Source organism: Trachurus japonicus, chromosome 7 (assembly GCF_045865225.1).
Source record: "Trachurus japonicus isolate A0001 chromosome 7, Traja_1.0".
NCBI classification, from domain to species: domain Eukaryota; kingdom Metazoa; phylum Chordata; class Actinopteri; order Carangiformes; family Carangidae; genus Trachurus; species Trachurus japonicus.
Window position 1 is genome coordinate 31,464,194 of NC_140913.1, and position 489,779 is coordinate 31,953,972.

The 489,779-nt window shown below is 43.3% G+C and overlaps 10 protein-coding genes and 1 pseudogene across 20 annotated transcripts in view; 6 read left to right on the forward strand and 5 right to left on the reverse strand.

The window, feature by feature from the left end:
• Positions 1-13,812, forward strand: part of LOC146985119 (putative segment polarity protein dishevelled homolog DVL1P1) — a 37,901-nt gene extending 24,089 nt beyond the window's left edge. Inside the window, exons 5-15 of the mRNA XM_085782877.1 lie at positions 660-798; positions 1,521-1,614; positions 1,809-1,878; positions 3,035-3,174; positions 3,689-3,765; positions 5,361-5,428; positions 5,555-5,632; positions 5,782-5,916; positions 7,207-7,374; positions 7,494-7,709; positions 12,617-13,812. Coding sequence (XP_085639003.1) covers positions 660-798; positions 1,521-1,614; positions 1,809-1,878; positions 3,035-3,174; positions 3,689-3,765; positions 5,361-5,428; positions 5,555-5,632; positions 5,782-5,916; positions 7,207-7,374; positions 7,494-7,709; positions 12,617-13,203 — 1,772 coding nt within the window. The 3' untranslated portion in view covers positions 13,204-13,812. The remainder of the gene's footprint in view (positions 1-659; positions 799-1,520; positions 1,615-1,808; positions 1,879-3,034; positions 3,175-3,688; positions 3,766-5,360; positions 5,429-5,554; positions 5,633-5,781; positions 5,917-7,206; positions 7,375-7,493; positions 7,710-12,616) is intronic.
• Positions 13,813-18,942: 5,130 nt separating this feature from the next.
• On the forward strand, positions 18,943-21,917 carry LOC146985120 (tumor necrosis factor receptor superfamily member 9-like). Its single transcript, XM_085783162.1, has 7 exons — positions 18,943-19,307; positions 20,292-20,411; positions 20,515-20,652; positions 21,117-21,189; positions 21,271-21,385; positions 21,496-21,664; positions 21,760-21,917. Exons 1-7 carry the CDS (start codon positions 19,175-19,177, stop codon positions 21,873-21,875), a joined length of 864 nt encoding a protein of 287 aa, XP_085639288.1. The 5' UTR covers positions 18,943-19,174; the 3' UTR covers positions 21,876-21,917.
• Positions 21,918-23,739: 1,822 nt separating this feature from the next.
• Positions 23,740-49,902, reverse strand: ccdc187 (coiled-coil domain containing 187). 4 transcript variants are annotated; one of them, XM_085782872.1, is made up of 13 exons: positions 49,574-49,884; positions 48,327-48,418; positions 41,351-41,413; positions 40,673-40,811; positions 39,660-39,750; positions 34,043-34,121; positions 31,076-32,542; positions 30,444-30,571; positions 29,221-29,292; positions 28,983-29,117; positions 28,802-28,896; positions 26,150-26,244; positions 24,097-26,056 (listed from the first exon to the last, which is right to left on the reverse strand). In XM_085782872.1, the coding sequence occupies exons 2-13, from the start codon at positions 48,373-48,375 to the stop codon at positions 25,896-25,898; spliced, it is 2,574 nt and encodes an 857-aa protein (XP_085638998.1). In that variant the 5' UTR covers positions 48,376-48,418; positions 49,574-49,884; the 3' UTR covers positions 24,097-25,895. The 4 variants fall into 4 exon arrangements, with proteins under 4 accessions (XP_085639001.1, XP_085639002.1, XP_085638998.1 ...); XM_085782875.1 differs by lacking the exon at positions 41,351-41,413 and having other exon boundaries at positions 23,740-26,056; positions 49,574-49,902; XM_085782873.1 differs by lacking the exon at positions 49,574-49,884 and having other exon boundaries at positions 24,105-26,056; positions 31,076-32,532; positions 34,036-34,121; positions 48,327-48,446.
• Positions 49,903-58,769: 8,867 nt separating this feature from the next.
• Positions 58,770-60,970, forward strand: LOC146985122 (urotensin-2-like). The gene is made up of 4 exons (XM_085783163.1): positions 58,770-59,003; positions 59,275-59,400; positions 60,646-60,689; positions 60,796-60,970. The coding sequence occupies exons 1-4, from the start codon at positions 58,898-58,900 to the stop codon at positions 60,907-60,909; spliced, it is 390 nt and encodes a 129-aa protein (XP_085639289.1). The 5' UTR covers positions 58,770-58,897; the 3' UTR covers positions 60,910-60,970.
• A 4,141-nt stretch (positions 60,971-65,111) lies between these two features.
• camta1a (calmodulin binding transcription activator 1a) lies at positions 65,112-437,811 on the reverse strand. Of its 5 annotated transcripts, XM_085782882.1 has the most exons (25): positions 437,607-437,735; positions 433,187-433,288; positions 420,262-420,365; positions 279,967-280,034; positions 231,950-232,085; positions 147,355-147,426; positions 109,984-110,137; positions 103,809-103,949; positions 102,426-102,599; positions 100,120-102,395; positions 96,087-96,213; positions 94,895-95,029; positions 78,566-78,789; positions 78,204-78,400; positions 78,012-78,090; positions 76,694-77,042; positions 75,445-75,920; positions 73,821-73,999; positions 72,541-72,784; positions 71,526-71,597; positions 70,601-70,621; positions 70,273-70,472; positions 69,463-69,537; positions 69,046-69,076; positions 65,112-67,002 (listed from the first exon to the last, which is right to left on the reverse strand). In XM_085782882.1, the coding sequence occupies exons 1-25, from the start codon at positions 437,629-437,631 to the stop codon at positions 66,970-66,972; spliced, it is 5,694 nt and encodes a 1,897-aa protein (XP_085639008.1). In that variant the 5' UTR covers positions 437,632-437,735; the 3' UTR covers positions 65,112-66,969. The 5 variants fall into 5 exon arrangements, with proteins under 5 accessions (XP_085639008.1, XP_085639006.1, XP_085639005.1 ...); XM_085782880.1 differs by lacking the exon at positions 69,046-69,076 and having other exon boundaries at positions 437,607-437,811; XM_085782879.1 differs by lacking the exon at positions 70,601-70,621 and having other exon boundaries at positions 437,607-437,724.
• A 3,033-nt stretch (positions 437,812-440,844) lies between these two features.
• Positions 440,845-452,904, forward strand: dnajc11a (DnaJ (Hsp40) homolog, subfamily C, member 11a). The gene is made up of 16 exons (XM_085782883.1): positions 440,845-440,936; positions 442,198-442,327; positions 442,419-442,492; positions 443,351-443,452; positions 443,577-443,705; positions 443,799-443,921; positions 444,688-444,761; positions 444,882-445,071; positions 445,744-445,829; positions 446,015-446,131; positions 448,308-448,463; positions 448,605-448,674; positions 448,893-448,950; positions 450,471-450,613; positions 451,275-451,404; positions 452,862-452,904. Exons 1-16 carry the CDS (start codon positions 440,865-440,867, stop codon positions 452,885-452,887), a joined length of 1,680 nt encoding a protein of 559 aa, XP_085639009.1. The 5' UTR covers positions 440,845-440,864; the 3' UTR covers positions 452,888-452,904.
• Positions 452,905-456,131: 3,227 nt separating this feature from the next.
• LOC146985125 (F-box only protein 6-like) lies at positions 456,132-460,707 on the forward strand. The gene is made up of 6 exons (XM_085783164.1): positions 456,132-456,432; positions 457,780-458,029; positions 458,147-458,261; positions 458,733-458,828; positions 459,451-459,586; positions 460,393-460,707. The coding sequence occupies exons 1-6, from the start codon at positions 456,325-456,327 to the stop codon at positions 460,537-460,539; spliced, it is 852 nt and encodes a 283-aa protein (XP_085639290.1). The 5' UTR covers positions 456,132-456,324; the 3' UTR covers positions 460,540-460,707.
• Positions 460,708-461,172: 465 nt separating this feature from the next.
• Positions 461,173-467,888, reverse strand: LOC146985126 (cell division control protein 42 homolog). 2 transcript variants are annotated; one of them, XM_085782886.1, is made up of 6 exons: positions 467,792-467,888; positions 466,540-466,658; positions 466,337-466,409; positions 466,106-466,215; positions 463,719-463,916; positions 461,173-462,821 (listed from the first exon to the last, which is right to left on the reverse strand). In XM_085782886.1, the coding sequence occupies exons 2-6, from the start codon at positions 466,642-466,644 to the stop codon at positions 462,732-462,734; spliced, it is 576 nt and encodes a 191-aa protein (XP_085639012.1). In that variant the 5' UTR covers positions 466,645-466,658; positions 467,792-467,888; the 3' UTR covers positions 461,173-462,731. The 2 variants fall into 2 exon arrangements, with proteins under 2 accessions (XP_085639012.1, XP_085639011.1); XM_085782885.1 differs by lacking the exon at positions 461,173-462,821 and adding an exon at positions 462,924-463,531.
• A 1,118-nt stretch (positions 467,889-469,006) lies between these two features.
• LOC146985127 (CMRF35-like molecule 1) lies at positions 469,007-472,583 on the reverse strand. The gene is made up of 4 exons (XM_085783165.1): positions 472,532-472,583; positions 472,071-472,433; positions 471,445-471,502; positions 469,007-470,094 (listed from the first exon to the last, which is right to left on the reverse strand). Exons 1-4 carry the CDS (start codon positions 472,566-472,568, stop codon positions 469,953-469,955), a joined length of 600 nt encoding a protein of 199 aa, XP_085639291.1. The 5' UTR covers positions 472,569-472,583; the 3' UTR covers positions 469,007-469,952.
• A 2,983-nt stretch (positions 472,584-475,566) lies between these two features.
• On the forward strand, positions 475,567-480,320 carry LOC146985128 (acidic mammalian chitinase-like; annotated as a pseudogene). The gene is made up of 14 exons (XR_015036221.1): positions 475,567-475,591; positions 475,722-475,751; positions 475,870-476,071; positions 476,555-476,615; positions 476,675-476,831; positions 477,091-477,198; positions 477,283-477,393; positions 477,812-477,835; positions 477,881-478,024; positions 478,457-478,510; positions 478,677-478,796; positions 479,077-479,217; positions 479,319-479,470; positions 480,154-480,320. The product of XR_015036221.1 is annotated as an acidic mammalian chitinase-like (transcript).
• Positions 480,321-481,294: 974 nt separating this feature from the next.
• Positions 481,295-486,595, reverse strand: slc60a1b (solute carrier family 60 member 1b). 2 transcript variants are annotated; one of them, XM_085782888.1, is made up of 11 exons: positions 486,221-486,595; positions 485,895-486,093; positions 485,424-485,663; positions 485,174-485,333; positions 484,897-485,012; positions 484,030-484,203; positions 482,622-482,769; positions 482,462-482,532; positions 481,736-481,856; positions 481,587-481,630; positions 481,295-481,550 (listed from the first exon to the last, which is right to left on the reverse strand). In XM_085782888.1, the coding sequence occupies exons 1-11, from the start codon at positions 486,448-486,450 to the stop codon at positions 481,500-481,502; spliced, it is 1,554 nt and encodes a 517-aa protein (XP_085639014.1). In that variant the 5' UTR covers positions 486,451-486,595; the 3' UTR covers positions 481,295-481,499. The 2 variants fall into 2 exon arrangements, with proteins under 2 accessions (XP_085639014.1, XP_085639013.1); XM_085782887.1 differs by having other exon boundaries at positions 481,295-481,630.
• Positions 486,596-489,779: the final 3,184 nt, after the last annotated feature.

Consider the following 489,779-nt stretch of genomic DNA (forward strand, 5'->3'; position numbering starts at 1 on the left):
GTCCTGTCCCTCTGCTGATTGGAGCAGACGGTAGCTCAGCGTCTGGTGAGGTTGAGGCGGAGGCGGAGCTACGGAACAGAAGATGGGAACGACCACATTGCTGGAATGTTTCACTCGCCGCTCTCGGCGTATGTGCTGGCTGCCACGCCCTCTCCGCCTCTCGAGGCCTTTCCAGCCAATCCGCTGCTACCCTGAGACAGCGCCGCCACGCTGGAGATGTACGTATGGAGATGGAGATGTACCGAGGAGGAAAACGCTGCAGCTTTTGTTTTATCTTTTCTGCCAGGGAAGTGATGAGTTCATCCACGCTCAGCCTGGGGATTAAAAATACATCCCAGGGAATTGAATGGATTTTTTTTTCTATAAATATTTCTACAGTTTTACATTTAAGTACTGAAACCAGAGTAATCGTTTCATTTATGTCACTCTGCCCACTCTTTATCTGCTCCAAGGCCTGATTGAAATCCCACTTCTGCCTTTCAGTTCGCGTTTCCATTGATGACTAAATCTCCTCCTCTCCTCGTCGCTCTCTCTCTCTCTCTCGCTCCGATCTGATCTGATCTGACCTTCCGCAATAACCAACGTGACCTCCCGCCTGACTCACCGCTGCTCTGCTCTGCTCTCCATCTCTCTCTCTCTCTCTCTCTCTCTCTCTCCAGTCCCTCGCATCAACGGTCACTCCAAATCAGAGCGCACCGCCAGAGACTCAGCCATGGGCTACGACAGCGCCTCGGTGATGAGCAGCGAGCTGGAGTCCAGCTCATTTGTGGACAGTGAAGAAGACGAGGACGCCAGCAGGTAACGTTACTAACGGCTACAACATCCACAGCCGCACTCTTAACCCTCCTGTTGTCTCCTCCTGGGTCAAGGAAGGAAGGAAGGAAGGAAGGAAGGAAAGAAAGAAAGATGAAGATGGAGGAAGGGAACAGATTGGATCAGGGAAGGAAGAAGAATGAAGGGAAAGAAGGGAGGGAGGAAGTGAAAAGGATGGTGGGAAGAAGGAAGGGAAAAGGGAACAGATTGGGTCAAGGAAGGAAGAAGAAGGAAGGATGGAGGGAAAGAAGGGAGGGAGTAAAGAAAGAAAGAAAGAAAGAAAGAGAACAGATTGGGTCAAGGAAGGAAGGGGGAAATGATGGCGGGAAAAAGGGAGAAAGGAGGGAAAGAAGGATGAAGGAAAGGAGGGACAAAGAAAGGAAAGGAGGGAGGAAGGAGGGATGGAGAGACAGAAGGAAGGGAGGAAAGAAGGACCAATCGAACAGATTGGGTCAGTTTGACCCAGGAGGGAAACAGAAGGGTTAAATCTGCAGCGTTTGATTATTTCTGCAGTAAAAATAATGTTGTGTTTGTAATGGGAGTAACACTTAATATAAATGCAAACTTCAGGTATTAAAATCACTGAATTATTAAATACTGCAATTTCTTTCTATGCACTGCAAAAAAAAAAAAAGTGCTTCATAAATCTTGACATTTTATGGCCAATTACTGATTCTAAATTAACTTTTCGTCTCCGTCTGTTCCAGGCTCAGCAGCTCCACCGAACAGAGCTCCTCATCGCAGCTGATGCGCCGACACAAGCGCCGCCGGCGGAGGCACAAAGTGGCCAAGATAGACCGGGTGAGCATCAGCAGCATCAGCAGCAGCAGCAGCAGCTTTACCTCCAGACACCAGACACATCACCGAGCCCACGCTCAAATTGAAATTGACGTTGAGCGTGAGAAACAGACGAGCGAGCTGATTGTTATAGACGTTCTGCCGCTGTGACTTCACTGTGCTCCACTTACCCGTCACCTCCCTCTGCTCTTCCTCAGTCTTCGTCCTTCAGCAGCATCACAGACTCCACGATGAGCCTCAACATCATCACCGTCACACTCAACATGGGTATGGAAAGATTTTATACAGTTCCAGGTCTGGAAAAGTATGGCAAATGAAAACGACTGTACTATGGAAATGTATTTATCTTAATACTTATCTGGGTTTGGTCTCATCTGACATTATTTGGGTTTAGGGATGTCACGATTACTTGTTTTCACAATTAACCACGGTATTAAATGCCACAATTAATTAATGAATCGTCATGATACCTAAATACTGTCACTTTGCAAAAAGGATTATGTCGGAACCATATAGGTAGGCAGATAAGCGCCAAAATAAAGGTAAATGCACAGATACTGGGTTAAATTACGTTAATGTGAATTTACCATTGAGTTGGTAAAGGAATTTAAATGTTAGCCTGTCATTTGTAAGAAAAAAAATCGATTAAAATAAACTTAAACCTTTGCTATATATGACAATTAATGACTGGGGGATTAATAATTAGTCCTATATTAAAAGATACTAAATTATTTTGTGTAAATAGTAATGTATTTATAGTTACCGTAATATGTTGACTATATTTGATTTTACACCTTCAGAGTGTTGTGAAATTAATGAGTGCATAATAATCACGATAATCGTAATACCGTGATTATTTCCCTGACAAGAAAATCTAAAATCGTTACATCCCTATTTGGGTTAATTATTTTGCTATAGTTACAATCTCAAAACAAATTACATTATTTGGTGACATAATGGCATACAAATTCAGAATAATGAAAACAAATGATTAATTGCATTATTTATTTACATGATACACAAAATTATTAGAATTGTTTTTACTGCTGCATTCACCTGCAGTCAGGCAGACGGCCGTCGGTAACAAACCAGATGTCATTTTAGTCACAGAAGTCGAGAGAAAGCCGGTAAAACATGGGTCAGGTAAACAATATGACATCGCCATGACAACATATTGTCACGTGTATTGTTTTGCCTCGTGCTGTCGGACCACTTGTTTACATAGAGGCTTTTTTATGCTGTTACGTGCAGCGGCTGTCGTCCGTCTGCCGTCTGCCAAATTTCACGTGAATGCAGCATGAAAAATACGATTGAGTTGCTTGCGATATACAACCACAACGCTATATGGGAGCAATTCCTACACAATGTACTGTACCTGTAAATACACACTGTGCTCTGACTCGTTCTCTGCTCTCTCTTACAGAGAAGTACAACTTCTTGGGTATCAGTATTGTCGGTCAGAGTAACGACCGGGGAGACGGCGGCATCTACATCGGCTCCATCATGAAGGGCGGAGCCGTGGCTGCTGACGGCAGGATAGAGCCTGGAGACATGCTCCTCCAGGTACACACACAGGCAGATGTTTCTACTTTTACAACCTGTCATCACGGCGTGTTTACAGTAAATATCCGTGTTTGATCCAACGACAACAACACCTCTGCTTTACAGTGGGGAAGCTCTACATCACACTTATACACTATAGAGAAGTGGCTGTGTTTCTATTTGAGGTTTTGTGTCCTATTAAAAAAACCTGTTCCGTCACCATGCTCTCTTTTGTGAAAGTTGTGAACCTGCCTCTCCTTTTCCTTCCTGTTATTGCCTCTCTCTTTTTGATCCCTGTGCAGCAGCGCTCGGTGCGGCTCCACCCAGAATGCAACACACCACGGCTGATTACAATTAGCTGACCGCTCCAACGTCACACAATATATTTGGCTTTGTTGTGTTTATCCTCAGAAAGAAAGTAGCTTAGGATGTGCAGACAGAGATTTTAAGGGGTTTTAAAACACCTGAGTCCTCTGCAGAGCTTCAAAGTCAATGTTTAAATACATAACGTGATTTCTTTCGGTCTGTCAACCAGGTGAATGACGTAAACTTTGAGAACATGAGCAACGACGACGCCGTGAGGATTCTCAGAGAGATTGTTTCGAAAACTGGGTAAGAGAGTCTAACGTACAGTTCCTGACACCTCTTATTAACTGCAGATCAGATCCACAGCTAAACCTTGTGTGTGTGTGTGTGTGTGTGTATATACGTATATAGCGGCAATATTTCAGTCGGCAATAAGCTTGACACAAAATTAATCATTTGAAGCAGTAACTCTGTTCAAAAAACTTCACTTGAAAAGCAAAAAAACAAAGTTAGGAGATTCACCTTTGGCTCCTTAACCTTGTCTGTAAGCTACGTGGCTGTGATGTCACTAGCAGCATGTTTAAAGGATCATTTCAACATTTTTTTTAAAGCAAAACTACTAAACAATATCAATATGTCTCTTACAGTATGTAGGGTGCGATCTAATAGAACTTCAGACCTTAAAAATAATGTATAAAGCAAAGAACAGATCATTACCAGAACATTTACAGAACTTGTTCAAACTGGAGGAAGAGGAAAACAGATTAAAGCTTGATTTTTGACACACATTTGCAAGGCTAAGCTTAAAACAAATGTGTATTCCTGTTGCAGGTGTAAAACTATGGCATTCAAGTATATCTCAGTTAAAGCAAATGTTTAAAAAAAGAAAACATAAGCGCCTACAAAAAAGAAGGAGAAAGAGAAAAAGAAGGGAAAAAAAGAAAAGATAGATAGACGAGTGGTGTCCACTGCTATTTTGCTTGTTTGTTTTCTTGTTGTTATTATATGCTTCATCATCTTTAATTTTTTTAAATAGAGTATAATGTGTTGATAGTAAGCCAATGCAATTATAACAATAGAGAGGGGCAGGTACTATAAGTTTTTCTTCATCCTGCTCCTTTTCATTTATGGTGACTATGTGTGTATATGTATGTGTACCATGAATGGAATAAATCAAAATGAAATTAAATCATACACTGAATCAGACAGGGTGCCTATTATTCAGTTAAGTTAAGTTTACTTTATTATCACATATAATTACAAGTAATTACAGTGAAATTCTTACGTGCCTTTGGTCATTTGCATAACATAAATAGAGATACAAGAATATAAAAGAAGAAAAAGAGAAGAATATTTAAAAACGAAAGAAGGTGGTATTAGATTTTAATAGTGCAATGGCAACCAATATAAAAAAAGAAGAATGAAGAATGTAACAGTGCGTATCTGTACGTACAGTATACGGGGTTTTTTTTAATTATTAAAATCATATCATATAAGGAATTAAAGAAAAAAGTCACGACTAAGTTTGTCCCTTCAATTGATCTGTAGTTGTCTGATGACTTTGCATTCAGCCTTGCTGTGGTTACGCCAGTTTAATACAGTGCGCACAGTGCTGAACACACAAACCCTCTGTAGTATGAGTATGAGTATGCAGATTATCTGCTGATGTCAGCCAGCGTTGACCTTTTGCAGAGTGGTTTTCCACTGACGGATTTCCATTCATGCATGAAAAACAAGAACTGAAACACGTCACTCAGCTATTCAACACGTGACGTGTTTGCGGTCGAGAGTGATGTGGTTAGACACAGTGGATATTAATGTGCACTATGTGATGTGTTCACTACTGTCTGTTGCATTAAATGACCTGAATTAAAACCGTTTTTCCTTATGTTCTTCTCCAGTCCTATTAGTCTTACTGTTGCCAAATGTTGGGACCCGTCTCCTCGAAGCTATTTCACCATCCCGCGTGGTAAGACCAACACAAGAGCTACTTTGTGATCACATGGATCCATATCGACCAGATCTGACATGTTTTCATTCAGTCGTTAACTTAGCACTGGGACTGCAGAATGGTTAAACTGTGTCTTTTTTGCAGCTGAACCTGTGAGACCCATCGACCCAGCAGCCTGGATCTCACACACCACCGCTCTGACGGGACCTTACCCACACTACGGTAAAAAACTAACCAACCACTGCCTCTGTCACACACACACACACACACACACACACACATCCTTCAGACATCCTGTGTGTGGCTTTTATGAGAACCTTAACAACATGCTCATCTGTGTTTTCTCGAAAAAATCTTCTCCCGTCTAGCAGAATTCGATGACTTGCCTCTGTCTGCAAGTAAAACAGACATGGCCACCATCGTCAAGGTGATGCAGCTGCCCGACTCGGGCCTCGAGATCCGAGACAGGATGTGGTTGAAGATCACCATCGCCAATGCAGTCATTGGTGAGAAAAGCTGAGCTGTGTGGGCATGCACTTAACTCTGTTTCTTGTAGACAAAGACTTGGAGTGTTTTTTTTTTTTACTTGTTTACTGTAAATAGTGTAGGTTGTTTGCAAAGTGCACTGATCCTGGTGCAGAAACTCTTTAACATTAACACACACAAATAAAGGAATAAAGGAATTTATCATCAATCAATTTGCAATTCCTGACAAGCACAGAGCTAAAATACAAATGTCAAAGCATCATTAAAGGAACAGTTCAAAAAATGAAATTCAGTCATTAGTGACTCACCCTCATGCTGATGAATACTCCAGAGTAGTTTTTTATTCCTCAAAGTGCATCTGGAGACCCGGGAGGCCGGTTCCTAGTCCAATGAAAACTTTATATGAGAGTCAATAGCGCCCGACACAAAAACGTCCATAAAACTACACAAAAACCCTCTCATATTACCCCTTACTGCTCATCCACTGCAATCCAAGTGTCCTGAAGGGATATAGTCCAGAGTTTATTCGAAACAACGTAATTTAGGACATTTTTACAGCCTAAACAGTCCTGTATTGAATTTGCCTGGTGCGCGCTCTCACGTTCATGCGATGTACGTGTGCATCCTGCCCTGTTTTGGCTGTAAAAATGTCCTAAATTACATCGTTTCGAGTAAACTCTGGACTATATCCCTTCAGGACACTTGGATTGCAGCGGATGAGCAGTGTGGAGGAATATTAAATGGTTTTTGTGTAGTTTTATGGACGTTTTTGTGTCGGGCGCTATTGACTCTCATATAAAGTTTTGGTTGGCCTACGACCCGGCCTCCCGGATCTCCAGATGCACTTTGAGGAATAAAAAACTACTCCGGAGTACAGAGTATTAATCAGCATGAGGGTGAGTCACTAATGACTGAATTTCATTTTTTGGTGAACTATTCCTTTAAATCTGTGATTACATACTTGCTCTTTATTACAATAACATGTATCCTCCTGGTCTCTGTTTTTCTTTCCGATCATTTTCATCAACTCCTTTAACCAAGTTTCAGCTGTTTTTTTTTTTGTTTTTTTTTTAAACCTCATAATAATCTAAGACTTCAGGCTGCAACGTGTCCTGCATAGTTTGGACCTAAACTTTGACTGGAAGTTCTCTGCTAAACTGTGCTGCTTGTGTAGCCGCTCGCTGTGGTCACTGTGGTTGTTGTTGTGCATATCACGAGTATTTTTAGCATCTGTTCAACACATTAAAGCAGCAGGAGCCTACAGTACATGTCTCTCTCTCTCTCTCTCTGTGTGCCTGTTGCTGTGTCAGGTGCTGACGTGGTGGACTGGCTTTACTCCAGAGTGGAAGGATTCAAGGACCGGCGGGATGCGAGGAAGTACGCGAGCAGTCTGCTGAAACACGGCTACCTGAGACACACGGTCAACAAGATCACCTTCTCCGAACAGTGCTACTACACCTTCGGGGACCTCTGCCAAAGTACGGCCTCTCTATCCCTCTCTCCCTCGCAGCGTGTCAGTAATGCATCCTTATGTGGCCTGTGAATAGAGGGATTGTGCTGAACCTCCTCTCTCTGCTTCTGTTTCCTCTCCAATAAGACATGGCATCGCTCAATTTGAACGAGGGATCCAGCGGCGGCGGCTCGGAGCAGGACACCCTGGCACCGCTGCCTCCCACCAACAACCCCTGGCCCCTGGGCGGGCAGCCATTCCCCTACCCGCCCTTCCCCTCGGCGCCCCCCAGCTTCCCGCCAGGATACTCAGACCCGTGCCACAGTTTCCACAGCGGGAGCGCAGGCAGCCAGCACAGCGAGGGTGAGCGATGAGAAGGAGGAGGAGGAGGAGGAGGGGCCTTTTTGAGTTTTTTGTTTTTTTTCCATCAGCCTTTTCATTAATTAATTAATGTGATAATTTGACTCAACATGCAACATGACATTATCCCTAATCTCAGTACTCCTGACATATGACGTCAGTTATTAAAGGGACATTGTGTGACTTCTCCTGTTATCTATTCACGAAAATCGATTATTTATGTTCAAAAGTCTGTTTTTCATTAATCAGTAATCCCCCCCATCAACAAACTGAAGTGTTCCTTTCAGCTCTGAATTTGCCGTTCATATCATTCATATCTACATGGAGCGGGTAAGCTCGGTGCTGGCTGCCATGTGGTGTCGCCATGTTTTTACGTTCAGTGGCAGCGTGACGGTAGGAAACCACGGAAACTCAGCGGAGACACCGGAGCTGTCGGCTCAGGTCGAGGTGGCGTCTGTCAAAAGTCACCGCGGTAACGCAGTGAGGAGGAATGGAGCGTTACACTGATGCTGCATTCACCTGCAGTCGGGCAGACGGCCGTCGCTAACAAACCAGATGTCATTTTAGTCACAGAAGTCGAGAGATCGCCGGTAAAACGTGGGTCAGGTAAACAATACCACATCGCCATGACAACATATTGTCACGTGTATTGTTTTGCCTCGTGCTGACGGACCACTTGTTTACATAGAGGCTTGTTTATGCCGTTACGTGCAGCGGCTGTCATCCGTCTGCCGTCTGCCCAATTTCACGTGAATGCAGCACGAAAAATATGATTCAGTTGCTTGCGATATACAACCGCAACACTAGATGGGAGTAATTCCTGCACAATGTCCCTTTAATTAATGTGATTAATGTGAATTTGACTCACCATGCAACATGATATTATCCCTGATCTCAGTTCTCCTGACATATGACGTCAGTTATTAACGAATGTCTGACTCACGCTAATGTTAGCTCTTCTGGCTCTCTGGGCAGGAAGTTGACATTGGATTGTTTGTTATGATGATTATTTTATTATTACCTAAATGTGTGTATTCTAAAACACGTCCTGTATTGTCAAGGTCAATCATGAGCATCTTGAATCACGCAGCGGACAGCTCTGCAGTACTGGGTGTGTACTCCAAACCAAAAAAACAACAACAAACAAACAAACAAAACAAAACTTCAATCAACCATGTGATTTTACCAAAATCGCCAGCTTGAAATGATCAACGCCGAGTCCATCCCTCTCCATCAGTTTCTTCTTGAATGATCTTTTGTTTCCATTTTTGTCAATCAAAAAACATGTTAGTGCTTTTTGTGTGGCTGCTGCATGGGTTTGATATCTGCATAGAGGGAGAGTGGAGAACAAGTGTGTGGAGGGGGGGTGGGGGTCTCTACAACAGTGGGTGGCTTGTTGATAGCGTGGCACTATGGTCTGCATTTGTAAAAAAAAAAAAAAAAAAAAAGTTAACACTTTACAATAAGGGTCCCTTAATTAACATTAGTTAGTACATTATTAAGCATTAATTAACTGTTTACAGATATTAACAATCATTATTATGTATTACTTAGGATTAGGAAACACATTAATTAATGTAGCCTATTAGTAAGCAGTTAATTAATGTTTACTACTCAAAGTTAGATTAAGTAATAATGATAGTTGAATAACGTAATTAGTTATCATTATGTATGCATTACTCAGCATTAATTAACACATTTGTTTACATGTTAATGCTTAATAATGTACTAACTAACGTTAATTAAGGGACCCTTATTGTAAAGTGTAAACAGGCAGCCTGAGACAGATAATGGTAAGTTTCACGTTACCATTTATCAGTCTGATCGTCATTGTTTTGAGTGGTTTCATCCCGACATCGTCATCATTTCTCACTTTCAAGCCGGTTGCCATTCCTTCACTTGTGTTTTATTTTATTTTATTTGCAACCTTTGGAAGGACAGAGATGACAAAGAACAGTATTTTTAAAGTCGTACAGTAGCTTTGTTTTCTTTGGGCACTTCTTCCAAGACGACGGCGGCTAAGTGTTTTGTTGGTGATGCCGTAGCTGCCTGCTTGTTTGAATGTGTGCATGTGTGCATTTTTTAAGGGGCATTAGATTCTCCATTATTTTTTTTATTTTTTTTAAGTTGGATGACGAGAGCAGTGACCGATGAGCCGTGGAGCTTAGGGACGGACTAGATGTACAGTTAGCAGCCGGGTGCATTAGTGTGGGAGGGGCTGGGCCGGGAGGTGTGTGTGTAATTCTGTTGTTCCCTCTGTTTCTGCTGGGCAACGGTAGACTGAAGGAGGAGGTAGTCCCAGGACACTGGGGGAACCGGTAAGCCTGCTAACCCCCCCTCCCCGACCCCCTGACTCCCCACCCCACCCCTCCTCTCCTCTCCTCTCCTCTCCTCCTCTGCTGCTCTCTTCCTGTCTCAACTAGGGATGTCACGATTACTTGTTTACACAATTAATCGTGGTATTAAACGCCACAATTAATTAATCGTAAAGATTCATAAATACCGTCACTTTCCCCAAAAGATTATGTTGGAACCTTGAATTGAATTGAATTGAATACCTTTATTGTCATTCATACCAAGGTATAAACGAAATTCAAATTGCAAACCTCCATGTGGTTAAAAACAGCGAAGATAAAAAATAGAAAGACACACAAGCAGCAACATTAAAACAATAATAAAATTCAATATTGCACAGTCCTCTAAAGTGCAGCAGTCTATCAATTTTAAAGTGCAGTCAGTCAAGACTTATCTTATCGGCAGATGTGCACAAAAATAAAGGTAAATGGAATTTAAATGTTAGTGTGTCATTTTTAATTAAACAAACCCAAACCAAAACAAAAAACGTAAACAATTGGTATAGATAACGATTGATGACCTGAATATTTCAAATTTTTTTTGAATATTTTCATATATTTTCACTATATAAGTCAATTTTTACACGTTCATAGTGTTGTGAAATTAATTAATGCATAAAAATCGTGATAATTGTAACACTGTGATTATTTCTCTGACAATAATCGTACCAAGAAAATGTATTATCATGACATCCCTAGTCTCAACATTGATCCTCTTTATTCTATCCCTCTCCCTCTCTCTTTCTTTCTTTCTTTCTTTCTTTCTTTCTTTCTTTCTTTCTTTCTTTCTTTCTCTCTTTCTCCCATGCTCAACATTCTCCATCTATCATACTGTAGCTTTAAGGTTTTTTATTGGTTTTTTTCGTTTTTCCTCATGCGTCTCCGTCCATTCGTTCGTCCGTTCCACTTGTATCCTGTGTGTGACTCTCCTGACGGTCCGTTCTCCCTCTCCAGCACCTCTGGGGCATGTGTTTGTAACTGTGCTGGGAGGTGCATGATGCAGGATGATCACTTGTGCTACTGTATCATTCCCACTGACAGGGGGCGATCATGCACCACTTTTTAACCCAGTACTGTCGGGCTCATCATTGCGGAGGGGAAAAAGAAAAGAGCGGGGAGGAGGAGGAGGCGTGGGAAGTGTGTGGTTTTTTTTGCAACAGTGTGGTACACCTCTATCAGTGTGACGCTGCAGCTGTGCTTCATCAGCGCTGTGTCCGTCACGGTGACCTTCTTTTTAAAAAACCAAAGTGATGACGCTGTCATTTTATCTTTCTGTGTCATCCAGCGGTGTCTCTCTGATGCAGGTGTATCGTGTTTGTTTTTTTTATATATCTCTAATCTGTGAATGTCTCAGTGTTTGTATGAACTTCTGATGAGGTGAAGCCTCTGGGATCAGTTGCTGCAGGTTCGACGTTGGGGATGGGGGGGGGGTCCTTTGAGATAATCATGTTTGCCCTTGACTGTTGACTCTTGCAAGACTTGCATAAGAAAACAACCGGTCACACCTTAAACAAAGTGCTGCAGTGTCAGATGACCAATCAATTTTTACCATTCCCATGACCCCTGGACAAAAATGCCAGTTGTTTTTGCTGCAAAAACACACGATTTCTCATACTATGTTTTTATTTTATTATTTTTATTTTATTATTTTTTATTCCTGTCTATATTCTGAAGGTTTTTTACAGAGGGGATTGTTGATATATCATTCTTCATACAATATTTTATTCCAAAAATCAAAAACAAAGAAAGCAAAATTAGATTTTTTTTAGGGGTGGTGACAATATTTTCTCATTTACAGAGTAATAAAAAGAAATATTCAAAATTCCCCTCTGTGAAAAATTCTGACTCTAATATGTCAACAAAATAAAACAGAAATTTTGAAAGGGGCTGTATCCATTGTTCAGATTTCAGTTCTGGAAATTTTGTGCATATTTCATTAGATATTGCCCCATTTACACATTTAAACATAAAATTTGACAAAACTTGTAATACAAAAAATATTTGTCTTAATGTGAGCGATAAACTGTTAGTTAAAATTTTTACCTTAAAATACATTAAAAAACCCATAGGCAGAGTTGGACATTTTTGCCCAGCGTGGGTGTTGTAAAAATGTATTACGGGTCCAAAAAATGGACTTTCATTCTGAAACTCGGGACATCCAGAGTTTACCCAAACATACACCTCCTTGCCAAAAATCAGGCCCCAGTGACCTTTAATTTGACCGTGGGGAGTTGGGAAAGTGTGAGAGGTGGAGAAAAATGTCCAGGGGTCATCTGAGGAATAACATGAATAAATTGTTGAAAAACATTCAAGTAGAGGCGAACTATCTGATGGATGAAGCACGTAGCGTTAAGCTGTTCCAGTGTATTTTGTTTAATGTGTGACGTCCGGCCTCCATGTGAATCAGTAGCAAAAAATCTGTAGCTGATGAGTTGGAGCTGCTGACTGTGTTTTTTTTTTTTATATATATATTTTTTTATTTAATTGCTTATTATGCAAGAGGCAGCTTAGCTAAACTGTCTGTTGTTCTGTTTCTCCTCTCCCTCCTCTCGACAGGAAGCCGAAGCAGTGGATCCAACCCCAGCGCGGGCAAAGGTAGACGCTCCTCCCCGCAGGAGAAGGGTCAAAGGTCAACATGCAGCGAATCAGAGCCGGGCGTCCGCGGCGTCGGAGGAGGGAGGCGCGGCGGCGGCGGCGATCGGTCCGCCAGCCAAATGAGCCATCACAGCCACGCCGTGTCCAACAGTCACAGCCACGCCCGCTCGGGTCTCAGTCACAGTCAGTCGCACAGGAGCCACTCGCACTCGCATTCACATTCGCACTCGCATTCGCACTCGCAGAACAGCCACCCGTCCTTCACCTACAGCCACGCCGTCCCCTTCACGACGCAGCCGGCGCCGGGCTCCTCCTGCGCCCACAGCGAGCGGAGCCACGCCTCCTCCTACGGCCCGCCGGGCTTGCCTCCTCCTTACTGTCTGGCCCGTCTGGCCCCCAACAAGACGACCTCGGTCAGCAGCAGCACGCCGCCCGGAGCGCCTCCCGGGAGAGAGCTGGCGGCCGTTCCTCCCGAGCTCACCGCCAGCCGCCAGTCCTTCCAGCACGCCATGGGCAATCCCTGTGAGTTCTTTGTTGACATCATGTGACAGGACAGGACAGTGCCTTTTTTTTGAAAAACAAACTCATCATCGAGCACAAAACAAGTCTCTTTCCCTTTTCCCCTCTCTCGATCTTTTGCCTCCAAGTTCAGAATGTAGACACCGACTGACCCCGCCTCTCTCTCTCTCTCTCTCTCCGTCCAACCTCCACGCTATCTGTCGATTCCCTCCGACGACGTCCACGCAAAAAAAGAAAGGACTACAGCAGGCAGCAAGAGCACACAACGAGACAGAGTCCTCTCACACGTCTGTGGCTGAAAACCCCCTCTTTTGTATTGACGTGACGTGTACAGTTTGTGAAACGTGAGTGGTTTAAGTCAGTGTGGTGACAAGAGAGTGCGTAACTCTCTTAACGTAGGATCTTCTTCTCCTCTGCCAAGACCTTTAAAAACTTTCTGGGTCTGGATCTCAATCCCCCAGACCCAGACCCAGACCGACACACCTACAGGCCCGCACTTAGGATACACGTTTATTCTGGGCCTTGGATGGAACTTGGACTGGATCTCCTGACTTGTATCTGTGCATACTGAAAAAAAAGACTTAGCTCATCACACCAAACCTCTGCCTTCCTACCCCGCCCCCTGTTATTTTCTTTTCTTTCAGCTTATTTAAAGGGATACGCCAACATTTTTTTTGTGTGTGTCTTGCCTCACTCTCAAGTCCATGACAAGTGGATAGACACCATCCTTTCGACTGTGCGTGCAGTAACAAGGGAGATACAGGCAGAGCTGGCACACCACTAATTAGCTTAGCTCAAACACTGGAAGTGTATAGGTAGGGTTAGCCTGCCTGTTAGCTGATTTCATTTTAGCTCTAAACTCTGTAAATATATCACTATCGACATTTCAAACATTTTTTAACGAGAAAGTAGCCATTTAGATCAGCATTGTATTGTTAATTTGTCTAAATACCAGCTGGTTACAATTTTGTTCGGACGAATTCGGCGCTACTCAAGCTAGCCGTTGTGACCAACGCACTTCTGGTTACTTTCACTAAATAAAACACCCATTGCCCTTTACATACAGAAGTGCTTTTACTTTGAAATAGGAAGCTAACCTACCCTGGATGTAGCTAGCTTGAACCAAAATAAACCGTCTTTGCTTGAACCCTCCGTTTTGACCGATCTCGTCCCGTTACCGGCATTTGACCTCTCAAGATGCCTTACCGGAGAGTTTTGTCAGCTCTGAGACGAAGATCGGCCCGCCGGTTTCCGTTTAGAGTTGCTGAAGAGTGTCTCTGATGACTTTAGGTGGAGGCAAGCTAACACTAGCTATGCACTTCCAGTGTTTGAGCTAAGCTAATTAGCAGTGCGCCAGCTCTGCCCGTATCTCCCTTGTTACTGCACACACAGTCGAAAGGATGGTGTCTATCTGCTGGTCATGGACTCGGGAGTGAGGCGAGACACGAAAAAAAAAATGTTGGCGTATCCCTTTAAGCTCTCACCTGCCAACTACTAAACATTGATCTCAGATCAGTTCACAAACTTCTTCAGCTTCATAAGGGAGACCCTGTAGCCGGCTTGGGAGTTGAACCAGGCTGCAAATTTGCATGACTGTCTCAACTGCTTTAAAGAAAAGAGTTTTATTAATAACGTTTTGTTGAAAGTATTACCATTACCAGGGGGGAGGAGAGGACCCCCCGCCTCTTGCCAATGGTCTAAAGGAAGAATCCGTACACTGGATGATTTTTTTTGTGATGTTATTTATGTGATCATGTTGCGTTGACGGTGTCATACTTTGTCTACCACGGCTGACTGACAGACAATCAGACATCTCCCCCCACCCCCCTGACCCCCCCCCCCCTTTACCCCCTTTGTGAATCAGTGGCCAGTTCCCACTGTCCTCCTTGCTGTGCTTTTGTCGAATGTATCATTATTAGACCCCGACACTCATCACACTTCGGTTTTTGAAAAGTGAAGCAGATCATCAAATTAAAGGACAATTCCAAATTCAACTCGGGGGCTGTATTTTCCTAACATTTTAGGTCTAAAAGAAGGAATCTGAAGATTTTCAGTTTAATTGCTCCTGTTTTGCGGTAGTTGTGTCTGTCCCCGCATCGCCACGGCAGCGATGAATGGGAGCGGATGCAAGTTCCGCTGCTTAGGCTGTTTACATCCCTCAAAGCCGCAATTTTTTTCCACAGGCAGCGTCAGATGGCTACTCAAACATGCACCGAGAAGTTTATTTACTTCAAGCAAGCCGACATGTTTGTAAAACTAGATCTAATTCAAAGTCTTGCGCAAGACCCAAGTTGACGCACTCGGTGTGTTTACGTGCAGTCGGAAGCTCCCGTTTGCGTCATAAACACATGAATGTCAACACTTGACTTGCTTGAAGTAAATACATTTTTCGGTGCATGTTTGACGCTGTCTGTGGAAAAAAATTGCGGCTTTGGGGGATGTAAACAGCCTAAGCAGCGGAACTTGCATCTGCTCCCATTCATTGCTGCCATGGCGATGTGGGACAGACACAACTACCGCAAAACAGGAGCAATTAAACTGAAAATAATTCAGATTCCTTCTTTTAGACCTAAAATGTTAGGAAAATACAGTCCAGAGTTGAATTTGCCCGGAATTGTCCTTTAACAAAAAAAAAAAAAAACAGGATTGCAAACAGTGGACGCAAAAAAAAAACTTCACACAGGGTTAAACATGAGATAAACCACTGACTTTGCGTCACTGCGTCGTCGTTGTCGTTGTCGTGGTCATCGCTTCGATAAAAAGTCAGTGCGATAAAAGCCAAAGCCTCACGTTGTTGTGTGGTGGACGATGAGGAGCAAAGTCTGAGATGCAAATCTCTTGGTGATTAGCATCAGACACTTCTCGTTTTACAAATTCAAAGTGACTTCAAGGGGAATCCTGGCCTTCACATTATGATGTTGTAACAAAACAATGGCAAACCCCTGTTGTATCGACTTAGAATATAGTTACAGGAGGGAAATAACACACGCACACACTAGATTTATGAGCACTTTTCCATTTTGTCTCTCCCTCCCTTTAGTATGAAACACTGTTTGCAATCAAAGCTTTCTCTTTAATTTTGTTTCTTTTCAAAAGAAGAATAAATTGTACATAGAAATTTATTATATATATGAATAAAAAATATATATGTTCAAAAATCCTGTTGAATTTTGACGTAATGTTTTTTTTGTTTTTGTTCTTCTTTCCACTAGATGGAGACTCTTAACTCTTATTTACATCATTTTAAATTCAGGAGGTTCCTCAGTATTATGTGAGATGTTTTTTTTTTTTTTAATACGTTTTGAAAACTTCCACGATGACTAATTTTCTAATTTAATGAAGCCTCAGCATTTGAAATATCCCAAACGCTCAAGTAGGTGGTCATTTCTCAAGACCGATGAGTAGGTTCTCATGCTCTTCAGGTCTACAGTTCAACGCTAAAGGTTTAATATCACCACAACACCGAACCAAACATGACAGCTATACGCCGGCGCCTCATTGGCTTTGACACTTGACAGTTAACACCCCTGAGTGGAACTTCCGAGCACAAAGCGTCGCAGCGTGTACTTTCCCTGTGGGCTGATGTTAACTCTCGGCTGGCTCAACTTTCAAAATAACCCCCCCTCACCAAAAGAAAAACCTCCCTCCCTCCCTCCCCCTCCCATACAGACCCCCACTGTGAGTCGGACCCACCAACCACATAGCTAGCTCGCTGCCAGTGTTGTTTATGACACATGAGAGGTTCTCTCAGGAAGGAAGTAATGTCATAGCCTACCAACGACGCCCCCATCATCACGGGGGAGTAAGATTAAAAAGAAGAAAAATAAAAAAAAAGTACCCTTGAAAGAGAAACAGCCCCCAGAAGTGATCACCTGCATCAGAGCAATGAGGCAAAGTGAAAACACGTTACATATCGACTTCAAACACGACTTGTCTCGGTCGCAGTCTGAGTCTGAACTGTCTGAGGCTTATGTCAGACTCAGCCTACATGCAAATACTATGTCACTGACTGCACTGCTTACCGAACGGCTTGGGAGTAACTTCCCAAGTCAGTATGTTAATTGAACTGTTGGGGTTTACATGGCTTCACTGCTGCGTTGTGAGGGGGCGGTTGTTAGGGTAAGTGTGGGAGGTGTTTTCTTGGCCGGGGCTGCTGCGTGGGCAGATGAGGTGTAACATGCGTCTTAGCTCTTGCTCTTTTTTTTACAGTAAGCGATCCGTGGTGTAGGCTCACACATGCCTCATAAGGTCAAAGGCGAAAATCTTGCCAAATGTCATCGGATAGGATATCATGTTGCCATGTCAGTGTCACCCGATCATGATGCAGAAGAACTATGACTGTGCCACCGACACATTTTTTTTTTAATGTGTGACATTACGTTCCTCTTTTCTTTTTTGTTTTCATGTTTGGACGATGAGTCAGAGGGATGACCTTCAGCAGACTCACCTTAAATCATCATTACTAAGCTAAATTCCCCCATCTTTTCTTCAGGCAAATCATTTACTGTAAGGAAACAGCAGTTCCTTTTTCAGAGGAATTGGTTGTTAGCCATAAATCATCTTTTGGGAATTGTCATCCAAATGAGTCCAGGCAATTCATAAATCTTTTGTTATGATTTACTATCAGTTCAACGGCTTTAAAAGAGCAGCTCATTCCCTTGAGCTGTAGCCTACTTTTGGTTTCAGTTTCCCTTGTTGTCTCCCTGGAGATCCAGCTCAAATCACAAGAAGGACAAACAGTGTTTACACCAGACAGCAGCAGGTGATCTAAGTAAAGTGGGATTTTTTTGTTTGTTTTTCATGCTGACTAAATGAGCTTGTGATATATTGCATGAATGCCTCATGTTCTACTCCCTGGCATGACTGGTATGACTCAGCATCAGCACCAGCCCTCAGGGTAAGAGAGAAGAATAGTATGTTTGTTCCTGTGGTTTTTACATGGCATCTTAATAATAAACACTGATATAATGAAGGTAGAATTTTTACACGGACAGGAAAATCCCTCCTCACAGTCATCAGATTAAACAGCTGTGGATTTTACGCAGCTTGATTTGCATTGGCTTGTTATCAAAATTAACAGAAAGTACGGTAGATTTGTTTCAATTTCCTAATATTCCACTTCCAAAAATGTAAATCAGGAAAATGTTCACCTGTCGAATCTGCACATAACAACGTACAGTACCAAGACAGACACGTTTTTCCCAGGCACCTGTAGGAGGGGTCAATGGATGAGACGGTTGGTGGGTGACAGACACGTTTGGGTTTGTATTTCTTAGAAAAACCAACTATGTGTGGAGCACATTAGATTTGTTATCATTCTGAGAAAGCATTTAAGTGTAACCGATTTCATAACTCAGCTGCCAAAAGCAGTAAAAAAAAAAAAAAGTGGAGTTCTGTACGAGCAGGAAGAGGGAAGAACAAAGGACAGTTTATTGCGACCCCGATCTACTAAACTAGATTTAAAGGAAAGTGTCAAGTCATGTTAATGATCTTCCTAATCTCTGGGGAATGATTCCCACTAAAGGAACTAAGCTCCTTCTATACAAAATGAATAAAAAAATAACAAAAATGTAACAAAAAGTTAACAGTTTTCAATTTGTAGACATTAAACTACAGTATTAAACTATTTAAAAAAATAAAATAAAAAAAAGCTATTTGTATACTGTTACAACATTCTTTCAATTTTGCTAAGCCACGCCCCCCATCTGGTGAAGTAAAAACCAGTGAGTGTGAGACACAAGCCTCACTCAGCTGTGGGTTGGCTCATGTGTGAGTGCACTGACACATCCAGCCCAGAATATCACAGAGAGACAGACTTCAGGTTTTAAAAGGGCAGTTCAGGGCTCTTATTGCATTTTAGACTCAATCTATTTATTTAGAGAAACAAGTGCCTTTGGAAGAAGAAAAGAAGAAGTAGGAGCTACCTGGGATATTTTTTTTTATTGAACTGGATTACCTCACTTCCCCCTTTAAACTACAAAGCTGGAAGCCGACAGCAGGATGGCTGTGATGTTCTGGGGGATTGGACTCTGCCTGCTGCTGCTGCAGGGCTGCCTGGGCAGTGTTGAAGAGACCGGCTGCATGAGGTGGAACATAAACGGAGGTCTGGCTTGCTGTGAAGCCTGTTATCCAGGTGAGTGAGAGAGGAGAGAGTGAGAATTTCTCAGTTTCTAAATGGAGTTATATCATAAAACAAAACTGGATAATTACATCTACCCCTAAAGGAAAAGAAAAAAGGGTAACACTTTACAATAAGGGTCCCTTAATTAACGTTAGTTAGTACATTATTAGGCATTAATTAACTGTTTACAGATATATTAACAATCATTATTACTGTATGTAGCCTATTACTTAGGATTAGGAAACACATTCATTAATGTAGCCTATTAGTGTATCTATTGCACGTCTGCCCGTCCTGGGTGAGGGATCCCTCCTCTGTTGCTCACCCTGAGGTTTCTCCAATTTTTCCCTGTTAAAAGGGTTTTCCATGGAGTTTTTCCTCAGTGGATGTGAGGGTCTAAGGGCAGAGGATGTTGTTATGATGCCATGTAAAGCCCTTTAAGACAAACTGTTTGTAAAAATGGGCTATACAAATGAAATTGCCTTGCCTTGCCTTGCCTTAGTAAGCAGTTAATGTTGAGTTGAATAATGTGTGTAGTTATCATTATGTATGCATTACTCAGCATTAATTAACACATTAGTTTATATATTAATGTTTAATAATGTACTAACTAACATTAATTAAGGTACTCTTATTGTAAAGTGTTACCCCTAAGGGGTTAAAATGATTCCATGTATCATCTGATAAAAGCAAAACGCCAACAGGCTGTGTCTCTTTTTGTGTGTGGATATAAAAGGAAACCATATCCCATAGTTCCATTGTAGTAGTTACTGCAACCCAATATAGTTTCGGTGGTTTGTCAGCTAATACCACAACAGAGAGAAAAGGATGAGGATGATGCAGCTGATAATTCAGACCGTCTGGAGCAGTGATGTCATTTATAGCTCACCACGTTTTAATAACTAAGCTCTGCCTGTGCTGCCTGTGTATGGAGATCAGCTGTGTGGCTCTCACTGATAACATGCCTGCTAATGTGACGTCATCATGTGTTTGCAGGGAATCGCCTGATAAAACAGTGCGGAGCGAATCCGAAGGACCTTTGCAAGCCTTGTGAACCTGACACGTTCACACTGGAGCCTAAAGCCTTTTCGTGCAAAAGTTGCACACAGTGTGTAGGTGCGTCAGTGATCACAATCACAATGAGACTTCATTATCAATGAAATCTGCAAAGCTCGGAAGGATTTTAAACCTCTCCTTTCTTCTCTTCGCTTACTTTCAGGTGCTCAGGTTCTGGTGACACAGTGCACTGCCAAAACAGACACAGAGTGCGGCTGTAGAGAAGGACTCACCTGTGGAAACAAGCAGTGCACCTTCTGCGTTAAGAAGTGTGGCAAAGGCGAAGAACCCACAAAGAACCGTGAGTTTAAACAACATACAGAAGCAGCAGACAACACTGCACTGCAAAAATGAAAAATATACAAAGAATATTTGTCTTATTTCCTGTCAAAATGTCATTTCTAGTCAAAACAAATCTCATTATACTTAAAATAAGAAACATCACATTAAAAAGTAGCTTGTTTCTAGACACTTTTTACTTCTTTCAAGCATATTTTCACTTGGCATAAGTAGAAGTTTTTCTTCCTTATTACAAGCACAAAAAACTTTTCACTGGCAGATTATTCTACTTATTTGAAGTGAATATTTCTTTGAAACAAGTGAAAATGATCTAAAAACGAGTAAATCTTTAGGTGATGAGTCTTATTTTAAGTGGAAAGAGATGAGTTTTGACTAGAAATTAGACATTTTAACAAGAAAAAGGACAAATATTCTTGGAAAGATTTTTTGCAGTGTGTGTGATTGGCTTTTGTCTTTTCTGTGCAGGTTCTTGCAGACCGTGTCCAGAGGGAACCTTCAACGACCAGAATCACCGGGAGTGTAAACCCAGGAAAACCAGGTGAGTTACAGTAGACACTGTAGCTGTTCTGGAAATGAAAACCCAAAGAACTCCTCTGACATTTTTATTATCTGCCATTAGGTGTCCCAGATCGAATCAGTATATCATCAGCAAGGGAGATGCAGTCAGTGATATTGTGTGCGGCAATGTGACAGTTCTTTCAACCAGGAACCCCAGCCAACCTGGTAAGACACCAGTTCTGAAGATGTGCTGTTGTTGTTTTCATCTTTATCCTCCTAATAAAAAAAGAAGAAGCTAAGTTTGACGATCTCTTGTTGTTGTTTCCCAGAAACTGCTGCCAAAGAGCCGGCATGGCCGCTGATCATTGCCGTGGTCACCAGTGTAGCTCTGACCAGCGTTTGCATCTTCGTCATCGCCACCGCAGCTGTGAAAATACTCAGGAAGAAAAAAGGGGAGAAGACAAAGGTAGAGGAAGTGACAATCACAAAAGAGCTGATAATCAGACGCCCCACAGGTAAATGTTGTTGTTATTCTGATCACTTGATACCTGAATGAAACTGACTGTTTCTCAGACCAATCTGACTTTAACCTCTTGGGTCTTCTCCCTAGATGAACCCATGACTTTAAGAGCCATCGAGTGCAGTTTCCATGAGGCTCAGCAAGAGCAAGGCAGCAGCTCAGAGTCACTGAACTCCAAAGACTCTGCAGAGCCGCTCATTGTGTGAGCAGACCAGAGACCAGAGACCAAAGACCAGAGACCAAAGACCAGGAAAGATGATGAATTGAAGTTGGTGTTTAGGAAAGAAAAGGATCTTTATCTGTCCTGCTGAGCCACAAATTTGAAGGTTCCCTTTGCCCTGGAGACACAAAGACAACACTGTTGCACACCACCACACCCAGCTGTTTTTCCATTATTTCCATTACCTACAGTAGATGTAGATAACCTGTGCTGCTGTGAATGAGTTCCAAGTTCAGGTCAGAAGTAATACATTCCTCCAGGATATAGTTTTCAGCAGGCACAGTGCAGCACAGTTCACACAGGAGGAAGGGGAATTCTGTCGACTGTCTAAACATCAGCATGTAAATTATAGACAGAGACAGAGAAGCTGTTTTTTCCTCTTTCAGTTGAATTTAAAGCTTAAAATAACCACAGACAGTCTTAAAGGATTACATTTGCGGAAAAAAACAGCAAAAGAAAAAACAAGACATATCACATTAAACATAAAAAACAGAGGAAGTTTAACTACTGCTTTCAAACAAAGTAGTTGGACTTGAGCCAAGTGGACTAAGAGGGTTTGAATAATTGAGTTGTTGCTACTGTGAAGTCTCATTGACGCATTGACGCTGAAGTGTGAATACACTGTATGAAAGTGGGTGTTTGACTACAGACATGTTTTTAGTGACGACTTTAATGCTGAGCCCACACGTATACCAAAAATAGATATGTTGTTCTGTTCAGGTTCCAACCTACTTATACCTGCTGAATTTGTACACATACAACCCTGATATATTGTAGCAGACAATACAAGAAGTTTTTTATCCCTATTTGGTAACACTTTACAATAAGGGTCCCTTAATTAACGTTAGTTAGTACATTATTAAGCATTAATTAACTGTTTACACATATATTAACAATCATTATTATGTATTACTTAGGATTAGGAAACACATTAATTAACGTAGCCTATTAGTAGGCAGTTCATTTACTTAAAGCAGAAGTAAGTGGTCCGGTCGTTTTCGCTAATGCTGCGTTCCAGGCAGGCTTTTGAAATCGTAAATTACAGCTTCAAGTCACAACTTACGACTTTGTAGCGTTCCAGGCAACCCACTCGTGTTTTTCCGACCTGTTTTACCGGTGAAAGTCACTATAACGGCCACTCGTAACTTCCGACCGGTGAACTCGTACCAGATCGAACTGGTACCACTTCACGGTCGGAAAAATACGAGTTTCCTTGAACGCACCATAACAGTCCTCGTCCCTACGTCGCCACATTCACGGCGTCCCTTGGCTGCACACACAGCCCTGCATGCCGTTCTCTCTCCTCATTGGATAAAAACTGTAGGATACGATAAATGTTTTCTCCTCGGCTCAGAGCAGAGCAGAGTGACTGACAGACCCGTGTTTCAGTCCAAACACTCTATGTAAGTGATTGCTGTCGGAAGATAGAACTATTTAAGACTTATATTAACACAAATATATCACTTACTTCTGCTTTAAGTTTACTACTCAAAGTCAGTTAATAAATTATTAAGTAATAATAAAAGTTGAATAATGTAATTAGTTATAATTATGTATGCATACTCAGCATTAATTAACACATTAGTTTATATATTAATGCTTAATAATGTACTAACGTTAATTAAGGATTACCAAATACCAAATAGCAAATACCAAAAATGTTATTATATATTTTTTTACATGTTGAAATGTGATTTGTTTGTACTGTGTTTTTGTCTTTGGTTTATTACTGTTATTTAATTTTGTCTATGGCAACTACTGTGTGTAATTTGTATGAAGGATAACCATAGTTCAGTTGTGTGTATTATTGTAAACAAGGCTGTTACATAGAAATACAGTGTGGTATATCATGTCTCCCACTCCACAGTTGAGGGAACTATATGGACTTTCCTGCTATTGCTTCATGTAGTCTCGAAAAGTCCAGCGAAGGGGAGTTCCCTGTTTGTTAATAGATAATCCTACAATCTATTCAGATTAGGAACCAGTCTACAGAACTACAGTACATGGGGCTGTTGGGTTTCTTTTTTCCCCCAGTGAGATTAAGACTGAAGTTCAGCAGCAGCATTTACTTAACTTAACAAGCTGGGACATGCGTCATTGTCAACAAGTCCCAGGTGCCATATATTATGTTTATCTCAGTAGATTGTAAAATACAGATGTGGTTTGTCATCGCTGCACCTTGAGTTTGACATTCCTCAATGTGAGTCACGTGGGAAATCCTTAGGACATGTTTGACATACTTGGCAAATGTTGAGGAGACAAAACATGTATCTCAAGGGTCATGTGGAAACTCCCCTACCTCCCCTCCTTCTTAGTCATTTCTCTACTGCCCTTTAGTTTTACTTATAGCACGGTGGAGTGGGCAGTGAGACGAGTCCAAGATGAAGGTTGTTTCTTCTTTCTTTTTTTATTTCTTAACGTAAGACGAAGTCGTTTCTAAACTGCAGCAGGCGTGTGTGTTTCTTATGAACTGGAAAATTTTAGAAATACAACTGTGGGCTTATAGTGACATTGTGAGCCCACACCTATAGTAATAATGTATCAGTGACGACGCACAGTATGAGTCACCGCTCCAACAAAGACCACAGAGTTTGCAGGTGCTGCCTTGAGAAGAGTTACTACACAAGTCCAACATAAGTTAGTTATACAGTCAAATGTTTAGAAATGTAGCACTTTACTCGCCTTTAACTGTTTCCTGACTCATGTTTTTGTTTTTATATTTGTAATTTTATATGTTTTTTTAAAAATTCCTGTGATAATATGTCTTTTTAAAGAACCCAGAATGAACTGTACTACAAACATGGTTTTGTATTTTATGACATTTTTAAGCAGCCAATAAAAATATTTTTTTTATTTGTTGCAGCTTCATACGTAGTGGCATAGGTCTTTAGTAAAAAAAGAAAAGAAAAACAAGCAGGTTTTAAATGTGGGAATAACATGCTTATACAAAACAAAACAGACATAAAAGAGAGAGTTCAGAACGGTTACATGAATGTAAAAATCAAATTCTTGTTCTTAGAGCAGTGTGATAATTAAACAATTGGCCCTGGAGTGAAAATATACAAAAACACAAGATGGCTGTTGTACCAAATAATCAAAGATTTAAGGCCCACTTGAATTGTTTTTTGGACTTTAAAATAGATAAAGAAAGGTTCAACATAAGCCATGCTCATGAATTGGACATATCTGCATTCGGATATGAACCAGCACTTAGTTATAAAATGATGAACAGGTGTTGTGTATTTTTCAGCAAATGTCTGTTTAAATAAGGAGTGATTCAGTTCCTTTGATTGTCATGGTGCTTGTGTAAACTCTTGATAAACCAACTCTGATGCCAAAAACCAGCTCACTCAGGTTTCAGGCGTTACTGCACTAACTTCTTCTTTTCTCTTCTTGATGAAATCGACTGTTGGTTTTTATCTGAGCTGTGGCTCCTAAATAGTGCACAACGCAGGGAGTCAACCGAAACCCGCACAAATTTAGAAAGGCTATAGTGATACTAAGGAAGTTATGAATTATTTGACCTTGGTCAGTTCCTCTTACTGTATTTGCTGTGGAAATAAATCCTCAACATAATAATAAAAAAAACAAAAAACAAACACAAAACTCTACAGAAGTTCCTGCAGGTCAAATACACACACAACATTGTGGATACTGACGTCGTAGTGATGAGCTAAAAAAAAAAAAAGAAGACAAATAAAAGTTACGAATACAATAATAATAATGGATACTGTTTAAATTAAACACTCAACACTGAAGAATCCAAACGATAACTCAATAAATCCTATATTTCCCTTTGAAAGTGATAAAAAGCATGAGTTCAAAGTGTTCAAATCAAGAAATATTCTAAACACGTCACTTCTCTCGGCTCTTTCTCTTTGTTCCACTGGTCTAAAGTGCTATTGGGGGGCGGCTGGTAGAACTCTGTCAATGACCTGATATTTTAGTGTTATAAGATATAAAACTGCACTCCTGCAAACTGGACACTGTGCTGCTGGACACATGGTTATTGCTGCTTGCAGTTCTCCTTCTTCTCTTTTGGTTTAGGGCGTCCTGACTTCTCTGCTTGCCGCTTCGTTGGCGGGATGAAAGTCGGACTGGACTCTTCCAGGAAGTCGTGCAGGCCGAGTGTCGAGTGCGGCGCGGGAGGCGACTGACAGGCTGGACCTGTAGTGGAAGGAAAAGGATGTGAAGTGAACATCCAGCCATTGTTTCCAAAAGTTTCATTCTGAGTGTCTCTACTGTTTGTGCTGACTTTACCTGTTTGTCCGACTCGGAGGCTGTTTGTGTCTTGCCTCCGGGCCTGGAACGTCGGATCCAGCTCCTCGGCGATGTTCCTGATCTGCTGCGCTTGTCTGCAAGTGACACAATTGTATACCTCTTTATTTGTTCACAGGTTCTCCCACTGGATGACTTTTATACATAAATCTAGTCTTGGTCTTCTCCCCCCATATTTGTGCCTATACCATAGACTGTGAAAAAAATATGGACGTAGCATCTGTGACGTCACCCATTGGTTTTGGGGAGTCGTTTTTGTGACTCAAACATGGCGGCCTGAACAGCGCCATGTTGGATTGGCCGGCCGAGAACCCGCCCACTGGCCTCGAAGCAGCTGTCCACGGACCTGCTCGGACCTGTCACTCAACGTTTCCGCGCCCTAATTGGCCAGAGTTTTAACCTAATAACAGTAAAATGGTAGAGTTTATAAATTAAGTAATAAAAATTCACCCCCCTCAGAGTGTGTGCGGGGGTAGAAACTATCGATTGAGACCAAAAAACGTTCTGACACCAGGCTTTGATCATGTTTATTGAGGATGTAAAGTCGCCGATTTTAACATGGGGGTCTATGGAGAATGCTGCTTTCTGACACCAGCCCCCAGAGGAAGCCGAGGGGATTGCAGTTTTTTGAACGCGGAAGTGAGCTTCACTTTTCAGACCAACAACTGCCCCCTTGGCCTATACATGCGTAAAACCTGCAGCCATTACAGTCTGCGATCCCAGAACATCATACAGATGCAGGTCCCAATAGTCAGGACTGAGTTGGGGAAAAAGGCATTTAAATTTTCTGCCCCCTCAAGCTGGAACGATCTGCAGAGGGATCTAGGACTGACTGAACTCATTGGCCGAACTCAGGGGAATTCAGATCAGTCCTAAAGGATCGAGAACGAAGATCCATTGACTCTTGTGCTTGCCCTCTGTAATTTGTAATTTGTAAATGTGTATAACCTTTGTATAGATGCTTATCTGTCACGTGACGTTCTTGTTGTGAGCGCCATCTTGGGTACCAACTGGGGACTGAGGCACAGCTATGATCATTAGACTGTATGGGTTTTGATGAAGGATGTCTTAGTCTTTATTTATCCATAACCACAGACTAACTCTACAGTATCCTGCTTATTACACGGCTTAAGAGTGAAATTATTAATTTCAGATGTAATGTTGATCAAAATACGACTTTTATCGATTTATAAATTGCATCATTTAGCAAATCTGCAAGTCCAGTCACTTCTCTGCTGGTTTCCTCACTCGCCTTGGTCGTGTGCATTTGTTTTCAATGAAGCCTTTAATAATCAATCAGCGGATTGATTGTAACATGTTACAATGTATGTATTTGTGTAGTTGTATCTGTCATAAACAAGAGATTACTGTCAGAGACGTAAGGACTTTGTTACGGTCGCGGACTCGCGGTGCCACAGACGCTCTGACAGAGATAAGAGGAGAGCTGTGTTTCCAGCCTCCACTCTCTCTGTAACAAGTTACTAGTCATTTATCTAACATCGCTATTAGTCCCAAGCTGTTTAATGATAGTAAAAATGAAACAGAAAGTAAATATCCTGCATAGTTTCTCTTATCTGTGCTGCGCTAATCAGAGCGGCGTCCCTAGCAACGGTGTATTTTACTTAGCAACGATCTGTTAAACAGGAATAACAGACTGTAAAATGCAAAATCAGGATGTAAATAAATATCAGAAATATCAATAAATTATCGGAATACGACATTCAATAGAGCCATGTAATAAAAAAAGGTTTATCCACTCTTTTTGTGAGATTTGATGTCACAGCCCATAGACTGCCTTTGGAAGTCGGTACCCAAGATGGCGCTGTGACCGGCTGCGGCTGCTGTGTGGCGTCACGTGATATCTATCTATAATTCTGTGGTGTTGTTTTGCACACTGCTTTCTTAGCCAGGTCGCTCTTGTAAAAGAAGTTTTTAAATCTCAATGAGTTTTATCTGGTTAAATAAAGGATAAATAAAAAATAAAAATAATCAGAGTAGAGTTTAATGCATATAATCAGGATTAGGGTTGCAAAGGGGTGGAAAATTTCCAGTAACTTTCCATGGGAAGTGTAACTTCTCCTGTTATCTATTCACGAAAATCGATTATTTGGTTCAAAAGTATATTTTTCATTAATCAGTAATCCCCCCCCTATCAACAAACTGAAGTGTTCCGGTAAGCTCTGAATTTTTTGTTTTAATTCTTGTATGAACAATCAATTCTTTTACTGAACAACAACATGGTAAGTAAAATATTACTCACCCCCCTCCCCCACCCAATGAAAAAGTCAAATGACAAAGTGTGGCCTCCAGGGTTCAAGAAATCATCTGTGCGTGTGATGGAGGAATGCATGGTGCATGTAGCAGTGTGCTGCGTGCATGTGATCGAGGAATAGCATAGATATTCAAGTGAACTTGCATTAAATCTGGTTGTTTTAGCCAAGATTATGCTACAATATATTTTCCCCAACTATATTTAAGTTCCCTGTTAAGGGCCAACCTTGAATTGTGTATATTTCAGATTTATTCACATATATTCCCATTAATTCCCATGGAAAGTTTCCAACTTTGAAAATTCCCGGAATTTTGCAACCCTAATCAGGATAATTTATGGGAATTCAGGTAGAGGCTATTTACGGTAAAGTGTAGGTTGGACTGGGTGGCTGGTTCTCCGGGGAACAGTCCTCGGTGGGGGAGGGAAGACCCTCCGAGTCCAGTCTCTCTCTCTGGACCTGACAACACAACGGAGTCATTTATTTCATCAACTGCAAACAAAAGATTACAACAAGACGAATGTCAATCTTTTACATTCATGTACCTGTCTCTCTCTCGCGGCCCGTCTGTCATGGTGACTGATCATCGCTCTGTGCTCGCGCCACGACGCCGGCCCCTCCAGCTCACGGGATCTCCGCTTCGACTTAATTTCCTGCTTCTGCATAAAACGCGCAATTTCCTTTTGCACGGGAAAGCACAGTGTCGTTTCAGAGGTGCATGTTCACACGGGAAGATACGGGCGTTACTGACAACGACATGGCGACAGCTCGTCATCATCCTACCTCATCCTGCGCCACCTGCGCCGCTCTGAAGTCTCCCTCCGGGTACGAGCTGCACGGAGACGGCTGGGAGTTCTGTGAGAACAAGAACAAGAAGTGAGTGTCTTCTCCTGTATCCTTCCTCTCATAAATCACAGATGTATTAGTTTTAGTTTATTAGTTTATTGAGGGACATTGTGCAATGACATGAATCATTTGCAGAAAATGAAGAGATGGTTGCACCAGATTCAGCTCACAGCTAATTTCCATCTGCAGTCCCAACATGTAATAACAAATACACAGGAAACACAGACCACAAACTACTATACAAGAGTAGACAGAAAATACAGAAACAGAGTTTCCACATCTAAAAAGACAAGTGCAACACACCTGAGAAAGGTGTACCCTATCCTATATAATCAATGGAAAGAAAATACGATAAAACATTTAAAAATTCCACAATTCCTTTTTCATAAGATTTTAAGATAATTCCATAAATTGAGTGTGTTAAGAGGTACTAAAATACATTTTTTAAGAGACTAACTGAGTAACAAGTGCCCTGCTTTTAAACGTGCTGGCAAATGATGCGAAGCCTGTGGAGCTAGTTCAGGCAGACAACTCAAGCTGCACCCATCTTGATCAGCTGATCAGTCACATGCCCTCCTCCTCCAAATAGGGCGGGCTATTTAAACCCCCCAGTTTACCTGCTCATCCCTGGCTATGCTGCTGCTGCTGCCGCTGCTATTTCCTGCTCTGCTGCTGCTGCTGCTGCCCATGAGGTTTTGCAAACCCACCTCCTCCCCAGCATCCACCTGTGGGCTCTGTCTCTATGATCCCCTGGTACGGGGGGGTCTGCTTCATTCCCTGTAATGTCTGGCAAACCAGATCATTCAGGGAACGAATAACTGAGACAGAGCCTGATGCCAAACCTGCTGCAGCCATGCTCTAGGATACCTATGCTGTGCTTCAGCTGCAATGCTTCCAATCAATCCTGCTGCAACCACGCTCAAGAATATGCTAACTATGCTGTGCTTCAGCTTGCATGCTTATACTCAATAAATTATTTGTTCTCATTTCAGAGTTGTCTGACTGAACTTTGGTTATCCAGTAGCCATTGTTTTAAATTATGAGAGAAATGTAAATAGTTTGTTTGTTCTGCTTTTCAGGGTTTCAGGTAGCTTGTTCCGTTCTTCTATGGCTGTCCATGAGTGTCGCATCACGATCACCTCTCAGATCACTTCACTTACCCTCCTCAACAGCTTCTCCTCTTCCTCCTGCAGCTTGCGGGCGAGTTCTTCATCTTTCAGGACTTGATTCAGCTCCCCGAGGTCCAGGCCCGCCTCAGCTGGTTCCGGCTGCAGCTGCAGCGGCATTCCTGAGGGATGACGAGTTTCATTTCATGGTGTCAGAAATCACACGACAGATACTGAAGCGATTATGACGAAGACGAAAGAGCGTGGAGCGCATTATCAGAGGAAATCAGTGATGAATCATTTAATCACAGCGAAAGAGACGCACACTAAGAATGAAAACTCATAATCGGATGCAGGCAGCGTGTACAGGCCTGTTCCTCCACTCCATGCTATTTGAGTTTGTCACAACATCAACACTCAAGAAGAGATTTGGCGATGGAAGACGAAAATGAAAGCACACACGGGAGAAGATCATTTCAGGACTAGTACTGAAACTAAAAAAAGTTATGGAAAAAGGAAACCCAGGACCCCGAATCACAATGCACCACCACAAAGAACCACTTTTTGTCCAGATTAGATGACGATTGAAGGAGAAAATGACTGAGAGGAGCAGCAGATGAAGACACACAGGAAGCGTTTCCCTTCTGCAGGTTGGAGATTGGCTGCAGTTCTGGTGGGTTTGTTACCTGCTGCCATGAGCCTCGACCTATCCCTGGTTGGAGCCGTGCTGCTGCTGCTGCTGCTGAGGAGGCTTTGGCTCCGCTGTGGCGCTCTCCGTGGCGGCCACTCCACCCTCCTCTCCGCCTGCTGCTCCTCTGAGCTTAACCTTTGTTCTACTACGGCGTTGCGGCCTTGTCTGCGTTCGCTCGTTGTCCTCTCAACCCTGCGATCTCGTGCGTTCCTCTCCCTCTCCTCATCGTATCGCTGCTCTCTCCGTCTTCCGCTTTCTCCCCTGTCTCCGTTACCGAGATACGAGTCTCTCCTGCTACTAATCTCATAAACCTCTCTGGCGTGCTCCACATTGTCTCCGTCTTCTCTGTGATCTCTCCCGCTGTTCTCTCGGCGTGACGGTCTCCTCCTCTCCCTGATGTCTCCATGGAAACTGTGCCTGCTGGTCGCGGCTCTCCGGAAGGCCCTCTGATGTGGATGTGGTTGGGAGTCGTCGCCGTGGGAGACCTCGCTCCCATCGTGAAGCACCTGGCTGTCTCTGCTTTGAGGCCTGATTTGCAGAGGCGCCCCGTTGCCGTTGCCGCCGCCGAGCCTCACCGGCACGCCGCGCTCTCTGAGGACCTGGCCCAGCATCGCCCACACCTGGCTGCTGCTGCTGTCGTCCCGCCGCCGGTTCGATCCCCTGCCGTCGTCCTGAAAGTGGACGCGTCTGTCGGGGTTCTCTTTGCAGCTCCAGGTTCTCGTCAGGTCTCTGTGGCGGTGTTGGCTCCGGTCGTGCTGCAGCCGGACGGACTCGCTGCGGCGACACCGTCGTTCTCGAACCTCAGCGTCTCTGTCCTGATCTCTCTCGCCGAAGCGCTCGCCATCATACTCTCTCTTCTCTCTGAGGTTCCTTCCTTCATCCCGACTCCTCGGCCTCCTCTCCTCTCTGCCGCCGTTATCATAATAGTCGTCTCCTCTCTCCTCCTCCTCCTCCTCCTCCCCCTCTTCCTCCCATCTTCTCAGCTCGTCTGTGAAGCTCCGGCTGCGTGAGCCGAGACTTCTGTAGCTTCTCTCCTGCGGGCGATGATAAGAAGAGGCCCGCCGCTGAGGAGGAGGAGGAGGCGCTGTGGCTGTGTTGCGTCTTTCAGCATACATTCTCTGGGACAAGACGGAGAGTATTTCAGAGAGCTCCGTGTCTGAGTCCTCTGAATCCTCACTCAAAGGAACTCTCAACTCGCTCCTAATTTGCCTAATAGAATCTGCGTGTCCTTGGTTTGACCATGAAGTTGTGTTTTCCTGAGCTGCCGCCGGTCCCCTGGGGGAGTCAGCCCGAGGCCCGGCGGCGGCAGAGTGTGAGTGGTTGTTGTGAGAGGAGGAACATCGCCACCTGGTGGTGTCGGGAGGCGACTGCAGCCGCTCCTCCTCCTCCTCCTCTCCTTGTTGGAGTGTGTGCTGCTGCTGCTGCTGTGTGGATGCGAGTGCTGCTGTATCACTGGCGCTGCCTTTCAGTGATGACAAACATGCAAACACAGAAGCAAGGGAGGGAGGGTGAGGCTGTTAGCGAGTGCTGTTAATGACGAGGTAACACTGGCATTCAAAACAGCTGCATGTCACTGAAGCAGAAATCTGTGTTTCATAATTCATATAAATGTGTTTGGACGCCTCTGAGGCGTTCCAATAAATGCATACATATTAATACAGATACACTGTCTGGCATGCATAATAGACAATAGAAAAGACAACATGTTATATGCATGCAAATGATACGGAGCACAATATTTAAAAGAGAATGGGCTCTATGCACAACTACACTACTTCCTGAACTTAAACCATCTCCTTTATTTCCTGTCTAACATTACAAACTGATTAATCCAGGTGTGTCTGAGTAGTCACAATGGTCAGACACACCTGGATCAATCAGTTTGTCCAATGATTTAAGACGGGAAATGAAGGAGCAGCATTAAGTTCAGGAAGTAGTGGAGCTGTGCATAGAGCCCATTCTGTAATTTTTGAACCCTAAATCGTTTCCTGATGGTCACTCAGTGTTGTGGAGCAAAAAACGCGACTAAAATTGATTCAGGCAAACCGGAGTTACACCATGGCTACCCGGCGCTAGGGATAGCGACAACGCTAACCTATGGGGGCAATTCTTTCAACCACAACAAACACTCAAAAAACAATCAAATATCTATGGTACATGACTCGAATCCTTAGAGACACCACTGAAGTCATATAGTGTACAGTATAAACAGTAACTTTGTGTTTTTGCATGTAGTCCCTCACCTCAGATAGCTGAACTCTGAAACATCCTGGAAAGACATTACTATCCGATCGCAGAGCGCCTGCTCTCCCCGCCACAGAAACAAACACTTTTTCCTTGTTGTGATGATTTCTTTATAAACGGTCGAGCATTGCAGTGGTGATGTCCAAAATATCTCCGACCTGTTTTTGATCGTTTTCTGAGTGTTTGTTGTGGTTGAAAGAATTGCCCCCATGGGTTAGCGTTGTTGTCGCTCCGGTGTAACTCCGGTTTGCCTGCATCAATTTTAGCTGGGTTTTTTGCTCCCCCCAACACTGGGTGACCATCAGGAAAACAATTTAGGGGTCAAAAATGACCGGAATTCTCCTTTAATAGAGAGATGAATATAGTGTAAAAGCTACTGTATGTGGATCATGCTTTGCTCATGCTGTTTTGTCTGTGGAGAGTGACACATACAACAATAGTGAGCAGTAGCAGTGGAGCAAGGCGTGGTTAGACAGAAGCTAAGCTGGGTCTGGGTCCTGTCCTACTGTAAGTGCAGCAAATAACTGCAAATATCTACACATCAAATTATATATATATATACAGAGAGAAATCTAAACAAAACACAACTCCGCCCACACCAGTACATCTTCCCCTGAGAAATCAGCTTGTTTCTTTTCAATGATTCTGTATTATGTCGGGATTTCTTACTAATGCTGCCACCTAAGTATAGAGGGAATAAAACACAGCAACTCTGTACCTTCACCACGGCCCCCCTGCCCTCTGCTCCTCCTCCTGATGTTCTGCTCCTCCTCTTCCTGCATTCGTTTCGCTATTTCCTGTAGAGACAAGACGGCACTGATTACTCGTTTGACTTGGAAACCATAATGAGTAACTAGACAGGAATTTATGGCATTTTGAGATTACAGAGAGATTAAATAAGCAAACAAAAACAAAGACAAGTCGGGCTCTTTTTTTGCGCTTTGAGCAAAAAATTCACAACTTATATTTTTCTAACTGTGTAATTAAGCCGTTTAAAGTAACACAGATGCTGCTCAGGCTGGAACGACTGTGCAAACAAAGGTTGAACTAACTTATTATTAGACACGTTGAGTGCTGTGCTGCTTCCAACCAGCAGGTGGCAGCATTACATATTGTGGAAAAATAACCAAGGAGACAACTGAGCATGAGTCTGTGACTAAAATTAAACAAGAAATGTAGTTTTTTGTTGCTGTTGTTGTTGTTAAATTTGATTCATTGCTGAAATTCATTCTCATTCCATGAGGATAGTTTTCATTTTTTGGTTAGTGTCATTACACCACATAGACAACACAACTATTTGGATGAATAGTTTTTCTTCTGTAGATGTTTCATCCGCTTCTTTGGCCTTAAACCTACTTGTGCATCTTTGATTTCATCTGTACATCACTAGAGTTCAAGTAAAAACACAAATGTAACATGAACCAAACTCAGACTCAGACCAGTTTGAACACATCTCATGTAATGGCAGTGTGAGCTACATCTGGCTCGTCTACAAGTATAAGTATAGCAAGTATACTATGGCCCATGTACTTGTGGCATACTAGAAAGTATACTAATTTAATACTTCTTCGGACTAAATCGAAACATTATAAGTTTATAAAATTTTAATCATTTTAAGTTTACAAAAGTACACTTTCAAGTATACAACAAGTACACTCATCTATATACTCCTAGTGTACTAAGTATATACTTCTAGTTCATATTTTAGTTTATTAAAGTATACTTTATAGGTCATTTTAAGTTTTCAAAAGTACACTTTCAAGTATACTGCCGCAGTTTTAGTATAAAATGAGTATACTTGTAGTACACTTTAATAAACTACTTTTTGCTAAGGGTTGAGATGATCTGAGATCTTATTAGTGGCTCTCCGACACAAAGCTCCGGCCTGTGTGTGACCAAACCAAACCAGAGTATTTCAGACAGCGACAGTGGCAGACTGGATGGAAACTACAAGACCACATGAGACAAGCAAACTCTTCATCTCCTCAGCGCTGACGACCTCTGGGGCTGAAAATGCCAACGGAAGCAGGTCAACAGGACTGCGTCACTTTATAAGTAACACCTTGTCACTGGGGAATGCCTTGCTCTCACCAGCGCTGCTATACTTGTCTGCGATCTGAAGCCGAGCCCCCACCCCAACACACACCCCACACCACACCACACCCACGTCTCTGTGCCGCTTTTCTAAGAAAGGCCAGGTCTAATAATGTTCCCCACAAATCAGCAAATTCTCACACTGAATTCTATGAAATACCTCTCTCTGTAGGCTGCGTTCGCAACATAAATCATAACTTCGAGCTAACGCAGCTCCTTTCAGCTCCTTGCAATCAGGGCGTTTGTGTCAGCCAGCCGCTTTGCCAGCATCAGCAGATAATTAGCAGCTTGCCATGGCAGGTTAGGCGAGGAGTGCCACAGGGATCTGGCATTTAAAACTGCACAAGCTGGCGCCTTCTGTTCCTTAATTAAAGAGACAATCTACAGGGAGGCAAATATTGAATCAACACCTCTGATCAGCCAGTCATTAAGGAAGTTAGGCTAATGGGAGTGTTAATAGTTCATCACCTGATCCAAACATCGACACTCGTAAAAAAAAAAAATCGTTTTTTTTACTCCCACACAGGAGCAGATGTAGTCAACGCTGCATTACCTGGTGTGACTTTTAACCCCGCAGGTAAATGAGGCTTTACTGTTTAACTGAGTGCACTGTTTGAACTCAACCCCTTTAATAATAATGAATAAACCCCACAGCCTCTCTGACCTCACACCCTCCAAACAAGGAGCTTTTATGAGCCCGTTCAAGGCGGCCTCCCTCCTCTAAAAAGGAAACTGCAGGGTAAAGGAAAATATTATGCTGGAGCAGCCTTGTGACGTTCAGCACCAGTTGGTGGTGGAGTTACACAGCTCAACCCTTCTACTGGTGGACACAGGCAGATGATCTTTATTTTGTCCAAAAACTAGTGTGAGGAAAGGTGTAAAATGCAGAGTGATAAAACAAACACTGAATGAACGAACGTCTGAAAATAGGAACGAGGGAGACGTGACTGATGGGAAGCACATGGCTGCCTTGCAAGATGAATAGTTGTTGTTTTGTGATTAAAACATTACATGTTGGAGGGATTCAAAATAGAGGTTATATTATAATGTACTGTTATGCCTGTATTCAGGAGTAAAAATACGAGTCTACAACCTAAGTGGGAGTCATGTCATGTAGCAGCAGAGCTACAGACGAGTGGCATATTAAAGGAAAAACCTGTATAGTCCATTAGTAGGGTGAAGGGCCTCAAACAGCTCTGTTCAGATCAGCTTCTTCACCTTTATTCTACAAACTCTACTGGACTCTTCTAGACTAAACTCTACCATTTTTCCAAAAGATATTCCCTAATGTAGTACTTTGATGATGAGGATGGAGGGCACAGTCTCACACATTCTCAAAAGTAGGTTGAGATCTGGTGACTATGTAGTACAAAATACCGCAATGGTTGATGGAATGTAATTTGTTTTAAAGGGATAGTTCAACATTTTGGCAAATTGGCCCATTGCCATAATCCCTATAGTTTTAGCAGTAGATTCGTTACCTTTAATTGTCGGTGCAAGCTATTTTTAGAACGGCGGAGCAGAGCCGTGAGCTTCTCAGAGCTACGCTACGGAGGCTCATGGGATTTCTTGGTTTCCCTCATCAAACTCATCAAATACACAATCCAACAACTCCAAAACGCTCTGGTGGACAAGTTGTGACCTGCACATTCACCACGCTATGAGATAACAACAGAACGTTACCAGACAGAGTTGTTTTAGAGGTAAATACAGAGGCTGTTTGCTGAAAAACTGCCTCCTACGGGAACGTGCATCAGCGGTTTTGCATGAATTTACCTCTAAAACAACGTTCTGTTATTATCTCATAGCGTGGTGAATGTGCAGGTCACAACTTGTCCACCAGAGCGTTTTGGAGTTGCTGGATTGTGTATTTGATGAGTTTGATGAGGGAAACTAAGAAATCCTATCAGCCTCTGTAGCGTAGCTCTGAGCAGCTGCTCCACCGTTCTAAAAATAGCTTTCACCGACAATTAAAGGTAACAAATCTACTGCTATGACTATAGGGATTATGGCAATGGGCCAATTTGCCAAAATGTTGAACTATCCCTTTAACCACAGTACATTTTCACATGGTGGTGGAGAGCGGTGGTATCATGTTTCATGGCAATCAATCAAAAATGAATCAATACATTTCACTCAAAACCGCAAATGTCACTGTGAGGACGGTGCAAGAGGGTAAATCGGAGTTAAAAGTCCTCAGGGGACCATGAATGTCTGTACTAAATTGCATGACCATCCATCACTCCAGATGCTGAGATACAGTATTTCATTCTGGATAAAGTGGTGGGCCATCCCTACAGCTGCACTGCTAACATGGAAAAAAAATATCTAAGATATCACTGTGAAAGAGTGTCACTAATTATCCTCAAAGCAAACTTGCAGTGTCATTAGGATTTATCAACCCTCTTAATTAAGCACTAACTCTTATATAATGTTCTAGTTAACATGTCTCTTCCTGAAACTGCACACATGTCGACTGTGCAAATTCAGTGAGACATAATCGTGCACACACACGAGTGCACTTTGTATGAGTAAGGTTGATGGTCCATGTCTGCAAATCAACCGCCATGGAAATAGCTTGAGCCATCATCCAGATGGGCAGCTGACAGGCTGTGTGTCTCTTGTTGAACAGCTGACTCTGCTCATACAGCGCTCATACGGCACAGCGGGCACATCAGAGGCTCCGAGCAGCACTTTGCCGGCGCTATTCATTACGGACTCAGTCATGTCCTGAGAGAAAGCAAAGTGAACCATATGATACTCCCTCACCTGCTGGTTAACAGGCTCATAATGAAATGATATACAAGCGTGTCCCGAGTGCCACATGAGCCGGTGTGATTAATGTGCTTTTCACTTTGTTTAAGTGTAATTCTGCTGCCAGGCTTTCATGTTGCACACACGGCGCTGTAGTTAAAGATACAAAAAAAAATCATTACTCTACCGTCACTAGCAGACATTTTCTGCTTTGTACACCATATGACACACTTAATGCAGGCTTCTGCATTAAATCCATTACATATTTCTGTTATATGAATTAATACAGCTACTTTGTCTGCTAGGGAAACAACTGTCTTTCCACAGTCAGCTATAATGCCCGCAGTGAGGATTTGATACTTTAAAGATACACCTGGTATGGTGTATTACTCAACAGTGGTGGTTTTCTCCAGGTTTCTGTTTTATTACAGCCTCCTTCTAACGTTGAACTTGTTCACACAGCGCCTCGCTTTGCTCCGGTTACTGACAGCAACTCGACACCCACGGGAAAGGATTTGTTCCTCTTTCAGGAGCAAATCCCTTAAAAAATATTGCACTTTACAAACTTCGCTGTCACGTCTGAGTCTTCTTATTAGACAGAATTCAGTTTCGAAGCCAAGTTTAAACATATTAAAGAGTTTTAAATTTAGACATGACACCACAAGGCAGGAGGAATATTGATTTTCAAGCTGGTTTCTCTGTATCAGTCATCCGTGGTGACGCATGTTTTTGGTCTCTATATTACTACAGCTACCATGATAAAACCACAAAGAGATATGAAACCGGATTTATTGTCTTCTGGGCACTGAGTAATGTTTTAAGTGTTAAATGTTGTTACTCTGTGTCACTAGTAGAGAGTAAGCAAGCACATGGGGGATGTTAGCTGAGTCACAAGCTCCTTGTCATCCACACAAAAGCAGCAACTGTTTATTTGTTGTGCACTGTAAAAGAGGACACAATGCATATTGAGTTTGAAGTATCTGTGCACCGACTGTTTTGTAGACTGTGTAGTGACATATGTCTTGTGGGCAATAAAAAAATGAATCATTTTATGCAAATATCTTTGTGCATTGAAGGCTCGCTTTTGTCTGGCATGATATAGTGTGCTTACTTTCAGTGTGGTAAGTAGAAACCGTGTGACTGAGAGATAATGGTTTCACGCAGACACTGATGTGTGTAGATTTCCAGTTTAAAAAGATTTCTCACACCGAGGTGGGCGGCAGGTGGATAATAGATGAGTAGGTGCAGATTCATGTGACATCAAGGTGAGAACAGGCAGTAAAATGACTGGTGTGTTTGTTCACTGTGGGAGGGCTGTGGAGAGTTTCTCTTAGAAAACAGTATAAAATAAACTGTTTAAATGAGCCACGTGACTGTAATTCACAGTTGAACTCCCCCTTTAGAGACATTTTTCTTTCATAGCACTGATCAGAGGAACGCAAACTAAGTGTAAATTGAATAAACTCCATGAGCATCGGTGTCCTCACCTCATCATCCTGCTCCCTCCTCTGGGCCTCCTCCGCACGCCGCTGGATCTCCTCCTGAATGACGCGGGCGTACTCAAAGTCTTCCTCCTCTCTAAGGAAGAGGAAGGAAATTTAGGGTTAAAGGTACATTGTGTAGAAATTACTCCCATCTAGCGTTGCGGTTGTATATCGCAAGCAACTCAATCGTATTTTTCATGCTGCATTCACGTGAAATTGGGCAGACGGACGACAGCCGCTGCACGTAACGGCATAAACAAGCCTCTATGTAAACAAGTGACAATATGTTGTCATGGTGATGTCGTATTGTTTACCTGACCCACGTTTTACCGGCTTTCCCTCGACTTCTGTGACTAAAATGACATCTGGTTTGTTACCGACGGCCGTCTGCCCGACTGCAGGTGAATGCAGCATCAGTGTAACGCTCCATTCCTCCTCACTGCGTTACCGCGGTGACTTTTCACAGATGCCACCTCGACCTGAGCCGACAGCTCCGGTGTCTCCGCTGAGTTTCCGTGGTTTCCTACCGTCACGCTGCCACTGAACGTAAAAACATGGCGACACCACATGGCAGCCAGCACCGAGCTTACCCGCTCCATGTAGATATGAATGATATGAACGGCAAATTCAGAGCTGAAAGTAACACTTCACTTTGTTGATGGGGGGGATTACTGATTAATGAAAAACAGACTTTTGAACCAAATAATCGATTTTCGTGAATAGATAACAGGAAAAGTTACACAATGTCCCTTTAAATTTTAAATTACTGATTTACAGCGTCTCACATCAGACTCATGCCAATAAACAACATCAGTACCATGAATAAACACTATGAATCTAAATGACATACACACAATTTACACAGTTCTGTGTAGATTTCAGTGGCGACTAAAACCCAGTAAATATGCATCATCAGTGGGTGTTTATTGGAATCAATGAGCTCATGCAGTGACGTTTAGTCTTGCAGCATTATGGGCTGTGTCACAGTAAGTGTGAGGGCAGCGGGGGTCACCTACAGTTGTCTGGAAGTCTGCCTCAAGATGGCGCTCTGCATGGCCTGCTGCTCCTCCTCCTCGTCCTGCAGCCTCTTGGCTACACGGATGTCGTTCTGCACCAGCTGGTTCTTCTGGATGTTGGTGGTGTAGTACTGCTCGACTGCGAGGGAAAAGGCAGAAGGGAGAGAGAGTGTGCCAGGATCAGATGCGTGGCAGTGACGGACCATGTGTGCACCAGATTAATGTGATTAATAATTACTCTATTAACTTCCAGTCTAAAATCTGTTTTCTTCTGAGTGTTCATCTCTGCTGTGTTTATTCTAAATGCGCTCTGTGACAAGTCTGTCCACTCCTAAAAACAGCCAGCAAATTATATGTCACTTTGTTTGTTAAGACATACCACAGCTATGACTGTTACAGCCAACAGCTAAATAAAAACATGTTCAGTGTCACTACCACAGGTTTCCCAGGGTGCCTTTGGTGAGCCATGAAACAAAACACAGCATTTTACTAAAGTATGCTTTAATGTAAATCTGTAATTTGTAGTATAATGCTTAGCTGGGTTCTCAAACAAAACACCTCACGATGAAGCCCCATGACACATAAGGTGGTGATTGAATGGGACTGTGAGGCAGACCACATAACACAAAGTACTACATGTTTGTAGTGTGTTAAATGGTGGGTTGACACTGTACTTACTCTCCTGCTCCTGCAGGTTGTGTGCCAACGCTCCATCCTCCAGCACAGCAAAACACTGGCACACTGCAACACGAGGATACGAGCACTTCAGTATCACAACCAAAGGTTTCCGAGTGTTCAAAAATGAATGGGGAGGAGAGGGGGTGGAAATATTTAATAAGGCGAGCACTAGCAGAAACTGAAAAAAAAATGACACATCCTCAATTTCACTTTCTTTCTCGGGGCGGCTTGAGAAGAGACAATATTGTAAAAGCTGTTGTGTCTGGAGGGAAACAACACAATATAAGTGTGGTGTGTTTATACGACACAGACAAATACAGAGGAGCAGTGCCCTTTAAAACTTTATAAAAACACAACAACAACCACCATCCACCACTCTGGCATGAATTAACTGTTCGTTTAGAAAAAAAAGTTCCCAAAGAAAAAGACTCATAAAATCCTGATCATAACAGGCTTCTAGGGCTGCACAACAACACACAAGTGGCCACAATTATTGCTGCCCTCCCAGAGCTGCTGAGTTCAGTAGCTGCAGCAGATCCACCACATCCTAACAAAGGCAATAACCAGTGTGCATGTTCCCGAATTTAACCATTAGAATGAAAGTGACTTGAAAGGATGAAGTAGATGCACTTGTTTTCCTCACTTCACTCAACTCACTATGACTACCAAATGAAGATGCAAACTTCTCCTGCAACCATTTGTGTTGGAAAAGCCGGCGCAGATGGCACAAATGTATGTGGAGTGAAATCAACAAGGCCGCTGTAAATCCACGGGCTTTAACAAAGAGCTCTCCATACAGCAGCTCTGTCTGGTCGCCCATATCCAGTCATTCTGTTTTCCCTATCCCATGATCCCACAGTCTGGCCACCTGCTGCCAGACACAGTCATAAAACATATCGGTTTCATGTCATTAACGCTCTCCGAGCCTTGTTCTTTTTTTTTTGTCAGGAAGTTGACAGAGGCAGAAACAAAAGGCTAAAATCAGCAAGATAGTTGACTGGTCTGTTACAACTTGAAAGCTGTTTAAAACCACTAACATATGATGGTGAATATGCATAGATTTGCATTACTCTATGTGCAATTGTTTAAATAGCTCCTGCATTTGTGGACGGCTGCTCTCATCTATAAACATGCCTTGCATGTTTTCAGGAGGCTTTAATGAGCTACTACAGTCTGTATGTGCCGTGGCCTACGTGTGTTTAAAGTCTGTCAAACAAACTCAAAAGTTAGTGGAGAGAAAACAAACACAGACGGACAGCAGCAGCACCGTGGGCCCAGCTGTTTTCTCCTACTTCCTTGATCTCTGCAGAAAACACACAGCTCACCGTGTGAACTGACACGACCACTTCGTGCTATCTCGCCGATTCTCTTCAGGGGAATCCAGAAGGGCTGGATTTTCTACAGCGCTGCCAGGAGAAGAAGGAAAGAAAGAACGACGGCGCTGAAGAGCAGCAGCTTTGAGCCAGAGGTTAGGGCCAATTAAAAACACCTGTCCCTCTGATAATCCCTCCGCTGAGCCTATCAGAGCGGCCTGGGTTGCGTCTGCACACACAGCCGCCACGTTTACAGCCAGTGGCTTAATGCTCACGATACCCGAGTATCCAGTTTATGGGCTGACATAAATAAATGCCATATGTTATTCATAATTGCCCGTTTGAGCTCTTAACCCAGATCCACTTCATGCTGCAACAACATAAGCTCTTTTAATGAGTCAAACATTAACGTTGGGCCGGGAGCATATTTCTATATTATTATTAGTGGTGTTATATTGACATGCTGTTGTACAATTAGTGGCCACTTTATGAGGTATATACAATCTAATGCAATCTAACACAATTGTTCAGGCCGCCTGTGACACTGTCATGCAGGTGTTAATTCAGTTGTAGCATTAAGGTCATAGTTAATGATGTGTTTGTGAGGCGACATTATATTCAGAGGCATTTCTGGCATTCTGCTCTTCTCTAATGTGTGTGAAGAAGGAGGACAAATAAAACCACTCTCAGTGTAAATGCACAGCAGTCTCCGGCTGTATTAAACCACCTTTAACTAATAACAATAACACTGACATATAATTCAGTTTGCACATTTCAAACAATGCAAACAAAATTGAAAAAGCTGTAAAAGCTTTAAAGAATTTTTGGCAGAGCAGGAGTTACCTTATAAAGTGGCCAATTTATTTAAAAGCAACTGTATAAAAAACAGTGGATCCCAAATAAGAGGAGCATCTAGTGTGCTGTGAATGTAAACATGGCTCTGCTGTTAGACAGCAGTACACCATGTAAACATGGCTCTGCTGTCTGCTAGAAGATGTGAAAGCTGAGACGTGTGTTTGTTTGAGAGAGGAGCAAAGATCCTGCTGGAAGTTTACTTACTGACTAGCTGGAGATGAGCTGGACGGTTTGTCGTGGACGGTAAGAAGAAGAAGCTTTATTCTAAGAGTGATGTGTTGAGCTTAAAGTCTAGTGTCGTGACCATCTGTGTGGCCGAGTGAGAACAGCATTCAACCCACTTTTTCTATTGTCATGTGACTCACGGAAAGTCACAGAAGAAGACACATACTGGCTTGACATTCCTTGATTCCTATCTTGTCGCTGTTTTCACATTCCCGCTTTAAAAACGGCAGAATCCTCTGCTCTTTCATGAATCACAAGAGCCTGCTTAATGCAATGTTAAATTTCCAATAGGGATGTCACGATTACTTGCTTTCACAATTAATTGCATTATTAAACGCCACAATTAATTTATCGCAAAGATTCCAAAATACGTCACTTTCCAGTTACCTAATGTAACATTGAATATATGTTGAAATATATATTGAAAAGTTTGCATGTCATTTGTAATAAAAAACAACAACAACAACAAAAAAAGATTAAAATAAACTTAAACACTTGGTAAAGATGACAATTAATTCCCCTGGGGAATATAATTGGTCCTTTATTAATAGATACTATATTTTGTGTAAACAATTAGCTTCGTTATTATTTAGACTATATTTGATCGTACCAAGAAAATCTATCGTGACATCCTTAATTTTCACATTTGCAGAACTGGGTCTGAGTTGATGTAACCAGACAAACTGAGGATGTCCCATCTTTGTCCCAGTCTGAAAACAAGGAAGTGAAAAAAAGAAAAGAAAAAAGAAAAAACATGACATGATGATTGTGGTCAACTTAAAACTCCTTCTCTAAAAACTCATTTCTCCAAATCCTCCACAGAGATTAAGCCTCAGTCTACTGGGCTCAACAGTCAAAGTTCATGGAAATCAGCCTGACGGCGGCGGTGGGCTATCGGAGGGGTCCGTTTACACCGCGCCGAGAGTTTTAACCCCATCCATCCCCAAGACAGACACACATGCATTACCACTTACACCTGTCGTGGAGCTTAACTACTATCCGCTAAATGGATCTGCGACTTGCCCTTATGCTTCCAGTCTGTCAGTGAGGAGAGATTAAGTCAAACGCTCGGTTTTAATCCGACAGGACAAATTGATGGCTCAAAACATGAGTTCACTCTTAAATCCATTTCAGAGACAAGAACTAATGAAGGGAAAAGGGAAACAGCTTTCATTCTGCATGGGGTGTGTCTCTGCATTGTGGGATAACTTGTTTTTCCAAACTCCTTTAAACTACGGTCACGTTACATTTCTCAGGGAGGGACGAGGAGCGTGTGTTATTTTGACTGCTGAACAGGTTTTGAGAGACAGGGAGGGAGGAGGCATTCAGGGCCAACACTAAAAACATATGTTCAGTGTGTGTGTGTGTGTGTGTGTGTGTGTGTATGGTATAGTAAGCCCCTTAATAAGGAAAAGAGCCCGTGTCTGCCTCCTAAGAGGATAGTGAATCAAAGATCCCGCAGACAACAGAAATTGTCTGTGGCATTTGAACACCACGGGCTGAGCTCCACTCAGGGGTGAGATTGTCTAGGAAAAGAGCGCACAGCTACACAAATGAGTGGGTAACATTTTTCTAAATAGCACGGTATGTTTTCCAGCAGCGTGTGTGTGCAGGCAGGGCAGGCTGCTGGATCTGCAGTGGGACTGGGAGAAAGGGGGAAATTACAAAGCAGGAAACCACGACCTGCATGACCTGAGAGTCCAAACAGCCAAAACAAAGTGAATTATTTCCTATTTTAAAGGGAAACTATGCAAGTCTGGTGGCTTTTCCGCTGTTTTGCTATAACGCTCCTCTCGTCCATGTGCATTGTTTACAAAGAAGTGTATTTGTGTAGTTTTGACCGTCATAAACAAAAGATTACAGGTTACAGAGCGCTGTTTGTGTGACGGTGTGCAGAAACGAGAGCTGGGACACCGGGGTGGCGACCGAGTAACTACACTGATGTTGAAAGGTTGGTTTTCAGCCGTGAGACGCCAGGTGGAAGGCAGAGAGCCGCCGTTCTCACTCGTAACAAGTCACAAGTCATGTAGGTAACCATCACAATTACTCCTGAGCTTTTTAATTAAGGCAAAAATGTAGCATAGCTACGGGAGAAATCCTGCTTAGTCCCTCTTTAAAGGGGAACTATGCAAGTCCGCTCGCTTTTCCGCTCCTCTCGTCTATGTGCATTTGTTTACAAAGAAGCCGGCGAAAATCAATACATGGAGCGGTGGAAAACGTTACATAACATATACGATGTTACGGCGTGTGTGTTTGTGTAGTTTTAACCATCATAGACAAAAGATTAGGGGTTACAGAGCGCTGTTTGTGTGACGGTGTGCAGAGACGAGAGCTGGGACACCGGGGCGGCGACCGAGTAACTTTACTGATGTTGAAAGGTTGGTTTTCAGCCGTGAGACACCAGGTGGAAGACAGAGAGCACTCGTACCTCGTACATAACAAGTCGCTAGTCATGTAGTTAACTATAAAAATTAGTCCAGAACTTTTTAATTAAGGCAAAAATGTAGCATAGCCACGGAGAAATCCTGCTTAGTTCCTCTTTAAAGCTCTTCCCTCCCTTTGCAAATCTCATCCTCATAAAAAAACAAAAGAATTCACATGTGACTACACTTTTCCTCTCTACCGCTGATGCAACAAAAAAAAAGCTGAAAAACTCCCACCAACATTAGAGACCTGACAGCAAATCATCCAAAACAAAATTATGCAGCGTGAGGGATCAAACACTGACATTGAGATATTTCGCTTTCATCTTTCACCGACACTTGGATTGCAGCAGCAGCAGCAGCGGCAGCAGCAAGTGCTTTCTCCCAAACAAAGAAACTGGCAAAAGGAGAAAATGACAAGGGTGCTATTTTCAGCCAAAATCCCCCACCAACCGCCCACGAGCTCTCTCTTCCTCTCTCTCTCTTTCTCTTTCCTCCTCCCTGCTTTGCTGCTTTTTTCTGCACAAAATTCCTCCATGCAGTGCGTGTCCATCCTACAGCTCTGTCTCTGTGTGTTAGAATAGAAAACAGCCAGCTCATGAACTGGACTAGATTGTCATGGAGAACAAAAAAAAAAGAGGTGAGGGTGGGGGTAATGTGGAGTGGGACTCTGGGTCAGTTGGTGAGAGTGAGATTAGGAATGGTGGTGGGTGAGTGGGTGAGTGGGTGAGTGAGTGGAAGGGGGAGGCGGGGGAATTCCTCTGGGAGCTGCATTCCCCCTGCACATTGAGCTATATCAGGAGCAACCAGAGGAGGGACAAAACAGGAACTGATAAGGGGGGGCAGTGAAAACAAAGAGCGCTGACTTGGCTGAGACTCTTGGATGAGGAGGAAAGTGAAGGAGAAGTGAAACACGGGGGAAACTACAGCTACTTAGGGAAACAGGAGCATAAACACTCACAATGGGACAATGAGTAAACATGCCAACGTGCCACAGCGCCGTGGTGGTTTGACAAATCTGACTGTGGAAAACAAGAGGGTGAGGATGAGTAGGGAGGGAAAGGATGACATTGACCAGACAGACATCTGATTTACATACGGCGATTGTCTCAGTGAGCAGTTTATAGCTGTTGTCAACTGTCTTTGTTTGTGAGCTGAGCCACTGCTCGATAAAGCATGAAAATGCAAAGCTGCACAGTGTGCCCTTTGTGTGTGGAAACAAGAGTGGAGTGCTGAATTATCTCCCCTGATAAAAGACATGCAGACCTATTTCTATCCTCGTCATTAGTATGGACACGCTCAGCCTAGACATTCCCTACCTGCAAAAGTTTTACATGCATGCATTTTCAGATTAAAAAATGCTATAATATTGCTGCTATTTATGTGATTTTTTTTCTTTCCATGGAAAAAACACTTGGATTTTGCTCAGCAGCGGGATTTTCCACAGTGGCTCTCCTCTCTAAAGCTCACTCTTTCTCAGTATTTGAATGTCTGCATTATGCCGGACAGCTGATTTATAATAGTCGTCTATAGTGAAGAGACCTTTCAACACTGATTATAAATGAGCAATTTAAATTGAATATAACAAGCAGTTCTTTGTGTTGCTAGAAAAAAAAATCAAACTTCACTCTTAAGTTGCTGTCCAAGTCTTCATGTGAAAGTGAAAGCCCTTTCTTCTCCCACAACTCCCAGATAACAAGGAGCGATCTCATTCCTCGTGTCTTATCTGCACCTAGTGCACCAGACCCTGTCTATGATGAGAAACATCTCTGCATGACGGTATCTGTGTCTGCTGCTCTATAGTCAAAACATACTCAACAATACCAAGCCCCTTCTAGGTCTGAAGAAGAAAAGCTGCCGTTTGGTGCCAAAGTTTAACGCAAAAAAAAAAAAAAAAAGGTGGAAAGTTGTTGTCATACATCTCATCATCTCTTGAGTCCAACATTAAATCCCCTCAGGCTCCACATGTCTGCAGTCCAGTCGCTGACCCTGACCTCTGACCATCCCTGTGGTGGGACCGAACAAAAACAACTTCTCCTCCAGACCAGAGCATGAAGCGTGGCACATATGTCTAACACACAAGTCTTTCTTTCTTTCTCTGTGTGTGCGTGTGTGTGGAAGATCTGGCTCCAGTTTTTTTGGGGAGTGAGCTCCTCTTACCTTCTTGGACACGTGGAAGGTTGGACTGGTCAATCTCCAGCTCGGCCATCACTGTCCCTGAGCCGTCACTGCCTCATGGTGATACACAGGACCTTGACACCAGAGAGAGGAAGAGGAGAGGGAGAGGGGTGGGGTGGGGGGAGGGGGGTTATGGAGGTTGTTATCTATCTATCTAAAATAAGTGGAGCCTGGAGCTAATGTGGAACAACACACGCACACACACAACCCCCACCCCACATGTACATAAAGAGACGGCTTGTTAGCTGTGTTCTTGACATTATTGCACTACTGATCTGCCACCTTTGCACAAGCCACTTTTTCCATTACTTCACTTGGTTGTATTTACAAAGTTTTTCTCTTTTGCATAGTTTATCCTTGTATATTTCTACTGTGCATCAAACATGTTTATATGTTTTTTTCTCTATTTAAACAATATCTTGTACATAACAGTACATGTTTTTGTACAGTGAAGTCCTTATATTTTTATTGCATACTTTCTCTATGTGTCCTGCACTTCTGTGCTACTGCTGCAAGTGGATTTCCCACACGTGGGATTAATAAAAAGTCTCATGTCTTATTATTTAGTAGCCTATTACTGCATAGGCATTCAATGCAATCTTGTGAAGTAGGAATTGGGGAATTTTAAAAAGTTTTATCGTATTTTGTATCATGTATGACTTAGCTTCTTTTTTTCCCCCATTGATCACATAGGATAGGGTACACCTTTCTCAAATGTATTGCACTTGATCTGGTCTTTTTAGATGTGGAAACTGTGTTTCTGTATTGTCTATACATTGTCTGCTGTCTATTTGTGTCATCCTATGTGTATCAGCCTTGTGTAGTAGTTTGTGGTCTGTGTTTTCTGTGTATTTTTGTACGTTATACGTTGGGACTGCAGATGGAAATTAGCTGTGAGCTAACGTTAAATCTGGTGCAACCATCTCTTCATTTTCTACAAATGATTAATGTCTTTGCACACTGTCCCTTAATAAACTAATAAACTAAAACTAGTTTAACCTCAGTGACATTCATTCATTCACTAAAGTGAACAAACTCATTTGCTGAAACTCCTTCATTGTTGACAGTAATAACACAGCTACAGGCTATACTACAGTTTAATGTAAATTACGCTATGTACTGTACATTAACAAGAGGCTACTTCTGTTTGTTTGTCGAAGCAAAGTACAGATAAATAAATCCAACAGAGAGACAATCAACCAAAAGAGTTTTTAAGTTGAACAACCTACCTGTTCCCAGCAGGCTTCTGTGTCGTGTTATGTCCACGACTCCACACAACAACAGCCTATTCAACAAGTAGCCGAGATGACAGCACAGTGTCAACTTCAGTCGTCCCCCTCTATCTGTCTCTCTGTCTCTCTGTCTTCCTTTCCTTCTTTCTCTTCCTCTCTTCTTTTTCGTCGTACCCACAAAACAAACAAACAACGTCACGACCGCAGCTTGTGCTTGACCGTTTTTAACGTCCGTTCCGCGTGAGTTTTATTGTTGTTGTTCATCAATGAAACAAAAGCCCCGGACGGACGGACGGACGGAGGCTCCTGATGGGAAGCGAGGGTGGACAAACTTCAGCCCACAGTCCGCGTCGCTCCGGCGGCTTCTCTTCCACACACAGAGCAGCTCCGCTTCGCAACGGCTGCAGTGGGGGCGGTTAACGGCGGTTGCTGCCTTCAGGTGCCCACTTTAAAGCTCAGAACAAACACTACCCAAAGTTTAACCCACGAGTCACGATGTAGGCTACGCGAATTAAAACTACAATTCCCGTTTTGTTTTTACTGGCTGGTTTAGCTAGCGTATTCTACATATGAAGAAACAGGGGTCTACTTTTTTTTAGGCGTGTGTTTCATTCAAACCCGAGTTAGGCGGGTACATATATGAAAAAAAAACACCTAACCCTAAAAAAATTCTAACAAAAGGTTTCTCAGCTGTTTTTTATAGTATTAGATGTCCTTAATAACATACTAAAAGTTTACCAAAATTTGACCACTAGAAAGGTGTTATTTTCAAGATGGCGTCCAAGATGGATAGGAAGCCTGAGGAGACACCACAGGTGAATAGGGTAAAATTTTTAACTAACAGATATCACCATGAAACTTCCCAAGTTTATCACTTACATTAAGACAAATATTTTTTGTATTACAAGTTTTGTCAAATTGTATGTTTAAATATGTAAATTAGGCAATATCTCATTAAATATGCGCTAATTTGCATAACCGAAATCTGAACAATGGATAAAAGCCACTTTCAAAATTCTTGTTTTATTTTGTTGACATACTAGAGTCAGAAGTTTTTACAGAGGGGATATTGGATATCTCTCTTTATCACTCTGTAAATGAGAAAATACTATAGCCCTAAAAATTCAAATATCGTCGTGTTTTTAGGAGTAAAATGTTGTATAAGAGCCCGAAATCTCCACTTCAGCAGCACTTACAGACACCAAACCTTCCAGTTTGATCCCTTTCTATATTCTGAAGGTTTTTACAGAGGGGATTGTTGATATATCATTCATAGCCTGATTTATACAACATTTTACTCCTAAAAACACGACCAACTTGAATTTTTAGGGCTGGTGACAGTATTTTCTCATTTACAGAGTGATAAAGAGAGATATCCAATATCCCCTCTGTAAAAACTTCTGACTCTAGTATGTCAACAAAATAAAACAAGAATTTTGAAAGTGGCTTTTATCCATTGTTCAGATTTCGGATATGCAAATTAGCGCATATTTAATGAGATATTGCCTAATTTACATATTTAAACATACAATTTGACAAAACTTGTAATACAAAAAATATTTGTCTTAATGTAAGTGATAAACTTGGGAAGTTTCATGGTGATATCTGTTAGTTAAAAATTTTACCCTATTCACCTGTGGTGTCTCCTCAGGCTTCCTATCCATCTTGGACGCCATCTTGAAAATAACACCTCTCTAGTGGCCAAATTTTGGTAAACTTTTAGTATGTTATTAAGGACATCTAATACTATAAAAAACAACTGAGAAACCTTTTGTTAGAATTTGTTTAGGGTCAAGTCATATTTGTACCTGACTAAGTACAGGATCAGCTGGTGAGGACGGTGGGTAATCGCGGTAAAAGATCAACCGACCCAGCGCAAAAGGTCAGAGACTGCGGCTAAGCAGCTTAAAGACACGATGAGACGCGTGTTAGCAGATAACAACAAAACAGTAAACGTATAGCCTCTCACCTTCAGCTGATAACGACCACCATTATCTACCCAGGTATGAATGATATCACACAGGCCTACAGGCAGCTGCAGTATGTCCGGCGGTCAGTGAAGGCAGCACCGAACCAGTACAAAACTTCCAGTCCATTAAAAATAACTGTGTAGGATTATTATCTCTGTCTGCACATGTGGTTTGTCTATACTGACAATATGAGTGCAGTGGACTCCACAACACTGTTATAGACTGCATTTATGACACTGTCAATAAATATACTAAAGAGGGAAAACTTCCTGGTGCTGTAAAGCCCTCCTGGTTCTGGTTCTGGTTCTGGTTCTGGTTCTGGTCCTGGTTCTGGTTCTGGTTCTGGTTCTGGCCCAGGTTCTGGTTCTGGTCCTGGTCCTGGTCCTGGTTCTGGTTCTTCTGATGGTCCTCTCTACTGTTCAGTTAGTGAACATCCATCCATCCATTTCCTTCCTCTTATCCGGGTCCGGGTCACGGGGGCAACAGTCTGAGCAGAGACACCCCGACTTCCCTCTCCCCAGACTCTTCCTCCAGCTCTTCCAGGAGGATCCCAAGGCATTCGCGGGCCAACCGAGTGACATAGTCCCTAGGGGTCCATGCCTGTTCCCACAGTCTTATGTTCCCACAGCCCTATGTTCCCACAGTTCTAAGATTTTCCTCAAAATTAGGCCCTATGTTCCCACTGGACTCTCTCTACCTATCTGGACTCTATCTATCTGGCCTGTCTAGCCTCTACTTGGTCTTTTTACTAAACTTAACTAACTCTTTTCTTCATTGCCTAAACACAACCAATGGTGGGACCAAAGGGCTGTGGGAACATAGGGCCTAATTTTCAGTGACAACAAAAGTTAGAAATGTGGGAACATAAGGCTGTGGAAACATAGGGCTGTGGGAACATAGGAATGACCCCCCCCCCCTCTAGCGTGTCCTGGGTCTTCCTCAGGGTCTCCTCATGCCCGGAACCGTTTATCTGTACTGCTGTTCGACCCGTAGACCCAAACAACAGTGAGAGACCTGTCCCCGACCCGAAGGCGCAGGGAAGTGTCTTTCTCGTTCAGCGGGGAGAACTCCAACACATGGCGGCTGAGCTGGGGGGCTATGAGCAAGCCCACTCCAGCTCGCCGCCTCTCACCGCGGGCAACTCCAGAGTGGAAGAGAGTCCAGCCTCTCTCAAGGAGTTGGGTTCCAGAGCCCAGACTGTGCGTAGAGGTGAGCCCGACTATCTCTAGCTGTAAGTAACTCTTAAAATGACGTTTCTGTTAATAAGGTATTCACTTCCGGTGCTACTTAGCAAGCTCCCGTGTCTGTAAGGATGGTTTTCTTCACGTTTCACTTCTTCTTCTTTCGTGTATCGTCATCATATGTCCAGATCGGTATCATGCAGCCACGCCCTCGTCTCTGGTCCTACTCCGAAGAGGCCTTCCTCTGATGGTGGTCTGTGCAGGGGACAGGTGGCGATTATGTGGTCGGCAGTCTGCTCAGGCTCACCACCGCACTCACATGCTGCGCTGTCCACTAGGCCCCACTTCTTCATAGAGGATTTAAAACAGCCGACCCCTGTATGTAGTCGGTTCAAGAAGCTCCATTGCCTGCGGGGTAGATCTTCTCCTTTAAAGCAGAAGTGAGCAGAATGTTTGTGTTAATATAAGTCTTAAATAGTTATATCTTCCGAAGTTCCGACAGCAATCACTTACATAGAGTGTTTGGTCCGAACACGGGTCTGTCAGTCACTCTGCTCTGCTGTAAGCCGAGGAGAAAGCTTCTTGTATACTTCCTTGTATCCTACAACCTTTATCTAATGAGGAGAGAGAACGGCATGAAGGGCTGTGTGTGCAGCCAAGGGATGCGCGTGAATGTGGTGACGTAGGGACGAGGACCAATAGATCCATGACGAGGGACTGCTAACTCCATCGACTGACAAGAAGTTAGCCAAAATGACCGGATCGCTTACTTCTGCTTTAATGCCATCTCTAGGGTCCTGGATATACTAGTGTGAGCGTGTGTGTGTCCTGTCGACTCCCACTCCCGCTTCCAGGCCGCTGCCAGCCATGCTTTTGTAGACAGTTCCTCTGGGATAGAACTGAGCATCGCTTGTGCCGTCCTGTTGTAAGAGTGGCAGGACTTGAGCCTGCATGGGGGCGCTGTCCTAGTCGTGGTGTTGTGCAGGATGTGCCAGTGGTGTTCCTGGGCTTTCCTTGCCAGGGCGAGGGTGGCAGCCTCTCGCTGTAAACCGGCTGGGGCTATTCCCGCTAGGACTGGCAGGTAGAACACGGGGGTGGGTTTCAGGCGGCCTGTTGTAATACGAAGGGCGTTGTTGGTGACCACATCAACCTTCTTGGACTGTGGGCTTCTGCTCCAGGCTGGGGCGCAGTACTCGGCTACAGAGAAGACGAGGGCTTGGGTAGAGATACGCAGTACCTTGGCAGAGGCACCCCAGGCAGCCGAAGGACCTCTCTATTCTGACAGGTTGCCACCGGTTGTCGCCGAACCGCGTCATAGCTAATTACCCTAAAGTTAACCAGGGCTCAACTTCTCGTCTGGTGACGCTTTGGAAGTGCGGCGACGCCTGTTGACGCTTTGGACGCTCATTGTCGCCGGGCTCTCATTGAAAATGAATTGACTTCCGGCGTTTTGACGCTTTGGAAGCTTTTGGTGTGAACGCACAGTAAGTCTGCTGCGCTGCATTGCTGGTCTGTAGGATGAAGCTGTGGTTTGACAGCATCTTCATGATGAAGTTCACCATTTGTCAGTCTGGGATGGTCCTCAGCAGCTTGAGGTGAAGTCCACGGTGCCAGACGGTGTCATACTGTAGGCGGCTGTCAGGTCCAGTAAGACTACCCCAGCTTTTCCTTCGGCCTGGAAGCTGGAAGCTGTCCTCAAGGTGTTGACCTGCCCCGCCGGAAGCCAGCCTGCTCCCTTGGGAGCTGTGGTTCCACAGCTGGTTCAATGCGACTATGGATCATCCTTTCCAAGATCTTAAAAGGGAAACAGAGCAGCGAGATTGGTCTATAGGAGATAGGTCTGTGAAAAGTGAAAAGTTAATAACGGTGTGTCCCTGCAGACGGGTTGGACAGATCACCTCGGTTCTGGTCCTGGTCCTGGTTCTGTTTCTGGTTCTGGTCCTGGTCCTGGTCCTGGTCCTGGTCCTGGTTCTGGTTCTTGTCCTGGTCCTGGTCCTGGTCCTGGTTCTGGTTCTGGTTCTGGTTCAAGTTCTGATTCTGGTTCTGGTTCTGGTCCTGGTCCTGGTCCTGGTTCTGGTCCTGGTTCTGGTTCTGGTTCTGGTTCTGGTTCAAGTTCTGATTCTGGTTCTGGTTCTGGTTCTGATTCTGGTTCTGGTCCTGGTTCTGGTTCTGGTTCTGGTCCTGGTTCTGGTTCTGGTCCTGGCCATCCGGGAACTTCTCGCATAGGCCTACTCAAACCGACTCAAACTCACATACTAGTACGCATTTGCATACTCAAAATGACATCAGAGTTAGTATGAGTACGGTAGTAGGAAAGTATGCGGTCACGTTACCGGGCAGGCAGGCCAGGGTTGCCAGATAGTGCGAAAAATATCCCCCACAATCTTACTTTTTTCCTTCACTGATTAGCGGGAGAAATTACCGACCCCCACCCTCCCGTCCGGGAGAGCGTCCACGCCCCCCCGGTTGAGAACCACTGGATTAGATAGTGAGATAAAAAATAAAAAAAATCATTTGACTGATGGGTCAAGACAAGGATCTAAACAGTTTGATGTGTGAAACATAAAATAACATAAAAAGTGGAAGTGGGATTAACTCATTAATTCAGATAGGAAGGAAAAACTTTCTTGCTCATATATGTCAAAATAATATCAAATATCTCTCATTTCCGAGCAGGATGATACGCTGCTTTTAACTCTCGTCTTGGAAATGTCAGCGTTGATGAGAATAGGCTGCCTTTCGGTTTTGAAGGCTGCAGGTTTTATGGCAGATGCAATTTGCACTCTGTCAATCTGAGATCCTTTGAAGACTGATAAGATGAGGGGGGATTTTTTTTTCTCTCCCTTTCCTCTGAGCCACGCTGGAGAAATTTACATGGGGAGCTAATTTTGCAGACAGACTGCACTGCAACATTGCCCTCTGCTGGCTGCATGTATGTCAGAGACGTGTGTGTCAATGCAATGAGTCACACACACACCTGCCAGGTCACATAGCTGTAAATGACGATGAGGGTTGTTTGTTGGGTGTGATGTGTGGTTTTGGGATGAATGGCTGTCACAAGGTGTAAACTATTTACTATTTTTAAACTCAAGCGAGTCAGCGTTAATGCGAAGTCAAGGTCAATATGAAACTGTACCGTGTGAATAATGGGGCTGCTCCACTGGTGAAGGGTGTTTCTATTGTAGCTATACACTCTCTGTATAAGCCAAGATTAAAACAATACTCATGTGGTTGTGTGTATATTGAAGCAGTTTTGCCACGCTAATGTGTTTCTAATGCAAGCAACGAGGGACAAACTTCACAGCCTTAGTGTTATTAAAATGACCTCTATAGCTCAGCTGGGGCTATAACACAAGGCTTTAGCATTTGTAGTTACTTGAATCAAATGGGTCGTTTCAGTGCAGAGTTCCCTTTTTTGTATTTCCCTGAGCAACACAGAGGATTTAATTTTTTCACTAGATGGTTTTAACGTTAACTCTTCAAACAGCTGGAGTCTTATGTTCCAGGTTAACTTTAATGTGCATTTTACACAGAATAAAAATAGTGTGTGCCATCGTCTCTCTTTGCACAGGTAGGACTCTCTTCTCTGTCACAGCTGACACTGTCATATGAGCCCATGTGTCCTTATCTGTAAGACATCATTCATTCTTGCACTTACTCAGGTTCATTTAAAAGGGAAAATACTTTTCTTTTCACCTCAGTACATTTGTCTAATAACTACAGTTTTGACATTTTCCATTTTTTTTACACCACCCACCAGGTCAGATCCCACCAGGTAACAATTTGGCCACACACACATGTTCAAGCAACAGTACTCAACACAGTGGTACTCAAAGTGATGTCCAGGGACCCCCAGGGGTCCTTGAGAGGGTTGAAGGGGGTCCCCAGTTTTTTCTAGAAATTTTAAAGTGTTTTTCTTGGATTTTTTTAATCTTACCAGTTTCTTCTAGAATTTTTAAAAACATTTTTGTGTGTGTGTGTGTGTGTGTGTGTGTGTGTGTGTGTGTGTGTGTGTGTGTGTGTGTGTGTGTGTGTGTGTGTGTGTGTGAAAAATGACTCTTTTTTGAGAAACACTTTTCTAGAAATGTTCAAAGTTTTTGGAGAAATTGTACCAGTTTAGGTCCACTGGCCAGTTTAACGTACATTGACTAAAAAAGTAACATTCTTCAGTCTCAGAACAAATATTTGTGTATTTCTGGTGTTTGCCTTAAAATTTTGTCCAATGGGGGTCCATGGTCTAGTTTGTGTCAATTTAGGGGTCCTTGATGTAAAAAAGTTTGAGAACCACTGCTCTACACTGCAAAAGGGACTGTTTGTCATGATTTTTTTTGCTATTTAGTGCAATATATGTGTTTCCATCTGTATTTAGCAACTAAAACCAGCTGTCATCCATTAAACTTCAGGTAAAGTAAACAAATACATAGTTTTTTTCTAATGCACAATATAGACCAATGCGTAGTTTATTACTTCAAGAAATTGAATTTTGTTTCCAGCAGCTAAATTGTGTTAATGGTTGAATAATTATTATGCCTGTTATTACCACTCTACATATTACACCATGATAGATGCTGCATTTAAAGTTTTCAGCTGTTTTCAATCAGCCACACACACTGTCTCACATTATGCGTTATGAATCTGAAGAAACTGCAGCGTGTGTGTTCACGTTTGTTGCCTTGGAAGAAACTCTGGATTCCTCATGAATTGTAAAGCAGAGCCCCCTTATACAGGCAGGATAAACCTCAGGTACGGAAGAAGAGACAACATTTATTTTAGAGTCTGGAATAAGCTGGGATTGGCAGCAGGGGCCTTGGCTAATACAGAGTATAAATCTTAATAGCTTTTCATGATATACAGCATCACTTAATGGAGTGTCTGGCCTTCTCACTATAAAATTAAATGTCACTGTCGCCTGGCTGACACTCATTATCATACAAGAGACCCAACACTGACGTCACGCTCCTAATAAATATACAAATTGCATACAGAGACGCACAATGTGACTTTGTAAATAGCCTGACTCCACCTGTTCCTCGGTCCTCCCGACCAATAAGGAGAGGCCGTGTGACTCTGTCCACCGATGCCGGACACACTCATAAAGTGAGAGTTTTATTGCATGACTACGAAGAAGTGAACGCACAAATGTTAACATCTTTACCAGAACAGGGCGTCTAAATAATGTGCATGAATCAACCTGACTCAGTGACCCATCGAAAATTCTCTGCTGCCTCCAAATGTCAGGCGGCATTAAAGACGACCAGGCCGTGAACATTTTCGGTGTTTCCGCTGAACCTTTGTGTGAGCAATTAGGGATTCTTACTGCTTTTTTTTATACTTTATTGCAGGATTGCACAAGTCGTTGGTTCATGTTCCAATACACATCCTTTTTAGCCATTGGAGCATTCCTACAAAATGTATGCAATTTGTAGTGAAATATATATAGGCTATTTTATTCCATCTTTTCAGACATTCTGGTTCTTGATTTCTGATTCTATATGTAATTTTTTCCATTTCCAAAATATTATTTACAGTTCATTTACAGTTATTAAAAGAAGGTGGATGGATGGATTTTTGCCAATTTCTTGTTATTTGCTTCAGAGCTGCTATTCTGAGTATTCTGTATAAGTATTTATCTTTTTCTGTTGTGAGATTCTTACTGCTTTACATACAGTATATGCAGCTCCAAACTGTGCAGGTTTTGGGGCTCAAGAGTTAAATGAAGTGGTGGCATAAAAACATCAGTCATCTGGCTGCACAGTCCATCCACCTGCTCCCCCATGGGCCGCTGCTGCTGGAAACACCTGCGTTGATCCCATTTACAAAGTCAGTAAAAACAGTCAATCAAGCCGAAGATGGTAAAACATGACTGTGCCCTTGAAGCAGGGGCCACGGCACTTGTCTTTTTATTGAGCCTATAATTCACCTGTGAGTTCCTGTTGATTTAAGACAGTTAGATGGGATGATGCTGTGTGGACGCTGCTGCTAAAAGTGTTTGTGTGTGTGCGTGTGACAGCTATGTGGCATACTGGGGGGGTGGGTGGGGGTAGGCTGCAGCTGGAAGTATATAACCCAGTTTGGACCAGCAGAGCAAGTACAAGTCTCTCCACCTGAGAACCTCCATAAGAACCAGAGCCGCCTCCAGCAGCAGCAGCAGCAGCACTCGACCTGCAGAGATGAAGTGTAACCACCTCCTGTCCTGGGCCTTCCTGCTCGTGGCGTCCGGCCCAGTGCTGGCCCACCCCATCACAGACTCTGCAGAGATGCCCTACCCAGGACCTGGTAAGTGGGAAAGAAACCTCTCCATTATAACTGTTATTTCCTGAAGCAGCACTTTGATCCGCATTTTTAATATCAAAACTTGATTAATTTTTGATGCTCAATGCCCTTTTAGCCTTTTAAGTTATTAAAGTGTCAGTGTTGATACTTATGATGACCCGTCGTGACTCTGTTTACTATTCAGCATAAATAACCTAATAATGCAGATTTAAAAAAAAACAACAACAGTTTTGTTACCAGTTGTGTGTGCGTTGTGTTGGGTTGTCCTCCTCAGTGTCAGTGGAGGATCGAGGAGTCAACGTTCTGGATGATCTGCCTCTGTCAGAGCAAACCTTCGTTCCTCAGGACGGTGCTGGTCTCAGATACTCCACTCTCATGTCTGGGGAGATCAACAGAGATGGTGAGAAACATGTGCACTTCGCACTTGCATGCAGGGCCGTTGTATAGGGGAGAAAGGTGATGATAATTCCAGGGGCCCAGCGCCCAGTAGGGCCCACAAAATACCCCAGTAGTCTAATGACTGGATTATTCTGCATAAAACCCTGACTAATACTCAGTAATGCTGCATTAGCATCAAAACAAAGTTAAAGGGATACGCCAACATTTTTTTTTCCGTGTCTTGCCTCACTCCCGAGTCCATGACCAGCAGATAGACACCATCCTTTTGACTGTGCGTGCAGTAACAAGGGAGATATGGGCAGAGCTGGCGCACCGCTAATTAGCTTAGCTCAAATGCTGGTAGTGTAAAGGTAGTGTTAGCCTGCCTCCTACCCGAGCCGAATCAGCAGTCAGAAGCTGATTTCATTTTAGCTCTAAACTCTTTAAATATATCACTTTATCAACATTTCAAACATTTTTAGGTGAGAAAGTAGCCGTTTAGATCAGTAGTGTGTCGTTAATTTGTCTAAATACCAGCTGTTTACAATTTTGTTCGGACGAATTTGGCGCTACTCAAGCTAGCCGTTGTGACCAATGCACTTCCGGTTACTTTCACAAAATAAAACACCCGTTGCCCTTTACATAGGGAAAACCATGACGATAGAATTTGTGCTTTTACTTTGAAATAGGAAGCTAACCTACCCTCGATGTAGCTAGCTTGAACCAAAATAAACCGTCTTTGCTTGAACCCTCCGTTTTGACCGATCTTGTCCCGTTACCGGCATTTGACCGCTCAAGATGCCTTACCGGAGGGTTTTGTGAGCTCTGAGGCGAAGATCGGCCCGCCGGTTTCCGTTTAGAGTTGCTGAAGAGTTTCTCTGATGACTTTAGGTGGAGGCAGGCTAACGCTACCTATGCACTTCCAGTGTTTGAGCTAAGCTAATTAGCGGTGCGCCAGCTCTGCCCGTATCTCCTTTGTTACTGCACGCACAGTCGAAAGGATGGTGTCTATCTGCTTGTCATGGACTCGGGAGTGAGGCAAAACACAAAGAAATTTTTTTTGGCGTATCCCTTTAATAAAACATGATAATACATGCGTAGTCTAAGAAAAAAAAAGTGGAAAAGTCAGGGGGCAGGGGCCCACTTTAGTATTCTTTCAGGGGGCACAGAATTCCTAGCAACGGCCCTGCTTGCATGAAGCCTTTTTTTGTATATATTGAACTATTCACATCCAGCCTTTAAACCTTAATTCTGTATTTCCTCCCAGGCGTCAGAACAACAGGCCTGCTTCCCAGGGGGCTGAGCAGAGAGGTGGGTTTCCTACAAATGTTACAACTAACACAGCAAAGACAAGTTAAGCTGCAGAGTGCATGTAAACATGTTTGTCTCTCCCACTTCACTTCATCTTCTCTTTCAGCTCCTACTGGAGAAACAAAGTCTCCTAAATCCATTCGGCCATGTGTTCGGCATCAGGAAGCAGTTCAGGAAGAGAGCGGGGAATTCTGAGTGCTTCTGGAAGTACTGTGTATAAAACTGACAACAGGCGTTAATGCTCCACACAAGAGACAGGGCTTGCACTAAAACAAACAAAAAACAAAACAAACATAAAATCCCTTATCTTGCACTCACATAAGTCCATGCAGATAAAATCCACACCATGCTATGTGAGCATATGCATGCCTAGTGCATGTACTCACAGGTGTGATTGAAACATGTTGCTTGGGGACTTTTTAAGATGATTTATTAAGATTTCCTTTATGTTTATTGGTGTACAAACATTTTTTAAAAGTCCTCATCTGACTGAAGTATGACCAAATGTCTTCTAAATGTAAAAGTCAAAGGTTATATGGCACTGTATGCTGAAGAGAAATAAAAGCTATATTATAAAAACTGCATCTGCTGATGTCTTTTCTTGATGAGGAACAAACCACAGGTTCACCTTTTTCTTCAAAGTAAAAGAGGAAACAAAAAGACGTTGCAAACTTGGTTCTCGAGTTTTCTTCATTTTTTCCTTTTTTTATTATTTTACAGCAGAAAGAATATAAAGCATTCAGAAAACATCTTCCATATTTTAAGGGCAATTCAAAACGTTTTGCATGGCTTCAGCAGCTGAAATCTCTTTTTTTGTTCTCTTTTTTAAATTTTTTTTTTTTTTTTACATATCCATCGAGTCAGTGACGCTTGTACATGCACAATTACAAAAATAAAACTTACAAACAAGAGAGGGGGGAGGGGGGGGAGAAGAAAAAGGAGGAGGAGGAAAGCAAAAACACATTAGGAGAACCAAGAGGAGATGAAACTTTGAAGGGCAGGGGGGTGGGGAGGGTGGGAAGGGTCGGGAGTGGAGAAAAGTTGGGTCACATAACAGGGAAAGACAGAGAGAAAGACAGCTATAGAGGAGAGGAAAATAGATCTAACACTAGTTCACATGCAAAGTGTCGAGGACCCGTGACTTTCTATCAAAGCAGGGCCGGTTTTTTTTCTTCTTCTCGGTTTGGAATTGATGAAAACGTGCAGTTCAGTAAAGGGTGCCATATAATTGCTGTCCATAAACTACTGAATGCTTTGTCTTGCAATACTGGCATTTGCATAAGAGTAAAGTCGACTACATGTGTCCAATCATTTTTAAACTTCACTAGGTCTATAGGTCTCCACAAAATAGTTCTTTATTGCTCTGTGTCCACAAGTGGAATATGTTGTAAAACTGTTTCTGTTCTGTTGTCCTGATGTGCCTACCTTTCTCCGGTTTTTGGGTGGGTGCTTGGAGGGGGGGAAAAAGAAGAGGAGGAAAGGCAGATTCCCAGGTCAGTTCACAGAACATCTTGATAATACTGTATACTAATGCAGAGAGCCTATCAGCTAACCTGTCATCCCATTCATAAATGGCAGTAAAACAAGATTTGCAGGTGAACTTCTCATATAATTACACTCTTAATCTTAAATACCCTCTACACTTTGTCACTTAGATAAATTAAAGGCCTAAAGAACCGGCCAGAATTATACTATGATTTGACAGGCTTCTGTGAGAGAACGTCAAATCATTTATCTTAATGAGCTATATATATATTTATATATATATATAGGCTATATATATAACAGGACTTTCTTCCAGGGCTCCACTGGTGACGGTGATGCTCAGCGATACTGAGAGGAAATGGATTATATTTCATATTCACTCATTTTTAAAAAGAGCTTCAGTATCGCAAGTGGTGAACCTGTCTGGCCTAGATTCTTTTTACCAGAAAAAAAACATTACTGAAAGATTTTTGTCTTTTTAAAATTTCAGTGTCTTCTTCTGCTGTGAATCACGTGTCCTGCTCTGTTTCCTCCTCCCCATTTTTTTTTTTTTTTTTTTGGCACCCTGAGTAAAAAAATTACAGAAGGGAGGTTAAACCACGTCCCTCGAAAAAAAGCCCGGAGAAGAGCAACGCTGCCTTCACCGCTTCAGTGTTACAAGTGAAACTGACACCTTGACATATCTGCATGTGTGCTGTGCGGTGTCTTGTGCATGTGTCTGTGTTGTGTATATCGTGTGTCACTTAGCTAATACTTGCTTTCTCTATATATATATATATATTATATATACTGTCACAATGGCCTCCAACCTTGTCCGTTTATTCCTATTTGAAGTTGGGAGCACACTGATCAAATCTAAAAAATGAATCGAAAACTAAAAGAGAGGAAAAAAAAAAAGGTCTAAAAAGTTAGAGCTTGCTCTTTAAAAAAGAATCCTGTCCTCATGCTTCGCCATGAAAACGTCAGCAGCAGCTACTGAGTATTGATCGTCGGCTCAATTTTTGTCTTCCGGTCACATGCCCTCTGTCTTTCTGAGTTCTGTGACTCGTCAAAAACCAACGTTCATCGTTTTTACAGAACAGTACTTTTTTAACAAGTCTATCTGACTATCGATTCTAGGAAAAATAAGCATGCTTTAGGTGCAGTTGTGTCACCCTGTTAACTATTTTTACCCATGCAAGCATAATAAATCCTTCTCCTTTTTTGCCGCCACAAACATTGCATTGGCTATGCATTCGAAACCACAAGACTTGAGGATGAATGCAAGGCAACAAACCCCAGTAGTGGCATTTCTAAAAAAAAAAAAAGTGAAGATTTTAACAAGCTGTCTCAGTACAAAACAGAAAAAGTAAAAGTAAAATAAAAACAAAGCATGTCGACAAGCTGGAGTGCTGCTCTGATACTGTGCTGTGAACAGGGAATATCATATAGTGGCTTTGGTGAGTGTAAGGTGACGGTGATGATAGTTTGTCGTTATGTGTGTCCAGTATGTGCGAGTGCTTGTGTGTTCATGTAGAAGATACAGCACTGGATGTGTGTTAGTGTTTGTCTGTGTGTGTGTGACCATGTCCTCTCCAACTTTCTCCTCAGCCTCAGGTACATTGTTTGTTTGCATTCTGACATTAGCTTGGCGTTTACCAGGTATATGAATAGGCACTTTCTACATAAACACTCAGTAAATAAAAAAATACATATCAGATGAGTGGAAAAAAACAAAAACAACCAGTCATTCAAGGAAAAAACAACCTAATGAGCCTAATGATCATTTAACAAACATGACGACACTTCAATAAAACACAACTCAAGTTTTTCATCAGTGGCACTTGGCTGAATAATCACATGTCATTTACCTGGATACAGAAAACACTTCCTGCGAGTTCTGGTATAGGAATATAATCTAAGTATTGGACAGTAATCGGGCAGGCACCTCTACATAGACCAGCAGCTCCAGCGTGTTCCCTCGTTCCCTCCCTCCCTCCCTCCCTCCCTCCCCCTCTCTCTCTCTGTCAGATTGTTCCTACAGCCCAATCATTACTTCTATATACACAAGACACATCCCTCTGCCTCGCAATTATAAATGGCACCAGTGCATTACAGTCATTTTGGCTCACTGACCCTGCATGCGTCCAGGTTGAGCGACAACTCTCAGCCGCCGTACAGAATCGTTTTAGCACCTTTGACTGTTTTTGTAAAAGTGTTTTCAGCTGCTTGACCAAGAAATCCAAGAAAGTCGTGCACAGTGTATGCTACAGTACACATGTTTCCAGACATATTATTTTGTTCTTTTCCAGTTTTTAGACCCCCTGGCAGCCTTGATCAAGGAGTTTTGTTTTGTTCATTCAGGAGAAATCTGGGCAGGGTTGATAAATCAGTGCTTGGTGCAAACATTGAGAGAGGTGAATCCAATCTGTTTCCAATGACAGAGCCCATAACATAACATAAGATAACATAACATAACGTTACGATTGCTTTTATCGGGGACACCGTGGGCAAGGCTGCCGTTTACAATCTTTAAAGATCAGACAAAGATACCTCGGTACAGCACATCATCACATTCCGTTTGCAATGACAACAAAAAAACATAAAATAAAAGTCAAACTTCGGTGTATATGGTGTATTCAGCGATGGTAGAAATGCAGCAGTAACCTGTGGGAATGGTGGAGACATGAGAGACTCTTAAATGCTTTCTGCTTCAATATATATGACTCCCTCTGCTAACTTTGTGTACCTTATTGATCTAGTAGCGATCCTCTGCCAGTTGTGATCTTATGGTCTTTAGTGCTAGTGTGTATTTCACTGTATGATTATCTGTTCTGCAAAAAATTAACTTAATTCTCTTCTTAAGCTATATAGCATTCACATACCTTGGCACCATTGGCAAAAGATTCTTGGTAGCCCAAAAGAAATAAAATAAAATAAATAAAAAACAAACCAAAAAAAAGTAAACATAACCGTACTTGTTTTAAGATAACTTTGCAGACTTCTCCTAACTCTAAATACAGTAATTTTTTTTCAACTTTTTCATATTGCAATAATATCATGCTTTAGCAAAATGTTCTTCTCAAGAACGATCAAAATAAAATAAAATACTCTAATAGTGAAATAGTTTTAATTTTACAGAGCATAGCCACTACTGCTTTTGTTGTTTTTTTCCCTTTTTGACTCTGTTCATACTTTTCATGCACATAGCTCATTTTTATCCCAGGTATTTACACTATATACAAACAATACAACCATTCTTCTTAGGCATTCAAACAAAACTATACAAATATTCTGTTTTTGTCTCGTACCTGTTTTTGACCCATTTTTAATGAATAAAATAATATATTTCTAAAATACAATCCCCTTTGGGTAAATGTTTTTTCCTACGTACTTTCAGCCTTCTTTATATACAGAAATCGCTCAATTGTCAAAAATATGGATTTGTCAAACCCCTATTTTGGGACAAGCTTAGGGACCCCTCAAAGAATCTCTAAGACGTCAAGGCAATGTATGTGATCTTCCCCTCAAAAGCCTTCACAGGCTCTGAAGTTCGTTTAAAAAAAACAGTAATAACCTGCATGACCAGAACCATTACAACACAAAATAGGCAAGTTCTTTTTCCCTTGTTTTTAGGATTCAGAGGAGCAATCAAGGCAAACTGAAACAAAAAGCAAAAAAAAACATCAACCAAACAAAACAAAACAGGACAATACAGGGGTAGCTTCATTACTGAGATGGTAGAACCTATGGAGGAGAGGATGGGGATGTGCACCACGGAGGTGGAAACAAAAAGAAAAATCATAGGGAAAGGCTGAAAGATTAGACCATAAGCACACAAGCAAAGACTTTTCTTGCCAAGAAGTCATGCATTTTTTCTTGGCAGGATTCAACAACATAGAGTCTGAAGATACAGATCATCAATACATTAGACTTGATGGAACAAATACATTGGACAGTATGGAACAAATTCAAGTAATAAAGTGGCAATATATTATACGATAAAGCATTGGGTTTTCTTTTTTTTCTCTTTAAGAAATGGCAACCAAAAAAAGAAAAGAAATATTTCATCCCCCAACTGCATCTGCATGTTTAAAACCCCGGACTACATTCATTTGTAGCTCCACCCGTGTGGGCAGACTGGTGGGGTAGAGCACAGTGGGACAGGACGAGCTCTGAAGCTAAACTGAATATCCTATATCATCTACAGCAGTGGATTAGAAGTGGGCGTGTGGTTATAGCAATATATTTGGTTAAAAAACAAAAAAAAATCCTTCTTCAAATGAATTGATTGGTCACTTAAAAAATTATGAAATACAATTAGAGCCCCAGAGTTTTTTCTTTTCTGCACCGTCTCCCCCTTTTTCTTCTGCAGCAGCCTTAATGTACGTCTCTTCAGGTCCTCACGCGGGACAGACCTCCTCGCACGTGTCCTGCGTTCGCTTCCTTGATCGTCCGAAAAAACCTTTTTCATATCCAAAAAAGACAAAGCAATCCATGAAAAAGTGCAAAAAATGCCATGAAGCAAATGTTCTGCACCCACCCCAACCCCCTTTTTAAGAGTTTATAATCCCGTAGAAGTTGCCACTCTCCGAACAAAATCAAGTCAGTGGAAAGAATAGATATGTGAAAAAATGCTGTTGTACATGTAATAGTAGTTGAACCAGTAACACTGCAGAAGTAGTAATAATTGCAGTGCTTGCATTGATGTTTTTTTTTTCCCATTTCTCTTGTAAAATGTCTCGGATACAAACAAAAAAGAAAAGAGGAGTCAGGAGAGTGATGTCACATCGCGAGGGGGCTCTTCTGAGGGGTCTCATGTTCCCTGGCCCTTTTCAATTCTTTCACCCTGGAAACACAGACAGAGACAAGGTGTCCGTGAATGCAGCAGCCATGACTCGGTGAAGAAGACACACACACAAGAGGCCGAACAGCGTCACACACTGCCGAGCCAGAACTATTATCAGAACAATATCAAACACGTCGGCCCGGATCGTCAGGAGCGACGGCCGCTCTGTGAAAGGAAGCGTTGGTCAGGAGGATCGAGCTGAACTCTCACTTGAATGAAAAGGGGGATAATTACAGCACAAATACAGGGTCATTACTATATTAATTTATTACATTTCTGCACTTCTATGACAAAAAAGTAGAAGAAACCTCATCATGTAATACATTTAAATTGAAATGTTCAAAACAATATGGTAATGAAGTTATAATTATTATAATTACTCTTTTTTCTAAACTTATATAAGCCATTTCAAAATGATACTCGGCCCTGAAAGAAGCAGCCGCCACGTGACGCTAAAGTGACGACCTCCAATTATGACAAGATGAAAAAGCATTGCAGAACCGTCCTTGTGCATTTTTAGATCTAGTTAGTGATAATAAAAAAGACTGAATCATTAAATGTTTATGGTCAAGGTAGAGGTCGCTTCCTCGTATTAACTAAGAGGTCAGACAAGACGTGGGAGTAAAAAAGCAAATGGTTTTCATGACTTTCAAAGTCAAGTCACTGAATACTTGAATAGCCACCAGAAGCTGGTGCGGGTTCACAGAGGAGCCAAGTGTCTCCAGTGTGTGAACAGAAAGCGGTCAAGCCGGTTAGACAACACTCTTTACCCTAAGACTGAACTTGAACATATCAACTATACTGCCATGTTGTGGATTTAGCCCCACTCAGGGTAAATACTGCAACATTTATGTAGTGAAGAGAGGCAGACGAGGCATGGAACCTATTGTTTGTGTTATTTTGCTGTGACCTATATGCTATCACAGCTTCCTAACTTATTATCACAGTGTGGCCATTAAACAGCGACAACCTCACCTGCTCTAAAAACAAAACAAAAACAAACATGGTTCCCCTGGTTAATTAAGGACAGTGCACAACAGATAAGGGACATCGTAAAAAAAAACACTTAACATGAATGTCAACAGCAAGGAGGTTCAATTTCATCAAACATGCTATATATATGTATACGGTGTTCATAGCTTTCCCCCATTCAGCTGTTTCTTTTTTGTGCTTTTAGTTAGTTAATTTGTTTTTGTTTTTGATGAACCAATGGGCAGATTCCATTCAAACACTTTTCGGACACAGTTTTTTTTTTTTAAGTCGGTATAGGATTTAAGGACGGAATAGGTTCCCCTCTCAGTCTGTTGAGTGGCTAGAAACAGGACACACAGCCAGTCAGACAGACAGACAACTACTTGAGAAACAGCAGGCCCATAGCATGCCTGAAGGTAGAAGAGCAAGGCCCATAGTTGTCACCACTTGACATGCAGAATAGCAGAATAAAAACATGATCGAGAAAGAAGCCTCCCGTTCTCTCAAACTGGCTATCTGCATAACCACACAAAACCAAAATGAACTTTAAAAAAAACCAAAAAACAAAACTATCATAAAACAAAATTTCCAAGGAGAGAAAGACAGAGATAAAGAGAGTCAGAGAAGTGCCTGTTAAGTGTTGCAGTGATATTGTCATTCATAAGCATTTTGTTAGTTTGAGATAGAGGTTTCTGCTCTAAATCTGAGCTTCTCAGTCCACCTGTGGCTCCAGTTGGCAGCCTTCATGCAAGCAGGCATCAAGCAACAGTGATGGAGAAGGAGGCAGGGTGGGTGGAGGGGTGGGAGAGAAGAGAGAAACAGAGAGAAAGAGAGAGAGAGAGTGTGTGAAAGAGAAAATCAGAGAAGAAAGGGAAGGAAAGAAGGAAGAAGAGAATGCGAAGGCCGAGACCTCAGGAGGAGATAATTGTATTATTAAAGAGTTAGAGTGAAAGACAGATCAGGAGATAAGAGGAAGAGAGAGAGAGACATACAGAATAAACAGAAGAGGGAGAGAGAGAGTAAGAGTGAGAAAGAGAGAGGCACGAACTGAGTTGCTGAGGCTGCACTCACCCGCTTGAACAGTCTATGGTCCATCAAGGGGCTTGGCATAAACAGCAAAACAATACCAGACAGCTATTAGCACACAGTAGGCACTGTGAGGGAGGGGGCGAGGACAGGTGGGGGGGCCAAATACAGTGAGGGGGGAGGAGGAGGAGGAGGAGGGAGGAAGGTGGAGCTTAGGTGTTGGAGACATTTCTAACCACCCAATTTTTTTTATTTCCCCATCAACATCAAACACATCATCACACCGAATAAAGAGAGAAAGGACAAAATCATGACATCAGTGGAAGTTACCGATTAGCTCAATGGGATGTTTTTGTTTTAGACCGTGAACCAGAAATTGAGGTGTTGTTTATGTAAAATTTCATGTCTATGTGTGTGTGTGTGTGTGTGTGTGTTAGTCAGTGTGTGTGTTAGAGGGTCTACCTGTGGCGACAGCGACGTAGGAACCTCATGATCTTCCTGGCAGCCTGGTCCTGCCTCTTTGTGAGCAAACTACCTCTGTAAAACACCAGGCAGGCAGACAGACAGCGTCACGCTCTGCTCATCTCATCAGTAATAGTAGCATATCCAAGTATTTGACCTTAAAGGGATAGTTCAATATTTTGGAAAATTGGCCCGTTACCATAATCCCTGTAGTCATAGCAGTAGGTTCGTTACCTTTAATTGTCGGTGCAAGATATTTTTAGAACGGCGGAGCAGAGCCATGAGCTGCTCAGAGCTACGCTACGGAGGCTCATGGGATTTCTTGGTTTCCCTCATCAAACTCATCAAATACACAATCCAACAACTCCAAAACGCTCTGGTGGACAAGTTGTGACCTGCACATTCACCACGCTATGAGATAATAACAGAACGTTACCAGACAGAGTTGTTTTAGAGGTAAATTCTTGCAAAACAGCTGGTGTTCCCGTCGGGTGCGGTTTCTTTAGCAAGAAAACAACTCTGATTATCTCATAGCGTGGTGATTGTGCAGGTCACAACTTGTCCACCAGATCATTTTGGAGTTGTTGGATTGTGTATTTGATGCGTTTGATGAGGGAAACCAAGAAATCCCATTAGCCTCCATAGCGTAGCTCTGAGCAGCTCGCGGCTCTGCTCCGTCGTTCTAAAAATAGCTTGCGCCAACAATTAAAGGTAACGAACCTACTGCTAAAACTATAGGGATTATGGCAATGGGCCAATTTGCCAAAATGTTGGAACTTTCCCTTTAAACACGTAGCTGTGTATCCTAACCTCAGTTTGTGCTGCACCAGGGCTGCAGCTGCCCCGCGGTGGTGGGGCTTCAGCCTGCCAAACTCCTTGTAGCTGCGGTAGTATTGCTGAATGAGCACGGCCGCCCTTCTGCTCTGCTGGAACTTCTTCTGTTCGTGATAGCTGCGAAATTTACTCTGGATAAGGATGGCGGCCTGCGTCATCTTCTTATAAAGTGCATACTGTTGATACCAGAACAAAAGGAACGATACGTCACGCTTGTGTGATATCTGATAGAATAGTTTCTGTGGCTTTCACGCTGTAGAGATGGACTGCAAATCTGAAGCTTGGCAATGAATTCAGTTTTTACCTTCAAGGCTATCCATGTTAGCTTGCAAACAGAAAAAAAGGGGAAAGATTGTGAATGAAGCGCTAAAGCTGTGTTGGGTTTAAAAATACTGATGGAGACTATAGAACGAATCGCCTTGTTGTTTACAACTACTTCCGGGTAGAAAACCAGCATGAGAACAATAATGACGGACGAGAGTTTCGCTATATATAGGCTCATTTTTCATGTCACTATATCGCCATTTAGACTAATATGATGTTTGTAAAGTTTATAAAAAACAATGCTTGGACTACTATGGATACTACTACTTGGATTACTATTTCTGTGTGCATTTTTGTAATCAGTCATTGTTATCATAGATTAGCAGGGCTAACCGTTAGCTGTTTAACTTTAATAACTCAGTAACTCAATTAACAGCCCATGAAAAAATATTATTTTTTCCAGCGGATATCTTAGTTACAACATGACTGAGCTAACTGGAGTAGTTTCATGTCGTTTCCGACAACGGGAGGGTTTTAACAGCTGACCCCGTCCTGATGTTAGCTTTGCTACCGCCGTTAGCTTAGCTACTGTTAGCTGTCCCTGAGCCACCGATGCTTTCTAGACACTGTGATTCGCCCAAAACTGAATAAATACAACACATTGCAACACAAAACACACACAGAGAAATATTAGTGTTCCTTCAATCATTTCAGATTTATCTAAACGGTGACAGGGCGTGAAAAACATGATATATACAGTATAGCTAAACTCTCGTTCGGTACTGTTCTCATTCAAATTACGTGGTGGTTTTCTACCCGGAAGTAGTTGTAAACAACAAGGCAATTCGGTCTATTGAGGTTAATTAACCCTCCTCCTGAAAAAAACTGTAGGCTAACACACACTAATTAGTTCATTAACTGCACATCAGGAATGCGTCAACGCTTTTCATTTTAGCAGTGCCTACCTGTTTGTATTTCTTGTAACATCGTTGAATAACAGCAGCAGCTACTTCCTGTTGTTCTCGGAGCGGCCGTCCCTGTTGGAGAGTAGAGTGGGGAGAGGTCAGAGGTCACGGTAGAACCTGCATTTCGCCACAAAGGAAATTTAGTTGATCAGTCAGTCAAGTCTCGCTGAGGATCTCCTTTGGTTTGGGGGCGCGCACATATGAACGCCACCCTGGAATGAATCCACACGCTGGTGGACCGGTGAGGAAGAGGAGGAGGAAGAGGAGGAGGAGGAGGTGAACTGTGGAGCAGACAGAGAGCCACAGGTCCACCTCAGTATCAGCTGGCACAACAGATGACTGTAAACAACAGCGAGAAGTTGGTCATATGAACACTCGTGTAGCTGGAGGAGGGGAAGGTAGGGAAGCAAGTAGAGGAATGGGATCGGGCAGGGGCGGGGTGGGGGGAGAGGGGGGAGAGGGCTGGTGTGTGGAGAGCTAGTTAGAAACAGGCAGTAGCAGGCTCCATACACCTAACTGAGAGAGAGAAAGAGAAAGAGAAAGAGAGAGAGGAGCGCATAGACTTAATCGTGTCTAATTGGAGCGGGGGGATAAGGGGACAATGCATCGTTCCTCTAAGCAAGGCCATGCTCTGCTCAAGCCACCATCCCATGCTGAAACCACAGGGACATCTCTGAATGAATATCTCTGTTTATGTTGCCGTGTGTTTTTATGAGCAGAGAAACAAGAGAGTGAGACAGAAAACAAGAGAGACAGAAAATCGTGAATAATATCAATCGTGATTTAGAAAACCCATACATCTCCAGAGAGAGGAAACATGTTCATGAGACCGTGTCAAAAACATGAAACTTAACTGCAAAACAATTCAATTAAAACAACCATAACTTGGAAACAGATGAAAAATGAATCCCACAGAAAATCCCCCCAAAACAAGACCATTACATTTCTCCAGTCTCGACACTGCAGGCTGCTTTACACACAGCAAATGGCACCCGAGCGCCGGGCGAGCCTGTACCTTGTACTTGCGGAAGGCAGTTTGGACGAGGCGGGCGGCCTCATACAGCTCTCGCTGCTCTGGGTCTGACAGAGTCAGCTGGGCCAGGTCTCGCTCCACTTTGCTGTTGGAGGCGTTGATGAACTCGCTCCAGTCGGCCGGTGACGGGAGCGTAGACCTCTCCAGGGGCGCCTCTCTCAGCGGAGACCCGCCGGGACTGAGGCTGGGGTTGGATGATGGGGTGAGGGGTTCGTTATAAAGAGATCTGAGGGGGGGGAGAGGATGACAGACGCGGACGTGTTCACTTCTTTGTCAGACTTCTTTTATTTTCATTGTAGAAAAAGCTGCTGGTGGTGATTACATAAGCTCACACTACATCTACTTACTTCACCCTAAGACTTGTCCTTGAATTGGAAATGAATGCACCACACATACAGATGTGCTTTTCACCATTTTAACAAACCTTTTTGGACAACACAACAATGTAAAGCCAAGAATATATTATAAACTTCTACAAGATAAGATACTGCCTTTCTTTAAAGGTATAATATGTAGGAATTCCCCCCATCTAGCGGTGCGGTTGCACATTGGAACGTGTTCTTGATGTTGCATTCACGTAAAATCGGGCAGACATCAGACAGACAACAGACGCTGTATGTAACAGGATAAACAAGCGTCTATGTAAACAAGTGGTCCGCCAGCACGAGGAAAAACAATACAGGCATGACAATATGTTGTCATGGTGATGTGGTATTGTTTATCTGACCCACGTTTTACCGTCTTTCTCTCGTGGAGTAAAATGACATCCGGTTGGTTTGCCGACGGCCGTCTGCCTGACTGCACCTGAATGCAACACCAGTGCCTCCGTCCTTCCTCACACTACACAGTGGTGACAGTTTTAACAGGCGCTACGTGGAAAACTTTCTCCCCGAGCCGACAGCTCCGCTGAGTTTCCGTGGTTACCTACGGTCACGCTGCCACTGAACGTAAAAAATGGCAATGCAACATGGCCGCCTCGGTTCGGTGCATCGCCCACTTAAGCATTTGTAACGACTTGTAACAACTCATTCTAAGGTACGAGAAAGCTTTCATTTGTATGAGGGTGTGATTCCACTTCAGTGAAATACATATTTATGAAAGCAATATTTGATTTTTGCTAATAAAAAGACAAATAAGTTACACACTGGGGCTTTAAATGTGACAAATATGCAAAAAACTAAGAAATCAGGAAGGAGGCAAATGCTTTTTCATGGCGCTGTATTGCCACATCTGCTGTTCGCCTGTCTGTTGGCGCTCCTTACCGTAGGTGTATGATGCTCGGCAGCTGTTCCACGTCTCCCAAGTAGTTGGCCAGCCAGTTCATGGTGTTACTGACCCCTGATGTGTCCAAGGGCACAGAGTCTGTGGCGGTGAAGTTCTCCCTCTTTATCCTCTCTGGCGTCGCTTCAATGATGTGCTCTGCCAAAGTCATCATGTTTACCTGTTTTAATGAGACAGACAACGAAATTCAGAATGGCGCGCACACAGTCTGGAGGTGCAGGTTTAATTGCTTCGGTTTATGACAGAAAACGTCAGATGTAATGTGAATGGACGGGGTGTATAATGATGAGAGTGATATTGTTGTGGGCTAAAAGTTCTAATCCAGCACTTTATTGGTTGGAGGAGCCGTTAGACTGAGATGGATGGCTGGAACAATCCCTTGGCTATGGAAGTAGATCAATAGAGAGAGTTTATTATGCAATGATGGTCATTAAGAGAGTGCCAAATTAGCCTGGTGTGTATCGCCCACCCGATGCAAAGGGCGGACATAAAAGAGGTGGCGTGGTACTGTTATGTCCAATTTAAATGTCATCTCAGCATGCTGCCTTCACTGGCGCTCCGGCTCTCAGGCCACTGAAGTGGTGCCACTGAAACAGGCATATGACATCCTCCTTCTAACAGTACACATACTGTGAATGTTAAGTGTATTTTATGTTGTTTTAGTTTTTTATTTTTTCACCAACTTTCATATAAAACAGTGATTTAAAATGGATACAACCGATTTCGTCTTAAAGGAATAGTTCACCAAAAAATGAAATTCAGTCATTATTGACTCATGCTGATGAATACTCCGGAGTAGTTTTTTATTCCTCAAAGTGTATCCGGGACCCGGGAGGGGGGTTTGTAGTCCAACGAAATCCTTATATGAGAGTCAATAGGGCCTGACACAAAAAGGTCCATAAAACTACACAAAAACCTTGTAATATTCCTCCACACTGCTCGTCCGCTGCAATCCAAGTGTCCTGAAGGGATATAGTCCAGAGTTTATTCGAAACAACATCATTTAGGACATTTTTACAGCCTAAACAGTACTGTATTGAATTAGCCTGGGGTGCGCTCTCACATTCACGCGATTCATGTGTGCACCGGCTTGCACTACCGAAGCTGCAGCAGACAAAATTCACGAAAACTCGCAATTGGGACAAATCGGTATTTACATCCTGCTGAGTGGCCGAGCGACACACAAAAGTTTAGGCTGTAAAAATGTCCTAAATGAAGTCGTTTCCAATAAACTCTGGACTATATCCCTTCAGGACACTTGGATTGCAGTGGACGAGCAGTGTGGAGGAATATTACAAGGTTTTTGTGTAGTTTTATGGACGTTTTTGTGTCGGGCCCTATTACTCTCATATAAAGTTTTCGTTGGACTACGAACCAGCCATCTGGGTCTCCAGATGCACTTTGAGGAATAAAAAACTACTCCGGAGTATTCATCAGCATGAAGGTGAGTCAATAATGACTGGATTTCATTTATTTTTTGGTGAACTATTCCTTTAAGCTCTCTGTAGCTAAATTTTCTGGGATAAATGAGTTCTTTTGGCAGCGCTGGTGCCAGGTCCGACGCGTTAAGCTGACTGAGTGGACAGCTGTTTTGTTTTAGATCACCTGCAGGTCGTCCATCTGCGTGAGACAGTCCTGGTTCTCCAGATCGTCCCGATAGGTCAGCAGCTCGGCGTCGGCCATCTCTCTGTCCGCCATCACGAGCATGCCGAGCTGTTCCCGCTGACGCAACCGGTTGACCAGTTTCTCCTTCCCCAGGCTGCTGCCTCCGCTGACCCCCAGCGTCTTCCTTCCCAAACCGCTGCCGGAGAAACTCTCTCTCGAGGTCCATCTGGCGGTCCCCGTGCTGCCTCCCGTAGACAGGCCCTTCTCTGAGCTGAGGCCTTCTGAGGACAGGCTCTTGGGGCTAGAGGACAGCTTGTGGAGCTGTTGCTGCTCCAGGCTCAGAGGAACAGACATGGCCTTGTCGGGCCGAGTCTGAAAGAGTTCGGGGTTGGGTTTATGTTTTTTAGCGAGTGGGAGGTCTCTCTGGCCCTCGCTGCTGTAGTAGTTGGAGGGCTCTGATCTGGGCCTTCTCAAGTCTGCAATGAAACAGAAAATATAACATTTAGATGCATAATACTCTTACTTTTCTTCCAAATTTAAAGGAGAATTCCGGTCATTTTTGACCCCTGTAAATCGTTGTCCTGATGGTCACCCAGTGTTGGGGGGAGCAAAAAACGCTACTAAAATTGATGCAGGCAAAGCAGAGTTACACCATGGCTACCCGGCGCTAGGGATAGCGACAACGCTAACCTATGGGGGCAATTCTTTCAACCACAACAAACACTCAGAAAACAATCAAATGGTACATGACTGGAATCCTTAGAGACACCACTGAACTCATTATAAACAGTATAAACTTTGTGTTTTTGCATGTAGTCATCACCTCAGATAGCCGAACTCTGAAACATCCTGGAAAGACATTACTATCCGATCGCAGAGCACCTGCTCTTCCCGCCACAGAAACAAACACTTTTTCCTTGTTGTGATGATTTCTTTATAAAAATAAAAGATCAGAGATATTTTGGACATTACCACTGCAGTGCTCTACCATTTATTCGAGTCATGTACCATAGATATTTAATTGTTTTCTGAGTGTTTGTTGTGCTTGAAAGAATTGCCCCCATAGGTTAGCGTTGTGGCTATCCCTAGAGCCGGGTAGCCAAGGTGTAACTCCGTTTTGCCTGCATCAATTTTAGTCGCGTTTTTTTGCTCCCCCCAACACTGGGTGAAACATCAGGAAAACGATTTAGGGGTCAAAAATGACCGGAATTCTCCTTTAAGTGACATACACAAACAGAACTGCACTGACCTGGGTTGAGGCTGGTGGTGGTGGATGTGGTTGTCGTGGTGGCCGGACCTCCTTTCTTGCCGCTCGGTGCGACTACGGTGTCGTTGGCCCAGCTGACCATCCAGCTGTCTGTGGTGGGGGCGTCGGGGCCGGGGGAGAAGGACATGCGGGTCGTGGGCGGCAGAGTGACCGGCGGCTGCTGCTCCTCCCTCTGCAGCTGCTCCAGACATTCGGCGAGTTTGGTGTGGCCACGGGAGCGGGCGATGGACAGGGGCAAGCGGCCCAGGGAATCTGGGATGGCCAGGGCGCGCCGGTCCCATTTGTACAGGACCACCGCCGCCTCCAGGTGACCCAGCGCACACGCCCACATCTGGATGGAGAACAGATGGGCAGAGACATTAAAGGAATAGTTCACCCCCCCAAAAAAATGCTCCGGAGTAGTTTTCTATTCCTCAAAGTGCATCTGTAGAACTGGGAGGGGGGTTCGTAGTCCAACGAAATCCTTATATGAGAGTCAATAACGCCCGACACAAACTTGAAATTACGTCATTTAGGGCATTTTTACAGCCTCAACAGTCCGGTATTGCACTCTCATGTTCACGCGTGTGAGCGTGAGAGCGCGCCCCAGGAAAATTCAATACAGGACTGTTCAGGCTGTAAAAATGTCCTAAATTATGTAATTTCAAGTAAACTCTGGACTATATCCCTTCAGGACACTTGGATTGCAGTGGACGAGCAGTGTGGAGGAATATTACAAGGTTTTTGTGTAGCTTTATGGACCTTTTTGTGTCCCTGTGGCCCTATTACTCTCATATAAAGTTTTCGTTGGACTACGAACCGGCCTCCCGGGTCTCCTGCACTTTGAGGAATAAAAAACTACTCCGGAGTCAGTATGACTTAATTTCATTTTTTGGTGAACTATTCCTTTAAAGGTAAGGTTGGAGATCCTGGAAAAACGGTTCTAGCAGGCCACATTTTGAAAATACACAAGTCAAAAGACCAAGCCCATTTCCTAGAGCTGCTCTCTGGGGCCACGCCTTCAGAGCACAGGAACACGCAATTGACACATCACGATCCAATTGACTTGAACATCTTGTTCATGATTGGATGGTGTTTTTACAGGATTGTCCATCCCGCAGGTGACTGACTTTTTTCATTTTTGCGAGGAAGCATTTAATTAATTAGTTGCAATCGGAGTCTGAAAAGGATTTCAAACTATTTAGTAAAAAAAAAATGCTCCAGAATAGGATCTCCAACCCTACCTTTAAACTCACTCGCAACACATCACACAAACCAGGATTTTCCTCATTACGGCTGTGAGGATGGACTTGACTCTTACCAGAGGTGTGCAGGAGAAGTGATCCACATTCAGTGGGTCCACTTCTAACTCCAAATCGATACTATCGGCGTGTTTGGTGCTGAATGGAGGAGAGAAAACAATCAGCAACTCGCAGCCACTTAGTGTTTGTGTGTGCACCAATTACAAACCCGGAGCACCACTCTAACAGTATCTTGAGTATTTTGTTCTCACCGCCACTTGATGAGTGTTTGGATGAGGGTGGCGTAGCCCTGGCCCGCTGCCAGGTGGAGGAGTGTCATGCCTCTGAAGGTCTTGGAGTGGATTAAATGTTTGGACTTGGCCCAGCAGGCTCTGCTCATCATCTTCTCGCAGACCACCACCACTCGGCTCTCGAAGGAGCTGCTCGCTTGCATCTGGCCAGATACACACTCACATAAACAAAAGAGCCAGGCGTTATTGGTTGTTGTATTATTTTTTCTTTCTCTCTAACAACAACAACAATGAGAATGAGTAATTTCTCAGTCCATCAATGCTTGCTGCGTGATGTCACATGTATGTATTGTAGCGTGATGTGGCGTTTCCTTTTCTTTTACCTGTGACTGGCTGTTGTTGTTGCCTCCCCCTCCACCTCCTCCTCCTCCACCTCCGCCGCCTCCTCCTCCTCCTCCCCCTCCACCTCCACCTCCCCCTGTCCCCCCTGTTCCTCCCCCAGCTCCGCCACTCCCTGCACTGCTCGACTGCTGGTGGCTGGCCATCTCTGCCATCCTCCTCTCCATCTGCTCCAAGCGCTCCAGGATAGACATTCTGAACTGGTTATCTGGACAAAACAGTGGGACACAAGGAGAAGAAGAAGAAGAGGAAGAAGAACAGGTCAGCATCCAGTGTGCAAAAAAAGAAGAAAGATGTTTGTCTTTGCTGTTACCAGCACAAACAACCTTGCATCCTGACAAGACAAATTATCACACAATATGCACCACAAGCTGTACTAAATATGTTGCTCAGAGCAACGCTGAGTCTGTCGCAGTGACTTGGGGGCTTAACATCATGAGGCATGCAATCAACAACTTGTATTAAACTCTTTTTTTTTACTGGGGATATACTGCAAAACTGATGGCAAGTTAATTTCCTACTTTCAGCTACAATACACAAAACCCTGATAATCATTATTAATCTCCCCAGAATGAGAGTGAAATAGCATCAATCATTAAAGGTACATTGTGTAGGAATTACTCCCATCTAGCGTTGCGGTTGTATATCGCAAGCAACTCAATCGTATTTTTCATGCTGCATTCACCTGAAATTGGGCAGACAGCAGACGGACGACAGCCATAAACAAGCCTCTATGTAAACAAGTGGTCCGTCAGCACGAGGCAAAACAATACACGTGACAATATGTTGTCATGGCGATGTCGTATTGTTTACCTGACCCACGTTTTACCGGCTTTCTCTGGACTTCTATGACTAAAATGACATCTTGTTACCAACGGCCGTCTGCCCGACTGCAGGTGAATGCAGCATCAGTGTAACGCTCCATTCCTCCTCACTGCGTTACCGCACACCGAGCTTACCCGCTCCATGTAGATATGAATGATATGAACGGCAAATCAGAGCTTACCGGAACACTTTGTTTGTTGTTTTGTTGATGGGGGGGTTACTGATTAATGAAAAACATACTTTTGAACCAAATAATTGATTTTCGTGAATAGGTAACAGGAGTTAAAAGTTACACAATGTCCCTTTAAACAAATTTTTTTCTGGGGATACTACAAAGCTGATGGCAAGTTAATTTCCTACTTTCAGCTACAATACACAAAACCCTGATAATCATTATTAATCTCCCCAGAATGAGAACGAAATAGCATCAATCATTAACTTCATCAAAACAATTGGCTTTACTAAAATAACCTTTAAGGCCCATCAATCATCCTCTAATGGCTCCTGCCGCCATCTCTCCTCCACCACTCAAACGCAGCCGCAGCAGGATATAATACAGGTTTGAATGATTGGCCAATGAGTGGGGGCATGTTAAATGTGTCCACCCTTTTCTTACAGGGCTTCAGACACGCTCTTGCAGCTGAAGGCGCTCTCCACCTGATTAACTACAGCCTATTATGACCTAAGATGTCCCTGCCCACCCCTTTGCTCCATCATGAGCCTGTATGGTAGGAAGACCACGACCGAATCAATCACAACTTAAACCTATCCACACAGTCCTTGAAAACCCCCGGCCTCTCCATACATCAGGATGGATGGATGGATGGATGGATGGAGGTGCTATGAGGCTCGGGGAGTGTTTACATGCAGCTACTGCTCAGTACATGTATGTCAAAGTAGTTTTATGGGTCGTTGTTGTCGTCGTATCCGCTCAAAGTTTCATCCTTGCTACAAGGAAATCTATTTTCTATGTCAGGATATAGAACGCGCTGCATAATGCAAGACCTGGGCGAGCAAAGGGCAGAGCAAATGACTTCTAAATACCAAACATACAGTATCTGCATCGGAAACAAGCACACACAAAAAATGTGTTTAACTGGAAAATTGGTAAATGTGGGTTTTGCTCTTTGCACAAAATGTGTTTGGGTAATTATATATATAAAAAAAAGAAAAGTCCAAACACTTATAAACACTGTGGTTTAAACTTGCTCTAATAGGTTCATGTGAGATTATAAGACACAAGGATTTAGGAAAATCCCCCCCATCCCATCCCATCGCCAAACACAAACACTCACACACCCAGACACTCACCTAGACACTAAAAAACAACAAACACTTGTGAGTCTGTGTGCGCACACACACACACACACACACACACACACACACACACACACATATACAAGGTATGCTGTGTACAGACAGAGGGATGGGATGGGCACAGAGAGCCCACTGCAGCAGGGAGTATAGAAGACTGCATTAGCATTCCCCATTTAGCCACTATGAGGCCGTTTCTGTGGCAACCTGCTGCCGAGCGGTAACTAGGCGACAGGAACATGGCTGTGTGTGTGTATGGTCTGCCTGCGTGCTATTGGCTTATTGATGAAGGGGAGGAGAAGGACTCAGTACAGCAGCAGCAAAAAAAAAAAAAAAAAAGAAAAAATGGTGAGAGAAAGGCAAACAATGAAAAAATAGAGTCCATAAATCTTCTTGTGCTGTGCTTTTGTGTACTTTGCCGACTCTCAGTGTTGACGCCTTAAGGTGGAGACCTAATGACTCTAAGTGGGGGAGCCTTCACAGCACGACCCGGTGACATTTTGCGCTTTTACGGTGTCGTCTTGGCAGTCACGGCTCAGGGACTCAGCGGAGAGCTAATGTCACAGCCCAACCTCCTATAAGCCACTGTAAAAGAGGTCAAGTCACCGCTATCGCAGGAACACACAGCAAAACATTATGTGTCTCTCTCTCTCTATGGTCTGTTTTTCTGCTTTCAGCGACGACACGACACGACACGACACGCTGCGCTGGGAATAATGGAGACCCATCAATCAATGGAAGGGGGGGGGATCTGCCTTCGATTCCCCGCGTGCTGTCAGATCAGCAGATCGCTCTCATATCAAGGAGGTTGAATGTTTCGCAGAGGGTTTTCTCCGATGTGTGAGGGGGGGGAAAACCATCTTGAGGTGAAGAGTTGAGAGGCTGTTCCAGACTGAGAGGGGAGTCAGAGGGCTGAGATAGGTCACAGCACTACAACCTGCCCCGCTACAAGGCTTTGCTCTCCCTCTCTCCCTCTTACGGCTTACAGGTGGGGAAAGACGTAGACAAGAGAGAGATGAAGAAAGAGAAAGAGAAAGAGAGGGAGAGAGAGCAAGAGAGACGGTGGGGGGATAGTTAGCGGTAGGCTGACATGTCTTTGTTCAGACCCAGTGCTGCAGTGTGCTGCAGTGCAGATGATGTCATCTCCACCTGCTGCCTGCTGCTCCAAATGCGATGCACGTCCACTGCAGAGGGAGGATGGGGGACGGGGAGAGACGAGTGGGAGGAGAGAGAGGGGGAGGAGACAGGGGGAGGTGGGCAGCCAAACAGAACTGTAACAACACGGTGACGCGGCGGACGGACGGACGCCCACTCCCCTCCCCGGTTTACTCCCTTGTGACGGTGTGTGGCAGCAGACGACGTGGTCACTCTCACACATTTGAGGGTAGACTGTGACGACGAGCTAATTTTAAAACAAGCAGCAAGGTGTAAAAAAAAAAGAAAGAAAAGAAAAGAAAAGAGCATCACTCATTATGATTTTTAAAACACTTGAACGAAAAGGTGATTAGTCATCCGAGGTGTAAAAATTACAGCTGTCAAGACGCGAGTCCGTCTTCCAAAGTTTTCCGTGGATCAGCCCCACTTTCCCTCTCTTGTGGAGATTTATTAGATATCTTTCCCCTCTTGTGCTTTTGTTGCCGTATTCCCCCTGCAGGACTTGGACCCTCGCTAACTCTCCCCGTCCAAATTGAATATAAAAAATACAAAAGAGAGAGAGAGAGAGAGAACTCTCTGGTATTAAAAAAAACATACACTGACTTTCAAGCTCCATAAAATCTCATCTGTGGTGTGGGTTATCCTGTGGAGCACAGAGTGGACTCTACCGGGGGTTGTTTTAATGAGAGCAGCTAACAGGTAAGAGTGAATGATGATGTCTTTTTTTTTTTTTTTTCTTTCTGTACAGTCTGTTACATAACAATTGGAGTGTGCTTTTTGAAATTACACCGACGACTATGTTGCTAAATGATCTGTCTCCTCCCGTAGAAGTGCGAGCACCACCTCTCTCACCTGTGGGACGAACGCCTGGAGAAGACGGGATAACACCACGCTTTAAAGGGGCATTGTGTAACTTCTCCTGTTATCTATTCATGAAAACCGTTTATTTGTTTCAAAAGTCTGTTTTTCATTCATCAGTAATCCCCCCCATCAACAAACTTAAGTCTTCCTTTCAGCTCTGAATTAGCCGTTCATATCATTCATATCTACATGGAGCGGGTAAGCTCGGTGCTGGCTGCCATGTGGTGTCGCCATGTTTTTACGTTCAGTGGCAGCGTGACGGTAGGAAACCACGGAAACTCAGCGGAGACACCAGAGCTGTCGGCTCAGGTCGAGGTGGCGTCTGTGAAAAGTCACCGCGGTAACGCAGTGAGGAGGAACGGAGCGTTACACTGATGCTGCATTCACCTGCAGTCGGGCAGACGGCCGTCGGTAACAAACCAGATGTCATTTTAGTCACAGAAGTCGAGAGAAAGCCGGTAAAACGTGGGTCAGGTAAACAATACCACATCGCCATGGCAACATATTGTCACGTTTATTGTTTTGCCTCGTGCTGACGGACCACTTGTTTACATAGAGGCTTGTTTATGCCGTTACGTGCAGCGGCTGTCGTCCGACTGACGTCTGCCCAGTTTCACGTGAATGCAGCATGAAAAATACGATTGAGTTGCTTGCGATATACAACCGCAACGCTAGATGTGAGTAATTCCTACACAATGTAGCTTTAATAGAGTAAGTGTTGCCTTAGCAATAAAATAAATAAAGTGACACCATGTATCAAGAATGTGAAGAAAAAACACATGTAAGACTCTGAGCCAAAGGTCTTGAACTTTTACGACTCATAACCCAAATTAGTAATTTTGCCGCTCGCCTTGGGACCGACTCTCATTACAGTAAATTTCTTGCGTGTCCTCTGTGGGACCCACCAGACGCTGGCCTGTGACCTGCTCCTGTAATATAGATAAAGAAGCCGGGCTCCTTAGAGGAAACACATTTAGAGCACTTTTGCACATGAGCCACAGCAGCAGTACTGTGATATATTTACTGTGCCCGATCTCTGCAGAGTCAGAGAAGTGTCTCTTTAGTTGCGATGACTCCTCTGTGTCACTGTTGTTTCGTATTAACGTCCGTCAGAGGACATGGGAGGGAATCAGAGAGGACCCCGGATCTGGCTAGATGTGCAATAGCAATAGGGCTTTTTTTTTTTTTTGGACCCACATGGCTTCACAGCTCTGGTCCCGTGTGATCTAGCTCATCTGCGGGACATGTCAGCAGCAGCTCCTCATGAGACAGGTTGACATAGCGTACAGACGGACAAGGGACGGGGAAGGACAGGGGCTGTTCATTGACACGCAGTGGAGCACGGTGGGAGTGAGAACAGGCTGAAGGGAGGAAGAAGACAGCAGGAGAGATTACAGGTAAGGACAGGGCAAGGATGAAGCGAGATGAGATGAGACGAGAGGACAGGACAGGACGAAGGTGATGGAGAGAGGACAGAAGTTGTTGCGGAGACGGGTCGGAGGTTTTCAGCAGGGTTAGTGGACGGCGAAAAGCAGCTTGTCTGTCCCCGCTCGGAAATGTCAAGGATGAGGGCAAGAGAGGAGAACTATTATTGGCGCCCCGTTATCTTGGAAACGTGTGGGTGCTTGTGCACACAAACACCTTTTTTTATTTTTTTATTTCCATCCTTGGACCAGTAAAATACCGAGTTCAAGTACAAGAAGACTGCTGAACAGTCTGCGTTATCAACACACAGCCGCAGTCAGGGTCGTAGACAAATAATATAGACTGAAAAGAATCACTGAGTGTCTGTTTTTTTTTTTCTGGTTTTAGCTCAAGAAACAGTTTCTCTGCGTCCTCAGCCATCGCAGACTGTATTCTTTATTGAAAAAGGCAAACTCATCTTTTATCCTGGAGTGGCTTTAACACACGTATTCATAGAGTGAACTCCGGAAAAGAGAGTGTGGGAGGACATCTTTAATCCTCACTTCTCAACCTCTGCTTGTGTTCATGCCAATCAATTTACTGCTGGACCTCATTATCTCTCCACAGCCAATCAACTTTTCACATGCAGCTCAGTGGAAGGACCGGAGGCCAGCCGGGTCTCTGTGTGTGAGCTGACTGACAGGGCCTGGTATTTGTGACAATACAGAGGAAGGGGGCCAGGCCATCTGGCAGCAGCCCTCACAGCTGGAACACATGGGTGTGTGGTGATCAGGCCGACTTCACTTGACAGAAGTGTAATGACTGGTTGTGGGTTTGCTCCTCTATTATCGTTTTTTCCTTTCCTTTTGAATTCTCTAAGATAAAAACTGAGCGTCCTGAGTGTTCAAACATTAATATTGTACGAGACAAAGACGTCTTCGTTATTATGGCATCAAATCTATTTGAACCATTCAATCCATCCATCTGCTGTTCTACTGCTTTTTCCTGTTCAGAGTTGCGGGGGGGGGGGGGGGGTGCAACCTGGACAGTTCGTCAGTTCACCACATGGCTAACACACACACACACACACACAAACACACACACAAATCGACAAATGCATTCACATTCACAGGCTCACGTTGGGGTAAATTAGAGTTTCCAGTGTGCTTGACCCGTGAGTGTTTGGACTGTCGGAGGAAATTGGATTACCTGGAGGGAAACCCCTCAGACACGGAGAGAACCTGCACTCACACACACCCCTCACTAAAAAAAAACACAAGAATGGCAAATAGACCGGCTACTGCAGGTTCATACTTTACTTAAAGGTACATTGTGTAGGAATTACTCCCATCTAGCGTTGCGGTTGTATATCGCAAGCAACTCAATCGTATTTTTCATGCTGCATTCACTTGAAATTGGGCAGACGGCAGATGCATGTAACGGCATAAACAAGCCTCTATGTAAACAAGTGGTCTGTCAGCACGAGGCAAAACAATACCGTGACAATATGTTGTCATGGCGATGTCGTATTGTTTACCTGACCCACGTTTTACTGGCTTTCTCTCGACTTCTGTGACTAAAATTACATCTGGTTTGTTACCGACGGCCGTCTGCCCGACTGCAGGTGAATGCAGCATCAGTGTAACGCTCCATTCCTCCTCACTGCGTTACCGCGGTGACTTTTCACAGACGCCACCTCGACCTGAGCCGACAGCTCCGGTGTCTCCGCTGAGTTTCCGTGGTTTCCTACCGTCACGCTGCCACTGAACGTAAAAACATGGCGACACCACATGGCAGCCAGCACCGAGCTTACCCGCTCCATGTAGATATGAATGATATGAACGGCAAATTCAGACCTGAAAGGAACACTTCAGTTTGTTGATGGGGGGGATTACTGATTAATGAAAAACAGACTTTTGAACCAAATAATCGATTTTCGTGAATAGATAACAGGAGAAGTTACACAATGTCCCTTTAAACTTCACCTGTTAACACTTTTGCATTTAGATTCCTCACAATTTTTGTGACCTGGTCCTAAATCCGTAATCATTTCATCAGTCATTTTGACAATAATTTGCACATCAACAGAAATCCTTCATGAACACACCGATAAGTTCAACCCTAACCTGCATCTCTGCTATGTTTTTCTTGCATTCTTAAAACAGATTACAACTGCAACAACTGTGATATTTAGATCAGGAAACATTATGCACCATATATCAAATCTGAATCCAACTACTGTAGTTTCCGCAAAGCAAACATTTACTCTCCACCATGTACTGAAGTTTAATAACTGCAAACAAAGGTCACAGCGCTTGAATGATACTCTTCTGTTCTGCCACAAAGGTGAAGCAGCTCTTAACCTACTGGCATTTGCCCAGCTATATAGGTCAATGTGAGTACATTGTGAACGCTGAATAGATACACATCGTCACATTGTAGGTAAAATGCCAAGAGTGCACGCCATGGGGATTTACTGTCATCTGCTATCACGCTAATAGACTGATGCGGTATTGGCTTTTTGTCTGGGAAAGTGGGTTAGTTTGATTTTTTTTTATTTTTTTAAATAGGTGTTCAATTGATACAGAAATGCGTACATATCATTAGCTTCCTATTTGCATAAGGGATTATATACTGCTTGACACATGAGCTGCAGCTGGGAGTGCAAATGAGAGATGAGTGGAGAAATAATTTCAAAGATGAATCAATCTGATATAAAACACCACGGCCCAAGGGACAGGACGTCTCCAAAGCTTTCCATTAATAGTAAGACAACACAGATAGAGCGAATGCATTCACAGGATTCTCAAGCTGTTCTCCTTTTTTTTCTTTCTCTCAGTCGTTTTTTTATTTATATATTTATTTTTTTAATACTTTATACTTAGACACATATTCCAGTCTTTGGTTATATACTGGGATACAATCTACAGAATACTGTAGCAACAATTATACTCTACAACTGATGACACAAAAGAAGCAAGTGACTACTGTGACCTGAAACTTTCAGCCTTTTGATCTTCAATGTGATACAAGTTGCTTTGTGTGAGACTATATATATTACTCCACTTGATTTTCTATATTTTCTTTTCTATATATATATTTTTTTATCTTATGTCAACTCAGATGGATGCAGCAGAACACAGGATGTAGCTGACTCTGACCCACAAATGCAAAGCTAACATCATATCATACTTTTCCTTGATTGTAGTTATTTATATATATGGCACAATTAGCTGAGAATAGTGGAAAACACATTATATTCTTATTCTTTATGGGGTCTTATTAGGGCAGAGGTGCACACGCACAATTCAAATCACAGCATTGACATATTCTGATTGATGCACTGCATAATGTAACCAAATCCATACCACAGACTGTAGCTTCGAAACTGCCCAAGGCTCAACAAAAAAACACACATAGTCCCACCTACAAACTACACATAATAAGCTTCAAAAAGGTCAAATCCACTGCACAACTATTAAATATGATAACATTAGATCATCTGCCTGCCCACTATTAAATGAAGTGGTGAATTGATCAGGTGGGATAAATAAACTGCCACCATGTGACTCACCAAGAGTTGAGGGTCTTGATTGAGGCCATTTCATATAATTCTGGGAAACTAGAGGAAACTAAAAATAATGTGCTCCCTCCAAATGACTGCTTCTCTTTAAAACGTTGCTGTCTCTTTAAACCGTCTTGTCTGGGCTGATCCATCACCTCCAGGTGTAAGCATTCCCACATCACGGCTGCTGGTGCTAGAACTACTACTATTGACAGCGCTCCTGTTATCAATACCATGGGTACAGCACCAGCTGATAACAGGACAAGACATTATACTGCTGTTATTTTTTAATATTATCAGTGCACTAGCTACAACTATTATACAATAATATAACTTTTCAGAGATAGTGAGATAGACAGATAGAGATAACCAGTCTTTATTGTTCCTGGGGGGGAAATGTGTTTTCTAAGCCCCATGTATCCCCAAATGCACTCACATTCAGTATGTACTCACACCTATAGTGTTCAGTGGGGTGTTTTATTTGGGGCTGTATATGGCAAAACTGGTACCAAAGTTAAATGATCAGTATTAGCGCTGCTGCCCATGCTGCTGCTTCTGCAGCAAACACACAACTACTACTACAACTGCAGCTACACTGCTGACACCAGCAGCAGCAGCAGCAGCAGCAGCAGCAGCAGCAGCAGCACTACAGCAACAACTAATAACGTGATTAAGTGAAGTTCAGCCAAAACACAAACTGCTCCTGCCAATTATACTGTAATAAACCACTTTGCATGAAAGCAACCACAAGACAAGAGGTGCTTGGTGAATACTGCTATGAATGCACGTGCTTTACACCTGTAACATCAAACAAGCATGATTCATCCAACACTTGCATAACATTATCTAAAAGACTGTGCAACTTTGTATACTGGAGGTTATTATTATTATACAGGCAATGGAGCTTCTTCTCTATAAGAAAACTGAACTTCACAGACGAGCAACAGGTAGATAAATGTATATCTGCAGCTGTCTCGCTTTAAATATTCTGGAAACCTCCGACTGGACACTAAAACGAGGCTGAAGTGAAGACGGATCCGTGCAGCTGGAAGTTGTAGTCGGCAGCAGCAGCAGCAGCACTCTGTGGTTCTGCTGCTGGTACAGTAGCGACGCCTGAATATTTGTGTTAATTGCGCCTTAATTACTTAATGAGTCCACGCTGTTGTTATGGTCAGGACCCCGAGGTGGGCAAACCGACCGAGCAAACGACAGAAAGACGCACAAGTGTGATGCTTTCAGCAGCAGCAGCAGCAGCAGAGACACGGTGGCCCCGTTAACCTGAGCAACACTCAGGGCTGCGACAAGACTCCAATGCGCTATAGACACAGGAGCAACTACCAGTACTTTGAACAACACCACGTGAAACAGCACTCGCAGCTCAGCTCAGCTCGCAGCGTAAAGACACGAGACACGAGTGGACACAGTGCTGCTTCAACCGAGAAACCAGCCACTTGCCGACCTGTCATCTTTAGACAAAAGTCCCCAAGACTTTTAGGAAGAAACAAGCTGTGAGTGAACTTCCTCCTCCATGAAATATTTGGTCAGTGAACGCATCTTGATGAGTGTGCCTCTTGATTTTTTTTCTTCTTTTTTTTTTCCTGAGCACTTGTCGTGAGTCAGGAGTTTGCTTTAGCCTACTATGAACATCAAACTCTCCGCTTGTTCTGCAATGAGGCAGAATCACATGGAGAGAGAGAGAAGCATGTGGCCAAAAAAAAAAAAACACAAGACTTATTTTGTTTCCAACTCCGCTACAGCAACAGAGACACAGAGAGAAGCAGCTCAGCTCAGCTCAGCATGCGGGGCGAGGGAAAAAAATATATAAATCCAAAAAGAAAAACGTGGAACTTTAACTTCTTGTGACACAGACTGACTCAGACCAGAAAGGCAACAACACACAATAGATATAAAAGAATGAAACAGTCCCAAACACAACACAAACACAAACACAGCACAGCACTACAGCCATATAGGTTGAACTTAACACTTCTAACCTTCTATTTTATTTTCCATTGGTAGAGTCCAGAAAAAATAAAAATAAAAAGACTGCCTCTTTTTGTCTTTTAGGAAATGCAGGTGTCATTCAGTGGCATCCTGACCCAGAGGAGTCCAACAACCAAAGCTGCATTTCACTCAACGTGCAGTTTAGCCCCCTTCTCTCAGTCTGACGGTCAGACTCACTGCATGCTCTTATACGGAGGAAGAAAAAACACAATGGAGAAAAAAAATATATATCCTTGGTGTGTAGACTGAATCTCAGTCTCAACAGAGCACTCGTCAACAATAGAACAAAGTGAGGGAAAGAGAGCGACGTGAGGAGAGAGAGAGAGGGAGAGAAAGAGAGAGAGAGAGAGGGAGGAAGACCGCTCACTACTCTTCTTCCTCTAATAGCCCCCTCCTCCTCCTTCTCCTCCTCCTCTTCACTTGTTTCACCTCACACACATACACACTTTCCCAGTGTTTCTAGTAGTCGCTGTTAGAGCAGCCTGCAGTAAAATGACAAATACCGCTGCTAGGAGACGTTGTGCGCACGTGCCGCCGGTAAACAGACGCCCTAATTCCCGTTCGCTGCTTCCTTCCTTCCTCCGCGCGAGCCGTAGTCCCGCTCCTCCTTAAACTGTTATTGTTGGTAAATTTAAATTTGCCCCCTTTTGATAATGACGGTAATAATATTAGTAGAAATAATAATAATAATTGATGTTGTTTTTTTGTCTACTCGACGCGTGTACCGGAGGAAGTCCTGCTGCTACGACCATTCATTCAAAAACACTACGACCGGATTCGGCTCCTCCAGCCCCGGACCAGACCACCAGACCAGACCAGACCAGACCAGACCCCGCTCTGTTTTGCGGTAGTTTAGCATGTTTGTTTACCCCCAAACACGCCCACTCCTCCCGCTCCTGCATTGTGTGTACACGGTCTGCCGTTTGTCACGCCGGTGTGGTTGGGGCTCAGCCACTACTGTCAACACGCGCCTCTCCTCTCCTCTCCTCTCCTCTCCCCCTCACAGCCCCCCTCCCTCCCCTCCTTTCACTAACAGTCTCTATTGCCGCTATGCGGGGCTGTAGAATTTGGCAGATCCCGGCGAACCTCTCCCGGCTCGCTCGGGGTTCGTGGGGTTTTGAGCTGAGGGACTTATTGGGGCGGACGGACGGTCGGTCGGTCGGTGGGTGAGCAGCTCTGCAGCTCCGACAGCGTTTCTTCTTGTCCTGCCCATGGCTCCGTTACCTGCAGTGCTGCAGAGAAAAGCGCCCCTTCCCCCACTCTGCATTATGACAAATCAAGGCAGGCAGGCAGCTGTGCCATTAGCACATCATAGCACAGTGAGTCTTCCATTGGAGAAGAAACTCACAAAGCTGTACGTGGGGCTACAACACACACATAGACACACACACCGCTGCGGACTCTTGACATTACAGCCTAACGCACGTAGTCCATGTCACGTATGGTGTCAGGCAGCCTGGAGTCGATCCGGTGACCGGCCGGAGGGGTTCAGGGCTGGGAGTTTTCTACAGTCTGGACTTATTTATAGGGATGTCACAATTACTTGCTTTCACAATTAATCGTGGTATTAAACGCCACAATTAATTAATCGTAAGATTCCTAAATACCGTCACTTCCCCAAAAAGATTATGTCGGAACCGTATCGGTAGATGTGCGCCAAAATAAAGGTAAATGTTCAGATACTGGTCCATTTAACTAATGTAACATGGAATTGGTAGGAATTTAAATGTTAGTGTCATTTGTATTTAAAAACAAAGCAAAACAAAAAACAATAGGCTACATAAACGATGACAATTTATGACCTTTAAAACACTTCCCCAATTGGTCAAATATTAGGCTAATAGATACTTGAAATATTTTGTGTTAACAATGAATAGGCTAACGCAATTATAGTATTTTGACTACATTTGATTTTACACATTCATAGTGTTGTGAAATTAATTAATGCATAATAATCGTGATAATCGTGACACCGTGACCAAGAAAATGTATAATTATTTGTGACATCCCTATAGTCCGGACTCAAACAGGAATCTTCACACACAGTTACTGGAATAGATGTGCAGCGCTTCTGTTGTGCTGTGGACGTTGTCGATGAGTGCACAGTGATTATATCCCGCCCTACTTCTCAAACAAGTCCCGTGGTCCATAGTTACCGCAGAGGACAGTTTAACGTGTCTGTAATTACAAAAGGTAAACAAAGCTCCAAACTGAGCTACTTAACCCAGGAAAAAAAAAAACTACTTTATGAACCTCCCTGGATTTCACAGTGCGCCTTTGCGCCAGAGTCGCTGTCCACAGTGCGGTGGTCCTGAAACGCATAGTAGGCTACACACACAGGCTTCAGCCACAGGGAGAGTTTTTTATCCAATTCCTGCAGGGACACTATTGTTTTGTAGTAACGTGTATGTGATTGGCACTTTCAAATATTTCAAAGGAAACAATAACCCCCCTCCTCCCTCTCTCTTTCTCTTTCTGTCTCTCACACAGACAGACACAAAGGAACTCACCTGGGGCAACATAAGCTTGATATAACGTTACATCATTTGTATATACATGTATGAAACAAACAGACATATTTATGTGTCATGTCCCTTTAAAGCATCAGAGCATCTCAGGAGTAGAAGTGAATTTCTACTTATTTAGCTATTTTCAGCTTCTACAAATAATATTTTTGTCCCCCATTTTTTACCCCCATCTAGCGGTGCGGTTGCATATCGGAACGTATTCTTGATGTTGCATTCACGTGAAATCGGGCAGACGTCAGACAGACAACAGACGCTGCATGTAACAGGATAAACAAGCGTCTATGTAAACAAGTGGTCCGCCAGCAGTACGAGGCAAAACAATACAGGTGTGACAATATGTTGTTATGGTGATGTCTTATTGTTTACCTGGCCCACGTTTTACCATCTTTCCGACGGCCGTCTGCCTGACTGCACCTGAATGCAACATCAGCGCTTCCGTCCTTCCTCACACTACACAGTGGTGACAGTTTTAACAGGCGCTACCTGGAAAACTTTCTCCCCGAGCCGACAGCTCCGCTGAGTTTCCGTGGTTACCTATGGTCACGCTGCCACTCAACGTAAAAAATGGCGATGCAACATGGCCGCCTCGGTTCGGTGCGTCGGCCACTGTAACGACTTGTAACAACTCATTGTAAGGTACGAGAAAGCTTTCATTTGTATGCAGATGTGATTCGACTTAAGTGAAATACATATTTATGAAAGTAATATTTGATTTTTGCTAATAAAAAGCCGAATAATTTACACAGCGGGGCTTTAAAAAGTGAAAATTACAGCGCAGCCAGTGATTTCTGTGTGGATCCCTCAAACACAAAGACTGCAGATTACAATGAAACCAAGTGCGAGGTAGCAGGCAAGGGGTTAATATAAGTAAGGTAATAGGGTGGGCTGTGTTTCTCTCCCTGAGACAGTCAGCTCCTCCTTAACTGGTTCTGTGAATGGGCCAGTGAGGCAGTAGGGTATGAATGGCGGAGGGATCCACTGGTAATGCCGTGTTTGGGAGCCGCCAGCTCTCGATTACTCACTCCCACTCCCTCAAGGGCCGTCTGCAATGCAGCTGTCCTGTGAGCCTGTGCTTTCCCGTGCCCTACTTTATCCTGTCAATGCTCGAGCACTGCAGCATTGCTTCCCCAGCAGCACAAACACGCACACGCACGCACGCACAGACATACAATGGCTTATACACTCTCATTACATTCTGCTGAACATGTCTACAGTACTGTAGGTCTCTCCACTCGCAGACCTAAGTTGAATTTAAACAGAATGGAAATTTTTCCAGCCCTGCAGCATCTCTGATTATCAGTAGGAGACCTCTAAAATGCTGATCCACAAAGACGCTCTGTTACTCTAACAGGGTCACTCATGGAAAAATTTCACATTATTCGCAAATAATGATGAACAACAACACCAATGCCCCAAAACCCGTCAGTGTAGTGCTTCTGCACTGCTGTGTACACAAAAGTAGAGCTCTTCTTATTGTCTGATTGTTACACAGCTGATGAGACTAGAGGCTTTTATTTAACTGACCTGCTCTAAAAAATAAAACCAATGATGATGGAAGTGAAAATGTGTCATGAAACACATCTGAACACAACAGTTATGAGATGTATATCATGATAACATTAATGGGCTGGAGAAAAGGGGGGGAAAAAATCAACAATTGCTATAGTCTTGATTCAAATAAGATGGTTTTTAAGTGCAGTTTAGGGCTAAACATTTTGAATCCAAGATCATATACACAACTGAAGGCACATAGCGTTATATAGGGTTAGGGATCGATAACACCGATCCAAGCCAAAATTCAGCCCAAACTGTGTAAAACTGTGTAAATGTGTATAACTGTGCAAAATGGAAGATCACTTTGGTACAGTACCTTTCTATACATTTAATAATGTCCTAATGCATATGAATGTGTACTCTTAAGTTTTGGGAAGTTAATTTAAAACCAGGCAGGTGGTAAAGTTTGTAACGTGTGATGCTTCAGCAGATCATTAATCAAAATATAGGCAAGGTACAACAATTGATTACTAGCTTGATATTTCTTTGTGTTAATAAGTTAGTTTTTTAAGAAGTTTCTTTTCTGAAATGTAATGTTTACATATGCAAATGATGCACAATCAAATTACATATGTCAAATGTTTTTATGGAGGAGAATTTTGAATGTTTTTTTCTTTTTCTTTCTATAAATTAGAAAATATTGTAAACAGACACTAAAATAATATTTCACCACGTTTTTATTAATAAAGTTAAGTTAAGAATCAGGCTATGGCTGATATATGAACAACACCTCTTTGAAAAAGAAGAATAAAGTATAAAAATAAAATAAAACAAAGGAATAAAGCTTTAAAATGAAACCTGAGATGACCTGATGCAGATGGTGTTCATGATGCTGCATGTTGTGTTAAATGTCTGCAGGTGCAAATACAGTTTCCATGTTTTCTTTCCACTGGTCTGAGAGACGACATCTTATCTTATGGAAGCAAAATAGGCCAAACATTTCAAAACTGAGGAGTCCAAGTGTCAAGTGTAACAATATTTTAGCCTGTCATGTCTCACTCTTACAAAATGAAGAGGACAGCAGGAGATTTGAAGAGAGAGAGAAGGTCGGTTATCAGACAGCCAGAGTTATTAAGCTGATATAAGAGTGAGGAGAGACGTACCATCCAGCGAGAGCCAGTCGTGCTGCGATGATGGCAGTGAAGGAAGAGCGCGGGCCTTGTACTCAAACACCACGGAGTTGGAGATGATCTGGTTGCTGACGGCCACCTGCAGCGTCACCAGGCCGGTGTCATGAGCTGCAGAGACGGAGGGTAACGAGACCTCAGTACAGTTCACACCACCTCAGTGCTACATGCTCAGATCTGTCTATGAGTAGTGATCGCTGGCTTGATTTCCTGTGCACAATTAGTGTCAGTGTGAACATGAATATAATTTGAATTTTCTCATTTATCATATAATAATCAGCACTGCTCAACACAACATAACCTGAACAATCTGACTATTGGACAACTATACTCAATGTACAGTGTATATATTCTCTATATATAATAGTCTCCACTCATTAATGGACCGTACGTACTGTTTACAAATATTGCTTTTTATCGCTTTACATCTATAATTTGTGCTCTTTACTTCTTTCATTGGTGTCTGCTGCTGCAAAACTATTCCCCAATATATTCCCCATTATGTGACAAATAAAGGAATATCTCATCTCATCTTAATTTAAGTCACATTATATGAATGAATGAATTTTATTTTCGTGCCATGCCACCACTGTGATTCATCCCTCATGGGATTGCAAGACACATTTAATGACAAATACAAGAAAAAAGACTAGACAGTCCTTCCTGTTGGTGTTACCTGCCACACAGGTGTGACACATAAACAATTTTGATTGATTGATTGATTGATTAGTCTTTATTTCGAACATATTAAAAAAAGAGAGAGAGAAAAAAGTCATATAAAATAAGTAACACGTTATAGTGTACTAAAAAATAATTCCCAAACAAGTATTTATATTCAACTGAAAAAGATGTTTTAGCTTCTCAGCATCCACTTAACTTTTAAACTTCTAAATCCGCATGCAATCAGCCTACAAACTATGAACTTACACAACGTTATAGCCAAAAGCTAATGCTGTATTTGGTAGATACACATGAAGAAACCTACAACTCAGCAGCACACCAGGCCAAAAGAAAAAAACATATTAAATGCATCTAAAAAAATTGTAAAATCTTTACAAATTTTTTACAACAGTTTACCAAACAGACAAAACAAAACTAAAAAACTAAAAAAAAAAAGCTGAGCTGAACCCTGTTATTTGTCCCATGTGTGAGCTTTGTGCTGTGTTACCTGGGCAGTAGCAGCGCAGCACGCCGGGCTGGATGAGCGAGGCTGGGACTGAGATCTGGTCGAACAGGCAGCTGTAGTTGGAGCTGGCCTCCTGCCACGGCCCAGTGATCAGCACCTTGACTCCACCCTGAGAAACAGGACAAGTGGATAAAACAAACTCATAACACACCTGCCGAGTCAAGGTTTAAGAGCCTGATTACGATCAACTGTTGTTACGACTCCATCTAGAGTGCAGAGATAAGAACGACACAGAGGAGAAGAAACCAGCTGCTCTGTTCTGATCTCTGCTGCCATCATGTGGACAAACACTGTTACTTCACTAAAAACACTCAACCATCCCTGACATTAAATTGTTCTGCTTCCCTCCAGAGGCTGAAGGAGGGTATTACCACGACAACATTATCATAACGCTGTGAACAATTACATAAGAGAGAAGTGAGCAGGGGGATCTGCTGATCAGTATATCAAGATGTCTGTTAGTGTTATAGTTTTTGTGAAACATTCCAGTGTTAAAGGAGAATTCCGGTCATTTTTGACCCCTAAATCGTTGTCCTGATGGTCACCCAGTGTTGGGGGGAGCAAAAAACGCGACTAAAATTGATGCAGGCAAACCGGAGTTACACCATGGCTACCCGGCCACAACAAACACTCAAAAAACAATCAAACATCTATGGTACATGACTCGAATCCTTATGACACACCACTGAACTCATAAACTGTACGGTTATACTGAGTATAAACAGTATAAACTTTGTGTTTTTGCATGTAGTCCCTCACCTCAGATAGCCGAACTCTGAAACATCCTGGAAAGACATTACTATCCCATCACAGAGCGCCTTCTGCCTGCCACAGAAACAAATACTTTTTCCTTGTTGTGATGATTTCTTTACAAAAATAAATGGTGGAGCAGTGCAGTGGTAATGTCCAAAATATCTCCAACCGTTTATTTATGTAAAGAAATCATCACAACAAGGAAAAAGTGTTTGTTTCTGTGGCGGGGAGAGCAGGCGCTCTGCGATCGGATAGTAATGTCTTTCCAGGATGATTCAGAGTTCGGCTATCTGAGGTGAGGGACATGCAAAAACACAAAGTTTATACTGTTCAGTGGTGTGTCATAAGGATTTGAGTCATGTACCATAGATATTTGATTGTTTTTTGAGTGTTTGTTGTGGTTGAAAGAATTGCCCCCATAGGTTAGCGTTGTCGCTATCCCTCGCGCCGGGTAGCCATGGTGTAACTCTGGTTTGCCTGCATCAATTTTAGTCGCGTTTTTTGCTCCTCCCAACAATAGGTGACCATCAGGACAACGATTTAGGGGACAAAAATGACCGGAATTCTCCTTTAAAGGGATAGTTCACCCAAAATTCAAATTTCATTTCATTTTCTACTCACCCTCATGTCCACTAAGGGCTGGGAGAAGTTTCAGAGTCCTCCGTGCCTTCTCTGAGTTACAGCGGGGCTCCGTGCAGCACTGCATGCCCATATGATGGTAGCGAACAGGGCTCACTTTTCTTCGTCCAAAAAGACACACCAAAAAACATCCAAATACCTCCATACTGCTCGTCTTGTCTTGTGTCAGTGACACCAGCAGAGCAGTGAACTGAGACACTGGGAGCTTCCGCTACAAACAAGCTTAAAACATAGACTTATTTAATTTTTTTTTGGAACAATTTCTCATGTTGGGGCTATACAAGAGGGACATTACAGGCGAACAGTATGGAGGTATTTGGATGTTTTTTGGTGTGTCTGTTTGGACGAAGAAAAGTGAGCTCCGTTCGCTTCCGTCATATGACAGTGCCCCGCTGTAACTCGAAAAAGGCACGGAGGACTCTGAAACTTCTCCCAACCCTTAGTCGACATGAGGGTGAGTAGATAATGAGTGAAATTTGCATTTTGGGTGAACTATCCCTTTTTTTTATGTTACATTCATATTTTAAACATTTAGCTGATGCTATAGATGCTGTAGAATCCAGACTGATTCACAAGCAGCAGTATGCTATCATGTAGACGTCTACTAATACCTCCATGTGACTGGTGGTATATTGTTCATGTTCACTCTGGCTCTGCAGTGATGAGAAGAGCCTCTCATCTCATCAAGGTCATGACTGCAAAAGCGTAACCTGTGAATTAATCTCTATCGGGTACATTTTTCAATTCCACCGACTTCCCAGTTCCTTAATTCTTATTTAATTTCTAACTGATTCAATATTTAAGAATCCTTTTGCACAGTTTTCACTCATTCATTGTGCTCATTATTCACTTCACTTTTAATTATGGTATTTAAAAGTAGCTGCCAAACTCTACCTTTAGAGTAGAGCATCAAACACTCCACTTAGGCTTGAAATGTGGATGTAAATCATATCAATGAGGCTTCTTTTTTTTTTTTTTGGCCATGTGAAAAGCTGCCATTGAATTACAAACACAAGAGTGCAGGTGGAGGGACACAATAAACAAAAACTCAGCAACACACAATGTGTTTAACATTGCCTGAATGCATGTTTATATAATGGCAAATTAAATCTAATGATGAAATTGGCTGTCAAGCTTTTTATAATTAAGGTCATCTAACAAAAAAAAAAGTTATGCAAATCACTGTGCTATTAATGCACCAACCTCTAAATCACGTTTAGTTTCATTGATGGAGGACTTACACTTTATGCTAATGTTCGATTTGCATCTTTACTAAAAAAAAAAAAGAGCAGTGCTGTTTACTGTCATGTCTGATTAATATTCAATGACTAGAAATAAAAGCAAGTGATGAAATTATTTTTACAACAGAAACAATATGAAGAGGAGGCCACGGTGTGTGTGGCCACTGCTGCAGTTGTTCATAAATAAAAATAAGGAGAAAGAAAAATATTGATTACATTTTTCTCAGGCCCTTTTTTTTCTGCAACAATGAAGCATAGGAAGTTTTCTGATTTGTGGTTATATTTGAGCTACAACTTAAGTTCTCCATCTGCCTCATTACTTTTCTCTTTGTCTGTGAATGAATACACTAATAAACAGAATTGTTGTATATAAAGTACAACCTCCTGACTAAAGAGACTTGGACAAACACCTTTAAATACGGCTCAATATTTTCAGTTCATTGAGTTTTAGTAAAACATCTACAGAACAAGAAATAACAGGTTGAAGGATAATCAAACATCCCAAAGGTTTTACAGTATGTTTTCTTGTTCCAACACCACACTGACTGATCATATAAAAGGCAAATGTGAAAAACCTGTTAAAGGGATAGTTCAACATTTTGGCAAATTGGCCCATTGCCATAATCCCTATAGTTTTAGCAGTAGGTTCGTTACCTTTTAGAATGGCGGAGCTGCTCAGAGCTATGCTACAGAGGCTAATGGGATTTCTTGGTTTCCCTCATCAAACTCATCAAATACACAATTCAACAACTCCAAAACGCTCTGGTGGACAAGTTGTGACCTGCACATTCACCACGCTAAAATAATAACAGAACGTTACAGACAGAGTTGTTTTAGAGGTAAATACAGAGACTGTTTGATGAAAAACTGTCCCTGAAGGCAATGAGCATCAGCGGTTTTGCATGAATTTCCCTCTAAAACAACTCTGTCTGGTAACGTTGTGTTATTATCTCGTAGCGTGGTGAATGTGCAGGCCACAACTTGTCCACGAGAGCGTTTTGGAGTTGTTGGATTATGTATTTGATGAGTTTGATGAGGGAAACCAAGAAATCCCATGAGCCTCCGTAGCGTAGCTCTGAGCAGCTCACGGCTCTGCTCCGCCGTTCAAAAAACATCTTGCACCGACAATTAAAGGTAACGAACCTACTGCTATGACTATAGGGATTATGGCAATGGGCCCGTTTGCCAAAATGTTGAACTGCATATGAGTGAAAATGGGGATGACACCTGAAAATCTTGAGACTATAATGGGTATTTACATTATTTAAAACCTAATGGACTGAGTGAAGTCCCTTTGACCCAGCATCTTAGTAAAAAGGCCGGTACATGAAAGCGCCTAAAAAGAAGTGATTGTAAAAAAAGAAAAGTGCCCAGTCCCTCACCTCAGGGTAGGACCACTCAGGAGAGTAGTCGGTGACCATGAAGAGCCGGCCGGTGGCCTGCAGCATCCCCAGAGCGCCCTGGGCCACCGCCGCAGAAACCACCTCGGCTACATTCATGTACGCCAGCGAGCCGGCCTCTCCCGCGTTGCCCCCCGCCCCGGCGCCTCCGCTCAGAGACTGGGGGCTGCAGCAGGGCTGGAGGCAGAGCTCTGAGCTGTTGTAGCCCCCCGAACCCCTGGCCCCGCCTCCTCCGTCCTCCTGGCCCTGCTGCTGCTGCTGCGACGCCACCGCGCCGCCGCCGCCGGCCGCGTTCTGGCCGTCGGAGCCGTGCGACGCGACCAGCTGGTGGGCGTACAGCGCTCCGCCGGCCGACATGGCGGTCCCGTTGCCGTCCACCGAGATGAAGTCGTTGATGAGGTCGGAGAACTGGTTCCCGAAGGAGATGTCGAAGTGATCCAGGCTGATCTCCATCCCCGTGCCGCCGCCGGCGCCGCCGTTGCCTTGGTGCGCTCCGACGGCGTTGTAGAGTCCTTGGACCATGCTGGTGCCTTGGAGGAGCGGCTGCAGCTGCTGTTGCTGCTGCTGGGAGCGGTTGCCGCCATCGCCGTTGTTGTTGTTGCCGCCGTTATGAATCGACACGCCTTCAGCTCCGCCTGCATTCCCTCCGCCGCCGCCGTCCGAGCCCTGCTGCAGGTAGTGCTGCTCCGCGGCCCCTCCCTCTCCCTGAATGTGGTCCGCCGGCTTCAGCAGATTCTCCGCGCCGTTTTCCGACGCTCCGGCCTGAGCGGAGTTCACGTTTCCCGGTTGCTCCAGGCCGACCACCACCTCCACCTCGTGCTCGGCGACGTTCCCGAGCCCCGGGAACGCCCCCTGGTACTGGAGCAGCTGGAGGGGGCCGGCTTGTTGGCCGCCGGGACCCTCGGTGGGCGAGCCGCCGTTGCAGTTGTTGGCCCTGTGCTGCTGCTGCTGCTGCTGCTGCTGGTGGTGGTGGTGGTGGTGGTGGTGGTGCAGGTGGCCGTTGCTGCCGCCGGGGTTCGAGTCCGTCTTCACCACCTGCAGCCCCATGTACGCTCCGGAGTCGTGGGAGTTGTTGTGCTCCATCAGATGTGTTTTCCGGCCCTGTTGCCCCTGGCCGGGCTGCGTGGCGTCCTGCAGGAAGAAGCTGGGCGAGCGGCTCTGGTGTTGCATGTGCGGGCTGGACATGGCTTGACTGTAGCTCACCGCGGCGGCGTTGGCGGCGTAATCCTGCTTGGCGTCGATGGCGCTGAAGTCCATCTGCTCCAGGGTGGTGCTGGGGCTCAGACCGCCGCCCGAGGGAAGCAGCGAGCCCGCCGCGGTCAGAGTGAGGCTGCCGGGGCCCGAACCACCGGCGCCGGCGGACGACGCGGACACGGCATTCCCGCCGCAGTTGACCACCGGCCCGACCACCTGGTAGCCGCTCTCCTTGGCCAGCTGCTGCTCGAAGGACGTGTCCTCCGTCTTGATGTTCTTCACCAGAGCCGAGCTGAAGGCGTAGCCGTTGTCGGACATGGTGGGGGAACGCTGCATGCTGCCGTTGGTGTTGCCGCCATCCCTGCCGCCGCCATCCCTGCCAGAAGAGGACGAAGATGAAGAAGAGTTGCCCTCGGTCTTCATGGCGCTGCCGCCGTAGGTCTGGCCCTGCTTGGGGTTGTTCAGGAAGCAGTCGGGATCAAAGTTCATGTTGGTCTCCGGGATCTTGATGCTTCCCGCGTCCAGGCTGCTGGACAGCACCAGCTCCTCGGACACGCCGGCCGAGGACAGCATGGACAGACTGTCTCCCACCGCCGCCGTCGTCCCCGGTTCCCCCACCACCACCACTCCTCCTCCTCCTCCTCCTCCTCCTCCTCCTCCGCCACCGCCGCCGCCGCCGCCGCCGGGGAAGGCGAACTTGTGGCGATCGGCGGTGACGGACAGCACCAGGCCCTGCGAGGCGGCCTCGGCCCCCATCAGGTGGGCGTTGGGACCGCCGGTGGGAGACATGCTGTAGACGGGATCGCCGGCGACCTCGGACATGAAGACGCTCTGGGACAGGCCGGACATGACGGAGGCCACGTGGCTCATCCCGGTCACCGCGGGGCTGTCGGCCATGTCCGGGTCGCTGTTCAGGCCGCTGCTGATGGAGACGGGGGAGTTCTGCGTGGTGTCGGGGACCTCCACCTGGTTGGTGGACGACACCTCTGTGCTGTTCTGGTGCAGCAGCACCGGCTTATGGACTTTGCCGTTGCGTTTCTCCCTGGCGCTGCCCCCTCCTCCTCCTCCTCCTCCTCCTCCTCCTCCGCCTCCACCGCCGGAGCTTTTGCCCCCGCCGTGGCCGGTGTGCTCGGTCTTCCCCTCCGACACATCGTTGTTCTGTACCTCGGAGTGGGCGCTGCTGTAGCCCCCGGAGCGAGGGTCCACTTTAGGGGAGATGATGCGGTGTTTGGCGCTGTTGCATTTGTGGTGCACGCTGCTCCCTGCGCCTACACGAGGACAAACAGAGTAAAAGACGTTGGAGACAAATACTGTTTAAGGAACAAGAGACAAATAGCAGCGATCAGTTGGTGACAGAAAACCTACATAAAACTAGCCTTTGTTTTTACCCTTAGCAAAAAGTAGTTTAAAGTGTACTACAAGTATACTAATTTTATACTAAAACTGAGGCAGTATACTTGGAAGTGTACTTATAAACAATATTTTATATACTTAAATTTTATATACTATAAAAGTATACTGAAGTATACTTGGCTTATACTGAAAAGTATAAAGAATAGTCTATGACTAAGTACATTAATACTTAGACTTACACGTATACTTTAATACTAAAGCTTATACTTGTACTTTAGTATACTTTTTACTTCTTTCTGCCACAAAGTACTAATACTTAGTATATCTTGATCCAAGTACAGAATAAGGTCAAGTCATTGACTTGTGCCAGAGAGGTTCGGCGGATATTTTCACAGACCCCTTGCAATTACACCACGGGCCACTCGGGGTCTGCGGACCCCAGGTTGAGAACCACTGGACTAGAAGTATATACTTAGTACACTAGTAGTATATAGATGAGTGTACTTGTGGTATACTTGAAAGTGTACTTTTGTTAATATTACCTATAAAGTATACTTCTATGAACTTAAAATGTTCCAATTTAGTACATGGTCCATAGTATACTTGCTATACTTATACTTATACTTATACTCAAGCATACTTAATAAAATGAACTTCAAGTATACTACTTTTTTGCTAAGGGTAGTTTACAATGAGGGAGGAATATGGGGAGTTTTGCATGGCTTGTTACTTTAAAAAACAAAAAAGTAAACAAGGCTTATCCAGGGTAATTTGTTTTATAGATTAGTAAAACCATTGCTCTACATTGTTTTTCTGAGTTACAGCCTGGTGAAATTACACAGATTAAAATATTTGATTGACTAGCATGACATTCAAGAACAGCTGGGCTATTTCAGATATGGCCCTGACATGGTTATCAGCAAACAAGACATAACAGAAAAGGCAATAACCCCCTGAAACTCAATTTCAGCGTGAAGCACCTACCAATAAAAAAGCCCTCGACCACCTTGTCTGATCTGCCGTATAACAAACAGTATCTTTATTGAGCCCTTTTTTTTTTTTTTTTGCTTATCTTACAGAATTTTTGAGCCTCCAATCCATCCCTCCCCGCTACTAGCCCTTACCCAGCGTGCCCGTGCAGAGGCAGTTGTGAGTCCGGGGAGGTGGCTTAGTTTGGTGGCTGTCCAGAATCTGTTGCACTAGCTGCTCCACTGAGAAGCCAGAGCTGCTGTTCCCATTGCTGCAAGTCCACTTGATGCCATGAACTGCCGGGAGAGAGGAGGAGACAGAGATGTCAGCCAGCCCAACAGACCACCAGCCACGCCAACCCCCCGCCCCACCCACTGTCCTCTCTGCCTGCCTGCCAGTATAGTGCTGCTGCTGCTGCTCGCTGGAGGACAACTCTCTAGAAGGAGCCCGATGTAAAAAAAACTGTAGAACAATGAAAAAAAAAACGTATATATTTCTTGGTTTGACCTGCTCATGAGAGTGGCAGCATTACCTTTATTTACACCTTCTTAAAGGTACTGTACATTGTGTAGGAATTCCTCCCATCTAGCGTTGCGGTTGTATATCGCAAGCAACTCGTATTTTTAATCGTATTTTTCATGCTGCATTCACGTGAAATTGGGCAGACGGCAGACGGACGACAGCCGCTGCACGTAACGGCATAAACAAGCCTCTATGTAAACAAGTGGTCCGTCAGCACGAGGCAAAACAATACACGTGACAATATGTTGTCATGGCGATGTCGTATTGTTTACCTGACCCACGTTTTACCGGCTTTCTCTGGACTTCTGTGACTAAAATGACATCTGGTTTGTTAGCGACGGCCGTCTGCCCGACTGCAGGTGAATGCAGCATCAGTGTAACTGTGCATTCACACCAAAAGCTTCCAAAGCGTCAAAAACGCTTGAGGGTGCGCTTCAGACAAGACAGCTCCCAAAACGGCAGATATTTTCAGCCGCTTTGGTCGCTCATCACGTGACAGATGTCAAAGTTCGATTGCGCTGGTCATTGGGGAGCCGAAATACAAAAAAAAGGGGAAAAAAAGGCATCCGAAGGACATCTCTATTCTGACAGGTTGCCGCCGAACTGCGTCATAGCTAATTACCCTGAAGTTAACCAAGGCTCAACTTCTCATTTAGTGACGTTTTGGACTCAGTGTCGCCGGCTCTCATTTAAAATGAATTGACTTCCGGCGTTTTGACGCTTTGGAAGCTTTTGATGTGAACGCACAGTAACGCTCCATTCCTCCTCACTGCGTTACCACGGTGACTTTTCACAGACGCCACCTCGACCTGAGCCGACAGCTCCGGTGTCTCCGCTGAGTGTCCGTGGTTTCCTACCGTCACGCTGCCACTGAACGTAAAAACATGGCGACACCACATGGCAGCCAGCACCGAGCTTACCCGCTCCATGTAGATATGAATGATATGAACGGCTAATTCAGAGCTGAAAGGAACACTTCAGTTTGTTGATGGGGGGGGGTTACTCGTTAATGAAAAACAGACTTTTGAACGAAAATAATCGATTTTCGTGAATAGATAACAGGAGAAGTTACACAATGTCCCTTTAACTAACACTCTCTCCACCTACTCCAGTGTGTTTTATTTTCTGTTCTCCGAGTCCAGAGGTGAACAGCCGTCTCACCTCTCTGTGATGTCAAACCTTCCGCCGATTCCCTATTGTGCCTCTTTTACCTCCCATGTGTCAGTGTCTGTTGCTACTCCGTGGCCTCCCCTCTGCGCGCGCTGATGAAGGTGACAGCGAGCTCAATCCCCTCCACCCTCCACCTCACCCCCACCCCCGCCGACCTATGACTGTGTTCTGACAGGGAGAGAGCCTCTGGGGAGGAACGTCACCTCGCTGCTGCCGGATCTGCCGCTGCACCAAAGGGGGAAAAAGGGAGAGGCTCTCTCCTGTAAAGCTCTCACTCCCGCCTCAGTCACACCTCGCTAGCACCTCCTAATACTTTTCTTCGCTCCACTTGCCAACCCGCCACCACTTCTGATGAGACAGATAGTGGTTTTAGTGGCTGTAAGGTGGTGGGAGACACCACTGAGTGCTGCAGTGCTCAGGCTCTCAACCGGGGAAAAAAAAGGTAATATTTCAGAAGTGAAGCATATTTAGACTATCAAACAAAATCAAGCCAGCTTTAATTCAAGTTCCCTACACTTCAGTACCTCCTTTAGTTAAATATTCAAGAGCGAGAGAGAGAGAGAGAGACACGCAAAGAGTGAGCTTTTATAGCATGTATGAAAAATACAGTGAGAATTTTCTTTCCTGCGTGTCTGTTTGCATATGAGATAAAAGGAAATGGAAACAGCGTAAGAGGGCGAGGGTAATGCAGATTAAAGACAGAGCTAGTTAAAGCCAAGTGAAAAAAAAGCTGGGGAACATGATTGCACGACTGTGATAAGGATCTAACTTGAAAGCTTTAAGATACTTTGGCAGATTACAGGCCGGTCACCAGCAGATGTCAGCAGAGCTGCTGTGATCAAGCCAAGATCATATGCTCCAAAGACAACTCACTGTGGGAGGTTATAGAAACACAAACAGAATTCATTTTTGATCTATTATCAAGTTAGATTTATTCATCCGTTAATCTACAGTGGGGGAGAAAAAAAAAGATTAAAAAAAAACAACGATCGGACACCGAATGTGACAGGAAAGTTTCATCTAATGTCGTTATAATTACCGCAGAAATGATTCCGTCTGTCTGGAGACCTCATCAGACGGCTCGGCCTGAGTCACTATTCACCTCCTGACAGTGTGTAATGCAAACAGTACAAATGAGATGATGCTAGTATTACTAACACGAAGATGATGAGGCCATTGGAGCACTAAAAACGCTGTCATGAATCTTCCGTGACCAAACCGGTGGCGAAGCTGCAGGACAGCAGAGCATCCGCTCCACTGATCTGACTCAGGAGGGAAGGGTGGGGGAGGGGTGATGGAGCACACGCGAGGCCTGATATTTAATATTTAACATGAATAAATCTTATTCTTACTGATTTCATATAGATTGGACAGATATGCAAAGAAATAAATCTATTCATTTATGCAAAAACTGTGGAATCCAAGTGATCATCGCAACTTATAATTCTTAAAGGAGAATTCTGGTCATTTTTGACCCCTAAATCATTGTCCTGATGGTAATGTCTTTCCAGGATGTTTCAGAGTTCGGCTGTCTGAGGTGAGTGACTACATGCAAAAACACAAAGTTTATACTGTTTGTACTGTACACTATATGAGTTCAGTGGTGTCTCTAAGGATTCCAGTCATGTACCATAGATATTTGATTGTTTTTTGAGTGTTTGTTGTGGTTGAAAGAATTGCCCCCATAGGTTAGCGTTGTGGCTATCCCTAGCGCCGGGTAGCCATGGTGTAACTCTGGTTTGCCTGCATCAATTTTAGTCGCGTTTTTTGCGACTAGGGGTCAAAAATGACCAGAATTCTCCTTTAAATATAGGGCTATGCATTTGTTGGAGTGCCACAGTGAGAGAGCCCTAATATGACAGCTTACATCCACCATGTAATGCCGTCCCTATTTGTCCAAACAATCTCGTCTCCCCTTCACCCTGATCCCTCATGCCAGCGTTGCCACAGCCCTCCTCATCCAGATGGACATCGCCCCCCGGAGACTCTGGGTTGTTGACGTACAGTTACCACCGTGTCTGCCTGTCGACTTTTCTCATTGAGGGTTATGTTCCAAAGCGGACATGACAGGAGCAGCGCCACTAGGCTTAATCCCAATGGCAGCGGCAGCAGAGGCACCAAACAGTAAACCCGGTCGCATCATCATCCTGATGACTGCATCCTGTCATGAGCAGCATCACATCGCCCCTTAATGACAAATGCAGTTGATCTGTGGGACACACGCGACATCCCATCTGGTCGCCTGCTAGTCTGCACCGCCGGGCACTATATGGGACAGTGGGATACAACAGTTTACAATGATGGCCAGCCCCTGTCTGTCTCTGTCTCGCCTTGGTCTTTTCTTCTGTGGCTCTGACTGTCTGGCCCGGAGACAGGCCTTCTGTCTGTCTGAGTGTTTGTTAAAGCCGCTCATGCACTATCTGTCAGCGGGCTGGGGGCATGGCCGGGGAGAGAGGACTAGCGTGTTTATAGCATTAGACCAAAAGAGTGAATCAAGCCGCGCTGCCTTGTCTATGGAACTGTAGCGTGACTGAGTAGTGATGCCACTCTCTTACCCTCCTTCTCACCCCCTTTGCTTCTTCCCTTCCTCATCAAACACTGCAGGGTGTTAAGGAGGACAAGGTCAGACAAGGCCGTGTTTCACCAGAGCTGCTGCGTGTGAGCATCCGTGCATGTGAAAGTTTCTGTGACGGCGTGCATGCGTGCGGTTTTTTTTTTTTTGGTGGGGGGGGGGGGGAAGAGACAGAATAAGCTCAACCGAGCCATGAAATCCACATTTTTTTTTCCTTTTGTTGTGTTTTGTTGTATCATTAGAGGTGTCAAATGGCTTGTGCGCTGAAATATCGTGACGAGAATAACAAAAAGGGAGATGGAAGAGGGCAATTACGCCGCGAGAAGTTGACATTGTTCTAGAAAAATAACTATTTGACATGAATCCGAAAGAATCAGCTTGTGAAAATGAAACCATCATCGTTACGTAACACACAGCCACACACATATAATATATGAGTCTGTGTCAAACTATGAAGAAAATCTGTTTTCCTTTGAAGAAGCATGGAAGTTCTGCTACAGAAAATGATCCACAGCGCTGCTCATATATAATATTCCTGTGCAGTGCAAACCACATCTACTAATAGATGCAAGTCGTATGGAAAGAGCTTATGTATAATTTAACATAAAATAATGCATGGATAATATAGTATGACTTCATCACAAGTCTTTGGGACAGAGTTATTATCTCACACCGCCACTAGGTGGCAATGTTGCTCCATCGCCGAGCTTGTGTTGACATGCTGGCTGTTCCAAGAAAAAGAGACAGGGATAGAGAGGAGAAGAAAGATAGAAAGCAAAGACGGAAAGAAGCACGAGAGGGATTTTTTTCCCCTCTTTTTTTTTTTTTGGTCTTTATGTAGCCCCCTCATGTAGCCTGGCAGCTAGAAGGCATCTCACACTCTCCCTCTTTGTCCCAACAACTCCCAAAGTTAATGACTTTACGCATTACTGCAAATTGTGCTTGGTTTTTACATTAAGCCACAGACGTAATGAATACAGTAGGCCGTTGTTGCTCAGTTACTGTCCTGAGGTGAGACTTTATGTTAAAATATGTCCTCAAACTGATACTGTAGCAAGCGCAGCAGCAGCTGAAGAGGAGGAGGAGGAGGAGGAAGAGGGTAACAAAATGGCCAAGATCTCAGAGATGATGGTCTGGTCTGCCTTGTCAGTATGCAGCCGGCATGCGTGTGCGCTTGTAAAAGCTGCTGACACGTTCCTCTTTACCTGGCCACATCACCAATAATTGGCCATTGGAATATCAGTCACAGCCCTGCCGGCCGCGGCCAGACACACCCCGAATCACAGTCTGGCTGTTAAAGGTACCTTAACGGCTCTCTGAGAGATTTTCAATGCCCCACAAGCCCCGTTTGGCTATTATCATCATCAGACAAAGCCTGACTTTTTCCAAAACATTGCCTCATCTCTTTGGGCCGGTCTGGAGACTCGTAAAAAAACACATAGTGCATCTCACAGAGCATTAGTAAAGCTGATAACGACAGGGATCAATCCACTGAGGGGGAAGACAGAGAGAGAGAGAGAGAGGGTGGATGGGGGATTTCTGGTGAGTCAAACATTCTTGCTCCCACGCACTAACATGAATCAATAACCCAGCCCGCCGCTTGCCCGCCCTCTCCCTCTCCCTCTGCCTCGACTTCCCCTCACGGGCCGGAGAGAAGGTGCACTCTCAGACCGACCAGACCGGTGCCAGAGGTCTGGTGGTGGAAGAGCTGAACTCTGACCCCGTAACTCACAAGACGGCTCCAGGGAAGAGCTCAGACTCATCTAACACAGTGCGGTGGAAAACACTGGGCCAAGATGCTCCGTGACTGAGGAGCTGAGGGCACTAAGTGTACCAGCTATCAGCTAATAGGACCGGACATTAAGATCCTCAGACCAAAACAACAGCCACTATGTTTCATCTTTGTTTGTTTTTTAATGCATCAGACATGTAAAACTATTAAAACCACTAGAGAAAGGAGACAGCAACTGTTTATATTAAAGGCTATGAATAAACAATTGAACCCGGATGATGTGAGTGCTGCACGCCACGGTTCTGAATGGGATTATGCTCAGATAGATACTCACACATGGGCTTGAGCTGGCCGATCAGCTCCTCCTTGGTCCACTTGGCCCACTCCTTCTTGTCCGTGTTGATGGAGCACAGGATCGGACCGCATGGTTTCCCACAATCCTCAATGGCTGGAACATTCAAATAGTGGACGAGCACAATGTCAGGGTTCTGAGGGAGGAGAGGAGAGGGGAGGAAGAGACGAGAGGGAAGGGAGAGGGAGTTAGACAAGATGTTACACCACTACACAGTCTCGGATAGATAGCGAGCAGAGTTTCTTGAATATACGATTTCTGGGTGTGATTGTTGATCATAAAATCAGCTGGAAACCACGTATTAATCATGTCAAAGATTTTTGGGGAAATCAAGACACTTTCGGGACTATAAATCACTAAATTCTCTGTATAATGCACTCATACTTCCATATCTGAGCTACAGTGTGGAGATACGGGGTAATACCTACAAACCTACAGCCGTTATGCACATTACAAAAAAGAGCAATAAGAATCAATGTCAATAACACTGGATATCTTGAGCACACAATCGCATTATTCATAAAAGCACACATTCTGAAATTCACCGATCTGGTTAAACACAAGACTGCACAAATCATGGACAAAGCAAGATATAACCTTCTTCAGGGTGAGGTACAAAATATGTTCATGGAAAGGCAGGGTGGGTATAATCTGAGATGGGAACTGAATTTTAAGAGAGTTAATGTCAGAACAACTCTGACAAGTATGTGCATATCAGTCTGTGGGGTGCAATCGTGGAATGGTCTGGAGAATGAGCTCAAAAATAGCACAAACATAAAACTGTTTAAAAAATTATATAAAAACATGTTTCTAAAAATATATGAGAATGAGGAAAAGTAGGTTGGAATATCATCTTGACTATAGGTGATGATGAAACTGAGTGAGTCTGTGACTGCATCTTCTTGTATTCTGTTTATCTGGTCTTATTGATTATGGAATGATGATAAAGTAGTGATAAAGGGGTGGGAACTGAAAAGCTCGGCTTCCTCCTGCTCCTTTTCGAGCATTCTTTGTTTATTGACTTAAATACTTGTTTGGGACTTGTTCTTTAGGACACTATAATGTGTTACTTATTTTATATGACACTTTTTTTCCCTCTTTCTTTATCTTTTTTAATATGTTCGAACAATAGCTGAGTGGCGGTGACACTTGGATACTGTGGCTCAGCTGTGAGGGCTTTTATGTGGAACATGCCAGCTGGTTGGAGAGAAGTAAAAATGTTGCTGGAGTGTAAGTGCCCCCCCCACAAACACACAAACACACACACATTTACTGAACCCAGGAATAGAGGAGGAAACGCTCGACCAGGGAGCAGAACAAATCTAGGATCAGAAATCTGCAATAATCTGACTCATTACGTGACTATCTGTATCTCCACAACGTGTGTGCGCTCGGATGGGGTGTGTGTTTGTATGTGTATACGTGTGATAATTACAATGTGTGCTCATGTAACACACTTATGGCATTTTGTCAAGTCCTCCCACATGGTGAGCTGATGCCCTCAATTAACTCTGCCTGTATTTACCAAGTCAAATCTCAACAATTTGCTGCCTGCAAATTGTTACTGGGTTACCTCTGCAAATTCCCTAAATTGACAGCTTATGGATAATAGGTGGCGTTTAAAAGGAATGTCGGTTTTGCCGGCGTGAACGACACATCAATTCGCTTCTGTAATCATGAAAAGCTTTGATTACGAAGCATGGCGCAAAAAAAATAAACTCACACAAGGAATGTTCCCGTTTTTCAGTCCTTATCGCTCCCAATTTATCATAAACATCCAAACCAGACACACAATATACACACAATATACAGCACAACATCCCCACAGTGACACATAGGATACAAGTTAAAGCTGCACTGATGATTACAACAGACCTGGAGGCAGGTATGGGTGTAAGAGCACGGTGTATATGGAAGAAGAGAGATTGTAAACAGATGTATGAATATAAAGCACAAACACAAACCCACACACGCACGCACGAGCACACACACATGCACGGACTCGCAGCTAAACAAGACGCAGGAATCGACAAACCAACAAAGACTTTGATAGAGAAAAATGCCGTGACAACATGTGTGTGTGACTGCAGTTTGAAGCTTCATCAGTACTAAGTGGCAGATAAATCAAGGCGCTGCTACTGTAGGTCTGCGCTCCCTCTCAGTGTGTACCATTAATCTGGGGGGAACACAACCCCCCCACTCCCCTCCTCTCCTCCTCTCTCCTTCTCCTTCTTTCTTTTCATCAGACAGGGGTGTGGTTGGCCGGCTGAGGAGAGGGGGGGGTCAAAACACATCCACATAAACAATTACTTCTATGAAATAAAACGTCCCGACTGCGACCAGCAGCATGTGTGATGTGTCTCGGTGCAGCATCAGCGGTGGCGGTGGAGCAGGAAGCAGGAAGGAGGCGTGATGATGTAGAGCAGAGTCTCAGTCAGAGCCGTTGTATTGTAGGGGAGAAAGGTGATGATGATAATTCTTGGGGCCCAGCAGCGCCCAGTAGGGCCCACACAAAAACCCAGTAGTCTAATCTTTGTATGACTGAATATGTATAACTGCATATGACCCTGACTAATACTCATGTAACGCTGCATTAGCATCAAAACAAAGTAAATAAGTAAGGGATAATGTATAGTTCGGAGGAGAAATAAACCCCAACAGGTTGTTTCATACAACCTTAAGGGGTTTATTTCTCCATAACAACCGACCAACTATACATTATCCCGCTTATTACACGGTTTACGAGTGAAATAATTCATTTGAAACATAATGTTTTTTTGTTTTTTTTAAGTATACTTTTAGGCTTTTCATGCCTTTATTTGATAGGACAGTTGAGAGAGACAGGAAATGGGGAGGCAGAGAGAGGGGGAATGACACGCAGAATAGGGCCGCTCGACGTGGGATTCGGTTTTCAAGGAGCCTTCGCTCTCCCTGTAACAAGTTACAAGTCGTTTATCGAACAAATTAGTCCAAAGCTGTTTAATGACGGTAAAAATGAAACATAAGGTAAATATCCTGCATGGTTTCTCTTTTCTGTGCTGCGCTGATCAGAGCGGCGTCCCTAGCAACGGTCTGTTATACTTGACGACGGTCATTATACAGAAATAATGGACCGTAGGCCGCAGCAATGGACCAATCAGAGAGCAACATTCAATAGAGCCGTGTAATAAAAAATTATAATACATGCGTAGTCTAAGAAAGAAAGGGGAAAAGTCAGGGGCCCACTTTAGTATTCTTTCAGTGGGCCCAGAGTTCCTAGCAGCGGCCCTGGTCTCAGGAGGAAACTTCCACCAGGAGCTGGAGCTGCTGGACATTGCACCGTGTTATCTCACTGCTCTCCTTGTCCCCTGTCATTGGTATGGACACTGGGTGACGACTGCTGCACTGTGTGGATGGAGATGGCACAGGGAGAGGTGTGTGTGTGTGTGTGTGTGTGTGTGTGTGTGTGTGTGTGTGTGTGTGTGTGTGATGCACCCAGATGGCTCCACCAGCTGTGTCAATAGCTAAGAGATGCCCTCAATCTTTACTAGGAAGGAGAGCGGCGAACGTTTCAGACGGCTCCATTCAATTATGAGCGTACATGGATGTATAGTGTTGTGATGTGTAGTGTACGCACACACATATACACACACACACACACGCACATGCACAAACAGACTGAGCATGGATGGACACACTCATTAGCATACCGCAACAGACACCTAACTGTACATACGCCACCGCAAGACACACAAAGGTTAGCTGAACACAATCACACATGTGGTTACAAACAGTCCAACACCCACACACGCCCAGCTGTTTCCTCCCTCCCTCCTCACACCGACTGAAGCTACACAAACACGCACAACGCACACAAAGACGCTGGGAGCATGTGGCGGCCTCGCAGCTCATCCAAAACACAAGTAAATCTGTGTCTCTGTGTCTTTCCTATGAGGAATCTGCTATCTGTTGTAAAAAACAGAGGAAGGCAGAGGCATAGTATATATATGGCGTCTGGAATAGGGAAGTCACAATTATAGATTTTCTTGGTACGATTATTGTCAGAGAAATAATCACGGTATTACGATTATCACGATTATTATGCATTAATTGATTTCCCAACACTATGTATGTGTAAAATCATCATCATCAATATAGTCTAAATAATTATGGAGCTAATTATTTACACAAAATATTTTAAGTATCTATTAATAAAGGACCAATTACTGTATATTCCCCAGGGGAATTAATTGCCATCTTTACCAAGTGTTTAAAGGTACATTGTGTAGGAATTACTCCCATCTAGTGTTGCGGTTGTATATCGCAAGCAACTCAATCGTATTTTTCATGCTGCATTCACTTGAAATTGGGCAGACGGCAGATGCATGTAACGGCATAAACAAGCCCCTATGTAAACAAGTGGTCCGTCAGCACGAGGCAAAACATTACACATGACAATATGTTGTCATGGCGATGTGGTATTGTTTACCTGACCCACGTTTTACTGGCTTTCTCTCGACCTCTGTGACTAAAATGACACCTGTTTGTTACCGACGGCTGTCTGCCCGACTGCAGGTGAATGCAGCATCAGTGTAATGCTCCATTCCTCCTCACTGCGTTACCGCGGTGACTTTTCACAGACGCCACCTCGACCTGAGCCGACAGCTCCGGTGTCTCCGCTGAGTTTCCGTGGTTTCCTACCGTCACGCTGCCACTGAACGTAAAAACATGGCGACACCACATGGCAGCCAGCACCGAGCTTACCCGCTCCATGTAGATATGAATGATATGAACGGCTAATTCAGAGCTTCGTGAATAGATAACAGGAGAAGTTACACAATGTCCCTTTGAGTTTATTTTAATCTTTTTTGTTGTTGTTTTTTTTAATTACAAATGACATGCAAACTTTGAAATTCCTACAGATTCAATGTTACATTAGGTAACTGGACCAGTATCTGTGCATTTACCTTTACTTTGGCGCACATGATGGTTCCGACATAATCTTTTTTGGAAAGTGAGGTATTTAGGAATCTTTGCGATAAATTCATTGTGGCGTTTAATACCGCGATTAATTGTGAAAGCAAGTAATCGTGACATCCCTATAGTCTGGAATTTTCTCTGCTCCTTCCTCTTCCTCTCTCGTCGTCTCACTTTACAGCGTGTTTAACAGTTTTCTCCCCAACTCCGGCCCTGTACCTCCACTTTGAGAAGGAAACAACACAATGAAAATGTAAAGCGTCACATAAATCTATCAGGATGGTAATTTAATTTAATTTCCTGCTGGCTGCTTTCTTTTTTCCACGGTGTAATATCAGGAGTTGGTTCTCTAGGAGCAGGTGAAAAAAAGGAAAAAAAAGAGAAAAAAAAAAGGCTGAGGGGGAACTTTTTGCCTGGATACTATTTTCCGGAGAAAATGAGGTCTCATTAACTTATTGATTAATTGTGTAATGTAGTCTTTTGGTTGTTTTTTCGCTCGTTCCCCGTGCGGGTCTCAGGGCAGCTCTCCAAGCTCACTTCCGCAGTGGAGGAGAAGAAGAAGGGGGGGTGGGATACAGTTGCAGCCGGAGCCTGTGGTGATGAGGTGTGTGGATGAGGATGGGAAGCCGTTTTGTTTCTCTATGAATATGCGTTTGTATGATAATATATGTGTGCATCATGCGAACTGCAGACTATAAATACATACATGTCAGCATGTTGTTGTTGTTGTTGTTGTTGTTGTTGTTGTTGTTGTGAGCTCGCGCGGCCTTTTAAGAGCACGATGATGATGATCACGTAAAATGCGTAAAAATGTAGCACGTCGTCTATACTCTCCAGCCAGCGTTTTGATGTTGCTGTGTTGTTGTGTTAATGTTTACTGCGCCTCCTCCCTAGAACAGATGGATAGATGTTGAGCTAATTACTAGCGGAGTCTTGGGGAGTCAGCCATGGGGGCGGAAGGCCTGCTGAGTGGGTGGTGGAGCGCCTTCCTGCCCCTCCCTCACAGACGCACACACACACACACAAACACATCAGCGCACAAAGCTTGTAAAAAAAAAACAAAAAAAAACTGAACTAATACACAGTGCAGGAGACACGCATGAGAAAGTTGGCGTGCCAAAACTCAACACACACACACACACACACACACACACACACACGCATGCATGCATACGTGATATCCAAGACATCGCCATCGCAACCGGAGGATAAAGGTGCTGTTGTAGCCAGGCAACAGGTTTCTCTGGCACCCACGCACTTAGAGGCAGCCAGTGCTCCTACGATCTCTCAGTGACTGCCTACCTCGTCCTGGAGTCATACACCCTGTTCTACTCCACAAGACAAGAGGGAGGGAGAGAGAGAGAGAGAGAGAGAGAGAGAGAGAGAGAGAGAGTCGCTAATGGAGCTGAAGACACACAAGGAGTTGGATGTCGGCGGAGACAGATACAATGACCTTCTATTCTGTAGCTGAATGTGAAGCGGCCGCCGATGTGTATGTTCAAGCTCTACAGCCGAAGATGTAACTAACTGACTGAGGCTTGAGCACACACACATACACACACACACACACACACACACACACATAGAGACACACACACACACACAGACACAGACACACACATATTGGTGGAATCTGCGGTATGAGTGGTCCAGTAATGTGTCCGCTGTCTTGTTAAGTCTCCGTGACCTCTGCCTTTCTCTCTCTCCCCAACACCTCCATGTAGCTGCTTCGGTGACAAAACCTCCTTTAAAAAAAAAAAAAAAAAAAATACAGCCGGTCCAAAAGCAGGAGCGGCTGTCTCACCGTCCTGTTTAAAACCTGGAGTGGTGGTGGTGGTGGTGGTGGTGTGGGGGGGGGGTCAACTGACAGTCGTTACGGTGGCACAGATGCCCACGTTGACGACTTAAACGTCACGTTTTCTGGCCTCCTGGACGCCGACGTGCTGTATAACAATCACACATCAAGGTGTCAAACTTTTACAGGAGCAAAACTTAACAAGGGGGGTCTCCGTAATGACAAACACAGTGGGATCCCTGTTTAAAACCCTCCTGTTGTCCTTCTGGGTCAAGGAAAAATGGCGAACGGAAAGAAGGAAGGAAGGAAGGACAAAGGGAAAGATGGGAGGAAAGAAGGAAGGGAAAGAGGAGGGGAAGGTAGAAGGAGAGAGGGAACAGATTGGGTCAATCGGGTCAAAAAGGAAGGAAGAAGTAAGAACGAAGGGACAGAGGGAAGGGAAGAAGGAAGGAAGGAAGGGAAAAAAGAAGAAAAGAAAGATGGAGGGAGGGAACAGATTCGTTTAAGGAAGGAAGAAGGGAAGGAAGGAAGGAAAGTAAGAATTAAGTGGAAAATGATTATGGAAAGAAGGAAGGAAAGAAAGATAGAGGGAGGAAACAGATTAGGTCAATTGGATCAAAGGAGGAAGGAAGAGAAGGATGCAAGGAAGGAAGGAAGGAAAGAAGGAAGGGGGAAATGATTGTGGAAAGAAGGAAGGGAAAAAGGAAGGAAAGAAAGATAGAGGGAGGATACAGATCAGGTCAATTGGATCGAAGGAGGAAGGAAGAAAGGAAAGAAGGAAGGGAAAAATGTGGGGAAGGTGGAAGGAGAGAGAGAACAGATTGGGTCAATCGGGTCAAAAAGGAAGGAAAAAGTAAGAACGAAGGGACAGAAGGAAGAAGGGAGAAAAGAAGAAAAGAAAGATGGAGGGAACAGATTCAAGGAAGGAAGAAGGGAAGGAAGGTGGGAAGGAAGGAAAGAAAGATGGAGCGAGGAAACAGATCAGGTCAATACAATCAAAGGAGGAAGGAAGGAAGGAAGGAAGGAAGGAAGGAAGGAAGGAAGGAAGGAAGGAAGGAAGGAAGGAAGGGAACAGATTGGGTCAATTTGACCCAGAAGGACAACAGGAGGGTATTTAAAGAAGCTGGAGAGAGAACAACAGACAGAGAGAAAGAGTTTCAGATGGAGATACTATGTGGAGAGACAGAGAGGAGGCAGAGACAGTTAGAAGAATGAGAGGAGCAGCTCTCGTGTTGTCAGGCAGCCGCTCTGCTCTGCTCGGCTCTGCTCTGCTCCGTGGTTGTACTCCAACATAGTAGGGCCTCGCTTTCACAACCCGTGCACAAGTGCGATAAGAACACCATTAACATGAAAGGATCTTAATTGAGAGGGGATGCTTCATGGAACGTGGATGAGCCGAGGAGTGCGGTGGGGAAACCTTGTTTCTCTCTGATAAAATAACCCCCACCGAGGAATAGGGACGGGAAAGGGAAGGGGGGGGGGGCTTCAAAGTCTGTCACAGGTAGATGGGAAAAGCCCCTCCATCTCCATCTCCCTCCTCCTCCTCCTCTTCCTCATCTTCCACTTTTACTCCGAGGAAGGAATTGGGAGGAAAATAAGCAGAGGAGGAAAGGAAGGAGACAGCTCTTCATGGGAGAATTGCACGAGCTCGCTACAGGGATATCCATTTCAATACAAAACATCATGAAAGCAGGAGCAGTCAATTGTTTTGTCACAAACATTCAGCATCAAGGCGTAAATACAGAGGGGAGGCGCGTGTGTTGGTATGTTTGTGTTTGTGGATCTATCTGTGCCTTTGTATATTTGCGTCTGCCTACATTAAATTATAAATAGCGTGTGAATGAGCGTCTAGAGGCAGATTCCTGTACGTCGCTTGGCGTCCGTACCATCAGTGTGCATGCAGAATGAGCCCAATGAGCTGTGAGTGTGAGACTGAGTGCATCTGCTATTGTTAACTGCATATTCATGCTATGTGTGTGCGTGCAACGCATATTAGACTTTGTGGTGTGCATCTTTCCTCAGACTGTCTGTGCATCTGGAACATCTGTATGTGTGCGTGTGAATGTGTGTGTTTTGTTCCCTCCTTCCATCTTTCTTTCCTTCCTTTTTACCTTCCTTCTTTCCACAATGCAATCATTTCCCCTTTCCTTCTTTCCCTTCGTCCTTCTCTTCCTTCCTCCTTTGATCCAATTGACCAGATCTGTTTCCTCCCTCTATCTTTCTTTCCTTCCTCTTCCTTCCTTCCTTCTGTCCCTTCTTTCTTACTTCTTCCTTCCTTTTTGACCCGATTGACCCAATCTGTTCCCTCTCTCCTTCTACCTTCCCCTCCTTTTCCCTTCCTTCTTTCCTTCCTTCCTTTCGTCCTTCGTCTTCCTTCCTCCTTTGATCCAATTGACCTGATCTGTTCCCTCCCTCCATCTTTCTTTCCTTCCTTTTTCCCTTCCTTCTTTCCACAATTATTTCCCCCTTCCTTCCTTCCCTTCGTCCTTCTCTTCCTTCCTCCTTTGATCCAATTGACCTGATCTGTTTCCTCCCTCTATCTTTCTTTCCTTCCTTTTCCCCTTCCTTCTTTCCACAATCATTTTCCACTTATGTCCTTCCTTCCTTCCCTTCTTCCTTCCTTGAACAAATCTATTCCCTCCCTCCATCTTTCTTTTCATCTTTTTTCCCTTCCTTCTTTCCTTCCTTCCTTCATCCTTCTCTTCCTTCCTCTTTCGATCCAATTGACCTGATCTGTTTCCTCCCTCCATCTTTCTTTCCTTCCTTCTTTGCACAATCATTAATTCCTTCCTTCCTTCCTTCCTTCCTTGAACAAATCTGTTCCCTCCCTCCATCTTTCTTTTCTTCTTTTTTCCCTTCTTTCCTTCCTTCTTTCCGTCTGTGCATCTGAAACATCTGTATGTATGTGTGTGTGTGTGTGTGTGTGTGTGTGTGTGAATGGCTACGAGGCGCTGCATGCTCCTGCTCCTGCTCCTGCTCCTGCTCCCTGGGCTGCGGGGGCAGTTGCCCTGGCAGTGGCATGGTGATGGATGGCATGGGGTGCCAGTCATTAGGCAGCCTCCTGGCCTCTGGCACTGAGGTTGCACTCTTAAACACCGCCGCCCCCCCACCCAACTCGCCCCTCCCCCTCCTCCCCCTCTCACCCCCCCACCGCCGCCGCCGCCTGTCCCCAAACACCACTGCTCATTTCAAGGTCAGCTGCCTCTGTGGTGCTGTAAGTTCACCTCCACAAGGCACAAGACTTCTTCTTCCCTCTTTTGTTTTGGAGCCTTTATCGCTCGCTGCCAACGGGTGTGTTTTTTTTTTTTGAATGTGGGGGTGGCTGGCTGCTGCTTTGCCTCGTGCAGACACACAGAGGTGCGCACACACACACACACACACACACACACACACACATACACACACACCGAAGTAAACAAAACTCTACGTCAAACCTGCCCAAAAAACGCAGCAAACAGCCTGAAGCTCTCGTCTAGGTAGCAGAGTAATCCCCTATCTGAACCTGCACCCCCACTCTCCCTCTCTCTCTCCAGGTTCCTCTATGACAAACTCTTTGTTTAAATGTTCCCAGTTTAGAATACAGACATCCTAATTGGGGGTGTCTGGAGTCAACGCTCAACTTAACTGCTACACTTCACCCTCTGCTGCACCCGGCTCTCCACCACCAAACTACCGACGGCTCGGCTGCCGAGTGCCAAGCTAAAACGATTCCTGGGGTGGGATGGTGGTGGTGGTGGTGGTACCGATCCAGGAGTCGGAGGGTGGGAGTCGGTTTCTTAACATGAATTGTCTAAACTGCCTCTGTCCAAGGTCTGTCTGAGCAGAGGCTTAGCGGGAGATACAGATTCAGGGGAAGACTCCTACTGCATCTCTTTACCTCCGCTACCTACCGTTAGTGTACCGGCTGGGAGATATGAAAGGCAGAACTTGGAACTTTTGAGGAACAGGAAGAGGCCAGCATGTTTGAGCGTGTTTCAGAGGAAGCCAGGGGCTGAGGCCTGTGATGTTTAATTCAGTAGCACATAATCACTCCGATGGAGTTGAGAGCGGGGCTTTAAATAACTCAGCTTAGAGGGGCAGAACTGCTTCACTCTGGGTGGGGGAATGCAAGTGTGTGTGTGTGTGTGTGTGTGTGTGTGTGTGTGTGTGTGCACGCACGCACATGTCTGTGCACTTGTGTGTGTAATTGTGCAGATATGTGAGCGCATCCCACATTGCTACATGTTTGTGAGTGAGCGAGTGAGTATGCAAGAGAGTGCTCCTCTATTTTTGTGTGTGGCTCCTCCCTGCTTTGAAATATTTTATTTGTGCAGTGCACCACAGTAAAAAAAAAAAAGGTGGAGTGTGTTTGTTGCTGTGCCAAGCGTCTGCATGCATTACAATAAAAGTGCAAAAGGCCAGTATTCAGAGCCTGAATATGGAGGAGTATTCTGGATGCCAAGCAGGCAGGCAGGCAGTAAGTCAGGCGGTAAGCCGGGCAGTGAGGCATTGAAACCCCTTTAGCTGCCACAACTCAACTCACAGTTTACAGCCCACTTATTCTTCCTAAAGCCCTTACAGAGCACACACTACCCTCTCCATTAGTTGTGGTGGTCCCAAGTGAGAGGCCACGCTGCCCAGGGGCAAGCAGGAGAAAGGGCCATCAGGAGCCCATCCGGCCGCCATAATGGCCTTGGCTCAGCCCATGGCACTGATCCTAATATTCAGTGGCCATCCAGGTGACACTGAGTCACACTGGAATAAAAGGGAAAGAGGGGAAAAGGAAGTTACTGAGCCTTTCTCTCTCCGATGCGGGGAGGATTTAACCGTGTGCTCTCTTTCTCTTTCTCTCTTCATGGTTCTTTTCTTTCTGTTTCCGCCTCACAATACCTCTCAACCTCTGGCTTGTACGAGTCTTTTCCCCTCGCTTGCTCTGTCTCATTTTCATCTCTTTCTCTTAGGACATAGTGCAATTCATTTGGAGGCGGAAAACACTGCTAATGCCATCTCTCTCTCTCTCTCTGTCTGTCTCTCTCTGTGCTCTCGCTTCCCTTTCATACCAGTGTTGAGTCTGATTTGTTTGTGTGCGTCGTCTTTTCTCCCCGTGCCAGTCGACAAGGCGGGCTATTTATGTGCCTCTGCCCATGTCTGTGAGCGAATCAGGACTTCATAGGAGCAGCAGCCAAGGGAAAGAGAGAGAGAGAGAGAGAGAGAGAGATGTGCTGGTGCATTTCTAAACAGGGAGTCACATGGAGGACTGATGTGTGTCCAGCAGCAAGACAGACAGTCCAACCTGGACACTATATATCTGCCTCTGCAACGGCCCGCTGAACAATAATAGATAACACCGGTTGTCAGCATCAACAACAACAACAACAACTCCTCCTTTGTTTCAGAAACTTCATATTCTAAACATTTATAATCTAAATCAAGGTCTTAAAGCAGAAGTAAGTGGAATATTTGCGTTAATATAAGTCTTAAATAGTTATATCTTCCGACAGCAATCACTTATATAGAGTGTTTGGTCTGAAACACGGGTCTGTCAGTCACTCTGCTCTGCTGTAAGCCGAGGAGAAAACTTTCCTTGTATCCTACAAGCTTTATCCCATGAGGAGAGAGAACGGCATAAAGGGGCGGTCCTCTCTGTGTGTGCAGCCAAGGGATGCGCGTGAATGTGGTGACGTAGGGACGAGGGCGGGGACTGCTAACTCCATCTGCTGACAGGAAGTTAGCCAAAACCACCGGGTCGCTTACTTCTGCTTTAAAGGAGGAAAGCATTCCTGCTCACCTCAAAGACTATTTCACTACAAACTCTCAGGTCCATACTCATGCAACCTGTCGAGCGTTAGAGCTGCATCCTCCAAAATGTGTTACAACCAGGGGCCAATATACATAAAATACGGTACAGTGAAGTCAAACTATGGAATACATATTCCCACTTAGCAAAAAAATGCTCATCTGTACAAGGTTATAAAGGATTGTTGTTTTGTAAATGGAACTGCTCTGGCATAAATAATAATGGATGTACTGACATGACACATATTTTATCCTCTTGTGTAATCCCCTTGAAATTATTTCTTGTTTGTTTTATTTGGTTTGTTCTTTAGTCGTTGTTTTTTGTTTTGTTTCTTTCTTAATTTTTAAATTGTACTCGAGTGTTATTCATATATTTCTATCATCTATATACTGTATTTCTGATTGCTCATTTGTATATTTTGTTTTCTTTAGTGTGATATTATAATTTCTTGTTAGCTATAGGTGGAGGCACCTGATAAGCTCCTTGAGTTTTCGCCTCTTGATGCACTTTAAATTGTTAAATTGTTACTTTTACTTGTGTAATTTTTAATTGTGCAAATAAATAAAATCTAAAAATCTAAACAACAACAACAACTGTTGACACTGCAGAGAACAGACCCCGGTCAAGCGCAATCTGACACAAAACGCACACATATGTAGATCTGCAACCCACAGCAGACACACACACATCAAGAGATCGACTTCCACACAACACAGTGACGACAGCAGTGGACAACACAGGAGCGCTGAGGCTGTGTGCTCTGTCAAACATGGTGAGGGGCTCATTATTATTACTATGGGCTGGATACTGGAGCAGCCCCAGAGCTCAGCTTGGCAAGACCTCTCTCTGGAGACGCACACACACACACACACACACACACACACACACACAGCTACACACATGCATGCATACACACCATACAAATGGGTAATCAAACGTCTGCCCCTGGGAAGAAAAAAAGAAAAAAAAACGCTCAAATGGTTTCCTAGCAACCAGTGGTGTGTATTGGGTCCACATGAAAAATGAAAAATCAAGACAGTGTGTGAGCGTGCCGCCACGTGTGCGTGTATGTGTACGTGTGTGTGTGTGTGTGAGAGAGAGAGGTTCAGATAAACAGAGCATATTAGAGAGAGATGGAGGGGTGAAGTGCGGAGCGGCCAGAGATAAGAAGTTGTGAATGGGATGTGAAAAAAGGTAATGAATAGAGGAGGAAGAGAAGAGAAGAGAAGAGGCGGGATCAGAAGTCTGCCAATCTGATCGACGAAAAAAAAAAAAAAAAAAGCATTTCCCCAGCCGCTCTGCAGGGGCAGTGTTGGCTGCGAGTTGAGCAGGTCTGCAGACAGCTGAGGTCATGGGAACGTGTTGTCAAATCACAGCTCAGAGAGGAAGAGAGACAGAGAGAGAGAGGGAGAGGGAGAGGGAGAGCATCATGGGAATAAATCAGTATCTTACACACTGTTACAAATACGCGGCAGCGCTGCAGGGCGAGGGGATTATGCAAGACGCAAAAAAGCATAGGCTTTGGAAAATGGCCTGAAACGCAGCGGTGCATATCATACCGGGTTCAAATGCAAATCAAAGTAAAGGGGTTGCTCTGTCTGTAGCAAAGTCACACAATCAGGTGAAAGTAGTGGCTTGTAAAAAAAAAAAAAAAAAAAATGGCTGCGGAGCCCTGTACAAAGAGGCGTAGCTGAGTCTCTGGGGCTCTGAAGAGTTTTTTGATCATTTCTGAATATTATAACCAAAACACAGCGAGTCCCCTTTAAAAAAAAGAGAGAAATAAAAAAAAACATTTGACAAAAAGTTACATTTTATTTGTTTATCTGTGTGCAAGCGTGTGAAATGTGAGGAGCAAACGGGCGTGTAATAGTGTGAATGTGTGCTTCCATAAGATACGTGTGTGTGTGTTTGCTACTTGTGTCTGTAAAATTGTGTGCGTGAGGTTAGTGAGGAAGCATAGCCTACTATCTCCATCCAGCAGCTGCCACAAAGAGGCTTCCCAAAAAAACAAGCACGCGGGGCCGTGACAGAGACAGAGCGACCACAGCCTTCTGGTGGTGTAATAGGAAATTAATTGAGACCATCAATATGGTATTAATCATTAAAGCACAGGTGCTGAGGTGGCACTTTGCTGACTGCTCCACTGTTGGCAGCACTCGCACTCGCACTCACTCTCACACACACACACACACACACACAAAGTAAAAGTTTGACCTGCTGTTTTGCAAAAAAAAAAAAAAGGAAAGGAGACAAAGGAGAAATGAGGAAAAGGAAAGCGTGCATCCTCCATTTAGACACACACATAGGCTACACAGTGAGTGGAGACGCAGTCACCCAAGGTCATTCCACCTTTGCCGTGAGAAGTGTGTCGAGTGCTCACCCCCCCCTCTGATAATGACTAGATAGTGAGACAGAAATTGAATAGAATGAATCGCCTTGTTGTTTACAACTACTTCCGGGTAGAAAACCAGCATGAGAACGAGAGTTTCGCTATATCTATCATTTTTCATGTCACTATACCACCGTTTAGACTAATCTGATGTTTGTAAAGTTTATAAAACCAATTGGACAAACATTACTATTTATGTGTGCACGTTTTTGTAATCAGTCATTGTTATCATAGATTAGCCGGGTTAACGGTTAGCTACCTGTTTAACTTTAATAACTCAGTGACTCAATAAACGGTCCATGAAAAAATATTTTCTCCAGCGGATATCTGAGTTACAACATGACTGAGCTAACTGGAGTAGTTTCATGTCGTGTCCGACAACGGGAGGGTTTTAACAGCTGACGTCCTGATGTTAGCTTAGCTACCGCCATTAGCTTAGCTACCACCGTTAGCTTACCGCCGTTAGCTGTCCCTGTCAGCTGAGCCACTAGACACTTTCTAGACACTGTGATTCCCCCAAACTGAATAAATAAATACCACACATAGCAACACAAAGTACACAGAAATAGTAATGTTCCTTCAATCATTTCAGATTTGTCTAAACGGTGATAGGGCGTGAAAAATATAATATATAAACTCTCGTTCGTTACTACTGTTCTCATTCAAATTACGTGCTGGTTTTCTACCCGGAAGTAGTTGTAAACAACAAGGCGATTCGGTCTATACATGGAAAGTTTCCACCTTTGAAAATTCCCGGAATTTTGCAACCCTAGTGGAGACGAAGTCACCCAAGGTCATTCTACCTTTGCCATGAGAAGTGTGTGTCGAGTGCTTACCCCCCCTCTGTTTGTGACTAAATAGTGAGACAGAAATTGAATAAGACCTGGTGTTTTTTTTTGAAAGATGTTCGAATCAGAACATGTCAGGTAAATTTGGGGAAAATATTCATCAACTCCCCCTTGGAAGCAATGTTTCTTATAACACCTAATCCTTGGCGAGGCAATGCGCGGCGAGGACAGGAGGAGTGTCGGTGTTAATCAGCCAGAGGTGAGCCAAATTGCAGCAACTACATTAAGCCGTTAAGCACACCGCGTCTCCAAATTGTTGAAGGTGTCTCACTGAGATGAATGCTCCTTCTTATGAATAATACATCACACGCCGGCGTACACGCAGACAAAAACCAGACGCATCCTTCAAATATGTGCACACGAACACAGACACACACATAAATGCATACCGCTGTGAGTGTTTATGTGTGTGTCTCTGTGTGTGTCTCTTGCAGAGATAGTGCGACAGCTGTGCATGATGGGGTTTGTAGTCAGTGTGTGCGGTGGAGTTCGACAGGGCGATATTCTCCACGCCGTCTTTTCTTCGGACCCTGTGAAGTTCAGCATCAAGTAGCCTCCACGGGCACTTTACACCAAACCCCCCCCCCAACTACCCCCACTACCCCCACCATCAACCCCCCAGTGTCTGTCAGTGTCAAGGCTGAAGCCTATGAAATGTTTATGATTCAGGAGCTGTAGATAAGATGGAGATTGATCTGGATCGAAAGGCAAATAAGACTGCCAAAGCCCAGAGTCAGCTGAAAAGGAGGCAGAGGGAGCAGAGGAGGAGGTGGGGGGGTGGGGTGAGGGGTGGTGGTGGGGGGGAGTAAGGGGGGGCAGTAAGAGGAGAAAATGCATTAACACAGGTCTGGGCCTGAGAGAACGCGAAGTAATGAGCACTTCCTCTACACACACTGAATACTGGAGAGAGAGAGAGAGAGAGCATGGACACACCATCATGACCAGCAGAATGAGGCTGAGTGTGTGTGTGTGTGTGTGTGTGTGTGTGTGTGTGTGTGTGTGTGTAAGTGAGAGTGTGTGTGTGTGCGTGTGTGTGTGTGTGTGTGTGTGTGGTTGCTGCCATGGCTTGAAACTTGCAGCTCTTGACTACTGACACTATCCAGCATGTTCAGCGATGTGTCTGAGAGGCCGGTCACACAGTGATGCTATCAGAAAGAAAGAAAGAAAGAAAGAAAGAAAGAAAGGCAGCTACATTCAGGCTGTTTGCTCTGAAAAAATTTAAAATGTATAGTTTTGACTCTGAGCATAAGCCGGTGGGGTCAGTGTCAGGAGACAAGGGACGGGCTCTTCATACAGAAAGGAGATCCGTTCACTCTGGAATCTGGAATCTGGAATTCACCAAATTCCCCAAAGTAAAAGTATTCACCAAAATAAAACTTATAAACTAGACAATAACTTGTAATACAGTTAAATACAATAAAATAAAATTCTATTCTTTAAAGGGATAGTTCAACATTTTGGCAAATTGGCCCATTGCCATAATCCCTATAGTCATAGCAGTAGGTTCGTTACCTTTAATTGTCGGTGCAAGCTATTTTTAGAACGGCGGAGCAGAGCCGTGAGCTGCTCAGAGCTACGCTACGGAGGCAAGGCAAGGCAAGGTAATTTTATTTGTATAGCCCGTTTTTACAAACAGTTTGTCTCAAAGGGCTTTACATGGCATCGTAACAACATCCGCTGTCCTTAGACCCTCACATCGACTGAGGAAAAACTCCATGGAAAACCCTTTTAACAGGGAAAAATCGGAGAAACCTCAGGGTGAGCAACAGAGCAGGGATCCCTCACCCAGGATGGACAGACGTGCAATAGATGTTGTTACAGACAGGCTAATGGGATTTCTTGGTTTCCCTCATCAAACTCATCAAATACACAATCCAACAACTCCAAAACACTCTGGTGGACAAGTTGTGACATGCACATTCACCACGCTATGAGATAATAACAGAACGTTAATGTCTGCAAACTGTCCCTGAAGGCAACGCGCATCAGCGGTTTTGCATGAATTTACCTCTATAACAACTCTGTCTGGTAACGTTCTGTTATTATCTCATAGCATGGTGAACGTGCAGGTCACAACATGAGGGAAACCAAGAAATCCCATTAGCCTCCGTAGCGTAGCTCTGAGCAGCTCGCGGCTCTGCTCCGCTGTTCTAAAAATAACTTGCGCCGACAATTAAAGGTAACAAACCTACTGCTATGACTATAAGGATTATGGCAATGGGCCCATTTGCTAAAATGTTGAACTATCCCTTTAAATCAAAAAGTTTCAAAGCTTTTTTATTAGCTTGGTGCTTTTATTTTGACTGAAAGGCCTGTCTCTCTGGCCCTGGTTAACGGCCCCAGACTACATCACATCTGAAGTTCGCAGGTGACACATGGACATGGACGGACGCTGTGTGTCCAAGTGTCTGCCTCCTCTCCTCCAACGCATGTGCGATACCATATCAGCTTTGATTTACAATACAAAGTCTCGCGGAGGAACAAAAGGGAAAATGATGTAATCAAATGGAGCATTTTTTCAAAGGCCGGAGGAGTGCGCTGCACGCGTGTGTATGCATTAATGTGTGTATTTGCGTGTGTGCATAGGGGATGGATGGAAGGATGAGGCCCTCTTTGATGTATCTCCTGACAGCCACACAGCCAACTTTGGCGGGGAGGAGAACAGAGCAGAGGAGGCCACCGGAGATTTGGGGCCCGAGCCCTGGGGCCCCGTTCCCTCCCTCCCCCTCTCAGCCTGCCTTCCCCTCCCTCTTCTGATCAATACTGGGTGCTAATCACTGAGGACAGTGTGATAGCCCTCTACTTTCTCTCATCTCCTCTCTCACTTTTTCTCTTTGCACCTCTCCTTTCCGCCGCGCTATCGCTAGCTAGCATAAATCACACACATTAGCTTGTTACGCTTTCGTTTGTGTTTGCGTGTGTCCATACCTTTGCAAAAATGTGCGTGTCTGTCGGGCCACACACATTCTGCCGCTGCCTCTGTGCATATTTGTGAACGGGAGTCGGTTTGAGTCTCTGTAAATATGTGAACAGGCTTATACGAGGCTGTTAAAATGTGTGCATGTGTCTGTGTACAACAAGATAAGAGAATATCCTTGAAAAAGCAACAGCAACATAAACCCCAGTGAATTATGGGCAGCATGCATAAACTTGAATAATAACACATCCCCTCATTTCGGTGGCTTTATCCCAGTTATCTAATTGCCCATGTCTTTTTTTTCTTCCTTTCTTTAATAAACTAATGAATGTGGCTGTGGCTGAGGCCTAGAATCATATAGGCAGCAATAAGTAGCACTGCTTTAAACCCCCAAACTGCATCAGAACAGCTGAATAATTTGTAGGAGAAATAATTACGGGGCAGAAGAGCAGACATCAATCCTGGAACACCGACAGTGCCCTCGCTGGAAACTACCTCACCCATAAGCCAAGGCTCCATTAGGTATTGTCTGGGGCCTACAGGCTAATTTGTTTGCATCAATAATACATTCAAAGGATTTATCTAACTTGCAAATGAGTGTTCATTTACTGGTCCAGGAGGCAGGGAGGAGAGCAGGCAGCAGGAGAGAAGGTGTGAAAGGCTGAAACAGCTGGTTGGGGGCTATCTGGGACACGGTTAACCCTTTGCTGGTGCACAAGTCCACATCTACCCATTTAGGTAATAGTATTCAGAAATGGTTGGTTCTGACATGCCTGGATAACAGCCAGTGTTTATGTAGGGCAGAGAAAGGCCAAGGTGCCGGTGACCAACACCTTGGATCGGCATCAAAAAATGCAACAGAGACCAATCCCTTGCAGCCACAACACATTACCTGCTGCACTGAATATTCTCTGATCGTATGCCAGGTGACAAAATGACAAAGAGGAGAGCGTGCGTGTGTGTGTTTCTGTTAGAAGACGTGACGGCAGTGTGGGCTGCCCTTACTGTAGTGTGCGTTCACACCAAAAGCTTCCAAAGCATCAAAAACGCTCCTCGAGGGTGCGCTTCAGACAAGACAGCTTCCAAAATGGCAAATATTTTCAGCCGCATTGGTCGCTCGTCACGTGACTGACGTCAAAGTTCGATCACGCTGGTAATTGGGGAGCTGAAGGACAAAAAAAGAAAGTAAAAAAAGGCAGCTAAAGGACGTCTCTATTCTGACAGGTTGCCGCCGAACCCGCGTCATAGCTAATTACCCTAAAGTTAACCAAGGCTCAACTTCTCGTCTGGTGAAGCTTTGGACGCTTTGGAAGCTTTGGACGCTTTGGAAGTGTCGCCAGGCTCTCATTGAAAATGAATTGACTTCCTGTGCTTTGACGCTTTGGAAGCTTTTGGTGTGAACGCACAGTTAGGGTGGGGGTACATCAGGATCTCCAACGCTCCCCCCTTTGATCAGCACTGCTCCCACAGGTGACACAAAGACACTGAAAAAACCCCCAGAGAGAAGTGGAAAATAAAATGTGGGGGAAAGAAAAGAAAGAAAGGATGAGGGTTATCAGGAGTGAGAAGAGGGGGGTGAGGGGGGGAGAAAGATGGGAGAGGAGGAAGGAAGCTGGCCATGAACATATGCTGCCTCTCCGTGCCAAGCCCCACTGGCTCAGGCAGCCCACGCATAAGCTGCACGGCTGCTGCTGTTGCCACTCCAGCACCTCTCCAACACCAACACCATGGCACTACTTAGTCAAACAAAGCTGGAGAGATGGAAAGAGATGGGGTCTCCCCCAGTCTCAGCTCTGCCAGGGTAGGACTGCTTGGCTTGGATAACACCGCCTGATTATAAACACACACACACATATACACACAAACACACACACTACACACACACACTTACACATAGTGGCTTTCAGCTGTTTGGCTAGCCAACCTCATAAATTGTGATATGAGATAGATTTTATAATCTCTTCATGGGCTAGACTACGATTCACTTTAATTAATTATTGGTGGAAGCTGCAAAATATTAATTTGTTAATGCCGGGCTTTAAAACTATAAGCAACACAGAGTCGGGTATGAAAAAGACACTTTTAGTATTTTCTTAATAAATCTGAAACAGTGTGAAATACAGTCTAACAGTCTCTGTTACGGGGTCAGGCATCCCACATGTCCACGCTGGTATCCATCAGTTGTTGACAGACGTTGGGTGTTTAGAGTCGGTATCAACTCACCTGCAGGACATTTATGTATTTTCTCACTCTGCTCTCGTCTTGGTCACTGCAGATCATGGAAGTTTAAGGGGGCGTTTGGCAAAGAAAGTGAAAACTTTGCACAGAGTTTAATGGTTAGTTACACTGTGTGTGTGTGTGTGTGTGTGTGTGTCAAACACTGATGTGCTGTGCACCTAAAGGTATCATTAACACTGACAGTCAAGTGGGTTTTATTCAGTTTTCATTGCTTAAACGTTTTATAAGCGCCCGGCTTCACATTCACTGAAAGGTCACACTAATATTTTTATACAACACTTGATAAGATTTTTAAGTTATATCATTTACGTATGAAATATTTTTTGCTTAAAGGTATAATATGTAGGAATTCCCCCCATCTAGCGGTGCGGTTGCATATCTGAACGTATTCTTGATGTTCCATTCACGTGAAATCAGGCAGACGTCAGACAGACAACAGACGCTGCATGTAACAGGATAAACAAGCGTCTATGTAAACAAGTGGTCCGCCAGCACGAGGCAAAACAATACAGGCGTGACAATATGTTGTCATGGTGATGTCGTATTGTCGAGTAAAATGACATCCGGTTGGTTTGCCGACGGCCGTCTGCCTGCCTGCACCTGAATGCAACACCAGTGCCTCCGTCCTTCCTCACACTACACAGTGGTGACAGTTTTAACAGGCGCTACCTGGAAAACTTTCTCCCCGAGCCGACAGCTCCGCTGAGTTTCCGTGGTTACCTACGATCACGCTGCCACTCGACGTAAAAAATGGCGATGCAACATGGCCGCCTCGGTTCGGTGCGTCGCCCACTTATGTATTTGTAACGACTTGTAACAACTCATTCTAAGGTACGAGAAAGCTTTCATTTGTATGCGGGTGTGATTCCACTTCAGTGAAATACGTATTTATGAAAGACATGTTTGATTTTTGCTAATAAAAAGCCAAATAAATTACACACTGGGGCTGGGATGGGTGTGTGTGTGCGTGTGTGGTGGGGGTCCATAGGAACGCTGCACATATAATGACTGACCGTGTATTTGATTTGACCATGTTGTTGTTAGAGGGAAGGAGAGTCAGTGTGAGGGAGAGCTGGATCTGAACAGCTTTGGAACTGTACTGAACATGGCTCCCCACTGGGATTCAAACCAAGGGCAAAAAGAAAAAAAAAACCCCGAAAAAAACAAAAAACATCAGCTACACAGATTCAAATTGAAACCACACACACACACACACAACCTTGCACACTCATAAATCCACACAATCCTGCACAAGTATGATGCCCATATACACAAACACGCTTTTAGACGCCCAGATAGATAAAAACAAATTCTTGTATATAACACAGAAATCAAATTCAGGGTTCATCTTGCAATCTGAGCCTCGCAAACTCAATTCCCCCTCCCCTACCCCCTCCTCTGCTGTCTAGCCTCCTCCACGCTCTACGCCTTTTCCATGTGAACGAATGGGGTCAGTATCGTCACATAAACATTATCCTCTGCTCAACCCCAACCCGCTCCTTCCCACCCCCCACCCCCCCACCTCTTTTTTTTCTTTTTCAGTGAATGGATGCTGAGCGCTGGTGCATATCTACGCAGGGATGGCAAGGGCACCAAGGAGAGAAAATCAATACTATATCTCACCTCTAAGCACAATCCCCAACCAAAAGCAGCTGGAGTTTGCAGGTTGCTCCATAAACTGGACGGCTTCATCTGGCCGGCCGCTGTGTCGGTGGATTGCTACAGTAATGCACTACAGCACAATGGCCTAAGCCAGAGCCTGCCTGCCTGCCAGACACAGAGGTACACACACATATATACACATACAGAAACACACACATACACTGAGACAAACTGCACACTGACTCCCAGGGGCTGGGGGAATAGCAACAGCAATGAGAAAAACTCTCATGAGGCAGGAACAGGGTTGACAAACACACTCCCCCCCCCCTCCTCTCCTTCAAAGGCGAGGAAAAGCACCACTGGACCATTTAGTCCACCTTTTGCACAAGCACTCATGCACGCTCACACACAAACATATACATATGCACACACACACATACACACACAGAGAGAGAGGAGGGCCCTAAAAATACCCGCTCTAAAAATAGCAGGCGGGAAGCGGGAAACGGGACTGAGGCTATTATTATTGCGCACACGTCCTGCCTGGTCCCACCAAGGAAAGGGAAGAGACTAATGATTTTCCTGGTGCAAGCAATTAAAAAACTATTTGTCACCTGCCAGGCTGCATATGACGTTAGGGGGCCTTGGCAGAGGACCACAGAGTAAATCCACATTTTTCCCCACTGTACACTACACACACACACAAGGTGGACTGCAGCATAGAAAAGCACATAAAGGTGCATAGAGAAACAGGTGAAGCTGAGGAGGAGGAGGAGGGGGAGGAGGGGGAGGGGAGGAGGGTCAGAGAGGGGAAAAAAAAGAGAGAAACAGAGGGAAAATGAGGTAAGAAGGGAGGAAATGGTGCTTTGGATAGAGGAGCAGAGTTGAGTAAACGGCTGATTTATCTGGACAGGTTAATACCAGGCCAGACAGCACCTCAGACAGCACACTGCCATCAGGAAGTCATGTAATATTTAGAATCCCGCCAATGAAAGTCATTCTCCTGCTGCTGGGCTCCTGGCTAAAATAGAAATGTATATTCCCCCCCTCCCTCCCATACGCCCCGAGAGCACAAGAAGTGAATGAGTCCAACTTTCTACCATCCATATCCCCGACTGTCTGTCTGTCTGCCTGTCTGAGACATTCAGGTTTATACGCAGGTTCATTTCGGTGGAACTGCTGCAATCCCTCCTACCCCTATATGTCGCCATTTGTATCAAATTTGGCCCACATTGCAGGTTCCCTCTGTTAACACCGAACTTGGAGAGACCAGTTTCTCTCACTGTTGCACCTACAACCTGGAACACTCTGCAAAATCATCTGAAATTTACCTCACTTTTATCAATAGGACCATTTTAAAACTGTAATCTTATTTTACCTCTAACTGCTCCTGCTTTTAACTACACTTACTGTATGTTTCTATTTATCCTTGTCACCTTTAACTTCCGGTATTCTGTTCTGCTTTTGTATGTTTCAAATGCCTTGTCTTTATATGTTTTGTGTTTCATCTCGGCGGCTATATTGTAAATGAGGTTACTCCTCAATATATCTCCGAGTTTAAATAAAGGTTATGAAATGAAATGAAATGAAACATAAAAATAGGTTTTTGAGACCTCTACATCCTCACCTAATGTATACAATCAGAAACATGCAATGATCAGATAATCCACCAGGGTGCAGTTAGTTATTTATGCACCAGCAGGCCTTCACTTCATGGGACATCCAATATGGCCGCTGTCAGTCAGTGACCCAAATGTGTTTTCTCATGGATAATTTTTGCCAATTTTGAAAAAGTTAAGGTAAGAAATTCTTGTGGAGTTGTAGTAAAAAAAGGCAACTGGACTTCTTATCTTGTTTGAAGACGTTTCGGCCCTCATCCAAGAGGCTTCTTCAGGTCTGGATCAGAACCATGTGTGCTTTTTACTACAACTCCACAAGAATAAGATGACCTAGGATGACTGAGAACCTTCACGGACTTAAGGTAAGAAAAACTTAAAAACTTCAAAAGGAATAGTTACTGCATTGATGTAAAGTAAAACTACTTAATATTTCATAACTTATTTTATAGTAGAACCGTGTTGAAAATGTGTGTATCAAAATAAACATAGCAGGTATGTAAGGTACTTTTCTATGCAAATCTGATATGCAATTTTTTTTTTTTTTTTTTTTACATTTTTTGTCAGAAGGTCCAATAAAGGGTCCAATTTCAAAATAATTTAATTTTCTGACTATTATTTCATGGTTCAGGCTTTACAGGGTTAAGGAATTTTAGGCCACAAAAAAAAACATTTCATTGAAAAATCAACATTTTAATTTAATATAATGACTCACTATACCTGCAGTTTCTGTATCAGGAGGTAAACACTACAGGGAGGCGAGGAGCCGCCTGTCAAAAGTGGAGTTACTGTATCTGAGTGGGTCACTGGGAGGTTAGTTTTTTTTTTTTTTTGGTAGCTGAGCTCTCCTCTGTTTGGGTAAAAGAGAGAGAGAGAGAAGAGAGGGGAGAAAGAGGAGGAGGAGGGGGGGAGGGGGGTCTATCATTTGCAGACTGTACGAGTATTAGGATCCCACACAGGAGAATTAATAAATAAAATCCTCCCAACTATTTATAAGGAAGCGTCCTCGGATGCTGCCACAGGAGGCCAATTTCAGGGCTCTGGGGCAAAGGGAGACAAACTATATATACTGGGACGGGGCAGTAAATAACATCAAGACAAGCGTTATGCCTCCCTTGCACTACGCAGCCCCACATCCACATCCAGCTTCAAGCATACTCTCTGCTGGCTGCAGTAATTTACGAGGCAGCTCGTTAATGTCGGGTGATTTGCGCTGCTCGTTTGCTCCCGCTCATCTCCACCAAATGATATCATCTTCTACCTCTAATCTTCTCTAACTCTAACCCCCCCACCCCAACCCCCCACCACCACCACGGTGTTACCTCCACTCCTCTTCCCATAGATACCTCCCATCCACAATTTTTTTTGCTTTCCCCCCTCTCTCCTCCGCCTCTGGCCTCCTCCACTCAATCTCCGTGTCTTGTCAGGTTTGCGTGGGTGAGTTTTGAGATGGGGGGGGTTGGGGTTTGGTGGCAGACAGAGATAGGAGATGTGCTACAGAGGGTTGTGTGTGTGTGTGTGTGTGTGCGTGCGTTCATGTGACATCTATCCAAATCAAAAAAAAAAGAGACTAAAAGAAGTCTGGTTTGACTCTGAAGGGTTTATGTGCCCTTGTAGTTACTTTTCCACTGCCCCCTACTGAGAGAGAATGAGAGCAAGCCAAAATAAAAAAAAAGAGAGAGAGAAAGATTTTCTCTCAAAACTTACAGAGGGGAGAAAGCTCAGCAATCCTGGGGAGACACATTGGCAGAGAAAAATAAAGACAGAACAGTGGGATGAGGGTTATAGTGGGTCCAGAACAGTAGGCAGGAGTGAAAGGGAAAGAAAAAGAGGACATAGGGGAAGACACGGATGAAAACAATGTAGAGAGGGTTATTGACAATTAAGAAAACAAATGGCATTGTTTTTATCCATAATGAAATACCTCTGTGGCTCCCACAACTTCTCTATTCACATCAGCTACTAAACTGTTTCGACCACACTGGCCCAATACTTTATCTTATATCTTTTTCTTTTTTTTTTTTCCCACAGGCGGTCTTTAGTCTCTTCATCCCTAACCCGCAGAGAAATCAGCCCCCGTCTCAGACCAGATGCAGCTAACACCCTCAGATAGACAGATTTTCACAATGAAAATTGCCAATTATAGAAATTGCAATCAGAGCTGTTGTGTTGTATGTTGATGAGTGGGAGCTGGTAAAAGGGGAATTGAGATCGATATCTGAATGAAGGCAGAGCGAATGACTCTGGCCTTACATTACTGAGGCTTTTATATCCCACTCCCCCCTTTGCTTTTTTTTCTTCTTTTTTTTTTTTAAAAATAAACTTTATTTAGATAAAATTGCATATTATAGAACGAATCTCCTTGTTGTTTACAACTACTTCCGGGTAGAAAACCAGCATCAGAACAATAGCGACAGACGAGAGTTTCGCTATATACAGTAGTATATCTCATTTTTCGCGTCACTATATCACACTTTAATAACTTTAATGACTCAATAAAATATTTTTTCCAGTGGATATCTTAGTTACAACATGACTGAGCTACAGTAACTGGAGTAGTTTCATGTCGTGTCCGACAACAGGAGGGTTTTAACAGCTGACGTCCTGATGTTAGCTTAGCTACCGCCATTAGCTTAGCTACCGCCGTTAGCTGTCCCTGTCAGCTGAGCCACTGATGCTTGACACCGCAAAACTGAATAAACACACAGAAATAGTCATGTTTCAAGTCATTTCAGATTTGTCTAAACGGTGATAGGGCGTGAAAAACAAGATATATATAGTCTAGCTAAACTCTCGTTACTACTGTTCTCAAATTACGAGCTGGTTTTCTACCCGGAAGTAGTTGTAAACAACAACAAGGCGATTCGGTCTATACAAAGAAAAGGAGAATACATTACTTTATACATTAGCTATACTCTTCTCCACATGTGGAGAACACACACACTCTCCCCCCTTTTACCTCTACCCTTCCCTTCCCTTCCCTGTCTCATCTTTCCCTCTATGACACGTCCAAGTGATCGTGTCGGGATGTCAGCCCTCATCCACGGCTAATTGGGGCTCAGAGGAGTAATCAGGGCAGGACAAATCGGACAGTTCTGGTCATTAGCTGTGACCAGTGTTCTCTGGGAAGCTGGGAGATGCGTGCACTCTTCTGCCATCACGCCTGAGCAATGCATAGTGACACAGGCAGAGAGCAGCGCCGCGACATGAGAAGAGGAGGCACAGAGATTGGCACGGCACGGCAGAGACATAAGTCTGGAGCCATTGATATCCTCTGCTTTCTAAGACACACACAGACAAGTAAACACAAGTAAGTCTGGCTATGCACAGGGACTCTCTGATTATCTAATATGGGAGCCGCAGCAGAAAACTGCAGAAGAATAAAAGCTCATCAAGTGCAAGACAGAGGGTAAAATCAAATCAGGATCATGGTTTGTTGCAATACTCCTCAACAAGCTTACACATTTAGAGCTGTTTAAAGTCAGCGATTTGTTTCCTGCGCTGGTTAGTGAGCCGCTCCTCCGTGCTCTTTTAAGTTGACCAGAGGAAAAGACAGCAGGAATAGCAGAATAAAGTGTAAATATCGGAGTCAATAACAATCTTGGAAGTCTCAAAAATGTAAACACGTCGATGGCTGCTCCTTCTGAAAGTGGGGTGCAACGACTCTTGGAGCAAGATGAATGTCAATTCGTCGTAGCGGCAGAGCCTTAACCTTTCAGGATAACTGAATTATTTAAGCAGCACATACCTGTTGTGGGCCTCTGTTTCTCCATTTGGGCTCAGACCGGTTATAGGAGGCTGCATGAGTCTATGGCCACGCACGGCTCTTTGGCCGCAGAGCGAAAATGGCAAGACAAATGCGGCGGGGGATTTGTGATAATTGGCCGTGCTGGTGGGCCAGGCGACGGGCCTAGAGAAAAGGTCGCAGGCACTGAGGAACAGATCAGTCTGCCAGAAGGAGAGGAGAGGCTCTGTGCGTCTCAGGGGTTTTAGCTTGACTTCTCTCTCTTTCATTGTATGGGGGAGAGAGCGCTCCAGCAGGGGCCATTAATTAAGCACCAGAGTAACTTTCAATTTGTTTAGAGGTCAGAAGCCCCGGTGTCACTGTTTTGGGCAGAAACCAACTCTGAAGTAACTCCACATTTTCATTCTCAGAGAGGAAATGAAAAGGCTGGTGTATAAGACCTTACTGGGAAGAGATCCACAAACATATACAAAATGTATTTAATGTGGTACTTTGTATTTGGGTAATATATTGTTTGAAACATGGAACATCAAAGACAAAAAACTGCTGGCTATACTACAGTATAGGCAGCCAGTAAGAAATCTATCACGAGGAAATGGTTAAAAGCAGAACCACCCACCACTGATGAATTGATTGACATTGTCTATGAGAGCTACAGTATGTTAGGGAGAGGATATCTTTTTCCCTCAAAGTTGAAAAAGAAAAATTTTATCGATAGGATCTGGACCAAATGGACTGAGTATGTAAAACCAATTAAATCTTGTGCTTTGTGTGAACCTGTCCTCCCTTTTGTGTGTGTGTGTTATTTGGATTGTCTCAAGTGGTGCGCTCCCCACTTCTGTCCTGTTTTGATATTGTTCTTAACTAAAACGGAAAAGTAAGAGTCCAAAAAAGAAAATTCCAGAAGGGCAATATGGACAAAATCACATGGACCTCCTGTAACCATCTTTATCTATGTCTTTGAATGACTACTGTAAGATTGTAATTAATGTATGTGATGGAAATTTGCCTTTCTAAATAAAAACATAATTAAAAAAAATAAAATAAAAATAAAAGGTTTGTGTAGAAGGAAAAGTGGTGGCAGGAAGGGAGACATGGTGGGGCAGATAAGCTCATATACAGTATGGAAGGTATTGTGCATTTTATGACTTAAGCATGAAACTTTCAGCATTTCATCTACATACCCCAAGGTTTGATTTCAGACGTGGAACCATTTTGGTGGCTGACCTTTGGTGACCTTTAGGGGTCTTTGACCTCAGAATTGCATTTTTTCACATTATTCTCCATTGGAAACATATGAAAATCTGGGGAAAAAATCATTTCCAAAAAAAAATTCTTCACCATTGTCTTTAGGAAGGTCTGTAATATCATGTAATAAAATGTTGAAATTCAACTCTAGTGGGAAACCCCTAAAAAACTACTCAAAGTTTGGGGTACCCGTAAGCAGATTTTTTGAAAATTCTGAAATGTTAAATTTGGCCTTAAGTAACTTGTGAGGGGTCAAACTAGGGGTTTTTCATGATTCTGAGTTGATCGCAAACATTAGTTTTACACCCAAAACACTCCTTGGTGGAAAAAAACAGCCACACCCACTTTTCCTGCTCATCGGAACCCCCACCACCCCCAATAGAAGGTATTACAGAGAAGCCATTCCTTAGCATGGCAGAGGTTGTGTCACATATTACTACTAAATACTCAATATAATATAACTTATATATTCTACCCTTTTTTCTTGTAGGATAATTGTAATATTTGAATGTTTAGGAGAAAAGAGGATGGAGAGGGTTAATGTCAGAGGAGGAGGAGTGAAGGAGATGAGGGAGCCACAGGGACATGGCTCACACCCCGACATGCTCGTGAAGCAGCTGTTCTCCTCATGGCGGAGAGAGTGGGGGCCTGCCAGCAGCAGCATGCTGCCGAGAGCACCGTGGTCTCCCACCGTAGCACAGAAACACAGCGGCACAGCACAGACACACACACACACACATACACACACAACACACATACACAAAGACAACCATACACACGCTGCCATCCATTCTCCTGCCAGTCCGGTGTTGAGGTTTTCAGGTTGAACAGTAATGTCAGGTGTCGGGAGTCAAATTCATATGCTACAAATCTGATCTCCGACTCCGTAGAGGTGCATTTCCATTTGATACAAACAACAGCCTGCATAGCTAAAGGCAATTATATTTCTACTGCCTCCGTTTGCCCTCAGGTTGTAGACAGCCAGTCAAAAACCTCGCCAGGTTTTCCTGCCTTCTCTCTCCCCTCTCACTGAAATCAACAGAACGGTGCCCAGACTCATCCATGATTTATCTCGGGTGAAATATTCATTATGTAGCCTTACATAGTCTGGAACGTATCTGATGTGAATCTGGACCTGACAGCTCTGCTCCGTCATCACACATCACCTGAGCCACTCACGAACCCGGCACCTGTCTCCCAGCGCGCAACACAGAGGCAACTAAACCGATCCGAACGAATAGAAGGACTCTGGTAAGATATAAAGATTCCAGCTGTCTAGCTTTAGCCTGCAGGCATGTCCGCTCTGGGTCTGTAGCTACTGTATCCTGCTAGCACACAGACGGATGACGGATCACCACAGCACAAAAAAAAAAAAAAGAGCTACTCAACTTTTCCCATTCAATTAGCCAGAGAGAGAGAGAAAGAGAGAGAGATAGGGACTCCTGCATATGAGCTGCTGACAGCATTGGTCAGGTGTATTGATCTTTGGAGATTGGTGAGCTTGTTATGAGAGGTGAACAGCATGGGAGTTCAAAGGTGCTGAGTGGTGTTTGATAAATCAACAGATAAAAAAAAAGAAAAGGCCCTGTGGTGACGTGGTGAATGGATAGAAAGGTGAGAAAGAGAGAGAGAGAGAGGGAGAGGAGTCAGTTCCCGCAGCAGGAACGGCGCTCTCTTTAATCACAGAGTTATCACTCTGCCCGTCCAATTAAGTAACATTTGAATTATTCCATAAATTCCATTATATTCCATAAAAATTTGCTGAAATACAGTCTAATAGTGCGGGAACGATCACAGGGACAACAGTTACAACTCATTTTCCTATATAACACTAATTCAAGTGGTTCCAAAGTCATTATACTCTGAAGGACTAATGTTATAAGAAAAATGTAACTGCAGTGAATAGGGATATTAATAATGTATTCATGTGAGACAGAGACTGGAGAGCAGAGTGGCCCGAGCCGAGGAAGGTAAGAGGGAGAAAGTGATAGCTGTGAAGAAACAAGGTCGTCAGCATTCCCTCCTGCCTTAGCCGTCATTTCATTATCTCATCCCTCTCTCCTCCTCTTTTAAAGTAGGAAAAAGCGGGAGAAGCTATTGACCCCTCTCTGTGTTCGTGGCAGGCGGGCAGGACAAATGAAGTTTCCCCTCAGACCCCCCTCCGTATTAATATCATAATTATCCCCCACCTCCGTGCCCCCGTCGGCCGGCGCGCAAACTCCACTGTCTGATTTGATGGAGAGGCGCAAAGCGGGGAATTACATTCGATTAGCACTAAACAAGAGAAGGGGACATGAAGCGATAGAATCAATCAGTGCCACCGCGGACAGGGCCGAGATCCTTTTGTGTCAGTGAGTCTGTCTGTCTGTCTGTCTGTCTGTCTGACTGTGTGACAGCTCGAGGCTAGAGGTAGTGCATTGAGCTTAAAGAGGAACTATGCAGGATTTATACCTTAACTACGCTAAATTTTTACCTTAATTAAAGGGATAGTTCAACATTTTGGCAAATTGGCCCATTGCCATAATCGCTATAGTCATCATAGCAGTAGGTTTGTTACCTTTATTTGTCGGTGTAAGCTGTTTTTAGAACGGCAGAGCAGAGCCGTGAGCTGCTCAGAGCTACGCTACGGAGGCTCATGGGATTTCTTGGTTTCCCTCATCAAACTCATCAAATACACAATCCAACAACTGAGATAATAACAGAACGTTACCAGACAGAGTTGTTTTAGAGGGAAATTCATGCAAAACCGCCGATGCGCGTTGCCTTCAGGGGCAGTTTTTCATCAAGCAGTCTCTGTATTTCCCTCTAAAACAACTCTGTCTGGTAACGTTCTGTTATTATCTCATAGCGTGGTGAATGTGCAGGTCACAACTTGTCCACCAGAGCGTTTTGGAGTTGTTGGATTGTGTATTTGATGAGTTTGATGAGGGAAACCAAGAAATCCCATTAGCCTCCGTAGCGTAGCTCTGAGCAGCTCACGGCTCTGCTCCGCCGTTCTAAAAATAGCTTGCACCGATAAGTAACGTTATCCACCGCTCCATGGATTGATTTCTCGCCAGCTTCTTCTAAAAACAAATGCACATGGCCGGAAGGAGGGTTAGCAAAACAGAGGAAAAGCAACTGGACTGTCATAGTTTAACTCGTCTAGGTATGACTTTTTTAAAGCATCTGGTTGTGCAAACTCCAGCTGCAATTCAGGGTGTTTAAAGAGAGAACACATAACGTTCAGGTGTTTATGATGACTAAAGGAGTTTTTGTCAACAGCACTGAGAATATACCACAGTTTTTTTTATTTTATTTTTATTTTTTTTACCAGATGCACTGAAATGGGACTTTTTTTTTTGAGTGACAAACCACACACAGTCTGCTCTGGGCAGCTCTCTGTCTCAGCAGCAATTTGGATTCATTGTTTGCAACCCCAGATAACTGCGGTGGTACTTTTCTTCAGTCTCAGCCATTTGCAGGGATGGGCCAGACATTTTAAAGTGGTCTAATGCCATAGAGAGGTGGAGGTAGTGTGGCGGAGGATGAGCAGATTGAGAGTGAGAGGTGAAAAGAACAAAGGAAAATGAATGGAGAGAGAGAGAGGAGACCCCCCTCGCAGGTCTTCATCCCTGTCCCCTGTCTCATTACCCAGGCTTTGACTCAATAAAGAGTGGATAAAGAGTGGATAAAGAGGCAGGCTAACTCCCACTCCGCCCTCTCCCTAAAACACCTTTCACCAACCCCACTCTCTCTCTCTCCCTCTCTCTGTCTGTCGTTCTCACTTCTTGCTTTCTCGCTTTTTCCTGCAGTGTCACACACATATCCAAAAATACACACAGATACACACTGTCCCCTTTCTCCCTATTCTGCTGTGTTTTTTTCTTCTTTTTTTTTTTGCTTCAAATCTTTAAATCTATCTTTCTTTCCAGCCTCTCCCTTCAGAGTGTTTTTTTTTTTAGCCTAACTTTTTAAAAGTTGTGTCCATCTCGTACACTCTTCTCTCTCTCTCTCTCATTCACAGTCTGTCTCTACCTCTCTACCCTCTCCGTCCTCTATGTTCCCTCCCTGTCGGTGCTGCTGTGTAATAGGAGTTATTTTCATCCCTGTCTCTCCGTGACTGCGGCCGCTGGATGGCTGAATATTTACATTTTTCACTCACTGGTGACCTTTCCCTTGTTGCTGCTCTGGGAGCTTCAGTCTCCTTGCTGCTCTGCTGTTGACAGACTACTGCCTGCAAATCTCATATGGACACAGCAAATGGTACACAGGGAGTCGGGGACAGAGAGAGAGGTTCAGAGACTGGAGAAAGGTGGGAAAAGAGGGAGAGAGGGAGAGAGGGAGAATGGGAGAGAGCTCGGCTGCCTCTAATAGCAGGGCTGAGTGTCAGCTGACACGGTGGGTGAAACCAATTGAAATGGTTTCGGGAAAAAAACCGGGACAGAAGTAGTGACGGTCCATCTGCATTTGGAGAGAGACACACGGACAGGAGCGGTGTAATCTTTTACTTCTGGTGTCACGGTGATCGTGGCTTCCTGTCAGCACAGATGGTCTGCAATAAACTGCCTGAAAAGAGATGTAAATCTGGGGTCTCAGGAATGCTCTCTGCCAAAGAAAATACTTGTTGGTTGTAAATAAATGTTTTTTTTTTTGTTTTTTTGGGGTGAGCAGCAGAAGGTACTTTTTTTTTTTTTTTTTTGAATGAGTGGATGTATTAGCTGCACACCAGGGCCTATGAGTCATGGAAGAGTATGTGCCGAGCGGAGTGAGAGGAGGAGGAGGAGGAGGAGGAGAGGTGAGGGCCAAGGATTCACTAACTGGTTGTTCTTAGCTGATGGTCTGCAGTAACGGGGAAAGTAAAGTTGAGTCAGTGAACTCCTCAAAGTTTGATGAGTGTTTATGTGCATGAATCCTAAAACTGACAGAGACACAGAGAGAGAGAGAGAGCTGCTGCTGCACTGTAGTTATTTGAAAAAGGCAGCGACCCAGTGTGACCCCCAGATCTCTTTGCTATTCACTGTCGCTGTGCAGGGTGTACACATGTTTCTGAATGTCTGCATGTGTCTCTATATTACTGTGTGTGTGTGTGTGTGTGTGGTGGTCCGACTCTCCCCCGAGAACCGTGGCTCCGTTTCATCCACCAGTCGCGCTCCTTTTGGCCTGAATTCGACTTCAAGGATAAGTTCACATTTCTTAAGTCTGTCTTAAAACAATACCCACAGGCCCACATGTATATTGAAATAGTTGTCTGTGACTGAAAAATGTCTTGGCCTCGGGGAGACCCCACCCTCCCCCCACCCCGATCCCTTTCTTATTCTTATTGCAATTCCATGCAAGTGATTGGAAACAAAATCCACCGCCCTTGTTCTGAGCTAAAATGCGTGTTGAGAGGATCCAGCTACATCTGAATTAGTCATAACTACACTGCAACTCAGCAGGAAAACAGTGGAGAACACAAAGAGGAAATTTCTCAGCAAAAAAAGACAAACTTTAATTGACATCCACTTGAATTCTCACTAGAAACTGAAGCTGCGTCCAAACCAACATGTTTTAGTTTTTAAGAAGCGTCTCTTTGCTACATTTGCACCTGGATCTTATCACTGGGTCTAATCAGCATTGATAACAGCGGTGAAAGCAGCATAAATAATGAATCACAAGCATCACTGACCTTGTTGGATTTTTCTTTTTTTTTTTTTTGCTAGCAGCTGTTGGAGGGAGTTGAATCTCGTATTTTAACGCTACAACTGCCCTTTGCTGCATTTTGTGGAACTGATCAACTGCAGGCCAGACAGTCTGCTTCCTGTTTATGCCGGCTCAAGCATACCAAGTGTAACTGTGTGCTCTGAATTTATATATACAGTATATATATATATATATATATATGTGCATGTTCAGATGTGTCAGTATGGTCAGAGCTAAAACAATCTACTGTAGTGGTTCTTAACCTTTTCGGGGAACTGGACCCCTCATGCTATGCTATGTGTGCTGATATTTGTATATTTTAAATATTCATTTATAACCAGGGTAGGCAAAATAAGCTAAGCTTCAGCCTACACCTTTTCAGTCTACATGTCCGTTTTGTTTCTTGTTCTTTTGTTGTTGTTGTGTGTTGTGTGATCTAATTTCTAATGTAAAATGAGGTGACATGTTAAGACTGAAATAAACTAAACTAAACTAAACAAATGTGTAATAAACATTGAATGTATGTTCTCTCTTGAAGGTGAATAGCGAATTTCAACCAATCTAAGTGGAAATGTTTCAGAAACACAGGAAGTGCTGAGTTTGTAGCAGCGGCGTAATGCAGTAAATTTAAAAAGACAAACGAGAGTGAATCGAAACCATTAAAAATGTGGCTTCTTATTAAAATATGACCAATTTCACATTAAAACATATGGGACTAGGAAAAATGCCAATTAGTTCAGCTTCTGCAGTTTAGGCAATAATGATGGCTCCAGTCACTGTTTTAGTAAAATGATAAATGTCTGTAAAGGTCACTCAATTAAAATGGTATTTTATCGTTTTACAGTAAGTCTCCCTTGCAATTACACCAAGTACCACTAGGGGTCCAAGTGCCCCTGGTTGAGAAACACTGGTCCACTGGGATCTAGAGAGGATCTTTCCCTAGCAAACATGGAGAGAAGTAATGATTATCGTGGCTTTAAATGTGCAAATGTGAATGTAGGATGTATTACACAATGTTTCATATTTGTACAATCTGGTATCATGACACCAAAAAAGTGGCAACGACTGCACGACTTACTCTGATCACACCTGTGCTACTTCAATTAGCTCGAGATGCTTAATAACACCGATACCCCCGGGGCACGCTGATGTTGCATTGTGGGAACATTGCGGCGCTAATGGAGCCACACAACGACTCCAGAAAACACAAGATATCCCCGGCAGTTCGCTAAGAGGGAGCAGATTAGGGATAATATGCACCTTTAACAAACAGAACAAACACATGGTGTCTTCTCGTGTTATTTTCCACAATAACGCTGATGTATTCCATATACCATTATTTCATTGTTTTTTCTCGCCTCCATTAAGTCAGGAATGTTAATGATACACTGACTGTACCTCTAATCATATGAAAAAACATATTTATAAGTGAAAATAACCTGAGTGGCTGGGCTGATTGAACTCAGCAGAGACGGGAGGAGACATGCTTTTTGTCTGCTGGTGTTGTTATTACCGCCTGTGACACACACAGAGCCAACAGAGAGCGAGAGAGAAATAAACAGTTGTTGTTTGAAAGCTTTTGTTTGCTGTGGGAACACTCTAATTATTTTGATTAGTATTTAAGCTTTGTGGAGGCAAGTTTTTTTTTTTTTCTCTCTCTCTCTCTTTTGTCTTCTCCCCACCGGTCTGCTCTGCTCTTGTGCTCACAGACACTGCAAAGTGGGGTTGGTTAGACTACAAATGGATTTGTCTTGTGGGTCTGCTTCAGTACAGTAGATATTTTGTGAATCGACAAATCTTCTCTTCAGAAAATACAACATAGAGAAATTGAAGTATAGCGAAGAGTGTGTTTTTCTTTTTTGCAAAATGGCTTTTCTTCCTACATTTTATCATGGAATATACTGATGGATAGATAGATAGATACAGTAGATGATAGACAGACAAAACCAACAGCAGCTCCACACACTCCTGCTCTCTGTGTGCTTTATGCTCTCTTAATATTGTGTGCGTGAATGGGTGTACGTATCAGGCACCTTCCAACAATAATGGCTGCCATGCTAAACGAGAATGATGAGATGTATTGGAGAGGTGATCAAAGGACTACTATTTACAACCACTCTCAGCCTGCGGACTTGATGACCCACTGTAAGCTGCACTATACTGTACAGGGAACCTCTTCCATCATGCTTTTACTGCCCATCACTGCAGCTGTTAGACAGGGGAGATGGCAAAGCTTTTAGCAGACTGAGATACCGTCCCTCTTTGCTGGACGGCGTGTATGGGCAATGCCATCAGAAAAGTGAATGACTGGGAAAGATAAGGGGAAATGGAGGCTGGGGGAGAGAAAAGGACGGAAAAGAAAGAGAGGTGGCGAGGGAGGGAGGGTTGGAGGTTGATGTCTGCCTGCCGGCTGTCAAAGGAAAATGCTTCGGTTAAATGGAAACTGATATCATGCAACTCATTCAGGTTTCTTCGGGGGCTGAGGGGGGGGGGTTGGGGGTTGGAGAGCGAAACTAAAGTGTGGTGGACTGTAGAGGGAGGAAAAAGAGGAGTTCTTACCTGAAGCAGCCAGTAGCACCTACGGTGGAAGGTGGGGATGATGGAGGAGTGGACGTAGCAGCCATACAGACACTGGAAGGAAGGAAGGAAGGAAGGGAGACAGTACAGGAAGAGAGAGAAGGAAAGGGAAAGGAAGGGGGGGCGTTACTACTACTACAGTAAAAAGTGATATGAAGTGTGTCTTTTACATGCCAAAAGATCCATTGCAATGTTTTGGAAGAAGATCAGCAGACCAAGTGTTACGTATTGGGTGAAACAGATGCTGACAACCTTTCCTTTGGAGAGAGTGACATACATACGAAAAGGAAGGCAAGGCATATTCGAAGAGATATGGAAACCGTTCAGTGTGTTTGTTAAAGGTATAATGTGTAGGAATTCCACCCATCTAGCGGTGCTTGATGTTGCATTCACGTGAAATCGGGCAGATGTCAGACAGACAACAGACGCTGCATGTAACAAGATAAACAAGCGTCTATGTAAACAAGTGGTCCGCCAGCACGAGGCAAAACAATACAGGCGTGACAATATGTTGTCATGGTGATGTCGTATTGTTTACCTGACCCACGTTTTACCGTCTTTCTCTCTGTGGAGTAAAATGACATCCGGTTGGTTTGCCGTCGGCCGTCTGCCTGACTGCGCCTGAATGCAACACCAGTGCCTCCGTCCTTCCTCACACTACACAGTGGTGACAGTTTTAACAGGCGCTACCTGGAAAACTCTCCCCCCGAGCCGACAGCTCCGCTGAGTTTCCGTGGTTACCTACAGTCACGCTGCCACTGAATGTAAAAAATGGCGATGCAACATGGCCGCCTCGGTTCGGTGCGTCGCCCAGTTATGTATTTGTAACGACTTGTAACAACTCATTCTAAGATACGAGAAAGCTTTCATTTGTATGCGGGTGTGATTCGACTTCAGTGAAATACGTATTTATGAAAGCAACATTTGATTTTTGCTAATAAAAAGCCAAATAAGTTACACACTGGGGCTTTAAATTATGCACAAAATGTTATGGCTGAGAAGTGGATGTTTGTGATGTGTACATATAATGTTTGTTTGTTCGGTTTTGTTCTGTTTACAACACTTGTACCATAACAGGTGCCTTCGTTAATGGAGCACAGATCTACATATTTGATATAACTACTGTACAAATATGTAAATACAAGTGTATGTGTATGTAAGAAAATGTTAATAAATATACTGTTTAAAAAAAAGTGAAAGTGATATGAAGACTATTAGGCTGACCTCACTTACCGACCTTGGCAGCTGTGACCTTTGACCCCCCTGCCTGACCTCTTCCCCTCCTCTTCCCCTCCCCTTCTCATAACTCTGCCACAGGAAGCTGCTGGCAGATGGTCAAGCTATTGTTTCCCGGAACAAAGACAGTGACCTGGTGGGATGAGGTTAACCAGAGAACACCTCAGCAACTGTCCCAGCATCCACTCCCCTTTCCTCCCTCCATCCCTCCTCTCCATCCCTCTTTTCCTTTCCTCTCTTTCTTTCTTTCATCCTGTCCCGTCTGGGGAGAGGAGAAACCCCGGACACAGAACGATTCAGGTGCTTCTCACGCCCTCCCCCCTCCCCTCCCCTGAACATAACTAGAGCACAATGTTATTAATATCCTTATCGTAAACAGATAATGCCGCGCCTGGGGGCTTGTTACCGTGGAGAGAGCTAGGCAGCGCTGATAACGCCTCCTGGTATCTGGCAGAGGAGGAGGCCGGGAGACATTTTTCACCTGTCGGCAGCAGAAAAAAAAAGAAAAAAGAGGGGGGGCAGCGAGGACCGTGAGTAAGGCAGCACTTAGCCCCCTCCTCCTCCTCCTCCTCGATCCATCTCTGGAAGACCCACGGTCCTGGCTCCCAGGTGACCCGGAGGGGAACGGCTATAGCTGCTTCTGCTTGTTTACAGCAGCAACAAGAAAACTACAGCACTCTGCTCCCCCCATCCCACCACCACCACCTTTACCAGCTTGGAAATATTGTGGGGGGGGGGGAAGAAAAAAAAAATTGCTCTTAAGTCAGGAAGCTTGGCTTTTACAGGAATAAATCAAAGCAGCAGGTCAGGAGGAGGTTGAGCTTCTACTCTGCTTCTCCACTTCCACTTTTGCTGTAACTGTTTGTTTAGGAACGTGGAGGAAACACAGCTGCTGCACCGTCGCCACGCCGACGCACGTGCAAAGACTCACACACACACGTATACGACACCCTGGCTGACGCAGCATCAGTATTCAGGAGCCACCGTGTGTTCGCAGAGTTAGACCGCGATGGGTTCCTTAGGTTGCTGTAGACGTGAATGGGTGGACGCTTCTTTCCTTCCTTTCTCCCTTCCTTCTTTCCTCAATCCTTTTTCCCTTCCTTTCTTCCTTCCTTTCGTCCTTACTTCTTCTTACTTCCTCTTTTGATCCAATTGACCTGATTTGTTCCCTATCCCTCCATCTTTATTTCCTTTTCCCTTCCTTTTTTCCCTTCTTCCTTCCTTGAACGAACCTGTTTCCTCCCTCCATCTTTCTTTCCTTCCTTTTCCCATTCCTTCTTTCCACAATCCCTTTTCCCTTCCTTCTTTCTTTCCTTTCTTCCTTCCTCTTTTGATTCATTTGACCGTTGACCCCCAATTGATCTGTTCCCTATCCCTCCATCTTTCTTTCCTTTTCTCTTCTTCCTTCCTTGAATGAATCTGTTCCCTCCCTCCATCTTTATTCCCTTCCATCTTTTCACAATCCTTTTTCCCTCCCTTTCTTCCTTCCTTCTTTTTTGACCCAATCTGTTCCCTCCCTCCTTCCTTCTTTCCTCCCATCTTTCCCTTCGTCCTTCCTTCCTTCCTTTCTTCCTTGAGGACAACAGGAGGGTTAAGTGTGCTACTGTAACGTGCTCATGTAGCTTCAGTAAAAAGCTAGCTGGAGCCTGGAAAAGCAAACACAACAAACCGCCTGATTAATTACAGCAGAGTGCCACATGACTGGGCGCATGGTGAGAGACACATTACAGAGCTAAACACAAACAAACAAACAAACACACACACAGATGCACAAACACCAGAATACAGCTGTGTGTATGTGTGTGTGTGTCCAACAACACAGGTAGACGACATCCTATGACCAATTCACCGGCAACAAAACTCACACCGGCCTCGACCGGCTTCTCTCCAGGTGTTCCATTGTTCCCATCTCATCTATTGTGGACCGATTTCAATACTAACTCGACTCTGCGCGGCGCGAGACTCGGAAGATAGTGACGGCGCGCAGACTTCCTCCTCTTATTTTCTGCTGTACTCTCATCCATTACAGCTGTCTGAAATAGGATGTATGCCTCCTCCCACTCCCATAGCTCTGTTATCCATTACTCCACGCTGGCAACGGACAGACACTTCCTCCCACTCCCACAGTGCATTGAACATCACATTACTACAGCTACTGTACCACTACAGCTGCTACCAGGCTTGCACATTTCTCCAGCGCACTTTTGTCAAGCGTTTGTGTCACAAACGTTATTTTTTGTGTGTGTGTGTGTGTGTGCTCTCTTCAGGGATTAGGCAGCCTTGATGCAATGCGTTACCTTTGTCTTTAAAGGCATTAAGGCGAGACATGCAGGCAAAAACAGTTTTTTCATGCACTGATCAATTTTGAGATTTTGGGCTATTTTTCTTCCTTAACATGTATTCTTTCATAAAAGTCCAAACAAGTGGTAGAAAATCCACATTAAGGTGGTTATTTGACTTCATTTTGTCTCTTTCAGCAGTAAGATTTCTCCTAAATTCACCAAAAGTTAACATGCTACTGTGACATACTGTGCTGTGCCTGTTGTCTGACCCATGTCATGTCAGGTATCATTGTAAATCCCTTGTAAAAACTTCTGACTCTAATATGTCAACACAATAAAACAAGAATTTTGAAAGTGGCTTTATCCATTGTTCAGATTTTGGTTCTGGAAATGTATGCAAATTCACGCATATTTTATTAGATATTGCCTCATTTACATATTTAAACATAAAATTTGACAAATCATGTAATACAAAAAATATTTGTCTTAATGTCAGTGATAAACTTGGAAAGTTTCATGGTGATATCTGTTAGTTGTTTTTTTTTCGTAATCACCTGTAGTGTCTCCTCTTAAACCGTTGCATTTCATTAAATGCATTTCATTACAGCCACGTGTTGCAATACGAGTGCAGAAAACGCTCTGTCTGTTCAATATTTGACTTTAAATGTCAACACCGACGCTGAAAAAGACGGTAACTCTCTGCATTTGTTCTCACAGGGCACACACAGTAAATCGCAGACTTTTAAAAGCTGCTTGGGCGCTGAAAGAAAGAAAAAAAAAATCTTGCCATCTTGTTAATTCTGATTAGGGAGAGTTTATTGATATATCATGTTTAATACTGCTCTAGCCTAAAGCAGTCGGCCTACTGAGAGTGGGGCTGTGTGGCGTGGCTGCGTGTGCACTTGGATGAGGCTGTGGCACGCCGCTTCTCAGGATTGACAGGTGGGGGCCGGTGCAACAGGCCGCTGTGACTACGGCGACTGGGGAGTGAATAAATTAGCCCCCAGGCTGCTTTCCTCTCCCTCTGTTTACTCCATTTCTCAACCACACAAAGCAGCGTGCCAGACAAACAAGCAGCTTAAAGCATAACACAACTGTTGCACCTGTCAGTGCCGGTATACAGTGGGCATCAAACACATCACACAACCCACACACACACACATGAAGAAACTACACATTGTCATACATGCACCGACACATGCTGCTGCACACTTACGCAGCCGGCCGCGACAGAAAGGCAGGGCGAGATACTTTTGAGAGAGCGAGCGCGCCCACATACACAGAGCTCATCATACTTGAGCGCTTATCAGTAATTCAAGACGCATATCAGTTACTGGTGTTTCTGCTGCTCTCTGCATGCTGAGCGTCTGGGTGACAAAGTGATGGCAGCAGAACCATTATTTGCTGTCTTTGGGCTGTGACAGATGACAGCGCATCACAGGGAAAGCAATTAAACCATAATTATACACACATACACGCATATCCTCTCATAAAAAAAAAGAACAGTTTCCCAGTGTGTAATTTTGAAGAGCTCTCGCACGCCGACACAAACACTGCCAGACAAACACACAGGTGCGTGTTTGTGTGTGCGTGCGTTAACACATGTTAATGTACGGCTGGTGCAGGCGTCGTGTTGGGGGGCTGCAATTGAGACACAATAGAGGAACGATGTGCAACAGTTAATAGAAGTATTCACAAGCAGGGTGTCCATAATGTATTCATGTGCTGTCACTGCGGACAGCAGGAATAAAGAGTTACAGCGACGTGTGTCCTCCAAAGTCAGACACTGATGCAGCAAATTCATTTGGTGTTGTCACTCAAGCAAGTGGCCAAGGCGACGAAACGTTGGCTCGGTCCAATGAGAGGGTGTTATTGCCTGACCCCCCCCTCCCCCCGTCCCCCCCTCCCTCCCCCGGGGCATCAAAGTGGTCCTGAGTAGAGCAGGATCGCGGGTTCACGCGGGCCAGACATCCCAGTGATAAACAGTCGGGGCCTAAATAAAGCCTTCAGATGTAACGGCGGGGCCACCAACGGGTTGCCTGTCCTGCCTCTGGAGGCCACCGCTGCCCACGGCCCGCCTGTTGCCCTGGCGACACCTCACTTCCATTCATCCATCATGGCTGACAGGTGTCAGGCACCAGCACAGGGATGGGTTAGTAAAAATGCAAAGTCTGTGAACACAGCAGACACACACACAGTGATAGTGAGACTGAGAGAGAGAGAGAGGGAAACTCTCTCATTACACCATAATGATGTGTGAAGACAGTCCTAATCTGAGCGTGGCACCTTATTTATGTTGGCAATTTGCTGTTTTCCTGCAGTGATGCAAACGTCTTACTGTCAGAGGCTGCCACACATTTATCTGTCTGTCGGATTGTCAGTCCGACTGGGAGGAGGACGCACAAACACACACACACACACACACACACCACACACTTGCTCAAGCATAGAAATATGCACACGCATGAGCAACATGCTTGGCATTTTGTTAAAAACTCTAACTTACGGTGGCCCTGAGGTGCAAATCACAACAGCAAATCAGGAAACACAACAGCAAAAGAGAAAACACAACACAAAAAGAGAAAACACAACAACAAAAAGAGAAAACACAACGACAAATTACTAAACACAACAACAAAAAAGAAAAAAAAGTTTAGTAATTTGTCGTTGTTTTCTCTTTTGCCGCTGTGTTTTCTCTTTTGTTGTTGTGTTTTCTCTTTTTGTGTTGTGTTTTCTCTTTTTGCTGTTGTGTTTTCTGATTTGCACCTCGGGGCCACCGTACCGTACTTACTTCCTGGTTTTTTAAATTACATTCCTTCTGCCCAGCACCCATCAATCAATCAGGTGGAGTGAAGTCTTTCAAGGATAGTTTTCCCACTGACTCATGTGTCCTCTAATGCTTCTTTAGCTAACATTTCTTCACACACACACTCACACAAACACACAAACACACACCGTCACTCTGGATGTGAATAATCGGCAGCTGGATCTCCTGCTATAAAAAAATTTAAAAAATGCTTCAGCTCTCAGTGTATTGAGTGACTTGCTTCACACTATTATACAGTTGTTGACACGGACATCCACCTAGTAAAGTCACTTCTGGCTTCACTGCTTCATTAGGGGGGAATGTATCAGTTTGTGTGTGTGTGTGTGTCTGTTTGTGCGCATCTTTAGTATATGTCTATTCACACGGATGCCTGGGGCAGGTGATTCAGCCTGGGGCGCAGCAGCATAAATAGAGCTCACGCAAGCAGCCAATCAGGCGGTTACTATCAAACCCCCATCCGCGGAAGGGAGCGCGAAAAAATCCATACTCAATAGAGATTCATGGACCATGCAAGATTCAAGCTACCCCGGCCATTGACAGCATCCATGATGACTATTGATCAGCCAACGATTTCTGGCTCTATATAGACGTGATTAGATGACTTACGGCTGAAAAGTGCCACTTCCAGTTTGGAGGATGAGCTCATTTTCAACTCATACCGTAATGCTCGGCATTTTCACCTCTGTCTTTTACAGTCAGCTGCTCGGCTCGGCTCAGCTCGGCTCGGCTCTATCCCAATCGTTCAGCAGGAATCAAATTATCTGTAGTGTCTGGTGGGGTGGCACCATGCCCAGAATGCCCATAATATACAGTATCTCTTTTGCATTTCGGGGGGTTCAGAGGGGAAACGCACATCTCTTGCATGTTACTGGCACAATGGCTGTGGCTTTTTTATCCCAGCTCCTGCTTTTTTCTATTAAGATTCTTCTCCTTCTTTATACGCCTTTAAATAAGCCACTACTTGTAAAGTTGTAGCAGTATAATTCTTCAGTGCATCTGAAGACTTTAAGCAACGGTTGATGAGACATTATACATAATAAATCAAAAGAGGCTTAGATTTATCTCCCCGGTCCTCTCTCCGTTGGACCAGCTGCAGCCTCTAAATCAGTCAAAACTGAAGCGGGCTACAAAATGAATTGGCAGGCTGCACCCAAGTTGAAGGGAAAAAAAGAAAGAGGAAAAACAAACCTAAATTCCTCAACAAAGCAAAACAAATGATGCTCTGGAAAAAAAAATTAAAAAAATGCATGTGTTATGGAAATGATCAACGCTAAAAATAGCATGCTCATTGTAAAACACACACAAAGAGTTGATAAACAGGCCCCGAAGAGGAGAATTAATTAGCCACGCTGGACGCGTAAACACAGCTATACATCAAGTTCAAGAGGAAAACAATAACAGGGCTGAGGCGGTTGCAGAGAACTCCCCACCCCCCGAGCACTCGCCACACTGAAAGCCCCCCGACTCTCACTGGCCCTTAAAGGGACATTGTGTAACTTCTCCTGTTATCTATACATGAAAATCGATTATTGAGTTCAAAAGTATGTTATGCAGTGAGGAGGAATGGAGCGTTACACTGATGCTGCATTCATGTGCGGACGGGCAGACGGCCGTCGGTAACAAACCAGATGTCATTTTAGAGTCGAGAGAAAGCTGGTAACAAACAATACGACATCGCCATGACAACATATTGTCATGTGTATTGTTTTGCCTCGTGCTGACGGACCACTTGTTTACATAGAGGCTTGTTTATGCCGTTACGTGCAGCGGCTGTCGTCCGTCTGCCGTCTGCCCAATTTCACGTGAATGCAGCATGAAAAATACGATTGCAGTTGCTTGCGATATACAACCGCAACACTAGATGGGAGTAATTCCTACACAATGTATCTTTAAGGAAGGCGTAAGGAGTGGAAAGACAATTTAGAGGGGAAAATATAGGAGGTATACGTCGCACAGGGGGATGAATGATAGACAGAGGGCAGAGAGGCAGGAGAGAGAGAGAGAGAGAGAGACAGAAAGACAGACGGGGGGGACGTGGGGTTTACAGCCGGCACTTTTGTATCTGCCAGAGGAAAGCTCATGCACATGCCCATGCACGTCTGTCTCCCTGACTGAAGACACGGTGTCTGTTGATGCTAATGCTAGCCAGCTGGGCTCACGGCCAAAGGCATTAAGTGGAATCGAATTCCACCAAACTAGCTTTAATCAGCAGGTTTTTAAGGTTAGAATTACTCTCCCTCTCCTCCAGCCCCCCCTGGCCAAGGTTAAAGCAGACACAGGCAGGGGCTGGGCTCAGCTAATGGGATGGAAGGGTGGCACGGGGCCTACGGCATGCCACCATACACCAACACACACACACACACACACACACACACTGACACGCACACTGAGACACAAAGCAAACACAGCTCGGCACAAACACAGCGACGTACTTTTAGCGTATGCCAAGTCACACCCGACACAAATAGAAATACGGCTTTACCTATACAGTATATGTGTGTTTGCACGAATAGCACAAACACATAACACACACAGACACACACAGACACACACACACACACACACACACAACTGTAAGTACATTGACATATGGGGACACAAGCTGCATATAAATCCTCAGCCGGATGAGGTTACAGCCAGACCACATGTAAAATTAATCACCATCATCCAAGGAACATCATTATGATACGACTTGGCTTGATTCCCTCATATCAAATCAATCGAGATGCTCATCAGATATTCATGCAATCTGATCATATTTAATTTAACGTGGTCCTGTAGCAAATGAGGAAACACATACATAGAGATAAACACATTAAATAAACAAACCTTGATCAGTTCTGTAACTGTAGCTACATAGCTCTGAATGTAGCGGCAGCACATAAAGGTCTATTCACTTAAAGTAAAGCCTAACAAGAATATTGAAAACACCGTAATACAAAAAGAGGTGAGATTGTTGGGCCAGTGAATATATCAGTGTTTTTTTTATACATATACTTCACAAAGAGCCAGAGGAAGCCTCGCCTTGACCTCAGCCTACAACAGCAGTCAACACATTGATGCCTGTCAACAAAGGAGGAGCTCGGTAAACCTTGCAGCGCTTCTGTCAGCTTCTCAAGTACCCACACTGTGAGTAGAGGCCCCGAACGCAGTAAAGCAGTAGAAAACCGCTTTTCTTTTTCCGCTCCGGCTTTCATTTAATTTCTTCATCTTTATCTCCTCTCCTCGACTCACTTTGCTCTCCGCGCATGAGAAAAGTGGCCTTACTTTGGAGATGCACTACAGATTAAATTAGCTCAAGTCAAAGTCTTTGTTTTTGAAATGCTAATAGGCCGACTTGCAAATTCCCGTTTGAACCCGCCGCATCTCGACGGAGCAAAATAGCTGTGGTTAAACGTCAATGCGAGGAGATCAGCGAATTATACTAATGTGACGGATGACAGGTTACAAATGGATGTTAAGTGTGAGTGTGTGTGTGTGCAAGAGGTAAAATGGCAAATGGAAAAGCAGTCATTATCTCAAGACACCACTTCCTTATCATCTAACCTTTGAGCTGACCTCCAGATTGCCTGTCTCTAACAGACATGTAAAATATGTCCTGCAGCTAAAAAGAGTAATGAGCATCTGTTTGCGTTATACGGAGCCTGCAGCTATCAACTATGACAGGCACTTCGTTCCATTAAAAAAACGGGAGTAATGGATACAGCAATCAGATTGGGCCACAGTTTAAAGGCTCCGAGTCGAAGGTCAGGCTTTAGTCGTCACTTTGAGTGCGGAGGAAACAGCTGAGTCTGAGGAGACTTTCCGGTAGCCGGGCCTCTTCATCACGCTTAGTCAAACCTGAATGTATGTGCTGGAGAGTGGCCAAGGGTGATATCAACACACGGGACATGGACGTCGTGTGTTCATTTGTACCTCACAATGACACGGAGAGGAGAAAGAGAGAGAGAGAGAGAGGAGACACATGTAGTTACGCATGTAGGGGGAAAAAGAAACCACACAAAAACAAAACAAAACAAAAAAAAATTGATCTGCCTTTGGATCTTTTTCTCCTGACATTGTCCTCAAAAGCTGCGTGCCTATGCAGCCCTGCAGGCATGGCTCCGCGTTTGAAATGGAATAATTAATTAATTAAAGTATCACATGGTGAGACGGCTGCTGCTTAATAAACATAGATGGCATTGTTTGAGTCCGTGTGACCGCCCATTAACCTTCCCCTTGTGTTAGCTGAGGTAAGGATAAAAGTGCCACTGTGTGGAGAAGGGGAGCATGTCCTCTGCATTAATGAGAGCAAACCATCCAACTCTCTGTTTTCCCCCCTAAAACATACACACACACACACACAGATACACACATACGCCCAGCGGAGACCTGCTGAAAATGACATCACAGGCTCAGCCTCCCTGCCATGGGTTATGCCAGGCAGACATGCTGCCTAATTGTAAGAGAGAGCTCAGATTTGTAATGCTGCACAGTTCTGTTAAGGCTGATTAGCGGAGGCTCACGCCTTCTTCTCCCCCCGCCGTGATCTATAGGCACTCCAAATTTTCCAATATCTCCGGTGTGAGCAAGGAAGAGCTGAGAGAGACTGTAAATCATGACAAGTCCCCTCTGAGCAGGAGGAGAGGAGGAAAAAGGGATAGATGGATGGAGGGAGAGCGAGTGAGCGACAGAGGGAGATATTCAGCTTGTATGGAAACATGAAGGAGGAGAGGAACGGAGAAAATTATTGAGGGAACGAGGTGATGGGAGAGGGAGGAGTGCACGTATAGAGCGGAGAGGAGCACACATCAGGGAGACATGTGAGAGTTAGGGAGGAAAGAAGAGAGGAGAGGAGATATGATTACCAAGGAAACAGCAAGAAAAAAAAAATCCTGCCGGGGAGGAAGAGACAGAGAGTGTGGAGCAGACAAAGAGGAGAAAGAGCATGGGGGGAAGAAAGGGAGTGGGAGGACAGAGAGACACAGAGAGAGAGGGAGACAGAGGGAGGAGAGGATAGAATGAATGCTAACAGGGAGCCCAAACCCAGTACTGAGGCTTTATCCTTCACAGGCGGAGGAGCAACAATCGCAAACACATTTTCTCTCGCCCTGGCCCTAAGAGAGATAAAAAAGCAATTTGTATTCTATTCCTATTCAGCGTCGCTTGGCCTGTTTCTCTGCCTGCATATTTGTAAACACAGCTTTGTCAGAGCAGCTTAATCTTCCCAACACAAACACAGACTACAGGAAGGAGGGGCGAGAAAGGGTGTGGAGGGTTGAGGAGGCGAGAACAGTGATGAGGGGGGAGAGAGAGGGAGAGGCGGGTGAAAAGGATGAGGGAGGAAGAAAGAGGGAAAAAGGAGGGAGGAGGGCGAGAAGGTGAGGACGGGAAGGAGAGGAGGAGGAGGTTTGTGGAGCGACAAAAGGGAGAAGCTGGGGCAGGGGCATCGAGGAGCTGGACTCTTTTTTTCCTTCCTCCGTCTCCGCTGCCACGGGATGCCCCTAATGTCAAACTGTAAAGTGTGACATACAAACACAAAAACACACACACACACACTCAGACAGACACACATAAGCCCCCCCCCCCCCACTTCTACCCCTTTGCCATCCTGTTGTCATCTCTACCCACTAGCAAAAAAAAAAAGTCCAACAGGCCGGATTACAGACAGAAGCAAAAAAGGAACAAGCATCAAATCCTCATCACACGGCCTGGATGAGACAGATGGAGGAGGTGGGCTATGTGCTTCCTTAACTGTCACCCAGCCTCTGTTTACTGCTTATTGTGCACATTTGGCCCTGTCATGGAGCTTATACGGTACGGACAACATGCCCTTCCAGGTTTCAGCAAAGTGCACGTTCGCTCTGTCTGTCTGTGTGTATGTGTGTATAATATGTGTGTGTTCTTGTACTTACTACGTTTTGTGAGGACCGGAAAGAGATTTTAACCAACAGAGTGGGAACATTTTTGGGAAGTGAGGACATTTTGGCCGGTCCTCACTTTTTTCTAAGGGCTGTTTGAGGGTTAAGACTATAGGTTATAATTAGGTTCATATTAGGTTTAGAGTGATGGTTAAGGTTAGGCATTCGTTTTGAATGGTTAAGGTTAGGGTAAGGGACAAGGGAATACATTATGTCAATGAGTGTCCTCACAAAGATAGCATTACAAGGATGTGTGTGTCTGTATGTGTGTGTATGTTCTTGTACTTACTACGTTGTGAGGACCGGAAAGAGTTTTTAACCAACAGAGTGGGAACATTTTTGGGAAGTGAGGAGTATTTGTTTTGAATGGTTAAGGTTAGAGTAAGGGACAAGGGAATACATTATGCAATGAGTGTCCTCACAAAGATAACATTACAAGGATATGTGTGTGTTTGTGTGTGTTTGTGTTCTTGTACTTACTACGTTGTGAGGACCAGAAAGAGTTTTTAACCAACAAAGTGGGGACATTATTGGGAAGTGAGGACATTTTGGCCGGTCCTCACTTTTTCCAAGGGCTGTTTGAGGGTTAGGTTAACACTTTAGGTTATAATTAGGTTTATATTAGGTTAAGAGTAATGGTTAAGGGTAGGCAAGGTTAGGGTAAGGGACAAGGGAATACATTATGTAATGAGTGTCCTCACAAAGATAGTATTACTAGGATGTGTGTGTGTGTTTGTGTTCTTGTACTTACTACGTTGTGAGGACCGGAAAGAGTTTTTAACCAACAGAGTGGGGACATTTTTGGGAGGTGAGGACATTTTGGCCCTCGGTCCTCACTTTTTCTAAGTGCTGTTTGAGGGTTAAGACTTTAGGATATAATACAGTGCCGAAGCGGAAGCAGGAAGTAACAGTCGCCATGGGACCTCAATTCGGGAAAAAAAATCTCCATGAAAGTGAACGGGAGTCAAAAATGTTAATTTGTGATCCGATTGAATTGTGTCATGAGAAAAAAATATGACCTTAACCTACTTAAAACATTGCGTTTCATTTTGAGAAATCAGCAGTTTGTTGTAAAAATCAGAAAAATTTGTAACCAGAAAGACTCGGGTGACGTCACACCCCACATGCCGCCTTTTCCCGTGTCAGTTGGTGACGTATTTTTTGTGGGACACCAGATCTGTATTCCGTAGAGCGGTCTTCACACAAAATATTTTTCCGTTGCCATTTTACGATAAACTGCTGATTTTTTGGCATGAAACGCAATGTTTTAAGTAGGTTAAGGTCATATATTTTTCTCATGACACAATTCAATCAGATCACGAAATACATTTTTGACTCCCGTTCACTTACATGGAGATTTTTTCCGAATTGAGGTCCCATGGCGACCGTTACCTTCCTGCTTCCGCTTCGGCTCTCTATTAGGTTTATATTAGGTTTAGAGTAAAAGGTTAGGCATTTGTTTTGGATGGTTAAGGTAAGGGGCTAGGGAATACATAATGTCAATGAGTGTCTTCACAAAGATAGCATTACAAGGATGTGTGTGTGTGTGTGTAGGCCAAAATCACAGGAGGAACCAAACACATCACTGCGGCTGTCTATATGTTTAAAAGGCAGAGAGGCAGGGGGCGAGGTAAAGAGAGAAAGAGAGAGAAGGAGAGGAGACTTGGAAGTGGCGATCGTCTGGGTGCACATTCGCTCACAGAGGCGTGAAATTAGGCAGAGCGACACCTGCCAATACGCATTGCATTAAAAGCCGCACTAGGTTCACCTCGCTCTCCGGCCTTCCATATAGCTCTGTGTATCTCTCTCTCTCTCTCTCATTCTGTTTCTCCATAGTCTGAGATCTCTTCATTATGGCCCACAGTGCCCAATTAAAGACTGATAGCTGCCCTATTCACTCCCCAATGCTGCTGCGGCGGAAGATGGGCCTCCACAACCTCCATCAGCTTCTGTGTACTTTCTTCTTCTCCACCCTCCTCCCCCTCCTCCTCCTTAGCCCCCAGTACACCCAATTTGGACGGACCGGACTGCGGCGGCGGTGGGATTAGTAGGATCGAGAACGACGACAGTAATGACGCTGATCATGGAGGTATACGACGGGAGCTGCAGCAGCAAATACAACCCAGACTGTATATGATGATCTGATCTCACATCTTAGCAGAGCTGTGACTTCAAAAACAAATGAACCAGTTGAATTTAAAACAGTCATAATAATAATACTCCTGGCTGTGGTGGAGCTGTTAACGCACGCACACGCATACACGCACACACACCCTAGAGGTTGAGCCTATCTGGCCTATCAGTATAACGCTGAAAACAGGAGTGTGCTCTGGAGCTGTCAGCTGGATACATAACCAGACAGACTTGGTGAAGCAGCACGCTGTTGACAAAACGTTGCCAAGCTACTTTATTCCTCATCTGCTGCTGCCACGGCTCCAACTGGGGTTGACCCCAGACAGTATTTCCTTTTTTTTTTTTTTTTTTTTTGGAATATTAATAATGTCTGTGCTTGTGCTGTAAATGAGCACATGAGCCAAAAAAACAACAACTTTAACTTCGCTAATGCTCATACTTCTGACTGTCTGTGTGTGGGGAGACAGAGAGCCCTGCAGACAGACACGCAGCCAGCCAAACACACACACACACACACACACACACACACACACACACACACACACACACACACACACACACACACACACAAAAGACAGATTTGGAGAGACGGGGATTGCCACAAACAGACAGAGAGACAAGCAAAGAAAGACAGGGAGAGCCGCAGACACACAGCAGGCAGATGGAAGGAGCCTGAGAGCCCCCGGGCAGCCCTGTGATGAAGACAGTGGGGAAGGCAACTGAAGGAGTCCATGTTATGTTCAGATTGTGATGAAGGGAGGGAGGGAAGGAAGGAAGGGAAGGGTAGGGATGCTGGGGAGTGGTTGGTTATGGAGGGGTGGGGTATAGGCAGACAAGAGAGAGGGAGTACGAAAGAGAAAGAGAAAGAGAGAGGGAAAAATCAGCCAGTGAGCCAAAAAGAGGGAAAGGAAAGCAAATGAAAAGTGACACTTTAATTCAGAGGGCTTCTTCTGCCTGAGTTATTATGAGATGTTTGTAAGCTGGCTTGTTCATGCATCTCCCCTGGCCGGGTGCCTGGCTCTCCCTCTCTCACTGAGGAGACCTGTGGCGCTAACCTGTCTTTATCTGAGCTGCACAGCAGGGGACAGCACTCTGCCACCATGCTCCGCTTTGATCCTCCCACTTCTACCATAGCTGATGCCTCACTGCCTTCTTCCTCCCCTCGGTCCCTCCTCCACCATCGCTCGCATGCAAAAAAAAAAAAAAAAAAAAGTCTCTCTGTGTCCTGTTGCTCCTTTGATATGGCCAAAATCCACCGTACTCACTCCACTCTTAATTAATTGCAACTTCTCTAATCTGGCGAGGGCGAAGCTGCAGCTTTGGCTTCACACAGAAACACTTCTGGACACAGCGGTTGCGCTGGTAGTGCTACAAATGAAGATAACCACTGAGAGGAGAGAGAAAGGGAGACAGAGAAAAAATGCATTAAAAGAGAGCAGGGGCATGTGTGCAGGGGGCGAAAGAGATGCACACAGAAATAAGAAATAGCAAGAGAAAGACAGGGTGAGAAGGAGAGGCCTATGGAAACAAACACAAGGAGAAAGAGAGAAAGAGAGAGAGAGAGAGAAAAATGGGACTGAGGCTGAGATGATTTGACATGCGGCCGGGCAAAGCTTGGTGTTTGAAGATGGGGAGCCTGACCAGGGTATGAGATTTCAACTGTAGGAGGAAAGGAAGGGGCCACGAGGGCTGTTTTTTCGTGGGCCGGGGCAGCAGACAGATAAAGGAGACGGACAGATAAAGAAGGCAGACAAATAGAGGAAGGGAATTATAGGCGCACACAGATACATGGGCTAAAACGTACCTGAGGTAGCAGACAGGTACAACCTGACAGCCCAAACAGACAAGGAGGGGGGCAGTGGGAGGGGGGTGGGTAGGGTGGGAGGAGGAGGAGGAGCTGAATGCAACAAATTCAATCAGGCAGAGAGATGCACACACACATATATACAAATACAAGTACAGCCAGACAGACAGGAACACGGGTAGAGGCGCTGTATGAATGCACGAAGGGAGGGTGTGATGAGAAATGTAACAGTGGAGCAGAAAAGGGTAAAAAGACCCAGAGCAAAGTCAAAGTGAGAATAAGAGAGACTGTGGGGGGGGGGGGGGGGGGGGCGGGCGATCGTGAGAGACACAGAGACAGACACAGACAGAGACGGTGGTCGGTCGGGGGGGGGGGGTCTCCAGAGGTTGTAATATATAGCATTGTTTCAATCTCTCTCCAGCAACTACTACAGCGCTCCCTTTTTCATATATCCTTCCACAGACTGAGTGAGGACAGAGGGAGAGACGCTTCTGTCCTTCGGAGCCCAAATCGGCATTCAAGATGATATAATGTGCTCATTTTTTGACATTACACCCCCCCCCACCCCCTCCCCAACAATTCTGGACGGTTGGTTATTTGTGGCTGGGATGCGCGGCTGCTATACAGTACGTTCCCATTCTCTCCTGAATCTCGAGGTTACTAATGGTAACGGATGGATACAAAATGCCAGCGTCAAACACGTTTCTATGTTTGTCTTGTAATGTCCCCCCCCCCCACACCTCCTTCTCCTTCTCCCTGCAGAAGTTCGAGACCAGTGGTTGATTTATCTGCTGCACGCACCATTAATCCTGCGACCATGCATGCCTCAGCCGAATAATTGATCTCCGTGCTACTGTAACTAAATCCGTCAAAACAATGACAACCCCCCCACACCACACCTCCTTTTCTCTATCCTTCCACTTCCTCTCTCCTCACCATCGCCATCCCATACCTCCTTTTTACACTCAGGTTGTTCTTAACTCTCCTGTTGCCTTTCTGGGTCAAATTGACCCAATCCGTTCCCTTCCTCAATCCTTCCTTCCTTCCTTCCCTTCGTCCTTCCTTCTCTTCCTTCTTTTGATCCAATTGACCTGATCTGTTTCCTCCCTCCATCTTTCTTTCCTTCCCTTTTCCCTTCCTTCTTTCCACAATCATTTTCCACTTAATTCCTTCCTTCCTTCCTCCCTTCCTTGAACAAATCTGTTCCCTCCCTCCATCTTTCTTTTCTTCTTTTTTCCCTTCCTTCCTTCCTTCTGTCCCTTCGTTCTTACTTCTTCCTTCCTTTTTGACCCAATTGACCCAATCTGTTCCCTCTCTCCTTCTACCTTCCCCTCCTTTTTCCCTTCCTTCTTTCCTCCCATCTTTCCCTTAGTCCTTCCTGCCTTCCTTCCTTCCTTGACCCAGGACAAAAGGAGGGTTAAAATAAAAAAAAAATAAAAAATCTGTGCTGTGTTTTCACAGTTTTCTGTAAAGGAAAGGCGACACAGGGAGGGGAGGGGTTAGGGTTAGTTGGAGTGGTGTTTTATTACCACAGTTAGCCATGTGACACCGGCGTTCAACCACCAGAGGGAGTTTCCCCCCTGAATCTGTGTGTGTGTGTATATATATATATATATATATATATAAATATATAAATATATATATATGAGGATCCAGAGAGGGAGAGAGCCAGGCCTCTTGCCCAAATACACAAAACAAAATCTAAAGATGAAGTTGACAGGGAAGTCTGACGACGCCAACACTTCCAATCTCGGCTCCTGGCAGCCGAGGGAGCAGCAGTGACCTCCTGAGGTGATCAGCTCTCAGCTCTCTGTCTAGACCTCAACAAACAGCTGCTCGGTCTGGAGCAGAAGGAGAACAATGACCCTTAATTTATGTCCACACCCCCCCCCCAACTTCCTCCTCCTCTCCTCTCCTCTCCCCTCCTCCTCCCTCCTTCTGCCTGTCTCTTTGACTTGTTTTTGCATACTGCATTTAAAGTAATAAGTACAGTATCTCCTTGAATGCCACAGTGCTATAAATCAGAGGAAAATAGACCTGTCATCTTAGTAAACAATGCATGGAACCAGTTATCATTAAAAACAAAAGACTTCTGGAGGAGGAGGAGGGCCTTGGCCGTGCATACGGATGAGGAATTGGACCAATCTACCAATCTCCTTGGCTCGCCCTGCATGAGCTCCTGGCCTGCATCAGACAAAACCAGGAAACAAGGGCATACAAAAACAGCTTCATTTTCTTATTACAAGATGTCCAATGATATGTTTGCAGCTCACATATACGTAAATATATATTGCACATTACAGAGACCGTTATGGATGAAAGTGTCTGCACTAAAATGAATGGGGAGGTGTGCTTATAGATGTCCATACGTCAAAAAGAGAGAGAAAGAAATCATTAAAAGAAATTGCAAACGAGCTGCTGTAACATACAATCTGCACCACAGAAGACGTTTACTTGTGAAAGGCAAAGAGTGAATTGTGTCATTGACTTTTTCACGTTACAATACAATGTGTGCAGTTTACTGTACGCAGCCGAAACTGGATCCCGAAGACACAGAGGGATGTTGATTTCCTCAGACCTCGACGCGACGGATAACGGCGCCACAAATAACAGTTTGATTATGATATTTACGCCGCAAATAATGACTCCTTATGACGAATGGCGCACAATCACGCAGTCATTCAATCATAACATGTTGGTCAAACTGACATTACTAAGATTTAGGTCAGCGCTCGGAAAATGAGCTCCGGATTCGATTGCGGGGACGACATTGTTCAATGTCACAACGGCGCCGTGAAAATTTTTGCATCATTTGTTATGTAGTGCCATCAATGTTTATGACATCCAATCCATCGTCAAAGTAAGCTGTATGTCAACCTTTATGTCAGCTTTATGACACATGGATCGCCATGAAATGTCATGGAATGTCATCTCTATGTTTCCCGGGCGCGCCAGAGCACATGTGATGGATACAGCCGAGCCGGGCGCTCCGAAAAAAGAAAATCACCAGTCTTTAACACGTGTTTGCAGAGCGAGATTCGATACCCTTCATGTTAATCAGGCGCCAGTGTTCCCGTGCCCCTGTGTAAAGTGGCAGGCGGATGACTCCCGGCAGCGATTTGCATGCAAAGCTGCATATCCCTCCTTCCATAGCAAGGGGCCCCTCAGGTGTAACCGAGTGGAGGTTCCTGGTGGCACTCTGCCCTCTCTCTGCCTAAATGAGATTGGGCTGAGGCTGGAGCCCCCCATCCCCTCCTCATCTCTGTGCACACCACCCCCTTTGCTTTTCCAAAGGGAGCACAGACACAGACAGTGGAGCGAGATATAGAGGTCAGCAACACAGAGACTGAGGGGAAAAAAAAGATAGAAAAAGAAAAGAGAGACAGAGACAGAGACAGAGAGTCTGGTCTTTAGTCAAGAGACTTGGACTAACATTTACCCAGCTGCTGATTTCATGGGGCCCGAGATGAACACACTGCGGCCGGAGTTCCAGATGATTCCTCCTCTGAGCTGATGATGATGATGACAATAATGGAGAGACAGTCTCCTCCTTTAGAGCGAGGACTTGCTCTAAAGATGTCACAGTGCGAGAGCAATCGCCACAGCCCATTAGCTGCTTGAAAACAAGGTGTATCCCTAAGTGATACTTGATGAGAATGAAGATGGCCATACATCTGTCTATACTGTGCTGTACCTACAAACAAGGCCTCCGGCGCTACCAGTTGTGCCGTACAGTAATAGGCTTTCTTGTGAGAGCTGCGAAAAGTGCTGCGTCGGCATTTTTTGAGTGGGTAGAATTGCAGCAGTACAGAGTTTGTAAAAAAAAAAAAAAAGAAAAAGGGGGGACTCTTTGAGGAGAAGAAAATCAGTGCAAAGTAGTCTCTGTCTCAAGTCTTTTTTAAGTCGAACACAGGTTGTTATCTGTCGGGGGGGGGGGGGGCTGAGAGATGCTCTCTTATCAACACACGCACGCACACGCAGACGCACACACGTTATAGGCGCACACAGACTTAATTAAAGTTCCGTTTCCATCTGATGAACATGGCTGCGCTGTGTTGTCTGTGTCTGCCTTCTGATAAATTCATTCTGCCTGCCAGATACGAGCCAGTTGAGGCTGTGCGTGTGCACGACGTCGGCCCCCGGTTCTGCAGCTGCCATCCTTCAGATACACACGGTGGTGGTGACAGAGGGAGGGGGGTGAGGGGGTGGGGGGTTGGGGGGTCCGGCACGTCCCTCTGTGGGCTACATGACGACTGACATGTCGCGAAGCCTCCTCCCATCACCGCCGCCGCCACCACCGTCTTCCTCAAGAAGCCCCGGTGCTCCTGCCCTGTCTCATTATGTGGGCGAGATGTTTTGGGAGGGGGAGGGGGAGGGGGGTCTCTCTGTGTGCCATCCTGTTCTCAGTGGGCGCCTAGCTACTGCAGCACACAGTTTGTCTGTCTGTTTGTTTGTATCTTTCTTTTTGTGTGTTTGTCTGTGGCGTGTGTGTGTGTGTGTTGATGGTCTCCTTATCCACAGAATTCCTTTCTCAGGATTCCTCTCACGCTGGATTATCATCATCTTTCTTTTACAAGGCTCAAAAATAAGCAAAAGGCAGAGGAGGAGGAGGTACACGCTCCACACCATGTCCACGCTTTAAAGGTATAATATGTAGGAATTCCCCCCATCTAGCGGTGCGGTTGCATATCGGAACGTATTCTTGATGTTGCATTCACGTGAAATCGGGCAGACGTCAGACAGACAACAGACGCTGCATGTAACAGGATAAACAAGCGTCTATGTAAACAAGTGGTCCGCCAGCACGAGGCAAAACAATACAGGCGTGACAATATGTTGTCATGGTGATGTGGTATTGTTTACCTGACCCACGTTTTACCGTCTTTCTCTCGTCGAGTAAAATGACATCCGGTTGGTTTGCCGACGGCCGTCTGCCTGACTGCACCTGAATGCAACACCAGTGCCTCCGTCCTTCCTCACACTACACAGTGGTGACAGTTTTAACAGGCGCTACCTGGAAAACTTTCTCCCCGACTTGTAACAACTCATTCTAAGGTACGAGAAAGCTTTCATTTGTATGCGGGTGTGATTCCACTTCAGTGAAATACGTATTTATGAAAGCAATATTTGATTTTTGCTAATAAAAAGCCAAATAAGTTACATACTGGGGCTTTAATGCAAAAAACTCAAATGTCACTCAATTTTCAAACTGACCGGTGTAAATGCAATACCTCTACATTTGTATATGTGTCTTTTCAATTTGTTGCCCATTCTTGAGGGTAAAATTTAATTTAGCAGGGATGTTTGCACAGATGACAGCGGGGGCCGGTGGGGAGCACTATAGTGAGAGTTGCCATCCAGCGCGAAGATTAATAAAAAAAAAAAAGCCTGTGTGTGCAAAGATCTGCAGGATGACAAACAGCAACAACCAGACGGCACGAAACAAAAGCAAAAACAATCAACTTCCTGAAAAGGGCTTAAATGACATTTAATATATTTACTGGCAAACATAAACATAAATTGACACCGGGAGGCTGAGGGGAGTGAATACAATATCTCTGATTGCTATTACTGGCATAAGCAATGACAGCGTGCACTAGATTGGAGTGGTATATTGAATTTCATGTACTTTGAAATGGAGTCTGAAATGTGAGATTTGTCTTTTGCCTCTGAATAGCGCTCGCCATACACCCCCCTCATTCTGTCTCATTTGGAGACTGGCACATTCAGTTAACTAATGTGCAGTATATGGCAACGCTATACTATTACCCTGTTCTCTCAACTGCCTGTCGAAAAGGATGGAGCATCAGATGTGATTTGGAGACGCTTTCTTCTTGTTTCCGTTTCACATCAGAAACATACCTGCTGGGAAGATTTTCTCTCTATAAATTTCCTCCTATCTGCTCCTGAAATGCTATTCATCTCATTATGGTTGATTGGGATCCTCATTACATTAGAGTGTGCGCACGCAGGCGTGTGCGTGCACGTGTGTTTTCATGCATGTAAATAAAGACAAGAGATAATGAGCATAGAGAAAGGGAGCAAGAGCGAGGGAGAGGGAAAGAGAATGAGGGAGGGAGGAGTGTGTTAATGAGTGTGAGATGTGCTGAGGTCGCTGTGTTTGTTCTGTAATAGTGTGTTGCCGCAGAGCACTGCCACCTCAGGTGGGTGATTAGCAGTAATTATATAATTACACAAAATGCGATAATAAACAGCACAGAGGGAATCAGTTCCATCATCTACTTTGCTACACCTCATATATACACATATACTTATTTTCCAATGTACAAACAAGTGAATATAAAAAATACAGCTTTCAATTTTTTTTCTTTCTTTTAACAAATACGCACAACATCTATTCACACATACCAACGGCTGCACCGCCACAGAGAGAGAGACAAACCCATTCGTACCCAGATAATTCTAACCTGATACAAAAAGTAATGGAACACTCACACTTGTCCTCCACTCACACCTGTGAGTAAAAACCGATTTGCTCCCTGACACACAGTAACAGCCAATAAAACAAGCGCTGACTCGCTCCCAAAGGCAGCCGAGGGGAGCGGGGGGACAAATGAACACAAACTGGGAGTAAAAAGCTGCTCCCAGGAGGATTTCTCCTTTTCTGTAGTCCTCATGCTCCTTCCTGCTTGAGTGAGAAACACTATCTGAAAGAGTCCACAATTGTCCATCTCATCTCTGGGCCCCGCTGCAAAAAAGAAAGGAGCGTTTAAAGGGACATTGTGTAACTTCTCCTGTTATCTATCCACGAAAATGTATCATTTCGTTCAAAAGTCTGTTTTTCATTAATCAGTAATCCCCCCCATCAACAAACTGAAGTGTTCCATTCAGCTCTGAATTAGCCGTTCATATCATTCATATCTACATGGAGCTCGGTGCTGCTGCCATGTGGTGTCGCCATGTTTTTACGTTCAGTGGCAGCGTGACGGTAGGAAACCACGGAAACTCAGCGGAGACACCGGAGCTGTCGGCTCAGGTCGAGGTGGCGTCTGTGAAGAGTCACCACGATAACGCAGTGAGGAAGAATGGAGCCTTACACTGATGCTGCATTCACCTGCAGTCGGGCAGACGGCCGTCGGTAACAAACCAGATGTCATTTTAGTCACAGAAGTCGAGAGAAAGCCGGTAAAAATGTGGGTCAGGTAAACAATACCACATCGCCATGACAACATGTTGTCATGTGTATTGTTTTGCCTCGTGCTGACGGACCACTTGTTTACATAGAGGCTTGTTTATGCCGTTACGTGCAGCAGCTGTCGTCCGTCTGCCGTCTGCCCAATTTCACGTGAATGCAGCATGAAAGATACGATTGAGTTGCTTGCGATATACAACCACAACGCTAGATGGGAGTAATTTCTACACGATGTACCTTTAAAAAAAAAAAACACACAGATGGGAGATTGTCTGATGCATTCCTCAGCTCCACTGGAAAGCAACTGAAGTGGCCTTTTTATCCTTAGGTCCACTAAGAGTAAAAGCAAAGTGTGCGTACTGTATAATGTGTGTGTGTGTGTGCATGAGTGACCTTCAACAGGAATTTGTGGGTTTGCACATGCGGGCAATAGTCAAAAAAGAGAGACAGGACAGGAGCACAGCGAGAATAAAAAAGCTATGAATGAACTGACAAGACAGTTTTTCCGGGAAGTGGGATGACACTAAGAGTGATGATGTGAGCGAGTGAGCGGAGGAGAGAAGTCAAACTTCAAAAAAAGAAAAAAAAAAAGGGGTGAAGTGGATGAAAGAAGGAGAGGGCAATGTCAGGATCTGCAGGAAAAATAAAGGATGGGGAGTGAGGGAACAGCATGGGGTGGAAGCAGGGGATAATTACTGCTAATAAAGCCTAATGGAATTCAGGCCTCACGTCAGGTGCAAGATGATCTGATTACTGCTGGGCGGCTGGGGGAAATTGGGAACTGATCCGTTAATCCTGCCATCCCCCTTTTCGTCTCTCATTCGATGTCGGGATGTGTGCATCTGTATATATATATATATATGTGTGTGTGTATGTGTGTGTGTGTGTGTGTGCACAATATTGGAAAGTATGCAAAGTTAAACTGATGCACACAGCGATTCAAATATTTCACATTCATAGTTTTGGTGTATATATTTCAATGCAGAACCAGAACTCGGCTGCATAACTGCAAATCACATTAGATTTCCTATTCGATTTTAGTCTTATTATTAATGTCTGTGCTGTTCGCTTATTGAGAGTGAGTCACACTGCGTGCTCTTTGACAGTCGCTCGCTGTGACCCGCGCTGTCCCTGATTCAGAGTGCAGCCCATTACGCTTCTCCTCCGCCGAAGTGTGCGAGCGTGAACTATTGCATCTGTGTGTGTGTGTGTGTGTGTGTGTGTGTTTACACGCATGCTGTTTGAACTTTTCAACCGCCTCTTCCTCCTCGGGCCTCCTGCTGATGACTGCTGACCTTGGCTGAATATCACAGCCCCGGCGACACGGAGGTCAATGGAAAATGCTGCCTTTCCTACATTACGCCGCGCTGCAGTGTGTACGTCGTGTGTCCATTAGCGCGGCCAGCGAGTGAGGGGAGAGAATGAGAACGATAAAAACAGCATTTCTTTCAGTGTGAGTGATACTGTACGTAGTGTGATATAATTGTACCATATATATATATATATATATATATATATATGTATATATATATCGCACCCCTGCAGAGGTAAGATGTGTGTGACAAGACGGGAGCCTGTGTTGGCATCCCTGAAAGTTGATGACTTGGGATATATGAGTGTTTTTAGAAGGTGCACGTATACACACATACATATACGCACCTCACGGATCAGTGTGTGTATATGTGGATGTGAGGGTGAGCATCTTATTATGTGAGTGCACACACTCGAAACAATCTCTTCCTCATCTGCAGGAGACCATCATCTCCAGTCTGCCTTCGACTTCTGTGATGTTTCCCCTCCCGCTCTCATCTGGCTTCAGCCCGGCTGCTGCTGCCGATGCTGCTGCAGAGAAACAGTTTCAGCATAGTGAGCTGAGAAAGGAGCAGGCGTCATTAGCCTGGGTGGAGATGCCTTTCTCAGCCTTTCCTCTATCTCTCCATAGCACCTGCTCCGTCTCCAGATGAGATCAGGAAAGGTGGGGCAGTGGAGGGCAAAGGAAGGGTGCAGCACAGGCATGCTCCAAGCGGGAAGAGAGGCAGATGAGGGTGTAGTGAGAGAGATGGGAAGGAGGAGGGCTGTGCACCGAAGATATCAGCACCATGCCTTCAACCAGGCTTGAGGCACTTGTAATCATGGTTTGATTTCTTGCTATGGCTGCTCCACATACTCGGCTCATTGTAATGGCTGTTGGGCGTGAACATGGACGTGGCAGCTGCAAGTCAAAGAGATTAGCCATTTAAGGAAGGGGAAGATGTTTATTTTCAAGTGCTGCGGCTTTTAGCTTATTTATCAGGAATGAACATCCAAGGTAACGGGGGGGAAATAATATCAATCTAATCCCTGAGGGGAAAATCCACTGCCTAAGTCCCACTGTGTAGTCAAGTTGAATGAAACGTCTACATGATGCATGTAAAGTCGCGCTTCCATCCAATGTGAACCGCCACGATCAGTAAATCAGTACATTTTGACAGCAGGAGGCAGGCGGCAAGGCCTCGTCTTCCTTCACCAGATAGCGTTGCCTCTCAGCGCTTCAACAAGCGGGAGCATTTCTCACCATCACCAATAAGATCAGAGAGAGGCCTGTAAGAATCATTATGTTAAATGTAATGGCGTATTGACCCTATGTTGTGGCAGAGAAAATACAATTCATACCAGACAACACATGAGGATGGCCTTTTCATTACTTCTGCCCCTCATATTATCAGCTTTGTATTTATATTATTATATATATTTCAATTTTTATTATTCACTACCTGGAAGGCATCAACGATTAGACCAGTACCCAAAACTACAGGGTCTAAGGAACTAAACAACTCCCGCCCCATAGCTTTAACCTCTGTACTGGCCAAGTGCATGGAGAGGGTCTTACCTCATCCATAGGACAACAACTGGACCCATTACAGTTCGCTTATAACGCCTGCAGAGGGACTGAGGATGCCACACTTTCCATGGTTAACATGGTTACCAATCACCTTCAAAAGGCAAATACTTATGCATGGATTTTGTTTGATTTGTTGATTTTACTGCAGCTTTTAATACAATGCAAATAAGTGTACTTTTGCAACGGCTCCTGGACCTACAGTAGGGGTGAATGGGGGTCTTGTGCACTGGATCAAAGATTTGTTAACTGACCGTGCATAAAAAGTACAGTATGTGTTAAAGAGGTGCTCTCTGATGAGATTGTCCTTAACACCGGAGCCCCGCAGGGTAGGGCTGCGTTTTGTCCCCATTACTCTTCTCTGTGTACATTAATGAAATGACACTAGGCCTGCATACAGTAACAGCAAGTCTAGGCTATTTAAATATGCTGATGATATGGCTCTAGTGGGACTTTTCAACAAAAATGACTACGTCTTATTTTGCACAGGTTTCCACGTTCCAACAGTGGTGTGCGTCCAGCTCATGGCTAATTAACACAGGCAAAACAAAGGAGCTGATTTTAAACCATGCAGACACGCTCCCTCTGATACTATGTAACCAGACTGTGGCAATTGTTAACTGTTTTAACTAAGTATCTGGAAACACTCATAGATGACAAACTGAGTTTCACTGATAATACTGACTTCATCCATAAATAGGGCTCCTTTATCCCCAATGCCATTTCTATAATCAATAAGACACAGTAAAGGTGATCTTGAAGTGCAGTTGTTACCTGTATGTATGTTTTTTTTTTTTATTCATGATTTGATGATTGATTGATTTGTTTTGTGTCGTGTAAGTCTTGCTGCCAAGTGTCTGTGTTTTTCATATGTAAGTGAGACCAAAGATGAATTTCCTGCCTTGGCGGGACAATAAAGTTTTCTAAATCTAAAATCTAAATCTAAATATTACCTCGTAGTAATACTTACAGTACTTAAATCTGTTTTGAACACACTCTCTAAGCTTCCTGGGAGGTGTTTGCTTTTATTTTTTTTCCACAGCTCTCTCTATCTTACCAGTAACACCTGGGGTCCCTGTACAACTGTGTGTTTGTGTTTGTGTGTGTGTGTGTGTGGTTGCCGGTGCCATGTGAGGGCTTTACAGGTTCACATAGTGTGTAAAAATGTTTTTATTGTAGGCCAATCTGAGGGCTTGTTGTGTTTTTACAGAGTATCATCTCTGTTTGTTGTGTGAGGGTGGGATAACATATTGGATGTTTATTAGAGCTGGAGTCAATGCCCAGACCAGAGTAGTGCTATAAAACTAGCCTCTATAGCTGGCCAGTGGAGGCAGTCAACTGGGCTGCAGGCCTGCTCCGGCCAGATGCCACTGGGCTGCTAGGAGCACTTCAATCCCCTAATCCCCATCACCACCAGGTCGTCCTGCAAAAAGGTCTAAGAGTCATGCACGTAGAGGGGGATGTCTGCTTTGTTTACCACAATATGTGACCTCTACTAGCGGCTCAGAGGATGCTCCTACTGTTGCACAAACTATATAGACATCTGTGCATGTATTAGCTAGCAGACAAAAGCACACTGGCTGTTTGCCACGGTCAGATTTAGCAGCACCTCACAGCCAAACAGCGGCCCCGTTGTTGCCTGGCAGAGTGGGCGGTGCAGGATCCTCCTGCCCATTTATTTTAGGCTTCTTCAATTTTTAAAAGGGAAACCAAAGCACTCGCCAGAAGAAGATCCTCAACCCTGCAGCGACATGAGCAATGAATCGGGCTGAAACACTCACGTCACGTTACGTCAGGACCCGGACAGTGAGGTGAAATGCCGGGGTTTGCTTACACTGCAAAAACTGCAAAATCTTTCCAAGAATATTTGTCTAATTTCTGGTCAAAACGAATCTCTTTCCACTTAAAATAAGACTCATCACCTAAAAATCGACTCATTTTCACTTGTTTTTAGATCATTTTCACTTGTTTCAAACTAATTTTCACTTGAAATAAGTAGAAAAATCTGCCAGTGAAAGCAGGGTTTTTGTGCTTGTAATAAGAAAGAAAAACATGCTCCACTATCAGATTTTTCTACTTATTTCAAGTGAAAATATCCTTGAAAGAAGTAAAAAAGTGTCTAAAAACAAGCTACTTTTTATGTGACGAGTCTTATTTTAAGTATAATGAGATTTGTTTTGAGTAGAAATATGACAAATATTCTTGGTATATATTGGTAGATATGTGAGTTTTTGCAGTGTATGGGATGTGATGTCCCTCTCTCACTGAATCTCTTCCTCTCAGACCATTTAGCACCTCTGCTACTCTGAGGGGTGGTGGTGGTGGTGGTGGTGGTGGGGAGGCCGGGGCCGGGGCCACAGCTGCGTCTGTGTGGCCCTACGGAGCCAGCTTTAGCCCTGGCACGCCTGTTAGCAGCAGCAGCATCATGAAAGACAGAATATCAGTCTGCTTTTGGGCAGCGTCTGAGGCACTTTCAGGGAACTGTGGCGGGTGTTATGGCGCCGAAGGGAACCGGCACCATCTTTATTGCTCTTTAATCAAAGCGGTGCAGGCTGGGTAAAGATCAATGATCTCTGAGTGTTAGCATTGACTGGGGCCTACAGCTCCCAATCAAGGGCCCCCTCTCCCACCTAATGTTACATTTAATGAGCCAATTAGTCCACAATGGCGTGGCCGGCATCTTAAACTGTTGTTTACTCTGCATTCATTATTAATATCTCATAGTTAGGTATGAATAAAATTAAAAGGAGCGGCGAGACCATTAGCTCCCCATGGTGGATGCTTATTAAGATAGGATGCTTTGTTATCTAAGCAAGGGGTGGGGTGGTAATTGTTCGTGGTGGGCAGGATATGCTGGTTCAGTAGCAAGAGTGGTGTGATTTATACAACCTTGGAGATGTTGTTGCACGCGTGTATGAGAGATGGAGTGGTGTGGTTTGCTCTAATGCCTCTGAGAGAAGAACAACAGCCTGCATCCAGTGGCGTCAGATGCTGCTTTAGCTCCCTCATAAACACTCTTTCTGTTCTTGCCCTCCACTCCCTCACCCTCTCCTCCCCTCCCTCCCACTTTTAACAGGCACCTCTCCGAGGGTTGTGTATGCAAATTGGATTTTATCTCCCCTTTCTGTCATTCCATCTCTTCTGTTTATTGTTTTGTTTGTTTGTGTGTGGGTTTTTTTATTCCGTGCTCATTCTTTCCCCACTTCATGCCGAATGGGCGATGAAAAAAAGCTACTAAGTGGTCGGGGGTGGGTGTGCTACAGAAAGAAACCTGTTGTAAACATGAAGGAGGAGAGGAGGGGAGGGGAGGGGGGGAAATAAAACTCATTGATCATTCAGTAAAACTGCAGGTGAGTCAAAATCAAACACCTCCAGCGATCATCATTAATACTCGTCGTGTCCTGCTCCCGTGTTTTGGCGAAGCTGGGATGTGGACGCCCAGGGACCGGCGGGGACCAAAGCCGGTTGGATTTTTTCTTTTTTTCTTTTCTTTCTTTATTTTTTTTGTCTGTTTGTCTGTTCCTAATGACGAAGATAGAGTGAGAGTGTGTATATGGAGGCTGGGGGAAAGAAAAAAAATAAATCAAAAAATCAATAAAACATTAAAATCGCTTCAGTCAACAGAGCAAGACACCAGCTGCATCTTTCGCCCAGAAAAAAATTCTCTGCTGCTGCTGCTTCTGTTGATGGGAGTGACTCCACATATTCAGCAGGCGAGGCTCGGCAGCTACACACCTCAGAGGATTTCATTTAGCGGCAAAAAGAAGGAGACGATATTCAAGACGAAACAGCGAGAAACATATTACAGACATTTCTTTTAGATATGATGTAGGAGTTGCTGGCCCTGGGGGCGCGGTGCTTATGACCAATCAGTACGATTCTTTGTAGGAATTCATGAAATTAAATGTTCAGTGGACCAATTTTGAAGTCCTCTGACTGTCCCCAAGGCGAGCGCGCCGGGTTGACAGATACTGGCTGAAAGGAACGGTCATTAAATTATAACAGGATCTGCTGAGAGGCTAGATTACAAAGGACTAACAAATGGCAACATTTGCGTTAAAAGTCGTCTTTAACCACAGTCCATTCTTCTATTCATCTACTGTATGGGCTGCAGTCAGAAAAAAGCAACAGGGTAAAAAAGCCTTTCTGGTTCCACTGCTCCTCGCCACTGAAGCAGTGCATAATAACTCATAGCCAACATCGTGCTGGAACGTGGCAGCAATTGCTTTCAAGCTCCCACTTAAAATAGTCCCTGTGACAAGCCTGCTGCTTTAAATAAGCGCCTCAGCCTGTCTGGAGAGGCTCCTTAATCCCAGTGGTGAGAGACACTCCAACAGGAAGACACTGGGGTGGAAAAAAAAAAAAAAACAGCGCTCCTGCACCGGAGATACTGGAACAATTTACATCAGGTGACTGTGGGAAGCGGGATTCACCGGCAGGGCGAGATAGAGGGAGCGGCAGAGAGCACGTGGTGGAGGAGGGGGGGAGAAGTGGAGAAGTGGAGAAGTGGAAAAGGGAATATACATGGAATGGAAATGAGACAGCTTACCTACAAATACCTCGGTTGCCCTCACCCTCCCCTAAAATACTTCCTCGAGGGCACTCCGGCACAAATTTACATTTGGAAAATGGGAGCTGCTCAGCACCGAGACGTGGGCTGAAAATACCTGGCAAGACTCGGAATAAAAATATATACAAGTGCAGCAGGAGGAGGAGGAGGAGGAGGGAGGAAGGCAGCATGAAGGCCACAAAATATCTACAGGCAGTACAAGTGTTGGGGAGTTGGACTCTGTCTGTCTGTCTGTCTGTCTGAGTCCCGGCTCGGTGATGATGTAATCCCGGGCCGGAGAGGGAGACGAGGGGGCTGTGATGTCACCGAGCACCTCACAGCACCTTGCTCTCCTCTGAGAACAGTGTGTCCAGCACACAGAGGGAACGTTACGGCTTGTCCTCCTCCCTCACTCACTCACTAGTTTTTTTTACTCTCTCGTTGCCTCCATGTCCCAGCCTCTCATTCTGTTCCCTTTCTCCCCCACTTTTCTCCCTCCCTCTCTCCCTCTCTCTCTCGCTGCCACCCTATCACTTCCGTCCTCCTTCCCCTCCCCTCCTCTCCTCTCCTCCCCTCCTCTCCTCTCGCTGCTGCTACCCCTCACTCCCTCTATACCTGAGGCTCTTGTTCTTTTATAGCAAATTGAACCTTTCACTCTGAAAGAAATAATTACTCTCTGGAGAGAAAGGGGGGACTGCCGTGGAATGCTGATATGACACACAATGTCACCTTGCCACTCAGGAGCCGAGCCGCCTGCACACCCAGCTCAGAAAGAGAGAGGGAGAGAGGGAGAGAGGGAAGGAGAGAGGGTGGGAGGGGTCAGGGAGTAGGAAGGGTGAGGAGGGCTATAGAATAAAAGTAACAGAAAAGTAACAGAGAGAGAAAAAGGAAAAGGAAAAGGAAAAAGCACGGGTGAGGGAAGTGAGTGAGTGAGAGGAAACTGTGCCTGACTCGGTAAAAGAAAACAGGAGATAGAAGGAGTGAAAGCACAGAGGAGGAGAGGACAGAGGAGGGTAAAGCAGGTAATAAGTCTCAGGCAATGAGGGAGGGAGTGACCAAAAAATATAATGGGCATGAAAATGAGAGGGAGGAGGAGGAGAGAGAGTGAGTGAGTGAAAGAGTGAGTGAGAGAGAGGACCGACGGTGTGGAAGTGTAACTTTAAAAAAAAAAAAAAAGTGAAAGAATACGTGATAAGAATAAGATAAGTGTGAGGTTACGGGGCAAAAGTGGGAGAAAGAGCGAGGTGGGGGGGGTTTAGCAGTGGTGGACAGTAACGGAGTAAATTTACTTGAGTACTGTACTTACAGTAAGTACATATCCAGAGGATTTGTACTTTACTTGAGTATTATATTTCTGTGGTACTTATTACTCTTACTTGAATACATTTCCAAGACAAAATATTTTTACTTCTACTCGAGTTAATTTCTAGGAAGGCTGAAAAGTACTCGTTACTTTCAGGTCTTTTTCTAAAATCCTATTGGACACAAGCTGTGTTTGTCAAAGAAGGAAACCCTAACCCCTAAAAGCAGCACATCAGTGCAGCTGGTTTCAAAGAGTTAATTCTCAGAAACAAGAGTTAAAAGGTCCTTAAATTCATTTAGAAAAAAATATAGTAATTCATTGATGTGAAAAATAAGACATTTACTCTTTACTCTTACTTTTACTTAAAGTAAATTTAAAAGCATGTACTTCTGGATACTTAAGTACCTTTAAAAGCAAGTACTTTTTTACTCTTACTCGAGTAACATGTCGACTGAGCTACTTTTACCTGTAACGGAGTAAATTTTGACCAGTAGTATTTGTACTCTTACTCAAGTACTGGGGTCGAGTACTCTGTCCATCTAGGTGAGAATAAGAGAGGGAGGAGTGAGAGATAAAGAGAGGGATGGACTGGGGGTCAGGATCAATCTTCATCCACTGGCATTTGTGATCTGGGGGGAGCACGAGCAGCGAGAGCTCCTGAGCCGGATCACTGCCATTTCCATTCATTACCCATCATGCCTTTCAGCAGAGTGGCCATGCGGTTATGCAGCGGCTCCGGCTCCTGGGAGGCTAAACGGCCCCTCAGTGGGCTGAAGGGCAGAGGGGGGGATGGAGTGGGACGATGGAAGAAGAGGAAGCACATGCACGAGAGGGGGGTTTGGATCCTGTTGTATACAGTTACAGAATCCCTGAAGACCAAAAACCTGGGGGGGGTCGGACCCGAACCCGGACCGGATCGACTGCTGCAAAAACTTCACTTCTGCCGGTGTTCACAGGGTTCCTACACATTTGAAATTCCATACTTTTCCAGACCCTAAGTTCTTCTGACTTCTTGGTAAAAAAAAATCAAATAATTTGTGATATTTAAGTTAATAGACATGCATAATATAAAAAAAGCATGCAATTTATAATTTCTTTTCATTATTCTGAATGTGTATGCCATTATGCAACCAAATAACTTCCATGAGATTGTAGCTATAGGTACAATAGCGCATACAAAAGTTAATCCAAATAACTTCAGATAAGACCAAACCAAGATAAGATAAATGAAATAAATATATTTCCATATAATAGTTTCCATTTTCCATACTTTTCAAGACCTGGAAATGTATAAAATCAAATTCCATAGTTCTCCATACTTTCTATACTTGCATAGGAACCCTGTGTTCACTTTGTCAGCGCAGGAATGCAGCTTTTAATAGGGCTGCAATTAAATCGCAGCACATTTTTGTCAATAAATGAAAACTAAACACGGCTTTGAACAACGGATAAATGGACGGTCAGTTGTATAAACAGGTAAACAGAGCCTGCAGCGGCTCTCTGAGTAATCCATAATAACCACAGTGAGACCACACAACAAAGAGAGGGGGGAGGGACCGAACTGGAGTCACCTGAGAAATTGTATTAGCACATTATGTAATGCAGTGACATAAATCTGCCCATCACACGGTAATAAACACACTAGGCCTGCACAATATGAGAAAAATATGCAATGTTCAATATCGTGATGAAGATATGATATATAAGCAAGTATTAATGCCCCAGTATGTAACTTATCTGGCTTTTTATTAGCAAAAATCAAATATTGCTTTCATAAATACGTATTTCACTGAAGTTGAATCACACCCGCATACAAATGAAAGCTTTCTCGTACCTTAGAATGAGTTGTTGTTACAAGTCGTTAAGTGAAAAAATGAGTGATAAAGTGAGACAGAGTTGCTTTCAAGGCAAATGCATAGCCAGACCTACTTCAAAAACACAAGTAGTTCAGAGTATTTGCTTCATGTGTTGTAATGTTACATAATTATATGTTATTATTTCATAGTGTAGTGAATGTGCAGATTCACCACAACTTCTCCACAAGAGCATTTTAGAGTTGTTGGAGTGTGTATTTAGGGAAAACCGAAAGACAACATGCACCGACAAATAAAGGTAATGGACCTCGTCCTATGACTATAGGGATTATGGCAAATTTGCAAAAATGTTGAACTATCCCTTTAAAGGCCAACGCAACAAGTAAAACAACTGCTGTAGTCAGCATTTTCACACACTAATGTTACATATGGCAAACTAACTGTTGCACATTTACACATCCAGCAGCTACTGAGCAACATTGATATTCATTTAGAGAAATGTTTTTATGCACCTGTCAGTTCAGTATCAACTCTGTTTATGGTCGAATATCTGGATATTCACCAGCTGGTCACTAATTGTGTCTCTGCTGTAAAGTTTAGTTTGAGTTGAGCCGAGCTGCAGAGTTGTGTGATATTCCTCTGTCGGTTCATCACCGGGAGCAAACACCTCTAACACAGTCGAGCTGTCATTTGATACGTCGCCATTATAAAATATCAATTATACCCTCTTAAATGATAGATGTGTTTCAGTGGGTTTGACATTGCATGTACCCTCATATGAATGATTCAGTGCTCCAGGATATCACTGTATTATTAAATCTGCCTTTTTTTTTTTTTGGCTGCGGTGGAAAATTTCATCACAAAACTAAAAAAAACATTCAGGTGTTTTTGGAATTAAATGGTTGTTGTAGAGATTCTAGATATTAGTGTAGCACGATAATAAATTGTTGGCACTCACAGATGAAAAGGAGAAAACGAGTGTTAGGTGAACAACTTCAGAAATCATCTGTACAGTTTGTGTGTGTGTGTGTGTGTGTGTGTGTGTGTGTGTGTGTGTGTGTCGTCAGAGTCTCTGGAGGGAGTTTTATAAAGTCGGAGAAAAAGACCCTGATGGTGTCATCAGCTTATCTCGGCTTAGGCTTTACACTTGAAAGTTTTTACTCTAACTTTTTGGAAGTGCAAAAGTCAAGCAGTGAAATAACCTTTTACTGTAATTTATTAAATTTTCACTGACTGTTATACATCATTCAGTTCTACTAAAAAAAACTTGACTTGCTCTTCATCAACTAAGAGTTTCAAAATAACAAACTGGCACTGAAATGTTCTTGAATAAAGACTAATGCTGTGTCTCAATCATATACTGTATACGTATATATGTGTAGACTGTGTATACTCACTGGCATTGTGTCTGAGTTAGGACTGGGTTAGTGTGGTCCCAATATCAAACACCGTCACTGTTCACCCACCAGAAATAACGACCGACCATGACTGTCGCCTGTCAACCAGTGTTTTTCCTTAAAGGTATAATATGTAGGAATTCCCCCATCTAGCGGTGCGGTTGCATATCTGAACGTATTCTTGATGTTGCATTCACGTGAAATCGAGCAGACGTCAGACAGACAACCGACGCTGCATGTAACAGGATAAACAAGCGTCTATGTAAACAAGTGGTCCACCAGCACGAGGCAAAACAATACAGGCGTGACAATATGTTGTCATGGTGATGTCGTATTGTTTACCTGACCCACGTTTTACCGTCTTTCTCTCTGTGGAGTAAAATGACATCCGGTTGGTTTGCCGACGGCCGTCTGCCTGACTGCACCTGAATGCAACACCAGTGCCTCCGTCCTTCCTCACACTACACAGTGGTGACAGTTTTAACAGGCGCTGCCTGGAAAACTTTCTCCCCGAGCCGACAGCTCCGCTGAGTTTCCATGGTTACCTACGGTCACGCTGCCACTGAATGTAAAAAATGGCGATGCAACATGGCCGCCTCGGTTCGGTGCGTCGCCCACTTATGTATTTGTAACGACTTGTAACAACTCATTCTAAGGTACGAGAAAGCTTTCATTTGTATGCGGGTGTGATTCGACTTCAGTGAAATACGTATTTATAAAAGCAATATTTGATTTTTGCTAATAAAAAGCCAAATAAGTTGGCTTTAACTGACTTAAATTGAATGTTGAACTTCCTGTGTGTGTCCCCCACTGCCTGTCATGTGACATGGAAATCACTGCACCATCAGCACGACACCTTCCTCCAAAGTTGCCATTTTCACACGTTTGAAAACACATTGGCTGCTAATTAATTACTGCGATTCAGAGTAAGAGGTATACATCACTTTATCACTCATTTTTTCTGTTTTGAGTCCATCTGGGTGTTTATAGTGCTAATATGGTAGCACATGTTGTTATATACAGGATTTAGTAATTGATAAAAAAAATTACTGATAGAAATATTTTTTTTAACTAATTAATATTCTTTTTAAAATACAAATTTTAAAGAATTGTATCCTATACTTTCACTTTCTTGCAGTGCTTTAAGTGGGAAAAAATAAGTGCCGGTACTCCCCTTTTCAGTTGTTGGCTGGTAAATTAGGCGGTCGATACCAGCACATCATTAAGTGACAGGCTACTGTACATTCAAATATGATGCTGAGAAGTAATACTAAGAAGTATTTTCTTGTTAAAATCCATCTGTGAATAATGTATGAAGACAAATGAATCAGTGTTTGTTATTTGAAGTTTACCCACTTCATAAAGTGTTTCTTTTGCGTCAACAAATTATTGCCAATATGAGTTTATTCACTACTGTAACTGTTTCTACAGTAGCAACGTTTACAACAGTAAAGTCAAAATAAACTCAATATCTGGAAACAAATTTGTGATGTCAAAATGGGGTCATGAGCCAAAAAAAGGTTGGGAACCACTGATTTACACAGAGATACATCCTTCATCATATCAGACTGTGACATTGAATATGGTTGTATCGGTATATGTACAGTTATGTTAACATGGTAAGTGGTGAGTGGGGAAAGACGTGTGATGAGTATGTTTCAGGATATATGAGCTCTTGACTGATACAACAGCACCATAGCAGGTTTTATGTAAATAATACAAAAGTATATTATAGTGCTGTTGTTGTCGGTGTATGATGTGCAGTGAACCAGGTTAAACGAGGAGACAATAAATCCCCAGTGTCTTTATCTGGACTCGTTGGTCATCAAAAATTTACAAAACGCAGCCTATTTCTAAGAAAGAAGAAGGAGGAGGGGGGAAAAAACAAAACATATACATTCATATGCATACTGTATACACCTACACGCACCTCTGATAACAGCCAACCTCCTGCGCCTCTAAAATGAGGGCTATTTTTAATATCTGCTCGGGTGCCTTCTGAATAATGGGCAAATATTACTCAAGGTCACAACTCATTTGTCAGGCTGTGAGTTGAAGGTATGGCCCAGTGCACTAAGGCTAACATTCAGCTTTTATTCCGCTGATAAAACCCACAGCAGCTTTACGAGTACAAGCAGTTAAAAATGGAAGAATAACAGGCATTGGTAAGACAGAGGTATGTGGCAAAGAGAGAGTAGTGGTGGCGGTGGTGGACAAGCACAGCATGGAAGAGAATAATTTGCGGAGGAAGGAAGGAAGAGAAGGAAGGAGGAAGGGAGGAAGAGGAATAGGGGCTTAGGCTTGGACCAAATTGGAGAAAATCCATCAGCTTATTGCCTAGTGATGTTATAACAGAATGCCAAAGGTGGCAGGAAGGAGTGGCTCTGAGGATAAATCACGCCGCCTCTGCCTCCATGACAGCTTTAGTCACAGTGACGTCCACAAAGGGGCCGCGGTGATCAAACAGGAGCTGTGATGACTTCATCCAAATGTCACACGGAGAGTACTACAAACACGCCCGTTGCCTCTGTGGGCAGCCATTATTTGATCCTGGGAGACAGGCGCATGACAGGCCATAACATGACAACTAGTTTCATATCTGAGACAGTGAATGACAAGGCAGGTCTATGTATAATACATAGAATAGTAAAACAGATACATAACATGGGACACCACTGTAGCAACCAAAAACGTAATAACAGCCAATAACGTAATAACTGCAAATAACATAATAATTTTGGCCATTTTAAATGTAATAAAGCCAGTAATGTAATAACATGCCAATAATGTAATAAAACATTTGAGCCAATAACGTAATAACTTTTTGCCAACAATGTAATAAGTTATTACATTATGTAATAAGTTATTACATTAGGTAATAAGTTATTACATTATGTAATTTTGCAATTTTTGTGCAGTTTGCTAATCAATAGTGGATGACATAGTCGTCATATTTATTCATCCAAGATACGTACTATCTTTCATCTCTCTCTCGTTTAACCGTGTGGTCTTTCTCCTCTTTAGCCAAATAGATATGACATTATTGGCTCAAAAGTTTTATTACATTATTGGCATGTTATTACATTATTGGCTTTATTACATTTAAAATGACCAAAATTATTACGTTATTTGCAGTTATTACGTTATTGGCCGTTATTACGTTTTTGGTGGCTACACACCACTACCATGTTATGCCTCACAGCTATATTATTAATCATAGGGGGTTTGCGGTTTACTGTCATACAACTGTAAACTATTACAGCGCTCGGTGCTACTGTGTGCTTGCAGCCCCACAACCCCCTGGTCTTAGGTTATTAAATCCTACAGCCCCCAGCATGCATCTCCACCTAAGATGCTTCCAACCCTGGCCAAAGACTTTTATCTTCCTCCCCAGCAGAGCCGTGGCACCTCCGTGATGCTTTCAATTTTCTGCTCTGTGCTTCTGTGTTTTATGGGGCCTGCATGTGCAAAAGGTTCCAGACGGCCTGGCTGGCGGGGGCCGACCCGGACTCCCCGCCTGTTAGTGCGTGCGCCGTGGCCGGGGTGACATCAAGGCCGCCGCTGGCCAACCAGGTACAGGGGCATCGTCAGCCAACCAGAGAACGCCGTGGAGTGGACACCCCCAGCCCCACCACCACCCAGCGTCCACAGGAAGACATCATGTTCCACAGATGCTGGCAACACATGCAGCACTCTCACATACAAAGAGTAATCACAACCCACAGCAGCGCCAGGCTCGGGGGTGACGGTCGCTTTAGTCCAGAATATTATGGCTCTTTATAAGGTCCATCCTTTTTTTTTTTTTTTGCTCTGAACAAAAAGCAGATTTTCATTGGCTCAGTCAAAGAGTCTGAGCCAGTCTTTGTTTTTGTTCCAGTTCCTGTGAAAATGGGTTATGCAAATTTGAAATGGAAATGAAATTCCTTTTCTAAACCAAGCTCAAAAACCTAATTACCTGTACAGACAGATGGATGGAATAAGTAAACTGCAGTGTGCTGTGCACGCCGTACGAGTCGGAGCATGGAGGCGCAGGGAGGAGCCGGGGTCTGGGTCGGCTTTTTTTATTGAGCAACTAATCATGAAGACCGGGTTAAAGCCACATCTTTATATCGGAGTGTCCTCTGCGCCTCCTCTCCTCTATTAATTGGACTCCGTCTTAGCATTAGCTCTGAATGGCTATTTGATTGCATCAGTAACTTATCACTGGTAGGTGCCAGTACAATATGGCGGTGGGGTAAAAAAAAAAAAAAAAAACTCTGGACAGGAGCTGTAGTCTGAACAGCATTAGCCAGATAAGATTTATTGCATCCTCTGAGCACATGAAGCAACTATATTAATAAATGCTGGATGGACTGGAGATATGGAATTGGGATGAAATGACCAAATAAATAACAGGTGTTCCCTCCTGTGAGCATCCATCATCCGGTGAGCACACATTTCCCATGACCCCCCCTTCCCTTCATCTCCCCTGGCTGCAGTCTCAGTTGTTTTTGCTGCTCTCTTGGCAACTCTGCGCATCCAAATCAAATCATTACTTGGACTGAAACTCTCCGAACGTGGCTTTTTTCAGGTGTAAATACAAGGTTGATGAGGAGGTAACTCAATAAGGAGGATTTAAAGCAACTGTTAGATGATGATGGCCTCATGGTGGCCCGTAGTCCTCCGTACTGAAGGGAGCAGATGTCTGAGATGACTCCCTCCCTTCTTCCCCTGGTGTGTGATTTGGTTCAGCTCCTCTTCATGCATTTGTATCTGGTTGGAGCAGGCTTTGGGGAGGGGGGATTGGGGTGGGGTGGCAGGGTTCAGGACCTTGTCAAATCCCTCCTCAAACCCTGGGCTTCTCACACTATTAAATCTAAATCCCATGTGGAGTATGAGGCAAGAAGGATGGAAGAACCTGGCTCTCCTGTAAAAAAAAAAAAAAAAAAAACCTTGAATAGTGAGCAGAGGTTTTTTCCTGTGCAGGGGAATATGGTGTGATGCATTACATCTCTCTACCCGGCACCCATAGCCCACCGCTTAGCTGATCTTTGAAAGATATTGCTTATAAAAGAGATGACTCCAGGCGACGGCCAAGTTCTGTAGTTTTATTACACCTTGGGGCTACAGCGGCCTGTCTTTGGAGAGATAAGGTTGTACCCTTTTCATTTTGTATCCTCCGGCCGATATTTTAAGCTGGCTTGTTAAGGGCAGGCGAGCTGAGCGCTGGAACAGAGTTTGATGCATGGCTTTACAACAGGAGCTGGGCCCATAACGCTCAAAGGCCGATCATTACTGACCTTAATAGCCCAGTCTGCATCTGGGCTTGATTGATCGTGCCTAGCAGGTTGTGAAATGCGCCATCTGGAAGGAAAGAAGGTGAGATGGGCAAGCGGAGACGAGGGAGCGGGCGGGCGGGCGGGCAAGGCAACACCAGCCGAGCACGGAAAGAAAGAAAGAAGGAAGGGAGGAAGAGAGCGGAGAGTGGAGAAAAAACACAAACCTAGACGATCTTGTACTGAAATTGATGGCCATAGTGGGATGCTGTGGAAACTTAACTGTGCTAAGAGGCCCACCAAGCACCATAAACACTGTCCCTGACATAAACAACAACACTTAGCCAGACTAGGTGTATACAATATTCATCGGAGGCGCTGCTGCTGCTGCTGCTTGGTAACTCTTGTTTACTTGCTCTGTGCTCTTGGATAAAATCAGCACTGCTTAGGTGAGAAAGCCGGATGGTGTGTGTAGGAAATGTGGACTAAGTGTGATTTTCAGTGTGTGTGTGTGTGTTTGTGTCCGTGAGGGATGTGTGAGGAACAGAAGGTGGTCAGGTCCACAGAGTGTCCTATACTACAGCGCTTTATATCATATAGCCTGCATAATGTATGATCCTCAACCGCTTTATTGGTGCTGCAAATTATCATACGGCAATTAATATTCTCCTGCACACCTGAAACTCCCAAACATTGCTAGGTCACAACTTTACATAAACACAAACTATGAAACAAAGAAGCTGCTTTTGAATAACGCAAGATTCAGAGTAATAAGATGTCTCTCTCTCTCTCTCTCTCTCTGCAAAGTGCCTTTGATCCTAGTTTTAGATCTCCGAAATCCGGTCGTCTAGGAAGTTGCCACGTGACGTCTGCTGCGCTCCATGCAAAGTTCATGCACAGTAACTGTATCACTCAAACCGTTCATGCGCAAAGAAATTTCACTGCTATAAATATTTAAGTTGGCAGAACACCGTTAAGCAGCCCTGTCGTGTCAGCTGAAGCTCCCGAGAGCCCATCAAGCTCATGTTCTCCATTACTGTACTCTCTCCTCAGTCAGTCAGCAGTGGTAGCTACAGTAGGGTGAACTAATATGTGTCTGGTACAGTAAAAGGACTCCTGACAGACTCCTTCTTGCACTTCATTAGACCAATTATTTGGCTTCCTGAGTCATTTGACCCGGCCCAATCGAGTGAGATACAAGGGGGGGGGGCTACTATATATCGCGCTGTGACTCTTGATACCGATAAGTGTTTGTGCAGAGCAAGAGATACCTGCACATCGCAGAGTAACTTGGGCGGAGGAAAAAGTGTTTAACAGCAAATTTATGTGCGCTGTAATCAGCACCACCAAGTGTCTCTGGGGCCGACTTTTTCACCAGGGATGGTGAAACATCTGGTATTAGGAAAGGTTAGGAAGAAGAAGGAGAGGGTTAGTTAGTTAGTATGCACATACACCGTTAACATGAAGTTTATGTGTGTGTCGTGCCTGTACACCTTCGTCTTCATTGGCCATTGGCCTTCATTTAACAAACGTGCGTACACCAAAAAAAATGGGTGTACAGTATGCCAAATCCACCGCAAGGATCGGCATTCTCTTGTTGTTTTTATTAGTAAGATAAATAAATAAATTAGATACAACCACATATTCATCAAGTCCGTGTTGAAAACTTTAAAAGGTATAATGTGTAGGAATTCCCCCCATCTAGCGGTGCGGTTGCATATCTGAACATATTCTTGATGTTGCATTCACGTGAAATCGGGCAGACGTCAGACAGACAACAGACGCTACACAAGTGTCGATGTAAACAAGTGGTCCACCAGCACAAGGCAAAACAATACAGGCGTGACAATATGTTGTCATGGTGATGTTGTATCGTTTACCTGACCCACGTTTTAGCGTCTTTCTCTCGTCCAGTAAAATGACATCCGGTTGGTTTGCCGGTGGCCGTCTGCCTGACTGCACCTGAATGCAACATCGCCCAACAGCCACCAACTTATGTATTTGTAACAACTTGTAACAACTCATTCTAAGGTACGAGAAAGCTTTCATTTGTATGTGGGTGTGATTCGACTTCAGTGAAATACGTATTTATGAAAGCAATATTTGACTTTTTGCTAATAAAAAGCCAAATAAGTTACACACTGGGGCTTTAAATTCCGATCGTTTTCAGCCGTCAGATTTATCAACACCACGCCGGTTCTACGGCAAAATCGTCAGCGCACAGACAGCGTATACACCAGAAAAACGAGGGCCAATGTGTGTTGCCTGTGTGAGAAAGAGAGCTATAGACTCACTCAGCCATATAGGCTTGTGTGCATGTGTGCAAAAGATTTTCAGACAGAGTTTGTGCAAGTTCGCTTGCATGCTCGAGTGTGTTTGAATGCACTTATGTGTGTGTGTATGTGTGTGTGTGTGTGTGTGTGCGAAAGGGGAAAGGGATGACAGAGGGCCAGGTGGAACGGAGACTTCTGTCGCTGACTCAACACCTTTCTCATTTTATTACCAAATCATCCATGACAAACAGCTCTGGCGTTTGGCAAAGGTGAGGCAGGCAGGATAAGAGCTGGGACGGGAACAGGGGGAGGTCACCTCCGCGCTGCAAACGTTGCATCGGTAATGTAACATGCTTGTGTCACTTCAGATGTCACCTTTACATGATGCAGTCATCCATGTGTCATCCTCAGATACGGCGCGGCGACAGTGACGGCCCCTAACTTCCTATAGACTCGCGACCGGCCGCGACACAAAAGGTATGACAGCGGGCGGAGGAATCTTAACACCTGAATGACTACCAAAAGAAAATGCTTGGTGACAACACAATCAATAGAGCCTGTAAAATATAAAGCAATCACTCTTTGTGAACATTCGGAGCCAAGTCGAGCGTAATAATGGAAAAAAAAACATTTTAAACTACGCTAAAATGGAAATGCAGCGTATAAGATTTAGTCTATTGAACAATAAAACCAATATATCAGTTACTGTTTATAAATAAGCCACCAGCATGAAGAAGAATAAAAAAAAGTAATTACATAAATCATATGAACCCTTTTTATACCTCCTCAGCTCACTCAGCTGTACCTGCTTGTGAATTGTTGCTCTTGAAACAAACAGCAGGATTGTTTCTGACCCTTATTTTGGGGGCCGGTGTTAGATTGAGCAGATGTTGTTTGGACAGCTCGGTGCTAGGAGGCGTATGGTTAGAAGGCAGGCCTGCCATTCTTTGATGTCGACGGGAAAAGCCGAAGCCTTTTTGCGGGCGGCTATATACGTGAGAGAGAGAGAGGGAGCAGATTAGCCTGATTGACGGATATAAGATGCTAAGGATGGAGCTTGAAGCGCAGCAAGCCAGGGCGTTGGAGTGGAATGGAGTTCATTCATGAGTTACGAGTCTGTTTCAGTGATGTAGTAAAAGACGAATAAATCCTCCCCAACAGCCTGTGAAAAAAAAAAAATACAACCTCGGGCTTGTGATGGAGACTCATACAAGACAACAGGCAGGAGACTGAGACACTGGCAGCTGACACACATACAGTATGCCAGGAAATCTAACCACAAATCAACACCAGATATAGCAAACAGCCCAAAATACACATCAAACTGCCATCGCAGCCCAAACGACTTTTTCTTTTTTCTTCGCCACAGAGTTTTTTTTTTGTTTGTTTCTTTTTAAGATTTTACCCGGCACTGAAAACAGGCAAAGTGCAGCAGCAGCAGCCCTGACGACTGTCACAATCCTCCTTTGTCAAGTTTATTTTTCAAGGAGATAGTCCCTACTTAACAGGCCGAGGGAGCGCGTGTAAAGTCCTGGACAGACAAGGAGCAACGCTGATATAAATACCAACACAGCTAAGAGCTCTTCTCTGCCACACAAGGACTCAGACCTGCAAGGACAAATGACCGTCCCTGATGCTGTCCCCGAGTCCCCGTGCTAAAAGAGGCCAGGTTAAGGTTAAGAGGACCTCCGCCCAACCACCGCCACGACCAAGCTGCATTTACAAAGTCAAACTTTTCCTCTCATGAGAAGCCTAAGCAGGGATGCATTTTTTACCTTGAGATAACCTATTTTACACACACTATTATCATGCAGCTAATGTAATATTAAGGGTTTTGACTGAGGCAGAAAATATGACAAGAAATTAAATGTCTCAGAGAGGGTTAGGGGGGGGGTTGTGGGTGCACTTTATGATGGAGTAGCTAAAAATCTAATTAGTTTTCAGGTGTCAGTAAAGGATGTTCCTTGACTTCCTGTTTATTATCAGACTGAGTGGTGTAGAAGCTCCCAGTGGAGACCAAGTGTTAGGGATTAACATGTCATCACAGAAGGGGGAACACAGACATTTTGACAGCTACACTCGTGAGCCGAGGCTTCATCTAACACCTGCCTCACACCTCCTGTCCAGAAGCGCACCTGTTTCCGACACAGTGTGAGGCTCCGAGCCATTCCTGGAGCAGTGTTTACACCTGTCCCGGGCCCTCGCAGCAACACACCGCCACGGGAGCGTCCGAGGATCAGGAAAATCAAGAGGAAAGAGGAAGAGGAAGACGCCAAAAAATGAAAAAATAAAGAAATAAAACAAGAAATTGATGGAAATTTCCTGTGGAGAAGCCGGGGCGCAGTAATGGCAACGCCTGAGCACGCTCAGCAGCGCCGTGGTGTCGAGGTAACATTGATGCATGGTGTGACCTTACTTGTAATGCCAGCCTTAATCTACGCAAGTGGAATAAATGAAGTGGGGCCGCTACGGACGTGTCACCCAGACTTATAAAGACAAATCCACCGCCGCTCTGAGCTGTGTACATGTATTCATAAAAGTCAGAGAGACGTCTTGACAGAGTGGAGTGCCCGGCGTTGCCGCCTGGCTGGCGACAAACACATCCTGCCTCGCGGTTGTCATGGCTGCGCGGAGCTGTCCATCATTACGTGTAACATGCAGAGAAGGTAGGGGAGAACGTGAAGGTGAAAAATAGACGGTAAGAAAAAAAAATGTGGAAGATGAAAGGGCAACATGGAGGAAAACTGTCTTTATATGGGAGCTTATACATTTCAGAACATAGAGAAGCAAAGATGCTAGATTTTGACTTTAAGTGCAAATAGTTAAAGGGATAGTTCAACATTTTTGGCAAATTGGCCCATTGCCATAATCCCTATAGTCATAGCAGTAGGTCTGTTACCTTTGATTGTCGGTGCAAGTTATTTTTAGAACGGCAGAGCAGAGCCGTGAGCTACTCAGAGCTACGCTACGGAGGCTCATGGGATTTCTTGGGATTCTTGTTTTAGAGATAAATTCATGCAAAACCGCTGATGCATGTTGCCTTCAGGGACAGTTTTTCAGCAACAGTCTCTGCATTTCCCTCTTAAACAACTCTGTGTGGTAACGTCCTGTTATTATCTCATAGCGTGGTGAATGTGCAGGTCACAACTTGTCCACCAGAGCGTTTTGGAGTTGTTGGATTGTGTATTTGATGAGTTTGATGAGGGAAATCAAGAAATCCTGTTAGCCTCTGTAGCGTAGCTCTGAGCAGCTCATGGCTCTGCTCCGCTGTTCTAAAAACAGCTTGCACCGACAATTAAAGGTCACAAACCTACTGCTATGACTATAGGCATTATGGCAATGGGCCAATTTGCCAAAAATGTTGAACTATCCCTTTAAATGTTTAAAAATAGTCTTTTAACACACTGAGGGAGCAGTGAGCTGTCATCTTTTCTCACTAAAAACTTACTTACTAAAAGCTCAGGCCCTTATACTTATGTGATCTGTTTTTTGTGAGGCGCTCCAGGATTTTCACAACACATAAATCTGTTTATGGCCTTTACATAAAAATGACCGGTCCGGTACAGAGGTACAGTATCTTTAGTGTTGTGTCCTCCACACTCAGCTTATATATATATGTGACTTTTCCGATGTGATTTGCGAGGACAGACGGTGCTCGATTTGAGACAAACGCTGACACAACATGTCACGACTCGCTCATTACAGTTTAACGACGGATATTCTGACAAACAATGTTGAGATCGCTGACTGGCTGTCAACTTAGCTGCAGTCAATTCATACTTGGCTGCTTTTTATTGGCATCTAGTTGAAAGTAAAGAGCCATCAATGATCACAGTATACGTTTAGTCAGTCAGTTTGTTTCCGAGCAGTGGGATTGAGCCCAGGATTGGGGGGGACACAAAAGTGTTTTTTTATTTTTTTTTTGCCCGTATGCACCTCATAACATGGCACCATAAATCACAACTTGGTAGAGGCTCGCCATACAGTATCATTCAAAAGTACTGCACAGGGAATCATTTATTGTGCTTACCTTTCTTGTTTATTTATCCTAAACAGCCAACAGCGCGAATCACTGCTGTTATATTAGTAAATTATAATTTTAAGGGTCTCGGACATGTAATATCTTCTCACCTTCTTATCTTTCGCCTCCCAGATCCCCAATTCTTCTCACCATCTTCCTTTTCTCCCAGTGTATGGGACTAAACTTTATGCATGATTAATTGATATGGATGAATCAAAATATGAATGAATGAAATATGATGATGTCTGTGTAAGAAACTACTCGTTCATTTGCATCATAGTGGAGGAGACCAGAGATGGGATGTGGAGTCAGAAATACATTTGTCAAACATTATGTTCCACCAATCATTTCTTTTTAGATGTGAATCTAAAATGTGAAGAATGTGAAGTCTGAAAATACATTTATTCAATTTAGAATAATTTGGGGTATTTTTATTGGGGGGGGACAATTCATGTTTTTCAGAAATTGCATGATTGAGCCGCCTCCTCCCTCCTCCCCTTGATAGATGCCGGGCTGACAGTGGACATATGGATGCTGAGCACTGCCGCGTGTGATGGTTGCTGAGGATACGTGTGTCTAACATGCCAGCGATCCCACTGTCCATTATGAGGCCTGTTTGCCCTCCCACTCCCCCGCTGCCCCCCCCCCCCCCATCCAGTCCAGTCCAGTCCTCCCTCTCTCTGACATGGCTGTGATTAATGCCCCCGGCCAAGATGATGATAATAATGATCATAATTAATCAAGGGTTCTTCCTGCACCTCTAGGAGCCCACAGTGACCTGGAAAAGACACCCGGACCTCTTTCTTTCTCTTTCTCTTCCCCTCCTCCTTCCTCCTTCCTTTTCTCCTCCCTCCTTCCTCTCTCTCTCCTCCTCCCTTCTTCCTCGTCTTCACTGACAGGCCTGAACCTCGGCCCGGCAGAAAGAGCCATGCATTATCCTGCCATCACCACTTCTATTTATATCACACCGTCCATCACTATCACTTACTCTCTCCTCTCCTCTCCTCTCCTCTCCTCTCCTCTCCTCTCCTCTCCTCTCCTCTCCTCTCCTCCACCCGCCGCCGCCTTTCCCTCCACCTCCGCCTCTCCTCTCCTCTCCTCTCCCAAAGTGGAGTTTTCTTAAAGCTGCCCCATATTTCCTGGTGGAATATAAACGCTGCCTATGCAAATGGCTCCGAGTCAAAGAAGCAAGCCGAGGTGACAGTGAGAAACTAACATCATCATTTTTTCGACACCGGGAAACAACGTCCAAAACAAAAGCCAGCACCTCTTGCTGCCTTCAGGCCTGGTGGGAGTCTCTCTCTCTCTTCTGTAGTGTATTCCTGAAGGCTTGACATACTGTGTGTGTGTGTGTCTGTGTGTGTGTGTGAGAGAGAGAGAGAGCGCATTTCTGTGTGTCTCACAGAGATCCAGAATATATGCAATGGCAGAATAATATTTTAAATTCCTTAGCGGCTGCCAGGTAACAGTAGCCCGGAGCAATGGAAAAGTTTTTTTGTCTCACCTTCTCTTTATTTCCCCTGGTGAGGAGGATACAAAACTCCTTTGCTCGGCTGAGTCGTACGTGCCAGGCATGTGTTCAAAACATCTCCCTCCTCCCCGAGCTACTCAAATGCACGTAGCGTACAGCCTGTCTTATTCCTGTTTCTTTTTTTTTTTATCTTACTGTCTCTTAATACACTTTGTCCAACGGCACTAACGACCTGAACACAGGTGCTGACAGCGGTTACACATCACACACTCACCGTGACCCCGCTGATTCACAAGCATGAGGCAGCAACGCGTGGCCACGTGCAGCTCTTTACTCCACAACTGTAAACACCACAACGGTGTTTCTACTCAGTAACGTGACGATGGAGAAGGTTTTGCTGGTCAGAGCCACATCGTTCTTCCAACGTCTTTCCTGTGTCTTGATTTAAAAATAAGAGACACTACAGGCAAAAACACTGTTTTTTCATGCACTGATCAATTTTTCTTCCAGAAAAGTCGAAAAAAAAGGTAGAAAATCCACATTAAGGTGGTTATTTTACTTCATTTTGTCTCTTTCGTCTGTAGATTTCTCCTAAATTCACCAAAAGTTAACATGCTACTGTGACATACTGTGCTGTGCCTGTTGTCTGACCCATGTCATGTCAGGTGTCATTGTAAAGCTCTCTCTCTCCTGAACAGGGATGTAGGCTGAATGATTTCCTTTGTATCGGCAACAAATCGTAAAAGTACGATTTACATTAACAATCTATGGAATTTTACAACACAAGTCTTTAAAGGCCGTTTTCTCAAAATGAGTTTTTCAGACTCAGACTCTGAGCCTGAAATCTCCACTTCAGCAGCACTTACAGACACCAAACCTTCCAGTTTTATTCCTGTCTATATTCTGAAGGTTTTTACAGAGGGGATTGTTGATATATCATTCAAAGCCTGATTCATACAACATTTTATTCCTAAAAACAGGGCGAAATTAGATTTTTTAGGGCTGGTGACAGTATTTTCTCATTTACAAAGTGATAAAAAGAGATATCCAAAATCCTTCTCTGTAAAAACTTCTGACTCTAACATGTCAACAAAATAAAACAAAAATTTTGAAAGTAGCTTTATCCATTGTTCAGATTTCGGTTCTGGAAATGTATGCAAATTAGCGCATATTTCATTAGATATTGCCTAATTTACATATTTAAACATACAATTGGACAAAACTTGTAATACAAAAAATATTTGTCTTAATGTAAGTGATAAACTTGGGAAGTTTCATGGTGATATCTGTTAGTTAAAATGTTTACCCTATTCACCTGTAGTGTCTCCCCTTAAAGAATCATTTTGCAGTCTCACACATCACTCCTCTCAGTCTGTATTTAAGGTTTTTTTTGATTGGAACTCTGCAAAATCACGGCGCTTCACCGAATCCCCTTGTACCTCTGTGCCAGGGCCCAGCCGCCCACGGTGGATCCCGCTATAGAAACAACTGCACATGACATCATCAGAGCTCGACCCACACACGGCAGGAACAAAGGAAGACCTACATTTATCCCTATATACCAACCAGGTGGCCTACATTTCCGAACTGCATAAGCTATAGGCTACAGGATCTTTTTTTATGTTCCTCTGACTGCGGCGTTTGTCATGCATCTCGAGGCGCCTCTGCCACATCGAGTTCTTCAAACAAACAGATGAATACATGGTACATTGCCTGTTGTTATCATTACCGTCGACCCGACCGCTAAACACATATGTGCTAAAAATTCACAATACATACGATACGACTCCATACGTCCGGGGCCGGGGGTGCACTCTGCCGCTTTACAGCAAGCGCCATAATGCTTTATGATGTGATTCCAATGCTATGTTGACACCATGAAATTAAACTGTTATATCTCACCGGTGGTAAAACACAAGCCGTGTTTGACCCACCGATAGCGTCAGTGCCCCGACTGTGTCAGCATTCAAAGCAAAAAATAATTAATTTATGACTGTTGAAAAGCAAAGAGATCCTATTGACGATGCTGATCAAAAAACGTGACAGAGACAGACAAATAAAGTAAGTATCTCTTTCATGCTGAAGGTGACACAAAGTCCTCGAAGCTGACTTCTCAAGGCCGCAGAAAAAATGTCCACAAAGACCTGTTTTTCTGTCCCTGGATAATGTGCTCGGTCCGGCCAGCGATGCCTTTGAATCCCTCGTGGGTTCGAGGTGCGGGAGGTCAGTTCTCCGACAAAGACCTTCTTCAACCTAGCCAGCAGAGACCTCGAGCACACTGCAAATAAATGATGAAGGGACTGATGTATGGACAGAGGAAACGAGGGTATTAGAGGATGGTTGGAGGGAGAAAAGGCAGAGAGAGAGAGAGACGGGGGGAAATGGAGGAAGTCTGCGGAGTCAAGGGAACAGGTAAAGCAGCTGTTGCTGGCAGCGGAGCAGTCATCTTCAGTCATTCAGGGGCCAAAGTGAAGAGCCTAGAGGCACTGACTGAGCAACTGTTCTGCCAAGTCTAAGAAAGTCTCAAATAAGAGCTTCTTCTTCTTCTTATCACAAAAAAAATACAGAGCGAGCGTCTCCGATGAACAGGAAGATGCCGCCGATAACCTCACACTCGTGCCGAACATCATCTCTCCCCAGGAAGCTGAAGGCAGGCGGGCGGGAAATATTGACAGAGATGTTTTCAGATTATATTCTCATGACTAAATCAATACGCAGACGGGCCCGTCTCTTCAGAGCCGAGTTAGGACGGAGTCACGGTGAAGGTCAAGCAGTTAGCACCATTAAAGAGGTAGCTGCATGGGCGCACGGTTTGGCAGCAACATCTCCACCCTCCTCCTCCTCCTCCTCCTCCTCCTCCTCCTCCTGCATGGCACAGAGGTAGCAACCTTGAGGAGTTGATTAGTGGTAGAGACGGCTCCCACGACACAGGAGACCCCTGCCTCATAAAATCCCGGGCTCGGTAACAGAACAAGGGAGCCTGGGAGAGGGGAACTGGAGGGAATTCAAGGCAGAAGAACTGCCTGCCTGCCTGCCTCATCTTTTACAGGACAAATTAAAACCACAGCGGAACAAGTCATAAAACAGGAAATAATGAATTCAATTATACTTTTTAGTGTTTAGGGGGGCTGCTGGTGAGATGTGCTGAGTGGGCAATGCAAGGCGCGCACACAGCAGCGACTATGTTGGTGGCGCTGAGCTTTGCTGAGGGCTGTGTGTGTGCTGACTGCATGTCTGCATGCCCCTAGGAGCAGTTTAGACCTCGACAGGGCCTTCATTAGCAAATGAATGACTCTTAATTGGCCTGGCAAATACACAGGATGCTTGTTGATTATAGGGAGTTTTTTTTTTCTTTCCTTTTTTCTTTTTCTTTTTCTTTTTTTTTCCCAGCGAGTGCTTGCTTGTACTTCCCACAGACGCACAAATACACACACACACACACAAGGTCTATACATAGCAGGATACAAGTGAGCTAGCACAGAGGCAACACGGACAATAACTGTCATGTCATCAAAATGACAGAAGAGAAGGTGAAGGTGAAAAATAGATGGAGGTAAACTGTCTTTATATGGGAGCTTATACATTTCAGAACATAGAAAAGCAAAGATGCTAGATTTTGATTTTAAGTGCAAATAGTTAAAGGGATAGTTCAACATTTTGGCAAATTGGCCCATTGTCATAATCTCTATAGTCATAGCAGTAGGTTTGTTACCTTTAATTGTCGGTGCAAGCTATTTTTAGAACGGCGGAGCAGAGCCGTGAGCTGCTCAGAGCTACGCTACGGAGGCTAATGGGATTTCTTGGTTTCCCTCATCAAACTCATCAAATACACAATCCAACAACTCCACAAAGCTCTGGTGGACAAGTTGTGACCTGCACATTCACCACGCTATGAGATAATAACAAAACGTTACCAGACAGAGTTGTTTTAGAGGGAAATTCATGCAAAACCACTGATGTGCGTTCCCGTCGGGGCAGCGAGCGCTTGCTTGTACCTCCCACAGACGCACAAAATACACACACACACTCACACACACACACACACACACACACACACACACACACACACACACACACACACACACACACACACACACACACACACACACACCACACACACACACACACACACACACACACACACACACACACACAAGGTCTATACATAGCAGGATACAAGTGAGCTAGCAGCATAGAGGCATGCTTTAGCAGAGGCAACACTGACAATAACTGTCATGTCATCAGAATGACAGACAATTCAAGGCTTTGCCGTGCCAGGTTCAAAAGCAGGGCTCCAGCTGTCAACAAAAGATTCTGACAAAGGATTCTGGGACATATTCTCTTTCTTCAGCCGATCCATACGTCTCTCTATCTCCCTCTGCCTCCCACCACCTATTTTTCACTCTTTTTCAATCCACTCTAGCTTGTCCCCTGGCATTACTAACACCTCAGCGGGAGGGAGAATCACAGACAAGAGTCCCGGTGTCCTAGATTCTGCAACACTGGCAGGAGCACGGCACATACTGGCCTGTCCTACTAGCTGCCACGCAGGACTCAGAAAGAAAAAAAAGAAAAAAAAAAGCATACGCACATAGCGGCAGCAGCCCAGTTTAAACATAATGCAAAAGAGCCCACAGGACCTCCAGTCACTGTTCACATAGATAGACACCCACGTATAGCTGAGGATAAAGGGAATGCAGTGTGTCATGGTTGGGATTATTCTATGTTTGTTATTTGGGTAATGCCATCAGCACACTCTTTTTTATCTAGGTGTGACAGTGTGTTTGAGGGCCTCTGTGAGTTAGCAGATAATACAAACATTTAAGATGAAAACACAGAGTAGAAAGATAAATATATTGATTTCTGACTTAATATTTGCTGAACTGTGAGTAAATATGACCTAGAACAATTGGGGGAGAAAGAAAGAAAGAAAGACAGACGTGGAAAAAGAAACTATAGGAAGGACAGATTTTTTTTTTTTTTTTAAAGAGAGAGGAAGGTGCAAGGGGAAAAAGACAAAAGAGAAAAGCACTAATGGTGTCTTGGGAAAGTCAGTGTCCCCTCTATGCCCCAGCCTCTGGTGCCACTCACCCACTGCCAGGCTGCCAATTAAAGCCCTGATTAAAACCGACAAAGTGTCTCCAAATGAAGAAAGAGCTGTTGGAGGTCTTAACTGCTGAAGCCTGTCAATTACATCGCCAGAGGAAGAGTGGGGAGGGGAAGAGCAAGAGGGTACGGCAATGACACGCAAAGCAGGGGGCACAGTTGAATATAAGATCTCTCATTCAGCGCTCTATGACTCCCCACGCGCGCTCCCCCCAGAAACACGCCTAATGTGCGAGGAGGAATTATTAATTTGGTTGAGCTTGAGCTGGAGAGCTTCTTCCTTCACCTTTAGCTTGTTTTTGTTTTCCTTATGAGATGCGATTTAAAGGGGCATTGTGTAACTTCTCCTGTTATCTATTCACAAAAATTGATTATTTTGTTCAAAAGTCTGTTTTTCATTAATCAGTATCCCCCCATCAACAAACTGAAGTGTTCCTTTCAGCTCTGAATTTGCCGTTCATATCATTCATATCTCCATGGAGCGGGTAAGCTCGGTGCTGGCTGCCATGTGGTGTCGCCATGTTTTTACGTTCAGTGGCAGCGTGACGGTAGGAAACCACGGAAACTCAGCGGAGACACCGGAGCTGTCGGCTCAGGTCGAGGTGGCGTCTGTGAAAAGTCACCGCGGTAACGCAGTGAGGAGGAATGGAGCGTTACACTGATGCTGCATTCACCTGCAGTCGGGCAGACGGCCGTCGCTAACAAACCAGATGTCATTTTAGTCACAGAAGTCGAGAGAAAGCCGGTAAAACATGGGTCAGGTAAACAATACGACATCGTCATGACAACATATTGTCACGTGTATTGTTTTGCCTCGTGCTGACGGACCACTTGTTTACATAATTACATACACATTGTTTATGCCGTTACGTGCAGCGGCTGTCGTCCGTCTGCCGTCTTCCCAACTTCACGTGAATGCAGCATGAAAAATACGATTGAGTTGCTTGTGATATACAACCACAACGCTAGATGGGAGTAATTCCTACACAATGTACCTTTAAAACATCAGGAAATTCCCACATAAAGGCTCATGTATGTGTGACATGAAAAACCGGTGTCCTTTCCGCCACCTCTTGTTGCATGTTGTCACTGTAAGTCACAGTAGAAGCCCCCACAGTGATGGGGCTCAACAGCAAAAGCCCTCAATCCCACAGATAAACCACCCACAGTGAACATCAGCTGCTAAAATATGATGGTATTCGTGAGGTCATAAATCTTGTTTTAGCGGGAAAGGGAAGAGAAGAAGAAGAGGAAGAAGCCCTGGTCTCCCCTGCATCGTTACAGCTGCATCCCCGCGGCCCATTCCACCTCCATTTAAGCTAAATGTCAACTTTTCAGCTCTTTTTTTCTGTTCTTTTTCCTCCTGTAGTTGCCATTTGTTTTAATACAGGAGGAGGGGGGAGGAGGAAAGTAAGGAAATAAGTCAACAGGAAGAAAACCAGAAAGAGTTTGTTGTCAGCGACTTTCAGGGCTGAGTGGATGGCTGAATGTTCTATAGTTTACAAAGAGGAAAGAATCGAACAGAGAGTAAACTTGAGAGATAAAATGGATTCCCGATCTGTCCGAATCTCTAACCCAGGAGCCAATGATATGAGTAATGAGGGTCGCTATTTGTTATAACAATGTCCTGCACCTAACCTGAAAGAATAATTTCACATCCAACTGGAACTCTAATACCCTAATACTTCATAAATGTTATTATTATTTAGACATTCATCATCATTAAGAGCTCTAATGATATTCTTTCAGTTTAATTAAATTGCAATGGGCTTTTCTTTTCTTTTTTTCTCTCTCTCTCTCTTTACTCTGTATAGTGCCAAGTGAATGTACTGTAAGATGCTCTGGAAAGGCGCTCAATCATCTAGAGCCAGATGTCTGTGAATTAAGAAATAACTGCTGTGCAATTTCACGTGGGTTGGATAAAAAACGGAGGAAGGAAGGAAGCTCCTCGGCTGTTGCTGTTCTGCCGTCACTGTTACACTTCCCAAATGTTGTGTAGCAGCCGCATCGTAGGGAAGGACTGGCGTACCTCAGCACTTCCTGCATCACTTTTGACGGCGGCCGTATGGTGAGAAACAAACAAAGTGACAAACTATAAAAACTCCCAGAAACCACGATTAAATTAAAAATAAAAAAAAATAGGGGGAAATATCTAAAGCATCTGTTTAATTTATGGATGCATTCTGCTGTTTTTGTTACAGTCACCTTTTAAAGGTTGGTCTGCTGCTGCTGTTCTTGCTGTGGGAGGGAAAAGGCCCGGGAACGAACAGATGAGAAAGCGCCTGCATGCCTCATAAAACAGAGATCGCCATAGAACAACCATTTCCTCTCAGCACATGGCAAAAAAAAAAAAAAAAAACACAGCTAGAGGACAGACAACAGGCTGAGGCAGAGAAGCCGACGCACCGGCCATCTGATAACATTAAGCCCACTGAATCCAACCACTCACCATCTCACTCTCTTTCTCCTACGCTCTCTCTCTCTCTCTCTCTTGCTTGCTTGTCTTTCCCTCTCCTTGTAGAAGATAATGGAAGAAAAGAGAAATACATTAGGGCCCCAAAATAAAAGAAAGACAAAAGACAGACAGGGAAGAAGGAATGAAAGTCAAAGAACTGAGACTGAAGCAAAGAGCAAGAGAAAAGACCCTGTTTTCCAGACCAAGCTGGGGCCCTAAGGGGCATACATTAAACACTGTGTCAGTCAGACCTCACCCTTTACTACTCTATTGGCTTATTCAGAGGGGAGGCAGTCACTGTTAATATTTCATGGGCCAACCAACAGTAAAAAGAGGTGTAAGCTCACGGGAGCCTCCTATGCCGCCCTGTCTTCTGGCTGTCAGCTTTCAAAAGTGTCCTGTCGCATAAATAGTGTGTGCCGCTCATTGCAACATGTGCTGTACATGCATTGGCTTCTCTCTCTCTCTTTGTGTGTGTGTGTGTGTGTGTGTGTGTGTGTGTGTGTGTGTGTGTGTGTGTGTGTCCTTCAACCCTTTTCCCTGACAATGTAGGGTAAATGCATTGAGGAGCCAGCCAGGCTGACTTGTCACCTATTCAGTGAATGAGTGATTGTAGGAGGAGGTGTTGTGGTGGTGCAGCACAGAGGGTTTATATATTTATATTTGTGCAATGTGATCTACCGAGTCCAACACTAAACTACTGTACTTAATATCATACAGCTGCTTGAGCATCCATCCCATCCTCCGCAGAAAACACTTCACAGTTCACACTACACCATTATCAAGTTAGACAACAAATAGCCAGACATTACTACAACCTGGAGATCATTAGGTCTTAAAAGCCTCGATATCAACAACCGCCCTGACTTGGTCATTCCGCTTTAAGAGTCCTTTATCCGTTGCACCAAAATGAGACGACTGACTTTTTCTTTTTTTTTTCTTTTTCTCGTATAGCAATCGTGAGCCTGTGCCTGTGCAATTGTAAGATGCTGTGTCAGACATCCACGAATGGGCACCATCCTTCGTTGGCACCTATGAAGTGTCTGCATGAGTTGAACCAAATTTCAAAAAGGGAAAAAAAAGAAAGAAAGAAGATGAAGAAGAAGAAGAAAGAAAAAAGCGGGGCAAAGCTTCTAAGAGCACAAAAGACACACAATGAATCCAATGCTCTGGTCTTGGCTGTATAAGAGGCACTTTGCTGACTGTGTCCCCTGTGTGCCAGAGCAGGAGGACAGTCCTTTGTGTTGCAGAAGTCTTGGGCCACTGAATTCCCTGTTTCAGCGATTCTTTCCTGGGGACAGATCCCGAGAGGAGCTGCCTCTCTCCCTACTGCCCCCCCTCCCCTCTCCCTCTTCCCCCCCGCTGTGACTGACGTGCACCTTCTGTTCTCATGTGGAGGGGCAAAAATGGGCCACTATCTGACCCATTTCAATGACTCACTCCACTATACTTGAACCCAAGTGTCCTTAAAAGCCTGAAGTGATGATAGGAGAGGTCACCTGTAACCACTCACGGAGCATGGGCGCAGCGGTATGAAAACAACACAGTCCGAGAGAGAGAAAGAGAGAGAGTGGGAGAACAGAGGTGGTTTGTGGAGGCAAAATAACACCACTAAGCTCCGTTTTTTTTTTTTTTTTGAAAGCACCATTTTCATGAAGTTCACACTGCATTTTCTTGTCCTCTTCACATCTCTTGTGTGAAAGGGCCAGTCTCCTTATCAGCCACTCTGTGCACCGCGGTTCATCATACTGTTCTTCAACTGGGAGCACAGGAAGAACAAAAAAAAAAAAAAAGAAGAAAATATCAGGACAAGAATGGAGTTAAGTGAAGTCTGTTTTTTTTTTTACGGTCGACGGTCCCTGTGTCACTGTTACAGCCTTGTCTGGATGGAAATGTTTTCATAAGCTTATCAAATTCATCAAGGGACTGTTTTATGGGGTCATAAAACAAAGTGTGATAAATACAACGCCTCAGGTCAAAGAGCCGTTAAGTACTGGTGCCCGTGCTGCGGTCAGGAGGGGAATGCGGCTACGCCAACTTACAGCAGAGCAATTATTCCTCTCCAGAGTGATGTCAGGACCCGTGTGGCAGGGGTTAGAGTATCACGCTCAAAATACAGGTGGGGATTAAAGGCAAGATTGTAATCTTGCACATGGCCACAGAGGACAACATCGACACACCGTTGAGACTGACAGTTGCACAACTGGAAGGAGAAACGACCGGTTGAGATGGTGTCAAATGATTAAAGGGACAACGAGGAGTTTCTCCATCGACAGAATGAAAAATTCCGCGACAATAAAAAAGTCTCATATTAATGTGGATGAGTCTACGTTACCCACACTTGTTAATGGGCCCATTTTTGATAAATATATCGGTTTGTCTCTATCGTTATTTTGTTATTATTAGTGGTGGCGGAAATGTTGGTCGAGCCGCCCAGCGTTTCCTTACTTTCAGTTTTGCGGCGAGTCATGAGAATAATGCCGCCGAATCGCCGTTTATGGACGGAACTACGGCGGTATGTGATCGTCTTCCAACCTCCGACTTTCATTCTTGATGAATGAAAACATGAGTCTGTTTTGCACCGGTCAAAGAATTTCACGGCGCGCGCGGAGGCTCAAAAATGTAGTGTGAAAACGCTTCGCTTTTCCAAAACTCCTCGTTGTCCCTTTAAAAAAACAAAAAAAAACATTTATTTTGAATAAAACAAAGGAAAAACTGTGCTCAGACACCGAGGTTCAGACAGGGGCTCTGAAGTCTCTTCTGAGTTTGGAGTTAAGTGGTCACATCTTGACTAAAGTGTCACTCACAATGCCCTTCTTAGATGTCCATCTGATGGATGAGGCAGACAGGGAAAGGCTTAGATGACGGTGCAGTCGCAGGGGTCAGATGGAGAGTTGGAAGAAGGGAGGGATGAAGGGATGAAGGGAGGGAAAGAGAGTGAGAGTGAGTGAGAGAGAGAGAGACACACCAAGCAGCAAATGAATGCAGAAGCCATACAACACCTTGACAGGCAGATATCTTGCTATGCACGAGATCCACCTCAGGGGACGTCTGGCTAATTTCCTGTGAAAACAGCAGACTACCGAGGCAGGAGGCAGCGGGTGGAGGTACAACAGAGAACAGGGGGTGGGGAGGGGCGAGTGGGGGGGAGGGGGGGTAGGTAAACTATTTCCAGTTCCAGGAGCGGTCTCGTCAGAGTTTGTTCTGCTGGCAGTTCTGACACAGGACAGGTGGACAGGGAGAGACGTGGAGGGACGGCGGGGTTGAGTCTGGGCTCAAACAGCTGTGATGGAGGCCCCTCCCTGTCTGAGGAGCAGCGTTGATGGGACGTGATTATTCAGCATGGCTCCTCATCTGCATCTTGTTTGGGACACTCTTTGCCCCATCACGCCCTGTCTAAAAATATGAATTCATGAACCTGATTTTTAACCTAAACCATAATAACACCAGGCCTCTCTGCATTAAGACAGTTAAAGTCTCAACTATGCAAGTCGAGTCGCTTTTTCGCTGTTCTGCAAATTGAGAAGGCAATTCAATTGAGTGGTGGATAACTTTATACATCATATACGTTTTACAATGTGTGTATTTGTGTAGTACTACCTGTCATAAACAAGACATTATGGATCATGGGGCGTGTTTGTGTGGCGGTGCCGGGTCGGAGGCTCTGATCTTACAAGGTTGGTTTTCAGCTACTGTAGGTGGAAGGCAGAGAGCCTCCATTCTCCCTGTAAGTCATTTAACAATCACAATTACTCTGAAGCTGTTTAATAAAATAATAATTTTAATTCAATAAAAGTAAAAGTCTTGCATAGTTCCTTTATTAAAGGTAGAGTCTGTAGGATTTTCCTAAAAAACAAAATATAGACTAATCCTGCTTAATCATCACCTACAGTATGGGCTTCTACTCATGTGTGGTGTCTGAATTTCCTTTTTCATTGCTGGTAAGTGTGTATCCGCCATTTCTCCTGGCTTGACAACGTCCGGTCTCTATCTTGGTGGTGGGGGCGGGGCCGTGCGCAATTGAGCCCGAGAGGAGGGGCCCAAATTGAATGTTGTGTTTACAAACTGCAACGAACAAACCTACAGTACAGCAGGGCCGTTGCTAGGAATTCTGGGCCCACTGAAAGATTACTAAAATGGGCCCCTTTCCCCCCTTCTTTCTTAGACTATGTAGGTATTATCATTTTTTATTTACTTTGTCTTGATGCTAATGCAGCGTTACATATGGGTATTAGTCAGGGTCTTATGCAGAATAATTCAGTTATACAAAGATTAGACTACTGGGTTTTTGGGTGGGCCCTACTGGGCGCTGGGCCCCAAGTATTATCATCACCTTTCTCCTCTATACAACGGCCCTGCAGTACAGACTCGACCTTTAAACTTCTGGGGTACAGGTACAACATTTTGGTCCCCACAAAGTAGTCGGTCCCCACAAGTGCAGCAGTTTTTCAGCCTTCATGAATATAGAAATACAAGGCGATACACACACACTGCCTAAGTTTCCATACCAAATGGCACCAGGGAGGAGTGGGCTCTGAATGGCAAATGACAAATTCTGCTCCATATTCTGTGTAAGGGAAATATGGCTCCCCACTCTCATGACACATTTGATATACAGCCGTTGCAAATTAGCCATGAGGCTGCAAGTGTGGATTGAATTGATATTCCAATCATCTGCATGATATAACTGCGCACACAGAACAACGGCAAAGTCATCTGCGTCGCCTTGATTAGTGAAGAACACAGGCAAGAGAATACAATTGTCTGTCTACACTCGCAGCGCACTTGTTTCCTAGTAAAGGCCCTGTGTCTAATAGAGGCAGCCTCCAATAAATTTGTACAAATATTCCAACAGAAACGGGAAGGCTGCTTCATCAGTGGGATGTGTTGATAAACAATGGCGGTCTCTATTAGCAGACGCTGCTGTCAAGGACGTGCATGTCAGCGCCGACAAACACAGAGAGAGAGAGAGAGAGAGGAGAGAGGAGAGAGAAAAGCAGGGAGTGAATGAGAGACGGGAAGGAAGAAAAAAAAGACACAAAGACAAGAGGGAAGGAAACAAATAAAAGGGGGGGAAAAAAAGGGAAAAGAGGAAAGAGAGAACAAAAAAAAGAGGTGAAAGAGTGAAAACTGGGGTTGTTCTCAAAAAGGTCAGGCTGATTGTCTCTGCCCAAATATGCTGGCCTTTTCAAAATTAACTTGGCAAAGGCGATATTTTCCACAAAGCCGGCATCATGAATCAAAGAAGCATCTATAGTTCATCCCTGAAAGCGAAAGCAACTTCCCTCCCCGTGCGCTCGCTCCGCTCTCTCTCTCTCCGCTGACACTCCACCCTCCCGCACAGAGCTGACATCTTCAGTAATTATGTAATTAACACCATGGCAGGCCTAATTTCAGAGATAGTGCGTTATAATTGCATTCAGTCGTTCATTAGTTAGGCCAAACATTCGATACTCTGCGCAGGTGCGGCGGGAGGCCAAAGGCTACTTGTTTTTTTTAGGGGTGGATTTTTTTTGGACGCAATTGCAGTGTCAATGACTTGACTGGTTTCTGCTTGATATCGCTGACAGTACAGGTTTTTTTTTTTTTTTTTTTTACCAATAATTACCCTCGCTCTCTGATACAATAAAACAGTCACTGGTCTCTGCTTAGATAAACCAATCAGGGTGCGTTCCTTCTGCTCCCTGCCTTCTGCTCGGCTTGTCTGCTGTGAATAATGTCCAGTGGGCTGTGGTGGACTGAATTAAATATTACACACTACGGGAAGACGAAGAAGAAAAACAACGACAACAACAAATGTCAGAAAAGAACGGGGACATTTTGTCTTCCTGACGCAGGTGTAATAGTGTATTGAATGATACTAAAACAGTAATTACCTGAGCGATAAAGCCATGTTAGGAGAAAACAAACAGTCCTGTACACGTGCTGTTCGACATGATGCATTGCATTAGTCAAAGCAGCAGTATGTCTGTATGTGAGCTGCTTTTAATGGAGTTTATAATCTAAAGTACATGTACGCATCATAAATAGCAGCTTCTGACTGTAACAAACACACAAAAAAGAAAAAAAAAAGGAAAAAATCGATGGCATTGGCATTAAACTTACGACTGGATTGAAACAATTCACACTGGGTGCAGCCAGCAGCGTACAGTAATTAAAAGAAATCTGGTCCCGGTATGTTCTCCTGAAATGAAACACTTTTTCTTCTGATTAGTGGACGGATAGTATCACACTATTATGATGTTACAGTCTGGTTAGGCAGACAGACAATTTGGTCCCAGTAACACCAGATCTGTCCCGGTCCCTGTGATGATTTCTTCAATTAAGCTTTCCTGGCAGCGGAGGCCAAATGCTTAACTAGGCAGAATTGGAGCTGCCACTAGGCTAGAGGTAGCAATGGGCTCCACTTCAACAGCTCATTCATCAGGCCCGGGCGCTACCACTGGGCCACCTGTTCTGACACCACGCAGCGATGAAGTCATTTGCATTCTGCTCCGACCGTCCTCTTTCCCTGTCCTCACCCCCCTCCCATCCTCTCCTCTCCTCTCCTCTCCTCTCCCCACCTCACCTCACCCCTTCTCTTTCTCTGCCTATACAACTTTAAAGTTCCTCAGTGGCAGCTCTGGCAGATAATTGAATACCAGGGTTTGATTTAGTTTGAAATCAATTTGGGAAGGGGCTTTTCATTCATTATACTCCTTGGCTTTGGTACTATGTCTAAAAATCCCTCAAACTTTGGCAAGGGGCTCGAATATCGTCAATTCAAAGTGAAATTAAGCGGCCCTGAGTTGGATTGACAGGCAAGGAGAACATGATGGGACAGGAAGGGGTCTGTTGTCTAGGGACTGGAGTGGACTCTCCTCTCCTCTCCTCCTGTCCTCTTCTCTTTGCTGCTCTCCTCTCTTCTCCTCTCCTCCTGTCCTCTCCTCTCCTCTCCTCTCCTTTCCTTCCCTGTCCTCTCCTCTCCTTTCCTCTTCTCTCCTCTCCTTTCCTTCCCTGTCCTCTCCTCTCCTTTCCTCTCTTCCTGTCCTCTCTTATTCTCTCCTTCTCCTTTCCTTTCCTCTCCTATCCTCTCCTCTTGTCCTCTCCTCTCCTCTCCTCTCCTATCCTCTCCTCTTGTCCTCTCCTCTCCTTTCCTCTCCTATCCTCTCCTCTCCTCTCCTCTTTTTTCCTCTCCTCTCCTCCTGTCCTTCCTCCCCTCTCCTGTTCTTTCCTTTCCTCTCATTTCCTCCTCTCCTCTTCTCATCTCCTTTCCTTTCCTCTCCTCTCTTCCTGTCCTCTCTTATCCTCTGCCTCTCCTTTCCTTTCCTCTCCTCCTGTCCTTTCCTTTCCTCTCCTATCCTCTCCTCTCCTTTCCTCTCCTCCTGTCCTCTCTCCTCCTCTCCTGTCCTCTTCTTTCCTCCTCTCCTCCCCTCTTCTTTCCTCCTCTCCCTCTCCTCTCCTCTCCTCTCCTCTCCTCTCCTCTCCTCTCCTCTCCTCTCCTCTCCTCTCCTCTCCTCTCCTCTCCTCCCCTCCTCTCCTCTCCTCTTCTTTCCTCCTCTCCCTCTCCTCTCCTCTCCTCTCCTCCTCCCGGGGAGTCTCTCTCTCCTCTGTGCTCTTTGTCACCACCAGGTGCTGCTGTGAAATAAGGAGAGAGGCGTCGACAGGAGGCAGCCATGCACATAGCTTGACATTTTAGCCAGCTCCCTGCAGACACATATGGCAAGTGTGTGGGTGGATGTGTGTGGATGCCCTTATGTGTTACCATTTGCTTCCGTGAGCATGCATGCATGTGTGTGTGCGTGCGTGTGCCTGTGCATGTGTGAGTGCTTGTATTTTTTTGGGGGGCCCGGATATACGAGTCCATGTTTGTGCATATATTTATGTTAATGTAAATGTTCTACAACCGCTACAACTTTTGTGTCCTCTATCTACATCTCGGTGACAACACCCACCTGACAACTACAGGGCTGACAACGCTGACCACAGGCAGCTACGAATCAATGCAATACATTATACAATATGTTTTTTTTTTTCCCCTGCATAATGGGCCACATTAAAAAACCACAGCTGTATTTGAAAACAACTCGGCGCTATTGAGGAAGAAATATGGAAGCGGTTTCGGCAGAGCAACATTCAACCAAGCGCTTTTTTTTCTCTTTAGCACAGACTGCAGAGTTGAATACCAGCTTTCAATAAAGAAAAGGGATAACATTGTCGAGTGAACAACTGCAAGAGCGCCTAACTGAGAGGGATGCACAAATGGACACTTGGCATCACAGCCACTGTTGGGGGACATCAGCGGCAGAGATCACTGCAGGTTTTCTCCACTTTAAAAGCAATTTCTTCCTTTGGAGCCAAACCCCCCCTCCCCACACCACCACCACCACCACCCCTCAACCTCAACCCTCCAACTCCCTTATCTTCTTGTGTGCTCGACTCAATTGTCATCCGACTGACTTGAGGCTGTGTTAGATTGTTAAAGCCCCCGGATATGGTAATCTGTGGGCTGCTCTGACCTTGGGAGAGTGTGTTTGCAGGGTGTCAGACCCCCTAATTCATCAGAGACAGGCCATTAGCTAGCTATCCAGCCACACAAACACACAATGGGACAGAGGAGGAAAATTCTCAGGGAAACAGCAGCAGCCCTCGTTCCTGAGATATCATTAGTTACTGCCTTTCAAAACTGCTGAATTGGGACACTTTACCTGACTTGCCCCATTTTTTGCACCACAAGAGCCAAGATGTTGATGAATGGTTGTATGAAACTGTCACCACCAGGATATGGAGAGAATAGGGTTAAGGACATATCCCGGCCGAACTCCTCAACATCAGCGAACGAACAAGGATGATGGTAAAACTTAAAGGTACATTGTGTAGGAATTCCCCCCATCTAGCGGTGCCGTTGCATATCGGATCGTATTCTTGATGTTGCATTCACGTGAAATCGGGCAGACGTCAGACAGACAACAGACGCTGCATGTAACAGGATAAACAAGCGTCTATGTAAACAAGTGGTCCGCCAGCACGAGGCAAAACAATACAGGCGTGACAATATGTTGTCATGGTGATGTCGTATTGTTTACCTGACCCACGTTTTACCGTCTTTCTCTCGTCGAGTAAAATGACATCCGGTTGGTTTTGTAACGACTTGTAACAACTCATTCTAAGGTACGAGAAAGCTTTCATTTGTATGCGGGTGTGATTTGACTTCAGTGAAATACGTATTTATGAAAGACATATTTGATTTTTGCTAATAAAAAGCCAAATAAGTTACATACTGGGGCTTGAAGTTTCATTAGTATCCTTCACGTTCACTTTAGCGTATGAGTGGCAGAGCGAAAGCAAAGCAAACCGACCACACATCCGCCGTGCGTGTCTATCAACTAAGCACAGTTACACTCTGTGGTCTCTCTCTTCGGAGGATTAAGCGAATGAAGGACAGGATATGTAAATTGAGCATTTTCAAACAATTTCAAAGATGGCGAAGGGGTTGCCACGTGAGGTCAGCGGTCGTTGCACAGCCTCATATATCTAGATGCCAAGCGAGATGGAATAGTAATTACTCCTGTGCTTCCCTGTGCAGAGACACAGCCTCTATCTTGTAAGCGGCCATGATTGACAGCCTCAATAAGAGACTCGCGCCGCCTTTCCGCCTACACGCCCCCGCGACGACTGGTCAAACCCATCGTCTGGTTGCCCCCTCAGGCGGGGCATGGGTGACACCCCTCCCCCCTCCTCCTCTGATAATCCTGCCCATCACATCCATCATGCCACCCTGCTCACCCCACGAGAGGGCACAACCGAGGGAATCTAATCAGGCGGTCTAATTGAGGAGCGGGGCTAGCCAATACCCGAGCTGGGAGGCTGGCTCTGCCTGGGCAGGCTCGGGGGACGTCAATAACACTCAGCGGGTGTCGATTCATCAGACCTCCTTAATGTCATTAGCCCTGAGAGGCTCGCTTCACCACTCTCTCCTTTCCCGCTTCCCCCCTCCCCTCCCCTCCCCTCATCTATCCATCTCAAACTTTCTCTCGCTCACTTTCTGTTGCTTTTTTCCCCTCTGTGTCTCTAAATCTATCCATCTCCCGTTCTCATTACCCCCCTCTCTCCCACTAATCTTTCCATAGGCAATAATATGTTCACCTTGCATAACAAGTTCAGGACTCGCCTGGAGAGTGTTATATCTGTGCGTCTGTGTTTAGGAAATTAGCATGTGTACATTCTCTCGCCTCCGCCTTCGCCGCCGCCTCCTCCCTTTCAGACTGCACCACCACCTGACTCTTCTCAGTCCTCCTCCTCCTACCTTCTCTTTCCCAGTCTCCATCCCTCCCTCTCTGCCCCCCCCCCCCTTAAATATGTTCCTCCTCTTGCTCTCCAACAACATGTGGCGTATATTCCAGCTGTTTATTAAACAATGCCAGAGCTTCCTAGGAGCAGGTGATGCAGTCAATTACTCCACAATTACCTGGGTAATTATGCAAAGGAGGAGAGAGAAGAGCAGTAAGCAGAGGGATGAGGAGGACCTTGGCAGAGGTTGGATGGGGCTGCGTTGGCAGTGGTCGGGGCCCAGAATGGCAAGCGATTGAGACCTTGAAGTGACAGTGCCAGAGAGAGCGCAGCTAGAAAGGACGATGTGCCCCCCTCACCTGCCAAAAACATACACTTACACACACATAAACAAGCACAAACACAACTTCTGCACCCCCCCTGCAATGACATCCGGATGCCTGTGTGCCTGCTGTTTTGGGTTTGGACAATAACTACTAGAGTAGGGATGTCACCATTACAAATTTTCTTGGTACGATTATGTAAATGTACTTTATTTATTAGGATTATTATGCATTAATTAATTTCACAACACTATATGAATGTGTTTAATCAAATATAGTCAAAATATAATTACATTACTCATTGTTTACACAAAATATTTCAAGTATCAAGTGTTTACGTTTACTTTAGTCGTTTTTCGACTGGTTGAATGACACGCTAACATTTAAATTCCTACCAATTCAATGTTACATTAGTTAACTCATTGAGTGCCGCGCTCCTTTCCAAAGTTTTAGTCAAGTGTACCGGCAAATTAGACCATATTTGACTTTTTATTTTAGAGCCATAGTGTATTCTATATTATTGCCACCAACACATACTGTAGCTCAATTGAAAGGTTTAACTTTATGCTTCAAATGACCACAAACCGTTTGTTTCTACGTGCCTCCGTTCCTGAGAAAAGTCAAGCTAAACATGGCTGGGTTTCACCAAAATCCCTCCTTTTTTTCTAGAAAAGGAGATAGAGCGTCTTTTATGAAAGGTGCGCTGTTTGTGTCTGTCGCTCTTCTGACACTCGCATTTCTGGATCAAAGGGCTTGTATAAGATAAATATACACAACAATTGTTGTTCTATTCACAAAACCACCATCGGGGGCGGGGGGGGGCGCCACTAAACAGCAATAACACAGACGCACCGTGCCGTGTCACAGCCTCTCGCCGCGGAACGTGAGGCTCTGTCGGCCACAGCGGCTCGCGAACACCGGTCCCGCCGGTGGTCGGGGTCCGTCTGTGGTACGGGTCGGTGGTGCCGGTCTGCTTTGGCCCAGAGACCATCAGATTTTACCGCGGGAGGACTTTGGGGAGGACACGGTGTTGCTCCAGATGAAGACCGGGCGGGACAGTGGGCTGAGAGCTTCCTGGTTCAGCTCCCAGCTGCTGCAGCCTCGCAGGTGAGAGCGGAGCAGCAGCGGAGCAGCAGCGGAGCAGCTGCGCTGCATCTGCATGCAGAACTCCGTTTGCAGAAGCTGAGTTATGATAAAAACTTCCAGATCATGAGCTGTCATGTGACTTTGATCGTCATCTATTTCAGTTCTCCTCGTCGTAGAGTCCCCAAATTTACATATAATGTGTATTAAAGTGTCTATTTTCATAATTTAAAAAAAAAGCAAAAAACGAAAAATTTCGTTTTTGGCACTCAACGCATGGGAACGAAAAACGAGAAATTACGTGGTTGGCACTCAATGAGTTAAGTGGACCAGTATCTGAGCATTCACCTTTATTTTGGCCCACATCTGCCGATACGGTTCCGACATAATCTTTTTTGGGAAGTGAGGGTATTTAGGAATCTTTACAATTAATTAATTGTGGCGTTTAATACCACGATTAATTGTGAAAACAAGTAATCTTGACATCCCTACTATAGAGTGTTTCCGTGTTTTTTTGTTGTTTTTTTACAGCGCAGTTCGCCGCTACTCCCATGACAATTAGGTGTCTTATACCTGAGAGGGAATGGGGGGAAAAAAAAGGTAGGGAAGGAGATGCAAGATGTGAGCATCGGGTGGTGGTGGATAGAGGGGAAGAAAACAGGAGGAAAAGGTGAAATAGAGTGAACATGGAAGTCTGTGGGGAGTTGCAGCGAGTCCCTTGAGTCTTCATACTAACACTGATTAAATAAGTGGAGCTGCTTGTTTCCTTGTTTTCGCTTTCAAGACCCTACTTTATGTGTATTAAAAAAAAACACAAGGTTTATTTAGCAACATGCACATTTTCCTTTTCTCTCTCACGCTGCACTCAACAACCACTAAAAACCCAGTGCTGCTCTGCAATCATCCATGTAGACTGTTTTACACATTGACAAGGAAGCTCATGTCAAACGGGCCTGACAAGCATGTCTGGGGGTAAATTGAACCACACAGTAGCTATACTGAAACAAAAAGTGTCAGATAGAAGAAGAGGGCCTTGGCATATTACCTGCCATGGGAGCTTTGTGCACTTGGATTGAAAATATTTTCACTGGCAGGGTGAATAGTAAATTGCTTAGTGTCAGCTCATCACTTAAGGAGGATTGTTGGTGGGTATAATACTTCCAAGCACATAGCTTCTGCAAATGGTCTCAAGCCGGTCAACCAACCCCCCCCCTCTTAACTCTCTCCAAGCATCCTGACGCGATGCCGTGGCTAGAGTCCTGTCTAAGCTTTCAGTTACGACTCCCCAAACTCATCACTTTGGCTCGTATTGGTCTCTGTGTTGCAGATTAATTCATAAATCCCCCTCTCTCCCCTCCCATCAAGAGGGAGGTTGACTGACCGGGCCAAAGTTAAGATGACCACATTTTTACTGAGGCGCAGCTGAAGAGGAGTGTGCGGTAGAGAAATGGCTGGTTTTACAGCAGATGAGATGGTGAGTGTTCCTATAATCCCGAGATAAAGCGCAGCCCTGCTCCTGATCAGCTGTTTAAAAAAAAAAAAAAAGAGTATTTTTCTTGTCCTTGGCAAATATGTTCTTGTCGTGTCCACCTGTCTGTCCGTGGTGTGCAGAATTAGGCGGTCACATCACATGACTATTCTGTGTTAGTGAAGATGGGCATGAGGGAATTACCTCACAGCTCCGTATCTCAAATCTGTGGGATTAAGCTCCATTAAACATGGAGCGCCGGCGAGCTTTATCTCGGGATTTCACTCTGAGACAGTGCAGAGCACACACGGGGAGGAGGGCGTCAGGAGGGAGAAATAGCGATGAAACGTCCTTCACCTTCATCGACCAAATTATATAGAAAAAAAAGAGGGATGAGAAAAATTGCTTGCCTGTTCCACAGTACAATAGTGGAGGGGAGAGCTTGGCCATCTTACACTAGTGTGTGTAGCATGCTTAAACATCCAGACAGCCACACAGGCCTTTCCCTAAGGCACAACGGTCACCTAATGAGAAATGACCACTACACTACAGCCTTTACACTTGTGGTGCACTCAGACAAAACACACACGCACAATCGGACACAGTCTGTGGTTTCCGAGTTGAATTAGTCGTTCAGTACTTTCCTTTCATCTGATAAAGCAACGCGCTCTTATGTTGAAATGATTTAATCTCATCACATGAAGTCGCAGGTTAAAGGTAGGCTACATTGTGTAGGAATTACTCCCATCTAGTGTTGCGGTTGTATATCGCAAGCAACTCAATCGTATTTTTCATGCTGCATTCACGTGAAATTGGGCAGACGGCAGACGGACGACAGCCGCTGCACGTAACGGCATAAACAAGCCTCTATGTAAACAAGTGGTCCGTCAGCACGAGGCAAAACAATACACGTGACAATGTGTTGTCATGGCGATGTCGTATTGTTTACCTGACCCACGTTTTACCGTCTTTCTCTGGACTTCTGTGACTAAAATTACATCTGGTTTGTTACCGACGGCCGCCTGCCTGACTGCAGGTGAATGCAGCATCAGTGTAATGCTCCTTTCCTCCTCACTGCGTTACCACGGTGACTTTTCACAGACGCCACCTCCACCTGAGCCGACAGCTCCGATGTCTCCGCTGAGTTTCCGTGGTTTCCTACCGTCACGCTGCCACTGAACGTAAAAACATGGCGACACCACATGGCAGCAGCACCGAGCTTACCCGCTCCATGTAGATATGAATGATATGAACGGCTAATTCAGAGCTGAAAGGAACACTTCGGTTTGTTGATGGGGGCGACTACTGATTAATGAAAAACGAAATAATCAATTTCCATGAATAGATAACAGGAGAAGTTACACAATGTCACTGTATGTAACACTTCTGCTGTTGCAGCGTTGGCAGCACAAGGATTTCTCCCTTACAGCTGCTACTGTAGTGATGACCATGAAGAGCCTGTGCATGGTTTTTTTTCCATTTGAATAATCAATAAGTCATACTTACACATTAGCACATTGTCTGTCTCTACCTACGTCTCCACTGAGAAAATTAACCAGCTCTTTCCCCTCAATACATTAACTGTACAGCCTGAGAAGAATAAGGAGAAGAAAAAAAAGGAGAAAAAAAAGAGAAAGAAGAGTCTGCTGGGAGTCAGGGTGGTCCAGTGATGAACACCTCCTGTGTCCTCCCTTCATCCTCTTTCTCTCTCTCCCTCCTCTGGGCTGTTATTGATCTGATCTCCTCCTCTCTCAACTGGAGCCATGATTCATGTTGTTCCGACTGGCCCTCACTCACCACACACAGACACAGCTCAGTCATGCCCTCCCCTATCTATCTGTCCATCTGTCTCTGCCTGCTCTCCCTCCTCTCTGCCCTCGGGCGCGTCAACCTGCTGTCCACACAGGGACAGCCACCACAGCTTCCTCTCTGTCATTATCTGCATTATCATTACTATTATTATTATTATTATTCATCATTATTATCTTTGCGTGGAAATCTTGTTTTGTGTTTTTTTTTTTCCATTAGGCGTCTTTCTGTAAATCTTCTTAAGGGATTTGATCATTAAAAGTTGACTGTCTTGTTCTGTGATGTTCTGACTTTCTATTAGCTTTACATATCATGCAAACTCACTGCAGAGCTATATATAGGGACGTGTTCAGTTGAATGTATAATAGGAGTTTTAAATCGTATTTCAAAGGAGGTCTACACGGTTGCCTTTGATAATACTGATTAGGTTAAAATGCATTTCTTTCCCCTCCGAGAGAATCAAACTGTTTTTTTTTCCTCACCGATTGTTTGTGTGTCTGTGCTATTTTTACAATATGTAATATTTCCCTGTTTATTCAGGTTTCATCTCTCAAAGTGTTCCAGTCCATTCCAATGCAGGAGGTTCATTTTCTGGAGAGAGAGAGAGAGAGAGAGAGGAAAAAAAAGAAAGAAAGCTAGAGATGGAGAGAGAGAGAGACAGAGATGTGTATAGGCCTTGCAGCAGCAGGAGCACATAAAAGCTCAGCTTCAGCCAAGGCCCCTGCTCCAATGTGTAGAAATTAATTGAGTGAAAAAAATCTGCTGTTTAAGGTTGAAGTGGGTTATGGGAGGCAGTGTAACAATTGTTTTCTGTTTGCCAGCGGCTATATATCGTTCATTCCGGCTTTCTCTCTCCTCTCTGCTCAACACTCGCCTCTCCCTCCCTCCCTCCCTCCTTTCTCCCTCACCATCCATCCACCTTCTAAGCCTCTCTTGCTCCCTCCTCTCCTTTTCATCAGTCTTTTATTTTCCACAGTCTACAGTCTTTCTGATTAATTTTTATCTCTTCCATTTTCATCTATCACATAGGAGGATTTCTATTTTTTTTTCTTTTTTTGGAGGGGGGGGCATCTTTAAACATAATTTTCCAGCAATCAGAGGCTCAATTTATGAAATGAAATGGCTTTTTACTACATCTGGTTATATGTACATTTATTTAGTGTGTGAAAAGAATGTACAGAATGATTTCAGTGAAACCATTAACACATAATTTGTACATGTGTGTGTATGTGTCAGTGTGCGTCTGTCGACACGCGTGCATCATTATTTGGTGACAATGACATTAACAGGGGACCAGTGTCGACACACAGTGCAGAACAAGCTAGGCGCTCCCTTGGGCTTCAACAAATTACTCATTCTCTCTCTCTCTCTCTCTCTCTCTCTCTCTACATTTAAATGTGTACTAGAAATCCACAGAAGTCTGTTGCTGCCTTTCATTCCCAGAACTGGAAACAAAAAAAACAAAACAACAACAACAACATCATATCAAAACAACTGAGGGAAGAAAAAAAATAAGGACTCAACCAGAAACAACACAGAAAATCAACAGAAATTGAAGAAAAAAGGAAGAACAGATGCATGAAGTGCACAGGACACAGAAGAGAACGTCTCTTCAGATTGCTGTGAAAAGAACAAGGGGAACACTGATGTATCAGCCAGGAATGAAAGGGGAGAGATGTAGAGGGGAAAACAACCATAAGAGGAAGATGATAGTACTGTAGGAAGAGAAATAGAAGACAGGAAGACACAAGAGTCGAGACTGACAAAACAAGACAAGAGCATTAATGAAGAGACTCTTATCTGGATCAGGATTTCCTCTGTTGCCCAAAGCAGATGGGTTAAACCTCTTTCCTGTGTTAAACTCCTCTTTAGCAACCTTTCATGTAAAATATCAAACCTTTCAATATCACTCTGAGGAAAGCACAGTTGCACATGCTGTATAATCCTATACAAACACTTAACCATTCTCTTTGAACTTTTGCTGCTACACTCATTATACCTCCTTTGAAGAGTGAATGTTGGAGCATTGGTACGTTTTGATTTTGCAGTTATTAAATGTAACGCAGCAGCAAATTGCATCTAAACCTCTGTGTTTCTGGTTAATAATACATACGGTAGGCCATGTGCAGTAGCCGGCAGAATAAATAGCAAAGCAAAATAAAGATAAAGGTATAGCCGACGAGTGAGACGCTCCAGTATAACAAATTCATCTCACTGCAAACGTCAATACACAAATATTTTTGCAGATGAGGCAGAAAAAGCGGAGCGGTGGAATTGTGGGCCCAGCTGTACGGGCTTTTTGAATAAAGAGGAGATAATGTCGCCGGATGATTCCCTCTCAAAACCCCCAACTCTCACCCCCCCTCAACCCCTCACCCCTCTGTGTATGGTGGTATCCTAAACACCGGTGCTGCACTCCCCCCATCTGAAGGATATTAAAAGAACCAAGTGTTCCAGAGCCAGCAGGGGGAGAGAGGAGACGACTCTGCCAAGGCCTTACAGCATCCTGAGAAAACTGATGCTCTTGACATAGAGGTCTGCCTCTGCCTCTGCTGCTGCCTCTGCTGCTGCTGCAGGAGTGGCCTCATAATAATGGCGACCATCGGGGGAAAAACAGCTTTTTCAAAAGGGAAGAAGAAGCAGATGGAGGAAAGACACAGGGAGAAAGGAAAGAGAGGAAGAGGGAACAAGATTAAAGCGGAAGTAAGCGGAATGATTGTGTTAATATAAGTCTTAAATAGTTATATCTTCCAACAGCAATCACTTATATAGAGTGTTTGGTCTGAAACACGGGTCTGTCAGTCACTCTGCTCTGCTGTAAGCCGAGGAGAAATGTTTATCCAATTTATCCAATGAGGAGAGAGAATGGCATAAAGGGGCGGTCCTCTCTGTGTGTGCAGCCAAGGGATGCGCGTGAATGTGGTGACGTAGGGACGAGGGCGGGGACTGCTAACTCCATCGGCTGACAGAAAGTTAGCCAAAACCACCGGATCGCTTACTGCTTTAAGAACGATGAGGAGGAATAAAAAAAGAAGAGATTTCCAAGGCATTTCAGTCAGTCTATATTGGTATGCATTTTACAGGCGACTTCAGGAATAGAAACTCAGTCTTTGATTCTGCTCAATACTCAGACCTCGGCCGACCCCTTTGGTCCTGGCCTGTGGACAGAAATGCCCCAGAAATGTGTGAACCGAGCCAAAACCGCTTGTACATTATTAAACAGCGATTTTGCAAAGGACTTGCCCCCTGACATAAGAGAGGTGAAGAGGAGTAAGAGTGATGCTGAAACTTCTTGCTTTTCCTTTGAACTCCTACCTTCAAATTCAAGTGAATCAGCTGAAACCAGCGATGGTTTGAGGTCAGGACCGGAGTGAGCCTCTCGCTACATATGACTTGGTTAGTTGTGCTGTTATTTTGTTTTTTTTTCTTCCAGAGCAGCAGTGTGAGTCTCTGAAGAGTCTTCTGGCCTGGATGTGAGAGATGGTGGAAGGCAGAAGAAGCCTTGGCAAAAAGAGTTGCTCATTAACATAAAACCCAGGCCTCGCGTTGCCCAGGGAGCTGTGTTTTCGCTCACGAGACCAAACAAAAGGAGAATTCACACACTATAAGAGCAAAACCACAGAGTCATGAAAAGTCTGCTCGCTGCCTGCAGCTCTCTGTTTTCCTCACCCCTCTTGCAAACCCTTTGCCCCTGTTTTGCATATCTGCATATCTGCTGCTCCCAGGGGGGTTTACATATATCAAAAAACTGGCAAACTGAGTTGATGTGGTGCATCAGCAGCATTAATAAGGATAATAAGGAACCAGTCTATCTCTGCTTCTGTCTCACAAAAGTGTCCCTAAAGCAACAGTCCTATGGATTCTGCCTCATTTTTTACTGTGTGCCATTATTCTTTTGAATTTTTTTTTCTTTTACCACAAGAGGAATGAAGAAGGTGTGAACAGCTGCTGGACAATTCTTACAGCGGGCCTGGGAGGGAGGGAAGTCGGGCCTGCTGCATTGGGCAGCAACTGATAAAGCTCCGGTCTGTAAATGGAAATCAAAACGCAACAAATTAAAATGTTTCTGAGTCTGTTTCCTCGGGGACAATTTTCCACCTTCCTCTTCGCAATAAAGACGGGGCGGCCCCTGTGGAGACTCCTCAGCGTGACAACGCCGCGGCAACAAGTGGTAAATTAAATTACAGAGGCTGTCGATAATGCACAGCTTTCTCCGACAGCCAGCTAGGGCCCCTCGTATACATTTTTGCTCCCCGATCCAACCTTTCCAAAATTAGCCCCTCAAATCCAGCTGCAGGATTGAGAACGGTGATAGCGGGGTCAGCATGAAAGGCAGACGGAGCGCTTAACGGCTGCTGAGCGATTTGGCAATTGTAAGACGTAAAAAGAGGAAAACTAATTACTGTGGGCTTAAAGGAAAACCATGGGTAAAGTGGATGCTCCCAATGCTGGGGAGGTGGGGGGGGTAAGGCGTTCATGTGGGAAGGCTTTGGTTTGGTCGCTAATAACAAGATAACAACCCCCATTAAGCCATTATGGTGGGGAGAGGATCACTGCTTTAATCTACTGTGCTGGATTTAAAAAAAGAAAGAAGAACAAGAAAAAAAACACTCACAATAATTAAAATGGATATCCAGTTCTAGCACCTAGCAACCGTGCATGGCATCGTCTAAAGATAAATGCTGCTATTTATATTAAAGGCCTGAGTTGTAACTTCATTTGTACCTGGTAATTATTTTTGTAACATAATCAGGTTTTTACGTTTATTTTTATTCCATCTTACCTTATCTGATATCGTCATTATGTTACGAGTCTTGCTGTAACTAAACCACATCCATTATTTCCCATGTTTCTGCAAACTGCTCATTGACTATTGACAGCAGAAGGTCAGGAGTTATAACCATGGTAACCATTCTTTAAAATATCACACACACAGATTGGACCTCACTCCTCCACAATCAGGTAATTCAGAAGGGAAAAGCTCGTTGTGCGTGCATGCGAGCTCCAAGGCAAAGAAGAGAAGAAAAAAAAAACTGAATAACAAAGCAGGCTGCAGGAGAAGAGAGAAGACGATGGAAACAGTAATCGATTTACTGTCTTTACAGAGCAAGCAACTGACTGTTGTCTAACAGACAGCCTATAAGTTGGAATAAAAATGGAAAATACAAACTTTTTTTTTGCTTTTTTGCTTTGGGCATCGCCTGTATCAGTAGTCTGATCTTAATTTCACAGTTGACTTGGAGCAGGGACAGGAGGGAAAGCATGCATGGTGTCACCTCCTCTCAGAAACAGGGGTTTGTTTAGTGCCCCCTCACATCTGGCCTCGCAATCTGGTGGTATCAGCCACTGCATCTATAAATCAGTTATACCACTGCTACTGAAAACACATACGGCCACAAAGAAACTCTATTTCACAGCTTTGCAGCTAGTTTGATTATAACTTGCCACTTACCAACACCACCCACCCAGGTGGCCATGAAATTATGAAATGTTTTTTTTTTTTTTTCTCTCTCTCCCAACCGATTTTAACTAGCAGACAAAAAAGCTGCAAGTATAAAAGGTTTGCCTCGAGAGGGTTATGTGAAATCAAATATAAATTTCCCTGAATGGACAAAGCATTTAAATGTTTGATTCGATGCTGCTGCAAAAAAAAATAAAGATTGGGCTACTTGTAAAAAAAGAGGAGTTAAATGTTGAAGGTCATGTGATATTGAAAGCCAATGCAGTGTAGCATCCAGCGCGCATCCACTAGCATCCACTCCATTACAACATTAGCAACTAATGTTTTGACATTTGTCTTCATTATTATCAATGAACAGAGGCGATTGAGCCACCAGCATGCTCCATTACCTTCCTTCATTGCACAGTTGCACAGTTGAAATCACACATTAGGGTGGATCCAACATGAAATGACAAGTTACGGGGGCTAAGGACGCAGCAGCTGATTATTTAGGAGGTGGAGGGTGAGAAGGTTGGGGTGATGGGATGGCGGGGTGGAGCTGCTGAGGCAGGGATGGGATGGGATGGGATGGGATGGGAGCTGCATGGGGGAATTGGTGGAGAACTGTATTGGCATTAAAGTCCGGGGAGCAGCGTGGGGGCGCAGAGCAGCACAGCGCACCTTAAGAAGAGGAGCTCATTTCAATCGGTATAATTAGCCTGTGGTAATGAAATAAGTCAGAAGCACTGCCACCTTCACTTAAGAGAAAATCGATCTGCGTTTGAGGGAGTTTATTAAAGCTTAGGAATAATGGGGAGATAGGATAGAAGGGGTGGATGAGTGGAGGAGATAGGGAGGGAGGGGGCTGAGGTGAGTCCGCATCAGCAGCTAATCACATAAGGAGAGGCGGTGGCGGCGTTGACAAGAAGCAGAACGGAGATCAGTTGGAGTTTGTGCAAGGAGACGTGTCCTGTCTGAGGCCTCTGCTGTTTCACAGCGAGAAGCCAGGGGACGCTAGAGCTGTATGCGCCCTATCAGACCTGCAGCACAAAATACTGTACAGTTTTTCTCGATTGTTAAGACACATTTCTTAAAAGCTGCTCTCTCTTTTCTCTAAACTGTGTGAACACAAACCCCAATTTTCAAGCTACATTCACAAAACCTCAGACTCTTCTTGCAAAACCAAAACTTTCATCTCAAAACTGAACTATGTTGCCAAATTGTGCCCCGAGTCAATCAAACGTATTAACAGTACTGAGCAGTCACTAAACACTACATAGATAAATAGAAAACACAATGCTCAGGACATGAAGCTGTAGAAATAAATGTTAATTGTTCACTGTAGGCTAAATGCATGTTGCAAAACCAAAAACCTGTGCATTTAGCACTTGTATACAGTAAGCCTACGTGAAAATAAAGTACAAAAATATACAAATGAGAAGTGCATTGGTTTATACAGTATATGTTCCCTCACATCATTTATTAGTCACAAGTGTGATCAATTTTGAGTTGTTGTGTTCAACCGGTGAAACCTGAGCTTTACAGTTTTTCTCAGTTGCTAAAACACTAAACCCTGTTGTCTGAACTAAATGCTCGGTTGCTTGAACCCACTGATTGAATCAGTCACTCTTTTGGCAAAACCATCAGCACTTTTCACCTGTTTAGACACAACCTGCCATCACATTTTCATTGCGATGCACCTCTGTTGCATAATGGTGAGCACAGGTGGCAAAAGTCAAACACAACTAAAGCACAGGTTTCACCGGTTGAACACAACAACTCAAAATTGATCACACTTGTGTCCAAGGATGTGAGGGAACATATATAAACTAGTTCAGGATGAAGTCCTGCAGTCTGATCCAGTAGAAGAAATGATGCTGTGAGTAATGCACTTCTCATTTGTATATTTTTGTACTTTATTTTTTACGTATGCTTACTGTATACAAGTGCTAAAGGTTTTCACTTGGTGAAAATGCATGCATTTAGCCTACAGTGAACAATAAACATTTATTTCTACAGCTTCATGTCCTGAGCGTTGTGTTTTCTATTTTTCTATGTAGTGTTTTAGTGACTGCTCAGTAGTGTTGATTGACTCGGGGCACGATTTGACAACATAGTTCAGTTTGGAGCACAGATTGAAGGTGAAAGTATTGGTTTTGCAAGAAGAGTCTGAGGCTTTGTGAATGTAGCTTGAACATTGGGGTTTGTGTTCACACAGTTTAGAGAAAAGGAGAGCAGCTTTCAAGAAATGTGTCTTAACAATCGAGAAAAACTGTAAGATGACATCACCGTGTAGGAGAACAGAGCCAATCAAAACCCACCGATGTAACCGAGGAGCCTGATTAATGGACAAGCCACCGGACATCCTCATTAGAGCGGTTACACGGATCCCGGCGGGAAGTTTGGGCCGCGTTTAGGAGCTGCTGGTGAACAACTTGAGCTTGGTAAGAGCAGGGTGTGGTGAGATAATCACTGATGGACATCTCTCCTCAAGTGCCCCAAATGCATGCCGGTTGCTGGGGGGTGCTGCTTGCTCATTTATCCAGCCGTCTGGCCAACTCACCTGGAGTGATGGGGGAGACGTCAGGAAGGCAGGCTGCTATTTCACGGCCTGTTAAGCGCTAATGCCGCAACATGCCCTGCGCTCCAATTTTAGGGAACAGGGAGCATTACCGCCCAACTCAAGGTTCTGTCCGTCTGGACTGTGTGGACTTGGAGGGAAAGGAGGAGGGAGGAGAGGGTGTGGAGAATGAAAGGGCAGAAAGGATAAAGAGAGGTGGGAGTAGAAAAGGACAATGAGAAATCTAGAGAAATTATTAAAAGAGAAGAGAAATGACAAGAGGAGAGGGAGGGGAGGAAGAGAGAATGACACACGGAGAGTAAAAAAAAAAAAGGTAAAGACAGAGAAAGGGAGGGAGGAAGAGAGAGTAGAGCTTTGGTTTACACGGGTTGCTGAGTCGGCACTGCGGAGCCAGACAGGACAGCAGCAGCACACGCTGACATCTACTCCTGCCACGCTAGGCTGCCTCGCGCTGCGCGGCGCGGTCGGCCCCAGAAGGCCTCTCGCTCCCGGACTCGCAGCCTCTCTCTCTCCCTCGCCGCCGAGCCGAGGCCGCCGAGCATCACCAGCCTGAACCACCCACAACACTTGCACTAAACGTGGCCCATGTAATAACCAGAGAACCTCTATTAAGCACTGGATTGGCTGGGGAATCAGAGCAGCTAGAGCACACAGCTGGAGAGTAGGGCTGCAAAATTCCGGGCATTTTCAAAGTTGGAAACTTTCCATGGGAATTAACGGGAATATATGGGAATTAATGGGAATATATGGGAATAAACGTGAATAAATGGGAATAAATCCGAAATTTACAAAATTGAAGAGGTTGGCTCTTAACAGAGAACTTAAATATAGTTATTTATATTATATTATTTACTATATTGTAGCATAATCTTGGCAAACACAACCAGATTTAAAGCAAGTACACTTGAATATCTATGCTATTCCTCAATCACATGCACGTAGTGGAGGGGGGGTAATATTTTACTCAACATTCATGTTTTTGTTGTTCAGTAAAAGAACTGACTGTTCATACAAGAATTAAAACTTGATAAAGTTCTACTCACAAATAAATCTGCTGAAATGTCATGTTTTCTAATTGTATTATTTTGCATGGATGTCTGCTTATGACAAAACTAAGCATTTACATTTATGTTTGGATATGATACAGTTTGTTTAAATTACCCCCAATTTCCAGTTAATTCCCATAAATTCCCAATAATTCCCATAATTCCCATGGAAGGTTCCCAATTTGGAATATTTCCAAAATTCCCCAACTTAACTCCCCATGGAAAGTTTCTGGAAATGTACCGGAAATTTACTGGAAATTTTCCACCCCTTTGCAACCCTACTTGAGAGTGATGTTCAGAATATCCTGTAAAACAAGCAAGTTTGTGCTCAAGTTATGACAGAACTCTGCTGCTCTGCTTTACCAAAGTCCGACATGAATTATGCATCAAATGGACGGATCCTCTTCCTAAACAGAGCAGTAAGCAGAAACCATCAGTCTTTCCCTCTCCGGTGGCCTCGCGCATTCAAAAGGTCAAGTCAAAGGTCGAGCCATTTGTATGTGCTTACAGCAGGCATGACTGTGCATGATGGGAAGCCATCACTGTCTGGTTACCGCGGTGATGGATCACTTCTGTGTGTCAGTGTTGAGGAGCGAGGTGTTTAAAGGACACGGCTCGGGTCTTCCAAGGCTGCAGGAATGTGAATGTGTATTTGTGTGTCACAGAAGGTGGCTGCACAGTCGTTTTATGTTCTTAAGACCTGACACTGGCTCCCAGTCAGCTACAGAATAGATTTTAAAGTTCTGCTACTGGTCGACAAATCACTGAATGGTTTAGGTCCAGAACACGTGAATGACATGTTAGTAGAGTATAAACCCAGTAGAGCTCTGAGATCTACAGACTCAGGTCAGATAGTGGAGCTCAGAGTTCAAACCAGACACGGTGAAGCAGCATTTAGCTGCTATGCTGCACACAAGTGGAACAAACTACCAGCAGAACTGAGATCAGCCCCAACTGTAAGCACTTTTAAATCCAGGTTAAAGGGATAGTTCACCCAAAATTCTAATTACTCATTATCTACTCCCTCATGTCGACTAAGGGCTGGGAGAAGTTTCAGAGTCGGGGCTCCGTGCAGCACTGCATGTCCATATGACGGTAGCGAACGGGGCTCAATTTTCTTCGTCCAAAAAGACACACCAAAAAACATCCAAATACCTCTATAGTCCATAGTTTTTAGCGGAAGCTCCCAGTGTTGCTCTTCCTGGTCCCAGGAAGAGCAATACTGGGAGCTTCCGCTACAAACAAGCTTAAAATATAGACTTCTTTAATTTTTGTCAATACAAGAGGGACATTACAGACGAGCAGTATGGAGGTATTTGGATGTTTTTTGGTGTGTCTTTTTTATTGTTTTTTTGCTCCTTCTTTTAATTGTTTTTTGTTTTTATGCTGTTTTATGCTGTTCTTTAAAAAAAAAAAGTTTTGTCTTTATGTAAAGCACATTGTGTTGCCTTGGTATGAAATGTGCTATATAAATAAAGACCTTGCCTTGCCTTATGTACAGTATGTGAAACAGCAGTTATGGTCACTGTAGTCTAAGTGCATGAGTTTCCCATGAGGCTTTGCAATCCTACATCAGTTGCTGCATGTGTTCTTTCTCTCTCCTAACTCACCTTCACACCTGGCGCTGGTTCACACAGCAGCTAACTGTGGTAAATTAGACCCGTTACAACGTATAGGAGATCACAGACACACAAAAAAAAGAGAAAAAATCTCAGTATGGAGAGCTCCACTTCATCACTTCCAAGTTAGTGCTGGCAGCTCAGTGAACAACCATCAGTGTTTATGTGTGTGTGTGTGGGACTCATAATGATTTCGCTTTAGTACACTCCTTTATGTTATGTTGTTGCGTACTGTTCACTGCACACCACAGGTTTAATGATTCGACAGCTGTGCCGTATCTGGCCCTCTGACTGCGCGCCGCTATTGATGGACATGAAATACTGGAATAATTACTCAATGTTCGTGTCAAGTGTCAACTGGAATGTAAAGAAAATCTCATTCTTCAAACAGTCGGGGGGCCGTATATGAAAGAAGTCTGCAGCCGCTCTCCTTCTGCCTTTGTTTTAGTCTAAAAAAACTCAGACCGGTGCAGAAGTGCATCGATGACCCTGGCACACGTCAGAGCCGCCACGAGGTCACAGCATAATACAGAACTCCTGCCTTGCATTCAACTGCCTTTTTTTGTGTTTTATTTCACATGATGGGTCCCGATCTTTCAGCCGCGGCTCGTCCAGGAAATGCCTTTTTGTTTAATATAATTTTTATAAAGCTGGGACTTGTTTGTCGCAGAGGTCTGGATATTTTTAGGGGTATGTCGTTTTCTCCTCGTCCACTGCGTGACAGCTAACATGACCACAGAAGTACGTTGTGAGCCATCACCGTCGGTCAGCGGAGGAGTACTCAAAAGATATAGTGGCTGGCTGTGATGCGCCACAATTGAGGGAGTTTAATGTTCTTTAAAGAGAAATGACTCGCTTTTCTGCAGCATTGACCAGCACTGACGCCTGGAAAATAGGACAGTGGTATAGAGTAAAGTATTCTGCTGGGAGGGCAGGCGATGTCTCTGCATGTGCTGATGTCCTCCTCTATGATAAAGCAGATGGCAGAGACAAACTTTACAGTAAACGTTCTGCTTAGGGCACATTTTTAGTTATATTTCTGTTTTATGCATCTTTCAGGACTCTGGGGGAACAGCTTTTGTTATGACTGTACAGGCCGTGGCTACTGTACAAGAGCCAGCTACTGTACTGTAATACTACTGCCATGTCTTACTCCGCTGTCCAAGGCCTTTTTCTTGGATGGACATGTGCCATCGGAGAGGAGCCCGGGTCGAGACGAAGCTGGTCAGACACATGGAAAACAACACGGCGTTGGTGCGACGGCCAAAAAGACCCATCAGTTAAGGTAAACTCACCCCAAAACACAAGGTCATAGTTGCCAAGAGGAATTGGCATCTATGACCCTTTCCTGTTGTTAAAACAAACGCAAAAAGACACTTGGGCAGTTGCCACTTGGCTCTAATGGCCTCAATGTGGATGCCAGTGACAAAAGATTTGAGCAAGAAGCGCCCGGCCTGCCTTCTCTGTAAGAAACCCAAAGAGGGCAGAGTCACTTCTGAAGGTTTTCACAGAGGGGATTGTTGATATATCATTCACAGCCTGATTAATATAACATTTTATCCCTAAAAACATGGAGAAATTGGATTTTTTAGGGCTGGTGACAGTATTTTCTCATTTACAGAGTGATAAAAAGAGATATCCAAAATCCTTCTCTGTAAAAACTTCTGACTCTAACATGTCAACAAAATAAAACTAGAATTTTGAAAGTAGCTTTATCCATTTTTCAGATTTCGGTTCTGGAAATGTATGCAAAATAGCGCATATTTCATCAGCTATTGCGTCATTTACATATTTAAACATAAAATCTGACAAAACTTGTAATACGAAAAATATTTGTCTTAATGTGAGTAATAAACTTGGGAAGTTTCATGGTGATATCTGTTATTTAAAATGTTTTACCCTATTCACCTGTAGTGTTTTCCCCTTAAGCGTATTCTGTGAGGATTGACAAAAAAGTCAGAGCCTGCAGACTAAACACTGTTCCTGCTTAAGTAAGTTGGCTGACTAAATCCTCCGTAAAACGCCAGAAACTGTCAGAAACTGGGAAAATATGTAACAGTCCAACAAAAAAAAAAAAAAAAGGCGGTGGATGTGCGTAGTCCCAACAGGTTATCAGACCACTGCAGGGCCAGAGATGACACTGAGCTGGCTCGGCGAAGGAAGAGGCCATTTTCTTGGAGTGACAAATATCTGGAGGAGTACAAACAGAGAGCAGAGCCCCTGTTGGGAGAACGCCTGAGCTTTGTCTTTGTCACACTATGTGACACAGACTCACAGCACCACCGCTCCCTGAGGTGTATGTGTGCTTATGTGTACATGTGCGTGAACGGAGCGAGCGAAATGTCTGCACACAACACACAACTGGAAGACCACAATCTCCCGCCCTCACGTCTCTGTGCTCTGCCTCTTCTCTATCTCAGCTCTCCTGGCGTCACAGCGCTCGTGGGGGGTTGAAAACATGTGAAAGAGACCAGAACCCCAAACTTTTTTTTTTTTGAACACAATTGAAAACATAGGAAGTGAAGGATTTGCAGCGCGCCTGGTGGTTTCATATATGGGACTTTGCTGATAAATCAGTCAGGGTGCCAAGCAACAGCAGGTCGAACAAGATTGAGCCTGGGTGAGCCAAGGACAGATACAACTGGGCCCTTTTTTTTTTCTTTTTTTTTATGGCAGCGGCTGGTATAGGGGAGAGCGACTCGGAGCGAGGTGAGGTGAGGGAACGCTGGCTCCACAGTACTGCTTTGAGCCGGCGAAGATTAATGTAGGCTCTCTGGAGCAAAGGCAACATCCAGAGCCTTAATAAGGTACAAACAATCGGTTCCACTCCACTGGCTTCCCAGGGAAAACTATTGTTGTGCCACATTGTTTCTTGGTGAAGCTCCTCGGAGACACACGGAGGGGCCGACCGACTGCAAGCATGTGACTGTCTCCATTACAGCCGAGGAGGGAGAACTCACTGTAGACCTGTGTTTGTCTGTGTCAGGGTGAAGGTTGTGCTCACACCTGACACCACTTTCCCTCCCCTTCACCCCCTTCTCCTCCATTTAAATCCAAACTCTTTGTCAGCCCATGCACTCACCTCAACTCCCTGCACTTTCAACTTCATGTGATCCTCCCGTGTGGTCTTCCCGTCTTTCCTCTTCTTCCAGCAGTAGCCATCCTTCCTGTACTTCACCTTCTTCCTATTGTACAGTATCATCGACCCATTCTGCGGCCTGGATCCGTGGAGACAGGACACAGAGAGACGGGGAGAGAGAGACAGAGGGGAGGGAGGGAGAGAGGGGAGGGAGAGAAGCAAAAGACAGAAAAGATGAGATGAGATGAGAAGAATTTTTTCAGGCAAAGCTGCAGCACAGCTCGGGGACTCATTTTAGAGATGTACAAAGAGGCCCGACACGAGTCTGCGCCAGGCAGAAAATGCACCAGTGACTTAGATGACAAGACTTCTTTATGGTGTTTTTTCAGCATTGGTATGCACAGTTTGACAATGAACAAAGCACCCTTCAACATACATTTCTCCCAATGAGAAGTGTGTGTGTGTGTATATGTGTGTGTGTGTGTGTGTGTGCGTGTGTGTGTGTGTGTGTGTAAAGTGACACTTCTTCTACTCACAGAGTAAATTACATAAAGGCCAGTGTGAAAGACAAGCAGTGTGGAGGTGTGTGGAGAGAGAGAGAGAGAGAGAGAGAGAATGGTGGGCTCTTCCTTCCTTGTCTCTCATTCATCCAACTTAAATGAGTAGTGGTGTTGGAAGTCCCTTGGGGGGGGGGGGGGGGTAAGAGAAGATCCTCCCTCACACTCCATTCATAATTCATCCTCCCTCCACCACCAGACCACAGCCTGTAGGCTCATAATGATATAATGTAACTATTTGATGATAATCTGCCTTTCCACTTCGATTTGTAACAGAAGCATTTTACTTTGCTCAGAGTTAAACATGAACGGAAAGTGCAGAATGAAACATTTACGAGTTACTCAACAATTAGTTGGCGCCGGTTAAACCTAGTTTTGTACTGTATGTGTGTTAGGGATGTCACAATGACTTGTTTTCACAATTAATCGTGGTTTTAAACGCCACAATTAATTGATTGTAAAGATTCCTACAGTAAATACCGCCGCTTTCCGAAAAAGATCATCGGAAGCATATTGGCCAAAGTAAAGGAAGATGCACAGATACTGGTCCATTTCTCTAACGTAACACTGAATTGGTGGGAATTTAAATGTTAGCGTGTCATTTGTAATTTTAAAAAATGATTTAAATAAACTTAAACAATTGGTACAGATGGCAATTAATGACTTATATGTTATATTTCAAACACTTCCCCCGGGGGATTAATAACTGGTCCCATATTTAGAGATTAGTAATGTAATTATATTTTTGACTATATTTGATTTTACACATTCTTAATGTTGTGAAATGTATTAATGCATAATAATCTTGATGATCGTAACACCATGATTATTTCTCTGACAACAATCGCACTAAGAAAATCTATAATCGTGACATCCCTAATGTGTGTATTTGTATTTGTGTGTCTGTGTCTGTGTCTGTGTCTGTGTTGTGTAGGGGCGACAGTATGTATCATCATACACATGCCACACTGCACCTCGGTTTCTGTTTGCAAGACACACACACACGCGCGCGCGCTGCACACATCTGCTATGATTTGGAGCTCTCCCAAATGAGAACAGGTTTGCCTCAGTGTTCGCTGCCTCACAGTGAATGAGTGGGAAAGCCACCTGCCCAAGCTGTTGAGGAGGCAGTGTAACCGTTGAGGGCGGCTTAACCATCCAGTCAGCTGGTGAACCTCGTTAGCCCTGTGTTCACTGCTCACACACACACACACACACACATACACACATGGGCGCATAGCAAACACAATGACACAAACATATACAACTAGAAACTGAAGGAAGGAAAGAAAAAAAAAACTCTCATCAAAGCAAAAAGAACAAAAAAGTAAGTCGTGTCGATTCCCGACAATATCCGAAATAAGAAAAAACCCGTCGGTTGTTTTGCATTGTTTTGTTGTTTATTGTTAATTCTCTTTTTTTTTTCTCTTTCTTTTTTCACAAGGTTTATTTATAACGCTGCATGCATCATTTTGCAGGGGCTGCCTTTGGGGGCCCAGGGCGCGTGTTTATCTTGGTATCACTCATCAATCATTTTCCCCGGCCCCGGATCTCAGGGGCCAGCGGGGGGAGGGAGGGGGTGAGGGAGGGGGAGGGGTCCCAGCAGTCCCCCCTCTGTGGCCCCTGACAGCACCTTCTAATGAGAGACGCCATTCACACGCTGACGTGCTCAAATCCTCGCTGAGATCCCTTCTTCCCTCCTCTCCTCTCCCTCCCTGGCGCTGCAGCCGCCTCTTCTCGCCGTCAGTCAACTCCAAGCTGTGCACCGGGGAACGTCTTTGTCTCCTCCTCCTCTCCTTCTCTCTCTCTCTCTCCCTCTTTCTCTCTCTCTTGTTTCATCTGTCTCAGGATCCCTCTCCACTCTCCCACAACTCCCTCTCTCTCTTTCTCTCTCCTCTCTCTCGCTGCCCTCTCTTGTTTCACACTCAGCATACTTTGCAGAAAACAACTAGGATGAGAGGAGAGGAGAGGAGAGGACAGAAGGAGAGGAGAGGAGAGGAGAGGAGAGGAGAGGAGAGGAGAGGAGAGGAGAGGAGAGGAAAGGAAAGGAAAGGAAAGGAAAGGAAAGGAAAGGAAAGGAAAGGAAAGGAGAGGAGAGGAGAGGAGAGGAGAAGAGAGGAGGAAAGGAAAGGAGAGGAGAGGACAGGAGAAAAGGAGAGGAGAGGAGAGGAGGAAAGGAAAGGAAAGGAAAGGAAAGGAAAGGAAAGGAAAGGAAAGGAAAGGAAAGGAAAGGAAAGGAAAGGAGAGGAGCGGAGAGGAAAGGAAAGGAAAAGAAAGGAAAGAAAAGGAGAGGAAAGGAGAGGAGGAAAAGAAAGGAGAGGAGAAGAGAGGAGAGGAGAGGAGAAAATGAAAGGAAAGGAGAGGACAGGAGGAGATAGAAGAGGAGTAGATAGGAGAGGAGAAGAAAACACGAAGAGAAGAAAACACAAAGAGAGGAGAGGAGAGGAAAGGAAAGCAAAGGAAAGGAGAGGAGAGGAGAGGAGAGGAGAGGAGAGGAGAGGAGAGGAGAGGAGAGGAGAGGAGAGGAGAGGAGAGGAGAGGAGAGGAGAGGAGAGGAGAGGAGAGGAGAGGAGAGGAGAGGAGAGGAGAGGAGAGGAGAGGAGGAGAGAGGAGGAGAGGAGAGGAGAGCGTCTCTCGCTGCCCTCTCTTGTTTCGCACTCAGCATACTTTGCAGAAAACAACTATTAAACAGACATTTTTATTGGTCAGTTTGAGGAGTGGGGAACTGCTCAACTGCGGCTGCACGCGATATACACAAAGTATAAATTGTGCTCTCGTTTACAGCGTCTGTAATGTCAGCCGTCGTCATGGAGGCGTGATCATAAACGGGCGCTCGTGGACCACCGAGAAACTTTTTGCAGATTGCTGCAATCTCCAACGTGTACTGTACTACTTCTGCAGATTTGCATCCCGCCGAATGTCATTTGAAGGACACTCATTTGACATGCCTACATCAGCACTCGGTATCAATCAAAACAGTGGAATGGGCCCTCGCTCCTCCGACAGTGTGATCCTATTATTTGTTTCAATATCATCCTGGGTTTTGTCCTTCAGAAGAAGAAGAGGAGGAGTGTGTGCTTCTTAAAATGTAGCCCCCCTTGCGTGAGACAAAAAAGATGGGCGCGGATGAGATAAGGCAGAAAATCAAATGACACAGGGCTATCTGATCTCCTCCAGAGCACTGGAAATTGGGGTGAGCCTTCGGTGTCAGAGGCTCCACGCCGTATTTATCAGCTTGGCGCAAAAACGTATTCACTCAGCTATTTTTGAGAGACTGTTAGGTAGATGCTATTTTCAATTCAAGGCACTTTGGACCCAGAGGAGAGAGCCGAGGCACCCACTCTGGAGTAGGTCTGAGGCAGAGACCAATCTAAAATGCATGCTTAGGTAACATAATGTGTCTCCTCTCTTCTCCCTCCTGCTGCTGTCTCTCTCTTGCTCTTTTTCTCCCTCTTCCTCCCACTCATCTCCTACCACTGTATACTTAGGCGTTTCAATTAATTTTATCAGAATTATACATATTTATATACGAGGGGAAAAGCTAACTGCTCTGTTATCAAAGAAGCGTGACAGGAGGCCCTCTGTCTCAGATGCCTAAATGTGGCAGATTAATATGGAAATACAGGCTTCTGACAAAGTGCACACACATGCTCCGGAGCCGCCGCCGCCGCCGCCTTTCTCCTCTTTGGAGTTTGCAGCGATAATAAGCTTTACCCTCAGGGTGGTGTTAGTGCCTTGTCCAGTCCTTTAGGAATCATTCATTTACCGAGGTAATGGCATTCGCTCAATCAGATTTGTTCATTTGAAAAAAGTGCAGGGGAGGGTGGAGGGGTTTATGAGGCTGGTGTGACGTGTTCGGCATGGGTAACAGCAGCTCTGGCTCTGGCCCATAGACAAGACAGGAGAACCGTCTACAGCACCTATAGGCGCCAGCAGCAGAGAGAAGGAGGGAAAGAGCTAAAAACGGGCAGACAGACAGAGAGAGACAAATCTGAGCGAGCGTTAGAGAATCTCCTTTTCTATTTTTTTTCCAGCAGGGATCAGTGGGGAGAATCCACAGCTCTGATGAATCATCTTAAAAAAAAAACCTAAAAATGTTCTGAGCAAAACACAGTTGATGGAAACTGAAACGCTCCTCTGACCTGACGAAACTAAAATTATATATATGAGCACGAACACCGGCAGGCTTATTATTGTCTGAGTCTTTGGGAAACCATTTGTAACATTAAAAAAAAGGAGGAGAAATCAAACATGTGCTCGATATATCGCTAAGAACACATGAAATAAGCCACTACTGTATTACACACACTCGAAACTACTCAACTGCATCAAGTGTACTCAAGTGGAAGACAAGCATACAACAGTTTAATTGGCTTTCCAGCTCATAATGGTGTAAATTCTGTGTTGCTGTATGTATTCTTATCAAAAGGAGTTACAGATAATGAAATATTTCAGTGTCGGTGAACCAATGTGGCAGTAATAGCCCCCCTCCTCTATTCCCCACGATGCCCTGGGTGTGATTAATACCATACACAGTGTTTTTCTACCTAGCAAAGGAGAGAAAGGAGGGGAGAGGAGAGGAGGGGACAGGAGGGGAGAGGAAAGCAGTGAAGAGAAGAGGAGGAGAGGAGAGGAGAGGAGCGAATAGAAGAGGACAGGAGAAGAGGAAAGGAAAGGAGAGGACATGAGGAGGGCAGAGGAGAGCAGCGAAGAGAAGAGGACAGGAGAGGAGAGGAGGAAAGGAGAGGAGAGGAGAGGACAGGAGGAGGGGAGAGGAGACGAGTAAAGAGAAGAGGAGAGGAGAGGAGAGAAGGACATGAGGAGAGGAGGGGAGAGCAGCGAAGATAAGAGAAGAAAAGAGGAGGAGAGGAGAGGAGAAGAGAGGAAGGGAAAGGAAAGGAGAGGACAAGAGGAGAGCAGCGAAGAGGAGAGGAGAGGAGAGGACACAAGGAGAGGAGAGGAGAGGAGAGGAGAGGAGAGGAGGGGAGAGCAGCGAAGAGAAGAAAAGAGGACAAGAGGAGAGGAGAGGACATGAGGAGGAGAGAGGAGAGGAGAGGAGAGGAGAGGAGAGGAGAGGAGAGGAGAGGAGAGGAGAGGAGAGGACAGGAGAAGACAGGAGAGGACAGGAGAGGAGAAGAGCAGAGGAGAGGAGAGGAGAGGAGAGGAGAGGAGAGGAGAGGAGAGGAGAGGAGAGGAGAGGAGAGGAGAGGAGAGGAGAGGAGAGGAGAGGAGGCTTTGAAGATCGGAGGGTGAGCTGGTCGGGGCCTGAAGTGGCGCAGGAGGGAGGCAACACCTGCTGTTCTCAATTACCCATCAGAGCCTTCAGCCATCACAGCCTTTACCCCACTGTGTCAACAGCCACACTCACACCTACTACTCATCCAAACTACGTCCGCACACAAACACACATACACACACACAGAGAGACACACTAAATTTTATGTCACACACACACACACTGACCCTATTAAGTATAAATATGAGGCACAAATATGCCCCTGGGCAACACACACATGTACACACACACAAACATACACACATAAGTTTCTAGTAACCCTGTTGCTCCATCGAGGGATAACATTAATAGCAGGAAGAGTGACAGAACATCAATAACACACTGATGCTGGTCATTACCGCTTCTGTCAATCACAGGTAAAACATAGGTCACATGTGTTAAAACACCAACACACATACAGTAGTACAGTACAACGGCACACACACACACACGCACACATCTGGAGCTGTTGACGCCGAGCAGAGGTGTTTCTTATGTGTAATGTAATTATACTTCAAGCGACGACGGCGGCGGCTTTATTAGATGGCCGCCGTCTCTCTCTGAGCTGAGCTGAGCTGAGGATGTGTGAGCAGAAAAGGTGCTGGCTCCGCGTTGGGAGACTCCGTATCTTGAACGCATCACGTGCAATTGATGACTCGCAGATAAGCCGCTCCCTTCAACCCCTGCCAAAGAATGCATCAGGAAGTGGGGCGTTCGCTAAAACTACTTTAAATGTAAATCTGCCACGGCCTCAGTATTGAGATTCATCGTCTGCGCCGTTCTCCGAAACCCCCCACCCCCCCAACCAGCCCTCGCCAACTCCCTTCACCTCCGGCATCCCAGTGTTCGTATGTCGAGACGCCGCGGGTCGCGCTCCTCCTTGACTGCCAATGAGGCCTCGGCGCTCGGTCACTGTTGGCGCTGCACAGTTCTTCCTGAGTGGCCGCGGCCTTCAACCAGGAATGCTTAATTATGTATGGTAATTATGGGAGTGAGGGGGCGGTGTTGTTGTTGTTGTTGTTGTTGTGGGTCAGTCAGTCAGCTGGAGCAAGTTACGTCACGTCTTGTGAATGACTTTGCAGCATCTCTCTCATCTTTTGGCAACCCTTTAAAGCCCCAGTGTGTAACTTATTTGGCTTTTTATGAGCAAAAATCAAATATTGCTTTCATAAATACGTATTTCACTGAAGTGGAATCACACCCGCATACAAATGAAAGCTTTCTCGTACCTTAGAATGAGTTGTTACAAGTCGTTACAAATACATAAGTGGGCGACGCACCGAACCGAGGCGGCCATGTTGCATCGCCATTTTTTACGTTCAGTGGCAGCGTGACCGTAGGTAACCACGGAAACTCAGCGGAGCTGTCGGCTCGGGGAGAAAGTTTTCCAGGTAGCGCCTGTTAAAACTGTCACCACTGTGTAGTGTGAGGAAGGACGGAGGCACTGGTGTTGCATTCAGGTGCAGTCAGGCAGATGGCCGGATGTCATTTTACTCCACGAGAGAAAGACGGTAAAACGTGGGTCAGGTAAACAATACGACATCACTATGACAACATATTGTCACGCCTGTATTGTTTTGTCTCGTGCTGGCGGACCACTTGTTTACATAGACGCTTGTTTATCCTGTTACATGCAGTGTCTGTTGTCTGTCTGACGTCTGCCCGATTTCACGTGAATGCAACATCAAGAATACGTTCCGATATGCAATCGCACCGCTAGATGGGGGGTAATTCCTACATATTATACCTTTAATTATATTTGGTAATTATGGGAGTGAGGGGCGGTGTTGTTACGTCACGTCTTGTGAATGACTTTGCAGCATCTCCCTCCGTCTCCATAACAAGTGAACACGGGATACGAACCGTCTTCTATAAAAGCGGAAACGAGACAAGTGTTAAAGACGACTAAAGAGAGGAAACAGTCTGACTGAAGTGAATCATGAAGTTTGCCAAACACACTATCATGTGCTGATCTCCTAGGCTGTACAGATGGAGCGCAATGTTTGTTTACCCAATGCGTTCCACTAAATACAACAGTAATGATGAGAGGCTACTAGCCGCGGCCCCTGGAGTTGTAATTCAGGAAAGGGAGACAGATCGTGTGTGCTACCCCTCCCACCACCACCCCCCAACCCCTCTTTCCCTCTATCTGCACTGCTGGTGATTGCCACAGAAACCCAGGCCCAGGCTGTGGCCTTCCAGCACAAAACAGATGTTCCCCCCCGCACTTATCTCAATGAAAAAATCACAGACAATTTACAAAGAATATAAATTACGGGTTGTAGCTACACAACATCAGTGTCTCTGTCCCTATAAGACCTTGTAAAGAGGATAAGGGTGAATTGGTGTGGGAGGACGGGTGGATTGTTGGGGTTGTGTGTGTGTGTGTGTGTGTGTGTGTGTGTGTGTGTGGGGTGGGAGGGGGGGACAACATAAGGCGGATGGAAGCAGTAGGGGAGGAGGAGGGTGGTGTTGCTCTTATCTGGTCCACAGCAGCCCGGCAGAATGAGAGGGAGGCTGGTGACTGGCGGTGATGCTGCACTGATAGCACTAAGCCGGTTTCATGCACATTTCAGGGAGGCTGCCATCACTACTCAGACTTAAAACTCTCTCAGCCGCCACAGCCGCCAGTGGATGAGGTTGGGACATTATTTACAAATAGCCATGTCATACACTGGTTATACTGCTCCATTCCCTGTGTCGACACACACACAAACACACACACATACACATAACTGTAGCAGTGGGGGCTAATGTGCAGCTTTGATGTACAGCTTAGGTGACACGGAGTTTGAATTTCAGTGCTTGTAAGGTTTTGGCTGTCAAGACATTTCTTATTCATTTGAAACACACTCTGTTGCTGTTTGTGTTGGAGCCCATATATAATATGTTTAACCGTTGATCACTTTCAACTGTTTGCTCAAAAGGCTTCCGACGTCATGTTCGCGGTGAATGCTATTTTCAGCCTTTTAGTCCGTGCGCATATGTTTACTTGGAAACAGCGACTACAGAGACGATGATTCACACCTCACATCCTCGCCGCTAATCTCCTCCAATCATCCACGGTCGCGTCTCAGCGCGTTGTAAATAAAAAAAGGCCGCTATCAGAAGAACAGAGCTTCTCTATGGCCGCGGTCCTGCTGACAACTACATGCTGCGTGCATGTGTAAGACTTAAGTCCTGCAGCACTGCCTTATTATGACACTTTGTAAAGAGGATGCTTTTTGTACTTTCAATAATGCATGGGCAGCAGGGAATTGCATACAGCCTTATTTTATGTCATGGGGTAGAATTGCTGTTTTAGCAGCTTACATCCTCCCCTGGTAAGAAAAAATACTAATGCAATTAAATCTAAGTCGAAGTAGACTGCAGCAGGAAAAGGTCAGGTTTTCATTATTAGTAACTACAAGCTTGCTTTCTACAAAAACAAGAAGCAGGAGAATTAAGCCACCAAGTTAATGATGTGGTCACATATTTTCAAGAGTCCAATTCAGATGGAGGATGGAAGATATTTTTTCTCTTTATTGGTGTCCTATTATGCAAAACATTCAACAATAACATGAACGTACGTTGCTGGTGGGTTTTTTATTCTTTTTCTTTTTCTTTATATATCTTTTTATTCCACTTTGAGTCACAAAGATTTATTTTGCAAGTCAATGGTATATAAGTGTTTTTTCTTCCCCCCATCCCCAACCCCACCCAATAATACCCTTACAGACAAGTAAGTTACCGACAAATTCATATCAGCAGAGAAAAGAAAAGAAAAAATTTAATAAATATGTATATACATGGTAAACCAAAACAGGAAAGAGATAATAATAATAATAATAATAATAATAATAATAATAATAATAATAATAATAATAATAATAATAATAAAAGAAAAAGAGAAAAAAAAAAGAAAAAGAAAAAAAAACATAAATCTGGTGGTTTTTTATGATGAGGGTGTAAAACGCAGCCAGGAAATAAAAAGAAAAGGACAGTTAAGAGGAGAAAGTGTAAAAGAAAACACATTGTCATGAATGTGTGCTTTATTATTATTGTTAACGTTTGTTATTATTCACCACTATCCATGCATTGTGTGTACAGATACCACACTTCAACTTTATAAAAGTGGAGTGGATGAAAAGCGGATCTCAAGAGGACCTTGAAGTCCAGCAGCTACAGTGAGGACAGAAGTCTGTCTCCCTCCTCCAGAGACCGGGACAGACCGGATGGGACAAGGACAGACCGTCCTCCCCCCCATCATGCCTCATGCCAGACTGAGCTTATGGATCACCTGGACATGGTCCTCCTTGTCTCCCCCTCCAGAGCAGTTCAGTGCCACCACAGTGCCACTGACCTTCCCCTATTGATCCTTCTCCCCTCCTCCCCCCCTCGGTGACGGAGCACAGCTAAGGCCAGCTATTGAACCACTTATGATTAATTCACAAATCCTGCCTTGTCCACAAAAAAGGTAAAAGAACAAAGCACAAGCAGTAGAAACAACTGGAAAAGAGAGAAGGATAAGGAGCCAGAGAGGTCAAAAAAACCCTCCACTTTTTAAAGTGAGACAGAAGTACAGAGTTAGAAGTGCTGCTTTACAAGCTGACCAAGCTATAAAGCCCCACTCAGAGTCCCTTCTGTCACAAAAAAAACGACAGCACAGTGATAGAAGCGGGGCGTGGAGGGGCTGAAAAGAGGGAGTGATGAAGAAAGGAGTGAGAAAAGGGAGAGAGACAGATAGGAAAACGGAGAGAAATAAAAGAAGAAGCTATTCTTCCTCTCCCTGCTCCTATTCCTTGGTCCTATTTTAGTCATGAGGATAGACCAGTGAGGGCGAGAGGTTGAAATTGAGCTGCAACTCTATCTGTGTGCTGGAGCGAATCAGAAAGTCTATCCCACCTTTCACCTGGGAATCACAGCTCTCTCTCTCCGTGTGCCCCTGTCTGGTCACCATACCAACCACAGCCAGGCATCATGGGATTAATTGGAGCCCAGGGCTCAGCCGCAGCTCAGGCAGCAGATAGAGAGCGAGAAGGACGGGGCGAGAAGGACGGACATCAGCCGTGGTCAAGTGATGGTGGCCATGCAGATCAAATCGAATTTCAGGCATTGCTTGCATTACAGAGCTTATACGGTCTCCAAGGTAACGCTAAACATAGTCTGGACCGAGAGCCGCCTCCACAGCAATGCCCCGATTGGATTCTAGGATGAAGTTCACGGTATATAGTGTCGCTACGGCTTTCTTCTCTGATCCCCGAGTGTGTTGTGAGGATTTCAGACAAACACTGACGCGCTGGGATTCGCCTCCATAAACACAACCCATGCCAGAGAGTTGTTGAGTACACACACAGAGCATCCACAGTCGCTCACAGTCCTGATATGAATTAAAATGAAAACGACAGGTGCAGATGAGTCAATACAGAGTCACGCTCCCCCCCCGGTAGCTTCGAGTGGTCAAACAAAAATGTTTTAATTGAATTTCTTTGCAGGACTTCTGCTGATTCATTGTGAAACACTGTCAATAAAAAAAACAAAACCGCTGGAAGATATTAAAAATCTATTTACTTGGGAAAAATAAAGGTGTCAGTGGTTACAAACCGCAGTGATGTGTCGTTGATGGAAACTCTTCTCAGCGACGGAACAAATCAAATAATAACACACGCTGTTTACGCGCGGCAATTAAAAGTTAATACTCGCTGGAAGTATTCTTCATAAATGCAGTCAATTCTCTCTGTAATCAGTTAATTTATTGATCATCAAACTCGGCTTTGACCGGGCCCCTGCACCACTGCAGAGCAGCGTGTGGGACAAATCAGCGCGATCCAACTTTTCTACAAAAACAGATTAAAGCCGGCTCAGCTGGCCAAAAGATCAGACTGTGGTGGTTATTGGGAACCTTCCAGCTGTGAATGTGTGCAACTGTGTCAGTGTGGAGCGAGGCTCAGCGAGCGTACTGTACCCCGGTTAAACAAAGTAGAGAGCAAAAAACAGACAAAAGACGAAAAACATACTGGCCTGTTCTTCTTTTGCTGATAATTAAAACAAGATTTGCTTTTACTCTGAAGTGAAGATGCTGACCACTGACCACTGACCAGAAAACTCTGTATCGTAAGCACATCTGTTACAGTTATTATGGCAATGGATGTAGGGACACAAGATAATCCTTATGGAACTGCATGAATGTGGCGGATTCAACTGAGCGGAGCTGGAAAAAAAATGAAAAAAAATGAAAAAATGAATCTCAGCGGTCGGGTTTGTGAACATGACAATATTTGTCTCCGACAATGCAGATATGAAAGCAGAGAGTCTGGCTTAGATGGTTTTCTAATGTGTGTTTGTAAGGCAAAGCTAAAGTAAATATTACACAAAAATAAAAGACTGTAAGGTTTGTGCAATATGAATCTGAAGTGTTTTTATTTCCTTTCTGAAGATTCTCTTCCTGTCTTCTGCTGATGTAATAGCAAACATCATTTTCTATCAATAAAGCTGTATCGCTTTGCTTTGCATTCATGCAAAGTACGGCTTAATGTTAACTCTAGCAACTTAAATGCCTGTAAGATAGCTAGCTTGCAAATTATGTAACGTTGAGCTAATGTTATCAACGTTAAATATTTTGACAAGTGTGGCAGGTCTGCATTACTCTTCTTCCTCCTCTCTTGCTCAGCAGACTAAAATGCTGCCGCGCTCCTGCTCTTAGCACTGAAGGGGCACAATTAAACTCACAAGCGTCGACACTTTTTTGCATAGTTTACAGCGACAAATCATACCGGCGCGGCGCGATGTCAAAACGCACAACGCTCGCAGGTTGGCAGGTTCTGCGAGTGAGAATAATCTGCACGAGAACAGAGGGAAAACAGGAGATGAAAGGATAGGATGAGGATGAGAGGGTGTAGGTAGGATGTAGGATATAGGATGTAGGATGTAGGATAGGATGCAGGATGTGTTGATCAAGTCGTCTCACGGGGTCCAACGCTCTCTCACACTCTATTTCTCTGGGTGTGTTTGTATGTGGCGACCTCGTGGCCTCGGCCCCTGGCTCGTGTCTGGATCACTCCCCTCTGTTTCTGATGCATCAGCTAAGGCCAGGACCTCACACACACACACACACACACACACACACACACACACACACACACACACACACACACACACACACTGGAACAGATGCAGCGTGACTGAGCAGTGTTGCATGAATCCTACTTTTCAATTTAGAACTTATAGGTGCCGTCCTCCGATGAGGGAATCATTTCGATAAGTGAATATTGATTAATATGATCAGTCTAATATCGGAAGCCGTGACTTCTTCACAATCCAGTCTCAAGAGAGATTTTTAAAGAGACACGGAGGAGTTTGTATTTGGTTATAAAAGAGTCTCACATTAATGTGGATGAATCTACGTTACCACTTGTTAATGGGTCCATTTTCTATAAATATATCATTTTGTCTTTATAGTTATTTTGATATTATTCGACTCTCCATATCCCACATCCTTACTTTTTTTTATGATTTCAATCTATGAATTTTTTGTACCTCATTTCGATTGTCTGTATTTGATACTGATCACTTTGTTCTCTATCTCCTCATTTTTGCTCATTTTGCTCATATAGCATTGATTATGTTTGCACTTTATCTCTTTTTTTTTCTTTTCTCTATGTTTATTTGTTAGCCTGAGAAATTAGTTTTGTTGTAATTAGTGACAGGGGCGGAACTTATGTACAAGCCAATCCGCTTCGTTCCCTCCTTGCACCATCGAATATAAATGTGTGCTAAATAAATAAACCTAACCTAAACCTACTGTAGTAGTCGGCTCGCCCAGCATTTCCTACTTTTTCGGTTTCCTGGACGCTGCCCGGCAGGTCATGGGAATAACGCCAACGGATCGCCATTTATGGTCGGAACTACGACGGTATCTGAACCTCCGACTTTAGTTATTGACTAATGAAAACATTCTTGGCAAATGCTTTCGCTTTCGTCCAAGAATTTCACCGTGCGCGCCGAGGCCCATGGGAAATGTAGTGTGAAAACACTTCCGCTTTCCGAAACGCCTCGTCGTCCCTTTAAATAAAGAACTGAGTGATGAATTGAGCAGTGATGGGAGAGAATATATTGTGGTTTTACTAAAGATACTAAATAACAAAATAGAGATTTGGGTTCTTCTTCCTCTGATTCACCTGGTTTGTTGTGTTGATCCTCTGGAGTCGACCAGCACTTGACCTACAGTAGCTAGAGGCTGTGCATTTGTAAAAGCTGAACTGGCCCCTTTGTCTGTGTTTCTGATCAATCTGAATATCTGGCTCCATAACTCTGCATGTCCTCACTGTGAACTTCTCTAATGGCTTGTGACCCATGACAGAAGGAACAGGCTCGTCAGACACAGCAAAGCAGAGATAAGTCAGCTCAAGTCTCCCGATCACGTACACCAACACTGATCGGCTTCACCCAGACAATGACAGACTGTGTGTGTGTGTGCGTGCTGTGTTTATCTACCGCCGCCGTCCATCGACAGACTTCCAAGCGCCATCTACATGCACATGTACACACACCTCTGAATACACTCATAAAGTAGTCAGCAAGGCACACCTCTAATCATGGCCACCTCTGCCTTCTCATTTTCCGAGTTCAGTGGCCCATGGAGCACCCACACACTAAATCACATCAACGCTCCCCTCCATAAATGATCCACACGCAGGCGTTCTCTCTGTCTTTTCTTCCTTCCCTCCTTTTATTTCTTTAAAAAACATGCCCCAGACAAACACACTCAACACACGCACGGACGCACATGCACACATATATTACTATACGGGGCCGAGCCAGTAGTAGGCATAGCTGTAATAAATCCCAACACAGCTCGGGGTGGGCTAAACACAGATGCATCGAGCGTCGAGCTACAGTATACCTTCCAAGAAACGGAAGAGGTGTAACCCTCCTGTTCCAAAAAGCATAAAATGTTTATCCTCAGTCTGGCACTCAGCGTTACTTTTACACACTTCCTGCAGCTGCATTTCCAAAAAAAAAAAAAAAACTCTGTCTGTCACGCGCTCCTATAGCTGATTGACTATTTCCCCCATATTTGACACACCAGTAAGTCTGCTCATCAGTCACCTCAGCAAGTAGAGGAGGGGTGAGGGTTGGGGAGGGGGAGGTGGAGGGGGAGGGGGGGTCAAGGCAACAGCCACAGCATGGCAAAGAGTTTGCTTCTGGCTCCGTGCCGCATATAGGGCCTGGCAAAGAGAGAGAGAGAGAGAGATGCGCTGGAGAATAAAAATTCATGTTTTATTCATCAATGTGGTACGTAGAGTTAGAAGTATAAACAACTTTACAACTCATCAGTCGCTCGTATTTCTTTCAAATGTCATATTCAGCGGGGATTTCTTCGAACAAATGATACGTGGGGGGAGGGGAGGGGCAGGGGGGGGCAGGGGGAGATCCACTATTGTCGCCCTGAGACCACAATGGATGTGTGTTATACAAAACTATGACATGGCACACATCCCTACTTCTGATCCAAGTCTCTGGGTCTGGCTTTTAGTTATAGATATATATATATACACACTCCCTCGTTCTCAAGTATGACAGGTTTGAGTATAAGCTCATCACAGATGCATGTTTTAGTTTTACTCTTCATTGTTTCATCTTTTCAACTTTGATTCAACAATTTCTTCACTTAATTCACCATTGTTTCAACAATTTTTTCAGCTCATTCATCTTCCAGCTTTCAGCATTCACCGGTATTTCCTTCAGGAAATGCATTCTCTAGTTTATTATATACTAATAGTAATAATAGTGTATTACATACACACTCCCTGGTTCTCAAGTATGACAGGTTTGAGTATAAGCTCATCACAGATGCATGTTTTAGTTTTACTCTTCAGATATTGTTTCATCTTTTCAACATTGATTCAACAATTTCTTCACTTAATTCAGCATTGTTTCAACCATTTATTCAGCTCATTCAGCTTCCAGCTTTCAGAATTAATTTTAATTCATTCAGAATTAATTATTTTTGGCTACATTTGTTAATTATTGGATACTTGTTTCTTTCTATGACTCTGAAATCATGAAGAGCTCTAATGGATATAATGGAAAATTGAATTAAAGGGTAGGCATCTATAAGCTGGATAGCTTCAGCCTACACCTTTTCGATCTATTTATGAACTAGTTGAACGAGTGATGGTATTATGGAAGGTTGACTGACTGTGATTGATGCTCAACTGTAAATAATTTTGTGTAAAGGATCGAATAAACTACTACTACTACTACTACACAGTATGTATACACACACTCCCTGGTTCTCAAGTGTGACAGGTTTGAGTATAAGCTCATCACAGATAGAAGCCATGATTTACATCACCGGCGCTGTAGAGAAATATATATGTAACGTTGCTGCATGTTTGTCAGCGCGTGAGTCTGCACTATGTATTTCTCAGAAAACTGGGTCATCCATGATAAAACACAGGGTTGAGAGAGAGACAGTCGGTCATTGCCACCGCCACGCCCCCACAAACACACACACCTACACACCTACACACAAACACACAAACACAGCAGTCAGTGGCTCCACCGTCCTGCTCTTGGAGGACAGCGAGACACGGATCTGGCCGGCGTTGCCACTGTGATAAACTACTTCTGGAAGCAATCATGCGAATTTACATCATCCCTTGACATTTAGCCTCAACTCTCCACACGCTATCAGTGTCGGGTGTCTTGTCTTTTGTGTGTGTTGGGTTGCATGCATGTACTGTATGTATGTGCGCACATGGGATTAAATATCTTTCCCTGACATTTAGCCTCGTTGTCCACATGGGGGGAAAAAAAGCAACATGGGAATGCCAATCTTGAATCCTGCAACATATTATTTTTGTGTGTGTCTCTCTCTGTGAGTGTGTTTATATATATATATATCTGTGTGTATCCATTTTTGTGCAACCGTGTCAGAATTGGAATACACAGTTATTAAGGGGGGGGGGGGCTGCCACTCATGTGTCTCTGGAGGGTGAGGAGAGACCAGACACCATATACTGTAGGAGGGAAGGAGAAAGGAGGGAAAAAGGCAGGAGTGAAGGGAGAAACGGAGAGAAGCACAACTAATGAAGGAGAGGAAGGGAGTGGTGAAAGTGTCAAGGCGCCCATTGTATTGCTGGGCAGCAGCAGTAAAGACAAGCTAGTGGCCTCTGCAACTTTAAGATTGCCATTAAACTCTCGCCTTACTTGTGTTTATGGTCGGCTTTGTGTGTCAGAGGAGAAGGGGATCGTAAAGCGCGGCTTTGTCTGTCTGCCATTGATTTATTTCCTTCGTTAGGGTGATGACACTGCCTGCTTATGATGTCCTAGCACAGACTGTAATTACAGAGCACTTCTGTCTTTATTGATGTCACTTTGTTAGTTTAATTACGCTATATTGGGTTTTAGAGTCGCAGCAAGAGCAAAGCTATGATGTAGGGCAAAAATCATCAATGGAACATCCTCTTTTGAAGATGTCGGGGGGGGGCAGAGAGTTGGGAGATAATTATTTCATAGACAGATATCTAACATAGACCCTACGCATCTCAACATCTACAAAGGCAAAGAAAAGGTAATCTGAAATTTAATGACTATTCCGTCTGTGTTATGACCAAAGTCAGAGGGAGGAGGCAGCGAGTGTGATGAGGGCCGTAATGGAAATGAAACACCTGGGTTCAACCTTGAGAGCGACTGTTTACGCGCCCAGTCCCCAGGTGCCGGGGTTGACTGAGAGTAGTGCAGTATGAGAACCAACAGTGTGTGTGTGTCTCTATGTGTGTGTCTGTGTGTGTGTATGTACAGTGTATATATATGATGGGATGGGACCCAGGGGGGAAGCGGTGCCATGTGAAGGTGACCCTCGAGTGGAAGAAGAGGAGGAGGGAGAGGCCACCTGCTTGCTAGCGGTGTGGCGAAACGAGGGTGACAGCCATCCACCTGTCTGAGAACACTCTCATCCCAGACCCCATCTGCCCACCCCCACCGCTACTGCCCCCCCACCCCCCCTGGGATATCTCCTCCCCAGGGGACCCAGTGACCCTCGCTGTCGTCCACTTGACCAGGCCTCCTGTCCACCGTCCCCAACGGCCAGCTGAAACTGCCACCGCTCACCTCCGACCACCAGGCCACTCCGGGGAACTGGAGTATAGTACAGTACAGCAGGGCCGCTGCTAGGAATTCTGGGGCCCACTGAAAGAATACTAAAGTGGGCCCCCACATGCCCCCCCCCCCCTGACTTTTCCCTATTCTTTCTTAGTCTATGTATGTATAGCTCTGGAAAAAAATAAAGAAACCACTCCAAAATGTTCTTAATAAATCAGCTTCTCTACATGTGGCAGCCATCGATTCCAGTGTCTATTGAACTCCAACACAAGCACACCTCACTCTACTTAGCTGATCCCCTGAACCAAATCATATTTAATGAGGAAGAAAGATTATAAATAAATAAATGAAAAACACTGCTGCGATTAAAAATTGGGATTATTCCACCAATGTTGATTTCGAAAATCTTCCTAAGTTTAAAAAGTAATGTTGTTTTAAAATGAATATGAACTTGTTTTCTTTGCATTATACAAGGTCTAAAAACACCAGAATTTTTTTTGTAATTTTGACCTGTTGCCATTTTCTGCAAATAAATGACAATATTTTCATTTCCAATTTGGGAAAAATTGTATCAGTAGGTTATAGAATGAAACAAAAGTGTCCATTTTACTCAAACACATAGCTATGAATAGTAAAACCAGAGGAACTGATCATTTTGAAGTGATCTCTTAATTTTTTCCAGAGCTGTATGTATAATCATTTTTTATTTACTTTGTTTTGATGCTAATGCAGCGTTACATATGAGTATCAGTCAGGGTCATATGCAGAATAATTCAGTCATACGAAGACTACTGGGGTTTTGTGTGGCCCTACTGGGCGCTGCTGGGCCCCAAGAATTATCATCACCTTTCTCCCCTATAGTATACAACGGCCTTGAGTACAGCACAATACAGAGGGGAGGTGGGTGGTGTGGTGAGGGGGGGGCACGCTGCAGTTTTACTCTTGTTTCTCCTTTTCTTGTTTCAAAGTGATAAAAGCCCCCAGGCCTTAAGTGTCAGCCTGCGCTATAAGTCTCCTGGCCCGGCTCAGTCATCACAGGTAGCCAAAAGGGGGGAAGACCTTTATTTGCTTTCCCTTTCTTCCTGCTCGCCGATGTTCTCCAAACTGAAAACTCATCATGGTGTTCTGTAGCACAGATAATCGCTGGCCAACAACAGAGCAATTTGGCAACTCAAACAATGGTCACATATAGTACACTGTCTATTTGTCACTTCTCCCCCCTCTCTCCCTCTCTCTCTCTCTGTGTGCATGCAGCTGCCTGTGTTTCTTGCCATTGTGGAGAGGAACACACACAGAATTACATCCTCTCTCCAACCAATCCCCTACCCCTGTGGATAGATCTCTTTATTTTAGCCTGTCTGCTCTGACTGAAGTGAGGGCCATCCCATGCAGACCTGTGGCCTGGACCTAGGGGCGTGTTGAAGCTCTTCCTCTGTGGGCGTCAACCACATAACCGAATGGAGGTTTTGTGTGTAGAAAAGACCCACCAGACTCTCTTGACACATCTTCTGATCTCCCACAGTCCTCCAGGGCTGGCAGGCCTTCTGCACTGCACTCTCTACCTCACTCTGCACAGCAAATTCTACTCCGCTGCTGCTGAGGAGTGGCAAAATAAACTGACACTGAGAGGCAGAGACAGAGAGGACAGCTGGGAAGAGTATAAAAGAAGAGGATTTGAAGGCAAAGCAGAAAGACAAATGACGCTAAAAGACGAAGATAAACACCGGGTCTTTCAAAACAGTCCAAAAAAATACTAATATGCGAGAAGAAAAATGTTCTAATTTAGGAAAAGCTTGCAAAGGTTTGTAATTAAAGCAAGTGGTAGCTTGGAGTAGCATCTAGGAGCAGGATTTCTCTCCTCTCAGGCCATCGCAGCTCTCTGCATGTTCTGCACGATTGCCTGTTGATTCACAGCATATTGGTGTTACCCCTGCCGCCTCCCTGGGAAAAGACACAATGATATCTCTCATGGCCGACATCAAGAGGAGAAGGTGATTAACTGCTCTGCTGCTCCTCAAGGTGCGTGAGGCGTCCTCGTCTGCAAAAACTTTTCTGAACTGTAAAAGGTTGAGAAGATATATACGTATATATATATTTTAAAAAAACGAGGCTTCAGAAGGTATTCAGACCCCTTCACGATTTCCACACTTTGTTGATTTAATTTCAAAATTGACAAAATTACCACTTTTACCCATCTGTCTACACTCAATAACCCGTGATGACAAAGTGAAAACATGTTTTCAGGCTTTTTTTTGCAAACTGATTAAAAATCTCTCATCTACCATAGTTTTCAGACCTGTAATTCAGCACTTTGTCGAAGCCCCTTTGGGCAGCAATTACAGCTTCAGCTCTTCTCGATCTCTACAAGCTCAGCGCATCTGGATCTGAACAGTTTATCCGGTTCTTTCAGGCAGATCTTCTCAAACTCCATCTGACATGTCTCTGCCCATCTTACGGCCGATCCAGAGATGTTCTGTAGCGTTAAGCCCGGGCTTGGCTGGACCTCTCAAGGACAGGAGACTTTGTCCCGAACCCACTCCAGCGTTGTCACAGCTCAGTGCTTCAGGTCGTCGTTATGCTGTCCCTCCTGTGTCCGACTCATGCACTCTGGAGCCGGTCTCTCTATTTGACTTTTATCATCCATTTCTCAATTTTTGCCCATGCAGTCTCTCTGACCTTGGGAAGCCCCTCCTCCAACCCCACCCCCCCCTCCCCCGCAACTACTGTACATGATGCTGCCACATGCTTCGCCACAGGGATGGTGTTAGTCAGGCGATAAGTAGTACCTGGTGTTTACCAGACATACTGCATGAAGCTTTGCTCAGCAAACCTGAGCGTCTTTTCCCTTAATGCTCTCAGAGACCTTCAGATGCTCAAAGCAGGCTGTCATATGTCTTTTACTCAAAGTGGCCTTCCTTCTGGCCTCTCTACCATCAAAGCATAATTGATGCAGCGCTGCAGAGATTGTTGTCTTTTCAGCAAATTCTCCCCCAACTCTGCAGAGGACCGAAGCTCTGTTAGTGTGAGCGTTGGCTTCTTGGTCACCACCAGGACTCTGGTCTTTGAGTATCAAACACTAGGAAGAGTCACGGACTGGTTAAGACCACTGTACTTGTGGGGACACTTAAAGCTTTAGAAATAGCCTTCTACCTGTGATGTTTGCCTCTCTTACCTCATAGATTTTATCACCAAGGTCTACAGACAGTGCCTTGGACTCACGGCTCAGGTTTTATCCTGACATGCAGTGCGAATTGAGGAACCTTATATACACACAGGTTTGTGTATGTGGTGCCTATCAAGTCAATTTGATAAAGATGAACAAGTTCCCACTACATACAAAGCGTAAATAAGGTAAAAAACACCTGCCAACCTGACTAGAAGAGACTGAATACCCGTGTGAATGAGAAATCAAAGTTTTTGATTTCTAAATGAATTCTAAAAACAACATGTTTTGACTTTGTCATTAGGAAATTATTGATTGTACATTTATGAGCAATTTTCTTTCCAATTGGGCAATTTTATCCAGTTGAAATGAAAGTGTGCAAAAAGGAAAAGAGGTCTGAATAATTTCTGAATCCACTGCAGCCAAGATGAGCCGGAGAAACCGACGTGCCAGACTGGCAAGACTTTACAAAGGGACATCAAATAATTGGAAAACAAGAACAAATGAATAAGTTAAAAACAGGAGAAACAGGAGACAAGACGAGAGAAACGCCAAAAGAGGATCGATGTATAAATTAGAGTCGAAGAAAACATCAAGTTTTGCAGAATAAATAAAAGTTTTGCTGTAAAAATCTCGTTTGGTGCGTTCATCCCATGACCTATTGTTGGACCCAGTGGGTAAAAGTAGCGGGTGGTGGTGAATAAGGAGCTTGTGATTAGTGTAGCACGCAATAGAGAAGAGGAAAAACAGACAAGCACACAGCCCATCGCCCTTCTACACTCTGCTTTAAAGCCTAAAGAGTAAATGCATGAGTGGTGCTGCTGCTGCTGCTGGCCATTAGCATGCTTCTGGCCATTAAACATGCCATGGGCAGACCTCATTATTGATAGATAGATACACACACTTATATTCTGGCACATGTGGAAGCATGTACTCATGCACACTGACCAAATTACGAATACACACAACTCAGAGAACGCCTACAAGAGAAGTTCTGCATTGTTGCAGCAACTCTATTGAAGAAAGGCAACTCAGAATCCAATGCATATTTCTACTAGTGGAGTCCTACAACTACCTCTGTTATCTGACCTCCACTATTCTGTGAGACACCGCTGTGGAAAATGAAATATTCTTTACCGTCCTGGGTGTTATTACATGGCTAAAATACTCCATTATATCACAGATGATTGTTGCTTGGTACAAGAACGAGCGCTCGGACCAAACCTCAGCTCCATTAACAAAAGCCCAAGCAGCAGCAGCAGCAGCAGCAGCAGCACTTGGGACTCTGCAACAGATGCCAGCATTGTGTTGAGTTTTTTTGTTGCAGCTCAATCCATCTATTACCATACATCTGCAGATCTGCACTTGAGATTATGATTAGTAGATAAACAAACTACTCATAAATCTTTGCTTATCACGGAGAGCTAAAGTGTCTCCCACAACAATAGCATTAGAGCGCGCTTTGGCCAAAGGCAACAGACAGTAACAGATAGTAACAGATAGTAGGGTTTTCTACAGCAGTGGTTCTCAACCAGAGGTCCGCGGACCATTGAAAGTAAAATATCTTTTAAAAAGGATTCTGTGACATTGATAGAAATGGCATTCTTTTATTCAAATGTGACTGAGACCTTTATCAACCTAAACTACAGAGGGTAACATGAACAAATATCCTGTTTTGTTACATATTTCTGGAAACTGCATAACTATGCTGTTGTGTTACATTATGCCATAAGTATGTTTTTTTGTTCTGTAGTTACAACTGAAATTTTTTTTCAGTTGATTTTTTTGTTGTTGATGTTGGTGTTGCTGCTTAATGTTGCTTCTGTTTTGTCTAGCTGTTCGAGTTGAGGTTATGTTAGTCTGTGTGTGTATGTATGGACTTTTGCTGTTTCTGCTGTTTCTATCAAACTGCACCCCAACTCCCCAGATCGGGTGGGCCGGTCCTCAGGTTGAAAAGGTTGAAAACCAACTGTTCTACAGGACGAGGACAGCCAGGGAGAGACAGAGAATGTGTTAAACAAAGAGCAGTGGGAGACAGAGGAAAAAACGGTTAAAGGAGAAAAACTGAGTGTGAACAAGGGAAAAGAAAAGTAAGGGGTGGTGAGAGGGTGAGGAGGAGGAGGAGGAGGAGGAGGAGGAGAGAGAAGGTTGGTCTCATTACTATTAGACCTTCTCTCTCCCTCCAGGCTCAGGTGACCCGAGCTCCGTAGCCCTCTGCCTTGCACACCACTAATCATTTGGTTTTAATCACCGGGATATTCTCCCCCTTTGCTCCTCCCCCACCTCTCTTCCCCTCTCTCCGTGCCCTACTGTGCGCCCTAGCCCTTGCCAAGGTCCAGCTAATTTTATTCTAATTGGCCGTAGCCTGGGCTGGGACCGATCTGCCTCATTGTCCTCATCCATCCGTCCGTCCATCCATCCATCCTGTCTCTGCTCCACACCCCGTCCTTTCTCTCCTCTGTCTCCGTGGCTATACCTTCAAAACTTCATGCCCGTGCTTGTTTCTTCATCTCCTCGCCTTGCCTCCTTTCTCCGCCTACTCTCTCCGCCTCATCTCTCTTTCACCTCTAATTTTTTTTTTTCCTCTTTTCTTTTCCCCTCCATATGCAGCAGCAGCAGCAGCCATGGCCGCTCCCTCCCTTCCTCCCTCCCTCCCTCTGTCTGCCTTTCATGCCGCTCATTGACATCGCAGTTGCGCGAGCGTTTTCCAATTTCTGTTCTCCCTCTCTCCTGTTGACCTTACATTCCACCAGACAAAACAAATAGCCTTGATGTTGTCTGCCAACAAAGAGTTTCGTGTGACTGCCTTGATCCACGCACAATAGCACGAAAGAGAAATGTGAAGCTGTTCAATTAGGTAAACCCGATGGCTCAAGGCTGATGTTTTCCTTCTTTTAATTTAGGAGAAAGACACCGTCTGTGCATAAAGAACAGCTGAGGAAGACACAGTGCTATATGAAAACAATGGGTAGATTTTTAGGCCGCATTCAGACCTGTATACAGGTACGATACAACTGTTGCATTTTCACAAGGTAACAGTCCCTAACGGTCCAAAGTTGTAAACAAATGCCATTGTGTGTGAACCAACTGTTCTGTCATTGGTCAGGTCGAGGTGGCGTCTGTGAAAAGTCGCCGCGGTAACGCAGTGAGGAGGAATGGAGCGTTACACTGATGCTGCATTCACCTGCAGTCGGGCAGACGGCCGTCGGTAACAAACCAGATGTCATTTTAGTCACAGAAGTCGAGAGAAAGCCGGTAAAACGTGGCTCAGGTAAACAATACCACATCGCCATGACAACATATCGTCACGTGTATTGTTTTGCCTCGTGCTGACGGACCACATGTTTACATAGAGGCTTGTTTATGCCGTTACGTGCAGCGGCTGTCATCCGTCTGCCGTCTGCCCAATTTCACGTGAATGCAGCATGAAAAATACGATTGAGTTGCTTGCGATATACAACTGCAACGCTAGATGGGAGTAATTCCTACACAATGTGCCTTTAAGTTGAATAATGAACAGTCATGAATTCAAAATATCCCCCAAAAAAGGGACATCTTCTAATTAAGTATCAACACCTGAAACATTTCTAGCTGTGAGCGAACTGGCCTGTTGACAGAGCTTGGAACGATGAAGCCAAATCTCACTACATTGGTCATTATGGCAACTTTACCTGTCGCTGCGAGCCAAAAAAAAAAAAAAAAAAAAGAAGGGAGGCAGATGGAAATCCTGCATTACAATCACACACTACAAATCCTCTACTTTTCTTTTCTCCTCCGGATCAACAGCTCCAATAAATTTTCATTACACCTGTGTGAAGCGCTTCAAATAGAGCCACAGAAGCAGAAACTAATTACTTTCTAATTTATTGACTAATGGCCACAGCCCTGGGAGACAGCTGCAATTGTTCTAACAGTCCTGCTGCTCTGACTGCACTCAGGTCCACTTTAGATTCATAACCAAAATAATTTATCATTACAAGCACATTAAATTGAACCGTATAGACCATAACAGTGGTAATTTATATCATTTTGTTGTTAGGGATGCTTTTCCCTCCCCTGTCTTGAAAGCATGCAATCTCTGCGATGGGATTCGTCTCCAGCCAGTCGTTGTATGTGGCAGGTTCACTTTGTTCTTCAAAGGACTCTTTGTTTTGTGCCTCATTCACCATTTGTTGGAGCTTAAAGTAGAAAGGAGCCTGAAAACAATGTGTGGCCTATTTTGAATTTAGAAAAGCCCAAGCGGCGTTTTCTGTGTCACGCACACACACACACACACAACAAACATGACGGCGAAGTCGGGCTACTGTCAGCGGTGCCTGCATGTTAGAAGTAAAAACATCAATACGAGTGGCTGATGATGAGCCGCATCTGTACTGACTTGGGGTAAACTTTCCGTCATGACTCCGGCTCCAGGATCCCTCTATGTGTGTGTGTGTGTGTGTGTGTGTGTGTGTGTGTGTGTCAAGCGAACTCTCTATCCTGATAATGTATTCATCTTCAGCAATTGCCTTTATCCCATAATGCATCTCTTTCTTGATGGGAACAGTGCCTTCCAGGATGTCAATGTCCCCATCAACAAGACGCAAATGGCCGTCCAGTGGTTTGAACAGTGTGATAACAACATTAGCCATGTGTCAAGGCTTTCTTAATCACTACAGAGGATGCCATTTGTGCATTGATGGTGATATTGTGAGGCAAAGTATGAGATGGCATTTTCCACCGGCGTCATTAAGATGGAAAGCCCATATGATCATGCAAATTCATTATGTAAGCAGTGATTAGCGTTAACCTTGCCCTCTGTGAGGTGAGTGGTCTGAAACAATGCCAACAAAAGCACTCTATATCCACAGAGCCAGTAGGTAGCCAGTCTATAGAACAGAACAGAAGAGAATTGGGGCATTGTGCAATCAGATTACATTTAATCTTGCACTCGTCACTTTAGCAAATAGCACTTTAGAACATAGCACTTTAATTAGCACTGTATAACTGTTCTGTAATCTCTTCGTCCCCTTAATACTTTTTCGGCCAATTAATATATGTATGTTGTTCATGTCATATATATTTGTGTAAGATGTCAAGGTGTTATCATGATGCATTGTTCTATAGTCGTAGTCCTGCCTCTTGTGCTTATATCTTCATTGTTTTTATGTTTAACGTCAACCTGCCAATGGGACTGGGGATGGAAATGAGCCACTTGGCTACAATCCCACATATTTATACAACAGTGTTCATTAATATGTACTGTTTCCATTTTTAAAAAAATAAATAAATCTGAAAATCTGAAATCTGAGAATAGAATAGAATGGATAGAATAGGATACTGGCAAATGCTGCTTTCTCCAGAGACATTTCCTTTTGAGTCTTTCCGGGTCTTTACAATGCACCCAGACGACACAATGGATTTCCAGTTTCTGTATTTTTGTTCAACCTTTTATGTAAAAGGGAAAAAAAAAAAAAAAAACATCCTCAAGGTTTAGGAGTTTAGCCAGATTTCTGAAAAAAAAAAAGGCCATCGAATCTTTGGGAGGAAATCCAAACCTCCCACAGGAACAACAACAACAACAACCAATCCAACCATGTTGATAGTACCAACATTGTGCTGTGTGTTGTGCTACTAGAGTCTAAGCTGACGGTGCTTTGGCCCTGAGGGAGGGTCTGAACAGTGGCAGTCTGTCTCTGTGGGAGGTAACGTCCCTGAGCACGGACAACGCCAACTGCTCAAAAAAAAAAAAAAATCTACTTCTACCAGTTTTTCCCAACCTTTAAAAAGCCGCGCTCGCAAAATGATGAAATTCAACCGTAGTTTGCCATCTGTAACGGTGACGACGAAGGTGACCTTTCGCCTGGCTGCTACCGTTTTATTTTTTATTTTTTTCACCTGCAGTTTCTTTTCTTGTGCTTTCTTTTTTTCTTCTCCCTGTGCCGAGTTGCTTTTTTTTTTTTTTTTGTTACAACCTGATAGTTGACTGGGGAAAGTTTTACGAAACAGGTCTGTAAATCTTCATTCACGGCTTCTATAAAAAGAGCAACAAACAAACAAACAAGAGGCAACTCGCACACCGGCGGCTCAAGTGTGTCCATAGCAACAATATTAGTGAGTCACCAATGAGACTAATAAATGCAAGATCTAAAGTTCGTGCCTCGGAGGGACGTGGAGCCAGATACTTATTTCAGTTTTTATTTGATCACCAATCACACCCACAAACACACAAATTGAAAAACACATATGGGAACACAAATACCACTCTCCCTTCTCTCCCTCCTCTTTCTCTCTCTCTCTGTGTCCTCCTCTTCAGACATTCAAGCTTTCACAGGCTGATCAATAGGATCCAGCAGGCCACAAATACAGAGAAGAGGGTGTGTGGGGAGGGAGGGGGGGGTCCCCTGAGAGAGACAATAAGGACATTGAGAATAAAACAGAGACCAGAGAGAGACACACAAACAAGAGACACACACTCACAAATACATACACACAATCCCGTCCTATATTCCCTAGCCAAGCAGTGACGTCAGCCTCCTGTTTAAGACACAGCTCACCTAATGGAGCATAGCCAAGGCACGATATGTGTGTGTGTGTGTGTGTAAGTTTGAGTATGTGTGTGGAAAAAAAAAAAAAATGTTGGATTGAGAGAGTTTACCCGCTACAGCGAGGGAGGCAAGGGAAGGACACAACACTACAGTGGAACACACACAAAGTCAAGCACAATAGCCATTAAATCAAAAGCAATCTCTCCGCTCGTGGCAATTCATACACAGAGGGCTCTATAGCTATATACCTGTACATACACGTACACAAAACTGACAAATACCACTATCCAACACGCTGCAATACTATTAGGTTACTTTAAAAGTGTGGATAGGGGGGGAAAAAATAAAAAATGTGGGAGGAAATGAATGACATTCCAACAGTACATCCTCTCCAAACCTGAACAAAATGTGTCAGCAGTGGGAGTATAAAATCACTGAATGAGAGTTTTTTGGCATAGGAGATATGGAGAGAAATCAATTTCAGGGCCAAGTATGGTGCCAAGGACGTCCAGAAGGGCAAAGCTCTGTTGATCTGTTCATATCAATTTGCTCCCTCCCCCCTTTTGCAGACGGAGAACGCCACAGTGTAGCGGCGCTGCATCTTTAAGGAATATCGCCCCGATAACGGTGCCATAAAACACATCATTTTACAGTCAAACCATCTTCTGTCTCAAATGCACTCGGAGCGGAATCCATTTTCAAGCAACATAAAGTTTAACATGGCGCTACATCTGCCGAACCGCTAGCTTCCACGCTACACGGGACTGGGCGATTTAATTAGGGGGGGATGGCGTCGCCCCCACCCTCTCGATTCTGGACCCGATCCGCTCTGAACCGTGTGTGCGGTCGTCTCTGGAAGAGTGGAGCGCAGGCTGAATTACAGACAAAAGCTGAAAAGTTTGTAACAACTGTATCATTTAAGTCACACCACTGTGACACAAAGTGATTATACAGATGAGCAGCTGGTTTCTATCAGCCTTCTATTTATAAAAACATCCACATTCAAACCATTTTACCCCCCATGAGTTTGTGCCATAGATGCACAAATAGGCCATAATGATGCTGTTGTTACAATAGAATATATCTGCTGGTGGGCAAAATACATTAATACTGGGGTATTTGCGACCGTCCAACTATCCTGTCTGGGTGAAATAGACATTTTCTACATGAATACGTATCGAAAATGAACCCATTCAAAGGCCAGAGCAATTTTACAGAAAGAGCATCGGCGGTGGGCCCCAAACAGCTCGACAAAAAAAAATAAAGTGGAGATTCAGATGAGCTGCTTTGATAGTCATTAGTCAAGTGAGAAGACTTTGCCCCAGCTGAGATAACTTTCTGAACAATCGTCTCCCTTGAAAAGTCATAAAGAAAATCTCTTTTAAAGTTTCCCCCTGGTTTCTAATGGAGCATCCCACCACTGAGCATCTGAACCACCTGAGTGAGAAGCAACCAGATCGCTAATGCACTCTAATTCAGGAAGTATAGATTACAGATTGTCAAGAACAAAAGCGATTTTTTTTTTTTTTTTTTTGCTTCGACCATCACAAAGTGGCTCCCAATACAAATTTAATGGATCAATGGTGATGGAGGGACTTTAGCGCTTTTTTATTGTGATTTAACACTGAAGCACAGCCTGAAGGGAAAGTGTTGTAGCTGTTTAGTCTTGTGTGTGTCATCTGAAAACCATGATTCAGAGTCACTTACAGGGAGACACTACAGGGGAATAGGGGGGGGGAATTAACTAACAGATGAAACTTCCCAAGTTTATCACTTACATTAAGACAAATATTTTTTGTATTACAAGTTTTGTCAAATTGTATGTTTAAATACGTAAATGAGGCAATGTCTAATGAAATTTGCGCTATTTTGCATACATGTCCACTTCCAGAACCGAAATCTGAACAATGGATAAAGCCACTTTCAAAATTCTTGTTTTATTTTGTTGACATAGTATTAGAGTCAGAAGTTTTCACAGAGGGGATTTTGGATATCTCTTTTTATCACTCTGTAAATGAGAAAATACTGTCACCAGCCCTAAAAAAAAAAATCAAATTTCGCCCTGTTTTTAGGAATAAAATGTTGTATAAATCAAGCTTTGAATGATGTATCAACAATCGCTTTGAATGATGTATCAACAATCCCCTCTGTAAAAACCTTCAAAATATAGACAGGGTTAAAACTGGAAGGTTTGGTGTCTCTAAGTGCTGCTGAAGTGGAGATTTCTAGCTCAGAGTCTGAGGAGAAACTCATTTTGAGAAAACGGCCTTTAAAGACTTGTACTGTAAAATTCCATAGATTGTTAATGTAAATTATACTTTTACGATTGGTTGCGGATACGGAGGAGATGACAATTTTTGGAGCCTACATCATCGTTCAGGAGAGAGAGAGCTTTACAATGATACCTGACATGAGATGGGTCAGACAACAGGCACAGCACAGTATGTCACAGAAGCTGTTAACTTTTGATGAATTTAGGAGAAATCTACTGACGAAAGGGACAAAATGAAGTAAAAAACCACCTTAATGTGGATTTTCTACCATTTCTTTTGACTTTTCTGAAAGAATACATGTCCAAAATCTCAAAATTGATCAGTGCATGAAAAAACGATTTGCCTGTAGTGTCTCACCTTAGTGCAGCAATGTCAGTGTCAATCTCCGCTTTTTGTTTACTTTAGAAACTAGGTGCATTAGTGTGTGTGTGTGTGTGTGTGTGTGTGTGTGGGGGGGGGGGGGCCATGATGTCAGTTTTATCGCCTCTTCTTATCTGGCAATCTAGATAAAGACGGCGGGTGCACGTTAAGTTGTGGGTGAGAGTGGATAGGATTAGGCCAGATGGAGACCACAAAGGCAAAAGTTCAATTTAAAAATGTTGAGGGGAATCAATTTGTTTGCCTTAATTACTTTGTTAATTTGTTTAAGCGTTTACTTCGGAAAAAAAAAAAAAAAAAAAAATCCTCTGTCACATTTTCTGCTGTGATAATGGAGCTCCGGAGAGGGAGGGGTCGGTTCGTTGGGTTGAGTGCCTTTTAAATGGCTCACCCTCTGCTTCTAAACACATCGCTCAGTATGCCTGCTCTGCTCGCCCCGTCCCTGAGTCTCTTTTTTTTTTTTGCGGGGTGTGTCGGTAATGAGGCCCTCCTGTAGCGCCGCGCTCCGCTCCTCTGTTGGTGCAGAAAAGCGCACCCCCGCCACGTCCTGACATCCTGACAGATAGGAGCCGCGGAAAGCATATGGGCAACGTGGCGATGCCTTCCGACGCCCTCCAAACTGTCGTAGGGTTCTGGCATAATGAGCGCTAGAGAGATGAGCCCAAGTCCTACACATAGGAGACATTAGTCATCACATTTTTCCCCCCCTCCTCCTCCTCTGCCACAGATCTGCTAGAAAGCAACAAAAAAAAAGAAAAAGAAACTCTTACCTCATATAAAAGTCAAGAGATCGCATGAATTTGTGACTTTACAGAAGAAAGCCATGTAGCTTAGCATGGCAGACAGGAAGTCTCTGAGCGAGTGCATATTTAGGAAGAATGCCATGCAGACGTTGGCTTTATGCAACAATCTGAGTTCTTGCAGAGAACACGTGACAATTAAAATTTAGCTGGTTGACTGGTTTAGATGTTTGGCTGCTACTGTGGTATATTGATGTGTTGATGATAAAAAAAAAAGGAGTTTAATACAGGGAAAAGGACAGTGTCAAAAAATGCCGAATCCCGGAGCATCTCTGGTGCCAATATGAGATCTCTCTCTCTTGGCCCAAAACCCTAACCTTATATACGTTTTCTAATTCTAAAACTCCACCTTCTCCACCAACAGAGGGATATACTGTAGTCTTGACCAAGATGGTCAGACAAAGACAGGATCTAAAAACAGTATCCAACCTATACCTTCTGACATTTAACCTCTTGACCAGGCTAACTTAAACATAGATAAGGTATCAAGTATCCCCAAAAACCATGACCCACAAATAAAGGGTGAATGACAAGGAACCATCTATTAGACTACTAGATGCCTATTCCAAACATCTTTATATATGCTGTAAATGTATGTGTGCCTTTCACTCTTGTAACAGCTGCATTTATTCATATTTATCCTATTTGAATATAAACTGTCACTCATCACAAATAAAGTTCCTATCCAAATGGTGAATGACCTCTGTCCTATCTCTTAACCTTTAGGCTAAGAAAACACCATGCAAGCTAAAAAAAAGTTCAGGTGGATAATATACTACACTACTTTTTTTCTTTCTTTTTTTTGTCTTTGTGTCACAACTATGGACGGACAAGACAGACGGACAGACAGACAGACAGTCAGTCAGGACAGAAACAGAGAGGGATGTCACAGACTGAGGGAGGATTGAGTGAGTGCTGTGTTGGGCCAGGAAGTGGCCGGCCGCTCTCCCTGTCAACTGTCAATGCCGTTAGTGTCCAGAAGCTCAGAGTCCACAGCAGCGACTGGACGTGATTTTAGATAAGGCGCCCATCCGGCCGTGCCCTCGACACGGCCTCCCTCTGGCCCAGACTCCTCTGCCAGTCTCCTTCCTTCTCTCTCTCTCTCTCTCTCTCTCTCTGTCTCTCTGTCTGGCCTGCTATATCCCAGTCTGGCCTGCTATATCCCAGACCGTCTAGACGCCTCCCAGCACGCGATCCCTCACCCCAGCCAACCCGGGCTGTTCTCAGCTCTTCTGCTTTCTCTCCGCTCAACGCTGCGTCACAACACTGCCTGGCTTGAGGAGGTTGTGAAGGGCTACTGAAAGGGACAGAGCAGCGCCAGGCAGCTCTCTCTCTCCTTTCTCTCATTCAAGTCATTCACTGGAGGGCTTAAGGAGAAAAAAAAACTAAACGCGGCTCAAAATTGCATTTCTGTCCTAAAACAATCGCAATCCAAGACGTCGTAGCTGAAACTTACCAGACGGTCTCATGGGTCGACCGCTAAGTGTGAACAATCGTAAATGAAGCAGCCTGCACCAATCACTCTATGATGTAAACACACCTCTGAAAACAACAACAACACAAAAAAAAATAACAATTGCAAGTACTTCAGCCACTTTTTGTATGCGGAGCGGGACAAATGGATGAGAACAATGAGCGAGCCAAGAGGCAATTACAGAGCGGATGGCTTCGGCTACAGACTAATCTGCTGGTGGCAGTGAAACCACCTGAGTGTCTGTATTCTGTACTGCAGCTCAGGCTGTCGCTTAAAACACACGACTTGTGCATGTGAGAGAGAAGCCACAGGGTGTAAATCTAAATTCTCCAACTCAGCCTCTGTTCCCGTATCGCCCAACAGGTGGAGTATGGACACCATACATACATACATTCATATCAGCCCCTATAGCACTTTAACCCTGACCTGCTGCAGGCAGCGGGGTTACGGGGTTGCAGTGCGTCAACAACAGCACTTCCCCCTATGCACAAAGCCAGCGCCTCACAGCCATGACTGATCTCTATTAAATTACATGGATTAAATCAGAGATCCTTAATTAGGCCCCAATAAAAGCGTCATGTGGCTTTTGAAACCTCTGAGCATGCCATGATTGGATAAAAATGTGAAAACATACTAAATGAAATTGGTTTACCGCTGAGTGTGCGCCCCATGACTCTTGAGTGGAGCAGCAAAGCAGGGGGAAATAAAGTGAGGAGGAATAAGTCAGAGAGAGAGAGAGAGAGAGAGAGGCGCAGAGAAAGAGTGAGAGTGAGAGGGGAGTCTCGGGGCGAGTCACACCTCTTTGCCTCAGAAAAGCTCTTAAATTCCATGTGTGACCTGAGGGAGAGAGCTCTAAAGAGTCAGCCTAAGATGCCATGATACAGAATTTGACTGTTGCGGAGCAGCGAGCTAATACAGTCTGCCACAAGCCACAGCGAAGAGGAGGAGGAGGAGGAGGAGGAGGAGAGCTACAGGCATGACGCACGGCTCCTGGAGACGGGCCAACCCCTGGCTGGATGCATACTGTATAGTAAAGACTGCTGGACCCTGCTGTACATATAAACACACCCACGGGGATAAACGTAGGAATCCATATATCCATACAGCAGCTGTCTGTCGTCTGTGTGTGTGTATATCTACAGTGCTGTTCATAAATGGCTGAAAAAATGATGTCAATAACTTGATTAAATTAATCAAGTGGGTCTTTTTATACATTAAACTAAATTTTAAACTAATGTAGCTTATGACTGCAGGCTGTCACATGCCTGGTGTCTCCTCTGACTTATACTGGAGGCTATGTGTGAGGGTTTTTTTTAGGCTGCCACAGTGTGTAAAACAACCATCCCCGTGTGATACCTTCACTGCTGTGGCTCAGTGAGTTTGGGACTTTTTTACAGTGCGTAATTATTGTCGTCATCCCCCCGCGCACTCTCTTACAGCAGCAGCAGATACGTTACGCTATACTACAGTATACAGTACGTGCATGGACTGTAATGTTTTCACCCCTGACCATTCAGACTCATGCATGGAACAGACGAGTGTTATTTCATATTTAAAGGTACATTGTGTAGGAATTATTTCCATCTAGCGTTGCGGTTGTATATCACAAGCAACTCATAAATCATATTTTTCATGCTGCATTCACCTGAAATTGGGCAGACGGCAGACGGACGAATGTAAACAAGTGGTCTGTCAGCACGAGGCAAAACAATACACGTGACAATATGTTGTCATGGCGATGTCGTATTGTTTATCTGACCCACGTTTTACCGGCTTCCTCTGGACTTCTGTGACTAAAATGACATCTGGTTTGTTACCGACGGCCGTCTGCCTGACTGCAGGTGAATGCAGCATCAGTGTAACGCTCCATTCCTCCTCACTGCGTTACCGCGGTGACTTTTCACAGATGCCACCTCCACCTGAGCCGACAGCTCCGGTGTCTCCGCTGAGTTTCCGTGGTTTCCTACGGTCACGCTGCCACTGAACGAAAAAACATGGCAACACGACATGGCAGCCAGCACCGAGCTTACCCGCTCCATGTAGATATGAACGATATGAACGGCTAATTCAGAGCTGAAAGGAACACTTCAGTTTGTTGATGGGGGGGATTACTGATTAATGAAAAACAGACTTTTGAACCAAATAATTGATTTTTGTGAATAGACAACAGGAGAAGTTACACAATGTCCCTTTAACTAATCAGTATATAGTATAACGAAGCTGTCCGTTTCTTTCCTTTATTATCATTTAATAAAGTTACAAATGTGAATTATAGATTTAAAAAAAAAACTGTTATGATAGCAACATTGTGACCCAGACAGATGTGATTACTGAAAGCAGTTTCTTGTTATATATGTGTATACAGAACACCCCCCGCCCCCAACCTGCACACACGCACATGCACACTTATAAACACTCAAGCACACACATCTGGGACTTTGCTTCCCTCTAAAAACTGGAGCGTGATGCCTCCCTCCCTCTCCTCTGGACCCTTGCATCTCCTATAGTGTCAGGACGGCCAAAAGCTTTTAAGTGCTTTAAACTCATAATAACCCTAATGCTTAGTCTCCCCCACCCCCCACCCCCCTGTGAGCTCTGTGTTTGCCAGTAAGAAAATGAAATGCAATTGAAATAGATGCAAAGATGACGGATGCTCAGACATTTTTTTGGAGTTGCTGGGGATTTGGCGTCTGTAAAGGCATTATTATGAAAGGAAGAGAGAGTAAAAAGGCTCCCAGGACGTGTTACATGGTGACAGGGAAAGTTGTGTGGAGACACTGCAAACACACACGCACACACACAGGAACACATCGGACTCCTTATTCTCCTTATTTTGCCCTCTTCTCTTTCTTGCACATTAGCTTGTTATGTTGTTTGTGATGTTTCTATTTTTGCGAAACATGGGGATTGGAAAAAGGAAAAAAAAGCAAAAAAAAAAGCGCCACAGATCCACTGCCACAATACATAGCAGGGAATAGTAAGCACACAAACAAAAAACAGCCCCCAACCACCTTCCCACTCGCCACTAATCCTCTCATGCCCTAATTGTGGGTGCAGTCACCCCAGTTTCACTTCTACGGGGAGAAAGAGAGAAGGAGAAAGAGAAAGAGAGAAGGAGAGAGAGAGCTCAGGCTCCGGCTGAGAACAGACCACCCTGTCTTCTCCTCAAAACGATTCTCTCTGCCAGAAGACACCAGAACGGTAGGTGGTACTCTCTCTCCATTACACTTCACTTTTATCTCACTTCACTTCCCCTTTTGCCTCTCCATCTTCCTGTCATTTCTAGCTCTCTCTCTCTCTCTTTCTCTCTCTCTCTCGTTCCCTCTTTCTACTGTAAACCGCCGTAGGTGATTATGGATTGTGATGGTGGGTGGGGAAAGGCGAATCCCTTCCTTTTGTTTCCTTAAAATAGGTTTAATATACTATTACCCAACACAGTGTGATTGTTAACATGGTTTGGGAGTACACACAAAACAAAAACATGAATCACAGATAAAACTCAGGTCAATACGGCTGGGGGGGGGGGGATAAAAAGTGAGCAGGTGGCCTGGTGTGTGCTGGTGGGCTCGAGTCCTTGGTGGTTTCAGAGCTTGTAAAGTTTGTGCCAGGTCTACATACCAGCAGGATACACTGGAAATCAAACACGCTCACTGGAGACACATTAAAAACAGGCTATTAAACTCTTTGGCATTTGATTTCTTCTAATCAAAGAGGGGCATCAGTCAAATGAGCAGAATCCCACACCACAGGCCTCAGAAAAAAAAAAAAAGACTGGTGGCTGGCTGTGTTTTGTCTCAACAGTGTTGCTACTGTTAGTGAGGCTGCACTGGAGCGGAGCCATGCCAACCTTTACAGCAGCCTCCTCTCTCTCTGTCTCTCTGTCTCTCTCTTTCTCTTTTCCTGTCTGGGGTTTCTGTCTCTCCCTCATTCTCTCTCTTTCTCTGTCTCTCTCAGTGTGTCTATATGTCTGTCTCTCACACACACTCACACACACACACTCTCTCTCTCTTTCTCTCTCTTTCAGGCACAAAACCAAGGCGCACATTAGGTGCTGGTGCTGCACATTTTGATGCTTGGCTGTCACTGTATCATTGTCTGGTGACATAAAGCGCAGTAAAGCACTGAGCAGTGATGAAGTGGAGAGGTTTTAAACCTGCGCTCACTGGCACATTTCTTGCCTTTCAACCAATGTCATTTGGAGAGTGTCATCACCCAACCCCTCCCCTCCCCTCCTCCCCCCATTCTCCACCCAAAACACTTGAAGAGAGAAAGAAAAGACAGAAAGACAGGGGGAGACAGAGAGAGAGAGACTCCTCCTTGGCAGCACTTGCTCCATTATTCTGCTGGAGGCTTGATTAGACAGAGGGAGTAATTTACGAGCCACTTCATTGCCAATTCAACGGCCACATCACCTGTAAATAATTGAAACCCTTCATGTCCGTTCCGACATAATCATATCGCTATCATGTTAATGTATCCAGCAGTGCTGCTGTCCTTTGGGTCAGGAGCGGGACTACTTTAAATCTTGGCTGACCTGTCTCCATAACTCTCACCCCCCCGAGCACCACCCTCCAGGGGAGAAAAAATATAATAATAATAAAGATGAAGGACTGCACTGACAAATGATGAAAAATTTAAAATACAGTAAACAAATACAAGACTTCTGGTGGGCTGTTTTTGCAGTTGCTTGTTAATTATCTTTGCTTATGAAGTGGATGAGGAAGATTCATCATCTTCTCATGTATTTATCTCCCTCAAAGTTCGATCAGTCAAGCAGTGTTATATAAAAAAAATAAAAAAAAGGGAGGGAGAGCGGGGGGGAGGGGTGGGAGATTTGGATTGTAATAACTATTACCACGAGTTGAAGGAGACAGGGAGGACAGGAGAAATCAAACCCTTTAAATTTCATTGTAGGGAATTGTACCATCATGGGAAATGTCTTAATTATACCAGTGTTAAAAAAAAAAAAAAATCTTGATGTTGAATTGATGGCTATTTTTCTTACTTCATTTTAAAAAAGTAATGAATATTAATTACCCAATCTGAAATGGTTCTCACCTTTCCTTCTGCGTACTCCTCTCAAATGCGCACGACAAAAAAAAAAAGAAAAAAGATTTGAATAATTTATCAATTGACTTATATTTGAATTGATTAATTCGCTGATGCAAAATTAATACATGGCTATCCTCCACATTCCTCCCACTCTATCCTCTCCCATCTTTAATGAAGCAGTTAAAGTTGTAAGGTTTTTTTTTTTTTTTTTTGCCTGTGGGCAGGGGTGGGGTGGGTGTGTGGAGGGGCTGTGGTATCTGTCTAATAGAAATCTACTGTAATGAAGACGTCTCATCAGAATCAACAGGCTAATGATGTCTCAGACTGAGACAGGTGAGAAATACCCAAAGTGTTTCATGCGGAGTGAGTCAGAGCTCTTCAGGGAGCAGTTCTCTGAGTGGCACAAAAACAAAACTAACAGGCGAGATGGAGATGAAAGAGAAAGGAGAGGTTGATGGAAACCTATAGGCCCAATTCCAATTCTAATTTTCATCCCTAGCCCTTAACCCTTGCCCCTTGAAACGGAGCTACAAGGGGTGGGGGTTGAAAGTCAACCCCTTCAACAATCACATACGTCATCAGTCGTCTCTGCTGGCTTTCACATAAGCAGACGTGACAAGCTTTTGCCACAAATCCTGTATTCAAAACCATGTTAACTTAATAAAGTAAAATAAAATGTAATGCAGACTGATGTGTTCATTGTAAAACATTTATTTATTGATGTAAATGTGGTGATTTTTGTACGTATAGGCTACAGAGCACAGCGCTGCTCCTCTGTCCAATACACACATGAAGCTTCACTTTTAATTCAAACAAACTAATGCGACTGCCACAATTGTTACATTTCATCAATGAGACCAGCATTTATCTCCTAAAAAGAATGTAAAACTACCCGGCGGTAAACCTTTAAAAACCTGCGGGTAAGTTAATTACCGATCGTCTTTTCTCCCGGGATGACGACGGAGGTTGGCCGGCTGACGAGCTCTCCAGACGGGCTGCTGTCTCCGAAAAACATCGGAGCAGACGTCTAAACAGCCGTCATTTGGATAAACCGACCTCACATTGGGGATCTAAACAGCTACTTTCTCACATGAAAAAATATTAAAACTTAACAAAGTGACGTAAAAACAGCGCTACAGCGAGAAATAAAACCGGTTGCCGCGAGATGCATTCTGGGAAACTTGTCATACCCCTCGGTTTGAAGTGTGCCTCTGAAAAATCTCCATTTGAAGGGCAAGATAGCCCGACCACTTCCCCCTAACCCTCGTCTGAACCAGAACCGGGACACACTTCACGTGAACGCGGTTTGGAGGGTCGAGGGGGCAAAGGTCAAGTAAATAACATGGGCTATGATTTTGTGAATGCTCTCTATGAGTGAGCGAGGAGCCGGCTGCTGCTGCTGCTGCTGCTCCGTCTTGATCACTAAGTGATTAAATGATAAAGAGGTACAAGAGGTCAGTGCTGCCATTTGCTGTTTTTACACATTGAACGCTGCCACGTGGCAACTTATCATCCACTGTACTTCCTGTACTGTGAAGCTCAGCTGGGGCGAAGAAATGGGACAGAATGTGTGCCAGTGTGTGTGTGTGTGTGTGTGTGTGTGTGTGCACGTCCATGTCGTGCCTGTTCTTTGCCTGTGAATCACCCAGCTCTCTGGCAGCCGTCCAGGACCTATTTTCTCCTTCTCTTTACATAACAGCAAACGGTATCACTAAAGCCGTGTGTCCTGTCCTTCCTCCTCCTCCTCCTCCTCCTCCTCCTCCTCCTCTTGTTCCGCTGCCACTTCCTGTCTTCCTTCCTGTATGTGTGGGATCTTTTCAGACCTGTTTGGCGCCCCGGTGCTGATGTATCAACCCTTGGGGGAATCGTCAAAGCGACCGGTCAGGAACATACGCTCTCTCGGGACCACACCCAAAAGCACCGAGTGGCGGAGCAGATTCTAGGGTGTATGTACGACACATGGGGAGGTTGCGTGGGACGGGAAGCAGGTTTCTGACTGAGATGCCCCCCTACAAAGCTTTTTTCTAAAGGGCCCGGGATCCGGGATCCGCTGTACGCCATATGCCTACAGGACAGCACCCAACTGGGCAAGCGGGGCGTGACGGGCTGAAAATAGGGACACGCAGTCATGCAGTCGCAATCCTCGCCGTGCCTGGCCAACATACGGCCACTCGGCACCAACAGAGCAGAGTGACGAGGTGGAAGAGGAAGGTACAAGAGGGGGTGGAGAGCAGAGGGGGGTTGAAAATAGAAAATCAAGGAGGCGAAGGGAGAGAGGAGAGGGATGAGGGTGAGGAAGGAACGAGGCCGGTGTGTCTGTGTGTGTGTGTGTGTGTGTGTGTGTGTGTGTGTGTGTGTGTGTGTGTGTGTGTGTGTGTGTGTGTGTGTGTGGAGGAGAGATGTGTAGGCAGGGTTTAGTGTCTGGACTGCTCAGTGACTCAGGTGTGAATAATACGTTAGGTCCACTCTGTGTGTTGACCCGATCTGTTCCCTTCCTCCATCCTTCCTTTCTCCCTTCCTTCTTTCCACAATCCTTATTCCCTTCATTCTTTCCTTCAATTTGTCCTTACTTTCTTCCTCTTTTGATCTAATTGACCTGATCTGTTCCCTCCCTCCATCTTTCTTTCCTTCCTTTTTCCCTTCCTTCTTTCTACAATCCTTATTCCCTTCCTTCATTCCTTCCTTCCTTCCTTCGCTTCATCCTTACTTCCTTCCTCTTTTGATCCAATTGACTTGATCTGTTCCCTCCCTTCTTTTCTTTCCTTCCTTTTTCCCTTCCTTCTTTCCACAACCCTTTTTCCCTCCCTCCCTTCCTTCCTTCCTTCGTCCTTACTTCTTCCTTCCTTTTTGACCCAATTAACCCAATCTGTTCCCTCCCATCTTTCCCTTTGTCCTTCCTTCCTTCCTTCCTTCCATCCTTCCTTCCTTCCATCCTTGACCCAGGAGGCCAACAGGAGTGTTAAGGGAGCGAGCCCGGTGAGGAGCCGGGTCGGTGTTGGTCCTGCTCGTCGTCTCCGTGTCTCTGCTGTGTCTGTGGCCGCTCCGTGACAGCCAGCCTGCACGCTGCTCACTGGTGCAGAAGCGCTAATTGAATTAAGTCTTTATTATCAGGCTGCAGCGGCAGCACTTCTCCCCATCTCGGCCCGCTTGGCTGACACTTTCTCCTTGAACACCTGCTTGACATCAACTTCCTCCTCTATTTATTTATCCCCTTCTCTCCTGTGGCCAGCCACTGGCTGCACTCCGCTCTCCCCTCCACCCCCTCCTCCATATTGGCATACCGAGAGAGGCTCGGCCTGCTTGTTTATCACGCTGCTTCGTCTGTGCTGTGCTGTGCAGCGCTCCTTAGCTTGGATAACCTCAGCATCACACAAGTGAAGTATCTTTTACTTCAGGGCTTTAAAAAAAAACTTACACAGGCATGCAGCTACAAAACATGCCCTGCGCGTCGCTGACTATTACCATACAAAAAGGGGACACATAGTAAAAAAGGATTAATTCCTAGGACGGCTCCTGCCATTCTTGGCCTTCAGCAGTAGTCCTGGTGAGTGCAGAGGGAATAAAGGCGATAAAGCGAGATGATGTTCTATGTTCTATTGAATAGTCTCCGGTGGGCAAGCTGGCCCGGGTAATATACAGCAGCTGGGATGAGAACTAACATACATTTAGTCCTCTGTCCATTTCCACTAGCCTCAGGCTCAGGCTGCTTCCCTGGGCTCTGCTTGGGCATTACTTTAGAGGACAGACAAACAAGAGACACTATTAAGTTGGCCAGGAGTCTGAGGCCCAGGCACTCGGCCCAGCACTCGCTGTAATCTATTGACCGTTTGCATTCTCCCTCCCATGCCCCCAAAACCACAGGACTTTTCTCTATCTGTCAGTTGAATCCATTGCTCACCTCCTTCCATCTCTATCTGCTGTTTACCCACTCTATTTTTCTATTTTTTCTCTCCCTCGCTATGTCAGCTCAATCCCCCTCTATTCCATCTTTCTGCAGCTCCTTCGTCTGTTTGTGTAAATCCTCTCTCACCCCCCCTCCCTCCCTCCTCCCTTGCTTCTTCTCCTCCTCACCCCATCCATCACTATTCCTCCCATCTCCATCTCGTTCGTTCGCTTCTCTTATCGACATGTTTCCATTTTCTAAACTGCTCTAGCTCCATCATATTCACTCTTCCTTCGATGGTCATTTTTCATTTTCTCTCTTTCATTCACTCTCACCGGGTTCACCTCGCTCCTGTCCTCTCTGCTTCACCCCCTCTCCTCCCTCCTCCCTTCCTCCCTTCCTCCTCCCTGGTGGGCTTTATTTCACCCAGCCCCGCGAGGCCCCAGGTGGACAAAGCTGTCCTTGTCATGAGGCTCCTGACTGTGGGTTGGAGGCAGCGTGGCACCGTGTCCTCCAGGGGCCCGGGGCAGAATGAAGCAGCCGGGGGAGGAGGGAAGGAGGGAACTGTCACCGTGCAACAAACTAAAAACTTTTACCCGTGATGAGTTGGGATAACAACAGCAACAACAACAACAACAGAGGCAGAGAACGACAAGCAGAGAAGGAAAAAAAAAAAAAAGATGAAGGCAATCACCTCACAAAACATCTCTTCAGATTCACTTGACAACTCTGGTTTGATCCACTGCCACATGTCCTATTGTCTTTGTCTCAATGTGATCTTATCTAATCCCTTTTTTTATATTTCATGCCTCTATTCCTTTATGTGGCCTTCTTTCTTTATTTTCTTTCTTTCTTTGTGCCTTTTTACACCCTCGCTCTCCTTCCTCTACGTCTCTTTCCCTCTCCTGCTGCTCCTGTCCTTTCCCACTCTCCTCTGAACCTCTGCCAGCCAACGAGTGCCACAAAGCATTAGGACGAAACACTATCAGACGCCCTTCTCAGGCACATCCTACACATCAGCCCCCACCCACACTTACACACACACACATACACACACACAGAAAGCCCAGCACTTCCTCACACTATGTGCCAGACTAGGTGACAGAAACAGAGTTTACACATAGGCCTAGGGAGGTCTTATTCACAGTGGCAGACTCACCCAGATACAACCCCTCCTATAAAAAACACACACACACACACGCACACACACACACACACATACGCAGGCACTCTGTGTTGAATTCACAACACATCCACACTGTTCCAGTGCTAATCACGCACATACATGCTGTCTGAATGCATGCATAAATGCCTGCGTATGTTCATCCACAATGCAGTTTTTTAAATGCGCAGTCATGCTCGCAGGCGTCGTGTGCATATGCAAGAGTATACGTATACATATACGCATGCATAATAAACACAATGCCTTTCTATTCTATCGCGCTCAGCTCCTGTCATCACACACCCACACACACACCACACACAGATCTGCACAAATTCGCAGGCTTCCCCGTATACAATAGCAAACACCATACACAATAGCAAACAAACAGTCATTAGTAGATTTCAGGCTGCCTCTCAGTTCTAGCTCCACTCTGTGTTGCTGGTGTGCCCGCGCCTCTGGGGTGGTGCCGCCGCTGCTGTAGGTTTTAATAAAAGCATTGTCTTTGGAAGCTGTCTAAAGGGACTCGGTTTCATTTTGGAGAGCTGCTGCTGCTGCTGGAGAGCCGTTTCTGTGGATGTGGATGTGGGAGTGGGAGGAGAGAGGGCTATTGCGCTGGGACGTGGGAGCAGCGAGGTTCAGTGTCATTGCGGGGCCTCTCCAAGGACTGGTGCTTATTGTTTGATAGTTTCAGTATATACAATGTGCGTGTGTGTATGTGCGTGTGCTATGTGATCATGTAAGAAGCACATGTGCAGGGGCGGGTCTAACATGGTGGCACAAGGGGGCACCTGCCCCCCCCCCCCAATGGTCATTGACTTGTGGCAATGTCAATCATTGTGTAAAGCTCTTTCCCACTGCTATGTTCACTGTAAAGAGCTATAAGCACTAACTTCTTACTAAGGCTCAACATCCTATAGTGTTCTGTGCTTGTTGTGGTTATTCTGCATAACTGACTGACACTGAGATGTTTGTACAGAGCTGAGCGCTAACTACTGGGTAAGAGTGTAAGATATAAGATGTTCACTTATTGTGTTGCTTATTCTGATAAGACTTCTTATTTACAAGGTAGAGTTGATTATTGACTAGTTATAATTTTAATATTTACAAGTGGAAAATGGAAAGGTCATAGGCATCTTCCTTACAAGGTGAAAGATTCAATGTGGCCAATAAAAGCAAGATGAAGACATACAGTACTGTAAACAGTGTGTAACTGTACAATATAAATATTCACGAGAGCGGTCAATGGCAGCCTTCATTTTTGTTACTTTTGGGCGCCCCCCCAGATTCACTGTTGTTACCCCTTGTGCCCCCCACCAGAAAATATTCTGGACCCGCCCCTGCACATGTGCGAAATCTGTGCGCTTCAATCTCTGGTAGAAGCCAACAGCGAATGGCTGACACAGCCCACCAACAGCTGTAACAAGTCGACTGTATGTTTGTATTTTATGCAAGACGGGAGATAACAAAGATAAACACACACACACACACACACACACATAGAGAGAGAGATGTGGATGACAGGCGGAGAAGCACTCTCTCTGTTGTGTTGTGAGACGGGCTGCTGTTAACCAGTCCTATAAAACAAACAGTGGAGGAAAGAAAACACTAATGCGCAACTTCTCCACTCATGAAAAGCGTGTGTGCCATTTAAGTGCGTGCTCAGGATAATGAGCTATCTCTCTATACGACACACAGGTGTCCATTACTGTAGCTCTTTGGGCTGACCAGTCTGTGACACCCTCCAGTCAATAGTTTCTCCATCTGTCAGCATACAAAAGCCTCTGAAAGAGCCCCTCAAGGAGACATTTGTGTCATTTATGATGGACAACAAACGCACCGGCCTCTCAACAGGAGCGCGATGTAACGCCCGTGATGAGGTCGAATCAAACGTTATTGTCTGGAGTTCTGCGCCGTCCTTCTGTTTTCCCGCTCGCTCTTCCCACAGGCGCATTCACATCCCATCAGCTGAAGCAACATGGACAAAAAAAAAACAAGGAAAGAAAGAGTGTGGCTATCTCGGAAAAGGAAATCTTAATTGTCCCTTGAAGAGTGTTCCCTCCCGCGGAGTGAAGGTGCGGGGTAACGGCCATCTTAAATCACAGGCTGGCCACGGCCTTCATTAAAACCATAATGCCAGGCTCTCCCTTTAATGGAAATGGAAGCCAGTGAGGCTGTGGGTGTAAATTAAAGTGTAAAGCCAGAGTAGGGGGGGAAAGATTTCCCCGGCTCTGACAGGTGCGGCCTGAATTAGCTGTAGTGCTGTTCAAGCAGTCAGTGGGAGAACACTGGTATTGATTTTAAGCACTGTTGCACTTCCTATCTGAAAGGGAATGTGTATTACTAGAGCCAGGCACATCAATCACTCAGCATTCCTCCACTCTCCCCTGGCACGCTTCAGATTTTTAAAATGATAAACAAAACCAGAAACAGACCCAAACAAAAAAAAGACAGCACACCGGCCGATACTGTAACTGTGGGCCTGATCGACTAAGATCCCAGATAAGGGGCATCTACTCCTCCGAAACGCCCGTATTTGCATATTCATCAAGGCAAATGCACTAAATGCATCGTGTATGCTTTTTTTGTGTCCGTTTGAGAGATGCAATCCTCAGTGCACTCGTAGTAGATCAGCTTGCATGCACATTTTTTTGTGGGTGTTTGCATCAAGTTTGCACACGTTTTTATACAAGCAAACCTTTAGTAGATCCGGCCCTGTGTGTACTACTAACGTGAATCAGCTCTGGGAAAATACATCTGTGCATGTGTATAATTGGTCCACTTCATCTCATCTTCCATGTGTTGACAGGGTGCCATCTCTATTCAGGGCATGTCCTGTGCGTGTGTGCATGCGTGTCACCTTGGTCAAACAGCTGCCGTCAGCTCCTTGAGCTCCGGCTCTCCTCGCTCCCCGTGTTTTTTTTTTTACGACCTGCATGTGTCAGAGTTGTTACACGCATGCGGTGCAAAGCCGTGCAGCGCAACGGCGCAACGACGCCTCTCCGCGTTACTGTACGACCCCGCTGCTTATCTCTGCCTCCCCCATCGTGCCCTGCTGACCCTGTCTACAGGCACTGGCAGGGGGAGGAATTAGCCTACTTACCCTATTCCCCCACAGGGGTCAACCCACCCACAATCACAATCACACGCACACATGCACACACTCAGTCGTCAAGACGTGTGCTGACAAATGATAACGCTGCGTTTAACTACAGGTGTCCCGGCTTTGACCTTTCACCCGTGACCTTGAGCAGAAAGCTTTTCATATAGAGGCCATGCAGCCATCAATCAGCCCCCATCAATCACACATATATGCTGCACACTTTCACTCACCTCTCCCCCCCTCCTGCCTTACCTTGCCCAGACATCCATCACTACACTCTACCCTTTCACTGACATCTGGTAAAACACAAACACTTCACCACCTCTCTCTCTCTGCCTCTCCATACCGCAAAAAAAAAAAGAAAAAAAAAAGATGATGGCCGCTCTCCTCTAAAACAGTGAAAGTGCTGTTGTGTTGTCAGGTCATCTGCAGGTGCACACTTGGGGGTGAGGGTGGGTGGGTGGGGGGGTTTGCTCCCTGGTGACACGTTTGCTGAGATATCAGCACCTGCACTGAGACAATCCCTGAGCGGCGCGGTGTGGCAGGCAGCTGAGACCGCGGCTGGCCGTGTAACAGACAGACAGACAGCCAGCGGTGACAGACTGTGGCCATGAGCATCGCGACGACGACCATTTGTTTAGAAAGCGCTCGGATCAAAAGTCGCTCACACAAAGTGTCATTTTTAGGCTGTCTGGAGGATGCCGGGCCAAATTTGTAATGCTTTATCACCCGTCACCCTCTCTCCTTCCCCTCTCTCTCTCTATTTTTAACCCTTTGTTGCTTCGGTGATTTATAATTCTACAACAGAATAACAGCAGGATGATAAAGGTGAGAGGCTGTGTTTGGAATAAACCTGACACTGGTTTCATTTTTGGCGAGTATAGTGGCTCAAAGAGGAGGAAGAGAAGGAGGAGGAGACATTCTTGATAAAAAAACAGGTGAGCTCAGTCGGTGCTCTTTTGGCCTATGCTCCATAATTACACCAGAGAACGAATTCTAATTGGCAGTGTCTTTATGCAGAACTATTATCAATGTCCCTCCGAGGCAGTGGAAGAGAGAGGAGGGGTGGGGTGGGTTGGGGTGGGGGGTGGGGGGTGGGGGGGGACGTTGTGAGGAATGGGTTCTATGTCAGTGAGCCCAAGGTCCATTTACACATGCATGAGGACGGCTATTAATGCCAGCATAGCAAGTCCAGCTCACAGAAATAGAGGAGGGGGGGAAAAGAGGTTTAACATATTGAGCTGATTTGATGAAGAGAGCATGTAAATTTTTAGTAAAGGACAGAGGAAATATTGTGTTCGCTGACAGTGAACGTCAAGCAGGGCCGGAGACACAAAAAAAACCAGTAGTCTAATCTTTGTATGACTGAATTATTCTGCTTAGACCCTGACTAATACTCATAGTAATGCTGAATTAGCATCAAAACAAAGTAGGCTAAATAAAAAATGATAATTAATAAGTAGTCTAAGAAAAAAAGTGGAAAAGTCAGGGGCCCACTTTAGTTTTCTTTCAGGGGCCCCAGAATTCCTAGCAACGGCCCTGACGACAAGACAACATGGCCACTCAAACAAAGAGAAGTCCAACAACGCTGCTACAACAACGAAGCCACATGCATTTTTTAATTACTAGCCTTCACAGATTATATACTGTATAGTTACATCAACCCACAAAACACATTTGTTTTCTGACATTGAATGTGTGTGTTTAAAAGACGGCTGGAACTCCAAACAGTGTTCTTCACTTGCAAATTGGCCCTATATACTGTATGTGTCTGCATACATTAACAAAAATAAATTAACTGCAACGCTGGCGTCCCCCTTTTTTCTATTTCAAATATCACAGTAGCTCTTGGCATTTTGCTCCACGTGGGCGTAACGTCTGACCCACACAAACACTCCCAGCCTCGGCAGCGTTATTAGCCGAGTGGCGAATGTGCAGACAGATAGGAACATATTAACATACCATTCAAAGCAGATGCTGCACCACTGCATGCTATGTTAATTGGCTTGCTAAAAGGCAATTATTAGTTAATATTAATATTCTATCGTTTATCTGCAAATGGTAAACTTTTTTCTGAACAGCCATCAGCAGCCTGTAATATTAAACATCCTACACTGAACTTGGAGGAGGTTGCAGGCTGTGCATGAGGGAAATAGTCTTGTGGAGAGGAAGAAAAAACGTGTTAAACTAAAAATGGAAATTTTTTGGGCTCCCTGAATGTCATCCTTTAAGGGCTATGAATTTTAACTTATGTTTTAAAAGAGGGCAGGAGTGTAATTGTCTTACCTTGTTTTAGGGGATGTCGTTAGCCATTCTTCATGCTTTTCAAATGTTATCAAGTAAGCTGCGATCTCCTGTGAAAAAGAGAAGAGAGGAGAGAGGAAGGGAGTGAGGCTTAGATATGTCATCTTTAATCACTGTTCTCTGGTGTTTGTAATACAGCGGTGAGACCGCTTCATTGATATTCAGACAGTCTAACCAGCAGCACAAACACACAGGAAAGACGGAAACCGGGGCAGTGCCGAGCGGCTCAGGTAAATGAAGACTGGTAAAAGTAAAGTGAAAGACAGGAGTGAAATGCAGCTGAGGTCAGATCATCTTCCGAGACCATCTTTGTTACGAGCGCTTTGATCAGGTTCTCCTCTGAGGACATCAAGGTGCTCTCCGCGAGACTGACGTCTCTCTGTGTTTGAGAGTGAGCAGCAGCTTTTAACATTTTTGGTCCGATACTCCCCCAAATCCCTTTGATCTGCCCTTGACACTCCTCTATGGATCAATCCACTCTTTAACCTTTGAATAATAATTACACGCCAGTCTCACAATATTGACATGCGTCTGTGCTGCTACTTCAGAAAAAAGCTGTAGATCCTTTTGAGTCAGTTGTGTACAAAGAGATGCTACAGACACTGAAGTAAAAAAAAAAAAAAAAAAAAGCCAAAACTGCCACTGGCATAAATAGAGATACTTCAAACACTTTCATGTTTCCCATGCTCGCCCTGCCTACTGCATCAGTCTGAGTGTAAAGGGGGGAACACGCTAGACCATACCCGGCCATTTTCTCACCAAACTAATGGGCAGAAATAAAAGCACTTTGAATGCTGGTAGACAACCTAATGATTACCAGCGACAGCCGGCAATTCACTCTTCAGCACGAACATTTGTCAGCTTCTCAGACTGTTAGAGGGGAGGCAGACACAAGGACAGACCTGCTGCCATCTTCCACAAAGATCTGGCTCTTTTCACTTACTAAAAAAGGAGGGACGTGCGTGCGTCTCTCTCTCCTCTCGTGCGCTGAGTGTCGCAAAAAACCTTTAAGTATGAATATGTTGTTCAAATATTGTCTGTTTTTCGCTCTGTGAGGCTGGAGTTTGAAAAAAAATAAATAAATAAAAAAAAAAATAAAAAGTCACCTCTGGGGCTTCATGTTGTAACTTTAAGTCCACATAGAGCAATGATGCCTCCAAAAACACTGGCCGTCTCTCTACAGCAGGAATTGGGGGGGAAAATATGAGACATATGTGGCGGCACAGAGAGATCACAAAAAACTGAGCCGTTTATTTATTTATTTATCTACGTATTTTATCTCCTTGCATCCTCCTCTATACACCATATAAAGTATGCACCGCTGCATAGAAGGCCCCCCATTGGCTCATCACGGCTGTGTCACAAGTGTGACCTGGCACAGAGACACAGCGCACTGGCGATAGCCCACAGGGAAGCTGCAGGGCGGAGCGGAGCGAGGGGTTCCCAGGCTGGCAGGGGTCCCACCAGAGAGAGAGAGACGAGGAGGGGGTGGGGGGGTTGGTGGTGGTAGCATGACTGGCACTCTTGCCTCCAGGTGCAGGCTGGGAGATAATGCTGCGTTGATTAACTTCCTGTTCTCCTGCCATAACGACCGGAGGCAGTGAAGCCATGACAAGATGGAGTCTTGAATTAAGAAAAAAAAAAAAAAAAGATAGGAAGGGGATGCGGCTGTCGGGACTGGAGGAGCTCACAGACTTGCTCCGCTCATTTATTACTTCTGCTAAACGGCCGGAAAACAAAATAAAAGCAGAGGAAAGTACGAGAGTAGACACGTCTGTGATGGAATATACTGAAAACATAGGGAAAAAGTGTTATGTTAGTTGTGCAATTATAATGCCCACAGGCCTAGAAATAATAATGCTACTGCCGGGGTCACAGTGAAGTTACTTTTTCTGCATACATTTGTAAGTAAATTAGACGAACACAGCAGTGATTAGATTAATCCCTGCTATCCTGTGCTCATTTTGGGAGGGATAAACGGCGACGGAAGCTCCTTCAGTGACCTCTGTGCCTGTTAGCGCTCGGCCTCCTCCATCACTCCTGCCTTTAAAAAAACCGAGCCACAGCCCCAGCTGTAAAATAGAGGGCCGCATGGTCTCGTATTTAAAAAAAAACAAACAAAAAAAAAAGTAGAAGAAGAAGAAGGAGGGAAAAAAACAAAACCTCTGGCTCTCTGCGCACCCCTCCCACTCCGAACAGATGCCAGGGATTATTCCAACCCCCCGACCAACCATAAAGGTGCAATAATCTTATGGTGAGGAAACAAACAAAAACAGACGTGCAGCCATTAAACAGCTGCAAAGAGACAAAGTCTGCATGGGCGGCATAATGAGGGGCTAGCGTGCGTTCAGGTTGAGCAAACACGCTTGCGGGTTAGTGCAGGAGAGGTGGTGGTGGAGGAGGAGGAGGAGGAGAAGAAGGGGGAGGGGGTGGTGGGGGGTGGGAGCGGACAACCGGCGCGCTGAACACTGATGGTGTATCAAAGTCAAACCAGCAGCTGTCAATGGGCTTTGGACTCTATCTGCTGACCTCGCTGCCTCTGGCCTGCTCTCCGTCACCGGGGAAATATTCAGAGGAGGCTTCTCTGTACACACAGCTCGTACCTCACTCTCTCTTTTAGGTCAGAATCCTCGCTCATGCAGGCTTGTTTATATTTCCCCCCTCATCCCCATCCCCACCCCCCTCCTTTATGCCGTGGCCTCCCCCAACTGACATGATCCTTTCTGGAAAGCAGGGCCGTTGTATAGACCGAATCGCCTTGTTGTTTACAACTACTTCCGGGTAGAAAACTAACACGTAATTTGAATGAGAACAGTAGTAACGAACGAGAGTTTAGCTAAGCTAGCCTATATATCATATTTTTCACGCCCTATCACCGTTTAGACAAATATGAAATGATTGAAGAAACATTAATATTTCTGTGTGTGTGTTTTGTGTTGCTATGTGTGGTATTTATTCAGTTTGGGGGAATCACAGTGTCTAGAAAGCATCAGGACGTCAGCTGTTAAACCCCCCCCGTTGTCGGACACAACATGGAACTACTCCAGTTAGCTCAGTCATGTTGTAACTAAGATATCCGCTGGAGAAAATATTTTTTCGTGGACCGTTTATTGAGTCACTATGATAACCATGACTAATTACAAAAACGTGCACACATAAATAGTAATGTTTTGTCCAATCATTGGTTTTATAAACTTTACAAACATCAGAATAGTCTAAACGGTGATGAAAAATGAGATATATCGAAACTCTTGTCCGTCACTATTGTTCTCATGCTGGTTTTCTACCCGGAAGTAGTTGTAAACAACAAGGCGATTCGTTCTATAGGGGAGAAAGATGACAATAATTCTAGGGGCCCAGCGACCAGTAGGGCCCAAAAAAATCCAGTCGTCTCATCTTTGTATGACTGAATTATTCTGCATAAGACCCTGACTAATACTCATAGTAATGCTGCATTAGCATCAAAACAAAGTAGGCTGAATAAAAAATGATAATACCTACGTAGTCAAAGAAAAAAAGTGGAAAAGTCAGGGGTTAGGGGGTAAGGGGCCCACTTTAGTATTCATTCAAGGGGCCCAGAATTCCTAGCAGCGGCCCTGTCTCCAGGTGCTGTGAAGATAAACTGTATCAGTTCAGGCTCTTTTCTGCACTCACTCAATGTCGAGGCGAACTCTGTTCTGAGCCCCCCGATCTAAATAAATAACAATCAGCACAAGCTACTGTAGCAATGAACCGGAGAGTGAGTACGAGCACAACCTCCTCTAATTGACACGGTGGTTGCAAAAGAAAAAAAAAAAAAACAGAGGGGGGGGGGCCTTTTCATTTTCCAGGGGAAAGAACAACCCGGAGCTGTTTGTTGTAACCCAGCCATCTCATTTGTTTCTTTTGTCTCTGTAAAAGCTGCAACACACAGTTAGCAGAGGGGGCCGCCCCAGAACATGACAGAGCAGACTAGCAGTTTCAGGGGCTGATGGAGATGGAGAGCCCAGTGTGTGTGTGTGTGTGTGTGTGTAGGTGTGTGTGTGTTCCTTCCTGTCTACTATTACAATCAGAGGACCTGATTACCGGTTACCTGTCTGGGCCTGGCACGTTATTAACATGCTCTTCAGGATGTGTCTTCTCTTCACTCATCTAGTCCTGCTCAGTCTCCACACCACTTTCTCACTCTCATTCACTCTCTTTTCTCTCTCTCTCTCTCTCTCTCCCCCTTTTCCCATAACTGCTGAGGTGAAAAGGAAAAGCCACCATGAGAAAATTTTCATTTTGAGATGACTGGCTTTTACTGTCTCGCCTTTCAAATGATATTTTCACTCCAGAGGTACAACATTTTCTCCAGAGAGAATCAGCTTTTGAAATGTCTACCTATTTGAAATTGGAGATGACACTAACATATTCATCCCATTCCACTTCTTTGCACCAGAGGGGGGTGGGGTGGGATGTGGGAGCATCAGCAGTAAACTATAAGAAAATAAACACCGTTTGACTCGTTTTTTGATTGTCTCAAAATTAGTTGTAATGACAGTTTCAGGAGCAACTGTTTGCAGGCCATGTCCAATGGATTTCATTACAGCCTCAGCTTGTGGATTCGGAGTATTCAGCATTCATCCTTCATTTCTTTCACATTTTATGTTGCAGCTTTTTTTTTTTTGGCTAAAATCATAAATTCATTTTCCCCCTCATCCATCGCCACTCAAAGCCCAATAATGACAAAGCAAAAAAAAAAAGAAGAGAGAGAAAAGAAACAGAACTTCCGTGCTAATTTATCAAAAATGGGAAAAACTGAAATATCACACAGACATAAGTATTCGGATGCTTTGCTCGGTGTTTAGGCGAAGCACCGTTACAGCCTCGGGTCTTCTTGGGTGTGACACGACGAGCTTTGCACACCTGGATTTGGGGATTTTCTGTCATTCTTATCTGCAAGATCCTCTCAAGCTTCGCCGTGTTGGATGGGATCCGTGGGTGGACAGCCATGTTCAGGTCTCTGCAGAGATGTTGGATCGGGGTTTATGCCAGGCTGCTCTGCTCTGGCTGGTGCAGAGTCGTCACTCTCAGCACCTCAGAGTCATATAGGTGAACCTCTGCACCTTATCTATTTTCCTTATGGTTATCTTTACTTTGCTATGTTGTGCTTTCCCTCAGCTGTCCCACTAGCCTGGCTCCACCCGCCTACGTACTGTACATTGCTCAATTTTAATTTCCCTTCAGTGCTCCGCCTGGGATTGAAATGCTTTCTCTGCTTTTCTCCTGCAGACAATCTACCGGGCGGCCGATGACGTCGAGCTTACAGTATGCGCTAAGTCGGAAGCTGTAGTTCATACATAATGGCGGCAGAGATGGATGTTTACGAAGCCAGTTGTTCCATTGTGGCAACGCTGCTGTCGTTGACGGACATCTACTGTAGCACACCCTTGCTTTGCTCATTGAAATGGGGGATGGTCATTGTTTGACATGTGTCACGACCAAACGTTAGCGATTGGGTAAAGCCAGAGCCAATCATTTTAAACTTCAAGAACCAGGAAGTAAATGTTTCTCAGTGGAGTGTGGCCAGTCTCTTTGCACAAATGAAATGAAGTGCAAGAGATGGTTAGGACCTGGCTACTGTCCCAAACACACCACACCACGGTGACGCTGCCACTACCATGCTTCACCCTTGGTATGGTAGTATAATAGGGCAGTAGTTCTCAAACTTTTTTACTGACAAAAGTAAAAACTGACTCAAACTAGACCACGGACCCCCCATTGGACAACATTTTGAAACAAACGCCAGAAATACGCAAATATTTGTTCTGAGACTGAATACAGTTTTTAGTCAATGTAGGTTCAAATTACAGCCAGTGGCATGAATTTTTGGAAAAACTTCAAGAAATTTCTGGAAAAAATGTAATATTTCTTGGGGAGAAAATGTTGGGGACCCCCTTTAACCCTCTCAAGGACCCCTGTGAGTCCCCAGACCTCACTTTGAGAACCACTGGTTTACTGTAGGGCACCATACCTGGTTTCATCTCTGGTTTTTGAATAAAAATTCCTACTCAACTCAAACATTTCATTGGGTTGTTGATCATCTCTCCTACAAAGGTCTATCTCCCTCCCCCTGAAGCTACTTTAAGAAAAGTCCTGGTTGTCCAAAACTTCTTCCATTTAAGAAATATGGAGGCCACCGTGCTCCTTCTGGGAACCTTCAGTACAGCAGATATAAATATATATATATATATATATATATATATATATATTTTTTTTTTTTTCCCCCAGTCCTTCCTAGATCTGTGCCTCGACACGATCCTGTCTCTGAGCTCAGCAGGCAGTTCCTTCAACCTTGTGGCTTGGTTTTTGTTCTGATATGCATTGTCAAGGTGTAGAAGCAACTCAAAGATGATCAAAAGGAATGGGAGGCACCTGAGCTAAATTTCAAGAGTCACAGCAAAGGGTACGAATACGTATGTCAGAGTGATACTTCTGTTTTTTCTTTTTAATGAATTTGCAAAACTAAAAAAAAAAAAAAAAGGTGCTAACACTTTCAGTTTCAGCTTTTTTCATTACAGGATATCAGATGTGGATTCACGAGGGAAAAAATATTTAGACGACTTTAGCATGAGGTTGACAAACAACAAAAATCTAAATCATTTTTTAATTGCGCTGTAAAAGTCACGAGACCGGTGTGCGATAGAGATACTCCATGGCAGAGTGTCTGTCCTGGGATGACCTGAGGCGAGATTGTTTTGCTGTTCCCACTGCTTCTCTCTCTCTCTCTCTCTCTTTTTTGCTACCTACTTTGATTTATGGGACAAAAGAGAGGTGTTGAGAGCACCAACGATGCAACATTTGGATGACAGACCTGATCACTTGAAACAACTGTTGCTGTTCCATTAGAAGGAGAGATAGGAGTCTTTTGGCATTATCTCAGGACGCACCAGACACCTGTCTCTAAACACCATCCATAATGTCTCTCCTCTCCTCTCCTCTCCTCTTCTCTCTCCTCCTCCTCCTCCTCATGCATCCACATTGCATCTGAAGTGACAGCAAACGAGGCGCGGGAACGATGCAGAATTCCCAAACATGTTTTCTTAGTTACATCATTGTCTGGGAATCTAATTTAGTTCGGTTTTTTTTATATAAAAACCCACAATTTACTGGACACATTATGTAAAAACAGAGAAATGACTCATTCTTCGTGAGCTCAGCCATTTAAAACCGGTCTTCGTCACCAAAAAAAAAAAAAAAAAATCCCACAATTACAGCATATGTTTGTCCATTACTGTATTATTCCAGTTATACTGGTGCTCTAGTGACACTAATGAAAAGGCACTTAATGAATCGCTGTATTAGAAAAACTAACTTTAGCAACAGTATTGATTGCAGTAAGAGCCCGAGCTAATGAAATGAATATGAGAGAGCAGGAAGATGTGAAAAAAAAAAAAGATGGAGCAAAGACTAGTTAGAGAGCAGAGCAGAGCAGAGCGGAGCACAGCGCCTCTAGCCTGCCTCGTGGTGAAGTCTGGGGAGCGCAGCCTTAAAGCTTTGACCTTGCCCTGCACTTGAAAGCAGGAAGTGGATGAGAGGAGGCCGGGGGAAGGATGGATGCTGAGAGAGAGAGAGAGAGAGAGAGAGAGAGGAGACCTCCCCGGTGACCTGGGTTTTTTCACTGTGGAGAGCCAGGTCATCTGATATTTCCTCCAGGGCAGCCCAGGAAACCAAGCTGCCCCGGGCCCGGCACAAATGGACTGACGCGGGTTTGTGTGGGGGGGTTGGGGTTGGCTGGGTGGGGTGGTTTGCTGATGCTCCGGGTTATCACAAGCACACACACTAAAAAAAGACAAAATTCAAATGCAACTATAGCCACAGTAGAAATAGAGACGGGCACTGAAGAGAGAGACAGACGAGGAGGAGGAGGAGGAGGGTGGGAGAGTTACTGAAAGGGGAGAGGATAATCAAAAAGGAGAGAGGAGGAACAAAGTTTAGTTTTTTTCCCCTCCCCATGACAATGATAAATGCATTTAAAACAGGAGAAGCGTGAAGGTATGGTGATTAAAAAAGTGCGCTTCGGTTCGATTCTGCAAGCAAAAGCACCTTCGCTGAATCATTTTGGGTTTTTTGTTTATACTTCATGAATTCTTAATGCACTCGCAATAATGTATCACACACAGTATCTATGTAATCTCATATGGCCGTATTACTCTTTTAAGCTGGAGGAGGTGGTTGGGGGGGGGGTAGGGTGGGGGGAGAAAGTAGTGAGGTAGGTAGAGTGAATCTATTTTAGCGAGCTGCAACCTCCAGCTAGCCTTTAAGACAGTTTGAGCACGGCTCATAATAGGATGCAGTGGATATGCTATCAAGATGAATGGTCAGAGAGAGACACAAACAGAGACACGGGGGGGGAGAGAGAGAGGAGTTGAGAAAGTAAAAAAGTATGGAGCTGCTGAACTGACAGCTGCACTCGGCATCTGCTGAAGAGGAGGAAGATGCTCTATGAGTTCCTGTTGTGGGTTAGTGCTCATTAGGACCTGAATGGGGCTTCCCAGGGATGCCCGACGCTAAAAAACGAAGGTGTGGAAGCCACACTGTGTCCACTCTGTTATACTCTGAAGCAACAGAGCTGTTTCTATTTATTGTAAGCTTACTCACAACCACAAACCCCAACTGTGTTTTGGCAACTGATGTACAGATCGATTTAAAAAAAAAAAAAAAGTGCATCATCATGGTGGAACAAAAATTCAGTGAGGGAGCTGTGAACTGGCTCAAAAAAAACAAACATCACAGAGTAGTTGCTCAGCACGCATGCATGTACAGCTTTTTTTCCCCCCATAAAGGCCTCATCCATGTGTTTAAAACACACCTTAGGCGATTTGGCTGTGTATGTATCTCCTCTCTGCTCCTGCTACGGTCCGGCCCTCTCCTCTCCTCTCCATCCCATACAGGAAGTGGGAAGAAGCGAGACAAGCCGTCCGCTGCCCTACATTATACATAGTTCTGGGATCAATTTGGCATTGATCGTGGATAGCTTAGATGTTTTCCAGTAGTTGGTCAATGCTTCTCTTCACATTTCTGCTTGGCATGCTGGTCATAAGATTGTTCTGAAAAAAAAAAAAAAAGGTTGGGGAGGGGGGAGAGGCATTCTCCTGGGAAGCCTCCTCTCGCTCCTCAACGCTGCACGCCTCCCTGCTCCCACAATCAATGTTAGCACAGCAGCTGCTCAGCCAGCACTCCCCTTTTTGTTTACTATATCACTTCTATACGCTACATACTTTCATATAAGCAGAAGGCTTAGCAATAAATAAGAACAGTGGCAGAGGAGGAGGAGGAGGAGGAAGAGGAAGAGGAGCGGGGTGGTTTTTTAAAGTGGCCACTACATTAGCCTGACTGGGATTTATTATTACAGAGATATGAAAAATTATTGATGTACACGAAGCAGACATAGACACACACACCTGGGCTTCCACAGGAAACCGACAAATCAAAGGTAAAAACCTGAAGAAATGATCAATGAGAAACACAACAGATGTTTCCACACACACATACTCTCTCTCTTTCTCTCTTTCACCACAGCTACTGAAACACCAAATTGGACAAGAAGATCTTTTCAGAGGAGCAGCATTTCCTCCCTCCACTAGAGTCACAGAGACTTGTCGAATACTGCGCCAAGGCCCAGTGAAGCTGCTCTGGTGGCTCAACGACACGGTGGCACAAGACACTTCCTGTGTTGGCTTTCTCTTCGTTTCATTTGTCAGCCATCTCCATGTTCGACATGAAGACGGGACAAGTGTTCAGCGACCAGTCAAGCAGCAGCGAGCTTGTCAAGTGCGTCTGTTCTAACCACAAACGTTTGTCAGCTTTAAGAAATAGTCAATTGCAAAAGAAAAAAAACAATAAACGCAGGAGGAGACAGGCACAATACTACAAGCTCCAATTAGATAAAGAGTGCAGCATTACAGTAGAAGAAGGAGAAGAAAAGGGAAACTTAATTAGGATTAGCTATAGTAAAAGTTAACCACTGGCTAAGTGTGGAAGCCCGTTTCTCAAGGAGAGAGAGGGACAGAGAGGAAATATGTTTTAATTAATATTCCTAAATTGCAACATAATTTCACAAAAGATATGTAACTAATATCATCATCATAATCACTCAATAGATATTAGATTTCCTCTTCCTCTCCAGTTTTGATTCCCCCTGCTTTGCTAGGACAGCTCCAGCTGTACAGCAACAGGGCTGAAGTGAGGAGTTCATTATTATTATATTATCTTAAATTGTACATTTCTAGTGGATTTTTTTTTTTTAATCTGTGATAAAAGCTTTCATAGCTCATGGGAAATGTAGTGTGAAAACACTTCCGCTTTTCTAAACTCCTCGTTGGCCCTTTAAACCACAATATTGGTGTGTGCAATATCATATATACTGTAATTTCCCTCTATGTAGCCTTTGAGTCGGTACTGTATGTGTGAGAGGGGTTGAATGCTGTGTCTCCTCTGTTTCAGAATAAGAAACTGCAGCCATATGCTGATGGGAAAGGAGAGAGAGAGAGAGGGACCAGGACCAAGAGGGAGCTGGCATGAGGCGGGATTGTTTTGGCTTTGTTGCCGTGGCTGCTGTCTCGGACGTTCGTTGAGAGGATGTAATTATTTGGCCTTGAAGGACTACAATGGTCGCAGCCACAGCTTCCCACAATGCAACAGCTAAGGAGGAGGAGGCCTCCACACAGGAGAAACACACCTGGGGCATAAACGCCACCCTGTGTTTCTTTATGCATTAATGTGTGCATATACTGTATATATACAGTACATACTATATTAGGCCTATTATACTTGTGCCTGTGTTAAAGGTACATTGTGTAGGAATTCCTCCCATCTAGCGTTGTGGTTGTATATCGCAAGCAACTCAATCGTATTTTTTATGCTGCATTCACGTGAAATCGGGCAGACGTCAGACGGACGACAGCCGCTGCAGGTAACGGCATAAACAAGCCTTTATGTAAACAAGTGGTCCGTCAGCACGAGGCAAAACAATACACGTGACAATATGTTGCCATGGCGATGTCGTATTGTTTACCTGACCCACATTTTACCGGCTTTCTCTCGACTTCTGTGACTAAAATGACATCTGGTTTGTTACCGACGGCCGTCTGCCCGACTGCAGGTGAATGCAGCATCAGTGTAACGCTCCATTCCTCCTCACTGCGTTACCGCGGTGACTTTTCACAGACGCCACCTCGACCTGAGCGGACAGCTCCGGTGTCTCCGCTGAGTTTCCGTGGTTTCCTACCGTCACGCTGCCACTGAACGTAAAAACATGGCGACACCACATGGCAGCCAGCACCGAGCTTACCCGCTCCATGTAGATATGAATGATATGAACGGCTAATTCAGAGCTGAAAGGAACACTTCAGTTTGTTGATGGGGGGGATTACTGATTAATGAAAAACAGACTTTTGAACGAAATAATCGATTTTCGTGAATAGATAACAGGAGAAGTTACACAATGTCCCTTTAAAGCAGGACAGGAGGGATGACGGAAGCTGCAGCAAAGACAGTTAAAGATGAGAGAGGGAGGAAAAACAGAGAGATTAGAGTGTAATTGGGCACAAGATAAACCTGGAGGACTCTCACAGAAGGCTTTATGTGCGAATGAAACCACAGCTTGTTGTGTATTGTGTATCGTGTGTGTGTTGGGGACGGTGTATGAGAGATTTGACGTAAAGTTGACTACGATGAAATGCATTTATCTTTGTCAGCCGTAATTACGCCGCATTGTGACCCTGTAAGTTGTTGCTACGGATGTTTGTGCGCCTGCCTCATGTGAGACCTCCTACTGCTGTACCCTTGAGAGATGTGTCTTGTGTAATGATTCTATTACACCTCTCTTTTCTTTTATCTCTACAGTACCTCCCTCCCACCCCTCTCCTTTCCCTCGGGCTCTAACTTCTGGCAAGACTTTATAAGATGTGTTGCAGGCTTGGCAGAAATATACTGTATAGCGATACATTAGCTGCTCCTGAAAGTCCCGAAAATGACCACCAAACTCAAAGGGGACCGCGCTTTTTCAGTTGTGGCACCAAAGTTATGGAACAACCTGCCTCTTGACATCAGACAAGCTCCATCGCTGCATGTTTTTAAAAAGCGCCTCAAAACCCACCTGTTCTCCATAGCCTTTGACCCTGTTTTAAATTGATGTCTTTTAATCTGCTGTTAGTTATTTATTGTTTGACTAATTTACCTATGCGCTATGTTTTAATTGTTTTATTGGTTTTATATAGTGTTATTTTAAATGCACTTTATTTTATTCTGTTATGTTTTATGTACATTTTGTGTCTTATACCTATTGTATATTTTATGTGTGATTTTGTACAGCACTTTGGTCCACTGGGTTTTTAAAGTGCTTTATAAATAAAGTTGGTATGGAATGGTATTAGTAAACGGTGGGAAAAAAAAGTGAGAGCATGTGTGTGCATGTGAAGGCGTCGTGGTGTGCTACGGGGCGCGGCGGCGGGAAGTGGCCATGCAGGTTCACTTCCTGGCGCCCCGTGGCTGTCTGACCTCTGGCGTCTGCGCGCTGCACGCCCTCTTCATCATCTGTGCAGCGGGACGTCTGTTCCCCCACCCCCCCCCCACCCCTCTCTGCCCCCCCGCTGACGGCCCAACCAAGGAGAACGGAGAGTGGCAGAGCCTCCATGATGCCGACCTTACCCCAGCCCCACTGCAGAGACTCCAGGCTGTTTCCCCCCCCTACACTCCGCCCTCAAACCCAACTTCTGTCCACCAATAGATGGGAGTGGAGGAGTGGAGGATGGGGAGGATGGGGAGGATGGGGAGGAGGGGGGGAAATGCCCTCCAGGAGCAGTCAGAGTTACTGGATCTCACAGAGCCTCGTCTCTTTCTCTTTCTCTCTCTCTCTCATTCTTCACTGTACGTCTTACATTTGACAGATGTTCTTGTTTTGCCAGACAGCAGATATTGAAAGTACCGTGTCGGATTGAACATCCAACAGCTAGCCGCCCAGTCTGTTTGAGTCCTATAATGTAATTTCAATTTGATATAGAGACAGAGCCGACGTAAATGTTACGTTTGTTGCTTTTCTTGTGCTTTTTTGTGTGAGAAAGACATTGCGGCGAATAAAAAATCCACAGAGAGGACATTAAATGTCATCTAAATATAATTGAGGTGTGATTTCTCTCCGTGGGGACATCTTAAGAATATAAGCACTATATCCTCAAATATCAACCCAAATTTTCCCAAAAGTCAAGGAGCGATGGTATCATGCATAAATGAAGTGACAGTGGAATCCAGAAGGTCACCGTTCACTTCATATCAATCAACTGATGTCAGCTTTCATTTTAAGGCTCCTGCAGGACCTATCCATGGCGGATGGGGCGGGAGGAGGAGGGGTGAGGAGGGAGAGACTCCCCTGTCTTCCTTGAAAGGCACAAATGAGCAGAGTTCTGTCTCATGTGAGCCTGAAAGCCTATTTATTTCAGGCTCCAGAATCAATTAATGCCTGCATTATCCTCTGAATTCCACTATTCAGTGCAGCCAAATGACTGGGGCACCCTTGCATGAAACCAATTTCTAACTCTCAATCCGAGACTCCGAGACACGAGACACACCCCAGAACCCCAGAACCCCAGAACCGAACCACCTGCAGCCCCCCCCACCCCCCCCCCACCCCATAAAATAACTGCAGCTGTCTCTTGCCCATGGAGTCATGTGCATGTGCCAGCAAGCATGCAGAGAGCATATGTGTGCGTGTATTAGGGTTGCAAAGGGGCGGAAAACTTCCGGTAAATTTCCAGAAACTTTCTATGGGAAGTTAAGCTGGGAAATTTTGGAAATATTCCATATTGGAAACTTTCCATGGGAATTATGGGAATATATGGGAATTATTGGGAATTTATGGGAATTAACTGTAAATTGGGGGTAATTCTTTTTGGTAACACTTTACTTGAATACGTGTTCATAAGATTAACATAATACTGTCATAACCATGACATGACGCCTATATATTCATGACGCCTCTATATTCCCATTAATTCCAATATATTCCCGTTAATTCCCATGGAAAGTTTCCAACTTTGAATTTTGCAACCCTAGTGTGTCTATGCATCGGTGGTGATGAGAACACTGCATGTGAGGTTATGTAAAGTTTATGGTGTTTGGTTCAGCCTGTTCCTGAGCCGCGACTGTAGTGAAAAGCTCTTAGATGCAAAAATGCAGAATGTTCTGACAGGAGAACAAATTGTGACACACAAACTAAAGCCTCCTCGCCATATTAAAGACGGGAGGAGAAGTGGTAAAGGAGGAGGAGGAGGAGGAGGAGGAGGAGGAGGAGGAGGAGGAAGGGGAGCAGAGTGGGGAGAGAGATAGAGGCAAAGAAACAGACTGAAGAGGAGGCAGATTATGTGTTAAAGGGCAAAATGTTATGTCTTTAATCGACTACAGTATATGTCATGAAGAGAAACAGGATGAAATATTGAGTCGGCACTGTCTTCTTGTTCATCCACAGAGAGCGACGCGGCTTCGGCTCTGGAGGAAGAGAGAAAAGACACGAAGACAAGACTGAAATTTCACCAAAGGGATGGCCAGATCTCCCGCTCAGGCCAATTAGCCGGCAGAAACTCTTTTTCCCCCCCCCAACTACTCGTCAGCATGAAAGGATCACCCTTTGTCTGTCAGAATCACGCCTTTATCCTCTGTTCCTACTTTCTGTACACAGTCTGTGAGGCTCACGCACACACACAGACACACACTAATGGACACACGCATGCACGCACGCACGCACACACCCTTTTAATTCTTAAATGAACAAGTTACATTGCTGCAACTGTTCCTGTCATCTCTCTGTACGCCTGTCAGCACACACATGTCCAGGCAGGACACACACACACACACACACACGCACACACACACACATGCAAGCAACGTACAGTATCAGTCAAATCCTCACGTGAACTGCTCTCATTTTTATCTCCTCTCAGCTGCTGCCATCTCGCTGACTGATGTGATTGTTAGTTCTGGAGGAGGGCTCTCTTTAATTGAAGTGGGTGTGAGTGCATGTATGTGTGTATATGTGTGTGTATGTGTGTGTGTGTGTGTGTGTGTGTGTAGCTATCTGTCCAGAGCATCACCTGGCCATGGCTGGTATTGTTTGGCCTATCAGACAAGCTGTCAAGTGTTCTCTCTCCCTCTCTCCCTCCCTCCCTCCCTCCCTCCCTCTCTTGGCTCGCTGCCGCTTTGTGTTCATGTTACAATAACGGGAATGTGGGACTGTGAAGGTCACAGACGCCTGAAGTCAAACCGGCTTGCCGGCATGCATGTTTTTGTCTCCCAACAGGCAGACCCCAACACCAGACATCTATGTAACACTAACCATCCGCATGAGCTACAGTCGATGACCATTTAACACCGGCAATCACCGCCTTCAAGGTCATTTTCACCAAACTCGAGCTTCCCAAATAACCCGAGTGCATCTGTGCAGCTAGGTTTCACTTGCACTTTTTTTTTGTGTATTTTCCCACTGAGCTAACTTTTCCCCCCGAACTTTTCTGCCTCTATCTGCATACTCCCATCTGCCTTGTGTGCATTATCAGTCTCACATCTCTCCCCTCTAAAAGTTTGGCCCGTCGAGAGAGGAGAGGCGCAGGCTGCTCTTTGTGAAGGCTGCTCTCTGCAGACGGTAGGGAATCGATCAACCAGACGCTCCAATGGCCTGCTCCTTTGTGAGCCCGGTCTGGCTCTGTGCAGCTTTCCTCTGTTTATCTCCCCACACGTCGCTCGCTGGCTACATGCTCTTAATTAAACATGCCGCACGGCTATTAATTGTCAACCAGATTCAATTTGTTCCCCGGGCACGCTGTGAATGGGCCTCTCCTCCCAGAACAAAGGTGTCCGAACAGCCATGTCAGAGTTGAACAAAAGGCCCAAGGCATCACTTCTATCTCCCACAGGCTGACGCTGCTATACAGCTCACAGGCGGCCATTGAATGAGGCGTTATCCCGGCAGGTTTCCAGGCAGGTGTTCAGGAGATGTTCAGAGAAAAGCGTCTTGTACGTTGCCACACAATCTTTTTCTCTTTTTTTTTCTACCCAATGACATTTGGGCAGAAACAAAGCACTCCATCAGAATTTAGCTGCTACACCTTTTGCAAGCTGTCATAATGCTTTTACCTGCACAAATACCCATTCGGTAAAATACTCTAAATCGACCTCATTTTTTAATCTTGTTAGGTTGTTGTTGTTTTTTTTTTCTTTTCTTTTACATGGGAACTCTTTTGACAAATTGTGGAAACAAATAAATAAATAACCCAATGACTGCTGAGATGAATCTGGGAGTAAGCAGCTGCCAAGGCATAATATAATTCATGGCCATGCATCAGTGTTATACTGGAGAGAGACTGCTCCGGCACCCAGCCCCGAACCCACAGAGCCAGGTGCCAACACATCCATCCCCTTTGCAATTCCCTCATTCATCCCACCTCTCAGTCACTCCCAGCCGTCACCCCAATCAATGCTCCCCTCACCAAAATCCGAAAGCTGCGGGCCCGAGCCGGTGCCAGGAAGGCCCTGGCTGATGCTATTGTGTCACTGCCTAAACCCCTCTACAATACAACGATAAAACCTGCCCCCTCTGCGCCTCCTAAGTCACACTCAGAGTAGATGCCAGGCCGAGAGCCGAGAGCTGTCCGTGTACGTTCGCATGCAGGTCTCTTAACCGCACGGCCTCCAAAGAACTGACTCAACAATGTGATGTGGATCCAGGTTTAAAGATTTAATGTGTAGGAATTCCCCCCATCTAGCGGTGCGGTTGCATATCTGAACGTAATCTTGATGTTGCATTCACGTGAAATCGGGCAGACGTCAGACAGACAACAGACGCTGCATGTAACAGGATAAACAAGTGTGACAATATGTTGTCATGGTGATGTCGTATTGTTTTTTTACCGTCTTTCTCTCGTGGAGTAAAATGACATCCGGTTGGTTTGCCGACGGCCGTCTGCCTGACTGCACCTGAATGCAACATCAGTGCCTCTGTCTTTCCTCACACTACACAGTGGTGACAGTTTTAACAGGCGCTACCTGGAAAACTTTCTCCCCGAGTTTCCGTGGTTACGGTCACGCTGCCACTGAACGTAAAAAATGGCGATGCAACATGGCCGCCTCGGTTCGGTGTGTCACCCACTTATGTATTTGTAACGACTTGTAACAACTCATTCTAAGGTACGAGAAAGCTTTCATTTGTATACGGGTGTGATTCGACTTAAGTGAAATACGAATTTATGAAAGCAATATTTGATTTTTGCTAATAAAAAGCCAAATAAGTTACATACTGGGGCTTTAAAGCTGTAGAACTTACCTAGCTATGCAACCGAGAGGAGGGGAGGAAAATAGAAATATATAAAACAAAATTTACAACTTTATCATGTCTACAAATAAAGCAGTGTTGTGGTAGTATTGTAGAATATACTATTATGCGAGGGGCCTTGTTCACACTCTGTGTTGTGGAATTCTTAATGAGCGTTAGGCGAAGGTGCTGTAGCATATATAGAGAGAGAGGAGATGTTTTCCCCTGTGTGCCTATGTGCCTGCCTTTTCAGCAATCCCAATATTTTGCTGCTGGTGAACACACTGAGCAGTTGAGGAATTACTTATTTAAAAGATAAGGTTTCCTCTGTTGTCAGCAAAAACCGCCTCTTGTCCATAATGGGAGAAAACCAATGCAGTGTGAAATCAAAGGTCACCCGGAGACAAATAGCACTAACAGGCGAGAGCAAGGGTGACAAACGCTCCCTCTCTGCGCTCGCCAAATTAATTAAGAGTGGAGATTCAACATGGCATCTCCAACACAAAGGAGGACAAGCAAACTCGTTGTTGTTTCAGCAAAGACTTTTTAAGAGAACAAACACACTCCCCCCGCTTGTTTTTCCCCCTCCATTGTAATCAAAGCATGTTTATCCGCATCTCTCAAATGACTCTTTCATTGAATGTTTTATATGGCAGCTTTGAGAAGTCATTGATCTCAATCTAGGCCCTGAGATGCCTCTGTTGAGCTTGCCTCAGCCTCACAACTCAGCCTGCCTTCAGTCCCGGGTCCTTGGGGCACTGCATTAAATGCCTTACCCCAGGCAGCCTGCTAATCCACAGCATTCGCAGGTGTCTCTGTCTGGCCGTGACCACAAGATAAGCCCGAGCCTGGAGGAGACAGCAGCAGTGAGCAACAGACAAAAAAAAAAAAAATCCACGTTCGAGTGTATGTGTGTGTGTGAGTGTGTGTCTTTGCCTCCAATCCACAGTCAGTCACCCAGTTGAGGAGATGGGTTGAAAACAGCAGGTCTGAGACCAAGCCTGGATAATGACACCTCATCTGGGAACCGCTAGTGAGAAACATCTGCATCCCCTTATCTCTGCAATGGCTGCACTGTCGAAACGACACGCCGATCATTTACTGGATTACCCTACAGTAAGCTGCTGCCTGATGCTCTTTCACTGATCAGTGTAGTGGAAATGTTTATACGGAGCGAGCTGGGACGACAAAGTTGTCTCAATGTCTTAGATAAGCATGAGGAAGCCAGCGCGCAGATCGCAGCGCGGCTCACCTAGAGCCAATCGCGACCTCACAACGTCCAACAATTGCGGAGCGAGAGATTTTAATAAGCTGGAGTTTAATTAGTGTATTGATAATGAGGAGTTTTAAAGGTGCATTGTGTAGGAATTACTCCCATCTAGCGTTGCGGTTGTATATCACAAGCAACTCAATCGTATTTTTCATGCTGCATTCACGTGAAATTAGGCAGACGGCAGATGGACGACAGCCGCTGCACGTAACGGCATAAACAAGCCTCTATGTAAACAAGTGGTCCGTCAGCACGAGGTAAAACAATACACGTGACAATATGTTGTCATGGCGATATCGTTACCGGAACACTTCAGTTTGTTGATGGGGATGATTACTGATTAATGAAAAACAGACTTTTGAACGAAATAATCGATTTTCGTGAATAGATAACAGGAGAAGTTACACAATGTCCCTTTAATCTTGAATGGGATCGTTGTGCTCGATCCAGTAAACCAGTAGTGCAAGAGTCTAGAAACTCTGAACGTAGCCGAAGGCCTTGAGCCGGGAGGATGAATTTAATTTATAGTAATTTAAATCATAATAACGCTCTCAATTAATTCCAGAGAAGCAAAGTAGTTGATTTCAGATGGAAAGCTTGAGAGATGTACAGTAAATGTTTGGATAATTGGATTTACAAGGAGGAAGTTGGTAATCAGGGCGTAATATCCTACAAATATATTGCATTTAAAAAACGTTTCATTTTTATTGCATTAACAGTGAGGGGTCTGTGCCTTTGATGTCGATGAAATATAGGACGGGGCGCTGGAGGCACTAAATCAGAACGTAGCAGTCACATGTAAGGTCATGTACAGCCGCAGCTTTTGGCCTTTTAATGGTCATTTATTGTTCATCAAGTGTGTGCATGTGTGTGTGTGTTCTTGCAAGTTCCTGTGTGTGTGTGTGTGTATGTGTGTGTTTTATGTGTTCTCTCCCCCCAGTGGGGGGCAGCACCACACTGGCCCTGCTGCCTCCACCCACTCATCCATCCCACGTCTTGTCTAATTAAACATCGTTAACATTCATCCCAAGGTCTTATGCAGATGAGCACAGAGGGAATGTGGTGCACTGCGCATTAAGAAAACAACTTGGGGGGTGGCAGGGAGGTGAGCGCAGGGGGAGGGGGAGGGGGGGCAGGGGGGGATGAGATGGGGTTGTATCCGAATTGAGACGTGCCTGGATATCTCCGATTTGACCTCATTCATCAATTAATTACCACCATTAGCAGGAGGTGATGTGGAACCAAAGCTGAAATCACTGCACCGTGGCGCTCCACCACCAGTTTGTTGACGGCGTGCGTTGCGGGGGCACGTGTGTGTGTGTATGACAGACAGGCGCCCGTTAAGCGAGCGCCGAGGCAGGTACGTTTCAGTGTGTGTGTGTGTGTGTTTGTGTGTGTGCCTACAGTATGACCAGACAGACAGACAGACAAACTGACAGGCATCCAGCCAAGCGCTGCCGTCGGTGTCTCCTCAACAGAGCTGTGATCACAGCTCCGTCCTGTCATGTGGATGTCACTCTATCACTCACCGTCACACACACACACACACCATCCCACCATAACACGCTGCAGCCGTGCCAACACCTGAGACTGTACAGTCCCCATCTTAAAGGGATAGTTCAACATTTTGGCAAATTGGCCCATTGCCATAATCCCTATAGTCATAGCAGTAGGTTCGTTACCATTAATTGTCGGTGCAAGCTATTTTTACAACGGTGGAGCAGAGCCGTGGGCTGCTCAGAGCTACGCTACGGAGGCTCATGCGATTTCTTGGTTTCCCTCATCAAACTCATCAAATACACAATCCAACAACTCCAAAACGCTCTGGTGGACAAGTTGTGACCTGCACATTCACCACACTATGAGATAATAACACAACGTTACCAGACAGAGTTGTTTTAGAGGGAAAATAATGCAAAACCACTGATGCGTGTTCCCGTCGGGGGCAGTTTTTCAGCTCTCTGTATTTGCCTCGAAAACAACTCTGGTAACTCCGTAGCGTAGCTCTGAGCAGCTCACGGCTCTGCTCCACCGTTCTAAAAATAGCTTGCACCGACAAATTAAGGTAACAAACCTACTGCTATGACTATAGGGATTATGGCAATGGGCCAATTTGCCAAAATGTTGAACTATCCCTTTAAAACACACAACACACTGTTTGCTCCTTTTCTAGCTTGTGGGCCCCTCTAAGGTGTCATTTTAAAAGCAAACTGTTCCCGTTTAGCGCGGACCCAATGCCCCCAAATTAGCACCAGGGGCAACATCTGTCAGGTTAACCTGATGTGGAACCATGGAAACAATCGGGGGAAACCATTTTCAAACGGAGCACCTACAGTATGCGAGATATCATGGCGGTACCTAGGAGCAATAGAGGTTATGAGTGTGTCACTAACCCTGTGTTCCTGCTGCATGTCAGTTCATTTTCTGTGATAGCCATTTTTCAAAAAATTGTGAAGGTACCCATTTCGGCTATTCAAATGCAACATAAAAGCCATAAAGCTGGCATTAGCTCTGCATGTATTATACAAAGATGTCAACAGGGGTATACTATGTGTGAGCAGGTGCATTTGTCAGAGACAGAGACAGCGTTTGTGTGCGAGCTCGGGCATCAATGGCATCTCACAGTATTTAATCCAGGAGACTAAAATCGGTTTAAGAGGCTGCGGTGGCTGTTATAGTCTGGCCGAGAGCAGGGAGTGCATGTGTGTGTTTGAGGAGGAGGGGGTGGGGGGGTGGGAGGGGGGTACTGCCAGGTCTGTGAGTTATGCACGTCGCACATGGACTCATATTTTTGAGGCCAAGCTGATGGTCGGCCATGCACGGCGGCACAGCGCAGCACTTCCTAAGATCCTGGATGTAACTGTCTGTGGAACAAAAAGCCCGAGGGAGGAGTCCGCTTAAACTCACTCACCTTCACCGCCAGCCTACACACACACACACACACACACACACACACACTTATATACACACATACACTCTCTTATGCACACATGCGCTAAGGCAAAAAACATACTCACACATACTTGTGTCAGACAAGCTGTGCGCAAACGTAGCACAGGGTCAGCACGCCACATGTGGGCTTTTGCAAAAACAAATAGTTCCCAAACAGTGTCAAAATAGGCATGCATGAAAAAGCACATTAAAAAACAAAAAAGCGGCACTTTGCTCCACATACATATCTGATGCACTGGAGCCAAGGTCGGTGCAAAGCCGCCTCTCCCTATCGACGGGCCACTTGAATCACCTTCAAGGTTCAACAACTTTGGTATCGTGCTTTGTGTGTCTCTTCCGTAAACACGCTACCTTATACCTGCTCTGCTGGAGTTTTCCACTCAGTCCCTCTCTGACTGAGTGATAAGCTCATTCATTGTGTGGTGGGTGACTGTTCCACGGTGCTGTAGCAAAAAGCAGGAGCAGGGGGGCGCTGTGTAGACAGTGAAGTTGCTGGCAGAGAGCGTAAGCATGCAGGCTCAGGAAACGATGATGAAGTGCAGCATTAGTGTGGTGATTAACTCCTTCTCCCGCTCTTCCTCCTCTCGTTCAGTCCCATTTCCTCCCACTGCGGGACGGGAGGGGAGCCTCTGATCAGTGTATGTGAGGTTCCTTTGACACACCGTCCATATGTGGTATGTGTGTGTGTCTGTGTGTGTGTGTGTGTGTGTGTGTGTGTGTGTGAGCTTGGCAAAGCCAGCAGGTCTTCTTCACCAACATGCTGTCTAGATCCCTATTCCCTCCTCAGAGTCTCTCCATTACCGACCTCTCCACAGCTCTGAAACTTTGATGTGACGGTGTGTCCCGTTTGGCTTGACATGATGTTAACATGATAAAAAAGAAAAAGAAAAAAAAAACACACACAACCACTTGGATCTATGTACCACACAAATGAGTGGATTAATTTTACATGGGGCTTAAGACAATCCTGCCATCTCTGAATTATATCTCACACACTCTTTATCCTCTGAGGTTTACAACGTACAGCCGGTGTCATGTACCGCACGTAGTGATGCATTATGAAGCCTTATGTAGTATTTATACAGGATAGTGCATGCGTAACTGATTAAAGCCCCAGTATGTAACTTATTTGGCTTTTTATTAGCAAAAATCAAATTCTGTTACATGTAGCGTCTGTTGTCCGTCTGACGTCTGCCAGATTTCACGTGAATGCAACATCAAGAATACGTTCCGATATGCAACCGCACCGTTAGATGGGGGTAATTCCTACACATTATACCTTTAAGTCACCTATACTTGAAAAATAAAAAAATATGCATCACAATAATATAAAAACATGTCTTTCTCAACACTGGAACCTGTTAGGAATCTGTATATTTCACTTGTTAGAGAACATAAATAACAGTTTCCATCTAAATATCAAAGCGAGGAGCTTGTTAAGATGGACTTCTTTGCAGAGCCACACACAGAATAACAGAGGGGCAGAGACTACAGCCCTTTCCCAGCAGCGATCACAGGGCCAGGTGGCTGTGGCAAATGACCTGCACTCAATGGTGCAGTAATAGTTTCACCTCTTCACCAGAGAGGCTGTTCTGTGATCACATAGCCCCCACTCATATCAGATTGCATCACCAGCCACCAAGCAGGGAAGTCCTATCTTTCTCAAAGGTGCAAGAAAGAAAAAAAGAAAAAGGAAAAGGAAAAAAAAAAGCAGAGTGGAAACCCGGCGAGCTAAAAAACACAGAATGACTCAGACTCCTGTTATTAGCGAGTCTGCAGAAGCTGACTCCTCCAGATGACAATAACCAGAGCTTATAATATTCAGCTGTGTGAACCAATTTCCCCTTCATTACCCATAATGCTATAGTTCATTGTCAGTAAACTAGTTATTCCTTTGTGCAGACCCAGATGAATCAATTTTTGTATTCATTAGAAAACAATGTTTGCATTACTAACGGTTAATACATTTTGTGTCGGATCCAGCTCCGCTCGCCAACCTCCTCGAACATCCCATCCTAACGCCTCTGCCCCGTCTCTCCACAGGTGACATCACTATCTGTGCACGCATGACAAGAGGTCGCGGCTTCACTGAGGCATTGTTTTCTGGAGGCGGAGGTGGCGATGTGGTATTGAACGTGTCTCACAGACGGAGGCTCCTCAAACATACCTCTCATATGCAGATTAAGAATAATGCCCCCACACAATGTGCACCTCTTGTTGAGCATTCAATAACATTTTAATGCAATTCCCCGCCAAAATAAACTCCCTCTCTCGCTCTCTCTCACTCTCACTCACTCCAGCACAATTCAAAACTTCTTCTTATCGTTTCAAGAATGCTGCTGCTGTTTTCTGAAATAAAAAAAAAAGAAAAGGGATAACACTGACAGTGGAGAGGCACTCATTCACACACAGGCTGGCAGTCGGCCTTAATAACAACAGCATTTACTATGTTTTGAAGATTTTGTGGACTTTGGCCTGTTATAACCACTGGCATTAAGTGTCTTTCAGTAAAGGTGATTCTCACAGTTTGATGTTTATCTCCTCTCGTCTCTATGTCTCTCCTGTGCCCTTATAAATTCTCAACAATTACATGCCAAGACTTCTTCTTTTTCTTTTTTTCCCCCCTTCTCCAAGAGTAGAAATTACAGCTGTCTCCTCTCCTCTCTCTCATCCTGGCATCGCTCATCTATTATTCAGTTTTTAATTTGGCTATTTGAGGTTTGTTCCCTCGTTTGGCGACAAGTAAGCCTCTTCTAAACAGGCACCTTTTCCATTACACTAAATCTAGCACGCAGCAGACAGCATTCAGGAATTGACCGTTAGAGGGGTTATTGATATAACCACCATTCCCTCTCGTCATTATCCCTCTAATTTATCCGTAATTGTATAGCATCTTTTGGGAGTTGTTCTCACCTTGGACCCAAAGAGAAAGCATCTCACTTTTTGAAACATATCCATGTTTGGGTAGTTTACACAAAAACCTATCCATCAAATTATGGAGGGGGCAGTTTTTCAGTCTAGGCAAAAGCCAAGTCTCCATTGTGGCCATTTTGTTCAAGAGCTTTTGTGTTTATGACAAAAGTTCCCAAATTGCATTCGGCTTTTTACCCAGGGTACCATCGCACTTCTGGTCATCGTTACAGAGAGATGGGCTTCTCGCGCTGATCTTCAGACTCCTATAATCATATGCAATTGTGGTAAAGTGAAAAGAAAGACATGGCTCTTTACTGGGATCTATGGCTCATTGTATCTTATGTGTCACACGAGCCAAGGATCAATAGCACTCAATAGTCTATTAATAGGCAAGTCTTGGCTCTGTTCAGACTATAGCACCAGCCTGTCCACTGGACCAGGCCGTGAAAAGAAGAGGGTGCAATAGAAACCAATCCTCGCTTTTCTGTTAACAGTGAAAGCCTCTTAATCATCTCAGTTTCCCATTGACTTACCCCTCCATGCCCCCCTCCCCCCTCCCCTCACTGTGGGCCCATCTTACAGGGGATAGTTAACCGACCCCCACCCCTCCCGCTTTCCTTGCCACAGAGAAGATGACTCTGTCTATTGAGGAGTTTTGGAAGTGAGGTCAAAGGGTTTTTTTTTTTTCTCCAGTTGCACTGCGATATAAATCCAAGCTGGACTCAAATATGTTTGGATAATAAGTTAAAGCCCCAGTATGTAACTTATTTGGCTTTCATAAATGCGTATTTCACTGAAGTCGAATCACACCCGCATACAAATGAAAGCTTTCTCGTACCTTAGAATGAGTTGTTACAAGTCGTTACAAATGCATAAGTGGGCGACGCACCGAACCGAGGCGGCCATGTTGCATCGCCATTTTTTACGTTGAGTGGCAGCGTGACCGTAGGTAACCACGGAAACTCACCGGAGCTGTTTTTCAGGTACGGTAGCGCCTGTTAAAACTGTCACCACTGTGTAGTGTGAGGAAGGATGGAGGCACTGATGTTGCATTCAGGTGCAGTCAGGCAGACGGCCGTCGGCAAACCAACTGGATGTCATTTTACTCGACGAGAGAAAGACGGTAAAACGTGGGTCAGGTAAACAATACCACATCACCATGACAACATATTGTCACGCCTGTATTGTTTTGCCTCGTGCTGCCGGACCACTTGTTCACATAGATGCTTGTTTATCCTGTTACATGCAGCGTCTGTTGTCTGTCTGACGTCTGCCCGATTTCACGTGAATGCAACATCAAGAATACGTTCTGATATGCAACCGCACCGCTAGATGGGGGGAATTCCTACACATTATACCTTTAAAGTGTTGCATCTTAATCATCATTAATATTAAAAAGGTGGTGATTTCTTTGTAAAACAAAGGCTCTTCTCCCCATTGAGCTCTGATGATAATAAGCCGCCCTGTAACAGGAGTTATTTCTGATAGGCACTTAGAGAAGTACAAGAGCATCTTCATCTTAAGTGTAAGTGATCCGCCTAATAGACCATAGTATGTAGTTATCTGATAGAGACAGTCACAAAAATCAGGCTCCAGTCGCTCACTCATGCAGACAATCAAAGGACACCTGAGTAATATAAAACAAATATTGCTATTGATCCGTAGTCTTTAATTTCCTCCCACCTCTAATAATGTTGAAAACCAAATAGAGCTCCAGGCCGCGCCACTATTTACAATCTCGGCCCAGATTACTGCATCAATTCTGGTTGAGGAAGATCTATTGATGAATTCCTTTGTGTTTGTTTAAGCCTGTTATTTTGTCAAGTGCCTATATTAAATACTGGACTCAGTTTAAGGAAGTGTTTGTCCTTCCCCGCTCATTTACTTCGCAGAAAATAAATCCACTGTATAGTTTGTCCACCCCTCTGTTGATTACACGCTTGTACTGTTGTCATATTATGTACTGGATGAGGCAGTCGCTCTATACGATGATCTGATATTTCCCCCTCCGGTTCCTCAACCACCGTGGGCCCAGCCAGTAGGAGCTGTAACTAGGAAGGGGAGGTGGTCAGCATCACATGATCTCCCCTCAGTAGTTGAGCACCGCCCCCCTTTTGCGGGACGGGGGCTGTCACATTCGTCTTTGTCACGGCGAGGCGTGCCACCCATTCATCAGGCCTGCCAGCGATGGCATCCCTTTCCTCTGTGTGCCCGGAGACTGGGCACGTCTGGGCCTGACTGCATCCCAGATACACACAGAGAGCAACACACAGACACTCTGATGGATTCATTTATTAGGCCTTTCATTACCCAGGGGGCCAATGGTGAATCGCAATGCAACTGAATGCCACAGCAATGCACGGCTATGCTGTTGCCCTCTAAGCCTACTGCTATCATGGACAGGCTTTCAGAGGACTGACTAATCTTCTGGACAGTGTCTCATTAGGCACGGAGACCATTTAACTAAATGACTAATCCAACATGTACAGAGTAAAACACGCGCACAACTGATCATCTGTTCATGTTTCTCTGCATCTGGACCTTGGAGGACGTGACTCCACATATCCTCTCCTCCTCACCCAGACCGTGTAGCGAGAGTCCACTCACATTTTAAACCAGGAGCTGAGCAGGTGAGCGGTGAAAACTCCTTATGTTTTTACTATGTGGCTCAGTCCATAGTACAATTCCCATGGTTTCATGAACCTTGTTTTAAAAAACCAACTCAGAATCAGTTCTTTTGTGCGTGACAGCCTGCAGATTCCAAAGCAATCGGGAGAGAAACCAACCACCGGGTAGATGTGTGAGGATAGAGTTCAATACTGCCTGCAAAACTTAGTATTATTGATTGCCCAGGATGGTAAATTCAATATAGTCTAAAGAAGTTAGAATTGTGGATCTACAAGCCAAGCAATTCAATAGTGTTCATCCCATGCAATGCTGAGGATCTGGGCCCCTGTCTGATTCAATCCTAGAAGCCGTGGAGAAGGCTAGCAGGGATGGAGGAGCCAACAAATGCAATACGCTGCAGCTTCAGAGAGGATCTTTGGAGTCAACAAATTTAATAAAGCCACATTATCCCCTCATATGTTCGTGCAACTAGATTTAGAGTGTGGAGGTTCCCGCTGTGAAGCTCCTAGGAGCTGGGGAGTTTATCCTAAATAAACTGTTGTCTTTATTGCATCTTTCTCCAAGTCCAAGCCAAGCCCCGGTTTAATTATGACAAATCCACCGCATGTGTTCGCCATGTTTGCCAGTAATGAAGGATGCTTAAAAGAAAATGGCTCAAAGCGACTTCTGTCAACGAAAAATGGCAGAGAGGGGAGACATCTCTGACTCCCTGTAAAAAAATATTTAAGTTTTTCTCTCTAAAACTCCTCGTCTCTGGCTGAGAACAGGCAGATGGGTACGAGGGGTATATAGAGAGATGCTCATTTGAGAGCACACAGTTGAAATTCAAAATCGTCTAATCCTGCGAGACCGTGTACGACTCAGGCTCAGGCACAATAGCGACAAGCCTCTCATCTCACCCCGGACATTTACAATCAAGGCCAAATTAAGTGTGGCATAAATTAGCCACAGATAACATAAACTAGCGCACAGGGGATGGAGGAGGGATGTGATGTACACCACTCAAGAGGATACGATACATTTCTTTTCAATTAAGAGTTTGAACGACGTCAAAGCCTGGCTTTAATATTGCCCATAATAAAAGAACTCATTTGAATATCTGCTCCATTTTCTCCAGATATTTGGATGAGGAATCACTTGAAATGAGGAGAAGAAAGAGAACAAGATAAGCATTTCTAATTGCTGCCATGTTTGTTTCTTAATATGTGACCCGCGACACTAAAATTATGTAGTTTGGAAACAAAGAGAGGGGGGAAAAAACTGGAAAGGCATTAAAGTGTGTGCTAGGAGGAGGCAGAGGCGTGCTAGGAATGCTCAAATACAAATTTAGCTGTGAGGAACCCTGAATAACACAGGCACTGGTTGTAATCCCACCACTATGCTGCACTGTCAAGCAGCTAATAAAAATAGGCTGGTGGCAGATCAAGTCTGTGATTCAAATACATTCAAAGCCTTTCTTAACTGAACTGCAAAAATCCCATTCTGGCTCATTTTCAGACTTTTTTCTTTTTTTCCCCCTCCTCTCCCTTTCTGCCTCCCTCATTGTTCTCTAGGTCTCTCTCTCCCCCTCTCTCACTCCTGCTCCCCTATCTCCCCTCTCACAGTATCATTGCTAAATCTATTTGGAGCCGCCGCTGGGAGCAATTGAGCAGAAATGGGTTTGTGCACATCTTGAAAACTGTGTCTGTCATAAAAACACAAAGGTTCAGCACAAAGAACTGGTTAAATATCCATGTGTTTGGCCACTAGTAGCCTGCAGGTGTCCTCAGCTAGGGCAACTGTTGACTTGGAACAACATCAGAGCAGCACACCCACAGCACTGTAGCTTTTTTTTTTTTTTAGCTTTTAGAGAGATGCGTGTGTAGCACAAAAATCAATTCTCTGTGTATTCAGAGGGGTGCTACACGACTTGACCGTATAGTGAAAGGGAGCCGCGATGACCGGCGTATAGTGTACAAATGTTCTGTTATCAAAATAACAATAGCTCAGAAGCAACAGCGGTGCAGGTGTCTCCAGACTAGAGAGACGTCACACTCTCTTCCTTTTAGACAAATCAAGTCGTGGGGATGGCACCATGTGACAGCGCTGCTTCCATTTGTCGGAGTGAGATAATATGACTTCAGCTAAAGCCCTCTGAACCTCAAAGAGCACGTTCATCTCCATGACTTTGAATTCATTACCCATCAAAGATAAGTCTCCCTTTTCACACGCGGAGCTCTATTTGTCAGTGTCACCACACAAAGGAGAGGGGCAACTTATTCATGCCAAACATGCCTCCAGTTTCAACTTTTGGTCGCCCCTTTGAGCACTGTTTTTTAATTAAAAGAGATTCCCTTTCTTCTCTTTTTTTTTTTTTTTTAAGCAGGAATGTCTCTTTGATACAACTTTCCTCAGCTTGAAATAGTCATGATAACATATCTTTCAATTACAGTTTTATTGTGACGACCATCCGGTTGCCATTCAGCCCCCCCTTCTCTTCTCTCCTCCTCAAGCCAACACGACGCGTACCTACAAAGACGAAAGAAGAAGACGAAAGAAAAAAAAAAGAAAAGAGAGTGACACGCAGGGTCTGCATTGAAACTCTTGCACACATGCACACACACACTGGCAGAAGGACGGGTGCCCAATGGCTTTTATCTGCAAGCTGAAGGAACATGCGCCGCCTGGAGAGAAGCTGTGGGGCGGTAGCGGCGGCGGCGGCTGGTGGTGGCGGTGGCGGGGGCAGTGGGGAGGGGGTTTGATGAGTGGAACGGGCCGCGATGCGAAGGGGATGGAGCCGACCCAACTCCCTTCATCCCCATACCTCGGGCCGCCGCTTCCCTCTTCACATTGACAGGCGGGTAGATTGAGGGCTAAGATTAGCAGCCACTTTCTCACAGAAGGCCAGGGAGATACAGTATTGAGAATGAATGGCCACGTCATGTTGTCAATGTTGTAACCTTGGCAACAGACAGAGTACTATTTTAGTCCCCCCCCACACACACACACACCACCACCACCACCACCACCACCACCACCACTGGCCACCGGGATGGTTGGCGAGACGTACTGAATCTTCTTTGCTTATGGCCAACGTTACTCACACACACACACACATATACTGTATATACACGTATACTGAATACACAACGAGGTATGTCACATATCTTGAGTTATATTATATATCAACATATCTCTATTGATTTGTTGAATTGATATTAATCATTAAATACTGTTATTTCAGTCTCAGTGTTGGCCATTTTTTCCAGTTCTTAAGACCTTACATTGGCTCCCAGTCAGCTACAGGATAGATTTTAAAGTTCTGCTCCTGGTCTATAAATCACTGAATGGTTTAGGTCCAGAACACATGAATGACATGTTTGTAGAGTATAAATCCATTAGAGCTCTGAGATCTACTGACTCAGGTCAGATAGTGGAGCTCAGAGTTCAAACTAGACATGGTGAAGCAGCATTTAGCTGCTATGCTGCTCACAAGTGGAACAAACTACCAGCAGAACTGAAATCAATTCTCTTTTCATATGCTTATAGCTGAGCTCTTCTTAAAGGTACATTGTGTAGGAATTACTCCCATATAGTGTTGTAGCGGTTGTATATCGCAAGCAACTCAATTGTATTTTTCATGCTGCATTCACGTGAAATTGGGCAGACGGCAGACGGACGACAGCCGCTGCACGTAACGGCATAAACAAGCTTCTATGTAAACAAGTGGTCCGTCAGGCAAAACAATACACGTGACAATATGTTGTCATGGCGATGTGGTATTGTTTACCTGACCCACGTTTTACCGGTTTTCTCTGGACTTCTGTGACTAAAATGACGACGACCGTCTGCCCGACTGCAGGTGAATGCAGCATCAGTGTAACGCTCCATTCCTCCTCACTGCGTTACCGCGGTGACTTTTCACAGACGCCACCTTGATCTCAAGGGGTTTTTATCCAAATGAAGACATTTCTACAAGTTATCAAGCACATTTACATCCCAGCCATGTCAGCAGATCTGGGTGAACCGAGGTAAAACGGGAATAAAAAGTCCTAGAAGTGGGCACAAAGTCAAATCCGTTGATGATGAGCATCTCATTCACACGATCAGAGCCCGGCTTCCTGTCGAGTGTCGACACACGTGTGCTCGTCAACAATCAAACCACGAGACAAGAGACAGACCAAAGCCAGTAAACACTGAGCTGAGAGTAAACCAGAAAGAAAAGAAAGAAAAAGGGAAGCCTACATCTCAGGCAATGGCTGTCAATCTGCTCTCCACATTAAAAAATGTTTCCACGGCTTTGAACGCAGGGTGTTGTTGGGGATGTAATGCATCACAATAGTTGCGTGTTCCTGTTTACTCGCAGAAAGAATCCACGAAAAACAGTGTTGGGTAAATCTGGACAACACGCTGGGACAGACGAGCCTTTGATGTCATACATGCTGACAATTTTTGGCAATCAGCTCAAGGCCACATTTGCTGTGAGGAAAATATTCAGACAAACAGACACTGTCATGGCTCCAATATATTATAACCCAGCTCCAAAGTCGCTTTTAAATTATTTCTGAATTATTGACTTACCTGCCACTGCTAAAAAGCGAGGCCTGAACAGCCTAAACATGGCAGGTTGTGTTGCAGACTCCCCTCGTCAAGGGCACACTGGCATAATCAGTTTGTGTTGTATGAAATAATTCCTAATTTGCTTCTTTTTTTTTCTCCTTTTCCCTGTGATTATTTTGCAAGCAGAGTGAAGTCAAAGCGCTGTATTAAAATCTAATCTTCAAACACCAACCTGGCTTCTACTGATCAGCCACGGGCTATTCATCACTGCCATTACCTCACCACACATTTTTATCCTCCTCCTCCTCTTCCTCCTCCTCCTCCACCGCTGCTGGCCAGCTCTCCTCCCTCTCTCTTTCTCCATCTGACTGACCTCACCTCTCTCTCCTTCCATTCTGACTCCCTCCCTTTGATTTACAGCCTCCCGTTCAGCCCATTCCTCACTCTTTTTCCTCGCACCTTTTCCTCAACTTCATTCATTATTTCCTTCCTTCCTTCCTTCCGCCTCCGTCTCCGTCCGAGAATGCATTCTTCCTGCTTTTGTCATCTTTTTACCCATTAAGTCTTTCCCCCGTGTTATTCTGCTTCATGCATACATGCCTGACAGTTCTTCTGTGTTGTTAAGGTTTCACCTCCTTTGGTGATACAGCAGCATGTTTTGGGGGTAAAATGATGATATAAAATTGATTTTAACTGGATTTATGATTTATAGAGAGTTATATCTACAGCAAATACAGTCCAATAATACAACAGCCCTGCCAGGGATACTTCCTCTTGAGGTCGATTGAAGTGTATGGTCATTTTGGAGGCTGCAGTTTCTTTTTAACTAGGGTTGAGGTGTTATTGTTGATTTTTATTTTTATTTTTTTTTAAAGTTAAGGTTCCTTCTCCAAACCTGACCATGAGGTTGAATCTAGAGCAGTTTCAACCCCAAACTGAACTACTATATAACTTTTATGGAGACTGTTGTCTGTGTTGCAGGGCTCTTGTGTTATAGGCTGCATTAGTTTTAGCTGAGTGTACTGAATAAACTGGCAAATGAGTGGAGTGTATACTGTATGTATATAGCACTTGCGGTCTATTCAAACCAGGCTAGTGAGTCCACTGAGAGTAGCCAGTGAGGATAACACCGCTATAACAGAAACTACAGAACAGAAAATCTGCAGCTGTTTAAATTCATAAATATTAAAATGTATGAATTTTATGTAACGTTTATGGTACAGTATTTGTAATAATAATAATTCAAAGGGAGATGATGGATGACAAAACATGCCTCTCTTTGCGTTTGCATTGAGCATTACTCTATAAAGGTGTTAATAGCCACAGGGGCTGAAGGTAAGTCCAACAATTAACATCTATATTGTAGCAGAACTCGAGAGTAAAGGAATGCTTAAAGGGAATTCAGCAGGTTTTATAACTGAGCATTATCTTTATTTACAGATTTTGTGTTTTACCAAGCAGAAACATCGACATTGGAGAAAATACTGGACCTTGAACTGAACCTTGAGGCGCAGGTAAACTGTTCTCTTCAGTGGAAACCTAAACCTAAATCAACAAATCCATCAATCTGAACCGAGCTGGCGGCGTAGTTTGGGTTATCGAGCGAAAAAAATGTGGCATATGATTTTCTTAAATAGTAGAGATTTTTGCAGAGTTGCTTTACTTTCCCAGATTCTTAATGCATTTCTATACAACAGTACATGCAGACCCAACTTTGGCTGCACTGGAACAAACATCGTTTAGATAAAACTTATTGCTGCCTAGTGTACGACAACAACAACAGAGGTGGTTTTGTTGTCTCCTGTATGGATGACTCCTCGACAACATCTCTCTCCTCTTGTACTCTCCTGTGCTTTGTTCTCCTAATTTCGCCCTGTCCTTATGCACATCCCCCCAGCATGGGGTCCCACTTTTTGCCTTTCTGAAAAAGTAAAAATAGCACCACTTCAGGGCAGTTTAGCCCCAAGTGTTTTTCCCTTTTCCTTTTTGTCGGCAACTGGAAATGCTCAGAGACAGGCTGACTGCTGAATCTGGAGGATTAGAGAGACGGCTCTTTGATCAGCAATGGGTGAGCTCTGAGATCTCTTTTACTCTCTCTCTTTCTCTCTCTTCTTCCCCCCATATTCCTCCCTGTTCCACTCTCTCCTCCCCTCTTTACCTCCTTTCTCTCGCTCTTCTCTTTCTTCTTTCAGTCCTACTCCTCCCTCTTTCATTTTCCATCCTCCCACATCCCCCTTCTAAGCCGCCTGCACTCTGGTCACCGCTGCCGGCACCCCGGGGCTCCCAGACAGGAGGTGGCAGTGTTACACAGTCGAGACAAATGGGTGCGCTGAGGATGGCATCACAGGAGAGTAAGCACTGGTGAGAGGGAAGTGTGTGTGTGTGTGTGTGTGTGTGTGTGTGTGTGTGTGTGTGTGTGTGTGTGTGTGTGTGTGTGTGTGCGCGCATGAACTACATGCTTCTGTACAGATGACACGGGGAATAAGTAATCCCTGGCCCCTTCTGGTCTGACTCAGCAGTCGTTCCTCTGTCTCCCCCGCTGGAGATAAGTCTAATGGAATTGCAGCATTAGACGAGCTGCATCGCTGTGGTCGGGTAAAAAGAAAAAAACTCACAATACGCCTCCTTCTGTTATGACACTGATTTGTTTGCTTGTGTTGTTTCTTTACGTCCACGTTGGCGTTGTGTGGGAGGGGCTAGCGGGTACAGCAGCAGAGGTGTGCAGCCGGGACGAGGAGGTGCAGGCAGCGATTCCTCTGCCAGACCTGTGTTTCTGTGTGTGTTTTTTTAATTTGTCTATAGCGGATGAGGTGTGGGGGATTACTATCCACGGCTACATAATGGCAGAAAGCTGAGGAGCCATGAGCGGTTACACAGACAGCAGCACATCTGTGTGCCGATGAAATATTCAGCAGTAAGACGGCTCTCCGGAGCTACGACTCCTCCACACCTCCTCCACCAACGTTAATGATTTATCAATAACTCTGCTCTTCCCTCCTGCAGACTGCCTGGGACGCCGGGCGCAGCTCATTAAAAGCACCTGGCTGCCCCACGCGGGGAGGAACCAACGCGCCATCAAAAATACATCTATCCAAAACATGGGAGGAGGCGGGTGTGGGCCGGTCTCACCCAAGCTGCAGCTTTACTGCCGGAGATGGAAAGGTTTAGCAGCCCCCCCCCACCCCAACCCCAACAGCACCCAACCACCTAACCGCCCACTAGAGTTGCAATATTCCGGGAATTTTCACAGTTGGAAACTTTCCATGGGAATTAACGGGAATAAATTTGAAATTTACAAAATTGAAGGTTGGCCCTTAAAGCTGTACAGAAAAGAAAATTGAATTTGGGCCCAATTAAATAAAAAAGTCTCATATTAATGTGGATGAATCTACGTTACCCACACTATATAATATATAATATATAGTTTTGTCTCTATCGTTATTTTGTTATTTTAATTAGTGGCGGAAATGCTGGACGAGTCGACCAGCATTTCCTTACTTTCGGTTTCGCGGACGCTGCCTGGCGAGTCATGAGAATAACGCGGCAGAATCGCCGTTTATGGTCGGAGCTACGACGGTATCTGAACCTGACTTTAATTCTTGATGAATGAACACATGAGTCTGTCTTGCGCCGGTCAAAGAAATTCACGGTGCACGTGGAGGCCCATAAATGTAGTGTGAAAACGCTTTGCTTTTCCAAAACTCCTCGTTGTCCCTTTAACATTGGTGTAATAACTCATCTATCAGACGATGTAGGCCAAACTTTGTGCAAAATTCTATTTTTGAGTAAATCCGGGATGACAGTGTGGTATTTTTTTTTCCGCATTGGATAATGCAGGCGCACGGATTATACGTCACGTTGCTCACGATTCATCAGCCAGATAGATATTGGATCCGTCATCCGTCAATCAAACGTCTGAGACACACACACACACACACACACACACACACACCGAGCTCGGTCCCGCCCCAAACATTGAATATCCCGCCCGCTCGATAACGACCAATCAAATTAGTTTTCCTTACTCGGGTAAACTCGTGCGACAACTCGTGAAAACTCGGCGTGACAAACAGGACAAACGGCCATTTCTGTACACCTTTAACAGGGAACTTAAATATAGTTGGGGAAAATATATTGTAGCATTAGGGGGGGGTTGAGTAATATTTTTAGAGGAGGAAGGCTCTTCTCCCGTTCAGCCCCTCAACATTCATGTTTTTGTTGTTCAGTAAAAGAATTGATTGTTCATACAAGAATTAAAACTTGATAAAGTTCTACTCACAAATAAATCTGTTGAAATGTCATGTTTTCTAATTGTATTATTTTCACACAGATGTCTGCTTATGATAAAACTAAATATTTACATTTATGTTTGGATATGATACAGTTTGTTTAAATTACATTCCAATTTGGAATATTTACAAAATTCCCCACCTTATAACCCAAGCTGCAGCTTTACTGCCGGAGATGGAAAGGTTTAGCAGCACCCAACCACCTCGCCGCCCACTAGCCCGTTCCAACCACAAACAGCTTAAAGTGATGTAGGAGTCGCTGCCACGGAGCAGCTCAGTGAAATGCCACCTGTGCAGAGCGCTCCGTGCACTTTCTTTGAGGCTGCTCTCAGTGTGCTGACTCAGAAACGGCCAGAGAGAGATGATGATGATGGTGGTGGTGGTGGTGGTGGTGGTGTTGGTGCGGGCGCCTCGGTGCAGCTACAGAAGAGGAGGAAGGCTCTTCTCCCGTTCGTTCCCACGACAAATAAACTCCACCACCGCCACCGCACCTCCTATCCAGCAAAGTTGTGTTTTTTTGTTGTTTTTTTTACCATGCAGAGGTGTTGTGTAAATAAACCGTGTTGGCAGCTGACTACAGAAACATTTAGTTTGGAGGTTTCATTCCCAGAGAATGTGTAATTACTTGCTCAACTGGACCATGGCACGGTGATTACACCAATATCTCAGGTAACGGTCCAAAAATCCTCCTCCTCTCCCCAATTTCCATTGCAAAAACTAAGCTGCAAACGCACGGTAAAAGTATAACTCCTTCACAATTGACACCTCTCTCTCTCTCTCTCTCGCTCTCTCTCTCCATACATGTATAGGGGCTGGTTTTAGCGGAGAAAGGGCGTTCTCAGAGGGAGGCAGGTGGTTTACAGTGAGTGTGAATGTTGAAACTATAAAAGCAGCGGGTCGATTCGCGGGGAGAACAAAGGGAGGGGCGTGCGCAGGAAAAAGTTCATAACCATAGAGGAAGCCTATTAACCTTGGTCGGTACTTTAAATGTCATTATTTTTAGCTGACACAACAAAAAGGCCTGCGAGAGCTGTTCTCTTAGCGATGCGCCATGTAAATCACTTTCGCAAAAAGGAAATTACTTCCCGGGGCCGCAGTGTTATTAATCTAAATTCTCTGGTTAGTCGAATTGTTGCACATAATAAATATGGAGCAGCTCGTGATGCTTATCTGCTGTGACATCCCATTCTCGCCAAAACATTTTTTTCCTCGTTTTCTCTTTATTCATGTCTCGATGGCTTTCTTGAAAGAGACAGCTCTACTAAACAGCACTAACACTGGAAGAGTCAGAGACGGTTGTGGTGGGAAGAAACTCTCGCCTTCACTCGTAGCCCATCTTTCAATCTCTGGCTTCTATGATGGCTGTCTTAGCCGGCTCCTCTCTCTCTCTTCTTGCATGTCTTCATCTATTCTCTGTCTCGGACTGTCTAGCTTGATGACACACACACATATATACACACACGCGCGCACACACACAAACATTTGAGCTCCTCTACCCTCTAGCTGGCAGCTGCAGATCTGGTTGCCAATATAGAGCGGACCAGATAACTCACTACGCTGTCATATTAGAATAAGCAGTCTTGACAGAGAGATCATTTGCATGCACCACATCGCCAAATACCAAGTCGTCTCCTGTTTTGCACAGGGGGCCATATACCGTCAGACTGGAGACAGCGAGACACAGAGACACAGAGGGAGGCAGAGGAAAGGGGGGGAAAGGTGAGAGAAAGAGAGAAAGAGGGAGGAAGAGGAGGAGGAGGAGGAGGGGGGGGTAAGACAGAGAGAGAATCACATACACAAACAGAAGAGGAAAAATCCCTTACACAAATATAACACTGCTGTGATTATCATGCTGGAAAATAACTGAATTACTGCCTCGTGGCTGTATGCCTCCACCAAACAATCAAGCTGCAGTTTAAATCCAGACTCACACAATGTATGTAGCCAAGTGAAAACTTTGAGGGAATGTGAATGAAAGGCATTTGGTGTCTTTTGTCAAAACTAAAGCATTCAATTTGTGAGTTATGGCCCCAAAATGTGTTGTTTTTTTGTTTTTTTTTGTGTGTTTTTTCTTAAAGGTCACAGTGACCTTGACCTTTAACCTTTAGCTCAGCTAAAATCTGATGACATCGTCTTTGAGTTCAAGTGAGCATTTAATTAGCCACATTCGAAGAAGCTCCCTCAAGGTGTTCGAGACATGTCCTGTTACAAGATTGTGACAGACGGATGGACGGATACATGGATAGACAGATGGAGGGAGGGAGGGAGGGAGGGATGGAGAGACAGACGGACGGACGGATAGACGAGACAACCTGAAAACATTAAGCTTCCTCCCCGGCCTCGGCTGTCTCGGCTCAGAGGAAGCCCCTCGTGATGATAACGCACACACGCCGCGCGGTAACAGTGTTGTTGCTGCTCGGCGGTGATTCACCGGCTCGCTCGTCGTCGTGGGGACCGGAGGGAATATGTGGCTTGCGACTCCGGCTGGGGGTCGCTCGCTCGCTCTGTCTCTCCATGATGATGTGTGTGCATGTGTGTGTGTGTGTGTGTGTGTGCATGTTCGTTCTGATTATGCAGGTATAATTGTGGTGGAGGTGTAGAAAGCAGAGCCTCAAGGTCAGGGTGATATGGCTCATCAGCTATAGCCTCTATCACTTTAATTAACTCCTCCGAGGGGCTTAGGAAAAGGCCCTTGTTAAAAATTCACCACAATGGAGCCGACAACCATTGTACAAGAGGGAAGGGCAACATGCAGGTTGCTAAAAATAACTCCTCTAAGCACAGCACATGACTACTAAGACGGGCCATTATGTAATTTCACTGGCTGGAAACTAGACCAAGTTCAGTTCATGATAACTTTTGTTATTTCTGCCCACATTTATTGGGGAAAGAAAAAAATGACATATATATATATAAATATATAAATATATAAATATATACCGCTGCTCCCTTCACTCTCAATTGTTCTTGATTCCTGTAAGTCTGTATAAAACAAGTCAAGGGCAGAGCTGTACTACATTCATGAGATTCCTCTGACATGCACGAGTAGACACAGGCTACAGCGCTGTAAACCCACCAACGTGTGGAGGACTTTCAGATTCTGGCGGTGTGACGTGAAGCGTAATGCTACCTCAGCACAGCTGCCTCGGAGCGGCCTCGCCCTGCGGAGGGGCAGACGGGGTGCGGTGGCCGTCTGGCCGCCACATACACAGGTATAGGAGGAGGAAGAGGAGGAGGACTGCGTGACACGGAAAGCTCCGCCGACTAGAAACATGTTTTGGATGCCGGCGGTGACGTGGGCTGTGGGATTAGAGCGTCTGGACTGTTTGATATCTGATTACCTGCAGAGTTCTGCAGAGCAACACTGGTTATTACACAAAAAGATGTGTTTGTATTTTATGTGCGCTCTTCTAGCCGCGTCTGAAACAGAGCTGTGTTGGGAAAAAAACACCAAAACCAATGCCACATATTGTTTGGTGCCAGTTACATTTTGACAAGTATCTGAAATGATGATGATTTGCTTATGTTGCCGCTGTCAGTCAAATTCAGATCTAACCAAACCTCCACAATCCTGTAAAAGCAGATTGGATTTAGTTCGGTTTTTGGGTTAAATTTTGCAACTAAAACTTCACTGTAGCTTTTTGAGGCTTTGATTGTTAAAGGAGACATATTCTGCCCCTTTTCCACGAATTAAAATAGTTCCCTTTAGTCAAAATACCCCAAGGATCAAACATCACAGCTCTTTTCATCCTCTCAAAACAGCCCTATTCAGAACGGCTGGTTTCAGTGCCTGTCCCTTTAAATGCAAATGAACCACTGCTTGCCCCGCCCCCTTCTACTGGTCCCAGGTAGGGGTGGGATTATGCAAATTCGAATCCTAGTTACATTGATGGAAGACAAATGAGGGAACAGCTCATAAAACCACATGGATTTTAACCTAGGGAGTCAAGCACATTACAGATTTTTTTGTCAATTTTCACATTTTGGGGGCCGGAAGGCGAGACAAACACCTGAATATATGTTAAAGAGCCTTCAAAAAGTGATATTTCCATAACATGTCCCCTTTAATTATGTATTTATTCATCCAGGGTGCTCTAGTGGAGGCCCTTTTTAGTTTCCTGTAGATGATATTGTACTTCTCTATTTGTTTCTGATGAGAACTAAGTGAGACACGTGTAAACTGTCCTTGATACCAGAGCTTCAGCTTCTCAGTGTCTCCGCGGCAGCATTAAACCAGTCCTGTCAGTCCAAACGAACACAATCGACAGTCAACATCACAGGTACACATGCTGCAGCACAACACAGGTACACAACCGCTGGCCTGTGTCATGCAATTAACCACTGAAGTGACCAGCACCATGATCAAAAATAAGGCAATCTAATGGTAGATGTCAGGAAACAACCACAACTGTTGTTTTATGAGGCCATTATGGGGCGGTGTCCACAACGAGACGTGTTGCTGAGGGTGGTAAAGGACAGATCTGTATCACGTTATTTGTGGATCAATTTGAGAACTTTAATTAGCCGGGGGGGTCAGGTCCGTGGGTGCAGCAGCAGGCCCAGGTAAAGCTCATCAGCGAGGAGCTTACAGGTGCCTTCGGCCCTAATCTCTTCGCCCATCTCGCTGAAATTAAAGCGGCAAATGGGAAATTGATTTCTAGCCCCCCTGTCCATGGCAATATCTCCTTTTGTCTTAAGGACATTAGGTAGGCTTGCACTTGCCTAAGCTGTTCTTTAAAACGCTCATTATTGATACGGAGGGCTCGGCTGGCAGACGGCCAGGGCAACCATGAAGAGGATGAAGAGGAGCAGAGCTGTCTGAGCTGCTGGTGGGTTTGTGTGTGTGTGTGTGTGTGTGTGTGTGTGGCAACAGGTCATCCATGCAACGATCCTCCAACCAAGCCGAGGGGAGAGAACAACTTTGACCTCTCTACTCCACCACCAACCTGAGCTGCTGTTGCTGCTGACATGGCATCTCCTGCAAGACTTGGGGAAGATTAGACCACTCCGCCGGAGCCGGGCTCAACTCTTCAAATAGAACCTCTCAATATCATCCAGCCGATCAGTTAAATCAAATATGTTAGTTCTGAGCTAAAGGAAAAACCCCATGGGCTCGCCGACTTGAAGGAACACTAAGCTCTCCAGCTCCAACCCATGGAGAGAGCAGAACGACTCGGGGAAAAAAAAAAAAAATACCAGGAGTGAGTCAGCAAAATCTTTGAACCGACAAGATGGTGAAGCCGCGGCTACTGATATCACATAGAATCAAATAGAGTCTAATTCATTTCCCTCACTGCATGTCACTTCCCTCAGATCGCAGTTTCTGTTGTGCCGTTGTGATGTTTTCCACTTTATGGCAGGATGCTATTTGTCATTCTAATGAACTTCTCTGTGGGAAAAAAAGATCCCAGGGAACATTTCTCAAGATGTCAGGGAGCAGAGAATGTAAAGTGTGCAACACAGTTAATTCAAGTGGGCCTGCCCTGCAGGCAAGAGGCCTGCCTGTGCATCAGCTCTTAACAGGGACAATTCATGCCAAATTAAGGCAGGGAATAGAGAACAAGTCCAGAATACTGTCTTGGAGAGCCGGCTCACTTCATCTGGGGAAAACCTGACAGACGCAATGACGGCGCATAGGCTTCCATCATTAACCAGACTGCATTGGGTTTATTTTGGGAAGGCACCACAGAAGTTATGGCGAGGTATACAGTGTGTACCTTTATATATTATGTAGCCTGGAACAGCAATCGTGGTTCTGCTGGCCCATTATTCAAAAGCCCAAAGACACCCAAAGTGCCCATGGCTAATGTTGCTTGCGAGAGCGGTACAGAGTGTGTTCTGCACCGAAAAGAAGGGGAAGAAGAAGAAGGAGCTAGCCGGTCTGTTGTGTGCACGTGATAAATCTGCTGGTATGCCAGGGCTCTTTTCTCATTTGTTAGGCAGCCATGTGTGAAAATGTTAATGAAGGCCCATATAATCTAGGAAATTCTCACCATTAGAATTTCCTTCACGTAGCCAGGCTTTCTGCTTACACACCGACTATTGTGTGCATCAATCCTTCCACTGTCGTACTAATAATAGACCTAATTGCCTCAGTCAGCCCACTAGCTTTCTCTGCCCCTCTATGCATCTCAAAAAGGAGTAGAGGACTGTCTTATGACAAGCCCATGGCACAGAACAAGGAGTAAATCAGGCTATATATAACAAGCGGACACAAATACCGGTGGCACTCTGCATGGTGTCCATCATCTACCTAGCCTCCATCATCTTATCTCATGAAATATTGAGCATCCAGATGCCAAAATATTTGCCAGGGCTCAGCCAGGCTGTACAACGCTTTCCCCCCCTCGATCTCATTCATTATAAATGGGATGGAATAAAAACGGGGCCTCGTGACACGATGTCTCCCTCTGACCTCAAAGACCTCGCCTGTTTGCAGCGGTTGTCCCAAGTCTTTGTGATAGATCTTGCTTAACAATATCTGGATATTATTTTTACTTCACCCTGTCCTTGTACCCATAATGTGAAAATATGTAGATCCCTTTTGAATTTCCTGCTTGAATTAGCATTCAATGAATCTGAGTGCCTCCCCCCCCCCACTCTCTCTCTCTCTCTCTTCGCTCAGAGAGGCAGAATTGCGTAATTACTCTAAAAGGAGAGGGAGAGGTGAAGGTTTGGCAGTCTTAATCTCTGAGAGTAGAGCCTCTTTCAGGGAGTGGTGACTGCAGGGCCAAAACATCCATAAACTCTGCAGGGAACAGCTAACACATCAGCCTGCTGGTCCGGTGCCGCTCCAGCAATGGAAGCCAACATAGGCACAAAAAAAACAAAACAATAAATGCATCCAGTATTTCCAAAACGCCAGGGTCAGAGTAGGAAAAGCAAGACTCTGTAATTACTTTTGAACCCATCTGCATGAGAGCAACATTTAAAAAGATGTCCTGCACTCTAAAAGTCTGGAGGGACAGGTGTATAAAAAGCCACTCTCAAGACTGTGTAAAAAGCTAAGATGAGAAAATCTCCTGACAGCTACATAAAAAACATACTCATCCTTACATACACGAGCCTCACTTAATTAATAAGCAGTAATAGTTGATACAGCAATTGAAGTGTCGGGAATAAACACTCGTGCATACTGGGGCATAATAAAAGATAGATCTGTTCAAATAGTCTCCAGTGTTTTTTCCCTGTGTGTGCTGTGAGAGGGGAATCTTTGAATAAAAACATCAACCAAGGATCAGATGATAAGATATGCCAATGTTTATTAAAAATTGATTTAATCATGTTAGTTTGATGAAAAATAGGAAAATGCCACTGGATTTTTTCCCCCTTATCTTTCATTAGTACGTCCGGCTGTCTTTAATTCAGAGATAGCTCCAAAGAATCTTCTATTGATTGCTTAGGATAACCTTCTTGAAATCATTTTTTTTCCCTATTTGCCTTCTCTTAAACTCTTTTTTGTACAGTGGGAGATTCTTCTCAGTCTGTACAATTGGCTCTGAGGTAAACCCATTTCAAGAGGCACAGAGAGGCTGATGACTAACGCAAGTTATTTCACAGTATCTGTGTCTTTTTGAAAGAGACATCATACTGTCATTGAGCCCACCCACATAGTCGAGAGCTTAAGCTTCCCTTTGCTATATTTCTGTGTGACTTTCAAGTTGCTGCCAAAGTATATTTTGAATCCATATATATGTATATATATAATATACACATACATGGTGTCATATGTATAAGAACTGCGCTGTGCTCTGGCACCTGAGGGGCCGTACGTCTTTTCAGTTGTTCCAAAAAACTGGAGAAAAAAACTTTTTGTGCGGCAGCTTTTAGTTTTTATGTTCAGTGTGTGGATGCGAAAGCAGTGGTTTTACCATCATTATACTGTATCTTATTCATTCATTTATTTGACTGTATTCACGTGTTTTTTTTACTACCTTTATTTGTTGTTGTCATTTATCTATTTTACTGTGGCATGATCTATTTTTATCTCTTTTATTGGCTTTGTTGCTACGAGCCGTAATGTGATGCCTCTAAACTACCATTATCTGCATTTGTGCAGATGCTAGAAATATCAACGGTTATTATGTAATTATTCACCGTGAAGTTTTACTTAATAGGTTGGACATATAGTTTTATTACAGTTCATAAATTCAGATTCGGGTGGAAGTTTTTTTTTTTTTTTAGAAGCAACAACAAGGGAACCATGCAGGCAAATTAGTCATATTTTTCAAAGACTAATACATTTTGTCTAACTTAATGGGTTTTTTTTTTCTTTTGGAGATTTTTTATTATTCTACAAACACAGACAATGTGATTTTCAGTCATTTAAATGAGGCTGATGTGTTGCTGCTTAATAATCCAGTGACCTCTGTTGTTTACAGTGAAGCTAACCTCTCTGCTCCGACCAGAGACCCGAGGCAAACGCTTTTCTTTTCATTTAGAAAAACGTTCAAGTTGTGCAGTTCAAACAGCGTGTGGGACCTCTCTTCCTGCCTTTGATCCGGAGCCAAACACAACCATCAACACACTAAAATACTTTTATAGCGTTGTTTGGAATAGGCGAGTGTTCACAGACACATACACACACATACACACACTCACAGCAGCCTTCAATTTCAATTTCTCAATTTTGCTTCTCCTCTCTCACACTCTCTCTCACACACACACACACACACACACACACACACACACACACACACACACACACACTTTCATACCCTCTAAGCTCATTTTGGATTTTTGGAAAGGAGACTCTCGCTGCAGCCACAGATAGAGGAGCAGGTGTGCTAACCCCGGGGTCCGGAAGCCTTCCAATTAAGACACATAGAACCAAAAACATTCCTCCATACTGACCTCGCCGGCAAACATGAATTACACTCACTTGGATGGAAACAAGCCGACTGCCTGTTTCTCTGAGCCGTCCCTCCTGCTGCTCTACCCAGCCTAGTTTTAAATCTATTTACATGAGCTGTAATAGCCCGGCTTCATCTGGGTCCAGCTGTTTAGTGACAAAGATGTAGAGATTCGTTAGCAAATTACACCGTGCAGTCTGTAGTCTGTATGCTGCGTACTGTATCTATGTATACCTCTATGTCCACTGTGTGTCCTGGTTTGTGTACATGCACTTCAAATGTTTTTCTAATCCTTATATTAATCCGTGTTTATTGTTTCAGTTGCAGGCTCTCTGCAGTCTCTAAAAATGGAGGTGAAAGTTGAATACCTGCTGAGCTAAGACCCCATTTGCTGCTTTAGTGGTGCCGAGCCGAGGCCACGCTTCGCTGAACACATCCCATCCAACCGTAATTATTAGCTATCATCTACATCATTCTGTTATTTTGCACTGCAAACATGCAGTCATAACTATTCAACAAAATAAGACTTCAAACCGGGCGAGTAAATGGAGGAAATCGGGGGAAGGAAGGAAGGAAGGAGGAGCTAGGGAGACTGACACCGATTCGCCGTGAAGTCGGGATGTGACAGGAAAGGGAACTGAACTTTATACCCGTTTTTGCAGGTTGACCATTAACACCAACCTTATCAAAGTCATTTGTCTCAGGACTTGTTGAACATCTCCAAAATGCTCTTTTGTCTGTGCTTGAGTGACACTGTTTTCTGAAAGGTTAATTGCTTCTCGTACTAATAAAAGGCCAGATTCGAGGCTGTGATTGACATAAATAGGAGGTGCTCTCCCTCCACACGCCGAGGTTTTCCACTAGGTCCATCCTCGCTGCCAGGTCAGTTTCAGACAATTGTGATTTATTATTAATGACATCCAGTGCACTTCCTGTGACATTCCTTTTATTGGGTCTTGTGCCTTTATGTGGCCCATCTAAGAGAGACGCTTGTCCGCCCATGGCCAGCTTTATGGCCTGAGAGGGAATAAATTTTCTCATGTCAAAGCCACAGCCAACGACGACTTATTTGATGCTAAAGATCAAATGATTCATTCTATGATTGTGCATGAGAATTTACTTTTAAAGCAACAACAATACAAACAGCAGCTTCATAAATCTTCAGCCTCTCCGTGCTGGTGATTACTCTCTGTCTGCATAGTATTGGACTTTAAATACAGGCAGAGGTACGAAAGTTGACATAGCCATTTGCTAACATAGTCTGCTGTGGAGAGAGAGAGAGGGAGAGAGCAGCGAATAGATTGGGCCCATGAAAGTTAAAAAAAAAAAAAAAAGAGGAACAAGAAAGCAGAACGAGAATTGCTAAGGAAAACTTCACCAGCGGTTGAGGCCAAATGGCGATGCCTGATTTGTATTCACTCCTCAGTCCACAAATTCTCCCCAAGCAGCTTTGGGGTTGGGAGATTTTGAAAGTTTAGGAGAAGCCTGCCCATTAGACAGTGCGGCAGAGGTGTGTACAGGAGGAGCTTGAACCTCCAGTGGCTCAGCAGGTTTTTTTTTTTGTGGGTTTTTTTTTTGTAGACACCCTTGGAAGCGTGTGCCAGGGCCTGAAGGTCAGCCTGCCTCCTCATCAGCCCTTTTGTGCGGGGCCTCGCAGCGCACAAAGCAGCTGGAGGCTGGAGGCCCGGGGTGCGTGGCGGCCCGTCATTGACCACCACCACTCGCTGCCTAATTACCTCCCTGCCCCGGCCCTGTGTTCATCCAGCCCTCTCCGGTACGGTAAGTAAGGCTGGAGCTGGGGCTGGGGCTGCAGAGATGGCTGAGAGCCTAGCCTCATTAGATCTTACAGAGTCACTCTGACTGAAGCAACATGCAGACACTACTAGACACACACTTAAAAAAAATGTTGGGTTATCCCTGTAACCCAATTTCTGAGTTATTGGTATTGTTGAGTTCAATTTTTGGGTTATTTTTCCAGAGTGCAACCCATTTTCAGGGTTATAGGGCTATGAATTGAATCCAATTCCTGGGTTGTTCAAGTAATTGGGTATTTTTCAGTGAGTAACCCATTCGTTGGGTTAAGGGTTGGGTAATTCTGTGACCTAAAGCAGAAGTAAGTGGAATGTTTGTGTTAATATAAGTCTTAAATAGTTATATCTTCCGACAGCAATCACTTATATAGAGTGTTTGGTCTGAAACACGGGTCTGTCAGTCACTCTGCTCTGCTGTAAGCCGAGGAGAAAACTTTCCTTGTATCCTACAACCTTTATCCAATGAGGAGAGAGAAGGGCATAAAGGGGCGGTCCTCTCTGTGTGTGCAGCCAAGGGATGCGCGTGAATGTGGTGACGTAGGGACGAGGGCGGGGACTGCTAACTCCATCGCCTGACAAGAAGTTAGCCAAAACAACCGGATCGCTTACTTCTGCTTTAACCGGCCAGTTCATTTGAAAAATGCTGTCCGCGCCCGTCACGCCACCACAGCTACCTGTGAATACCCGTTATACTCTTTCTTTATGTGACGGCGCTATCACTAACATTGGGTTATTTTTAACCCAACTATTGGGTCGAGCAAGCGCTTTATACACGACCCAATAGTTGGGTTAAAAAATAACCCAACGGTGTAGTTAGCATAACCCAACTCAACCCAAAACCCAAAAGTTGGGTCAAAAAAGAATAACTCAACCTGTTGGGTTAAAATAACCCAAAAAAGGGGTTTCTCCTTATTTGAACCAGCAGTTGGGTTAAAATTGGGTTATTTTTTAACCCAACTGTTTTTAGGGTGCACCGTCGTACAGTACATTAATGGGCCTTGGAGGGGGACGGCAGAGACAGACAATAAAACACATACAGGAATACATCACAGGAGAAACACATCTAAGCATCTCCCAGGATTTCTGAAGCCCTACTTGTGGTGGGTGCACGATATGGAAATGAACACTTTATCAGGTGTCATGGTGGTGATTCATCCGCACTGCATCTAGGTGGTTAGCCCTCTAATGGGTCCACTAAGCACACACACTTATACACACACACACACCACCGCCACACTCCTCCTCCCCCTCCCTCCCATAACTACCTTTGATTCCCACCCATGTCAGCAGAGTTTCCACTGTCAGCGTCTTCCTGCGCCGCAGCCGAGATGGAAAAAGCTACTTTACTTAGGGGTCTTATTTGTTTGCCTGTTTGTTTCTCTCGGTTTCACTTTCATCTTTATCTTTTATGACTGCCCCCTTCTCCCCCTTCCAAACTCCCCAGAGAGACAGGCATTGGGGTGGAGGTGTAGGTGGTGGTGGCGATGTGTGTGTGTGTGTGTGGGGGGGGCTGTTGGCTCTTTTGAAGGAGAACGGGGAGAATTGAAAATGGCCGGTGTTGTGAAGGAGGCGAGATGAAGAAAGCCAATCTGCTTGTGAGGGCAGAGGAGTGGGAGAACAAAGACAAGGTGGTGGAATAGAAAGAGAAGGAGAAGGAGGAAGAGAGAGAGAGAGTGTGGGTGGGGAGGGCAGGTGTTGGAGCCTCTTCGTCTATGATGAAGGGAAATTAAGAGTAAGAGTGTAAAGTAGCAGGTGAAGTATGGATTTGATAGAATTATCCCAGGCAGGGTCATTTTCCAGCACGCCAACACATCCTCCATCCCATTCATGCTTTGGAGAAGTCTTTTCGACAGTTGTACTGTAGCTTATTTTGTACATTTAACCAGTTTGTTTCTATGTTTATTCCTCTCTCTCATTCTCTCTCCCAAAAGTCCGATTTAAAAGGACAACAAGGAGTTTTGGAAAGCGAAGTGTTTTCATACTACATTTACCATGAGCCTCCGCGCGCACGGTGAAATTCTTGGAATGTTTTCATTCATCAAGAATGACAGTCAGAGGTTCGAAGACGATTCGATACCGTCGTAGTTGAAAATTGGCCGGTGTTGTGAAGGAGGCGAGATGAAGAAAGCCAATCTGCTTGTGAGGGCAGAGGAGTGGGAGAACAAAGACAAGGTGGTGGAATAGAAAGAGAAGGAGAAGGAGGAAGAGAGAGAGAGAGTGTGGGTGGGGAGGGCAGGTGTTGGAGCCTCTTCGTCTATGATGAAGGGAAATTAAGAGTAAGAGTGTAAAGTAGCAGGTGAAGTATGGATTTGATAGAATTATCCCAGGCAGGGTCATTTTCCAGCACGCCAACACATCCTCCATCCCATTCATGCTTTGGAGAAGTCTTTTCGACAGTTGTACTGTAGCTTATTTTGTACATTTAACCAGTTTGTTTCTATGTTTATTCCTCTCTCTCATTCTCTCTCCCAAAAGTCCGATTTAAAAGGACAACAAGGAGTTTTGGAAAGCGAAGTGTTTTCATACTACATTTACCATGAGCCTCCGCGCGCACGGTGAAATTCTTGGACCGGTGCAAGACAGACGTCTTGCCAAGAATGTTTTCATCCATCAAGAATGAAAGTCAGAGGTTCGAAGACGATTCGATACCGTCGTAGTTGCGACCATCAACGGCGATTCGGTGGCGTTATTCCCATGACTCGCCGGGCAGCGTCCGCGAAACCAAAAGTAAGGAAACGCTGGTCGGCTCGCCCAGCATTTCCACCACTAATAATAATAACAACAAAATAACGACAGAGACAAAACGATATATTTATTGAAAATGGACCCATTAACAAGTGTGGGTAACGTAGATTCATCCACATTAAGGTCAGACTTTTTTATAACCAAATACAAACTCCTTGTTGTCCCTTTAAAGATGTGCAGTCTATGGCTCCAACTTCTATCTATGACATAATATCTTACATGCTTAGAAATTAAGACAATTTTATCATAGAACAACGCAAAAACATGTGGTTTTAGTTTTTAAACCACACCTACAGTACAACAGTTCTCTGTCACTAATCTATCTGTCCTTCATCAGAGAAGACAACTGGTCCAATACGGGAAACACTCATCAACTCAATGTCGATAGTTTTCTCGCTAGGATTGGGAAAGAAATCCTTAGCAGGGTCTGAAAAAGTCAAACTGAGCTCTGCCAGCTTGTGTCATGATGTGATAAATAATTTTCCAGGACATTTGACTATTTTTCTCAATTTCCATGTATTTTCCATGACTGGAAAATTGGTCAACCATTTTCCAGGACGCGTGGGAACTCTGAAGTAGGTCCTATAAAAAAAAAACTTTCTGCTCATGTAACAAGAGCGGCGGACCGCGGCGGTGGAAGTTTCAAACAGGCCTTCTTTTTTTTGTGATATCCCTACCTAAGGCTCTTACCATCTACCTATCTCCGTGCAAGATTTGTAATTAAGATTCCCTTTCTCTCATCAAGCTCCATTGTTTTTCCATTCACAGTTTTTTTTTTCCCCGTCGGTCTCTTGTTTGCCAATCCTCCAGACTGCGATTGTCATAATTGCATTGCCCGAATGGAATCAAAGGAGTGAGACAAGTGAGAAAGAAAGAGAGAGACAGAGAGAAGGGGGAAGCTAGTGCTACTCTGCACAAATCGTTTCATGTACACCAAAAGGAGAAACTCTCTTCTCTTCACATTTGCACCTTCATGTTTTATTTTGTTTTGTTTTTTCTCCACCCCCCTCCCTCCTCCTTCCCCTCGTCAGGCGCTGATGAGTGTCATTTATTTATTTGCTGTTTAATTTATTTAGCTGCTATACTCTGGGGCTTCTCCACATGTAATAATAAAGAATGAGGTGATTTGTTTGCTCTCTCTCTCTCTCTCTCTCTTTTAATGGCGCATTGCACATGCTCTCCCTGTTGGTTTGGTCCATACAGGGACTGTAGGATGAGATTAATCAAGGCGTTGACACAGTAAAGCACCCTGTACCTGCCAGATCCCACAGGTCTGTATCATCATGACCCATCTCCACATCCGCTCTGTTCCTATAGGAGAGTGCAAGAGTGCATGGAGCTTCCTGTCTATATGATCCATGCACGACAAACTCAACGCTGCTCACTGGGGGGAAAACTCCTCCAGTCTCTGTTACATAAACTAAAGTTCCCAAATCGTGTCCTTGACTTTGACCTTCAACCAGCTACTGCTTCCTTCACTGCATCCGCCACCGGCTTTTCTTTCTTTTTTTCTTTTTTTTTTTACTTGTGAGGCCTGGCCTATAAAATGAGCTGCCCCTCAACCTGCTGTACCCTATGGGCTGTTCTGACCCCCCGCTGAACCCAGATCAGCCCCTAAACGTACAGTAAGCTCTGTGTCTCTGGTTTTAAAGGACAATTCCGGGCAAATTCAACTCAGGGCTGTATTTGCCTATAATATTTTAGGTCTAAAAGAAGGAATCTGAAGATTGTCAGTTTAAAGCAGAAGTAAGCGGAATGTTTGTGTTAATCTAAGTCTTAAATAGTTATATCTTCCGACAGCAATCACTTATATAGAGTGTTTGGTCTGAAACACGGGTCTGTCAGTTACTCTGCTCTGCTGTAAGCCGAGGAGAAAACTTTCCTTGTATCCTACAACCTTTATCCAATGAGGAGAGAGAACGGCATAAAGGGGCGGTCCTCTCTGTGTGTGTAGCCAAGGGATGTGCGTGAATGTGGTGACGTAGGGACGAGGGCGGGGACTGCTAACTCCATCGGCTGACAGGAAGTTAGCCAAAACCACCGGATCGCTTACTTCTGCTTTAATTGCTCCTGTTTTGTGGTAGTTGTGTCTGTCCCCGCATCGCCACGGCAGCGATGAATGGGAGCGGATTGAAGTTCCGCTGCTTAGGCTGTTTACATCCCTCAAAGCTGCATTTTTTTTCCCCCACACACAGCGTCAGATGGCTACTCAAACATGCACCGAGAAGTTTGTTTACTTCAAGCAAGCCAACATGTTTGTAAAACTAGATCTAATTCAACGTTGACGTGCTCGGTGTGTTCACGTGCAGTCGGAAGCTCCCATTTGTGTCATAAACACAGGAAAATCAACTCTTGACTAGCTTGAAGTAAATAAACTTCTCGGTGCATGTTTGAGTCGCCATCTGACGCTGCCTGGGGGGGGAAAAATCGAGGGATTGAGGGATGTAAACAGCCTAAGCAGCGGAACTTCAATCCGCTCCCATTCATCGCTGCCGTGGCGATGCGGGGACAGACACAACTACTGCAAAACAGGAGCAATTAAACTGAAAATCTTCAGATTCCTTCTTTTAGACCTAAAATGTTAAAATAATGAAACACCTTCTCGTGACTCTGCTGTATATCTTAAAAGCTCTTTCTGCTAAACTGAACAAAAGCAACACGAACTGTTCTGCCTTACTTAGTCTCAAAACATCTTTGCTCCTGCTCTCTTCTTTCTCTCTGTAGTTCACTGGATCCCTCTGCTCCTTTATTACACCTTCCTCATATCTTTTCTTTTTTTTTTTTGTCTCTGACCTGTTTCACTGTTTGCTGTGTGGTATTTTTTTGTTTCCTCTTTCTCTCTCTCTCTCTCAACCACTTTTTCATTCAAGGCCTTCTGAGAGGGCCGTCCTCCTCCCACCCCCTTGACGTTTACAAATGAAATGAATGAAAACCACTGGTACGTGACTCCTCTACAGGGAGACGCTCCATTATATCTTGGTTTACTCAAACAGAAGCCCTCCCTGTGATTGGCTATAAGCAGAGAGATACCAGACTGAGAAGGGTTACCCCTAGATAGCGAAGGAAGGGACGCAAGCAAGTGGAATAATGGCAGGCTTAGAGAGAGAGCCTTGCCCAATGTTTTTTAGCTGTTTGAAAATTGATGTATTCTTACCGATCCAACAAACCCCATGTATTCTCAACCAATGGATGAAGGATGAAAGGTATCATTTGTCAGAAACCCACTGGTCCACTCATGAGAGCAGAAATTGTTTGTGAACACGGATATATAAGAAATAATAAAAAAAAAAAAAGATCCTGTACGTACACGTCGCTGTTATGTGTCTCTCAAGTTGCCGTTTTGTGCCTCCATCCACGCTGCAGCCACTCCGCTGAGAAATGGGGTAAACTTTCTCGGGGGGCAAGGGGACATGGTCTCACTTGTTTGTCCCCCTTGATATTCTTCAAATTGGATTTCAGACTCTCCTCTCAAATGGACTGCGAGATTTACCAGTGAAATGCTGTGACAGCATGGCATAATAGAGTGCCGTTACAAAAGAACGTGTTCAACCTTTTCAATGTTGTGAAAAAGGATGAACATCTTTATTTTTTCTTTCATCCTGTATCCCAGAATGGCTGTTATGTTTTCCTCTCCCCTGAGGTGGAGTTAACAACCTTGAAGCTTTGTAAACATCAACAGTATGTGGAATAAAAAGTAGATTATCAAAGGGATATTTCCTATGAAAGCAAACATCTGCTATGATAAGTTATCGTCATCTTTTATCTCTTGATCAATTCATACAGCAGTTTTCCTCTTTGTGACTACACCCATCTTCCTTTTCTTATTGCGCTGTTATCTTGATAAACCGTGATTTTTATCACATTCTCGCAATTGTTTTGATGTTATTCATGATTTTTCGGCTCTTTAAATGACATGACGAGGAGGAGGGGAGAGCTAACAATCTCGTATTGTTAATATTAGCGGAGCGACCAGGGAGGGAGGCTAAATTAGTGGGGAAATAAAACAAGATGCCTTTGTGTTAGCGGAGCCACAGCAGATGCCAATCAAGCGATCTGAAAGACAGCTCTGAGTCCTGGGAGGAACGTAATGGAGTTCAATGTGAAGGCAAGGACGCACTGCTCGGTCGACGACAAAACAGTAATACACAGAGCAGCGTGCTAAAATAAAAACGCAAGTCGATTCAAACAACAACACCACTGTGCTGGGACCCCCCATTCAGAGGCTTCCAGAAGAAGCCTGCACTGAAAGCAGCATCCCACCCCCCCCTCCCTTCCCGACTGTCTCCCCCCGTTCACATCCAGCCTCACTTCCTCCCATCATAAATCTGGATAAATCCACAAATCACTGTCTGGCATGCTCCATCTGTCTCCCTCACTCATGTACTGCTAGAGAAAACCTCTCTGCATCCGCGGCTGCCAGCAGGCTGTCCTCCAGGCTCACTTAAAAAAGAATGAAACAGAGGTAAAGAGAGAAAAAAAAAAGAAAACAGCACCCTGATGATTCATAGGAAAAGACAGGATGAAGACCCACCTCTAAATTATCTCACAACTGTTACTCATCTCAGCAAAAAACTTTAAAATACGATTATCAAAACCTTAATTTAGATTCACTCACCCATGATACAATGTGATAGAAATTGGGAAACCACCGAGAGTACATTAATTAAAAACTCTTATTTCTGCTGTAGAGAGTTTATAGTTATATACTTATAATATAAACTCACAGGTCATTTATTTAAGGTGAGTTTTCTTTTTACACAAATGAAAATAGAAGAGGAAAAATGGCAGCAATTTAAACAGTGGTAATTTAGTTGGGTTTTTTTTCCTGTATTGCTTTGTTATCTGAGTTCAAAAATAGGACGGGGTGATTTGTTTGAATTCGACAAAAGGTAAAACAAAACATGTTATGATATTTTCTGAGTGAGGCTGTGGCAGTGAAATCAAGCCTTAAATTTTATGGACAGTGTCAGAGTGCGAAGCAGCAGGAAGCTCCAGACGGGTGGAGTCACACTACAATAGGCCTTTGATATCCACCTACAGGGAGCATAGAGGGGGGGCAATCCACCATGTATGCCACCATGCATCTGTGGTGGCATACAAAAACACACACACACACACAGACACACATACACACAAAGGCTGCTCTGCTCTGACAGATCATGGCCCAGCAGTCCAGCCTGGGCTCATTACATCCCACCCACCACCTTCCACCACCAGGGTCCTGACCACACAGTGGGTCGACGCCCAGCCACGGGGGGCGGAGTGGGGGGGGGGGGATCCATGTGTTAGCATTAAGCAGAGTGAGAAACAACAACAACAGCAGCAACAGCAGCGGCTCATATCATCATCCACCTCACACAGCTGACACGTCTCCTCACGGTGCTGCTGTTTCGCCTGAGCGCTGCTCTCTTGCCCTTTTCTCTCTCCACTACGGCGCTCAGGAAAAGGGCTGCACAGCCAGAGGGGGGAGTTGAGGGGGGGGTGAGGGTGAGGGTGGTGGTGTGGGGGGTTTGTTTAGACAGCAGGGGACCCCCACTCGCACTCAGGCACTCAGTGGCAAACATCAAATATGATTGGTCAAGGGAGGCAACGGGGGGAGTTTGACAGGAAAATAATCTGACCATTCTTGGCCGCTCCTGTGATTTTATCATCTGTGTAGAACACGAGATACAAGACAAGAGTTATGTGTGTTTGTGTGTGTGTTTGTGTGTGTTTTTACCTGTTGATGACAGCGACGGCACAGGAGGAGGATCGGAAGACATGAAAAAAAAAATAGAGAGAGAGAAAAAAAAAAGGACAAGCATTAGTTTGTTAGCTTTGTTAGCTCGTTACATGCAGCGGTTGTCGTCCGTCTGCCGTCTGCCCAATTTCAGTGAATGCAGCATGAAAAATACGATTGAGTTGCTTGGGATATACAACCGCAACGCTAGATGGGAGTAATTCCTACACAATGTAGCTTTAAAATTAAGTTTGTTAGCTTTGTTAGCTCGTTACATGCAGCGCCTGTCGTCCGTCTGCCGTCTGCCCAGTTTCAGTGAATGCAGCAAGAAAAATACGATTGAGTTGCTTGGGATATACAACTGCAATGCTAGATGGGAGTAATTCCTACACAATGTACCTTTAAAATGAAACTGCTCCTCGTGACTCTGCTGTACATCTAAAAAAGGTCTTTCTGCTAAAATGAACAAAAGCAACACGAGCTGTTCTGCCTTACTTAGTCTCAAAGAATCTTTGCTCCTGCTCTCTTCCCACTGTTTCTTTCACTCTGTACTAGTTCATTGGATCCCTAGGAAAATAATCTGACCATTCTTGGCCGCTCCTGTGTATTTTATCATCTGTGTAGAACACAAGATACAAGACGAGTGTGTGTGTGTTTGTGTGTTTACCTGTTGATGACAGCGACGGCACAGGAGGAGGATCAGAAGAAGACATGGAAAAAAAGAGAGAGAGAGAGAAAAAAGAAGGACAAGCATTAGTTTGTTAGCTTTGTGTATCTTTGATGAGCCATGCGTGCATATGATTACACACAGTCATGAATACACTCACATTTACTTTTTCCAAAGGGATTAAAAAACAAACAGTTTGACTGGAGAAGACTTAAGAAAGCTCCGTTCTTTGAGGCACATCTGTTGGTTTTTCTTCTTAGCTGTTGCATGTGTGGATGAGCGAGTGTGTGAGTGTGTGTGAGCGAGAAAACACTTCCCTAATAAACTGCGGTGACATGTCACTTTTGTCAAAATTGGACCTGGAGGGAGCGAGAGGTGATGGGTGTCTGAACCTCCTCCAAGGCTATAATTCAGCCTTCCTGCTGTTTATGTAAAAAAAATATTCTCATAATAAAGTAACTCCCACGTTGACCTTGGTTTTACCTGGCCAAGGACACTGTCAGCGCCACACAAAGCCAAGGGGCTATATCAAGCCACGCAATTTACTGTATGAGAGCTGCTGACAACATATTGATATATGCATGCACTTCCCACGACCACACTCTTTGTCAAATGCGGAGTTATAAATCAGAGGGAGCGGCCGCCGTGGCGCGTTTCCCCGGCTACGAAGTGAGAACTCGCTGCAAATTAAAAATAAATTTAACAGAATGAAATAAAAATAACTTTGCCCACAGTCGCCACGACTTTCATTTACAGTAATGACAGATTATTTATGGGTCTGCTAAACGTGCTGCAACTGTATGATAGAATATGCATGCTGTGCTCTCATATAGGGACGGGAAGATCTAGACTAGAGAGTCTAATGGCCTTTGGGTGCTGGTTGGAGGAGGAAGGTTGTGGTTTTCTGGTTTGCACCACTCATTCAGGTCTATACTTATTATAATAATCACCAGGAAAGCCCCTGATGAGCTGGGTGTCCCTGACGACTTTGCTCATGGACATTCAGGGAAAAAAAAAAAAAAACTGCTACTGCTCCTCTCTATATGGTGTGGCACCTTTTGATTTATTCATATCATACCTCCCACCAGTATACCGCTGATCCCTACATGAGACCCTCTATAGTTGGTTGCAATCTACGGTTACATTCACATTACAGCAGCAGCGGAGAGATTCGTACATTCTGTGTGAAATGGGCCTGCAGACGGAACGCCACCTGTCATCAACACAAACAGCCTGCTATCAACAAAAACAAACTAAAAACTGTGTCACGCCATTAATGTGGGCTACTGATGCAAAACCACTTGTCTCACCGTGATCATGTTTGCGCTCCGCTGTAATATTGCTTTCTTTGGTTCCTCCTTTTTTTTTTCCTTATTTGTGTGAGATGGAAACAATTTATTTCTTCTTTACAAATAATACAAAGAGTGATGATGAAACTAGCAAGGGCATTTGGTGCGCTGTCTCTTAGAAGACAGGAGACCCATTGAATTTCATGAATAAATGAATGAATTAAAATTCATCTAATCATACTTCAGGAATGCCCCACCCCCTCGCACACACACACACACACACACACACACACACACACACACACACACAGGTATACTGGTGAGGAATCTCTGTCAGTGAGTTCTGCTTGCAAACAAACACATATAATCTCGAAATACACAAAGGAGGGAGGGGGGGGTGTCACTACGGCAACGGCACGTATCACCTTTAGCAATATGTCTCTTTGTGCATGCTTCTTCATTAAGATTCATGGATCATCAATGAAAACAATTCTTTGTATCTCATTTGGCATCGTGTGAATGATTGTTTGCACACCAATACGAGCGAGATGAAAATATAGACCTTCCATATTTAGACCAAATAGATTTTTTTTTTTTTTTTGTGCTCTGCCTCTGGTACCAAGGCTGCAATATATCTGACCACTGAACGACTGCGAAGCACAGTGCAAACATAGCTCCATGTTCACTGCATTGTAGTCCTGAATTAAACATGCATTCCCTGGCACTAAAAGAACAAGACTTAACTGTGTTATAGACCCATGAACAATGTGCCTCGCAAATTAGCATAAACACACACTCACACACACACACACACACACAGGTTTGCGCTGCTATCCTTGTTAGGACATTACATTGACTTCCATTGGTTGTGGGCAGCCAAACCCTCACCCTAATCTTAACCAGGAATAAATCAGAAATGACGTGTTGCCTCATTAGGACCGAGCTCCGGTCCCCATGAGGATGGCTGGTCCCGACAAGGTCGGTGTTTATAAGGTCCCAAAAAGGTAACAAAAATATATATACACACACATACACACACAAACACATTAACTGCTTCCAAAGGGGTCATAATTGAAGTCATAAATTGACTAATTGATTATCTCTATCATTTCCTACTTTACTATTGGTTTGATTAATTGATGAAATAATAGGTTATACATACACTGTTGTATACTGTACAGCACATAAACTTTATGATAAGTGAAGTCCAAGCCAAGTGAGTCATTACTGCTATAACTCTAGACGCTGGAAGAGAGATTTGCTCAAAACACATTTTAAAAAATAACATTTAAGCGAGGAGGGCCAAGCTTTACATTTGTATACTTATTCTTTGACAGCGCTACAGGAGCAAGCTGTTTCAAAATGAGTCTGGAGACCACAACATGCTCTAATTGATATGACCTTTAATTGCTCATTCAGTGCAGAGGAAGGAAGAGGAAGACATCAAGCCAGTCCACTGTGGCTCGGGCTAAAGAGGCGCTGTGTAGATTGGCCTACACTCCCAGGCCCCGTGGACATAATTAAACCTGAATAACAAACACTTACACAAGTGCTCTACTCTCCTGAACAGGATTCTGAAAACATCCAGGACACCAGCTCGCTGCTCTTCTAGTTGGTCCCTCAATCAGAATGGATTTGCTCCTGTGTTGAGAATATAATTGGGAGCCTGGACAATTATGGCGAACATAAATGAGGTCCTGTTATCCACGGATGAAATTTGGTTAGTCATAAGGAAGCGCTGGGTCTGCAGTTCATCTCAACTATTTAGGATAGTTTGCTTAGTTTTAGCACCATGCTTTGGAAAAGTAAAAAAACAAAAACTCAGGAAAACAAATTGTCACATAAAACAAAAATAAAAGTGATTAATCGCGATAATAACTTCACATACTCTTTCAATGCCTCATAACAGCTATCATTAATACACTGAAAAAGCCTGAGTCTCTCACTAAATATTCCCTCCTCCAGATGGAGGCGGAGAAAAAGCCAGAGAACCCACTCTAGGTATAGACACATCCCCGAATCCTCCACAGGCACAACAGATGCACAAACTCTACACAGTACATCTGCATTGTGCTCTTTAACATTATTAAAAAGCCCAACAGCAGTCCACACGGAGCGAGTTCTCCATATATACACTCGGTATGGAGGCTGAAAGCTGAACAACTAGACCTTTACGTGGAATTTGACATCATTAATTAACCCTCCTGTTGTCCTCCTGGGTCAAGGAAGGAAGGACAAAAGGAAGGAAGGAAGGAAGTTAGGAAGGACGAAGGGATAGATGAAAGAAAGGAAGAAAGGACAAAGGGAAAGAAGGAAGGAAGGAAGGAAGGATAAAGGGATAGAAGGAAGGAAGGAAGGAAGGCAGGAAGTACAAAGAAAGAAAGGAAAGAAAGAAGGAAGGACAAAGGGAACGATGGGAGGAAAGAAGGAAGGGAAAAAGGAAGGAAAGATAGATGGAGGGAGGGAACAGATTCGTTCAAGGAAGGAAGAAGGGAAAGAAGGAAGGGAAAAGGAAGGAAAGATATACGGAGGGAGGGAACAGATTGGGTCAAAAAAGAAGGAAGAAATGAGGACGAAGGGAAGGAAGGGAGGAAAGAAGGAAGGGAAAAGGGATTGTGGAAAGAAGTAAGGAGAAAAAGAAGGAAAGAAAGATGGGGGGAGAGAACAGATTCGTTCAAGGAAGGAAGAAGGGAAAGAAAGATGGGAAAGGGAAGGAAAGAAAGATGGAGGGAGGGAACAGATTGGGTCAACTGGATCAAAAGAGGAAGTCAGAAGAAGTAAGGACGAAGGGAGGGAGGGAAGGAAGAAAGGGAAAGGGGAAGGAAAGAAGGAAGGATGGAGGAAGGGAAGGGAACAGAACAGAACCCAGAAGGAATTCACACTGACGTCCACAAGCCTCCTCCATCCTCTGAGTGATCGCTCAGCTTCAGGTTAGCGGTGGGTTCAAGCTGTCCGCCGGGGGGGGGGCAGTGTGGTGTAACTACTCTGTATTCAGACCGGCACGTTGCTGCTGCTGCTGCTGCTGCTGCTGCTGCTGGTCACCAGATGATCCCCCTGGTGGTGGGGGGCTCACCGCCGGCCTTTTGCAGACCCCCATCATCTCCACCTGCAGCCCCCCCCCCACCCCCCCACCCCCCCACCCCCAGAGAGCTCCCAGCAGAGCAGCGGCCATGAATGCAGGTGCTGGACGTCTAGACGAGCGGCTCATTAGCTTTCCGGCGGCTCACCGGCTAGTGACTGCAGAGAGCCTAAGCTGCCTCTGCCTGTAGGGAGGAGACAGGTCCTGATTGAGAGCGTGCTTTATTACAGGGGCTTAGGCGGGGGGCTTCAGGATTAACACATAAGTCTTCCACCTTCATGGGTGCGAAGAGGACTTGTAGTGCTCCGTGCAGCTGGAGGGGGGAGTGCAGCCCGGGGAGTGAAACAGCTTTTCTCACTTTGCATTGATAGACTGACCAGAGGCTTAACACACACGCGGCCTGCAGGTCTGGATGGATTTGTGTTACTTACAGCAGTCAACCTAAATCTCTAAAGGGCACGAGAAGTTTTTTAAATGTTAATTCAAGTTAATTAGTTTTAATAACTTTGGCTTCGTGGCGTTGAGCCCATGTGTGTTTATATGTGTGTGTCTAACATTTTCAGACATCGCTATGTGAGAGACCTCACAGTGGCCTGTAATTGTTTTGGCTCTGTTCACCGCAGGGAAGAGCCGGTCAAAGGAGCGGCGGGGCCCGTTGCCCTTTCCTCTCACAGGTCTTGTCGAAGTGGGCAGACCTTAGGCCGAGCTGCCCTTCAAAACCGATGCCTGAGCCTGAGCTACAGGTGAGTGACAGTACCAATTCACAAACTGAATAACTATCAGATCAGTTTGTTTATTCACAGGTTTATTTACAGAAACCAAGATCTCCCTGTCACTTTTCAAATTTTCTTATACCTTCACTTATAATGTACATTCTCACCAACACAGTAATAATCTCACTATTTATTTACCTTAATATGTCCTAGGTCCTATGTTTTGGAATGGACTACCTCCTTCACTAAGATCCATATCTTCCTATTCAACTCTTTAAAAAGCAGCTAAAAACACAATTATTGAATTTCCCGCTCTCTCCATATCCCACATCCTTACTCTGTCTTTTTTTTATGATTTCAATCTATGAATTTTGTGTACCCTATTTCCATTGTCTCACTTTGTTCTCTACTGTATCTCCTCATTTTTGCTCATTTTGCTCATATAACGTTGATTATGTACTGTATGCACTTTATCTCCTTTTTTTGTCTATGTTTATTTGTTAGCTATTTGTTTTGCACCATCGAATATAAATGTGTGCTAAATAAATAAACCTAAACCTACTCCATGTTAAGGATTTCAAGTCAGGGAATGCACCCGAATCCGACACTTGCTTGGAGTATTACTTATGTTTACATGTGCCAAGCTAATTTTCATCAGAAGTTATGAGCTGTTTCAAAAAAATTCTAGGATCACACATTTCAAAATAGAGGCTTTATTTAGTGAAAAAAGAAAAAAAGATTTGAATTGCAAAATCTGAGTAATTTGCATGCCTCCAAATTCAGCACATACATAGATGAACTTCTAATCTAACTTTCAGATTGCTTTCAAGCCTAATGTTTATAGTCAACAGACGCTCGCACCTCTCTATATATTACCACAACCACTTTCCTCAGATGATTAAGCGATAAGAAAGAAAGCCAAAACAATAGTGGAACAAACAACTTTTCTCTGCTGAGCCTTTTGCATAATTATGATGCCTGAGGGCCAACTGATTCAGTGAAATCTGTTCTCTGTAGGGGGAGGGAAACCTAAAATAGAAGCCTCTGATTGTCACACAATTGGCTTAGACTGCAATGTGCAGCTGTGCTCTGAGCCTGTCTGTCTGTCATTTAACTGATTGCCGCGCGGCTGCCAACCTATCAGGTGCATCATCACTGATATGTGCTGCCGCTAAGCACACACCACGAAAATTATCTACAGCTCCTTCCAGAAACATACGGTCAAAACGCCGGCCGGCGCGGCGCGTTATACGGAGCGCAGTGTGCCGATGCTTTAAACAGTTCTTCAAAATGTATTCCATTTCTGATTACCATAACGCCACAGTGGCAGAGTTCAAAGCTTAGATGGTACAGCTGCAGATATGGAGGGAGACAACCCACACCCCGCCCGTCCATATTAGAAGAGAGGCATGATGGGAGAAAGGGAGAGTTACTGTAGGAGAACAGACAGTGAATTTGTGGGCAGTCCTATGGACTCGACTCCACTCTACTCGCTTTCTTTGCTTTTCCACTGGGGATTGAACCTGCTACCTGGTACTTTGAGGTTCCAAGCGAGCCGAGCTGACACTAAAACGTGAGAGTGCCGTGAAGAAGAGTCACAAGTGCAATGTCCAACACAAGAATCAAACCCGCCATTTTTAAAAACACACGGGGAACAGCGACCACTAGTCTGTACTGCGACTGTTGTTATTCTTTCATGCAAGCACTGACTAAGCCATGCTATGACGACCCTGCCCACGTTGAGAAGGAACTATGAAGTACTCAGTCGTAATGGAAAATGACCTAAACCGAGTAGAGCTTTAAAGGTATAATATGTAGGAATTCCCCCCATCTAGCGGTGCGGTTGCATATCTGAACGTATTCTTGATGTTGCATTCACGTGAAATCGGGCAGACGTCAGACAGACAACAGACGCTGCATGTAACAGGATAAACAAGCATCTATGTAAACAAATGGTCCGCCAGCACGAGGCAAAACAATACAGGCGTGACAATATGTTGTCATGGTGATTTTTTACCGTCTTTCTCTCGTGGAGTAAAATGACATCCGGTTGGTTTGCCGACGGCCGTCTGCCTGACTGCACCTGAATGCAACACCAGTGCCTCCGTCCTTCCTCACACTACACAGTGGTGACAGTTTTAACAGGCGCTACCTGGAAAACTTTCTCCCCGAGGCAACAGCTCCGCTGAGTTTCCGTGATTACCTACGGTCATGCTGCCACTGAACGTAAAAAATGGCGATGCAACATGGCCGCCTCGGTTCGGTGCGTCGCCCACTTATGTATTTGTAACGATTTGTAACAACTCATTCTAAGGTACGAGAAAGCTTTCATTTGTATGCGGTTGTGATTCCACTTCAGTGAAATACATATTTATGAAAGCAATATTTGATTTTTGCTAATAAAAAGCCAAATAAGTTACATACTGGGGCTTTAACTGTGTAGCGGAAAAGGGCCACTGGTTAATTACTGGAGTACAACTGTTATGAAATACCCATCCACCTCTGAGGGCTACTATTTCCTGCCAGTACCTTCATGATTGTCTTCAGAGCCCACAAGAATAAGCAGGAAAATAACAAAAAAAACCTCCTGGTTGCAGCAACAGGATGTAAAGTGCAGTCACCTCCGTTCCCATTCACACGCTTTGTCATCATCGCTTATGAGAATCAAGCATACATAATGAATGAAACCGAAAATTAATTAGCTGAAACAATATTTTCCATTATTTTATCACCTTTTGAATTGTGGCAATTTTTCAAAGCTGAAAAGCTGTATTGATTATCACATTGAAAATAATTACCCCATCGCCAATTCCAGGTAAGAAGGAAATGACTTGCAAAAACACCACGTACGGTATAGAGGCAAAAGTAATAAGAAAGAGAAACAGCGGCACCGAGCAGACAGACATCTGAAACGTGCGCACTTAGTGTCAACTTCATGTCATCTTTTTTTCTTCTCCTATGCCAGTGTGTGTGACTACATGGCAGTATCTCCCCAATATTAATTAGCCTTGTCTGTGTATCTGATTACTGACATGCCTGAAGTGAGGGTGATAAAAAAAAAAAAAAAAAAAAATGGCGTGCGGTTTATCTGCCTCCCCTCTCCATTGAAAAGAAAGGTACAGATAAAACTGGTATCATGAGGTTCATGCATGGTGAATCATGTCCACGGTATTTTCTCTCTCTTCCGAAGTCAATAGGCCTGTAACGTGAGCACAGCGCAGGGCCGTCCCTATAGGCAGGCCGACTGAGCCCGCTAATGAAAACAGAGGGAAGAAGGGGAGAGAGAGAGAGGACGAAACAATAGAGTTCTGTGTGTCTGAACAAACACGTGAAAGAAGAAATACCTTCAAGGTCACCGCTGGAGGAAAAAAAGAGGAGGGGAGAGTGATTGAAACAGAGAGAGAGATGCTGAGAAGAAGGATGAAGTGATGACAAGACCAGGATTTGGGGCTCAAAGAGAAAATAAATACAGAAAACTTTTCTTCTCTGCTCTTTGTTTTCTGGGCCAGTGCCGCACACTAAAAAAAAGGCTGTGGCCAACAGCATGGAATTACAATATAATAGTTCCTAAATAATTCTTTGTTTTCACAGTTCACTTATCTTTTTAAGTGCAGAGGATTACATGGGCTTTACAACAATAAAGCAAACGCAGCAAGGGAATAAAAAAAAAAAAATAAAAAAAAAGAAGGAGAAGAAGGCGGCAGGAACTGTATTCTGCTGGGCAAACATACAAATGGGCTCTGTTTCATTTTTATGGCCATTTTAACATTACTTTATCAATAACAAATCAGACTTTTTTTTGATAGCTCAGCACTCAAAGTAATAGGCAGCAGAGCAATCCGTGGAGCATGCTAAAAGTGTTGTCGTAAAAATGGGCTGTGGCTGCACAGCTGTGGAAAAAAGAGAAAGAGAAAATGGGGAAGAGGAAGAGGAGGCGGCCTGTCATAAGGAACGTCAGAAGAGCCGGACTGTTCCAGAAATGCCCAAGTGTGGACACACACTCAGGCGTGACGTTACAGCAAACCTATTATCTCCTATTCTGTCACTTTGGTTTTTCCACTACAAACTTGGGACCAGATTCAATTTCAGCACCAGAGATGTCTGCTCCTCTGACCATCACATGAGCACTCTCTCTCTCTCTCCCTCTCACCCTTGCTGAGTGGGTGTGTCCCCCTGAGGAAAAAAGATGGTGCTTTTTACAGCACTTCACCGAACTTTAAAAAAAAACACTTAGCACCAGATCCTGAGTTGATGTTTCTTCTTTTTTTTTTTTATCCTTCGCCGCTATTAAACTCTTCAGCGCTGCTACTAATCACAAACCGAGCTGCTGCAAAAAAACAGAAATACAATGTTTGCTTGCAGAGTGTCAAGAGGAGATACTGTATGTAGCTGTCCACATGGAAACTTTTCAGGAGGCGGATGCAGTGATTCAGCTCCCGGGAAACCCAACCTGTGAGAGGAAGTGTGTGATATGGCGGGGGTGGGTGTGTGTGTTTGTGGTACAGTGATAGTGCGTTCGAGATAACAATTCAGACTTAGTGGGCTTATCATTAATATTCCATCAGCGATATGGCACCGGGAAGGAGGCAGTAGAAAATGCCTGAGATCTAAGAACAGGAGGCCTTACATCACAGACGAGGCCGATGCTAGCTCAAGCCCCCCCCTCGCTTTTGATCTCTTCGTTTACCTGGATGAGACCTGCATGGGAAAAAAAAACTCACGGAAATCGGACGTGTCAGCTGCAGAAAGCAAACTTTCATGTGACGGCTGGCTGTCTGGCTGTCTGTGTCTGTGTCTACCCGGCAGCCATCTCTAAACAGGGCCACTATGTGTCACTCAGCAAATCAAAGAAAGGCTGTTGTGATAAGAAATCTCGCACTTTCTCGGAGAGTGATACATCAATGAAACACCTATGGCAGCACAATGGCATATTTAATACAGCACGCCTCACCAAACCCCCCACCCCCCCCAAAACCATAAGCAGCAGCAGCTACACTACGGAACGGCGCCAACATTAAACAAACGTGGGGTCGGTCACGGCTCGTGTGGTATTATCTCCCATCTTCGATCCCTGACAGTTGAGAGACGCCACTTCTCCGTCTCTCACTTTCGGTCTCCAGGTGCTGCTGTCTCTCTCTCTCTCTCTCTCTCACCCCTTTTGTTTCAATAAGTTCAACGCTCCACTCGATCAGGCCTCTGTCAAGAGAGACCCGTGTGTTCGGCATTAAACTCACAGAGGAGAATTAAAGAAAAGATGTTAGACAGATCAAACCGGAGGACTCCTGGGTCTCTTGCTCTCTTCAATCAATAAAGTGGGATAACAGCAGCCAGCATCAAGAGGCAAATGAGGACGTACAAATAAACATAGACGTTACAACTGTGGCAGCACCTGCACTAGGGTTGCAAATTTCCAGGGATTGGAGTTGGAAACTTTCCATGGGAATTAACGGGAATATATGGGAATAAATTAGCCTGACAAGCCAGACTATATCATTAAAATGTATAGTCGGGCAACAACCGGTAGACCTCAATCCAGGGGGCGGGATGAAGGCTGTCTTTCAAACTGCCTCTGCACCAATAGGGTAGCGCTACGACCAATCAGAGCAAAGAGCAGGATGGCGTTAGCCTGACAAGCCAATTAAAATGTATGTCGTCATCGCGTTAAACCCGCCCAACGACTCTCTAAACAGATAGAGCGCTGTGATTGGTGAACACAAACTAGACCCACCTACGGAGCAAATATATTTGTTTTGTTTTGTTTGTTAAAATTTACAAAATTGAAGGTTGGCCCTTAACAGGGAGCTTTAAATATAGTTGGGGAAAATATTGTATATTGTAGCATAATCTTGGCTAAAACAACCAGATTTAATGCTTGACACTTGAATATCTATATGCTATTCCTCAATCACATGCACACAGCACATGAATGGGACTTTTTTTGGGGGGGGCGGGGGGGGTCATCATTTTACTTTTTGATTGGTTGGGGTGGGTGGGTGAGTAATATTTTACTCAACATTCATGTTTTTGTTGTTCAGTAAAAGAATTGATTGTTCATACAAGAATTAAAACTTGATAAAGTTTTGCATGGATGTCTGCTTATGACAAAACAAAATATTTACATTTATGTTTGGATATGATACAGTTTGTTTAAATTACCCCCAATTTCCAGTTCATTCCCATAAATTCCCATAATTCCCATGGAAAGTTTCCAATTTGGAATATTTCCCCAATTCCCCAGTTTAACTTCCCATGGAAAGTTTCTGGAAATTTTCCGCCCCTTTGCAACCCTAACCTGCACACACTAACACACTAAACACTCAACAGCTGAGGTTGACTGTGAACATATACGGTTGGCTGGTTGGGAATATATCCCATAATTATGCAGTGCTGCGTACTGTACTGTATGTGTATGTATGCATGAACAGATCAATGCTTACTACTGAACGCGTCCATGCCGAACTCACACAGTGGAGCTGCAGTTCGCACTCAACTCGTATCTGTATCAATACATGGGTGCCTTTAGCTTCAAAAGGAAGGCGCTTTGGGTAATGCAAGCGTCCCTCCAGACTGTGCAGAGACAAACCCCGACTCAATGAAAAGTCTGTTTCTGGGCTTCTCAGCTGGTGTGGCCAATTAGTGTGAAATTTGGTGACAGAACTGTGGAGGAGCGAGGACAGTCCTTGTGTAATTATTGATCTAAGTTTACTTGCCTGCTTGGCTACATGTGGGGAGGAGAGGACACAGTACAGGGTTTGCTCTCATACAGCAGCGCCTAATTAATAGTGACATAATCTGATACTATAGCTTAAAGTTGTTGAGGATTTCTGATCCCCCCACTGGTGTGTGGACTTAGAGTAGCTGCTCGTTGCACCGTAATTGCAAAGCTTTGGCTTGGTGTCACAATTAGAGTGGAAACCAGCCTTATTATATCCACTGTTATAATCTCTGCCAGACCCTATTTACCCCTGCTCTAGTTTGGTTTCTTTTCTTTTGACACTGTGCCAATCTGTATAGAATACAGACACTAATCCCTGTGACTACAGGTTTTTAATAGGGGCTCATGCAGAGCCATGCATTTGGCGTGCAGTCTGGGTTTCTTTTGCCGGACAGGTGCAATAATTATACTGACAGGACAATAAATATGGAGAGGGACATCCAATAAAAGAAGATTTGTGTCAATGTCAGGCTTCATATTGCAGGGAGCGTGTAGCACTTTAACGGGACTAATAAACAGGGTCCGAGTTTATTGAAACACACAGTATGTGCAAATTGTTGTTGGCGATTTTTACAGTAGGCTCTAAAGGAAGATGATTTCTTTTTCACAGACACGCCGCGCGGTCCGCCTCCGTCTGGTTCACACACACTCTCACTGTTGGTCGGGAATGACAACACACTTTTTTTTTGATTTGATTACTTTTGCGGGCCAGAGGAGGACACAGGTGGAACTGCGGAGCAAAGTCATTTGTAGAGCAGCTTGAAAGAGCCTCCTCTAGCGTCTTATTAGCCGCCGTGGGTCAGACGGAGAAGCGCTGTGGGGAAAAGCACACAGTGCATGCCGAAATAGCATCTGACTTTGGTTCACGATTCAGCGCCACATCTCTGAAGAAATGCTAACCAGCATCTTTTTTCCTTTTTCGACCTCTCTCTGGGATTACTTCTAACCAGTCGCTCTCTGAAGGCTCCCTCTAACAGCAGCTTCAGCCCAGAAAGACGCATAATATTTATCAGAAGAACAGAGGAGCTGCAAAGGAGAGAGAGGGAGGGAAAAAAAAAATGCAAGAGACAATTTAAGTGGTGTCTTTGATAAAGCGGTGTTTTTGAAGCGCAGCCCGTTTAGCTTCAACAGGACAAGAGGAAATAAGGATGGGAAAGTGTGTCTCGCGACGGTGCTCCACATCAATACACACACACACACACACACACACCGCAGATACCTGGATGCCTCCCAAACAGAGGAGAGAGTCTAAAACCGCCCCTCCCTCCCTTTTAAACTTACGCTCTTTGATCTTCTCCCTCTTGAATGTAAAGACTGTTACTGCCTGCACCATAGAGAGTTCAAGCACCCCACAACCTCACCCACCTTAAAAAAAAAAAAAAAATCCACACTGTGTGCTTCAACACTCTCAAACTTTAAAAAGAGGGCAGAGAGGAACTTTTTTTTCCCCCACTCCTCCTCCTCCTCCTCCTTCTCCTTCGCGCCCGAGATAGTCATCTGTTACTTATGCTGCAAGATGCAAGATGCAACTGTGGCTGGGGCGGTCGTGAGCTCGCAAATTAGTAGGTCAGCGCTTTGATAGCACCGTTTACCCGCCAAATGATCACTTCTCTGTCTGTTTATCTACTTCCATTGCTCTGTATTGATCTCAAGTTTCTTTTTCTTTTTTTTTTTTTTGTCTGTGTCTCGGGCCTATCAAAAGGCAAGAGCCAACACGGTTTGTTTTTTAACGTGATTTCCTCGGCCTCGGCCAATTAACAGGGCTGCAGCAACATCAGTCGAGGGCTAAACGAGACCCACGGCACCGGGGCCGATCCAGCCGGCGAGAGCCTCCACTGACAGATTCAATCCCCCCTGCGCCCACCCCCAACACCCCCTCTCCCTTCCCTTCCACTGTTGTTATATCTATTTTAAATTCCTCCTCCCCGACTTTTCTTTTATTTTGCTGCACTTAATACACAAGAACTTGGAAGTGGAGAATGGTTTATGCCTTTTATCATTGAGATTTAGCCGAAGCTAGGCGCTTGAGAGAAAGAAAAAAAAAATCTTCTTTTTCTTTTAATATCTACATTTGGAGCATTTGTCATGACTGCGACTTCAAGCATGTTTGATGCACTATTTTATGCATACTGATATTCTACTTCAACTAAATCTCCATGGTGTTACTTTGGTGTAAACAAAATAGAAGAACAAATGCTGACGTGATGCATAACTATCTGATAAGCTGGCGAACGTATAACTTCTTTGCAAATTTATGTGGAGCTGTTGAAACATCGTAGCTTATAGACCCCGATGCGGTTCTGGTATGACTTGAATCATTAAGACAATAAAAGTCTCTGGGTTTTTCAGTCGCATTAAAGTGGATGATACTGCCGCTTTCACAAATTTAAAAAAAAACGCTTCGCAGCGGCGGGAGTATGTGATGTATTTCATCTCCTCTGTTTGTTCACGTTTAATTTTCTGCACATTCTGCAGCCTCAGACTTCCTTGCTTGGCCTGTGAGGTTGAATTTTTTATTTTTTATTTTTTTTACAAGAAGCGTGGGAGTCATTTGAATAAAAAAGAGAAAGAAAACAGAAACAACAAACTAACAAAAAGTGTTTAGATGGGAATGCATGGCAGTGCATTGCTTATACAGTACAAGGCTGTCGTTCTTTCAATATGGTGGCATGTGTTTTTATTATATGGCCAGTTTCATTCTGTCTCCTGTCGCCATGTTAAACATCCAGTGACAGCTCTGTGCAGCTATGTTGACTCTGTATGTTGATTGTTTCAGTACCCTCCAGCTGTTAGTCGCGTATGACAAATTGCTAACCTTGGACATTGTGATGGATTTTTCTCCTTTACACAGATTTGTAAGGACTTTGACGAAGGCTTTTGGCTTGTCTTTCATGCATAGTTTGGTTCTATTAAATGTTCAGCAGCAGAAAAGACAATCCTTGGCAGCGCCGTGTCGTCTAACCACCAATATAAAGTAGACACAGTGGAGTGGTTTTACCGCTCACAGCCAACTGGAGGTGGGCGACAGTTAGGGCTCTCCCGTCCCGTGAGAACAGAAACTGTTAACACAGCAATGGCTCCGGCATTGCTGAGTGGCACTAACAGGGGGAGGGGCTGTGTAGTGGAGAGGACTCACCTCTCTCTACCCTCCAGTTTCCCTCATCGAGCAAAAAAGCTTTCTCTTGTCTCTTGGTTTGGTGTAATGTGCGTCAGGATCTCTGGAATTCAATTACTGTTCCCTTTTAGCCGCGGCTGTAATCTTCCTGTTCCAGTCATATGCTCTGGGTGCCAGCCAGTGTCACACACTTTTTTTTTTTCCCCCAAAATGATTTCTTTTATGACCAGCCAGCGAGAGCACACAACCTGGTGTGCAGTTACGGAGCAAGATCTGGATCCATTCAGCCATCCGCCATTTTGCCTAAACCCTAATTATGTTACATTTGAGGGAATGTCACTATAAACTGTTGGGGTATTACAGTGTACTCTCTAATGAGTGTTCAATTAAACAGAGAACACCCACAAGGCAAAACAGGGCCCAATAAAGCCAACTGAACCCTTTCCAATTGACAGTCTCTTCTCCCAAAGTCTTGAATCAAGAACCCCATGTTCCTAACAAAGACTAACTATTGAGCAAATAATGTCTCCATGCTTCCCTGTGGGATGTGAGAAAAACCAAAGCTTTTTTTTAAAATCCAAAACACTCAGAAAGAAAGTTTGACAAATTTTGGAAAGACACTTATTTGGGCTTTTTTTTTTGTGCCAATAAGATTAATGCCACTCTCGTGTCTACCACCAGCAGCTGATTAGCTAAGCTCAGCACAAAGAAATTAAACAGCTAGCCTGACTGTGTGCATGCAAAAAGGAAACAAAATCCGCCTACCATCACCTCTCTAAAGCTCTACTAATTAACATGTTGTATCTGGTTTGTTTAATCCATAGAAAAGCCAGTGTAAAAAAACAAAACAAAAAAAATGACAAGATAGTGGGTAGTTTATGTGCCTGACTATTTCTTAGCCAGGTGCTGGAACTCTAAAAAGAAATGCTAAAAAAATAAAATAAAACCCTCACCAGATCTGGAGGCATGTGAAAATGTCATATCAGAAAAAGCTTCACAGAGCTGTTTTTGAAAGGGCAGTGACATATTCTATCATTAAAGGTATAATGTGTAGGAATTCCCCCCATCTAGCGGTGCGGATGCATATCGGATCGTATTCTTGATGTTGCATTCATGTGAAATCGGGCAGACGTCAGACAGACAACAGACGCTGCATGTAACAGGATAAACAAGCGTCTATGTAAATAAGCGGTCCGCCAGGACGAAGCAGAACAATACAGGCGTGACAATATGTTGTTGTCATGGTGATGTTGTATTGTTTACCTGACCCACGTTTTACCGTCTTTCTCTCGTCGAGTAAAATGACATCCGGTTGGTTTGCCGACGGCCGTCTGCCTGACTGCACCTGAATGCAACACCAGTGCCTCCGTCCTTCCTCACACTACACAGTGGTGACAGTTTTAACAGGCCGAGCCGACAGCTCCGCTGAGTTTCCGTGGTTACCTACGGTCACGCTGCCACTCAGCGTAAAAAATGGCGATGCAACATGGCCGCCTCGGTTCGGTGCGTCGCCCACTTATGTATTTGTAACGACTTGTAACAACTCATTCTAAGGTACGAGAAAGCTTTCATTTGTATGCGGGTGTGATTCGACTTCAGTGAAATACGTATTTTTGAAAGCAATATTTTTGATTCTTGCTAATAAAAAGCCAAATAAGTTACATACTGGGGCTTTAAGTTTGGAGGAACTCCTGCAGGATGAATTGTTGTTTCATACGAAAGTTGGAGGAATCGAGTGAGCGAGCGGAGGAGCGAAGGAGGAGGAGGGGGGAGAGGGAGAGGGAGAGGGAGACGGAGGGTCTGCGGGCACTGTCATCACCTCTGACAAACATGCGCTTGTGTTTAATTATCAAGTGTTTACTCTCCCGTCTTGCACGTCAATCTCATAGACCCCCCCCACCACCACCAGCTCCCCATCCAAAAAATCTGACACCACACTGTGGCCCCACGCTATTAACTAGAGTCAACAGAGCAATGATCTGTGCCTGGTGTTCCTGTCTTGTGATAGGTGAGGATCTGAACCCCCCAGCCCCCCAGCCCCCCACCCCACACCGCTCCACCTGCCTCTCCTGTCTGCCGGAGTTAATTTATCTGGGTGATAAGCAGGTGGACGAGGGGAGGAGAGGCCCTCAGACTGAGCTGCACTGTCAGACCTGGCAGACTGAGTGACAATGCTAATAGCCCAGTCCCATTAACCTCACCACACGCTTCACCTTTATCTACCACACAAAAGACTGTTTGTTTGCTTGTCGGATGATAATATTTACCTCGTGATTTGCCCCCCCCCCCCCCAGACATGACAAATATATTTGTGCATTCTGAGAAGAAGGCGCCGCGATTTCAGGTATAAAGAGTACTGAAAGGAGACAGTGCTCTCTAGGGCTCCAGTCTGTGATAAGAGTTAATGTTCTTAGTCTAATCTGTAACTTTAAAAATGAAGGAATATTCCTGTTCACTCCCCCCCCCCAAACGCCCCTTTTCTTACTTTTTTTTAAAAGAACAATATCTTTGTCGGCCATTATTCTACCACGCTCTTGGCTTCCCCCCTACACACAATGCAGTTCAGCTCCATAAAACACAATGTATCTGCGCGTTGCATTAGTACATTTAAGCAGTTTATTCTTATCTCCGGGCCGCCGTTCCTATTATAAAGAAGTTTGGTGTTTTGTATACGGACAAGTCCTGTGGAGATCTCAGTTGCTCCGGCGGCCGGGCTGCAAAAGACTGAGAGATATTGCTTTAATTGGAGAGTTACTGATCCTGCAAGGCATTTGGGTGCCAGACGTTAGCATCAATGCTTCTCGCTTGCATTCTGCTGCGCAATCACAAAAATGATATTGGGGTGGGGGGGGACAGCAGGTGATCCATAAAAGCTGTGTTTTAAAGCCTTGTTAATTATTCCTTCAGAAGTCTAATGAACAATGGGGATAAAACCTTGTGCAGGGCAAATCTATTTGTGGGAGACGAGGAGCCAACTCTCTTTCAGATACAGTACTTCAGAGCCCCATCTCATCTGTCAACACGAGTCTATCATTATCAAACTCACACAAAACACACGCATATACACACACACAAGCTCTGTGCTTTGATCATTCCCCCTGAATGTGACTGGTACAATATTTAATAGTTATATGCACTTACAGGGGTACAGTGTTTGTATAGAAATATGTGCTCAAAATGGTGTCTTCCATGCATAATGAAGCAGATGCCGAAGATTATATAGTTTGGCACACAATTTGAATATGCATAGATTATCTCCTATTTGATTTAGCAGCTGGCGTCTGGGTGCGGATGTGTACAGTACATCACTTTATGAATACTGGGACCTCCGGATACTTGATTTTTTTTTTTTGTTTCAGAGTAGTTTATCATATTTCCCTGTGTGGAACAGACATCGTATTCTGTCTGTGGCTGGAGAGGGCTTAATACACGGCAGGGCCTGCCAGCTCTTTGGCTCCGTAAGAGATATGAGAAGAAGGAGATTAGCTCAGCTACCCATCCATGACCTTGATATTACGATGAAGATGGATAAGAGCTTTCTTCTTCCACCTGCCCCCAAAAGCCTGCGAGGCTGTTTAAACAGCAGGCCGGGCAGTCGTCATCCATTCAAAACAAATGTCTCCCGCTAGGGTTCAATTTTTCACCCATTCTATTCAGTATCCTAAGTCAATTAATGATGTCATGCGCTAGCAGAATACAATAAATGTCTGCTATGTACTGGAGCCTCCAGAGAGGGAGAAGCCTGGGAGGGCGACTGTACAGTAGATTCTTCACAAAGTCTTTGAAAATAAAACTAAAGCTTCCCATAAAAGCAGCATAGTTGAAAAAAAAAATATATAAAAAAAAAAGTTCTGGTGTTTACTAAAAAGGTTTCCCTGTTTACCCTCTCTGTGACAAATAAATTGTTAATTCCTTGCTAACAATGTCATGAGATTACTGGAGTCTGCTTTACAGAAAGCACATTATCTGAACCTAAAATAAAAAATAAAAAAAAAGACCTTCAAGCAACTGTTTGAAATAATGAGCAGGGCAGAAAGTGATCCGCACTCCATCCTAACCTAACAAAGAGATTAAAAATGCAATGTGGAGCTCAAGAGCCTCTGCAATCGCTGACTGTACTAAAAGAGGCTGGTTAAGTTGCTGCCTCCCTAAACAGCCACAAACTTTATCTTCTCTTCTTAGACCCAATTCAAACAGAGATGATTTATATCTTTATTGCATTTTTAACAAGGATCTATTCCAATTTACACAAACAATACGCAATATTCTAAATTAGTGCTCTTTGTTCATAAAGAGAAACAAATTGCCTATTGATAATCTCATTATCTTTTGTATTTTCTTAAGTTACTAAAATGCTTTGCTCTGCCATTTTGAGTCTTAAGTACATATATTAATGTATATGTTTTGCATAATCTACTTTTATGCAGGACATACAGTATATCCTGTCCTACAGTGAGAGTGTGGAGCCATCCACTACCTGGATCCACATGGTAACGGTGTCTTTAAAAGTGTCCAGCTACATGTTTCCATCGCTGTGGCGCTACTTGTCATTTTAAGCACTCATTGGTTATTCAGCCTGGATTGCATGTCTACAACTTCCTCATTAGTGAGTCTCACTAAAAGCACCTGCAGTTGTCCACTGTGAGCTAGCATGTCATGTAGGAAAACGCTGAGAGGGCATACCTTTATTTTACCAGAATGCACTGGGAGTATTAAAGAGATGGCATTAGGACATAATGAGTAAAAAAATGTCTCTCCGACACCGGGCGCTGATGGGATTTTCATGCTAGACTAAATCTCAAATGCATTCGGCACCAGACAGACACCACTCAGGACTTATTTGTTTTTTCACTGATGTAGTAGTTAGTTAACTGCTGGAGCTGTACTTTTTTGAAATACAGTAAGTGCCATTAATACGGAGGGTTTATGTGTTCTGGTGCTTTTCCTGGTGACAAATGTGAAACCCTGGCTGTGTGAGAATAGAAAGCCACTCTAAAAGAAGAATATATATTGAAGATTACAGTACATAAGAAAACGCCATGTTGCCTGCATCTAATTGGTTTCAAAGTCAAATATATTAAATATGAATTTATTTGTTTGTTTGCTTATATGTTAATTTATTTCAACAAACAAATTACTAGAGTGATTATAACAGGCATGTCAGTGATTGAGCTTCTCTGTTTGTATAACACACATGCTACAGCCGGTGAATTATTCCAACTTCAAAGGGAGAGGGAATTTCTAGATACAAATAAAAGACTCTTCACAAGTATAATAAGTAATTTAAAATAGTTAGAGAGAAGACTGGGCTGTGTCCCTCACTAGACCTGCTTATTTAAGTCCCTGGATTTGGCTAATGAAGCTGAAAATGCCCTTTGACCATTAAGTGAACTGATCTTATTTTCAGAGAAAAGACTGGTGATTCATACAGTATGCAGGTTGAAATGCACTAGAGGCTAAAAAGGGAGAAGGAAAAAGAAAAAAAAAAAGCTTTGTAGGAAGAGAAAAGGGAAAAGATAAGAGAGAGGAAAGTGAGGGCATAAAAAAGGGGGAGAGCTGGCACAGTAGAAAAGGGAAGGAGAGGTATGGATGGAAAACAGGACGTGATGGAGGTGGTGTTGTGCCAAAGTTACCCACTGATCCATACCGAAACAGATGCATTTGATCACAGCAAATCTCAGGCTTAGAGCATAAATACATAATAAACAAAAATTAATGGAGGCGAGCGTCATGCATGTGTTTCATCGGCCTGTGAGTTACCACTACAGTGACTGGAGCCGGGCAGAGGCATCCATATGGATGCTGCTTAGAGAGCAGACTTGTTAACATATCTCCTTCACTGCTCCTAGCAAAGCGTTACAGAGATGGAATACATATCAGCCACATCTAATAACAACAATGCCAGTCTATGTGGGAGGGATTTAAAAGAATAAAGAAAAAAAAATATGAAAAAAAATATGATACAGCAAAAATTTTGCTGCCAAGTATGATGTTCATGCCAAATTGGATCAATATCTCTTGGGCAACTGCACTTATTGTAATGTGCTGTACAGGCTATATACAGTGAGTACTCAGTAGCTCGTAATGAAACAGTGATACGGAGGGAAAATACTTCAACATTCAGAGCAACACAAAACACTCGGATAATTTGACAGTCGAGCAGATGTCAAAGGCCTTGTTTTATCCGGTAACAACTGATCACGACTAATTCTGCGAGTGTTCGGAGCAGCAGACTGGTTGGAGAAGCAATGAGCAGGACTCGGAGCTTTTACATCTGAATTCCACGGCTCGCAATTAGAACGACCATTTTCTCCCCCCCACCCCCCCAACCCCCCACTGGTGCGGCGGAAAACACGAAGAAGTCAAGGATGATGAATTAGTCTAATGATTCCACAGTAATATCGCTCAGAGACAGAGCTGGAGGAAATTGCTGTTCCCAAGCGAAGGGCCTAAAAATTACCCCTTAAGATACGGCTGAACTTTTGCCATCGCATTCTCTGTAGCCGTCATTATTCAGTGAACCCTCTTTGTTTGTGTTGCTATCAATTGGATCCTCTCGCCGCCTCCCGTTGGACCGCCGCGGCGACGCTCCCTCGTTCACCTTCCCTCTTGTTTGCCCTCTCCTGTCGGTGTGATCACATGCTATAACAAGCACACAAAGCCCAGTGGGATGCTAATGCTCAGTGCCACCTCCAACCCCCCTCTCCTCTCCCCCTCTCCCTCTATCCCATCTCCTCCCTCTTGTCTGCCTGTCACCTATGACTGCCCCATCTGAGTCAAGTCTGGGGCATGATAGAGGAGGCATGCATTGTATATAGGCAGTCTCAGATGGCTGGCCTCTGCCTCAGCGAACGGAGTAAAAAGGGCAGGGGCAAACATTATAGAAAACACAACACACACACACAAATGTAATGCCACGAAGCCTCGGGGGTGAAGGGCACAGGAGTCAACCCAGCAGTTCAGCGGTGAACGCTAATTAGCGGCACAGCTCTGACCTTGACAAGCCATCCTTTCTCCTCCGTCAAGAGGCAGTTGTTGCCCACAATGCAACACATACTGAAAGAAAATCCTCGGCTGAATGAGATCTATTGATGGCAGGGTGAGCAGTGAAGAGGCAAGGAGACAGGAATAAAAACATCGCCACAACGCTTGACGTACTCCCTCAGCAGCTCGCTGTGACTTTGGCTTGTTGCGCCCCGTCATTTGAATGCATTACACAACCTCGGAATACAAAAACACAAACCTCAATAAATAAGGCCTGTGTGTTTTCAGGCTGCGCCAGTCTGCACTGATCTGGGCCTTTCAGCCCACTCTGCATGATTAACAGAGGTAGCAGCGTTTTTTTTTTTTGTTTTTTTTTTTTGCTTGAATAAATTAGAAACTCCAGTGGCCTATCCACTTTTAAGGGTGAGGCAGAGGGAGATACACAACCGATACGTCTTTGTTTGCAGAATCTCCAAAGGCTCCGGTAATTGAATTTGCACAAAATTTCCATGTTTACGCCACAACAAAAGAAATTAGATAAAGCACGGCGAAGCAGCAGAAATGAAATGTGGCTGTCACGAAAATAACTCAATGCAAAGCCCCTCAAAGTTAATGCATTAAAAACTGTCTTTCACTCCTGATACACAGGCAGCAAACACAGAAAATTACCAACAACTATAGGCTTCATGAGGCTTTTTGTCTCTTACTTTTAATCCTCACAAGAAAACGTCTCAATTGTATAAACAATATATTGCTACTGAACACCTACAGAATCCAATTCGAGCCAATCAAACCCCCCAAAACCAAACCCCAGAACACTGGGAAAACAAGACTAACTCTGCTGAAATCGACACTACTTTTTCACCATCACATCCCACAAACACGGGCAGACAGAACTGGAAAAAACAAGAAGGACCTCTCGCTGAACCGATGTAACATACTTAGACCACGTTCAGGCCAGAAATAGCGTTAAATATGTGATCGTGTGGGTGTGTTGCTACAGGTACAGTACAGTTGCAACGATGAAAAATGAATCGGCCCACTTTGAAGGTTTATTAAAAGCAGAAACACAGCACAGTGGTTCAAATTAACACCACAGTGTTAAAATAAAATACTTTGTGTACTTCAGGCTTGGGCAAGGCGTCGTAAAAACAGGAAAGGAATGTGTTTGTTTTTAGGAGGGAAGGATTTTCTCTCAGTATATTGCTGACTTAGGTGCAAAGATTTGTTGTGACCAATGGCTGCAAATATGATATAATAGTGCAATATAATGCATAAGAACAGTGTAAAACAGTAGGATACAAAAGGCGAAAACCCTGGTGGTGTTGTACACAAGCATTCATAAATACAGCAGATATTAGATTGTCTGTAATTAATCCATGAGCCTTTTATTTTTTTCCTTTCCTGGATACATTCTTGCATTTATGACTTTTTCATAAGGGGTTTCATGTATAATGGAGGCCGCGGGGAATGGGGAAAGAATGTAAATTAAGAGCCGAGCTTGGTGGAGGGCCGGTTTGACTGTTTACATGCTTGACTTGCCCTGGGTCGACCCTAGTTAACAATTCATGGTGGAAGTTTTTCAATCTTTCAGCCAAGACCTCGGCACAAAATGCGTCTGGAGCCAGGAGGTGTTCAGCCTGTCTCGGTGTTCGCTCAGTCAAGCCCCTTTTAAGCTGTCTGTTCCTGTTGTCCTCTTCATCTTCTTCTCCCTCCACTGTGTCTGCTTTCTATTGGAGACCTGCAGGTCAAGGTCCCAGCGCCACAGATGTGGAACGCTGAGTTTTCAGGCCAACGCTCTCTCTCTCTCTCTTTCCTAAGCATGGGAACGAGTCAAGTGGCCCACCGAGGAAGGCTTTGAAGAACAACTGGTATTTATACGACAAAGAACGTGTGAGTAATCAGATTTTTCTTTTTTTTAACATATATATATAAAACTCCCATCAGAAAATACTGAGCAGATGCACACTAAGTAACCATTAAGCACATCGCTTTATGAGCTTCCTGAGCAGGAAACTTCACAAGCTTTAACTGCGGCGTGATTTATCGCTTCAGAAAAAGAGTTAAAAATCTTTTATCAACAGAGACAACCAATGCCCTTGGCAGTTAATGGGTGTCTATGTGGAGAGTATGAGTGTGGAGTGTTGTGTGAAGAGAGTTGTGTGAGTAGGCAGTCATAAGGGAACTGAGCCACGGCTGTGTGCTCAGCAGAGTACATCAGGACTGAAAGGGACATCAAAGAGTGACGACAAAGGATTATGCTGAGCATGAGGTGTGTGTGTGTGTGTGTGTGTGTGTGTGTGTGTGTGTGTGTGTGTGTGTGTGTGTGTGTGAAGGTGTAAGTGTAGGTGTTGGGGTTACTCTCCAGTCACAGCGTTAAAGGTACATTGTGTAGGAATTACTCCCATCTAGCGTTGCGGTTGTATATCGCAAGCAACTCAGTGGTATTTTTCATGCTGCATTCACGTGAAATTGGGCAGACGGCAGACGGACCACAGCCGCTGCACGTAACGGCATAAACAAGCCTCTATGTAAACAAGTGGTCCAAACAAAACGATACACGTGACAATATGTTGTCATGGCGATGTCGTATTGTTTACCTGACCCACGTTTTACCGTCTTTCTCTGACTTCTGTGACTAAAATGACATCTGGTTTGTTACCGACGGCCGTCTGCCCGACTGCAGGTGAATGCAGCATCAGTGTAATGCTCCATTCCTCCTCACTGCGTTACCGTGGTGACTTTTCACAGACGCCACCTCGACCTGAGCCGACAGTTTCCGTGGTTTCCTACCGTCACGCTGCCACTGAACGTAAAAACATGGCGACACCACATGGCAGCCAGCACCGAGCTTACCCGCTCCATGTAGATATGAATGATATGAACGGCAAATTCAGAGCTGAAAGGAACACTTCAGTTTGTTGATGGGGGGGATTACTGATTAATGAAAAACAGACTTTTGAACCAAATAATCGATTTTCGTGAATAGATAACAGGAGAAGTTACACAATGTCCCTTTAATGACTAGCGGGATGGGGGAGGCCATCTCCACTCCACTTCTGGCCATCCATAGCGCTCGCTGCATTTCCCCAGTCATTGGAGAGCAGAGTCTGGGAATGGGGGTGAGGCGGTGGGGGACGGGGAGGTTAGGGGGGTTGTTCAGTCCGACGGATAATGGGTATGAACACAAGAATAAAATTTATCATGCATATTAAACCACAAGGCTGGCCTCAGAATATACAGAGTGCATAAAAGGATGCACAGGACGTGGTGGGAAAACAAAAAAGAGGGGGAATAAAGCATAAGAGGAGAGGAGAGGAGAGCCCGGGCCCGAGCCAGTCCTCCCCCTGCTGGGAGATAAAGATGACTGATACCTGCTCCTCCATTTCCAACCCCGTCTCTTTAATGCTAAGAGGAGCCAAGGATAGCAGCAGCTAAGAGAAAAGGAGCGCAGGGGGAATTGGGCAACAACAAGGTACGGCAACTCTTTCTCCCTCGACCAAGTTTTTATCTCAGTTGGATTGCAGACGTCGCACTCTCTTCATCACTTTACCCCGCCTCGCTTCCCCGTCTCCTCCTCCTATATCTCTGACTAACACACTCATGTTTGTGGCGGCAGACAAACACACAACATCAGGTCCCAGGGCAGATGTGCATCCCAGTGTTCAGTGCAGAAAACGGATTGTTCAAATGCTGAATAATTACCATGATAATCATCTCCATCCCACAAGGGTCTGAAAATGCATACCTGACATCTGACATTTGGTACCCATGGCTCCTCTCTCAATCTGCATAATCACATTCCTACCTAATTTCCATGCATATGTTTGGGGAAGAAGAAAAAAAGAAGAAAAAAAACGGAGGTAGATTTGTTTGCATTGTGACGCGGGGGCTCGGTTGGATTAATATACCACAACACAGGGTTCTCGCATTAGAGCCGAAACAATAAGTTGATGAGCGGAAAAGGCATTTGCGACTGTTTTGATAATCACTTCATCATGTCAGTCATTTTTCAGACAAATAAAGACGGAAAATGTCAAATATTCTCTAGAAACTTTGCTCCCTGGTTTGTGTTTTCTACCACCGAGTGTGTTTACATGGATTTGAGTGTCCCGGTTATGAGCAATATCTTGTTTATGATCATATTGGAGATACTGCTACTACTTTACATGCACACAGAGAAACCTGGTTATTCATATATGCCTGTTTGTTTACATGATGAATACCAGTATCCCAGTTTCTTAAAGCAGAAGTAAGCGATCCGGTCGTTTTGGGTAATGCTGCGTTCCAGGCAGGCTTTTGAAACCGTAAGTTACGGCTTCAAGTCACGACTTACAACTTTGTAGCGTTCCACTCGCGTTTCTCCGACCTGTTGCCTGTGAAAGTGCACTATAACGGCCACTCGTAACTTCCGACCCGTGAACTCGCACCAGATCGAACTGGTACGACTTCACAGGTCGGAAAAACACGAGTAACGGGCTGCCCTGAACGCACCATAACTTCTTGTCAGCCGACGGAGTTAGCAGCCCCCGCCCTCGTCATGGCTCTATTGGTCCTCGTCCCTACGTCGCCACATTCACGCGCATCCCTTGGCTGCACACACAGCCCTGCATGCCGTTCTCTCTCCTCATTGGATAAAAATTGTAGGATACGAGAAAAGTTTTCTCCTCGGCTCAGAGCAGAGCAGAGGGACTGACAGACCCGTGTTTCGGTCCAAACACTCTATGTAAGTGATTGCTGTCGGAAGATATAACTATTTAAGACTTATATTAACACAAAAATATCGCTTACTTCTGCTTTATCTGCATCTTATTATTGAAGGAACACAAACCGCGGCAATTTTGAAATCTGTGGTTAAGATGGGCGTTGCCAATAGAGCTACTTCATCTTGTATTGAGCAATCCTTAAAAATATACATGTGCTCAACTCTGACAGCTATCAGAAACCAGGATGAGGCGTATACATGCCACAGTATCCTGGTTTCTTTCGAAGTTCTCCAAGTAGCAAAACTGGGTTCCTCAAAACCGGGATATGGGCGTATCCTTCAAAAAAAAAAAACCTGGATCCTCAAGTCCATGTAAAGACACTCACTGTAAACTGAATATCATTAGGTTTTGCATAAATTTGAGGATGGCACTTGGTAAACCAAAAAAATAATCAGATGATTAATTGATAATGAAACTTCCCATCCCTTGCAGCTCTAATACACAGCCTACAGTAGCTATTCCCAATTCCTCTGAACAGCAATTGTATCAAAGACTGTGTCAAGACCTTCAAGGCACTGTACAATACTCTCCTTGTCACCTTTGAAGTACAAAGCCAGTGAGTATTAGCTATAAAGGGGCATTGAGAGTGTCAGTAATTGCTTTACCACACCGACTGTTCATAGACCCGACTGGGATGGTGCAGCAAAACAATTATTTTCATTTTCAAAAGCGGCTCATGTACTAAGATCAGCTGCAGCAACGGGCACCAATACAGCAGCTCTTTTATAGGGGACTTTGTGAAAGGACAAACATTTTCAATACTATGGATCATTTTCAAGCCATTATTAAGTTGTACAAATGCATTTACAGTACAGTCCAGTCCATAAGCATTGTTTTGGCTCCATAAAATAACACACTGGATATGAAATGAAACTCTGACAGTTTTTGTTTTGTTTTTTCCTGAGTGTCCTAATGCTATTATATGATCAGTAATATCACAGGAAAATGATGCTAATAGCCCAGTCCAATACAAAAATGTGTTACCTCTGAACTGCAGTGACCCATTTTTTAAGTTAATTTAATTGTTTTCATTATTTCGTTATGTACAACTAGTATATTTTTTAGTACATTTTAATTGTAGTTGCATGATATCTATCTTAAATTTCCAGTCGTGAATGTGCAATCTTCGTATTATATAGCCAAAAAAAAAAAAGGACTAAATCACAGATAAGAAAGTCGTAACATTGCATTACACTATAGGGGATACGTTTTATCTCATACTGCAAATAAAACACCAAATTGTTAGATATTTTAACCAGGCCAGAAGAAAAGCCAGAATATTTCCCCTATGTTTATAGTTACACTTTAATATCTATTTCTCCCAAACTGAACCCTCTCCTCATTCTTCAAAGGACATCTACATAAAAACTGTTGTTTCAAAGTGACATCCCCTCATTTCTTAGAGTATGTAACATTATCTACATTAATAAGAACTCACATTAATTAGCTGCTTGTCATTAAAACCTGGGAGTCCAGTGTTAATTTCTTCTGTTGGTAATTACAGCGTAGCTAGTGTTCTCCACAGGTTAACACCAGCTACTCCAGTTAGCTGCCATGATATTAGTATCTCACTCACTTGACAAGATTAGACTCAGATTCATCCTGTGCACATGAATCTTGATAGATAAATTATTTTTTGATTTTCATATGAGTCAACGCACACATGCTGGTTAGGATGAAAACAGAGGAGAGTGACCAGGGAAGAGCTGAGGTTAGTGAAGCTAATTAGGGATGCAAACTAATAAAAGAAAGAAAGAAAGAAAGAAAGAAAGAAAGAAAGAAAGAAAGAAAGAAAGAAAGAAAGAAAGAAAGAAAGAAAGAAAGAAAGGAGGTACACAAGACTAATTGTTGTGACAGTGATGTTAATGGCATTCGTCAGGTTTCCATCCAAATGTAGCACAAATCATAACTAAATTTCCAGCAAATAAGTCGTGTTCACATAGATTATGATTCATTTACTTAGTCTGTTTCCATTACGAGTTTTGTTTTATTTTTTATCAATACATCATTTTCCACATCAGCAAGATGTAAAACTTTTACTATTCTGTTGAGCATGGAAATTGAAAACAGTGCTGCAGTGTGGAGGTTTTTATCAACATTATAATGAAAGGAATACGACTCTGTCAGTGGCAACACTCTGTGTTTTTAGGTATTACGCCGGTGCATCAGCAGCAGTTTGTATTCAACGTTCGAGAAGGCGGCGAAATATGATATCTAATAAAAACATAAAAAATATTTATAAGGATTTTACATCAGTGTTTATCTCTGAGTTTCATAGTTTGAACGTCTTTGTGCTGCACTCAAACAGCTTGCACTGGATCTGCTACACTGAGACAGAACAGTATATCAATTACACCAGTGGTGCGTGTGCTACTGCAATGCACACCGAGCTTCCTCTTCTTCTGCTTTTTTTTTTTTTCTTTTTTCCCTTTCACACATTCGAGACTTTTATGAGACATTAGGAGATAACAAGTTAGAAATGGTGAGAAGTGATTAGGCAGAGCGCTCGACAGATATGAGAGACGCAGTTAGTCCCTGTTTAGCACCTGTACAGTATGTCTCCGTCTGATGGTAGGGGCTTCCTCTCCCCCCACCGCCACCCTCTATCCCCACCACAACACAAGGCCCACTCACATATTCACAGCTCTGCAGAGCAGCTTGGCTTCAGCGTGAGCTCCAATCCCTCTCACTCTGAATCACGCTGTGATGGGACAGCAGTCCAGCCTCTCATATTTCCTCAAAAGCACAGTCACTGATACAAAGCTTGACTGGCAGCCAGATCCATCTCTGTAGCTTTTTGTTGCCTCCACCTGAGAGAAAAGCCCTTAAACTGTGATGGCCACTCATTCCCCCTGAAAGCGTATTGTGGGTTTTATGACAGAGTGTGTCGCCCCACTGAGGATCATCTGATGTGGTCTACCGTGGGGTGCCTATGTTTCATGTATTACACGCTGCAGCCTCGACAATGCAGGTCTTTCCCATGTCTCCCGCTTCCTTTGTTTCTCATTATTGAGCTAAATGGAATTAAGAGCTTTTCTATTGGGATCCTTTTTTTTTCTGCACTCGCCCTTTTGAACAACCTGAGGGGGATTTTAACATGCTATTACCCTTTGACACAGTGCCGGTATTGGAAGTAGCAGAGTTGTGAGGTATTTAGCTGGGGCTCCAGACAGTGAAATGGAAGGCAGGAAAAGACCGGCGCTCTCCTGCGAAAAGAGATGGAGAGGGAGCCCGGGGGCAGCAGGGGTGGAAGGCCCCAGCCTGGGCCCTGTCCACTGCAACCTGCCAGACACAGCCTGAATCCCATTTATTCCTGGTGACCTTAAATAAAATGCTGGCTACCCCTGTGGGCCCCATGTGAGGCCAAAACCAAATGGGCTGTGTTCTCCTCTCTTTCTACCCCACTGCTAGAGAAAATGAGCTTTATCTGTGGGGGAACTCGGGGCCATGTGACTAAATGCCCCTTTCTCGGCATGAGTTTCCCCACAAACTCCATTCTGCAGTTAATCTGCAAAGCTGTCGCCTTTTAATTACTTGCTTTTGGTATTTGGAGGAGCGCCTTAATATTGAAGCCTTTTGATTCATTTTGCAAAGTTTCTTACATATCATTAGAGCAGCTGGACTGTTAGCAATTTGAGATATGAAAGGTACATTGTGTAGGAATTACTCCCATCTAGCGTTGCGGTTGTATATCGCAAGCAACTTAATTGTATTTTTCATGCTGCATTCACGTGAAATTGGGCAGACGGCAGACGGACGACAGCCGCTGCACGTAATGGCATAAACAAGCCTCTATGTAAACAAGTGGTCTGTCAGCACGAGGCAAAACAATACAGTATACAATACAATAACAATTTTCGTGAATAGATAACAGAGGAAGTTACACAATGTCCCTTTAAAATGTCCTTATCATGAAAATATACATGTACTCTCTCTGATCAGACACAAATGTTCCCCAAGGTGATGTGGAGGCTGCCTGACAAATGTGTTGCTTAATTACAGCAGAGGAGCTGATAAAAGAAATATGCAATCCTAGTTGATTGAGTTAGGTTCTCACTGGGCAGTGACAAGTATTACAGAGGTGAGAAATTGTTAGATGAAACTCTGTGTGTGTCTTTCTGGCTGTTTAGGACTCGCAGTGAATAACACAATGAATCACAGATTGGTATTAGAAGTGCTTTGATATTTGAAGCCAGTTAAAACGCATATCTGTAATGTGTTTTAATTAATAAATCATTCAACACGACACCGAGCAGGGTGGACTGGAAGCGATGATTTCACACCGTGTTTGTATTTTTTATGCATCGAATTCAAGCATAAGCTCGGCTGTATCACACTTCGCTAGCTGCCACATTTGCCATGCTTTGCATTGGTTGATTCACATAAACAGCAGGTGTCCACAGCCGTCAACAACAGCCCCACCGCATTGATTGAGACAGCCTGCTGCTGCCAGCAATGTGAAGAAATGTATGTATTTCCCCTTAAATTCAGTAGCTTGGTCTATTTGACAATTTATTTCTTTGAAAATAAAAAAAAAGACATTTCCATGCTGTTTCTTCATCTATCCAATTCCCTTTTTCTTTTTTGTTTGTTTCAAATGTCTAAAAACCTCCGGTCTCAGCTAAGAAAGTTGCCCATCCATCTAGGGCACCTCTTTGTCACATGAACCCACACACAGTGTACTGGTGGTTTTCAAGTGCCCACTACACGTCAATGCACAGCCAAAGTCTGCATGAGCAACTCTAATTAAAGTGGAGTTAATCACAAATAGCTGGATAGGGCCACAATTGAGGCATATGTTAAGAATGAATTGCTAATTAGAGCGGCAAGCAGTGAGACAAGTCCCAGACTGCTTGAGAAGTCTTGGCACGTTACTAATATATGAAAAGGTATAAACAAACAGCAATCTGGTTGTTTAGCTCCTCCATCCCACTTACAAGGATCCAATTATGGCAGATCCCTGGAGCCGCCAATACAATCAGGCAAGAGTGAGTCGGCGTTATGATTAACTGTGAAGGCCACATACTCTCTGTGGCGGCTCCAGCCAGCCAGTAGGCCTCCTCAGACGGGGGTGGTTATGTGGCTCAGTGCGCCCCACGGCTCCGCTCCCACAACAGGCCGACGGAGAGCCCAACGCAACACAACGCAACACGACAGAGCACAACAACAAAACACAGCCGCGGCCTCAGATACCGCATTCATGCCTGTGTTGTAATACGTACTGTACAAGCTAATTCACCGGATGGCTTGCTTTTTTACAGGGCGCCGGCCTCCTAGGGTGCGGTATACTGTACCATACAATTACCACTTGAGCGGTACTTCTGGCGCAGATGTGTTGAGGGAACGCACCTGTTTTTCTCTTATGACTTAATGGCAGAACGGAGGCTCGTACACGGAGCGCGCCAAGAAGACAAAAAAAAAAAAAAACATGCAGCTGAAGCTTCCCATGAGCTCCCGGAAAGAGAAGATTACAGGAGCTAATCTTGGTTGACAGCATTTTGTCCAATCAGCTGGTAGGTTTTGAGACCTGTACCCCTGCCTGTGAACACTGAAAAAGAAAAAAAAAAGAAAACGCAGGTAGCTTCTGTAAGCAGAATGGCTGTTTAACAGGATAATTCTATATCAAGCCCTCTCCAGCGCGGCCCCGCATCCATACATCCAACTGTGCCTTTCACCACAGTTACAGCAGGAATATCAGTGTGCAGCCGAGAGGTAAGCCTGGCAATGGATGAAATGTGCTTTTTTTTGCCATTTATCATTCAGCGCTGGAGGTCGTGTACAGTTAGCCATCTGGATCCTGGGGAACTGTAAAACGTTCTCCCCGCCGATACCAGACTGCACGGAGCAGTAAAGGGCCAGAGCGACAGAGGCAAACGGATCATGAATGTGCCCGTGCAGATGCAGCTCTGCCCACGTTAAGTACAGTAGTTGATGAAATAACATGGTGGTTAAGCCGAGGTTCTTCTGTCACAAGTAACAACGGTGAATGCAGCTTGCGCAAGGTGTTAATGATGTGAAATATTAGATAAATTAAACGTGAAACGCTGTGTTTTTCTTTCTCTCCCTCCCTCTCTCCACAGGCAGGATGTGGCACATGTCTGTAAACTCAAAGTCGAGAGGGGATCGCTCAGATCATCACCAGCCACCCGGCGCTAACAAGAGAGACACTTACAGACACGCCACTGGAGGTGAACAGCATGATATAGTGATGCACACACACACACACACTACGAGAGCACTGTGTAGGTGAGAAACAGTGTGATCCAGTGCTAACTTTAAAAGGTACATTGTGTAGGAATTCCTCCCATCTAGTGTTGCGGTTGTATATCGCAAGCAACTCAATCGTATTTTTCATGCTGCATTCACCTGAAATTGGGCAGACGGCAGACGGACGTAACGGCATAAACAAGCCTCTACAAGTGGTCCGTCAGCACGAGGCAAAACAATACACGTGACAATATGCTGTCATGGCGATGTCGTATTGTTTACCTGACCCACGTTTTACCGTCTTTCTCTCCACTTCAGTGACTAAAACGACATCTGGTTTGTTACCGACGGCCGTCTGCCCGACTGCAGGTGAATGCAGCATCAGTGTAACGCTCCATTCCTCCTCACTGCGTTACCGCGGTGACTTTTCACAGACGCCACCTCCACCTGAGCCGACAGCTCCGGCGTCTCCGCTGAGTTTCCTACCGTCACTGAACGTAAAAACATGGCGACACCACATGGCAGCCAGCACCGAGCTTACCCGCTCCATGTAGATATGAATGATATGAACGGCTAATTCAGAGCTGAAAGGAACACTTCAGTTTGTTGATGGGGGGGATTACTGATTAATGAAAAACAGACTTTTGAAGCAAATAATGGATTTTCGTGAATAGATAACAGGAGAAGTTACACAATGTACCTTCAACCCGTGTGTTGCTGCCTAAGATGCTCACAACAAGCACAGCGCTCATCCGATGTCTTTGTTCGCTTTACTCTGAGCCAAGAAGGCCTGGTGCTCAAAAATGCCACCCACACCCCCACACCCCACACCCCACACTCCACTCCACTTCAATTAGAGACGCTGATTGGTACCAGTCCTTATTCCAGCAGGAAGCCATTCACCCTTCAGCTCAGTCCAACTTTTACACCTTGATCCAATCTGGATCTTCCTCCTGATATCAGCCTGTGTGTGTGTGTGTGTGTGTGTGTGTGTTTTACAGTACACTCCGTTAGCACAGCAGCACCGGCCAGCTAAGTCTTCCCTCCTCCTCCCTCCCCAATGATTAATATGCCGGCTTATGGCGGAGTTGCGGGGACAAGGAGGAGGTCGAGACTGGAGATTTGTCTGTGGTTTAATTAGTGCATTCCTGGCAAATTCTCCATCCATAATTACGGCCGGGGTTCTTTCTGACCTTTCCGGTATTTTCTGCATGTTTGGCTTTTATCTGATCATGTTTTATTCACGATCTTTGTTGTGTACATTCTGTTCTGCCACTGTCTCTGCTTCTGCACACACACGCAGACAAAAAAAAATAAAAACATTGGGGGAAAAAAAAAAAAAAATGCTTTACAGGATGGCCAAACCGTATTTCCATCCTTTATCATTTTGCCTTTGATTCTTTTCCTGCTCCTTCTCTCTGAAATTACAAGGCTCTGCCATGAAGCGATGGGGCCAACGTGGCACTGGCTGAGAAGCTGGTCCAGACGGCACACATCCATATTTATAAACATGTCATTCTGTTTGCTTTCATAAAATTCAATTTTGCACGGGATGAGAAAAAAAAAAAAGAAGAACATTCTAGCAACATGTGAATAACCGGCTGGTGTCCTCCATCAGCCACCCAATGGACAGGAAGGAAACTGTATTTTTTTCCTCTGAGATGATGTTTTTGACAACAGACAGGAGATGAAAGGCAGAGTGAATAAAACCTTATATTTCAACTGAAAAAGGAACCGGGGGAGAAAAAATGATGGGAAATAAAAATCAAGCTGTTGCGTTATGAGCCTGCATATCAGTAATCTTAATAACAAGTGTAATAGTGGCTCACTAGAAGATGAATTTTGTCAAACTAGGATATGCATGTCTAAAAACTTTGCATATATATATATATACACATACTAGAAACAACTCGCCGCTTTATAAGCTGTGGCAGATGTGGCCTGTACTACTCAACTGCAGATGATAAAGAGTGATAAGACGGTCGGTCGTGTACAGTATGAATGCACATGGGCACGTACACATAGCACACAACAAACAAACACAACGGCGCAAATATAAGAGCAGAGGCAGCATTGCTGGGGGGGATTTGGGCTGCCAGGGCCCCTGTAGGGAAGCAATGGCTTCCTGTTTGCAAGCCTTTCTTTAGCGAAAATGCTTAAAACGGGCCAAACGAGAGCAGTGCTTATCCAGCAAAATTGCTGCTAGATGGAGCAGAAAGTGCACAAATTTTCTATGACACCCCAGTAATGAGGTTTTATATTGACCCAGGCACAGTGAGTGGAAGGGCTCGCTGCTCCTCTTCTCCTAAACTCAGTCAGCTCTCTTCACCCTCTATATGGGACCTCACTACTAAAAAAAAAAAAAAAAAGAAAAGAAACACAGTATGGGCTCAGACAGGTAGCAGAGCAAAAACACACACAACTAAACGAGGGGCACTTATCAAGTATTCATAAACCTCCATTATACTGCTGGTTTTTCCTTAAACTGTGAGAAAATAAATGATTTTCTTTCTCGCAGAGAAGGAACATATTTTCCTCCTCATCACATCAGAGCTGTTTTGGCATGAAACTGTGCCTGTTTTATTTTTTTTTTACCAGTTCTTATCACGAACAAAGCACAGACAGATATTTCCATGGTGAAAACACATGCAGACTTTCCCTATCATGTAAAGTCTTTCATGTATGATGCAATTTAAATCTTTTTCGGATTTTCCTTTGTATAGATTTAACTTGTCCTTTAATGTGTCACCTGCGGGACACCGCTTAGTTAATTTAAAGCTTGAGCAACTGGTCAATTAATTGATTAATCAGCTGTGAAATTAAAATTGACAGTTGTTTCAATAATCAATTCATCATTTCAGCAACATTTCCAGCTAAAACCTAGTTGCAACTTCTCCAATGTGAGAACTTGATGCTTTTATGTAATTTTCCTCTGTATCTTTTGGGTTTGGTCTGCAAATGATTTATTAATTAATCAAGACAATACTGTAATTGACAGATCAATAGACAATGAAAACAAATGATGACTAAATCAATTTGCTAAATGTTCTTTGCCAAGACCAGATTATAAAGACACATTCACAACCTACACGGCTTCTCTATATTTCCATGTTTCCTTTCACCGAAATCAATAGAAGTGGATTTTTCCTCTGCAAAAAAGAACAGTTTAGAGAAAAAATAAAAACGGTATCTTACTGAAACATTTGTACACATCACTATCTTTCAACTATCTAACATTTACTCATTTACCACAGCAGGTACTTTCATGTAAATGGGTGTAGAAAGCGAGAGTCTGCCCTTGAAAGCATGTTTGGGGAGGGGGTGGGGGGTAGAGGGGGGCTTCTGTCATATTCATATTTGTGTTTTGCTCCCCAGAGCCTCTGCACCTCCAGAGAAGGGCTGTTTCTCCCCGGAGGAGCCGGCCTGGACGCTCCTCCCTGCCCATTAAACTGTCTGCTGATTTTAATGGAGGGTGCGAGAACCTGATTTGATTGGCCATTACTGAAGCTTGCACCAATTCCACCTGCTGAGTATAATAAATTCCTCTACAAGCTGCTAATATGTATTATGTTCCCCATTCTACCCAAACCACTCCTATACAGTTTGTGATGCACCAGCATTGCACTAATCCACTGTTAGAAAAACAGTAGGCACAGGTTTTACTAATGCAAAAGCCTGTATGAAGAATTCAATACATACTAGGCATACATTATAAAGGATATTTCTCTTTCTGTTTCAATATCTGTAGCTTTTATTGGCCGCTGACAAACATACTTAATAAAGATGATGTGGAAGAACTGTCTCTAATTGTTGGCTTTTATACAAAACTGTACAAACAGAAGTGCAGATGCTTTGATAACAGTGCATGCTTTTCGTTTGATCAGAGGCTCCCCGAAGACATCTCCCTCGCAGAATCCTAAGTGCCTAAGGCAGTGGCCCATGATGCACGGCTCTATATCCTGGAGCTGGAGCAAGTAAAGGTCAGCACTCAATGTTTGTGAAAACCAGGGAAGCTGCTGATCTCTGAGCAGCTATTGTATCTATACTGTAGCATATGTGTAGCATCTAGCACTGACATTCAGAGCAGAAAGAGAGAAAGGCTTAAAAATCTCTCTCTCTCTCTCTCTCTCTCTCTCTATATATATATATATATATATATATATATATATATATACGGTATCACCGATGCCTGAGATACAAGTTTGAGCTGAATATCGGCGAAGGCGCAGCTCGACACAGGCCTGGCAATCTCATTAGCAATATTTTTGTACGTCCATCAGGATAGCATGCACCAAGCTATTTTAAGCAAATGCATCACCACTGAGTTTTCTTTTTTTTTTTTTTTTGCAAAGTCTGCAGTCCTCTGATAAATTAAAAATGTATGCTTGGATGGAAATAATTTTGGTATACATCATAATTATTACCTTAAAGGGAAACTCAGAGGGGGGTTATTTCTAAAATAAAAAAATAATCTTTTGAGAGAATTAATAGTTCAGGAACGATGGCGTCTGCCTCGCAAACTTCTCGCCACTGCATCTTTTGGCCATTTCAGCCCTGTTTTCTCTGTATAATCTGTCTGAGGTGCCAAGATACAGTCTGCGCTTTCTGACAAACGTAAGCCTCAAAGGCCACTCACAATGCATTAAGAATGTTTTCTTTTTGACAGACATCAAAATGTGACCTTTAAATGATTCTTGTTATCAGGGAAAGCTTGAACAAGAAAATCGATAGGATGCAGCTGGAGAAGAGGGATTAATGCAGGGCAAATTGATCATTCCATTTCATTTTCATCTTGATTTGATGTGCCAGCCATACACACCTAATCTGACCGCAAACTTAGCTTTTAACACTTCACAAGAGAATCCTCGGAGCAGAAAAATACAAGCTCAACAAGCTTCTCAGTTACAAAAAAAAGAACGATAGGGGCGGGAGCACGAGCCTTTACTGACAGTTAACCTTAATAATAAAGAGACAGCTTCTTCCTTTTCCTTTTCATCACTTCTTGGTGCTTTTTAGCGGAAGCCTCAGCGCTGTTGCCTCTGTTCCCCACAGGGAATACAAGATGGCAAAGCTCATTGTTCTATTTCACACAGTTTACGGGTCCATCAAACAGCAAAAAACAAATACATTAATCATCAGAAAACACTGATAGATCATTAATTATTGTACCTCACTGTTGATGTCACACGTTGTTGAATCCTTTCATGGATAATCACAGCACTTCGGCAGAACTTTATTAAACAAACTGTTCATTTACAAAGTCATGTCTGGACGCACAGGCGCCGAGTCAGAGAGATAAAAAGACAATATTTTCCTTTTTAAAGAATCTTTCAGTAAACATTAAAAGGAATATCTACCAGAGAAAAGAATCGCAACCCTTTTTCCCGGCGCCGCTTTTTTCCCGAGATTGGGAGCGTAGTATTACCCGCTGAAATGCCAGAGCTCGACAGAAAACTGTGATAACAAAGATAGCAAATCTGGGAAATGAAAAATGGCACTTCTCTTCTACAAGGAGATACATCAGTGTTTATTAAATCAATGCCAGACAGAGGAATCTGAAGGTAAAATAATGAACCACTTATAAATGATCTTTGCTTCGCTGGGCCTTACCTGATCAGGGTGTTCAGGGACCACCAATGCGAGGCATATTAGGAGAGGTCTATTAATCCTAGTGCTTCTCATAGCTGACTATAAAATGGGTGAGTCCTCTGTGACTTACTAGGCACATCCTTTTTAATTTTTCAATGTTAAGGAAAAAAAAAAGAAAAAGAAAAAAAGTCAGCCACACGGCTCTCATTGATTGGGTGTGAAAGTTTGGGCTGTCTGTGTATTTCTGCTGTTAACAGTGTGGATATTTCATTATGGTGCTCTGGGACACACATTACGCAGCTCTGCTACCTTTTTCGCGCGGCATCCATGGCAACTAGGGAGCCACCCGCTCTCTCCCTCCTTCCCGCAGAAATGTGCTTTTAATTGAGTGACATCTAATCAGGCAGTGAAATACAGCGGTGGAGTTAACAAAACAGGTCAACAAGGGACAAGGACTACCAGCTGCAGTCGCCCGTCACCGTCACAGCGCCAGCAAGCAAGCGACTGACTTTTCGTTGCGGTGTTGACCAAGTCGTATTAGTCTGGTTTTAATGAACAAAATTACAGGGTTGGAGGTATTCTTCACAAGATCCTTGGGTGAATGTGTGATTGGATATGATGAGCCCTTCTTAAGACTACACCAGCTTGGGGAGGAGGCATGTCTTTGATGTGCTGAAATTACTGGAGCTGAGAGGTCTCACAAGCTACGCCTTAACACATATTAAACAGGCTCTAAAGGATGAATTTTTCACCGTCATCTGTTTTTTTCTTTTTTAGCTTGTTGCATGGAGAGCCAGGGTTTGGCTGTCTGCTATTTTCTTCCTCAAATACGGGCTGTGATTTTAACTGAAATAGCATTTCTTCCTCATTATCAGATGTTGAATCAGTGCACAGGGGGACACCGTCAACTCCCCTCCACCCAAAATTCATCTGTGCTGCTGACAGCACTCTGTAGTGACACACACAGATAGAGAGAGAGAGTGGGGGGGGGGTAAAGGCATAGTCTCAGGAAATCTCCTGCCTGCGCTTTGAGGGAATCATTGGAATTCATGATCTTTTCTCAGTATGCTAACAATAATCTTCTGCTCGCTCTGTCTCGCACATCACCAGGCATAGCAAACACTTGTCTTCACCGAGTCTCAGGGAGCGTCAGCTTCTCCTCGCCATGCAAATTTCAGGGCCATGTCTCTCTTTGTATTACAACTATGTCCTCAACCTTTTCCAGTAGCTACTTTTTTTTTTATACGGCTGGATGGATGATGAATCCAGGGCTCATGAGTGGCAAGCTTAAACACAACACCTTTATTCTCAGGGAAGATTTTTACTTCGATTTGCCCTTGAGTTGCAAACAACAGGCCAAATGGACTTGTATAATTCTCATTTGAAGCGTCCCCTCTAAACAAATGCTCCCCTGCAAAAGAAACTCTGCCCTCGCTATGGAAAAAAAAAAAGGAACAAGACGCTTTTGTTAAGCGGATATAACAAATGTTTCTGCAGTGAAAATCTGCTGGATAAATAAAATGCAACTCAAGTGGAATTTGTTTGTGTTTGTTCACTCCGCTACGTGCAGGACTGCAAGGAGAGCTTCTTAATTGGGAGCACCTCAGATAGATGCTACTGAGGGTGGAGCCTCCGCCTGCAGAGTTCATGCTTTACTACCCGCTGAACTGTTGTCACATGAATCGGAAGCCGATCACAGCAGTGAGCTGAAATCCGACAGAGGATTTGCTGCTTCTTCTTGTTGGTTTGTTGCACGTATTTTTCCGGGCAGCTCATCTTGTTCTTTTAATAATGAAACGGGAACAGATTCTGACAGTGAGTGGTTTTAGCATTTTGATTTGTAGTATTTTAGTACGCTTTATTACTGCTTTGTTTTTGCTAATAAGTGCAATGTGAAAGAAACTTCAGCTGAGATACACAGGGGGATTTTATCTTTGGTTTGTGGGCATTGTAAATTTGTCTTAGTCAATATAAGTTAAATTAAAAGCCGAAGAAAATATTGAAACAACAGATGGTTCTGATAGAATACATTTGCCCCACACCACTAAAGGAGGTGATGAATGTGTAATGAGAGCCAGCGGAGACGGATAAAGACATAACCATACACTCAGGCCGCTAAATTGATTGATGACTGTTTAACTGCTCTTTGTCAGAGTGCGTTTTGTTTCAACACGTGCCAAATTCCCTACAATACATTCAGGTTGGAATGTAAACAAAGGCATGTGAAGCGATTACATCTGCATCTTCACATTTCTTCATTAACAGCAACAACAATAATAATCTGGTGACTATTTGTGATTGCAATCGGAGGGTGGGGTGGGAGAGGGTTTAAAAATGTTTCTACAACACTGCGCCTTATCATAGCCGTGGTATTATGGAACCATTTCATCCGCCTCACCTCCAGCGTGAAGCTTTTTGATGGTGTCAAGTGGGAGACGACAACCAATTAAAAGGAAATCAGTCAAACAACTGGGGGTCAGATCTCAAGATGCTCCCAATCACTCATAATTTCCTGTTGTTGTGCTGCATTTCCAACCGCCGCTGATTGGAGACCGATAATAAGTCACTGCACACTGCTGGTCAGCGCGTCGTCGTATATATATATCGTATCGTATATATATATGTATATATAGCATATATATTATACACACATACATACATATATATGCAGCCGTATCTCATCAAAAAATAAGCACGCCGGGAAAAAACAACTCTACTTATCCATCTTGTCTTTGGATAAGGGAGGCGACCCTCGTAGCTTAACCGTGTTACCTTAACCCTCCTGTTGTCCTCTGTTCACTTCCTCCATCCTTCCTTCCTTCCTTTCTCCCTTCCTTCTTTCCACAATCCTTTTTCTCTTGCTTCTTTCTTTCCTTCCTTCCTTCCTTCCTTCCCTTCATCCTTACTCCTTCTTCCTTCCTCTTTTGATCCAGTTGACCTGGTCTGTTCCCTCCCTCCCTCCATCTTTCTTTCCTTCCCTTTTCCCTTCCTTCTTTCCACAATCCTTTTTGCCTCCCTCCCTTCCTTCTTTCCTTCCCTTCGTCCTTTCTTCCTTCTTTTTTGACCCAATTTGTTCCCTCCCTCCATCTATCTTTACTTCCTTCTTTCCTCCCATCCTTCCTTCCTTCCTTCTTCTTCTTTTTAGTCTATGTGCCTTAGTGTCTCTCTCCCATGTTTTTAGTCCATGTGTTGTGTGTTTGTCTTCCTTGTTTTAAATCCATGTGTACTGTCTACCATCAAATAGGACCACAATGGAAATAAGCCTTTGGGCTTTGTTGTGTTTTTAATCCTTTTGAACACTTGTCTAATGTTGTTCAATAAAGTTTTCAATCAATCAATCAATCAATTCCGCTTCGTCCTTCCTGCCTTCTTTCCCTTTGTCCATGCTTCCATTCTTCTATCCCTTTATCCTTCCTTCTATCCCTTTATCCTTCCTTCCTTCTTTCCCTTTGTCCTTCCTTCCTTCCCTTTATCCTTCCTTCTTTCCCTTTGTCCGTCCTTCCTTCCTTCTTTCCCTTTGTCCTTTCTTCCTTCCTTCCCTTTGTCTTTCCTTCCTTCCTTCTATCCCTGTATCCTTCCTTCCTTCTATCCCTTTATCTTTCCTTCCTTCCTTCTATCCCTTTATCCTTCCTTCCTTCTTCCCCTTCGTCCTTCCTGCCTTCCTTCCTTCTTTCTTTCCCTTCGTCCTTCTTTCCATCCTTCTATCCCTTTATCCTTCCTTCCTTCTTTCCCTTTGTCCTTCCTTCCTTCCTTGACCCAGGAGGCCAGCAGGAGGGTTAAACAAACAAAGGGCAGGGGTGAGAAGACTTGCAGCACCTTTAATAATCCCTTTACCTAGAGCATGTACGGGGTGGTCGCTCTCTGCTTTGGGTTTTTTTTTTTTTTTTCCTCTTCTTCTTTTTTTTAAGCGGTGGAGATGATAGGAATGGCATGTGTGGGATCTGGCAGGACAAGGCGGTGTAGTCCTGATAGTGTTTCTGTGCACGTCCTCCTCTGTTAGTCATTACTGTGTGCAGACGAGGGGTGATGTTTACTCTGCTGAGACAAGCAAGTCTACTGCTCTGGGTTGCAACCTTGTGACTCCCTTCTCCCTCCTGCTGCCAGCTCTCCTAACGTCTCGCCCTGGCCCTGCCACTCCGGGGGCTCACTGGCCTATTGCTGCTGCTGAATGCCTCCCGTCTACCAGGACTAGGGTTTTTTTTTTGGAATAAATCCGACCGACCCAAAAAAAAAAAGAAAAAAGAAAAAAAAAGATGATGCATTTCTGTTCATACTGTCTGCTGGGTGGGTGTTCGGCTGATATTTCAGGAAATAATAGCATAATACACACAAGGGATGCGATACTGCAATACAATGCTGCTGTGCCTTCTTTTTTTTTCCTGCCTCTGTCTTTAGTTTCCTTGTGTTGTCATTTTCAAACATTACCTCCACCCACACACATATGAGAAAAAGAGAAAGTTAGAGGGAGAAGAGATGGTGACAGAGACTTACTGCAGTACACAATGTGTGAAACAGGGAGTTGCAATCCTTGGTAATAGATGGGGAGGTGGGAGAGAGGGGGGAAAAAAATCAATTGAAATATAGTTGGATGGTTTATCGTGTAAAGATGATGAAAAGAAATGAGAGAAAACTGAAATTAAAGATGTTAGCAAACAATTGACAATTTGTTTGTGTTAAGCTAATAGCTCAAGGACAGGGGGAAGTAATAGCACATGGGGAGAGTGTGAAATAAGAAGTGACACAGATAAATAAACAGAATGCATCCTGTTACAAACAGAAACAATTATAACAGGCTGAGGGGAACAGAAGGAAAACAGTTGTGGCAGATAATGACAGTGATCATGATGACACGTATAATGGCAAAAGGGGTAAAATCAATTATAATGCATCAAATAAAAAAATGAAATGATTACCAAGCTTATGCAGGAGGTCAGGGGGGGTCAGAGGTCAAGTTCAATATAAACACGGAAACCATAATGGCGTCTGCGTGGATGTCTCTGGAAGAAATAAACAAGGAGTTGATGTAAGTACACTTCACTGTAAGTGCTGTTTAAATCCTACATCTACTTGACAATATGTAGCACTCAAATATTAATGTGACACAATGCTGTAGTAAGCACTGATTCACAGCAGTGCACAAACCAGGAGGGAAGCTCAGTTTCCTTAAGTGGTGGTGGTGGGCTATTCCTGGGATCAGTGAATCAAGAGACACGCTTATTCCTGGGCCTTTAAAACAACAGAAGGCATCTTTTTATCATCCCATAACTGTGTCCTCACCATAAATTAAGTGTTTGCTCATTTCAGAACCTCTCAGCAAAATTAGGTAGACTTAAGCAAGACACCAATGCAAAAGCTCACACATCACTCATGCTTTATTATCTAGTTCCTAGCACGCCCCCCTATACTCCCATGCTCACCCACAGTGTAGACACTAGTACGACAAAGGGTGTGTTTGATTTTTTTTTCTTTTATTTAACCAAAAAAAAGAAAAGAAAAGAAGAAAAAAAAACACAATACAAAAAGGAATCCTATAGTAGCTTAGAAAACAGCCTGTGAGGCTCCAGCACACCAAAGACAACAGAAGCATTACTCTTTGCCAAATAAAGAAAAACTACACAAATGGCTATGCAGTCACAGCAGAAAGTATTCATCTATTTAAGTCTGCGCATTTTATTATGCATAAAACGCTTCACATTTATTTATTTGATATTGTTTGTGTGAAGTGGATAAGAAATACACCAAATAAAAACTATTCTCTAAAAATATTATTCAAATATGCTGCAGAGTTTTCCTGCTATATTGAGCTTGAGCCTGTAAAAGTTTTTTTTTTCCCCCACTGTGTCTGTTCTCTGAACAGTGTTCAAGTGACCCGTGTGCTTCCATTGACCGCGGGGGGTCACTGACGCTGCAACTCCACTTGCAGCTTCTGTGTTTCACTTGAGGATACAAAGATGATCCAGAACCTGGCTATTTTTTATAGGAATATACAGGCTTTATGCAGAGCTCCACTACTTCCTGAACTTAAAGGTATAATATGTAGGAATTACTCCCATCTATCAGTGCGGCTGCATATCTGAACGTATTCTTGATGTTGCATTCACGTGAAATGGGTCAGACGTCAGACAGACAACAGACGCTGCATGTAACAGGATAAACAAGCGTCTATGTAAACAAGTGGTCCGCCAGCACGAGGCAAAACAATACAGGCGTGACAATATGTTGTCATGGTGATGTCGTATTGTTTACCTGACCCACGTTTTACCGTCTTTCTCTTGTCGCGTAAAATGACATCCGGTTGGTTTGCCGACGGCCGTCTGCCTGACTGCACCTGAATGCAACACCAGTGCCTCCGTCCTTCCTTACACTACACAGTGGTGACAGTTTTAACAGGCGCTACCTGGAAAACTTTCTCCCCGAGCCGACAGCTCCGCTGAGTTTCCGTGGTTACCTATGGTCACGCTGCCACTCAACGTAAAAAATGGCGATGCAACATGGCCGCCTCGGTTCGGTGCGTCGCCCACTTATGTATTTGTAACGACTTGTACAACTCATTCTAAGGTACGAGAAAGCTTTCATTTGTATGCGGGTGTGATTCCACTTCAGTGAAATACGTATTTATGAAAGCAATATTTTATTTTTGCTAATAAAAAGCCAAATAAGTTACATACTGGGGCTTTAAACAAGCTCCTTTACTTCCTATCTTACATTATTGGACAAACTGATCAATCCAGGTGTGTCGGACCATTGTTGTGACTACTGAGGTCAGAGTCAGACACACCTGGATTAATCAGTTCATCCAATAATGTAAGACAGGAAATAAAGGAGCTTGTTTAAGTTCAGGAAGTAGTGGAGCTGTGCATAAAGCCTATTGCTCATGCACGGTTAAATATCAGCAGGCAAAAGATGTAATAACACAGAACACAGGCATTTTACAATGGAGTCTAATAAAACACCCACTAAAGCACCATCACTTCTTCAGTAAAAATGGGTTGATGACTCGTTTTTTTAATTGAGGCCCAAGAAATTGTACTTTTCAGCTGATAAAACTGAAACCTAAAGATCCACTGCAGAGCAGCTAAGGGGCCAGATGTCACATTTATCAGCGAAAAGGACACAATATAAATGGTTTTACAAAGAAGAAACATGTTGCCAGGCCCTGCCGGAGCATGAAATCCAAACAGCATTAGATGTAAGACAATAGTCAGTACACACGAGACCCTAAGGCAACATATTAGCACCGGAACAAGAAGGAAAGTACCTTTCAAAACAATCCTGGGTTTTATTAGTGTCTAGCACTTCAAGGAGCTCATGCACAAACTCTCAAATAAATGCATTTTGAGATTCTTCTGTAGTGCAGTGAAATACAGAAAAAAGCCCAAGGGTTGGGGGTGGGGGGGGGACGACACTTCGGAAGCTTCTGCATCTGTGTGTGATTAGTTCCACTACCTAAGATAAAGCATGCCGAGCAAATGTAACCTCATCATAATCTATGTGTCACGAAGGCAGGGGAACACTCAACCAGAAAAAAAACAACAAAAACAACGACGACGGCGGCGGTGGCAACAACTGCTGTACAGTATAGACGACCACTGTGACAGCAGCGCCGAGCGTAAACCATAGTCCTGCCAGCGTTCTCCACCCGTCATTAATTGTCTGATCATTGTGGAACAGAAAACAGCACGGGTTTGAGCAGACAAGGGATCTCACAGGTATTAGCTGCTAATTGCCGTCAACCAAACAGGCAGCACTTTCTGGAGAAAACAATCTATATTAATTCCTCCGATTCTCCCCTGTGAAATGCACACAGCAACTTCTTGGACACACAAGATAAATGTGTATACCATAATTACAACTAATTGTGCAAATAATTGCAAAGTTCTAGTGCCACCTATATATATATATACACACACACACACACACACACACACACACCCCCGCATTAAAACAAAAGCAATCTATGCCGCTCTTGGCTGTGAAATTGAAACAGTCCTATTTCTCCAGTCGCCGTCTTCTACTCATTCATTATCTAGCATTTGTATCTGTGGTGAAAGCCAGATTTTGCTAAAGTGAGGGGAAGGGAGATGGAAGGAGGCTGATGACAGGGATTCATAGATGCTCTGAATACAGACACGCTTGCTCCAGCAGCGTCTCGCCTCTTCCAACAAAACATTTGAAAAGCTTCAAAGCTCAAAGCTTTACGCTTTTGGGAAGACGTCTTTTGATTATATCCAAGTCTCCTCTTTTTAAAAGGATGAGGAGAAGAAAGAAACAAACAAAAACATCACCTGTAAATCGAGATAGCCTTTTGCAGAAGGTTTTTTTTTGCACCTAATCCCTTTCATTTCAGGTCAGTAAAATATTAGTGCTTTCTCACTGCTCTGATGGTCAAAGCACATTTCAAAGATTCTGTGTGTCTCTCCAGCAGAGGGAAGGAGAGAGAGAGAGCGAAAGAGAGAGGGAGAGGGAGAGAGACAGGGCAGTGGGGAGCTCAGGCAATCCCCCATCTATTACAGACGAACCAATCATCAAAGACAAATTACAGTACACTTCACTGGGATATGCTAATTCCAAATTAGATGCAAGTCATCAAAAGATCAGCATTGCAATATTTTGCATCTACAAATTGAAAATGTCTGCTTACAGAACAGGTTTTAATACCAATATAGGATGAAAAAAACACACACGCACACATACATACATGAACCTCCTTCCAGGGCCACAACAACATGCATACATGAAGTACGTTGCTATTTTGCATAGTGACATTACGGATGAAAGCGGAGCGCTGTGATGTGCAACATGTGTTTTTTAGTCAAAGAAAACCAACTGTGACACATCTATTTATCATTAGTGGTGGATTGCAGTCTTTGGAGGTTTTAGTTTCGCTTTCGTCTTGTTACTGTACCTGTGTGCCCTGACTTAATAGACCTCTGGTAAAAGAGAAAGAAAATATGTTGTGTATTGGATATACTATCACACATTTTTAGTGTCGCCCTTCACTGAAGCATAGGGGTCTGTATGTTCTTATGTTCTTTGCCCCTTCCTGTGCTCTCTGTGAGGCGAGACTGGAAAAGAAACAAAAAACATTCTTCCTCTTCTGTGTGTTTGTGCTGGTGAGGTAGGTATCCTCAGTGTGCACAGATAAGGCTCAATTTCTGCTTTTGGACCCCAAATTTTATTGGAGGCAAAAAAAAAAAAGCTGCATTAATATATCGCCCTATTTTTCTCCTTCTTCTGTTAAATGCAGTCATATACAAGTTAAAGTGGTTTGTTTCCCTTGGACATTTAAGTTTGGGTAAATAAAACTCTGAATTTGCATTGAGGTCTCCTGTGCCTGACTTGTTGTTCCAGTCAAATTCATACTATAATTAGATTGTTGTGGTGGGATTGATTGCTGTGCAAAAGGTATTTCTGCAACAACTGTTGTAGTGAGAAACTCCTATTCATAGGAATATAATCTAGACTATTGTTCGCCTGAGAAGTTTCAAAGACTTTTATATCGTTGTTATAAGCGTACCTGATTCATTCTGTTCACTTTTTATAGTCTAGTCTTGGAGGGATTTGTCACGTGATGACTATTTTTCTATACTCTGAATATACCCACCCACACGAGAATAAACAAATCATTATAACATCTAAATTTAGTCGCTGCAAAACAGCATTTCCTGTTTCCCTTTGTTCTGTAAAATGTTGATTACATATCAACAAACTGTTATTTGCTTTGCAAAGCATCTAACAACTGATATCTTAGTGCATATTTATAATGTAATCTCCGTTGAGATCATAAAAAAAAACGTCGATGGCTCATTTTTTTGTTGTGTTGCTGCGTTGTTTCCCCTTCGCTTGGTGATCTTCATTCAGCGCAGCCTGGACATTTATCATCGTTTGTGGAGTGGTGCTGTCAATAGGCGACATTAATTTCATCCTTTGCACATCAATTGCAACATCATCAGCAGCCTAATAAAAACCAACATATAGAGAAAAGTTCTTTCTCCGTGTAGACAAATGACTCTTTGAGGCACAAGCCTGATGTTAAAGGCTGCTCCGCACGACGTTTTAACACAATGTCCTCAGTTTAACATCATACTTGTTCCCTTTAGCCAGACCCAGGTTGGCCTTTTCCCCGTTTCCTGTCCTTTTGTTAAGATAAGTTAACTTTGTCCTGACTTTAACCTCGTATTTAGCATTTATAAAGATATGCAGAGCTCTATAGATATACTAATCTCACTTTTCAGCAAGAAATCTAATAAGTATATTTCCCAAATGTCTAAATGTATCTTTAAATGCAATTAGTATTTGTGTTATGCATCACAATGAGTACAGCCATATTACAAATATTGATTATTGAATCGTTCTTTCCATCTAAAAGTATTAAACGCACACCAAATTTTTCTGCTTGAATTCATATAAAATAGATTTTATCTCAAATTTTTCAAGAGCAATATAATGCAGATCAGAGTGTACAATGCTAAATGAAAAGATATTGATCCGCCAAGCTGCCTCATCTGATCAGTATGGATACCACTGTCTTCCATCATTGTTCTGCCGAGGTTTCCATGGCTGATTTGAGGAGGAAGACTGCCAAAATCCAGTTAGTTTAAACAATAGAAACACAGACAGACAATTACCCAGTCCTGAGGGAGTCACAGACTAAAGAGCTGGTCAATATTTCTGTGCAACATATGCATCAAAATGGCTGGGTCAGCTCCAGCATCTTGGTGCTCGCTCCGTTCTCTCACTCTAAGTGCCTCTTCTCCCAATCTATGTCCAAGGGGAGCACAATTGCCACATCAAGCGAGGTGCGAACGCGTTGATGAATTTACCCTTTACGCGTGACACCTGATATGTAAAAAGCACGGCTTATGTTCAAGAAGCAATGAGCGGTGCTTTGACAATGTCAATATTTCTCTACCAACATGCAGAGTAGGCATACAGACTAATGACAGACAGAGTATATCAGCAAATGAGTGCACGACGGGAGCAGAGGACTGGGGGGAATTAATAGCTCCAGCAACAAATGACCTGACAGGACAACTGCAAACACACAGACAGACAAAGAGCCTGGAATAAAAAACATACACATTCTGTACACATACACACACACTAACACACATTCGCATACAAAACCACAGGGTAATGTTTCCTTAAAGGTATAATATATAGGAATTCCCCCCATCTAGCGGTGCGGTTGCATATTGGAACGTATTATTGATGTTGCATTCACGTGAAATCGGGCAGACGTCAGACAGACAACAGACGCTGCATGTAACAGGATAAACAAGCGTCTATGTAAACAAGTGGTCCGCCAGCACGAGGCAAAACAATACAGGCGTGACAATATGTTGTCATGGTGATGTCGTATAAAATGACATCCGGTTGGTTTGCCGACGGCCGTCTGCCTGACTGCACCTGAATGCAACACCGGTGCCTCCGTCCTTCCTCACGCTACACAGTGGTGACAGTTTTAACAGGCCGAGCCGACAGCTCCGCTGAGTTTCCGTGGTTACCTACGGTCACGCTGCCACTCAACGTAAAAAATGGCGATGCAACATGGCCGCTTCGGTTCGGTGCGTCGCCCACTTATGTATTTGTAACGACTTGTAACAACTCATTCTAAGGTACGAGAAAGCTTTCATTTGTATGCAGCTGTGATTTAATACGTATTTATTAAAGTAATATTTGATTTTTGCTAATAAAAAGCCAAATAAGTTACACACTGGGGCTTTAAAAAAAATACATCAGAGGACTTTAAAGATACACCCACAGCATAAATGTTCCCCCACATGTCACTGGTGGTACAGTAACATGTGACAGAGGGAGAAAAAAAACACTTGCTGCTGTGTTTCAAAGGCGCCGCCATTAACAGTATCTTGTTGTGGAACAGAAACCAAACTCCTCTGTGACTTTCACCCACGGCAGCAGCGCTACTTTATTTAAGGCGTTTGTGGTCAGGTAAACAGATTTTTATTTTCTTTAGTTCTTCAATAGAAAAATTCCTTACTTACGCCTCATTTGATGGCCCCCCCGACACCCTCCACCCCTCACTTCTCGTACTCCCTCGCCCCCATTCCACCAGCACGAGGCTTATCATGAAAGCACAACAAGGATATATTGTCAAGAATTCTTTTAGGTAGCCCTGATTGAAGAGGCTGACTTTTATTCTCTCAAGTACACCCTTCCTCTTTTCCCTCTGCCATGGTACACAAGGGTGCCATTATGGTGGCTGTGGACCTCATCCATTCATCATTCTTCTCACCTATGAAGCAAAACACACATATATCAAGTACAGCTGCCCTCCCTCTTCCCTAAATCACGCTTTGTTCTGCTGCGTGTAAAGAAAACTGCCTCAGCTTTGGACAGCAACACCCACCGAGCCAAAGAGAGGAGAAGGATGCAGGAAGCGAGCGTCAGTGTTTTGTGCAATGCACAGTTTGAATTTGACAAAAACGGAAGAAGAAAAAGCTATTAAAATGAAATATTTTAAAGATTTAAAACATATGTCTATTTATCTGCAGAGATTTTTCTTTTTTTTTTCCTCCCCCTGCCTCTGCTGAGGTTAAGTCTCATTTGGAAAGGAAGCAATTCCCTCAATCCAGGAGGTTAATGATTGTGTTCGATGCAGATATTATCATAAGTGAAGCCTATCCAAACAGCTTGCAGCTGGTTAACGCTCTGTTGTGTCCTTTATAGCTTTTAACAGGGTTTTAGCTTTAGATATGTTCATACTTTAATGGTTCGTAGGTGATATCAGGATTCATTATAATAAATGCAGGCTATTACAGTGGAAATCACAGGCCACACACACTGCACACAATTTCGGAAAACGAGACAGGAAAAATAAGTGCCTATGCTCCGTGCACTATACCACACATACATCCCTTTCAATGCTGTATTATTATTGGGAGTTGTCAGCCAAGGAGAGTGGGTATATGCATGATAGGAATGCTAATGATAATCCAAGTTTGTTACCAGTCCACCAGTTTGGTGAGATAGACATCTGAGTTATTAGCATAAGATGCTAATACCAAGAACACTGCCAGCCTCTCATTTGCCTCCTGTTAAGTAAGTTGGGGTTTTGAGAGTAAAATGTTGGATAACTGTTGTGTGAGCTGCAGTTAATTACATCTACCGAAATCCGCATTCAAAGAAAAATATTTGGCACCAGGATATTTCTTGGGTTTTTTTTCGAGGTTTACAACAAATTTGCTATTTAATTCCTCAATATTACAAAATTCAATATTTCTTTTTCCTCCGCCATGACCAAGGTTTGTTGTTTCCTAATAAATCTAAAAATATGGTGCTTTCTATTAAAACAGCATTGCATAGTACAAGGACATGTTCAATTCTTCTGATACTTATGTATCAGTGCAAGGTTACTTTGGATTTACCTCCGCTGAACACTGACTAGTTTGCATACTGTATGTAAGAGTGTTAATTGTGGCGGGATTATTTGCCATTTATTCATTACACAAGCAATTTCTCTTGCATTATTCATCTTCCGACAGGATCCGGGCATGTTTTAATCACAATGAATGCAGACTGACAGTGCTGTGTCACCACTACTTTTGACTGGAGCCAGCAGAAAGCCAGCCCATCTTTGTTCGGTGTCGCAAAATGTTGAAAACTCGAACAGATTAAAAAACTGTCCATGTGCAAATATCGCTGGCATTTTAATGGAAAGAGGATGTTTACATGTTTTTTTTGTACAGGGATTGCAAAATGTCAACAAAATGGGTAGCGTGGCTTCTGAGGCATGTAAGACTGCTGTATATGTAGCTGTGATATGTTCATGCAACACACTGGGCGGGAGGCTCTGTCCGTTTAATCTCTAATCCTTCCCACAGTGAGGAGGAGGAGGAGGAGGAGGAGAGGGTGAAGATCAGGAGAGAGAAGGTATCCTCTCCCAGACACAGAGCCATGCCATGGCACTCCTCCTGTCCTGTACTGAAGCTGTCACTATTGGTGTCTGGGGCCATGAGGCAGGCAATTTTAGCGCTGTGGTGTGAATCGATACCCAATCACATCACGTTCGCAGGCAGCACATCAACCTGAAGAGGCCGTAGCGCAATTTACAGCATATTGTCTTTGGCCCTGTGAGCAAACAGGCGCTAGGAGCAATAGAAGCATCATGGCAGAGCGAGACAAGGCCTTGTCATGGGCATAACAGCCTTATCTCTGGTCACAGAAGTACTCATATTAACCACTCGAGCCAAGGAGGGTTGAAAAACACAAGGAGTGCATAATGCAGCTGCTGTTTTAATTTCAACTGTGGTGGTATCCAATGTGGTGGTTTCAGTTGGCCTAATGCAGAAATGCTCATCTTAACAAAGACCACTTGAAGTACATCTGTTTACCACTAAACCAATGGTATCAGTGAACCAATAGCAATTGTGTGAAAAGTATCTATCACTGTGTATTATTCATATGATGCCACAAAAATGGAAAAGTCACACAATAAACACACAGAGTTTGTTTAAAGGGACATTGTGTAGGAATTACTCCCATCTAGTGTTGCGGTTGTATATCGCAAGCAACTCAATGGTATTTTTCATGCTGCATTCACGTGAAATTGGGCAGACGGCAGACGGACGACAGCCGCTGCACGTAAGGGCGAAACAATACACGTGACGATATGTTGTCATGGCGATGTCGTATTGTTTACCTGACCCACGTTTTACCGTCTTTCTCTGGACTTCTGTGACTAAAATGACGTCTGGTTTGTTGCCGACGGCCGTCTGCCCGACTGCAGGTGAATTAATGCAGCATCAGTGTAACGCTCCATTCCTCGACCTGAGCCGACAGCTCCGGTGTCTCCGCTGAGTTTCCGTGGTTTCCTACCGTCACGCTGCCACTGAAGGTAAAAACATGGCGACACCACATGGCAGCCAGCACCGAGCTTACCCGCTCCATGGAGATATGAATGATATGAACGGCTAATTCAGAGCTGAAAGGAACACTTCAGTTTGTTGATTACTGATTAATGAAAAACAGACTTTTGAATGAAATAATCGATTTTCGTGAATAGATAACAGGAGAAGTTACACAATGTCCCTTTAAGTTCACTACAAATAAGAATATTTACATAACAGTTTAATATCTTAACATGATATGAGACATAAATGTGCACCACTGAGAGGAGACATCTGTGTGGGTGAGAGCTGAAGAATCAAACTCCAGGGGTGTGACAGACTCATCATTCAGAATAAAATAAAAAACATTATGCTTGTTTCCTTGTTTGTTTGTTTGTTTGTTTGTTAACTTGCGTCTTGTCTTTGCCAACAAGTGGTTTCCATACACACCTGCAATCATTACCTCCACACAGCGGGGGTTGCCACAGTGGAACACACTGCCACGCTGTGAGCACAGTGTGTTGCATGGAAATGGAGCCGAGCGCCACGAGGTATTCGCCAGGAAAACAAGAAAACTAAATGGGTGAAGATCACATTTTATATCTAACAAGAAAAACATAACTTCCTTTCGTGTATGGATGAGTCCTATACATGTAAGCAATGTGTACGGATGAAATATACTGTAGTCATATCTCGAAGAGCACTGTTAAGTTGCAATCAAGCCAAACAACCAATAACAGGTAATTAATTACATGCTTCAGCAAACACGGCCACTGTTTTCTTTTTTTTTTTCTTTTTTTTTTTTTTATCAAATAGACAGAACAATATAATGTAATTGTCTTTTTTATAAAAAATAACTACATTCAGAACAGTGGGGAAGCAATGCGGCCAATAATGTGTTTCCTGATATACAGCACATTATAGGTCTTGTGAACACTGCACAAGCATGTTTCTTTATGGTTCACATTACACGGAGAGCAGGTGTCGAGGTGACTTTTATCAGTGCAGGTACTTGAGTGGCTTACATGGAGGCGGCCCACTCCTCTGTAGTGTTCAATTACTAATCTGATCTGGAAGGCACAACAGGAAACGGGACCATTTAATGTAAAAATGAAAGACATCTCACTAGTGTTTGATTGATGTGGTTATTCCCCCGGGAGAATAAGCCACTACTTCACTTTCAGCATCTACGGCTGACACACTACACTACACTACACTGTACCTGAGATGGTTGTTATGACTACGTAATTCCCTCAAAATGATGCTTTTATTCACTGTAGAACCAAGTAAAGCAAAGTCAAGGGCGAAAAACCGCTAAAGCGTTTACCTGCGCGGCTTCAGACAAATATCAGCTCTGTGTTCTTTGACTTGTCTTTTCAAAGCGTGGCTGTGATGGAGATGTTTCACTGTTTGGTTTGAGATTTGCTTTTTGTTTTTTTTTTAATCAATGTGCATTGATTTGTGCTTAGCAAATTGGCAAAACTTTAAAACTTTTATCTTAGTTACGGGAGGCATCATAATTTGTTCATTTAATCTGCAGCTCTAACACATTATTATTTTCATCATCAACTGATCTGAAGAGTTTGGTTTATATATATATTAGAAAACTGTGGAAAAATAGACATTTCAAGTCCAAGGTCACATCACTAATTGTGTGGGGTTTTTTTTAATCGACAGTTTAAAGATGTTAAAATCATATTTAAAGAGGAACTATGCAATATTTACACCTTATTTAAACAGTTTCTGAGTAATTGTGATGATTAAATGATTTGTTACGGGGAGAATGGAGGCTCTCTGCGACCGGACTTGCATAGTTACGAGACAGAGTTGTTTTTGAGGAAAATTCATGCAAAAGCGCTGATCGCGTTCCCATCGGGAGCAGTTTTTCATCAAGCAGTCTCTGCATTCACCTCTAAAACAACTCTGTCTGGTAACGTTCTGTTATTATCTCATAGTGTGGTGAATGTGCAGGTCACAACTTGTCCACCAGAGTGTTTTGGAGTTGTTGGATTGTGTATTTGATGAGATTGATGAGGGAAACCAAGAAATCCCATGAGCCTCCGTAGTGTAGCTCTGAGCAGCTCGCAGCTCTGCTCTGCTGTTCTAAAAATAGCTTGCACCGACAATTAAAGGTAACAAACCTACTGCTATGACTATAGGGATTATGGCAATTTAATATGTTGGCTATTTAGGCATTAAAATAATGAAAAATAGTTGAAAAATCTTTAGAAAACTGACCAACTGATTAATCAAATACAGACAATATAAAAAGCCACAAGGACAAATCCTGTAATCCTGTAAGTTTGCTCCTTTTGTTTATCTTTCATTGAACAGTCAGATCCCTTCACGCTGTGGTCCCCGTCATCGCCTCCAGTCATTTCTTTTCCCAAGGAGGATGGGAATTACCAGTACACATCTGGAGGTGCACTCTACCCCCCCCCCCATACACACACACATACACACACACGCCCCACACCACCACTTATGCAGCAACACAGACATGATTGCACCTGCAAACACTGCTAATTGAGTTGACATGAGGTTCTCTGATCCAGAGCTCTACAGTAGCGAGCAAGTGCTTTTATCACTGTGCCTTTGAATGCCTCTAGTTTTTGACATGGTAGTTGTTAACTCCCCACGTGCACCTCTCTTCTCATGTTATTACATGCAAATTTAGAAGAAAAAAAAAAGGCAAAAACACAAAATATCAGGAGTCATTACAATTAAAGTTAAGGGGCTGTTACTTTGATATGAAATGACTGCATGCAAGAAAACAAGCTCTGTTCTCTCTGGGTGACTGAAACGAAGCTTCACCATGTCAAACAAAACGACAGAGCTATCAGAATATCATAGCATGGACGCAATCAGCAGCCGCTAATAGAAAAATGCCCCCAGAATTTAAATACACACTTCAGCTTCTTCTAGTTTCTCAAATTTAAACAAATACTTGACAAATCCTGTGGAAATTAAACTTTATGTGCTGCCATTCTTGGCCAGGTCTCTCTTGCAAAAGAGATCTTGGATCTCAATGGGACAAACCTGGTTAAATAAAGGTTATAATAATAATAATAATAAACTTAAGGACAAAACATCCGCTCTGATTTAATCCAATTGTCTTTGTTCTATTTTTTAAGTCTGAAACAGCACATGATCTACACTGAAATAACATGAAATACAGAACATATGGTAGAGTTAATTTGCGATCTGTGTTGGACTGCTATCCTGTGCTACAGTCAACATCAGGAAGATGTAGCAGCATGTTATTCACAGAGGAACAGATCAGGGGGCTGAATTCTGACATTTCCATTTACAGATAGCAACAGCTAATACCTTTACACTGATTAGAAGCTGTCAGACCTCTATTTGAATTGCTATCAATATATTATGTACACTAGAGCACGGTGGTGTACATGACATTCAGGGACAAACCGCTGGTAAATGCAACTAGTAATTCTTGGATTTCCATGAAACTCCCCCACCCTTGCCCCCTCTTTATCACCAGCACATACCTCATTTACCATTACGGATGTTCTCTCCACTCAGAGATCAGTGTTCATATAAGACATATAAATGTGAATTTTCATCATATCCTCACGCAGAGAAAATTAATCAGCAGTGTATCCCCCTGCCAGCCAGACCTCATCCATATTCCTGCAGGCTTATTGCAAGGGGAGCCGGTGTTGATAAAGCAGGATCGATATGCAGAGCTGGTGAAAACACAGCAAGTACAACAGCATGGCACAAAGGCAAAAGGCTGGAGAGGACAGGAGTGGTAAGACCCAGTTTCAGAATCATCCCCCACAGCATTTTACTAAGAGGAGAGAAGGCGAGGTGTTCTCATCTTCTGTTACAGGTGTAGGATGCATGAAATGTACACATGATACACTGTAGACTGAGGTGCAGTATAAATACTATTCCAGTCACAGTGTTGAATATTTCCTCTACCTCTGGAGCAGCTTTGGAGGTACAAATATTCATTTTCAAGGAAGTTATAAAAGGTAGGTAAGCAAACCCTTGTTACTTGAAATGCCAGGAGGCGTTTTGAAAAATACAGCAACAGTGAGTTAACTCTTCAGGTGCTGTACATTTCTTCCTTTATATCAACACGCAGAGCAAAAGAAATGTTATACAGTTCATAGGTGCAAAGATTTCTTTTTTTTTTTTTTTGACTGCACCAGTCTAGCTGTACTATAACTTGGGACACGCTGCCTTGAAACATTTTGTCAGGTAAACCTGGGAAGGCATCAAAGATTCGCTCTCATTGGCATATCTCAAAACTGCCACGGAAAATTGAGTGACAACTTTATTTCTCATCTGTTACATAAATCAAGGAAACGCTGTGAAAGTCAGCCCCACAAACTAAGAAATTCCCTGTGCTTTCTAAGCTTCGAAGGATTTCTTTAACAAAGTTTCACACAGGAGCGAGAGAAAAAGTAATTTCTTTGACAGGCAGACATTATGTGATAGAGGAGACTTTTCACTGCATTAAAGAATGGGGCTCCAAACAACAAAGAGATAGTAGCTGTTTAAAAGGCCAATTTTCCAGTCCACATTGTCATTGTCACACTCTTAACTCCAAAGGCAGACATGCACTCTGGCATCAAAGGCCATTGATTTTCTAATCAAGAGCAAATGATGATTAAGGCATATCTGCCCCCTTATCTTTCCGTTTAAAATCCTCCTTTCTGGATTCAATTTGACTTTGGCTGTTTTGCTGCTGAGGGGAATCAGGACAGTCAAAGACAAAGACACCTTGTAAAGACAACGGGCGGTGTCATGAATGATTAAGGCTCGTGGAACAGAAAATGATCGTCCCATCCTCCCTCTCCCTGGGTCAGCGCAGGCCTGCGCTGGTACCATGCCTTTTTTCTTCTTTTTCTTTTCATCAATAGACATGGGAAGCTATAGTAATGTTGATCGATAAACTCCTCATTTGACAAACATTAAACTGAAAGTTTATTGCGATTGATAGGCCACGTGTAGCGCCAGTGGCACGAGGAGGCGCAGCTATTCCTCATCTCTGACTGGAGCCGTCTTTACAAAAACATAAAACATGGCGCTAAGCTAGTTCACCCATGGACTCCCACCTCAATACTCTCTCCAATTCCCAAGCTGGGTAGCAATAAACAATGTTAAAAAGGTTTGGCAATGAAACCCCCATCTCTTTTACCTTGATAACATTAAGAAGTAATACCACAAAGCAGAGCTGACTCACCCTAAGGGTGCACATGCTCATTTCTTAGCCGACTTCAATTATCCAAACTTTCTCCCGTGGTTTTTCTTCCTATGTATATGTTTAGCCTTTGTGATACACCTGCCTGAGGATGAGGGATTAACTTCCACCCCTCTCTCTCTAAGCTCGGGTTGGACTTTAGGTTTAACCGTCCTTCAGGACCAGCCTGGAGCTCAGATTAACAACGATGCCCAAACCCCTCATCTCTCTTGCAGTCTCTCCGTCTCTCGCCCTCTATTTCCTCATTCCAACTCAGACCATAAACATTTCACTGGGGGGGGTAAAGAGTGGGGTGAGGGGGGGGAATAGGAATCAAAGACAGATGGACATCATCAGTCCCTGACCTTCAGGCGATGCCGATTCTACGTTCAATGCAATGTTTGCTTTTTTTTCTTGTTGTTGTTGTTAAAAGTATAGTGCCACTGGTGGTGGAATAAACAAGCCGAAAGACAGACAGACAGACGGACGGACGGATACACGTTATAAAACGTGAAGAGTCCCCATATCTTTGATGAATAGGGGTCATTGTGTTACAGCTGTTTATGCTAATTACTCCAGTTTAATGAGTTACTACTCCAGGTGTAATTCTCTCACACAGCCAAATAACAAGAAGCAAGGACACTAATTTCCAGATTCATCATTCCCGGCTAACAACTTCTAAGTGTTCATCAGAGCCAAACAAGACGGCCTTATTGCAATGGGAGGGTCATCAGTGGCGGATTTCGCTCCCTCAGATGTATTCATCCAGTCTTCTATTAGCGGCGTTCCCTCAAGCCTGCAGCTCTGTGATGTCAATACACCCGAAGCGATTGTGAGCGGGGGCATCGTGACGGAGATGAGAGAATTGTGGGACGTCTTCTGTTGCACAGCAAGAGCTGACTTGTCAGAAAGAGAAACTATAGCGGGCCGCCGTTGGGTGCACAAAGTCCTCTGCAGACAGATGGGACAACAGAGAGAACTAGTTTTGTTCCCTACCTATTTTCCTCTCTTATGGATGCCAACATATGCTCAGTGATTTTGTCTTCTCAACAGGGCTCAGAAACAAGAGGATCTCACGAAGATTGTGTTTGCCATATTTGAATGCTGGGGACCAGAAACTGACAGCGGCTGTACATCCTTCATGTGCGCCTATGGATTTGTGTCTCATGAAAAGTCTCACAGTCCTCTATACTATGCAAACAAGATCAGTCCTTTGAGAAGTGTCTGCTGACTTCTCAACCACCACCAGCGATGGAAACTCATGACTTTCTGCATTTTGTCGAACAAGTTAAACTTAGCTCTGTGAAATTATTCCAGCCAGTCAGAGGAAGGCAGAGATATGTAACACTGTCATTTCCATCATCAGATTACTAAACTATTACCAGTCCCCCATGATTACCTCTACCCGTCCTTATCAGCTCAACACTACGCACTCATGTAACCTGCTATTCGCTGTGCCCAGATCTGTGTTTTCTTATGGAGAGGTTTCTGTAGATTTTAACCTTAATCCTATCAGCTAATGTGAAGGCACTGATCCGCGCCTGTCTTGAAGGTTATCTGTGCATGTTTCACACCCACAGGCATTCATTATTTACATAGCTGCTCCCCCGAGGCACCAGCCACCACAGGAGGTGTAGATGGGAAATCTACCTTCCAATCTGCCAGCGACACATCCATATCTATACTGCATGGCTCACTGACTTAGGAGGATGCAGTGTCAGGATTATCATCCGTTCCCTGGAAACTTCATCATCATCGGCACCGGCAGCTCCAGCGGTGGTGCCGGGCGGGGGCCGTGTTTGCCTTTTAAATCAGGGGTTCCCCAACACCGGGGGCCTCGGGGGAGACATTTTTTGGGCGAACGACTGGGAAACAAACCAGAATGTAACAATGCTAACAATAACAACACTCATTACGGGCAGGCTTGAGGATGTAGTTAAAGGTATAATATGTAGGAATTCCCCCCATCAAGCGGTGCGGCTGCATATCGGAACGTATTCTTGATGTTGCATTCACGTGAAATCGGGCAGACGTCAGACAGACAACAGACGCTGCATGCAACAGGATAAACAAACAGGATAAACAAACGTCTATGTAAACAAGTGGTCCGCCAGCAGGAGGCAAAACAATACAGGCGTGACAATATGTTGTCATGGCGATGTTGTATAAAATGACATCGGGTTGGTTTGCCGACGGCCGTCTGCCTGACTTCACCTGAATGCAACATCAGTGCCTCCGTCCTTCCTCACACTACACAGTGGTGACAGTTTTAACAGGCGCTACAGTGGGTACTAGTTTCATTTGGACGTTTCCCTCACGTAACGCGTGATTCACGCGTTGCGTGAAATTGTAGGTCACACTGTAGCCACTAGGTGGAAGCATCGTACTGAGATGCAGCTCAAAAGATTTTGGGGTAATTCCACGTTTGACCACAACGTAGCTGCAATGGAGAGTGGCGCTGTTCATAGGCCATAGGTAGGCTAGTTAATTTGCAGCTGTGGTCGAGAGAGCTAGAGAGTGGATGGAGAGAGGGACCGCTACGCCGGTCAATCAGATCAATGTTGTTGTTTTTATTGTTTCACAGTGGTTACAGTAGCCTACGTTCAACAGGATCAGTGGTTCTCAGCCTTTTGGGGGTCCCCTGCATATCTTTGATCTCTCCTGTAGCCTGGCTGGGTGGCTCCAAGTTTGAGGAGCGCCGGGTCGATTGATACACTTTTCATTAAACGTCTTTTTCAAAGATGATGTTATGTACACAAACATTTGTATCATGTGATCAACAACTCACATGTGTATTCTCTTAGTTACAAGTGTAATTTAACACATATTGGATGATCGCGATGATAACTTTGAACATAAGTTGACATTTGTCTCAAACGCCCCACCTAGGTCGTTAGAGACACAGAGGAGGGACGGTTGAAACAGCATGTTTTAAACAGAAACTACTGTCATTACTCTCGTTTTTATGCAGCATATCAGACAACATACTAGTGTACTCGTCATTGCCAAAATGTCACATAATTTCTCACAATATAAATAGGTCACATACATATTTTTGTCCCGTGCGTAATTGTCAGGATCCGCATTTCGATTAAACTCGCCTTTCTTCTTTTGTACGAGTTGTTGGACGACTGCATTTTCATTTTCATTTTCATTTCATTTCATTTTCCCCTCACTTTGCTGAATATCTGTTGATTCATGTCATAAACACGTTTTGTTCATTAAAAATATCTGGTGTTTATTAAAAATATGTTGTTCATTCAAATCGGTTGTTGTTCATTGCAAAACAATAGGGTATTAATTCGGTGATTTATATACATATTTTGATCGCACAGTGTGACCACAATCACTACGCACGGTGGCGTGAGGGACATTTGAAACAGCTGTATCAATCGTCCCTGCAGCGACTACTGACACTTCAACCTGCATCCAAACATTTAGCATACTGTATCTGTCGGGTGCTGTCTCTTATCCGGTACAAAGTGGGAGATGACAGAACTACTTTAATCGAGGGAAAGCTACATTGTTGCGAGTTGACTCCGGCCGGCGTGTGCACGTGCACTAAACCTGTGAATATTATCGTTTGTCCCGGACTCCCGGTCATAGTTATCTCAAGGAAATTTAAATCGAATGCAACTGGACTTGGTTATTTGTCTGGTTTCTGAAGCTTACGACTTACACAAATGAAACATTCGATTTCTGGGCATTTATAGCCTACCTCGGGCCGACAATAGCTTATTTTTTCTTCAATTATTGTTTTCATCAGTTATATTTATCATAATATGCCCAATTCGGGAGGGAGAGAGGGGGAGAGAGTGCCGCGGTCACGTTACATAATGTAACAGTTTCCAGAAAAATACAAAACAGGATATTTATTCATGTTACCATCTGTTTAGGTAGATAAAGGTCTCAGTCACATTTGAATAAAAATAATGCAATTAGGCTAAATATCATAGGATCTTTTTTTTTTTAAAGATAAGCCTATTTTATTTTTAGTTCCATAATTCAGAGATGATTTTCACTTAACGAAATGAAACGAAACAATGAAGCCTACAGTTTTGTCCTCCGGCTTATGAAAAGTGTGAGGAGAGGTATAGCTACTGTAAGAACCGGTTTTTCTAAGCTGACTGAACAGCTGTGTGAAGTTCTGTGGGGGGCAGGGCTGTAGCCTACTTGAGTGAAGTATCCACAAGCACACCTATTGATCAGAGATAAATGAAGGTGATAATGTGTCGCTGATGTTTCTAAGCTGGTCCTACAGACCGCTGCATATAAGCCCCACTGTAGCATTTTCACCCAGCCTCGCTTTCAATAAAACACACACTAGCATTCTATAGCCTAATTGCAATCAGTGAAATATATGAAATCAATATAAAACACAATTTAAATATGAGAGTTGCTGTTGCTCTAGTTTAATAACGCTGCAGCTGCATTTACCGTGCGCCCCTGTCTGTATGTGAACCTGTGTCTGTCTATGTGCGGGCAGAGATCAGAGATGGGGTTTTTTTTAATAACCATATATGGTCAGCACGTGCATAATTAAGTAGCCATGTGCTCTGTGCAGCGGCAACAAAGTAACAACAAAGACAACGGGCAGAATGATGCTTCGGCGGACCTGCCCTCGCTTTTGAGGTCGGTTGTGAGAAAAATGCCTACTGTCCAGACAGCTGTGTTTTTTTTAAAGCACCCCTGCATTACACAAACACACACATACGGTATATAGCCGCACATATAGGCTATAGCCTATCAGTGATCATAATAATGATGATAAGAGAAAATGCATTGTTCACTAAAACTGCACGTTGGCATCCCAGACTGAAATAAAATCTTTGCTTACAGTGAGACCTGCTCTACTAAGTGAACTATACCTTTCTTGCGTTACTAATGTTATTGTGTCTCGAGTGTTTCAGAGTCGGCCGGCTGTAAACCAGCTGACCCCGACTGACTTTTTTTTTGCGGTCACATCAGCACGGCTGCATCTTCGGTCGCGGCTGCTGTGGCATTAGCCCATATTGCCCTATGGCCAGTCCGTCCCTGTCACTGGTTGTTTGTGTTGTCTGTCAAAACATGGATGAATGAAACCTATATCCACACATCTTGTAGCCTATTTCTATCGAGGGAAAGTTATTTCAGGATATCCTGTTTTATCGCCCAGCCCGAAAGTGACATAGACTATTGCCCGTTCATTCATGAGAAATCATCCAGCTACACTCTCAGTCAAACAAGGTGGGGAATGAACACTACTGTACAGTAGTTGGCTCATTTTAAAAACACACCGGCAGCATCGCCGACTGAGTTAATTAACTGCTGTGTGGAAAACCACGCTGTGGTCCGTAATCGCGGTGCAGATGGGTGTGTTTGGAGCTGACAGGAGGATCGATAAAAGAGAGTGAGACGTATAGCTGCCGTCGTTACATTTTTCTCATTGAAAAACTATACTGTATTATTATTATTATTATTATATTGCATTCCCCATTCGTGTTCACTGCTCCGTGCTGCTGTCTTATAGAGGCGATCTGCTGCTCACAGATGCCACCTGGCGGTTCTTTGGGCACATTGCAGCTTCTGGTGAAAACACAATTACTCCTCCACAAAAAATCCGCGTGAGCCTCCCGTGACTCACGCGTGAATCTCGCGTGAAACCGTCCAAATGAAACTAGTACCCACTGTACCTGGAAAACTTTCTCCCCGAGCCGACAGCTCCGGTGAGTTTCCGTGGTTACCTACGGTCACGCTGCCACTGAACGTAAAAAAATGGCGATGCAACATGGCCGCTTCGGTTCGGTGCGTCGCCCACTTATGTTTTTGTAACGACTTGTAACAACTCATTCTAAGGTACAAGAAAGCTTTCATTTGTATGCGGGTGTGATTCCACTTCAGTGAAATACGCATTTATGAAAGCAATATTTGATTTTTGCTAATAAAAAGCCAAATAAGTTACACACTGGGGCTTTAACTATAGCAAGGAGACTGCCCTCAGAAGAAAAACTACAAAAATCCCTTGTTTCAGCAAATCCCCCCCCCCTCAAAAAAAAACCAATATGTTTTCATTCAAGTGGCAAAACCCTCTCATGGCAATAGGAATCATGATTCTTGTCCATAGGAGCAAAGGAGGAAGTGGTGCAATGTTATTATAAAGAAGAAAAGACCACAGAGGGAAAAGGTGAATGAATGGAACAAAAAATAATAATAAATCTGACTTTTACCACCGGGGATCGTTGTTTGTTTACACTTTTCTACCGACAGTCAGTGGTGCTTTCTTTTCATTCTGTTTCCTAACCTTAACACCAAAGCCTTATTAGTGTATCCATGGCAACAAAGGTCAGCTGATCTTGACAAAGTCGTTATTTTTATCCAGAACATGAATCCTGTTTTTTTTTTTTTTTTTCTTTAAAAGGCAACAGAGAACAGACAGTATCTTGATAGTCACATCGCAACAGAGAGCGTTTGAACGCGTCGCTCTAGAGGACGCCGACCACAAAAAACAAATTCAATTCAGAGGCCCCCGTCGGTGGGAAAGGACGTGAGTTAAAAAACATTAAAGTAAAAGAAGATTAAAATAAAAAAGATTCTAAGCATGTTGCATTGGCTCAAAACACAAATAATGTGTGGACGTTAACCAGCATCAAGCCATTTATCCCCCAGGAGACAGGAACAGACTGAGGGTTTCAGTGCCAGTGTTTTGAATGCAATATATGCTAATAACGCTTGTTTGGTTAACGTCTAAATCAGTCATTCATCTAGCATCCACCCGGGCCATGTGGAGTAAGATAAATGTAACAGCGGTTGGATGCAGCAATTTCACAGCCTTATCACATAACCCCACTGGATAATTAATTCTAATGACACTTTAATTCTGCAACACCCCATCACGATAAACATCAATGCACAAACCTACTCATATGAATGTGCTATTGAGTATAACACTGACCTTTGCAGACCCCCCTGGCCCCTCTGAAGATGTGTATGTGTGTGTGTGTGTGTGTGTGTGAAAAACACCCTGAACACTCACCACGCCAGCCCCTTTAGTGTGCAGGGCTGATTTGATATAAGCGTGACAGGCGTATTTATAGAGCACTATAGAGCCGCGCTCTCCCCTCCTCTCTACACCGGGAGCCCATTCCAGCCCAGACACTATTGGCAACCCTGCTCACTCACTGGAAAAGCCATCATGTCAGCACACTGGCAGTAGATAGCATGTTGTGCTAACAGGTTTGGGTGGGTGGGGGCGGGGGGCGTCCACTGGAAGGAGCTCGGACTCATTATGCAGTGACAATATACATCCCTTCTTTGATGCCTTATTGCACACCACGGAGAAAATCTGTATTAAAATGTCACTGTTTCCCTTTTCAATCTAATACAGACATTAGCTTTTTTTTTTTTTGCCACAGTCTGATATCTTAAGCTTCCATCAGCAAACTTGTGATTATTAGCTTATACATAGTGATGCAATCTTGAGAAACATTGAAGAAGTAGTGCAAGAAAGTATTACATTTATGCAAATGTTGTTTGGGCCTCCTTTCAGTTTAAATCAGAATATTTCAGATATATCTGTGAGGGCCTAGTGGTGTGAAATGTCCACACATTTATTATGGAGCTGAACTTGATTTAAGTGACTGGTGTGTGTGTGTGTGTGTGTGTGTGTGTGTGTGTGTGTGTGTGTGTGTGTGTGTGTGTGTGTGTGTGTGTGTGTGTGTGTGTGTGTGTGTGTGTGGTATTAATTACACCAGGCCGGTTGCATGATTAAAATGCATCACAACATTCAGACGTTAGATTAGATTATCCTGCCATTGGTGATCCGGAAATGCATTGGACCAAAGTGTACTTCCATTTCTCAGTGTACCACAGAAATGTCCCGTATCTCAAAAAATATATAATTTTCAAGGACTTTTCTGTCCTCCAATATGTGTCAGCCTAGTTGGACTGACTTCATAGTTAGTCTTGGCACTATCTCACAGTGCAAGCTTTGAATATTGACTGTGTGATGTTGCCAGGGTCACTTATGACATTACCTTTTAAAATACTTATCTGTCTGGAAAGCCTAAAAGGAAAAAGAGAAGGACGGCTAAGTAAGTACTAAATAAATAAATGCAAATTATTAAATTTGTCTTCAATAATCTAGTAAACAATTAATTCAAAAGGAGATTTGTAGTCAGGAGGCTGTTTGAGGGCCCCAGCCTGGACCATTAGCAATGCGGCTCGTACAGCCACACCCATTCAAATGCAGTCGTGTTTATTCTAACAAGCGTTGGTTCAAAGAGCCAAGGACGCCAGGAAACCGGTCTTCACGTCCCTGGATTTGGCCATTAGGATCTGCACATCATCAGCCACACCAGCAGGGAGAGGGAGATAAACCCAATAAATAAGTTACAACACCCCAAGCAGATGTTTACATAAACATCATGTACAAATACATAATGTATTGCCCAGTGCCCTCACTGCTCCAGCAGAATTCTCCATTAGGTTTCCAGGTGTTCCTTTATAGTGCAGCGATACACTGCTTTGATCAGCCTATCAGAACAATTCCCCCTTTCATCTTGGGAAATATGATTTGGTTAAAGGGAGATTTTGGATCAAGGTTCTGCCGGAGCCCGAGCACGTCCCTCCCTGTTGTTTAGTATTCATGCTGAGCATGGTAATCTGGTGTTGCTTTACTAAAAGTCATCGGCAACATCAATTTCTTATTAATACAGAGTGCAAATATCCGAGAGGAGGCAGTTGAGCCTGAGAAAAACAGCAGAGTGAAGTGTGGCGGAAAAAGTGTGGAAAAAATTATACGAGGCGAAATGGAAAGTATGAATTTAAACTTGGTGTTGTCCTCTAATTTACAACTGAGATTTCAAAGTGTTGATTTATTACTGTTCAAGAATTTGATGTTCCTTTTTTCCCTTTGTTGCAGGCATGTCTAATGATATTTCACAAATTCATCTGAGAGAGGTTCGGCAAATGAATGACTGCAGGGCTAACTTTAACTGTTACTCATACCATCAAAACAAATTCAGCATTTCTAAAAACTGTCAGACACTAAAAAAGAATATAATGCTGTATTTTTTTATCATTATTATTCAGTTACCCTGGTTTGAGAACTAAAACAAGCTTTCAGGTGTTACACCTGCCAGTGACACTTTTAGCAAAAATCCATAGCTTGCTCTTGTAAATGAAAGCAATTTTCCTCTGCCAACAACAGTGGTTTAAGCACTTGTGTTGATTCAAGAGGCTATGACTGAAAACCCTGTGGCAATACAAGGGGAGAGGAGTGAGCAGGGAAAACATAAATGTACAGTTTAGAAAATCAGTCTAATATAGGACAGACTGTTGTCTGAGAGGGTTTCCTTATCTCCAAGCAGAGTGGGATATATTGTGTCTGTCTAAAAAGAGGAAGTTTGGTTCGGAGATAAGAAAGCCCAATCAAACGCCAGGAGATGAAGGGTTTGGCTCTCCATATAAGCTGGTTGTAGTCTTTCCAGAGAGAAACAGCACTGTTACGGTGTTACATTAGCTGTAACGTCTGTAAGGCACAGGTGAACCACAAAACTTGCACAGCGGGCTGACCTTGCAATTTGACATTTCCAATAAAAACGGGTCCTGTGTGTACCTGTTATATTTGTGTTTTGTGTGCAGCGAGGAGGAGATGTGAAAAGTTGAACTCTGGTTTCTCTGCTCAATAGGGTTAATAAAAGTTCCATGCCTTTTCAGTCTTTGCTTTCTGCGGAGCGCATCAATCTAACTCGGTGGGCCGAATTTGGTCTGGATGCCACTGACTAAGTAGGATCCGAGCTTAAAAGCTAAATTATTTAGCCAGCGGGTCTAGTTGATGAATGTCGGTGGTGCGGGTCAATACATTACACAGATGTGTGGACCAACCCTTTTGTAGGATTTATTATGCATTGGGAGAGATAAAGGCCATTGATTGTCTCCAACAAGGTCACAATAAGGTCTCTTTCTTCACTGAAAGGGCTCTATCTCTTGTCTCGCTATAGCAACAACTTTGGGCCACCATTTGGCGATACCACACTATAAGGTTAATCAAATCTGTGGGGGGAAAAAAAAACTATGAACTGTCTTACGTCCACCAAGGATACAGAGTGATAATGGGCTGTATTTATATGAAGGGATATCTAACTTTTACATTATTCATGGGGCTGTGGAAAATGCGATGGCAGTGCTAATATAATATTGACCTAACCCCAACACTACATGAATGGCAATAGAGGCAAGGCTTAACACTCACACACACTATACACACACATGGTGGGAAGTCTTACTGGAACATATCTCTTCCACTTATGATCAATTCACATACTATAAATGATACTTGGAAACTCAATACACTGGATGGGCTTCTTAAAGGTCACAGGAGTGACTGGACACAGAGAAACAGAGTTCTGTCCACAAATAATAATAAAAAAGCCTTTATCATCGGACATCAAAGCCCGGCAATGAGGTCGTTTTCAGTCAAGAAATACTCAAGGGGGAGTTTTCTCTCTTTATTTGCTCTTCTGTGTGGGTGGACAAGAATAAATGGAAATAAAATAGTGCTTGAATGGATTAATGGTTTATCAACCGGCATTTAATGAAGATGTGTGCGCGCCTGGCTTTATTGTAAAGCATAATCATCTCTCAAAGATAGCAGTAAAAGCAGCAAAAGAACGGGGCTTAAGACCAGATCAGATTTACGTTTGAAGATTTTCTGAAGACACGTATACACACTGTATAGAGCATGGAAAACAAATCGTCACGAGGAAACAAACACAATCATCCATCATTTCTCGGTCAACCGGAGGAGGAAATTGTCTTCCAATTTGAATAGGGGAATAAAAAAGAAGGAGAGAAAATATTGTACTGACAAAAAGTGCGACTGTAAATCCAAATGACGTACGTGAACAAATGTATGCTTTCAGTATAAAGCGAGTTGGCAAGTACAAATGTTATATGGCAGTGACGGTGTGCCACTTTCCCTGCAACTTTTCTGCAGTGGAGCAAAGTATCGACAATGAATCTGAATCATACTGCAACATAATTACTCATAAACATTCATATCAGCCCACAAATATATCTCAGCCTCTACTTTACCATTATAAACTTGCGATTGGGATGTTTTGTCTCAGGGTGTCACGCATCATTGGCTTCACATAATATAACCCAAGAGTCACTATACGTGTAATGCAGGAAAAACAATTTGCCAGCTTGTCTTATTGAGAAAGTCAACATGTCATGGGAGAATCACAGCTGAGCTCGAGCATTTATGCCTCCAAGTCCAGAGGAGATTTCTAAGCATTTTCATTGTTAGATACCATCAAAGCATTTTCACTTCCTTTCTACTTATAGTATATAAACATGACTTTGAAAAATATCCTGCAGTGGGAGAACAGCAGAGCCACTGTGGGTCCATGTTGCCTCATCAACAGAGATTTCAAAAGGCAGTGCATGAATTTCAATGGTGCTTCAAGGTTCTGCTAAAGGACAGGCCGAGGGGGGGAGGAGGGGTGAGGGGGGGTGGAAGGAAGGAAGGGGGAGGGCGAGGGGGTGAGGACAGGTTATTATGGACTCTCGAAATACACTGTGTTGACACTTCAACCTTTTAGGCTCAAGCTGGAGAGCGAACGCTACCGTCTTTCAACAACAACAACGACGACGGAAAAAAAATCAACACCAATCACCGGCAAAGGGGTCAGACAGACAACAATCCCCACGTCACCATGGCTACGACGATTATACAGCTACAGCGGCTACTCAGAATCATAACCCGTCACACACAAAAAAGAAATCGGAGGCAGAAAATTCAATTATGCCAAAGTCAAACCTACAGAATAAAAAGACTAAAGATTAGATGGAGAAAAAAAAAAAAAAAAGCAGCTGAAATTCTCACTGGTCAGAGGAGCTACAGTACAAAAAGCTAGAGCTAAGCACGGCGGCGCCCGGTGCAGAGTGCTGTGTCAGACACATTGGCTATCTGTAATGTACATTCATTCAAATACGTTTCAGGTTCAGTGCTTTACAAGCTCTGAAATATAAGGGATTAAACAAGCCGCATATCTTGAAGTAGGACTGCACTGGAAATATTTGGGGAAAAAAAAAAAAAATTGTGTCAAAAATTTAAATTAAAAACTGTTTCATATCAATTGAAAGGTTTATTCCATCTCTACAAGCCTGTTCCTATTCTTTCCCCTCTTAACTTTAAATCATATTCTCCAATTTGTGCCATTGCTCCGTTCTGTAAGGAGTAAGTCAAAATCAACTTCCCTGCAGCAAAACTCCATAAGCTGCACAGATCACTCACACTAGATAATATACACCTCACTCCGGTGTTACTCATCAATTCGGTGTCCACTTTCCTTAACATTTAGTATAATTCATTCCTCACTGCAAAACTATTTTGTCCTCGATCTTTATTGGATGTGTGCTCACTTCTAGGCAGGATATGAGAGACTGCAGCAGAGAAGCTATAGAGACCAGAGCCAAACGGAGGTAGAGCACAAGGTGGATTTTGTCGTTCCTGTTCTATATACGACTTCAAAGAAGAAGGGATTGTTGGAAACTAACAGAATAAATGACCTATCACTTTAAACAAGCGTTAGAAGACAAACCTACTGAGAGTTTCCTTACTCTGCAACTTTATCCTTGCTAAAAAGGTTTTTAAGAACTTGCTCAGTCCTGGATCTGGGACCTGTGGGATGGATCATTATGTCCTTGTCAGCTTTATTTTTCAAATTCAGCCAGTTTTACTGATGTGTAAACATCTCAAAGAGAAAAGGGACTTCACATGCTGCCCAGACGAACAAAAGCCTCAAGGACATTGAACCAAAAGGACGTCTAAATCCTGCTGGACCGGGGTCCTATATGAGCTGCCTGGATGGACAGCTTTTAATAGGGGGGAAAAAAACAACAATGAACTTAAGGAGAATGACCTTTGATAGTGTGAAAAAACAACATATAGGTAAACCAAAAGGTCACGGTGACCTATGCCAGAGTAATGTTATAAATTAAGATGTATTCTGCTCCTGCCATTGATAAAAATGGCAAACCCTTAAGTTATATATGAAATAACTTTGAATATTGTAGGCCTGAAGGTGCAGATAGCAGAAAAAATTCGGTTTTAAAATTTAAAGTTGTTGATTTTGCACTTGACTTCATTCTAATTAGCATTTTGGTTCCTTCAGGATATTAATTAAAAATAGGATATATTGGATCTGCAGGAAAATTTCTAGAAACAAGACTTTACTTGGACTGGACTGGACTGGAAAAAGAAAAGTGTGATTTGATGCTAACACCTTGTTCGTTAGTCACCCGTGCTTCTGGGATTGCCAGGTTTTAAACAAGAAGAAATGACAGCCCAGTCAGCTGTGTATCCACAGTTGTGTCAACCTGCCAAATGCTCAGGTTCCTCCTCTGCATTTTTTTTTTTTTTTTTATAAATGCTTAACACATGCAGAGGGAGAGCTAAAAATAAAAGTATGAGATGGATCTAGTTTGGCTCCATTAAATACAGGTTTCCCCCTAAAATTGGGAAGAAGTGCAACCATCAGCTTAACAGCCTCTTTTGTTTTGCAAGAAAAAAATGATCATTAAAGACATTAAAGAATGAATAAATGCAAGAAAATGCTTGCATTTTAAGACCGTCCCTGCTGCTTACAAACAAGGTCAATGATAGCCCTAGTTCTAGTTCCCCGCCTTTGACAATGAGAAAGGGTTTAATCAGATGAAGGCCTAATACAGCAGGGCTATAGAGGCACTGCAATGCCTGCAGCCGTCCATCAGATAGAAAAGGGCATGATGGGCTGGGATCCAAACAGGCCCACAGAGAATCCCAGCCTGCTGTTGTTGCTGGCTCTTCATTCTCAAGGACCTTTAGAGATCAAAGACCAACACACAACAAGAGAGACAGCGAGTGAGAGACGGAGATAGAGAGAGATAGACCAAAGAAAAGTGAGTAGGGTAAGCAGGAAGGATGCCGTGAATCAGAAGAACCCATGTGGCCTTCCACTGATTACCCAAACGCCAGGCCTCCTACCGAGTCTAAAGAACAGTCAAAGGGATTTCCTGGAGAACGTCTGTGAATCATCCACTCCGTGTCAGGGCAACCTCCTCCATCCGGCGCCAGATGAAGTATCTTCCGACCGCAACTCCATCCTCCTAACATGTTATATTTTGTAGCGTGGAACTGATGTGCTCTTTTGATACTCTAAAAACAGCTCCTCTTTTCCCTCTAAGGAATAAGTTGAAGTAGCCTCTCTCTGCTGCCTGCTTTCACTCTCTCAACAAAAATAAAAAAGATACATGGTGTTCTTCTGCCGGCCAGCGCTGTTGTTTAACCTTGGTGAAATACAAAATGGGACAAGCAGTAGAGCCGAACAAATACCAAGCTACATGAAGCGTTACGAAACAACTTAGAACATCTAAAAATGGACAACAAAAATACAACTGAAAGGGCAAGCCTTCCAAATATGAACTCAGACCAAGCTCAGCCCAGCACAGGCACAATTTTTTTTTTTTTTTTGTAGATTTCCACAAGGAGCTCAGACGAGATGGTGTTTGCTCAGATGGATCTACTCCATCAGAACCACAAAGAAAGGATGTGGCGTGCTTTAAAATCTATGTGCAGTTAAGTCAGTAACCGCAGGAGATGGACAAAGTACCGGAGTCATCATGCGATACAGTGTAATGCAATCAAATGCTGTGCTCTCTCTTAAACACAGCACAACCTACTGTAACTTATAATGAAAGTCTGTCACACTGCTCTACACAGTCGCTCCTCTTTGGAGCTAATCACAATCCTCACAATCTGATCCTAGAAAACCACAATCTTTCCCCCCTAGTCTCTTCTGTGACAGTCATGTACTTTCTAACCCACCATCCAACTTTTGGTCAGTAGTTATTATTTCTATCTGAACATCGCACCATCAGTTTAATATGTCCTATACAGGTCCTATGTTTTGGAATGGACTACACCTCCTTCACTAAGATCCATATCTTCCTATTCACTCTTTAAAAAGCAGCTAAAAATACATCTTAACTTTTCTTGAATTTCCCACTCTCTCCATATCCCACATTCTTACTCCGTCTTTTTTATATGATTTCAATTTATGAATTTTTTGCACCTTATTTCCATTGTCTCTATTTGATCTCCTCATTTTTGCTCATTTTGCTCATATAACATTGATTATTTATGCACTTTATCTCCTTTTTTTCCTCTATGTTTATTTGTTAGCCATAGAAATTTGTTTTGTTGGAATTAGTGACAGGGGTGGAACTTATGTACAAGCCAATCGGCTTCGTTCCCTCCTTGCACCATCGAATATAAATGTGTGCTAAATAAATACTGTAAATCTAAACATATTTGCTGTTGCAGTTTAGTATCTAAACATAATTTCTTATATAATTATACTTCAAACATACATTTGGGGGGTGACTTGTTAACTTCATTTTGATATATATATATATATATATATATATATATATATATATATATATATATATAAACTCGAAGGGATACATCTTTTCTACTTGTCCAAACAGTCTCTTCTCATAGAGAATACAATTGATGCAGTAATAAAGAAGGAAAAAACAATGAGAGTGAAATGTGGGGTTTTTCTTTTTCTGTTTTACACATTTCCGCAACTGACTTACAAGTTGCTCTCAATAATCACAAACTGATTCTTAATGCAGTTTCTGAACACAAATATCTTGGACTTTGGATCGACGACAAATTCACCTTCAAACATCATGTATCTAATCTGGTAATTAATCTAAAACAAAAAATAGGCTTTTTCTATCCTTTCCTTTTCACTGCAGGAAGAAACTTATTGAGGCAACTTTTATGTCCGTTTTAGATTCTGCAAAATCATTTGAAACTTACCTCACTTCTATCAATAGGACAATTTAAAACCATAACTACATATTATTTTACCTCTAACTGCTCCTGCTTTTAACTACACTTATGTTTCAGTTTATCCTTGTCACCTTTAACTTCCGGTATTCTGTTATGCTTTTGTATATTTCAAATGTCTTGTCTTCTTTCCTTATGTTTTGTGTTTCATCTGGGCTATACTGTAAATGAGGTTACTCCTCAATATATCTCCAAGTTTAAATAAAGGTTATGAAATGAAATGAAATGTGTGACGCCAGTGTTTTCAAACACCTTTGCAGACAAATGTTAGAATTACAGGTGGCCCCCTCGGTCGTCACAGAGAGAGAAGCTCCTTTTGGAGCAAAGCAGCTTTTTCCTGCGCTGACAGCACTGAGTGTGAGGAGATGACTGACTGATAAGGAGCTACAAAGCTCCCAAGTACAGAGAACAGGGATTACCAATAGAAAGAAGACTGGAGCGGAGTTAACGTCATCTAATATTTTAAGAAGAATTCAGGAACATACGTCGTCAAGTACAGCGCAGTCGCTCCACGTTGCTATCGCCGCAAACACACAACCACCACCACGACAACGCTGTGCCATCCGTTGTGCCTACAGTACAGGCTGCTACTTGTTCAATTGTTCACATTGCTGCCTTTTTATAGTTGGTTGGTAAAGAAAAAGAAAAACTTTATTCCCCACATAGATTACTTCACCTGCAGTACACAGCAGAACATCAAACCGCATCCTGTTCTTCTCTCACAACGTTTTCTAAGATGTGATGTCAGCCTGAATCATTTGACTGTACAGGCGGCGGTCCCAAAGCATTAAGTACACTCGCTGAACAATATAGCACTGGTCATGAACAATACGTTATCTGAAGTAATATGCATAATTCAGAATAGAGTAATTTTATAGCTTACCAGTTGCACAAGCAGCCTTCTTGTAAGCTGCAATCTCCTGACACACTTCTGACAGGATGTTAAACCACTTTTTTTGTATTCCACTGGGTACAAACGACAAGACTAGAGCTGGCATTAATTTTGTTTGCAATCTCTTTCCATGCATCTTTTTGTCTACTCTTGTCACTTGGCACTCTTGCGGTACTAAATTTCCCTTTTATTATATGTTTTCTCTGATGTGGCTCCTCTGTGAGTAGCAGATTTTTTTCCTCCAAGCTCCAGTTTCGTTTCCTTTTTGTTTCCATTTTGGCCAATTTGCTAAAAATTTCCTCTGTTATTTAAATGGTTAGAGGCTGCTTGTTGTTAATTTCATATCACTTAATTGCTGCTGTAGATAAAAAATTTTAAAAAAACAGACAAAATAATATTCTTTTCATACATATTGTTTTCTGAATATCTTATTATGAATTTAAGTTATTTATTTAAAAAGAAAGAACAAAGTTCATCTAGATGAAGAGCTCTTCTAAGGTTCAAAGAAAAGACAGAATACTTTTCTAGGTCAATAAATGTTATATAGACAGACCAATGAATCAACACACACAAGTTACTGAAAGTCAAAGAACGCCGTCCTCTGAAAATGTTATTTATATGGATAACCTCTCCGCAAGGTGACGAGAGATGGGGTTTTTTCAGCTCCAGTACCACTAGTGGAACAATATACTACAGTATATCATATACAAAAGGAAACATATCAGTTTGCAAATATGCACTTAAAAAAGTTCAGAGACGCTACTTAGATTACAGACAGGATCATGGTAGTAAATATGATAATACTCCTGCCATTCAATCCCATTCATGGCTGGCAGAACAGAGGTATTCACTCATATGAACATCTACGCTGCAAGAAACAATATAGCAGTTTATTGAAGCACAGACGTGCACATCAAATGCAGAACTCATTTTCCTTTATCTAGTAAATAAAGTTCAACTCCATTACAAAATGGTTCCGCACAGAAAAATCCTGACCCAGCAATTCAGCGGGAAAGTTAGAAATCTTTTCCGGCGTCTATACCTGAATAGCTTTGCAGCTCAGTGAACACATGAGGGAAAAGGGAGACAGAAGATAAGAAGAGTAAAGGAGGGAAACCAGAGGAAGAGAGAGCTGGAAAGAAATCAAAGACACAAGCTGGGTTCAATTTAGAGGCTTCCCACAGGAGGTGGAGTGACCTGTATCTGCTACAATAGAGGTCATGCAATTTTGAGTGGATACCCCTGCCTTCAGATGATACCGAGGACCCCTGCCTTGATGTGCGCATCCAGAGGAAAAAGCAAAGGGTCCCTATAGCACGCAGGACTCCCTGAATGACCCGACTGGTGGGTTCCTATTACAACTGCCTCACTACAACGTAGCCTTGCAATTGACACTTCACAGTAAGCCACAACGCTGGCAATCAGTAAAGCTATCAAACTCACAGGAAGTTACTATGAAGTCAGCCATCCAAAGAAAACTCCACCAGCTCCTTATCTCTCTGTTTTTCTGCTTTCATGAGCCAAAATGTGATGAAAAAGAGCACCATGAAATATATTTAGTAAACTGGAATCGAGTGGAAACGACAGCAGATGAAAGTATATGATCACTCCACACGGGCTTGACATAGGCATAGATTAGCCCGGGTGTTCCTATTAAAAACACTTTGAAAAGAAATGGTGAGGAGTTGTCATTCTGCAACACTGTGGCTGAATAACTGTGCTCTCTGAGCAGCAGGAATAAATTGCACAGGCATTTTGCCATCTAAATCTCAACCTGAGTGGTTCAATGAAGAGCTGATATAAATAAAACCTGAACCCTGGTTTAAAAAGATCCCCCAAAGGATGCACTGCACATATTCTATTCAGTGACAAGTGTCTCACGACCTGTTACTGAAGAAAAACGGAGAAAATAAATATGAAAAAACCAACCAACAAACAAACAAATAAACAGATAGATGGACAAACATGACCTTTAATTTCCGATGATTGCCCGGAAGAAGCTAATGAACATTTCTGTAAACATTTGCAGTTGGTGGGAGTCATTTTAATTACTTTCCACAGAGAAAACCATGCATGGCAAGGAGCTCAAATGAAGATAAACATTTAATCAAGCGTGACCTTGCGTTCGATTAGGTGAATTCTCTGAACACTGGTGTCCATGAAAACAACACACTCACTGACTGTCCAGGTTTGGTGGTGTAATAATGACAGAAAATGTATCACGACTTGGTAATAAAGAGTCAAATGAAAGTAGTACCTGCTAATTTGACCTGGGTAGTAAGATCTCTCTAATACGAGTCATACTAATCCATAGGAGAAAGCTTTTATCCAGCCAGTGTTTTAATGAGGTCAGGATATTCCAAAGGGGACGCTCCAGCTTTAGCAACAGGAGTTTCAAACTCAAAGTCTTACTGGCCTGTTGAGCACTCCATGCAAAGTCTAATTTGTTTTGTTTGTAAAAGGCTGAGTGGGATCCAGTGCTATGAATAAAAGCTGGCATGCAACACACACACCAAATAGGTCAGGGTGCGAAGGGTTTCCTATGCGCCTTAGCTATCCTGCTAATTCCAGAGGAACTTACTGTGTTTTTTTTTTATGTAATGCAAGACTGAATAAGCTTCATGGAGACCAGGCGAATGCTATTTATTTAATGTTATCTAGCAACAACATTGGCCAGCTGGACTTGTATCATCAGAGGGCGGTACTTGTGAAGGTTGTGCCAATGGTTGAACACACCAGTGACCAATGATCATCAGGAGGACTGCCAAATTGTTCATGCATTTAAAAGAAGATGACATTTGACTTCTTTTTTTTTCCATAAAGGTAAAGACCCCGTTTCTAAATATAAATAGATAAGGCACAATCTGAAGAGAACAAACTGAGCAATATATGATTTTTTTAAACGTATAATGTGTAGAAATTCCCCCCATCTAGCGGTGCGGTTGCATATCGGAACGTATTCTTGATGTTGCATTCACGTGAAATCGGGCAGACGTCAGACAGACAACAGACGTTGCATGTAACAGGATAAACAAGCGTCTATGTAAACAAGTGGTCCGCCAGCACGAGGCAAAACAATACAGGCGTGACAATATGTTGTCATGGTGATGTCGAGTAAAATGACATCCGGTTGGTTTGCCGACGGCCGTCTGCCTGACTGCACCTGAATGCAACACCAGTGCCTCCGTCCTTCCTCACACTACACAGTGGTGACAGTTTTAACAGGCGCTACCTGGAAAACTTTCTCCCCGAGCCGACAGCTCTGCTGAGTTTCCGTGGTTACCTACGGTCACACTGCCACTCAACGTAAAAAATGGCGATGCAACATGGCCGCCTCGGTTCGGTGCGTCGCCCACTTATGTATTTGTAACGACTTGTAACAACTCATTCTAAGGTAGAGAAAGCTTTCATTTGTATGCAGGTGTGATTCGACTTCAGTGAAATACATACTTATGAAAGCAACATTTGATTTTTGCTAATAAAAAGCCAAATAAGTTACATACTGGGGCTTTAAGCAATAGTTTAGTTGACCACAGTAAATAAAGTCAAAAGAGAAACTTGAGACACTGTTCATCATATACAACAAATACACTAAATTAAATGTAGATTTAGATATTACTGCTGTGAGAAAAACATACCACTGGATGATTGTGGCAGAGATACCAGTGAAAACAAATTAGGTAACAGTCAAGATTCACCTTTTCTCTGTTTCTCACGTGACATGCATTTTAATTTAAACACTGAAAGAGGCATTACTGTTTTTAAAGACTAAATGAGTGAATGAAAATATTCATTTCCTCTCTGTAATTGTATTCAAGGGAGTGTATTGTTGTGTAAAATCATAGCAGCAGGATTCGAGATAACACAGTAGCATGGAGCACGTTAACACACAGATTATATTTTAGTGAGAGCTAAGGAGTGAATGATTAAACTGCACTGCGTCCAATTGCGCTTGTCATTACAGCACTTATCTTACAGTGTTACTGACAGTCTCTCAGGTTTATCCGATCTCACCTTTGATTTCATTTGTTGTGGTTTTTGATCAATTCCACCTCCTCCCCTCCTCCCCTCCTCCCCCCCTCCCTTGGCCCCCGGTGAGTCCGCTAAGTGTTTCTGTTGGTGCTCCTGCTCTGTCCTGAGCGGTGGCATATTGCATGTAGGCACCATGCTGTGCCGCTGCTGGCGGTGGCGTGAGGCAGAGAGGATTATTCCTGACGACAGGGGCATTAAATGTGTAGCAGGCCGGTGGAGGCCTGAGCTGATGCTCTCTTGTCTGTTTTGGTTCAGCACCAGTTCAGAAGCGGCCCCCTCCTCTAAGCTGAGTGGGAAGCTCACAGTACTCAGAGCGTTGTGCCTTTCATTAAAGGCTGTGGGTGTCACACCAGCTTAGGCCCAGCGTCCTCCCTCAACCAAGGGCTTCATGCTGTACTCCCTTTGCCTCTGCTTTTTAAGACTGAGTGACTAAGGAATATCGTCACTTCACCAAAATTGGCAAATTTTCTCTGTTTGTGGATGCTTTATAATGTCGCCGTTTGTTAAAAGTCGGCAAAAGGTTCGTGTCTATGTACGCTACACGGAGGCTCACTGAGGAGTCTAATCCGGCGAGTTGCAGCAGAGAAAACGTTGCTCACTCTTGTCCTCAGGACTCTCGTGGCAAGTCATAAAAGCTGTCATTCAGACTCCGTGCCCACAAGAGCTGCTACAGAAGTACATAGTTAGGGGGGGCAAACTCAAACTGAATAGCAGAAAAAGTCGAGCCAAATAAAATCAGCTCCTTTCTTCGACTGGTAGTTTCTCAACGGGTGTTACGCCTGCTTTGAATCTCATAATAATACACGGCCCGGAATCAGAGCCGTAAGAAAGAGAAGTCCAGCCTGCAAACAGAACGGGTAAAAAAAAAAAAACTACAGCGCTACATCTAAAGTCCTGTAACCCTCACGCCGGCGTAGCCAAACATCAGCCTGACTCTGTTTGATCTTGAAAGGGATATAAGCCTAAAGCCCTTCCTGTGTGAGATGCCCTTCTTTAAAAAGATTCTAATCTCGACCGAAATGTCTAGCAAAATAGAGGTCACGGTGCCAGGGCAGCGAGCAGACAATTGCAGACCTGAGAGGAATTCTGTAAGGATGCATCTCACCTGAGAGGACACGTTGGACATCAATGGCTGAAGAGAGCGTTTACACAAACAAGGTAAATATAGACCTAGGGAGGTTTTTCTATTTCCCTGTGTAAACCCGCTATTAAGTGGAAGTGAGTATCATCGCCTTGTCTCATTTTAACAGATGAGAAATCACAGAAATGTCACTATTATTTCTACATAAAAAATGTTATTCCAATCATAACCTCCCTTTGTGTGTCTTTCAATAATACCTTGTTTTTTCTCCACTACACTTGCTAAGTAAATTCTCAAGCACTGCCAGGTGCTTCTCTCCCATTGATAATTTGAAGGCTGATAGCATATCCGTAACCTTGCACGCTGCTCATGATTCAATGATGAGAGCACCATTCAACCTTCTAAACTCCCATCCTCTCCCTTGAATTTTGATTCGATTGGTTTATCTAATTTTCCAGTAAATGCTTGAAATGTATTCCTGCGCACCCCCCTTCTCATGAAACTACACAGAGGAATCATGAGAATGAGATTGAAATGAATAGTTCTGCATTAGCTTCACTTCACCTCACCGGCAACACCCCCCCATCCCAACCCCTCCCACCCCCTCCTCAACTCGCTCTCCTTCCAGATTAAAGTTTCCAAGCAGCAAGTTGTATCCTCAATCACCAAAAGTAAAATGAAGTGTGTACCTCTTCTGAATGAAAGTGAAACTGAATTATCACAGATTTGAGCGAGTAATGTTCAACTGCAGAAAAAAAAAGAAGTAGGTGGAAGGAAGGAAGGAAGGAAGAGAGGAACAATAGACACTTTTTGAATATTCCTTCATACAGTATTTGCAGCTTTTTTAAAAAGCTCTGCAGTCAGGTCAGGAATACAGTGCATATACATGACTGTGCAAAATTAATAGATATATGGCAGCAGAGATGACTGATAGCTGCAAGTGTCAACTGATTGATTTATTATAAACCCAAATAAAGATTTGCAAGCTGTTGTAAAAAAAAAAGCGTCCTCTTCATAACAGTGCACATTGCAGCTGAGGAGGACTCTGCTGATTTAACGTAATCAATCTATTAGAGAAAACGTTCAATAGCAAAATCTATAGCCCAATAGTTAACGTTGTCACTAAGTGACAGTTGATACAAATAATGGGAAACTATCACTGAGTAAAAAAAAATCCTCCTGATGTTAGCTATACTGCAAAATAAATGTCACTAACACAATATATTCTCTTCTACAGCATAACATAAATATTATAAATACTTTCTAGGGTTTCTGGTGTCAATTAATCAAATTATTTTCTCAGTTAATGGTTTTGTCTATAAGAAATTACCTTTGCAATTTTATAAGTGATATCAAAATGTCTTCATTGATTATTCAGTATTTCACACTATTTCTAACTCCAACATGTCTGCTTGAGAGGAACAAGTTGTGTTACATAACAATAACAGCATAGTGGTTAAACTGTGTGAGCTCAATGTTGCTATAGGAGATAAATAACTAAATTATATGTCAGACAATCAATTTCCCTTTTGCTCAAATGAACATTAACGGCTCCAACCTACCAGACTACTGAGATTCCTTAAATCTAAAAAGGTGGGAAATTAGTGCATTAAGCATGCCGAGCTGGTGCCAGAAATATGCATAGAATTGATGAGGTGTCACTTTCACTAAGAGTCACTATTGCGCCGAGAAGAGCCTCTCTGATCCCCCCTCCCTGCCTGTCTGTCTCTCTGCCACCAATGAGCCACAAACACTCTGATTTGCATGGTCTGCACAAAAAAAGAAACGTCCTTGGTTTTAGGAAAGGTTGCCTTGCTCTCCTCAACCCTGGAAAACACTATTGGCATTCATACCACAACGCCACTGAAACCATCTTTTTTTTTCCCCTTTTATTGCTCATTTTTTCCAATATCCTCTCAGAAATACCAAAACTTCCACTGGAGAATCTGCAGTAGCCCAGTAACACACAACATGGTGAAATATGTCTGCTATGATTTAATTTGGTAAGAAATGACAAAGACATGCTAACAACTGTGGCCGACAGCATTTATCCCCGACCCCCCCCCCCCTTGCAAATGCTTAGACTTACATTTTGAGATCAATTTCATAGCCGTGTTAATTAATTTAGACTGCTAGCAGCACAATGCAGGTCAAACAGGGCAAACAAGTTACAACATCAGCCAATTAGAAACACACGACGAGCGTTATACATTTTCCTTTCATAACTGGGACAGGGCAAGTGTGAAAAGATGTGACAGATTGAGACATGAATGAAGACCGCGAGTGATAGTGAAACTATGGGTATTTCCTGCTACTGCAATTTTGGTCTACTTCCACGTCTTTACCACAGATAAATTAGTCCCTTCAGCTATATCTTCTAAAATATATCAACTACACAAAGTGGGAGTAAAATAATATTTAACTGTATGTCGATGACAGATTGTGTTTTTGAATATCCTGTTCCTTAGAAACGAGGCTGTCTGGTTGGTGCCTTATCATCTGGTTGTTTTTCAGTCAATTAACTTTCATCACTGCAGATGACTATATTTATATGGTCACAATTTGTTAATCAAAAGCATGGATGGTTGATTTTTGCATATTGGTTTTAAGATTTGTCATGGAGTGTGTTTAGGTCTAATTACATTCAGTTCTTCTCTGAGCTGACGACGAAGAAGAGGAAGAGGAAGAAGAAGAGCGGGTTTTCTTTGTCTATCAGAGGTGGAAATGAAAAGAGAAATTTATCAACCTGTCCCCTGAGAAAAGAGGCGGCTTGGCAAATGAGTTCTGAGGTCGCTGTTAGGGAAATGTAATATAACGTTTGTGCATCAATGCAATTAAATAATCCAACGGCAAATGAATGTCTACGTTTAACTTGTATCACGGAGGTTGTTTTAAAAAAAAAAAAAAGAAACTGCCTTGGTATAACATGTTCATCTTATTTGTTCTGCACATCTGACTATATAGAGATTTGTTTTACGTGTAGAAAAGCTGACAAAACATCAGGTGAACAGATGTGTCTAAACACATCCCTGTTAATGAATGCAGCAGTTCACTTTGTCAGGAGACTTCAAAAAAAAGGTACACACGTACCTTAAACACCACAAACATCAAACAAGACAAATTTCCCTTTTAAGTAGATAATTAAAAGCAAGAGGGGGAAAAAAATCACCTAAATGTGTCTCCTTTAGGTAAAACGACCACCTGTGACATCTTCTCACTAAAAGCCAGTGACATTTGGATTTGATTTTCAGGAGAGAAAATGTAAAGCGGTGTGTCATCTTCCCTAATGTGATGCAAATATGAAATGCACAAGACACCTAGAGCTTCCACAGCGCCGATGTTAAACACTGTTTACATTTTACATCGAGAGGCCCTTGTGACGCCGGCTAAATACGGCAGTGAGTGAAGTCTTTTCTGAATAAGACTCAATCTGCAATTGACATTAACCTTTGATTTGTGCCAAACAGCGTTTCCCTTCCAGAGTGAAGTACTGGCAAATCCATAGTAAACATAAACTACAACTGTCTCCATCTAAACAGGGAAGGTGAAAAAAAAAAAGGGGAGAAAATGTTTTTTCTCTCTGTTTTGTGGTTTATTCTTGTATTTGACCTCGGCACCACGCAAAGCACAGATAGCAGTTAATTTGCGTGACAGAAGAAGAAGCTCTGGGCCCTTTAAGACAATCAATTTTAAGATAATTTCCCCTAAATTATTGCAAGGGTGACGACGGTGTACTCTTTTTTAAGTTGAACTGTAAATGTCAGACATAATATAAAATGTGAAGTGAAGCGTAGGAATAAAACATAACAAATCCTCCAAAACATTTTCATACAGTTTAAACAGGCATGACAAATTGTGCGGTAGCTGTAATCTGATCCAGAGATCCCACTAAAACATAATATATTTAAATACATTCAATATGTCACACGGTAATAGGTTCGCTGTTATCTTATGACATGTTTAAACTCCAAGAGAAGGGTTAGGGTTATATTATTGGTGGATTGGAGGAACTTTGTGAAGAGGTATGAGGTACGGCTTTGAAGACAGTTCACTTGACTTACAAATCTACCTGGAGAAGCAACGTGTCGTTTGGATGAGGACACCTTTTGTGCAGAGATGGACTGAGAAGAAAGTGGTACGATAAGGAGCGGCGGTGGCCTTACCTCATTAGTGTTCCACCGGTGTCTCTCCTTTGGCAGCGAGGTACATTTTGGTAGACATTCAAGCAGCTTCTTGGGCAGGTATATTTTCAAATGTCCATGTTCATCTACAATAGGAGCGAGACAGACAAAAACAGATGATTTAGCACAGACCTCATACCTTATTGACTTGCTTCGTCTCCCCTCTTTATCAGTCTATCAGTCTCTCTCTGTCTCGCTCTCTGCATTGCAAAACGCTGACTATAAAATAACTATCTCCAACTGAATTAGGAAATTAATTTAAAAAACAGAGTATAGCATACATTTTATTTTGTGCCCGGCTAAATTATTTTACTGTGAAATGCACTCTATCAGGGGAGTTCGACCGAAATTTTTCACTGTCAACTTGTAAAGGCTGTGTCTATTCATTATTTAGACACAATAAACACCCTTGAGTGAGTTTATAGTGTATGGGGATTTAGTATGGGAATCTGTGTGCTGCATGCCAGAATGTGGTATATCATTAAGGGAAATAATTACGATTACCAGGCCCAACGCTTACATCATAATGCATGTCGTTCAGTCCAATTTATTTCACAATCAGTATCACAAGTATTATAAAACAGAACGGTATGAAGACACCCTCATGCACAGATGCATTCAAAATGTTCATTTCGTTCCTATTGCTTTTTTCCTGCTCAAATATGCAGATGGCTTAAGTGTAAACAAACTATATTTGTTTAGGGAGACGAAAACGTGTTGAATTTATAATATCATGAAGAACGCTGTAATGGTTGTGGAGTATATTTCTTCAGAGTATAGGATACGGCCTTATGTTGAAAAATGCATTGGTTAATTTACATACAGAATGGAAATCTTATCATTAACAATGATTTTAAATGAAGGTAATCTGTGACTGTCAATCACTGTGAAATGAAATGACAGAGGAACCTTTTTTTTTTTGCAATTCTGGTCAAAACAACTCTCTCTCTTTCTGCATCACCATATAAAAAGTCAATGTGGATAAAGATGTATGGTCTGTTACAAAGTGTGAATACACACAAATACATCGGATTATGTCATTAAGGAAATATCACAGCATGCAAACAATACGAGCATCTCTTTTTTCTCTATAGCTGCCAGTTAAGTTTAGGTTATTCCCCCCCCACCCCACCTCCACCATTCACACAAGACAGTGAGCTTTTAATCTTTCTGTATATACCACACGTCTAATGCATTTATGTGCGGTAAATCAAGCTACAATAGCAAATCTTGGATGTAGAGTTAGTTAATCCAGGTAATGTTCCCGCATGTGCAAATGAATCTATTATTCAGTTTTAATGTGTGTGGATTTAATGTACATAAATTCACAGAGGGTTATGCAAAATACTCTATTTATGTGCAATGCAATTTAGCTTGAAAATGAGTTAAAGCTAGAAACCAAAAACCATACGCTGAGCAATGAGCATCCTTTCACATTCATATAACTGCAGGTTGGGGTAACTATAGGGAGAAATGGACAAGAAATGGGAGGAAGAGAGGGAGGATGTGAATGCTGACTATGGATCCCTGGGGGAACTGATGTCATTGGTTGACTGTAGGAAAGGAAGGAGAGAAAAAGTTCAACCAAAGCAAAAAAATACCACTTTAAAGCCAATACAAATAATCTACTATTGCTGCTTGATTACATGACATGATAAGGCTGCATGTAGCCTGCTGTAAATCACAGGGAATGAACAGAACAGAGTGCTGTACTGCCCAGAAACCTCAGTGAACACAGTCAGTTGGTCCACAGAGATGGAGCTGGCGTGGAGCCTCCGAGTGGAACGCATAAGGTGGAACATCATTGCTCCCAAAGGAACGGAGATCTGTAGTATTTGCCATTTCCATCTGTAACTATAATTCTGCATGTAGTTTTTATATCAGCTGCACAGGTATCTGTAATCATCCGCTATGCCCAATTAAGAATCACATACAGCATCTGCTCCTTGGTACCACCAGAGCGATTTGGAAAACATGCTGCAACTGAACGATCTGAAGTAGCAAAGAAAAAAGGAAGCTATATTTTACAGCAGACTTCTTTTTCTTTCTTTCTTTTTTTTACTATGTAACTAGGGTTGCAAAGGGGTGGAAAATTTCCAGTAGATTTGCAGAAACGTTCCATGGGAAGTTAAGCTGAGGAATTTTGTAAATATATATTTTTTCCATGGGAATTAATGGGAATTCACTGGAAATTGGGGGTAATTTAAACAAACTGTATCATATCCAAACATACATGTATGCCCATGCTACAATATATTTTCCCCAACTATATTTAAGTTCCCTGTTAACCCTCCTGTTGTTCTCCTGGGTCAAGGAAGGAAGGTAGGAAGGAAAGAAGGACAAAGGGATAGAAGGAAGTAAGGAGGGAATGCAGGAAGGACGAAGGGAAAGATGGGAGGAAAGAAGGAAGGGAAAAAGGAAGGAAAGATAAATGGAGGGAGGGGAGAGATTGGGTCAACTGGGTCAAAAAGGAAGGAAGAGGTAAGGACGAAGGGAAAAGGAAGGGGGAAAAGGATTGTGGAAAGAAGGAAGGGAAAAAGGAAGGAAAGAAAGATGGAGGGAGGGAACAGATTTGTTCAAGGAAGGAAGAAGAAGGGAAAAAGGAAGGAAAGAAAGATGGAGGGAGGGAGGGAACAGATCAGGTCAATTGGATCAAAAGAGGAAGGAAGAAGAAGTAAGAACGAAGGGAAGGAAGGAAGGAAAAAAGGATTATGGGAAGAAAGAAGGAAGGAAGGAAGGAGGAAGGGAACAGATTGGGTCAATTTGACCCAGAAGGACAACAGGAGGGGCCAACCTTCAATTTTGTAAATTTCGAATTTATTCCCCATATATTCCCGTTAATTCCCATGGAAAGTTTCCAACTTTGAAAATTCCCGGAATTTTGCAACCCTATAGCTAACAGAAACTTAAATTAAGCAAGAGACTGGAGTCTTTGCTTTGATGCAAAAAATTTTAAAAAGCCGGGTCAAGAAGAGCAAGGGTTTTCAGAATTGAAGCCCACTCACTCACTCACTCACCAATAGAGAATGAGACTGAAACCACACTCAGTGGCTCAGCAGGAAAAGTTTTGGCCGTCTCCCATCCTACAACATGTGCTCTGAACATTCGCTGTTTGCAACTGACAGACAGCAGTAGAAGCAGATACATATGGCAAGTCTGTCTCGGCGCAGATTATTCAGGATTCAGCGCTGCCCTCTGGCTCAGCTTCCGCCGACACCATCAACACCAGACAGAGCTGGTTTTGGAAAATGTCTCAAGTATGTTGGGGGATTTTCTCGCCATGAGAGTCGGGGAGGGAAATCTACTGCAGGAGGATATATCTGCTCAATCTGCCAGCAGGCTAAAATACTTGGGATGAGAAGACACAGCATAGAGGATCTTGGCTATTGCAGTGAAATGGTAGTATCTCATTTGTTTTTAATCATTTCACAACCTTTTAATTACTGCAACCATTACACAACATGTGTTAGTGCAAAGTAATGTTGGCTCTCTACAACTCTGTACCATGGAGCCCTGAATTATGCAAAACGCATCTCGGTTAAGTATGCTGTGCACATGAAAGGTGACACAGCTGCCACATAACTGTATTTTACTTTGAAATGTCAGTCTTGTATTTGACAGCTAACAACCCCCCAAGTAACAGAGCAACCTATGTAAACCCTGGGGGACTAACCACAACGTGTTAAGTGGGTTTCTTTTAATCTTTTAACCTTACATGGACACTTCAGAAATCAGATTACTGGGGGATGATCAGATTACTAATGTGCGTGTAACCATACTGAATGATAATGATGTGAAATGACTCAACACGTTTGAGGGAACATTCTCATAAGTGAATAATATTATATATACATAGATTGACATTACTTTTTGATAGGGCTGCACATTTCATTGCAGTGTAACTGATATCACTAAATAGCAGGTTTTTTATATACTGCAAATGTGTCAAAGCATTGTTGTGCTACATTAAATAGCTAATCTTTAATGCAGACAACATAGAAGATTAATTTCCATTGGACATATTCTGGATAATGTTGTGCAAGTAGGTAGGATCTCATGAAAAAAAAACAACAGAGGCCACTTCACACAGAGTGAGTAATGAAAATTGCCCAGTGAAGAAAACTGCAAGAGACTAAGTTGGACTCTTAACTGCATTATGTTTGCACAAATCCATTGCTTCATCCACATGAGTGGACAGATAAACTACTGTGCTGTGAGAAAACTAAAACTAAAAACGTAAAGGTCAACAGAAAATCACCATTTGTCTGAATCCCACGACACAAATTAACAGGTGAATACGTTGAAACCACAATCCTGTGTCCACCGCCGGAAACGATAATCAAATTAAATTTGTGCCACCTGAGCAAATACACAACGGGTAAAAAAAACACACATTTTGGCCTCTTCATTGTGCCAACAACAACAACAACACACGCACATGCCTCCATTTGTTCCGCATGTAAGGAGCAGTTTTAACTGATACACAAGATAAGACACCCATGACATTAAAAATATTAATCTAAAAAGTCAGCGCCGATGGACAACAGCCGATGATACAACATCGGCCAGCTATCTAGTATATTTTTGTACTATTTATATTGTTTGACTTGTGATATGGACCTGTGTCTGAAATAAAGCTTATATATATCGCTGCACACACACAATAACGGAAACTTACCGCTAACACGTTGTTGATATTAAGCTAACAGCTGAAACTCACCCATGTGCGCAGACGAGCTGCTGTAATTAAGTGGCTTTTTTGTACGCTGTAATTTAACCGTGACGGTCCACATCAAACGCAAAATATCTCCACACTCCAGTCACGTTGTGTGTGTGTGTGTGTTTGTGTGTGTGTTTTGAGCCGTGGACATGCAACTGTAACTGCACCTGCACCGCTGTCCTCCCACCTGTCCTTGTTATTGTTTCCTCGGACGCCTAGAAGGACTTTGGTTATATTATCACACTGCTCTTGTCAGTCCTCAAAGTATCGCTCGTCTGTTATGGCTACGTTAACATTATGTTACCGTAGAAACAAGTAGCCTACCGTCTCTTTTTTTAAAGGGGAATTGCCGTTGGACCTTATTGCTAGCATAAAATGCTATCATTTAATGTTAGCTAACTCACCCAGATAACTTTGGTGTCATTACGAGTCGTTCCGACGAAATTAGCTCCAGCCAAGAGCCGCGTATATCCATAATATACATACAGGGCAGCAGGATGCAGCCTCTAAATAACACATTATCTGCCGCGAAACTCGTTCATTTCACCAATATTTTGTTATGATACGCTAGTGCTATGGGGTTAGCCTGTAGGTTGACCTACTGACCTCTGACCTGGATGTTCTAGTTTACCTGAAAGTTGCTAATGGTTCGTTTCTAAGTTATCAAGACTGTCAATGTGAAGACAACAATTAACAACAGACAACATTTTTTTGTAAACTTTGTCATACCCCCCCTTTTTGCACACAAAATAAAAATAAAAAATCTCAATCTTAAAACTTCACACCTGCACATTTCCTCTCTAATGTTTTCAATTGTGAAACTTTAAGTCTTCTCTGGTTTATTAGCTGATAAACTAGCCAATCACGAGTGTCCTGTATTCTTACATCTGAATTGCTCTTATATATGGGAATTTCATCTGATAACCATCATGAGAACTCCCTCCTGAAGCATAACCTATATCTTAAATTGTTGACATTTTGGCAAATTACCACTATTGAAAACATGCAAACATATAGCTATTAGCTGTTCCTGTTTATATTAAATTCTGAATAAGCAGACAGTTATCTCTACAAAACTTTAAAACAGCATCGTTTTCCTCCGATTTTAAAGCAAATTTATGGATGTTTGGTTGAAACGGCAGTGTATGCAACATTCACTCTGGATATACAGTACAGGCCAAATCAATGGGCTAAACTACAACAACTTACATGTATTCAGCACATAAACACAGACCTGTCTCTTTCAGCTCTGCTAGTCTTTGCCTGGATTTCAATTCTCCATTGTTTATATTTATAGCTTCACCACATACTGTATATTTCCATTTGTAAGCATAAGTCTCACATGTATAAGGTTATAACACTGCTGGACAAATACTCTTAACATGCTGAACAACAAAAAACAAGACAACCATGGAGAGTTTTTACGGCCAAACTATGAAATATTCTTGACTGTCCAAGTCAGTGTGGCCTGACTTCAATCCAACCAAGCATCTGTTTCACTCGCTCAAGACCAGACTGAAGGCAAAAAGCCCCCCAAAACAAGCAAGGAATGAATATGGCATCAGTACAGGCCTAGCAGAGCATCACCAGGGAACATGCCAAGTGTTTTTTGATGTCTGTGTGTGGATCACGGATTCCAGACAGCCACTGACTGCAAGACGTTTGTGACCAAATATTAAATATGAGAGTATATGGTAGCCTATGTCTCCCTGATTTAAGAAATTAACTATTTATGATGATTTATCCGGGGTTGATGTACATTTTTTCACTGAAGGAAACGCTGTTCATCTTATTAACCATTACACAGTCCGTCCATATCGAGTTAAAGGCATCGGATAAAAACAGAGAGCCACTGTTGTGTTCAAGGTTTTTCTATCTATCTCACATTCGGATGACTGCATTTCTTTGAAGAACAGACTAACTACTGTTGTATTTCAAATAGCGCACTGTGCTTGTGCTGTTAAATAAACCATGTGTTTTAGACATGGCACTTCTTTTTCAAATGTTCAGTGTTGGCCTTCTCTAATACGGGAGCTCTTGTCTAACTTGAGAGAAGCCTTGTTTACATAAGAACGTCTCTTACAAGGCTCTCTCTCGCAGGACACAAAAGCGAACTCACTGTAACCGTTGAGTGCATGGGGTCTCTTTTCTTTTCTACAACATTATACTCTCATAACTCTAACCTGTTTTGTCCTCTCAGCAGCTATTTATCCACACTAATAATATTTCAGCTGCTGCACTTCTGTCTTTTCTTCTTTCCACCGGGCATTTCCACAGATGTGAAGGAGGAACTGTGGGCATCCCAACAAAGTATTGCTTACTAATTAAAGATTTGTCCACTGTGGCATGGAAATCCACATATACTGTAGTTTGTGCATCAGCTGAAAACAGCCCACAGGGGAATAAGTTGGATGCCACATTTGGAATGGGTTTACAGAAATACAGACAAGCTCTTCATAATCAAATTGTCTGAGTTTATCAGTGTATAAACGACAAATTACCCACAAAAACTTGGCTTTCAATATGTAAATGTAGCTGTTTTTTCTCATCCAGAAGCTGATCAAAGCCTTAAAGGAACTCTATGTCTTTGCATTTTCCCCGTGTAAGGTTTAATATTTATTTTGGAGTCTAAACAGCAGTGCTTAATGACTGCTTGTACATTAGCCAAGAAGAGGGATACACAGAAAACTACTATTTGGTTGTAAAACACTAAAGTGCAAGACAGGCTGATACCAGAGCTTGTTACATGAGAGGATGAGCCGAGCTGAGCTGGCACACTGGAGCCAATTACATTCTAGGTCTTGATGAGCAAGCTCACATACAAAAAGGCTAAACAGGGAGAGGGGCTCTTTTCAGTGCAGAGGCTACAGGTCTGCAGCTTTTTATGTTGCCATTGTATTCTGAACAGTGGCAGTCTGCGCCCTGCCCCTTCATAATTCACATCACCGTCTGTCGAAGGCGTAAAAAGATATATATTTCTGTGTGCTGATGTTTGGATTATCACTGATCCTGGCTGCTAAGCAAACACTTGGGCTGAATTTAAGGGTATCTGTCATGCTAGCTTGCTCCGGCCCCACCCTAGAGACGAGAGCGAGGGTCATGAGACTGGAAAGGCTGACAAAAACAAATCTTTAATCAATATTTGAGCCCTGAACGCAAAACCCTCTCTCTTCCGTCTCTGTCTCGGAGCGCTCTGGGAGTGACAGTTTTTCTTTTTAATCTGCACCCACATTGTGGAGAAATTGCAAGCTAATGTTTTGGCAATAGATCATTCAACAAACCACTGCTGGCGGTGCATATCCAAAGTAACAGTTTGAATGCAAACATTTTCCACAACAGTTCAGACAGTGGCTAATATAAGTGGCTTAAGGTAGGTGAAGAGCGATGTAACAGTATCTGGTCTTTTGTAAGCTGTAACCTGAAATATGTGGGAGGAGGCGACTCACAAAAAGAACAAACAGTCCTGTGGATAAACACTTGGCTCTCATATCTGTCCAGTAAGAAGTGCTGTGAAACTGAATTAGGCCTATGGCAATGTCTGTTATCATTAGGTTGGATGACAGCCATCCGCTGGGCTGGACCGAAAATGCCCCTAAGAGTTTAGCTCCAAAATTAGCACTGTTAGCCAAAGAGCTTAGCTCAGACATATTTCATCAACCGGGGGTGAGAAATGTCATGCTACCAGAACTGGGGAAAAAAACACACACTCGTTCATCTGCTGCAAATTAACTGTAGCCAAGCAACAAGTTAGGAAATTATCTGAATGAATCTATACAACGACTAAAACAATGTCAATCTCTGCTGTGATGCACAGTGAGACATCAAATCTTTAAGCCTAATAATAACGCTCCATCACATCAGCACCTTGCAAAAGAAAAAACTGCCTGTGTTACATTTTTTTCCTGACACAACTAAGTGTCTATATTCTCACTGAAGGGAGAGAAACAGTGTATTTGCCAACACTGAGTCTTCTTAAAGAAAAGCTGCATTGTTTCACCTGGTGATGAACTGTCATCTGTCACACACCCCCAATGCAACGCAGAACGATGTTTGTTCCAAGAGCTTACTTTAGAGGAAGCTACAGATATTTTGATCACTTAATCCCTGTATTGTATGGACAGAATAACACTCACACACTTGCACAGTCACAGTGAGAGGGACAGAAAGAGTAGAGCATCAGTTATTCTTTGAATCATTCTACTTGCATCACTAGCAGAGGATTTGAAAAGAAATATATATATTTATAAAAAAAGGAAAGCCATCATCTTTCTGCGTGTACACAAAACATGCATGGGTACCGAAAAAACTCAAAAGCATAGAGGCCTTTTACAGTCGACAGGGAGGGAGGAGGAAAATATACGACAAAAAACGCCATTAATTCACAGCATGCACAGGAAGATAATACACAGCCTAACTACATGCGGCTTCTGCAGCATCCACAGTGATATATGTACAAAATATAGTGGGCGAAAAGGCGTGGGAATGATGAGAAATATGACAAGTAAGTGTCTAAATTTAAACAATATACAATTGAAGAGCGGAGCGTGTGGGATGTTGTCATGCAGTACACATATAATGACCCAGACCCATAAGAGAAGCCAAGATGTCAAAAAAAAAACAGTCCCCATGACAGACTGAACCTAAAGCTTCAGACCACAGGTCAACATGGTTACAAGATGTTGACAGGTGTAAGAATACATAAATAAATAAATAAATAAATAATACCAATAATGTGGTCAAAATGTGAAGCAGAGATTAATTCAGACAGGCAAGGCAAGGCGCAGTGCTCGACTGATGACATGCTGTCAATTAAAAGCAATGAATCTGGTTGTGAGGCGTGAAAGGAGGAGGGAGGAGAGGTAAAAGAGGGGGTTTAACCTGCGAGGAGGCTACTGCGGTGGCATTTAGCGAAGTGGGATATTTGCCCCTGTAGCCTTCAGATTAACAACACTTCACTCTGATTCAGCTAAGACCCCTAATTCTTGCAAGGTCACTAATCATTTGTGGACAAATGTTATGGCTTCTGGGCTCTTTTAACATTTTTAAAGCGCACGATAATCACTGGGGGGAAAAAAAATATATAACCACAAATATTTAACTAATTTAACATCTTTTTATACATAAAGTATAAAAGAAAAAGAAAAAAGCGTCTCCTTTTTGCTTTGTGACAGTTGTTTCACTGATAGTTCAAAAGAACAGACTTGAAATATGACGAAACTTTGGAAAATACTGTTTAATGTGAACAGGCAATGTCGTTTTTTTTGCGCTCTATCTACGAGCGGGGGTTAGGCGATGAGTGAACAGACTATAGAGCACTTGATTGAACCAAAGTCTATATGGCCTGCTACTTGTGGGAGATCCTGGAGCTGAACTTTAGTGCAACACAAGACAATTTCAGCAGTGTCAAATATCCTTGGCAGTAATAACAGTGATTGGCCTGTAGTCCAGGGCCGCAGCCTGATGGCTCTTGATGAGGACATGGAGAAGAAGTATGTAGACCTTCTATAGCCATGTGTTAGTGCAGGACTGGGGGAAACCAATTATCTTTATCATTTGGCCTATAGCCCGTTCGATAGCACTCTCCACATACAGTGAAATTACAAACCACCCACAAGCAAAAATAGAAAGAAAAAAAAAACTTCCTGAACTTCACTTCACAGTTGCGTTGCTATGTTACAACAAAGACAACATTACATATCTTGTTGCGATGGCATCCACGATGAGTGTTTGACCTGCAATGCACACAACAGCTGCAGCAGCTAAAGGTGTGGGAAAGCATCTGAATGCAAGTGAGAGATCTGAAATACACTAAGTCTCACTGGCTTATTCTATTGTGCTACAAACAAACAAGATTGCAACAACAATGTGCAGCTTTCATTGTTTACAGTTACATTATTTACATTCCCTCGATGGCTACACGCTGGAATAGGGATGTCACGATTATAGATTTTCTTGGTACGATTACTGTCATAGAAATAATCACGGTATTAGGATTATCACGATTATTATGCATTTATCAATTTCACAACACTATTAATATGCAATATGAAAGAATCATGAATCTGAATCTGAATATAGTCAAAATATAATTACATTACTCAATATTTACACAAAATATTTGTAGTATAGGACCAATTATTAATCCCCCAGGGTAAGTGTCATTTTTTATTCTACCAATTCAATGTTACATTAGTTAAATGGACCAGTATCTGTGCATTCACCTTTACTTTGGTGCACATCTGCCGAAATGGTTCCGACATAATCTTTTTTTGGAAAGTGACAGTATTTAGGAATCTTTACGATTAATTAATTGTGGTGTTTAATACCACGATTAATTGTGAAAACAAGTAATCGTGACATCCCTCCCTACGCTGGACACTATGCTATGGTGTCTGTCTCTCTGTGTGCTCATAATGGTTCTTCTAGGTGTTTATAATAGTATGGTGTTAATATACTGTGTAGCCTAATAAGGGAAGACTGTCAAAAAGTCAAACAGCTGAAAAGAAAAAAGAGCCTAGGCCTATTACTGGAAGTTCAACAAACATGCACACACGGTTAACTGCCTGCAACAAACTGAAAATGACTCTTTATGTGTTCTCAGCCCTCACCAAGCTCACCCATCCATAAAAATCCCATCTCAAGGAGAGCAGAGGTGAGGTCTCTCTCTCTCTCTCTGCCTCTCTCTGGCTCCTACACTTTCTCCCTCTTGCTTACACATGCACACAAACAAAGCCCCTTCTTTCTGTATCATAACTACTCCCACAATTACTCAGACGATTACTCAGATCAATGGTTTACCTGCCTGTTTGAGCTGCTCTTATTCTGCTTGGTGGTGAGGCAGAAAGAAGAAGTAGAAAAAGAAAAAGAAAGAAAAAAGAAGAAGCAAAAACCAAACCTCCAGGCTGAATGCATTAAACAGGGTGTCTGACATGGGTACAGGATACTGTAATACCACGCAATAACATGATTGAAAATAGCAAGACTGGCAAAATGTATTGTCAGTCACAGCTGTCACACATGAGGGGGTAATGCATAAGTCTATCAACAATGTCCCTGTTACAGTCTGCATCCCTGTTTCAAGCAATCCCCTGCCATTGCATCCCTTCTGTTGAAAAATACCCCCCCAAAAAATAAAATAAAATAACAAAATAAAAAGGACTGGGTGCAGCAGAGCTCTCCTATAGTGACAGATATCGAGTGGGGAGTCTAACAAGGGGTTGGGGGTGATTTCAGACTCTCTATTTAGAAATGACAATACATGAGCACACTTAATTACCCAGTCTCTAGTCTAGATCAACAGAGTCTTCCAGCAGTGAAGAGACTGGTGTATTCATTAACAATGAACAGGCTCTTTTCTGCCGAGAAACAATCTGCCTTGCAGACGACAGTTTTTTCAATGGGTAAAGACAGAGGCTAAAAATTCAGACACATTCTCTAAAGAGGAATGAAGGGAAACTCTCCCACAAATAATCTCTGAGACTTTGGCCTACATTTCTGACTGATTTGTTTTGGTCATGACTGAAGCAATTCCCACAGAAGCTGCTTTTCTTTTTCTTTTTTTAACAAGTCATAAAAACCTTTGTTCTTTGCCCCCTAGTCTACAGTTCTCATAGAGCAGAAATGTAATGAGAGGCAAGCAAAAGGCAAAGATTAATCCATTTGAAGAGAGAAAATATCACAGGATACAAATTATTCCAGCACTGGGTAAATATTTTTGGTCATACACAATTTGATTTTGCAACATTTTCAAGTCCTTAATGTTAACACCCATTAAATGCAGGTTGAAGAGGGGGGAGAAACATGGAGGGAAAAGGCAAGTACAGGGCCATAATTGATGGCTCAAAGTGTAAGCTTTCTCTCTGAGGGTCTGCTCAGGTCCTGATCTCCTGGCCTTAACCTGAAACAATCACTCTTAGTTAACGACAACACTTCAGCTATTGACAGCGTGATCCCGTAAAGCAGACACTTCAATCAACAGAAGGCAGCCGGAGGAGGTGTTGTGTGTGTTGGAGGAGAATAAAAGAAGGCGGGGAGGGAAAGAAGAGGGGGGGGGGGTGGAGGTGTGAGGGGGGGGTTATGGGTTCGGATGAAATCAAGAAGTAAATAAATGAATCGATGAATGAATAATAGATTGGCCAGCTAGTGGCCTCTTGGAGCAGCAATGCAGTATTAATAACTGACTCTTACTGTTCATCTCTGTGTCATCACTGATACTCTTAGGTGGACCATGGCCAGCATAACACACTGCTGATCTGTACATTCGATCCGGATTACGAACTTTCTTCAGTCCTTCAGGAGGCAAAGAGAAAAGTAGAGAAAATCGAGGAAAAGAAGCATTCTGCCAGCCTGTGATATCTACAGAAAGCAAACTCCCCATGCAACACATTTTAATGAAACACATTTAAAACACACAAGAGCTGTTGGGCAAACATGTGATGCGAATAATAATAATAATAACAACAACAACAGTCATAATAATAATAATAATAATCATAATAATAATGATGATGATGATAAATCACAGTGAATCTGTCCTGTACTCTGTTGTTTTGAGTATTCGGAAACCTGTGTGAGAAACTACAGCCAATAATACGGGTCAGTTGTAGCTGTGGTCCAATTTGATATGGGTCAATAATACTCCCTATTGCATCACTGGTAAACCGGATCAATCAATACAATCAATCAGTTGGAGGCAGTGCAAAAAAAAAAAAAAAACGGTCAGTAAAGGTCTATTTACAGGCATTAGGACCGATACGTCTGAGGGAACCACAGACCGGACCTGGGTTCCCATCCATCCACACCTCACTGATTCAATTAAAAGGCTCGAGGGCGGAGAGAAAGAGGAAAAAAATAAAAAAAATGTGGGTCCTGATTCAACACAAAACTAGGAGAGCAAATCGTCCGACATCACAAGGAGGTTAAATTCATCCTTCTTTACAAAACAGCAGAGAAACATTTATACCATTGCTGCACAAGCACTTTTGTAAGTTAATGGCTGACTGCGTGCTTACTTGATGTTTTGCTGCCGCCTCACCCTGAACTTTGAGTGAAATGATAACATCATGAAGCTTTTTAAACTGCACTCGCTCGAAAATAAAAGAGAAATATTACTTCCCCGCACGGCTGAGGCTGTGTGTGGGGCCTAATTCACTACATTTTTTTAGGAAACAACCTTTGTTGATTGTTTCCGCTTGTCATCAACTGCTTGAACTGCATTTACACCCGGATTTATGCAACACACCTGTGTGAGTTTTATACGTCTCCATAAAACTGTCCCTTTATTACTGTCCCTTGCATTTCTGCACATTTTTAAATGAATGTAAATATGCTATACACACTTCTGCTAGTACTGCTACAAACAAAACAGCAACAAAAAGCTGACAGTATCAACATTGGACTTCAGAGGGTAAATGCATCAAGATTTAATTTTAACACTTGTGTTTTGTTTTGTCTTTTAAGCCCCAGCAACACAACAGTGTTAGCACTGTAGCTCGTTGTTTACAAAAGTGCTTGTTTCATTCCTCACATTTTGGCTCTTTGGCACAGCAATATTTGTACGAGCCTCTCTCTCTCTTGCTCTGTTATAGAAGCAAGACGATTGGCTGTGGGTTTATCCGGAGCAGTCTCAGTCTAAGACATATCAAGCCTGTCTTTTCAATGCCCTCCAGGCATTGTACTTAAAGTAACGGACCCACAGAGCTTTTTATGAGTGTGAAGAAGGAGGAAAAAAAAAAAAATACCCCCAAGGGCTCTGACAATCAGTTAGGCTGGAGAGAAATACCCCAGGATGTAAACATTACACCACTGAGTGAGACTGGGTCATGGCCCCTGGGTTTAACACGAGATGTAACCCTCAGTTGTTATGGGCCATCATCATAAGACCTGCCAAACAGCTAAGAGATCAGCACTGCCCGCATACCACAAGGACAAAAGGTTAAGACACAACTGTTCAGCTCGCTTGCTTGCTCTCTCTCTCTTTCTCTCTCTCTCTCTCTCCGACGTCCAGGAGCACGTCATCTAAAAAAAAAAAGGTGTAATAGTGACCGTGCACATGGGGGAAAGCATGTTCTACATTAATGAACAGCCATAACGCAATATGAGGGGGACTGGATGCAGGAGTTAGAGAGTCCGATGTAGAAGCTACAGTATACTATAGGGGTCAGGGGTTTGCATGAGACGACATTGCATTTACATGAAAAGGTATGACGCTCTCTCTTTCTCTCTCTCTCTCTCTCTATACTCTCTCTTCCGCCTCCTCCTTCTTCCCTTTTTCCACTGACCGGCCTCGCGGGAACACTGAAAATAACTTAACCTGCTCAGCAATGGGACTTTCAAGTCAGGGTTTTCACAGTGAGAGCTCCCTACATGTGTTGGAGAAGAGAGGAATCGAGATTAACAACTGGAGCCTATTTGTTAAGTTCGGCTATGTAGATGAATACATTAGGACTTTACACCACAGTGAAGTCATTACTATCATAAAACCAGATGTCTTCATTTTTTTTTTGTCATAGCCACAGACTGATCCCTCATATACTATATAAAGTCGGCTTCTGTAGCTCAATAGCACCCCCTGGTGGGACTGTGTTTGGTGGTTGGCACACTGACATCCAAAACAACAGAAATCCCAGTGTTTTTTATCATTTCCTCTCATATGGACAGAGGTAATTTGTTTACACTCATTCCAAACATTAAAGTAATGCGACATCAAAAACACTTCCTGTTTGAGGTTAGTTACTGACACCAAACTCCTGAGGACTGGGTGAATTTGGGAGCCTGCTGCAACAAAACATTATGAACAGCTCAGAAGCAGCTGGCTATGACGATTTATGTATTTTCTTTCTCCCTTTCTCACATAATGCAGCCAATTTAAAGAAAAGTGTAAGATGACTCTTTTGCTTCACCCCAGGAATCTATATATAAATCGATAAGTATAAAGAAATGCCACTATTTAAAGGGATGGACATGTTGTATTAATGTCCAATCATTATACACATGTCGGGTAATCACAAAGTTGAAGTTCAACATTTAAATTAGGACGTAACTATGAGAATTAACATAACAATAGACAGGAAATGTGATTTAACTTTGCACATATGGTTAACAAGCTCAAGTATTTCTATGGAAATTACATTTTAAGTTGCTTTATGCTGTTTTTATCATCTGAAAACATCACTCTTGTCACATATTAAATCTAGATTGTAAAGACGTGACTCAATCCAGCCTGGTTCAAAATACTGTGAGCAGTAGCTATAGGAGGCTGCCATAAAAAAAAAAGAAGTCCCTTCAGAAGTGCTGTGCTTTATCTTATCTCTACTTCATACAGACGTTGTTTAATTACTACTCATGCAAAAAAAAAAAAATCCATGGGCCTGCCTGTCTGAATGAGAACAGATCTCTTATGCATATGCTCTGCAGTAAAATATCCCTCCACTTTTTAAAAAGAAGAAATAAGTAAGTCTAATGCATTTCATTTCGAGTTAGTGAGCCGTAACAAATAAGCTGAGGGGAAAGAAAAAAGTCATCATTTTGTCCTCTGAGTAAAGTAGTGTAATGGGCAGGCTGCTGGAAATCCTACTCTCTCCATCCTCCTCCCTGTTTCCTCTTGTGTGATGGCATTTCATTTCAAGTGCGATAGGGCTCTGCAAGCGGAGCGGGCATTACAACGTTTTGATGCCCGTGTCTCACACCAAAAATATAGGCCAAGTAGTCCTACTAATTGGCATTTGGAAAAGAAAAAAAATATGATACCCTTCTTCTCCTCTCTTCTCTCTCAATCTCTCTTCTTCCTCCTCCTCGATTTAAAAAATACATCACTTCTGTCTCGTAAACACTATCCGCTGAATGCCAAAGAAAATGCTGCTTGCGCTTCAAGGGGGAACTGAACGACCCTTTCTCCTCCTCTAGCTCTCTTTCTCTCTCCAAAACAACACAAAAAACTACTTGCACATATTGTTAAATAAAAAAAAACAGACATGTCTAAATGATTATTATCACAATGCCTGCGAAACAAGCGGTCGCACACCGAGAGGCGAGGTATTGACAGATACAACTGAACAGAACCGAGCTCCGCTTTCCTCCCCCTCTAAATCTGGGGAATAATAAGGGAAGAAGTTGGTCGATGCCAATGACATGTTGTCATTAACTTAGCCTTGTTGTTAACAACTTGAATTGCTCGTGATTTGATGACACCGATGCTGAGCAAAACAAAAAAAAATAATGCACGGTGAACGCGGCGGCACTTTTTTTTTTTTTTTTTTTCTCTCTCTCTTCTCTTCTCCCCAAAACCACCACCACCACGCTGACTCCTATTCTGTCCCCCCGTGGGGTGGTGCTTTAAAAATGTGATGGGGAAATAGTAGCTGGCTGCTAGAAAGCAAGCTAATATTAGCTGGCTAGGTGATGTCTCCACGTTTTAGCTGTCTGTTCGGGAAGGAAGGAAAATAGCGGAGCCCTTTTTCCGCCCGTAGAAAAATCCCCCCCCCCTCACTTGTCCCCTTCGCGTGTCGTGTGTCGTCGTCTCCGCACACGAGTTACAACTGTTTCTAGAAAAATAACACAATAACACGGCGGTCATACTAGTAAATTAATCCCATTATATTTCTCTTACCTTCCGGCTTGTTTTCGGCAGCCATTTCCCCTTCACGCGCAACATCCTCCTCCTCCTCACGACCGTGGGTACCACGCGCGTGCACGGCGAGGACAGCACGAGGAGGGACCGGAGGAGCGAGTGGCGAGTCTGTCCGACCGAGGAGAACTTACCATTGGCTGTGAGGCGGTGACTGACAGAGAAGAGGCTCCGGGATGAAAACACATCTCCCCTCACCTTGGCACCACCAGCCGTGTTTTTTCTTTTTTTTCTTTTCTTTTCTTTTTTTTTTTCTTTACAGTGAATTTAAAACAGCTCAGATTATAGGCGCTGCAGGTCTGGTATGACGCGTTTGTTAGCCTAAAATATGGTGACGCGACTGTTAGGATGTATTAATTAAAAATAAATAACTTAACGCTATAATATAATGCTCGCCAGGTGAGGCTGTGGCTTTTATAGACTTATAGGCTACTTAATTAAAACTAATGACGCTGTGAATATTGCATGTTTGTCCCATTAAAGTCCTTTCTATTCCAATATGCACAGCTCCACTACTTCCTGAACTTAAAGCAGAAGTAAGCGGAATATTTGTGTTAATATAAGTCTTAAATAGTTGTATCTTCCGACAGCAATCACTTACATAGAGTGTTTGGTCTGAAACACGGGTCTGTCAGTCACTCTGCTCTGCTGTAAGCCGAGGAGAAAATTTTCCTTGTATCCTACAAGCTTTATCCAATGAGGAGAGAGAACGGCATAAAGGGGCGGTCCTCTCTGTGTGTGCAGCCAAGGGGTGAATGTGGTGACGTAGGGACGAGGGCGGGGACTGCTAACTCCATCGGCTGACAGGAAGTTAGCCAAAACCACCGGATCGCTTACTTCTGCTTTAATTAAAACTAATGACGCTGTGAATAGGCTATTGCATGTTTGTCCCATGTTAAAGTCCTTTCTATTCCAATGGGCTCTATGCACAGCTCCACTACTACTTCCTGAATTTAAGGCAGCTCCTTTATTTCCTGTCTTACATTATTGGACAAACTGATTAATCCAGGTGTGTCTGACCATTGTGACTAGTACTCAGACACACCTGGGTTAATCAGTTTGTCCAATAATGTAAGACAGGAAATAAAAGAGCAGCCTTCAGTTCAGGAAGTAGTGCAGTTGTGCATAGAGCCCATTACTGAGTTGACCAAAGAACATGGACATAAATATAGGACCCCTAAACTAAACTAAACTAGACTCAAACTAAACCAACTGTCTCATTTTCTGTCTCTGTTTTGGTCATTTTGTGTCTTTTTTATGACTTTGAAACAGCCAATATGAACAGCTCAGGGGGTCCCTAACCTCTCAAGCCCCCCCATACTGATTAGCTAGACTGATCGGTAATCCATTTACAAATCTAATCTTCAACCACTGAGTTAATATTAGGCTAAATTACTAACTGTTATGGTTTTCATTATGATTTTCATTACTTTTTAACATGTCTTCACAGATAAATCTGCCAAACTTATAATTGCAGTAGTTCATACAAATGATAACAGGATAGAAATTTCATTTTTACATCATCATCTGAGATTAATAAGGATACTTTTTTCCATGTATTGTTTGAATTTTATAATTAATTTTACTGTACTATAGCTATCAATACTAATTTCCGGAGAGTTAGACCCTCCAGGGGCCACAACTAGTTTATTGAAAACAGAACAACAACAAAACATTTGAGGCATATCAAACAGTATAGTAACAGTCTGCACAGTCTGTCAATCAAGTGTCCAGATGTCAGCTTACATTTGAAAGTCTGTAGGCTAGTTTGTTCCCTTGTAAACATGTCTAACTGATTTCAAATAGTGGCACTATATGATAGGCTACTGACGGCTGCAGGGCTTTCCAGGAGATGTGGATCGCTCCGCTCATGTGACAACAGAGGCTGTTGTTGTTGCTGGAGTCCATCTAAACAGTTCTGTCAGGTGGCGCAGGGTCAACGCAGTGCAGCACACACTTGAAGACCAATTATATGAACACAATCACTTTAATTCCAGCCATTATGCTATCAAGGTCCAAACTCAAACTATCATTATGGTGCAGTTACATAAGCTTGACAATAGTATGGCTATGTTAAATGACTACAGGCAATCTAATTACAGATCCCCGTGCTTCACAGACTTTGCTTTTGGCACTTCTCTGTGAACTACAGCACTTAAGGACAGCCTTCACCCTGTATTAACAAGCCGGTGGCCGTCAGTGCTGAAATGCATTGTATAGTTTGAGCTGGTGGTGCTGAAAGGACAGCTCCTCTGCTGCCTGCCTGCCTGCATGAGCGCCTTGTGTATAGTCAGTCAAAGGCTCGGTGCTGCTGCAAAGTAATGATGAACTAATAAAAAAGACATAATGTGGCAAAGTGATTCTCTCACCCCGTGTCTTGATTGCGCCCAGGTGGATGCAAACAATATTACTTTGGAATTAAGCATATTTATAAAGCACATACATAGGCTATATGCATTTTAAAACAACTCAAATGTACATTGTTCTGATTTTTTTTCTTCGGTTTTGATCACATTAACATAGATGTTTTCTTCTTTTTTTCCAAATCTTTTTATTGATTCACAGTTGCGGTAAACAGTACATCCAGAAAAAGTCACATTTTCATTTTTTCATAACCCAACACCCACCCTACCCATCCCGGAGACCTATACATCCGAGCCAAAAAATAAAAATACAATACATAGATGTTTTCTTTTAGACAAAATATGATTACAATTTATTGCAATAAATACATAGGCTAAATTAATAACATTTAATAAGTATCTACGTGATTAAACATACTGTAAAATGTCACCTCACTTTTAGATTATGGAAACATATCTGATATATTTCTTTAGTATATACGCATTATTCTTCAGCTTTGTCAATAACTAATCAATACCTGTGATTTTTAAACTTAGAAAATAAAAAGTAATAATAATAGTAATACATTTTATTTATAATGCACTTTACATTGAAGCAATCTCAAAGTGCTACAGTACAAGCTCAATTAAAAGGGACACAAATTAATAAAAGTTTTAAAAAAAGACGATGAAAAGTGTACTAAAATTTAGCAGAAAGCTTTCTTGAATAAATATAATGAATGATATAAAAGTGAACTGAATACAGTGGTGGTGGTGGTGGTGGCGGTGTCACGTGGTGTCGTCGTTCATCCCAACCACGAGGGGGCGACAGAGCGCGCGCGGTGCCACGTCACAGCGGTGAAAATGACGACGAAGGAGAAGATGACCGGGTGTAAACATGGCGTCTGCCTTGGACGATGATGAGATCGGCAACGATGATTATTACTCGCTGCTGAATGTCAGAAGAGAGGTACGGTTCACCTTTGCGGTCCTTGCGGGTGTTTGTGCGGGTGAATTTAGCAGCAGATGCGTGAAGTTTCTCCGTGTTTTGCTCCACGGCTGCTTTTATATCGACAGTTGACGTTAGCTAGGTGACTAGCTTGTGACCCTCGACATTGATTCCCTCTGTGCTGCTGTGACTCTTTGGCTGGATAGTTTACACCAGGACGAAGCTACAGGTTGTGGTTGTGAAGTTACGACTTTTTATCATACAGACTGACACACACCGACACGTATAAACGGGAGTTTTACAGTCACAGAGAAGTTTTTGTGTTATTTATTGTGAGTCTTTATGTGTTTATATAAAGTGAGAGTTATTTTCAGTTTCCTTTGGGACAGACACATGACACACATAGATAGTGAAGGCTAATGCTACTACTGTAGGCTACTGTACTTCAAGGTTTCAGCATGCTGCACGGATTAAACTCTGTACACATATGCTAGGGATCATCATCAGACGACTTTTTGGTCGGGATAACTTGATTTGTGGAGTACATTTATTATGTTAAAATGCAAATCCCGAGTTATTACACAAGCATATGCTGTGATGCAGGAGTTTAATTTTTAATGTTACAAGTTAAAGGCAAAGTTGCATTGAAGAATATATCAGAAAATGCATGCAAATGTGGGGCAATTTACAGATGTTATTCATTTATGAAGTGACAAGTTAAATGAATTAAATAAAATCAAATGCAATCCCTTTAGCACTGTTATTTGAGAATGAGACTTTACTTACATACTGTATTTGTGCACCTTTTTATTTCACGATCAAAAAAGCATGTTTACAAGTTTGGACACTGTACTACATCAGTACTTATTAGGTTAAGTGAGATACAAATGTAATCATGCATTAATATTTCCAATTTACTTCTTTCTCATTTAAAAAAAATTAACAAAATATGATATTTGTAATGATGTAACCCTAACCCATTTATCCGTATGCAGTAATACACAAAGTCATTTGGGTTGACATCAGATTAGTGATAGGTTTTTTTTTTTTTTTTTACGCTGTAGTCCATCTCACATCAATCTACTCATAATCTGAATTAAAGCAGAACCAGAAAATGTTTTTTTTTTGTTTTGTCACATGTAATGTAAACCCGGCAGAAGGGATCCGTAAATAAAACTGGAAGTAGGTGAGCTCAGCTGTAGCAGTGTGCATGTTATATGTTGTTTTTGAAGGTTTTCCTACAAAGTTTCCTCTGTGACATTTTTTCAATATCATGCTCCAGGCAACACAGGAGGAGCTGAAGGCGGCGTACCGGCGGCTGTGCATGCTGTATCATCCAGACAAGCACCGAGACCCTGAGCTGAAGAGACAGGCAGAGCAGCTGTTTAACCTCGTACATGAAGCTTATGAAGGTAAGAAAAGCTTGATACTTCCTACATGAAACTGATAATATGATCTATATTAAGAATAAACTATATTGTTTATGTATTATTCTCTTTCTAGTGCTGAGAGATCCACAGTCACGAGCGATCTATGATATCTATGGCAAACGAGGGCTTGATGTTGAAGGATGGGAGGTAAGTTTATTACTGACGGTAGATGCTAATGATCCTAACAAGAGCATAATTTTAAAACCCTCATTATAAATGGCACATATGTATTGCAAACCAAGTGCAAACATTCTACAAATTTTAGATTTTGCATTTGGCCAAGTTTGGTGACACTACATTACCTTTAATTAACCTCATGCTGGTTAATTAATCGTGCTTTAAGCTATTCTGTCTGTCAGGTCATTGTGTTTGTATGTGGCGACTGTTCAGTACAGTCAAGACTTGGACAACTTTAACAAATTAGTTTATCATTAAATTAGTCTTACATTCGATAGTTTAATTTCCTCTAGGCAGAAGTCAAAAACTTTATTTGCCATTTGTGCACACACACATAGGAACTTTTGTGCAGTTGTTCCAGGTCAAGTGGAAAAACACAAGGACATACAAGACACAATGAAAAACACTTTAAAAAGGCTCGAGCCTGGGATTAAAAGAAGGACAAGGACACAAAATTTCTAAAAGGGCCAGAGATCTACAGTGTATCTGAAATCTAAAGTTCCTCATTTCAGATAGATGTTTGATTTGATGTCAATGGCTAGTTCGCATTCAAATGTGATATTAAGTTTGCATTTAATTTTCAATATGTTTTTAAATACAGGTGCGTTCTTACCCAACACCACCCCGTGCAATATAGCATCACTTCCATCTGAATTCATTGATGTGCAGAGCAGCAGTACAAAAATATGATACTTAATAAATATTCACATGACTGAGTGTGAAATACCGGTGAAAGTTCTTCCCCTGCAACTTTTATCTGCAACCTCTGAAGCACCCGAACGCACCATTCATTCACTTTGCATCCTAATCATTATCTTCTTACTCCAGGTGGTGGAGAGGAAAAGAACACCTGCAGAGATTCGAGAAGAGTACGAGCGTCTTCAGAGAGAACGAGAGGAGAGAAGGCTCCAGCAAAGGACCAACCCGAAGGTATGTTCACGGCGAGATAACAAGCCTCGTATTATTGATGTGAGCGTAACGTAAAAAAAAGTGGCTTGTGCGTATTGTGTACATTGTGAATTAACACAGTCTTCATATACTGCGTTATTCTCAGGGAACGATCAGCGTTGGCATCGATGCCACGGACCTCTTTGACCGATATGAGGAGGACTTTGAGGACGTGGCGGGAGGAGGAGTCCCACACGTGGAAATCAACAAAATGCACATATCACAATCCATAGAGGTGACGAGTTCTTTTAAGTGACATCTTTGAAGCCATGTGCACAGTGTTGACGCTGTGAGAAACGATGTTTTACTGTATGTTGTTTTACCGCAGGCTCCTCTTACTACAAAAGACACGGCCATTTTATCCGGCTCCTTGTCGACTCACAACGGAAACGGAGGCGGCACCATCAACTTGGCCTTGAGAAGAGTCACGTCAGCGAAGGGCTGGGGAGAGGTACGCTGCATTCACACGCTTCCTTCATCTTCCTCTGTTACAAAAACACCTGGACAATTATTTAAAGGACAATTCCGGGCAAATTCAACCCGGGGCTGTATGTTCCTAAAATTTTAGGTCTAAAAGAAGGAATCTGAAGATTTTCAGTTTAATTGCTCCTGTTTTGCGGTAGTTGTGTCTGTCCCCGCATAGCCACGGCAGCAATGAATGGGAGCGGATGGAAGTTCAGCTGCTTAGGCTGTTTACAGCCCTCAAAGCCGCAATGTTTTTCCACAGACAGCGTCAGATGGCGACTCAAACATGAACCGAGAAGTTTATTTACTTCAAGCAAGTCAAGAGGTGACATTCCTGTGTTTATGACACAAACGGTAGCTCCGACTGCACGTGAACACACCGAGTGCGTCAACTTGGGTCTCGTGCGAGACTCTGAATTAGATCTAGTTTTACAAACATGTCGGCTTGCTTGAAGTAAATAAACTTCTCGGTGCATGTTTGAGTAGCCATCTGACGCTGTCTGTGGAAAAAAATTGCGGCTTTGAGGGATGTAAACAGCCTAAGCAGCAGAACTTCCATCCACTCCCATTCATCACTGCCGTGGCGATGCGGGGACAGACACAACTACCGCAAAACAGGAGCAATCAAACTGAAAATCTACAGATTCCTTCTTTTAGACCTAAAATGTTAGGAACATACAGCCCCGAGTTGAATTTGCCCGGAATTGTCCTTTAATAATTATTTGCATTATTTGTTATCTGCGTGCACACAGGTAGAGTTAGGAGCTGGAGACACCCATGGGCCTCTCCTAGGAATGAAGATATTCCGAAACCTGACACCTCGATGGTGAGTGTTGAAATACAAGAGGAAGTTGTTGTTGTTGTTGTTGTTGTTGTTGTTTTATTATTCTATTTTTACTACAACACAAACAGTTGAGCATTTTGTTTCTCCGTCTTTTACCTTCAGCTTCGTGACGGCTCAGTGTGGGCTCCAGTTTTCCTCCCGAGGCGTGCGGCCCGGCGTCACCACGGTCCTGGCCCGTCACCTAGACAAGAACACTATGGGCTATCTGCAGTGGCGATGGGGGATCCAGTCCTCTATGAACACCAGCATAGTCAGGGACACCAAGAGCAGCCATTTCACCTTTGCAGCGCAGGTCAGCTGCAGCCGACGGTTAACTTATTTTTAAAGGAATAGTTCACCAAAAAATGAAATTCAGTCATTGTTGACTCACCCTCATGCTGATTAATACTCTGGAGTAGTTTTTTATTCCTCAAAGTGCATCTGGAGGCCGATTCGTAGTCCAATGAAAACTTTATAAACGTCTATAAAACTACACAAAAACCTTCCAATATTCCTCCATCCTGCTCGTCCACTGCAATCCAAGTGTCCTGAAGGGAGATAGTCCAGAGTTTACCCGAAACAATGTCATTTAGGCAAATCCAATACAGGACTGTTTAGGCTGTAAAAATATCCTAAACAACGTCGTTTCCAGTAAACTTTGGACTATCTCCCTTCAGGACACTTGGATTGCAGCAGACGAGCAACGTGGATGAATATTAAATGGTTTTTGTGTAGTTTTATGGACGTTTTTGTTGTCGGGCGCTATTGACCCTCATATAAAGTTTTGGTTGGACTACGAACCGGCCTCCCGGGTCTCCAGATGCACTTTGAGGAATAAAAAAACTACTCCGGAGTATTCATCAGTATGAGGGTGTGATTTAATGAATTTCATTTTTGGGTGAACTATTCCTTTAACTTAAATTTTAATCAAATTAACAGTTGTTTGTCCAGGTTTTGTTTGATTATTTCCTTTGTGTGTCTGCAGCTTGGCATTCCTCACACTTTCCTGATGATGAGCTACCAGTACAAGTTCCAGGATGAAGATCAGACGAAGATTAAGGGCTCAGTAAAGTATGTTTTCAAATTGCAGTATGTGTTATCTGTATAATCCTATTAAGACTCCTGTCAGTCAGTCAGTCAGTCAGTCAGTGTGTGTATCGTTAGCTCTCAAGGAGTGACAGCTTCAAAATTCAAGAAAAAGTTTTTTGACTGCAGAGAAAGAGAAGAGTGACTGTTTTACTGCCTTTGTGTTACAGATCAGGTTTCTTTGGGACTGTGGTGGAGTACGGCGCCGAGAGGAAGATCAGTCGGCACAGCGTCCTGGGCGCCACCGTCAGCGTGGGGGTCCCCCAAGGTGTCTCCCTCAAGATCAAGTAAGCGTGGCTCTTTGCTCTAGTCTTCAGTTTTGGAACATTTTTTTTTTTTGCAGCTGCCACGGCGACCCATGGGAGTCCAGACACAGCGTCTTCAGCCAGGAAAATTAATCCTCTCCACAAATTGTCTCTGGGTTGGAAAGGGTTCAACTTTGAGGGTGTACACTAGGGGTGGGAATCTTTTACTATCTCACGATTCGATTCGATTCAGATTTTTGGGGCTACGATTCCATTCAAAATCGATTTTCGATTCAAGACGATTTGATTCCTAATGAGTTCTGCTTCAGTCTATCGGTGTGCAAAGGATCCTCATGATCTACTCCAGTCTGCTTTGCAAGACAGAATGACTAAAGTGTCTTTTTCACACTTATTGAGTTTTAAACATGTATCGATGCTTAGATGGAATTGTTGAAACTGTTGCATAAAAGCAATATCACATATTGCTTAAGTAACAAAATAAAAAGTGCCTTTTATTTAAAAAAAAAAAAATAGTGCCGTTAAACATGCTGCCTTTTAAATTCTAAGGAAACGGAGGCCGACAGCCAGCAGATTTGTTTCATTTTTTATTCTTTAAAATTGATTTTGGGGACATTTTATATCGATTCTGAATCGTATTAAATGAGAATTGCGATTCTTATGTGAATCGATTTCTTGGCACACCCCTAGTGTACACACAGGACAGAAGCCACTGAGATTTTAGGTGGTGCTGGGATATGATGTTTAAAAGTATGTAAATTATTGTCAGACTGTCACAGACGGACTTTAGCAGAACATGTCTGACATTAAAGCAGAAGTAAGTGATATATTTGTGTTAATATAAGACTTAAATAGTTATATCTTCCGACAGCAATCACTTACATAGAGTGTTTGGACTGAAACACGGGTCTGTCAGTCCCTCTGCTCTGCTCTGAGCCGAAGAGAAAACATTTATTGTATCCTACAGTTTTTATCCAATGAGGAGAGAGAACGGCATGCAGGGCTGTGTGTGCAGCCAAGGGACGCCGTGAATGTGGCGACGTAGGGACGAGGACTGTTATGGTGCGTTCAAGGAAACTCGTATTTTTCCGACCGTGAAGTGGTACCAGTTTGATCTGGTACGAGTTCACCGGTCAGAAGTTACGAGTGGCCGTTATAGTGACTTTCACCGGTAAAACAGGTCGGAGAAACACGAGTGGGTTGCCTGAAACGCTACAAAGTCGTAAGTTGTGACTTGAAGCTGTAATTTACGATTTCAAAAGCCTGCCTGGAACGCAGCATTAGCGAAAACGACCGGACCACTTACTTCTGCTTTAACTTCTCTTGAAAACAGTCGGCATACAATTCATCATCCTGTCTGACCGTAAAGGGATATTTCAACATTTTGGCAAATTCGCCTATTGCCATAATCCTTATAGTCATAGGAGTATCTTCATTACCTTTAATTGTCGGTGCATGTTGTTTTGAGATCGGTGGGGCAGAGATGTGAGGTCTGCACGGCGCACGGTATTTCCGGGCTTTCCCTCATCAAACTCATCAAATACACAATCCAACAACTCCAAAACGCTCTGGTGGACAAGTTGTGACCTGCACATTCACCACGCTATGAGATAATAACAGAACGTTACGAGAGTTGTTTTCGAGGAAAATACGTAACGGGTACCACATTCCCTACACGGCTGCTCGGCAGAGTGACTTCAAAAGTGAAAGTAGTTCTGAGTATTTGCTTCATGTGTTGTAATGTTACATAATTATGTTATTATCTCATAGCGTGGTGAATGTGCAGGTCACAACTTGTCCACCAGAGCTTTTTGGAGTTTTTGGATTGTGTATTTAGTTTGATAAGGGTTACCTCCGTAGCGTAGCGCTGAGCAGCTCGCGTCTCTGCTCCGCCGATCTCAAAACAGCTTGCACCGACAATTAAAGGTAACGAACCTACTGCTATGACTATAGGGATTAATCGCAATGGGCAAATTTGCCAAAATGTTGAAATATCACTTTAAGTATTACAGATAGTTCTTAGTTTGTATTACTCTCTGTTTAGGCAGTAACGAATATGTAGCTGAGGGAAAAGTAAACTTTTATATTTCTCGATGTGAGTTGGCCCAATCTGCCTTTTTCAGACAGACATTCCCACAATTATCTCACAGAGTGGCCAGGTACATTTTAAATAATAATAAATCCATCTCCATATCTGCAGACTAAACAGAGCCAGCCAGACGTATTTCTTCCCGATTCACCTGACCGACCAACTCCTGCCAAGTGCTGTATTTTACGCCACAGTTGGACCATTGGTTTTCTACCTCGCCATCCAGCAGCTCGTTATTCGGCCCTACGTGCGGGCCCAGAAGGAAGAGTAAGAAAACCCTTTCGCATTTAACTTGGTTGATTCATGCATGAGAAGCATTATGCCAAGTATGTACTGTTATGGCAGGATTTTATGAGCTAATTTTATTTATTTCTTCCCATTTACGCTCTTCTCACTCAACAACAACAGAGACTTGGAGAAGCAGCGGGAGAGCTCGGCCTCTAATATCGCCAAGAAGAAGCAGGAGGCGGAGGCTTCTGTGAGTGTTTCCTGTGCGTAGCTGGTTCGGAGTTAGAGAGGAGATGCAGGTGACGGTGTTGTGGGCGACTGTCAAGGAATATTACAAGTCGCACAACAGTCTGAGATGGGATTAGATAAGATGCAAAGTCTTATTGAAATTCATTAGTATAATCCATACGATGTGAGATCTCATTGTTTGTCTCTGTCTCCCTCCCTGTGCCTTTTTCATCTCTGAAGGTCTTGCTCATGCAGGAGTCTGTGCGCAGGATTATTGAAGCTGAGGAGTCTAGAATGGGTAAGATCAATAATATTTAAGGGATGAGCTTATCCTGGGAATAATGTTTTTTAAGCAGGTTGTTGAAACTGTCTGATTCTCTTTGATTCTGGACTGTTTTTCATACATTCGAGATGAAATACTGATTGAAAGTTGCTCCCTTCCAAGTGTAATTCCAGAGATACAGTGTCTGTTTTCACTGTATGAAACAAAACTGGTTCCCTTGCTCACCCCCCCAAAAAACGAAGTTACAGCAGAAAACACAATTTAAATCATCTTCCTGGGTGTTTCACTGAAATTTAAAGGGACTGTATATCTGGCAAAGACTAGTAAAGAGACTCACTGTGTGGACACTTATGGTGTCTTAGGTGATTGTGTGGACATTAAGGGCAGCTTTTTAATCAGGGTTGAAACAGCTGATAAGAGTGCCAGAGCTCAGCTGATTTTATTTATTTTATTTTTTCTTTTTGATGACCCTCCAGCTTTTATTTCCACAGGGGCTTTTTAGTTGGCCCTTGATAAGTAGACCTAACAAAAAGCTCCCAGCAGAGAGTATAATTTTCACCTGGGGGAGTTTGGCAAGTGATAATTGGTTTATGACACCTGTCACTGTACAGGCTGCTTTGATTTTAGTATCATCAGAGGTCCCCTAGACTTTGCACATATAAAGTAACAGTTAATAGCACCAGCAGCATCGTGTGTGTGTGTGATAACATAGACACAGCTGCTCTTTATTCTAAGGACTACACACCATGAAATGGTTATGGTGCTGTTTATGCAGCTTGCAATTAAAATTAATTGTGCTGCCTTTTTGATAGGTACTTGCAAAATGATTTGAACAAAGAAATCTCACAATTTTACACTGGTTCTGTAATAAACTGAGCGGCTAGAATTGCAGGCAGGCAAGATTAAAATAGTTCCAGATTGAAAGTGGGGAGATGTGTCTTCCAGGTTTGATTCCCAGCACCTCCACTGCAAAAACTCAAAATCTTTCCAAGAATATTTGTCTTATTTCTTGTCAAAATGTCTAATTTCTAGTCAAAACTAATCTCTTTCCACTTAAAATAAGACTCATCACCTAAAAATTAACTTATTTTTAGATAATTTTCACTTGTTTCAAACTAATTTTCACTTGAAATAAGTAGAATAATCTGCCAGTGAAAGCAAGTTTTTTGTGCTTGTAATAAGAAAGAAAAACTTGCCCCACTATCAGATTTTTCTACTTATTTCAAGTGAAAATATGCTTGAAAGAAGTAAAAAGTGTCTAAAAACAAGCTACGGTACTTTTTTATGTTGTGAGTCTTACGTTAGGTATAATGAGATTTGTTTTGACTAGAAAGAAAAACAAATATTCTTGGTAAGATTTTGAGTTTTTGCAGTGTCCAGGCAGCGTAGGGTTTTTGAATGTGAATGTGTGAATATGGCGACTATTGTAAAGCACTTTGAGTGAGAGCTCAGAAAAATGACTCTAAAATGCAGGAGGCCATTACCATCACATCTCCATTTGATTAAAACTGTTCTGATGTTGCCTCCTGAACCAGGTCTCATCATCCTCAACGCCTGGTACGGCAAGTTTGTGACGGACAACAGCAGAAAACACGAGAGGGCAAAGGTCATCGACGTGACCGTGCCGCTGCAGTGTCTGGTGAAAGACTCAAAACTCATCCTCACTGAGGCCACAAAGGTGCGTCCATTCATTTTTAGCTGTAATGTATACATTGATATAGTACAAGGTTTTTTTTTTCTGGTATACAAACACACACTCATGCAAGTAGGGATGTCACAATTACTTGTTTTCACAATTAATCGTGGTATTAAACACCACAATTAATTAATCGTAAAGATTCCTAAATACCGTTACTTTCCAAAAAAGATTATGTCGCAACCGTATCAACAGATGTGTGCCAAAGTAAAAGTAAATGCACAGATACTGGTCAATTTACCTAACGTAACATTGAATTGGTAGGAATTTAAATGCTAGAGTGTCATTTGTAATTAAAAAAAAAAAGATTAAAATAAACTTAAACATTTGGTATAGATGACTTGAATATTTCAAACACTTACCCTGGGGGATTAATAATTGGTCATATTTTAATAGATACTCTTGTGTAAATAATTAGTAATGTAGTTATATTGTGACTATATTTGATTTTACACTTTCATAGTGTAACGGTAATGCATAATAATCGTGATAATTGTAATACCGTGATTATTTCTCTGACAAGAATCGTACCAAGAAAATCTATAATCGTGACATCCCTACATGCGAGTGTTACAAACTGATGTCCTCAACTTGCCGTGCGATGATGCGTGACCTGATGTTGTTTTTCCCCTCAAACATCCAGTCTGGACTCCCTGGCTTCTACGACCCCTGTGTGGGGGAGGAGAAGAGCCTGAAGGTGCTGTATCAGTTCCGCGGGGTCATGCATCAAGTCCTGTCAGGAGACACCGAACCACTCAGGATACCAAAGCAATGTAAGTCCCTCGGTACAGCACAGTCAGTGTGGGTTTGCTGCTATTAGTGTTGTGTGTTTATCTTCTTCAGTGCAGGTTAATGATTTAGCTAGCAGATGATCTATCGTCTTGAACAGTTTTAGATGCTTCAGGCAGCGATGGGGATTTCACTTCAGCCCTGAGTCTTTGTAGATGTATTTAAAGGAGTCATCACCTGGAAAATCAAAATTTGTATATTGGTGTTGGACCCTGAGTTTTTTCGTTTGTAGCTCATGAGGCTGCACACCACAAAATTACGAGATTTTGACTGTTTGTTGACGTCACCACAGGAGCCTTTACTTTACTTTATGCCGCCATTACTTGTTGTTTTATTTCCCACTGTAGCGCTGTTATTTCGTCACTTTATTAAGTTTTAATATTTTTTCATGCGAGAAAGTAAGAGTTTAGATCCCCAATGTGCGGTTAGTTTATCCAAATGACGGCTGTTTAGAAGTTTGCTCCGACGTTGGGAGAAGTGAAGCTCCAGCAAGCACCAGAGGAGCGGCTCCTCAGCAACCCGTCTGCAGAGCTTGTCGGTCGGCCAACCTCCGTCGTCACCCCGGGGGAGAAAACGATCGCTAATTAACTTACCCGCAGGTTTGCAGAGGTTTACCGCCGGCTGGTTAAATTCTTTTCAGGAGATAAATGTTGGTCTCATTGACGAAATCTAACAATTGTGGCAGTCGTATTAATTTGTTTGAATGAAAAGTGAAGCTTCACACAGAGCAGCAGCTCTGCCCCGGGGCTCTGTAGCCTACGTACAGAAATCACCACATTTTGCATCAATAAATACATGTTTTACAATGAGCCGATTACATTTTGTTTTATTTTATTAAGTTATATAACATGGTTACGGTACACGGTAGAGAGCAGCATAGTATGCGGTTTCCAATACAGCAATGCCTGCGTCCAATCAATGTGCGCCTCATTACATATTAATACAATGAACATCCGGACCAGTCAAAACTCTGCGCTTTGAGAAAGTTGCCATATGAAAAAGTGTCAGAACAAGCTCTATGTTTGTTTAAAAAAAATTCTAATAAGTTTTAAGAATTGATTCAAAGGGGCGTCGCGTGGCGTAGTGGTTAGAGCGGGCGCCCCATGTATAGAGGCACAGTCCTCGCTGCGGTCGGCCCCGGTTCGAGTCCTGCGTCGGGCGCCATTTGCTGCATGTCATCCCCCCTCTCTCTGCTGTACTATCTATAAAGGCATAAAAGCCCAAAAAATATACTTAAAAAAAAAAAAAAAAGAATTGATTCAAAGCAATTCAAGGGGGACTGGATACGTAAAAAAAACAGGTGATGACTCCTTTAACATATCCAACATCATTTTATCTCCAGTTTAAAAGTGTCTCCAAATAAAACCCACCGAGCTGTTTTACTCTGCCACCTTCCAGCAGCGTTATATCTGCTTTGTTGTCTTTCCCCCTCGCTGTACAGCTCACAGGATCGACGCCGACACATAGGAGCTCCTCCGCCGACCGACCAAAAAGACTCATCTCTCAGCTGTTTGACAGAAGATGGAAAAACTTGTTTTAGATACACCATGGATTTAAAGTCTGTGTTAACTCAGAAAATGTGCATTTACCTTTTTTGTCTTTATATTCATTTAAATATGCAGAGAGGGGGAGTCAGAGGGAGTGACACAGACACACGGGCTGATCATAATTCAGTATCCACAGACAGGGTTGTGGCCTGCTTGAAATTATAATGTGACACCAGAATCAATGGCCACCAGGTTCCTCAGGCCTCATTGGTGGCCATTCGTTTTTGGCAAGGCTTGTAATTTATGATCAAGTTAAATGTACTGTATTGTACACAAACTGCAGTGCCTATGTGATTGAAGACATGAATGCACCTCTGTTTATTTGCCATATTATTAAAAAGCAGTCTAATATTGCTAAACATGTTGGTACTTTTATTTTTCTTTCTATCTTTTTAAATCTAATGCTCGTAAGAGGAGATGATTATAAATTAACTTTGAGCCTGCACCTCATGAAGTCGACCATCTATGTGTGTAAATTTGAATAATAATATGAATATCTGTGTAATAAGTATAGAGTCAAGAGATTTTATTTGCCATTTCAGCACAAACCAAACAGTCTGGGCACATAGGAATTTTTGTGCAGTGCTCTCTTGTCTAGTAGTAAGTTAAAAGACACAGCAAGGCACATAATCTATAATAAAAAAAAAGTGCTTAAAACACAAGGAAAGTATATAATAAAGTAGAATTATAAATGATGAGTACTACTACCACTGAAGTGTGAAAAGCTGGACTTCACCCAATGACCAGGAATCAATTCTTTCTTTTCTTTCTTTTATTTTGAAAAGTTGTCATGGCCAAAAGCAGGTGAAAAACCTTAAACACAAACACAAATAGATCAAGAAAATATACCCCAATAATAAATCAACATAACACAAGATCAAATAATTAATCTTAAACTACTAGAAAAGCACCCAAAATTAAATAAAGACATTTTTATCACTATTCAATGATCATTTTAACCTTTAGCAGCTTTAAACTCCTATAAACACACACAATCCATACTTTTAGCTTTTTAACCTTTTAAAGGCTTTTAAAATACATTACATTTTGAACTATTTTTAAACCTACATGATTTTTTAATAGACATTTTAACCTGAATTTGATACCATGATTTACTACTTTTAAATACACACATTTTAATATGAATTTACTACTACTACCTTATCATAGTAGAACATGAAAGCTCCACCCTCAGCCACTGATTAAAGTTTTAGACCAGCAGAGATCTGCTTCTACCATTTGAAACAGGTTTCCCAGTTTGGAAGAAGAATTACTGGTTCCAACTTTGGCACTGGCTCCCTATACCCAGTCAGCTGATGAGTTGTTGAGTCAACCAGTATCAGCTTTTGTGACATCATTAGGGTTATGTTTGTTTACAGAGTGAAAGTTTTCCAGAGCAACTGAACTGATTGTGGGGTTGTAAACCAATCAGAGCAGTCGTCAATCAGTTTGATTAAACAGTCTCAACAGGGACAAACTGATCAGCAGGACCACAGACCAGTGAAGACCACACAGAGATGGTGAGTTCAAATGACTTTTTCTTCTGACCAGGCAACAGTTATAAAGGTTTAGACTGCATTATTCTATTCCATTAATAATGTATTTGCTGTGTGGCAGCCCTCCTCCATACAGGAAGAAACATACAAATCAATATTTATATTTATAGGCAGGCATGTCTTTATTCGTGTCCCATCACAGTTTTGGTCAGATATGGTCTTGACTCTTATGAAAGTGAAAGTAACTTCTCCTCGCACCATTCATGTCCCTTTATTATTTTTTATCCAGGGACACGTAGCCTACCCTACTGCACTCGTCACATGGTGCAACGTTCAGGGACAAGATTAGTGGCCATGTGCGTTACGTTTCTTAATAAGACTGGTGTACCAACTCAGGGGTACAGATTTACTTTCGGTTTTCTAAAATAAAGTCCTCCTTCTTTCAAATAATAAATTACAAAAATCATGAGCATATTCTATTTAAATCAATAAAATAAAATAAAAGACACTTTGATTGTACCTCCTATGTAAAACCGTGCAAGGCACTTGTTAATCTATTTTTAGATATTTTATCTCAGGATATCCAAAGGGAGACCCCCTCGGGATGACACATAGGTTACATACGTTTGAGTCAGTGTCAGACTGACTCATACCTACGACTTTCCTGACATTTAACGCGGCTTACACCGTGTGGGCGGGGTCGACAGCTGGGTTCATACAAAGCTATTATATAATTTTAACATTATTAGCCTATTATTCTGCCTATTAATCAGTTGATGTGTTAATCCTTAAATTATGAGATCATTATTATTATTTTATGTTAATTGTTTTGAAGGTCATTATAAGAAAAGTAGGCTAATATAAATATAGTGAAGTAAAAAAAAAGTGTAATAGCCTATTCCCCCTTAAAAGATAAAAGTAGTAATTCTACTCCATCTTATTTATACATAATTGTCAGTATTATTATTATTATTATTTATCCAATCATTTATTTTAATTTTCAGACATGTTTATGACACTGTCAGAATATGGAACCACCTTGCCGATTCTCTGTTCATGCTGTTTCTCTTTTTTGCCTTTTTTTAAAACTCAGATATGGAACAAAAGAATTTAAAGCTTTTAATAAGAAAGTTCTTATTGTTAATAAGAACATTTGTTCAAAAAAAAAGAAGAAGAAGATAAAAGTAAAAGCAAAAAATAAACTAATTGACCATAGATTTACAATGAAGTAGGCTACAGTGATTGGATTTATTGATATTCCACTGGTCTTTTGTGCAAAGTTCGTTTTATTTCTTGTCTCATTTCACTCCTGTTATCTATCTTGTATGTTTTGTCTTTAAAATTTTGAATTGTGCTGTAGCTACAAAGAGTTTTTTTTTGTCTTGCCTTCAAGTTCACTGGCTGCTGCTTTAGCTCAGCGTCTAGCACCGCCCGCCCGCGCCTCCTCCGGGGTGTCGTGGAGACAATAACGAGCGCGACTTTCTGGTCAAATGACAAGATGGGGAATTTCCGCAGCCTCCTGCCTTCAGAGTAGTCTTACAACATTTCCGAAAGATACTTAAAAGATGTAACGAATCGGTCGTCGTTTGAAAAAAAAAAAAAAAAAAAAAAATGAATCAAAAATAAATCGAGAGTGACAGGAGGAGACATTCGCGTTGCAGCGGGTCTGACTTTACAGTAGCTACGTCTCCACCTTGGATTTCACTTCCGCGTTGTGTTGTAGGGTATTTATAACTGAGACCATAGCTTAGATATAGTGACTGTGCAGCTGTGTGAGAGCTTTTATACAGGTTTGCTTTGCGGTTTGTGGCTGTGCAGCTTGTGAAAAAAAAGAGTTCACCAGCCTGGGTTTGTCCAAGGTATGAAGAGGAAAGCGCGAGCAATGGGTTCAACTCAGAGCTACGATGCAGCAGCAGCAGCAGCAGCCCCAAGTCTGGTGAAGCCTGCAGCCTCCTCCTTCACTGTAGATGTAAGTGTTTGTTTTCTTTTGCTTTCTTTTGCTTTTTCTTTTTAACATGTACATGAGCAGCGAGTACAACAACAACTACCTGCTGTTACAGCTGCATGTGTCTGCTCTACTGCAGCAGATGTAAATATCTGAATATCCCATCATGAGAGGGCAGGCTCATTTTGAGGTCATAAAGGTCCAAGTTGACAGTGGGAATGTTGACATGTAGTCCCAGGGGCGCCGCTAGGGATTTTGGGCCCCATGAAAAGAATCTTTACAGGGCCCCCAACACAGCGGCGAAATTTTTTGATGCTATTTTATATACAATTATGCATTTTAATGGTATTTTTGACTATCATTACCATATTTGTGAAAGAGGAACAACATGACAGTTGACATGTACAGTAGGGGAAGAACTGAGCGATCAATGGAATACAACGGAATTCATTTTTCATTTCCCAAAACAGATTCACCTTTGTATTGTTTTGAGACTGTAGTAAAATGTATTATTATTGCAGGGCGTTGATGTTTCCTAAACAATAAAGTTATTGTTACCAGGACATTGAAAATAAAACATTTGTGATTATATGTTAGTTAATAACTTGGTGTCATTATTTTTACTGTATTATCATTTCATCATCATTAGGGGCCTCTCTGGGCCCCCCTCAATCATGGGCCCCTAGAATCCGTTTAATCCTTTACCCCCCCTTTTCAGCACCCTAGTGTAGTCCTTATAATATCCATGAGAATTGAAAAAAAAAAAGGAAAAGTTTGATTCACCTAGCAGCCCTCATGGTGACCATGCTTTCCTCATTAAAACCAACATAATAATAATATATCAATATAACAACCCTCAAACTGCTGTAGCGTCTTAAAATATGCCCAAAACCTTATTATAATGATGCAAAAATATATATTTTTAAAGGATAATAATTAAAAAGGTTTAAAGCATGAACACCTTTACCCAGAAAGTGGAAGTGAAAGTGGGTGAGGGGATTTCAGCCAGGTTAAGTGGAACTTCTGTGACTCACAGCTATAAAGGTCATACATTAGAAAAGCTAAAACTGTCTATTATATTAACCGTAATTTTTCTAATAATTCATGCTACAATGTGCAAGTGTGAAATCGCAGTGGGAGTCATTGTTTTATTTTAATCATAGAGAAGGGAAGGGAGGTTAGATGAATATAAAGGGAAGAGAGGTGGAGAGTGGATAAGAGGCTGGTCAAAGGTTTATCAGTGAGACAAGACCCTTAAAAAGAAAAGATTAAAGATTGCTTTAGTCCAAAGTCCGCTCTGGAAAACTGAAGATATTATTATTCAACCACTTCACCTTTTCTGTGTGTCCCTTTTTTTTGGTTCCCTACCAGATGTTCCCTGTTCCTGTGGAGATTGTGGAGGAGATCTTCCTGAACCTTCCTCCTGACCAGGTGGTCTGTGCATGTCGGCTGGTGTGCCAGCAGTGGAGAGCAGTGGCCGACAGCGAGTCCCTGTGGAAAGAGAGGTGTCGGAGAGAAGGATATCGTCTCCGCGAAGCCTCCAGAGCGCCCAACGACTGGAGGTTGTTTTACTTCTTGTGCAAGAAGAGACGAAATCTCATCAAGAATCCAAAAGGAGAAAGTAAGAAGAAGCCACGACGACAACGTCTTTACTCTCAACGTCAAGAAGACCTGCTGAACAAAAGAATTACCTCTGAAAAATAACTTCTCTTGCAAATCCCTGTCTTTGTTTTTACAGAGAAAATGAAGGAGTGGCAGATATTGGAGAACGGTGGCGACAGGTGGAAAATAGAGGGACTCTTGGTGCCGCATCCAAATGACAAAGTCCAGAAAAACTTTGTGACGTCTTATGGGTAAGGTGCAGAAATCATTATGTGGCATTAAAGGGATAGTTCACCCAAAATTCAAATTTCAGTCATTTTCTACTCACCCTCATGTCGACTAAGGTCTGGGAGAAGTTTCAGAGTCATCCGTGCCTTTTTGGAGTTACAGGGGGGGCTCTGCGCAGCACTGCATTGCCATATGATGGTAACGAACGGAGCTCACTTTTCTTCGTCCAAAAAGACACACCAAAAAACATCCAAATACCGACATGAGAAATTGTTCCGAAAAAAATTAAATAAGTCTATATTTTAAGCTTGTTTGTAGCGGAAGCTCCCAGTGTCTCAGTTCACGGCTCTGCCTGTGTCAGTGCAACCCTTAGTCGACATGAGGGTGAGTAGAAAATGACTGAAATTTGAATTTTGGGCGAACTATCCCTTTAATATTTCTATATTTTACATTTATAAAGCGCAGAAGCTAAAACTCTCGTCTCCTCTGTGCAGGATGTGCAGGAAAACCCAGGTGATTGATTTGGAGAAGGAAGGCTACAACCCGTCATTTATGGACGACTTCCAGCCAGACATCAAAATATCTGATTGGTAAGAACAATAATACACGTAAAATACTCGATGTAACCGCTCAATCGATTGCAAATTGAATCGGCCACAAACTCAAGATTTTAGTGTTGAACTTTATTGTTGAGTTTCTAAAAAGATTTATCAAAATGAAACTATCTAAAGTCTCCCCTCTGCTTGATAATATATAATGTGAACACAAAGCTTGTGTAAATCCTAATAAATATGACCTCGTTACATCTGATGCTGCCCCCATATCAACAGAGCTGTGCTATTTATACAAGCTCCTGGTGCTGAAACCAAGTCTAATAAACTCACAAGACAAATAGCACAGGTGAATATAATAAGTTATTATAACCGAAGAAGACATCAATTACATCTCATCCTTTATTTTTTATCCCGTGTGCACTGAGGCGCTCAAAATAAACACACTCGCTCACTAATGTGACTTTTTTGTGTCAAATGAAGACGAACGTGAGCTGCTGTGTCTGTGACTGTCGAGCTTATATGACTTAAACAAACACAACATACTGAAAACCCACAGGAATTCGTGCCCCAGTGACCGGTGCTGAAAAGAAACCGACCCCTCGTTGAACCCTAACCGCTGACCCCTGATCTGTGAATGTGTGTGTTTGTGTTACATTAGGTATGCGCCGCGATGGGACTGCGGCTGCGAGTATGAAATCACTGTAGAGTTGCTGAATAAAACAAAGAAACCCATCCAGACGTTTGATCCCGAAGTCGTCATCTTTCCGCAGTGGAACGACCAGCAGTGGAATCAGGTAGGTAAACAACAAAGCATCAAGCGTTAATTAATACAGTGGGTAGTGTTGTGGTGCTCGAGACTAGTGGTCTCAAGACCACATTTTCAAAGTCTTTGTCTTGTCTCGGTCTCGGTCGAGTTGGACTTGGGATTTTTTCAAGACTATAGCTGCAGTGACATCGCAAATGTCTCTCTGTCACTAATTCAACAAGTTTAAAGCCCCAGTATGTAACTTATTTGGCTTTTTATGAGCAAAAATCAAATATTGCTTTCATAAATACGTATTTCACTTAAGTCTACTCACACCCGCATACAAATGAAAGCTTTCTCGTTCCTTAGAATGAGTTGTTACAAGTCGTTACAAATACATAAGTGGGCGACGCACCGAACCGAGGCGGCCATGTTGCATCGCCATTTTTTTTTTACGTTGAGTGGCAGCGTGACCGTAGGTAACCACGGAAACTCAGCGGAGAGAAAGTTTTCCAGGTAGCGCCTGTTAAAACTATCACCACTGTGTAGTGTGAGGAAGGACGGAGGCACTGGTGTTGCATTCAGGTGCAGTCAGGCAGACGGCCGTCGGCAAACCAACCGGATGTCATTTCACTCAAGGAGAGAAAATTGTTCTACAAAAGTATATGCTTGTGTGTAACCATTCTGTGCTGCTGTGTTATTCTGTTCAATCCAAACTTTGTTTCAGTTAGATATGGTTTAGGTTTTATATGAAATCATCTTTTCTTTTCAGTTACTATAGGAATAATGTAAATATCAAGCCATATGGTAATTATGAGTATCTAAACCCACTTGTTCTTCACATCTGTTTCTCAGGTGACCCATGTTTTCCAGAACTATGGACCAGGAGTGAGATATATCCGCTTTACCCACGGAGGCAAGGACACACAGTACTGGGCTGGGTGGTACGGGATCCGTGTGACCAACAGCTGCGTTGAGATATGTCCAGCAGTGGACACATAGCTCAGATAATAACGCCCGGCCAGCTGCCTCTCTTTGCCTGAAATTGCACATAATTTGTCATATATTTGCCTCATGTTGTCAGTTCTCCTTATCCATGTTGATGTGTAATTCATTCATACAGTAAATGCATATTAAATACTAGCGATTGCCTCTCACTGTATCCTGTTTGGGTGGTTCATGTGTATTATTCCTCTTCTCGTCCTTCCTACTTGTATCTTTGCAAACCAAAGAGCCATTTAGAGGCCTGGAAAACACACTTCATCACTTAGTTCTCACCCTCCGTATTTTATTCCTAATTTTGATTTTTTTTTTTTCTTTTAATGCTTGATTGCAGAAAGTCTTAAGTGTAATTTGGTTGTGGAAATAATCAGGGACAAGAAAGTATGAGTTGTATAAAACCAACAAATGCTAATATGTGTCATAAAGTTGTTGTTAAAGAATGAAAGCTATATATGTATGACCTCTCTAGAAGCATTATTTGCACTGCTATGTATTACATAAGATCTAATTAAGATTTATAATTAAAAACTTTTTTTTTTGGTGCAAAATGTTTTTTTTCTTTGGTTTGTGTATCTACTGTAGTCCCTCTATACATACACCTTCATTCTTGTAATCACCACAACAGACAACATGTAGTATTTGAAGTTAGATTTTATTCATAATACAGGTAATACTGGTTTATTGTGATACTTTGTCACAAGCAAGATACAGTACAACTTTGATGCCAAATTGAATAATAATAATAATTACGGTCCAAGAAACTCATCCAACATTTTTTCCTGGTTATTAATTCGATTTCAGTATCACATCAGCTTTTTTCTCTTCAAATCTCAGTATATGAATAATGCACACATTGTTCAGTCAATAATTATACTCTCGCTATATTTACAAATCAAATTCAAGCCCACCATCTCAGGCGTGGATATAGTTTAAGTGACAAATGCAAATAGTTTTACTTCAGTCATCTTCACAATCTTCACAGGATCTCAGACGATGGAGAGCATTTCATAGGAACTGTCACAATGTGGTGCTGTTTGACTTAATGATGCTGCAGACAGAGTGAGCAGCACGGTCGCTTTTTACAAAATAAGAAAACTAATTAGCCTGGGGTTACAAACCGAAATGCTCACACAAAGTTCTGGTATTGCAGTTTTTAAATGTTAAGGACATACATCACTTTCTTGTTAACTCGCTTCTTACAAAAAAGAGTAAATGACAAGGAAGTCGTTGTGCTCAAACTGTGCGTGTCATTTACTGGAAATGACGGTGACTATTCGTGATAGACGATGTCGAAAAGGAATGTTTAATCACAGCTGTATTTAAAACTCAAGCTCAGTGTATTTCTTACTTTTGCTCGTCAGGCTCTGTGGCTCTCTCTCTGCTTTGACAGGCGTCAATTTATCAGGTTTTTCTTCTTCTTAAGCAAACTACAATGGAGCGTAGCCTAGAAATGTCATATTACGTCAGGCAGCTCTTAGATCTTCTAAGAGACTTCGTCGACACTGACAGAATGAAACATAGTGGCTCCTACTAACCTTTGGAAAGTTGTGTTGATTCTTTAAAAAAAAAAGAAAATGCTTGGAAAACAATAATATTTGAGTTCTGACTTGAGCTGGCCCTGTATTGCTAGATACTTCATCAGTGATGCAATAAAATAAAAAATAAAAAACGCAGTGTTGTGTGCAAGGAATCAACAACAGTAAAAAAGTAAATTACTTGGAAATAAAAAAGGAAAATAAAGAGGTGCAGGTCACACTAATACAGAATTCGAGCATCTCATCATTATAAGCATGTTTGTGTTTTACAGGGTGCTCAATACAACAGTTAGATCCACTAAAAAAAATACCACTTCATAGTCAGGTTCCTTCAGAGTAGCACTTCTGAGAAATAAACTAAACAATAATGTGGTCAAACTGAAATATTATTCAATGTTACCCACAGTTTGCTGAGCACATCGCGTTAAGACCGTTTCAGTGGGGATCAATTCATCACAAACAGCATCGAATGTTACTCAATCTTGAAATCGCGTTCAGCACATTGATTATGTATTTAGGTTAAGTCAGTGAGATGGCAAATATTTCATGATATCTCGACTCGTGTTGGAATGTACTTGAGCGGGAAAACCTCTTCAGTACTGTTAACCTAGATTTGGAGAAGTGTTGGAGAAGGCTGCGATGTTGTGCGATGAAAACTTAGAGCAGAACACATTTACGCCTTTTCTTAGGTTCAGGAGGCTCCAGGGCAGCCAGTATTGCCTCATCAAACACATTCTTTAATCCTTTCTGTGGAAACAAAATATTAATATTCAAAACAGAGCCATGTTCCAAATACAAATTAACATCTTCAGGGAACTAATTGCAAAAAGAAGGCTGAGTAGAAGTGGAGCAGGGCGATCAAAATTTTCCTTTATTCAAATAACATTATACAAGACTCTCTGTGTGATCAAGTTGTCTGAGTTAAGACAAAAGCCCATGGAAATTTTCGATGCTGCAGTAGAAAAAAATTATTGTTACTGTCTGAGACAGAATGTAGCTTAAATGCCGTTTCGGGTACAACTGATGCGTAAGAGCTAAATTCTGATTTTATAAACAGAATATCAACAAAAAACCAAACAAAAACAAAACTCAGTCATGTCCAGTTACACAAACTTGCACGCAAGATGCTGACAACAGAGAGGAGAAATAAAGATTGGCACTTTTTGTCATATTATTAGGCAGCATGGACCATTGTGATTCAGGCCAAGTTGAAAAGAAAAGCACACATGAACAGAAGGAGTAAAGTTAATGAGCACAAAGTTTTTAAGTTTAAAAGAGCGTTGTGTGATTATTTTAGTGACAGACATCTCTTTACAATGAGTTAAGCAGCAGACGATCAAGAGGCAAAGCAAAGATGCAAGAAGACATCAGAACAAACAGCATTTTCTCTTTCTCTGAGTTTCTGGGGGCTCTAAAGCGGCAAGGATAGCCTCGTCAAATACGTTCTTCAGTCCCCGCTACAGAAAGAGGAAAAGAAAAGGGAGAAAGACAGGCACACAACACACAGTTAGATGGAGTTTGTGGCTAAATGCTGTTAGCAAGAGACAAAGAGGCAAAGCACACCCACCCTTGTTAGGAAACTGACATTTAAACACATGCTTGTCACGCCAGCGTTAAAGGGGGTTATGTAACGGGAGACCTTACCTGTGTTAGGGCTGAGCACTCGACATATTTGACTGCCTTAAGGTCGCGAGCCAGCTTTTCTGCCGTCTCCGGGGTGATTGGCTTCTGTTTGTTCTTGGCTAACTTCTCCACCGTGGAGGGGTCATCACGCAGGTCGATCTGAGTGCCGACCAACAGGAACGGGGTCTTGGGACAGTGGTGAGTTATTTCAGGAACCCACTGGAGTGAAAAAAAAAACAAAACAAAAACAAAACAGAGAAAGGTTAGGGATTCAAAGTCACCAAAATGTTTAAAAGGTACATTGTGTAGGAATTACTCCCATCTAGCGTTGCGGTTGTATATCGCAAGCAACTCAATCGTATTTTTCATGCTGCATTCACGTGAAATTGGGCAGACAGCAGACGGACGACAGCCGCTGCACGTAACGGCATAAACAAGCCTCTATGTTGTCATGGCGATGTCGTATAGTTTACCTGACCCACGTTTTACCGGCTTTCTCTCGACTTCTGTGACTAAAATGACATCTGGTTTGTTAGCGACGGCCGTCTGCCCGACTGCAGGTGAATGCAGCATCAGTGTAACGCTCCATTCCTCCTCACTGCGTTACCGCGGTGAATTTTCACAGACGCCACCTCCACCTGAGCCGACAGCTCCGGTGTCTCCGCTGAGTTTCCGTGGTTTCCTACCGTCACGCTGCCACTGAACGTAAAAACATGGCGACACCACATGGCAGCCAGCACCGAGCTTACCCGCTCCATGTAGATATGAATGATATGAACGGCTCATTCAAAAGCTGAAAGGAACACTTCAGTTTGCTGATGGGGGGGATTACTGGTTAATGAAAAACAGACTGAAGAACCAAATAATCGATTTTCATGAATAGAAAACAGGAGAAGTTACACAATGTCCCTTTAAGGATACTCCTGAGACCAGTCGAACGATGTGATTTTTTTGCCCCCAGGACTTTCACACCATTGTTTTGACTGTTACAATTTACCTTAATATTGCACATGTCATGTTATTACCTCAACTTGTGAGAGGGCGTTGTGTAGCACTTAGTTACCCAGCGGCGCAATCACTAAATCACCTTCTCTCGGGATGCCAAAGTCATCGGCTTGAAAAAACCCCGATGGCAAAAATTAAGCAGCAAATTCATGCAAATGGTTTTAAAATGCTTGTGAGGTGCCTGGACCTCAGTAAATTATCACTAGCGGCTATATTTATTTATTCCTCTTCCTGTGTGTCATTTGGTCTTTTACAACAAGTAAATAAATGTTGTTGTTTTTTTAATTGATTGCCACTCTCATCCTTTTATAATTAGAGGGTCAGTAACAAAACAGGATCCACAAGTTAGATTTTTAAAAAGCCTGCTAAACATGCATGACTGATTCCTGTTCCCAAACCTGATTCTGACTCATTTTCTTATCTACATATTTAAAACTGTATAACAACAAGGCTGTGGTTCGATTGTTTTCCTTGGTATCCAGATTTTTTTTAAAAAGCCTTCCAGTTGTCATGATGAATGCAGCAAGAAGAACAAATATTGAACTGCAGCGGTTAAGAGTTTATATCAATAAATGTAGTTGTTCAGCTTTCTATGTGAGATTTATGGTCAGTCAGTTGTGTTTTTGTATGTTTGTTGTTTTATTTTCACAACGGATTATTTTTAAGGTTTCATTTCAAAATGTTTTATTAGTCCCTTTTCTCAAGAGCATCAGTCATGGTCAGTTTTTCATTTAGCTGAATGACTCTGTATTGAATACTATGGTTTGGTATTTTGTCATGTAACAACACAATACATACCATACTTTCTCACATATCTACCAACAGCATTCAACATTGGCAAAATTGTGTGTTGTACATTAAATAAAAGCATGCAGCATTACAAGAAACACAAAGTTAGAAAAATGTATTTCCTTTGTGGTCCTGACCTGCAAGCGAATCAGGACAGCAAGCAAAACAGCTGTGTCCTCAATAGGTGTAACCCAAATAAGTTGTACATATTTACCAAAAATAATCAATATAATCACTCATTACTCATAAAACAAAAGGTTTCAACAACCATTTTTTACAACTTTATAGACAGTACTTGAATCCTAACTATGCCTGGTATTCTAACTATGTTGATTAATGGTTCAAACACCTGTAAATAGTCTGTTGCCTCACCAGTTGGGAAGGTACATACATGACCTGCAGCAAAATAGTTGTCATTGATTACTGGTAGGCTCCTGAGCTATGCTAATGTCCTCTATGTGTAGCTCTGTGGTATGTCTTTCATGTGCTGACTAACTGTGTCTCTGTTGTGTTGTTATTTAACAAACTTCCTCACTGGAGATTAGCTGAATCAACAGATTTGTACGGTAAGTAAAAAACCACTACAAAATAAAAGATAAACGCTTTGTACTCACTTTTTCTTTAACATTCTCAAATGAGGAAGGTGAAACAACTGAGAAACAGACTAGGAAGACATCCGTTTGTGGGTAGCTTAGTGGTCGTAACCTGTCATAATCCTCCTGACCTGCGGAGACAGAGGCCACATAACAAATGAATTCACCACGTGCCATGTGACAGACTAATAATAACTCTACATCTGTTAATTTAGAATTGAATTGAATTGAAAGAGAAACAGATAAACTTACCTGCTGTATCAAATAAACCAAGGGTGTAGGGTTCACCCCCGATCATTACAGTTACTGCATAGTTGTCAAACACCTGTGGTGGAAGAATTAATGGTAGTCAGGTATGTTTCTCTTTTCTGCTTTGACCATACTGCATAGTACTATGTTGTTGTTGGCTGTCACACAAATGCATCCAATTGTGAAAATACTCCAAACATACTTACTGTTGGTACATACTCAGAGGGGAATTTGTTGGTGGTGTATGAAATCAATAGGCAGGTTTTACCCACTGCTCCATCACCCACCACCACACATTTGATAGTCTGCATCTCTGTGCTTTCAGCTGGGAAAAACAAAACAAAACAAAAAAACATTAGCAGCAGGAAGGGAAAAATAAATAACTCATGAATTTTTCACAATCATACAAATATTACACCTGAATCTGTTAACAGGTTAATTCAGGCCAGAGTGGTTAAATACAACTTAGAAGTAATTGCCTGCTGAGAATATTCAAAAATTGTTTGTGTTCATGTCAGAAGATAAAAATAACAGGAGGAGATTTGATTTCAATCATCAAGTGGCTCGGACCACCTTAAAACAAATGTGTACTTCTGTTGTTGGCGTAAAACTTTGGAATACTCAAGAGAACAATTTGAGGGGTTGTACAGATATTTTTCACTTTGAAAAAAAGGTATGAAGAGAAACAAATTAGAAAATATGCATTGAAAATTTGACTGGATGTTTACATTTTGAGTTGTTTTGGTCTTGTAAATTCATTTATGTGGGTTATTTTTTTTGTTTTTCGTTGATGTAATCGAGGGTATAGATGGGTGTGTAGGTAACTGGAAGTGACAGACCATCTAAGATTGTTTGAGTTTAAGTTAGGGGGAAGACATAAATAAGACTTACATTCTTCTTACTGCCCCTTTTCCAGTCATGAAAAGTGTTGATTTAGATGTAATTATGGATTTATGTAACATCATATTGTATTGTACTATAATCTTTAATGAAAGGGACGAATAAAGAATGAATTGATGATCGATGGAGAGGGAGAAATGCTGTTTCCTATCATTAACTAGTTAAGTGTCACACCCCACCACTACAACACTGTCTGGAGGCTAACGTTAGCTAATGACAGCGTTACCCTCCCTGTCTGTCACATGAACACTTTTTATAACCTTACTAACTTTAGTGTTAATAAATACGGCAACGAAAGGGTAACATAGTGTGAAACCATCTACTTTAACAACTGTGTGCCATGAATAATAATACAATATACAGATATGTTTGTGTATTGGCTAGAAAGCTAAGCTAGCACTCACTAGACAATGCTAGCTAGTTTAGCCAGCTAGCATCCGGACGCTGGCTTGTAAACGAGCCCCAGCTAACGTGATGAAGCAACTAAACCGATGTCAGACCCGGTGTTTGTTAACTAAACACACACACAGATGTAGGAAAAATGTTTCAAGTACATACCGGCGTCCCTCTGTGTCTCTACTCTGCTCCGTTAGCTGTCTATTTCGCCGGGCGTTGGCACCAGCGAGCAGCAAGTTGGTCCAGTACTTCCACCACCGCTGCCAAGCTAGCTAGAATAACACCGGATGTCACCTTCAAAATAAAATTCCAAAACATAAACTCGACACTATATTGTGATACAACACAACTGTAAATGTATATATAATGACGTAAAAGGTTGTTAATTTGACGTATTTGTATTCTGTATGTTGTGTTTGTTACAGAATTTAACCGTACGAGTCGTCACTTGTTCCTTGTTATGCTTTTACATTGAAAGATGAAATCCCCTGCCTGTGTTGTCGTCCTTGACATAAACTGAGGCTGCAGAAGTGATGACATCACCTCCTCAGTCCCTCTGATCCTGCATCTGATCCAGAGTCTGAACTCTGTCACTTTATAACAAGACCAAAAAACAACAAAAACCTTTTTTATATAGGCTAGCCTTGATTTATACAAGACTTCATCGTACGAATTAGGTACTGATAACATACTTATTGGTTCCTACTGTACTGATAGTACATATATAAAGATCCATAAACAACTCATGAAATATAAAACTTTAGGGGATAAGGGAGTAACATTGGGAATCTTAAAAGCTGGAAGAAACAAATACTAGCCTACTTTGTGTGTGGTCTCAAAAGGTTTGAACAACAATTGTTCTTCCGCTCCGTTATAAAAGAGTAAAAATATCAAATAGCCTACTATCCCATGTTGTCAACCCGTTTTCCAATAGTGTCAATGGTATTAACAAAAACCCAAGATATAAGGATATGATTTTCTCTATCTTTTGCTCTAAAACAGCAAATTGTTACTCTCTTGTCCCCATACTGTAGCCTATGTCTTGAGTAGCAGTGAAATGAAAACATGACAGAATCTTTAAACCAGTTTTGTTGTTCATGAGGATGATTTGACTTGTCACAATAATAGCACAGGTGTAAATAATAAATCAATAACGACGGCTGCTTGATGGCCTGTTTAGCATGTCCTGACTCCTGGCATTGGTTCATTAAGGCTTAGCAGCACACCGCAACAGACCTGAGGTATCATTAATGTTACAAATGATGCCTGTTACTCTGACAAGTCAAAGTGTTTGTAATGCTTTGCTCAATCCCATTTACATATATGAGGATGATACATTTTCATAAACAATCCATATAGTGCAAAAACCAATACAACATCGCCACAGATTACATAGTTTATTACTTCACTGATATACATAAACTGACCATCACATGTGTCACAAATACAAGATTCAGTGCACGGTCGTTGCATTAAATTACACAGGTATGGAGGATAATGAACTGCTAATATATACAAGTCTATGGTGTTCTCAGACCAGCAGACACAATTATCCAATTTCTTGCAGCAGGGTAATGAAATCTCTTTGGCAAGGATCATAAATCATCACTGCCTCTCTTTGAGAGTATAATATATAACATCTTCAGGGGAATTTAACCATAATTTGCCTTTGATTGTAACAGAAAATCACCAGTTTACTCAGATTACCTTGGATAGAAACAACCCATCTCAGCTGTAGGTATCACTTAAGTCTCTTTAAGGCTGTGTGTGTGCATGCCGCGGGTGTGTGTCTTGAAGAAACTGCACTTTCCTTAAATTAACAAAAAATAGGGAAATACATCACCACTTTCGCAATGTAAAAAGCAACACTTTACAAAAACTGGGGCACCGTTTATGCATGAAGAGATTTTTACTCTGCTTTCTATTTTCAGACCTTTGGAGTACACCACTGACAGATTTAATAAAACCCCTAGAAACTGGTGGTTAAATGCAAATGAACACCAACTTTTATGACCAGGACCATCTATATAAGATGTGCAAATAAATTAAGTGAAGGCCAAGAGCCTCGGTTCTCCAGAGGTGCTAATTTGGATATTCAGGAGTTGAGCCCAAAGTTATCTCAGGCCCTGGACACTGAAATTAATGAGGTTTTAATCATTTAAATACAAGAAAAAAAGTGGCTGAAAGCCAATTTTTCACTTGGTTTGTTTTTGGTTTAATTCATACTCAGATAGAGTGTCCCCTAGAGGAATGGATTTTTAACCTCAGTATGAATGCATTTATAATTCACCCATGATTTAAAATCTCAATTGTTACCTAATTTTCAGATGTAAATGTTTTGATTTTGAGATTGTTGGTCCACACATATTTCACAGGACCTTTTTATCCTCCACACAGCGACGTGTGTTGATAGCAGACAACAGACCAATAAAATAAAGAGAATCCAACGTAGAATCGCCCACCATCTAGTTTAAACAAACAACAACAGAAAAGAAGAAGGGATACGTTTAGGAACATAAGGATATGGAATGATGTGTCTGTCAACACATGTGCTCCAAGGCAGCACTCCTGAAAGTTGATGGATTGTTTTTTGCATTTACAATCATAATTTCACATTATGTAGAGCTGATCAAAAAATAAAAAATCAGTAATCGACATGTTTTTAATCTAAAGAGAACACAAGAACTGAATGCATTCTTAATGTTATAAGTTAAAGCAACTAACGAAAGACAAGAAGGCAAAGAGTTCTCAACTGTGCATCATCATATCGATCATTATTTAACCTCACCTGTGAATTTCCAGCCTCTCCTCCATCTGCAGCTTCTCCTCCTCTATCTCCTGCAGACTCTCTCTCTCTATCTCATGCAGCTGCTCCTTCTCTACCTCCTCCTGCCTCTTCTCCTCTACCTTCTCCTTCTCCATCTCCTCTAGCCTCTCTACTGTCTGACACCTGACAAAAATATGATGATGCATGACATGAACAGACACATTAGCGACACAACGATCATCCAGTTTGACGGTACAGTTATTGCATGAGGAAAAAAGGCTTTTTACTTTCACACCATTATGTGTTATTTTGTGGGAACTGTTTTTTAAACAGTTGCTCCCTTTCACACAAAGAATACATGAAAATAATACGTAAGTAAAAATATCTAAAAAACAAACAAACAAAAAAAAGACATACCATTATCGTTGACTAAACACTACGGATAGCGGTTGTATTGATAGGGACTACACTGTAAAAACTCAAAATCTTTCCAAGAATATTTGTCTTATTTCTTGTCAAAATGTAGTCAAAACTAAACTCTTTCTACTTAAAATAAGACTCATCACCTAAAAACGAAAAATTTTTTAGATCATTTTCACTTGTTTCAAACAAATATTCACTTGAAATAAGTAGAATACGTAATCTGCCAGTGGAAGCAGGTTTTTTGTGCTTGTAATAAGAAAGAAAAACTTTCTCCACTATCAGATTTTTCTACTTATTTCAAGTGAAAATATGTAAAAAAAAAAAAAAAGAAAAAAAAAGACTCATCACATAACTTTTAACTTTTTTCAAGCATATTTTCACTTGAAATAAGTTTTTCTTTATTACAAGCACAAAAAACGTGCTTTCACTGGCAGATTTTTCTATTTATTTCAATTGAAAATTAGTTTGAAACATAATTTTTATGTGATGAGTCTTATTTTTAGTAGCCTATAATTAGATTTGTTTTGACTAGAAATGACATGGCAGTGTACACGGCTAAATATTGGTATAGGGATGTGTCCCCAACACAATGAATCAACATATTTCACTTCCCGATGGCTCTCACCTTGTTTCATTATCTTCCAATGAGGAACTGGTTGGTGTGGTGACAGTAGTTGTTACCACTGCAGAGGAAAAAAATAAATGTGTTTCAGAGAAATCATGTTTATATCAGACAGCAGCTACATACATTTGCCACTTATATTTTACATTATGCGGGGCTAATATGGTCTTTTTTCATCATGTATGGAAATACCCACACGGAAAGAACCTATACTGTAGGTTTTAATATAGGTTTGAATATATGTGACATACATGAAATTGGCCGTTTTCATGTACTGTATACGCATATATGCTATATATATATGTGGTGCATATATGCACCATATATATATAGCATATATGCGTATATATGAAAACAGCCAATTTTATGTATGTCACATATATTCAAACCTGTATTAAATACTATAGGTTCTTTCCGTGTGGGTATATATTTTACATTTCAACTATGCAATTGACCACAACTCTTATTTGTGAAAAAAATAAACATAGCTCTAAACCAAACAACATGTTTTTAATTCAAGTTATGGAGTCAGTTATCTAAGCTTCTGTTTTTTTAGGATTTACTAAACCAATATTATCAAAGCAAAAAAAATGTATACAAAACATATTTTAAAAAAAGCAATAGTGTACCTGTGTGAGAGACGGTGAGCTTGACATGTTTTTTAACATTCCTTCCAGATGTGGCAATGACACACCAGTACACATCTGTATCACTGTCTCTGAGTGAAGTCATAGTAACAGTGAAGACTCCTGCCTCCTTGTCGTCTGCAATGAAGATCCTGTCGTTCGGTCGGTTCTTGGGTGTTTTCACCATGATGCTGCACAGTTCATACACTAGACCTTTGCACCAGTACTTTGTGTGTTCTCTGTACTGCTGTTCGTAACGACAGGGGATCGCCACAGATCCTCCGTACGGTGCCGTTAAGTCATCTGGAGCCGACAGCTGGGAGTCCACCGTGTGCTCCGTTAGCCAGATGAGACACAGAACTGTGACTGCATAGAGAAAAAACACACACAGAGACATCAAGTTAGTTATTTTTCCCCCCTGTTCCCCCACAATTACAAATCTATATAAGCTTTTAAATAAATACCATCAAAGACGCCTACAAACAGCCCTGTGCTCTTCATGGTGGAAAAACTTGAAGTACATAATGAAACACTGAGATGCTTCCTCTTCTTTCTCCAATGTGGTTAAGTTGTGCAATCAGGTGACGTGTGGTCAATCAGCGTGTTGTCAAGATGAATTTGCATATTGTTTTTCTGTGGGAAGTAGTACTTTATTGTGTTTTCCCAGTGCATCTTGTGTCCTATACAGCTTTACAGTGAGGGCTGTAAGCCAGGTTATTCAGTTCAACAGTAGGTGGTGCTGAAGTCCAAACTGTCCAGATTATCTTTTACTGTGCAGCACAATGTAATCAGACTTTTGACAACTTTGTAAAAAATATTTATAAGATCCATTTTGTGGATACAATTAAATGTGTTTCATCAGAATTTCCTTCATGTCATTTCATTCTTTACTTCAATAATTGCAGCTGCTGTCTTTCTGAGGAGCAGTTAAGTGAGTCGACTTTACTGTATGTATGTAGGTGTGAATATTTCACGGTTTATATTGTATTGTTGTTGTTTAGCATCAGATTGATCTTTATTGGCAATATTTTTTCTTACTGACAGTGACTACCTTTCTTTATTAAAGTAGACTATTAATGATAGAGTCTGGTGCACAGCAGTCAGTCATGCTTTCCTGTCTTTCTTCACTGTCCTATCCAATAAATAGATAAGAATACAACAACAACTTAATCTTACTTAACAAATCAAATTGTCATTGTGTAAAATTATGCATATGCACGTAATGATCATGAACAACAACAAAGATGTGGTGAGATAAATCATAGTTGAGTAATGTGTTGATTGTATCATAGAGATGTAGTGTGAGAATATACGAGTTCACATTTAGCAACACACAATGACACTGACCCTAATGCACCACATTTAAAATAAAGTCTTAAAGTCTAAAACATTTCTTTTCTTTTCTTTTCTCAACTTTTCACACTAGCATACTGCATAGATATCCTGAGATGCAGAGAAGTCTTGTGGTCAGTCAAGAGAGTAAAAAACAGAACCGTGCTGGTGACACATGAAGAGAAACAGCGCGTGGTTGCAAAAAGAAAAAAAAAAGCCAGTGTCTGTTTTTGACAACCAGCTTGATGGTTTACACTAAAAAACTGGGCGTGGGAATCTGGGATACTTCTGCAAAATGTGACATTTAATCCTTGCTTTTGCTGCTACAGTAGAAACAGGGAAGAAAAGCTTCTTCTTCCTCTTCTTCTTGTAATAGGACTGACTTTAAATAAGTTGGTGAATTTTTGAGGTACTGAATAAAGTCACATTGTTTAGTATTCTTTTCTTCTTTTTCTTTTTTAAAACTTGGCAGATATTGAAAGTACATATACGTAGATAGATTAGCCTTTGATTTACAACTTGCAGAATGAATTCTCAAACTGAACTGTACCGAGATAATGAAATGACCTTGGTAAAAACTTAAATTGGATCAATTTTTTTTACATTACGAGCAAATCGGTGAGTCAGTGAAACATTAAACTCCCAGTGCCCTTGACATTTGACTGACCTTTTTTTTTCTTTAAATTGTTGAGAAACACCATGTAAGTAGTTGAAGTTGCTTCATGAAAACAAATGATGTTACTTCTGCTTCTCGGCCTTGGTAAAGCTGAAGGTGTTTTTTTTTTCCCGCTGACACCAGCAGCATATCCCTCTTTAAATATTACATAAACTATTAAAGACAAACAAAGCTGCATTATAAATGATTAGATAAGTTCTCCATTTAGCCTGCGCTTAGCTTTGAGTTTAATGTAAATCTTGCAGGTCGTATCATGAGCCCCTTTTTCAGCGCACTAGGAGATGTCAAACATATTTATCATCACGTATCTGCAGTCTTAATAGTTTACCAAAGGCAATTTTGCCCTGTGTTTATGTGAGTCGACTGCTAATACAGTATATTATTTCACCACTCAACAGAAACATTTACTGCATCTTGAATTAGAAGATAATCTCTCTTTCCTCTTTCTGTGTCTCCATATACGTAAATATACAGCATTTCAACTTTTAAAATGTTCTTATTTGAGCTTAGATAAAAATTGTCATTACAGTTCGGAAAAATAAGGCCTTCACTTGGGAGACAGACACCATGACCTACAATATCTACTTTTCTAAAAATATATTTGAGACACATTTGTCATTGCTGTGTCTGGGTTTCTGTGGGGATTTTTTTTCAAATATGTCTTAAGTCTGTTTGCTGGAGCACGATAAATGAGACCTTCACACAAGGAGAAAGCGTGCGTGTGCAGAAAATACCAGAAAGCATGATAAGTAATCACATACTGCTCCTTAAGTGAGCACATCTGATAATCATTTCTGAAACAATCATTTACAAATAAACACCTATTTTGGCAGATTTCCCATTTATGTTATATTTGAACACACACAGTATCAGGTGTGTATAAAAAGTGAGCGCACCAGTTCTGCCCTACAAAGGCAAAGTACAGTAGCCTATCTGCATTTAAAAAAAAAAAAAAGTTTTTTGACCAATCAACAGTGTGGCATATTCTCTTCAATCTGGTAGAATTTGATATTGGTACTGCAAAAATTTCCAGAGTTATTGGGCTTTTTATTTTGCTGTCCATCCAAAAAAGCACTGTGAAACCAAGGCAAAGTGCAGTATCTGCAAAGTGTAACTGTACTCCCTACAGTACATCCTATGATTTACTCTATAATTCTATTGGAGTAAAACCAAGGCAAAGTGCGGTATCTGTAGCTAATACCAAGCCAAAGTGCAGTATCTGCACCAAAACCAAGGCAAAAGTGTAGTATCTGCCATAAAACTTTCAAAATTGGTCACAAAATATGCCATAAAATGGTCAAAATTGGTCAGAAAGACAAACTACAAAATACATTTAATTCAGTCCACCTTTATCTAATCAATTATAGACTTGGTGGTTATTCATAATTTGATGCTTAAACCTGACAATGAAAAACACAAAAAGCTGTTGGCATTTTTACAGATACTGCACTTTGCCTTTGTAGGGCAGAGTTGGTTGACCAAGGTCTAGTCATGGGCAAAGTACTGTTTGTGACGGGTAAGTCTGTGCTGAAACAGCCGGTCTGCTGAGAATTTATATTCCCAAGATGTGGATAGACACTTTATTACATTTTAGGCTGCACTTATTTCTTTTGCTCAGAGATAACTGTGTGTTTTTACTTTTACAGCTCTGGCCCTGCTGCTGCACGCACAGCTTGGTAAGCATTTTTATGAATATGATATACAGCGCATATGTTTATTTTTTCTTTTTATGCTCAGAAATTGCAGCGCACGGTGGGTTTGGTCTGTAAATAATGGATTCCTTGTGTATCCAAGGCTCATCCTTCATACTGTCGTGATACTTCACAAACTGGGCACAGTACAGACCACCCCCCCACCATTTATATGCCCACTGACATCGACCCATGTGTAGTACCCATCTTCTGTACGCCTTCGCCACCATTAAGAACAACCGACAGGCCACCTACTGTATGAGTGGAACGATTCGGAGCTTACAGTCAGTTCAACGGCCTGAAGAACACTGCAAAAACTCAAAATCTTACCAAGAATATTTGTCTTATTTCTAGTCAAAACAAATCTAATTATACTAAAAACAGGACTCATCACATAAAAAGCAGCTTGTTTTTTAGACACTTTTTACTTCTTTCAGGCCTATTTTCACTTGAAATAAGTAGAAAAATCTGATAGTGGAGCAAGTTTTTCTTTCTTATTACAAGCACAAAAAACTTGCTTTCACTGGCAGATTTTTTCTACTTATTTCAATTGAAAATTAGTTTGAAACAAGTGAAAATTATCTAAAAACAAGTTAATTTTTAGGTGACGAGTCTTATTTTAAGTGGAAAGAGGTTAGTTTTGATTAAAATTGAGACATTTTGACAAGAAATAAGACAAATATTCTTGGAATGTTTTTTGAGTTTTTACAGTGAACACGTGAGGCAATAAATGTCAATAAATTTACACCAGTGTTTTGTTGTTGCCACTATAAATGTTCAATTCCTTGACAGAAACTTAAATCTGAAGACTCTTCTGTCAGTCGGAGGGTGGAACTTCGGATCTGCAGGGTGAGATAATCTGAACAATGAGAATCACCTGTTATAGCACTCATCTCTTCCTGCATTAGTTTCTCACAAATGGTGTCCGACCGTCAGACCTTCATCAAGTCAGTCACTTCATTCCTGAGGAAGTTTGAGTTTGATGGGCTTGACATAGACTGGGAGTATCCAGCCAACAGAGAAAGCCCTGCTGAGGATAAACAGTACTACACTGTTTTCCTGGAGGTTTGTTCACAACAGTTTCCTGTTTAGAGTCTACTCTTACAGTTTTTCAAATATATTTGGATCATTTCTTACCTCATAAAACTGTTCAGTTTCAGCTACACTAAATCCCCTCCCTGTGGTGTTTCCAAAGAACATTGATAAATAAAAGCGTATTAAAGCAAAAACAATTCACAACCTGACCGGGTTACAAACTATAGAGTCCAGAAGTTCAGTTAACACTAAATATTTTATATACGGTATATATGCTGGCGTTCAACAGGAGCTGAGAGCAGCCTTTGAAGACGAGGCCAAGCAGAGCAACAGGGCTCGTCTTCTGATGTCTGCTGCTGGAAAAGACACCGTTGACTCAGATTCCCAAGCTCGGACAGTAAGAATCTGTGGTTTGTCCAGTCTTAGCAACAGTAACATCATGGACCACTCTGTGTTAACCCTGTTGGTTTCCCTCACCCAGGGCGCTCGATATGATCAATGTCATGTCCTATGATTTCGATGGCTCTTGGGGCCCTAATGACTGCTGAATGTAGCCCTCTTAGTTAGAGTTAGAGGCCCTGAGGACCACACTGCAAAAACTCAAAATCTTACCAAGAATATTTGTCTTATTTCTAGTCAAAATGTAATTTCTAGTCAAAACAAATCTCATTATAAGTACAATAAGACTCATCATATTAAAAAAGTAGCTTGTTTTTAGATACTTTTTACTTCTTTCAAGCATATCTTCACTTGGAATAAGTAGAAAAATCTGAAGTGGAGCAAGTTTTTCTTTCTTATTACAAGCACAAAAAACTTGCTTTCACTGGCAGATTTTTCTACTTTTTTCAAGTGAAAATACATTTGAAACAAATGAAAAATGATCTAAAAACAACTTCATTTTTAGGTGATGAGTCTTATTTTAAGTGAAAAGAATTTAGTTTTGACTAGAAATGAGACATTTTGACAAGAAATAAGACAAACATTCTTGGAAGGATTTAGAGTTTTTGCAGTGCAGGGTGGATTCATCTACTTCTGTTTATGTGCCTGCAGTCTGTCAGTCTGTCAATCTGGGTCCAGAGTTGTGTATTATTTACGTACACTCCTTTATTCCAGGACTATGCCAACTACTGAAAGAACCAGGGAGAAGCTGATTATCAGTTTCCCCACATATGGAAACACATTCACCCTTAGGAACCATGCTAACCACGGTGTTGGACCACCTTGTATCTGGTTCTGGAATTGAATGAATGAATTTATATTTAATTAAGTGTCATGCACCAATTAAGGCGCCCAGCCTATAAGGGCTTACAAGACACATTTCATATCTAGAGTGACAACAAACAAAATCAGGCAAAACAAAAAACCACATGGAATTCATGTAAATAATTCACTTTTTCTTATTGACCAGGCACTTTTCATGAAAGTAGCTATAGTAAAGACTTATTTTCCGAAGAACCATTCCAACTTTATCTCATCATCAACCCAAAACAACTCAGGCTTCACATTTTGCATTTTCTGAAACAAAAACTGCCTGGCTTCGTCATATAACTGGCAATGAAACACAAAATACAGTTCATCCTTGATCACATTTAGATTACATAATGTGCATAGTCTTCCCTCCTCAGGTATTGAGTTAAAGGACGTCTGGTTGCTAGTTGCTGGAAGTCCAGGAAAGTACACACAAGAGAACTTGCTTAGGCTACTTTGAGGTACTGTATATGAGGGGAAAAAAAACAGGCTTGAATGTTAATGTTACGTCTTACTCATATTGTTCCTCAATATTCTCCTGGGCCGGTTTATCAGAATATCACAGACTCCGGATGAAGAAGTGAATAAGTTCCTACTCCTGTCACACGTCGCCTTGTGACATTACAGATCTGTGGCTTTTTGAAAAGATGGAGCAACGGAGGTCTGGAAGCAGGCCCAGGATGTGCCATATGCCTACAAGGAAACCAGTGGGTGGGATATGACAACATCAAGAGCTTCCAGATCAAGGTAGCAGACAGGCACAGAATATACTTTATTTTTTTATTTTATTTTTTTTGTATCATTTCTCGGGCCAAATCTCTTTGGCTGTGATGAATTACCTATAGGCTAAAAATGCTTCCCAATCCCCAAACCTGTCAAAACCTGTATTAATAATTACAAAACGATGCTGCATGTGGAGTCTTGAGGCAGTTATCAGCAAATACAGTGTAAAGGCCTTGTGATAATGTTGTGTTTTTGACCTCAATTAACCTGCAGTCTACAAACCCCACCTTCTGGCTGTCTGTAGGTTGACTGGCTGAAGAAGAGGTGCTATGGTGTGGACTGTGGACCATTGATATGGATGATTATTACCTATAGGCACTTTATGCAACCAGGGAAAATATCCCTTGATTAATGTTCTCAAAAAGGGTCTCAATCTGGAACAAGCACGTAAGACCTTTAATATCTTATTTATTGATTAGGAGGGTGAAGTCCATGAAGTGTTTACTAGGAAATCTACTTATCAAAGAGTTAATATGTTATTTTTAGCACGTGCCCCAGTCCTGCCACATGACTTCCTCCAATTGCCGGAGTGAGCACGACCCCTGGAGGAAGTTCCAGCAGTGGCAGTGGGTTTTGCGCTGGAAAGGCCTATAGTATGTAATCCGTCCCAACAAACAAGAACCAGTTCTACAACTGCAGTCAGGGCCGTTGTATATAGGGGAGAAAGGTAATTATAATTCCAGGGGCCCAACGCCCAGTAGGGCCCACAAAATACCCCAGTAGTCTAATGACTGGATTACTCATAGTAATGCTGCATTAGCATCAAAACAAAGTTAATAAAACATGGTAATACATATGTAGTCTACACTGCAAAAACTCAAATAATTACCAAGAATATTTGTCTTATTTCTAGTCAAAATGTAATTTCTAGTCAAAACAAATCTCATTATACTTAAAATAAGAAACATCACATAAAAAGTAGCTTGTTTCTAGACAGTTTTTACTTCTTTCAAGCATATTTTCACTTGAAATAAGTAGAAAAATCTGATAGTGGAGCAAGTTTTTCTTCCTTATTACAAGCACAAAAGACTTGCTTTCACTGGCAGATTTTTCTACTTATTTCAAGTGAATATTTGTTTGAAACAAGGGAAACTGATCTAAAAACAAGTTATTTTTAGATGATGAGTCTTATTTTAAGTGGAAAGAAATTAGTTTTGACTAGAAATTAGACATTTTAACAAGAAAAAGGACAAATATTCTTGGAAAGATTTTCAGTTTTTGCAGTGTAAGAAAAAAAAAAAGTGGAAAAGTCAGGGGGCAGGGGCCCACTTTAGTATTCTTTCGGGGGTCCCAGAATTCCTAGCAACGGCCGTGACTGCAGTGCGGGGAAAAACCTACTTCGAGCACCGTGCTGTCTGTCGGTCTGGTCTTCGACAGCTCCTGTTCTTGTTGCAACTGGGCCTGAAGCTGAAGTTATAGATTGACAGGTTCAACTGTTCAAAGGCCAGTTGAACCTGTTTTACATTTGTTCTTAGCTAACAGAGGCTAACTACTCAGTATAAGCTAAAGGAGAACACCACACATGTTGAATGCTAAACAATCAATCAGTCAATCATATCAGTCACTGTCAATTACTGTCCGGTTTGCCTGTCCACCTGCTGGCCCTGTGTTGCCCCCCAGGTAGAGGCTTATGCACCCAGGTCTACCTTTGCTCTTGATGAAACCAATGAAAGCCTTAAATCAACATCCCTTTTTTAATTTTTGGTATGTTTTTATCTGTACTTTGTATTATAAGTATCTTAACCTATTTATTGCACTCACCGCACTTTCTTTCTTTCTCTTTTCTTGGTGTATGTTTGCCATCGTTACTGTTGCATATTCTGGTGTGTATATTGTATGTATTGTGTATGTATGTATTGCATGTACAAGGCAGTTGTTACGGCGCTACTTGCCCAAGACAAATTTCCCTTGCAGGACAAATAAAGTTAATTTGATTTTGATTTGATAAACAATGTAAAACCTGATGCCGTTGTCTTGAAGAGTTGATTTTGAAAGACAATGTGTTGTGCTTCATAAAATATCTTTGTATGAATAATAGACTATGTTCTCCATCTCAATATAACTGTTTAATAGACATATTACACAGTATGCATATTCCTTTTACATGCCAAATACATAAAACTATATGAAAACAAAAGATTACAATGCATATGGAAAAACATAGTTTACAAAGGTTTTTTTTTAACATTTGCTGCGAGTACTTGTACTTATGTGTGGTTGTAGGAATGTGTATTATTATTGTGTTGGGTATGTCTGTGGTATGTAGGGATGCGTGGATCGTTGTTTTGCACCTGCACTTTTGATGTCCTTCCGCAACGAAGTTCCTAATGGAATAATAAAGTACTTTTGAATTTGAATTGAATTGAAGTTTATGTGGATGTATTCATTATCCCTGTGTTGTAAATCTAAAACCATAATGCAATATAAAACAACACAATCTGTGAATGAACACTGGCTACGATCCACAAAACCAAAAAAAAAAAAAATTAACAAAAGACTTTGAACTATGACCTCTAACAGCAGCACGCTATCTACTTTGCAAATGTCATTTCCCCCACATAGTGCTCATTTTGGCCGACTTTTGGTAAATCATGTGAAGTCTTTGATGACGAATCTTTGTAATACTTCATCTCCTACAGTGAAGGACAAACACAGCTGCTCGCCCTCTCAGCTGCTCTCGCTCTCCTCTTTCTGTTCTGTCTTGGCAGATCCATTCTGCTCCGCCGCCGCCGCCGCTGCCACGGCTGCTGCCACAGCCGCCGCCGGTTCCTCCACCATGGCAGACTTTTTCGACGTTCCTGTTTGGGTTTCACAGGGAGTTGAAGTTGCGGACGATTAGTGTCAAATGAATGAAAACAAAACCTTGAGAAGCAGCAGTTTGAGGGTTCTGGTTGATACTGTACCCGTGAGGTAATTTCTGTGCATTCGATGGAACAGCAGGAGACCAATGAAGAGGATGAATCCGATGCAGGCGATTATCATTCCGCACAGCAGGAAGCTGTAGCTGCCTTTAGTCTGGATAATCTGGGGGATGAGACAGCAACATTAAACTACTGAACATGAATCCAAATCTCCACTGGTGTTGTTGCTTTTTTTTGTTTCTTCCAGTGCAAATGCTATTTCTGTAATGATAAAACAGTAACACTTTAGATTATACATATTAACCATTAACTAGGTGCTTACTAATATGCATATAAGTAGCTTACTAGCTCCTTATTAGTAATTATTCTACATAGCCTTATTCTACCTCTATTACAGCATGAATTAAGATTTTTCCTGATATTAACTCCTAATTAATACATTAATGCTACTAATTCAGAGTGATAAGGGAAAAATTACTGTTCTTGTGCTACTGCCGCTGTACAAGGCCCCAATAACCCACTGGTTATTCACATCATTATTCAGAAACAACAATGCATTCATTTACAATGAATAAGCGATAATTAGGAGTTAATATCAGGGCAAATCTTAATTCATGCTGTAATAGAGGTAGAATAAGGCTATGTAGAGTAAGGTGTTAATACGGAGCTAGTAAGCTACTTATATGCATATTAATAAGCACCTAGTTAATGGTGAATATGTGTTCTCTAATCTAAAGTGTTACTGATAAAACTACTTGTGGGACTTACAGAACCAATCAGAACCTGCATCACCATCTCTCCCATGCCTGCACTCGTCACCAGGACTGAAGTTGCACATCCTGCAAAAAAGGGAAATCGATGCATTTATTTCCTCTCCTTGCTTCACTCGTTATTGTTTTTGTGCACGAAACACTTCATTATACTGTACCTTGATAATCAAGGATGTCCTCAGTGTAGGAAAGCATACAGGGGAAGATGCTGCTGAGGAACAGGCCGCACAAACCAGTGCCGACAAACAAAAAGACGTTGCTTGTGTAGAAAATAAGCAGCATCAGCACAACAACAATAGCACCTGCCTGTAAAAAACAAAGAGTAGAGGATGTGATCAAGTTAGTATTGATATCACCAAGTGTTTTTGACCTTCAAGTCAAAACCATAGACTGTAAAAAGAATGGACGTAGCGTCCGTGACGTCACCCATTGGTTTTGGGGAGTCGTTTTTGTGACTCAAATATGGCGGCCTGGACAGCGCCATGTTGGATTGGCCGGCCGAGAACCCGCCCACTGGCCTCGAAGCAGCTGTCCACGGAGCTGCTCGGACCTGTCACTCAACGTTTCCGCGCCCTGATTGGCCAGAGTTTTAACCTAATAACAGTAAAACTGTAGAGTTAAAAAAAAATTCACCCCCCTCAGAGTGTGTGCGGGGGTAGAAACTATCGATTGAGACGAAAAAACGTTCTGACACCAGGCTTTTAACATGTTTACTGAGGATGTAAAGTCGGCGATTTTAACACGGGGGTCTATGGGGAATGCTCCCTTCTGACACCAGCCCCCAGAGGAATCCGAGGGGATTGCAGTTTTTTGAACGCGGAAGTGAGCTTCACTTCTCAGACCGACAACTGCCCCCTTGGTCAAAACCCACCTTTAATCATGTCAGTCATAGCTACATAGATATATATTTTTTATAATTCAACGAACCATGTCAGACACATCTGTATAGATATTTTTTATATTTCAATGAATCATGTCAATTGCAACTTACTGTATAGATATATATACATTTCTATTTCTATGTTTTAGCTTTTTTATTGTCTGCGTTGTGTGTCTGTTGTTGTGTTGTATTATGTCTTGTGTTGTGTTTTTGCTATGGACCCAGAGTCCGAAATAAAGAAATATATATACATATAGGCCTATATTTTTATAATTCATCGAATCATGTCAAGCACAACTGTATAGATTTATATTTTTTATATTTAAAATGAATCATGTCAATCGCAACTGTATAGGTATATATTTTTATATTTCAATGAATCATGTTAATTCCAGCAATATAGATTATATATAGAATCATGTATAACCCTGCAACTATGTAAATGTACTTTTCCTGTTACCTACTGGTCCTCTGTCTTTTTGGACTTTTTATGTTAATTTGTTGTATTGTTTTGGGGACTACGGATGTAATTTAGCACATGTGCTGAATCCGGTGCATTTACTGTGGGTACTCTAGCACTCACTGTTCATTAATATGCATTGTCCCGACCAAATAAACAAATAAAGTAAAGTAAAGCAAAGTAAGTGTCTTGTAATATTGCTCTGAATGTTTCATTGTGGCTTTACCAGGTTGAACAGGAGCAGTCTCACAGGCTGGAACCGATACGAGAGCGGGATGGACAGCAGACGTCCAGCAGTGATGGCGGCCCAGAAGACGCTGGCCAGGTAACCCGCCGTCTTATGAGGCAGCGGCATCGGTTTCTTCACAGCGTAGGTGTAGACGAAGCCGGCATACGCACCCTGAGAAAAAAAGAGACAAAACAAAACAAAAGGGCCTTAAAGGGATATAGTTCACCCAAAATTCAAATTGCACTCATTATCTACTCCCCCTCATGTGGACTAAGGGCTGGGAGAAGTTTCAGAGTCCTCCGTGGCTTCTCTGAGTTACAGGGGGTCTCGGCGTAGCAGTGCATGTCCATATGATGGTTGCAAATGGATACCAACTGTCTTCGTAACAAAAAGACACACCAAAAAACATCCAAATACCTCCATGCTGCTCGTATGTAATGTCCGTCTTGTATTGAAGCCCCGAAATGCGAAATTGTTCAGAATAAATTAAATAAGTCTATATTTCAAGCTTGTTTGTAGCGGAAGCTCCTCTGGTCCGTCCTCTTCCAAGAGGGCATACATACATCTTTTTGTTACGAAGAAAAGTGGTATCCATTTGCAACCGTTATGTGCTGCTACGCCGAGACCCCCTGTAACTCAGAGAAGCCACGGAGGACTCTGAAACTTCTCCCAGCCCTTAGTCGACATGAGGGTGAGTATAGATAATGAGTACAATTTGAATTTTGAGTGAACTATCCCTTTAAACGTGTGCTTCTTCTATCTGTGAAGCAACGTTTTGGTACACATTCATAAAATTTCATGCAGGAACATGATTTGCAAAGCGCACGTCATCATGTTATTTATAATCTGTGGCCCCTCACTCACCACAATACCATCGGTCATGAAGAGCACCATCCCACCGAGGATATGAATCATAAAGAAGGATACTGGCAGCCCGCGCAGGTTATCATTCTGACAGCAGCTGAAGATATCCCCATGACCTGAGCAGAGCGAAAAGTCAGCAATGACAGATTGTGCACATAACATGGCATTTATTGTTTTGTCTTTTTTTTTTTTTCTTTTGTTATTGTTTTTTTCATCCCAACTGACTGCAGAATCAAAGAAAATATCATATGCATTATTCATTTTTGAAAATCTTTACCTCCAGCATGTTCCTTCTCTTCCCCGTCTGGGCCTTCTGCCCCCTGCTGGTTCTCCATTGCTAGTTCATCTTTGTCCAGAAGACGAGGAGTGCCACTGGGGCAGCATGGGATCAGCTGTTCCTTATACATCAGGAACAGGACTGCAAGGGGAACGGGCAGCTGAGGACGCACAGAAAATCTATTTATACAAAAAAAAAAACAGATTTACATTTAACAAATTTCAATATCTAGGTTTGATCAGTGTCGTACGTTAATAACGGCCATGATCCAGAAAGCGTATTGCACTATGGACTCCTCCTCCTCCACTCCTCCTCCCTCACTGAGAGTTATGTTGTGCTCTGCAATCGGGCTGTTTCTCAGCATGTTCCTGAAATGATGCATTATCTCAGTCCCGTTCTCTGTGTGATTCCCACAGCCGTGCTCCGAGAGGAACGGATCTGCAATCAGTGGGCTCACCAGTGCCCCGAACCCGATGAAGAAATGAAGAGCCTGCAAAATGTAGACAAAGACAAAAAGGTCAAAGATATAACTTAGTGTCTGGCTTTTCAAAAATACAGTTATACATAATTATATCCTTACTTGACAATATCATACCATGCACAAAATGACATTTAATGTGTCTTTGCATACTTGTAAAAAGACAAAAATTGTAGATTTTGTTATTCACTGAATGAAAATAGTGTTATATCAATAGATACAGTGCTGTTTTTGTTGTTTTACCTGTAAGAAAACAGCTGAGTCCTTCTGATAGATGGTCACCAGTTGGATGTTAGCGATGGTGTCAATAATACCCATCGCAAAACCAGACACAGCCATGGCGATGGCCAGCACCAGCACATTATTACAGAATGGGATGATGGCAAATATTATAGAGATGACAAGAGCGGAGACGAACAAGGCAGCGAGAGCACTGAACAACCTTTAAGAAAGAGGAGAGACAAACACCAATAATAATCTCACAGACAATCATTTTATACCATATGCACAGGGACAACAGCAAAGCCACACAGCAGAATCTGAAGAAGATGAGTTTGTGATATACTTACGTCCGCTTGAAAACCCCGCCGATAGAGCTGCCAATCAACAGGCAGAACTGCTGGGCGAAGAACACCCACGTAATCTGACTGAGTGTCGAATTAGTTTGACATTGCAAGTCCAAAATTGTAGGTCCAAGAAAAGCGATGCAGAGTCCAAAGCTGAAGAAAACGCTCCAGTAGGTCAACGTGTGATGGGCATTCCTTTTGAACAGAGTCACAATCCGCTCATCCAGAAACATCTTTACCACAGTGAAGACAGATGCAACTTTTTTTGTTCTTTCTTTTTTCTTACTTCAACTATCTTGAAAATGTCACAGCAGCTCTGGAGGTTTTGTGGAGACTTGGATAATGAACTCCTTGATCTCTTTTTAAAGCTTTTACCTCCCTCCTCTGCCTGTTGCTTAACTGAGAAAGGAAGTCCTCCTGAGTTAATGGGTGAAGTGGAGGACCTTCTAACCATAATATGCCTATTTGAATTGTGTCAATGATTGTCATTGAAAAAAAAAAGAAAAAAAGAAAGAGTGTCTGTGTTGAAATGCTACCAGAAAGTCTGCGTTTGTATGTCATGGCACTTCCAGTCCTATTGATGGGAAATGTATCACTCAGGATTAGATGACACACAGGTGTCTCATCGTGGACAAGGCGTCTTTTCTTTCATACCTTGAGAACACTAGGACATTATGTAAATTCAATTTTACGACATAAAGTTGGAATAATTTTGTTTTCAGATGCATTGCTCTTTTTTTTTATTCCTCTTTAAGCACATTATCACCTTTGATTGATGAGTACATACTGAGTCTCAGTTAACCAGGTAATGAATTCATGCTTGTAGACAGTTTGCCACGACATCTTGACGCATTTATCCGTGTCAGGGGTGGCCATATACTCAATTTTAGTGAAGAGGAATATTGGACATTCTTATACATGAAATCCCCCGAATATGTGTTGAAAATTTTAAACAAAGCCCTCAATCCTATTGCACAATACCCTCAACATTATTTAAGCCTAATTACACAGATTGCAAAGGTTAATTGTGGTTTAATTTTCACAGTGGTATGTTTGGAAGAGATTAATCAATAACATTTTGAGAAGATATACACTGTATCTATCAAGAATTACCACATTGTGACAATAATTTCATGAGAAAAGGTAAAAAAATATATATACGTATGTATATATATTCCAACTTTATGGGCAACAGTGTATATTCAAAAAAGGTATTGAGCTGAACTAACACAATGGTATGAAATATGCCCATTTTCAAAGACCCCATCACTCCCACTTTCTTTTTCTCCATCCATTCAGCTTATTCTACATTTTTTTTGAAATCATGCACAGGCTTTAATCAGTGGTCCATAATATCATGAACTATTTAATGATATGATACTACATTAAATATTTAAACATTCATGGGCCTCATGATGATATGATACCCACGTCTACCAAATAGACTGGTATGAAAAACTCTGTTTGTGGTTCCCATGTCTGAACATCTAATGAATGGATTACAATAAAATTTGGTCCAAAGTGTTCACATTTAACCATATAATGTTATATAGAATTGTATTGGTAACCTACTGACGTTTGAAATGCAGAATGCAAATGCTAATTCACATGGTAAACATTAAACCTGTGGCATGTTCGTAAGTCTGACACACTCTCTCTCTCTTTTGACACTATTTGAGAAAGAGTCAATGTGATAAAAGGGGTCAAGTTTCAACAGTTATTGTTAATGAAGTTTATTTCATTTTCTAGGATTACTCTGCACTTTAACTGACTTTATTTCTTATCTGCATGACAAATTTCCTGTCTGCACTATACTATACGTGTGATATGACACTACACAATGCTTAGCTTGACTCATATTGCAGAATGGGAATGCAAACCTGCCAAGAAACCAGCAGAAGGAGAAGCCGTGAATTTCAGAGCTGCTGCATTATTTAGACATGTGGGAGGTTTTTACACGCACCTGCTAATTGGGTTTAGAAAAGTGTATTCTATAATGAATAATAATGAGTAATGTGCTGTATCACTAGAATCTCACTGGTGTATAATCTCGGCATGAATAAAAGAAAGGACTTAATACCTAATCCCTGTAATGATTGCAGAGAGGCAAAGCTTTACTTGGTCGTGGCCAAATATGGGCTTCCGGCAAATCCTGACACAGGCTTATTATTACAAGTGTGAATTTAATCATCTGTTACTTGGATTTTGTGAAAGACACGATGAATTTTGTGTGTTATATGCTACAGAAATCATGCAAACCTGTTGTATTCTTTGTTAACGTGTGATTTGATGCTATCAGCGCCCGTTGCTTTTGATGTTGCACTGACCAAACGATAGATTACAAGGTCATTTTTTCCCATGCAACACATAAACATGATCCATATCTGTATCCATATCTTTTGTTTGTTTGTTTTGTTTATTGTTTGCACTTTAAAATATTACAAACAAGGAGTATATCACATGGAAGAAAGAAAATATACAATAGATAATATATGATAAACTACAATGAAACTTCTTATCGAAATTAAACAACAAATGAATTAATGAGAAAAAACAAAACAAAATTAAAACAAAATAACCAAAATAGTAACTAAGCAATGGTTCAAGAGATAAATTGAAATGAATCAAAAGAATCGAGAAAATGAAACAAAAGATGAATTACAATGGGTGAATATACTTGTTCCATAAAGTTACATCTTTATATTTGATGGAAAACTGTGCTCTAGTGGTACAACAAAGTGGAATATGCAGCAGCTTCGACTGCCGAGTTGTTCTGGAGTGAATGTTTGAGTTATTTTGAAAATATTGTTGGAAATGATATGGAAGTGTGTGTCCCAGATACTGGACCTTGACGACAAAAATACATGTTTCCACAGTGTTAATATTGTAAATGGACAATATCTTTGATTTGGAAAATAAAGGGGCAGATCTATAAATGTGTTGCCCCTCTGCCATACTCATAGCCTACAGATTTCAGCTTGCGTGACTCACAGAGACTGCAGACCTGTACTGCGTAACTGATTTGCCAACATCGTCCTACAAGGTGAAGATGCTGGTCGGGGACTAAAACCCTGAGAAATCTGTGTTTGTACAAAAAGCCATTCATTAACATTCACTTCCTCCCCTGGAAATATGGCAACACAAGATGGCTTCTTCAGGTAATTGTCAACTAATGTAATCTCAGAGGTGTGTAACGGAGGATGTTAAAAATCAACAGCAACTTCTGGTTACCGAAGTAGGACATCTGTTCTTTGAATGAACTCTGTTATGATCAGGAAGAAGAAATTCAGTGTGTGTAACATCAAGGCCTTTTTTCTCATTGGAAGAAAAACTTTGATCTTTTGCTCCAGGAAAACAAAGTGAGAAAGTCTCTCAAAGCCAAAGCATATCAAGTAGCCTATTAAGAAACATTACGAAGGCCCCATAAGTAAAAGTGCAAAACAACATTATACATTGTTTGATCATAATTATTAATATATTATGTGTATCGTAATTACAATGTTGTGACAGGAGAATGTAGTACTAACTTGAACTATTTCATACACTGCTGGGGAGTCTAATC

Bases quoted from the DNA above. Each gene is read 5' to 3' on its own strand.
- LOC146985120 (XM_085783162.1), top strand. From the start codon at position 19,175: ATGGCTGTGATGTTCTGGGGGATTGGACTCTGCCTGCTGCTGCTGCAG. The intron at 21,386-21,495 runs GTTCTGAAGATG...GCTGCCAAAGAG, and splicing joins GCCAACCTGGTAAGACACCA to CCGGCATGGCCGCTGATCAT. The intron at 21,665-21,759 runs GTAAATGTTGTT...TCTTCTCCCTAG, and splicing joins GATAATCAGACGCCCCACAG to ATGAACCCATGACTTTAAGA.
- slc60a1b (XM_085782887.1), bottom strand. From the start codon at position 486,450: ATGTTTCTGGATGAGCGGATTGTGACTCTGTTCAAAAGGAATGCCCAT. The intron at 485,664-485,894 runs GTAAAACAACAA...TACATTTTGCAG, and splicing joins ACTCAGCTGTTTTCTTACAG to GCTCTTCATTTCTTCATCGG. The intron at 482,533-482,621 runs GTACAGTATAAT...CCTTTTTTGCAG, and splicing joins GGACATCCTTGATTATCAAG to GATGTGCAACTTCAGTCCTG.
- ccdc187 (XM_085782872.1), bottom strand. From the start codon at position 48,375: ATGGCCGAGCTGGAGATTGACCAGTCCAACCTTCCACGTGTCCAAGAA. The intron at 32,543-34,042 runs GTACAGAGTTGC...CATCACTGAAAG, and splicing joins GCAGGGGGGCCGTGGTGAAG to GCAGCGCCAGTGATACAGCA. The intron at 28,897-28,982 runs GTACATGAATGT...TTGTGTTGTCAG, and splicing joins GGGCCGCGAGAGAGAGACAG to GTCCAGAGAGAGAGACTGGA.
- LOC146985122 (XM_085783163.1), top strand. From the start codon at position 58,898: ATGAAGTGTAACCACCTCCTGTCCTGGGCCTTCCTGCTCGTGGCGTCC. The intron at 59,004-59,274 runs GTAAGTGGGAAA...TGTCCTCCTCAG, and splicing joins GATGCCCTACCCAGGACCTG to TGTCAGTGGAGGATCGAGGA. The intron at 60,690-60,795 runs GTGGGTTTCCTA...CTTCTCTTTCAG, and splicing joins CCAGGGGGCTGAGCAGAGAG to CTCCTACTGGAGAAACAAAG.
- LOC146985125 (XM_085783164.1), top strand. From the start codon at position 456,325: ATGAAGAGGAAAGCGCGAGCAATGGGTTCAACTCAGAGCTACGATGCA. The intron at 458,030-458,146 runs GTAAGAAGAAGC...TTGTTTTTACAG, and splicing joins CAAGAATCCAAAAGGAGAAA to AGAAAATGAAGGAGTGGCAG. The intron at 458,262-458,732 runs GTAAGGTGCAGA...TCCTCTGTGCAG, and splicing joins AACTTTGTGACGTCTTATGG to GATGTGCAGGAAAACCCAGG.
- LOC146985126 (XM_085782886.1), bottom strand. From the start codon at position 466,644: ATGCAGACTATCAAATGTGTGGTGGTGGGTGATGGAGCAGTGGGTAAA. The intron at 466,410-466,539 runs GTAAGTATGTTT...CTTCCACCACAG, and splicing joins CCTCTGAGTATGTACCAACA to GTGTTTGACAACTATGCAGT. The intron at 463,917-466,105 runs GTGAGTACAAAG...TTTTCACTCCAG, and splicing joins TTGAGAATGTTAAAGAAAAA to TGGGTTCCTGAAATAACTCA.
- dnajc11a (XM_085782883.1), top strand. From the start codon at position 440,865: ATGGCGTCTGCCTTGGACGATGATGAGATCGGCAACGATGATTATTAC. The intron at 443,453-443,576 runs GTATGTTCACGG...CGTTATTCTCAG, and splicing joins AGCAAAGGACCAACCCGAAG to GGAACGATCAGCGTTGGCAT. The intron at 448,675-448,892 runs GTGAGTGTTTCC...TCATCTCTGAAG, and splicing joins AGCAGGAGGCGGAGGCTTCT to GTCTTGCTCATGCAGGAGTC.
- camta1a (XM_085782880.1), bottom strand. From the start codon at position 437,631: ATGGCTGCCGAAAACAAGCCGGAAG. The intron at 78,091-78,203 runs GTGAGAACAAAA...TCCTCCATTCAG, and splicing joins CAAACACTCATCAAGTGGCG to CACCAAACACGCCGATAGTA. The intron at 72,785-73,820 runs GTAAGGAGCGCC...CCCCCCCCTCAG, and splicing joins CCGAGCATCATACACCTACG to ATCTCTTTATAACGAACCCC.
- LOC146985127 (XM_085783165.1), bottom strand. From the start codon at position 472,568: ATGAAGAGCACAGGGCTGTTTGTAGGCGTCTTTGATG. The intron at 472,434-472,531 runs GTATTTATTTAA...TTCTCTATGCAG, and splicing joins GTTTGTAGGCGTCTTTGATG to TCACAGTTCTGTGTCTCATC. The intron at 471,503-472,070 runs GTACACTATTGC...TTTCCTCTGCAG, and splicing joins GCTCACCGTCTCTCACACAG to TGGTAACAACTACTGTCACC.